The sequence below is a fragment of the Cyprinus carpio genome, chromosome A10, assembly GCF_018340385.1.
Source record: "Cyprinus carpio isolate SPL01 chromosome A10, ASM1834038v1, whole genome shotgun sequence".
Lineage (NCBI taxonomy): Eukaryota > Metazoa > Chordata > Actinopteri > Cypriniformes > Cyprinidae > Cyprinus > Cyprinus carpio.
In genome coordinates, this window is record NC_056581.1 from 8,177,053 (window position 1) to 8,718,256 (window position 541,204).

The 541,204-nt window shown below is 37.3% G+C and overlaps 7 protein-coding genes, 6 long non-coding RNA genes and 1 pseudogene across 16 annotated transcripts; 11 read left to right on the forward strand and 3 right to left on the reverse strand.

Annotated features, from left to right (window-relative positions):
• Positions 1–5,579: 5,579 nt before the first annotated feature.
• si:dkey-175g6.2 lies at positions 5,580–8,609 on the forward strand. The gene is made up of 2 exons (XM_019111677.2): positions 5,580–5,775; positions 6,813–8,609. Exon 2 carries the CDS (start codon positions 6,846–6,848, stop codon positions 8,607–8,609), a length of 1,764 nt encoding a protein of 587 aa, XP_018967222.2. The 5' UTR covers positions 5,580–5,775; positions 6,813–6,845.
• An 11,638-nt stretch (positions 8,610–20,247) lies between these two features.
• LOC109088684 (tricarboxylate transport protein A, mitochondrial-like) lies at positions 20,248–24,397 on the forward strand. The gene is made up of 9 exons (XM_019102837.2): positions 20,248–20,622; positions 21,077–21,184; positions 21,926–22,025; positions 22,098–22,236; positions 22,360–22,444; positions 22,758–22,862; positions 22,956–23,071; positions 23,193–23,266; positions 23,604–24,397. The coding sequence occupies exons 1-9, from the start codon at positions 20,385–20,387 to the stop codon at positions 23,716–23,718; spliced, it is 1,080 nt and encodes a 359-aa protein (XP_018958382.1). The 5' UTR covers positions 20,248–20,384; the 3' UTR covers positions 23,719–24,397.
• Positions 24,398–24,556: 159 nt separating this feature from the next.
• On the reverse strand, positions 24,557–33,167 carry nle1 (notchless homolog 1 (Drosophila)). Its single transcript, XM_042765018.1, has 13 exons — positions 33,055–33,167; positions 32,721–32,860; positions 31,533–31,750; positions 31,343–31,422; positions 31,182–31,258; positions 30,986–31,083; positions 30,308–30,500; positions 30,067–30,202; positions 29,620–29,666; positions 29,336–29,538; positions 28,453–28,612; positions 25,119–25,189; positions 24,557–25,027 (listed from the first exon to the last, which is right to left on the reverse strand). The coding sequence occupies exons 2-13, from the start codon at positions 32,853–32,855 to the stop codon at positions 25,015–25,017; spliced, it is 1,431 nt and encodes a 476-aa protein (XP_042620952.1). The 5' UTR covers positions 32,856–32,860; positions 33,055–33,167; the 3' UTR covers positions 24,557–25,014.
• Positions 33,065–51,145, forward strand: ltn1 (listerin E3 ubiquitin protein ligase 1). The gene is made up of 30 exons (XM_042765017.1): positions 33,065–33,243; positions 33,641–33,847; positions 34,253–34,351; positions 34,649–34,879; positions 35,000–35,052; positions 35,213–35,393; positions 35,559–35,732; positions 36,278–36,468; positions 37,369–37,516; positions 37,590–38,324; positions 38,892–38,933; positions 39,058–39,247; positions 40,040–40,279; positions 40,422–40,575; positions 40,724–40,871; positions 41,029–41,233; positions 41,769–41,928; positions 42,294–42,398; positions 43,050–43,192; positions 43,300–43,435; positions 44,253–44,397; positions 44,675–44,888; positions 45,346–45,583; positions 47,099–47,179; positions 47,747–47,933; positions 48,200–48,371; positions 48,634–48,854; positions 48,943–49,137; positions 49,494–49,661; positions 50,149–51,145. Exons 1-30 carry the CDS (start codon positions 33,202–33,204, stop codon positions 50,209–50,211), a joined length of 5,268 nt encoding a protein of 1,755 aa, XP_042620951.1. The 5' UTR covers positions 33,065–33,201; the 3' UTR covers positions 50,212–51,145.
• A 27,624-nt stretch (positions 51,146–78,769) lies between these two features.
• On the reverse strand, positions 78,770–439,738 carry LOC109055178 (cell adhesion molecule 2-like). 4 transcript variants are annotated; one of them, XM_042765020.1, is made up of 12 exons: positions 439,288–439,738; positions 268,766–268,783; positions 161,912–161,938; positions 152,425–152,574; positions 112,505–112,657; positions 110,133–110,270; positions 99,141–99,302; positions 98,355–98,445; positions 97,357–97,535; positions 93,857–93,967; positions 84,362–84,481; positions 78,770–83,367 (listed from the first exon to the last, which is right to left on the reverse strand). In XM_042765020.1, the coding sequence occupies exons 1-12, from the start codon at positions 439,346–439,348 to the stop codon at positions 83,249–83,251; spliced, it is 1,329 nt and encodes a 442-aa protein (XP_042620954.1). In that variant the 5' UTR covers positions 439,349–439,738; the 3' UTR covers positions 78,770–83,248. The 4 variants fall into 4 exon arrangements, with proteins under 4 accessions (XP_042620954.1, XP_042620955.1, XP_042620957.1 ...); XM_042765021.1 differs by lacking the exon at positions 161,912–161,938 and having other exon boundaries at positions 439,288–439,736; XM_042765023.1 differs by lacking the exon at positions 93,857–93,967 and having other exon boundaries at positions 439,288–439,733.
• On the forward strand, positions 177,154–177,654 carry LOC109055179. The gene is made up of 3 exons (XR_006160982.1): positions 177,154–177,312; positions 177,417–177,523; positions 177,612–177,654. It is a non-coding gene; the product is annotated as an uncharacterized LOC109055179 (long non-coding RNA).
• LOC122146432 lies at positions 180,780–181,532 on the forward strand. The gene is made up of 3 exons (XR_006160984.1): positions 180,780–180,962; positions 181,215–181,342; positions 181,453–181,532. It is a non-coding gene; the product is annotated as an uncharacterized LOC122146432 (long non-coding RNA).
• Positions 182,444–182,894, forward strand: LOC122146431. Its single transcript, XR_006160983.1, has 3 exons — positions 182,444–182,598; positions 182,711–182,763; positions 182,848–182,894. It is a non-coding gene; the product is annotated as an uncharacterized LOC122146431 (long non-coding RNA).
• LOC122146433 lies at positions 183,508–184,572 on the forward strand. The gene is made up of 3 exons (XR_006160986.1): positions 183,508–183,529; positions 183,618–183,713; positions 184,284–184,572. It is a non-coding gene; the product is annotated as an uncharacterized LOC122146433 (long non-coding RNA).
• Positions 207,241–208,210, reverse strand: LOC122146430. The gene is made up of 2 exons (XR_006160981.1): positions 207,965–208,210; positions 207,241–207,836 (listed from the first exon to the last, which is right to left on the reverse strand). It is a non-coding gene; the product is annotated as an uncharacterized LOC122146430 (long non-coding RNA).
• On the forward strand, positions 240,048–241,560 carry LOC122146321 (CD209 antigen-like protein C). The gene is made up of 5 exons (XM_042764538.1): positions 240,048–240,423; positions 240,502–240,816; positions 240,919–241,046; positions 241,168–241,274; positions 241,386–241,560. The coding sequence occupies exons 1-5, from the start codon at positions 240,279–240,281 to the stop codon at positions 241,558–241,560; spliced, it is 870 nt and encodes a 289-aa protein (XP_042620472.1). The 5' UTR covers positions 240,048–240,278.
• On the forward strand, positions 243,624–244,586 carry LOC109073427 (C-type lectin domain family 10 member A-like). Its single transcript, XM_042765024.1, has 3 exons — positions 243,624–243,768; positions 243,846–244,160; positions 244,263–244,586. The coding sequence occupies exons 1-3, from the start codon at positions 243,624–243,626 to the stop codon at positions 244,451–244,453; spliced, it is 651 nt and encodes a 216-aa protein (XP_042620958.1). The 3' UTR covers positions 244,454–244,586.
• LOC122146434 lies at positions 255,020–255,989 on the forward strand. The gene is made up of 3 exons (XR_006160987.1): positions 255,020–255,205; positions 255,279–255,376; positions 255,491–255,989. It is a non-coding gene; the product is annotated as an uncharacterized LOC122146434 (long non-coding RNA).
• On the forward strand, positions 259,153–260,095 carry LOC109073825 (annotated as a pseudogene).
• Positions 439,739–541,204: the final 101,466 nt, after the last annotated feature.

Here is a 541,204-nt window from a genome sequence, read left to right on the forward strand (position 1 = left end):
ATATATATATATATATATATATATATATATATATATATATATATATATATATATATATATATATATATATATATATATACTGACTCTAAGCTTTTGAATGGTATAGTGTATAATGTTACAAAAGCTTTTTATTTCACACATATGCTGATCTTTGGATCTTTCTATTCATCAAAGAATCCTGAAAAAATTTTACTCAACTGTTTTAAATATTGATAATAATAATAATTAAAAAAAGGTTTCTTGAGCAGCAATTCAGCATATTAGAATGATTTCTGAAGATCACGTGACACTGAAGACTGGAGTAATGATGCTGAAAATTCAGCTGCTTATCACAGCAATCAATTAAATTTTAAAATATATTCAAATATAAAGTAGTTATTTTATATAGTAAAAATAGTATTATTTCTGAACAAATAAATGCAGGCTTGACAAGCAGAAGAGACTTCTTTAAAAAAATATTCAAAAACCTTATTGTTCAAAAACTGTTGACTGGGTGGTTATATAGATATATACATATATATACGCACCCTCACTATTTTAAGAAGCACCCTCAGTGATTTGATTCTGGAGCTGGGCCTGCTCTTTCCTCTCAGGGAATTTTAAGAAAATGTGACTCTACATTTCAGCAGTTATAAACATTTGTTTCTCTTTTTCTTTTTTTTTTGTCCTTTGGCTTGGGAAATGTATGGCATACTGGTGGTGTGATTCCATTCATCTTTTTGCGTTTTCTATCTGCCTCTCCCTCCCTGTCTCCCTCTCTCTCACACACAAATTCGTTCCCCTCCCTCCCTTTCGATTGATCAGAGGCTTGTGGGTGTCTTGGATGAGTCATATCAGCAATTTACCCAGTTTAAAGCATCTTTACTTCTCTTCCAGTCGGGTACCGTGCTGATAACCGATAACAGTTTTCGTTCATACAAGGAGATTTGGAGGACACTTGTGCGCTGGTGTTGTCGGGCGCGCGTGATTACGGCGCGTAAATGTGTATGTGTGTTGTGTTGAGGTGCGCATGCGCGCGTCGCATGCTCGGTAAACACTAAAGTCATGTGGCTGAAAACAAGAAGGATGAACACTATACCCTGATCCGCAGGTTCATAAATGGATTGCTCCGCGTAGCTTGACACTGTCGAGTCTATAACAATCGAAGATGGCAATTTGTGCGAAAAATATGATATTTGAATAATTCGTTTTTACTTTTTGAAGCTGTTAGCTCTTGAATAGCCACACTTTTTCTTGTTTACGTTTTATTCTGCAGTTTATCTTCTTTCGTTTCATCCTCATTTTTCTGATACTTAATTCGCTCGTTTGTGCATTCCATCGACATTAATCTTCAAAAGGCTTTTCAGAAGATGCATAGCCCATATCTTTTTAAAATCTCTGTCAGAGATGAAAACAGTTTGATAGGTTGTTTTTTCCTCTCTCTCTCTCTCTCTCTCTCTCTCTCTCTCTCTCTCTTTCTCTGTCTCTCCTAATATTTGCCTTGATGCCAACTTTAAATGTGAAATGGGCAACATCACAGAGGAAACATAAGTCACAACGCTTGGAAACACGTAATGATAGCGCCCTCTCCTGGAATTATTTCAAGGACATACACACACAGACAAAGCAGTTTATTAAACCCTATTTACTATAAATTATTGAGAATATACTTAAGTCTTTAATATAGTCTTGAAAATACCCACATGAAAATTCATGTAAAAATTTTAATTATAGATCTGTATGCTTCCACATGTAGCCTAAATTTCCTTGTAACCTTTCATTAAAACATCAAAATTCATTTGTCTTGAAAAAAATAAAGAGAAACAAAGAAAAAAATAATAAATAAATTGGATTATAGACTCATGTATGACGAAATTACAAATATGTCTTAACACGTGTTTTGCATTAAATCTAGCAAAACACAATAATTATATATAGCATGTCTTTCCGACTCCATGTGATTGTTTCTCGGCCACTTATTTATAAATAGGCTACTACTTATAAAACACATTTTAGATTTTAACTAATATAGCCTATGTTTAGAAATAATTTCCAGTTTATTTTAGCATTCATTTAAAGGTTGATCTTTATACATTTTTTGTGATACTGGATTCTATATTATCCATAGCCTACATATTACGGAATTTGTTTAGTGAATTAAAAATCATTCCGAAATATATTAAAACTTAACGTATTATAACAATATGCATTGATTTCTCTTTTTTTCTGTAGAAATTCAAGTCTGCACAAATATCCAACACATATTATTAATAGGACCGATTAACAGATGTAGCCTATACAATAATTTGTAAGGGGTGAATGCACAAAATACGTAAAATATTTTAAACGAGTCTTCTTGGCCTTTTTGACTCTTCAAATGTCGAGACGTCACTATTTTTGTTTTTTCAAAATCGTATTAACTGAACAGATGTAGGCTAAATGCGTGTTTTATTTGAACATCTCACCATCGCATCAAGTCAAAATGTTATGGGCGAGCTGATCCATCGTTTCTCCCCGAGAAAGAAAGAGAGATTGATGGCAGGGAACCGATGACTCTAGCAGATATCAATCGGCTCATTAACTCCAAATACGAAGCCAACCTCCGACGTAATATGTCACTGACCAAAAGGTTTCATCGCATAATTCGGCGAAAATGCGCTTTGGTCTGTTCTCTAAACAAAAACGCAAGAGATGCTGAACGTAAATATATTTGGAAATAAAATTTAGTTTACAATGATCATTATTGTCTTTCCAACAACTGTATTTTTATAGCACAACTGATTCCAATCGACTGTAGCCTATGGGCTATATTAGCCTACAGCGCAAAATGTCGTTTTCTGCGACAGAACATGAGGAACATGTTGTTGTTATCATCTGTCCATTTATCCCCAAATTTATTTTTGCTGACAAAGGTCATCAATTAAAAACGCGACAATACAGGTAAGCACTTTGGTGCACGACAAGCGCGCAGAGCAGCTGTAAGAATGATGACGGGCGCGCGAGGACGGACTAAGCTTCATTCGCAGTGTAACGAACTGTTCAAACTGTAAATACTGAGATATTCCGAGGTCAAACACTCCCCTGGGTCGACATTATTGAATTTGGGACATCGCACATAATAAATAAAACACACGGAGGACTGCTAGCCGCAAGTTAGTCCATAGGCAACGGTCAAAGAGCGATGAACTGTCTGCGATGGGGACGGTTCTTCTTTGTCAATATTTACGTGGAAATTAGCTCACTTAAATCGGTTTGAATCATCAGCCTCAAGTGACTGAATGTGGAATGTTTTACAGGGCTCATTCCGGACTGAGGCACCTTTCAGTCAGACATTTTCGACAAATCAGAGCCTATCGCCTCAAGAGAGCAGTCGCTTACGAGAATTTGCCATCAAAACAGATGCGGTGCTCGTGTGTGGGCGCAAGGCTTGGGCTACACACCATTAAGCTCGAGCCGCAGCTGAGTAAAATATGAAATGGGAGAATTAATCGATCCCAGGACGATGTTTTTTTCAGTCTCGTGGGAGTATGAATTCTTTTATTCATGAACGTGTTATGTCACTTCCATTAGGCGGTGGACATTTTTTGAGTGTATCGGAACATACATTTTCATAATTGCAGCCAATATGTCTACAGAGCCCTCAGAAACTTGACGATTCTTTTCCTTGTGTAGGTGTGAACAATAACTCTCATCATCCCATATACCCAGGAAAAACTTCAAAAGCGCTTTTATCTGCTATTTTGCCCATTTCTCCTTGTTTTACCTCAGTTTTGAACATATAATGTATTCATTCTCTTCTTGAGTGGGCATTTTGGGTCCTGCGTGAAGTGCATGTGCAGTTAGGAGGAGGTGAGTCAGCGCGGGGGATGGAGAGCGCTGGTTAAGGGTCGCAACTGCGCTAATGCTGAGTGGCAGTCGATAATGCCAAGCCGTATCAAAATCTGACCCTTGGCCCTTGGAGCTCTTAAATTATTCGCCACCAAGGTAGAAAACGACACGCATTCACACTCATAGCTATACGCGCTTTCCTGTTAAGCCCTTTGTTGCATGCCGCATTTTTCTTCAGCCTACAGAATAAAATGTAATTTCATCTCCAACTTAAATAGCATAAGTTATTTCTTGCCACCGAATATCTGTTAGAAAATATTGATACAATCAGGTCTTGCAATTATACCTATCTAGAGCGTAAAATGTCTTAAAATGTATGGTTTTGCAGTGAATCTTTGCATCATTTTTAGCAAAGTTTGTTGTATATGGTTCTTTGGAAATTGATTGATTGATTTTATTTATTTGTTTGTTTCAAATGTGTTTTCCTTTTCAATGTTTCGTTAGATTGTTTAGATTAGCGTATTGGCTTATGGGTTCATAAAGCACCAGTACATGGTTGGCTACAGATGTTCTTAAAAATGTTTGGCAGTTACATCATGCTGCAAAACCCCTTAGGCTCTAATTCGAACCCCCTTTCATCAACCTGATTAAGTAGGCTACCTAGAAATAACAATAAGAAACAACATACACCAATAATGAAGCAAACATACACCATAATAGGGTTAGGTAGGGTCTTAAAGTTCCATGCCAATTCAAGAGCACGAGTCTATTGGATGCAACCTTTGAAAATATTGAAATAAGGTTCCCACTCTATAATGAGACAGCTTTGATGCTGCCATTTCGAGTGTGGCTCGTGGGACTTCAATATCCGCACTGCAACTAATCCAATTACACGAATCATAAACTGTGATTGGCGGGATTGCTGTTGGCTCTAATGCCACGCCAGCGTTTTCCAATTAGGCCTATTCCTAAAACCTACAGTATTCATGTAAAGGTTCTAAACCACTTCAGACGAAATTCTTATCTCGAAAAGAGAGAACGCCAAAGTATGGTTGCACTCATCATGAAACGTCTTGACTATTTCTGGATTATTTGTAGGTCAATTGATTCAACTGAAGCTACCTGTACATGCACATAAAAAAAAACAATGTTAAAAAAAAACATTACATGAGAATGACGTTAGAGACAGATGGATTAAAGTCAGGGGCGGCAGGAGACAAAGAGCGGAAAATTGAACGAGCTCGGGAAATTGAGCGGAAGTAGAGCAGTGAAGCTGAACCGCCTGCGTCACGGTGGGTGCAGCCGTTCGGTCTCTCGATCCAGCTCTGATTAAGGCCACCTCGAAAACAATCAACAGGCCAAAGGGGTCTATTAAATAAGTGACAGTGTCAGTTTATGCTAGGTACATGGTATACTCTATAAATACGTCCTATGTATTTCGAATAAACGGATATTTAAACTTGAATGTATAATGTTCAAAAAAGCAAATCGCCAGTGTTTAATCAACTCCGCAACTCAGCTACAATTAGATTTAATTTCTGTATGAGTTAATTTAGCAGTGGTGCTTTCACTGTGTACCACAGTGCTCCGTTCTTAATGGATAGACTGTTTCATTCATGCAATCTCTGTTCATTCATCAGAGCACCGTAGCGTACCCTCTGAGTTCAAACGAGACACGAAATTCTTATCAATGGAGAGTCTGACGTCAACAGCGGCGGGATGACTCGAGGATCACGTGTCTAGACGCGTCTATACAAATGGGAGTTGCGCTGTCCGTGGTCCTGAAAAAAATCACGCTCCGCATTCATCTCTCAACAAGACCGATCGAAGTGTATTTCTAATCATTCTTGTGGGAAGCAAACTTACTTTAACTCAAGTTTTAAATGAACTTAAGGATAGCGGTTGTTTCCAAACCTCATCCAAGAAGCACACGGTTTTGAGTTCCAGCTAATTTGTTCGGGAAATCAGGTAAGTGTACTGCCATTCATACACGCACTCGATAAATAGTTTATAGTTCACTATATATCCAAGAGAAGCTACGAAGAACTAGACAAGTTTTCCGCTGATACTTACCTTGAGATGATGTTGAATCTCAGTGCAAGTCATTCAAGGAAATACAGGTCGACCGATCAACAAGCGTTTCATTCATAAATTTCTAAACACCTTTCCCCCCACCATCTTTTTACAACAATCAGCATCAGTATTTTTTCTGACAAGGTAATCTTGATATGTGAAGTCTTCGTTAAATCAATCCAATATTTATAAAAATATATTTTATTTATATTTATGTTTTATTTTTGGAACGTGTGCGTAAGAATGAGGATTTTTTTTTTTTGTGAAGAAATCTGAAGAGTTCGCCGGAAGTTAATTCGTTGAAAATTGAAAGAAGGGGAAAGAGTGTACAGATTTGGATGTAAATGATCGGTGATAACCATGATATTGCTTTTATATGACGGAATAAAAAGAAAAATATATTGACTAACATAGTAGTTTTTTCCCCTCCGCAGTTTGCATTTTAGGAGAGAGTGAGAGAAAGCACAGGTGAACTTATAAGGTTTAATTTAGGCATGCTTTCGATTCTCTTGTTAGTCAAGAAAGACAATTTACACTAAATATAGCTTTAATATAGTCATTAACCATATGTCGCCTTGCTGTGGCGTTTCGCTAATCCGACTCGAGAAGTGAAGTGAAGAGGCAACCAGGAAATTTGCTCGGTATTGCCTTTAAATGTATGTTTCCGTGTGGACTTACTTTAATTAAAGCACAACAATTAATTGAATTTAAAAAGTGATAATATATTGTGTCAACGACGTACTGCTGTAAAACAAGCGCACGTTGTTTTATTCTACGGTACTAATTTAGTTAATCAGATTTCAGATTTCGCACGTTACACTGCTGTAGAGACGAGATGTTAAAATATCAGCGTCAATAAAATGTAGTCTTGTTAATACTGAGAAAAAGGAAAAACAGATTAATCAACATTTTATTTCTGTTGTCTTTGTAAGGTGCTCCCCTCTCCCCCATCCTGTCCTCTCTGCATGGTCATGTTCTGCTGTTGCTACCCCTCCAGCACCTCAGCTCTCCTGTTAGTCCTCCTCAGCCTCACCCCCCTGCTGGCCCTGGCTGCCCCTGCACTTCAGCAGAGATCTTCAGTCAGCAGCAGCATCGATGAGGCTCTCAACATGGCAAAAGAGGACCCGGGGGCAGCAGAAGGGGCTGCTTGGACACATAGGAAAGTGGACAGCCTGCTCCAGAAACCCTTGGGACAGGAACATGTCTCAGATATGGACTCTGCCAGTTCTCTAGCCTCGGTTCTGCTTGAGGCTCTTGACCACCCAGTTAGAGAGAAGATGACCCAGGGGGAATCTGAAGAAGGACTCGCGATAGAGGCAACAAGGAATCAGGGAGACCTTGAGCAGGACACAGAAAAATTGTCAGAGGTATTACAGCAAGGGGAGGAAAATTGGGGACAAGAAAAGCCAAAGGATGAAAGTGAGAATGTGAAGGAGGACAAAGTGAATACGGCTGGAGGAACCGATGGACAGAGTCAGTCTGACATTGCCAACCCCCTCCAGCGCAAAACCAGGGGCTATTTCCAAAATATTGACCTCGGACTGCAAGACAATGAGATCCTCCCGCCTCTAAAAGGCTATAAAGCCTATAACCAGCAACTGGCCCAGGCGACCAAGAAGCTTAAGTGGCAGGAGGAGCAAACGAGAAACCCAACCCAGCTTGACAGAAACTTCATGGATGATTTCGATTTTGTGGAAGAGGAGGAGGAGATTCTGACCCGCAAGGAGGAGGAGGCACGGGCACGGGAAGAGCAGGAGGAGGTGAGGCGACAGGAGGCAGAGGCCCAGGAGGCGCGTGAGGAGGAGCAGAGATTGGCAGACATCGCCTCTGACATGCTTCTGGACTACATGGGCAGGAAGCAGAAAGCATCATCCTACATGAGAGACATGAAGGAGGCAGCTCTTCTAAACAATGTGGCTGAGGACAAGCGCTCAAACGAGCTGGAGGATAATGATGACGATGATGAGATGGATCCCCAGACCATCGACAAGTTGATAGAAATTTCCAGCAAGCTGCACTTGCCTGCTGACGATGTGGTCGAAATAATCAGCGATGTTCAGGAGAAGAAGAAAAAGAGGAAGGATTTACCTCCGAGCAACACCCCTCGTTTCCGCCCTTTAGTTCCTCTCAAAGCAAAGCCGAGGCCTCAGGCATATCAATATCCCAAGCCTCCTAAGAAATCCTCTTATACAGTCGATCCAAATAAGAAATGGTACAAGGAGAAAAACAAAGGCAAGGTCAGCAAGCAGGACTACTGGTTTAAGCCGCAGAAACAGTTTCTGGCCTATCCTTCATTCCCCTATTATCAGAAGCCATATCGAGCCTATTACCCGGTCTTCTTCCCGCCCCCCAAACCACGGTTCTATACAAATCCTGCTCTGTCATTTGACTACAACTTTGGGGGCTCCATGGGGTATGGTCTGAAGCCTCCAAACCGTAGGCACAGAGACAGGCCTAAGGCCAGGGACTGGAAATGGGCACAAGCCCCGCAACGCTCCCAGAGCCCCTACCCACAACCAGACACTGTCATATCTAATTACATTCTCCCCCATCCCCGAACTTACCAGGCTCTCCCCATGCCTAAACCACGTTCTCCTCCAAGCGGGAGAGTACCTTCTTACATCTACCCACCAGACTATGTGTACGATGAACAGTATCCACAACAGAATAATGAAGAACAACAGAACAACATCAATAAGAATAATTACAACAATAGTATATTATATTAATCAGCTAGTACATGAAATACATAAAAAAACGAAAAAATAATGAGAAAAAGCTGACAAAAAAAAAGCTGAGTTTGTGTGACAGGGCTGTGAAAAGACAGTTAGGTGTTTCTTCTCCACTCTTGTGTTTTGATACATTCCAAATCAGGAACGGAAGAGATGGTGCTGCTTTATCAGAACCTCTCTGCGTGCACTCATTTGGTTTCTCTCGCAGTTTACATTTTAATTTGGTGAGAGAATACACAGGTGAATTTGTAAGGTTTCATTCAGGTATGTTTTTGATTCTCTTGCATGTGGGGAAAAAAAGAAAAAAAAACAAATAGAAAAGATAAAACAAAAAGAAACCAAAAACAAGCAGACAAAATGGTCAAAGAAAACATTTTGGTGCCAATTGCAAGAGACCCATGTTTATACAAAGATTTATTTTCTTTAGGAAACACTTGATTAATTGAAAAGGCAAGTTTGGGGTTGAATTCTTGACACTGCAGGGCACAGTAATAATTGCTATGGCACTAGTTACACAAACAAGTAACTGTCAAATTATTAAAGGCTTTTCCTGAGGGTCTGTTTGATTGTTTTGATCAATGTTCCTATTGCCTTAATACTGATCACTGTTTTAGCTCATCCATGTGCATGCAGGTCTTGCACCACTTAAAAAAAAAAAAAAAAAAAAAAAATCTGTCACACACGCCGTAACCAATGCTTGAAACTAAATCTTCCATTTTATTCACAGAAATGCAAAATGGTGAATATCTTTGCTAGGTTGGTGCCCTGTCAATCTACTTGGTGGAATACCTGTACACATGTGATTTACAGTAAACTTAACATCTTGGCAAAATTTCGAACAAATTTGAAAAATGCCCCTGTTGCTATGGGTTACCTCCAATGTTCTTGAGAGTCAACAGAATGCTGTATAGTAATGTTTGTTCCTAAAAATAAGTTTGAAAATGTCTGAAGTTTGTGAGGAATACTCTAAGGGTTAACAGTTTGCACGTCTATCTGTATTTGCATCTTTAAAAAAAAACAAAAAAAACAAAAACAAAAAAAATAAAAAAAGACAAATTTGGGGAAAATTTCCTTGATCAAACTGTGATTATTTTAAAAATTAATAAAAAAAAAAAAAAGACAAACAAAAAAAAAGACAACTCTAATTACTATAGCAAGTGTTTTCATCAGTGAACTGTCTTGTGAAAGGAATTTGTTGTTGTCAACTTCCCGATTGTAAGTTGTACAGTGTCAAATAAACAAGTGTGTGTGCAATGTGTAAATAACAGCATGTTGATTACTAGTTTTGCTATATGACGAAAATAAAAGCAATTATTTTATTAAAGTCAGTTTTTTAAACAGATGTCTTATTGGAACGTCTTTGATCAGATCCTAAGCAGAAATTAATTAATTTCTGTACGACAGAGGGTTCTTGCAAGGACGATATATGCCGTTTCTTATCTCACCTGTAGCAGAAATTGCATTTGACGTCACAGAGAGTTTGAACCCACATGCCCAGTACATCTTTGAATTTTATCTGTATTTTCCACAAGCTTTTTGTCAAGCCATATTACAGCAGAACACTGAAAACACAAACTGACTGACTACAGAGACAATTTAATCTCAAGTACCTACATGTGCCTGAGAAGATCTCTAATGAAACATAGATATGCAGCTCTATGTTTCTTAAAAACCTTTATGAGTCATGATTGCATTACTCGTGGCATCCTGTTCAGCAACAAACATTCATCAGAACATGTTGTGATTATTAAAATGCAACATGTTTACCAAGCATCAGAGCAAAACATGTACAGAATTATGTGAAAGTAGAATCTGAATGCAGGCTTTAACTAGCAAACCATGTTTTCAGCCTCCTGAGAATGATGCTGTTCAATAAGACGCCACTAGATGAAAGTCATTCGCTAATCAAAAGAACTTAGAATAATAAAAGGCGAGTAATGTGAAGGGAATAGACATGGAGACACACTGAGACCAAATGAAAGAGAGGGGTGGGGAGAGAGAAAGCTGCAGTGATTAATGAGTCACATGATTGACGGGTGAGTCATCTACTGCCATGCGCCACTGCAGAAACTCAAGCACTTATACCCTCTCCCTCTCTCACTCTCTCTCTCTCTCATTCACACACACACCCACACACACACAAAGGCACAAACACCAGCCCACTCCCCCACACACTGACTTTGGACACAATGCAGAACTCAATTATGCTTAAAACACCTGCATTAGGCAAGACACAAACACACCTATTTCCAGAAGGCCTTGCGGTCTAATTCAAACTACACAGCATTTGGTTAAAACACCACTAAGACCTCACAGCGACTGATAATAGTGGGATTTAACCCCAAATAGATGTTCATTATCGTGCTGATGCACTCTAAACATCTACGGCTTCCCATCCAGCAGCCCTTAGTGGTTGATCCGGCTGCAAATTAACCATTGCGGCGGCAGACGGTTGCTTGAAAATTTTCCATTAGTGACCAGAGTGCTGCGGCTATGGGGGACAGTTGTTTATGAGCCTCCGATGTGTTTCTCTCATTCCTTTTCTTTCAGCTTTTGTGTTGAAAACACAGAGGGCCATGAATGAGCATAAGTGCGGCGAAGTCTCATGGCGCTGCTGTCGGAGGCTGGTGAGTCATGGCCACTTACGTTCTGCCTCAACCTCCATTCTGAAGCAGTTTCACTGAAATATGCAAAGAGTCTGTTAAGTTACGGCGGTAATTGCTGTAAATGGACGCCTGACTCTTCAAAACCTTCGAACATGAAATGTTCTGAGTCATTAATGTACGCCACGGCTCCATCTGTTGCTCAGGCACGTGATCGCACGTACACATGCGTGCACATGCAAAAATTAGGCATAAACACAGCCTGATGGCAGTGGAGCCAGTACTTCAGAGGTAAAAAGTGGCTGATAATGACTGTGACTCAGACAGCAGCTCTAATGATGCATTCTGCCGAGCCGACCGACCAACACAGCACGGGAAAAAACACTCTTGGATGAAACTTTCTCTAAGGTGCTTCAAAGTGCCTTGAAGCTCTCTGCTGCCTTTGTAGATAGACAACCCCCATTTACGCCCTACCTGGATTTCAGTGATTAGCCATAATTGAACAGAATCATTTAAATCTCGGAGAGGTTGTTAAAAAAATGATAAAATAAAAAATTCCTCTTCCCCCAATCCTTCTCTGTATGCCAAACCTTTATGCATGATGATAATTACCTTGTAATTACCATTCAATTATACCCCTCTGCTCTCGCCGTAAGAGCTGTCAGTGTGTCCGTTAAGAGCTGATTGCCAGAGTCTGCCGTTGTGTTTCACAGGATGTGCATTTATGCCGTTTTTTGGCATCAAACGACTATACATGCGCTGTCATGCTGTAATATATGGTGGTGGATACAGCTTTAATATGTCACGTACTAGAGGTTTCATTTTAAAGACTGTGTGAAATGATTTTCCTTCGGAATCAATTCAAAATGTTCCATTTCACCCGCCGGGGGGAGAATGATCTTTGACAGCACTGGCAGGGGAGGCAGGCGTCAGGCTCTCGGCTCCCAGCATGCACCAGCAGTCAGGTTTCCATTAAACAGCTTTGTGTGCTCTGACAGTAAAACAAAAAGAATGCCATCTATCACATTATGAAGTCTGATTAATGTGGCTTGCTATCTTTATTGAAGTGTATTGATGTAAATGGAAGTATAGGAACTGTGTTATGACACTCAAGCAAAAAAAGTGTTGATCACGATCAGCACTGCAGAAACACCTGCAGAAGGTTAACAGCGAGTGGAAAACAACATTAACATTTCATTCATCTGACGGTTGGGTTGGTGCCGCATTTAAAAAAGAAAAGGAGGAGGTGAAGAGGGTTGAGGAGCTGATGGAGTCAGATAGAATAGAGCGAGTGCATGAAACTGAGAGAATAAAGGTGAAGGTCTGAGTGACTCACTCTCTATAAGTACTTATCCAGCAGCTCTGTAAAGTGGCGGACCACCTTCACAGTAACAAGCTCATTGCCTGGCTTCTCTAGCACTGAACACTTTCATATATATGGGTGTTTCTGCAACTGTGGGCACTTTTTTGTCCCAGGGGTTGATTTATTTATTTTATTAAAGGTAATGGATTTCAAATAGATTTCAATGCTTTTCTTTTTGATGTAGGCTTTTTTTTTTGCCATGCCTTCATCATATTTTTGGTACAGTGTTTTATTTATATATATATATATATATATATATACATATATAAATTTTTTAAAATCTATATATATATTAGATTTAAAAAATGACATTAAAATGCAGTGTATTTCCTGAAGATAACGTGATTCTCAACCATTTTTTCCTCAAGGCCCCCTATATGGAAATATTCCTTTTGACCTCAGAAAAGCATAAAAGTGATTCAAAACTGCTTTTGCCATTGTAGCAAATTAAACACAAATGGATTGTGTAATAAAATTCTGTGGTGGAAACATCATTTTAAATATGTTTAAAATGTTTTCAGTGGTTACAATTCATTTTGAGGTGTACATTGTAATTATATAATTAAGTTCTGAGTAATATTAATTAACAATGTGTACTTACTAGGGTTAAGATTAAAGTTTGGTTTCGGGGTAGTTGCATGTGATAATGCAAAATGTACTAAGTGCATGTATACATGTGACAAGAACACTGTAAAATAGTTCTGCCTGTTTATTAAATATTTTTATTAAAATATATGTAAACATGTAAGATGTGATGAAAATGACAATGCAGAAAAAAAGTCCTTTGATAATGTGTGCATATACTTTTGGATATTGTCATATCGAGAGTGTTAAAAGTGTGTTTTAAGAGAGTCTATTTTCTAAAAGCCCACAGGGACAACACTTGAACACACACTCACTGATATTGCTCCCCACGCACTCACACTCACTCTACTATATTAGGTCCACACTGTGTGTGCAAACAGCCTTTTTGTCTCGAGGGCGTAATCCATTTGATGTTTACATCAAGTGCTATTGTGGCAGATGGGGTAAAATGTCCCTCAGGGGTGTTTATCCTCAGCTGGGGAGTCCAGACTGCTGACTGACCGAGGCAGACGAGGCCTGACACCTGAGCTCCACTGCTGTCACTCTTTACAGCAAATCTGCTTGTGAGCCATTGAGATTCATTAAATATTGAATGGCCACAGTTTCCGTTTCGTGAGAAGAAGGGGTTAGGGAGAGAGAGGACGAGAGAGCAGATAAACAAAAAGAGGTTGCTGTCACAGAAACAGGAGGTCAGTGAGATGGCGGGGACGGTTAACGACAGCCAAGTGGCCCAAGTGGGGTAAGTGAGCTCTCCATGAGTACAACACTTAACTGCTGATGTTTTGCTAGTGTCAGGGTGAGTTAAAAGGTCTCGGCTGGGAAAACTCAAGCCTCTGAGTGTAACTCGTAGGCGGATGGATTAATTGATAACCTCCCGTTGAGGGGTAAACAGCAGTAATTGAGACTGACTGTCAAGCCACTGTCTGGAAAAGCCCAGCCATGTGTCAGGGATTTTATTAAAATGTAAAAACAAATAAACAAAAACAATACAAACATGTTTTTTTTTTTTACTCTTTACACACTCTTTCTTTTAAAAATATAGAATGAGTACGACTGACCAAAGTGACAAGGAACAAAACTGTCCACAGGACCAACAGGAACAGGTCAGAGTTGTTCTTAATTTTCAGTGGACCAATCAGTTTATTTAAAATCATAAAAATGTCCAAAAAAGCAACAAGACACAGCAGGCATGTATATAAAATCGCTTAAAATGCAGCGTAAGTGAATGCAAAAACATTCCGTTATACATTCTCTTGTAGCTACTATATTTCATTATGGGTTGTTTCACAGGCCGTTTCATGCGAGGGAGGGAGCTGTTGTGTTACACAGGAGAAATCTGAATCCGGCCAGACCCCAAACATTGCACAGGCCCTGGCAGCGACTCCTGTACACACACACAGTACGTCTAAACCTGTCACTGTTAACCAGCTGATAAATGCTTACACTAATAATAATGATAAGGTACATGCATTAAAAAACAGTTTGTCCTTGTGTAAATGTTCGGCACGGAAATGCTAATGCTGTGTACTCAGGTGGATGATGGGAAATGGCCAGCATACAGGCCTAAATTAAACCTACTCTTGGATATTTTGGGCTATTTGTTTTGTGGTAAAAATAAATAAATAAATAAATAAATCTTTGTAGAAATGGCATTAGGGTATATATAGAGTAAAATAAGACTGATAGTGCTCACAGATCTTGTAGATGGAGTATGTGAAGTAATTAATTTATAATGAGCGTGCTCTTCAATAGCTATAGGAGTCGCCCTTGAACTCTGCTGGTACTGCTTGAAATCTCTCCCTATGGAAGACCACAACATACCTCAGGTACAGTGAGAAACTCATGTTTGTCCTTAATATGTGTCTATATCAAATAAAAGGGCATGCTTTAATAGATTTATGATCTGGTTTGTCTGCCTGTTTAGAACTAGATAGACTCTGGGGTTGGATTTCATTGATCTGGCATGCATTCAGTATCTTGTTGCAACCATTTCAGCTAGTTGTAAATTATGTAGCCGAGTTAGCTTTGAAAAATATAACGTGTCATTCCCGCATGTGTCCACTAGATGGAGGAGTTCAAGTAAATGTTTTGTTTTCAGTTGCAGGCGGACAGTGAGGATCTAACACTGCCCCCCAGTGGTGAGCGTTTGCACTACCAGCGAGACCCCAGACCTCATTTTGGAGTTGCCCACTCCTCTCGCTCTGTGTCTTTCCCCTTGTGGGACAGTGATAGGCCGAGAGAGATGAAGAGGGGAGAGAAGGAGGAGGAAGAGGCCGTGGAATCTGTCAGCTGTTGTCCTCATTGCCATCTTGGGCTGCCCAGTGATACACTAAGCTGGCATGAGGTAAGTAGACACGCCAAAAGTTGTTTTCAGAATGCAATACTAGTATACTACGTTGTATATTGCCAAATAACTTAATTAATATTTATACTGTATAGGCTACTGTATGTTATACATTGTGTAATGCCTATATATATTTATTTTATACACACACTATATATACTGCTAGCCAGTAAATAAATATTTAATATAATAATTATTCCTTAATTATATAAAATATATTAATATATCACAATTCCTTTCAATAATAATAATATAATAAAATATTATAATAAAATAAATGAATGTTTAATGTATTATATTATTAATTATATTATTGATATTATTATTATGGTTATATTATATTGATAATACTATATATAAATAATAAAATAGTAATTTTTATGTGCATGTTGATTATTAGAGACAACATAAAAATAGTATGACATTTAAAATAAATGTATTTACCTAACAATGGTACATTTCTCTGGCTTTGTTTTCACTGTTGTTTGATTTCTGTCTTTTTGTGCAGGCAAAGTGTATGTTATTTGATGGACAGAGAAACAATTTGTCTTAATAATACTGTCTCCTGTCGCTCCTGTCTATTAATGGCTACCTAAAATAAGCTATGAAACTGTTGATAATTTTGTTTAGTCCTATTTTACCTGTTTATAAGTTTTAATATATTTGTTCAGTAATATATTGTAAACAATTTAGGAGCTGGACTGTCAGAAATAATACAACTGCCTTTCAATTATACAGTATTACTGTTCTTTGAGGTCAAGAACAGCACTCAACTGCTTCACTGTTTCTAAGCGAAATCCAATTCTTTATTTTAGCATTACATTACATGCTTTGTCATTTGTCACAGTGAGGAAATTGAACCTTTCAAGAGTCATGGATTTCTTGTCTTTACTATTCACTGCGGTGCTTATTTTATTCATACTATTATATGCTTGAAATGATGCTAATGCATTATGTGCAATTTTGTCAAATAGTATTTACTAAGGATGAATCAGGAATGTCAAAAATGTATTGAATTGCCCAAAGTTTGCTAGCAATATGAAACGTCATTGTTAAAAATGTGTACATGTGTACATTAAAATTGTTTAAATTAAAATTTATATGGCCTGGTGGTTAGTTATATAAGTGTCTGTAGTGCGCTATGCATTTTTAAACCCTTGTGTTTGATTGCAGGCGAGCACGGAGGAATGAGTAGAGGCTGAAAGGTTCATTTCTCAAGCACAAACCTCACATTTCAGGTGTTATCTGAGGCAGCCAAAGCCTGGGTGACTCAAAGTTGCCTCAAGCTGAAAGTTCACACATGGAGTGAACTGTCAACATGGTTGAGTCTAGCAACATCCTAAAGCCAGAAGTGTCCATAGACCATTGGCTTATTGGGCAAGACAGGATGCCAAAATGATTTTCACTGTTTTTCTAATTCAGAACAGACACACAGCTTAGAAACAGACCTGCAGTGAATTTTTTTTAATATGAATATTTTTATTTGCCATATATTGGCCATATATGTAAATTTCTATATTTATAGAGGTCAAGCAGCTAGACGAAGTTCCCGACAATTAGCCTGTCAAATGACTAACACTGAGCTCAAATGATCCAGTAGCCTCACCAGGGGCGCCATTACAGGGGTGCAGAATATGTCAGGCATATGCAGCAGTGGTTTTTGGCACGGGCGAACCGGGCAGCATTTTTTCATCATGATACATGGGTGGCGGCACAAGCAGTTAAAAGAAATAAAATAATAATCATCTGCGCCGCCACCTATATTTCACTGTGTGGGGAATTGGCGGCCCTGCTTGCTGAGAAGGTGCCATGCACAGAAGCTTTGTGAGAAGGGGGAAGGGGACACACTAGACCATTCAAGCGATTTTAATGCATTTAAGCACAAGGATACACGAGTAACAACTCCATACACCCAAGTATGGTGACCCATACACTGAATTCGTGCTCTGCATTTAACCCATCCAAAGTGCACACACACAGCAGTGAACACACACACACACACCGTGAACACACACCCGGAGCAGTGGGCAGCCATTTATGCTGCGGCACCCAGGGAGCAGTTGGGGGTTCGGTGCCTTGCTCAAGGGCACCTCAGTCGTGGTACTGCCGGCCCGAGACTCGAACCCACAACCTTAGTGTTAGAAGTCAAACTCTCTAACCACTAGGCCACGACTTCCTGTTACTCAGACAGCCACGTCTCTGACATCTAGAGCCCTGCATTTTTTAGCCAGAGCCCGATGGGCATCATAGCTCAGACATGGGCGGGTGTTTAGTGTCCCCGCCAGCAGCAGCAGCGAGTGTGCCTTCAGCACAGCTGGAAGAGATGAAGACTGGCTTTAAACTAGGGCTGCCCTGACCAGAGATGAATTACTTAAATTCTAAACCATAATGAGCCTTTAATATTTAGGCTTTAATTTTAAGATGAAGTTGACGATCCTGACTCGCCATCTCCTCACTGGACGTGCCTTTAGATAGAATAGCATCTTTACCGATTACATAATGAAAAGGTTTTTGTTTATCAATTAGTATTATTTCATTTTAAAATAGTAATTTAAAGCTTTCTAAAGACATATTTATCATGTCTGTGAGACAAGTATCCGCTGAGTTTCAGTTCAGAAGCACCCCACCCCTGTTCAAGACCGAGATGACAGAAAAGTGCATCCTGTTTGTTTTCAGGCTATTTTAAAAAAGCACAACGTTTTGTAGATATTATGAGTGCACAAAAATAAAAGTAGACTGTTTACAGTTCCGAATGATGCATTACTCATATCTTTAGAGCAACAATGATGTTCAGTTGTTTCTGTTAAAAGAATAAAATGCAAGTGATCGCGCCGGCACCTCAGTGTCCTGCAAAGCACGCTTTAGCTTCCACTCTCTGCACAGGCGCTTGGATACGCGCCTTTAGCTCAAAAGTCGTGATGATTTGAGAAGGTTAAATTGATCAGGCTTGATCAGCTCATTGTCTGCAGCTGGCCCGTTGGTCGTTACTTTAAACAAACAAAAACTTGATTTTAATAAACAAAAAAATGTTCTTAACATATTTCTCAATTAACTTATTAAAGAAACAAAAATAAATATAACCACTTTGCCGTTAAAAACAAAAGTGAACTATTTTAATGGCTGTAACAGCTGCTGTGCAATGTGGAAGCGAGAGAAAAAAAGATGCGGGCTCCAGTCGGATTCGGGCCAAGAATTCTGATAAGCTGTCGGATAATTTATATAGCTTAGGCTAGTTTCTTTCAATCTATAATTATGTGTCAAAAGAAAGAAAGAAAGAAAGAAAGAAAGAAAAAGCATTCATCTGTAGGAAAGGGGTCCACATTTCTGTCTTTCATACCTCCCTTAAAACTGGATCTTGAGTCTCACTCAAATGTGCATTATGGGGAGTCTGGGGACATATGACAATTTATCCATTCTGAGGACACCACTGTCTAAATAGGTTAGGTTATCATTTGGAGTAGGCTGAAAAGAATTCCAAAATCCAGAAAATTACATGGACTGTGGATGAAAAACCTTTGAAGATAACTGAAATTGTTCAGTGGGTTTGCATATACAGGTGCATCTCAATAAATTAGAATGTCGTGGAAAAGTTTGCAAAATCATCACAATTAAATGAAACAAAGACTTAAACTACTTCAGTCTGTGTGCATTGAAATTTATTTAATACACGAGTTACTGAAATAAATGAACTTTTCCACCACATTCTAATTTATTGAGAAGCACCTGTATGTGCTTTTTACAACAGGACTTTCATTAATTACCCGATATAAGTTTCCTTTCAGTTGCTAAAATATACTAGTAGAAAGAATGTGGTGCAGTTATTGTCATGCTGGTGCTCTTATCTCCAGCCCTGGTCCAGGCTCTCAATAGGAATGTCTGGCCAACAGGTGGGGTGTGAAACTGGGTAACTGGTGGCAGCATTTGAGAGACACATCTGTGCTTCATCACCACAGCCATATTCAGATTCCTCAGTCTGTACAAACTACAAAGTATTACTGAAGTCCTGCATGAAGCAACACAGATACCATAGTAGTTTTTTTTTAAACAGCATCGGCACTGAATATACTAAACTGTCTGTGAGTAAGTATTGCATGTGTGTAAAACAAAACCTTGCATTTGAAAAAAAAAGCTTGCATTTGAGTGAGCAATTCACACCAGTTACACCATGCTACCCCAAAACACCCACATTCACACGAAATACCACACTTGACATGTAATATATAGGTTATAAAACAGGATCTGAAACAGTTACAAATGTAGTTCATGCAATTTTCTAGCTAGCTAGCTAAATAGATAAATAAGCAAATAAACTTGAACTTGACATAAATATATATATATAAAAAACATCTATCTATATATATATATATATATATATATATATATATATATATATATATATATATATTATATAATAAATGAATAAATAATTTGGATAACAGGGTTGAATGGCCGAGCTTGACGAACATTTTGTTATTAAAATTAGTAACGCATTTAAAATATTTTATACAATGAATTTACATGAATTCAATATTACGCAATTGTACGATTTAAATGTGAACTTAGAAAATCAAGAACCTTAGATGACAGTTTATCAAACATATCTACACTGTGGGTGTGGTCGTAGGGTAATACAATTGGGCGAATGTACCTTATTAATATTACATAAGATGAGTAACGCATAATGAGTCAAATATTTAAACACAGACCAATGATTGTGCTCGCTGCGTGACCTCTATATTAATATTCATGAGCTCCACGACGCCACGCCTCCGCAGTGGTCTTCCTGTGATTGTGTCGTCTCCGTTCTATTGGGCAGACGCCACTTGCGCGTCGTCACACATTGCTGATTTTCATTTTAATCATAATTTCCTTAAAATATGTCGTCTCTGTATAAACCGTTTTCTGTCTCGGACGGGCCGTGCAAAGATGCGATACTGAGGCGAGGTTGCACGCCGCTACAGCATCCTGCCGCGCTGACCCGGATTGCCTCCGCTGGCGGGGGATCGACGTGCACTTTTACCCCAATTCCTAACATGTATCCAGGCCAGAGGAATCTAGCGGCCGCTGCAATCGGAGGGCGAAAAATCACCCATCCGTGGAAGGCTATTCTTGCTGGTAAGTGCGTATTGTGTTTGTGTTAGAAGCAGACAAGCGCCAATGTTTTGGTGGATCACGCGATACCCTATAATGCGCGAGACCACAACAACAACAACAGTCATGAAACAAAATGGTAACTTCCAGAAATCTTATATGTTGACTCAGCTGATATCAGTTTATACAGGGTTGGACACTAAAAATAGTGTGTTTTACTAATATAAATGTCAATTTAACTACTTAATCATATCTCAACATTGTTACTTTAACAACAAACACTTGTTTGGTTGCATTGTTCATACAACTGGGTTAAACAACCAAGTACAACTAAAACAAAATGACCTTGTAAGAAACTGTCTTTTCCTTGATGGAAGTTAAACAGCTGTAAGTTTAAACGAATCACATAGATTGCCTCTGATGTCACTGAATGTAATTTAGACACACTTTATTTACTGATGATATTATTTTTACCCAGGTGGCATTGCAGGAGGCATTGAGATCTGCATCACATTTCCAACAGAGTACGTGAAGACCCAGCTACAGTTAGACGAAAGAGCAAATCCTCCACGCTACCGAGGCATAGGTGAGGACGGCTGTTGTTAAATGAATAGTTCACGAAAAAAATGACAATTTTCTGAAAATGTACTCCCCCTCAGGCTGTCCAGGATGAAAATGAGATTATTTCTTCGTCAGAACATAATTGTAAAAAAACAAATCCATCACTAAGATGTTTTTTAACTTCAAACCGTTGCTTCAGGCTAAAATACAGGTCCTCTACGTATCTTATCACTTTCACCAGTGAAAAATTTGTCTTGTTTGAATCAGATACATGCACAGATGTTTACAAGTGAAAACAGTTCTTAAATGTAGTAGTGGGTTTTGTTGTGAGAGAGCAATGGGACTTTCACTGGAGGAAGTGTTATAGATGATGGACTGATATTTTGGCCAGTAGCAACGGTTTAAAAATAAAATACCTTGATGGATTTGTTTCTCACAAACACGCAGCTTTTGACTTCACAAGACATTAATTGATGGACTGGAGTGGTGTGGATTACTTCTGGATTATTGTGATGTTTTTATCGGCTGTTTGGACTCTCATTCTGACGGCACCCATTCACTGCAGAGCATCCATTGGTGAGCAAGTGCTGCTTTGTAATTTCTCCAAATCTGTTCCAGGCAAAGTAGCCTAATTTTAGTGTGACCTATTAACTTTTCAGCATTTTTTTTATATTTGGGTGAACTATATGAGTGAATGAAATGTGTGAATGTAAAAAAAAAAAAAACAAGTATAACCTGTTTTTTTTTTTTTTTTTTTTTTGTGCAGGCGACTGTGTTAAGCTGACGGTGCAGGATCATGGGTTGAGAGGTCTATACAGAGGGCTTAGTTCACTGGTTTATGGATCCATCCCGAAATCTGGAGTACGGTAAGAAACGTGTGTGTTAAAGCTTACATAGAGTCTCTTTTGCTGACACTTTTCTTTTTGATATTATGGCAGTTTTGGAACATTCGAGGTTCTTAGTAACCCAATGAGGGATGCCACGGGTCGGCTTGACAATAAAGGAAGTTTGCTTTGTGGGCTTGGAGCAGGAATTGCAGAGGCAGTGTTGATAGTCTGTCCAATGGAGACAGTCAAGGTAGGACTGTTACCGGTTGTTTTGGCTATAAATTACTATAATAAACCACCTTAACTGGTTCTCTGTGATGTACATTTTGATTCATATTTTACTCTGAACATCTCCTGTGTGTATTATTTTCAGGTGAAGTTCATTCATGACCAGTGCTCCCTGAGGCCACGCTACCGAGGGTTCTTCCATGGCGTAAGGGAAATCATCAGAGATCAAGGTACGGAACGAATGAGATCCAAATAAATTTTTCATGTTAATAGAGACGGTAAAGTGGGAGGAGACGGACCACTCACAGAAAAATGATCAATGTTGGGGCTGTAGAAAAAATAAAATCGAAACTTAAAGTAAATGATAAAACTAAACACAAAATAAATTATACAATTAAAAAATGTTTATATATAAAATAGTAGTTTTCATAAAATCTAAAATAAAAAAATCAGTTTTTGAAAAATAAATGATAAAATAATGATAATAAGAAAAAATGACAAAATATCAAATATAATAATGATATGTTTTCTCTATGTTTGTAGGTGTTCGAGGGACGTATCAAGGACTGACTGCTACACTTCTGAAGCAGGGTAGCAACCAGGCTATACGCTTTTATGTTATGAACTTGTTGCGCAACTGGTACAAAGGTGAGGATGAGATCACTGTCCTAACAGTAATGCTCTGAATTTATTTTCACTATGGCCATTCAAGAAAAATGATCATCTTGGCTATTTCATCAGGCGATGACCCCAGTCGTGACATGCACCCGCTGGTAACAGCGATGTTCGGAGCAACAGCCGGGGCGGCGAGTGTTTTTGGAAACACGCCACTTGATGTGGTGAAGACTCGAATGCAGGTTAGCAGAGACAGATGCTTATTATTTATTAAATAATTAATTATTAATGAATATATTTATTATTTTAAAAGAAAATGTCTTTATATATGACTCATTGGTATATATTATAATCTTGTTTTAGGGTTTGGAGGCTCATCGCTACAAGAGCACATTAGATTGTGCATTCCAGATTTTGAAGAATGAAGGCCCTCAAGCGTATGTTTTTTTTTTTTCCTTCAAAATCATTATTTCCTTTTGGACATCCTTTTTTTTTTTATCCCTTAAAGGGATAGTTCACCCAAAAATGTAAATAAACAACTGTTTATTGAATTTTTTTTTCTGTGAACAGTAGTATCAAGCAAAAAGCAGCTGTACAAATTTAGAACCCATCCCAACCCATCCAAAAATTTTAATTCTGTCATCATTTACTCACCTTCAATTCGTAACAAATATGTTTTTTTGATCATGTGAATTCCTGAAATGACTGTGAAAATTTGCTGAACAGTGGTAAACGTGTCCTCACCTTTACACTTTTTTTCATTTTGCGTCACAGGTTCTACAAAGGCACGGTCCCACGACTGGGCAGAGTGTGTCTAGACGTGGCCATTGTCTTTGTTCTCTACGAGGAGGTTGTAAAGCTACTGAACAATGTCTGGAGAACAGACTGAAGACGCATCAGGGTGCGGAACTGATCGAGACAGACTGAACTATCCAAACACAGTTGGCCACGTCAGACTTGAACCGTGACCCCTGGCCTAGAGGATTTTAACCATCCATCTGTGTCTGTATAGTTGAAGCCGGGAGCTTGAGCCATGTGAAGGGACCTGTAGCTTACGGTATTTATCGATGCACAAAAATATTGATAAATGAGTTTGCACTCTTCAGTAAAATTGTGCAAGTGTCATCTCACCACCATGCTTTTATAGAGGTTGTTGTCACAACCAAGTATGTAATGCACATGTTCTTTTGTCCTAGTTTACATGCAAAGCTCTGAGGTACACAGAAATTGTGCTTTTATAAGAAGTAAAATCTATCTTGATTTTATAAGTCTCAAAACTGGTAGAGGCTCAGACATTCGTGATACTCAATATAAAACTTGCATGGCATGCCGAGTGGCATCATCAAGACCTGGGCAATCAAGCTTGTATTTGTGTTTTTATAATGGAAGTGGCAGCTTTTTTTTATTTGCACAATTTAATAAGCTTTTTTGTCATCAAGCATTTCCCACAAAGGCTGCTTATTCTGTACTAGTTACGCTACTTTTGTGTTTGTGTCTGCTGTATAAGCAGTGCTTCTTCAAAACCGATTCTGATACTTCACACAGATTCAATAAACCAACTAGGTTCAGTTTCCCGTCCCTGTGACCTTTTTGAGAAGCCAATATTGAATAATCGATCCAATCTCTTTGACTCTTCATGTCATATATACGCTGTGCGATAATAACAAACTGCTTTAGATGTTCTACAGTTGTTCAATCAAGATAAAGCCACACACTCACAACACAGGTCCCATAAAAATCATTTTATTGTTTGTTAAATGAGAAAACGTCTCTGCTGACGTAGTACGGTCCACTGTGACGACGCTGGTTATCTCTTGGCCCTGGAACAGACCCAGTTAATGCTGCCTGTATCATAGCATTAGGGATTAAGGTAATTACAAAGAATGTGTGTGAGAAAGATTACACAGATCAGACTGGGTCCGTTCACCTGCACTTCCACAGGGCACTTGCTCATTTGAGTCAGGCAAAAAAAAAAATAAGGCAGCGTTTTATCTTTCTGCTATCTGGCCCGACAACATCAGAGAGCATTATATGTCCCCTACTGTGATGCTGTCGAAGCGGTTTCATTTGACAAATAGGCTAAGGCTTAGTGCTCCGACACTGCTGTCCACCATCCTGTGGGGTGATGCTCCAGACGCCTGATTGGCTGTTGTGTGCAGAGCCAGGGTCCACTGGTTTCTCCGGGTTACTTCCTCCATCTAAAGGGGAAAACAATATAAGACATGCCAGGTGTTCCTAGCAGGTGGCAGTGTGTGTGTGTGTGGAAATAAATAATGTAAGGTCACTTACATTCTTAAACATTTGTCTTTTCCACCGCTGGCCACTCTCTGTCCGTCGGGACTCCAGTCAACTGCAAAAACCTGAGCAATGAAAGAAAACAAAATTAGTGGTGTTTGTCCAAGCAAAAACCACTGCTATGCTGTTGCTAATATATTTGGATTGTTTTTTTTTTAGTATTTTTGTTATGTGGCTGCTAGGTGATTGCTTAGTTGCCTGACATTAAAAAAAAAAAAGTAAAATATACAAAAATAATATGCAAACATTTAGTCTATATACACACACACACACAGATACATATATATATATATATATATTCCTATGCATTTTTAAGATGCCCCCCAATGTTCACTAAAACTGTAAAAATAAATAAATATTTAGATATGTTAGAATCATTTTTAGAAATGTTACCATAGCAACTAACCAAAATAAATGCTTAAGATAATCGACTAAAATTTAAAGCTATGTAGAAATAATAATAATAAAACAATGTCAGAAGCCAAAACAAAAATATTAAAACTGAAATTGAAATAAAAGACAATATACAATTAATTTTAAATTGATTGTTTTTTTTTTTTAAACAAAAATTAGAAATTTTTGGCAGCTAAATGAAATATATAAAGTTGAGGTACTAAAATATTCTAAAACTAAAATATAAATTAAAGCTGTATAAAAATTCAATTGAAAAAAAGCTGATATGAAATGAAATATTAATTGTAGACTATTTTTTTTTCCAAAAACCTGAAAACTGGCTGGAAGACCTGCCAAGAGAGCATTGCAATAGTCATAATAATTATAATTATTATATATATTTATTAGTGGTCGACCGATATATCGGCCGATATTTGGCATTTTTCAAATATCGGCATTGGCCGATAAGTTTTTCTGCTTGGCCGATGTGTTCGAGGCGGGACTTTCATTTTGACGGCGCTGAGAAAAGCAGCGCCTGAGAGCACACAGCTCACACTATCCCTCTAGTTTACTGTCATTGTGAACAGTTCTGTCTAAAGCCCTATTCAGACAGGACAAGCTTTACAGAGGGTCGTTAGAGAAATTTGTATATCACAGACGTACTTGGTGATTTTGATCCCGTCCGAATCTGCCACACCTGTGTTTTTCTCACACAACCTCTGTAATAATTCCAGAGCAAATTACCTACTGTGATCCTCTGAGAAAAATAATCCCGTCCGAATGCGAATGTCTGTGTTTTGCGATATTTTATTTCACAACGCATTTCCTTGTGTGTTTTGGCCAACGTGAATTACCGTAGATGCTCTTACCGCACGCATGTTTGATATATTTGCTTCCTGGCAAAGAAACAATAAAAATAATAAAAATAATAAAATCAAGAGCCAGATCACATAAACTGTTGTGGGATTAGAAATTTATAAAATGTTAAATCTAGGTTCCAATGTAATAGTATATACACTGATAAAGTTATGTACATTATGTTTTACATTTTGAGGTAAAAAAGGCTGACATATCTAAGAAGATCAAATCAGGAAAATCAGGTGTCTGAGATAATGACCGTTATGCTCTTCCTGACCACCTGGCTTTTTAAGCTCAAGGCACACCTGTGCTTTTGTCTCTATGATAATGTAAAGGTATGGGCGATACTGTCAGGCACCTATACATTTGAATGACACTGTTATGCTGGGAGAATGCCAGTGTCGGGCTGATTCCTGTACTGCATCTGCATGCTTTGTTTAGATTGTCTCCACCTCTATGTATCCCTCCCCCTAGAAATGTATATAAACTACAAATGTATCAATGACTAGTTAGACTTGGATGACTGCAGCGACGCACAGCGAGTCCTCAATAAAGAGTAACTTCTGTATGAAAGATATCCCAACGTCTCCTGGTCTAGGAAAAAGTTTCCAACACTGTTAAGTCTGGCTATTGTAATATCAGCATCAGGTAAGATACCCAGTTTATTTATGCACTCAATTACATAATGATTTAATTACAGATGTAGCCTACCTTTATGAAAATTAAACATGGGTTTACTAAAAAAAAAAAAAAAAAAAAAGTTAAACTTAAGTAACCACACATTAAAATGGTTTTGCTATATCCATTTAGATTCACCATGGTATTTGTGTGATAATACTAATGGTCATCAATCCGAATGTCTATACACACTGCACGCATACAGAGTGCGTGATCTCCGTGACGCCCAGATAACAGACCCTCCCACCTCTGTAATTAACACGGAGATGTTAGTCACATCTGAACTGGTACATGAAAATCACAGACTACAAGTGGTAAGAATCAAAACTCAAACATAGTTTAGAAAACTAGTCCCGTCCGAATAGGGCTTAATACGGATAGAAGTCTGACTAATAATCAAATAGAATGGTTAAAAAAAGGAATTAATGTATACAAAAAGTATTATAACTATTGCTTTTATATTATTAGTAATAGAAAGGCAAACATTATAATACCCATTATAATATAATTTGTTGTCAGCATTAAGCAGATACGCAGTTATATCATTTAAACAAATCTTTGAATGGCCAATAAACATTTAATTTCACAAACCTTGCAAACTTAGTCGAATCCAGCTGTGAGATCTTGTAAAGTGTGCATGTATCCAGCATGATCACGTGTTCTCTGCACGACGGTCAGGTCCGTGTGAATTTAATGCTTTAAACTCTATTTCAAATTATGCTGTGCTTTATGCATTGCCCACTGCCATATTCATGTCATTTTCTCGGTGTGCTGTATGTAAATTGAGGGTTACCCTGGCTTTATTTGAAAAATATGATTCCCATTGCACACAAACTTCCCAGAATACTGAGTGCCCTGTTTGTTACAGTGTTTACTTCCTTTTTAATTATATTTTTATTAAATATTTATTTATTTGTGAAAAATACTTCATCTAAAGTATGTTTATTTTACACTTGTTTTTTAATCCATTGTCAAATGATTTAAAAGTTCTTAAATATGAATATATATATATATATATATAGGCTTTATATCGGCTATTGGCCCCCCTGCTTTCCAAGATATCAGCAGTCAAAAAACCAATATCGGTCGACCACTAATATATATATATATATATTTTTTATATATATATATTTTTTATATATATATATATATATATATATATATTAATAAATGCTAATATATATATATATATATATATATATATATTACAAAAGCACATAAATTAAAACTTAAAAAATTAACAATATTACTAAAATAAATATTATAAATATATATATATAAAGTTTTTTTTATATATAAATGCTACTAAAATAAATGAACTGAAAAAGTAAAAACATTCTAAAGCTCTGGCCCTTGTGTAAGACTCCAACCTCTGAACTAAATCCATTCAGTGTCTCACCTCATCAGCGTGTCCAGGCAGATCTGCGTTCAGTTTGCCCTTCTTGATGTCCCACACCTTCAGAGTGCTGTCACTACTGCCACTGACCAACAGACGGCTGTCTGCTGACCACGCCACCTGGTACACTGGCCCCACATGACCGCGAAGTGAGTTCAAGTACCTGGAAAAACATAAAAAAAAAAAAAAAGATCTTACAGCCCTTTAAAAACACTTTCACAAAGTCAGAGAAAACATATCGACATGTTTGATGTTATATTTGAAGAAGCTCTGGGTTGTTACCACGTGCAAGCACGCAAAATATGCCAGTGATATTGCCCTCTAGTGTACACTACTGGAAGTTCTTTACAGATTTATCAAATTTCTTTCATAATTGCTGAATTTTGCAACATCTGATAAAAAACGATATAAAAACAAAAGCATTAATTTTAGATGAGAAACTTATTTTACTTAGTTGCCAAGGCAACATTTCTCATTTTAAGATTTACTAAATTTCTAAAACTAAAATAATTATTACATAATAATTAAATTGTTATTAATTTAAAGTATATAGAATTATGAATAAAAAATAATAAAATGAATAAAGTTTTTTTTTTTTAAATGAAAGTAAAAAAGCTAATTGAAAATAATAATTAAAAAAACTAAATAATAATAATACTAAATACTAACACTAATGTAGGTGTGATGACAAAGTCACTGTTATTGAAATGAACTGAATCTGGGCATTCATTGCGTATAGAATATTTGCATACCATGCACACACTTTACATGCTATATACTAATATTAATATTTAAATATAGTACTGCACACATATTTTAGAAATATGGCAGTATGCTAATCTGCACATGGCCAAATCATTCAAGGATCTATGACCACCCTACTTACTTTCCCGTCTTTCCGTCCCAGATCTTTATAGACTTATCGAAGGAAGCGCTGGCGATCAGCCGTGTGTCCGGTGAGAACAGCACCTCATTGACCAGTGCTTGGTGACCCGTCAAACGGGCCACTGGCTTCTTCTCCTCTGCTGGGTTCCATAAGAACATCGTGAAATCATCTGATCCTGACACCAGTCTCTCATGACCTTCACCTTAAGAAGACCAAATGCTCAGGTTTATACATAAATCCCTTCTCTTGCAGGCTGGTACTGTATATAGACTGGTCTCACTCACTCTGACACTGTTGTAGCGCTTCAAAGCCTTTTCCTTGATTTCGTCCACTGAGGAAAGCAGAAACATTTACATTTATCAAATGATCCATATTACATCTACTACAGTTCAAACGTTTGGGGTCAGTAAGATATTCCTTACTCAGCAAGGATGCATACAATTGATCAAAAGAGAGAGTAAATACATTTATAATGTTACAAAAGATTTCTATGTCAAATTAAATGCTGTTCTTTGAACTTTCTATTAAACAAAGAAGCTTTGCATCATGGGAATAAGTTAAATTGTGAAATATATTAAAATAAAATAAAAAAAATATTTTAAAATGTTAATAATATTTCACAATATGACTGTGTTAACTGTATTTTTGATCAAATAAATGCAGCCTTTGCGACCACAAACCTTTGAACAGTAGTGTATAATAATTAATTATGTGCAGGTGTTGAAACATACATGATCCGGTGAGATCCTGTGGGTTTATGGTTGCAGTAGCTGGCTCAAACGCTCCTGTGCGCAGAACGTAGTCAGTGCTGAGGGCCAGCGTGTTGACCCAGTGAGCGTGACCTTGCAATGTACGACACTGAACCCCCTATGGCACAGGCGAGAACAGATATTCACACCATAATTCAGTCAAACACCCAAGTAAATATTGTTTCACGTTATATTTGATCCATCATGAGTGGAAACAACTTACATCTTTGGCTCTCCAGACTTTAATGGTTCTGTCCTGAGATGAAGTGTACAGGAGACCATCACCTCCCCATTTTACACACGTCACAGAATGTGTGTGGCCGGTCAGGATCTTATCACAGCGGCCCAAAACTGTATCCCAGATCCGAATCGAACAGTCTTTACTGGTGCTAGCCAAATATCGACACTCTGGGTTCCTGTGATGGGGTGAAAATTACTGATAACTGATCATAACATTTTGTTACTTCATTATACATTTTTCAGAATTAGAACGTTCCATTTTCCAACATTAGTAAACATGAATTAACAATCATTTATTAATCGGTTATTTAACGGACCTGAGCTAATATGAACCAACAATTTTTATAATCTAACATAACCAAAGATTAATAAATATTATAATAAATGAACTGCTTGTTGTTAGTTCATTTTATTTAATGCATTAACTGACAAAAACTAATGGGACCTTATTGATTTTATTGTGTTACCAAATTAAACAATTGTTAATAAACAATACAGCAAAATTAAATACAAAGCCCCAAAATAAGTTAAATTATTTTCATTTCAAATAAATTTGATCACGAATTCCCTTTAGAGCTAAAATAACTAAATTAACACATGTAAATAAAGCGATATAAAACATACTTTAATTACAAGGCCAAACTGATTTTTTAAAACTCACAGGTGGAGAGGTTCCCAGCACAGCCAGGTGATCCACTTTGTATGTCCCGTCAAGGTCTTTCCGATCTGACTTCCTGTGATCGGATCCCACAAGAAGATCTGCAAAGATCACAGCAGATATAAATCATTATATTAGACCTAAAGAACATCTTGTACACTGGAATATCAGTCACTTATAATAAACGTGATATGTTCACCTGACTGTTTTTGCACCCTGATGCTAATTTCTTGCCATCTGGAGACCAGGCAATGGACAAAACCCAATGTGTGTGTCCTTAAAACATGATGGACAAAATGTCAGATGCTTGGTTTAACTTACAGATGCTCTGCATTTCATAACATGGAGCGAAAAACTGACCCCTAGCAGTGTGGTGTGGTGTTTCTGTGCTCAGATCCCAGAACCTCACTGTCGTGTCCCCAGATCCACTGGCCAGATATCTGAGGAGCATCCCCAAATAATATTAAGTAAAAAAAAAGCTTTATTTAGATGCATGCAGGACATTTATCTGTCTTAATATAAATGTAAAGCTACTGTTTAATCCGCTTACTTTCCTGTAGGGCTAAAAGCCACAGAGATGACGGCCTCTGTGTGGCCCTCCAAAGAGCTGGTGCATCGAGCCACGGCCCGAACACGAAACACGGCCTGCGGCTGGTACACAACCGGCAGCACCTGCTCAGTCTCCAGGCCCAACTCCTGCACACAGGAGCCCAGGGACGACACCACCTCTGCATCTTTCACAAAGAACAAGTACGGCACAGGCTCGTCCTGTAGAAAGACAAAAAGATTGGGGTTATGAAACAATAAAATCTGCAGTAAATCATAACCAGCATCATTCAAAACCAGCTTTTACTTATTTACTTATTTTTACTTATAGTGCTGGTCATCATTTCATTTCACTCAAATAGTTCTAAGAAACTATATTCCAAGTAACCGATTAATGTATTAAAACAAAATGTTTTAAACAATATGTAATAAAACATAATTAAAAGTATTACTCAACTACACAAAATAAGATAAAAAAAAGTTTTAGATATAGTATATCACTGCTGTCTTGTCAATGACCCAAATATATATTCTAAATGAACATACTTTATAACACATGAGGATATATATAAGTGATTTTATACTTTAAAGATCGCAATAAATGAAGTATAGATTACCGTTTGGGGTGTGTTTTAAAGAATGTAATACTTTTATTCAGAACAGGTGCATTACAGATCAAAACTGACAGTAAAGACATTTATAATGTTGCAAAATATTCCAAATTCAGATAAATGCTATCTAAGAGTCCTGACATATTGTATCACAACTGTTTCCAACATTTAATAATAAGAAATATTTCTTGAGCAGCAAATCATCATATTAGAATGATTTCTGAAGGATCATGTGACTCTGAAGATGCTGAAATTTCAGCTTTGTATCACAGGAATAAATAACATTTTAAAATATATTCAAATCAGGTATTTCTAAAATTCTAAGAACTTTTCACAATATCACTGTTTTACTGTATTAATTATCAACTAAACGAAGCCTTGGTGAGCACAAATAGACTTCTTATCGACCCCAAACCTTTGAACGGTATTACATATCTCTAACACAGTGTTTCAGATCTATCATAAAAATATATTAAAAGGGTTTTAACAGAATAGATAAGGTAAGGTACTGTAGTCCAGTACATTATGGGCTGGCTCTCTGATAGCTGGATGAAGCACATACTGCAGTCCTTCATTCATACCTTCTGTAACAGCGCGTTGCAGACCAGCTGCAGTTTATCCGGACTGATGTCCAGCGGAACATCGAAGGGGGATCCGAGCACCTCTCCGGTCTCATCCTGGAGCTGGATCAACACACGCTCCACGTCCACGCTCATCTTCCCTTTAAACGAGAAACACACTGAAGTAACATATACACTATCAGCACGTGAGGCACGAACGTATAGAACAAGCGATTAAATATCAGTAACAGCAAAATAATTAAATAACTGAAATATTTTATACATTCAAGAAATAGACAAGAATTCCATATGTACACAGAATACGAGAATGTCCACTTAGTAAAAAGCGAGATACCTGTCGTTATTGATCACAGCACACTCCACGCGTGCAACGTAAAGTATTTTGGACGCACGCAAATCGCGTGAGCGTGACATCATAACCGCGCGCCTAGTGTGACTGTACTCAAGTCGGAAAAGAAGCAGACGCTCAGCCGACGAAAAAATGGGTGGCAAAAATAAACAGAGAACGAAAGGAAATGTCCGGGTAAGACGAATGAAAGTTATTCGATTGTTAACATTTTCCAGCTACAAGCCAAATCTGTGAAATAATAGCAAGAGTCATTGTAGTTGACTCTAACTGGTCAGTGTTGTAAACTATCTAAATAGCATGATAGCTCACTACAACAAATGGCTATTATGTACTTCCTGTCACTTATTGTATAAAAGTAAAGTATTTATGAAACATTTGATATGGCAAGCGGTTTTTATCGTGTCTGTTATGTAAACCTCCTGACGACGTCACGTGTTTGTAGTGTAATCAGACAGAAAGTGCTTTAGTTGAGCAACCATATATGATGGTGATGAAACCATAGGACTGTAATCAACTAGGTCTGAAATGGTGATGAATGTGTAATGACAGCCCTGTGTGTTCTACCTTCCAGCCATCCAGCAGTGGCAGGGCTGCTGATCTGTTGGCCAGGGAGAGTGGCGTTGTACCCGGGTTTGTTGGATTCGGTGTCTCCACCTCCAGTGATCCAGGATATGTACCTGCAGTACAGGGGGCAGAGGAGATAGACAATCAGGTTGATGCAGACTTCCGCATGGTTCTACGGAAGCTGTCCAAGAGAGATGCAGTCACAAAATTGAAGGTATCACTTTTAAAAAATGTGGATCACTAGGCAGTAAGCACTATTACAGTCATTCTTGATCTCTACAAATATTTTCATAAAGGGTTAGTTCAAAATTCTCTTATTAATTACTCACCCTCATGTTGTTCCAAACCCATAAGACCTTCATTCATCTTTGGAACCCAAATGAAGATATTTTTGATGAAATCCGAGAGCTTTCTGACCTTGCATAGATAGCAATGCAACTACTGTATGTAAGGTAGATTGTAAATGTAATCATTTGTTAGAACTGTAATTTCAGTAAATTAACCGAATATTGCTTTCTTGTTGCACATGTGTACAAAACATATAAATTTCTATAAACCATTTCTTTTGACTGACTCAGTAATTGAATGGCTCATAAAAACTGATTGATGTTTATTTCAGGCAGTACAAGAGTTTGGAACAATGTGTCAAGAGCGACAGCCTGATGTTGTAAAAGGTGTCCTCCCATACTGGCCTCGGATATACTGCCGAATATCAATGGTAAGAGAAGAATGATAACCCTGTCATAATTTGTATTTTATTTATTTACAATTTTATTCATATATTTATAATTTTATTAAATTTTTATATTCGTGCAAATGAACATTTTTAATTAACATGCAAAACTAAGTTTTCTCTAGTGGTCTCAGATATTTGGACCCCACTTTATATAAAGGCAGCAAAAAGATGTAAATGATTAATTTATTTTAATTTGAATATGCTTAATTTACCTGTGTATCTGTGTAAATTAAAGATTGGCTGGACAAGTTTATTTAATATATAATATGTTTTCATCAGGACCATGATCGCCGTGTGCGAGAGGCCACACAGCAGGCCTTTGAGCAGCTGGTTTTAAAAGTGAAGAGGAATCTGGCCCCCTACCTGAAGAGCATCATGGGTCACTGGCTCATCTCTCAGTGTGACACATACTCTCCTGCTGCCTCGGCTGCCAGCGCTGCTTTCCAGGCCGCATTTCCCCTGAATAAACAACCAGAGGCCATCAGCTTCTGTAAAGATGAAATCCTGAATGTAAGATAAGCTTTTCTTATCCGCATAGTGAGAAAAAATGACATACTGCAGAATTTTTGATGCATGTTGTCATTGCTCAGCTGAAGTGTTATTTTTTATATATATATTCTCTGATTCTAAGTTCTCCAAGACAATTTGCTGAAAGAAACAGCTGACACTCTCAGTGACCCTCAGTAAGTGTATATGTACAATAATAACCTGATGGTGACATTAGTTTTGCTTTGCTTGGTCATATTGTTATATTTTAAGAAAAAAGCAGTGGGTGCCTGATTAATAATAGTAGTAGTTTATGTGTAGAATATATTTAATTTATTTTGTTTTATTTTTGTGCAGGAGTGTGCCAGAGGAGGAACGAGAGGCTAAGTTCATCCGTCTGTTGACCAGCTCTTTGCTAGCTCTCAAGAGACTCCTGAGCATTTTACCCGAGCAGGACAGAGAGCTTCTAAAGGAGCGACTGACACAACTCATCACACAGGGCAAATTCTGGAAGTACAGCAAACACAAGACCCCACAGGTGAGCTGGGATCCTACCAGATGTGACCATGACAAGCAACTTTTCTAGTTTTTATTTATGATACTTTACACCCACATTAAAATCTCTTACTGTACTATTTGTTAGATGTTTTCTTGATTATTAGGTGTTTTAATATGATTCAGAGTTGTCTGTTTTATTTTCTAGATTCGAGGGGCGTTTTTTGAGCTGATTGCCACCATGTGTGCGCACACACCCCAGCTGATCCAGGCAGAAGCGGCCCGAGCGTGTTCTGCTGTGCTGCTATCAATTGACGACACAGACCCGGTGGTGCTGCCCCCTTTGTGGGAGGCGGTCCTCCATATTCTGTCCTGCGTTGATGTGAGACTGATTATTTTTTTACACAGATATAATAAAAAATACATTACCGTTTAATAGTTTGGGGTCAGTATTTATTATTAATTTTTTTTGAGGAGCAAATCAGCATATTAGAATGATTTCTGAAGGATCATGTGACACTGAAGAATGGAGTAATGATGCTGAAAATTCAGCTTTAACATCACAAAAATAAATTAAGTTTTATGATATAATAAAATTGAAAGCAGTTATTTTAAATTATAATAGTATTTCAAAAGATTACTGTTTTTACTGAGAATAAAAAAAAACTTATTTTAAAAACATTATAAAATCTTACTAACCCCAAACTTAAATAGTAATTTAAATAGATATTTATATTAATATTTATTTTAGATAATAAAAAACAAAAATCTCACATTTTCCAGCTCTGCCATAACCCGTATTCAATCCAAAATTAAAGCGTTAATCTTATGCAGTCTAATAATGTTATAATAAATGTTATTGCACCTTATTGTTGTCTGTTGTCAGCGGTGATTTAAAATCACTGTCATCACATAAACTCTGTGCAGAACTGCTGGACGCATGTCAGTGCCAGGAAAGGCGTGATGCCAAAGCTCTGGGTGCTTCTTAAAGAAGGAGGTCGAGGTCTTGCAACATCTCTGCATCCAAACCTGCTCCCGTTTATAAGCAAACTGCCAGCAGAGGTCACACAGCCCAACTTGGAGTTCTCTAGGACATTCCTCACATCTGTCATACAGGGGTAAAAAATGTCATATTCATATAGTCATTCATCCAAGAGTCATGTACCTGCAGCAGATTTCCCTTTTTAAATTTGCTATATTCCATAAATAATAATAATAATTAGATATGAGGGAAAACATTTAGCTTATTTTAATTATATATATATATTAGGGGTGTAATGGTACATGTATTTATAACAAAAATGTTTGGTATGGGTCTTTCGGTATGCATGTGTAGCAAACAAATACAGCATTGTTTTAACTAGAGCACGATTATATTGGCAGATATGAGCCTGTTGCAGATATATCAGTAAATATGCTGCAGATATGCCACCGATATGATTTTTTTTTACAGAGGTATATTGTGTCACACTTCACACTTCTCTAGTAAGAATCGTCTGTGTGTGAAGACAGTAGCGCAGATCCGTGAATGAATGTTCCGAAGTGAAATAAACTTCAACGGTATAAAGTTAAATAGAATTAAATTGAAATAAAGTTGAATTTTTTTGCTGTTCAGTGCACTGATGTCAGACTCATTTTGGATAGTAAAGTTTATTGTTAAATGCCCTGCCTCCATTACATATCATTGTCACGTAATTATAAGTGTTTGATCACCATATTTGAGTGATCATTGCAAAAAATGTTTATGTAATTATATTCTGTTTATGCATATACAAGGCTGCATGTATTTGATCAAAAAAAAGTAATATTGTAAAAAAAAATTACATTTTAAAATTTAATAAATAGAAAATGGTTATTGTTGATTTGAATAATACCATTTTACTGTATTTTTGATCAAATACATGTAGCCTTGGTGAGGATAAGAGATTACTTCTTTAAAAAAACATTAAAAAAAAAAAATTGTGTATTTTTGCACTTTTTAATTTATGTTTTCCTTTATTCTGGTATGTTTGGTCCAGGTTGTTGAGTGATCGTGCTAAGTCCAGTCCCTCAGAGAGTGCCGCCATCATTTTTGCCACAATGGAGTGCCTTCGGTTTATCGTCCTGCAGAACATCGGAGAAGAGCAGGAGCAGAGAAACATCCAGAACATGCTGATCTCAGAACAGGTCTGTAAATTATAAGGAAAAGGTCTCTCTCTAAATCTGCTAATGTCTAATGCATTGAACTCTCTCTTTACAGCTCCTGCCATTGATTGACAGAGCTCTGGGAAACCCATCGCTGCAGACGGGTCCTCTGTTCCCTCAGGTCTCAGATATTCTTCTGTCCTGGGAAAAGCGGGCAGTTGGGAAAGAGGCTCCCACGTTTCAAAGACTGCTGTCAGACTTCTGGGAGGGTTTGGGACGCTTGTGCACAACATACGTGGACTGTGAAGAAGCTGAGCGAACTGCCCTAGAGGGCATTGCATCGCTCCTGCAGATTATGCATAACCCGAACAGTGCCAGTAAACTGACTAAGAAGAAAAAAACAGTGAAAATTTGCTTCACGGACAGAGAAGAAAGAGGCCAAGGGGAGGAACCTCCTAGGGAAACTCCAGTGGTGGAGGAACATCACTGTCCCTTGAGAAATGGACACCTGCTGGATTTGGTGTGCCAGCTGGCAGAGCTCAACATGGTGTACGTGTGCGACTGTGAGTCGGAAAGGCACCTGCGCTTCTTGTCTCAGCTGCTCAGGGCGTTCCCGAGTCCTCAGGTGTTCCAAGTGCTGCTGAGGCCGGAGGAAATGAAGCCTGAAATGGGGCCGGAGCTCGGGCCGCTCGCTGAGAATGCAGCTGTCCACTTTCTCCTGCAAAGAGTGACTGTATGGTTAAAACAAGACGACAGGAAGGACACTGACTTCCTGGTGGACATGGTTTTCAGTTCCCTGCAGTGCTGCAGCTCCAGTGATGACAAGACACTAATCCTCAACCACATCAGTGTAAGAGACCCACATGGTTCGGGGGGATTGGGATGCTACAGGGATATAGTAAAACAATAAACCACAAGATGCTGTTTTTCAGTGTATTTACCACATACAAGGGGTATCATTAGGCATGATACAAAGTAACAACACCAGTATAATAACAGACACCGGTCTTCAGTAAAGCATTATATTTATTACAAATAATTACATATTTTTTGCTGATGTTTTCACAAAAGCCTTGATAATATAATATAATATAATATAATATAATATAATATAATATAATATAATATAATATAATATAATATAATATAATATAATATAATATAATATAATAAAACAGTTATATTAAATTGTAATGATATTTCACAGCATTATTGTTTTATTGTATTTTTGATCAAATAAATGCAGTCTTGGTGAGCATGAAAGATTTCTTTCAAAAACATGAAAAAAAAAAAAAAATCTTACCAACCCTGAACCTTTGAATGGTATTGTATTTTTTTAATTAAATGTTTTTTTTTTTTTTTTTTTCATTTACAAACATGTAAAATCAATAATCAGTTATTTGTCTCTTTAAAACAGAGGGATTTGAATTGGAGTGTGATTCTTCAACTTATTGAAAAGGTACCTGTTTTTATTAAGAGATCTCTTCGGTTAAGTTACATTTAGCCTTACATTTTACAGTGTTTTGCATTGAAGAAATATGAATTAACTAAATCTTCTCTTCTCTTCACTTTCATGACACCAGGCGTGTGCAGATCCTGTCCGTTTGGAGGTGTTTATTGGCTGGCTGAGGGGTCCTGTGTTAGGGGAGAGGTTGGTGGGTCTGGCAGGAGAGCTGTGTGTGATGGGTCTGCGTGGATCCCCTTCTTCATCATCCCATCATGCACACGGCTGGCCTCTCATCAGCCTCGCTCTGTCACAGCAGCACAATAATGGTAAGTCTGCATGTCATCACTATTCAGAAACTACTACCTGGTCTCTCACAAATTGCAGTTAAAGACAAAACTGACTTTATTTAATTTCTTTATACAAGTCCCTGGATCACAGATTTGAAGAAATAAAATACCAGAAACATTGAAGGTAGAAAAATTGTGCACAAAAATGGTGAACAAACCCTAGCCATAAATATGAGTGATAGTAATACTGGCTTAGCAAGGTAAAATCAGTATGGGGAAAAAATCAAGACATACATTATTATTCATACATTAAATATTCTTTACACACAAAAAGTTTTTGGAATAACTGTTTTCTATTTTCATTCATTTAAAAATGTCACTTATTCCTGTGATGAGAAGCTGAATTTTCAGCGGCCATAACTCCAGTCTTCAATGTCACGTGATCCTTCAGAGATAACTTGAAATAGCTGTTTTGAAGCTGTATAAACATTTCTTTTTATTATCAATGTTGAAAACAGTTGTGTTAATATTTTTTTGGAAACTGATACATTTTTTTTTTAATTCTGTTTTCAGTATGAATAGAAAGTACAAAAGAACAACATTCATTTGAAATATGAATCTTTGTAACATTATACATGTCTTTGCTGTCACTTTGGATCAATTTAATGAATTCTTGCTGAAAAAGTATGAATTTCTTCGAACAACAACAAATTAAAAAATTTTTTTACTGACCCCAAAATTTTGAATGGTAGTATATTATGTTGTAAATGACTTAATGACTGGTTCTCTTCAAAGAAAATTATGCTGTTTCACCCTTTCTTCTCTCTGCAGAGCCCCTCATTGGCAAGGCGTATGTCGAGCAGATCATTGACAAGCTCCACACCACCCTGTCAGAAGCAAAGGGCATGTCAGACGCTGGGAACATGGAGCCGCTAGTCACTTTCATCTCTGATGTGGCTGCCACCTTCTTTTCTTCGGTTAAGGGCTGCCTGCTGCTGGCGTCTGCCGAAGAATTACTTATGACTGTTTTCCAGCTTTGTGCACAGGATCAAACCATCACTCACCTCTCAGGTAGACTCCAAACCATCCAAAAGTTCAAACATTTGTCTATTTAGAATGTGGTTGTCAATTTCTCAAATATTACACAGCAGCAAACAATGTCTCCTCAGTTGTGTGTATTGCTATTAAATGCATGTCTTGTGTTTCCCGGCAGATGCTCTTCTGCTGAACCTGCAGCACGCCTACACTGCTGGCATTCAATCATTGATCACTAACCTGGGCGCAGGGGTCACAAAGGGCACCCTCCTCCACAACATTGCACTCTGGGTTAAAAGTCAGCTGCTCACCACACACCTGACAGTCAAAAGGTCTTAAAAGTACTCATCTAATGGTCTTTAGATAAATGTGCTTTCTACAAATGCTGTTACTTTTAGTTGTTTTTTTTTTTTTTTAAGTTTGCATAGCTGAAAGAATTGTTTGGGAGCCTTTCTCAATCTCCTCTGTTACTAATGTCAGTTTGCAGCTTCTGGTGCAGGCTGTGGAAAGTCTTGCACAGACCATCGCCTCGGCCCAGAAGACCAGCTGTCTTCTGTCTCAGTTTATCTTCTGTCTTAATCCTACTGAAGAGGAATGGAGTCGCATTAGACAAGCCCTGTTGCCTCAGGTACTCAGCCGGTCACAAATGACATTCACACAGGCCAAACAAGCCGGCAGCAGATTTTGTGAGGAACCACTGGTTCAATATTTTGTTAAAATGGTATAGAAGGTACTTAGAAGAAAAATATGCCATTCTAATGAATTATCTTTGTGAATCTCGGCAGTGGGTGAGACACCCTCTACTGTGTGGTCGTCTCAGAGTCTCTGGTGAATACCCGTGCATGGACGCGTGGAAGTTCAGGGCAACTAACCGGCTGCCGGCACACCTGTGTGTAAGTGCATTACTGGGCAGAATCATCTTCACTGCAGCTTCACCTGATGACCAGCAGGTGGAGGCAGACTTTGAAATTCCTGATCTCAAACACATAGGTGAGACTCATTCATTCATCTAGCTTTTGGTAGCAGTGATCTTGTAAAACAATAATCATTGTTGCTTATGCATTACAAGTTCTAAAAGGATAATTGAGACAATTTTTCAGCTATAACATTTAAGGAGGAAAAAACACCTGAGTTTTATTCAGAGACCCAAACTGAGTAAAACATACAATTTGGTGTAGATGTCAAAAAGTAAGGTCAATTTTGATAGCTTGTAATGTAAATCAGTATCTTATTAAAATTATTAAAATATAAATGCTTATTTTTATTTATTTATTTTTTTAATCAAAGCTCTGTAGTTTTTGTGAATTGTATTGTGTTTCAAGACCTGAAAGCTTATTGTTAAAATTACACTAAAATGCCTTTTATTTGCTAAAAAAGTATCAATCAAAGAGTTTTTGAAGTTTTTGTAAAACCATTTTTTTTCCCAGTAATTTCTTGTCATCTTGATTTGGAGGCCTTATTAAATATGAAACAATAGGCTTTATAGAGTTATAATAAAGTGTCACCAATATTTGTTTTAATGTAGTTTCAGAGATTTTCTATGGACTTCAGTGGTGTGAAGAAATGGAACTGTCACCACTCATGGTGTCTGAATATCACAAACTGCTGCAGTCCTGGAGTTTAGAGCAGAGAATCCACAACAGCAGCCTGATCAGAACCAGTCTCTTAGACACACTTTTCACAAGGTCAGCAGTGAAAAATGTGAATTTTTTTTTTTTCCAAAATATGCATTTTCATTTTTAATGATCTTGCCTAGCTGGTGTTCTCAACTCTGGCCATTGAGGTCCATTTTCCTGCGGAGTTTAGCTCCAACCTTGATCAAACTCGCCTGCCAGTAACTTTCTAGTAAACCTCAACTGCCTTTAGCCCGAGTCATCCTGAAGACATCGATTAGCTTGTTCAGGTGTGTTTGATTAGGATTGGAGCTAAACTCTGCAGGAAAGAGTTGAGAACCTCTGGCCTAGCCTAGGTATATAGTATAGATGTCTTTTATTTTATTTAGTTTTTAATAAGCATAATTTATAGACCCTTTTATCCTCTTTAATCACAGGTCACAAGAAGAGGGCTCCCTCTGGTCACTAGCTCTGGCAAAATACATGCAGAACAGCAAAATAGAACCAAGCCACATTAAGGCCTTATATGGCAATGTAGAAAGGTAAGACATCCCCCAAAACACACTACATGTTGTTTTCCATGTGCAAAAAAAAAAGAAAAGTTTTTTTAAAAAATGTTTTTGAAAGAAGGCTGCATTTTTTTGTTCATAAATACAGTAAAAACATAATATTGTGATACATTATAATGTAAAGTAAGTGTTTTTTATTTAAATGTAGTAGAATTTTCAGCATCATTACTCCAGACTTTAGTGTCACACAATCCTTCAGAAACCATTCTAATAAGCAGATTTGGTGCTCAAGAAACATTTCTTATTGTTACAGATGTTGATTAATATTTTTGTACATTTGGTACATATTTTCAGGTTTTTTTCATTTACTTGAAATGGAAATCTTGCTGTCATTTTTGATCAATTTAATGTGGCTTTGCTGAATTAATTTGTAAAAACGTTAGTGTAAATTGTAATGGCTGATTCAATACTTAGTAATGTGTTAAACAGCATATGCTGATGTGGAATGTGGTGTGGATGTGACCCTCCTCTTGACCTGGAGGAATCTTTTTATACAAATACAGATGATCAAAATGTGCTTGTGTTCAGCTTTTCATCATCACAGCGTTTTGATGAGAAATGTCAGCCTAACCAGCAAGTTGATTGTGACGTTCCTGCTAATTCTGCGGTTCTTGTGTGTGTCAGTTTCTTTCCCCTCTCTGAACATAGTGTGAGCACGGTGCAGGTGCTATGTCCATTTCTAGCCAGTGAAGAGAGAGAATCCCTCATTGCCTTGTGTGTCGCAGAGCTCCTTAACTGGCAGGACAGAGAGCAGGACTGCATTGATGGTGAGATTCAAATCATATACACACACCGCACATGATGAGTCATATAGGCTTAGCAACACCGATCTCACTCACTTAAGTGATGTGAAAAAATAATGTTGTGTGTGTAGGTGTGTGGGGCTGTCTGGCCGTGCTGCTCTGCTGTCTACAGGCCGACACGGCTGTGGAGGATGAGATCTTGTTGGCTGTCGTAGCCACGATTGCCGAATGGAGGAACAGTAGGGAGGAATGGTTCCTCTTCAACAGGTGAGACTGTGCCTCAGCTATGTGTATCTCTGTAATGAGGAAGACGGCAATGGCTCGTGTTTACTATGTCAGAGCTGTGGCAAAGATGCTCCTTTGCTCTTTCCTCCACATTTTATTTGCCGATTTTATTGTATATTTCCAATAGAAAATAAATTTGTATGTATGTGTATGTGTGTGTATGTGTATATATATATATATATATATATATATATATATATATATAATATATATATATATATATATATATAGATAGATATAGATATATAGATGCGTGTCAAAAATGTGAAGAAAAGTGAAAAGAAAAAAACATAACCGTATATAACATTTTGCCCAAAATGCATTCATAAAAATAACATTATTACAGAAAAATTATCAAAATATAAGGGCACCTCAGTTGTGGTATTGCGGGCCCGAGACTCAAACCCACAACCTTAGGGTTAGGAGTCAAACTCTCTAACCATTAGGCCATGACTTTAAAGTGATCATACAAACTGCACGTTTAAAAACGCTAATTCATTCAAAGAAAGATGTAATGAACTACGCTATTTAAATAATTTTAACTCTATGGAGCCTCAGTACAAATAAGCATGGTACACATTATGTTATCAGTACTAACTTATTTAATATTCAGTACACGTGCACGAAGTGTAAAACGAGAAGAGTGTATCCTTACGAAAAAATAAAATGCAAATATCGCGGTTGCTGCTGTTCTTGCATTTCTCTGTGGTTGGCTCATCAATAGCACTGTATTGCGATATTGTGGTTATCTTGAGAGCCCTATAATAGCTATCATAACAAGCAATCTGTCCTTTTTTAGTGACCTTGGAAAAGTTTCAGCCGCATGGCTCTTATTGGCTGTAGAAATGATGCGTTTCCTGTGCTGGATGGTGGATCATTCTCCTACAGTCTTGGGAAACACTCATTGGGATCTCCTGCTCTGCTCCATGCTGGCATGGCTTGAGGTGAGATTTCTCTCTCCATCTTCATTCACACTGTTGGTATGCAGTAGACGGGCTCACAGAGACACCTTTTCAGAAATTTCCACCCCAGTGCACAATCAAATCTGCATTTTGAACAGATTTTATTTTAATACCAGGTGTAAATCAGATCTGAAATGCTTTACACATATGGCTGATCTTATAAATAATCACACCTACTAGAACCGTGCTGCATACAGACGATGATCGAAGCGAATGTCATTCTTAATCAGCGCAACATGTTATTGTGTTGTTTTCACAGACTGCCCGTGAGAACAGCAGCATGTTCTGGAATCCTTGGGTACAGCTGTTTGTGTGTGCAAACTGTGAGCTGATTGTGAGGCTGAGTGAGTTTTTCACATCGCCCCCTGCTGGTGTGGGGGAACAGCTTCCTCCAGAGCTGAACTCAGAGTGGAAGGAGTTCTTTTTGGAGGGAATTCACAACCTTCTACTCCCACTGCTTATTAAAATCCCCAGTGAGTTAACTTAACTAGAACCTTCATGTTTAGTTTGTGGTTTCATGATTTAAAAAAAAATGATATCTACACTACTGTTTAAAAGTTTGGGGTCAGTAAGTTGTTTCATGTTTTTGAAAGAAGTCTTAAAATGTAATTTATCAATGTGATAGTAAAGCTGAATTTCACATTTTTGACATGATCCTTCAGAAATCATTCTAATATGCTGATTGGATGCTTAACAAACATTTCTGCTTATCAATGTTAAAAACAGTCGTGCTGCTTAATATTTTTGTGTAAACCCTGACAAAAAAAAAAAAGTCTTAACAACCCTTACCTTTTTAACAGTATTGTATATGTACATGTTTCAGAACATGCTATCTAAAAAAAAAATTGTATCATTTATAGTTTTGATATTTAATGGAAACATGATGTCTGGTGGTTAACACACTACTGAAATGTCAAACTTTTGTCTCAGCGGACTTTACAGAGCCAGATGATCCTTTGTTCCCCCTGGCGGTGTTGAGGGCAGTGGGGGAGGCTCTTATCTACATCCCCGTGGAGCTGCTCACACAGAATAAACTCCCTCCTCGGTTTGTAGCTGACCAGAGGAGCAGTCTGTCGGAGCCTCTACAGACCCTGCTGAATACCCTCTCACCCCTGCTGCTCTTCAAAGCCCGGCCGTTACAGCTTGCGGTCTACCACATCCTACACAAGTATAAACTCTGTTACCTTCTTTACCTCCTACTTCACTCTGACTCCACACAATAGGCATTTAAATTTGTCATATCATGGAAAACTTACTTTTTATTAAGGAATAGTTACCCAAAAATGAAAATTATTATTTTTTTTTAAATGAATTTTTAGCATTACATCACTTGCTCCCCAATGGATCCTCTGCAGTGAATGGGTGCCGTCAAAATGAGAGTCCAGAGAGCTAATAAAAACATTACAGTAATGCACAAGTAATCCACAGGACTCCAGGTCATTAATTAAGGTCCTGTGAAGTGAAAAGCTGAGTGTTTGTAAAAAATCCATCAATAAGGAATTTTAACTTTAAGCCAAAATACCGGTCCATAATCCAGAATAATGCTTCCTCCAGTGAAAAAGTCTGTCCCTTTTTGTCAGCACACATAAAAATCCACTGACAGTTGAGAACTGTTTTGGACTGTTTTTGCCTGTAAATGGTGCTTGATCTGTGCATATTTCTCTCCTGATTCAGACGAGAGGACTTTTTCACTAGAGAAAGCAATATTATGGATAGAGACCTTTATATTTTAGCTGGAAGCAATGATTTAAAGTTAAAAACAGCTTAATGATGGATTTGTTTCTTAAAAACATGCAGCTTTTCACTTCACAAGGCAAAAACTAACTTCAGAAAACACAAATTCACTACAGAGGATCCAATGCCTATCAACAGAAGTTTGGACTGACTTTCTGACGGCACCCATTCAGTCTACAGGACTAATGGTGAGCAAGTGATGTGATTCTAAATTTCTCCAAGTGTGTTGCGATGAAGAAATACATTCTTCTATGTCTTGAATGGCCTAAGGGTGAGTACATTTTCAGCAAATTTAGATTTTTTTGGGGCGAACTTTTCTCAAAGTCCAGCATAATGTACATATACTCTAAAGGCCCTTTCCCATGATCAGCAAACATAAGCACATTAACATGTGAACAATAAGTTTTAAGGGAACAGTAGCAAAAACAACCTGTACTAAAGAGTCACTGAAAGGGCAGAAAATGGTTATGCTAAATTAAATTACAACTGTTTTTTTTGCAGGAAAACTTGTTTAACATAATAATTGGAAAAATAAAATGCAAAGTTTAGAATACCGCATTAAGGTTTTCTACCTGTTCTGCAGCGTCTGCAGAAACGCTATAATGGACTTTCCTGTAAGTTGCTTTGGTAGGAAAGTATCTGTCTAGAACATAATTGTATATGTAATTGAAATGAATACTCCAAGGGATGGCCAGTTTTTGCATAGCCTTAAGGTCATATTGTACGGAAGAAGTTTAATCCACAATGCGTTCCGCTTTGGGTTTAATTAAATATGCTTCATTGAGAGCACAAGCCTCTGGGAGAGAAACAGTTTTATGTTCCACAGGGTTAGCTGAGATCTCCTCTGTGCTGTTGCTGTAATGCTATGTCCATTACAAGTCTTTGAATGAGGCTCAGTGCTGACGCTGAATCGTCTCCGGGGAATGAGTGATGTGTTCGTGTCTTACAGGGTGATGCCTTTGTTGCCAGAGAGTGACAGCGAGAGTGCCAGCGCTAAATCTGATGACGAAGACGGAGAAGAACCATGCTTGTAAGACACACAAAGACACTCTTTCACACACACTGGCTCTTAAGAGTCTTTGGATATGTACTGCAGAATAGATCCCATTTGGTTTGACATTTTAAAATAACTACAGTGTAAAATAACTAAAGTATTGGAATAAACATTACCTAAATAACACAAAACACTGATGAATGTAAATGATTATTTATATATATATATATATGTATATATGTGTGTGTATATATGTATGTATATATATATATATATATATATATATATATATATATATATATATATATATATATATATATATATATATATATATATATATATATATATATATATATGTATATATGTGTGTGTATATATGTATGTATATATATGTGTATATATGTGTGTGTGTGTGTATATGTATGTATGTATATATGTATGTGTTTATTTATTTTTTAATTATTGAAATCTGTTTATTATTTAAAATATCTGTATAATATTTGCTATTTATTTTTACATTTTTATTATTATTTTATTTAACATTTTTTGGCCACCCACAACTTTAATGGTATCCTGGCAACTTACTGTGTGCACTTCCTCTAGGTCTCCTCCAGCAGCGTTAATGAGCATCCTCTCTGCCACAGAAGAGCTCTTGGAGAGTATTCTAGGTGGTGTGCAAGTGGGCGAGTTTGCAGTGGTGCAGCCCCTCAGTATGGAGCACTGCTGCATTCTGGGATATCTTCTGGCCTGGAAACTCCTCTTCACCTTCTTCAAGGCTTCTTCATCTCATGTAAGTAAAAAACAGTCATATTGTTCTGGAAAGTTGTCAATCATGGTCTCATCCTTTTTAATACACTTTTAACAGAGACATTCTAGAGGTTAAATGATCTGTCAGATGTGTCCGTCTCATTGTGACAGAAATATTGAGTGATAATGTCACAGCTTTCATCTCTCCAGCTCTTTATGATTTTGAGTGAAAGTGCAGAACTTATTTGTAATGCAAGCAACATGATGTCTTTCACGTATAGTGAAAATGTCTTTTTTTTTGTTTATCAGCTGCGAGCTCAGTACTCTCTGCATTTGAAAAAGACTCGTTCTCTTCATAAACTCCTACTTCATCTGTTCCGTCTGATGCCAGAGATCCCATCAGTGCCTGGGCAGCCAGCAGAACCCTCAAGCAAAGAACCAAAAACCTTCTTCACTGAGAGTTTGTCTCTCTCCCCCCGGAGTATGTTGCAGATAATTTATAACTGTAATTCTCAACTGGTTTAACCACAGGATTCAACACACTAGCAAAATGATTTATAGTAAATAAATAAAACCCATATGTATGTAAACACAAAACCATATATGTAAATAAAATCAAGTATTACAATTTAATTAATATACTGATGAATGTATAAACATTATCACAAACTAAATGATTTAAAACATTAATGTATATCTCCCATATCTGAGATCATCTCAAGAAGTGTGTGTGTGTTTTCTAGAAACTGAAGGTCTGCAGTTTGAGGTTCCCCATCTGGCCTGCTCCGTATACTACGGTGCGTTGAAAGACTTGCCTGCAATGGTGCGTCTGTGGTGGAACAGCCAAGAGAAACGTGTCTTCAGCACGGTGGATAAATTCACCAGCAAGTACGTCAGCGGCGTTTTGTCTGCGCAGGAGATTGCGTCTGTGCAGTCCAGCACCCAGACTTTTGAGAACATGACGGTGAGCTGTGGTGGAAAATTTAAGTGAAAAAATTATCTGTGCTTAAGTGGTTTTAGGCATTGTGATCTGATGTGATTCGCATTCTCAGGTGAAAGCACGGTCTGCCACGCGGGAGGTGATCGCGACCTACTCTGTCGATGATATCTTCATAGAGCTGGTGATTCAGCTGCCTCAGAATTATCCGCTCGGCTCGATCTTAGTGGAGAGTGGGCGGAGAGTGGGTGTGGCCGTTCAGCAGTGGCGCAATTGGATGCTTCAGCTCAACACGTACCTCACACACCAGGTACAGGAAGTAAAAAATGTTCTCAGTTTAATCCTTTTTAGATAAATGCAGTAACATTTAGTTTAATAAAACAACTAGCTTGTCAAAAAAAAAAAAAAGGAAATATTTTTTGGGCCATTGTTGCTTGGGCCATTGTAGTGATTAAAAAAAAAAAAAAAAATTTGTGTCTAATGCAGTGGTATTTTTTCTTTTTCTTTTAAGATTTGAATACTTTTGGGGGCTGCTGTTAATGTTGCCTGTTTAGTTTAGAATTGACCCACTTGAAGTGGTTTAATAAATTAACAGTTAAATGCCCTGAGTGATTTATTTTGAATAACTGAACATGCCCAGACTGATTTAGATGATGTGTTTGGTAGAATGGCAGTATTCTGGAAGGTCTGTCGCTGTGGAAGAACAATGTTGACAAGCGTTTTGAGGGGGTGGAGGACTGTATGATCTGCTTCTCTGTCATTCACGGATCCAATTACTCGCTGCCAAAGAAAGCCTGCCGTACCTGCAAAAAGAAGTTCCACTCCGCCTGTCTGGTGAGTGCCACATACACCATCTTTTGCTCTTCCATCATATTTTTATTTTTAGATTAAAAGTTTTTAAAACCTAGATTTTTTTTTTTGAGCATTTGTTATTTTATGAATTTACATAATTATAATAGCTGCAATTTAAAGTTAACATGGCACCCATTTTACTTCTGTAATCTGTGTTTGTGTGAAACGGGATATTCAATGATTTTCAGAAAGTAAATGGGCTCAATTTTGATTTTGTGTTAAGTTTTAATGTTCTTATTGGTAATATGACTGCGTCCCTTTCAAATCATAGGTTTCAAATTCTATAAAAGGTCACCAGTGCACTTAAAATTGAATAATTTCCCATCCGCAGTGAAGTTCTCAATCTGTCACCATTTATTACTCCACTTCTGCAGAGGTTTCAGAATCAGCAAAATGTGCAACCTTGAATGATCTCAAATGCTTCTCGTTCCTCACTGACCGGTTGTTTCCATTTTCTTTCATTCCACAGTATAAATGGTTCACATCTAGCAACAAATCCACATGTCCTCTGTGCCGAGAGACTTTCTTCTAAGCTCTGTCTCCATGGACACAAATAATAGGAGAATGACATCCTCGGCAAACAGCTGACTCAGAAAGAAATGTTTTATTCGTTTGTTTGTACATTCGATTTTGGCAGTGCTGTAAATTACAATGGCCTTTTAGTTTCTAACTCTGAAGATGCACCCAACAACACCTGTCACAAACAACGGAATGAACAAACAGTCAACAGCCCAAAAAACAAAGTACCCGGACTGGATTAAAGACAGCTTGACAGGACAATGAAGGCTTAACAAGCCGGAGAATTCATGGCCTTAAAGGAATAGTTCACCAGAAATCAACATTTTGTCATTATTTGCACACACTCATGTCATTCCAAACTTGTCTCATGTTATTTTTTTGTAGAACACAGAATCTTGACACTTTTTTCCTCAACACATCTGTCAAGCCCCAAAAAAGAAGAGAGTATGAATAAGAAAACTTAGTATAGTAGAAGATAGAAGTCACATGGTAGCTTAGTGAATGGTACAAAAATTAGGTTGTTGTACTCTGTTTTAATCAAATGTAGCTGCAAACAGGTTTGGGATGATTTGGGTAAATAATCACAAGATGTGTTTTTTTTGTGTGCACGCTTCCTTTAAAAAAAAAAAAATTGTCCAAGGTAGCAAGATGGTTCATCATATATCAGGTTACATAAATTTTTCCATTCACAAGTAGGTCTTCTGGTGAAATCAAAGTGTTCATAGTTTCTGCTGATGTTCTGATAAATGTTGGACCATATGGATGACCTGTAAAGAAAATAATGGACCGAGTTTTGGCTTTTTATCTCAGCTTGATGATATTTTGTATAATGACATATAATGCTGTATGCTGCAGAGATTTCTGTTTGCTTTGATCTTTAGTTGTCATGGATTGTGTAACATGACACAATTTGTGGTCCTGAAATACAGATCATACTTTCAGCCTCACTGTTTATCATATGTTGTTTTATGTAATCTGCTTCTGTAAATCACAGTGTCACACTATCTGTGCATTTGTGTCTGTTCCTCAGAATCACGGTAGCTTATCGAATGAAGCCTAAAGGTAAGCTGCCGTTTGCATTTACGTAGGGAAGACATTCATTGAAGAATAATTTCAGAGGCAAAAAAAGGTCGGTGATGAAAGCACATCTAATTCCATCTGTTGCTTGGCTATTAATATTTAATAGAAATTCCCATTGAAGAGCCACATGTATTGCATGATGCAGAACACTACCTGAAACAAATGTGAACAAAACCATGTCTCTCCTCTAGCCATGTTTAAATTTTAAACTCGTTCATGTTATTGAAGCTTTTGTAAGTAGTGAGATAGGAAATGTCTTTGATCTTCAATCCCATATGGCTGTGGGTTTCCTCTACGCAGCCAGTGTGACCAAGTGGTTGAACACATTATGTTGTCAAATGGTTTTACTAGCGTATTTTGACAAACAAGCTTAATGCACATGTATTACAATGTAATAACATAGTTATAACATTGTAATAACTGTATAATTTACGTTATTTAAAAAATAGCACATCATGTATATGTGTGCGCATATATATAACATTATATCCATGTGCATAATAATAACACAAGTTTTTCCATGTATATCTCAAATGCAAAACCTGCAATGACTCCTATCAGTCATCCTCATTCTGTATTGTTGCCTGTATCTGTTGCCCGGCCTATACGGTGTGACCGAGGCTTATCCCCTGAGAGAGGATGGAGTAGAGGTTCCCCAAAACCAGAAAGAAAAGCTCATTTTCTGTTGCATGCATAGGAAGCTAATGCTTCTGGGTGAAGAGAGGACGGATTTAGAGCTCTTGAGGAGATTTAGCCGTCTTATCTATGATAAAAATCAATAGCGGTAAAGACTACAATGAGCACCAGGGAGACGGTATTGGCGGAAGGCTCAGGATATATTACGTGAGGAAACGCATATGTTTTCGTCCCTTTCCTGTGCTAATAGTACTACCTTAATAGTTAACGATGTGTCAGAGAGAAGTCAGCAGGAAAAAGAGGGAATGAGAGGAAGAGAAAAGGTCAACTTTCTAGAATTTGAAAGAAAAGTTTTTTAGAGTTCACACATATAATGAGCACTGTCATAACAACCTCCTCCGAATTCCTTTCACAAAAGCCTTTTATCAGATTTATTATGCCCAGCATGCCAATAGCAATTTCAGTGTTATTGTAAAATACTCCATAGCTGCTAGTTCTTGGAAGCAGGACCAATTAGACGGCGGCTGCTGGCGCCAAAACAGCAGTGGTTTTCAGGTCTGTCTCACTGGGGTTTGAGTCTTTTATTGTTGTAATGGAGGCTTTGTTTTCATTACACGCTTGTTTGGAAGTCATAAGGTAATTAAACGTGACAAATGAATGCACTGGAGTGGTCTGAGCTGATGCAGTGAATCTCCATACCTTAAAAACTGGCCCATCATTGTTCATAAGCTTCAAGTGTTGAGCTCACGCTGACATTTCCACAAGACAGCTACAGATTAACGTGAACCACTAGGTGGCAGCATTGGATGGTGTCGGTGCATGTTTGACATGGGATTTGATGCTTTTTAAAACCCTTTTCCAGAGATGTTTTATTCAGTTCGCTCAGTGTCAAGGGAGGGTTATTGCTCTTAAAAAGTATCAAACCAAAGCCATCAGAAAAATGTACTCTTCTGTATTCTCAGTGCGAAATAGGGACTCATAGAGAGTCGGATGGATGATTAGATAGATAGGTAGATAGGATGACAGAACAATGGAACGAATGGAGATAGATAGATAGATAGATAGATAGATAGATAGATAGATAGATAGATAGATAGACACTCAGGTTAATGTTTGTTATGTAGCAATATTACTTCAACAAACTCACTTTGTTAAAACTGCAAGGTATCTGAACATTCTCTCTGTCTTACAGAAAATTCTTATTTTAATGCATTGTGTTCTTCCCTGCCATTTCAGAATGTGTGTGTTACAGAAAGCGTAGGCAGGGCCAGAGCTGCATGTTCAATTTTCAGCATAATGCTGCTGCGAGAACTATGGTGTGCAGGACCTAGTTAATATTCAGTCCATCCTGACCCATTTGAGGACTGCTGGTACTTCCAGAGTTGTCACGCCTCAGTTCAGTGCTGTAGGCTTCTTTTCAGCTCTCTAAATAGCAGCATGTCACTGCTGCTCTGCCAGCACAATGAAACCAGGCCAGCTCTCCTCCGCCTTCTTTCCACTTTCATTATTACCATTAAAGTAGCCAATTTGCATGGCCAGTGGTTTGGCTGACCCCTAGTGGAGACCGGCTCTGCTGTTCTGACTTTAATTTTTTTGTGTTTAGTTCTACACCTGGCTATATTAGGAAATGCCCTTGTTTGACGAGAAGGTCACTTCTCTGCTCTCACTTTTTTTTTCTACCCACTGGCAGAAGAAAAGTTAGGATTTATTTGGCTATTGTCTGGACAGGAATTAACCAGTTGGAAAACAGTCACTTTGCCCTGAATTCACTTTTAATTTCTCTTACTTGATTTCTATGGCTTAACAAAAATTGTAGTTTAGCAGATCGTTGTGTTTGTGTTTGTGTCTTTCATTATTAACAGTATAGGAATTATTAAACAAAAATACTACAAAATAATTGCTTTACTAAAATTACCCAAACACCTTAGCAACATGGCAATAAGCTGGCATTGTGACTGCAGTCAATTTGGGAGTCGGCCAAATTGCTTTCACCTTAGCTTTCACCTTAGCAACATAGCAATAAGCTGGCATTGTGACTGCAGTCAATTTTCCCCCTAGAAAATATAAAAAAACTAGTTAAAATTTATTTTAGAATATTGGTTTTGCATCTTCGGCTCATTGGAAAAATGTGCCTGTGGTGATATTATGTTGCTTCTTGTATATTTGGAATGTCTTGTAAGTGGCTTGTAAAAGTCCATGCTGTTTTATCCGAAACAGATGAACTTGAATCTGGCAACATTTTATTGTATTGGTTGTTGTTCGTATTGTAGCAGTGCTGTGGGTGCTGTTAAAGGTCAATGCTCAATTGCATTTGAAAATAATATACCATCTACACTAAACCCTACCCTAAACTTAACTGATAGTGGTTTAAAAAGCTATTTGCTGAAGCAACCATGTCATTTTAGCTTTCTTGTACAAGTCTTTGAGCTCATTTAGTGACTCTTGTTTCACAGGACCCATACCCAAGTGCTGTGCTGTACCGGGTGAGCTACTGAGCAGGTTTACTACATAAGAAGAGCCATTTAAATGGAGCTGGTTATGTGACTTCACAAATCGTGCTACGATAAAAGTGCTTTGAGGTCATACTATAGTATTGTACTGTGCAAAATGCTTTATTAATCAATAATCTGCCCCTTTATTCATAATTTGTGTGAAAAGGAATAAAAGTTGGTGTTTTACTGTGACCTAGTGCTCATTTGAGCTGAAAACTGCAGTGAATTGTATGTGTATAGCCATGTTTTTGGAGTTTTGCCAAAATGTAGGTAAAGGCTCATTTCCCCAATGAGCCAGGTTAAGATTTATGTTGAGCTGCTGATTATCCATTTTGTGTCTTCCAAACCCCCTTAGCTGTGATAATGCACACCATTTCTTATTGCTTTATTAGTGTTGTCTTAAAATTTTGCATGCATTCTGCCAAACTCACCCCTCATCGCTGATGTCTTTGTCAGCACATGCAGCTCGTCTCCTTTCTTCTGATTGGAGGATGGGAGAAAGCAGGTTGGAGAGGCTGTGATGTGTACCCAGATGGCTTCTCGCTGTGGCTGTAGGCCGACTCCCATGCGCCACACTCTTCAATCTCCCTCAGCTGTGAAGCTGGGATATCTAAATTAGAGAGGAGAGGAGAGCGGAGCTGCCATTCTCCATGCTTCGGTTTGTTTATTTGCCGTGACTGGGTTGCAGAGGTAGAACAAATGGAGAGCCCAGGGAGAGGCTTAGGACTGCGACTCAGCTAAGAGCCTTTTAAGAGAGGGGCCATTAACGGCAGTCCTCTGCTACACGCCCCGCCACGTGAAGGAAAAGCCACAGGCGGGAGAGGATAGGCTGTAACAATGCATCCAAGGCAAATGTGCCCTGTTTACCCTAGCGGATTTGTAAACACAGAACCAACTCCAGACCGTCCGCAGTCCCCTAAATCAAAACTCTATTCATTACGAGCGAAACCTCTCGCAGCTCACCGTTCAGCGGGTGAGGATGACCTCTGCCCACATCATCCGTTGTTCGCGCCGAGCGAGGCTGTTGTTTACGGAAAGCGTAGTCTGTTTATGGTAGTATGCTAATGAGGTCATAGCCTCTAGGTCTTGAGATCAGAGAGGCTCAGCGTGGAGCAGGAGCCCGAGGCGGCCGCCTCACGGGGAGCTGAAGGGAGAGAGTGTCTTACATGACAGTAATGCCGAAAACAATTTTTATAAGGCCCTGTTTATGACATGGCTCGGTGGCAGAAAGGCTGTTTGCTGTCAAGACGGCTGAAATACTTATGAGATGCTACAATCAAAGTCAGTGAGACCGCTGGGGGAGAAAGGCATGCTTTTTTTATGCTGAAATGAGAATTATTAGGCTAATCTAAATAACTTTGTTTTTGTTCTATAACATTAAGCAAATCCTAATTGCCAATTTCCTTGATTTATAATCTAAAATGCTCCTCAAGAGTTCATTTAATGGTGCATTGGTAATTGAAGATGGTAATTGCTTTCTTAAAAACAGAATGAGGTGTCATTGTGGTTCGGTAGGTTTTTTTTTTGTGTGTGTTAAGCACCAAGAAATAGGATATAATGGTAGATACTGTGTTTTGGTGTGGATGCATTTAGCTGAGAAGATCTAACTATACACTTAAAAATTTAGGATTCTTATTGGGACCTTTTGGTTCTATAAAGAACCTTTAACATCCATGGAACTTTTCCATTGCATAAAAAGTTTCTTTATATTTGAAAAAGATTTTTAGATCATTAAAAATGTTTTTCACAATATGATTTTTTTTTTTTTTTTAAGAACTGTTAAGAGCAAATTGAAGTGCCAGACTCAACCGTGAACTTGTCACAAAGATCTTTGAACTTCAGGTGAATCCTTTATAATTCTATTGCCATCATTAAATGAGGGGGGAAAAACAATAAATGTCCTCTGGTATGATGATAGTTTAAGGTTGGTTTCATTTTTCTGTATATATATGTCTCTCTTCAAGGATAGAACTAGTGGGGAAAAATGTAATAAGGCGTTGCAGTTTTTACGACTTGAAAGTGGATGTCTCACTTATAGATTCTTACAAGATCTCAGCTGTCAACAAGTGGCAAGGCCATAGAGTGATATACTGTGGCCTGAAGCAAATAACATTTCTCATCATCCTGTTGGAATGCTTAGTGTATGAGCAGCCCAGGAAATCTGGATGCCCATCGCTGGGTTGATATCCAAGGTGCTTCGAGCTCACAGGCCAACTCATTCTTCTGATACATAACTGGCTCAAAAACAACCTTCAAGCTGTAAGATATCCAAATGCTTCTCTCTCTTAAAGTCTCTATGGATCTTTTCATCACTTCACAAAAATATTTTTTAAAGCTGATTCTGGATCTGGGTAGATTAGTGTTGATATTGTTGAAAGCGGGATAATAATAATAATATATTCTAAATAATATTGAAAATCTGTTAATCATGTGGTGCTTTTCCACTGCATGGTACGGCATGGTACGGTTTACTTTTGGGGGTTTTCCACTGGGTACAGTACCTGGTACCTGGCACTTTTTTTAGTACCACCTCGGTTGAGGTTCCAAGTGAACCGTTACCAAAACGTGACGTGTAAGCTCTGCTGATCACGGATTGGCCAGAGAGAATCGTCACTACCTGCGTCACTGAACTTGCAACACAAACACAAAAGAACTGCTAGATTTAAATCAGCACTGCCAGCCAACAATCGAACGCAACTGTTGTGAACGAGCGCACCTTTTTTTAACAACCAAAAAGTTTCGTTGTCTGTTGTGGAAGTACAGACGTTCCTCTCGTTGATAGAAGAGGAGGGGCTTGATGGGGAGACACGGAATGAAAAAGTTTTTTTTGTAGGAGACTTGGCAGTAGAGGCGGCGCAACTACAATGACATGTAAATAATCCCGCCCCCTCTAAAGCGATACTAAACTGTAGTGGAAATGCAAACCGTGCTGAGCCGAGCCGAGCCGAGTTGTACCATGCAGTGGAAAATCGCCATAAAACCCACAAACACACACACACACACACACACAAACATACATACATACATACATACATACATACATACATATATATATATATTAGGGCTGTCAAAAGATTAATCACGATTAATCACATCCAAAATAAAAGTTTTGTTTACATAATATATGTATGTGTACAGGGTATATTTATTATGTATATATAAATACACACACATAAATTATATATTTAGAAAATATTTACATGTATATACATTTATATATTTATATTCTTATATTTTATATTATATATAAATATATTTAATATATAAACATAACATATTCTTCTTAAATATATACATGCACGTGTGTGTATTTATATATACATAATAAATATACACAGTATACACACATATATTATGTAAACAAAACTTTTATTTTGGATGTGATTAATCGTGATTAATCATTTGACAGCCCTAATATATATATATATATATATATATATATATATATATATATATTGTGTGTGTGTCAGAATCAGAAAGAGCTTTATTGAATACAAGGAATTTGTTTTAGTGACATAAGCTTCCAGTACACAGAGAAAACAACAACACACAGGCAAAAAAAAAAAAGGAAATAGATAAATAATCAGAAAGTAAATAAATTGTATGAACAGTTGTGCTATAGATGATAAAATGGAATAGTATAGAGTGACATGCAGGGATGTACTAGGATGGAGGTGGTAACAAATAAATATAATTATTGCACATTTTTATTGCATAACTGGGGAACATTTAATTGTTCATGAGGTAGATTACCTGGGGGAAGAAACTGTTCTTGTGCCTGACTGTCCTGGTATTTGTGGTTCTGAAGCGCCGGCAGGATGGCAAAAGTTCAAAAAGTAGATAACTTGGATGTGAGGGATCCAGAGTGATTTTCTGAGCCCTTTTCCTCACTCTGGATGTAAACAGTTCCTGAAGGGTGGACAGGGTAGCACCAATAATCCTTTCAGCAGTCCAAACTGTTCTCTGTAGTCTTCTGAGGTCTGATTTTGTAGCTGAACCAAACCAGACAGTTATTTGAAGTGCACAGTACAGACTCAATGACGGCTGATTAGAACTGTTTCAGCAGCTCCTGTGGCAGGTTAAACTTCCTCAGCTGGCTAAGGAAGTACAACATTTGTTGGGCCTTTTTTAACAATGGAGTCAATGTGATTGTCCCACTTAAGGTCCTGAGAGATGGTGGTTCACAGGAATCTGAATGACTCCACTGCAGCCACAGTTCTGCCTCAGACCACGAACAACTCCACTCTATTGGTGGAGTGGCTGTTTGACATGAATTTCCCCAGTCTCACTAGCTGTTGCCTATCTGTCAGAAAGCTGGTGATCTACTGACAGATAGAGCTAGGAACAGAGAGCTGGGTCAGTTTGGTCTGGAGGGCTGTTGGGATGATGATGTTGAATGCAAACAGGATCCTCACATAAGTCTGTGTTTTGTCCAGATGTTGCAGGATGAAGTGCAATCCCATGTTTACTGTATCATGCACGGACCTGTTTGCTCGGTAAGCAAACTGCAGGGGTTCCAGTAAGGGTCCAGTGATGTCCTTCCGATAAGCCAGAACCAGTTTTTCAAACGACTTCATGACGACAGATGTTAGAGCCACAGGTCTGTAATCGTTAAGTCCTGTTATCTTGGGTTTCTTTGGAACGGGGATGATGGTGGAGTGTTTGAAGCAGGAAGGGATTTCACACAACTCCAGAGATCTGTTGAAGATCTGTGAAAAGACAGGGGCCAGCTGGTCAGCACAGGTTTTCAGACAGGCTGTTGTAACACCATCTGAGCCTGGTGCCTTTCTTCTTTTGTTCTTCCTGAAGATCTGGTGCACATCATCCTCACTGATTTGAAGAGCAGGAGGTGGGGAGAGGGGGATTGCAGGAGGTGTTAACAGTTGTGTAGAGAGATGGTCAGAACAGGTGTGGGGGGTTTCAAATCTACAAAAAGACTCATTCAGGTCATTAGCAAGTTGTTGATTCGCCTCAGTGCAGGGGGATGGTGTTCTTTATTTTGTTATGGCTCTCAAACCTTTCCACACTGAAGTTGAGTCATTGGAAGTGAACTGATCTTCCAACTTTTTAGTGTAGGTCCTTTTTGCTGCTCTAATCTCTTTATTCAGTGTGTTCTTGGACTGATTGCACAAGACTCTGTCCCCATTTCTCTAGGCATCCTCTTCGGCCTGAAGAAGATGTCTGAGTTTTGCTGTAAACCATGGCTTATCATTGTTGAATGTTAAATAAATCCTGGTAGGAATGCACATATCCTCACAAAAACTAATATAGGATGTTACAGTCTCTGTGAGTTTGTCCAGATTGGTGGTAGCAGCTTCAAAAACTCTCCAATCAGTGAGGTCGAAACAGGCTTTTAAAGCACACTCTGTTTTGTTGGTCCATCTCTTTACAGTGTTTACTACAGGTTTAGCAGATTTAGGTTTTTGCCTGTAGGTTGGTATAAGATGAACCAGACAGTGATCAGACAGCCCCAAAGCTGCTCGTGGAACAGAGTGATATGCATCTTTTATTGCTGTGTAACAGTAATCTAGTATATTACTATCTCTGGAGGGACATGTAACATGCTGTCTGTATTTTGGCAGTTCACGGGAGGGATTGGCTTTATTAAAGTCCCCAAGAATGATTAAAACAGAGTCCGGGTGTTGAAGAGCATTTCTAGATCAGCACAACACATCTTCTTTAACACAGTTACATCTGTACACCACCATTCATTGATGTAAAAGCATGTCCCGCCGCGTGATTTCCCCGTTGATTCTGCGTCGCGATCTGCTCTAAACGGCTGAAAGCTGGGCAGATGGAGCGCGCTGTTTGGAATGGCGTCATTCAGCCAGGTTTCCATGAAACACAGAGCAGCAGAGTGTGAGAAATCTTTATTTGTCCGGGAGAGCAGAATTTCATCCGATTTGTAGGGTAGAGAGCGAAGATTTGCCAGATGGATGCTAGGCAACGGCATTCGAAATCCACGCTCTCTGAGCTTTACTAGTGCGCTAGCTCTCTTCCCCCGTCTGCACGTTCCGGAAGCGCTTGATCAGCTTGATCAAAAAACAGGAAAATCTAACAAAAACAGTACAAACATTGGAGAGCCAAGCACTGAAGCAGCCATGTGCGGCGCCATCGCGAGCTTAAAGACCAGTGGGAAGAATGAGTCTGGAGCCCTGAATTGCCCAGCTACTATGTACGCAGGGCTGGACTGGGACAAAAAAATGGCCTTGGCATTTTTTGGTCCAGGCGGCCCCCCAACACTTCGATATATATGTGTGTGTGTGTGTATATATATATATATATTATATATATATATATATGTGTGTGTGTATGTATATGTATGTATGTATATATATATATGTGTATATATGTGTGTGTAATATTTTTTTCTTTTTTTTTTAAACCAGTGTGTGTGTGTGTGTGTGTGTGTGTAATTGTGAGTGTATATATATATATATATATATATATATATAGATATAAATAAATATATAAATATTATATACAGTATATATATATATATATATATACACTAACTGGCCACTTTATTAGTTACACCTTGCTAGTACCAGGTTGGACCCCCTTTTACCTTCAGAACTGCCTTAATTCTTCATGGCATAGATTCAACAAGGTGTTGGAAACATTCCTCAGAGATTTTGGTACATATTAACATGATAGCATCACACAGTTGCTGCAGATTTGTCGGCTGCACATCCATGATCCGAATCTCCCATTCCACCAGATCCCAAAGCTGCTCTATTGGATTGAGATCTGGTGACTATGGAGGCCATTTGAGTAAAGTGAACTCATTGTCATGTTCAAGAAACCAGTCTGAGATGATTTGTGACATGGTGCATTATCTTGCTGGAAGTAGCCATCAGAAGATGGGTACACTGTAGTCACAAAGGGATGGACATGGTCAGAACAATATTCAGGTAGGCTGTGGCATTTAAACGATGCTCAATTGGTACTGAGGGGCCCAAAGTGTGCCAAGAAAATATCCACCACACCATTACACCACCACCACCAGCCTGAACCATTGAGACAAGGCAGGATGGATCCATGCTTTCATATTCTTTATGCCAAATTCTGACCCTTCAACGTGTTGTGCGTTCAGAGATGATATTCTGCATACCTTGGTTGTAACGAGTGGTTATTTGAGTTACTGTTGCCTTTCTATCATCTCTAACCAGTCTGCCCATTCTCCTCTGACATCAACAAGGCATTTTTGTCCACACAACTGCCGTTCACTGGATATTTTCTCTTTTTCGGACCGTTCTCTGTAAACCCGAGAGATGGTTGTGATTGAAAATCCCAGTAGATCAGCAGTTTTTGAAATACTCAGACTAGCCCATCTGGCACCAACAACCGTTCCACGTTCAAAGTCACTTAAATCCACTTTCTTCCCCATTCTGATGCTCAGTTTGAACTTCAGCAAATCCCCTTCACCACATCTAGTTGCCTAAATGCATTGAGTTGCTGCCATGTGATTGGCTGATTAGCAATTTGTGTTACCAAGCAATTGAATAGGTGTACCTAATAAAGTGGCCGGTGAGTGTATACACACATACATACAGGCTTCAAATAAATATACTAGGTAAGAGATTCGGCTGACAAAAAATGGTTGGTAATGCTTGCACATGTAAATAAGAAATAACATGAATTTGTCCATATGAATGTGTTTGAAAGACAAAAACCTTCCAAAGACATAGTAAAACTTGGTTAAATAACCTATTTATTCAGTAAAAAATAAAAATGAATGTGTTCGTCAGTAGATGATGCAATGTTAAAATGTTGAGAAAACTGCTTAAAATTAAAATGAGAGGTCAAATGCTGTGTGGCCTCAGGCTACATCCACACAAAGCCAGAGCTATCCCTATCCGCTTTTTTTTTTTCCTCATCTCAAGAAATATCTGCGTCCACACTAAACCACAAAACGATGTAGTATACATGTGTGACCAGTATGTGGCGCTGTAATTCTGCCACAGAGATACAATAAAAACGGAGAAGACTTGGACTATGCACATAAACCTTGCGCGCGGTATACAAATGAACATGGAACAATACATTTATTAATCTGTGTTAATGTTGGTTAAAAAGACAAGCGTTCAGTGTTTGTTCATGTTTTTGTTGCTGTTACGTGATGTAGCGGTGTCTGACTATGGGCGAGACATGGGGTGATGAAGTCATCATTTCAAAAAAATATACGGATTTGCTGTCCACACGAAAACACAAGGGCGCTGTTTTCAGATTTATCCACTTAGTAATCCGGTTAAAAAAAAATATTGGTTTCACTCTCCCAAAACGCTGGATTTGTGTGGATCAAACAACTATACGATACAAAATTTATGCGTATACAGCGAAACGCGTCTCTGTGTGGACAGGGCCTCAGTTTTCTGTGTAATTACAGCTACCTGATCAGTGTCTGGTCTCTGTGTGAATGTCCACAAAACTGGAAGACTTTTTGAATGCATATAAGCAGTAGGTTATTTTAGAAAGGAAAATTTAAAAGATGAAAAAGAGGAATTACAGAGAATATATAAATCACACACACCTGAACATGATGTCTCAACAGTTGTTTCATTGCCCGGGTACATCCCTCTCCCCAGGTCCTAATTAGTTTTAATGGAAAGCCATTATGCCATGGCAGCATGGACACACCTGCAGGTGGTTGGAATCACACACTAATTGAAAAACAGTAATTAAAACCCCAGGTAGCTTACCATTGCTTTCACCAAGACAGCCAGAGTGACACAAAAAGTTGGCATAAGAGTCACAAGTCACTTCATGAAAGCGAAACTTGTCCATAAAAGCAGTATTATAGCCCACATGACACAACCTCATGAAAAAGCCTCAATCACACCAAAATTGGTGGTCATTACTGAAAAGGGAGTTGCTCTTCTGCAATGATTTACAGTCGACACCAGCAAATCAGTTCTAGTCACTTCCAGTCTGGCAGGGCATCAGCTGCTATGCGAATTTATGGCTTTGCAGCTAATATTTCACGTCTCTCGTGGCCGAGGTTTTGTACCATTTGACTGCAGTAAGTTGTGCCATCTTTAGTTGTGTGATGGTTATGGCAGACATGGTTCTCACATGGCTGTGCTGTCAAGCATCTAAAATCTATAAACCTCGGGGACTGGGCCTTAAATTTCCAGCCCATATGGTGTGAATGCAGTAAATAATTTGCTCAGTGGAGTGAAAAAGTATCATCGGAGCAATCTGTTGTTATAAAAGTGAGCACAGGGTTGAACGGGTATTGCTGTCGCCTTTCAGAATTGTTTGGAGCTATTGAGCAAAACATGATGTGCTTATTCCACATCTGACACTTAATTGCTAAAGCCAGAAGGGGAACTGAAACAATGAGCAACACACTGTGAAGTGATGTGATGATTGGTTCTCTCAGATCTTTCATTGGTGGCCAGACCAATCCCGGCCAATTTAATTCTGCTGCTATGACTCTAAAAAGAGACGGAAGTTATGTTCCAAATACTTTAGCATACTACTCATACTCTTTCAGCAGTCTGTAGTCTGCTGAATTCAAAATCGCACACTGGGTATTTTTGTGTTTGTGAGTAACTATTTACTTTGTGACTGTTAAAAATGTGTTTTATGTAGTATGAATGTGTGTAGTATGAATGTAATCTGGACGTATTACTCTCCCATGTCCTGATGGGATAGTAAAGTGTCCATTAGATGTGTCCTTCAGAATCTTGTAGGTACTTATTTTGAACAAGTACTTACTTTGAAATCTTTATCTGTTCTACATTCTATGAATGTGTGCAGTATGAATGTAATTCAGACAATAACACTGTTGCGTCACATCTCTGTAATTCACAAATCCTTTCCTGGGGTGTCGGCCCTAACTGGACATACTATTATTTTTACATACTGTTTTTTGCCTACTGTATTAGGGAATTAGGCATTAGGGATCTCTATTTGTATACAATTCTATCCCCCTTCCTCAATGCCTTATTAAAAACGTAACACATTACTGTGATATCTTGTCCAAACTAATCAAATGTTTGTCTTAAACAGAGCTAATATGCTAAGCTTGGCTAACAATTAACTAACAAATGAAGGAAGGCAATGTTTAATATGACAATTTAGCTTTGATAATATGATCTGATATGTAATTTAAAAGACCTTAATGAATATATTGCCATGATTAAAAATGAACACACCACTGATTTCTTAACATTTCTAATCAGGCACTGTATCAAGCACCCATAAAAAGTTGTAATACTGTTTGAAAAAATTGTTTATAAGGCTAAATTTCACCTTTTTTTAAAATGTACCTTTCGAACGCCCCCACCCACCTTTTTTAGTTTTGTGAATATTTTTGGTGCCAAAAATAAAAGATTACTAAGTTGTGTCAGGTGAGAAACTTTTTAATCTTTTATTTATGGCACATTTTACAAAGGCAGTTATTTATTTTTGTAGCAAAACAGTATATTTGTCCTGCCCCTGTGGTGATCTCATTTATCTTTGAGTGAAAGATGTTTTTTAATAACAGTCTAACCGTTTTCCTGAGCTCTCCTGTACCGTTTGAGTTCCTGTTCTATGAAGCCCTCTGAGCAATAATGCTACCGTTGACAGGTGATTTACGGAGACTGTTTCCAGAAAGCAGGATTAAGTAAGGACACATATTCAGCTGCCGGACACAGATAGCAGCCTCTTCTGTGTTTATGGATTCTGCTTTAACAGTGGCAAAGGAATAGTCAGAGGCTCTCAGCATCACAAGTGCACAAACACAAGTGTAAGCCATCATGTCCTGCTGTGTTACACAAAAATAAAGGGTCTCTGTGCGCCCCAGATTACAGAATTTAGAATGAGACGAAAATGTTATGGATAAGGATGAGAAGTGCAAGGAGTTTAACGATTCTGTTACCAATTCAGATTCCTCGTAACAACTCAAGATTGTTAATGATTACATTAATGATTCTTATAGAACTTTTAAACGAAGAAATATGTGGAAAAGACACTGACAGTCTCAAAACTTGTGACCATAAGGAGTTAATTCTTTCTCATCTGACCCATAACAAGCACTTTTGTTGGTGTAACCTAATGCAGACAAGTTTATTCAGTGACATTATTATTATTATTATTACTATTAATAATAATAATATATTTAGTTAAGATAACTCAAAAGAAAAAAAAATAGTTAATTTTCACAAAACTGCTTACTGTTAAAATTATTTGATTCAGTGATATTAAATATTATTAATTATAACTTATATAATTTATAATAGTATATAATAAATATTATATAATATTTTATATTTTTACTTTTATATTTATATTTATACTTAACTATACATTTTATATAATTTTAATAAAAAATATTAATACTATCATTAAATATGAAAACATGTATATGAGGCCAGTTTCATCTCCAGAGCTCACAAGAAGGATAATTTTACTATCATTTAACATCAACATAAACCATCAATGGTCTTCATTCATGATCGACTGTGATGGCAACATTTTGAACTTTGCTTCAGCTCTTGTTTCAGGTCAATGACGTTTGATTATTTGACAACATGTTGAAGAAGAATTGAGTTTGGAAATGGTTTGCTGGCAGGTGGTCTCTTGACTAAAGATCTTAACTACTTTAATTGTTCCATATGCCAGGTGGTTCTTGTGCCTGTACCCAGAACAGTCATACTAATTTGGCTCAGAATTTGGAGTGGGTAATGGTTAGACCCTTGTGGGGTGACTGCGACTGCGCATGTGCAGACCAGCAGTCCGCACCTGCTACGATTCCCATTGAGTATTATTCTCCCAACATATGCAGATGTGATTAACCATATTATGATGAATCCATGGCAAACTAGGCCCTGCAAATGCCATTTCCCAGATTTTCCAAGCAGTTGATTTCCTGAGGCAGTTGGAACAAAGTTTGAATGCACACGAGGTTAAACCACAGGTGTCATGGACCTTAAAACATTTTCACTTATCCATTTTACAAAACCCATCTCTTTTTTCGAGGTCTGAAGGACTGGGAAGTCAAACAGAAAGACATTGGCTAAAAGGAGCAAACAGCCTAGTTCTCTGTGGCTCTGTCACCCGAGCAGTAAATGTGGACCCCGCTCCGCCTGGGGGGCCTTTAGCCGTACCTGTGCCTACATGGGCCAGGTTGGCCACACTTCTCCCCTTAGCTACTGTGGAAAATGCACATTTTAATTGAGTCCCTGCTGAGTCTCGGGAAAGATATTCAGACTCTCTTGCTTTAACAGATGGTGCACTATTTTTACCCCCACCTGCTGTTACCCTCGGTGGGGAGAAAGGTTGCAGCTTAATGGTCTCCCATGGGCTTCCTTTCCCTGTCATGCTCCATGGCAGGTTTGAGCACACCTGGAGGGAGAGGCTTCAGTAGCAACACGGCCTGCTCAGTAACCCAGAAAAGAGAACATGAATCACAGAGTGTGCATTAATTGTTCGAGAAAATTGTTGACAGTCAGCGGAAGACTGGGTTATTGTACTTGTCATGGCGGTGACAGCCGTGGTGGTTAAGTCAAACCTGTTCGCCCATCCGGCTCAGAATGGGGACAGGGTTGAGAACAGACTTTGTGAAAGCTGAGTGGTGCATGTTTGGAGAGCAGTGCTAGAACTTACTTGACAGATTAACTGCGAGAGTTGGATTAGATTTTTATACTTTCTCCTGATTTCAAACTCATTTGACTCCTTCTTAAGCTTTTAAAGTGATGATTATGTAAAAAAGTCTAATGCTGCTTCCATCAGCTTTCATCAGATTTTTACCCATTTGTAGGTTATTTTTCATATCTGCCTCTTCATGCTTTATAAGGAAGCTCTTATAATATGCGCTTTGCTTGGAGGCCAAAAACATGACAAAAGTGGTATTTTAATGATTTATTTCTATTCATTCTCACTGCATGCACAAGCAGTGTGTAAGTGAAGAGCTGTATGTCTGTAAGAGGAGGTTCACACGTTTCTATACTTTTTAAATATTTCTTTAAACAACTGCTTTGAGAAATAAGAAATAATACAAACTTGGTCACCATGAAATCTAATTTAAAAGTCTTTTTTTTATGCTTAATTTTCCATTATACTGAGAAATATTGTGCTGTAAACCGATATATAATGCATTTATAATGCACTTTCAAAAGTATTATAATGGCTGCAGAAAATTCAGCTTTGACACCACAGGAATAAATTGCATTTTAAAAAATATTATAAAATAAGAACCAGCGATTATAAATTACAGTATGATTGGTCTTACTGTATTTTTACCCCCAAAAGCAATGTATATTCTTTAAATTCATAATTACTGTTACATAAGTTTTAGAAAAAAAATACAAATTTTCCAAATACCCGCTGAAACCTGATCTAGTACCTCCAAGGCTGCAGGTACTCATAAATGGCTGTGTTTGGTGTATCTCTGGATATTTAGTGCATGGCATTTCTCATCTTAGATCCCTTTATTATTATATGTACCTAATTTATAAAAAAATTTTTCTTAATTTATGTTGCAGCAGCACGTTCTAAACAATCATCATTTAAACTTTTAATATTGCGATGTGTTCACGGAGGAAAAAAAGATAAGCTGAATAAAAAGACATCTTCAACTCCAGTATGTTTTAATATTATAAGGTATGAGCAACAGATGAGAAGAATGGTGGCATTCATTTTTTCAATCTTTGCAAGAGATCCAAGAGCCCAATTTTGTCTTTGAGCTCTGGGCAGATCAATACATCACATCAAGAACATCCATCAGCATTCAGGAAGTTCGGTGGCACTTGAAATTAATAAAGCCGTGGCAATAAATCAGAGATGTGGTGGTGATGAATGTAATGTTGAAAGATGATGAATTCAAACTTGGCACGATGGAGAGCATCAGCATGACAATCAAACTGTAAAAGATTCAGTGCTTTTCAATTATGAACTTTGAAGTTGGAATAAGCTCCTGTGACTCTTTAAAAAAACGCCATCTGCTGATATTTGATTTGGCACTTTAGGGAAAATAATCTAGACTTTGACTGGATCAGATGTAATCAAACAGAATTGATTGGTCCATGAAGAAATTCATGCACCAGATCTCAGATTGACTGTAGTTACACTCAGTGTTGGGCAAGTTACTCTGAAAATGTAATCAAATGACTGATTACTGATTACTCCTTTTAAAAGTAATCACGTTACTGTTCTGATTACTTTATTTCAAAAGTAATTAGTAATTAGTTACTTTACTAGTTACGTTACTTTTTTCCCAGTGAAATTTATGAAATCCCAGCATACACGCTCCGATAAATATTTGAAACTCTGCATACGCTTACACTTGTTAATCGTTTATATTTTATATCAGTTCATGTTGCTTTTGTGCAATAGATGAATAACAATTTATTTATTTGAGATATTTTATGTTTAGATATTTCTATTTTGGCGGGAGTGCTGTGAATCATTTTATTCTCCCGCATCCCGCATACACACAAGTGTCTATACCCGCCCGCATCCACACTCGCCCAGCTTGTCGGGTCTAGCGGGAGCAGGTCTCTAATCCACTGACACTTGACTCGACAGTGCGTGTGCTACATCCTTTTTACAATCTCTAGATTATAAAAAACTGCATTCTGTCAGTAATGTAACATGGCAGTAACGTATAGAGACCTCGGCTTGTAACTATACTCTAATTACTATTTTGAAAATTATAATGCGTTAAATTACTCCGCTACTAAAAATGTAATCAAATTATAGTAACGCGTTTCTAAGTAATGCGTTACTGCCCAACACTAGTTACACTCCAGCTTCTTAAGATTTCACTGTGAAACCAAATTACTGAGGTTAAACAAGAGCTGTTTACAGATTATCTGGGTCTATGACCTCCATACATGATCTTAATAGGACATCTTCTATAAATATTTACAAAGGCCATTGGGAGGCAATTACCGAAACATTACCTTCGCATGACTTCAATGCCCTTTGAAAATCCCTCTTGATATGGATCTGAATAGTTAGTAGACCGTGAAAAATAATGGACATTTGTTGGTCAGTGCATGTTAGCGAGACGACGTGATTGATTTGTGTTTGGCTGGTCAGCCTCCGCTGCAGATGCCATAACTAACCCTTTATGCTGGCCAAATCATATAAATCAAATATATTTTATTTTAGCACTTAGTTCCCATGAACAAAGATTCCTGAGGGGCTGCAAATGCCAGCCAAATGACTGCCATTGAGATGAATGGGAATGCTAATGGATGGCTTTCTCCAGGTATTATAGGCCTCTTTGGATTGATGTGGGCAGCCAAGCGTTTTTTAAAAGTTTCCAGATGACCACTTCCACGGAAGATCTTTTATTCTCTGTTCCTGCTCCAAATGCATCATTTGGAGAATCATCCTGGTTGCCCGTTTTCCTGGACAGGCTTCATACTTGACGCAACACAACAGACGTCAATGGTGAATTATTTTAACTAAGCAACAACTCGTTTGCATTCCAGACCTTTTGTCGAGCAGTGCGCTTCAGTCAATAAAACTTAATATCGGAGACATTTCCTTCAATCTCATCTCTCCTCTTCTTCCTGCACCTTCTTCCCTTTGTTGGGAGTGGATCACACAGTCATTAATCAGCCAGTATCAACAGAAGCTCAGTGAAGTTTGCTGAGGCTAAATTTGGGCCATCCATCACCCCGCTGGGTTGTCTCATAATAAAAGGCTGCATACATTTTTCTTGTGTTCAGTGTGGCAGGCCCTGATAGGATCTCTTTGTAGAGTTTGGTCCACCCCTGATTCATTAGCTTGCAGAGTGGTAGCGACAGAATAAACGCCTGCTGGATGTAGATGCTATCAGAGTGTGATAGATACCCCTACCTCTGAAATTAGGCAGGTGGACACAGAGAATTTAGAACGGAGCGGATCTCAATTGTGTGCCAGTCATTCTAATTCAGATAACTGTTGCAGACATTTGAGAATGGGGGAAATATGACAAAACCTACAAAAGACCGGCCTAGATTTAGAACAAGTGGTGCAACATAGAATCTACTGTGTAGATATGGTGTAACATTATGGTTTCTTTTTAAAATCTGTAGTATATATGTGATGCAACATTATGGTTTCCCTATAGAATCAACTGTGTAGATGTGGTGTAACATTATGGTTTCTCTTTAAAATCTGTAGTATATTTGTGATGCAACATTATGGTTTCCCTATAGAATCTACTGTGTAGATGTGGTGTAACATTATGGTTTCTCTTTAAAATCTGTAGTATATATGTGATGCAACATTATGGTTTCTCTATAGAATCTACTATAGAGATGTGACAACTTTATGACATTCTCTTTAGAATCTGCTTTATAGATATGATGCAACTTTATGGTTTCTCTTAGAATCTACTTTATAGATGTGGTGCAACATTATAGTTTTTCTATAAAATTTACATATATATGTGGTGCAAAATTATGGTTTCTCTAGAATATCCTGTCATTTACATTTAAAGTGTGCATCCATATTGCATCTTTTTAAAGCATGAATTTCATACTTTCACCAGTCTTTCTCTAAATAATTTACAACATTTTATCAATCCATGTATTACTGAATAAAAGAAAATATTTGAAAAGAGCCTCTCAGACCATAGATGGCAGTAACTTACCACGAGCCTGTGCTGACCTGCAAAAAAGGAGACACTCCCTAATGGTTTGTGCAAAAGAGCTATGTTATGTCAAATTTGTCACTTATTTCTTCTAAAATTGCAGACCCAACCCACCACGCATTGCACCGAGGATTCAAAGAGCCGTCATTTAGTGCTACAAGCAATGCAATTACATGCAAGAGGGAAAAGGGTCTTTACACATCCAAATAACTTGATTCGTGCAGAATATGATGTTGGTTTCAGTGACCCCTAGACTCTTAAAATGTTTGACTTTCTTTTTCTCATATATATTTGGTTTTATATTTCTTAGAAGATGCAGATACTTTTATACATTTTAATTATCATTTAAGTGTCCAAATTCTTCTGGGGCTTTTTTTCTTCAGTGTTTTTGTCTAAATATTGAAGTGTTTGTATAAATAATGATTTATTCAAATTAATAGACAAAATTTGGCAAGTATGAAAAAAAAAGAAATGTGTTACATATCTTCAGGGTTAATTCCATATGCTACTGTAGCAACTAAAAAAACAAAAAAAAAAACAAAAGAAAAAAAGAATCATTTACACCAGGCCAAACTAACACACATGGTGGTATGAAATGAACTAACATCCTCTTTACACAAAGCCATTAGTTCCCAATGAGGAAGCAGCAAGTGCATGATGAATTAGGGAGAGCTAGAGAATAGTTTAAATATAGAGATGACGGGATGGAAGTTCTTCATCTTGTTGACACCATGAGTAAGAAATGGAAAATCAAGAGGGAGGATCGATCACACTGTGTGCTTGTGTAATTTCAGCTGCCTTCTCATCAGTCCATTGCTGGGTTTGGAATGGAATGCTTGTTTACTAATTGAATACTGCACAGTATACATTTGCTAACTGTAAAATGTAGACATTTTGCTGTTATTAACTTCACTTGACTTCAATTTAGAAATTTTTAAATGTTAATTTTTGCTTCATTCCATGTGAAATTGCCTTAGCTTTTAACAATATGATACTAATTAGTGAACAAGTTTAGGACTTTAACTTCAAATCGAGTACATTGCATTGTTGGATATATTATGCAGTGTGTTATATACTGCACATTTTAACAAAACTAGGTTATCCAGGCATATGCATACAGTGTACAGTATACCTACTATATACTCCAGAAATCGTTAGCATGGTATGTTAGTATGCTGTTCCGAACATAACCAATGTCAGTAGCTTGGTCAGTCACACTGGAAATGGAAAGCATAAAGTCCATTCATTTTCTCAATGGGGAATAGATTTTTAACAATAAAATAAACCTTTAAAGACGGTCCTAATATGAGCTATTAGGTTGTTAATCAGTGGTATATGATTTTTGTTGAAGCCATCAACATGCATTATTTCAACTTGTTTTCATTTTTCATTTTATTCTCATCCTGTTTAACAGTGCAATTCCTGGTGAAAAACTATATTACCGATGATTCTGCAAAGAAATCTCCACCAACCAGATAACTGAAACAAGCAAATTGTGCCAAAAGAAAATATGAGTGTCAACCCACTCATAAGAAACAATGCAAATGACATAATAGTCTTCCTACATTCTCAAACTACAGTACTTAAACATTTGTATATATCAGTAGTTTTAATTTATCCATTGGTTTTAAATTTGATTTTGATTAACATTTGCAATGCTTCATGGGATTATACTTATTTCCCTCACTGAAGCCATTTAATAAGCAGCGCTGTATTGTCTTTTTGTCCAATTTTCAAATACTTTTTTGCTTCAAATCAAAGTTTAATGTTGTGATTCACATCGTAGCTGGTTGGTTTGGTTCTTGGCTTATAATGCTTTAATGAAGACTTAAAATAAAATCCCCATGGGGGATACTGCAAATATACACTTACTGCACAAACTGTACAAGTACTATGGCAATCTGCTATTTTGGTAGATGGTTTACAAACATTAGAGTAGAAAATCAGAAGTGAGAAAACAAGTCAAAGGATATTGTGTGCTGGGAAGGACGGCCAAAATGAGGCATTTCACATTTTTCCCCTGGGAGGGCAATGACTTCCCAAACGTATGCTGAAGTTTCTGGCACGATTGCGTGTTTTGCAGCGCAATGACAGAGAACTGAATTATAAAAAAGTAAAGGATGAACAGACACAAAAGACCACAAATACAGGACGCGAAGGACTGGTTTCTTTTTCGCATATTATGGTTTTACCAGTACTTCCCCTCCATCAGCAGTTGTTTACCAAAGAACAAAGTGACTTTGCTTGTTACCCTTAGGCGAAAAACTAGTTAGATCAATGTTGAATCAACTGCAGTTATTGGCGTATTATCAATGTGAATAAAATGGGTAGAATGGATGCTGAAATTGCTTTCGATTGAACACCGGTGGTAGGCAAGGTTAACAAGCATTAAAGCTCCTCTGTGGTAATTTGATTGAATAAACCCCTGCATGCTAAACCAACCAGACAGGGAGAGTCTCCATCTCGCATCTTGAAAATGGCAGCACAAGACAGCTGAGAGAGTTTTGTGCTGAAGGTCAGGTCTGGGTTGGGAGTGTCCTACCGAGAGTGGGCTGACACGCCTTGGCCTCTGCCAATACTTCCTGCAGGGGGTCTTGTTTCAGGAAGTGATATTCGTCAGGTAAAGGTGTGAGGTGATAAGAAAGGGTGACATGCCGCCCATATTCATACAGATACCATCTGCTCAAATCTGACACGCCATACATAAAAATGTAAAATAAACGCCGGCTCCCTAGACAGACCCAAGGTGAATGAGGCATACATAAAAACTGTTTAAATATTAATAATTACATCTCTTACGTCCTTTAGAGGGTAATGACTGTAACTCTGCCAAAATGGCATTAGTTAGATGAGAAGATAAAGAGAGGGTTATGTAAATGAACTCTTTGCAACCACAAATGGCTCTAGGGACTATATTTAAGGAATGGATTTTTTTTTTTTTTTTTTTTTAAACATTTATTTTTGTCTTCTTCTGTGGAACAAGTATTATTTTAGAACTATTTATTAAAATAATTATCAATGTATTTAATTGTATTTTTATGTTTTCAGTTTTCATTTAAATTTTTCATTTTAAATTTTAGTAATTTTGTTGTTTTTGACATTTTTTACACATTTTTGTTTTACTATTTCTTTTAGCTGTTATTTATTTTTATTTCAGTTATAGTTTTAGTAATTTTTATACTCCAACTTAAACTTAGTAAGTTGCCAGGGCAACATCTTTTTTTTTTTTTTTTTTTTTTTTTTTTAAGTTTTAAGTTTTAAGTTTTTCCTCTAATGTTCATATTTTATATTTTTTAGACTCCTTACCTGACCACATGCACATGCAGAATTCTGAGGAAAAGAGTCTGAATTGCAAGATGCAAACTCAGAAATGTAAGAAAAAGATAACAAACTGAAAAAATTTCTGAGAAAAAAAATACAAATCTGAATTATGAGACGTAAACGCGCAATTCTGAGAAAAAAGTTTGATTTGTGAGATAAAAAGTTGAAATTACCTTTTTTATTTCTATTCTGTAGCAGAAAATAAGCTTCCATAGTATTTCACACAAAGATATCATATGTCCTTTTGGAGATTGATAGCCCCACTCCTCATTCACTTTAATCATATTGAAAATAGGCGCCAGGATATTCATAAAAAACATAACTCCACAAATAACAAATAAATCCCAACTCTCCCTCAAAAACATACATATGAATAAATGATGCCAGGATTGTCATTTTTGTGTGAACTCTCCCTTAAAAGTGTATCTATGTATGAGGGAAAAGATCTCCACTGAGCAGCCTGACACAGGGATACAGTGAGGGTTGTGTTTTTTAAGTGCCGGATGAATATGTATGACATCATCTCTCTGAACGTATACTCCCCATGTGTCTGTGAATGTATGGCTGTGAATGTCTGAGCAGAATCTTGCTGCTAACAAGAAGCTCTCCATCTCCTTTGTTTATCTGTATGGTGCTGGTTGTTGCTTCAAGCTCAGGCCCAGGTAAGGGAGAAATTCTGGCAGACGCACGGTCACATTAACATAGAGTGCAAAGGCAGGCAGACATTTCACAGGAGACACACTACTGTCTCTATCCTGCTGCTGTGGCAAAACACATGCAGGCCACAGATAAAAAGAACACCGCAAACCATTACTGTACAAGTGAGAGCATTGGTTTTTATGCATGTGTATGTTTGCATTCTGAATTCAGTGTTGTTCAGGGCATATAAATGTGTTAAATCAAAAGATGCTCTCACATGTTATGGCAGACACATGCCTAGACTACTAAATCTATGCATACATCTATACTGAATTCATATATCTATATGAATCTATACTATTCAGTCAACTTAAAAAAATGATCTGTGTTCAAAAGACTGCCTCTGAGAATGGTGTGGGATGATTGATAGCTTCAGTTACTGAAAAGGGTGGTGAAAGTCTTTTGTGGTTAAAGGGAGGTGATTTCAGTGTGGTCAACTTGTGAATACTGAGAGATCTCTATCACCATTGTGCCCTTGAATGAGGTTCTTGCCAGTAGATTTCTCTAAGGTGAGCACTGCCTGTAGTTATACTGTACGTGGCTGTTTCTGTAAAGTAGCCTTGTAAAAAATAGAAGTTAGTCACAGAAAGCTATAGATTCAATTAAGAAATAATAAAACCCTACAGATATATAATTATATTCATATTTCGTCAGTAAATAGCATACACCACACCAACATTTTGTAGTATATCTATATCTACATCTATATCTATAACTATATAAAGTTCTAGATATATAATTATATTAATATTTAGTCAAATAGCATTTTAACACCAAACCAATATATATGTATCTATCTTCACTATAATTTTTTTTTCTAAGTTGTAAATAAAATAAAGAAAAATTATCTTTCTTTCACTCTCTCTCTCTCTCTCTCTCTCTCTCTCTCTCTCTCTCTCTCTCTCTCTCTCGCTTCTTTCTTTCTTTCTTTCTTTCTTTCTTTCTTTCTTTCTTTCTTAGTACTGGTTTGCAGCCCTCTTTGATCTTTTTTTACAGGGGAAAATTTTTAGGTAAAAAAAGTCATGCATTTATTTGAAAATAAATACAGTAAAAAAAAAAAGACATTAATATTGTAAAATGTAATTAGATTATATCATTCTAAATTTGCTGCTTAAGAAACATTTCTTTTTATCAATGTTGAAAACACCCCAAAAGTTTTTTAGCGGTAGTATATATACATTGTTTTATATTTCTAAATATTGATTTTTACTTGTCTTTTATAGTCTTTTATCTCCCCAAAGCCAATTTAACACCTGCTAATGATCAAATTCCACAGATTTCCACAGGAAGTCTCATATTTATCTGCTGTCAGTGGTTCCTGCCTCCTGTGTTCCAATCCTCTGAAAGATTATGGGTGTCTTAAACCCTTTTAAAAGGTTTTTCATCATGAATGGCATTCCCATCACTACAAAGTACCAGTGGAGAAGGACACATGTCCGGTGCATGATTGATGGGAAAGGTGAAACTCTCATACCTTAAACAGTATATTATTCACTCATCTCACACCTGACACAAAACACATTCAACTCTGCCTATATATTCTACAGTGTGTGGAAATGTCCTCAGCATCGGGATGAGCCAGGTACGGATTAACGCATGGGCCTACCGGGCATGTGCCCAGGGCACTAGACCAGAGGGGGGCCCAGCCCAAATACTGCTCCTCCAGGAACGCATTTTTAACCGTGCCCCCTCAGGATTTTAAGCAAAGTGGATTTTGAATGCAACTTCCAAAAGCCCAAAAATGGCTGAATAATATATTTGATATGTTCAGAATGTTCAGTGCGGCACAGCATCGGCTGCCAAATTTAAATATGCGTTCATGCTTTGGCTGGCATAGAGCAAGACGTGTTTTTACAGTGCTAAGCATTATAACCAATTGGTCCATGCCCAGGGCACCGCTGTGTCATAATCCATCCCTGGGATGAACACAGTTAAATTTAAGAGTTCTGTAGGAAGGCATCTCATCTAGTATTGAGAAATGGATGGACAAGGTGTCTTTTAATTCCAGAAATCTTGATGTTATTTAGTTTAGTTTGATTCTACTTTGTCGATTTCAAGGAGCATTATGATTACTCACCGTCACAACAATTATTTCAAGTAATTGAGTTCATTTAACTTGCCTAATTAAAAGGTAGTTGATTCTCACTCTGATAATATTGTTATTAAAGGAATCTTCTGGGTTCAAAACAAATTAAACTATATCGACGGCACCTGTGGCATGAGGTTGATTTACCACAGAACACTTTTGAATAAATTAATAAATAAATCTTTTGAAGGGGAAGCGGTTCAGGAGGAATATAAAGCAGAAATGTGAATCCTTTATTTATTTATTTATTTTTGCTAAAGTGCTTCTTACAAACATATGCTTGTCCTATTAGCAGTAGTACTTCTGTTAATAGATGAAGATGAACTTGTGGTTATGTGATGCAGGTGTACAGTAATTCCTGTGGGTGAATTGTTGTTTATGTAAACAGTCCTGTATACATGTATTATGAAAACCTGTAGTGTTTACTGACTTTACACAACCATGCAATATTGAATGTTTGTAAGATTAGCGAATGATTGGTGCAATAGACTTCCACTATAAGAGCATTACAGTGAGCACCATTATTTGTTTGTTTGTTTATTTATTTATTTTTAAAGACATAAATCTACATTATTTTCTGTAGGGACAACATGCTGTCCATAAAGCAAAACTTTAGTTGTTTTTTTGTTAATTGAAATAGAGCTTAAACTACAATTTTCATTAAAACTGGAAAAAAAAATAACTAATTTAAACTATACCATAATAGTATAAATTTAGTACTAAAATAACAAAATATCATTTTTTCCCTGTTTTTATAATTGATTCTGGTGTGTATACATTTGTGCCTTTGTGGTGGTCTGGGTTGAAAAAAATAAACCATCAGAATGGCCTCTCTTTAAGCAAACAAAAGAAGCAGATGAAATATTACAATTATGTTTCTTTACTCAGCTAAATATATTGTGTGGTTCTGTCCAGTCTTAATCTGCCTAGTCATAACAGACCCAAACCATGAGGCCGTTTTAAATAGCAGAGATGGTTTTTGCAGGGTTGTTGACCTCTGTGTGAGTATGTGTGTAGGAGTGGAGATACGTCCCCTGTGGTGATTTTACAGTGATGGCGGTTTCCTGCCCTGAGGGCTGCTGTCTCACTTCCCCTCAGGTGTCTGCTGCTGTCTTCATCTCTCATAGTCTGTATCTGTCTCCATGCTAGCAGCCATGTCTGTGCAGTCCATAACATTCTGCAACTCGGACAAACCAATGTCATGAGTCTGCAAAAACTACATGCTTAAAGTTTAAAAGCAAAGAGCAGCTAGAAAAAGTTTTCTTCTTGAAAAACTTTGGCCATTTGCTAGGCAGATAATTGCTTGTTGTTGATGTGTTCTAGGTGATTGCTAGGGTGCTGATAGGCAGTTCTGTGTGGTAACTTGCTGCTAGGGTGTTCCTACACAGGTCATTGCTTGTTGCTAATGTGTTCTTGGTGGTTTGAGTGTTCTGATATGCAGGTATGTATGGTAACTTTTAATGGATGCTTGTTCTAGGTGGTTGATAAGATACTTGTACAGTTCTGTGTGGTGGCTTGTTACTAGGGTGTTGCTATGCAGGTCGTTGTTAGGTTGTTTTGAATGGATGCTTGTTCTAGGTGGTTGATATTGCTGTGGTTTTGCAGATATATGGACAGACCGTAATCCAGATTAATTGTATTGTGTTTAGACAGTAAGAAGAACAGACAGGAAATTTTGGCATTTATTTATTTAACAATTTCATTCCATACATGTGAATTAGGCTTAAAATCGAATTTCGAACCAAATGAATACACCAAGGAACACATTTAAAAAAAGAAAGAAAAGAAACCAAATGAGGCGTTTTCATTTCAGCTTGCTACAAGAAGCACAAACCCTTCGTGTTCTGAAGCCACTATCGTTTCAAGAGCTAGGGAGCCGATTTCGCTTATAAACCAGGTACTCAATCTACCAGTGCACAGTATGCTACCCACTACATCTGCTTCACTGGCACACAGAATAGTTTTGCAACGTGAGAGGAACATGGTGAAATTTAAGTTTGTCTGTTTATCTTTTACATTTGAACTACAGAGGTTTCTGGAACTGTTTGCATTGTGGTGTTGTCGCTGCAGCTAACTCTAGCAGGGTCATTCGAAAAACTGTGAAAACAGCATTTCTTCAAACTATTTGATCTTGACCTACTTGTAGTATGTCCTTACTATGACAACTGCCCTCTTGGTGTAACACATTTACAAACTAAATTAGAGTGCATCTTTTTTTTCTGGTCTAAATTTAGCAACAAATCGTTACAGCAACTGGACAGCTTTGCTTTGTTATGCTGATATGTTTAAACAATATACCGCTTGTGTGATATGAATTCGAAACAAGCATATATACACACACTGGCATGAAAAAAATAAGAGCATATAATGATGTTTTAAATGCAGCATGATTAACACATACAGGTACCTCGTACCAATTTATTTCTATTTGCTTAAAGTAGAAAGAAAAAAACGCTTCATTCCTGAGATGCAAAAAAAAAATAAGATAAAACACAATAAAATAAATACAAATAAAATAAATAAATAAATTAAAAAAAATGCAACGGATGTAACTGGGTTAAAATTAACATTTTTAATTAACAGTATTAAAGTTTCTGTTCTGTTTTAAAAACTGGCCAGTTTGTTAAAAAGACTCCTTGCTAGATGTTTTTTTTTTTTAATACACAAATGCTTTTACTTCAGTGTATTACATTTACTGAACCCTAAACCTTTTGAGTAAATGAAAAGAAAGTCAATGAGTGTGAATGCATTTTACTATTTCCACATTTCACTGTGATAATAGATGGTGCATTTTAGATGGTTCTTAGGGAAGCTTTCATTACTCTTGGTAGAGTCTATGTTTTTATAGTTTGACAGGAGGAGAAACAAGTGTGTTTTATTTGAACACATGGAACCTTTTTTTCATATGTTGTATCCACAACATAGTGAAATAGCAGTTGTAGATGAATTGCCACTTGCAGACTCTCAAAAATGTTTCTGACTTACAAAGTTTGAGCTCTCTTCCTAAACCTGTGAGCTGCCTTTATATGGAGCATCATAACTCTTATAGAATCTCCTAAGTGACCAATTTGGAACACCCCACGTTGGTACACTGACATCTATTCAAATTAGTACACCATAACTGATTTCAATATAGCTTGCCGTTGACATGTTTGTATGGTCTGTATTTTCATAATCACAATCTTTCCATACCAGCTATAGTAAATATAATGGGGATCCAAATGGCAAATTACAACACTGATTTATCCAAACATTTTAGACCGTACCTTTAGCTATGAACTCTTTGTAAATTCCACTGCAATCGCTAGATGAACAAAAAAACATCAAACTGGAAATGTGTTTTGGTGCATTAAAAAGCAAATATGAGGTGACAATAAAACATGCAATGTATAAAGGCAAGTTTGAAGGAAAAAACAACAACAACAAGGCATTGGGTGACCAGTCTTCAATGAAACAAGAACCCATAAAAGCTAAAAGAAAACAGCATGAAGCTCCCACTACAAACACAAAGGCAATTATGGTGATAAAAGAAGCTGATTTATTTTTTCTTAGAAATGTTGAGTATGTCCTGTAACGGGTCAAAATCTGAGCAAGTGGATATATTTTCTTGATAATATAATGTGATTTTACTGATCACAAAGGCAGCATTAGGTCAGTGTCACAATCAGACAGACAAGAACCAAACATTGTTAGCAGTTATTATGCCAGACAGATGGCTTTGAGCCTATCCTCATAAAGAGAGATAACGTAGCAGAAAAAAAAGAAAAGAAAAAAAATACGGTAATTGTGGCTTGAGTAGCATGTTAGTGGTTATGTTTCATTTCATAAGGCTTAAACAGATCTTCTTTTGTGCACTGTAGTTTGTCCTTAAGAAGTATGTAATCTGACTGATAACACACAGCCCAGTGACTCTTTCAAAGGATATCATATTCCTAGCCATTAATATATTCACACATATTAGGGATACATGTGACAAGACAATTACATTTGAGTAACATACTTGTATATGGAAGTGATATGTGTTATTGTGGTGCATTATGACTTAAATGAAAAGATATTTTTGAGATTTACTATGAAAATTGCAAGCTTGATCATCTACTGGTTTCATAAGCTTCAGTGATGTCTTTCGAATGTGAGAATGAAGACGGACTGCGAAAGCAAGTATGAACACTAATCGTCATCATTTACAGGAAACGAACATCAGGTAAAAGTGTTTTAAATACTAGAAGTCTCCCATTCAACAAATACATAGAATTGCCATTTCATTAAGTATTCCATTGCTGTCACAAATGCCGTCAAACTCATTCAGTGGTTTTCAATTAAGCAAAATTAAATAATTTACATTGAGAGTCAAACAACAACAATCTTTCAAAAATGTTTTACCAAAATGTGATACTTGTACAGTATATACATGCCTTGAGCTAAAGCAAAGATTATGAAGTTGTCGAAAATCTTTTAATGACAAATAAGATGAAAAAAATTAACGATTTTCCCCACCAATATTTAGATCAGCTAATATACAAACTTGATGGAATTAGGGATCCCAAAGTCTAACAACAATTTTCACTAGTTACCACATTTAGCAGATATATTATACAGCCTTAGCAAGGTTGTCTATTCATCATAGAAATCAACAAAAGAACAGAATTTCAAAAACACTTCCAAACATTAACAACCTGTGACTTCAGTGACCGTAAAACGTACTGATGTCCAGTTTGGGTAATGAAACTCAAAGTTAGTTATTTTTACTTCATTATGATTGTTGTATTAGACCGATTGATGAGTTGATGTGAGTCATTTGTGCTTATTTTTTGATTGGCCTAAACCTTATGCTGTAAAATGAGTGAGACTTCATGTATGCAGCACATGGGCAATGTTCTCTCAACGTTATCATAATGTACTTGAAATTTTCAGGTTTGCATAAAAAGTTTTTTTTGGGATCTTTCTTGGACTGTATAAAGATCTGACCAGTGATTTGAAGGTTTAAGAGCACTGAAATAGTTACACGCTACTTGTTTTTGTTAAATATCACTCTCTTTGTTATGAGATTTTGTGTGTTCAGCACAACGGTTGTGTAAACGGCTGAAAGGATGATATATCAGATGGTTCACACTTCGACCATGGATCTGTTGTTATGACAACACTTGCAGACTGGGGGCCGATCAGTGCAGGAATACACAGACTGCTGCAGAACCAAGCAGTGGAGATGCATCGTCATATATACACACACACACACACAACTGGGCTTTTTCTTTCGTTCGGCCTTTCTTTGCCTGATTGCTGATTCACTAGCCCACTATGGTTTATTTGGTGAACAGAGTTGGTAAACCTAACTGTTTAAACTAATTTAAATACAAGGTAATTTTTCAGGTCTCACACTGAGACCTTCTGTGGAGCTATTCATTTACGTACCAATATCTACACTTCAAGTACAAAATACTGATTTTAGCCATAGTGTGAGTTGTCGGTTTCACATCATGTAATGGTAATTTGGAAAATGGAGCGTTTCTACGTACCAATAACATTATTAACACCTAAAAATCTGTGGAATAAAAAGGGAACTTCCCTCACTTCAAGTCTGAGTATATTTTTACTACTGTACATGTTATTTTTTCTTTTTTGGGAGAAACATCACAATAAATGGATTCAGCATGAATCACAACCAAAAGTAAAGTAGAAATTATTTAAAAAACATAGAGCACAAAACATTTTAAAAAATCATAATGCTGAAGATAAAAAAGCAAGCAACCAAGAAGAGGCCTGAAAAACATGAAGGCATTGACTGAAACTCAGTGGACATCTGTATATTTAGGCACTGTGAGAGGATGATGGGCGAGTCCTTACTGGAGGATGGCTGCAGACTATATATATATTTTTTCATATTTGGAGATTTTGACTTTTTTGTACTACTTTGGGGTGTTTTACAGCTATTTAATGATTACAAAATGTGACATCTTCAGCAAAAAAGTTGCTTGTATAAAGTAGCAGGTGAGCTGTTATTGAAAAAAGCAAAAGAAATCCGAACTGAAATGAAAAACAACAAAATGAACAGAAAGAGTGAGAAGAAGCTTCCGCCGCTGTCTGAAGAAGTTCCTACACGGTGCAGGGAAGGAGGGAAGGAACAAGAGGAGAGAGAGGAGCGCAGTGCCATTGCAGTCTAAATGAAATACTCTTTCTTTTCTTCTGCGTGTGCGTGGTTGCCGTCAGCATTGATGATGGCTGTGTCTGCATCCGGGGCGTCATCTGCTCCTTTTGCTTCGTTTGTCAAATATGTGCCTGAAAAAAAAAAAAAAAAACACAAGGTTTTGTTTTGAAGATTATTTTTTAAATGTCACTGAAACTTTACAATACCTATTTATGTGGACAGGTAGGGACAAATGTTGGAAACTTTAAAATGGCAATTCTATGTAAGAGAATTACTATTAGTACACTCTCAGAAAAAAGGACACAAAGCTGTCTCTGGGGTGGTACCTTTTCAAAAGGCACACCTTTGTACCTAAAGAGTCCATATTTGTTCCTTAAAGGTACATATTAGTACCTAAAGTGTACCTTTTGAAAAGGTACAGTACCACCCCAGTGACAGCTTTTGTACCTTTTTTTTTTTTTTTTTTTTTTTCTCTGAGAGTGCATTATGAGTTTAAAAGTCTGAGACCACTTGTGAAAATTCAAATATTTTTTATACACTACCAGTCAAATGTTTGGAATTATTAAGATTTTTTTTTTTTTTTTTTTTATGTTTTTGAAAGAAGTATCTTACTGTATGTTCACCAGTAAAAACAACAACAGTGTTATTATTAATTATAGTTAAATATTATTGTATTACAATTATTATTATTAAAATAAAACTAACTGTTAAACTAACTGTTCTGTATTAATATATTTTAAGATGCAATTATTCCTGTGATGGCAAAGCTGAATTTTCAGCAGCAATTACTCCAGTATTCAGTGTCACATGACCCTTCAGAAATCATTCTAATATGCTGATATTCTAATATTCCAGTATATATAATTGCAATATCTAATGTATATAAAATGTTTATTGATTCTTCTATTATTTTTTTATTATACAATACTTATTATACAAACTTTATAAGTCTCAACATTTTTGTGCCCTTATTTTGCTTTGATGACTGCAGCATTTCATTCATTTTACAAAACATTCTTTTGTTTGAAATTATTCAAAATACTGTTGTGAAGCCCACTATAGATATTGATGTATTTTTGAGTATTACTGTATCTATATTTTACAGAAAGTTAATGAAAATCTCACCTTTATGCCGTGCCAGGTAGCGTCCTAATACAATAATTAAGCACAAAGTGGCGAAAACGACGACAGCAACAATTCCACCGATCAGAGCGTGGTCTGGCGGGCCTGGCAGGGCATTAGGATCTGTAAGAGAGAGAAAGAGGATGAAAAAGCATAGTTGGTAACCTTTCTCATTTTATCATACTTTTACATTCCAAAACATCAGAAGGTTGACAACAAATAGTTTGGACTAAAGCTTTAGCCCTCTCCTGTCTGCTCAACTGCAGTTAGGGCTGGTCAGGGAGTTTAAAGTCTGTCTGAAGTGACAGGTCGAGCCATATGGTGGTCTGACAGGGATCTATGCATGCCTAGAATGAAAGTAAAGAAGAAGACATGCACTAAAACAAACACTCCGTACAAGCTGCTTGTAACCAACAAACATACACTATGGTCAAAAGTTGTTTCAGAAGGGTCCCAAATTTCCTAGAAAAATGTCCTTCCAGAACCTGCTGAGGAAGGTGTACTTATACTAAAGCCAGTGGTTTTGAGATGTAATGTTCAACATGCATATATTGATCAGGTGTCTGGTTATCCATACTCTGTTAAAAATACAGGTTTCAAAAGGGCGATGCCATAAAAGAACAATTTTTTGGATGCCCAAAGAAACTTTCAGTGAACAGTTCTTAAAAGAACATTTTCCCATTGTTTTCTCACTATTTTGAATGGAAAGGATCCATGGATGCTAAAAGTTCTTTATGGAACCATAGATACCAATAAAGAACCTTTACTTTTAAGAGTGTACAGAGTAGAATAAAGCTCTTGAGTTTTGGACCAAGGCACTTATTGAAGACAAGACCTTCTATTCAACTTGAGGGGATCTTCATTTCATCCCCGACCAGACAATGCTCTTGAGCGTATTGTTAATTTATAAGATGGGCTCGTCTCCTTTCTCTCTCTGTGCTGATGTTCTTTATCATGTCACTGCTTAGTGCCATTTGGAGTGGTATATTATAATTGACAGCATGCGTTGCATCTGCCACAGTGTGTGCGTTTAATCCGGGCTGTGCTTTGTGCTGCGGGAGCTTCCTAATCACTGCCTGCAATTACTGTATCAGCCGCACAAAGCCGGGATAAACTCAGGGCCAGAGAGGCATTCAAACAGTCCATCAGCTCTCATTTCAGTAATGGAGAATCCCACCTCGGAACAACATCAGCTGGGCATGCTGGCTTTATCCCTCTGATTGACATCTCATAGACTCGCTGTTTTTTTCTCTCTCAATAATAGCATTTCTTCTCTTTGTTGTGTTTACAGGAGGAGTATAAAACCTACAAGCTACATCTGACTTCCCTGTGACAATCAATCACAATATAAAATCAAAAAAAAATGTGCAGATCTCTATATCACCCTTTGAGCAGCTCACTAAAATATGAAATGTGGAATGGCTACTTGTATCTGACAGGCATATGTTTCTGAATTTCCAACGGTGAAAGGCTGTGGTATAAAACTCTTTCAATTTTTATGACATCAGTAAATCAAACTAAAGTCCCAAAAAGTATCACCACTGTAGGTGCGTGTTACTTTAGTCTGGCTATCAAACAGCCTCGCCTTTACGCCGCTTCAACCAAAATGGCAGAGTTTTCACACCGAACTCTAGTTCTCCCTAATGTCTAACTAGGAAAAGTAACAAAACAAATTCTTGGCACTGCCATTCGAAATATTAGTACTGTGTTCAGACACTTTTGTCCCTGATCATTAGACTGTGAATCTCAAGTACATCCCTCAGTGTTGTGATAATTAGCCCTTCTCTGTCCTCACTCTATTTTTATCAACACACAGTGGGGTTGCTGTGCTGAGTGCCATCCTAGGGTGAGTCCACTGACACTGTGAGAGGCCTGGTAATCTCTAACTATATTAAGGATAATTTCTACAGTTAGAGAAGGAGTTCCATAATTAATTTCATTAGTCAACTTTTATAGGACTTTTATAAGTCTTTTTTTAACTTTTTGAGGTCCGTGGAGGTCTTATGCAACCCGTATTGTCTTTAGATATACTTGTAATAAAATATATTATAATAAAGTGATAAATGAAAAAGAGGGAAATGTCACAAATTAAAAAGTCTAATGTTAAACAAACGCCACGTTTTTTCCTGCAATAATCATGCAACTTGCTTTGACTTCCTTCCGGTAGAATATATATATATATATATATATATATATATATATATATTAGGGCTGTCAAATAATTAATCACGATTAATCACATCCAAAATAAAAGTTTTGTTTACATAATATATGTATGTGTACAGGGTATATTTATTATGTATATATAAATACACACACATAAATTATATATTTAGAAAATATTTACATGTATATACATTTATATATTTATATTCTTATATTTTATATTATATATAAATATATTTAATATATAAACATAACATATTTCTTCTTAAATATATACATGCATGTGTGTGTATTTATATATACATAATAAATATACACAGTATACACACATATATTATGTAAACAAAACTTTTATTTTGGATGTGATTAATCGTGATTAATCATTTGACAGCCCTAATATATATATATATATATATATATATATATATATATATATATATATATATATATATATATATATATATATATATACACACACACACACACATACACATACACACACACACACAAACCCTTTGCAATTTGCACCCTCCACCTTACCCACTCATTTGCTTTGACTTCCTTCCGGTAGAGTTCAGGCTTTAACTTCCTCCACAAACCCTTTGCAATTTGCACCCTGCACTTGGCTTACTTGTCCTCTTTCTTAGCCCCTCATTTTCTGTCCTTGTGCACCGCACACAGGCTTAACTCATCAGAGCATTTGTCCTTAGACACGCAATGGACTTAACAGCGGGATCCACCAGCAGAGAAGTGAAATGTTTCCTATCCCCAAGCACACATTATCTTTTAATAAGTCCTGCAACAGTCCTTCCCTTATGATTTAATATTGAAGCACCACACGCACATTCCTATTTTAATATTCATAATTTCTTCCCCTGGCCCCTGCGTTGTGTGGCTCTGGCAAATGTAACAAATTATCAGCAGTGAAACTCACCGCTCTGATGGTGTGGGATATAAACTCGGCTGCGGCGCATTTGAGAAGAGACTCTCAAAACAAAACCACAAAAACAACATTAGAAACAGTCACAGCAGCAAGCACGCGCAAACCCAAGCAGTCACATGAATTCTTAAAGGAAACAGTTTCAGAGGAGAAACATGCAGGAAGCACTCTTTTAACAAATCCACAAGGCAGGGGTTACGAACAGGCCTCGGGGGGCAGGAGCAGCAGGGGCGGCCGTGTTGCGCTCTTGTCTGGATGACATTTCAAGGTGAGCGTTACCATTAACTCCACATGCTAATTCAGGAGACTGGCACATGCTGTCTGGGAGATTATTTTTACGGTAATCTCTGAGATATTTGTATAAATGCCTTAAAGGGAGACAGTGAGCGTGGGCTGAGTGTAAATGGATGTAGGAAAGCGAACGTCAACGCTTCGGTGATCTTCTTTACATCGGTGAGCTATTGAAGGACAGTGACAGAGAAAGTGTTGAACTGGAAAGCTTCACCTTCATGGTACAATCGAACACTGGAAATTAACATTTACAGGGTGACTGCTGATGTGCTTCCAAATTGAAAGGTGCACCGAAAGAATTGTAACATTTCAAAACACCGCCCTCTATGGGGAAGGCAAATTCAATTGAAACCTTCCAATAAATCAGCTAATATGAAAACCCAGCACAAGCTATTCAATGGCATTTATGATTTGATAGCTGTATGCATGATTTGCTCTGACTCTTGGATTCAAATGTTCCACCACAATCAACCAGAAGCAAACCAAATTATGCATAAATTGTAAAATGCAGTGGAATGGAAAGATAGCCTTATTAACCAAATTATGAGTTTAAGTGTGAGCTCATTAGACTTGATTAAAAAGTCTGATGGATTTTAAGCTGTTAACCATGAGATACATCAACATTAGTCCTCTGTGTCTGAGAACATCTGCAAACCTCCATATTTAAAAGGGTTATTTACACATTTATGTCTTAGAATAAGGTTTACTTATTTTAATAATATATTTTAATATTTTAGATGCAAACTTTAAATGTAAGTCTGCAATGATGACTATAAATAAGCCATATATAGGTACATTAGGTCAACCAGTGGTGTGAGTTTTGGGTGGGACTATCTGTTTAAATAACCAATGGCAGAGTAACATTAAAAAAAAAAAATCACATCCATTTGGTGACACCACTGGCACAGAAATTACACACTTCACTTTTGAATATATAAAAGTTTCTATTAAAAATGGGATCTAAAATAAAACTAAATTTGGAAGTTTGCACATGTTCTCTCAGAAACAGAGAATCAATGCAGACACATCTTAGGGTAAACGTTCCATACTGCATATGAAAATGAGAAACTGCCATTAAGATGAATGGGAATGCTGACAATGGTTTTCTCTAAGTATTATAGACCTTCTTAGGATCCGCAAGCCCAAAGAAGGTTAATAAAACATCCTACAAGTATTTTATGAGTATTTTACAGGCTCTTAAACAATCTAAAAGCATAGCTTTGGCTGATTTCCCAGTTAATGCACATTATAGTGTCAATTCTGTCTCGGAAGGCATATGAATATTCTGCCTCAAGACTTGAAGATCCTATAGTTCTTGTTTTCTTTCTGCATGTGCAGACTCCGGCAGCAGTAAAAGCCAGCCAATTAAATAATATTAGATGTCTCTAGGACTCTGTAAATATACTCTATAAATAAAGATAAATATTGGCTTAATGCACTGTTTAAAAAAAGTCAATTATTCCCCATTTTCTGCTGAGAAAGAGCATTTGACAGTTGTGTCTAATGGGAAACTGTTACCAGGAAGAAAAAGAGTCTGTTATATTTGAGTTGTGTGGCCCTCATGGGGGCCAAATCTAGGAAATAAACATTAAACATCCAAATCAACCATTCCATCCACTCTCCATCCATGCTGAAAAGAGAAAATAGCTAAATGCTCCTTGTCGGTCTTTGCCCAGAACAGCAACCTCTTAAATGACCCGTGAGTCTTTAGAGGGCTGATTTACATACCAGGATGCTCTTGAGACTTGATCTAAAGTCAAACGGGGGCAAAGGCGGGCCGCTGAGTTGGTCAGCACAGTTTAATTAGATTTTCAAAACAAATTATAGCTTCTAATTGTGGTTAAAAAAAAGTGTGTCTGGAGAGAGACAGAATGATTGAACCCAAATAGGGTGAAAAAAGAAAACAAACACAGGTTTTCTCCACTGAGAGGCATGAGCAGGCAAGTTACTGAATGATTTGGAGATGTTACACGGTAACATTCATAATTAGGCCACCGTGCTTCAAACTCGATCAGCAGTGAATGCTGGGAAATGGCGAGTGTTCATTTCAGCAAATTAAAGCAGCTCAAGGCTTCCAGAGGATTACTTAAAGTGTCTCCTTTCCACGGAAGCAAAATGAATGAAGAGAGTCTTATTCGTAATTCATATTCGGTAGCAGAGTTTAATGATTTTTTCTTTTTCCCTTTTCTGTTATATTTTAAATTGTTACCATAAGTCTTCCCTCGACATGACTTAATGTGACAGATCATCAATAACCTTGCTGCGTGACTGAGGAAAAAGACCTTTGCATTACATTTTAATTCCTCCTGTGTTGTGTCATTTTCAGAAAGGAGAGAGAGGAGGGCGCTCAGGACTCCTTTCTCAATATTTAACTGACCCTCCAGGGACACGGCAGCTGAAACTTTGACTTATGCATTTACACAGAGCCGGCTTCTGCTGGTGTCCTCTGGCAGACCCTCCGAGGAAATGCTTTTTCATTCTGGAACACACCTTTCTTGGAGTTCAAATCAATAATTCTGAGATGTTCATTGATATGAGGTTCAAAATCATTTTAATCCTTCTATTGAGAATAAGCAGGAGGATGAATGATTTCCAAGAAGAAAATTCTCTTTCTGTGCTTCTAAAACCCTATTCGGAATTAGTTTTCTGGATATATGTCTCTAAAGTAACTGTAATGCTTATCGTTAATTCATACAGGATAAGTAATGTTGGTAAAAATTTCAGAGATGGACTGTGCCCAGGGGCACTGCAAATATTATATCACTTTTAGATATTTTAAAGTGTTTCCCCTCTGCTTTTTTTGGGAGATAATGATTACATTTTAAGCGCTTTGCTGCTGTGCCAAGAAAGAGAAAATTGCAGTAGCCTGCAGTTTAGAAGACTTTTAGACCAAGCAGAAGGCTCTGTGTAAGCGGTCATTTACTATGGTTAAGAGGTCACTTACCAGCTATTTAGCAAGGACAAACCGGACAAACGATAAGTCACCTAATTAATATTCATGAATCAAGCTGATAAGGTTTATAATGAGTACCCCCACATTTCACATTATTCCTAAAACCCCTAGGTGTGCTTTGTGCCTTTACGCTTTGCCGTCACACATAACTGACCAATCACAAAATGTATTTCACTATGCTAACTAATTATGCAGGACATGTTAAACATGAGCATATATTTCAGGATAATTGGCAAATTTCTTTCAAATTTAAGACAAAATGTAGCCAAACTGAACTCATAAATTTTAAATATGGGCAATTTTGCTAATTTTCTTGTTCTTAATCTATTTTTATTTTGTTAGGAAAAACCTTTTCAAAATGCTGCAATTTCCCTCCATCAATTACAATCATAAAATGACACGCTTATGTACTCTTTTGATAACCAACAAAAATGCAATTCTTTCTATCTCTTTCACAACAGTAACAAATGTCAAATGCTTTAAGGAACAATATGAAATTAATTTTAAAAGTTTTTTCCTAATTCTCTTAAAGGGTTTTAGGTCTAAGTTGAATCATCTTTTCAAAAATTAAAAGACTATCATTTTTACTGGAACATGAATGTGCAGTTTATAAAAAAAAATCATCATGGCTACTTTCTCATTTTAATCATGCAGAATTGCCTTGTGATTGACACATGCACAGCTACAAGCATTCATGCAACTTGAAGAAATAACTCAAGAAACTCAAACGTGGCACTAGACTTCTCGTAAAGCAAGAAATTGGCTGAACAAAGCTTTCCAAGGTGGCACACACTGCTTGCAAACCAGGAACAAAGTGTTGGAACATCCAAATGACTCTCTGAGGATTGCTCATTTGCTTGCTTCTTACTAGAATTACAGCCCATGCACAAAGCCATATCCAGGCCACAACTGACAGGCCCGCGTCTGCCTATTATGCTCCTGTGGCGTGGCCATGTTGATTAATTGCTGGGTTTCTGGTCAACGCTTCAAGAAACATATGTTCCACTCCGCACTGTGAGACTCCTTGCAGGAGGGTAGTAGTCTCCAGTCATGTATAACGTGTCTCTTTTGACAAAGGGTCTTCGAGGATTCCACAGTGACCTACAGCGGAAATAATAGGAAATAATTCAAAATAATTTTTTTTTTTTTTTTTTTTCAAGCCAACATATTTCAAAGCTTCAAAAACCTCAGTACTTCCACGATAGCCCCTTCTCTGTTTATGTCCTGGAGTTAAATCCAATTAAGCCGGGTAATTCTTGGCAGACGCTGGACAAGTTTAAAAAGTTTTATAATAATTTTGCAAAGCTTTGTTGTCCTCCCTTTCATTTCTGGCCTTGGCCAATGAACCAAGAACCCTCCCTAAAACAGATAAATTTCTGCACTTTCCTCTCCCCGTCTAAAGACAAAAGGCATGACCAATCATTATCCCTGTAAAAGTGTCTCCATGGGACAATAACGGCGCAGGGGACTACAGCAGGGCGGTTTCATGCTGATTATGAAAAGTGAGCTGTAAATATTTTAAATTCTCACCATCCCTGGTACTTTATTCAAACTTTCAGCTTTATAAGGTCACAGCTAATTTGCAAGCCATAAAAGCACATTTGGCAGATTTAACAGGGACGGGAGACGGACTGATGGCATCGCCTGGGCCCCGTGTTTCTTTGAGGAAGAGTTATTATTCCCATTAAGCCTGGCAGAATGATGAGGCCAGAAATTCGCCGTTGGTACGCCCCCCATTGATCGTGGGCAGGAGAATGAGCTGCTAATGCATTTAGAGAAATAAGATCTGTTAACACCGCAGACGATGAGCATTACAAGCTTGGAGAGAAATCCTTTTCGACGGAGGGAATATGTGCGGTATTTCTTCACAAGTTGCTGATTCCATTCTGGTTGATTCTGGTTTTAAAGGATAATTTCAGCATAACCTGGCACAAAACTGGGATATCTTCAGGAATAGGAACATACTGATGCCGGATAAACTTTAATCTTGTATCAAAGACCACAAAATCCCATGTTTAGTGCAAGTTATCCTCAAATTGAACCAAGTAAGCCACTTTGAAGAATGGAACCGTGAGGATACCATGCACACAAGCACTGCCTTTTTGTTTTAGCTTACAAACTTAACTCAAAGTTGCACCAACAGGGCTGCACCCCTCACAAGTAGCACAAAAATATGTAGACATTCAAACAACCTTATGGGGAGATCGCAAAAAAAAAAATAAAAAAATAGATACACCTTATAAATCACACTGGCTATATTTAGAAGAAGCATTCATAAACAAGAAACAAAACTGACCCTGATACAACTGAGACTGGACGTTCACTGCAAGGATCTAAAGAACACTTATGTCACATAGTACAGAGGCTTGGTGTTTAGGTACTTAACTGATGGAGACTGTTGTTCAGACCCTCTCAAGATGCACAAACTCCAGGACAGAGGATAGTTAAGGGGAACAAAGTGGAATCTAATACAGATTGTCATTTGCTGATCCTTAAAACTTGTTCCAAACCCATATGCTGTTTGATGTTATGATGTGTGACATGCAGGAACCAGTGGTTTTTTGTGTGACTTGATGTGAAACCTGGCTTGGATGTGCAATTTTTTGAGTCAAAATATTTAAGAGCGTCAACGGAGGGGAAATTTTGTAAAAAATGAAAAAACAAAATCAAAGATGATTAGGGTATGTTTTACAAGAAAATACTAGTTTAGTTTCTACTTTAAAATTTTTAATTTAATTACATGCCATTTCTTTGTATTTGTGAAACTTTTTCTTCAGTGTATAAAACTTATTCTTAATTTATCCTTTTGTGTTCCACGGAAAAATTAGTGGCATACAGGATTGAAATTATTTATTTATTTTTTATTTATACCTTTAATAAGAGGGGCTGATGGAAGATAAAGACACAGCAAGGGCTAGAAATCATAGAACAAGTGGATGGTGGAAGGAAGAGATAGGAACTAAACGAGGACATGCAAAGTTGCAGAGTGACTTTTGGGAACAAAAACACTCCAGATGTCCTTGGAGCTGCAGACTTCAGTCAGAGGAAACTCGCTTGGGGAAAAGAAAGACAAATATAGGGATGGAGAGGGAAGTATGTGAGGGAGATGAGAAGGAAAAGGAGGAAGGGCAGTGGGGTTGTACAGTACCTCTGTTACCGGTGACAGCAGAATTGAGATCCTTGGAGTCTAAGGGACCTGTATTGTCTGGGAGGGTGGGTGCAGGGGAAGCTGTGGATGGTGACGATGTGGTGGGGGCATCTGTTGTACGTGACAAACAACAATGACCACAAACATGTAAACAAAAAAGGACGGATAAAAGACAAAACAACAATGAAAAGTGGAAGAAAACATTTGTATAACAATGGAACAAATGAAACACAATAGTTGTCATGCGAACAGAATGCAAATACGAACTGAATGGGTTTAATTTAACAATGCACACATGAATTAATTATTGAAATAAACAGCATGCACAGAACACTTGACATTCCAGAAATGTATGTCTTTCTTTATGATGTTTACTGATAATGGGTTTGGATTGTGTATAATACATCAAACATAGTAAAGTGACAGTTTTGCTCACAAAACGGTAGGAAAAAACAAGCCGCATACAGGGAGAAAAGCATCAATATTTGACGAACTATAAAAAGCAGTCTGCACAGCTGACATGCTGGACAAAATGTGAAGAACAATCACCATAACAAGCCTTTCGTTCAGAGCAAAACAGGGCACTTTAGAGCTTAGTATTAGTGCATCTTTAAAAAAATGTAAAAGAGCAGATGCTACTCTGCTGGTGTTTTCCTGTAAAAGTAAAGCCATTAACATGTTTTTTTTATTTTTTATATATAGTATGTGGACAGTAGCCAACCCTTACTAGAAGGGTGAAATTAATTTAGGAAAGTGGTGATAAATACTCCACTGCTAGCTTTAATGCTAATTGTTACACAATAAAGGAAATAATAAAAAAAAGTATTGTTTTAAATTGTATTTATTATTAATTTTCGCTTGTATCAGGTCTCCAGTGTGATTGGATTGTACTTGATTATTACATAGAGCGTGACAGAAAATTGTAGCGGATAATGATTATTTATTGTTCAACCTGTATGTTATGTATTCCATAAATTTATGTGGATAGTGAAAAAACATTAACACCTCTGAATACTGTTTCATTGTAAAGGGGGGCAAGCTAAAAAGCAAAGTTCACACTAATCTATTTTAATCTCACACAATTTCAAGGTGCAGTTTAAATTGAGTGATTTATGCTTTTAAAAACAGCAGGTATCATTCAAGCCTCTTGAAATTGATTTTGGTTTGACAATCAGTGTAATGCTGGCAGCCCTTTGCATGCATAGAGCATGTTTAGCGCAATGATAAGGACACAAGAGGAGAGTTGGGCTCAAGTTGATAAGCTAAATCACCAGTCTGCCTTCGTACTAATGGACTCAAGCAGACAAGCAAAGTAATCCAACTGATAGCTCAAAATTGCACAGCAGCTACCAGCTCTGGCTAACTAGAAATTAGACAGACCACAGGTTCCATGAGCCGACATTCATAAACAGCAGCTGATAAATGGCTAGATTTTTTAATCCTCAGAGGAAAATATGAGTCATGCCAAACCATGTTGTAAGCAATTCTCTGTATGGCAGAAGAGTTTGAGTAACGTTTTGGATGTAAATTTTTGATTTTAAAGTTCTTATGTTAACATACCAGTCACTGCATGGTCTGGCTGCTCATTGGCTGAGCTTTTAATTCCTTGTACACCTAGCCGCAATTTGCGATCTTCTCAAGAGTGGTCTTTTAGTCATTCCTAAAACATGGCTGTGTTCTGGGGGTGATCGGACATTTTCATCTTATGCCCCCAAATTATGGAATTCTCTCCTGGCTAACATCAGAGAAGCAAATTCATTAGGTATTTTTAAATCTCATCGTTTTATTTCCGTCTTGCTTTTAACTGATTGTCATTCTGTATTTTTATGTTTTAATTTGGATTGTTTTGTTTGCTTGTGTTGTAAAGTGCTTTGAGAAAGTACCCTTTTAAAGGCACTAGACTAAATAAAAAGTATTATTATTATTACAAATAAGCCATTTTTTCATTTTGATCATGTGGTCAGCCCAGCATAGCAACACTAACTCAACCAATAGAGTGAGCCTGCTATTGTTTTGACCAACCAATGGTAGACGGCGGAGGTGTTTGGAAAACTTTTAAAAACATTTATTATTTTTCTGTTTGATGAACTGGTGTTGTAGAAAATCACAGTTTTAACCCCTAACTATATAACAGAAATTGTGATCATTTTAAAAGTGTAGCTTATGGAACTAGCAGATCATTAAATTTTGGTTCTTGATTTTTTTTTTTTTTTTTTTTTTTAGTTGGGGGGATATAGAGATTTATTAAAGTGTTCAAACAATCTAGATACTATTGGCCTGCTTTAATATCTTATTTAAATGTCATGGCCCAATTTTAATTAAGGGTGAGATTTGAATAATAATATTGATTATATTTCTCACACAAGTACCCCACTGACATGGCAGCCCTCTGCCTAGAATACAAAGCGATCGGCTGCATATTGAACAGGCGATATTGTGTTTTCAATTGGCACGAAACAAGGTAAGTGATCTGATGAAGGACAGTGACCATTATATTGCTCCAGGTTTTGTGCTAATCACTGTTGGAAGGACGGCATCATGTTTTGCCATTTAAAAACAGTAATGAATTCAGACATGGTGCTTTATATTTGTGACACCCAATTAGGTTTTTATTCCTACAGAGAAGGTGTCAGTTTTATAGTATCAACATTATTAAGAGCTTTGGTTCTCCTTGTTGTTATAGCGTCCTGACATTTCAATGAGCCACTGGCTGGACCCCTACACTGCACCATAAAGGCTAATTAAATCTTCTTAAGACGCCCTGTGGGAGGATACAAAAGCCGAGACAGAAGGAGAAAAAAGAAACTTCTCGAACATAGAGTTGGAGGAATGATTTTCCAGCCTGGAGGGGTTTGGTGTCAAGAAGGCAGAGGCACAAGCTGGGGGTCTGGAGAGACTCTTCCGCTTGATGCACACAGTGGTATCCATTCTTAGCCTGTGAGCATATCAGCACAGCTGCCTCTGATGAAAGAGATGGCAGATGTGGTCGCAGTGTAGCCTCTGACCCTCAGGGTGTAATTATGCTTTGCTGTTATGCTAAGTGTGTGAAACTCATTCTCTTAATTGAAGTCAGAGAAGGACAGAGAAAAGTGGGTCGCTGCATATTTACACATTGTTTGTGCAAGATTTATGATGCAGAGGTGATTATATGTCTTTGTAAAACTGTCACTAAATTAAAGGAATTTTTCAGTCTGTCAGAATTCTTTCATTGTTGAAAATATTTTATTTTGTGATTTGCAAGTCATACTATTTTGGAAAAACATGAAGGTGAGTAAAGGATTTCCATTAATTTATTAATTTTTTTAAGCTAAATATTTTTTGATCTTCCAGGCCAGCAATCATTTCAAGGCATTTCATCTTTCAAAGGTGTTAAAATAAAATGTCATTCATAAGCAGGGTGAAAACGTAGGTTTAATTAGCAATGCAGATGCTTTCCAAATCAGCAGCAAGAGCTGTGTTAGCTTTAACAGACAGGTTAATGCAATCTGTCTGTCACTCACCTTTAACAACCAGCTTATATTCAGCTTGGCTGGTGCCGAGGTGATTGGTAGCTTCACAGCGGTAGGTGCCGTTATCTGTTTTGTTCAGTGACATAAAGGTGAGCTCTCTTCCTTCGACAATCACCCGGTCCAGGTCTGGCAGCTCTCCTCCGTCTTTAGTCCAGAGCACTGGGTCTGGCCTAATGAAACATTGATTTTTAACTTCTAATTTAAAACAAAATTCAGTTTCTTTTCCATGATGGAACATGCGTTAAAAGGTCATATCACAAAATTGTATAATAATTAGGTTTATTTTTTATTTTTTTATTATTTAGTTTAGTTTTTTGTAATATCCCATTCTTCAGTAATAATCTTTGGCAGATTTAGCACAAGGATATGCAGAGTTGTCGGTGCAACACACAGCCAGGAACAACACAAGCTTTGGCAGCCTTGGCTTTGCTTCGTCATCATTACAGTACATCACTGTGACTGGGTAGACTGAGTTTCTGTACACTCTAAAGATCAAGGAACATTGGATTCCTTATGATATGACCCCTTTAATGCTAAAATCATTGGAAAGACAACACCACAAAATTACAGCAAAGGCTTTGAGAATGCAAAATTCTTTTTTAGTTTTAAAGTTTTCAACTTTAGCTCTAAACTAAGCAATTTGGATCAAAAGATTTATCAAAGTAAAGTTTATCAAAGATTTGTCCGCCTTTTTCTTTGGGAATATTAGAACACACTGGCCTTAGCTTCAGTTGTACCAGCGGCTATAAGAGCTTCTTAATGTTGTTTTCCGTGTGAATTTATGGTTATATATTCATAGCTGTTTAATTTCAACAGAATCACGTTTATGAGTCACCACATTACTGCAAGCATGTGGTTATAAGCTGCTAGCCGCAAGCCTGCACACAGGGCAATTTCTCCTTGGTGCGGTAGATATGCAACGCATTCTTCCCAAAGCTCTTTGCAAACATTATAATTCAACAAGATGCTGATAAATTGTGAATGCTTACGAGGGGTTTCCATGGGGTACACATTCCAGTTTGAGGTACTGCCCCTCCAGTGGGGCTGGTATGGAGTGTTTGATCTCTACATAGGGAGCATCTTTGACAGAGACACACAAAGAAATATTGTTTCAGACAGCAGCATCCAAGTGGAGGAATGACACTCCACGGAGATCAAAAGATAAATGATGTGACGTGTTGCTCAGGCCCAAGTGCTCCACTGCATCTCAGTAGATTGATTAAATGTCAACACTTCAAAGAGAAACTCTAATGATTTTTGTCTGTAATTATTGCATAATCTTTGCATCAAAACACCATATTTCAGGATTTAAAAGTTGCCAAAATTACTTTTTATAGTAACTTTAATAAGTCATTGAAAACCCAGTGAAAACAAAATGATGTGTTTTGTGTCTTTAGTCTAGATTTTAGCTTCATTTTGATCACTTTCTTATTGTTCTCAGACTTCTTATCTTTAGGCCATTTTGCTTCACAAGTAAATGCATCCTGATTTAAGATTTTTTACACATTTGCACTGGAAGGCAAGACAAAAATTCAGATTGATTGTTTGATTTTTTTACAGTGTGGTCAGTACAATAATTTTTTTCCCCATATTCTAATGATGGGGAACAGAGCTGTCCATGTCTTAAGCCAGCAATTGATTGGTTGGTTGGTAAAACGAATGAAAGATTTTCAAAATTAAAAAGTTTAAAAAGTGTTTCTCACATTTGTGGATTTAGGTTTATGATTTTAACCATCATGGGATATTGGTTTGAGTCAGGACCCAGCTGTACTCACAGTGGACCTCCAAGACCTGTGTGGTCTCTTCGTGGGTGGCAGTTAGGGACACATGGTCCACTCTACAAGTGTAGGCCACACCGTCATCATGCCGGTTCACCAGGAGCTGAAGGGAACTCTTCACTGTGAAAGTCTTGCCACTGGCATTCACCTCTTTGGCACCTGAGAGAGGCAATAAGCACAGCATCATGTGTTTCAGAGTTTCACATACATTACAGTCAAAGTTACAGTGAGAACTTGAAGTATTGTGAAACACAAGGGTTCAGAAAGATGCTCCAATCTTTTTTAAAGACTTTATGTTTCAATAGAAAACTTTAGTTGTGTGAAGACAGAGTTGAGATGCATTCATTATTTTCACCCACTGACGCACATCACTGTGTTTGGAATGCTCTTGAATCCTGCTTCTATCTTTTCTCATTTCCAAAACTGGATAAAACTGGTAAAAGTAAAACTTGAACTCTTATCTGACTCTCTCAAAGTCAAAAATGTTGATTCAGTTTTTGTTTTTGCATTTAACTGAGCTGAATTCTCATGGCAAGTGAAGCATGAGTTACTTTTTGTAATGATGATAGGTTCATTTCATCGGTTTACAAAGTAAATTCTGATTGAATGTTAATTCATTTAGCCTACATTTTCTTCTATAGAATTAGTGTTGATGTATAGTGTTGCACATTTATCAGAGTACAACAGCTCCTCTTACTCCTCTCTGAAAACTCCATTAGTTGAACAACAGATTGTGTTTTGTTTTGTTTGTTTCAACGTGTTAATGGATTCTGCATTTATAGGCTTATGCTGCACACACCGCTGTCTAGTAGCACTTAAAACACAAATCCAAGGCAATTAATCCACTGCATCTCAATGAGCTTAACAAAAACTACAATTTCTCATCAAAAGGATATTATTGGATCTTTAAGAGTATAATTTACAATTTTACTTTTGTCAAACAGTTGTTCAAACAAATTTAAGGCCAACAGAACAAGCTAATTTTATCCAACAGCAGAGAGAATGTAAAATCAAACACCTTTTTACATTGAATCAACATATTTTACAAAAGAGATGGTTCTACTAAATTTTAAAAGAGTTCTAAACTCGCATCATATTTGGAACCTCTAGAAGTTTCCATAAATATTTAAAATCTGAACCTTTCAAATCTTTGGATAAAGAAATTTTAGTGACCTTTTCTCCTAAAACATTCCATACACCAGGATGCATAAACTACCTCATTTGCATCATAACTTTATTTACTTTAAAATCTTTAAAATGTGTGGTTCCTGAAACACAAAGGAAAAAAATTTATAAATTAATGCACCATGCAAATCATGTTTTGTTGATTGAGGTTTAGATTCAGATAGAATCACACAAGACTTCACTCCTTCCAAAACCTTCAGACTAAGGTCCAACTGTAAGATACAAATCCACAATGTTCTCACCTATACAAATCATTTTATGATTTAAAGTCTGTTCATAAGAGCGTTCAGATGAATAACACTTTGTATGGCTGTGAACAGAGTGAGACAACTTTAATTTGAGAGTAGACAAACACTCTCAGCAATTAGATGTGGAAGTGGAAAGTCTGTTCCACCCCATGGTTACATCCTGTGAAGATTCCCAGCATGCTTTAGAAGTTTCCTTAGAACAACTTCAGCGCATGATACAGTTGATACTCAGAGGCAAGGTGGGGTCTTCTGAAATGAGGAGACAAAGTCCCTTTGCTGTGTTTGGGATTTTTAGTAAATTACCTTCCAGTTATTATTATTATTATTATTTTTTATATATAATTACGTGGTTTCCTAGTTGAAAGCTTATGGGACACCATTTATTTTATACTCAAGCAAACAATATTATAATAGTTTATTTTGATCAGTATAATTAAATCTAAAGTACTTTATTGGCATGATTGTCTTTCTAAAACCTACGAAAAGTGTTTTTTTTTTAACCAATGTGAAAATACTTCCATGTCATTTGGCTCTTATAAATATTATGTATTAGAACCAACAACATCAAAGTATTTTTACATTGGTTTAAAAAAAGTAAACTGCATGTTATATGTAAATCTTATTTGATACTGCTGATCTTTCTTTCTTTCTTTCTTTCTTTCTTTCTTTCTTTCTTTCTTTTTAACCTATTATTAATAGTCACTTTATTTTTATTCACAGGCAAACATAACAGGCACATACGTACACCTTTAATTTTCCTGAGCTGCTTGTTCGCTAAAAATATCTCACTCTCAGATTCCAGTTCCTACCTGAAGTGGGTCTAGGTTGTTTAGTTTAGTTGTTTAGAGTTATTATTTTGTCCATTTTCACCAGTTTGACCCATTCCAATTTACAGACCAATTGTGAAAATGGTAGACAGCCATTATTGCACTGACAGAGTAGTCAGCCAATCACACACCTTCTCTCATGCGACTTTTCACCTGAATTTTGCCACCCCCCCTCACATTCATGCAACACTTTAGGATCTTAACAAAAGTAAAACATCATCTGCTTTCTACTAAATTCATTGCCTTAATCTATTATGCCCATTCACCTACATCATCTATTTATTCATATACTCATCCATTCATTCAACAATCCTTCCATCCTGGAGAGAAAAAAAAAAACGAGCATAATGAGGGTTCATTGGCCATGTCTACTTCTATTGTCCTTCTCAGTAAGTTAGTGAGTGGGTGAGAGGGGAAAGATTTGCCAGCAGACAGAATTGAAATTAAGGTCAGCATGTTTTACATTAATATTTATGACGGCAAACCAGTAATAGAAACATTATCACAGAAACACACTCACCATTGCACTCACACAAACACAAGCTCTCATTTAATGCACACAACTACGTTAAAACTGTATCTAATCTTCATTACACACACATCAGCACATGTAATTACGTACATAGTTGGATGCAATTCAACGTGACTCAATTTAATGTGAAATATCGTTAATTTTCCGATTTGAGGCTGAGCGCTGTGCTCCTTCTGGAACCGGAATGCTTTCCTGGAACTCTGTGATAGCTACGACATATGGCGAGCCCAGAGAGCAGCTGAGAACAGGAAAGAATAAAACGTGGGGTGAGATTAGCATTTCATTTCAGCTGTGAGCAGTTCTGAATTCAAATGCTGTTTTCCACCTAAAGGGGAGGTATTTAGAACAACAGGAGGCACAAAGGTGTGCAGCTCATCCTGCTACCTCTACCCTATTTTGCAAGCCCATTAGCGAGCACGCAAGAGGGATGTAAAAAGAGAGAATGAAAAAGATAGAGAGAGAGGGAGAGAGAGCAAAAGTGTTCTTTATCCGATCACCGCAAACTGCTCTCAGGCTAAACACAGTGGTCATTCCTAGCAAATGGAGGCATATTTTTGTGTGTATTTGACTGAAGTTGACTGTTGGTTGTATGTTTGCATGGCGAGAGCTTAAATCGAGGCAGCGGTTTTGAATTTCCTCACAAAAATTGTCAGTTTGTGTTTATTTATGCAGCATAATCTTCTGCATGTGGTGAGAGACTCAGGAGTTTCTCCACATGTGAGTGGAGCTCTGCAGCGAGCGACTGAACACCCATCTCATCTATCTACCGCTAATCCTAATGTCCCAGAGACATGAGAACAGATAAAACGACAACATTATTTCAACAAATACCCTCCAATCCCCAACCAGGATCACTATAAATATCAGTTACTCCTACTGCACGGCCCTCCGCCATGGCTCACTGTTCAAATATCTTTCATAAATGGTCAGTGTGGGTGTCAATCTAAAAGCTCCTTCTGGTGCCGTGCAATTTTATCTCTCTAATCCACACAAACAGTCTCCCTGCTGGCAGTTCTTTCACTAGGGTCAAAAAACACACACACACACACAAACACAAAATGCGATTGTCTGAGCCTGGCACAAACAAACAAACATGTTCTGACACACACACACACACACACACACACACACACACACACACACACACACACACACACACACACACACACACACACACAAACACACACGTACACACACAAACACAATCTCACACTGTCTGACAGCTAACAGTATGATGATTTCATCTCCTCTAGGACGCAACTGCACATTCACAGGATAAGCCGTTTTATCAGTGTCATTATGCCTCAGGTGACAGAGACACACTTGTAGGCACAAGCTCCACCCACATTATGTCAAAAGCCACACCCTATTTACATTTCATTAGCCTGTTAACAAACAGTACTGTTTTTTGAAGTGTGCACATATGCATAAATGCGTAAGGAAACTCCAGACTATTACATAGTCACTAATGACATTCCTATATTGTTGAACCAACGTGGTTCAAATGATGAAGGTGTGACCATGTTACTATGGTTTTGGGGAACAGTCGTGATTAGGAAATTAATCTCTTCAGTGATACATGGTACTACACTGGTTAAACAACAAATTATGTGTTCGTACAAGAAACGCACGCCTGACCAGTAGTTAACGCTCCGGCCAGAAATCAATCAAAAGTTCCACACAAAGTAATCTGTTTTTTTTTTTTTAGGGCCAGATTGACAACATTTCTGAGCTTGTAATGAACCTAGTCCTAATCTCCATAAGTAAAACTGACCAACTGCCACATTTAAATCTATTTTCCAGTCTGGTACATGTTTACAATCACTTAACAATCACCCTGCACCCTATCTTGAAGTGTTTGATGCAGGACATGTCATGTTGATCAAATACTTAAAACAAGACAGACTTCCCATCTGAATGACCTCTCTTTCTTCACACGTTAGAGATCATCCAGCTTGTGCGCCGCTGTGAAGTTGGACTCTGATTTTCAGCCCCCGCAGCCAGGATGAAAGAGGAAGCTTAAACAGTGAGGAGCGCTGTGTGTTCAGACTCAGCAGCCGCCGTCGGTCTCCCTGCCTATCATAAGCAGCACTAAGAACTTCTCTCTGTTGTTCGGCTTTGAGCTTTTATCTAGGCACCTGGGTGTTTGTTCTAACCAGCCAGGACTGAGCAGATGTTTTGTGTGTAACTTGGTCATATCGGCACTCACCACTGTGAAACAAAGACAAAGAGAGTAGCCATTTAATTTACACACACAAACAACCAATATGCAGAAAGTTTCAGTTTTATGAAAGTTGGATTTGACATTTTCTGAAGGTCGTCTGAGTGGTTGTTCGCTAGGGTGTTCTGCTGGGTGCCAGGGTGTTGCTATGTTGTTGTTAAATCAAGACACCTCAGGTGAACTGGGTAAAAAGTGTAACTAATAGAAATCACCACACTTTCCCAGCTGATTGATTACATTAACTGCAAACATATTACAAGCTTTTTGAAATGTTGCTTAAATATGCTAATTAGGCATTATCTAAATATATATATACACATATTTGCATTTCCATCTGAACATTGGTTAAAGCCATTCTTCATCTTTCATTTTGCTGATCTATTACAATCATGGTTAACTTTAATTTTCACCATGTCTTTAAGAACAAAATATTACAAAATCAGGTGAATGATATATGAACAAACCCTCCAATGAAAACCTTATAGACTAAATATAATATAGACTAAAAATATGTAAGTGAAGAGTTCTGGTTCAGAACATTGGGGGACATTTTGGGGAAATACCTTTTTATAGATATGTTCTGTAATTGAAATCCACAGATGCAATAACATAAACAATTAAAAATGTATTATGGATGTTTTCTTTCCACTAGCATGAAACCTTATGAAAAGTCCAAAATCTCATAATTGACCAGTGAATGAAACAACATGGAATCCAACATGTATTGCCTTAAGAAGAGGATATTAGTTTATGGCTTTGCAGCTGTTTGTGTGCTTTATTGTATGTACATACGATTAATTCATCAAATAATTTATCATTACTCTTACTTTGCCATTTTGTATTCAAAAAGCGAAATGGAATGAAAGAAAGAGTTTTTAGCAGAACCCCTGGAGGAAAAAGAGGACGACGATCACTCTCTCTTTCATCTGCTCTGGAGATTTTCCTGTCGGCTAATCTGTTACATGTTCTCATAGTTCTCCTCAGGGGAGTTATCCTCCCTCAAGGAGGTCTGGGGATGGATATGCACCCTTATCATCCCGGAGCAGGAAAAGAGAAACATACCATAGTTCTATAGGAGCATACTGATATCATCTTGCTGCAAAAATAAAGGTCTTAATGAGTATTTTTTTTCCAGTAATAATATCTAAACATCCTTACAAGATTACTTTAGAGCAAAATTGCATTAGATTAGACTTTTATCTTCAGTTAATTTTTCATACCCCATGGGCAAATTGGGTTTTAGTCTTGTTTTAGGTATAAACATAACTAAAACCTCATCTAACTTTGTTAGATTTATGCTTAAAAAGATTTATGCTCTCTTTAACATCTCAAATATTTCTCAAGTCTCATTTGTGACTACTTCTATTTCTCCAAAGGATTTTAGGAGAAATATCTGAAATGCTGTTGATACTTAAATGAGAGCTATATGAGAATCTCATCTAAGTCTCCTGAACTTAGGAAGAGCAACCACTGAGCAATACATTTCTCCTATGGGTTCATTTGCAAACTCAAAGTAGTCTCTGAGACTTTGGGAAGATAGTGCTGTCAGAGGTTTAAGATGAAAGGCTGATGGAAAATGTCGTTATGGTGCATGTTTTATTCATGTTTCTGCCAAGACACAGGAGGCATTTTAGAATTCCATTTTTAATGACTATTGATGGATTGCACTCAACATGATGTAAGAAGAAGCTGTAGGGGTAAGAAAGCCGTCCTGCACACACATTAAATACCTGTGCATGTTTACATTTTTAATATACAGTATAGTGAGTGTGTGTGTGTGTGTGTGTGTGTGTGTGTGTGTGTGTGTCTGTACTGTATGTGTGCGTTCGTATGGGAGAGAGAGAAGGAGAAAGAGAGTATGTGCTTCCTGTACATAATAAAAGATAAGTTTGTGGCAAAAACATGGAAATAATTAGTTGTTTTTATCTTGTTGTTTGCTATATTTATTTGCTTGGTCAGTGTCATTGAGGGTTTTGGTTCTTTTGCTGTTGTAGGCTGTAAGGACCTTTGAAATACCTGAAATCATTTAGTGAAGTGACGTGGATGTGATGCCTGGAAGTACTTTAGCTGTGTGTTTCACTGAAAATAATTGCACATCTTAGAATGTTTCTCAGCCAGTCAAAACAGTAATATTGTGAAATATTATTACAATTTTAAATATCTGTTTTCTATTTTCACATTTCAGATGTAATATATTCCTATGATGGCAAAACTGAATTTTCAAGGTCAAGGTCACATGATCCTTCAGAAATCATTTTATTAGGCTGATTTTGTGTTCATGAAATATTTCTTGATATTACCAGTGAAACCGTGATACTTTTTTTTTTTCAGGATTCTTTGGTGAAAAGAAAGTTAAAAAGAACATCATTTTTTTGAAATGTCTTGAAATGATATTAAAGTATTCACTGTCATTGATCAATATAATGCATCCTGCTAAATAGAAGTTAATTTCTTAAAAAAAAGAAAAAGAATGGTAAAATATATATATATATATGTATAAATAAACAATATAAAATAAAATTATAAAATGTTTTTTTTTTTTTTTTTTTCAATTTTACTTGTTATACTGATTATATACTTTGCAATTCAAAATTTAGATTAGAAAAATGCATTACAGAAGGACTTTTACTTTTACTGCACACACTACATGGGCTATGGAAGAGGTGGCTGCCAAGATGTGGCCTATGTAATATTTGCAGGTTAGTTTAACATGCAATAAACAGATGCACAATTTTACTCCAATGATGAAAATAAGGAACTGGAGATAGAAAGAGTGTGAGTGAGAGAGTGAGAGAGAAAGAGGGGCATGTGAGAATGTGAGAGGTGTTGATATTGGATTCCATTACAGCTGTCAATTTCACACACACATACACACACAAACACAGAGCGTCTTGGGCTCTGCATACTCGGGTGGGGGGGGGTTGGTGTGTGTGTGAGATGTCTTGCATCCTGGAGACCGGCACAAATTTAATACCATGCTGAGCGTTGCTACAGTCCCAGAGATCCCACAATAATGCACCTGCTATTCCCAGTCCAGGCTTCCAAAATAAATGCGTTTATCGCAGTTCAGCCTCACACAGTGGTGGAGAAGTGCGGAAAACAGCGATGACAACAGCTGTTGCAACTCACAAACACAGCGACAGGAAGGCAGCAAACACAAAAGCAGACAGAGAGAAGCTCTACGGGAAAACAACAGGCCGACCAATTGGAGTAAGCAGAGCCGAAAAGCAATATCTTTTTGTTTACTTACACCTCTCTGCTATGGAACCAAGACAATCCGACAAAATAAACAGAGCTAAAGTGACTCACATTACCAATCTCTCACTGTTTCAGTTACATTTTCCCCCCAAAACTTACTAACCACAAAAAAAAAAAAAAAAAAAAAAATGCAAACATGTACATCAATCTTGCTCACATATTATTGTAGCACAGTTTGTGCTGAATACAAAAATTTACACATTCACCAATAAGCACAAATGTCAGGGCATGTCAAAACCTCTCAAGAGCCCCAAAAACACTTCAAACCCCAGAGGGTTAAATATGGGCCAGTGACAAAAAAAAGGTAGATAGATAGATAGATAGATAGATAGATAGATAGATAGATAGATAGATAGATAGATAGATATATTATAACTAAAACAACAATAATAATTGATTGAAAGTTCTAATTAAATGATAAACATTCTGTGAGTTTATATATATGTGCGTTGCATCCCTTTGGGTTCCACTCTTTTTCATGCATCCTTGAAATGTGCTCTTGTTTTATTAGATCCATCCATCACAAGACACATTCATGATGAAAATATCTAAGATTGACACTTTGCAATCAGCTGAGAGCCCTTAAACCTCAAGCTTCATGAGACTGTGGACTGACGGGAGTCAGAAAGACCTTAGCAAATCCTTTCCTGAGTTCACACTAAAAGCTACATGTGACATCTAAATATATTTACCACATGCTACTTTCTCATTCAAACCACCTGCTCACAAAAGTTTGCATTAGGTAATGTTGTTCTTGCATGAAATGAATGAAATGCGTCTGTGTCACAGACTTACAAAACAAGGGGTCTCTGAGTCAGAGAGGGAGCGAAAATTTCAGTGTTAATGATCATATTAATCTCTGACCTGACGGCTGGAGAAAAAATGTAGCTGAATTAATCAAATACGTGCATAGTTAATTAAAAGAAAACAACAGAATTTTGACAAGTAGTGTGAAGAAAGTAACACAAATGCAGTTAAAAATTTCACAACTATCAAGGTTAAATGCATGTCTTCTTATATACAAATCTGTTGTTTTATTGCCTTAAATAATCACTGTTAATTAAAGAATACATCCAACCTAACCTAAACACCAAGATTGTTAATGAATACGAAGATTGTATCATTTATCTGTGACTACAGCGAGCCTGAGTCACGTGTAAGGAGATCAGGTATCACTTTCTTTAAGGAACCTTAAACAAAGCCGTTCTCATCTGAAACATCACTGATCCCTTAATGAAATGACATAAGCTCTGAAAATCCTCCCCTGCCCACAAATTCTGTCTGTTTATCAAATGACCAGAGGGAATGACCGCAGACATAATATCTGATAAGGAGCCTAATCAGGATCCCGGTTCGAAGTCAAAATGATAAGAACCCTTGACTAGACACCGATAAGAGGCTAAACTTTCCCACTCAGGCTTTTCTTTCTTTCATGGTTGTAGACGAATGGAATAATTCACCCCCCAAAAATGAACATTTCTTCATTTTGTTCCAAACCCGCAGGACTTTATTTTCTTCTGTGGAGCACAAAAGGTGACTTTTTAAAAGAATATTCTGGCCACTCTTCAAGTGAATGAGAACTCAGACTATCAAGCGCCAAAATAATAGAAAAACAACCATAAAGTATGGCTGTTAAAAATGTATGCTATATTCCAAGGCTTATCTTGAGAGAAGAAACGATGTCTGATTCATGAACGATTCATGATTTCTTGATTCATGAGTCAGATTAATTGAAAAGTGCAACCAGTACAATATTTAATAGGGTGAGTAAATAAAACAGATATACACTAGGGGGGAAAATAGTGCTTAGAAAAAGAATGGAAAAGCAGGGCAGTGTAATACAAAAATGTGTTCTGTGAGAGCGCCTTTTACAGTTGTTCCTGCCCTGTACATTAAATATATGTTTAAATGTCATTATTCCAACGAGGGATGAAGCGAGGACTCAATTGCAGGACAATGGGCTTTTATTAATAGTAAAAACAAAACAAAAGCAAACACAAACTACCACGAGGGGGAAAACAGACAGGCAAGCCAGGCACAAGGCACAACACAGCAGGGCAAGCCAGGAACAGGAAGAGCAATGCCACACAGGAAGCATACGTATAAAAAGCACACATCTCACAAATAACATTAAACAACGGACCAGCACAGGACTGCAGACACAAGGAGAATAAATAGGGAAACAAACGAGGAGGGTAACAAGGGAGAAACAGGTGGAGCAACTGAAACAATAATGAGGTAACAAGATAGGCGGGGACATGGCACCAACAAACACAACAAGTGCTCAAACAAAACACACAGTGACCTCTGGTGGCCATCTAAGGCAGACCAGCCGAATACTATGACTGTTAAATTTAATCTACAAATAAACAAGCTATTCCCTGCAAAACAAAGTCATTGCAAAGACATAAAAAGCATTGAGCCATGCTTCATCCTCTGTGGTTTCACTGTAAAGGCCTGTCCCCAAGGTTTCGTCCACCAGAGACACAATAAACAGTCAGCGTGGGAAATGTCACCTCGTTGCTAATTAGAACCACTGTATTTTTAGAAATGCAGCAAACGCACGACAAAGGCACTCAATGTCATCCACATTGTACGCAAGGCAGAGCAAATTTCTACTTCGAGAATTCTTCCCATGCTGTCATGCTGTTAACTTTTTTGTGATTTGTCTTGTAAGTGTTAATGTGAGTTCAATCGTTTTCCATCAACTTTCCTCACCTTTGACCTCCTTCTCATTCTTGAACCATCGGACATCAGCTGCAGGTTTACTGCCAGAGGTCACACAGGTCAGTGTGATTTGATCTCCCTCCAACAAAGGCTTGGTCAGTCCATTGATCTCTGGTTTCTTAGGCACACCTAAACATTGAGGAAAAAAGTGAGAGAAAGAGAAAGAAAAAGAGAGAAAGATGGCCTACTTTAGTGAGTTCAAAATAAAGTATGATAATTAAAAATGAGTCTGTCCTTGGCCAACAATCCACAGCAATCCATTTTTAAACTGAGCTGTCAATCTGTTATAAGGCTCATTCACACAGTACGTGGTGTTGCATTCCCTCTCCAGTATTTAATTGATGGTTTATGTACACATGAATGCCCAAATTATAACATACACAAGATTCATGTGACTTGACTCAAAGCAAATGTTTGTTTCCATATTCAGAAGCAATCAGCATTTCAACCTTATGAAATATTTCAAGAACACAGGAAATTCGGTGGTCCACAAATGCATTACTGTGTCAGAAGCTTCCTCTCTGAGGTAGAGGGCTGAGACAAAGAAAAATCAATAGGGAACATTAGTCAGGAAAATTAGATATTGGGTTTGCTTTGATTGAAGATGAGATCAGACGTTTGGCATTCAGTTCACAGGCCTTATTGCTTCCCTGAGTAAGAGGCCTTAATCACATTCCTAAGAAATAAATCAAAGCAAAAACAACCACAATGTACTATGCATTAAAAAGCAACAGAGTAAATACATCAGTCATTCTATTGCAGCATGGCCTGTAACCTCCACTGGATGACATGCTGTTTCTTAATATTGTTCCAAGATCAAGAAAAAGCTGTCGCTTCTAATTAATTCATTTCTTGGTATATAATATATAAATGTAATACTCAAAATCACTTAGGGTCAAATTCACTCCCACCACTTTGGTGTGTCGTATTTCAATGTTAGTGCACATTTCCAATTGATTGCGGCAGCTGTAATACATCAAATGATGGAGAACTGTGTTATAATCATCCTTTAGTCTAGTCCAGCACACTTTCAATGGTTTAAGAGTTGATTCAGATGGAACGATGCTGTCCAGTCCCAGTAAAGTACACTGGCTGTGCTAGTCTGGATTGTAAAGGATGTTGATTCAGAAAAATTTTGTACTTGTGAAAATTACATTATCCATTATATATGTGAAAACATGCATAATATCCATAACAATACATGTAAGAAATTTTTTCATTAATAAATAAGCATTGTGTACTGCATATTTTTCCTAGATAATAATTACAACATGGAAATTAATTGTAACCATTCATGTATTCACAATGAGCAAAACATTAATACAATGCAGGCTTGTTGACAGAGTGTACAACTGTAATGATTTTAATGATGTATGCCAGCTAATTAAAATGAGACTAGCTAATTGGGCTCCTAATTAATGCAGAAATATGGCATTAAGGAATGTTTGTTGGCTGTCACAGCTGACATTAACTCTGGTATGTTTGGGACTTGATAGAAAGTCTGTTTGACTTTTGATTGACAAAAGCAGTAAAAGTTGATAGAGGAAACTAATTAAACTTCTGTCTGTGTCATTTCTCAAACTCTGTTCTGTGATCATCTGCGTCTTTGTTGAAGGCGACCGGGTGAATCCATTTAATTAAATCCTGATCCAGGCCAAAGTTAGATTTGCAACGCCCCCACTGAGGTAAAATTCTAATTATCTATCTACTTTCTGGAAACAACAATTTTTGTCATTTTCTTTAGACTTGTTAATGGTTCAGTGTATCTGCCTTCAAAAGAAATACAATAAAAACAGTAATATTATGAAATATTATCACAATTAAAATAACTATTTTCTACTTTAATATATTTTTTTTTTTTTTCTTTCTTTCTTTTTGTGGAAACGCTGGTCTATTTTTATTAGTGAATTTGTGATTAGGGAAGTGATGTGTGGCCAAGTATGGTGACCCATACTCGGAATACACACACACACACATGCTGTGAACACACACCAAGAGCAGGATTCAGGATTCTTTGATAAACAGAACAAGAACAGCATTTATTTGAAATATCTTTACTGTCATGTTTTATCAATTTGCATCGTTGCTGAATAAAAGTGTATTCTTTTAAAAAATCTTATTGATTTATGTGTGTGTGTGTGTGTGTGTGTGTATGTATGTATATGGAGTGAAATGTGTATGGAACAGTATTTTTTTTTTGTTGCTCTAAATAAAACAAGGTATGATAGACTACAACAAATTCAGTCAATGTGAACAAAACTGGCTTGTGAAATTTTGTAAAATAACAAGTCAAAGCTAAATAACTTCAGCTGGCTGATTTAGAATGTAGTCCCACACACATTATGTGTTACATGATGTCTTACCCAGGACAGTGAGGAAAGCCTTAGCTGTTTTGACAGGCATGGTGAAGAGAGAGCAGGTGTACATCCCCTCGTCTGCCAGCGTGACCTCACTGATGCTGATCGTCAACTCCTGTGATGTGGCTCGGACCAGCTCAATCCGGTTATCTCTCAGCGCTGCCAGAACAAACAATCAAGAGAGCACCATTAATTATGACACCTTCATTAACATGTGCCATACTCAAGAGCGGCATATCCTCTGTTACTTTCTCAAACCACTTTAAGTTTTAATGCATAAATTGAATACTGACCTACAGACATGAAAGCATCGAAACGTCAAGAATTTGCAATTTTTATCCTAAAAATTAATTTACAAAAGGGAACATGTCAATCCATGATTATAGTCTCATATTGTGTGGAGTATGAAGATTGATTCTTTGCTACAGGGAAAAATTATTTTATGATGGCTTTCAGTCAGAGGGCAAATGGAATATGGATCAGTCAGGATTCAAAGCTAACATCAGTTCAGTGATCATTTAGTGTGCAGAATGAGCATTCATCGATTTGAAACATACATGCTTGAGCTCACCTACTCATTTACAAATTCTGTAGGTTCTTTACCCAGTCGAGTATGAATAAAAGTAAAGTTCAGACTTCTTATGATTGTGACCACTGTGCAAACGAGGCCTAAGGATACGGTTTTAGTTATTACACCTTTTAGTGTCCATCAACACACAGGCCTAATGGAAAGGTCAAAGTGCTAATGCAAAGGTCAAAGGCTAACGTCAAAGACTGGCAGTGATTCCCGAGGCATCTTTAACATGCTTTGTTTAATGATAATTACTATACTAGGAAAAAGTCTGGCAGATCATAAGATATCCGCCATGTGGCGGCACAGTTTAATCAGCAAGACAAGGTCACTAGTTCTAACCTTCTGCTTTCCATAAAACTCACTCAGACATTTTGAGCCTCATTGACGCTCTGTAACAACCTGCCAGAATATTCGTGGATGAGCTTTATGGATCTTTTTTCCCCAGGAGAACAGAAAGAATACATTCTCATGGTCAGTCATCAGGGTGACCTTTTTAAAGCTCTCTTAATAAAAAAGTTGGTCAATGTCTTAGCCATTATCCTTGTCATACCGCCTGAAAACTTTAAATTGAATACAGCAGTGTTAGGGAATAGACCAGATACTCATTTCTATGTTTATATAAAAACTAACTGTGTTACAGGAAAAGCTACATTATTTAATAAATAAAATGAGTAGTGTCACTATTTTCATTTACAAAGATCAACAAATACAGTCATGATTGCCTAAATAGAAGCTTAATAGAGATGAATTTCATTATGTGATCACAGCAGGTTAAAGCTCTCAGCCACATCGAGCCGTATACACTTCAGTTACTATGTTAAAGGAACTTTAAAGGAAGTGTAAAGTGGAACCACGCAGGCACACCCTGGGTATCCAAACAAACATCCCACAAACCCACTTACACACCTCAGTGAGGCCTCTCGTAGCTGTAATAAAACCATGTGTTTTCAGATGCGTCTCCCCAGAGGTCTGAGTGCAGCTCCCTCTGGACAGCAGCATCTCTGAGGTAATTGAACATAATGAGGTTCATTACAGGAAGAGAGGCAGGCCAACGCTGGAATGAAAAAAGAACTTGCGGTACCGGCTGTTTTTAATGCCTTCCTGTCCTCTTTCCCAAATGAAGTGCATTTCAAATAATGTGACCACCATGGCAGTGGTGTGTGGAGGATGATGCAAAAAAAGTTAATTATTTAAAAAAAAAAAAAAAAAAAAAAAAAAAAAAAAAATAGGCTAATCACATGTCTCTGATGCGCAACATAATTGGATAAAAAATACAGTAAATACACAGTAATATTGTAAAATATTACTTAAGCTATTACACTATTACTATAAAAACTGTAGAAAGAAGTTTTCTATTTTAATTTATTTTGAAATGAAGAGTTCAGATGCAAAAGCCTCTAAGTGCCATCTGAAATTTTCATCTAAAACGAGCATTTTTTTTATCAGGCTCCTATATTTATGTTCATTTATTTCACTTTAATGGCATAGAAAATGACCTATACTTCGTCATTAAAATAAAATGACTGAACCTAAACATAGGGGCCTGATAAAAATGCTAATTTTAGAAGAACATTTCACATGGCACTTAGAGGCTTTTGCATCTGAACTCTTCAAATGTAATTTATTCCTATGCATTATTCCATTTTATGAACACTTTTTAGTGTATCAAAAACATACAGTTTGACCAGTGGAGTCTATCCACTTCCATATTCCAATTCTATTAAAAAAAAAGACTTTGCTGATCGACAATGCTGCATTTATTTGATCACAGTAATCACAGAAATCACAGTAAAACTGTATAACAGTTATATTGTGAAATATTTTTTAAAAATAAAATATAAAAAAATGGAAATAGATAAAAAAGTTTATTTTAATATATTTTAAAATGTAATTTACTACCTTATTCCATTGCATGCTCAAATGACTCTAATGCATCAGTTCTTTTAATCAGTAATTTAAAAGATATGTTATTGGTTTGAATCAACCTTGAAACACTGACTTAAGTCATTTACTGCATTCAAATTGAGGAGAGGAGACACTGCTCAAAAATAGCCCCTGGAACAAACCCACATGCACACACATTCAAAGCCACCAAAAACACACACACTCCTGCGCACTAACTCTCTTCAGAATTCAAACCGTACTGTCTCTGATATTTGGGTCTACATAAGTTGAGGCATAGATGCTCTCTCTGCTGAATCTAATGCATCCCAAGTATTCAGTGAAATGAAGGCAAACACATAGATATTGAACAAAATCTGAATTGTACACATGGTCAGATGACCATTGTTCACTCCACAAATATCTGGAAGCTTATGCAGCTTATTCTTGGGCCCTAAGCCCGATCCCGCAGCCTGAATCCGACTGCTGAACAGAACTAAGACGCTTCGGAATAATGGCAGTAACTTCTGTCAGTTCTGGAAATGCCAAATAAACATTCTGTCCCCATTCTGTAGAGCGAAAGGGGAGGGATATTTATCCATCTTGGACTAAACCTGTTATTAAGGGATACTCTTAGACAGGGTTTTTCAATCTTTTAGATGCCACGTACCCCCAAATAAAATCATCAAGGGACCTGCATTCTAAAATTTAAAGGGCAGCTACTTGTTCATGTTTCATGTATAAAGAAAAAATGTATACACTGTAAAAAAAAAAAAAAAAAAAAAAAAAAAATCTAAATAATATTTCAGTCTTTCCAATCTTTCTACTTACACGTCACATGCATTTATGAAAATTGTTTCAGAGTAAATCATACACCAAATTTTTCAGTGTATTGCCAATAACATTTTATTTCTTCTACATTACATGATTCACATTTTTCCCTACTAATTATAGTACTGTACTATGAGATGTTTTGTACCGTTAGATGCATAGGTTTTTATGAATTTGAATAATTTATTTTATTTATTTAAAATGTATTAATTTAGTTTTTTCTTTGTTTTCTAGACTCCAACATGGCTAGTGTCACATATTTATAAAACTATCCTACATTAATATAATATAATATAATATAATATAATATAATATAATATAATATAATATAATATAATATTAATATAATATAATATTACATAACATAACATAACATAACATAACATAACATAACATAACATAACATAACATATAACATAACATAACATAATATTTTTAGAGTATCACTTTGAAATAAACATAAAATGTAAATTAAAATGTGAAATTTAATTGAATTTAATCTTTGCTAACTTTCTACCTTTTATTTTGGGGATTATTAACAGCTATTAACAGGTTTTAACTTTGTATTAAATATTTAATTTTTTTTAATAGATCATTCCAAACCGATCAGCTAACATGGAAAGATGGCCCTGCACACTTCAGGAATTAGTGAACATCATCATCAAACTTCCTTCCAAACAACAAGGCAGAAGGTCACGAGGTCGTATCTTAACCTGCACTTGCATGCTGCAGCCCAGCTCAGCAAATCAATACAAGAAAACAAGCTTGAATCTGTGATGATGCTTATTTATCAAAATGTAATGAATGTGTGCTTTGGCACATCCAGAATGACAACATTAGACATGACATGTTTTCGCTCACAAGCGATGCCATATTGGCACAAGTGGCCGACAGACACACATCTATGATCTCTCAAGGGAGACATCTGTTTAATTTATTGACACTGTTGATCTTGTAATATTCATGAAGCAGTTCTGATCTTCAAAAAGCCTCTTGTACGCACACGATCATGCTTACACACAAAAGATTTGACCAAAGATCTCGAAAAATTAGATAAAACAGTGATGCTCTTTGATTAAGACACAGATCTTCCCATGCCGGCAGGGAAATGGTGTCAAGACTGCTCTCCGGTGGATTTCACACTTTGATGAAGTTTCCTGTCGAGTCTCTAAAGTGCTAATTTTGTTGCACCAAAGCCATTAATTAATGACGCATCTCCTCAAAATGCTGGGGAAGGTCATTAGAGCCGGAGTAAAGTCAGACAAGTTGAAGAATGTCTCTTATAATTGATAATAAACTCTCACAGCATAACTAAGACACCAAACAAGCCCGTTTCTCATCTGCAAAACCTCCCATCAAAGACTGCACAGTTCAAACACAGGATTATAGAAGAAAAAACTGACTGAAGTGAAGAAACGGTCCTTCGTTCTTCTCTAGAACTGACGGGAAGCTAAGAAACACTTTTACAAACAAATAACAGCCACGTTGTTACTTCATCTGTGCTTGATTTCCATTTCCTTGGGGCTAGTAAATTAAAAATGACTGTTTAATGGTGCCAAAGCTTTAGTCATTACTTTTCAGTTTGGAAAAAATAAAAAACAGTACTGATAACAATATTATATTCCAGTTCGGATTTGTGGGCCAGAAATGTGAATTTTGTCTGGATGCGATAATGACAGAGAAAATGATCAGAATCTATATGGAGTCTGAAAAGCCGTTATCATAAAGTTAAACCCATTCTTTCCCCTCATTAACAAATGATGTTAGTTAGAAAAATAGTGCCATCCATTCAGCAGTGATTGAACAACCATCTAATTATCATGTTTAATTATACCATAAATCAGAGCATGATTGATAAATAAGTACCACCCTCAGAATCACTAATGAGCTCTTTCATTACATCTCACTGTATCAAGCTTCTTTCAGACAAAATCCATCCTGTACTGTGCAAGATTTAACCACAGAAGGAAATGGGAAGTGAGATGGACGAGAAAGCCTCTTACATTTTCTCAGTGACATGTTCCTGATACGAAATCTCAGGCCTTCCACCCTGACAGCGACAAACTACCTGTCCTGTCATTTTTGTAAACTGTTTTAATAAGAAATGGTCTGCTATGAAAAGTATAAAATATTATGCAATGAATCCCTTATTTTATACTAGAAGGCTTTTGTGAGGATCTCAAAAACAATATTTTGAAGGGTCAGATCTAAGCAGCTTAAAAAATCATATCAACCACATGGCAAATGACTGAGAGTGACAACAATAGCATAAGTGACAGAAAAATGTACATACTTACAAAATTACAAAACTTAGCATTCTTTATACTCCAACATACCAAACGTATGTGTGATTAATTAAACAAATGCAAGAAATCAAGTTAAAACTCATAAAATCAAGCAGACATGACAGAAATGTGGCAAATCAAAAGGATCAAAGCAACATACATTTCTAAATATATTTCTTAAATCTCTTTCAAATATCATAATTCATTTCTTTTTAAATATATGGACAGTATAACACCATGCACTGTGGTATTATCACTTAATGCATTGGTATTATCAGTGTGAGCAGAAATATAAGTAACAGCCCATCGTTTCCGTGTCTCCCAGTGCCCCTTCTCAAAATAAATTCACTACACTAACCTTCCCGGCTCTCCCTGGTCAGCCCAGCTTCTAAATCTCATCTGACGGGACTCTTCCCAAGGCCGTCACATCTCAGTAACTCTAACTGACATCTCAGCAGCCCCTCCACAGGAAGAAGCACCAGGCTTTAGAGCGACTTTGTTTTTATGAGGCTGGCAGTCCAAACAACAAAATACAACTTTTGCCCCTTTCTTGCCCCCCCCCCCCCCCCTCTCTCTCCTGTGGTCTGTCATTCCACCTCCCCATCTTCTTATCTTGTCTCTTATGCTTGGATGACAGACTGTTCATGACATATTAGCTGGCCACATTGTGTGGTTTGCTCAAAACAACAGGAAGATGATAAATGATTTTGCTTCATTGCTTCAGTCTTTTTGCAGAAGAAATCTATATTGACAATTTACACAACCAGTCAAAAGTTTGGACCCACCTAATCAGTCAAACCAAAAGTCAAACCAAAACTAAGTAAAACTTGCTTTTCACAGTTGAGTTTCTAAATGATTCTTCCTCTTCTTCTTCTTCTTTTTTTTGTTTTTTTTTTTTACAAAATTGTCTGTTTTGTAAAGAAAATATGCCTTTACAATTTACAAATTGAAATGGAAAGCTAATTAGAATATAGACTTTATAAACATTTGAAATCAATTATATATTATTCATATTGTATTTTATATTATTTACAGCTTAAAAATTAAATGTATTTATTATTTATTTTAAAATGCATTTTATACACACACACAAACACACACACACACACACACACACACACACACACACACACACACACACACACACACACACACACACATATATAAATACTATTAAAAAAATGTAATATATGAATACTTTTTAAAATATTTATATTTCTGATAAAGATTAGACACTCTATTATGCTTACACTTAAAAATTGGTGTAGAAAAAACAATTTTCACTCAGAAATCCTAAAGAAAAATCAATTTGCAATTAATTACAAAGAAACTACAAATAACACATCATGAAACATGAAACATGAAAATTTAAGTAGAAAGACTGAAACAATATTTTATTTAAAACACTAAAATAATGTTTATTTTATTTACAATAAAAAAAATACATTGTTGTTGACATGCTTAACTTGCTAGCTCTGTTATTATTATTATCATTCTTATTATTGTTTTATTTATTTATTTTTCCTTAACTGGGGGTCTCTGGTTTAACTGAGAGTCTGAGTGGTCTGCAACGGTTCGAGACCCGTGCTTTACATTAAAAGCCTTTTAAACTTAAGAAAGTTGACAAAAAACAAAAAAAAAAAAAACATTAAGGACTTAAGAAACATAAACTCAGTCCAATGCGTCCCAACCTTTGACCGGTAGCACAAAAAAAAAACCCTCAGAAAAACCAAGAGCTGCCAATGAGATTTTCACAGCATCACAGGCAGTATCATAAATGCTTGTGCCCTTTAGCAGGTTGCTCCAAACCACCAACGGGTAATATCCTGTTACAAAGTGTGACCTTGCATTCTGAATCTATGCCAACACTTCTCTTTGAAAATGACCAGCTAATAGTTTATATTAAATCAATTTCCCCCGAGGCAATGGAGATTGCGGCTATTATTGTTGCGGTAAATTATGTTAGCATTGCTGAACTAGCACTTAGCATGGCTTAATGGTGATTTGTATTCCGTACGCCTTAAGTGGCGGGCTTCACAGATTGCTTCGGAGCAGCCTGACGCTGCGAACATCTCCCTAGCCGAACAGGCCTGCCAAACAACCGAGAGGTAATGTCGTTACACGCACAATCCATCAAAGTGCACATGCTCCATACGCAGAGACGCCTGACCTCAGACACACACGGCTGAGACGGCGGATCCAGCGGCCAGGGAAGACAGCAGGTGTTATAGCTGATACCTTGCTAGGTTGAATCACACTGGCAGGGGAATTTACTGCACCATTGGCTGTAGTGATGGGGTGTCACAGTGGGATTTGGGTATCATTCAAAGAGCAGGCTTTGTTAGAGCCATTCGGGATTGCCTTGAGAAGACAAGCACCAATGCTATGCTCCACACTGGCCTTGGGTTATAAAATCTGACAGTACATTGGCCCATTATGATCTGGAGATATTCCTCCTGTCTCGGTTGCTGTTTTAAGCTGTCATTTCCCTAGAGACGGAGGATTGGGTGTGGAAGGAGCGAAATATGACATGCTCTGCAAGTTGTGAGACTTCAGAGAGTTTGCTTTTTAAAATCAAATTTCATATATGAGAGGTGCCCAAAGTGATACTCAGTTTTTCAGACTGCTGCTCTTTTCTGTCTGAGTGAGGTTTAAATAACGTGTTTGATGTTTAGTTGCAGTGCCGCGGTGCTATTCAAGTGTGCTATCACTGTGATCCTGAATTAACTGCGCTCGTCTTTCCCCGCTGGGCATGCTTAGTTAACCACACAGACGGGCTAGCTGGAGCTCCGTTCGCCTGTAATGCATCCCGAACATGAGGACGAGGTGAAAAGTTTAACTCTTATTAAGAGACTTAAGCTCAGAGGAGTTTGCACGGATTACATGCTACAAACTGTAAGCGTTATTTGCCGTCAGATCAGCTGCTCGTCTTCCACACCTGAGAGTTAAGCCGTGGATTAAATCGTACATAGGTGTAACACAAAGATGCCGTTTTACTCCCAGTGTTAATCGTGAAATTACAGATAAAACTGTTTGTTGTGTTCAGGATGAAGATGAAAAATACACATAATGAAGGCAATTTAATTAATTTAATTGCAAACATCAACAGTGCACTAAGAATGTTTCTAAATGAAGAAAATAAAGGAGAGAACTGATTCATTATCCAGTTGACTTGTATGGGGTGAAACAAGTTAATTAGCTCACTCAAACACACCCTATATTTTTGTATATGAGATCAATTTGATACAAGATCAAATATGTTGATATCAGATAAGGGTCGTCAAATTGCCCTTTAAATAGCAAAGAGGTTTATGATCATTTTCTAGATATAAAGAGTATTTTCTGCATATTAATATATGTATATTTTCAATTTTACTTTAGTGTAAGAAGTTTTGGTAACACTTTAGAATAGGGAACACTTATTCATTATTAAATACGACTTTTCCATCAATAAATTCCTAATTTGCTGCTTATTAATAGTTAGTAAGGTAGTTGTTAAGTTTAGGTATTGGGTAGGATTAGGGATGTAGAATATGGTCATGTAGAATAAGGCATTAATATGTGCTTAATTATTAGTAATAAATGACTAATATTATAGTTATATACAAGCTAATAAGCAACTAGTTAAGATTTTTTTTTTTTTTTTTTTTTTGGTGACCTGACAAACATAAAGTAAAATGTGACATTGCAGGTTTATGGTTTACTTATCAAATCCTTTGTGCATGACCCCTTTGGAAATGGCAGAACATGGGAAATTACTTGGACTGTGCAGTTCTGTTTAAGGTTTTTTCCATTTCTTTATACATAAAATGGAGCAGTGAATATGAAAAATCAAAATTCTGAAAATACAATTTAAAAAAAAAAAAGACTGTGAAACACATTGGAAGTCAATGGTGAACAAAACAGGATGGTTACAAGCATTCTTCAAAATATCTTCTTCTGGGGTTCCACTAAAACTATAAAGTTATACAGGTTTGGAAAACATGACTCTGAGTATACGATGACAGAAATTATATTTTTGGGTGAATAAGTACAAGTCACCATAACATGGAGGCTGGGGAAAAACCTGAATTCAGGTCGGAGGGAATTCATCCATGCAACTTTTCTCCAAGTCTAAAAATGTGCAAACTATCTTGCCAGGACTATATTTGCCTTGGGGAGTGAGAGAGAGATTTCCCAGCAGTATGAAGTGTCTATGCGGAGCCGAGGTCTCGTGTCAGAGCACTGCTCAGCCAACGCTGAGAGCTAATGAGGCCCTGTCGGTAAGCGTGTCTATTGCACAGCCACACAACACTGTCAGAAAGTCAAGGAGAGAGGAAAGGGAGCTCTTAGTGCCGTCACATTATGCTAATACAAATACTTATCACCCATATATGATACACTTGAAATTCTATAGGGCTGTGTTATAGCACTCGCACTAGCGTATTGCCCATTTAGCTGATGATTACAAAAAAATAAGTTTTCCTTCTTTTCGTCCTTCATACATCAGGTAAGGGTCGCCATAAAATGGCCTTTTAATTTTTTCATTTATCTTTCTTTTGCACTCCTTTAGTTTTACGGTCTTGTGAGAGACAAGGACTTATTTCACATTCTGGGAGATTTATTACAAAATTAATACTGGCACAGTCAAGGCTAAGACAGAGTCTACGGCTTTTTTAAAACCACCATAAAGAAAGTGGGAAAATATACGATGGTTTCATCGTACAGAAAGTGGACATGACAGTAAACGGGTCTTGTATTTTCAAGTTTCCGAACTTTTTGGAAGGGATACTCTATTCAGGCAGAGCAAATTTTAAATGCATTGAAGGCCTGACTAATAGATTTCTGAGCAGGATTCAGAGCGCAGAGCGCTGGAGCACAGGGAGATTGATACAGTTGAATTATATATTAGCTTTCTGAAGAGTTTCATATTCAGAGGACTGCTTTGTGATTGCATTTGAGCAGTGGCTTGACCGCGCATCTCACTGGTCCTCCATAACTCAGATTCCGATGGTCCGGTTGTGAGAAATATACCATGAAATATTTCAATTAATCTGCCATGACTCACAGAGAGGAGAAGCTCGCAGAGGCTTGAGGTGGACAGGCTTCTATCTCCAAATGCATCTATGAATGAAATCTCCACACCTGAGATTGAAGTAACACAGAACCGCAATGCACAGACTTTTATCGGAAACAACGTCGAAAAAAAAAAAAGTGAAGTCAAGCTTTTTGTGATGCTTCTCATAACAGTCAAATACGCAAGACTAGACAGAAAAGAGATTGGGTGATTTCATGGAAAGTTCAGTTCAGGCAAATCATTTTTGTCAAGACAGGCCTGAGTAGACTGACAGCTTGTAGTATGATTGCTTCTGCCTGGATTCTGCTTAGACTTCTGGGATTGTAAGAGAAAGAATATCCCATGGATCCTTCCTGATGCTGCTGGTCTTCTTTCTTTTAAAATCTTTCTTTATCTGCACACAACTGGACACCAGCATTCCAGCACTTTTAAGGTACACCAGCTACTACAGTTTGGATGTTGTCAGGGTTTACAGTTTTTCTAAGGCTGTTTAGGAAGAGGATGATCTTTTGTGCCTTTTTCACAAAGTGGTACGTAGGTGTTCAGGGCCCATGAAAGGTTGTCAGTGAAATGGACACAGTAACTTGAAGATATACTGTATGTTACTTCCTCCAGCAGACCACTGATGCACAGGAGGCGGTGAATAGCTTGTGTCTATCTCAAGTCAACAATCATCTCTTTTGTTTTGCTGACAAGTATAAAAAGAAGCTGACAGTTGACATTTACAGTTTTTTGTAAAACTACAAGGAGCTTCTAAGAAAAATAAAATGGTATTAATATGTGAATATATATATATATATATATATATATATATATAAAATGAATGCAGATTTTTCTACAGATTCCAACTTTTTGATTATCAGTCAAATATAAGATAAAGTGACACAAAAGAGATTTTAATAAAATAGTTTAATAAAAACAAGATTTCTGCATAACCTGGGAGTACAACTTCAAAAAGTTTCATGCTAGATTTATGTTAAGCCTGGATATTTATTTATTTATTTATTTATTTATTTATTTATTTATATATTTATTTTTAAGAACTGAATTACTTTATTCAGCAATGATGCATTAAATTAATCAAGAGTTCCAATAAAGACATTTATAATGTTAGAAATGGTTTGCATTTCAAAAAATGCCATTCTTCCAAACACTCTATTCTATATACTAAAAATGCTTCACGGTTTACATAAAAATATATACAATTTTTTTCTTGAGCAGCGAATCAGCTTTGCCATCACAGGAATAAATTACATTTTAAAATACAGTCAAATAGAAAAGAGTTATCAAATTGTAATATTTTAGAGTACTGTTTTTACTGTATTTGTTAAACAAAAAATGCAGTCTTGGTGAGAATAAGAGACTTCTTTTAAAGACATTTAAAAAATCTTACCAATCTCATATTTTTGAACGATAGTAGAGAAAATTGCATTGCAAATTGCAAAAATGCCAGGTGGACAACAGACACAATGTCATCATCTATGGACCCCTTGTGATTTACCCCTTCAAGGCTAGTTAAAGAAACAGTACACTCAAAATATAAAATTCAACCAACCTCAAGTCATTTCAAAACTGTATGAGACATGAAGTTCAAAATAATGGATGCCAATATAGAAAAGATACCAAGTGTACAACAGCACAGATACACAAGTCACAGTGAAGTGTTGAATCACTGTAATAAAATGAAGTCGCAGAAGCTTAAAGATGTTTGACTGGAGCTGTGATCTACAGTATGTAGTAGTACAGCTGCTGACTGCTGAAATCAGTGCAGATACACAGATCAAGCCTTTAAACTGGGGCTTGATGGTTAATTCGAAAGTCGTTAACAGGCCTGTAGCTAAGAGTTTTGGGAACACTTGCACCAGGCCTCTTGAGTTTGACCCCCGTTTCGATCTAGTCATTTTCAGTACCTCTCTCTACAAATCGTGAATTAATTAATTATATGTTAAATTAATTTTATACTGAATAATGCATGAACTTAATTAGGATTAGCCACATGTCTGCATTAAAATGACAATAACATTTTTGTAATTTAATATTTAACCTATCTGAATGCATAAATGTAGCTAAGCGTATCATACATTTAGAGATGAATTGCTGCAAGTTTTTAGGATACAATTTCACACTTGAAATCTAAAGAGAGACTGTATTCTGAGACCACAGCATTGGAGAGTGTTTTTCGCTGCAAAACAGCCTGCTTCGGAAAACATTTTCATCTGCTCATGCATGTAGAAAACTGAGAAATTACATGCCACTCAGAGAGGCTACACTTACAGCAACCGAGCAATTGTTTCTCAATAAACAACACCATGTGCATACAGAGGAGAGAGAGAGAGAGAGAGAGAGAGAGAGAGAGAGAGAGAGAGAGAGAGAGAGAGAGAGAGAGAGAATGTTGCTCTCCCTGAATCACTCAGAATTCATGAATGCCGAATCTGCCTGTGAAGTGCTAGCAGGCATTTGTGTAAACAAATCGCACTGATAGCACATATCTCTCATACACACACAGTAAGTATTAAACATTGACTATAATGGCTAATACCTCATGCAATTCCAATACATTATTCATACAAGAGTTGAACCTGGGAAAAATTATTCATAAGGACGTTGAACCTTTCAGACGGAAAGCTGTTATAAAAATGCATGGGCATAACATGAATAGGACAAGCTCTTAAACATACACATCTAGCTATTTAAATCTTCCTGAGAGCACTTAAGAGGGAGAAGATTTCAAGCTCAAATGGCATTTCTCTATAATCCACAGACTTAAAGGGAAATTCTGGGTTCAATATTAGTCAAACTGGTATAGCATTTATGGAATAATTTTGACTTGTCCCTTGTTTTCTTAAAAAAATAGAATCAAATAAAATAAAGAGGCAAAAATCAAGGAAAAGATGAGACGCAATAAAAGTGAACAGGGAAGCAGAAATTAAGCAGAATAATTTTTACAAAATCACTTAGATTAATTCTGTTAAAACTTGCATATTATTGGTAAGACTTTACAATAAGGTTCCATTTGTTAACATTAGTTAACACAAATTAATCCTAGTTGATGTTAATTTTAGCATTTACTAATATGTATCTGTTAATATTATTTAATGGCCCTAAGCTAACATGAAATTAAAATTAATAGTTTTTTAATTAACTAACATTAACAAAGATTGATATACACTGTAACAAGTGAACTGTGCATTGTAAGTTAATTAACATTAACTAATGTTAACTAATGAGAGGTTATTGTAAAGTGCTACCAAATTATTTGAGCTCTAAGATTGTTCTCGCTATTTTTAAAGTCATTTTAGGGTTTTATGTGTTGTGTTGTGATGGCAGTACAGTTAGAAAATAAAATTACAATTGGATAAAGTAAAATAAAATTGGACATAATTGATAGTAATGTTAGTAAATGTTTTTTTTTTAAATGCTAAAATCATGTTACATGCTTTTTATTTACATCTTGTGGCTATATTACTGAGTATTTTAATGTTTATGAATCGGCCCCATTCTCTTCCATTGTAAATGCCTCGCTATAATCTGGACTTCTTGAAGAATAAGAAGAAGAAAAGAAAGAACAAGTGGAAATAAGTTTTATGGTAATCAACATTACTACAATGACAAGTGCTGTTGATTGAGATTAACTTGTATTAAACCTGGAATATTGCTTTAAAGATGTCTAAATATGAGCTACTATAAGAGTCGCTATTTCTGTCAGTAAAGTTTTGTCAGAATAAAGTGACAGTTATTAAGTGCTGGAAAAATCGAGTTTCATAACCCTCCTAACGAAAGCAAGGTATACTGCAGAACAAAGGGATGGGGAAAAAAGAGTAGGATGCAAGAAAGAACAAAACCAAAACAAACAAAAAAAGAAGCCAACAAGCACAAAAACAGGTTGCACGAATCTCATGAGGAAAGTAACAACTGTGCATATGCAATTATTTGGATAATTCATATTTCATGTGCTTAAGTCTTTGATAGAAAAACCTACACACATAGAACTGTCTTTGCATCATCCTAAAACAACTTCTCAGCCACAGTTGCCATGGTCACAGAAAGACATCACAGTCCTGAGCACAGGGCCTTATGGGTAATTAGTCAGATAGGTACAGAGGCTGTGAGACAGCCAGCTCTGGGGGATTCAGGCCTTACTGATCTGCTAACCCTGACATGGAAAGAGATGAGGAAAGTAAACAGTGCTCTGCTCTTTCATTCTCCAGTTTTTCTTTTTCATCTCTCTCATGCAGCTTTGAAGGTCAGTCATGCTTACATGGGAGACAAAGACTGAGAAACTGAACTTAACCATTTTTTTCTGACCCAGAAAATAGTCCTTTCTTTAGGTCACTGTAATATGGACTAAGGTACGGCAGATTTAAAAAAGCATATAATTCGAGTCAGCTTTATTCAAAAGGTCACAGTTGAATATAAAACCAAAATAAATGATCTCTAGAACCCTTATTAAGACCAGTTTTATGGTGTTTTGTGTCATTTTTTACTGATTGTCTAATTGTCACTGACTATAATTGCATGGAAAATAGCAAACAATATATTCTTCAAAAACATTTCTTTTTGTGTTGTACGCTAGTGTTCAAAAGTTTGGGGTCAGTATTTTATTTCTTTATTTAGGAAAGAAATTAGAAATAAAATACAACAATTATACATCAACTATACAAAAAATTTAAAAAAAAAGTCAGTAAAGACAACCTATTACACCGATTTCTGAAAGAAAATGCTGATCTTTTGTACTTTCTACTCATCAATGCATGAATTTTATCACAGGTTTCATTTCATTCTTTTTTTTGTTTTTTTGTTTATCCAAATCAACCTATTACACCGATTTCTGAAGGATCATGTGAGACTGAAGATTAAGTCATGGCTGCAAAAAATTCAGCTTTTTTGAAATGATGATAATATTTCCCAATATTACTGTTTTACTGTATTTTTAATTAAATAAATGCAGGCTTGGTGAACATAAGAGACTTCTTTATAAACATTAAAAAAACTTCCAATTTTTTAAACAGTAGGTTATATAAAAAAGTCAATAGTTTATGATACACTAATCCCCTTGGACGACATTTTTAGCTTTTCTTTTTTTTTTTTTTACTCGAAATCATTAGCATTTATGTTCATTTAAAGTCTGTCTCACCCTGACACGTGCAATAAAGAAACAGATGAACAGACTAAGCAGCCCAGATCCCAATACACCGCTGATTTAATAAGGAAGAGCAGGACGCTACACGAGTGCCAACTTTTTCCGCAGGCTGCCTTGTTTACCCACGTTTGTTTATGAGTGCGAGGCACAAGCATTAAATCTAGATGGCTACATTCCAAGAGAAAATACCGCAAATGATTCAATGCGGCTAACACCACTGATAACAAATGCTCCTGCTAACCTTTGCAATTATTTTTTCAATATCGTGCTCTGTTGAGCATTTTTAATGAACGCATAACAGAAGCAATTAGGTGTGTGATGGCATTTTCCTTTTTAGGGAGCTAATTAAGGCCTAACCATAGATGGTAACCTGCGCTATTGCAGGTGAATGGCAGATGCTAACACAGACAACAGCGCATTAGAATAATTACAGGAAAACAACCACAATACTAATAATAAATAAAAAAAAACAGGAAATAAATACAATCACTAAAATGGGAAAAGGGAGGGAAAATGCACAAATATTCTGCGGCATTTATTATTTTACCTCTAAAATTACATGCACGTGCTCTGCATAAAATAATCATGAAATGTAATTTAGATGGCATAATGGAGGGTAATGTGAGAAGAAATTGAGAACGGATGGCTGTGAGTGAGCGAGCGGCTAAAAGGAGTCAAAAGATGTGACTATTAAAAGGTAATTCAGCTCAGGGTATTTGATTTAGCGCGACCACATCGGCACAGGTGGAAAAGTCCCAGAGATGGGAACTGGGTGCAGCATATTTTCACAAATTTTATTAAATAATGAGCCTATCAAAATACAATGACAGCAGGGAGACAGAAGATACAATGCAAGTAGAAAACCTGTGGACATTCGTAAGGTGACGCCTTTGCGTTTGGTTTTCGAAAAGCAAGAGCCCGCTGCTCATTAGCATTTAGCATGAACTTCCCACATTCTGATTGATGGAATAAGGACAGAGTTATGTACTTTAGGGGTAGCTTCATTTGAAATTCAAACAACCTTTGTGCTGTTACAGGAGCGGCACTGAGAAGAAATGAAAAAATGTTCCTCTGAGCAAGCATTTCAAACGCAAACCTTTCTCCCGAAATCAAATGTATGAAATGGAGGCAAATTTCTCAAATAACCTGTGATGGAACTATGTCCCCACAAATGTCTCTTTAGCCTCCTCATGAAAATGTATCTTTTAAAGCAAGCCCTATTAGTCACTCCAGCAGACTGTAGGCAGAGCTAAGCTGTAATCAATGCTGTCTCAGGTGACAGAGTGTAACAGAGACTCATTCAATAACATTAGCACGTAAATGGCTGATGATGGCAACCGGGACCATTTTTTATATTGTCGGAATAATCTTTGTTCTGCATTATCGATTTGCGAGGCAATACTTTCCTGCATAAGGATGTGTGTCCACTTGTTTGCAAAGGGAGCATTTTTATTCTGGTCACCAAGAGTTGGAATATGTTTTCAAAAAATGCAGTGCTCGCCACTGTTTAACAGCCATTCAATCACAGTGGAGGAAGGCCGGGACAAATACCACATCGACCAATCCACCATCACATCCGACTTATACAATGCCTGAACAACGGTGGAGAAGTTACTATCGCCGGTTTCCAAGTATCCATGTCTCCACCAGATAACATTCCTGGACTACCACAATAATATTCAAAATAATGCTTGGAGGAACATATTGAATTTTTGCAATGTAAATTAGTTTAAAACTTGGCCATTAGTTGTCGTTTTCATCATTTTTGTAATCCGCCTATAATGAAAACAAACCACAAGTGATCAGAAATGGCATCATGTTTAAAATAATATTCAATTACATTCGAATTTCAAGTTCAAGATTCATTTTTTAAATGCACAACAACACAAGCACACTGTAATTATCGATAATAAATTATGCTATAAATTTGCTATTGCCGAAACATTTAACAGTATTTTTTAAATCTTTTTTTTTTTTTTTTTTTATTCATTCAGCTCTTTTTGACAATACACTGATGGTCAACAATCAGGCTCGAGATATTAAATAAATCAGACCATCCATCATTAATTAAAAATATGAAAATGATAGTAATTTTATATAAATAAATAGCACTCTTTTACAGTATTTTGTTATTTTCTGTTTTGTATGGACTACTTTTATGACATAAAAAATGATCAATTATATATAATTCAATTTTTTAAATATTGAAAGTCTTTATGAATGTCTGATATCTTTTGGAAACTCCCGTCTGACTTTTTTTTTTCACTGCTAGTTTTCATCTTCATAATAACTTTGGTTAAAGATAATAACCTGGGCACAGACTTTGCTTTGGTTTCCTCAAGGCTCATTGTATATTCTACAGAGGAATCAGGCTTGTCTGTGACTGTCTGTGTTATTACTGAATATAATTGACAGGGTCTCGAACAGCCTCCACTCAGTTTGAGAGCTGGAGTCCATGACTGTCACTTCTCATGAATAGGGCTTTAATGTCAAATCTCTTCTGTTGTACCCTCTTCATCAGCAGCATTCCCCAGCCGCCGCCGAATCCCAGACTGTGGCTTTTTAACTTAGCTGTCAGCCATTAAATGCAGCAGTATTTTACTCTGTTCTTTCCAAATGTGACTCAGAGGGCAGAGGGATGGGATGACATTCGGGCCTCGGGGTATCTTACAAGTGACCAGAGAGACTCCAACTTCAGAGAGTGGCTGAACAAAGCTGAAAGAGATTTTCATACCTCTGTTATCACAGAACATCATCTGCCACCTGAAATACTCTCTCTCTCTCTCTCTTTCTCTCTCTCTCTCTCTCTCTCTCTCTCTCTCTCTCTCTCTCACACACACACCCCACGCTTTTCATCTCTGAAAAAACATTATGAATTCCATCACCTGGCTACAGACCCCATTTCACACACTATACCATTTGGATGTCACGAAAGTGCATATCTCATTTTCCCTCTCTCTCTGCTGGGGTAATGGAAAAGACCGGAAAACTTTTCATTATCTCTGTCTGTGCGTTGGGCACAGCAAACACACAATCTCCTTCTGGACTCTTCCATAGCATTGGTATTCGACATTCAGGTAATACGCATGAAAAAATATTCTTTTTTGCAGTCTCTTCTCTTGAGACAATATGCCTGAAAAGGTTTGCCTGCGTCTCTTTTTTTTTCTTTTTTCCTTTTTTCACCTGGCTTAAGAGCATTCTAAGTTATTGGGAGAAAAAAAGAAAAGCCTGACAGCTTTTATTCCAGAGATGTGTGCCAGATGCTGTGACAACAGATGTGATGCCCCACTGTCACTTCTTTGAGGCTTTTCAGCATCTCATGACTTTCTAAAGAAGATCACAGTGTGGTGGAGATTATGCCTGACTTTGGCTCCATGAGCTGGAACGACAACCACAACAATCAATCCTGCCCTAAACGGTGATGACCAAGATTCAATTAAACTAAAACGACCATGGTAAAACTCAGGCAAAGAACTGTAGCTCATTTCCAACACAGACACACCACCATAATAAAACTAACTTGAATACACTGTAAAAAACCCAACTTGAAAAAGGTTCAAATTACTGGTTTTGTTGTGTTGGCTCAGCAAAAATCTATGGAAAAGTCAGTATAACTATGTTTAATACATTTATTCAACCTAAACCAAGTTTCTTTCCATAAACTTAAAAAGTTTAGTTTTGTGAACAAGGTTTTGCAAGTTCATCCTAAAAAACTTCTGCCAACTTATTTATTTAAGTTAAGTTATAAACTGCCCTCCCACTAGCAAATACTAATTTTGGAAAATAAAAATGCAACCATTTGTTCATGGGACAGAACACAACAGAGTAGAAAAATGGTTTAGTTATTTATTTTTATTTTTTTTAAATAACTTAAATGACCCTAATGTTTAACTGTAAAATAACATTATTGTAAAATAAAAATAGTGTTTATATATGTTTATATATATATATATATATATATATATATATATATATATATATATATTATTGACATTATCAATTAAATCATGGCCACTGTATGAATAATAATATATTGTACAGAAAAATAATAACAACAATATAAATAACAATATATTGAAAACACAATGTACAATAATAATGTATTATTATTATTAGTAGTAGTAGTAGTAGTAGTAGTAGTAGTAGTAGTAAGAAATTGTGCACATCAGTATATTGTGAACCCTGGAAATTATGCTGTCTTCACGTGCTTTCTGATAAATACTGATGAATTCTGATAAATACTACTTTCTTAAAAAAAAAATAATAAGAAGAAAAATGGAAATGAACGCCCTCTCAAGTCAAAATCACGATTTCAAAAGCGAGAGGAAAATAAAGATAGCACGTGAAGGCAGCATTAATATGTTGGAGGAAGACTTTTACTGTGAAGTTCGTTACTGTGAAGTTCGTTAACAACAGGAGTGGGCGCCAATGCTCTCATCTCACTAGTTTGCGTAATACGCTGTACAGACAGAACAGAACACAATTAGCCTAGGGAAGAGTTATTTATTTATTTATTTTTTTGAATTGTTACATTTAAATAAAACATACTTTTAAAAAGAATTAGCAGCATGTTTTCCGACAAACGCTATTTTTTTTTCTCGTGCTAAACCACGCCCCTCAGTACGTGACCTTTGCGCAACCTTGCTGTGAGTCAACGTTCACTTTTTAATGCGGGAAAATCAACTTGAGAAGACGTGTTCATCAGGCGGCCGAAGAAAAATCTCATTGAAAGACAAGGCAGCACGTGGGCGATTATAATCCAGAGGAATATTTATGGTGAGTGCTTTTATTTGGTTTTGTTTTACTTTACTTCTGAAATAGTTGATATTAGTTAATTAGGAAAAGTAGAGACACCACAAACTTTACTTTGTAAGTTATCAACATTACTGAATGTTTAAATCTAGCTTTATTTTTAACCCTTTTTAACGTTACGTAAAATATTTAAGTTATCATATTTTGTTGCGATGGATTTTGCTGCAAAGTAACATTTCTGAAGTCGTGCACATTCTGTTGCTAGGCAGATTACCTGGGTCTCCATCTGCTGCTAATACAGCACTGAAGGGCAACCGAGAATTCTGATTAATTGCTCCAACAGTAGTAGATTGATTGATGAAAAGTTCTGAGGAGATAATGATTTTCGAAAATATATGTGAAGCAGTTCCAGGGTTCCTCAAATCTTGCCCTGGAGGGCCAATGCGCAGCACTAAAAAAATAAAAAGTATAGGTATAAATTCATTGTCTATTTCATTGTTCATTCATTAATTTGCCTTTTATGAACCTGTTTTTTTCTTTCTTTTCTTAAACAGATCTACCTTGAGACAAACTTCATGCAGTGTAGAAACTGTAAATACAATTGTGCCAGTCAAAATCTGCTGCTGAGGCACTACAAGCTAAAGCACTGGCGCCCAGGCTGACCTGAACCATTGTTGTGCCTGTACCCTGAGTGTGTCTGCTCTTTCAATACACCAGGTGCGTTGAAAACTCATTTATATAGGGTCCACACAAATTCTGATAAAACAACGGTGCAAGCTACATTTAACTGTGACCTATGGATTTCCTCCAGATGCACGATTTGTTTGAAGGAATTGTGCCGTATGAGTTGTCTTTGTGTCTCCAGAAGCTAATAGCTGCTAAGTTCTTTACCCTTGACCTGTTGAACAATGTAATTCAGTCTTTCCCTTACTGTTTCTCTGACAAGGTGAACCGCCCTCAAAAAAATACCCAAAACTTTCTTCTTGAAAAAAAAAACATTGGTGGAAATGGATACGAAAATTGGACACTCATTAGGCTCATACCACTCATGATTGGCAAAATTATTCCAGAAACTAAGAAGGCATGGCAACTGTTGATGGATCTTAAAGATACAGTGGAGCTTGTTGTTTCACCCAAGTTTTTCAGAGGACAGTCTTTGCTACCTGGAGACTAAAATATCTGACCATCGCCACCTTTTTACTGAAGTGTTTCCAAATGAAAAATTGAAACCAAAAACACCATTTTCTGGAACACTACCCAAGCCTCATATGCCATTTTGGTCCTTGTGTGGAGTTCTGGACAATGCGCTTTGAGGCAAAACAGTTTCTTCAAGCGTGTGGTCCATAACGTGCACAATTTCAAAAACATATTGCAGACATTGTCCACCCAGCACCAACTTATGGTTGCACATGTCATGCAGTCTCCCAGATTTTTCCAAAACAATCCATTCATGTTGACAAAGTAAAAGTTGTGAAGGTGTCCTCTCTAGAAAGAAAGGTGAAAACAGCTGTTGAGAAAAAAATATGCTCACCTTAACACTGTATCTCTTGCATCAAACACTGAATTGCATGGGACCTCATACTCCAAAGGTATGATGGTGTCTGTTGGACACTGTGGCGGCTTGCCAGAATTTGCAAAGATCCACTGCATTTTGTTAGTTGACAGTCAGGCTTCTTTTGTGCTGGAGAGATTTTCTTCTTGGTATGTTGAACATGTTCATGCCTTAAAGGTTGAAGAACTTCCATACGAGGATCTTATTATTGCTGAGCTGAAGGATTTAAATGACTTCTACCCACTTGCAGCCTACAGTATCGGGGGAAATCTCATGGTGTCGCCTAAATGTTTTTTTGTTACATTAAAGTTTGCATTTTTCCAATTTGGATTGCAAGCAGCATTAACATGAGTACACAGTTTATCAAGAGAATGTTAATCACTAAACAGAATACATAAAAAAGCTGACACTCCCCAATTGCTGTGAGTGATTGTGAATCCAGAGTGCATAAAAAAGCTGACACTCCCCAAAGTGCCATCATCAGTAGATGAGCTCAAAGAAATTCTTTGTGACAAACTGAAAATTGATCAAAACTTTGTGATCCAGTATGAGGACCCCGATTTTGATGGTCAGCTCTGCAATTTAAGTAACATAGAAGAACTTCCATCTGAAAAGGTCACACTGAAGATTATCTGGGAAACTGCAGCAGTAGCAGAACCCACAAGAAATGAAAGCACAGGGTCTGAGACTGATTTTACCCTAGACACAGCAAGCATCTCAACCAATGGCCACGCGTTTTCCTAATTCCAAATCAGGAAGAGCGCTGGCCACGTGTTTTCCTAATTCCAAATTTCTCCTATGATGTAGAGTTCAGACTGAGAAAAGCTAATGAAGTCTATGAAAAACAGAACACTACCATTGATGTTACACGAGACATCAAGATCGAAATACTGGAGAAGTTGGCAGAAACAATGTACTCCTTTAAAGCTTTCCCAAGTGATTCTGAAATTGAGCAGGTGGCACTTGCGTTAGTTTCCAGACATCCATGTCTAAGGGAACTTGGCTGTGACACAGGATGCAAAGGCTGGAAGATGAGCTTAAAATTTAAAATGGGGAATTACAGACAAAAATTACGCAATGCTGGATGTAGTGAGCTTGACAATAAAAGAGATGATGGTTCAAGAGTACCCCATAAGAAACCAAGAAGATCAGAAATCAACTTCCTTCCAGACAATCCTGTTGGTTTAGATGATGCTGCATTGGAACATCAAAGGGAAGAGCTTGAGCTTGAAGTCAAGAAAAGGAACATGGACATGACAAAACTGAACACCAAAATGCAAACTACATTCCCTCTCAGGAGAAAAGAAATAGTCAATGAGCAACCCTTGGTCTCTGTCATCAAAGAAAGATTGGCCTGGCCTCTTTTTGGAGGAGCAAGTAAGTTACAATTTGCCTGTACATTATTTTGTCCTGATTGTGTATAGATTTTATTGTTCACAGATTTTTATCCTTTCACTTCCTCAGGTTTGTGCAGAGTTCCAAAGGATCACTTGTGTGGACCTTAAAACGGCTTTCATGACAGTTCTTAACAAATATAGCAATGCCCTCATCAAAATGTATCGTTCAAATATTAAAGACCTTGGAGATGACATGAAAAGGATCCTGGACCATTTTGATGAGCAGGTATGATTTCTATACTTTTGATTTTTTTTTTTTTTTTTTTGAAAAAAGGGGTTATATCTTTAAATATTTTGTGATAATTATTTAATCTTTTTGAGAACCCAAACATGAAATAAAAAACATCATGAACTAAAAAATATTACTATACAAAGATATAACCACTAATTTCAAAAGATTGTGGAAGTAGATAACATTTTTGCTGTCAGTTTTTTGTAGATTTTTTTTTTGCCATTTCTGACCCTTTGACCATCCCTAATACATTTTCAGTGACACCCTCTTTAAGTCTCTTTAAATGATCTGTAAGGAATCATGCAGAAGTAAATCATAATTTCAATTATTTATCTCCCTTAGACAACAGACATCTTATCACACAGACACGCTACAGCTCTACGGGGACTCCCCTTGTACCTCAGAGAGCGAGATGCAATATCAAAGACTTGCCTGGTAAGTTTTTAGCTTTTGTTTCATGTCATATTTCCATTGATCACTGTTATTTTATGAAATGTGTGGATATATTTAATAAAGGTGCTGACATGGTTTCCATGTGGCTTGTTTTCATCAAGTATTTACATCAGGTTAGCACATACTGTGCCTGTGGCAAGCAGTACGATACACAGTCCTCTGTGGGGGGCTGCCGCTTTTACTGTCGTTTTGTGTTTATTTATAATTAAAGTTTTGAACATTTGCCGGTTCAAATGGAACTTTAATCATATAAAATAAACAAACACAAAATAAAATTAAAACAGCAGCCCCTCACGGACGACTGCCAGACACACATAAATAAAACATAACGTAAATAGTCCAGGCCTGGTCTTCACTTTTCTTGCCGCTCCTCCTTTGATTCATCCGGACCTCCTTCTGTGCGACATGAGACAGGTGTGCCACGCAGGTGAGTTTGTTCCCACGGCTCTTAGCCTTGTCCTGCTTGCCACAGTGCCATGTTTTAATTTTAGATTTGTATATATGCACAATTTTTTTTTTTTTTTTTTTTTTTTTTTATATTTGCGCACATGCACAACCATTATTCATGAAATATATATAATTCATAGGACACTGATTTGGAGGAGACCTACACAAGAGGAGTGAAACTGGGCATCCTTGAAGTCATGGAGGACGATATCTCACAGACAGAAAAGAAATGTCTAAACTACAGCATCATCCTGGAGGGAACTGTGGTCATGGAGGACCTACCTGACTTTCCTACTGCTTTCATGGTACTCTTTGGACTTCTCTATGCACTGAACATTGAGTATTCAAAAGGACTAAAATACACATTTGAGGCAGTACAGAACATCTTTGTGGGATTGGGAGAAAAGTGCACCAACAGAGTTCAGTCCCTGAAAAATAAGCTACTTACTGTATAGGGAGTTTAAGATGCTTTTAGTGTTGGTGGGTACATTTGGCATAATGATGGTGTTTGTTAGGATGTTACTGTATATTGTGTAATGGTGAAATTTCGAGAATTTAAGACTATAAGTCTTAAAAATTGAAAAGTAAAAATGCTTATTCGTTTACTTTGTTTTTTGATTGAAATTTTGTGTTCCTCATATGCTACTGTTTAGTCACATTTCATATTCAGTGTTAGTGCTTTGTAATACTGTTTTAACAGCAGTGTTTAATTTTACTTGCAGTATTGCAGTATTTAAAATTGCATTGTTGAATCGCTTTGGGTTAAATATTTTAAATTTAGTACTGGGTTGAATTCTCTAAAAAGCCAAATGCTTATTCGTTTACTTGATAGGCTATTTGTTGATTTATTTGATATTAAAATGTTTCATGTTTAGGTGAGTCATTGCTTTGTAGATAGATGGGGTTTTAAATTTGGAAAGTTTGTGTTACTCATATGTTCATTGGCAGAGTTTTGTAAAACTGTTTTACTGTGTTACAGTATTGCAGTATTTCAATTTGCAGTGTTGCAAATTACAATTACACTATATGCCTTCAACATGAATAAATATTTTGTTAACATTGACTCACTGTTTTCAGTTTTTGACTTGGGCAATGTTATTGTAGTTTCCAGTCGTGACATATTATTACTTGGTACCAATTTCCAATAGTATTTTTTTGTTCACTCAACTTCAGACATTGAGTTCTACAGACCAAAAATGTTGAATTGGCTCAACTTAAAAAGGTTTGTTAAAAAACAGTTGCACCTCTCCACAAAACTAACAATCTTAAGTTAACCCAATTAAATATTATTTTTATTTTTTTGTATGACTGACAACTCAAATTCAGTCAGTATAACTGTTTTTTACAAAAGTTGAGTGAACAAGAAAAAGCTAAGGGAAATTAGTACCAAGTTTTTTTTTGTTGTACTGGCTTAATTTTTTTTACAGTGTATATTCCAGGAGCAGTTTATTCAGACAGTTATGGGCCACAATGATTCATAAGCGCACATATTAAACTAATAGAATGCATGCTGGCTTATTATCTGATACATTTGGAGATGGCATATACTGAACACAGAAGTGGCTTTATCGTCTGGGTAAACAGACAGGTTATGATGGGGGGTGACGACAGGTCTACTCCTTTTCACAGAGTAATGACATTTAAAGAAGTACCTACTTTATGTTTTATATGACCCATTTTCACTTTTGGGAGCAAAGGCAACTTTATTTTCCCCACTGAAATGAAAATAGTCCACGGCAGTTCACATTTGATCTTAGAATGTTTGTTTGTTTGTTTGTATGCATCCATCCATCCATCCATTCATTCTTATATACTTGACAGTTATAACTGGTAAACAACTATCCAGTTTTACATTTTGTATAAATAAAATAATAATTATTATTATCATTATTATATAACCATTTTATTAATTTATTAATTCATTAATTCATGATAGTTCTATAATGGCCAAACAAAAACTATATGGCAACAACAACAACAACAACAACAACACTAATAATAATAATAGTTTACAGTATTTATGCAAATGTAAAATTGGACATTTTTTATGACAATAAAAATATTGCATAATATGTGATGCCAATCAATCAATCTGGTGGAATTTTCAAACTTATTTTTCATTTTTCTTTAAAAACTTTGTGGTACCAAATAAATCTAAAAATAAAACACCAGATAAAGAAGAAAAAAAGAAACATTGTATTTATGCAACATTATCCACAATTCAGTCACTACATAATGTTATACAGACCACTATCTTGGCTTGGAGTGTAGAGAAACCATTTCTGCTGACCAATAAAATGATAGCATACTTGTTTTAGGGATCAGTGTAAATAAAGTCCATAGTAGGCACAACACAGCCGCAATGCACTGACGGGACTAGACCGAGAAAAAAAAAAAAAAAAAAACTATTTAACAGCATCTGAATGGTTTTGTTTCAGGATAAGGTGTATCTAAGTGCTGTTTTCTGCATGCTTCAGCTCTTTTGCTAAATTTGATGCAGGAAGGGGCTAATTATGAACTGTAAGTATGTTGACACTGATATAGGCTTATTTTCATGTTAGCAAAGAAAGTTTCCCTCCTTTTTCCATTTCTGTTTAGAAACAAAACACCATGTTCGAGACACAGAGCCCTGGTGAACCGCCTTCCACAGTTTGTGGGTGAGATTAGAAATGCCACTAGAACACAGCCGAAAATACTCATCAGAAATCTAATAGAACAGGAAGGCAATCATAATGCACTGACATGTCAGCTCAATGGAGCAATACAGAGAAAGAGAGAGCAGGGAGGGGAAGAGAAATGTTTTGACAAGAATCTGGAGAAATGAGCCATTTAACTGGTTTAGAATTTTTTTAAATAACAGCCAAAAATCGCAATGTCACAGCAAAACCGCATTCGTTAAAGCTCATCTTAGCCTGTTCATTCAATATGAACTCACTGTGCATGGCAGTCTAAAAAAAAATGTTTTTATGTTTTTGTTTGGCTTTGACATATTTAGCTACAGTGCTTTAACATGCTAATAGCATTAGATGTTAGACTGTTTGCACAGCAAAACGCTCTCAGAAATGTTTAGATCAATTGAGTTACTGTTGTGAGCTGAGCTGTGGAGTGAGCTGTGGAGCATGGAAACCAACAGGCTAAGTTTTATCGTGAGAGCCACATATGATGTGCTTGCATGTATGGTGTGGACAAGACCCAGCCTGCCACCTGTATACAGCTCCAGCAAACCTCAGACATATCCTGGTGGGTTGTAAGACCAGCCTGACACAGGGAAGGTACACATGGTGCCACAATCAAGTACTGAAGTGCTTGGTGGCAGCAATAGAGACCAAGAGAGTGTCAACAAACGCCATCCCCCAAAATGCCAAGAATACCTTACCAAAACGGCAGTCCTTAGGGAAGGGGAGAAAAAGCGGGCTAAGTGCCTGTCCCTTGACGCAGGCCAGCTGAATATAGCCAGGGACTGGGAAATGCAAGTCGAGTCAATCCTAAATCCTTAAACTGGGATCTGATTGACATCGGATAAGGTGTCTCACTGGCAACATCAATGAAAGATCATCAAAACATCAAGGATCCCCACCCAATGACTGCAGTGTAGAATTGTACCATCTTCATTTATCCGTTTTACCATGCTAGTCCTTTTCTTATTGTTCCCCAGTCACAAATAAAGCAATTGTAAATTCACGACTGATTATTCATTATTGAGGCAAGAACCATGGACATGGATTAGGCCATGATCCTGGATTCTTGCTGAACCAAAATCAGAGCATAACAATTGCTGCATTTCGCTATGTTCTGCTCACAGCAAAGGGAAAATGTTCTATGGTGTGGGTAAATCATGCTGAATATTTAACCTAGTTCTATCATGCAAACTAAAAACTTTTTAAATGCATGAAATTACAACATTAAAGTATATATTAGTTTATCATACATGCTTGCATTTGTCATTTAAGTATAATTGAGAAAATCTTAGTTTTTGTTTTTATATATAAATTTTTAATTTTAGTTAATTTTGTTGTGCATTTTTTGTCATGTTGTCATTGTCATTGTTTTTTTATATATAAACATGCATATACTACATGTATGTACTATAACTAAGACTGTAATAAAATTGTAAAAAATATTTTATTTCAGTTGATTTATAAGTAACAAAAAGGCTTATTTTTTATGATTTAATATATATATATTTTTTAACTATAGTAACCCTGGATGCTTGTCAGTACATTTGCATATTTTGAAGACAATAGAAGTAATTATGAAATTACATTTATTGATGTCCTTAAGTTCTAACCAAGTTGGTCAAAAAGCAACCTTAAGTTTAACTATTTGCATTTAATATAACTGAATCATTTAATTGTACACAACAAGCAATTAAGTGTCTAAAAACATTACTTTCAGCTCACAGTTAAGTATATTATTTTAAACTATATTTTCTTTTAAAACTACTACTTAAGTATACTAGGGTAAAAATGGTGTAGTAAGTTAAAATATTCAAGAAATGTTAAACTAGGGCCATAAGTTATACAAATTGATAGTTGATTGGTCAGTTTTGAAAAGCAGTGGTCTTGCACGTCCCTAATTCACACACTAACTACTGTATTGAAAAATGGCAGTCAGTTTAATGCGACAAGAAGTACAATTCATATGGCAACTGTTGCTGGGTTCGTTAAAAACAAGCAGGCTGCAAATTCTTCCAAACACTCCCCTCTTCCCTTTTTTACTACATAACTGACAATACAAATGAGCAGCATAGGATGATGATGACTTAATAAGCAGACAGGAAGTGTGAATGTTGTCTGAGTGAATGGAGAGTATTTTCTAAGCGAGCTGCATGCTAGTTTAAGCCCGTGATCCTGAGGAACAGGTTGTGACAGTTTGGCACACACTGTAAGAAAATAATGAATTCCATATATTTCTTTCTCTGTTTGGCTCAGTGATACTGTGAGCTGATGGGTCACTTCTCTAATAAGATACCTGTGACTCAGGCCTGTGTAACAAGACGTTCCCCTCAATCATTTTCAAGTGCCTTGGCTTCCTGGAAGAGGAGACGCAAGGGCTTTATGTCCCTCGTTTGAGGTGTAACTTTCCCCAAATTCACACTCTGGCATCATACTGTGTACTAACAACATGGAACATTCATACATCACTATGTATTGTCTGGAGTTCAGCTTTTTAAAGTGACCATACAATATCCTGCAATTATTCTTTAGCAAATACAGTATAAACTACAGTTCAAATGTTTGGGGTCTGTAGGATTTTTTTTGTTTTTAATTAAAGAAATCACTACTTTTATTCAGCAAGGATGCATTAATCTGATGAAAAATGACAGACATTTCTAATGCTACACAATATTTCCATTTCAATTACTGTTATCCACAGTATTATGATACTAATAAGCAATGTTTCTTGAGCAGCAAATCAGCATATCAGAATGATTTCTGAAGGATCATGTAATACAGAAGCCTGGAGTAATGGCTGCTGAAAATTCAGCTTTGCATCACAGGAATAAATTACTTTTTTAAATATATTAAAAAAAAAAATCAGTTATTTTAAATTGTAATATTATTTCACAATATTGCTCTTTTTTACATCAAATAAATACAAAAAAAATTCAGCAAAAGAGACCAAAATAAAAAACATTCAAAAAAAAACAAAAAAAAATGATTTTTTTGAATGGTATTCTATATATTTCAAATGTTTTTTTTTTTCTCTTTCAGGAATGAGAAACAAAAATAATTGATTCAGAAACTGATTTTTGTCCAATCAGATGCTTTTTAGTCAGAACTGAGACACACCACAATTGAAACTTTTTATTTTATAAAATGTGACTTTCTTTCTTTCTTTTTAAATTACCCCTCCAATAACAATCATTTTAAATCAGCTAGAAAATAGCAAATCACACCCACACACTGAAGAAAACTCCACTAACAATCATGTGGACATTTCACCCAAAATGAAATGAAAATTCCTGTAATTCCAAACCTGTAACTATTCTTTCTTCTTCAGAACAAAATATATTGTAAAATACATATTTAGATTTTTGAAACTATTTCTAAATAAATGAACGTGCATTAAAGTGCATCAACAAAATAGAGCACAAAGTCTTTTAAATAATACATACCAAAAAGCATAAAAATTCAAAACAATAACATTTTACCCTTTCAATGAACCACAAGTTGATGCTGCTAAATTTTGCTAAATTGTGGCGATCAATGTTTTGTGGTTGCCCATTACTCTGAACCAGTTCATCCCAGCGTGAACTCGGGGAGCCACTTTTCTCCCATCGATCTTGTGTGTCCAACTGTGAAGAATAACTGCAACAAACACCTCAAACACACCAACAAGAAGAGAAGATACTCCTCCACCAGTGTGCCAATCACATTCACCCACTCAAACAACCTGATAGTTCAAGAGAGGTGAGCCATCAGTGTAAAATATGACTTCAATACACAATTGTGCGCTTTCATATTGAAGAAAAAGATTAGGCAGGATGAGGTCGAGCTTTAAATGAGTGCACGGACACATACTCACACGTGGTTAATGGGTAGTCTGTGTATTATTTCTGTGTAATATGCCATAACACTTATTCCAAATGAGTTAATTTGTTGGTCCGGTGAGCACACAAATTCCGTTAAGGTGTAATTCAAGAGTGGTCAGACTGCGCGAGCTCAAAGGTGAGGAGAGCGGGAGGAATTGTGGGTATTGACGCGCTTCCAGTGAGCAGAAATATTGAGCAGCAGAAAACTGCTGGAGACCTTGAGAGAACTATAGAGATAGCCAAACTCTCCATGAGCTGCTAAATGTCGAATTAAACAGTCAATCAATTTCAGGGTGAATAAGAGAGGGGAAAAGTGAGCGAGAGAAAGAGTAAGAATGGGGCTATGCGTCAACACGAGTCAGGCTGGAAATAAATGAAGTCTCGGCTCATAATAAACCCATACAGTATTTGTAATAAACAGATGCTGTAGAGCCATAAAATTGTCTTTTTAAATGGAGAGGGATTTGGCTGATGATGCACCATTACACACAGTGTTAACGCCTGACAAGGCCAGGAAGGGCCAGATAGATAGATGAATAGAAAGATGGCACGCTTGTTCTCCATCACACTTCCCGCTCCATGAGCTGCTCATCATGCTCCCGCTCTTCTCAGGTCTCTCGTTGTAGAATGAACACTGAGAACATTTTGTAGTGAGAGAAGCTAATTTTATTCATAGGACTGAAAGATGGCTAAAAGAGAATGGAATAGAGAGAGAGAGAAAAGAAAAGATAAGATGGGAGAAAAAGACAGACAGCCAGAGAAAAAGCAATGGATAAAATATGTATTAAGATTCAGCTGTGTAATGTAACATGCCAAAGAAACTGAACAGCAACAGCCTGAAGCCAATAATGTTACGCTAGTTTTACTAACGCTTACAACAAATAACACAGTTTGAAATTCACTCATTGTCTAATCATACTTGTTGAATAGAAGCTAAAAAAAATATATGATGATTCCCTTATAAGGGCATTATATTATTATACTATTAAAATATATTTAAAAAATTGATAAAATAAAATATTAAAAAAAATTGAATAATTATAAGTTATTAATACTTTAGGATGTATTTACGCCAAGTATGTATTAAATTGATCAAAAGTGACATTAAAGACATTTACATTGTTACAAAACATCGATGTGCACAATGTCAACAAAAATATTAAACAGATGCCATTTTTTTTTAAACATTCTATTTATCAAAGAGACCTTAAAACATTTTTTTTGTTTTCCACAAAAAAAATTAAGTACCACAACTTTCAAAATTGATAAGAATATAGTAATGTTTCTTGAGCACAAACTCAGCATATCAGAATGATTTCTGAAGGGTCATTTGACAAACAATAAAAAAATAATAAAACAAAAAAAAAATTAAAACATAACAGAAACAAATGACCTTTTAAGATATAATCAAATAGAAAAACATTATTTTAACATGTTTTAAAATAATATTTCACAAAATGTATATTTTACTGTATTTTTAATCAAATTAATGCAGCCTTTACTTCAGCCTTGGTGAGCATAAGAATTTTCTTAAAAAAAAAAAGCTGGACATCCAAATACAGCTAATGTAGGCCTGATGGACCACCTTAAGCAGGTATGTCCTTGTTTTTCCAGCAAGGCCAGCAGTCCTGTACCAAATAACTCATTTGTAGGTGTCTTATATCACATCTACGCATTCAGTTACAAACAAGATTTTCCACCAAGAACTGAGGACACATGCAAAGCAATTAAAAACAGAGCAGAAACACATAGAAGAAAATGAAGGAATAATAATGTGAACTGGCAGTGAGAGAATATTGGAGCACCTGTAGATGCCGAGAAAAATTATCCTGCTAATTTTTTCACTGTTGTGTCTGTTTGAGAAAAATCAGCACTGCGGGATCGAAGGCCTGTGTGTCACCATTATATTCAGTTAAGTTGTGTTTCATTAATCATCTTGTTTATGTCTGCTTTATATAGTTTACCCACTCAGTCACTCTTTGCCTGGTCACAGTTATGTTTATGTGTTAAACTTTGTCATGTGGAACTTTATTCATCTGCCTTCGTCTGTCTGCATGCAAACACTGTGACAGATGACCGGACCTATAAAAAATGGATTATAGTTTGCGATTCACTGCGATTGCCTAATTAAATATGGACATTCTCAGTTTCTCCAAGGACTTCTGCCTTCTTGCCATCACCTGTCCTTTTGATGATGAGACCCTGAAGTCAATTTTCTGGATCAGGGAAAATTAGCATCGCCCTACTGAGCTCCCAGACACCACGGGACTGAGCTGGAGGGATGCGATCATCTGGTGTCTGGAAAGCGTCCGCCCCTGATCCAGAACACGAGCCAAAGCCCAGCCAGCCATTACCACCCAGCTGCAAAAAGCATTTGCCTGAGCCCAATGCAGACAGAGAGCCCAAGCCCGCCGCAACTGAGGAGCCAGCGCGAGGAAAAACAATTGCGCGTGTCATGGCCCCGGAGCCAGAGGCTGTCGATGTGTCTGACCAGGTGTGTGAGTCGGCAACACTGCACGTGCCTGAGGGAATATTAGTGGAGAACGAAGGGATGGATCGAAGCCCCACCCACACTTCCGCCACTGAGGGTGAGCTGCCACTGACCTTTGGAATTGTTGTGGACCATTTAAAAGTGGATTATTTCCTGGATTGTCCTGAATCTTCCCGCTGGTTCTGTCCAGCCCTGCCCCTCCTGAGTCTTCTGAATCGTCTGTATCTTCTGAATCTCCTGATTCTCTTGAGCCTCCTGTGTTCCCTCCCAGCCTCCCTCTTCCTCCTTCTCTCCATATATCTTCTTTTGCACTGTCTTCGCTGGTTCCTGTAAGCCCCTCAGCTTACCCTCAGTCTCCAGTGCCCTCCGGTCTTCCAGTCTCCAGCATCATCTTGGTGTGAGGATACCCTGTCTCCACCTCCGGCCTACGATGCCTGGATTCCATCTTGGCCCTTCAACCCATCGGCTCCGCCCTGGCTCCTAGCTCCCTTGTCTCCACTCCACTATTCGGCTGCACCTTGTCCCTCCATCCCTTTGGCTCTGTCTGGCTGCTCCTTCCCTCTGGCTCCACCTTGGTCCTCAGTTGCTCCGGGTTTGACGTGGTCTTCCGTGTCCCCGCCGGAAGTCACCAGAGCTGCCGACTCTTCCTTGCCTTGGCCCTCATGACCCTCGATGTCACCTTGGCTCTTCGGCTCTCTGTCTCCGCCCAGGGCTCCTCCTCAATCAGCACCTGGTGTCATCAGCCTTACCTCCACCATGGCTCCCCCCTCCGTCGACTCCAACGTGGGTCATCATCGCTGCTCTGCTCTGGGTCTCGGCATGTCCTCGATCACTGCTGCCGGGGTCTCATCATCATCATCCACCAATTGTCACTACTCCACTCATCATTTGGCCGTTCCTGTCTGCTCTTCAGCCTGTCATCAATCTATTTCCCTCTTCTCATCCACCTCTAAAACCCCCTCCATCCCTCCCTCTGTTTGGGGGGTGTAATGTCACCATTACATTCAGTTTAGTTTTGATCTAAGTCTTTTAGTTTGTATTTCCTCAGTTCATGCCTTTCTTTGATTTCCTGCCACTCTTTAGTTTCCATGGCCACCATCATTATTAGTTCTGTGTTTCAGCTGTGTTTCATTAATCATCTAATTTGTTTCTGCTTTATATAGTTTACCCACACAGTCACTGTTCGTCTGGTCACTGTTTGCTAATGCCTGTCTGCCTACTCCTTTTGGATTTATTATTAAACTTTGTCTTGTGGAACTTTGTTCATCTGCCTTTGTCTGTGTGCCTGCAAACGCCGTGGCACTATGGTCTACAGCAACACACATTTTTACTCTAGTAATTACATCCCTTTTTCTCAAGAGCACCTTGTCCTCCAAAATCACTTCCGAGAGTGGTGTGGGATGGTGCACAACCTCACATGTGCAGAACAAATACGTAATTGAGGGACCGCAGTGATTAGCCTGAGCGGCATTTGTTGAGAGCGCACATCTGCACCTGTGCATGAACTCAATGGGCCTTTACTGGCAGATGAAAAAATAGCAGCTGTAAATATTTCCCACAAACCCCCTGTGGCCAAGCACAAAATGTCTGAAATCTCCCTATCTCCCTTCCCTCATTTTCACTCTCCTTGAGGCTGCAAAACTATCCAAAACCTGTAAAGAGTTGCACAATGGAGCACTTCCCCGCCCCACACACACCTGGTGATGTGAGAGAGGGACAAAACTGTTGGGACACCAACAGACCAGCTTAAAAAAAGGGCTACAGGCTGACAGACTTTTTGGGCTTCCAATTATGTATATATATATTTATACAACAGTTCTTTCTGGTTCTCGAATCTGACTGGCTGATAGGAGTGCGATATTAGAGACCAACAGAGCTCCTCGACCTCTTCACTGTTAGTATCACTCCGCTTGCCAAAGTTGCCATATTTCTCACAGCGAGTGTCATGGCGGATGCCCAAATCCACGATAGTTTTAAAAATAATACTGTTTTGTGTCACAAAATGAAGTTTTGAGAGTTTTTTAGGCGAGAATGTGCTTGTTCGGACATCAAATATGCGGTTTGTTAATAACGTCTGTTTGAAAATTTGCTTCGATGTTTTTGGATTTTTTCGACTTGTTCGATAAGCTACTTAAAAAAATGCAATCTACTTGAATTTGTGAAATGCAGTAAATGTTAACATTATTTGCGTTGGGACTACATGAATCATTTTTATTGCCATTAACTGAAACTTGTCAGGGTATTTCTAATTGCCAGAATGCTTTGCATTAGAATGGAAGTGGACACACACACACACAAAAAAATAGTGTTCTTGTATATGTTGCATATTTTTTAACAAAATTAGACAGAGGGAAACTTCATGTTCCTTTTTTAAATGTAATGTCTGATTTAATGTTACAGTTCTTTGCGTTTCTTTTTAACTGTTTGTAAAATTTCAATTTGTGTGTGTATGTATAATCACAAACGCTTGGCCAAATGGTACAGCCCTACAAGCAAGAAAACTTGAAATTTTTCCAAATAGTATTTTATTTTTATTTTTTTATCAGAAAAACAACAACAACAAAACAGTTTGATTTTTCCCCCAAAATTGTGCAGCCCCACCTCTTCATACAAAAATTCCTTTGCATTGTCACATGTGAATGTCATGTTTATCTCACTGAATTTTTGGAAGAAACATTCATCTTGGTATGAACAGTCATTTAGTTTTATGAAATAAGAATCTTTTTTTTTTTTTTTTTGCTGAGAAGAGCCAGAACTGAAACACAATAGACTGGTAGTTTGATCTATATGTTGTAGACAATTACATTTGTGAGTAACTGAGTGATTGATGTTTTCTGTCTGGACTGAGATCAGATAGACCGACAGCTTGCAAGGATAAACTTTTCAACCAGCTCCTGGCAAAACTAGAGACATTTCCTCCTGGTTCAGCTAGATTGCACCAAGCTCTAAATCAAATCAGACGCCATCCCTAGCAGGTGGATTTCACAACCCCCTGTTATCGCTAGTTCTTCTCTGCTGCTGATATGTTTCTTATTACACTGTTTCCCAAATGTAAAACTTTTCGGTCAGATCTGAAGCTCGTAGTGTTAATAATTAAGCCAATTAAGCTAACTCTAGCATGTAAAGCATTTTCTTGCGGTTGACTTGGTCTACACACCTCATTGCCGTCAACACACCATATCCAAACAACCCTCCTTTCCTGCATGGATAAAAACACACATGGACTTCCTCGCAGGTGCCACTCGGCCAATGCTCCTACAGAACCAGCTTGAGGAGAATGTAATTGTGGGAAACAGTGTGCTGGCACAGCATGAGAGCATATCTGCACAAATTAACTATAGACTGATGCAGAAAAACAGGCAGGTGTGGATGAGTGCTGGGCCTACGTGAAGAGTTAAATTACAGAGCAGATGAATACTACACAAAATATTAAAGCGTTAATAATAAATGTGTTATTACGACCAGGCATACGGAAGTGAAAAAGAACAGGCAATTTTACAGCTCAAATAATAAATAATAATAATTCATGTGAGTGTTTTTTTTTTTTTTTAAAGAGCTTTAAATGTCTGATTTTAAACCTGTGGAATGATGGTCCTGTTTACTTCCATTGTGTGTTGCATATATCAACATCTATATTTTCATTTTTTTGGATTAAAAAACAAATAAAAATAAAAATAAATTCTGTGATAATCATCATTATGATTGAAACCAGAAGAGTCCCTAAAAAATTCTGGTATTCAATTGCTCCGCCTCCCTGGGAAATCTTATTGGGTAAAATCCTGCTCCACAGAACTGAATATTAAACAAAAATATGTTCTGATTTGCTGCAATCTAAGGAAAAATGTAACTGAGATTTTTGTGAAAAATTATTTTACTATATTCTTAAAATTCTTATTGTGCTTGCATAGGGGCTGCACAATTTGGATAAAAATGTGTGATTATATATCAATGTATAAGCAGTAGTAGTAATAATAATTATAATAATTCTTATTATTACTACTACCACTAATAAAAATATTATTATATTATATCATATCATATCATATCATATCATATCATATCATATTATATTTTTACAATACAACCATAACATTAGAAAACTAATTTTTATGGCTGTCTAGATTTTCAAATGCTAAACAATCTCTGAGACACTGAAAACGCAGATCTTGAGATTATTTTGATTAATCATGCAGCCCTAGATGTGATTATTGTGATTATGTCAAGTTGCACAGAATTTGCACTTTCATTGTGGATGTAAAACTACTTGTCGCCGGAAACTTCTGAACTTGCAAACAAATCAGTTTGCATTCCACAGAAGAATGTGACAGCATGTGACAGATGTGAGGCAGATTAAATAACGAACTTTCATCTCTGGGTGATAAAATTGTTCAAGACAAGGAACTAACAAGCCAAAAATAAATGTTTCTGAGCTGGAGAGAACATTCTGTCACTCATTAGAATTTCATGTTTCTGACTGTTTGGGAGATGGCAGCATAAAGCAGCTCTATGTAGAGATGGAAGTCAGCTGCCTCTGAACACAAAGTCATCACCTGAATGCATAAATCAGCCTCTTAAAGCTAATTGTTATTCTACTTCCATGTATTCTTTGATCACACTATTCACGTCTGAGTCTGTGTGGGCCAGGAAACACTAAGCTATCTTTGACACATGGATCTTTTATAAATCAAAGGGCATTTATTATCTCCGTACAAACGACCTGGGGAATTCTCAGATGTAGAGCCACAATATCATTATAAAATCCAATCCGCCGGGTGTATCGAACATGTCCCATGATTACTTCCACACGAAAAGCTCTGCTGACATAATGAACGGGGCATTTGCCGAGCCTGTGATAACGCTCCTGCTCCGTATTGATCTGATCTGGGAACAGTAGATATCTTTAAGGCTGCAGTGGAAAGTCCTTTAAATGACTCACCTCCCATACCTCATCTATCAAATGTAATCTGTTAGTATTCCATAGCATTAATCAAGCCGCTGTCCCACTTTCTCATGTATGTGTGTGTATGCGCTCTCATGATTGTATGTGTGGGAGTCTGGAGATTGTCTAGTTGTTGATTTTTCGTCTGCTCTTGATTAAGGGTGTTTACCGGTAAAAGTGTGTCTTATAAAGCTTTGCCCGGACTAATATTGATTCTCTACAGAAATTTATAGCCAACCAATCATACAACAGGTGAACACAAAGCCATTTTACAACATCCAGCGCGGCGTGGAAGAAAATCCAGATGATGTATTCCACTCTTTATCTCAGACAAAGAGACACAGCTGAAAATCTTTGTACATAAAAATGTGATTCTGAAACTTTCTTCCAAAACCTAGTTTCCTCATTGTCTACATAGCCTTAAAGGGCAAAACCCTCCCAATAAATGTATGATCTGAAAACGTTGTGGATACAGTAATTTACAATATTTCTAAAATGTTAAAATGTCCAGTTTTCTAGTGGTTAGAACATTATTTAAAAATTTATACAACTTTACAACTGTATAACAATGTATATTTGTAATATTCCAAGTACATTTACATTCGGCAAATATCAATAACATCATAAGGATGTCCCGAGAATGTTCTTCTAATAATGTTTTCTCTCAACAATGAGATGAGACTGCATATAAAATTGAAATGTTATAAGAACGTTCTATAAATATTACTTTAGGAATGTTTTATCTTGACATTTACATAACCTTTAGAAAACGTCAGTGTAAGTTGTGCAGACGTTCCCTATTATGTGGGCTAAAATCATGAAATGAGAAATAAGAGAGAGAGTGAGAATAATGTTGAAATTCTCTAATAATCATACATGTTATACAATTAATTTGCACTATTTTTATTGATACCTTTCAGAATAAATAACACTTTATAAATGTCATTTGTCTCGCTTTGTTTCCCACCTCTAGTATTTCCACCATTGTGGATTTATTTATTTATTTATTTGTCACTGAACCTATCCATTATTATTTATTTAATTTTGGTTACACTTTATTTTAAGGTGTCCATTATATAGGTTTGTTCCTGATATGAAAGCTCTTTCAAGAGGATGTTTGGAACAGACTTTGTGCACCTCTGATGATTTATAATGCTTTAAACAGAGCTCACTAGATTTTGGAACAGAATTCACACAGTTTATATACTAGCTGTCAGCAATCTGTCATCTCAACCCATCAAAGCAGTAGTAAAAAAGCACAATCCCCTAAAGTTCCTCTATTAAAATCTCATTCAGCTGAGGTCCATCGTCCACCTAATAACACACAAGACAAAGACATGAGTTTAGTGGTGATCACTCACCTTTCTTGTCCCCAAAGAAGAGCGTCTGTTGTGCAGGGTTTGACCACTGGAGGGAGGTGTTGTCATTGTGTTCAACACGGCAGGTCAAGTTGGCTATTCCTCCTTCTGTCACAGTCATGTTCTGGACAATAGGGAACTGGCCTTGGGCTCCTGGAAGAGACAGACAGAAAGTGTGTGAGACATTCACAACCACAGCAGCATATGGAGCATTCAACCTTTAGCACGACCGCTCTACATGAAGCTGTGAATAAAACAATTGAAGAAGACGACATAAAAGCACTTGGGAAGAGTAAATGAGCTCTTCCACAGGCGTTTGTGTACTATTAATGCCACATAAAAATACCAAGAATTACAATGGTTTACTAACAGTTAAAAATAGAGCATGACGGAAAATATCCAACCCAGTCAGTCAAAGTGACAGATAATGACTATTTGTAACACAACCTCTGGCTATAATGCGTTTTGCTGAAGCCCAGATCATGTGGTTTGGTTTATGGAAGAGTTGTTCCAGAAAGGCAAAGTGGAAGAGAGCTATTTACATCTAAACGTGGGTGAAAAGTACAGAAGGCGATGAAAGTTACTTGCATCATTCAACACTAAATCAGAATTGAGTCAGAAACACACGAGGAGAGCTAGCAAATGCTACACTCATGCCTTCAGAAACACAAGATCTGTGAATAAAGATTTAGGTCTGTTTTCAAAAGCAACCAGATGACAATAAGCAGCTTTTGTGGCAAGAGTTCTACCTGGAGGTGTTGAGGACTCATCAGAAATCAGAATAAAACTAAAGTTTCCATTTCATATATTATTATTATTTTTTTCACTTGCTTCATTTGCTGTGATTTTTTTTTCTCCAAAAAACATCTCTTAGTTGAATGAAATCCAGACATTTCATTAGGAAACCATGCAATTATGAATGTCACATTAGGGCAAAATATTTTGTAATGGATTTGGTAAAAAACATTTGTCATGTGACCAACAGTAACCTGCTTGTTTGAAAGTGACTTCTGTGTGACTGGCACTTCATACATTGCTACAATACTTACAACAGACAGGATATTTTGTTTACACAATTTTGCGCAGATTTCACCGAAAATGTAACCGTCTTTCATGACTTTCGTAGTAAGAGTGGGTGCCCTGACATTTGTTAAGGTGTTCAGTAGCAGGTTGCTTTAGCCCAAGTCAAAAGAACCGTCCCCAAAAGTTTTTATAAGAGACCCCCACATTCAAAGGAAGTCCCCTACGCACCTAAAAACAACAGATAAGGGTCACTCGTGAGCCCTTGCTTACTATGATCTGAGCAGAAGACTAAATAAAGGTTTAGCTCAGTGAGAAATAATTCACAAACTGACATCCATCATAGCACCCCAGGGTTAGACAGGCAATAACAAATCACCTTGTGCAGGGAGGGGAGCTAATGAAAAACTGTACACACACACACACACACAAATATATATATATAAAGACAACCCTGGAGAGGACATGATAGGTGAATAATCTGTATTTATTTAAAGTGAAGAAGTGATGACTCTCACAGATCAGAGGTCAGGATCTCCAGCACCACCGCTGCCAGACGATGGGACGTTAGGAGAGATGAAAAATGCTAGAATGTGATGTAATAGGCAAAGGAGAAGGACGATGATGCGATTGAAGAGAAACGCTGTGTCCTAACCAGTGTGAAGTCATTTTTAAAGTGATAGTTCACCCAAAAATGAAAATGTTGTCATTAATTACTCACCCTCATCCAATTACTGAAAAATAACTTTATTTGTGTTCCGAAGATGAACAAAGGTCTTAAAGGTTTGGAATGACATGAGGGTGAGTAATTAATGACAGAATTGTAATTTTTGGGGTGAACTATCCCTTTAAGTCCTATAACTGAAAGAGAAATTATGAAAATAGCAAGCAAACACCCACAGAAGTCATGGATTAAAATGCAAAAGATGTGATTTAGTGCATGATTAGGACACGGCGAGCACAGATTGGTGGCTGATGAGGGAAATAGAGATCGACGGGTATCTAGTTCGATTCAACTCTGCAAATTTAGCATCTTTTTCTGTTCGCTGCTAATTGCAGCGTGTCACAATTAGACTGATTTGAAAGCCCGTACAGATATGGTGTTGCTTTCATGAGAGAACCAGGAGGACAAGAAGGAGTGAGTGAGAGAGACAGAGAGGGAGAGCTGCTAAGGGCCTCTCCACAGGCTTCCTGACAGAAGAGCACGTCGGCCAGCTGTGGTGCTTATTTCTTTTCCGTGCCTCTGGCGGTCATATTACATACACACACAAACACTGAGGAGGCGTCGGTAAGGGATTTATTTAATTTTCTCGCTTGTTTTAGTGAGACAGAAACAGCTGCAAATTCCACTGTCTTGAATATTATGAGCAGAAAATATTGTGCTACTGATGTAACTTAGAACTGTAATGCTATTGATGCAACTCAACAATGATTTATTTGCAACAATCTTGCAGTCTTAATAAAAATTATATCCAGAGAACCCTTTGTGAGTTCAAATGGTATAGTTACGGCATGCTAACCAGCCAAAACATGACCCCATGGTTCGTTTCTCTGGCTCAGGGGTCATATGAGACTGTAGAGTAGGTCATTTACTACCTGATTAAGGTCTCCTACAGACCACAGCATTACAGGCGGAGGAAGAAAGAGACAGAGAAATGGATCTGTATTACTCTAGGTAGGCAGGACACATTATTCATCTGTGTTTTGCATGAAGCATGGTCTGCCAGCCCCCGTCTCTAGTTCTCTCTCTGCTTCCTTGATCTTCTCCTGCCTCATTTTCTCGTCCCCATCCCTCATCACTCTTCTCTCTATAATTAGGAGAAGGGGTCAAGATCCATGGGAAATCAGTCATGGGAAACTGCACCAAAACTGTAGGTGCAAATCTCGTTCTATTTTTACACATATGGTTGATAACAAACAATTAAGATAAACGAAATGTGTCAACTTAAGAAATCCCAGGAGGGGCCAAAATTGTCTGAATCCAGAAGATGATCACTGAGGTGTCACCATTCAGGAAGGAACAAAAAAAAAGGAAAAACGAAAAAAAAAAAGCTAATTAGGAGTCTGGTGATGGTAATAAGATTGTTTGACAGTGTGAACAGATAATGATAATAATAATAATAATAATGTTAAATTTGAAATGAAATAATATTACTAAATAAATACAGTATAAATTCTAATCAATTGTAATGTAATAAACTGTATTCTGCAGTTTCAGGAGGAACTCAAACTGAAGGCCTTAGACAAAAGAATCCGTCCTACTCGCTCATCCCTGGAAACATGTTACGTTTTGGACAGGTTTTAACATTAATGCAAAGAGTATTTTCGAGATGTGCTTCCAGCTATTCAGAAATGCCTATTATTTTGCATATTTCCCACTAAGAGTGCTTATGAATAACAAACAACTGCTGAGAGACACCTGGAACTACCCACAATGCTGAAAACATTATACTTTAAAACATACCGGGGAAGAAAATGCTTCAAAAAGGAGTAAATATGCTTAGCTGAAGAGTTCAAAAGTTCAGCTCTGAGGTAATTCACAACACGGAATTTATTTACTCAATAAATTAAGCTGTTTCTAGTATAATGTGCAATGCTATATAGAAATCCATACAGTATCTGAAAAATCAAACCAAAACTTAAGTAGATATCTAATTTAAAAAAAAATAAATCTGTCTACTAATTCATTCCCTCCGTTCACCTTATTGAACTACACATATCATCTGTTTCACTCAATACATCACATTGCAGAAGTAAACTGCGTTAAAGACATCAACTGACATGAGTGTAAAGCATAACAATGAGGTAAAATAATAAACATATTATACACTACTTGATATTAAATTGTCTGATTGGTTGTTTTTTTATTTATTATTATTATTATTTTTTAATCGTTGACACTGAAACTGAAATAATGCATCTCTGTATTCATTTCTCTGAGGGAGAACTAAAAGGTTATTCAAAGAGGGTTTTTGCATCAACTGTATCTTGTTCTTTTTGTTTGGCCATCCTGCTCTTGGGACACTTTGTGTGTTGCAATGATTTGATCAACACCAGAACGCTCATGTGTCTATTTAATAGAGCGGTGAAGTGAGCCATTCTCTCTGGTTAGAGGCGTTTGATTGAAACAAATCTCTCCTGGGATCAGGCCTGTCTAATGCTGGTTGAGCTCTCTCTCTCTCTCTCTCTGTATGTATGCCTCACGTTCTCCTCTTCCCCTCTGTTTCTCCTGTGTGTACACCCCTCCCTCTCTTTAAACTCAACGAGCAAAATATAAAATTAGCTCCTGCCTCTCCTAAACGTCCTCATTAACTCTCCCACTGAGAGGTAGAATACAAAGAGAAAAAGTCTCATGTGACGTAAAGGAACTGACATACAACATATTTCCAAGATTTTCCTTATTTGAATATCAATTAACATTTTAATTGTGTGAAATCTTAAAGGAATAGTTCACCTAAAATGAAAATCATGTCTTTTTTACTTAACCTAAATTTATTAAATCAATAGACACCTCACTACTATTTTTTGTGCTAACAGACATAATCTAAAACATAATTTAAGCCACACAACTGACATTTTGCAGCTGTTTTTTTTTTCACCCTCAATCTGCTAATGTTTGGAGGCTCTCATACCATTTGAGATGACGCAAAACATGAATCAGCTGCATGAGCGATCTGTCTTGCCTCTTCAAGCCCACGTATCTCCGTAACCTTTCAGCAGAGAACAGTAACAAGATGACCTTTAGCAAGCATGCTCTTGTTCGCTGAGATGCAGAGGCCAGCCTGGAGGTAGTCATGCCCTTGACCTTTAGCCTTGACCACGCTGACAGAAGACAAGCGGCCCATATTTTTTATTTTTTAGCACAAATCAGCCATCCTGACACTTTTTGCTCATTTAAACAGATTTCAACAAATCATGCAACTCTGCACCGCTCATATACTCTGGTCTAGAACACCACAAACACAGAAAACCGGAATGACAAACTGTCTGAGTGCTGTTGGACTGTCCATCATGTCTGTTGCTTGACCAATCAGATTCAAGGGGCGGGACTAGCTGTTGTATAACAGTAAAAGTATGGTCAGATTTTGTGGTCAGTTACTAGAAAATTTGAAGCAAAAAGAAATAATTAGGGCGGATTATATTGGTATGTAACCTCTGGTTTGATACTGTACAACACAAATAGAGTGCTACAAATCCTGACATATGTGTCAAGTTGGGAGTCAGAATGTGTTGTCAAGACAGATGCCTGGAAGTTTGGTTTAATCTACCGTCTCAACTAAACATCTCTCTTAGATCCACCCTCATCATTCGCCAGGATTTCAGACCAAACCAAACAGACCAATTCAGGTCTGAGGTTTACCAGACAAAGCCAGTCCAAAAAAAGTACATCTATTCAGATGCCAAGTGTATGTTCCCAGAATGCTGTGTGCCAGGGATGAAGTGCATAAACAGGTGCCAATTTGGCAAACCTTGCCAGGTGCTGACAATGCAGTCCCATACCAGCTTACCACAACACAAAATTCAACCTCTGCTCATTTCTAATGTGTGCTGACAGTGATTTATGGTGACAAAACAGCAAGAACTCAGTATTTTTGGTGTTTGGAAATTCCTGAAACGTACCTAGGAGACTTCTGTCGTAGCAGCTACACTCTAGTGAGTCAAGGTAAGATTAATACGTGGACTTCTCATCACCGTGGGTGGGCATCTCAGTGGGAGTCAGTAGGGGCACTGGTGAAAATGGATGTGCTAATCTTTGATATTCTTTTCATTCAGCACTCAGAGTCTTTCCTTAGGGCTGATAATAATGTTTGAGGAGTTAATTAGAGCTTTGGGACACTCTGGTACTAAGCAGAAGAGGATGAAATACACCGATTAGAAGTGAATAGTACAGCCCAACTGATTTCAATACACCCTGACAGTGTTACACTGTATTTACTGCTCTTAAAAATGCCCTTGTGTCTGTTTGTTTTGTCATTATGGGAAGTGTTGTGAATGTCCTTGTCGTGATTATGGCCTTTTGCTTGCTAAATCTAGAAGAACACTGTGCGAATGTCACTGTCTAAGATAAATTTGGAGGATTGTAAAAGATTTTTCATTCGAGGGCAGTGTTGGACTGCTTAGTGTGTCATGCTCTCTTACAGACCATTAATTGCCTTCATCTAATCATGGACTCACACAGATTTCTGGGAAAATTGTAGGTCACAGTCCTGCAGTGTGACTGGTCCTGCGGCTGCCGTCTAATGAAGAACCAATCAACAACCAGAAGCACAGCAATACATGATGGCTCATATCACACAGTCCACCTAGGGTCACGTTCTATGTAAGAAGCAACGATCTTAAAGGACAGGGGGAAAAAAGTACACTACTGTTCAAAAGTTTGGGTTGTTAAGATTAATATCTTTGAATATATATATTTATTCAAAAGAACAACATTTAAACATAAATAAACAAATCTTTTGTACCATTTTTTTTAAAAGGATATATTATGGAAGGCATTTTGAATATTGTTCTCACAATAATACCAAAAACAGGCATTAACAAAGTAAATCAATTCCATGTTGTGTTTAAAGGTGAAGGGTGTCGTTTCTATGCCATTGGCTTCAAAAACTAGTTCCAGTTTTCCCAATACTACCCCCAACTGCGATGGGTAAGCCAAACAGATAGTTCAGACAGAAAATGTTCTATATTGGGATGGTTTACCATAGAGACAGTGTTCACAATTTTTGGGTAAATCATCTTACAAATAGAGTTATTTTAAGCTGGGAACAGAGAAAGCATTTAACTTATTTAATTAAACACATCACCTTTAACCAGTCGTAGCACACTAATTGCAAAGAGTCTAATGAGCTAGCTGTGCACATAGTGTGAATCAGAGCGATTAAATGCAGACACAGCAGATGAAAAGTTTTGAAGATGCACTGCAATTTCTGATTTAGAGAAATCTAATCAATTAGCAAACAACAAATGAACTGGCCTCAGCGGTTCCACTTTCATTTGCACAATTAGACCAGTGTGTAGCTGCTCTTGCCATTGTAAACAAACATCCCAATCACAGTTCCTTAATTGTAGCAAGTAATTTTTTCCCTCTCTTTTTAATGCTGTAATTTACTGTGACAAAAGGGAACAGTGCCTATGAATGCGCCGTAGACAAAAACATCCCTGTTACTCGCACGTACCAAGACGAGACCATGCCATGCCACTGCAGGCAGATGGTACACAGGTAAAATTGCCATCTGAGGTGAGTGTGTGTATAGTACATAGTCTTGTGTATTATTCATGAGGAGAGCAGGTGGTTTAGAGGAGTCAGTCGCTGATAGCGTCTCACTCATTCTGTACACATAGGCCTCATTTCATCTACCTGACTCCAAATATTTGCAGTGATAGTTTTTCTTCCTCATGAAAAAAATAAATAAATGAGGCAGACCTCTGGGAGAGCTAACAAATGTCACATTCAGATCTATTGCACAGGCAAGATTTTTCATTTTTTGCACAGTGTTGGGACAGCAAGTAACTAAACATAGCAAAGCTGTTCTCAAACAGGAAGACCATACGTCCTCTTTTCCCCAGACATGTTCTGGATGGGATTTCTAAATTGCAAAAAATGTCTGTTTTTTTTTTATAGACCTTAGCCAGGTTAGACGTCATATTAAAGTTAAGGCAGAGGAAAATAAGTCTGTGAGGGATAGACTTAGTCTTTACACGCACTGTATAAAGGTCCTAGATAATGTAATTTTTAAAACTGTTTTATGGAGTTTTTGTCGACTGTAGGTTTTTTTTTTTTTCAGCTAAACAATCAGTGTATCAGTGTATCATTAAACCAATAGCATGCAGGCATTGTACATAACCAACCAATCCTGGTGTGCGAGAAGGTGGGATCTCCAAAATAAGGACTGTATAGAGCACGTGAATATGAAAACAAAGGCAAAACCTGTACATTTTAGGCAATTTAGAAATTAGGAAAATTAGGGAAAAAGAGGACACGTGGTCTCAAAACTGTAGCAGCGTGGATTACAAAACAATACATTGGTGTAATTTTGCCACTTTTTTATTGTGCCCACTGCTGTCTCACGGTTAAATGCTGTTTTTGCGACAATGGATACATTGAATCCAACAGTGATACTGCATCAGCTGGCTATAGACATACATTTACATAAACATTTGTTTGAACTGACTGACTGTGTGTGCTTGTGTGTGCAAGTATTTGTTTGTGGGTAATAAAGGAATTCTCACTTCCCTATGGCATACCAAGTCATACATACTGTAACCTTTGTGAACTTCCCCTTGTAAATATTTAACTGCTTCTCTTAAAGTAAATAATAAAGTTAAATATTAAAAAAAATGTTTGGAGTCTATGAATTCATCGATTACATCAGGGAAATATTTCTATTCGGACAACCTTAAAATAATATATACAGCAATAATGATCCTAATTACAAACATACAAATCAATGTATTGTTGGCAGTGAGGAAAGCACCTTCCTTTTGCCTGCTGTAACAAATGCAACAAGGTGAGATCTGAAGTGTTGTGTTTGTGTTAATATCATATAACACCAGAGCGAGACAAAATCTTGCTGAAAAGGGACAGAAAATCTGCGTAGACCTCTACATGCATGCTTTTTTTTTTCTTAACAATCTGTGCACGCCTCTAGTCCTGTCTTGGTCATGTAAAATCTGTCAATGTGCTGACCACAAGTTTGCTATGTCGCATGCTGCTATGTGGTTGCTAGGGTGAAAATATTGTGTTTAACATTTTAGACACAATATTACCATTTCCTTTGTTTGATTTAACTTCACCTATGAAAACATTTTTAAAGAAAGTCAGACCCGCATCTCAAAGGAACACACAGTAATGGTGTTTGTTTTGCTCCTGAATGAATCTGTTGAACGAGCGATTCAATGACTTACTGATGATTCAATGTTTTTGAATGAATGGGTTGAATTAATGATTCAACGACTCAGTCGTATGAAGGATGAGTGTTGTAAATGAATAATTCAGTGACTCACTTTAGAGGTTACTTATCGCCACCTACTGGCGAAATGACACAACCTGCAGAGAGAGTGACTGAAAAATACACAGACTGACAGTCTGTCTGAAACAAACAAAGACAAGCGGTGTGATACAAATAAATGGCCATATCATTATTTTTAAAGCTATTTCATTAAGTTTAGCCATGCTACAAGTCGCTACATGCGGCTAAGCTCTGTGCAGCACTGAAGTTCAGAAGCTTTCCTGTTAGCTGGAAAAGATGACAGAAGAAAGGAAGGCAAGAAAGTAAAGCAAAGGGAGGGAGAGGGGCAGTACAGAGAGGGGTAGTAAATATCAAAAATAATTGCTGTGTGGAAAAGAACAGGACAGTGGTACTGCCTGCCTGGCTCATAGCAGTGATAAGGCAGCTATCTCAGCTCAGCTTATTGGGAACAGTGTCTCCCCATTTATCAAGCAGCAGGGAAGATGGAGGATCCAACTCACCTCTCACTTTGTTTTTCGTTGCCGCCACTGGAATCGAATAGCGTGATGGGGAGGGGAAGGACGGAGAGGATGGAGGGTAGGAAGAAAGGAAGACAGGGAAGGACAGACAGGTTCAGAGGGAGAGAAAGAGAAGGACAGGAGGAGAAAACATTCGATTAGAACAGGCCAGTTTCAAGAGGGTGTAAACTGTGTCAAACTAGCATACTAATCCTCCCACTGTGGAAATCTCACTTATATCTGTCTGATTCACAACAATGAGCCACTTTAAATGGAAAGCCTTTCAAGAGTGCTTGTCATTTACAAACACCAACCACTATAAACTACAGCGATTCACAATATATTGGCGGAAATATTAAACCACACAGGTAGACAGGCCTGTGCCTTTATACACGTTCACAAATTCCTACAGCACTTCCCAACAGTACAGTGCAAAATAGGGTTCAAAACTCATTTTCTTTGCTAAAGGTTCACAAAATGATGATCATCAATCTCAGGAGGTCAGACAACATAACAGAATGGGCTTAATAGTATGTGCAGAATGTTGTTTTATAGTTATTGGTTAACATGTATAAAAAATATTTGTGTGATCTTTTTTTTTTTTTTTAAATAAAAACATAAAACAAAAAAACAATTTATTCAATCAAATTCACTTACTGTTTAACTACTGTAATTAAGATAAATATTATGCTCTTCTATAACAAATAAAATAAAATTTATGCAACTAATGAATTAATTTAATTTTATATACATTCAAGATAGAATGTCACAAAAAATAGGATTTGTGCATCTAATGATTTTATTTTTTTTTATTTTTATTTATGGGACACCAAGTGTACAGTATTCATGGAAAACCTGCTTTTGTAAAAGATTGACAGCGCTATGAGCACAAGAAAAGAGTTGGATTGTTTTGTGGAATCTGTGTCGGTCTGTCTTAGACGAGTAGAGCCACAATCCTCTGTTACGTTATTGTTTGGTGAATGGCTATTGATCAGACCAAAGAGCTTTCTTCTACAGACTCTTAACCAGACACAACAAGCTGTCTGTACCCGCTGATTGACTGAACAAATAAACCGTCCTAATTCTGCCCATCTTCTGACATGTTTTTGCACCAGAAGCATCCACTCAAACAAAACGTTCCATTTATATACCATTAAAGCTGAGTGCTTATAATGCCCAATTATTATATACAACACAATCACAAGACGCACTACTATAGACTGAAGCTGAAAATGGCTCCTAAATGTTTCAAATAACAGAAAACAAGTGTCTAATGACAAACCAAGTTGCAGCGTGGTGCATTTCTATACATTTAATGTGTATTTCTATGAGTTTTACAGACAGCCAGACTCAGGTGGGGTTAGGGGTCTTTCTGATAATTGTTAAAATTAGGAGGGAAGTGTGCACTCTTTGAAATTCGATTGGCTTAGTTCAAAGACCGTGAACGATTGAAGCCAAGTGTGTTTAAAGTCTAAAAGGGAAGGAAACTTCACAAACATTTCAGCTTCGCCCTCTGAGCAGAATCCAAAAGTGTTATCCTGAAATTCACCTCACAGTGAACTGTGAATCATTTGTTAGTCCTCTGAAGGCACAAAAACATCCATTGGTTCTACTTGCCTTCCAAAAACTAGAAAAAAGACAAGATAAAATAGACTTATATTCCCCCTAATCTCTGGGCACAGGAATCAAATGTATCTAAAAGTTTGAACTTCATATACATTTGTACACTGAAGCTTCCCCACTGATGGTTAGGTTTAGGGGTGGATATTTGTGTTTACGTTTTTTTCCCCCTTAACAATTGTACAAATCAGATCATATGAATTTATAAATTTATGCTGATGCATTTAGCAGACACTTTTTTTTATCCAAAGCATTCTTTCTTTCCCTGGGAATCGAACCTATGATCTTGGCGTTTCCAGCGCCATATGCTCTACAGGAAAGAAATTGCCATCTTGTAGAATAGTTACATTTCTTCATAAGACCCGGTTGTTTGTACACATTCATGAGGGTACAAAATGAAGATTTGGTTTAGTTCTGGTCTAAAGTTGAAAAAATATAAACCAAATTGTCATCAAAATGAAAAGAAGTGGCTATGAAGTCAAGAAGTGGCCCTCCATGTGGAGATTTGCAGAGGGCCTTCCACTTTAAACTAGTGCTGTCAAATGATTAATCACATCCAAAATAATAGTTTGTTTTTACATAATATATGTGTGTGTATGTTTGTGTATTTATATATACATCATAAATGTACACAGTACACACACATACAGTATTTTGACAGCACTACTTTAAACCCATCGTTGGTTGAATGTTTGAGTCTTTTCAGATCTTGGTTGAAATCATGGCAATGTTTTGAGTGACAGCGACTAAGCAGCGCCATCCAGGTATGCGTTACACAAGTCTGAACGTATAGGAGAAGAAATAGGAAGGGAAGGAAGGAGAAAGGATGACAAAAAAGCTGAAAAGGTGACAAAATCCCAATATGCCATTTTGAGAATTCTGGCCATCAGTGAATAATTCAACACACCTGTATTATTAATGATGGAAAAAGCTCAGATAAAGAGGCCGAGATCTTCAGTACCATGCTTGTAGGTGACTAAATATCAGTCGTGCGCAATGCACACTACACCAAACCCGCAACAGCATCCACACATGTCCCGGTTGGGCTAGTATGTGTGCAGATGATTTATCGACTCAGTTGAGAGTCCTAAACTTTTGTTTCAGAGGAAAATATCTCCTGCTGAATCTAAGCAGTAAATTCTGCTGTCCGTAATGCCATTACGATGTTTGAACAACCTAGAGAAGAGGAGAAACAAATAGACTCGATTTCAGCCACATTGAAGAAATCACTTGCTATTTGTGGACTATGGAATGGGACGCATTCCTCAGATGACGTTCCAGAATGCGCTCCTCATAGGAAGTTCAATATGACACTATTTGTGGGGGAATTACAGGCATCTGTATTGCCGATGTAAGATCAGTTTTGAGGTGACTTTGAGATTTAAGGTGAAGCAGACTGAGAAAATGAAAGTGAAAAAGGTAGATTAGTCGGTGCAAAATATAAACTGTGTTCCAAAACCTGATGAGCCCCCTAAAAAGAAAATATTTCAAGGCATCATAGGGACACTCTGAAAGTGACTGCAAAAATGCAAACTCAGCAAACTATAGTGGGAATATTAGCACCACCAATGGCTTGGGTTTGGGGCGGGGCTATCTATTTGGCCATCCAATAGCAGATGGAGAGAGTGTTTGTTTTTGATAATCCATGTAGTGCTAATGATGCAGAAGTGATACCTTTCACCATTCATTTATGTTTACTTGTAACTTAAAAAGTGATGTCAGATCTGTAGACTGTTCAGGTCTATAATAAAGAAGACTAAAGCTTCAATTACCATGGAGATGAAGTGACATGTATCCTATATACTTAGAACAGTTATATTTCAGCCAATGTATGCAAATAATAAGTGTTTACAATTCTTACTGATGCATGTTCTCAAGATTTTGATCAGAAGTTGAATTTGTGGGTCATAGCGTACTGTCTGATCTCTCTTTCTTTTTATTTGTGACTATAGTTTTACATTTATTCAACTTTTTTTTTCTCCTTCAGTTCCTTTAAATAATTAAAAGGTCCTTTACCAACGTCATGCTGCATGCAAATCATGAGCAGAAGTCAGCACTCTGCACCTTTCAAGCGCTTGAGTGGTGGCAGTGTGGCAATAGCTCCTGATTGCTAATACCCTGTTTGTGCCATTTCAGAATGGTAATTTGGCAATTAAGCATAGCCGCAAGCACTCGCCCCGCTATAGCGCCCCGGTGAGAGGGAGAAATAAATAGCATGAAATCAAATGAAATAACATGAAATAAAATCAGGAAGAGCCAGTGTTTAGGGCTCATTACTTTTGCACTCCTGCAGAGGCAATGAGGCAAAATAAAATCAACATCTCTCACATATTCTCTCTCTCTCTCTCTCTCTGGATATTTTGTCATTAACAAAACAATAAAAAGATCTCATATATCAAACACAATAACAACTCACAAGATACAGATACAAAAACATATCAAAAAAAAAACATTGTATATTCTTTATATTTCAAATATTGATGGGCTACAGTGATAAGAAGGCATTTCATCTGACGGATTCTCTTTCATTTACTCTCTCTCTCACACAAATCTAATTTCCTTTGGTTACATTCTGTTTATAGTGGAATCTTCAGTACCATTCTCATTTTTTTTATCCTTCTGTCTCTCTCAAACACACTTCTTCTTTCCATATTTCATGCTCATAATCAAAAGAAAGCTGTCCTTGACATATACAGAGTGTGATTTAGATCCAGGTTAATCCAAGTCACTCACTTGAGATATTATAAATGTCACACCAGGGCTTCTCAAGAATCGCAGGGCTTTCATCCAAACCTGCGTTTAAACGAGTACAAATGACACACTGACCTAAATATGATCTGGATCTTCCACCATACATATGACAGAAAAAGTGACTTTTTATGCCCAGAAAAAAAAAAATTAAAATAAAATAAAACAAAAAACAGGAAAAAAATGCAAACCAAAGAGCTAAACACGCTCTGAGAATACAGCAAAAATGTATACTCTATTTCCTGCCTTCTCCAGGAACTGTTTACACCAATTTACAGCCAGTAACAAACTGTTTTATAGGACATAATTAAAATGTTACATTAATTTTCCATTTCAATTAATTAAAAAAAAGTATAACCACCACTAAAATGAATAAAAAAATAAATGTGTTTGGTAAAATTTAAAGTAAATAAATAAATGAATGAATGAATGAATGAATGAATAAAAAAATAAATGTGTTTGGTAAAATTTAAAGTTGTTTTATATCATTAAATTTAATTGTGTTTGGTAAAATTTAAAGTTGTTTTATTTCAGTGAAGTTAAGGGATAGTTATTTTTTAATTTTTTTAAAAGTTATTAATACATGTTATTTTTTATTATTATTATTTTGTCTATACAACAGAAGTTATTGGGATATCTTTGCAGTAGGTGCCATTGGTTAAACAATGGTTGTGATATGCATAATTCCATTCAAAAAGCAACATTTTTGCCACATGGAGAAGCAATTAACATAATTGGATATAAATAAAACTAATTGGATGTGAGCAGGTTTATTCTGTAACAAACATCCCCCACAGCGAGCCCATATTCTGGCACCATCCCTGCTTTCCTCCAACCTGGGAAAGCTGGTTTACCAGTACAACAACATAATTCTTCAAATACCCATCGAAACTTTATCAAGATGCATAAAATTTGTCCCTTACAAGCAATGAATTCAAAGAATATACACATCTGAGTCAGTTGCTATCTGCAGTGCAATATTAATCACTACAACCGAGCTGGAGTTTCATGTACATTTTGCTTACGGGCTGCTGGAAAAAACACTTTAAAAACGCAGAATTTTATGAAACCTTAATGCACGGTTTGCCATTCTGTCACTGTCATCTGTATAGCACAACAAAAATCATCCTGTCATCCTGCCAAAAATCATCCTTAAAGGTAAAAAAGAAAGTCTGGGTACACTCAATTTACCTCAAATTGAGACTCAGATCATCGGTATGTTAGCATGCTAGCACAGCCCTAAATGATGAGTTAAACACTCAGAAGAAGCTGAAGAAAACAAATTAGATCAAGTGCAATCATATAAATTGGACTGGAAATTATTTCATCTGGGTATTTTTGTTTTCCCTGCAACAAACCCATGAGTCATCGCTTGATAGGCAAATAGTGTCCATCTTCATGCAAATGGGCTAATAAATCTAATCACGCCCACTTAAACTAGCTTTTTCAGAGTCATCTTTATTACATCTCGTTGAATCTACCTTGTTGTCTCACATTACTAAGAGGCACTGTTGTGTTTGTTTTTCATTTAATCTGGAATATTGAATTTATCCTGCTTAAAGTGATTATGCCGGCATTCCTCTGCACCAACCTGCACATCAGTTAAATAAACAAAAGGACCCAGAGGAGTCATAAACTCAATCACCTCCACACACAATACGTGACTGTGGGCGCTTGGATGAAAACAGTTTCCTGGATGAAACATGAACATGGAAAGTTTCTTTGACCATACAAATAAATTATATTCAAAACCAGAGACTTGATTTGAGGTAAATGGATGGATCAGGTTTTAATCAAATCTCATTAACTGTCAAAAGGTCAAATACGAGCGACTTTTTTTGATCACCTCTACTCTCTCAGATTTTATCTGAAAGGTCACGTCTGCAAAGACAGAGAGTATTAAAACCTTTCTGTCTTTCTCCTCAAATTAGTCTGCTTCACATTATTAAATTTACATTTTATAATAAGAAAAATCCCATGCCAGAGTAAATCAGGAAGGAAATGATCTTTCAATTGTATTACTGTAAGAAATGAGAAGTGAAACAGGTCTGGTTCTCTGATGACCAAATATTCTCACCAGTAACTGTGTCTTTCCTCTTTCAGATACAGTCACTCAACTACTGTCTTCTTTTCTTTGGCCCCAACACAATGTTGTTTTTTTTTTTTTTGAAAGAATACTGCATTTATTTGATCAAAAACACAGTGAAAACTGTTTTCTGTTTTACTATATTTAAAATTTTAACTGATTTTCTGCAGCCATTATTCCAGCCTTCAGTGTCACATGATCATTCTAATATGCTGTTTTGATGCTCATTTCTTAACGTTGAATCAGTGTTAAAAACAGTTGAGCTGCTTAATATTTTTTGTGGAAACCATGATACATATGTTTCAGAAGTTGCTGATGTTTAGAAAGTTATAACAGTAAAGAATACAATTATTTATTCAAAATATATTTTTTTTTGGTAACATTGTACACATTCTAGAGTCACTTTTGATCAATGTAATTATTGCTGAATATATATTACCAAAATACAAGGGATCATACAAAATGCATGTTATTTTTTTTTTTAGTACTGACCTGAATAAGATATACAAAAAAAAACACACACACACACAATTTTCCACACACACACACACACACACACACACACACACACACACACACACACACACACACACACACACACACACACACACACACACACATACTGTATATGTATATGTATATATATATAAACAGCTGAATTCATAAAAAAAATCCTTTATCATCAATAGAATTTCTAATGATGATAAAGTTGATCCACGGGTGTTTTTTTGGTAAAACTTTATTTTGATAGTCCACTTTAGACATTCAACTACCTTTTAACTTTGCTAGTACATGTCAGCCAGCAGTCATTAGAGTGTTAGTAAACTGTCTGCTTAAATCCATTAACACTTTATTTTGAGGGTCACTTAACATTCTACTGAATAACTTTGCAAGTACAGCAACTTATTCTACTAACCCTAACCTAACAGTCTACAAATGCTCTAATGATAGTTTTTCACAATGAGAGACTCATATGCAACTATTACAGAAGTTTCAAAACCTCACTTGCACCATTTTACCAAATATTATAGTCAGTATGCAACAGTTCAACCCAAAGTCATAACATACGAATGTCTCAATCATTCACACATTCTGCCACATTTCTCTTAAAAGGCAGAGTGAAAAGTCAGAACTTTGATCTTTAAATATTTCACCCGTATCCCCAGGCCTTGTTTCACACAACGCTTCAGTAAAACCCTGGACCCCCTACAGCGACGGGTGCAGCCGGCAGCTCTATAAAACACTGACACTTTGGACATTAAAAAAAAATCCCTTATGTGCTGGTGTTACATTTTCCCATTTCCAGTAAGCTGAAGGATATAGAAATCATGAATCTTTAAAAACGAGTGGAGTCAAACAGGTACTGCTAAGAATGACAGACAGTTCAGGCAAGCCCATTACTCAAACACATTTACTTTTTTCCCCACGCATTTCGCTCTGTTTCTTCAAATGAATAGTTTAGAGCTAGCTCATATCTAATGATTGATGGGTGGAGGAGAGGGGGGGATTGTTTCCACAGACATGAGTGAAAATGCAGCACATGCAGAACCCCGTTTACTATAAAATATATTTTTTCTGCAAACCAAGGAGGATATATCTTCAGACAAGAGATTTATTATTCTTTATTTATAGTTTTTTTACATAATATAATATAATATAATATAATATAATATAATATAATATAATATAATATAATATAATATAATATAATATAATATAGTTACAGTAAATATCTCCTTTTGAACTGGTTATGAAAGGCATGAGGGTGAATAAATGACTGAACTGTTCCTTCAAGTCTCAAAATAGTTTCTATAAATATTAAAAGAAATATAAGTTGGTACATACTGAATGCGAGCAATAGAAAAGAGGAAGCGTGGCGTATTCATCTTTCTGGATCTAAAGAGGAACGGAAGACTGAATGAAAACACAGACCATACAGAGCAAATGTCAGACTGTCAATATTTCATAACAAGACCTGGCCTCTCATTTTCAGGCTACTTTTATTTCTTTTCACTGTGTCACTTTGTGGAAACTCGCTAACAAAGACTTCTGAGCGCAGTTTTGAAGTTTGACGACTCCTGAGGGAAGGCTCTTCATCAGTGACCGGTGAAATCAATGCCAATAGAGCAGCCGTGCGACTGTGTGTCGGCTTTTCTGTAATGAGGATAGCGTGAAACCCTCAAAGGGAAAAGACAGAGATGGAGAGAATGAGCGAGAAGAGATGGTCCGTCGCAGGAGGGAGGTGTTTCTAAGAAACCGTCTTTCAGATGACAAGGAAAATGTAGATTTCTCTTTCTTTCACCTACTGTGAATGTTAGTGTGGCTTTTCACTTCCACATGCCTTTTTCCATAAAAAATCATGATTTTTGAACAAATCAGCACGTTTTGGTGACTCTCCAGGGTGGTCCGTCAGAAGAGAGATGAAGGGGAAGTTTATCCGCCCTCATCCACCCAAAGGCTGCTTGTATAACTCATCCATATTTCTTTTCCACTCCGTCTATTATTCATTTACCACACAGAAGCGCAGACCCTCGCTCTCAGCACGCAATCCACACACAGCATTCATAAATACATGAGGGGCCACTTGATAAAGCAATTTAGAGTGTGTCTGACTGCACAAAAACACCTGGGATTTGTTCATGAGGATGGAATCGAGGTCAGCAGAAACATCTCTCTAGTCATAATGCAAGCAAAAACGGACCCCTCGGAGTGTGCATTATTCAGGACTTCCTCAATCATTTTAAGATACAACATTGAGCACAGCAGTTCGGAGTGTTTTCAGGCCAATCTGTGGTGTGTGTGGTAAGTTGCATAACCTGGCAAACACTTCCTGTATGACCAGGCTGATCTCCATCACCCAAATCACAATGTATGATCAGTTACACACAAACAGAATGATTGTACCCTATTTTATATATGTTTATTATGACTGTCAATCACAAAAACTGTAACACTTGCACCTAATTTGTAAACAAACATAATGTCAAATGTGTGTAGAATCAACATAGGAAGTATATTTAAAAAATAAACTTACAACAATTATCTCATGAACCCATTATTATAATAAATGTTGCATTTATCGCTGGCTTTATTTAGGAGAAATAACTCCAGTTAATGTTTCTCATTCTCTGTCATTCCTTTATCTGCCATCCTGTTTGGTTCATTTCTTTCACTTCAGAGTTTACATATTTAACACATTCTTTTTTTATTCTAAGTAAAATAGTAGCAACATTTAGTTTCAATATTTTTATGTGATGATCAGTTATCTCAATACGCCATTATTGCAATATTGATGTGCACTTACAACTTAATATTGGACTTCAGATTTCAGATCAATTTGGATAAACCAGACCACAACATGCAAGTAAAAAATATTTAAATAATTAAAAATTACAGTAAGTTATAGTTATCAATATTAATTGCAGTAATAAAAGTTTCACAGCTATATTTAAGAAACACATAAAGAATCCTGGAAAAATGTAGTATGGTTTATACATAAATATTAAAAAGCCTAACTTTTACCCAAAATAATGATAATCTGATGTGACATTAAATTAATGGCTGTTGAAAATACAGCTTTGCCACCACATGAATAAATTACATTTTAATATATATTAAAATACAAAAGTTATTTTAAATTGTAATAATATTTCACAATATTACTTTTATATATTAGAAACAAACAAATAAATAAAATCTACACAAGCCTACATAGTCAGGAAAAAGTCTATACGTTAAGGAAAAACATTTTTCATTGTTTCTAGCATATACAGGTACTCTTTACGGTTTGAAAATCATCCCAGGATGCACCTCATAAAGTGAAATACAATAATGTTTTGCTTGTTTTTAACAATGTTTGGTCACTATATAATTCCCACACTTTCTTTTGTGCTGTTTCATAGGTTTAATGACAATATTATTCTCCTGAAATGCATAAAACTTTTCTCTAGTCATGTACTGTACAGGCGCAGGACAGCAGGAGGGCTGGAAATACTGGCGAACTGTGTTTCTTGTGTAAGGGTGGGAGTCTATAGGCACAGCTGGGGGACTTTTAATAGTTTAAAGCAGATGAGACTAAGTCTAACCCTTGATTTGCTCTTCTCAACCTGCAGTTTCAGTTACTGTAGTCGATGGGGCACTGCTGTTTCACTGACATCTGAGATTGCTTTCAACTATGTGCCTCTAATGAAGTTTGGCTAGAACAGCAGCACTGAGTCAAGCGCTTCACTTTATGTCTAACACTGGAATTATTGGAATAAACGACTTAAACATCAATATGCTTAAATTATCTGGGGCAGTAACCTAGTACAGACAGTACTGGAACAACTTATTGCACCTTTGCGAAATATAATATTTGATTATCGCACTTTTAAGATGAAGCTAAGCATCCCATTATAACACAACTCATAATAAAGGAGCTCATTTACTGTATTGCTTTAAACTCATTAACAACAACATCATGTTATTGGTTTGAGTATTATTACCGATCTGACATTTACGGACAAGTATTAATGATTTAAATTTGTAGTGAAAAGTTCACTGCTACAAATCAGCCCCTCAATATTCTTAAGCATGAACACACAGTGACCTTTTTGCTGATGTTAAAGGACGCTTTGTTTATCAGTTTACTGTCAGATTTAACTGGTTTTCTTTACCAGATCAGATCTTTCCTCTTCAATATGTATAGTCGTAAGAAACTCAGAGTTTACTGTTACTACTGCTGCTCCTCCTCTAAACACTGTTTTATTGAAGCAGATTTTTGACAACTTAATTTCACAGAAAAACTTAATAGTTTTATGAGGTAGAGCCATGGGTAAGATAATTATCCACTAATGTCTGGGGAAAGACGTTATGAAATCTATTAATGTTCACCAGTAAAACGCACCGTGTTATCAGAGGAACGTGAGCTGAAGAATTTGTTCTGAGCAACACTAATCGAGACGCACTGAGAGAAAGTAAACTAAAGCTGCGTTGAGAGTTCAAAATAATTCAAATATAGTGAATCAAATGTGTATCTTGTACTGAGCCCAAACAGAAGCCACAGCCGTAACGATGATGGATGGATGCCTGCACCCTTGGCATTTCATATCAGAATAAAGCTCCCACATTACACGTGCGCGGGGGACCTGCCGGGACCGCGAGCCTCCCTCTTGGAGCCCTGCTGAAGAGAGCCTGTCTCATCATTTATGTGGAGCGGTCTCTCCAGTTGTGTAAAAGGAATGGGAAATAAAGCTGAGGCCTAATCGAGGACCCTCATCAGTGGAGCCGGTGGCATTTTTCCTGCTTTTGCCAAACGAAACAAACTCAATTACCATTAGAAAGCTGCCCCTCTAATGTGGATGAACAATGGCAGGCGCTTGATGGATACACGCGGGCCGTTAGTGTTTGCCTTCCTACACCAGTCACTCAAACTTTAGCGTGTGGGCCTTCTAATGGCCGCGATAACGGTGATTCATTACAGTGTCATATCCTTCATGCCTGACTTCTTGTCAACCCAGACAAAGACCTGATACACGCTCCAGGGTAGCAGCCAATCAAACTGTTCGAAAAATAAGCAGAGGCCATTTTAAATTTTGTCTCTGTACAGACAGCGTTTAAGATTGACTGACAGTGAAAAACTCTGGGAAAGGACACTGAATATATAATTCAAAATATATAAGCTCTTAGAATCAATATATTTGTTGCTTTTTTTGTACTGAATGGTGGAATGGTGGACAACATAGCAGAACAGAAAACCTCTTAAAGGGACACTCCACCCCAAAATGAAAATTTTGTCATTATTCACTTACCCCCATGTCGTTCCAAACCCGTAAAAGCTTCGTTCGTCTTCAGAATACAATTTAAAATATTTTGGATGAAAACTGGGAGGCCTGTGACTGTCCTATAGACTGCAAAGTAAATAGCAGTGTCAAGGTCCATAAAATATATGAAAGTCGTCATCAGAATACTCCATCTGCCATCAGACATGCAATCTGGGTTATATGAAGCGACAGGAACACTTTTTGTAAGTGAAGAAAACAAAAAAACGACTTTATTCAACAATCCCTTTGTCAACAGTCTCCTCTGTGTCTCTCCATATCACCGTATGCTGCATATGCCCTTCTGTATCATCCGCCCCACAACGATGAGCTGTTTTCTTTCAAATCAAAGCTAAATACACATAGAAACAGTGCATCCTTGTGGCGTGGATGATTCGGAAGAGCATACGGTGATATAGGTCCTTTTATGGACCTTGACACTGTTATTTACTTGGCAGTCTATGGGACAGTCACAGGCCTCTTGATTTTCATCCCAAATATCTTAAATTGTGTTCCGAAGACGAACGAAGTTTTAAAGGGTTTGGAATGACATGGGGGTAAGTGATTAATGACAAAATTTTCATTTTGGGCTGGAGTATCCCTTTAAGACCATTTTGGCCAGCAGAAATATGAGACTATATGGGAACAGAGAGTCTGTTATTTATATTTTTAATAGTGCTAAAATCAACTTCCTCTACTTTGTGGTTTGTACAGTACAGAGGAAACTGCACTTCTGATAACTTTGTATGTTCCTAAAACAACATTAACAGGACTTCATACTTTTTGAAGCCTTAAACTTATAATATCCTGCAAACTGCATACGTTTGATCAGATAAAAGGTAATACTGTGAAATATAATTACAATTTGTTTATAATGTTTATAGAGTGGAAATGCACTCCTGACAGAAACAACATTGCTGATTGTTAAAAATTAACTTTCTAAAAGAATGCAGCCGTAAAAATGAAAATAGATATTATTATATTATATATAAATAAAATAATAAAACATACAATAAATACAAAACAATTAATATTTTCACACATACAGTACATGCAGAACAATGGGGAAAAACACATAATACATTAAGAATTTATGCTTTAAACAGACCAAAAACTTAGTTATATGTACCTTGTTTAAAGACATTCAGAAATGTTTTACTAATAAATAAATACATGCATCCATACATACTGATTAAAAATAATATTTTTTTCACTGTATCTCCTTAAAATACATATAACCCATATGAAGCCAATGACTGAAGCAAAGAGTGCATTTTTCAGGAAGATTACCTTTAACGACTGGGAAGTTTAGAACAATGCTTTTCAGTGACATGCTAATTGTTGGGCCTGTCTTTTGCAAATAAACACAATGGACCACAAAATGACTTCTGTCATGTCACTTCAGTTGCTCTGACAATTAAAACCTCAGGTGGGAGAAATTGCGCGGAGAGACGAAGAGAAAGTAAACGACAGAGAGGAGGGAAAAGTTGTCTGACAGTTTAGCAACATAATAGTTTTAGCTGGCTTGCCTGCTGAGTTTGGCTTTTCTGAAGTTGCAGAACAAAGCAGCCACGATGAAGCATCTTGACAGCCGGTAGTTAGAACCATTCTCTAATATAGAAGAATGTCTGACTCTGCTTGCGTTCAATATCTGTTTGATTTAAATAAACCCATGAGTCACATGCCAGTGTGCAATTGGATAAAAGAGAAATTAAGTGCATTTGCTTGCCCAAAAATATATTTTGAGTACATCTGTCTTCTGTGCTAGATCTTCTGACAGTAGAATGAGAAGTTGTGAAGTTTGCAAAGTATTTTTTCCCACATACTGATAGATATCCCGAGAGAGAGAGAAAAAAAAGTGTTTTATTCTTTCATGCCATCTCTCCTAACAACATAATCATTTCTGAATTTATATTTCAGGATTCTCATGAGACCTCAAGAACTTGCTAAAGTCCAAGTGTGATGCTAATGTTAACATGTAAAAATAAATTTTATATTTGATATTAAAGGCTGTTGCAGGGTTACAGATTAAATGTCACTCATTTACGTTCACCAATCCCATCACAGAAGATTGTGACATTTGTGTTAACTTCCTGCATATCGCAAGTTCCTTTTTGTATAAATACATGAACCCTTACTACAAACACACAGATACATCAGGAGTACAAGGAAATACCCCTTAGGAGACAGTAGTAGTTAGTTAGGTAGGAAATAGCTTTGTTTAATACTTCACATTTACGCATCAAAATTAAAAGGTTGTAGCTATCCAAACCTGTATGGAAAATGCCTGGGCATGAGAATGAAAGTATGGATAAAGGTTCGATAATGGACTCAGAAGACAGAATAGAGAAGATGGTTGATATCTATGTGAGTGCTGAGGCTGTAAGAGATATGAAACATAAGAAAGACAAAGAAGACTTTGACAACCAAACACCGAAAACCCAAACACCTCAACAAACAGGTAACTGAGATTAATTGCAAAAACATTTACTCATAAAAGCTGGTGTAAATCGGATAGAGAAATGGAGGAGAATATAGAATAACATAATGTCTGTCATTTTCAGGAAGTGATTCAGTGAGGAACAGAAGCTCCAGAGCAGCTGTAGTGTGTTTGGTGCTGCTGTGTGGTCTTCTGCTGACTGCAGTCATAGTGCTGTGTGTCACACTCACTCAAGAGAGACAACAGTTCATATCCAAGATTGAAAATCTGACCAATGAGAGAGAACAGCTAATACTCAAGAACACAAACCTGACCAATGAGAGAGAACAGCTAATACTCAAGCAGCTAATAATCAAGAACACAAACCTAACAGCTAAGAAATGAACTTCGGATTTGTGGTAAAGTTTCTTCAGTCTGTGTATTTATTTGCTATACATCAGACTTTTTTAAAGCATGATAGAGTTGGTTGTGGTCTCAGTAACTTTAGTGTACACAATGTATGAGTATACTTTCTGATACAAGTTACAGACAGATGAGTGTGAATGGAGATAATAAACTAACAGCTGAACTGGTTCTGTTAACAGTTGGATGGACTTGCTATCAGTCCAGTTTTTACTTCATGTCTACAGAGAAGAAGAACTGGACTGAGAGCAGAAAATACTGTACAGAGAGAGGAGCAGATCTGATCATCATAAACAATAGAGAGGAAAAAGTGAGTAAGAGAATGTGTGTTTACAGTGTGTAGCAGCTGAATGTGAGATGGCCAGAAGAAATGTGTCTTTATGATGTAAATGTGCAACCTTTTTATCTGTTCAGGATTTTGTTCACAACACGTCTGGTAATGCTGTATTTTATATTGGTCTGACTGACACTGACGTGGAGGGCACATGGAAATGGGTTGATAACAGCACACTGACCTCTAGGTGAGACATTACTGAATTAAACTAATTATTCTCATAGTCAGTATTGGAGGACAAGGCATTGTAGACTAACACTGATCTGTAGTTTCAGCTTCTGGGCGTCCAATGGACAAATAACCGAGCCAAATGGAGGACAAGGCATTGTAGACGAGGACTGTGTTGTGACTGTAGCTGTGCCTCCGGCAAAGTGGCCTAATTTAGTAGGGTGGTTTGATGTTTCATGTAATACATCTTATCAATGGATCTGTGAGAAGAGATCACAGTTCATTCTGCCATAGGAACATCACACACCTTTCTGACACAAGTTCAACAATACAAAACTTTTGTAATAATTGATTAACATTTAAAACAGTGTTTTCAACCTTGTTTCTGGAGGACACCTACAACTGCACATTTTGAATGACTCCTTTTGTCCCATTTCATGTCCATAATACATAATGTGCAAAATGGGACCCCAGAATTGTTTTTCATTCAACCAGAAATGCCTTGTGAGTGAACGTCAGAGTTTTCCACTATATAAGTGAGATTACAGTCTTTTATTATTTGTACATTATTCAGTTATACATCACCAGTCACTGTGAAACACTCCAATACTTAAAACAAGTTTGAATAAAACAAAGGTATTAAATTGGAGTTAAGGCTGCAGAAATATTATTAATTCATCCCAAGTTTGTATTTGTATTCATTTTTCATAAAAGAAAATGGTGTGTGAGAGAAGTATGTTAGATGTGATAGTTACAATGCAAAATACTTGACAAAAGTCTGCACACTCCACAAAAAATCATACGTAAGATAAAAGAAACAAGGAAAATGTTTTGGTCACATGTTTGGTCACATAATTACAATGCAAACATCATGATGGTTAAGATAAAACAAATCTGTCTTAAAAACCACTGAATTTGTATTTATTTACAGAAGTGTATTATGACATCAAACCTAAACTCCTCTAATATGTGTGACTCAGGCCTAGTCTGTGATGATGTTGCAGGATGTTCTGAATAAATGCATTTTGTCAAGTAAAATTCAACTTGATAAACATTAAAGTTTGCCTAAAAATGGAAATTCTGAATGGACCATTTTCAAGCTTTTTTTTTTAAAAAAAGAGAAAATTGCTAGGAGATATTTTGACAGCATTTCTGTTTTATTTTTATTATGTGTTATTGTGGTATTCTGTATAATTAAATCAAACTAAGTATAATATAAAACATCTTTGTTTTCATTATACTCATCTACTCATTATTAAAAAAAAAAAAAAAAAATCCACATTTTATAAAATAATCCATATGACATTAATTATTTAGTATTATTAATTACTGAGTGCTGAATTATGCTTGGTGTTAATTTCTCAAGAGTTCACATCTTCATTCACATATTCTTTCCATGAGTCTTATCACTAGAATAAAAATAACTAAAATAAAAGAACAATCCAAACCTACAATAAATTATTAAAATCCAAAAAAAAAAAAAAAAATGAATAATTAAACTGAAAACACAATCCATCATTTCATTTTATAATTCAAAACAAAATATAAAAACAAAACTTATTATGAATATGCCTGCTGGTGCCCAACATGAGAACCAACAGTTAGAGAGGTTCCTGAAACTTATTTATTGGTCGGTCGGTTGGTTTATTGGATTATTGGTTGGTTGAAAATAATGGTGAATATTCTGTTTTTCTGTAGGTGTGCTAAGCCATTCCTATGGGTGTTCAAGTTCTTACTGTAAATGAAGTGTCTAATGTAAATTTAATAGATCTTGGCCTTTATATGAACTGTATATGATCATAAACTGAACATGTTGTTATATTACATACTATAATTACACAGAAGAACACACTGGGGTGCAAGTATCTGCCACTATTTACACTCAGTGCAAAGAAAAGAGAAAATAGTAAATAATGTTGACAGTAATTGCAACGAGCCTTCAAAACTGTATTTGCACTTGTAAGTACAATTTAACTTAATCTTGTTTAAACAAACCTCTTTAAGTAAAAAGGCAAAGCATAATATAAAAAAAAAAAAAAAAAAAACATAACCCTGATTAGATGAAAAAAAAAAAAAAAAAAAAAAAAAAGGAAGAAGAAATGGATGGAGAACAGATCCCTGTAGTTCCCCTTCACAGCCGCATATGGTTTTGCTTTATATTTAATAATCACTTCAGAAGCCTGTCATAACAGGAAAACCTGTGACAACAAATAACCTATTGCATGTCATACATATAGTAACATACACATCGGATAATATTTCACAGTTCAGTTTCATAAGACTTTTCACAATTTACTTTAATACAACACCATAGACATGCTTCATATTCAGCAACTTATCAATGCTAATTAATCATGCATTTCTTTGTATAATTTTAAACCATATAAACTAGAAAGAATGTAATATATTGTATTTTTTATTTTTTTTTTTTACACTTCATAAAAAAAATCTAAACAACCATAAAACAATCATTTACAAAACTTTTTCCTTAAAACAAGCATGTACAAAACTTTTTTACTGTAAAATATAGCAGTTACTGACGTTTTAATTAAATTGAATTGAATTGAACTGCACTACAGAAACCAAAAGATGTTTAGGATTTGACAAACCTCAACAGTTACTGACAGTAGTTCTGTTAAAAAAGTTTACCTCCTTGAAAATCATCAAATAACTCACACTTCTTGAAAAATATGTAAACGCAGCTGCTGCTAAAACTGTAAACTGCTCACCGCTCTGGACTGCTGATGTAGCAGCAACAAAAAGATTTCCAGCAGCACTCACTGTCAAAATGTACAAGCCCCTGATGAATTTAAACAAAGACAATGAATAACTATGTCTTTATATATGCATTTAAATCCCATTACAATAAACTAAATCCACACTGTAAAGAAGGGGAAACAAATCCAGTCTACTTCTGCAGTGAGTTGAAGTTCCTGTCTGCATAAATACTGGCCACACAAACACAGATGATGAGAACAACACAGTCCACTCAAGGAGAGACACTAGTGTTATTTTGACACCAAAACTGTCTGAAGGTGTAAAAGAAAATCGATAGTATTTATGAAAATGACGTTATAAGAGGTAAAATTGGAAAAGATTTAACGCAAGGAAAATCATCTGAACTCACAGGTAGACTCAACACAAGGAAAATCATCACAATCATAAGTGGATAAATAAAGAGAATAAAAGCATGTTTGTTCTTCAGGAAGTTCAGTGAAAGGATCAGAAACTACAGAGCAGCTGTAGTGTGTTTGGTGCTGCTGTGTGTTTTCTTCTGCTGACTGCAGTCATAGCACTGTGTGTCACACTCACTCAAGAGAGACAACAGTTCATATCCAATAATGAAAACCTGACCAATGAGAGAGAACAGCTAATACTCAAGAACACAAACCTGACCAATGAGAGAGAGCAGCTAATAATCAAGAACACAAACCTGACCAGTTACCTTCAGATTTGTGGTAAAGTTTCTTTAGTCTACATACTTATTTGCTATATGCCAGATTTTTTTTTTTTAAAATTATTATTTTATTTATTATTATTATTTTTTATATTTTTTGATAGAGTTGGTTGTGGTCTAAAAAAATATAGTTGGTTGTGGTCTCAGTAACTTTAGTGTACACAATGTACAATAAAACTTACAGATACAAGTTACAGACAGATGAGTGTGAATGGAGATAATAAACTAACAGCTGAACTGGTTCTGTTAACAGTTGGATGGACTTGCTATCAGTCCAGTTTTTACTTCATGTCTACAGAGAAGAAGAACTGGACTGAGAGCAGAAAATACTGTACAGAGAGAGGAGCAGATCTGATCATCATAAACAACAGAGAGGAAAAAGTGAGTAAGAGCATGTGTATTTACAGTGTGTAGCAGCTGAATGTGAGATGGAATGTGTCTATTTATGATAAAAAAAATTTTTTTTTTATGACACAAATTTATTTGCTCAGGATTTTGTTCACAACAAGTCTGGTAATGCTGTATTTTATATTGGTCTGACTGACACTGATGCGGAGGGCACATGGAAATGAATAAAAGATACAAAAGAAGAAAATTATTCTCACAGTCAGTATCATATCAAACAGAAAGCAGCACTGAACATCTAACACTGATCTGTAGTTTCAGCTTCTGGGCATCCAATGGAGCAATAACAGAGCCAAATTCAGGACAAGGCATTGTAGACGAGGACTGTGTTGTGACTGTAGCTGTGCCTAAACTGCCAGAGTGGGCTAATTTAGTAGGGTGGCTTGATGTTGCATGTAATGTACAATTTCAATGGATCTGTGAGAAGAGGATTTCACAGTTCATTCTGCCATAGGAACATCACACACCTTTCCGAGACAAGTTCAACAATACAAAACTTTCGTAATAATTGATTAACATTTAAAACTGTTTCTCAACATTGCTCCTGGAGGACACCCACAACTGCACATTTTGAATGTCTCCTTTTGTCAGACTCCCATTTCATGTCCATAATACATAATGTGCAAAATGGGACTCCAGAAGTGCATTTCATTTATCCAGAAATGCCTTGTGAGTGAACGTCACAGAGTTTTCCAATTTATAAGTGAGATTTCAGTCTTCATTTATTATTTGTTCATTATTCATTTATATATCACTCCAGGGGCCCCACTCCAGCACTGTAAAAAAATCCAACTTACAGTTTGTATTACAAACTCAGTTTTTAAAGTTAATTCAACTATTTAACATTTAAAAAAGTTGAGATAACACAGAAAAGTAAGTAAAATAGAAATTTAGATCAATTTGTTTAAACCAAATTAATATTTAAAGTTGGAACAACTAACAACTTTCAGTTTGTTATTAGTATTGCCCACAAAGGCTGATGAGCATGCGCAGTTCGATCACTTTTTTTATACAACGCCATTTTAATTTCTCCCGCTTTTTCGAGTTGCCTCAAGCGGCGCCCGTTTATTCAGTCATTGTGATGTGTATCAATTCATGATTTAAATGAAATTTGTTCACAATATGCGCTTTTGTACAACATAGGTGGCGGCTAGTTAGTCAGTTCAATTTTCCCGCCTGGTCTTATGAGTTACCTCAGGTCAGACGTCGCCTATCTTTTTCTGCCTGACAGTGTAAGTTAATCTCTCCGGTTGGTGCTGTTCTATATATAATATTTACCATAAGAGTTTAATTATGTTTGTTCTAAATATGTGCTTTTGTATACCGTATTTCCTTTCGTTTTAGAGTTGCCTCAGGCGGCGCCCGGTTAATGTTGGTCCGTCATTGTTATCACTCCGGTAAGTGGTGGTTTTTGTGTATCAATTTAAGACATGATTTGAATGACATTTGTTCACAATATGCACTTCTTTACAACGGTGTAGGTGGCGGCAAGTTAGTCATTTCAATTTTCCTGCTTCGTCTTCTTTTTTTTTTTTCTTTTTTTTATTGAGATAACAAAAATGGGGAATACAGAGACATTTGAATCTGTAAAACAATAAGATTGAAATTCTGCATCCTGTATCACATATCAATCATGATTCTAATACATTCAGTATCCTTTTCAGCAGTTTAGATGTCTTTAGAGCTTTTCGATTATTCTGTATTGAAGTTAGAGAGTCATAAAAAATCTTCAGATCAGTGGAAAATAGTCTACCATTTGGTACAGTCGATATGCATTTTGCTTTATGTATATGATATTTTCCTAATAGAGTAAGAATTTTAATTATATTATCAATTTCCAATAAACCAGTATCACAATCCATAAACAAGACCATTACATCAGTTATAGTGACAGACTTGTAAAATAACTCCAAAAGAAACCAAGAAACTTGGGAGCAAAATAATTTGGTATAATTACAACTGAAAAATAGATGTACAATTGTTTCATTTTCTTCTTTACAGAAACTACATAATGGCGAAAACCCTTCTTTAAACTTACTAATAAAATCATTACATGTCCTGCTTCGTCTTCGAGTTGCCTCGGGTCAGACGAGCGCCAGGTTTTTTTTTTTGGTGGTTTTTTTACTATTTATTTATTTTTTGACAGTGCAATTGCTCTGGCAGGTAATGTTCTATGCAGGCTATGATAATAATTTACAATAACATCTGAATGGTATTTGTTCACAATATGCGCTTCTGTACAACTGCTTAGGTGGCTCCAAGCTGGTCAGTTCAGCTTCTCCTGCTTCGTCTTCGAGCTGTCTTAAGTCATTCAGTGGCAGTTTTTCCCGACAGTGTCATGACTTAGGTAAGCACTGTTTTATATATATTAAGTAAAAGGATTTAGATTATGATTAAGGATGTAGAGTTTTCTTTATTTGGTTATAATACGTTCATTTTGTACAGTTGTGTGGGTGCCTTTGAGTTTTGAATAAGGTAATTGAAGTTATAAGTATATTAAGAAAAAAAGTTAAAACAAATGTAACCGTATAAGATAAGCTTGTGTGTTTTCATCTCAAAGATGTATTTTCTTCATTTAACTTATTTTACATTTATGTGCTGGTTCAGTGCAAAGTATTTGTGGAGCTTATGTTTGCTAGGTGGACTATAAATCTGTATTTAAAGCTTAAATTCATACAAATAATTTAAGAGCTATTTTAAATCTTAAATTCATAGTAGTTTTTTTATTATTATTATTTGATATTCGTTTAACCAACTTGCTTGCTTTATGATAGTATTTTAAGTTGCTCTTTTATATTTTTTCTCTAGCAATAAATTAATGTATCCCTTGTGGTTAAAAATAAAATAAAATAAAATCTTATGTTGTTGCCCAAAGAATTAGTTCTACCACTGTATTGTTTTTTTTTTTTCTGATTAGGGTGATTCAGTGCAAGATATGCAGATTTGAACACCCTGCCCAGGAGGTCCTTTTGAAACATGACCACTTGTGCCACTACCAGGAAAGATACCGCCAACTACCCTGCCTCTACACAGATTGCATCTGCTCCTTTAAAACCACTGGTTGAAGTCTCACCTTTTAAGATCACACAAGTGCTTATCTTCACGTGAGAGTCACTTAACATTTAATTGTGAATTGTGTGACTTTAAGGAAATTTGTAAAACACCTGATTACTGCAAACGTGTAAGCAGCCATTTTAAAAAATCATGAAACTTTAAGGTGCCCTTTTAGCCAGTGTTTAAAACAAAAACGCATTTGATTTCATCATCCAGTGGTCACAGAAGTCAAAAACATTGCAGCTTTTCCTTTACAGACTTCAGAGCAAATATCGTTATTCAAAATGCAGAACTAAAAGACAATGAGCCACAAACTCTTTGTTGCTATGCACACACTTTTATCGCCATTGCAATTAATTTTATATTGATTTTGATAGATATGAAGGACAGATATGAAAGCCAATACATTTTTGACTGGACCTGTTGTTATTGTTGCATATTATTTTGGACTTGAATTGTGTGAAGTTTTTACTTTTGCAACTCAAATGTGACATAAGCTCTTAACTTGAATAGACTTTTTTTTTTATTGTAATTATTTAATTTATTGTATTGCAAATGAAATTACTTGATTTGGTTTGTGATTTAAATTTGCTGTTCTACAAAAAAAAAATAAAAAATCATATTGATGAAATAAAAAACATTGTGATTCTGTCCATTTAAAGATTTTTTGAGGACCAATGTTGTACATAGTAGCATTTAATAAATTCATATTGGATTGACAGTTTTATGCTGAACTTAAAACTGGTTGAGTAAAACCTAAAGTCCTAAAGCTGCACTGTAAAAAAAAAAAAAAAAATAACCCCCCCCCCCCCATTCCCAAGTTGAGACCTCAAAAACCTTCTTAAACTGGTTGCCTTAAACTTAAGTTTTCTCAACTTTTGATTTTTTTTTTTTTTACAGCAACTTCAACTATCAGGTTTTGTAAACTTATGGAGTTTTTATAATTTAAAAATATATTTCTAGTCAACTAAACACAAAATTGGAAGTTTAACTAAAAGTTCACTTAACTTAATATATTATGTTGATTAAACATGCACAAAAGTTTGTACAACTAATTGACCTTTAAGTTGAGTAAACTCAAAAATCTGCTGAAGCTGGTTGCCTTAAAATTTTAAGTTGGCCCAACTTATTATTTTTTACAGTGTACTTAAGTTAATGAAAAGTTTAGAATAATAATATATTTACAGTTGTACCAGCCAAAGTGCATGTTCAGAGCAGTTCGCAAAAGTCACGCAGCATCAGCGACATAAAATATGTTATCTTTTTTTTAATGAGGTGGAACCAAATTACTCTTCTTTTAAATATAAAGGGGTTGGAAAAAATAATGTGAACCTGGGAAACAGGTATCCTGAATGGGTACTGGGGGATCTGAAGCCCACAATTAAGTTCCCAAAAAGGATGCAGAATAAAAACATTTGGGGAACTTAAAACATTCTCTATGTGATACTGAAGGGTTAGTTCACTCAAAAAATTACAAATCTGTCATTAACTCCCCATCAACTCTCAAACCCATAAGACTTTTGTTCATCTTCCGAACACAAATCTTCCGAACACAAATGGAGATATTTTAAAGAAATCTGAAAGAGCCAAAAGCCTATTTATCCAAAACTCTGAAGTTTTAAAGTGCTCATAAAGAGATTAAAAAATATATATATCTAAAAATGTTCTAAAAATTCAGTCTTCATTTCCTCTGAGAAGAAGAACTGGACTGAAAGCAGAAGATACTGTACAGAGAGAGGAGCAGATTTGATCAGCATAAACAACAGAGAGGAACAAGTGAGTTACAGATTGTGTGTGTGTGTGTGTGTGTGTGTTTGTGTGCGACAAACAAATGTGGCATGTGCGCACAACATATATATATATATATATATATATATATATATATATATATATATATATATATATATATATATATGCCTAAAATGACTGATATATATGCATTATACCACTCAACCACACACATTTGCAGTCCCTCCAGGATTTCGCAGAACTTTTTTCTGATTTTTGCGGCCTAAAATGACTGATTTTACTGCGGCTTTTCTCAAATATTTGCAGCATTTCTTATTGTTTTGCAGTGAAAATATACCACAGACAACATTCTTCTAACACTGTAAGTTCGACTTTTCTGACTTCGAGAACCACTGTAGGTCTCCAGACTAAGGTTTGACGACACCAGCACTAGTGCCATTAAGTTCTACAGAAGGTGGCACCAGACAGTAAAGAACTCACCCTAATCACACATGTACATCTCGGAGATGTCTATTTAGTGTCTGCATTTACATATGCAAGATGTATTTTTAAGAGTGCTTGTTCATCTGCAGTACGTATATATATATATATATATGGAAATGGCCTATGAGTACTTCTCTGCAGCCATCAACTAGTGGTAATTTAATATCTTTTTTATTTTTAAATAATTGTTTGCTTTCCTACATTACGAAACTTTTAGTGTTATACATGGGGGAAACCTATGAAGGAAGGACAAATATTGTCACATTAAAAATAACTATTAAATTCGGTAATACTTAAAGCTTTGAAATGCTGGGAAAAGTTGTGTGAAGCATTTAAAAACACTCGAAAACATTAGACCATTTCTGCTGATGAGAATGCAAGGCTGTTCATTCCATTTTTGCGCTGCGTAAGCCCAAACTAGTAGCGCAGATTTGTTCCGCTTCCGGTTCATTTATACAATGTAGCTCGGTAAATCGGTCATGATGAGAATGCAAGGCTGTTCATTCCATTTTTGGAACTGAGAAACAACCTTTCTTTGACTGAATGCGCATTGCGTTGACGTCACGGTATTTGTCTAAGCCCAGATTCTGCAGAAAATCTGCTGGAATTATGAAAATGTGCGAGCTTTTGCTAAATTTGTGGAGTTTGCTTGATTTTGCGATAAATTCAGCGATCGCAAAAACGCTAAATCCTGGAGGGACTGACTTATAGTTTGCATGGACAATAAAATGTACAATACTACAATACTTTATTTACAAATAAACAACTTTGACTCAAAGTTGACTCATTTACTTCATTTGAAATGGCATTATTTTATTCTGTTCTGTGTGGCTAAAGTCTACACTTGTAATCTATTAACCCTACTTATCATGTAATATTTCTTTTGGGAAGGACACAGAAGGATTTTTCTCAACATACTGCAGTGTTTCAAAAATGACCATAAAATACACCAAAAAACACAAAATAAAATCAAAAAAGGAATTAATTAAATTTGTACACTGTAATCCAAATTTTCAGAATCTAAATCTTCAGTAGCAACCACAAACATCAAATCCTAAATGTTTCTAGTGATGTGTGCATTTGAATAGAGATCCGCATACCTTCACAGTGTAGACTGGTATATGATTTTCAGTGATTAGCAACTTAAATTCCGCTCTTTACCTCACACAAAACTATTGTATACTGCCAGAGATGACAATAACTGCAACACATTTGGACTGCTTTTGGTGCAGATTTTTGACATTTGCCATAAATAAATCACAGTATTGTGATTATTATTTTTTTTAATATATATATATATATATATATATTATATATATATATATATATATATATACACACACACACATGCAAAAAGTTAGTTTCATGCAAGTTAAAATTCTTACAAATGTCATAAAACTTTCAAATCCATATTAGCACTTAGTGAAAATCTACAAACGATTTTAACAGATGGTATAAAATGATTAAAAGCTTGTGTTAATTCAAAAAACTTTTGCTGCTATTGAGCTGTGATGGGGTAGGGTTAGGGACAGGTTTAGTGGTATGGGTATTTAAGGTTTGGTTAAAGGATCAACAGTGTACAGGGGTCAATTTGATTATTATAAGGGAACAGTTCAGATTGTTTATATTATATTGTTTTGGTAAACAAAAAAGTATTTTCTTTTAAATAAAGATTTGTTTCCCCTTGTTTATTTATGATTCAAGGAATATCCTGTTTAATGATATACTGAAGTGTAGTATACTAATGTGAGTGCTGAGGCAATAAAAACATTTTTTTCTTGCACCAAAATTACAATCTGTTATGTCTTTAGCAAGCATTTAGCTAAACTTATATACAAATTATGAATAGTTTCAACTTTAGATTGGCTACTGCAAAAAACATGAATAAATGATTAATAAATGATTAGTAAAGATGTGTGAATAGGGTCAATTCTTATTTTCCACATACTGCATAAAGGTATTAATGATTAGTAAACATTTATAAACATTTGAATGAATAGTTTCCACTAGATTGTGAACTGCAAAAACATGAACAAATAATTAATAGATTATATAGGTCTACACAACAAACAAAGACCAAAAATTAAGAAAGTTTTCAAAAAGAAAGTTTACTGACATTTGTAAGCATTAAATTTACATTAAATAATCATATGTAAATCATTAGGTCATGCTTAGTATGTTCATTAAACAAGAACATTATCTCATATTTCTAGCTTTGTGAATATATATTAAAGTGGTCATATGATGCTGCTAAAAAGAACATTATTTTGTGTATTTGGTGTAATGAAATGTGTTTATGCGGTTTAAGGTAAAAAAGTAAAAAAAAAAAAAAAAAACATTATTTTCCACATACTGTACATTATTGTTTCTCTTCTATGCCCCGCCTTCTGAAACGCGTCGATTTTTACAAGGCTTATCGCTCTGAAAACCGAGGTGTGCTGTGTTTGGCCAGCTATCCAGAGCATTGTGATTGGCCGAATGCCTTGAGCGTGAGACGGAAATGTTACGCCTCTTAACATATTGTGATGCCTTGCCAGGCCTGAGCGACAAGACATAAACATAAAACCCATTATAAACGTGATATAAGCATGATTTCTAGTTGTGCGTTCTTTTGGAAGGCACAAACAAAGTAGTTTCGCTTTCTCAACGAAACAGCGTCACACACCGTGGCCTTGAGTGAGCAGAGGTGGGGGAGTCGTGGCCTAATGGTTAGAGAGTCGGACTCCCAATCACCTTGGGCTTGCAGCAACCACATGTGATGACCCGGGCTGGACTCCCCTTCATCCACGGTGAAAGCCGATTCAGCCATCCACAGTGCAAAGTTGATGTATTTCCAAACAAAGTAGTTTTCACTTTCACAGTGAAACACACAGCATTTATACGACATGGCGGTGGTGGCGGCAACACCTATACTACAACGAGAATAAAAGGTGCGCCTTCTTTCTTTTTGTGAACATCTGGGCGGCGTTATGCAAATCTTCCCACATACAGACGTAGAGATGTGGGGGGCGTGTTAGAACGAGCCGTTTCAGGGGGGCGGGGATGAGTGTTAACTTTTACAAAGAATAGTTCTTTGGATTTGAGACTTTAGTCTTTGCAACTTGACAGATCTTCCTTTATTCACCAAGAGCTTGTAACACTCCAAAGAGAAAGGAAAATTTGACACAACATCATATGTCCCCTTTAACTAATGATCTGTTAAGCATTATATAATGTTTATTAATGATTTGTAAATGAAAGTTATTACAAAAGTGTTACCAAAAATACTTTAACCCTCTTACTGCCCTCACAAAACCACACATCTTTTGTTTAGATTAATGATTTCCTATAACTCAGTAATTTCAATAAATATTTGTTTAGGGATATATTATTTAATTATTAACATGTATAAAATTATTGTTTGGACAACTCTTTTTTGTGTATGTGTGTGTGTGTGCGGTGTGATTTTTAATAAACCAACTATACTGGGTCCAAATGAAAAGACTGTCACGGCGCGGTAGGTGAGCGCTGTGGAAAGAACAAGTTCTGGGTCCAAATGCAGGGAAATAATACTTTAATAAGAACAAAACAAAAGGCCAACACGGCAAAAACAAAACAGAAACGAATCACAGGAACAAGCCGGAAATGCAAACACTAGAGACACGTCAAGACAACAAACATAGCAAATAACATTAATTCAGGAAGGCAGAGAGGTGGGAGTGTGGAGAATATATACTAGTGAACAAATGGGGGACAGCGGTGTGTGAGTATGTGACAGGTGTGTCGAACTAGTGTCCAGGTGTGAGTGTAAGTCTGTGAGTGGGTGACACAGCTGAGCGGAGTGAAGGTAATGAGTCCAGGAGAATGGAAGTGGCGCCCTCTGGGTGGAGAGAGGGAGGAACACCGGGTCCGGACTCATGACAGGACCCCCCCCTCTAAGGAACGGATTCCAGACGTTCCAGTGGCCCCCCCGGAGGAGGAGGAGACCATGCGGTGGTGGGGGGGGGGTCCAGGTCCGTGTGCAGGAGGGGGACCAGGGGACTGAGGCAGAGCCGGTGGGGGTGGGAACCCAGGGCAGCACCAGGATCGTGAGCAGACACCGCCGCCTCTGTGAATCATGAGCGGCACCCGCCGCCACCTCGTGAGACTCGGGAGAGTCGTGAGCGGCACCCGCCGCCGCCTCGGGGGACTCGTGAGCGGCACCCGCCGCCGCCTCGGGGGACTCGTGAGACTCGGGAGAGTCGTGAGCGGCACCCGCCGCCGCCTCGGGGGACTCGTGAGCGGCACCCGCCGCCTCGCCGGGAACTTCCTGGGTCGGCCCCCCCCACCCTGACGGCTGAGCCACTCAGCTGCAGAGCCAGGTTAACGTAGTCCTCCAGCGTCTCGTCGGGGTGCCAGTACGGCATGAAAGTTTTAAAGGGCTCGGCCAGTCCTCCCCAAAAGAAGACCATAAGACAGGTCTTCTCTGTCGCCGAAAAACCGAGCCGCCCCGACGAAGTCCCAGGCATAGTTGGCTGCCTGAATTCCTCCCTGGCGGACATCGAGGAACATCCCTGCTGGACCCATATTTGCTGCCTGAATTCTGTCACGGCGCGGTAGGTGAGCGCTGTGGAAAGAACAAGTTCTGGGTCCAAATGCAGGGAAATAATACTTTAATAAGAACAAAACAAAAGGCCAACACGGCAAAAACAAAACAGAAACGAATCACCGGGAACAAGCCGAAAATGCAAGCACTAGAGACACGTTATGACAACAAACATTAGCAAATAACATTAATTCAGGCAGGCAGAGAGGTGGGAGTGTGGAGAATATATACTAGTGAACAAATGGGGGACAGCTGTGTGTGTGAGTATGTGACAGGTGTGTCGAACTAGTGTCCAGGTGTGAGTGTAAGTGTGTGAGTGGGTGACACAGCTGAGCGGAGTGAAGGTAATGAGTCCGGGAGAATGGAAGTGGTGCCCTCTGGGTGGTGAGAGGGAGGAACACCGGGTCCGGACTCATGACACATAGCAACAGCAGGATGCTCCAACGATTTGAAAAAAATGTATATAAATATAAGATGGTTGATGGTTAACTAACCGCACTACAGGGATGTCAGAATGCATTTTACTTTAATGAATCTCAATAGATTTGGCCCAAATTTACGGACACAAGATCCTTTAAAAAAACTCAACCCTCTTGAAAAACACTGAATAAATGTGTTGGAAGAGCTGCTAAACCATCAATAATAATAATAATAATAATGATAATTTAAAAAAAAAGATCAGCTAGCTTAACTTTTAATGTACCAGCAACAACCTGAATGTTTCAAAAGTCGTAGATGTTCCCAAACACCAGCAAGAACAAGCCTCTGAAGACTTTACACAGAGACTGAGTGAATATGAGATAATAAATGCATATGAACCTCATTTAAATGAACACAATCAGTACTGCTGAAACAATGAAATATTTCCAGTGTTCTTCTGCAGTGAGTTGAAGTTCCTTTCTGTATGAAAATTGGCCACACAAACACATATGAGGAACACAACACAGCCCACTGTTTGTTTGTTGGTATCTTGACAAAATATAGAAAAGGGAAAATGTACAGAGAACATGGGAGCATCAGTGGTGTCTATGAAAATGAATGTGTTACAAAAGGTGAATTTGGAAAAGAGACTGTGGACGGTAACACAACGAGAATCCAGCCATCCGGACTCACAGGTACTGAGATTAAGAATGCATTTCTCACACAAAATAATAGCACAAATTTGATAAAGATCACTTAAAGGCACAAACATTTGCTCAGTTTTCATGTTTTCAGTTGCTGTGTGGATAAACAAAGATAATAAAGTCATGATTGTTAATCTCAGGAAGGTATTGTGTGAAGATCAGAAGCTCCAGAGCAACTGTAGTGTGTTTGGTGCTGCTGTGTGTTCTTCTGCTGACTGCAGTCATAGTGCTGTGTGTCACACTCACTCAAGAGAGACAACAGCTCATATCCATGAAAAAGAATCTGACTAGAGAGAGAGTGCAGCTACAGCATGTGAAAAATGATTTTAAGAGTTGTCTTGCTAAAGTGTGTGTGTTTCATCAGTTTTTAGTCGTATATAAAAGGAATCTGATTGGATTCGTTTTCATAGGTATTTGTACATCAAGTGTAATTCTAGTGCGCATATATGGACTGTAGGAAAAGTGTCAACAAAATAAATTCAAATATAAAACCTGTTTACAATGAAAAATACAAAGAATGCACACATATATACTCTTTTTAAGTTAATTATTCACAGATGTATGTAATTCATAGACGATTTTATGTGTTTAGATACAATCCCCACCTTTACCCTTTAGTTTTTTACCATTACGTCTTCACAGACAATTTTTCCATGTGATGTAGTTATGTTTTCAATGACAACCCATCTTTTAATAATGGCATTGCTTATAGGAGGAAATTGTGGAGCCAATGTATTTTTCAACCTTCCAATAACATTTTGAATAATCAAATAGTGGCAGGGTTCTTATATAATCATTAAACTTCTGACAGAACAAGCCCTCTGTGTCATTCTGAGGTGAGCTGAACTTCTGTACATATAAATAGTTGAAACATTTCCACACATCAGGACACCCATCAGGAATAGAAAAAGGTCCACCTCTGAAAAGCTGCTAGTGTTATTAACTTGTTATCTTTAGGAGATATTTTCAGTTTATGCAACAAAGGGTTTAAGGCAACCAGCTTCAGGAGATATTTTCAGTTTATGCAACATTGTGATTTTTCTCAACTTGTTTTTGTAGGAAATTTTAGTTTTCTCAATTTTGTGTTGTATAATCTGAACATTACCATAAGTTGAGAAAACTCAAAAATTTCCTGAAGCTGGTTGTCTTAAACTTTTAAGTTCCTCTTCAGGAATCACATGTGTAATCAGTCCAATGGAAAGGCGAGACGTCATAGGCGGGTGACGTCATCGACCAGGAAGTTTAAAAGTATGTGCGGCCGAGCTGGTGTTAGGTTTCTGTCATTTCAGCAAAGCGCTCTGTGTGTGTCAGTCTTATATCTGTTTGTGAGTCTTATTTAGTGTTGTTTGTCACGAAATCACAAGACAAAATCAAACACCTAAGGTGAGGGCAGGCAGCGTTCAGGCTGTGTGTTCCTCCCTGCCCGCGCTACTTTATGTGTGGGGATACACACAGTTTGTTTGTTGTCTGCTTGGGAGCGAAGCACTCAGAGTCAGCTCTCGAAGGAGCTGACGGCCCGCATTGGTAGCATTTGTTACTGCCTTGCTTCGCTCTCAGAGGGCTCTCTTTGAGGAAGGAGACTTCACTAGCATTCCTCGCGGTGCCGGCCCCACTTTCACCGAGGCAGAGCGGCGGCTGTGCTCATTGGTTTCGCATATGGATCCGGTGGAGGGAATGTATACGGGTGAATCCCTATCTGCTTCCTTAACCACCAGATCCGGCGCTCGCTCTCGTGGTTTTGGAAGCCAGCACTATGGTCCTTCCCCGACATGCTCTGAGGAGAAGCTCCCCCTGTCTTTCTCTGAGGAGATTGATATGGAGGGCGTCAATGAGCTCGCCAGTTGCACAAGCATCAACTGCACAAGCATCAGTTACACAAGCATATTATGCCTGATATTATAATGAGCAGCATCAATGGGGAGCAGGGCTTGTGAAGTCAGCTCTCGGGGGGGGGTGATTGTGCTTTTCCTGCTGTTAAGTGCTTTTCTCTCGCCGGATATGCTTTTCTGTGTCCGTGCCTTTGATCTTGTGATTGCAGTCCTGCTGTTGCTGAGACACGGCAGCGACTGAGACCGCGGGGATCGCACATGATCTGGTGGATGGGTTGGAGACGGCTCTTCCTATCTCCACCCATGTTCTCCAGATCTAGAACTCATTCTCTAGGCTTGGAAGCTCTCTGAGTGACAGCTCGCTGCTGCGGTCTTCTTTTTCTGAGGAGATTGATGTTGTTTGTGTGACTAAGCGGCTCGCGCGTTGCCGAGGCAATGCCTATATTACATAATTTCAGTTTTGATGTGAATCTTACTACACCAGACCATACATCTGTGTCTAGTTGGTTGACTGCATTTAATTTCTGAGGAATAAAAAAAATGAAGTATTTATCTGACTATGAAAAGTTAGTCCAGGGCGCGAAAGTCTTCATTGTAAACGTCCTGACCCCTAAGGCCTAGGACTTTTTTAGGGCCAGCTCCCTCTGAGGAAGAGGTGCCTGTCTCTCCTCAGTGCCCTCAGGAGACTGGTCTGCCAACCCTGCCGGTGTTCCAGGGCGCAGCTGTCAGTTACCACCCAGAAACATAGCGGTGCTAAGAGGCTCGCAACCTCTATGGAGGTCTCTAGATCAGTTGGTACGGGAGTCCCCTGCCGGTTTGCCACTTCACTCGCGAGACTGAGCTTCTCTAGGCACACCAGAGGCCAGTCTCGCGAGACTGGTTTTCTTAGGAGGTGACCTGGCGGTGTGGGAACCCCTGCCAAGTGTGCTTCATTGGGTCCTGCCCCAAGCAGGGTCTGGGCTAGTCTTCCTAGTACATGACGTTGGTATGAGGGCCATTGTTTTTAACTCTTGGCCTGGTGTACATGATACCCCTACAGTGGTGGCTCAAGACCAAGGGGTTCTCCCCAAGGGGAAACCCTCTTCACATGCTCAAGGTCACGCGGAGGTCCTACGTGCCTTAGACATGTGGAGGAGACCTTGGTTCTTGTCTCAGGGTCTGGTGCTGGGAGCTCCTTGTCGCCATGTAATGCTAGTGACGGACATGTCCCTCACTGGTTGGGGTGCGGTCCACCCTGCCCGCGGTCTGTGGAGTGGTCGCAGTCTGACGTGGCATATCAATTGTCTGGAGATGCTGGCCATGTTTCAAGCAAAGAAAAGACTAAAACACTTCCTCCTAGAGCTAAGAGGTCACCATGTGTTTGGGCGCACCGACAACTCATCAGTGGTCTCTTACATCAACCACCAGGGACATCTGCGTTCATGACCCTTGTACAAGCTGGCGCACCAGATCCTTCTGTGGTCCCAGGGCAAACTCCTCTCACTCAGAGCAGCTTACATTCCTAGGCATCTCAATAAGGGAGCAGAGATATGGACCCGGGGAGTGGATTCTTCACCCTGATGTGGTGAAGCAGATATGGAGAGTTTTTGGCCAGGCTCAAGTGGATCTGTTTGCGACTCGAGAGACATCGCACTGTCCCCTCTGGTTCTTTCTGACTCATCCAGCTCCACTGGGGTTGGATGCTATGGCACAGATGTGGCCAAGGCTTCGTCTGTACATCCCCCCCCCCACGATTGCTCTGCTCCCGGGAGTTCTGGAGAGAGTGCGAGGGGACGGAGTCCAGCTGCTGTTCTGGCCAGGCCGGGTATGGTTCTCAGGCCTGATTTCCCACTTTGACGGCACTTCATGGGAGGTTCCTGCACAGAGCTTTGGAAGCTGTAGGTGTGGCCTCTGAGGAGGCACAACTCATAGCTTCCGGTCTCTCAACCGAGGTTGTTGAGACCATCCTCCATCCAGAGCTCCCTCTATGAGAAAACTGTACTTCTTGGTGTGGAGACCGCCTGCTCAAACCAGCTAAATGCCCGTTTGGTACAGTTCTGGAGTTCCTGCAAGCCTGTTTATCCACAAGATTGACCCACTCCACCCTAGAGGTCTTCATGGCAGCCACTGCAGCCTACCACGCCTCTGTCGGTGGCCTTTCAGTGGAAAGACACCCTCTTCTTACACGTTTCCTCCACGGTGTGCTGAGGCTGAGGCCTCCGGCCAGAGAAGCTTATGCTAAGTGGTGGATCAGGATGCTATTCCATAGCCTTGAGTCCTCTGATCTCCCCTCTTCTTGGGGGTCAAGGATCACTCCTCCAGAAGCTGGCCTTCTGGACGGCGGGCCCTGCCTACTTTAGCGACTTCTAGCTCCCCTTTTCTCTCGCCTTAGTTGTGCTTTTCCGCACTATGCAGGGATTTGCAAGTCTGGTGGCGTGGGCATCTCGTTCCCAAAGTGCTTCAGCGCAGCTTGAGATCCTGAAGAGGAACGTCTCAAGTTACGCATGTAACCCTATTTCATCAAGGGAACAAGACACTGTGTCTCGTGCCATACTTCCAGCATCCCTGCCAGCGCTTGCTTCATTCCTAGAAGCTAACGCCAGCTCCGCCGCACGTGCTTTTAAGCTTCCTGGTCGATGACGTCATCCGCCTATGACATGATTTCTCAACTTTTTATTTTTTGCAGTGTATCTGAAATAATATATTAGCCTACATTTGGGTTATATTTCGAAACACTCATCTTCACTGTAACTCTCTGAAAATCAATAAAGATATGACTCAGAAAATGGACACAGGAAAGACTGATTTCTATGAAATTCCTGATGCTATAAGAGGTGAAATCACAATGGAGATAGAAGACTCGAATACGACGAGAATCCAGCCACCTGAACACACAGGTACATAATTTAATAATTAATACTTTTACATATGAAAAATAAAAGCACAGTGACAAACCTTCAAAGAGAGAGAGAGCAGTTATGTACCTGTGCTGTATTAAATGCTAGTAAAGGAACTAACAGCATGTCTTTGTTCAGGAAGTGATTCAGCGAGAGACAGAAGCTCCAGATCAGCTGTAGTGTGTTTGGTGCTGCTGTGTGTTCTTCTGCTGACTGCAGTCATAGTGCTGTGTGTCACACTCACTGAAGAGAGACAACAGTTCATATCCAAGATTGAAAACCTGACCAATGAGAGACAACAGCTAAGAAATGAACTTCAGATTCTTGGTAAAGTTTAACCCTTAATCACTGTTTGGGGTCATTCTGACCCCACTGGACTTTTCCTTCATTTTTTAAAAGTGTTACCTTCAGCTCAGGGGCATGAAACTCTGTGACTTTTCCTACATAATCTATCTAAACATGCAAAAAAAAAAACTGGGCTTGATTTGGTTGTTCTAAAGGTGTGTAAAAAGTTTTAACCGTTTACGGTGTTTGGGGTCCACATTGAAAATGAAATGAAAATACTTTTTTTACATTTTGTTTGTCAAAAAAATAAAAGTAAATCCATTATAAATCTGAAATTTTCTACATATAAACCAAAGTCTGGTCCTAGAGCATAAATAAAAAGTAGAACGAACTTTCTATCTCATACACACACACACACACACACACACACACACACACACACACACACACACACACACACAAATGTATGTGACTGCAACAGAGAGCATTTTTACAGAAATTGCCAAATAAAATAAACAAAACTGGCATAAATCTAAAAAAAAATTACATTTAAATCAAGGTCTGGTCCTAGAGCATAAACACAAAGTGGAACGAGCTTTCTATCTCATACACACACACACACACACACACACACACACACACACACACACACACACACACACACACACACACACACACACACAAACACACACATGTATGTGACTGCAACAGAGAGCATTTTTATAGAAATTGGCAAATAAAATCAACTAAAACTGTCATAAATCTGAAAAATGTCACATATGCAACATGGAACAAGCATGTTCCATAATTGTTGATAAATAATTTTCTGAAATAAATAGTGTGTGATTACAGTCATGTCATAGTGGTGACTTGTAATGTTTCTGCAAATGTATGTATAATAATTTGCAAAAGCAGATAATTCAAAATATATCAGACAACAACAACAAACTCTAACTTTGAAAAAAATACAGATTTCTGTATGTATTTCAAAATATTTAAATATATATTCACAAAATATATATCATAAAGTTGTGAGGAGAAGTTGAAGAAAAATGAAGTGAAAATGAATGAGTCTCTATGGACCTCTATTGGATACATGTGGTCATTGCACTTTAATTCCTTAACTATAAGAAAAAAAGTTTTTTGACTAACCTCCAGATGGCAGTATTCTATCCCTCACACATAGAGCAATGCCCAAAAAGATCATCATTTAAGTGATTTTTTCTTTAAAAAAAGAATATTTCATGTGCCAATTTATGGCCTAGTTATGTAATTGTGCAGTAAATAGGTAAAAAAAACTTCAAAATTTCCAAAAAAACATAGCATAAATGTATAGTTGAGAAGTAACTAAAAAAAAAAAATTATATTTGGTTTTCCAATATAAAAAATGTAAATTTCCTTATGCAATCGCTATTTAAATGTTTGGGGGTCAATCTGACCCCAAACATCTTAAGCGTTATCCTTTTTTTAACAATGATTAAGGGTTAAGTATTTGCTATATTGCAGACACAGCTAAATCATGGAGTTAAAGATGGCATTGAGTTGTTGTCTCAGTAACTTACACTAAATACTGTTTGAGTATACTACTGTATCTGCTAAGTTACAGGCAGGTGAGTGTACATTTTGGGAAACTGTAATAGCTGAACTGGTTGTATTTACAGATGAATGGATTTACTATCAATCCAGTTTTTACCACTTGTCAACTGAGAGAAAGAACTGGGTTGAGAGCAGACAAGACTGTCAGAAGAGAGGAGCAGATCTGATCATGATAAACAGCAGAGAGGAAAATGTGAGTTTTGTGTACATTTGTGGTATTTAGCTTCTAAGTAAGTGATGCAGATGGAATGCCTCTATTTATTTGTTGACAATATAATTGTGTTGTCTGTTGACATTTATTATAAATTATATAAAGCTATAATTGTTTCATATGCTCAGGATTTTGTTAAGAACATTACTCATAATAGAGAATTCTGAATTGGTCTGACTGACAGTGAAGTGGAGGGCAGATGGAAATGGGTTGATGGCACCAACATGACCTCTGGGTGAGAAATCACTGAACTGAAGTGATTATTATCTAAACAATGATTCCCACAGTCAGTATTATATCACACAGAAAGCAGCACTTGTAGCGCTTTTTTCCCTTTCCTATATAGATAGATAATGGTGCGCTCTGAGTTCGTATGAATAAACTTTGGTTTATCAACTATTGTGAGCTAAGTGTTATTTACTCACTTCAACTTGTTCTATGTAACTGTGTTTGTTACTTAGTTCCTTGGGTCCCTTAAACTTTAAAATAAATTCAAATAAAAATGAATTAGAATTTAACTTCTGTAAATAAATCAATTGTTTTACCAATCAATGAAATATCAATGTATATTTATATTTCCTTTTAACTCAAATAATAATAAACTGAAAACACTCAAGTAGACTGTAAATAACAATTTACTGGATAAAAGGTAAACTGATCACGTTTCAGGATTTTTTCCCAAATGTAAAATAAAATTATTTAAATAAGCAATATGAATTTCACAAATTCACACAAATGAATAAAACAATAAAATCAAGTACACATTTCACATTCACTCTTTTTGTAAATGGATATTTGTTCCCCTCTGTTGTTATACTTCAAATTTGAGTCATCAAACTCTTACTCAAACTTAATAAATTCTTCAAACAAATACTAAGCCGGCAATATGAGCTCACACTTAACCTCAATCAATATGAAAGTTCGTTATTTTCACGTTGCAGGCCTGTTTGATGCTGGGGTACGTTGGGGTCAACAAATAAACAAACGACCGCTTCACTCAACACTGAGCAACAAAAAAAATAAAATAAAAATACCTTGAACCATCCAATCAGAAGAGCGTGTTTCACCTCACGAGGTTAGATGTCCGTCAACTCCACTATCGCGGCGATTTCCTTAAGGCCAAAGGAATTCTGAGCACTCACGTTAGCTCACAAGTCATCTGTAATCATCCTCATCTGAAACTGCCACGAATCCTCATGCTGACGACTCGCCAACTAAACACACAATCCATCCGAGCAAGATAGACACTGTTCAGTCTCTATAATTAGTCCATTCGCTGCATTAGTAAATGGAGGCTGGAATTAACACAACCAGAAATATTTTGAGGATAAATAATTCTTACCCGTCTCTGTAGTATCAGTTTCTGTTCTCATTCCGACAACACCTTAACTACATAAACTATTGTAACACATTATAGCATTAGTTACACTATATATTTTGTGAAACAATATAACACCAGATGATCGCACGCTCTTCTCCCTCGTGCTCTCCCAATTCTTCCTCGTTCAACTTTGCCCTCAATTATTCCCGCCCCCTTCACCTTAATCTAGAGCATAGATTGGACACCCAACGTGGACAAGTGAATATGATTGGATAAACAGAAGAAATATAAAAATACAAAAATAAAAAATAATATCAACTTAATTAACATGGAACTTATCCAAACCCATATACATTTATGAAATGCACATATGTATATATAAAAAAAAAACACTTCGTAAATTATTACACTGGGTTACACCCTCCCCTTTCCAATTGTCTGAATGTCCTCATCAGACATTTAAATCAAAATTTTACAGTCTATACCTGGTTGTTCATTTAGTTATTTTAACTCTGACCTAGTCTTATAATGACCCCTCTATGGACAATTTCAATTGGGTGGTCACTACTTCTTCCTGGTTCGTTATAAGTGAGTCTTATAACAGGCTTTACAGGTCTCTTACTATGGGCTCTCTGACTAGGAGGCATAACCGCTTTTGGTTTTGTACACTTCCTTTCAGAAACAGTCACAGTGTCTGATTCAGCTTCTGAGTCTGACTCAGATTCAGCAACATTATCATTTTCAGTCCACTCTTCCTCAGCCTGATCACTTTCCTCATGACCAGTATCATCAGCTTCTTGCTCATTTCCATCGCTATCAGGAGATCTGTCCCTGGTCCTCTTATTTTTCAGCAACTTGTGCACATATTTCTGGTAAGGCACATTAACCCTTTCACATTCTGACTCTGAGGATTCTGTCATCTCAAATAAGTGATTTTGGGTTTCTTTTTGCACTTTTTTGTGTGTTTGGTTTGAGTTTGAATGTTTTCTTGTCTTTTCAGGTAATGCATAACCTGGACTCTCCAGCATTCTCACAGACTGTCCAATCGGTAAGAGGTGATCTCGATGTATAGTTTTGACTCCTCCACCACGTTCAGGTTTCACCTTATACACTGGTAAGTTAGGCATTTTGTCAACTACCAGATATGGCAAAGAACTCCATCGACTCTGAAGCTTGTGTTTTCCTCTCAGTCCCAGATTCTTCAACAACACTCTATCACCAACATCCAAGACCTGGAATTTAATGCTGCTGTCATAGGCTCTTTTGTTTCGTTGATGCACTTTGTTTGAAGTTTCTGAGGCTAGTTGATAAGCTTCTTTTAAATCTTTTTTCAGCTTGGCGACATACTGAAAATGTTGTCTTTCCTCTGTTCCTTCAGCAGATGTTTGGAAACAAAGATCAACAGGGAGTCTTGCTTCCCTTCCAAACATTAAATAGTAGGGAGAGTACCCTGTAGCATCACATTTCGTGCTATTATAGGCATGAACCAGATACCCCACATGCTGACTCCACTGACGTTTTTTCTCATGTCCCAAGGTTCCCAACATCGAGAGCAAGGTACGATTAAACCTCTCAGGCTGAGCATCACCTTGAGGGTGGTACGGAGTGGTACGTGATTTTCGAATCCCCAACAGAAGCAAGAGCTCTTTGATTAAATTACTCTCAAAGTCTCGCCCTTGGTCGGAATGGATCCTCCCAGGTAATCCATAATGCACAAAATACTTGTCCACTAAGATCTTGGCTACAGTGCGAGCTGTCTGATTCCTTGAGGGAAACGCCTGGGCGTACCGTGTAAAATGATCTGTGACTACCAAGATGTTACTTATTCCTTTTGAGTCGGGCTCAAGTGAGAGGAAATCAATGCAGACCAGATCCATCGGTCCATTGCTGGTAATTTGGTGCAAAGGAGCTGCTTTACTACATGGTGTCTTGCGAGTAATACACTCCCCACAATTCTTTATGTATTGTTCCACCTCGCAGGCCATTTTGGGCCAGTAGAATCTACTCCTGATGAGATCTGTGGTTCTTTCTACACCCAGATGACCCATGTGTCATCATGCAACAACCTGCACACATCCTCCCTGAATTCAGTAGGTAGGACAAGTTGGGAAACTTCTTCTCCAGAGAGTGTTTGACTGCAGCGGAAAAGCAAACCTTCTTTAATTAGAAGCCTATTCTTCTCACGTTTCATAAGCCACAGCTCAGAATTCACCTTTACCTCAGTAGGCCACGTCCCTTGCTTTAAAGCTTCAATTACTTTCCTCAGGACAACATCATTCTTCTGGGCTCTTGTCAAATCAGCTATGGATTTCTGCTCCAAGAAGTCACATTCCAGTTGAACAGGGAAAGCATACACATCAGGAATACACTCAGGTGAGGCTGCTAGTTGCTCTACATACCTAGGTGATTTGCTGAGCTTTAAGTCAACATGAACTTCCTGGCATATGGCCCTTACATCGGTCTCAGAGATGCTTTGCCAACCCTCTCTTATTTCCTCATCTGCCATATTACGGGACAGTAAAATCTGCATCAGTATTGTTCTTGCCTGGTCTGTACAACACATCAAAGTCGTAGGTGGATAGTGCAGCCAGCCAACGATGTCCAGTGGCACTGAGTTTAGCTGTCGTAAGAACGTACGTAAGTGGATTATTATCCGTACGTACTGTGAATCTAGCTCCATATAGGTAATCGTGGAATTTATCCACGACCCGCCCCATTTCAAAGCAAGAAATTCCAACTGGTGTATAGGATATTTCTGCTCTGAATTACTCAGTTTTCTACTAGCAAATGCCACAGGCTGCAGACCAGATGAATGCTCCTGATATAATACAGCACCTAGCCCTTTTAGACTGGCATCTACATGCAAAATGTAGGGTTTGCAGGGGTCTGCAAAAGCTAGGACTGGAGCATTAGTAAGACACTGAATTATCTGCTCAAAGGCATCAGAGCATGACTGGTTCCATCTGTCTCCGAAAGGCTCCGACTCTTTCAAGTAAGCCTTAGATCGATCTTTTTCCCACTTTTTACCTCGCTGGGTAGGGGCATAACCTTTCGTAAGCTCAGTAAGAGGTCGGACAATCGCAGCATAGTTGGCTATGAACCTACGGTAATATCCGCAGAAGCCAAGAAAAGATCTCAAGGACTTAAGGTCTGTTGGTTGCGGCCATGTGCTGACTGCCTTGACCTTATCAGGGTCTGTTGCAACGCCTTCGGCAGAGACTATATGTCCAACATATTTGACCTTGGTCTGGCAGAATTGGCATTTGTCCAATGACACTTTTAGTCCCACTTGTGCTAGTCTGTCCAAGACCTTCAGAAGTCTTTCTTCATGCTCTTCCAATGACTTCCCAAAGACAATCAGGTCATCCAGGTATACAAGGACTTGAATCAGATTCATATCCCCCACAGCTTTTTTCCATCAAGCGTTGGAAAGTCGCGGGTGCCCCAGTAATGCCCTGTGGCATACGCTCGAATTGATAGAATCCTAAGGGGCATATAAAAGCAGTTTTTTCCTTATCCTGTTCAGACATAGCTATTTGGTAATAACCACTTCTGAGGTCAAGGACGGAAAACCATCTACTCCCTGATAAACAGTCTAGTGCATCGTCAATGCGAGGAGTAGTATACTGGTCAGGCACTGTACGAGCATTAAGTGTGCGATAGTCGATGCACATTCTTACACTTCCATTTTTCTTTCGGGCGATAACAATAGGGGAGGCGTAGGGACTTCGTGATTCCTTGATGATGCCAGATTTCATAAGCTCTTGAATGTGTTTCCGAACATCATCAATATCCGCAGGAGCCAAACGCCTAGAGCGCTCACGAAAAGGCCTAGAATCGGATAGCCGAATATGGTGTTCCACTCCTTTCGCCAAACCAACGTCCCACTCGTGTAGTGAAAACACAGAAGCTCTTTCCGACAATGCCTGCCTTAACCTCTGCTTCCATGTCTCAGGAATTGGGGAATCTCCAAAGTTAATGAGGTTTGTATCAAACTCTCCTGTCTTTGGGGTGGATATTACTGGTTCTGCAGAATACAAGTGACCAACCACTGTGTTCCTACTGGAATCACTGTGTCCTTCAGGGATTCATTGTGCATCAGTACTGGAAAATGGTGAACATCCATTTCAGAATGTGGCACTACCATGGGCTGCAGTAACACTCCAACTGGCAGAGTGGCATCTGGAGAAGCCTCTACCAACAGAACCTCTTCTCCTAATGGTTCATTTAACTCTACATTACAGATTGCCACACAATCCCCTCCAGGGGACAAGGATAAGGGGCCAGGACCAAGCCACCTTACACTGCCCACTCCTTCGTCTTCACCAGAGATCTTAGCAGGGTCACATGACAATTCTTCGGAAACTGAATCCACATTTATGCCCAATGTCTGTGCAATGTCCACTCCAGCACTTTCTCTACACAAACGAGCCAAACGCTTGAAAAGGTTAGCGTTGGTACCCAAAATAACTGGTGTTTGATCTGGACTACATGGTCCCGGGCAGATTAAGGCCAAGACTGAAAGGGTTTCATGAGTTCCTGTGATTTTGGCAGGGAAAACAGGGAACTCAACATCTACCATCACATAACCCAAGTAAGGATAGCTGGACTCACTTAAACCCCAAATTGCCAAACCTGTGACTGGGTGAATTGGAACATCAGACAGATGCTGCTTGTACCACGCTTCGAAGATGATGGTTACTTGTGAACCACTGTCTAATAAGGAATCACATTCATGTCCGTTCACCTTTAGCTGAACAACAGACATTGGACCAACCAAGCCTTCTGGAAGGTGCCTTTGCTTTTGTATGTCTACAGCACTCCTTTTTACTGAACAGTTGGTTGTACTGGATGTTGGCTCAGATGAAAGCAAGTCTCTACTTTTGGCTTTTTTCAGTGACTGGATTAATCTTCGAACAACTTTTGCTTGGTTTTCAGCATTTCTGCATTTTGCGGCGAAGTGTCCACTTTCTCCACAGCGGTAGCAGTAATATTCCTCTGAATCACTGTACGTTGTTGGCTTATATGTACCAGGGAAATTTCTAGAAGTCTCCACAGGCAAGGAGGAGGCCACAGAGGCAATAGGCTTTTTACTTTGAACTTTCTGCTGCAATCTTTTGACCTGTTTTTTCAGCGCAGTCACCTCAGGGTCTGGACAACTTTCAAAGGTTGTAGTTTTCATACTTGAACCAGCAGATGTCTCTTCTTTCACAGTTCCATGCTGGGTGGCTGCCATAGAAGCAAACATGGCTTTCAGTTCCTTTAACTCAGTTTTTAAAGTCTGGATTTCTGTCTGCTTATTGTCTACCTCTGCTTTAGCCTGGATCTTATGCACAGTGGAGTTTAGCTTAGCCCTTGATGCCTCATATTCTTCCTCACTGCGAATCTCACTCAACAACTCCAAAAAGGATGGAGGATTTTCCTTCCTTTCCCTCAGTTTAAGATTAACTAACATAAGATCAGCAGCCACTGCTCCACGAAGTAACTGTTCCACTCTTACAAGGTTTGCAGCTGCAACCGACCAGACCACCTCGCTGTATGACTTTGGTCAATGCTTGTTCTAATCTTTTTAAAAAATCGGACAGTTTTTCCCTTGGCTGTTGCTGCATCAACCGAAAAGCAATATACAGCTCTTCCCCTGATCCAGCAGAACCAAAGGCACTTTCAATGGCCTCTAAACATTGTTCTGGCTTGAGATCAGCAGTAGTTACACGAGCAGCTTTTATTATTGACAAGGCTGGCCCTCGTAAACTCTCCATAATCCGACGTCTTTTTTCTTTGTCTGAGCAATCGCTTTCTTCAACCATAAGACGAGCTTGTTCTAGCCAATGTTCTAAAGGCTCTTCTCCGGCAGGAGTTGGCACAGTCCCAGAAAAAACACGGAGGCGGCGATAACTGCTGCTATCACTAACTGGTTTTTCTATTTTAGACAGCAGATCCCCCACGGCACGAATAATGGACTCAGCCGAGCCATCATGTGCACCCAACAATTCCTGAATGTTGCCATCATCCACAGCGGTAGATGAATGCTCTGTCCTAGAGGGAGCACTTGGGGATACTGGACTTTGTGTCACCATGACAATCGGCCAGGCTACAAGTCCGCCTGTGGGTAGTATGTCAGGAGGGACTTTAGAAAAGTCTACAACTTCTTTGCATTCACATAAAACAGTCAAACTATCCAGTCTACTGTTGTACATGCGTCCTCTCACACGCACTCGTCCCAGACATTTAACAGATTGGAGGGTGTCTTCTATTTGAGAAATTTCTACATCTTCAGGGACAATGACCATCAGCGCATGTGCCTCATTTAAGCATTTCTCCTCGACACCATCCTTTAAGCTCATCCACCAGACCAGGATATATAGTGTAAGCAGTCATGGCCACACTGTGCTAACTAGATGAAGACGGAGACTTTTGTTTCTTCTTTTACAACACAACTGTAATGGGACACGCAAGGATCCCAGCGGTGCCTCCAATTTATGTAGCGCTTTTTTTCCCTTTCCTATATAGATAGATAATGGTGCGCTCTGAGTTCGTATGAATAAACTTTGGTTTATCAACTATTGTGAGCTAAGTGTTATTTACTCACTTCAACTTGTTCTATGTAACTGTGTTTGTTACTTAGTTCCTTGGGTCCCTTAAACTTTAAAATAAATTCAAATAAAAATGAATTAGAATTTAACTTCTGTAAATAAATCAATTGTTTTACCAATCAATGAAATATCAATGTATATTTATATTTCCTTTTTAACTCAAATAATAATAAACTGAAAACACTCAAGTAGACTGTAAATAACAATTTACTGGATAAAAGGTAAAATGATCACGTTTCAGGATTTTTTCCAAATGTAAAATAAAATTATTTAAATAAGCAATATGAATTTCACAAATTCACACAAATGAATAAAACAATAAAATCAAGTACACATTTCACATTCACTCTTTTTGTAAATGGATATTTGTTCCCCTCTGTTGTTATACTTCAAATTTGAGTCATCAAACTCTTACTCAAACTTAATAAACTCTTCAAACAAATACTAAGCCGGCAATATGAGCTCACACTTAACCTCAATCAATATGAAAGTTCGTTATTTTCACGTTGCAGGCCTGTTTGATGCTGGGGTACGTTGGGGGCAACAAATAAACAAACGACCGCTTCACTCAACACTGAGCAACAAAAAAAATAAAATAAAAATACCTTGAACCATCCAATCAGAAGAGCGTGTTTCACCTCACGAGGTTAGATGTCCGTCAACTCCACTATCGCGGCGATTTCCTTAAGGCCAAAGGAATTCCGAGCACTCACGTTAGCTCACAAGTCATCTGTAATCATCCTCATCTGAAACTGCCACGAATCCTCATGCTGACGACTCGCCAACTAAACACACAATCCATCCGAGCAAGATAGACACTGTTCAGTCTCTATAATTAGTCCATTCGCTGCATTAGTAAATGGAGGCTGGAATTAACACAACCAGAAATATTTTGAGGATAAATAATTCTTACCCGTCTCTGTAGTATCAGTTTCTGTTCTCATTCCGACAACACCTTAACTACATAAACTATTGTAACACATTATAGCATTAGTTACACTATATATTTTGTGAAACAATATAACACCAGATGATCGCACGCTCTTCTCCCTCGTGCTCTCCCAATTCTTCCTCGTTCAACTTTGCCCTCAATTATTCCCGCCCCCTTCACCTTAATCTAGAGCATAGATTGGACACCCAACGTGGACAAGTGAATATGATTGGAATAAACAGAAGAAATATAAAAATACAAAAATAAAAATAATATCAACTTAATTAACATGGAACTTATCCAAACCCATATAAAAAAAACAAATCCAAAAATATAAAACTTTACAACATCAAAACTACTACAACAAAAAACAGTAATAAAAAAACTGAACATCAAATGCTGATCTGTTGTTGCAGGTTCTGGGCATTTGGAGAGCCCTTTGGACTAACAATAGAGAATTGTGTTGTGACATATTTAACAAACTGGCCTTTTTTAGGCTGGCTTGATGTTTTATGTGATAATGTTTATCAATGGATCTGTGAGAAGAGGATTAACCCCTCATATGGCCCTAGAAACATCATACAACTTTTACAAAGCTTTCATAATTAATGACTGAACACACCTGAATGAGCTATCAAGGTTTTCTGGATTACAAGAAGTTATCAGGCAAGTGTGGAACAAACGGTGGTCATCCATGAGCAGAAATGGAGGTCTTTATATTTTCGGTATATTTTATGAAACGATGATGTCATGTGGTCTCTACCCTAGTCAGACACTGCTACGTCAGGTAACAGCAACAACAATGGCAGACTACATGCTTGTGTTCGTGCTACTGAGCCTATTAGCTTTACTAAAGAAAAAAATTAAAATTACTAAAGCAAAAATGTTTGTATACAGTGCTCAATGTTTATTCGCATGCTTCAAGTCTTCTTTTCTGTTTTTAGTGCATCTCTGGCAGAATTACAGCTCCACATACTGGTCTGGCATGTATACTACATCTTTTTGAGTTCGTTTCAGTGGTTTTGTGTGTACGCAGATATTTCTTGAGACGACACTGTGTTTACGGAATTTTTTTTTTTTTAGAACGAGGAAAAAAAAGTTTGGATAGTGAAAGCTCTGGCTTCATGTTGATGTGGCCTTAAAAATGTTCAATCACCTTGTTCTAAAGCTGTATGATCTTCTTCTTTTTTTTTTTCTTTTTTTTTTTTGCAATACAAAATAAATAATTAAATTCTGCTTATATTTAAATGAAATGTTCATATGAGGGCACAATTTATATTTATCTATAAAACAAACTCTATTTTAGTTGTAGTGGGTCGAGCATGGATTCCTATAGTTCACAGAGGCATATAGTCAATCCCTGTAGTTCACTTTAAATGTATCAAGTAAGGAAGGCTAAACATAACAGAAAGCTGATAAAGGTCTGGATGATCTCTTTCATCTTTGGCATGGAGAGTTTGATGTCTGTTTTTCCCCCACAGTACACATCTCCACTGCCATTCGGACCATCTGAGATGAGCTGATGTGATTATTTTTGACCATTCTCTCATTATGTTCAGCACAAGTGGTAAGCTTTGGTCCAAAAGTTACTGAGAAAAGTTCCTTTAAAAAGTCAACCTCCCTGAAAACCACAGTATAATTCACACTGATGGAGGAGCATGGAAATGCAGCTGATGCTAAATCTATGAACTGATCAACTGTTTGGACTTTGATGTACCAGCAACAACCTAAAGGATATTATTAATGAAACAATATAAATAATTAAAAAAATAAAATAAAAAATCCAGCACCACCCACGTCTAAAATTAATGTATGCTTTTGAACCTCATTTAAATGAACACAATCCACATTAATGAAACAATATTGTCAGTGTCCTTCTGCTGTACGTTGAAGTTCCTATATGCATTAATATGTAAAATATTTTCACAAAAACAGTTCCCTATATGCATAAATACTGGCCACCCAAACACAGATGAGAAGCAACAATCCACTCCAAAAGAAGTCAGTGAAAATATTTTACAAGACAGGTAATACTTGAAAAAACACAAGACAGGTAATACTCACTGAGACTGAAATAAACTTTAAATAATATTAATGTAACAAATGCTGTCTAATGAGTTTAACTTGTGTGGCTATTAACTTGTATGAGATGACCTGACTATTAGCCATAGCAACAGTAGACTGCTCAAGTGATTTTAACAAATATACCACAAAAAGTGTTAGAGTAAAAATTCTGTAAGACAGTTGATGGTTAATTAACTGCACTACAGGGATGCTAAAATGCATTTTACTTTAATGAACCTCAACAGATTTAGCCCAAATTTTATGAACACAAGATCCTTTAAAAACTCAACCCTCTTAAAAATCACTAAACAATTTGTACAGTGCTGGAAAAAAAACTAAACTGTAAAAAAAAAAAAAAAAAAAAAAAAAAAAAAAAAAAAGTCAGTTGTCCTACCTTTTGATGCACCAGCAACAACCTAAACATTTCAAAAGCTGTAAATGTTCCCAAACACCAGCCAGCATCAAAAATGATCAAGCCTCTGAAGACTATATACAGATACCGTGTGAATCAATGATAATAAATGCATTTGAACCTCATTTAAATGGACACAATCAAAACTTCTGAATACTTTCCCACATGAAAAATAATAGCACAGGCACAATTCTATCAAGAGAGAGCAGTCATGCATTTGTGTTGTATTAAATGCTAGTGAAGGGACTGTCTGTGGTTTTCAAGAAACGATTGTGAGCCTCACTATAACCTAGATTTTTACTTTTGTGAAAATCAACATTGCCATAAATGCTGTCAGTTGAGCTTAACTTGTGTGGCTACAAATACAGTTTACTTTAATGAAACCGATTCAACAAATTTAACCCAACTTTACAGACACAAGATACCTTAAAACTCAACTCTCTTTAAAATTGCTGAATAATTTGCAGATTATTGAAAGAGCATACAAGCGAAATTGAACAAGCCCCTAAAGGCTTTAAACACATAATGCATTTGAACCTCCTTTAAATGAACACAATCCACATTGTTGGAACAAACATTTATGGTGACATTCTGTGAATTGAAGTTCCTTTATGCCATAAATATTTTAAACATTTTCACAAAAACAGTTCCTTGTTGTTTAACACAATCCACTCCAGACACAGATGAGGAACACAACACAATCCACTCCAGGAGAGACACTAGTGTTTTTGTCAGCATCTTGACGACATTGAAACTGTTTGTCAGTCTAAATGAAAATATAGAACAGGAAAGAACTTGGAAAATGTACAAAGAAGATAGAAAGCACTGATAATATCTATGAAAATATTGCTGATACAAAAGGTAAATTTGTAAAAGAGACCACGGACAGTAACACAATGGGAATCCAATCATCTGAACTCGCAGGTACTGACATTAATTAGGAATGCATTACATTACACAACATAATAGCACATATTTGTCAATAATGGCTTAAAGGCACAAGCATTTGCTCATTTTCATGCTTTCAGTTGATGTGTGCTGTGTTAAGTGGATAAAAAAGAGAATAACAGGATGTTTGTTCTTCAGGATTCAGCGAGGATCAGAAACTACAGAGCAGCTGTAGTGTAAATGGAAAGATTCAGTCGACATGGACCTGGAAGGACGCAAGATTACTACGTAAAAATGGAAAGATTCAGTCGACATGGACCTGGAACTGCAAAGTGTGGATTAAGACGAATGGAGTACGACCAGAGGATGTGAAGGTTTTGGCGATACGGGAATTAAATCAGCTGGATGAATATAAATGAATCATTTCAGTTTCAAGAACTCCTGTTTCCACTGCTGCCGATGGATTGTTCGGGTTTCTTGAGTGAAAGGATTAACCCTGATGTGTTGGTGGAAACGTGAGTCTTTTTGGTGTGATGTCGTTCTTACAAGGGTACTGTACCTTCTTAACATTTCCTTATTATGACATCAATTGACTCTAGTCTCATAACAAGTGACTGGAAACATGCAGCACCTGTAATAGATTCACGGACTTTGAACCCATTTGAGCTGAACATGGACAACAACTCTGGAATTTACGAAACCTTTTTTAATCCTGACTCCAATAACAACTATCTGAATTCTGTTAATTTGTCGTGTGAATATTATACTGAACAGCAGTTTAATTTCTTGCCTTGTTTGTCTCCTACACATTCTGATCAAACCTCGTTTTCCACGATTCATGTGAATGCACGTAGCTTCAGAGAAAATTTCGATCACTTTAAAACCTTCTTATTTACTTTGTCACACTCCTTCTCAGTTCTAGCATTTACGGAAACATGGCTCCACAATGATACATCACACCTCTATAATCTATTACACTATAATGCTATCCACTCTTGTAGAGAAATGAAAAGAGGAGGAGGAGTCTCTCTGTACGTAGCTGATTCATTTAATTATATTCTCAGAAAGGATTTAAGTAATGACTTCAACCTAACATTAGTAGAATCTCTATTTGTTGAAATTCCCTCATGTTATTTATTTAAAGGGAAAAGCATTGTGATTGGATGCATTTACAGACCACCTGCTTCAGATATAAATATCTTCATTGATGCACTTGATTCAACCTTAGATATTATTTCAAAGGAACATAAGCTCTGTCTGTTACACGGTGATTTCAATTTCTTACATGCTGATTACACTGCTACACATGATTTTCTTAATACCCTGTACTCTGTAAATTTCTACCCTCTAATTACCAAAACCTACTAGGGTTACCACACACTCAGCCTCTCTTATAGATAATATTTTGTTTAACTCATGTGACTATAAAGTGTCATCAGGGCTGTTATGGTGTGACGTGTCTGACCATTTACCAGTCTTTCAAATGATACATTCTGTCTTTGGAACTTGTATTACTAATAATGTGCATGTAAAATATCGAAATTTCACCCTCAAAAATATTGGAATATTCAAATTAGCCATCAGCTCTATCATATGGGATGAGGTCATGTTGTTGCAGGATGCTATTAAAGCCTATGATTTATTTCTGACTCTCTTTAATTCTGCTCTGGAATCCAGTTTTTTCTCTGATAGCTGTGAAATCCAAAGTAGCTAGAGACAAAACCCTGGTTTACCGGTGAATTGAGGAAATTATCTAGAAAGAAAAATCGGTTGTATCGCAAGTCTGTCACCAAGCCTACTCCTCATAACCTAGAAACATACAAAAAATATAGGAACCAATTTCACAAGCTTAATTAAGGCGACTAAAAAAAAGTTTTATGACGACCAGTTTAATCGAGTCTCTAATGACATTAAATCAACCTGGAACATTATAAATCAGGTACTGAGTCGTAATAGGAAGGCTGCACCTGCACCAAAAAATATAAAGAAAAATTATAACTAACCAAGCACACAAATTGATATAGCTGATGGCTTCAATAATTTCTTTACCAAAATTGGTTCTGATTTAGCACACAATATACAGAAAACTGATAATGATCCATGTAGCCAAATAAATGGGCGGTACTCTCCCCTCCCTAATCTTGATCATCCAACTACGCAGGAGGTCCGAGATATTATTTTTTCTTTAAAGAACTCAGCCCCTGGCCACGATGGCATTAAGAGTATCCTCCTTAAGGAGACCATTGATCATATTATTCAACCTCTTACTCATGTAATCTCTTTATCATTTGAATCTGGAATTATTCCCCAAGCTCTTAAAATTGCAAAAGTTATTGCCATTTTTAAATCAGGTGATACAAAGGTGTTTAGCAATTATCGTCCCATATCCATTCTGCCCTGTATCTCTAAAATATTTGAAAAACTTGTCTATGAACGATTAAATAAACATTTAATTGTTAATAACATTATTTACAAACATCAATATGGGTTTCGAAAAAAATATTCAACAGAACATGCATTAATACAGCTTGTAAATTATATATCAAAGGCCCTTGATAATAAAAAAGTTGCTCTCTGTGTTTTTCTCGATTTAAGTAAGGCTTTTGATACTGTTTCACATGATATTTTGATTTCTAAGCTTAATAGATATGGAGTGGAGGGTACTGCCTTAGTTTGGTTTCGCAATTACTTTATTAACAGAGAACAATTTGTTTATCTTAATGGTTTCTTTTCTAAAACTTCTAAAATTTCATTTGGGGTTCCTCAGGGTTCTATTCTGGGTCCTTTATTGTTTTTAATTTATATTAATGATTTATTCCTTTGTTGTGATCATTTCCTACCTATATTATTTGCAGATGACACCAATCTCATTGCAGTACACGAGGATTTTGTCACCTTGATCCAACATGTTAATGACGAGTTAAAAATATTATCAAATTGGTTTCGCACTAACAAGCTAACGCTCAATGTCAAAAAATGTAATTTTATGATATTTCACAATATTAATAAATTCTACCCCAAAGAACATGCTTGTATAGAAATTGATGGAGCTCCAGTTACTCAAGTGGCCTCAACAAAATTTCTCGGTGTCCTGATTGACGAAGGTTTAACTTGGTCCAAACATGTAGATCTAGTCTGTACAAGATCCTCTAAAATGTTAAATATTCTAAGAATTGTTTTACCTTCAATTCACTCATCTGCTCATCTAATGCTTTACTACAGCTTTTTATTTCCCTTTATGAATTATTGTAATGTTGTCTGGCGTGCTACTTCTCCCACTTATCTCGCAAAAATTGTTAAAATTCAGAAGAAGTTCTTGCGTATGATTTCCTACTCTTCTAAATATGCTCCTTCTGCACCTCTATTTCTCAGATACAAGATTTTATCAATTGAGAAAGTCAATGTTTATTTATCATGCATATTTATTCATAAGTTTATTCATAAGAGAGAAGATTTTCCACCAACATTACAACACTTCTTTACTTTTATTTCAAATACTCATATCCATTAAAACAAGGCATAGAGAAATAAATCTTGTCTTGCCATTCTCTAGAACTTCAGGTCATAAAACTGACCTCAGCTTTAGGGGTCCTCAACTATAGAGTAAATTAAGTTTGTCCCTAAGATCCATGTCTTCTTTGCTTGTCTTTAAAAAACAGTTGAAAGATTTTTTGATTTTACAATGACAGCTTTTGTTATAGTACTCTGCAGTATACTATAGTTTGCTGACCCTCATATGCTGCTCTTTACTTTTGATTCTCCTTTACTATTTCCCTTAAACATCTGTAACTTTAAGTTACTTTCATTAGGACAATCATGCTTCTGAAAATATGTTTTTCCCCTCTCTTTTTTAGTAGTCAACTTATTTGTCTGCGTGCCTTTTTGTTTGTTCATGTAAGTGGAGTGGAACTCTGTATAAACCCCCAATTGGGTTTCGTTCCCCTCCTTGTACTGTATCCATGTGATATCTGTGCAGAACAAATAAATAAATAAATAAAAAAAAAAATAATAATGCAGTCTGGATTGGTCTGACTGACAGTGATGTGGAGGGCAGATGGAAATGTGTTGATGGCAGCACACTGAAATCACTGAACTGAACTGATTATTATCTAATAAATTATTCTCACAGAAAGCAGCATTGAACATCTAATGCTGATCTGTTGATGCAGGTTCTGGAGACCTAAAGAGTCTAATATTTACTTAATAGTTACTATGGCAATGAGACTGTGCTTTAAGTTACATCTCAGTGTGGTATGATTATCCATGTTACATTGCTCTTCAATGGATCTGTGAGATGAGTATTTTACACATTATACTGCCCAAGAAAAACACCATACACTATTTTTGTAACACTACAATACTTTCATGAATTACTAATGAAATGTAAATACATTTCAATAAATACGTGTGCAGGCTTATATAGTACTTTATGAACGCATGATTAACTTGTTAAACAAGTGTTTTGTTGAGAAAAAAATGGTTTAGTATTGTTTGAACTAACTCTTATATATAAACAAACAATAATAAAAATAGCCAGTCTTTTTGATTTGAACGCCTTCTCATTTTTTTCTTTTTATTAATAATATTTTCAAACTATGAAAGAATTAGTGACAATAAACTCAAATATAATAAAATACATTATTTCATCATCTTTTGTAATAAATTTCAGTATAAATAGAAATGTCTACTTCATTATTTATTTATTTATTTATTTATTTTACTTACACCATTTTCTTTCTTCTATAAAAAAAGAAAGAAAGAAAGAAAGAAAGAAAGAAAGATGAATGAATGAATTAATTAATTAAACCTTTTTTTTTTAAAAGTTTTCTTCAACCATAAAAGCCTTCCCATTAGCTCAAACAGTAAAACAAAGTCATTGGTTTGATTCCCAGAGACAAAAAATATTTCTTAACAAAAACAACCTGCTGGCATACAATTCTACAAGTAATCTGAATGGATGAAAACAAAACAATTCTCAACATTCTATGATAAACTCTGATAACTGGCATCTTCTAAAATTAGAATGCCAAAAGCAGAAGGACTGGGACAATGACAGGACAATGCCCTCTGGGTAAAGGAATTTAATGGAATATTCAACAATTAAATAATTCTTTATTTTTATTTCATCACAATGAATTACAGTCTTTGTTGTTTCAGGTTCTGGAAGGTTAATTAGTAGGCTGGGTAATGAAGTGTTGCGTTTATGTCAACAGGGTGGGCTGTTTGTCCATGTAAAGATGCATTTAACATGATTAACATGAAAAGAGTCGATACATTAAGTATTGTCTAAGACCGAGTCATCAAACCATTCATTCAAATGATTAATTCAATAGCACTTATTCAATCAGGAACGAAACAAGGACATTTCTTTACGAGTGAGACATTGGCTGTGTTTGAAATTACCCCTAAACCCCCATTCACTATTCCCTACTTTACTCCACTAATATAGACCACTTGAAGTAATCAATGAAAGTGAGTGAATGAATTCGGACACTGAGTGTGCCAGAAAGGCTGCAGATGTTGACATCTGCTAAAACGCAGGAATTCATTTGATGCGACTCTCACAGGTTTCTCTAGAGGCTAGCTTTTAAGTGTACATGGGTTATACATTTGCTATTGTGGTGCATTATGGGACTGAATGAGTGCACCCAATAATGTCCACTATCATTTTGGACACCACTTCAAATGGCCGTCCCCTCAATCTAGACAGGGCGACAGTCATTGACTCATTTAAGTCAATCAATTCATTCAAATATACTCATTCACTCAAAAATAAAACATCACTTCTGTGTTTTGCTCTGAGAAGCGAAACTCTTTATTCTGCTTTGGCTTCGTTTGTAACTATTTTCATTAATGAAGCAGAAATAGACAAAAATACTGTACATGCTCCTCAATATTAACTTGCGATACAGTTTTGCAGGTGTGTGAGCTGCTTGTTTGAGTGTAAGGTTAATCACATGTGCACCTCGCTCAATATCCTTCAAAACACAACAATTTGTTTAGCACACGTTAACTGAGTTCTACACACAAGCAAATTCACTTATTACGAAAACAAAATGTATAATTTAAATAAGGGATTCACTATGCAGTATGTATTTTTTGCACAACTTTGAAGTTAAATTAATAATAATAATAATAATAATAATAATAATAATAATAATAATAATAATAATAAAGTTTAATATATTACACAGAGTTTGCGTCTCTGTAAACAAGAGTTCTCATTAAACTGTAGCTGAATTATTAGCAAAATTGACATTGTTAAGAAATAGGGGTCATGTTCCTAACAGTCTGCCATTTTGGGCAAATAAAGAAAATGTTTGTCTTAAAACATAAGGGGCAACATTAATATCATTTACATGTCACATGCCTATTTAAGTGATGAACTGCATTACTTGTGGCTGTTTTCAGAGATGTAACATATGTTTTATACTTGTGCTACAATTGTGTGGTCTTTGCTGCAAAACATTTAACCTCTATAGCACCAGTGCTATGTGCAAAAAACAAAAAAACAAATACCCTGCTGTGGATCATTCAGGTAACAACACAGTATTAAAGAATCAAATGTATGTGAACTTTTGAACTGGGCCATTTTTATAAATTTAACTATGACAGTATTTTCTTTTGTGGACAATATCTTATATGTGAAATATCTTATTCAGGTCAGTACAAAATAAAAAAGAACATGCATTTTGTATAATCCCTCGTATTTTGGTAAAATAAGTAACATTTAGCAGAATCTCCAAGGTGTATGTAAACATTGGACCTTGTGTGTGTGTGTATATACAGTATGTGTGCGTGTATGTATGTATGTATGTATGTATGTGTATATATGGCATTAACATTTTCATCCACATTTATTTTTTTATTTTTTTTAGAGACAGTGAAAAGGAGGGGGTCTTTAAGCTATGGAGTCAGACGGAGAGGTCACATTTACCTCAAAAACAGCATCGCAGAGGGCTCTATTACAACTAGAACCAACTCAAGCACACAATGGTGACACACATTTATAAGAACTTTCCCTGTGATATAAAATTTCCCTGTGGTAATTATTCAGATTCTTCTCATTTTCATTGTGTAGCACTGGTTTAAGCTTAGTGATTATGTACCGTAAGCATTAGAAGTAGAGACTTGTACTACTTGGGGTATTGTTTTAAGTAATCTTTAAATTTGCTTATTTGGCAAAAAATTATCAAAAGGAAATAAAAAAAATGCACAGTGACACACCTTTTGGCTAGCTATAGAGTGTATATGGGTTATACATTTGTGAATGCACTGTGGGGCATTATGGGACTGAATATAACTATTTTAATTGGTGGAGCAAAACTAGACTAAAAATACATGTTCCTTAATATTAACTTGATTATGGAAATGTTGCGTCTGCATCTGATGTTGTCCTTGAACAATAGCAATATGGCACAAGTAGGATCTTTTGGTGTGTGATGTTGTGTTTGAAGCTGCTGTGTCCTTCTACACATTTGGCAATTAAGAATGACTTGGTCATTTAAGATTGTGGTGACCTGTAGAGGAATGCTTAATAACATCAAATCCTTCAGTTTCTATCGATTTTGTAGATCAATTTTAATATAAGATATTAAAGGTGCAGTATGTAATATTGACAGCTAGCCCCCAAATTCAAAATATTGGAGCGTTGTTTCTCCTGCCCCCTCCTCCTCAGACTCGACTGAGTCTGATACTAGATTGAGGTAACGCAACAAGAACAAGCGCAACTGACGACACAAAAAGACAAGTCTGAATAGCCTTTATCCACGTTTTAATATGCCTCTGGTCATCAAGCTTTAGGCCATGTCCACATGTCCACTGGTATTTTTATAAACTGAGTTTTTCCTTCTTCTGTTTTTTAAAAAAAAATCTCTGTCCACATGAGCATGCCAAGCCAACAGGTGGTGACACAATCAAAACCATAAAAACACAACAGCCAATCATAAAACAAAAAAAAAAAATCAATCTCTGCCAACAAAAACCCCAAAAAAAAAATACAGCTCATGCTCTGGCATCACAAGCCTCATCACTAATCTCTGGTTTCACTGTCTACATGATAACAATTGGTTTCAGTGACCTGGTGCTGCGTTTACTTGTGGACTAACGGCCAAATGGCATAGAAAAAGCTGGTTTTGAAAATACCTGCAATCGTGTAGACAGGGCCTTTTAGATGGATGCAGAGGCTTTTTAGGTCGGATAGAATCCGTGATCTCTGACCCAGTTCTTTTGCTGGCTTCCATGGCAGAAATACCTTGTGTTTTCCGCTGGCATCCTGGGGTGTCAAAATACTATTGGATCAGTTGGCAGTGGGTGGAATCGCACAGACCAAAACAAAAACATTTTCCCACGGAACACCCATTTCAAAATGGAATAACTGGCTGTAGCATTGCTTTTCGAAAAAAAACAAGTATGTGTAATTAGCATGTTTCCTAAATATTTGTAAATATAAAATGCCTTACATTTTGTAATCATATATTTTGAAATTATAAATATATAACATCAGATGCTCAGAGATGAATCTTAGGGTGATATGTGCATAACTGACAGCAGAGAGACACAGCATGTGAGTGTTCTGGATGCAGAATTTACTGACTTGTGGGCGGGGCAACCTGTCATTCACATGAGATCAAAGCAATAGCAAACCACAACAATCCAACCATCCAATCAACTCCAAATGAACAAAATCAAGTTCTTTCATCCATCATCCTTTCTTATTTAAGAAGCTGTTTCATTTGGACATACATCACAATAGGGAAGGAAAGACTATAGCAACATACATTTCCTAACTAATCAAAAAAAAGTTCACAAATCCACTAGCTTTAAGATGAAGACGTGTCCTGACTACTTAAACACAACTACACAGGAACAAGGAACTAAATCATTTAATGTTTGATGATTAAAAAGCAGAAATGTCTGATGATATTTATGACGATGTCATTGGGACTGAGTTTGAGGGAATGAACAAAGATAGAGTGGAGATGACAGTGGATGAGAGTGTAGATTGTGTGAGCAATTGTGACTTCAGGACAGAGACAAACACACTCCAACCACTTCAGCATACAGGTAATCACATTAATTTATTTGTTTGGTGCTGCTGTGTTCTTCATCGAGAGAGAGAGAGAGAAAGAGAGAAAACACCTCAACACACAGGTACAAACACAAACACACATCAGGGGAGTTTCATTGTATTGGGGTTAAGAATCATTTGTCTCCATATCTGTAATCTTCAGGAAGTGATTCAGTGAAAATCAGAAGTTCCAGAGCAGCTGTAGTGTGTTTGGTGCTGCTTTGTGTTCTTCTGCTGACTGCAGTCATAGTGCTGTATGTCCACATCCATACAAAGAACACAAACTACACAGAAGACAAAGAACAGCTACTAAACAAGATCACCAACCTCACAGAAGAAAGAGACAAGCTAAAAATAAAGATCCAAAATATGTTGAATCAACTTTCAGCTCTTGGTAAATTCTCGTTATATGTTGTTTGGTTATGGTCTCAGTAACTTGTAGTGTACATTATATATTATTGAAGTAAACCATGTGTTAGAAGTTTTGTATAGAGGTCTTCACGGGTCCACTTAGATTTGAAAACCTGAAGTCCGGCCCAAGCAGATTTGGGTCTAAAACTTTGACGAGTGCCTTTGTAACCCCTCTCTCCCGGGTCCACACCACCACACCTTGTCCTTGCTCCGAGTGGGTCTCGAATCCGAGTCTCCGGCAACACATCAGGGGAGTGAGGTTTACCTTCACAGCACCTACTCGCACTACCCTCATACACCATTTATACACTATAGATCAGGGGAGTGAGGTTTACCTTCACAGCACCTACTCGCTGGCCTCTGTTACACCTTGTATACAGGATGGGACTGACGTTAGTAGCCCCGCATCTTAAATGTGCTTTTACTGAATTAACCAGACAGGACCTGGTTTGATAAACCTTTTTGTCAGATTGTTTACTGGCACACTACAACTAGAATTCATTTCACCCAGTTATTATACTGTACATAAACAGAAAGTTTGACATCTTAAACAAGTAGCTCACAAGTCCATGTACATAATACAATAATTATAGGTTTGAACATATAAGTTTGGGAGGTATTTATGAATGAATTAGTGTCTGTTGAATCCCTACATGTGTCTCTAGACACTAAACTTAAAATAACACACACTATACAGCAGCAATATAACATGATTTTCTTTGTGATTATACAGTATAAAAATAAATACTGCTTTATTAAACTGATAACATATTTGCTCTGTGTCACACATGTGCTGTATGTTCACACTTCTCCTTCTGTTTAGAATAAATATAGAATAAAAAAGAGCTGTCAGCCTACACAGACCAAAACACGAATGACATTCAGCATTATTTGTCTGTGTTAACAGTATAACTGATTTGAAACGCTCTGGTTACTTACAGTAACCTCAGTTCCCTGAGATAAGGGAACAAACTTTGTGTTAACATGCTATGGGGAAATTCAATCTGATACTGAAGCCTGATTTCATCACATTCATGTAGCTGCATGGACCAATGGTGTTTCAACCCGCCAAAAGGGATGGAACCGACTGCTAAATAAGTCGGCTCTGAGTGCCATTTCATCAGAATCTTTTGACTGAAGCAACAGTCATAGACTCACGTGCAGCTTTATAAGATGGCAGCCTAAACAATCCTCATTCCTTTATCTCAAAGAACCAAGGTTACGTAAGTAACCAAAGCATTCCCTTTTGAACGGTCTCTCACATTGCGTTAATACGCTATGGGGAATGCATCCAATCAAGTCGTGCTACAAGCAAGTGCAGAACGAAACCGCTCAGAGAGCCCAGTCCCAGATTGAGCATACTTGGGGCAAACAATGCACCCAAATCTGAAGCTGTCAGCGATATGGAATTTATCGATGACATCATTCTCCTCTGATCCGCCTAAAAAGATCACACTGCTCATTGTAGAGAGTGAGCACGAGGGGCCTGTGCCGGCGTGAGATCACTCAAGCCCGGTTGTTAAGCCCCGTGACTCCACAGTTTCTTCTCCGAGCTTGCTGAGATGGGAGAAACGGGAGAGCGGGACTGCCTTTCATTGAAGAAGGCATTCTGTGAGCGGAGAAGGGCGAGATTCATGCTCTCAGTGAGAGCATTCCGTTCTGGTGAGCGCAGTCTCTGCGTGGGCGCTGCCCAGACAGGCAATGCTATCACCGCACCTATCTGCATGACCTACACTCACAGCACGACATTTGGACCAACTTCGCTGGGAAATTTGCTCTAATAGATGCCGGATATCACAGGGGAAGTCTTCTAGGGATCTTCCCCTGCCGGGGCTTCTTCTCAGGGTGGCGAGCAGAAGGCTGAAATTCTTGCTGCGGAGTCCAATGACGAGATGATCTTCATTGCTGAAGGAAAGAAATTCTGACAAAATGGTGCTCAGAGCTAAATATATAGCAGTCAGCTCCACCCCTTTGGTCCATATAAACCACATTCTGCAAAACACAAGCCATTCAAGGCAATGAGTGCAGGGATTTACTTATTAATATTAACAAAAATTTCCTTGCAATCTGAGGTGCAACATACAGCTTGTCAGCGAGTGGTGACTGGGTAAGTCACCACTCGCTGCTAATGTACAGGGCTGCAGACTGCACAGACCTCACTGCCTCTTTTACATTCGAGTCCATTTGGAATTGGGATAAAAAAAAAATGGCATCAGGTTGGACTCTGTCTCTTTTTTTTTTCTTTAAAATAATAATAATAATAATAATAATAATAATAATAATAAATAATTTATACACGTCAGGTTTAGCTAGATCTTTGGACCCAAGAAGACTTCTAGTTGAGTTTAAATGGGAATAGATTCAAGATTCAAAATTTTATTTGTCATGTACACAGTTATATAGAGAATATATAACCAGCAGTGAAATGTAAATCAGGTTCGCTCCAAGACTGTGCAATTATTTATAGAGTATATACTACATAACAAAAAGAAATTAATAAACAGAGATAAAGTGCAAATAGTAAAATTTGTAATTTTCAGATGGATGGATTTACTATCAATACAGTTTTTACTACATGTCCAATGAGGGGAAGAACTGGGTTAAGAGCAGAAAAGACTGTCAGAAGAGAGGGGCAGATCTGATCATCATAAACAACAGAGAGGAACAAGTGAGTGAGAGATACTGTGTGTGTTTTGTGATGTTTCAGCTGCTAAGTGAGAGATGGTCAGATTTAATGTGTCTATTTTCAGTTTATGATATAAATGTGCAATTGTTTAAACTGCTCAGGATTTTGTTAATAAAATTACTGCTAAAAGAGAATTCTGGATCGGTCTCACTGACAGTGATGTGGAGGGCAGATGGAAATGGGTTGATGGCAGCACACTGTCCTCTGGGTGAGAAATCACTAATTTGAACTGATTACTATCTATTATAAATGATTCTCAAAGTCAGTATCAAATCATACAGAAAGCAGCACTGAACATCTAATGCTGATCTGTAGTTTCAACTTCTGGGCATCCTGTGGACAAACAAAAGAGCCAAATGGAGGAACAAAAGAGAACTGTGCTGTGACTTATTTAAAAAATCATCCTAGATTAATAGAGTGGCTTGATGTTAAATGTAATGATGCTTATCAGTGGATCTGTGAGAAGAATATTTTACCTCTCATACAGCCATAAGAACATCATATACATTATTATTATTATTATTATTATTTAATTTATTTTTGGTGATCTAAGTTTAACAGTACAAAACATTCACAATGATTATCATCTAAAGCAGGGCCATCCATTCCTGCTCCTGAAGCATCACCTTCGAAGCAGAGTGTAAATCTAGCACACTGTTGTTTTATTATCATTAACATGCTATTATAGTTTGAATTAATATATTAATAATTTTTATATTCCTGTTTTGTTTTTTTTTAATTTTGGTTAAAGATTTTGTAATTTTGGTAAAATATGGTAACACTTTATTTTGACAGTCCACTGTAGAAATTCTATTAACTGTAAATAACTTTGCAAGTACATGTAAACTACCAATCATTAGAGTATTAGCAGACTTAATATCTGCTAACACTTTATTCTGATGCTCCCCTAACAAACATTCAACTGACTACAAGTGTCACGGAACAGTGTTGTAGAACATACACACACACACCCTGAAATGAAAAACGAAATCTATTCAACAACCATGACAATAAACTCAACAGGGGAAAAGTGCAAACTGGAGAGTTAGTTTATTATGCAAATCAACGAGAGTTGCTTTCCTACTAACCCTAACCTAACAGACTATAGAGTACTAATACTCTAATGAGAGTTAGTTTATTATGCAAATCAACGAGAGTTGGATTATACAAAGCGCTATACAAATAAAGGTGACAATGATGATTATGGAGCCTCTCAATAGTTCCCGGAAGTTAATGTCAAATACTATCAGCGATGTAGAGATGCTGCAGAAGAGACCACTGGGATGAACTTTAAAAAGGTAAGACATTTATAGAATTAAATTGTATATTATCAGCACAGCTAATCAAATTACCTTGTGCATTCAAACAGATTATTATTAGATCATTCCTCACTAAATTAGTAGATTTAGGGGGCATTATTCATTATCTTCATGCAGTTTCATTCATTGTTGTATAATTAATGCTTTTAAGCGTGATTTTTGCTAGTGGGGAGTTAAATATTAGAATTGGATTTATTGCAAAGGAATCTGATGGACCTAAGTGAGAATGAAAAAAGTTTAAAATAAGATAAATGAATCATACTAGGCTAAATGATCAAAAATGTATTATATACCACTACTGTATTATAGAAGTAATCACAGCAAACCTGTACTTTGTAACTGTATTTTATACTTAAACTTCTTAGCTACTGTAGAAGCACTGAGTGGTGGAGGAGCAGTGATGTCATAGGACTAGTATGTGCTGGTGGATCACTTATCAGTTTCTCCTGTCTTTTTTCTCCTTCTCTTTCTTGCTTTCAGAACAAAAAACACCTGAAGACTCCCTGTAATAAGACATCACTCTCACAATGAGTCTCAGCTCCCTGGGCTTTGCAAGTCTTTCAGTGTTCTAAGTGTCTTTGTAAAAAAAGTGCCAGTTCTCAAGTATGATTACATCACATTTTGTTTGTGTAATCTATAGCTATATTTAGATTGCTCCTGCTGACTATATTCAGCCTCATATAAAGACTTCAGATGACCCAACACCTGTGAAGAGATGACACCAACCCTTGAGAGGACTTCAGATGACACCAACTCTAAAAAAATCATACAAAATTGCCAAATTTCTGCAAAGCTGCTTTGAAACAATCTGTATAATAAAAAGTGCTATACAAATTAATGCGAATTAAATAAAACATGATGCATCTTTTTTTTTCCTTCTCCTCTCCGCATCAGTAGGGAAACCACACATTCATATCCCTTTCTGTGAGTGACAGGAGCATTCCTATGCAGCACAGCAAACTATGGTGAGACTATACAAGGACAACATGCTTTTCAGTTTATTATAAATGCATAAATCAATTGCTGTAAGTAAGTGCATAATAAAAGTCAACATACATAAAATATATAATTAAATGTGTAAAAACAATGTTTTAAGTTGTTTTAAATTTGAACATACTATGAAGAGAGATACGAGGTAATAACTAACATTGCCAATCTCACAGAAGAAAGAGATCAGCTAAAGAACAGAAAGAGAGACCAGCTAATAAATCAACTTTCAATTCTTTGTAAAGAAGGTAAGTTTCTTCATTATATGTAATTGGGGTGTGGTCTCACCTGCAGTGCAATATTTTCTTTGAGTAAACTAGGGCTGCAACAAACTATCAGCTATTAACAATCTACTGATTATTAGCGCGATTAGAACTTCCCCAGCTCAGATTTTTTGATTTTGTCAATATTTATTCTTAAGTACTGTAAGATAAACATGTATAGTGATGAAAGCCAAAGTATTAAATGTCATTGATGTATATTTACTGAGTAATCCTCTATAATGTTGAAACTAGAAATATATCTTGTTTCCCTATATCAAATTGCATAGAACATACCTGTCCAAGTGCCATTAATATTCTTTACAGAGATACAGGGAACTATAATGCAACAAAAATTGTTAAAGTCAAAACCGATTTTTATTAATATTTTACTAATACCAATGTCTGTGTAAAAATAACCTAATGATGCTGCCATCTTTCTGAAGTCAGTTTTACCCTCCGGTAATTTGGCTCCGAATCTCAGGTGTAACTGTCATTTTGACTTCCCACTGCAAAATAGTTGATTTCTCAGTAAATATACATTGATTAGATTTAATATTTCGGATTTCATAATATACATGTAATATGAAAAAGAGCTTTGCTGTGAGTATATCTGATATAGCTAATGGTTTCAGCTATAGAGTAAACTATCTGCTAAAGTTATGGTGAGAGGAAAGTGCTAATACCTGACCTTGTTACTATCAATCCAGTTTTTACTACATGTCAAATGAGAGGAAGAACTGGGCTGAGAGCAGACAAGACTGTCAGAAGAGAGGAGCAGATCTGATCATCATAAACAACAGAGAGGAACAAGTGAGTGAGAGATACTGTGTGTGTTTGTGATGTTTCAGCTGCTAAGTGAGAGATGGTCAGGGGAAATGTATATAGTCAGTTTATGATATTAACATGCAATTGTTTCATCTGCTTAGGATTTTGTTAAGAAGATTACTGATAAAAGAGAATTCTGGATTGGTGTAACTGACAGTGTTGAAGACGGCAGATGGAAATGGGTTGATGGTAGCACACTGACCTCTGGGTTAGAAATCACTGAACATTATTTTGCAATAACTGATTTTTACAGTCAGTATCATATCACACAGAAATACATCATTCACAGCTACATCAAAACCACAAGGTGACAACAACAACACCCTTTAGCAAGACTTTTTTTTTTTTCGTTGTTGAAAGGATATTACATGCTCTTGTAAAATTACATACTTTTCCACCCACTGCCCCCCACCCTACTGAAATCAGGGTCTCAAAAAGCAGAGGAATACAAATACACACGGAGAGCATCCACTATTTAAAAGACAGAGGTCACGGGAACAAAAATGTCTCAGCCTGTTTATGGCAATATAAACACTGATGGAACACGGGATATGGACAGACGCAACAAGAGAAACCAAACACCTCAACACACAGGTACAAACAGAAGTAACACAAACATTAGGAGATCGAGAAAACGGTAAAACTTTAGTTTAGGGATCAGTTCTAAATATTAACTACAGTAGTTGCTTATTAGCATGCATACAGTAATTCTACTATAGTGGCTGTTACCTTACTATTACTTACTACCTTACTAATTATTATTAAGCAGCAAATTATGAGTTTATTGAGGCAGAACTCATAGTTAATAGTTAGTTAATATTAAGAATTGGTCCCCAAACTAAATTGTGACCAAGTAAACATTTATCTTTATCTGTCATCAGAGGTGGAAAGTAACGAATTACATTTACTCGCGTTACTGTAATTGGGTAGCTTTTTTGTGTACTTCTGCTTTTTAAAGTAATTTTTAAAATCTGTAATTTACTTTTATTTAAGTATATTTTGTTTATATTGTACTTCGCTACATTTTAAAACACATTAATTACTGAGTAAAAAAATATATAAATAAATAAATCGCTCCCTGGAAACTACTGCAGTAATTAATGGGCAGGAGGGCAAAACTGGTGCTAAAATCACAAGAAAGATGCAGACGGACAAAACAGGCGTTAGTGGGTGCAGACACCGCTGAAAACAAAACCCCGTCATATTCTGAAGTTGACCTCGAAGGAAATGAAGTGAACCCCTGGCCATATTTATGCTCTAAAATGCAGTGTAAGCTGTGCTTGCCTAGGGAGACCAAAATAGCAGCTTATAAAATCTCGACAAGACATCAACCCTTCGCAAGCATGTAGAGGTAAGCTAAATAATTGCATCGTTGCATTGGTGGTTAAAATGAAGCTTTGACATTTTAGCAAGAGGTTTTGCACAAATTAGCCAAAAAGACAGTGGTGCGGAGTGTGCGATATATATTGTTTGCGATAATATCATAATTGTTGTTTTAACGATGTGCGTGCACATTTAGAGTGCGTTCTTTCACTGTGTGATTCAGTCTGCTAAAATGCATTTAGAATAATCTCAAAATTTAAGATATGGGGCAGAAAATTTATATATTTATATAATTTCATATAGTAAATCAATATTACACAAAGAATGTTGTTTTTTTTTTTTCCTCCAAAAATCTGCATGCTTACAAATAGATTTTAAAAAAATTATATTTTTTTTATAACAGTTCAGTAAACAGGTTAATTAAGAGACTTGCATTTTAGACACCATATTGCCTGTTTCTGCAAATAATTCCAAACACAACCACCAAAGCACAGTTTTGCATCTCTGAGCAACATGACTGAATGTAGTTTTTTTTTTTTTTTTTTTTTTTTTTTTAAATAAGCCTAAATGATAAGATTAGCTGGATCAAGTGTGTTTAATAAGGGTTATAACTGTGCAGGGCTGTGGACCTCCAGGAACTGAGTTTGACACCCTTGGCCTATCCAATTTTTACCTCCCTCACACTGTTAAAATGTAACCAAGTAATTTTTACTGAGTAAATTTTAAAAGAGCTACTATTTACTTTTACTTGAGTAGATTTTTAAAACTGGTACTTTTACTTGTACTTAAGTAAAATTGTGTATTAATGTAATGGTACTTTTACTTGAGTAGAATATTTTTGTACTCTTTCCACCTCTGTCTGTCATCTTCAGGAAGTGATTCAATGAAGATCAGAAACTCCAGAGCAGCTGTAGTGTGTTTGGTTCTGCTGTGTGTTCTTCTGTTGACTGCAGTCATAGTGCTGTGTGTCCACATCCATACAAACAACACAAACTGTACAGAAGAGAGAAATGAGCTACTAACCAGGAATACCAACCTCACAGAAGAAAGAGAACAGCTTCTAACCAATATCACCAACCTCACAGAAGCGAGAGAGACGAGCTACTAGCCATGATTACTAACCTGGTAGAAGAAGAGAGAGAGCAGCTACTAACAAGAACGTAAACTTGACAAATGAAAGGGATGGATTATTGAGCAAGAACAGCAACATGGATAAACAAAGAGACCAGTTCAATCAGGAGAAAAGAGAGAACTGTTGAAAAGTCTTCATGAAATGGGTAAAAGTTAAACTTTAGTACACACATGCACACACACACACACACACACACACACACACACACACACACACACACACACACACACACACACACACACACAACATAAAATAAATAAATAAATATAAAATTTTAAATCATCACCTGCCCTGAACTGACAACACCCAAGATGAACCAATGGATGCTTGGGATGATGCACATGATTGTGTGTGTTTGTATGAAAACATTTGTGACCTTGGATCACAAAACCAGTCATAAGGGTCAATTTTTCGAAATTGAGATTTAAACATCATCTGAAACCTCAATAATTAAGCTTTCCATTAATGTATGCTTTGTTAGGATAGGACAATATTTGGCCGAGACAGAACTATTTGAAAATCTGGAATCTGAGGATTCAAAAAGTCAAAATATTGAGAAAATCTCTTTTAAATTTGTCCAAATGAATTCTTAGCAATGCGTATTACTTATCAATAAACCCATAAAAATATATTTACAGTAGGACATTTACAAAATATCTATCAATAATGTCCTAATGATTTTTGGCATAAAAGAAAAATCCATAATTTTGACCCATACAATGTATTTTTGGCTATTGCTACAAATATACCCTAGCGACTTAAGACTTAAGACTGCTGTGGTCCAGGGTCACATTATTTCTATAGATAATAAAACATATTTTTGAGGGAAAAACATAACAATACAATAACAAAACAATATATATATATTTTTAACCTATTCTTTGTTATAATAATTTGCATGCTCAGTGTTTTTGTGGGACTTTGGTTTTGGTTCTTAGGAAGGTTTTGTTCTGGTTTTGTTTACAGATGGATGGATTTATCAGAAAGACCTACATACACTCCAAAAAAAAAAAAATAAATAAAAAAAAAAAATAAATAAAAGGCACTAAATACTACAAAAAGTGGTACATAAAGGGATAATGTACATCCAGCCGGTTATCATCGCAGAATAACCCCTGACAGGGTGATCAGGACCCCGACGCGAAGCAAAGGGGTCTTGTATCACCCTGAAGGGGGTTATTCTGCGATAACAACTGGCTGGATGAACATTATCCTGCTTATCACACAGCTACTTGCCACATAAGTAAATAATTTATTCACAAAATATTAATTTGGGTTGAAAAATTTGAATGTAAAGCTTCTGTGATGTATGAAACGAGAGAGCAAGTCCGCGATACCGGGATGACATAATTAAATAATTGAACACATTATATTGAATCGTGTTTTAATATTTTATTAGCTAACCAATGCAAAGCTTCCATGAAGAAAAACTGTTCCTAGCAAGAGTATAGCACCGACTTCAGTTGCCCGGATGAGCCTGTGTTTTCAGCTTTTAATGGTTGTTATCGAGGGATAACATACCTCAGAATTTTGGGACTAATCAATCAGAATCAAGTATTCCACAAAGCCATGGCTTAGGAACCACTTTAAGTGCTATAAAGCAATTTTTAAGAATCTTTGTCAAATGGTGCTATGTAGAACCATGAGAGGAACCCCATTCTCCTCCTAGATTTTAGATTTGTTACTCCATTCTCATATGTTTTCTATAAATAGGAATGGCAAAAAGCTGTGTTGAATCATTTTATGCTTTTCTGAGGTCAAAAACTCTTGATCTGAAATGTTTCCTTGTTTTCACATTGTTTTCAAACTCAACTTTACCAGGATATGCTGTTAGTAGTTTAAAACCAACAGCTTCTGTGGAAAATCATTGGCCCCATTCACCTTCATTTCAAGTGCCTCAACATCAGGGGCATCACTAGGGGTTCTGGACCTCCTGTACAGGTTATTGCTTTAGGCCCCCCTGGAACTATTTCACCATTACCTCCTTCCAATGCCCCTGGTTTCAAACAAGTCACGAGTTTCAAACCTGCAGCTAGTCAGCAGTGGTTTTGCTTTGAAAGTGTTGAGAGACGGGGCCCGATACATTCACTTTAACCACTGCAGAAAAAACATTTGATACACAATTTGAATTTGGCAGCCGTTTCTGTTGCTCTGAGCTTCTAGGAACAGAGCAATAAAGTGATGAACCGAGGCGACACCAAACCATGTGATTTCCACTTTACCCTTTATCAAGACTATTCATGTTTTTAACTTACGGTTGCTATGCAAATGAATTTGTATGAACACACAAGATTTCACACATTTTTATTGTACTTTGACATACTTTGGACTGCTAAAACATTCAACTGCTGAAAGTACAGTCTCAAAATGCAGATGACTACAGAGAAGAAGTCACAACTGATTTCACAACTGATTCACAGTGACAGAGTATTTATGGCAATATAAACTGTGATGGCCCAGCTCTAATGTGCTGGGTCTGCCACTTTCTCCCTTTGTTAGTATGGTATTTTGTGGCTGGTTTTGGTTTGTTTCTGTTCTGGTTTTGCAGGAGGAGCTATGGGGTTGTACCAAGGTGGCTAATTGATGGCCTAATTGGAGGCTGGATAAAATCAGTGCTCTCCAGCTGGCTGGGGCTGGAGGACTGCATTCACGAGCAGACTCTCAGCCGGGCTGTTGGCAGCCCTGCTTCTTTACCTTTTTGCACTACACCTTCACTATGTTGATTTACACAACATTTTTGATTTGTCTTACATATACTGACTTTATGAATATTTTAGTTAATAAATATACTTTTGTTTAAAATATACTTCGGTGTGGTCTCCCCTTTATGTCGTGTTCACTGTGAGCCAAGTGGCTACGACATATGGGGGCTCGTCCGACGGTTTTGAACCGATTTTGAATTTTGGAAAGTAGGCTACTATTACTTCTCACTATTTACTCTAGAAGAGTGTAATGCGAGTAAAGTAGTGCTACGCAATTGGCCGATTGACGTGCGTGTGTGACGTAATCGTGCTGGGCCGAATGTTTAGAGGGGATCCACACTGTTTGTATTGTGTATTAAACATATATGTCGTGTTGCAGTGTAGAGCTTAGTTCCAACCATTTGGTTTGGTGAAGTGTTTCAGCTTGCGTAGCAGGACAGCGAATTTTTGGAGCGATCATTTAACCCCGTCTTAGAGCGTTTTTCTGCGCTGGGGATTAGGTTGGAGCGTCACTGGTGTCTGGACCGAGGACATCGCCGTGGAGAAACGACTGAATTGGCCTATGGTCGGGACAGTACGTCTCCAGCGGTATGGGTGAGTAAAGAGCTCGGTTCTTGGACACAGTGTGAAAATAGGTTAGAATAGTGGGGGTAAATGTTTAGATACGGGGAAGCTCCGTAGTTTGTTTGTCCTGTTTTGCGGGCTGTAGCTATTCACGCAAGTTAAGTTGTTTGGTTGGATAATCTGGAAGACTGATCTTTAGATTGAGTTGAGGGCTTTAGTGTGTTAGAGATTGATTTGATACATTGTTGAAAGGTGGATTAAGTGCTAAATTATGAGCGCGTTGCATGATTTTTTTAGCTCTCCGTCAGAGAGTTTGTTGTTAGCCTTAACAAAAGAGCAATTGTTTAATGTAGCAGATCATTACATGATTGGATTAACGTTGTCTAAATCTGCTAAAAAAAGAGCAAATAGTTGATTTTATTCGTGAACATTTAAAAGACAAACAAGTGTTGCCTAGAAATATACCATTAGAGACAAGTAGTACAGGGCTATCGTTTCCAGTTATACCTGTGGCAGCAAGCATGTCGTCTCCTGATAGTGGATTGACGTTTGAGCAACATAAAGAGCTGTTACGAATGCAACTGGAACATAAGACACAGGAGAGTGAAAAGGATCGTTTATTGGAGTTGCAGAAACTTAGACTTCAAGAGCAGGATAAGGAAATCGAGCGTTTCAGACTCAAACCTGGTAGCCGATGGTAAATTTTCCTCCAGTGGCAGTGGTGAAAAATCCGGTTTGGCTGGTATGATCAAGTTTCTTCCCAAATTCAATGAACGTGATCCTGACGTATTTTTCTCACTATTTGAAAATGTCGCCTCTGATCGAGAGTGGGATGATGAGGATAAAATCTTGCTTTTGCAAACTGTATTAGTTGGGAAAGCGCAGGAAGCATTTGTTGCGTTGGCCCACTACAGAGAGAAAGAACTATCAGTGTGTTAAAGATGCAGTTTTAAAATGTTACGAATTGATTCCAGAAGCGTATAGACAACGTTTCCGTAATTGGAGAAAGAGTGATAGACAAACCCATGCTGAGATAGCTAGAGAGCTCAGTAGTTTTTTCCATCGTTGGCGTACGGCTGAGGGCATTAGCAATTTTGATCATTTGTGCAAATTGGTGATTTTAGAGCAATTTAAAAACATTTTGCCAGAACGAATTGCCACTTACGTAGGTGAACATCAGGTGAGGACGGCCGCTCAGGCTGCTGTCCTAGCGGATAATTTCGTGTTAATGCACAAAAATGCTATGAGGGAGCATCCGCCAAGACATGAGTATAGTCGTAGAGAACATCGCCCTGGTCGTCCTAACACGGGTCCTTTTAATGCTGTTTTTTTTTGGAGGCCCGATTCAACTCGTAACAGAGTCAGGGACATGGATGCTGACAATAAATGTCACTATTGTTTAGAAATGGGTCATTGGAAAAAAGAATGTCCAGTGTTGAGCGCTCGTAATAAGAGTAAAGCAGGCAGTAGCAAACCTGTAGGCTGCGCTTCTAGTGTTTTTGCTACGAAATTACAACACTGTGTTGGATCACAGGAGGCTCTGTTAACCGCGCCTGATTGTCAACAGACGAATGTACAAGTTGGGAAGATAGACGGTGATAAAACAGCAGTGTCTGATGTTGTGGATTATACTCCGTTTATCACAGAAGGTTTCGTTTCACTGGTTGACGATGCTCAAAAAGTCCCAGTTAGAATATTACGGGATACGGGAGCATCAGAGTCTTTTATTAGTGAGTCTGTTCTACCGTTCTCTTCAGTTTCAAACACTGGAAATGTAGTTTTAATTCGTGGAATTGATCTTCAACCATTTTCAGTGCCATTGCATAAGATTCAGTTGTCTTCAGCGTTCTGCAATGGAGAGGTAACAATTGCCGTGCATCCATCTTTACCAATAGATGGTGTCGAACTCATTTTGGGAAATAATTTGGGTGGGGGCCGTGTTTGGCCTGAAGGGTCACTACCACCTCCTGTGGTTAGAAGAGACGTTGTACCATCAGCTGAGTCTGACAAAAATCTGCAAGATGTTCCAGAGGTGTTCACTGCCTGTGCGGTGACTCGCGCAATGAGTCGCACACAGTCGGAGAAGCCATCTGATGCGTCTAAAACTAAACTAAAATTATATATTCCAGAGTTGCCAGCATCACTTTCTCGTAGTGAAATGATTGACGCACAAAAAGACGATCTTGGCCTTCGGAAATATTTTGATTTGGCTTCAAATTTAAGCATGGATAATAAACTATTGTGTCCAAAATGGCTTGTTGCTTCGCAGGTGGTCACCGTTTGCAACCCTTGAGGTAGCAGATCCGGTGTTGCAGGTGGTTGTTCCTGAGAAATATCGTAATTTAGTGTTAAAAACTGCACACGGGGAAATGACTGGACATTACGGTGTAAAGAAAACATACAGTCATTTGTTACAGCACTTTTACTGGCCGCGGATAAAATGTGATGTGGCTAAGTTTATTAAGGAATGTCACATCTGTCAAATTGCGGGTAAACCAAATGTGTCTATTAAACCTGCGCCACTACATCCAATTCCGTCAGTAGGTACTCCATTTGAACATCTCATAATTGATTGTGTAGGTCCCTTGCCAGCATCGAAATCTGGCTGCTTGTATTTGTTTACAATAATGTGTCAGGCTACGCGTTACCCTGCTGCATATGCCCTAAGAAGTATAACAACAAAGTCAATTATAAAGTCACTATCACATTTTATATCTATCTTTGGAATACCGAAGGTAATTCAAAGTGACAGGGGTTCAAATTTTACTTCTAGGACGTTTGCCGAGGCTCTAAAGCAGCTGCGCATAAAGCACAATCTAAGTAGTGCATATCATGCACAGAGCCAAGGGGCTCTGGAGCGGTTTCACGCCACTTTAAAATCTTTGTTGCATGCTTACTGTGTTGAGATGGAAAGGGACTGGGAAGAGGGCTTACCATGGCTATTACTGGCGGCAAGAAGCGTTGTGCAGGAAAGTACAGGTTTTAGCCCGAACGAATTGGTTTTCGCTCACAAAGTGTGCTCATCTTTGTCTGTACTGAGCAGTGATCTGGATAATTCAGAGCCACCAGAACGCTTGACGGAGTATACAAATGGGTTTCGTCGCAAACTGTTTTTGGCCTGGAAAATGGCAAGTAGTAATTTAACTGAAGCTCAACAAAAAATGAAAAGAATTTATGATCGCAAGGCGGAGACTAGAGAGTTTAGTCCAGGTGACCAAGTAGTAGGATTACTGCCTATACCAGGTTCGCCTTTTAGGGCCAAGTACTCTGGTCCTTATTCTGTTGTGCGGCGGGTTTCAGCACTTAATTATTTGGTGTCTACTCCTGAGCGTAGGAGATCTACCCAATTATGTCACATAAATCTGCTTAAGCCTTGTTATTCCCCACAACATTGTCGGTGGGGGGTGACAAGGTTGACATGAAACCTGTGGGGTTAGCAGTTATCAAGGAGGTATTGAGCACATCTCAGGTGGCAGCTGAAGATGGGGTTCAGGGTCCGGACGACGCAGTCCTACATGGGCTCTCCAAAATTTGGATGTGTATGTGGGGGGTGGCCTGTATCCAGTGGTGGTTTATTCAGACCACAATCCCCTCACTTTTCTCCACTCTTTGCAAAATGCTAACCAACGCCTTATGCGGTGGGCACTTTTCTTACAGCCATATAGATTGTCTATACGTCATATCAAGGGTGTTGAGAATGTGATGGCTGATGCACTATCTCGGGCCCCGGAGGGGTCATAGTGATTGTGTTTGTCTTTATCCTTGTCTTTTTGGTCTCTACTGTCCTTAATTTGCTCTCCAGGCGCCAGGATTGCTGGATAGTGAGATATGAAGGAGACTGGGGGTGAGAGTGATCAATCTAGGTGAAAGTGGTGTTTCACGGGTGAGTGGCTATGAATGAATCAGTGTGATTGAGTCTTCCAGAATGAATGTTTTTGAGATTTGTTTTGTATTTATTTTTAGTTATTTGTGCCTGGAAATGCTGATTCAGAGTCCCATATATATGGGTCTCTGTCTTTTTAGGGGGGAGGTGTGATGGCCCAGCTCTAATGTGCTGGGTCTGCCACTTTCTCCCTTTGTTAGTATGGTATTTTGTGGCTGGTTTTGGTTTGTTTCTGGTCTGGTTTGCAGGAGGAGCTATGGGGTTGTACCAAGGATAAAATCAGTGCTCTCCAGCTGGCTGGGGCTGGAGGACTTCATTCACGAGCAGACTCTCAGCCGGGCTGTTGGCAGCCCTGCTTCTTTACTTTTTTGCACTACACCTTCACTATGTTGATTTACCCAACATTTTTGATTTGTCTTACATATACTGACTTTATGAATATTTTAGTTAATAAATATACTTTTGTTTAAAATATACTTCGGTGTGGTCTCCCCTTTATGTCGTGTTCACTGTGAGCCAAGTGGCTACGACAAAACACTGATGAAATATGGGAAATGGACAGCAGAGATAGAGATGAACAGTGACACCAATGCAGATACTATAAAGAGTCATGATGTCAGGGCAGGAACAGAGAACCAAACTCCTCAACATACAGGTACTGAGACTCATTTCATTAGAATACCAACTAACATAAACATTTGAGTCATATTATATACAGTATTATATATATATATATATATATATATAATACTGTATATATAATATATTTTATATATTATAATATATTTGTCATGTTTATGTACTTGGTTAGTAGCTGTAACTATATATGACAGATATATTGTCATGTGATTTTGAACTTAACACATTGACATCAGATCATTTCCATTCTGCTAATCTGACTAATTACAAAGATGATGTTGCGCATAACAACAAAGTGTTAAACCAAGCAATGCCAAATCATGTGACTGCTACTGTATCCTTCAGCAAAACTACTGCCTTTTTAGGTATGCAAATGAAATGGGTATAAGCAGACAGGATATGACATGCTGTTAAACTTTGTAACATTTTTAGCTCGTCTGCTAAGAGTAGACACACAGAGACAGCCTCCATCATTTATACGACTGAGGGCAAGCCACCCGAAAATGTCTGAGAGTACTTATGTAAATATAACCGCTGACAGAACATGGGATATGGGCAGATGCACCAAGAGAAAACAAACACCTCAACACACAGGTACAAATACAAACAAACTTTTATTGTATTGGGTGTAGAAATTAAGAACCTTTATCTTCATATATGTCATCTTCAGGAAGTGATTCAGTGAAGATCAGACGCTCCAGAGCAGCTGTAGTGTGTTTGGTGCTGCTGTGTGTTCTTTTGCTGACTGCAGTCATAGTGCTGTGTGTCCACATCCATACAAAGAACACAAACTACACAGAAGAGACACCCCAGCTACTAACCAGAAATAACAGCTTGACAGAAGAGACACAGCAGCTACTAACGAAGATCACCAACCTCACAGAAGAGAGAGGACAGCTACTAACCAAGTACATAAACATGACAAATGAAAGAAATGGATTATTAATCAAGAATGATAACCTGACTAAACAAAGAGAACAGTTCAATCAAAAGAGAAAACAACTGCAGAAGATTCTCAGTGAAACAGGTGATATTGGGCTGCAACTAAGCATTAAGCTACTAAAGTTTCATTATTCAGTGCACTGTATGTGGGAATGTTGAACTAATAGCTGAACTCGTTGTGTTTACAGATGGATGGTTATACTCTAACTTCAGCTTTTACTTCATTTCCTCACTGAAGAAGAGCTTGAATGAGAGCAGAAGATACTGTATTGAGAGAGGAGCAGATCTGATCATCATAAACAACAGAGGGGAACAAGTGAGTGAAAAAGAGAGCGAAGGAAAAGAGTAGGCCTATATATATATATATAATATATATAGGCCTATATATATATATATATATATATATATATATATATATATATATATATATATATATATATATATTTTTATATGGTATGTGGATGTCTATTTGGAAGTAACATGCCTGGTTTATTCTACTAGGATTTTGCAAAAAAGGTTTCCCGTGGTTATGAATTCTTGGATTGGTCTGACTGACAGTTATGAAGAGGGCAGATGGAAATGGGTTGATGGCAGCACACTGACCTCTGGGTGAGAAATCACTGAACTGAACTGATTATTATCTATACAATGATTCTCACAGTCAGTATCATATCACACAGAAAACAGCACTGAACATCTAATGCTGATCTGATGCTACAGGTTCTGGGGATCTGGAGAGCCAAATGGACAGAGAAGAGAGAACTGTGTTGTGTCTTATCCATCAGGGTGGTGTGATTATCCATGTAATGATGCTTTTAGATGGATCTGTGAGAAACAAATCTTTCAAAAAATAATAAATTAATTACATATTAATTCAACAACCAATATATTAAATAAGTAAAACATATAGTCTTATATGCTTGTTTAACCATTTGATTTTGTAATTATGCAAATAAGCTTTTGTGTCAAAAGATACATTAAAATAAATCAAGTTTTAAGTGAACATGCTTTATTTTGCACTGTATTGATTGATTGATTGATTGATTGATTGATTGATTGATTGATTGATTGATGTGCATGAACGTCAGTATTTAGAGTTGGTAATCGTATTTCCTTACAGGTGTTACTCTGTTACTGTTACTAATTGTCCTGTTCATACAACATCTCAAAGAGCTAATCAGATACTCTTAGTATGAACAAATAATTAAAGATAGGCCAATTTAATATTCTTACGATAGTAATAAATAATGACAGTAACTATAGTGACAGTGACTAAAATATCAAGGATGATGTCATAATTAATAAAATATTATTTCACGTCGCATATTCCCTGTTTTGTATGTGGACTTTTATGTTGCTTACTGTCTGCTCTACTTTTTTAGTCAGTTTGTAGTTTTTTTCTGTTGTTCCCAGCTGTGTCTTGTTTGCTCATTTGTGTCTGCCTATGCCTCAGTGTTTCCTGTCTTTTTTTTCGAGTCTTGTCCTGTAAGGCTGTGTGTTTGGTGTGCTCATTCTATTCCTCCGTCTTGGATTTGTTCCCTTGATGTTTTCTGAGTTCATATGTACTTTTGTTTTGCTCATTTATCTCAAAGCGTTTGGATCCAGTTCTCCCTCTTTTTTGATTTCACCCTACATTTTAACATGAATCCAAATGAAGAGTTGATCAGGCAAATGTGGCAAAAATAAAATGAATTTACTGTTTTTATGAGCATCCGGTCCAGTCTGACACTGACTTCACTAATGGTGTATGTTTGGAAGGATAATGCACCCTGACACACTCCAAAGATCCCAGTCCAACTGAGCATCTATGGAATGGGCTGGACCAACAAATCCAAACCATGGAGGCCCCACCTTCAACTTGAAGGACTTAAAGCAGTGGAATCGCTAGGAATTCTGACTAAAAATAACAATAGTGTGTGCTTCGGGCAGGACTATGGGTTGCTTTGACCAAAAGCAGACTGTGGAGAGTGATGAGGAACCTAATATAGCATTTCCTGTTTGTTGACTCTAATGGGCAGAAGTTGCAACGGCCACATCCTTTCAGACTTCACACATTGATCTCAGATCAGTTTCACTCTGCTACTACATTCTAAATGGGGAAAGAAAAGCCAATGTGAATTGAATGACACAGGAAGAACATTCAAAATTTGCACAGTTTAAATGCACTGGACTGTAAAAGCTCAGAAATGTCTGATGATATTTATGACGATGTGATCATAACTGAGTCTGAGAGAGTGGAGATGACGGTGGCTATCTATGAGAGTGCAGACTGTGTGAGAGATCATAACTTCTTGCCAGAGACAAACAAACACTGTCCACTTCAGCAAACAGGTAATCACATTAATTTATTTGTTGAAAACATCAGTTTTCAAGTGTTCAGTCATCTAACATTATGTCTGTGGTTTTTAGGATGTGATTGTGTAAAGAACCGAAGCTCCAGAGCAGCTGCAGTGTGTTTGGTGCTGCTGTGTGTTCTTCTGCTGACTGCAGTAATAGTGCTGTGTGTCCACATCCATACAAAGAACACAAACTACACAAAAGAGACACAGCAGCTACTAACCAAGATAACCAACCTCACAAAAGAGAGAGATCAGCTACTAACCAAGAACATAAACTTAACAAATGAAAGGGATGGATTATTAACTAAAAATGACAACCTGACTAAACAAAGAGAGCAGTTTAATCAGGAGAGAAATGAACTGGTGAAGAGTCTTCACGAAACAGGTAATCTTGAACTTTATTGATATACTATAACAAGAAATATAATTCATCCATACTTCAATGTAAGTGGGAATAAATAATTAATAGCTGAACTGTTGTTTACAGATGGATGGTCATACTATAAATTTAGTTTGTACTTCATTTCCTCTGAGTGGGAGAGCTGGACTGAGAGCAGAAGATACTGTACAGAGAGAGGAGCAGATCTGATCATCATAAACAGCAGAGAGGAACAAGTGAGTGAAAAAGAGAGCGAAGGAAAAGAGTAGGCCTATATATATATATATATATAAAAAAAAAATTTATATGGTATGCGGATGTCTATTTGGAAGTAACATGCCTGGTTTATTCTACTAGGATTTTGCAAAAAAGGTTTCCCGTGGTTATGAATTCTGGATTGGTCTGACTGACAGTTATAAAGAGGGCAGATGGAAATGGGTTGATGGCAGCACACTGACCTCTGGGTGAGAAATCACTGAACTGAACTGATTATTATCTATACAATGATTCTCACAGTCAGTATCATATCACACAGAAAACAGCACTGAACATCTAATGCTGATCTGATGCTACAGGTTCTGGGGATCTGGAGAGCCAAATGGACAGAGAAGAGAGAACTGTGTTGTGTCTTATCCATCAGGGTGGTGTGATTATCCATGTAATGATGCTTTTAGATGGATCTGTGAGAAACAAATCTTTAAAAAAAAGAAATTAATTACATATTCATTCAACAACCAATATATTAAATAAGTAAAACATATAGTCCTATATGCTTGTTTAACCATTTGATTTTGTAATTATGCAAATAAGCTTTTGTGTCAAAAGATACATTAAAATAAATCAAGTTTTAAGTGTACATGCTTTATTTTGCACTGTATTGATTGATTGACTGATTGATTGATTGATTGATTGATTGATTGATTGATTGATTGATTGATAGATTGATGTGCATGAACGTCAGTATTTAGAGTTGGTAATCGTATTTCCTTACAGGTGTTACTCTGTTACTGTTACTAATTGTCCTGTTCATACAACATCTCAAAGAGCTAATCAGATACTCTTAGTATGAACAAATAATTAAAGATAGGCCAATTTAATATTCTTATGATAGTAATAAATAATGACAGTAACTATAGTGACAGTGACTAAAATATCAAGGATGATGTCATAATTAATAAAATATTATTTCATACATGTCGCATATTCCCTGTTTTGTATGTGGACTTTTATGTTGCTTCCTGTCTGCTCTACTTTTGTAGTCAGTTTGTAGTTTTTTTCTGTTGTTCCCAGCTGTGTCTTGTTTGCTCTTTTGTGTCTGCCTATGCCTCAGTGTTTCCTGTCTTTTTTGTCGAGTCTTGTCCTGTAAGGCTGTGTGTTTGGTGTGCTCATTCTGTTCCTCCGTCTTGGATTTGTTACCTTGATGTTTTCTGAGTTCATGTGTACTTTTGTTTTGCTCATTTATCTCAAAGCATTTGGATCCAGTTCTCCCTCTTTTTTGATTTCACCCTACATTTTAACATGAATCCAAATGAAGAGTTGATCAGACAAATGTGGCAAAAATAAAATTAATTTACTGTTTTTATGAGCATCCTGTCCAGTCTGACACTGACTCCACTAATGGTGTATGTTTGGGGCAGGACTTTCGGTTGGGGAGTGATCCGGAAACATGTCTAATTTAGTAACTCTGTTTGTTGATGCTAATAGTGTAGAAATAAAACAATTGTACTTGACCACATGCTTTTAGACTTTACACATTGATCTAAGATCAGTTTCACTCTGCTCTTTTATCTGAACTTTAATCGAAAACAAAGAAGAATAGTTCATGAAGAACAACACAAGAAAAATAAATAAATAAATTCTATAAAACATCAATAGTCCTTTTAAAAGAACCCGGGAGAAGAGCTTTGGGTAACCTATAACTTGCCATGAAATGAAGCTCCAGAGCAGCTACAGTGAGTTCATTGTGTTCGTCTCATGCTATCAAAGGACTTTAACCAACCAAACATATTTTTCTGGGGAATCTCTAACCTGATTTCTGCTCGCACATGTTTTCTGTCTATGCAGATCTAATATAAGAAAGAAAGTACGAACAGCACGAAAACTTATTTACTACTATGTCCTGGCATCATGTGAATGTTACTTTGACACATACGATCTACTTAAAGATTTTTGCAGACCACGTAAACTCCTTCATCGCAATAGTGCTCCCTGACGGCAATGGCCTCTTTCAGCAGGATAATGCACCCTGACACACTCCAAAGATCCCAATCCAACTGAGCATCTATGGTATGGGCTAGACCAACAAATCCAAACCATGGAGGCCCCATCTTCAACTTGAAGGACTTAAAGCAGTGGAATCGCTAGGGATTCTGGGTCTAGTGCACAGAATTTGCTATGGGGCCCCCTCAAAATCACATTCAGTGTGGAGTGGGAGCTCAGTCGGGGCCATCTTAGCCTCTGGGTATTGACTGTGCACTCTCAATGACTATGGTAAATTTGAACTGCCACTGAACTAATACTGTAACTAAAAATAACAATAGTGTGTGCTTCGGGCAGGACTATGGGTTGCTTTGAACAAAACCAGACCATGGAGAGTGATGAGGAACCTAATAAAGCATTTCCTGTTTGTTGACTCTAATGGACAGAAGTTGCAACGGCCACATCCTTTCAGACTTCACACATTGATCTCAGATCAGTTTCACTCTGCTACTACATTCTAAATGGGGAAAGAAAAGCCAATGTGAATTGAATGACACAGGAAGAACATTCAAAGTTTGCACAGTTTAAATGCACTGGACTGTAAAAGCTCAGAAATGTCTGATGATATTTATGACGATGTGATCAGAACTGAGTCTGAGAGAGTGGAGATGAAAGTGGCTATCTATGAGAGTGCAGACTGTGTGAGAGATCATAACTTCTTGCCAGAGACAAACAAACACCGACCACTTCAGCAAACAGGTAATCACATTAATTTATTTGTTAAAAACATCAGTTTTCAAGTGTTCAGTCATCTAACATAATGCTGTGGTTTTTAGGATGTGATTGTGTAAAGAACCGAAGCTCCAGAGCAGCTGCAGTGTGTTTGGTGCTGATGTGTGTTCTTCTGCTGACTGCAGTCATAGTGCTGTGTGTCCACATCCATACAAAGAACACAAACTACACAAAAGAGACACAACAGCTACTAACCAAGATCACCAACCTCACAGAAGAGAGAGATCAGCTACTAACCAAGAACATAAACTTAACAAATGAAAGGGATGGATTATCAACTAAAAATGACAACCTGACTAAACAAACACAGCAGTTTAATCAGGAGAGAAATGAACTGGTGAAGAGTCTTCACGAAACAGGTAATCTTGAACTTTTTTGATATACTATAACAAGAAATATAATTCATCAATACTTCAATGTAAGTGGGAATAAATAATTAATAGCTGAACTGTTGTTTACAGATGGATGGTCATACTATAATTTAAGTTTGTACTTCATTTCCTCTGAGTGGAAAAGCTGGACTGAGAGCAGAAGATACTGTAAAGAGAGAGGAGCAGATCTGATCATCATAAACAACAGAGAGGAACAAGTGAGTGAAAGAGTGGGGTGGAGGAAAACCAGTAAAGGACTGAAAAAGAATATATTTTCTTAAGAATATGTCATCTATTTGGAAGTAAGAACAAAAGGGTGTTTCAGTTTTGAAATAGTTTACTTAGATTATTCTAAACTCTGGGTAAACTGAATCCTGGGTCATCGCTTTTCACGTTTTACACTGCTTATACTTTCCTGGGCTTAACGATTAACAATTACATTCCTAAACCCTGGGTTAATGTTCTTATTTGCATATTTTCAATGTCAACAGCAATGATTGGATAAATATAGCACCTGACAGGTTGAAGGAGTGACTCACATACATGATAGAAATGAATGTTTTTCATCATTTTGTAGTAATTTGGAATAACAAATCATTTGTTTTATTTAATCTACTTCTAAGTGATTTCCAACTTAAATGTGTGACAAACATATTACATAATATAACATTCATAACAATCAATGCTTGATTTGGAAGCATAATGCTGAGTTCGGCTAGTTGGGTCGTCATTATTATTATTTATTTATTTAAAAAAAATTTACCTAGGTGCTGGGTAGTTTTTCTGTAACTCAGCTGCTGGGTCATTTTTACTGTCAGTACAAATGATGAACCCCCTCACAAACCTACACAGCGCTGGGTCAGTATAACCCAATGTTGGGTAAACTGTGCCAAACCAGTTAAAGCTGGATACATTTGTCAGTGGTCATTTTGTGTTCTGTCCCGAGAGAAAACTTGCAGAATGAAATTAAGGTTTGCATTACTTTTTTTTCCTGTTAAATTATTACTGTATAACTTGGAAAACGATTGTAGTCTCACATTTCATTTTTTTGTTTACATGTACATCACAGCTAATGCCTGCTTGGAATGCTAGCCTACACTGGATCTACGCTCAAAGCGAACAGTGCACCAGCAGCACCATGGAAGTTTCACTTGCCGACAAACGAATGTGTGACCTAAGCTGAAACATGTCGCTACATTGCTGTTTTATGTAACAAAGTTTCTGTGCTCTCCACTGACTACAACTGTGCAGATGTGGTCGCGCTGTGTTTGATGGGTTGAATCTAAAATATCTTAAATGTCTGACAGATGAGATGCCAAGAGGAGAAGCTGATTTTGGTGTAACTTTAGAATCATGAATATCATTTAATGAATGTCATTTAATAAACTGGAACAGCTTACTGAACAGAGTTTTTTTTTTCTTTTTTTCACAGATTCCCATTGGCTGCTGTTGCTGCTCCTGTCATATCCCGTGTTTTTTGAGTATTTCATGATTGTACAATTGAAGAGTTTTTTATTGTACAATTTAGACACTCTACAATTTTAGAGTGCATATTTATTACTTAAAAAAAATAAATAAATTAATTAATAAATACCTTCAATATCAGGTTGACTGACCCAGCACTATGTCAATCACAACCCAACTAATGGGTTAATGCAGTGGTTCCCAACCTTAGTCCTGGAGGCTTCACAACACTGCAAGTTTTACATGTATCCTTAATCAAACACACCTGATTCAGGTCTTGGCTCATTAGTAGAGACTCAAGATCTGAAATTGGTGTGTCAGAGAAAGGAGTTATGCAAAATGTGCAGTGTTGGGGTGCCTCCAGGATCAGGGTTGGGAACCACTGGGTTAATGTGTAACACCCAACAAGCTGGGTCAAAATAACCCAGCATGTGTTCTGTCCAGTATTTACTCAGTGCTGGGTTGCCAAATAACCCAGAAATGGTTGTTTTTAACCCAGCATTTTTTAGTGTCCAAGTTTGTGCACTTAAAAGGCAGCATCTGTCCGTTCTGTATGGAGGCCGAAAGCTGAAACATTTCTAGCAATGAAATACAAAGCCAATAAATGTTTGATTATAACAATATATTGTTTGTAAGTGTTTTTCATGGGATTTGTGGTATTTCTTTGAGCATAAAGAATGGTTATTCAAGAAATGCTAAGCAGATGTTGATATATTTCTGGCCACACAGGGTTTCTGATATGATACAAGTTCTGATTGGGTGTCCATTTGTTAAGCATCTAGCCGCAAAGTGACTTGACACGTTTAGCACTGCAATGTAGAGTTAACAATACAAAAGCAGTGCTAACCCTGCTCCACTTTAAATTTAAGTTTGAAATGTTCCTTTATCAGAGGCAAAAGTGGGGTTTATAACGATGATAACCAAGGGTTAAGCACAGTGCGAAAAACCCTAATGCATGTCTTCCTCATTTATTCTAGAAGTTTGTCACCAGTATTGCTGGGAGAACAGCTGTCTGGATTGGTCTGACTGACAGTGATGAAGAGGGCAGATGGAAATGGGTTGGTGGCAGCAACATGATTTCTAGGTGAAAAAAACACTGAACAGAACTGATTATTATCTAATAAATGATTCTCACAGTCAATATCATATCACACAGAAAGCAGCACTGAACATTTAATGCTGATCTGTAGTTTCAGTTTCTGGTGGTCTGGAGAGCCCAGTGGATACAGAGGAAAGAACTGTGCGGTGTCTTATCCATCAGGGTGGTATGATAATCAATGTAATACTGCAAATAAATGGATCTGTGAGAAGAGCTTTGTAAAGTATCACATACCATGATACAAGTTTATTCACAGTATTTTTGACATGAATAAGAGGGTTTCCTCTTCTAAACCCCAGAACTTTTTATATATAATATTTGTTTTGCATGTTATGTCATTAAAGTCTTGATGTCTTTAACTTACAGTTGTATTAATGTGTCATTCCACACTGGGCAATGTCAGTCCTGTAACTCCAGTCAGTATTTCTTAAGAATCACATACACACCTGCAGAGCATTCGATTTCTGTGACCTGCTTTAAAGAGGTTTGACATGATTAAATATACAGATAAAAAGAAATGGAAGAGAAACTTTGTAGCAATTACAAATGGTCAATTAGATGTATTGTCTTAAAATGCATGCCTTGTATAAGGCATGACACTGTATAAGGCTGACACTGACTCAACAAATAGTGTGTGTTTGGGCCGGGACGAACAGTTTGTGTGACCACTTGCAGACTGTGTGGAGAGATGAGGAAATGCGTCTATTTTAGAACTTCTGTTCGATAATGCTAATGGTGAAGAAATAACACACTTCTTGTATTTAAGGGTTACATCCTTTTAGACTTCACACATTGAGAACATTTGTGTGCTGCTGTTTCTTTTTAACTGCTGTTAACAGCAAAGCAGAACTACAAAACTGTAAAGAGACAGAAGAACAACATTTAATATGAGCACAGAGTTACAATGATCGACTACACAAGACTAGGGATATCAGAGGTTATTTATGAGAGTGTGAGCAGGGCCGAGCTTTAGGACATGTACAGAAAGAGATTTGATACTGACCGTGAGAATCATTTATTAGATAACAATCAGTTCAGTTCAGTGATTTCTCACTCAGAGGTCAGTGTGCTGACATCAACCCATTTCCATCTGCTCTACACATCAGTCAGTATGTTTACATGGACAACAATACTCAGATTTTAATACGATTAAGACAATACTCTGATTAAGAGTCTACCATGTAAACAGAGATTTTTGATTACCTTAATCTGGCTAAAGTCATAATTGAAGTATACACTAATCGAATTAAGACATATGGAGTATTCCTATTTTAGTCGCATTATTGAAGTGCAGTAAAGACATGTACACACCTTAATCACATTATTACCGTCGTGTAGGACGTTTCTCCGCATTTTGCAACAGGATACACACACTGCAGTGGTCAACCATTTGATGGCAAACAAAAGAATGGCTTCAACAATGCCGCCGTATTCTATTCTATTCTATTCTATTCTATTCTATTCTATTCTATTCTATTCTATTCTATTCTATATAAGGATGATGATGATGTCACAATTAATACAGCATTATTTAATAAATGAGTCTACGAGGAGTTTAACAGGCAAATGATGAGCATCCTGACCAGGTCGACACTGACTCAACTAATTGTGTGTGTTTGGTTGGTATGATCAATAGCGGACTGTGGGGAGTGTTGTCTAAATTTTATGTTTGAGGATACTGTAGAAATTTGGAGAATGTTCAGTCTTTATTTTCAGTGAGACATGACATGTTATTATTGCACTTGGTGCATCGGTCAGCTAAAAAAAACAACAGAAACAACTTACTAGTTTAATTTCCAGCAGGTCAAATCTATCTAGTTAGGTAAGAATCTAGTCGTATTGCAGTTTTTTTAGATTGTTAATATAACTGATTTTTGTAGGCAACCCCCCCCCCCAGACCATTAATTCAGTTTTCAAAATAAAGACACATTTCTCCAAAAGTTTAACAGTGAGTAAGTTAAACATTAGGTAGCAAAACCGAGGACACACAAATCCGAATCTCTGCATGCTAACAACGGAGAGAGATGAGTCAATCATCTACAGGGGTTTTATACTTACACACATACAGTATAATTACAGTACAGTACCAGTACATTAGATAATGGAAATTTAACTATTCTATATGTACAGTAAAATGTGTTCTGCATTTTTGCAGAACTGATAAATGACTGCCTAGAGATATAACTAGCCTTGTGTCAGGAGACCAAGAAACTGTTATAGTACTGTATACTGTACTGAAATTTGGCCAAATGTGCAGAGAATGCTAAATCATCTTTTTTTTTTTTTACCGTACCGTACTGTGGCGCATACCAAGTTCATACAATTATTTGGTATTTGGACTGATCTAGTGCTTTTCATCTACTGCAAAATTAGTTTACAGTAGTAAAATTAAAATGATTTTTCCCCAAAAGTTCATTGCTGAATTATGCATCTGTATCTGTAATTTAATTTATGTATACTGTAATAGACATTGAGCTGCAAAAAAAATTCCTGAATCCTAGAAAGAGTGTTATTGATCTGTGTTCACTGGGCAGGTAAGTTTTGAAAAAAGAGGCAATGTTCTGAAAATGTAAGCAGTTGAAAAAAATCCTGTAAGAAAAACTATAATAACTAGATTAAAAAGTTTGAAAGACAAATTTATGCTGGCTTGTCTTAAAGTCTTGTTTAAAAAACGTAAATGGTTTGGTCAGTTAGATGTTCTAGATGTTTACAAAAGTGTTGCTAGTTGGTTGCTAGGATATTCTGGGTGATTGTTAGGCTCTTGCTATGCAGTTGCTGGGGTGTTGGTAGAGTATATGGTTGACAGAGTTTGTTCTGGGTGATTACAGACATTCCCACCTCTGTTAATAACAGAAAATCAAACATTGTTTTTAAAACTGATCCAGTTTCAGTGCTTTGATATTATTGTATTTCTTTCTAATATTAGGAAATTCAAAAGTTTTTGTTGCTCATAAACTTGAACGTGCACTGAACATGATTATACAATCTAAGTATCTTATGTAATGTAATTTTAATAGAAGTGCATGTCTTCTTTAGTGATACAAGCTCAGAAATATTTATAACCTGTTAAAGTTGTTTATATATATATATATATATATATATATATATATATATATATATATATATATATATATTGTGCATTGATTTGGTGCCATGATATATATTGAAGCTGTTATCATCACTCTTTAAAATATAATCTTCCTGTATAAGAAACTTATACACTGTTGGAACAACTTGACAGAATGATGACAGATTCTTTTTTTTTTTTTTTTTGAGTGAACTATCCTTTTGATAAGCTGTGCAGATGGCTTCAGGTCACCACATCACATTTGTACTACGACGTTTGCTTGCATCTTATATTTGAGGGCCACATCCTTTTAGACCTCAAACATTTAAAAACAGCAAAGCAGAGCTACAAAACTGTAAACAGACGTATAGAAGAACAACATTCAGTATTAGCAGAGTTGCAATGATCGACTACACAAGTCTAGAGAGAGTGTGAGCAGGGCTGAGCTTCAGGACATGGACAGAGAGAGAGACTGGAGATGATGCTGGGTATCTGTGGGTATGAGAGATCATGACCTCAGGACAGAGACAAATACTAAATTGGTAATCACATTCATTTCTGTCATATAGTGAACAAATACGTGTAGAGGATTCTGACTCCAAAACAACAAAACTGAGAGTAAAACACACCATGTGACTTGTTTTAGAGAAGTTTAACATGATTAAATATCAGATTGACATCCCGTGGTAACTAGGATTTACACAAGCTTCAGTCTAGATCCAGAACACCCGAGAAGAGATGATGCCAACCCCTCAGAGGGCCTCAGATGATGCTAACCCTGAAACAATATACAGAACTACCAAATTTTGCTATAAGTTTGATTGCATCACATAATAATTGTTGTTAATGGTGTTCATCGTCTGTTTGATTGTCTTTACTTGATTTTTCGGTACATTTCTACCGTATGCATATAAACTGACAGTCACCACTGATAAGCTACTACTAAATATTGTAGAAACTTAATTTTCTGTAAAGTTGCTTTGCAATGATTTGTATCGTAAAAAGCACTATATAAATAAACTTGAATTGAAATTGAATTGAATAATAAAGGCAATAACAATAATAATAATAATAATAATAAATCTGTAAAAATTATGGTAAGCTTATTAGTTTATTATTTGCATTCAAAGACCTGATTTTATATACAGCAGCTCTTAAAAAAAGCATCATTACACCAATACACTTATTTATTTGTTCCTTGTATTGTTTCCTTCCTGTTTTTTTTTTTTTTTTAAGTGACATCAGATCAGTTCTGTTCTGCTTTTTTTGACTAACAACTTACAAGAGAGGATCAGTATTGTAGGGGACAATCTATTTTCTATTCCTTTTCTATTCTTATGATAATGTGACGTGTAGCCAAGTATGGTGTTCCATTCTTCGAATTTGGGCTCTGCAATTTAACCTATCCAAGTGCTCACATGCAGTAGTGAGTAGTGAACACACACACCGTGAACACACACCCTGAGCAGTGGGCAGCCATACAGCTGTGGTGCCCGGGGAGTAGTCAGGGGTTCGGTGCCTTGCTCAAGGGTCTCCATTCAGTCGTGGTATTGAAGGTGAAAGAGAGCCCTGGTTATTCACTCCCCCCACCTACAATTCCTGATGGCAATGAGACTCAAACCCTTGACCTTTGGGTTACAAGTCTGACTCTCTAACCATTAGGCCATGACTGCCTCCTTGTAATAGTTGTGAATAAAGTAAAGTAAATAGGGGCAGTAACTAAAGTGACCGTTAAGTAAATATCAAAGATGACGACGTTTCATCACAATTAATACAACATTTAATAAATGAGACCAAAACATTTAAACAAATCTTAATTAACCAGCTACACCAGGCAACAAAACTAGTAGCTTTGGTGTAAGACAGAGACTGGACATGAAAACTTGAGATGACAAACAGAACAATACAGCAAGAAACTATAGTGACACTTTCAGAATTTTCTATCAATACTTCATTTGAGCTGGACTGAGATCAAAACGTATAATACGTATGTGCCTTTAAGGTGCTATGGTAACATGCACTCTTAAGGGGTAAATAAATAGGGATGACAGATCAGACACATTTTCTGTAGGTACAGTAGTAAGATCATCTTAACTAAACAAACAATCAGACAAACAAACAAATGGCAATTCTAATGGAAAATCTAACCAAGTAAAAATGATCAGAATAAGCAACATTATTAGAAGAAAAAAACAGCAGTTTATTCATGCTGCTATAATAATAATAATAATAATAATAATAATAATAATAACAATATTAAATTTGCCTTTTGCTTAAGATGTTTTGTTCTATAATTTACAATGTAGTATATAATCTTCCATTAATAATTCTGTTTTTTTTTTCAGTTCTATTTAGTGATGTAGGAAAGAGGGAAGGTGAATAATTACAATCATTTATAAAAATAGTAATACATTGAAATTGTATTTACATCAAAGGTTTAGCTACAGTACACATTTTGATTTTCTAGTAGTCTACAAGCAAACGGTTTTACATGGGGGAAGTGGAGATTGTATCATTTCTCTGTAAAACTTATATAAGTGCTTTTATATAGTCAGGAAATGACTGCTCAGTGCGGTCACAGTGGTACCTCTTAAAGCATTAGAACACAGCGGTGCAGTCCACACACCAGCAACTTTGACTCTAGACGACTCACGCCAGTAGAAGCATTGAGATACGAGGGATGGAAAGAAAAGATGTAGAGGAGATGATTACTGATGCCAACAGAGATGCTAGAAACCGTCTTAATGTCAGGACAAACGCAGAGAACTCAGACACCAATCGACACCAAACACCTCGACACACAGGTACTGAGACTCATTACATAAACTAACATGTGCATTTGAGTCATATACGTGTTTAAGAAATATTTACCATCATGTTTGTGATCTACAGGACGTGATTGTGTGAAGGTCACAAGTTCCAGAGCAGCTGTAGTGTGTTTGGTGCTGCTGTGTGTTCTTCTGCTGACTGCAGTCATAGTGCTGGCTGTCAATCTCCATAATATAATTGAGGAGTTTTACATCAAGAACAAAAACATCACTGACGAGATATCCCAGCTAGAAAACAAAAAAACCTACTTGGAGAATGATATTAAAACATTATCAAATGATAAAAAAAACCTAACTGAAAAAAAAACAAGAATTAAAGGAAAAGATGAAAGAATTGTGGCAGCAGATAAGAGAAATGGGTAATAAAGAACTACACCAAAACTACACAAATATTTAATATTAAGAGGACACAGTCGATTGGGTATTACCTGTTATAAATAGGTTGTGTAAATCAGTGTGGATGGGAATACAGAGCTAATTATTGTACTGCTTGTGTTTACAGATGGATGGATGTGCCATCAGTCCAGTCTCTACTATGTGTCCTCGGAGCAGAAGAACTGGACTGAGAGCAAAAAAGACTGTACAGAGAGAGGAGCAGATTTGATCATCCTAAAAAACAAACAAGAAAAAGTGAGTGAAAGAAAGTGTGAGTTTGTGACAGTGGGAAAGAACTAAACTATAATTTATGAAATCGATTCATATGTAAAATAAATAGGTTATAATATTCATAGGCGTTATTGTTTATTCAAACATGTTTCTACTGTATTACTAGGACTTTTTGAAAACAGTTTCTGTTGGTGCTGGAGTTTGGATTGGTCTGACTGACAGTGTGGAAGAGGGCATATGGAAATGGGTTGATGGCAGCACACTGACCCCTGGGTGAGAAATCAATGAATTAAAATATTTAATTCAATTTACAATTACTTTTGTAAAACTTTGTTAAACTTTTTTGGTTAAATTCCTCATTTGCTTTGAGTAAAAGAGTCGGCTAAATGACTAAATGTAAGTGTAATGTAAATGTAAACTTTTAAAATGCTTTAAAACAGTTTGTCAAACCTGTCTTTATCTTACAGTCAGACGTGTTAATGCTGGTCTGTTCTTGCAGGTTCTGGCCAGCTGGAGAACCTAGTGATCTCTCTGGTAATGAGGATTGTGCTGTAAATCTGTCATCAGGGTTTGCTGATTATTCATGTGATAAAACTTTTAAATGGATTTGTAAGAAGAAGATTCCGAGGCTGAATAATGCTATTTTTTTGTAAACACGGTTCTAAAAATTCTCATGTAATAAATCATCTTTATCATTAAAACTCAGAGTAAACATTTATGATTCTGTTATGTTTTGTTACTGATACAAACTTTCTCAAACTCACACTTAAAGCTGAAAAAGTTTCAATATTAAGACTAACTCAAGGGATAAGTCTGGGAAGTGGCTATTATTTCCCCTTCAATTCTGCCTGGTAACGCTTGTGTATAAAATAGCCTTTGACTGAAGTTTTCGACAGAGAGGATGACTTTTTATGCCATGAACACCGGTGGAAGAGAAGAAATTGTTGAATAAAGTTGTTTTTTTTGCTTTCTTTACATACAAAAAGTATTCTCATAGCTTCATAAAATTATGGTTTTATTTGTGTTAATTTGTGTTCTGAAGATGAACGAAGGTCTTACGGGTTTGGAACGACATGAAGGTGAGTAATTAATGATAGAACTTTCATTTTTTGGGTGAACTATCCCTTTAAAAAGGAAAATAATGCATTCCAATCAATAAAAGTAAGAAAATGTAAATACAATCAAAGGCTAAACGACATGACTATTTTTTTCTAGCAGTCTACCAAAAAAAAAAAAAAAAAAAAAAAAAAAAAACTGCCTTCCAGTGTGTGTGTGGGGTGATCTGTATCATTTAAACAAACAAAATATGACTGCTCAGTGTGGTCACAGCATTCAGCCTCTTAAAGTATTAGTACACAGCGTAGCAGTCCACACACCAGCAACTTACACGATTTTACCCTTAAGGCCGAAAATGTGCAAGAAGGACAGCACAGGTACTAAGACTCATTTCATTATAACAATAACTAACACACACATTTTAGTCATGTGATTAATTAAGAAACATTTATCTTCATATCTGTCATTTTCAGGAAGTGATTCTGTGAGGACCAGAAGACACAAAAAAAACTACTGTGTATTTGGTGCTGCAGTGTGTTCTTCTGCTGGAGGCGATTATTTTGCTGCTCATTGAACACAAAACTAAGACTTACGAGAATGAAAACAGTGAGGTAATCATAAATAAAACAAGAAAATGGGTAATCTTGAACTACACTAAAACTACACAAATATTCAATAGTAAAAAGATGCAATATGAGTTTTGTGCATACAAGTTGTTATTAGTAAGCTTCAGTTCAGTGCGGACGAGAACAAAGAGCTTGCAACTAAACTGGTTGTGTTACCAGATGGATGGATGTGCTATCAATCCGGTTTATTCTACATTTCCTCTATGAAGAAGAGCTGGAATGACAGCAAACAAGACTGTTCGAAGAGGAAAGCAGATCTGATGATTATAAACAACAAAGAACAAAAAGTGAGTAAAACATTGATTCAAAGTATCTTAGTTAACATATTAAAAACGTATTTCACTTATATTCTTTAATTAGGAGTTTTTTAAAAATTATGGTGAACTCTGGATTGGTCTGACTGACCGTGATGTGGAGGGCAGATGGAAATGGGTTGATGGCAGAACACTGACCTCTGGGTGAGAAATCACTGAATTAAACTGACTATTACGTAATAAAAAGATTCTCAAAATCATATCAAACAGAAAGCAGCACTGAACATCTAATGCTGTTCTATCTAATCTGTATTTCAGCTTCTGGAAGCCTGCAGAGCCAAATGGAGACCGTACAGAGAACTGCGTTGTGACTTCTTCATCAGGGTGGCGTGACTTTTCATGTGATAAAGATTTTAAATGGATATGTGAGAGAAAAAAATCTTAAAATAAACTCAGTAATGTTATCACTAATAGGAAACAGGTAAAATAATAATAATAATAAAATAAATAAATAAATTTGTACTTGTTTTTGCTTTTTTGTAAGCTAACTATACAGTACAGATAAAGATAAGTATCTTCTGAAAGTCTCATTCTATTACTGTAAATCATCTTCTTTATTAAATCATTGAGCAAATAAATTTGTATTTTTTAGTTTTATTAATGCATGTGCGCAGCTTCTGAATCTTTCTGCAGTTTTAAAATACATTTGCTAATACGCTAGTGTAATGCTGCACGTCATTCACAAAGCTGTTACACTTCTGACCAAACAATGAGCTCCAATACACACCAGATCAAGAGTCTGCAACCTCACATTAGGAAGAATGGGCCAATGTTAGCGCTAGGCTAACGGCTAACTCTGGCTAATATTCACTTCCAAGACAACAAAATGTATTTTCTGTTGCTTTGCTTGTGGACACAGCATAAATTTAGGCAATGTTCAGTCTTACTGCAAAGGCATGATCTGACACTTGTTTAAATCTCTTGATAATGGTAATATTGTACATAGTGTGCTTTACACAGGCCCCAGTCTACTGTTAACTGCAACATCTTACAACCACTGAGAAAGTATCCAAAGGTAGAGAATTGAATCAATTTCTACATTAATGGATTCACTACAACAGTTGATCAGTTCTTGTTTCCTATAACAAAAAATATTATAAAAAGTTAATCTGAAACATTTGACACTTTGACCTCAATAGCTTCTTCTGAAAACCTCAAGAACAGAAACGTAAAGGCAGAAGTTGATAGTAGTACAATAACCCTGAACAGACTCAGAAAATAAATAAATAAATACACACACCATGAACACACACCCAGAGCAGTGGGCAGCCATTTATGCTGCGGCGCCCAGGGAGCAATTGGGGGTTCGGTGCCTTGCTCAAGGGCACCTCAGTCATGGTATTGTCGGCCCGTGACTCGAACCCACAACCTTAGAGTTAGGAGTCAAACTCTCTAACCATTAGGCCACAACATTTTTAGACTTTACCTGCAATATATGATCATTGCTTAACTGACTATGGACAGAGGAAAACGGCAAGTATCCTTAACTTCACTTTTGTTCTAAAATGAATTCCGAGGTCTTTAAAAAAAGACCTAATTTATCACCTGCATATGTATCTTGAGTCTTTTTTTTTTTTTTTTTTTTGAGAAAATTATGTGTTATCTTAACAGTAACTTTGAAAAGCCCAGGAGATACCAAGGCAAAACACAGTATAACACCAGTTATCCCTCTCTTTATCTTTGTTTTGGAACGCTCAAATTGAGTTACGGTGCTCTGCCTTTGTTTAACCAGGAGTCAGTATGAGGTTACTGTGCCGGTCTGGAGTCATACGGTATTCTGCCTTTGTTTTACAGTCCATTAAATTCTGTCACATTTAAATTACAGTGTAACTTGTGTACTTTCATTCATCTGTCACTGAAGCACTTCATTAGACAAATGAATGAGATAGATTGCAATCTATCAAACTGTTCACAAAGCACTGTAAACAAGTAAAGACAAGATAACTTGGCAATAATAAGTAATTTTTAAAGTTTTTTTTTTCTTTTTTTCTTTTTATAATGGGGATTATTCACTCTGTGCCAGCCTGTCAGTCTGAGGCTGCCCACTTCTAGTTGCACGAGTGTGGACTCAAATGCAGTGACAGTGTAGCATGCATCACACATAAAATAAGTATCAGTCTGCTATTAAATCCATATCCTATCTTTTCTTGTAACTCAATAAAATCCATGACAATGAATGTCATGAGAGATGTTTAATCCATAAGCATTCTGAGCACCATTCCTACTTGCTGGCATTCACATTGATTCACAAGTACTTCAAGGTTAGGCTATTTTCATTCAATTTGATGTAGAAGCAATTAGGCTATGTCTTGCATCCTTTTACATTAGTGAACATTGCAAATAAATTCAAAACTGTATCCACTCACGTTTAAAATTTTGTCTGGTTGTTACAGTGAGAAAAACAGTTAATACAGTCACACATTACTATATGTTATAGTCTATGAGATAGCCCATGATCACTAGATTTTATACAGGTGTTACTATAATGATTTTGTAAGTGGTGATCAGTAACCAAATATTCATAATGTGGAAGTTACTGCCTTTTGCCTTGGCGTGACATCTCACTTTTTGCAGATAATGCAAAGGCAGAGTACAGTGACTTCATAATAGGGGTAAAAATGAAGTTTGAGCTCGAGATTTTTTTTTTTTTAATGAAGGCACAGGATATCACATGTTCCTGACCACAGCTGCAAAAGCTCAAAACCAGAACACTTCCCTTAGTAGAAATGCTTTTTAATAGTCTTTCTATCAATCTATCTGTACTGAATGCAGTGTAAATCGCTTTGGATTAAAGTGTATACCAAATGCATAAATGTACTGTACAGTAAATATAAATGCAAAGAGAAAAACACTGAGATGATGTGATCTCTTATGAGATGACGACTCCAGACATCAGTAGCTTAATAGCTTCCTAAGGCACAAAAGGTCTGATTGACATGTAAATACTCATTTTATCAACCAAGGGTAGAAAAAAAGGGGCGAAGCTCAAGAGAAGATGACAAAGAGATGAAGATCTATGCTAATGCCAATCCTATAAAAAGTCATGTTGTCAGGAAGAGACTCAAACACTAAGCAGCCCAACACACGTACTGATTTTATTATAACAGCTATAACACATTTTAGTCATGTTAGTGTTTAAGGGCCTTGTGAAATGATCATGCCAATATGCTGTTATACAATAAAGACGTCTCATGTGAAGAAATGTCTCTTTGTGACAAACCATTTATTAGTTTCACTTCTTCTAAAGTTTTTTTCGTACAGCATGTCAAAAGCTTTCCTTAAAGACACACTATTTGTAATTTCATCCACATTCAAATGTTTTACCCCTAAAGAAATGAAGAGTACTTTGAAAATATGTTACACTCATAGAAGATGAAAACTCATATCAGTATTTTAATCAAGTAGTTTGTAGGAAATGTCTGACATGTAAGTTCTCACTGTATCAACCCAGGGCAGGAAATGTTCTTTTTTTTTCGATTCAACATTTCCTCTTATTCAGCTGATAATATCTTTTGAAATTAAAAAAAAAAAAAAAAAAAAAAAATAGAAGTAACTTATTTTATATAGTACTTCACTGGAGCAGCACTGTGTTTTTCTGATAGGTGTGACAGTGTTACAGTGTGACTTGTGGCATTGGTGAGATTTGCAGCATCAGCATCTGAGAAGTGCTTATTCATACTACCAAAAGCAACTAGTTCTCAACCAATCTGTTTTTTTTATGTAAATATTGTAACTGTAGTGAAGGAGCACAGTTATATGCAGAGTAACTACAGTGCATTTAATTATGAACTGCAGTAAATGAGTGCAAGAGAAAAAGCTTACAAAAAAGCGTCTTAGTAGGATATCACGTGTTTATAACCACAGGGGTGCCTTTATAAAACTAAAGTCTCAAAGCAAAAGTTCAGAGCAGTGCAGCCCACTTGAAGCAACAACTTTTTATAATCTCACATTTACCTCCATCAGACTGAATACATCTTGAAGATGAACCTCTACGCGAATGCAGGTCCTTTAAACATTCACAATGTCAGGAAAGAAAAAGAGAACACCAGGAGACACCAAACACCCCAAAACACAGGTACTGAGACTCATTTAATTATAACAACAACACACATTTGCCACACACATAACACACACATTTGAGTTATATAAGTGTTTAAGAAACATTTATCTTCAGGAAGTGATTGTGCGAAGATCAGAAGCTTCAGAGCAGCTGCAGTGTGTTTGGTGCTGCTGTGTGTTCTTCTGCTGACTGCAGTCATAGTGCTATGTGTCCACATCCATACAAAGAACACAAACTACACAAAAGAGACACAGCAGCTTCTAACTAAGATAACCAACCTCACAGAAGAGAGAGACCTGCTACTAACCAAGATCACCAACCTCACAGTTCCGAGAGACCAGCTAGTAAAAAATCGACTGTTTAAAAGTGTTAATCAAAAGGGTAATTATGAACTATATTAAAACAACCACTTGTTGGGAGATCAGTGTGATGGGAATAAAATGCTAATAGTTGAACTGGTTGTGTCTACAGATGAATGGATTAACTATCAAACTAGTCTTTACTTCATTTCCTCACTGAAGAAGAACTGGACTGAGAGCAGAAGATACTGTACAGAGAGAGGAGCAGATCTGATCATCATAAACAACAGAGAGGAACAGGTGAGTGAAACTAATTTTGTAACTATAATCGATAGGAAGAAAAATGTTATTACTTTATCATAAAAATGTGTTATTGTCTAATTTTCTCAGGATTTTGTAAAGAAAATATGTGCTAATATCTGGATTGGTCTGACTGACAGTGAAGTGGAGGGGAGATGGAAATGGGTTGATGGCAGCACATTGACCTCTGGGTGAGAAATGATTCTCACAGTCAGTTTTCAATTAAACAGAAAGCAGAACTGAACATCTAATGCTGATCTGTAGTTTCAGCTTCTGGGATCCTCGAGAACCCAATGGACGAAGAGGAGAGAACTGTGCTCTAACTTATTCACCAGGATGGGCTGATTATCCATGTAGTGATCTTTTTCCATGGATCTGTGAAAAAGGCAGTTTAAAATAAGTCATAAAGGCACATCTTTCCCCTAGCTATTTTTAAAGGAACTGCTACTGCTAGAAGAGAAGTTTTTTTTTAAAGTATTCTTTTTCTTTTGCAATTTTTCTTCAACTTTTATTATAGATATTTTTGAAAAATATGAAAAATAATAATAATAATAATAAAAATGTGTGTGTGTGTGTGTGTGTGTGCGTGCGTGCGTGTGTGTGTTTACATCCAAACATCATTAACAACCAAAATATGAAGTCAATAGTAAAAAATAACCACTGTAGCTGAGCCTCAAAGGTACAAGGAATTAAAGCAGTGGAATCAACCTGAACAGAACTAAACAAAAAATATTTTTTTACCATATTTGATTATATATCTGAGAGTATTTATGTTACCTATGATAACAAAACCATTGCTGAGACACAGGAGATACACAGAAAGATGGAGCGGAGATAAAAATCTACCACTGCAGAAAAAAAATAAAAAAATAAAAAAATAAAAAATTGGGTAATGTTCTAAATTTATTTCCACAGAAACATCACCTGATACCAGTTAAAATATTTTGTGCCAGTGACAGATAGTGACAGATACCACTTAATAGTTTCCTTTTTTTTATAAAGTCTTTTTAGCAAGGCATGCCAAGTGTTTTTCTTAAATGTACACTCTTTCAAATATACTGAAAAAAGTAGTTTTGAAATGTGTTACTAATCATTTACACTCACATGAGATGAAGACTTTTGTCTCAGAAAGCAACACAACTTTGTTTCCTGGTTAACTTCACTGAAGTTCACAAGATGATCACATTTTGAAACTTTTTTAGTCAACATTTCACCTTTTAAGATGATATCATTTGTAATGAATGAAAAACCTGTAATAAATTAAAAAAAAATATATATATATATATAAATTAGAATGATCACTTGTAAATAGTGCTGGGCAATGACAGAATATTATAATACAATGGGCTCTGTAGACTGTAGGCAGATTTGTGTTAGCATGAGGCTATGCTTATATGAAGAAGTTCAGAGTGGTCCAGTCCACTTGAAGCAAGCTTCTAATAACCTCATGCTTAACTCCAGAAGACTGAATTAGGGCAATATGAACAATCCCATGACACATGGAATGGATAAAAATGAGGAGGAGATGAATACCAATGCTAATGCAGGTCCTATAAAAAGCCACAATGTCAAGACAGAAGAAGCTACTGAGGATCATTTCATTATAACAACAACTAACACACATTTGAGTTATACAAGGAATTTATATTTATCTTCATATCTGTCATCTTCAGGAAGTGATTGTGTGAAGATCAGACATGCCAGAGCAGCTGCAGTGTGTTTGGTTCTGCTGTGTGTTCTTCCGCTGATGGCAGTCATAGTGCTGTGTGTCCACATCCATACAAAGAACACAAACTACACAAGAGACACAACAGCTACTAATCAATGATACCAACTTCACAGAAGAGAGAGACCGGCTACTAAACAATGATACCAACCTCACAGAAGAGAGACCGACATTTAATCCTTTAGCTTTTATCCAAAGTGACTTACAAATGAGAACAATGGAAGCAATTAAAATCAACAAGAGAGCAATGATATGCAAGTGCTATAACAAGTCTCAGTTAGCTTAACACAGTAAACGTAGCAAGGTTTTAATTTTCATTTTTTATTAATATATAATAAATAAAAAGAAAACAGATAGAATAGAAAAAATAAATATTTTTTTTTTCAGTGTATAGATTTAATTGTATTCATCTTAATAAACAAGTACACTAACTTTTGAACTTTTTAGGTGCAACAATTTGGTTTGAGGGAAACTGAGGAACTGAGGGACATGATGATTAGTGTAAATATTATAAATACATATTTGCATGCATTAAAGATCCAAAAGGTTAAAATGTCATATTTTATTATGTATCTCCATATTTTAATGAGGGGGAATAGGTAGCATAGCATAGCATAGCATAACAACACATAACTTCCTCATATAAATGTGAATGATGACTGAGCTTAGTAGAGAGCAGTATATTGAGATTTTTCAGATGAGTTGAATGTTGACTACTGAGAAGGGTGTTGATGAACTTCCATCTGTTGTGCATTATGCAAAATGCCTGTCACGGCACTATAAAAAGAGACAAATTCCTGTAAATGTTTGTTTCAAGCAGAAAAAAAAGAAAAACTGTTAAGCATATATAAAGGAGCAGTTCAAGAAAAAACAACACTTCTGTCATCATTTAATCTCCCTTAACTTGGAACTGGATCTTAGATCTTTTCATTTTTGGTGAACTGTTATTTTAAGGTAAAATAAACTCTCATCTCCTGAATCCCTTTAGCTGAGGTCTTTTAAGAGGCAAGTGTTCAGACGAGACTGTCAGGGACAGTTGGAGACATAGTAAATGATATTTCGAAGGTCATTAGAATGAAGAACATGAAAACGAAGACGCTTTTGTATGTGACTTGGCCTTTAACCAGCCTACAGGTGGCTGATGTCTCATAGCAACTGCAGGTGATACTATGTTTCTCACATTATAAGTCTGTTCTGAGGTCTTGAGCTTTAAGTTCTTGAAACAAAGAAAAACTAAAATGTATCAAAATCAATTTCAGCCAAATGTTTAAAAAACAGGGTTAATGCATGCATGCATTAAAAAAAACACAAATACCAGATAAGGTTATCTGTTAGCATTCCTGTGCTTGCCGGCACAGGAAGGGTTGTATTTGTGCTCATCATGTGCATGACACACATGATTAAAAACATGCTCATAAAAACCATTTGAAACTCATCTGGTCAATCCATCAGTGAAATATGCAGTGGAAACACATTTAATGTCAATAGCCAATTGAGTATGAAGGTAATAGAAGCCAGGCAGTGAGTATTCGGGACCATGTAAATGCCCTCTGAGCCCCTCACCTCTCTGCTTTATTGATTTACAGCCTTTTCCAGCCCTTCAGCAACCTTTATTGATTTCTCACTTTGTTACAATGATTGGGTATTTGTCCTTTACCTGAGCCGAGAGACATTCAGAAGAGAAGTGTTCAGGGATATGGGTATTGAAAAAAAAAAAAAAAAAAAAAAAAAAAAAAAAAAAACTTTTAAACTTCACTCAGGAATATTAATTTCATTACATGACAACTCGGACAAAAAAAAAAAAAAAAAAAAAAAAAAAAAAAAAAAAAAAAATTGGATCAAATTATGTTTTCAATTTGTGTAAATAAAATAAATTGTTTTGTTAAAATAAATAAATAATAATAATAAAAAAAAAAAACATTTAAAATCTTTGCTTCAAAAACTAACAAAAAACATGTTAAAAATAATAGAAAAAAAATGTATGTATTACAAATATTTAATATAATAACAAAAATGTTGCAAAAGTAAAATTATTTATTGATTTATTTATTTTTCGCATTAGAGCCTCTGAAAACTTCACCAGTCAGAATCTGAACTTCTGGCCTAAACCAGAGGCGGTTGAAAAAAAGGTGATTGTTGAGCCCTGACAAGGTCGCAGCAATCACTGTGTACGTTCCTCCGGTATTCTGTATAATCGTCTTAACCTGAAACGATTTCCGACAATAACATGCGACCATAAGCCAACACTATTAGAGATAATGAGACATTTATTCAAATGTGATTGCATGACTCTCCAACCTAATCTGGGTTAAATACAAACACGCATTAAAAGGGCCTGCAGCGGCTTTGTTTGAACGAGATTGTGACTATGGCGACAGACTGTGTTGGGTTAATTACAGCCGTCGTCCACTATTAGCAGTGACGAGGCCACATTCCACCAGTCTGTTCCAATAACTTTCGGCCGCCGGTGTAATGAATTGCAATTCAGAATGGAAAGGAAGCTGTGTATCAAAAACAATTAGACTCGATCAGACTGACTCATAATCACCCTAATTATCTCTATTTGCATCCTGATTAAATACGTATCTGCTATGATAAGATGCCACACTGTATTTATCTGAGAGAAACTGCAGGGTGCGGTTTAAGACAGATTGAGGATGGCGAGATAAAGAGACAAATGAAGAAATATCGGGAGGATAAAATAACCCCGCAACACCAGGGCAGTTTTTCAGAGTCTTTCAAGACCCCGTTGACAATTACTGACAACTAAATCACAGCCTGACAACAGGAAATCCTCTTGCCAGATCATTCCGTGTAACACCTCATGATTTGAGATGGCCCGGTCACTTTGTGTCATTCAGTGACTGTCAAGTTCAGACCAAGCAGCCACGGAAAGTGCTAGGGAAGAATTGGGCATGGACAGAAAAAAAAACAGGATATGCTGCTCAAAGAAGAGAAACCTGATTCCATCAGAGAGAGAAGAGATAAATGGATTCTATGTAAAGATTGTCGAGAGAAAGAGAGAGAGACAGCACGGGTGTGAGACAGACCGGGCGAGAGAAACAGGAAACGCCTCTCAACTCTGTGATTTAACGGTCCGGAGAGCCGTGCCCGGCAGCAGATGGGGAAACAGTTGGCATGCTTCTTATTACGGTGTCATGCCAGTGTCCCACTCTCTCTCTTTGCCACCTGTCCAGCATACCTAATGCCACCCTGGCAATATGCCACCGCTATTGGCTGACATCATCAAAGAGAGTGAAGGTAGGGGGTCACCGCAGACTGGCAGCGAAGAGATAGGAAGTTGTCTACTGCCATATGTTTTTGCCCTTCCAAACCACAGGTCATTACTGCCACTTTTTTTTTTTAATTATTAAAGTTTAATTAACTCATCTATGTGGTCCCTCTTATGGGCCAAGAGCTTGATCCTGACAGAAGCCGAGGGTCTTTAGAAGTGCTAAGCATTTGTGAGATCACAGAAAAGCAGTCTGTAATCACATCGTCTCCACAGAATGCTCAACACAGTGTCTGACAAAACTGTTGGACAGCATCAAACCCCAGCAGCTTGACATGGAGACAGTACCTTCTTCACAATGTGCCATTGTATTTAGGGTTGGGAATCAAGAACTGATTCAGTTTTAAATAAATAAATAAATAATAGAACCGAATGATGTTCTGTACAGCAAATTCATGAATGGTTCTTTATAGTGAACAGAAACAAGCATGACTAGTGAAATCTGTTTGACTCTTACGAGTGATTCTTTTAGTGAATCAAACAACAACAGATTTTGGTCAGTGAAGTCTGATTCCTGAGCTAATGATTCTTACAATGTCTCTTTTTAATGAATCGTAAATATTCAGAGGAACAAGTTAAGTTTGATTCATAAGCTAAAGACTCTTATGAGTGTTTTCTTTTCAGTAAATCAAAAACATACAGGAATACTGATAGCCAAGTGAATGACTTATGAATGTGTTCTTTATAATAACTCAAAACCATGCAGGAAGTCAAATTTCTGAGTGAATGATTCTTTTTAGTGAATCATAAACATGCAGGGAGTCTGATTCCCAGGTGAATGACTCTTATGAGCGGTTGCTTTTAGTGAATCAAAAAACAGTGCTCGACCAGTAAAGTCTGATTCCTGAGCTAATGACTCTTAAAATTTTTTATTTTGAGTGAAAAATAAATATTCAGCACAACCAGTGAAGTTTGATTCTCAAGCAAATGACTCTTACAAGGTGGTTCTTTTTAGTGTATCAAAAACATAAAGGAAAATCTGATTCCTTAGCAAATTACTTATGTAGAGTTCAGTTTAGTGAATCAGAAACTTATGAACCTGTTATTTTTTAGTGCATGAACAAAAGTTTGACAAGTGATGTCTATTTGTTGAACAAAAGGCTTTTATGAATGGTTCAATTGAGCGAATCGAAAACAGTACAGTCATGCTGTGATTTTGAGTCCCTAAATATAAATGCTTATAAGAGACATTAACTTGGGAAATTACCAAACAAAGGATTGTTTTCATTCCCATTCACATACAAATGCAGATTCTGTCAAGAAAGGACAAGATTCGGATAGTCAACAGCAGGAGCGCTGTAACCTAATACTAGTACAGCATTTTAATAACCTTCCCACAAACAATATGCACATTACAACTCCTGTATAATTCAATATGTATATAATTCAATGTGTTCCCTGAGCTAAAAAGCCTCCTAGGTTATATTAAGAACGATATGAAACCATATCACACATTTCATTTCTTAAATTTCAACCCTCTGTGGAACTGAACATCCAAGTGTCCATGTAATTAGAAACTTCTTTGTCTGAACTCTCTGCCATGACCTTTTGACGGCCATGTAAACTATTCCCTAGCAGCAAGGCCTCATGGGTAATGTACTCCATGCTTGTAATACTGAAGAGCCTGTCTTCTCAGATTTTTTTTTTTATACAATATTCTGCAAGGCGACAGTGTCCTAAATGCAATTACTGTACACAGCAGAGCAGAGCGGAGAGTGTCCGCAGGGATCGCTGGTAAACAGAATGCAGTCGGGGGTGCAGGAGTTCTGCTGCTACCTAATTTAATTGGCGCAGCTACTCAGCTAGCCCCAGGTGACCGCTACATGGAATCGTTGTAAAGAATACATTTAAAATCACCCCAGGCTATACTGATGCACCTTTTTTTCCTCGTCAAGATCCCTTCTTGCTGACGTTTTTTTATTACTTTCTCTTTGTCCCAGGGAGGAACTGTTGTCATCATGATGAGTTTATAAGGAAGATATTAAGAGCGTAAACAGTGATGGTACAGCTGATATGAAAAAAAAAAAATGAAGTAAAATGGTTTAAAGGGAAAAGATATAGTGCGACAGAAAAAGACAGGATGGTAACCAAAGCCTGTTTATAAGTCGTATGATTCACAAGAGAAATTATTACACCTAGTTAAGTACATGCAACTTTCATTGTTTAGCTTCAAAATACATTAAGTTTTTAAGTGTTAACCACTCGAAATTATTAAGGATAAAACTGAAGCCGTGGGGAACATGCATACTGCTTATGGCCTTGTTTATGATGATTTGATTATGTATAATCAATGCACAGAAACATACAGGGACATATGACAGCTGTTATTAAAAATTATTAAAGGTTTAAGTTTATTTGAGTATTGCTGATGTTGCTTTAGTTTTGTGTGAATAGTGTTTCCCTCTGGCAAACTTGTTCCCTGTTGAATTTAAGCCATTTCTCATCATACAAATGCAAATATCTAACAAAAAATAAATAAAAATTCAGTTTTATGTATAATACATAATATTGGTAAAATTCAGCTTTTGCAATTCCTGTTTCAGAGTCCAGGCAAAATTTCCTTTCTAAACGAAACAATTATTAGTAACTTTTAAACAACGTATAATAAATAAACAAATGAATGAATGGGTGTCAGTAAGGTTTATATATTTATTGTTTACTGGTTAAGGGCTACTGAAAATGCTTTGCCATCACAGGAATAAATTACATTTCAAAATATAACAAACTAGAAAAGATGTATTTTAAATTGTAATAACAGTTCACAATGTTTCATTTTTTACTTTATTTTTGATCAAATAAATGCCTTGTTAAGAATAAGACATTTCTAAAAAAAAAAAAAAAAAAAAAAAAACATTTGACCAGTTATATATAAATAGTATATATCAATAATTAACATTGTTTTTTTTTTGTTTTTGTTTTTTTACACATATTTACACACACACAAACATTTTACACATTTTACCACACAATTTCTGAGAGCCTATTTATTAATCATTAGCAACAAACAAGTTCTACTTGTCAGATCATACCAACAGCTCTAAAGAAACTTTTATTGACATTTTATCAATTCTAGATGACGTCTAAACACAAGAGCTGCCTGCTTGTCTTCCAAAAAGAAGAACATACTAAAAATGTAGATAGCAGTTAGATGGAGGTGCAAGTGATCAAATGTTAACATAACTTTCTAAGAAAAACACTGTCAAAAAAAAAAAAAAAAAAAAAGGCTAAAACCAATAAGCAGTACAAAATGTGTCTGCTGGGACAATCCCATCCTCCTCCAAACCACCGGCACCATCTCCCCATCTCACTTCCCTCCCCAGAGCCTCATCCACCAAGTGTTGTTCTTCAGTTACTACATGCATCAGTTCATCACACAAGACTCATTCATCTAAACATTACTTTTGCTCTCAAAATACAAAAACTGATTTTCAAAAAGTAACACAAGCTCATATCTACATTAATCTCCCTGACGATGGGATTCAGACCCTGTAAATAATCGTCCCATATTCTGAGCGGGCTCATTAGCTGATTCTCTGATACGTCTAAACAGAATGCCGGATGATCCGTTCCCGTCTCATCTCAAGGCTGTGTCGGCCGTCACACAGTCATGGGTTTGCAGAAGCCCACACTCATCACTAGAACATTCCAATTACCCTAACAACAAACCCATCGCTCACATCGCTGACTTCCCCTAATTTGAGGCATTGTCAGATTAGCTCTTGACTTCTTGCCTTCCCTAAGCAGCATCAGAGCATTTGTAAAACAGTTTAAAACCAGCACACACACAAAACAGCCTCAGCAGATGACATCTGATGACGTTTCAGCGGAATAAAGGAGGATTTGAAACCGTGCTTACCTGAAATGGCGAGAATATCTGATCAGCCGAGCAGCACATGAGGAGAGAGAGAGAGATGGTGATTAGACCTCAGGTTATCAATCAAAGTTAAATGATTATCACCATTAGATTCAATCACTGTTAAATCTAATTAACTAGCCATTAAAGGGACTTCTTCAGGTGGTCAGCATTCCTGAGATGAAAACTGTCACACAACTGCAGGAAGACTGCTGCTAATTATTCATGGTGGAATGAATGCTTAATTTATTGTAATTGAACATTATTTCCTCTGGAGCAGCCTTATTATTATTATTTTTTCATAATAAGCTTAATGTGATTTTGCATACAGTATATGGATATATTTCTTTGCTGTTTACAAAATCAAGTTTATTATATTTACTGCAAAAGAACGTTTAGATGTAGAGAGAAATAAGCATGGGAATATGAATGGTTGACCGCTTGTGATTATGCAGATTGCCAATTGAATTCAATTTGCTCATTAACAGAGGTGAAGTCAATGTGCATCTGTTTGGGTTAGGGTTAGTTCATGGTAATTATAATTAGCTGTATTTCAATTCTGAAACCAGTGGCAGAAAAGGTGAGTCACTGGGGGTTCGGGACGATGTTTCCACTTTAGGTTTGTCGTAAGAGAGACAGGAAGAACTATTAATAGAACTTTAGAAATATGGATGGAACAAACATTAAAATGATGGGTTAGACAGACTGACAGAAACAACCACAAGTCTCTATGAGTTGCTGCTTATACACACAAATCTGACCACACATGTAGTTTGTGAGAGAAAGAGAGGAACGTAATAAAAAAAAAAAAAAAAAAAACCTGTTACAATGACTACATACTAAGAGTGGCCTTTGGTGGAGTGGCAATACCAGGACATCAAGCCATTGGGGGAGCATGAGGGTGTCAGTAATCAGGTGGATAAGGGTGAAGAGAGCCGGACTGCTTCCCACAAAGTATCTCTGCCAAAGTTCTAAGTGACACCTGGTCCACCAACACTTGAGCCCAAAACACAGGGCCCTGTGCCCTGACACTGCAATTACCACAGTCATGATTAAAGAAGGGAGCAAGAACTCACTGATGAGTGCACTGTAATGCATAATAATCATCCATTTCACTATTTTTGAGGTTTACAGCACCATAAGGTTATTCAGACAATCTGTATTTATCATCCATCTCTCAATCAATCTGAGGTCCTATTCTTCTCCTCGTTCCAAGCTAGAATCCTTTGCTGCCTTGTAAGTGCTGAATTTCTGTCAGAATTTCTGTCTGGCTCTTTCTGCAAGACTGACATTCAAAGGCAATCTACACACCCCTCTTATTGGAATGAGTGCCATTAGTTACGCTCATGTTACTAAAGTAACCAAACTGTCCCACAAATCGGACTAAAAGGATGTTAGCACTCTCACTACACATTCATAACTAAATATCTGCTTAAATCTGAATGAATATGGATTCTAGAAGATAAGGTGAACAAAGCACAAACACATTCACACACTTTCTCGCTTTCTCCAAAAGCTGGCACAGTGATTGTTCTCTACACATTATAAAGAAAGAAAAACATAAAGAGAGGAATACAAAGCAATTTATGCTGGCAAAGAAGATGTTACACACACTACCAAAATGTTGTTTTTGAAAGAAGTCTTTTATGCTCACTAAAGCTGCATTTATATATATATACATATATATATATATATATATATATATATATATATATATATATATATATATATACAGTAAAGTTAGAAAGATGGATAAGTTGTAATGTTGTCTTCAGTGTCACTTGACATGATTTCCTTCAGAAATATGTTGTTATAATATAATATGATGCTCACATCATATTATCACATCACAGACCTCAGTGGCCCGGTGTCAAGTATTCCTTACTTAATAAATTCTGTAAAAATATTGTTTATTCTTTTTTTATTTTATATCTACTGCATTAACCAGTGTTAACACAGAAACATATATATTTAAATACACACTTGTTTCTTTCACAGTACATTCATCTTAAATCTTACCTATCATAAGTAAATGTGTTAAATACAATCTGAGTTACATGAAAATGATCTGCAAAACATCCTTTGGTTAATTTATTTTATATATATATATATATATATATATAATTTTTTTTTTTTAAGGTCAAAATTCAGTCTGAACCTGCATAAATGACGGGCAATGCTCAGCACAATGGCAGTGTGTTTAAGTCCTGACTGATATTATTTCCAGCACTAACCATATAATGACCCGTCATTTCTATGATTGTGCTGCCATTTTCAGACATTAATTCAATTTCCTGTGACCTCTCAAAGCGATCACATACTGAGGAAAAGGCTCACAATGCCCAACAGGTGGTCTTCAGAATTACACAGCTCAAGCCTACAGAGGCAAGAAATTAAAAAATGAACACGTACTCCATTCCTCAACCGGGGTCACAGCCCCTTGTTTGGAAAGTGTCACGGTCAGCAGGGATTAAAACGATGCTAAATGCAAATAATAAAATACAACTAACCATATAGTCGAAGTTTCAAAAGTGACCAGATTAACCTGTGAACTTCCCTTATCACAATGGGGGAAATTAAGCCATATCAATCGCCGTTCCTTTCATCCACACAAATTATCTCCAACATTTCCTTTCTCTTTCATCCCTGGCTCCCCATCATTCCTACTGGCAGAGCCATTACATTGGGTTGGCAGCGGCACCCGCGGATGTTGGCTGGCACCAGACGTTTCATCAAGATCAGCAGTCATTCCGAGAGGGTGAGGCTAAACTGCCCATTTCCCACCATGAGCTGGCACCACAGTCAATGCAAAAGGTCTCTAACAGGCAGAACCGCCGCCAAATGGGGTCCACTGTAGTCCAGGAACACTGAGCGAGACAGAGTGAGGCTTAGTCCCACAGAACACAGCACCTGCTGACCACTGCATGGAGGCGCAGTGGGGCACTGGGTGACCTTTGAGGGTGGAGATCCATCACAGCTGCTGAGTACGCAACACTGATGCATTTCGGAGAAAACAGTATGCATATATCAGCAGTTTTAATAATATCTCATTATATATAATGGAATAGGGCTGCTGCAATAGGGGTTGATGATGAAAGGGTTAACTGCATATTCTATAAGCTGCTGTGAAATATCAAAGTGGATCATCTGTAGTTCCTGTCTGAATGCTTGATGTGGCGTCTCATTGATGTTATGGTGCATCGTATGAATACAAAGACAGATCTGATATTCAAACTGACTGTATTCATGACAGCATAAGCAAAGCAGCAAAGACATTAACTTTTCAAATACATTTTCAAGGGCTGTTTAGGAACGATACACAAATATGCGCCGCAATTTAGTTATTCAGAAATAAATAATGACTCTAGAAGCTGCAAGAAGCATAGGAGAATATTATCTGGAATGTGGTAATTACTTAATTGCAGGTTTATAAATGAAAACAAATTGAGATTTCCATGTCTGTATCCCCCCTCCATTTTTTTTTTTTTTTTTGGCAATCAGACGCGTTTCAGCTGAACGAGATGTAATCTCTCTAAATGACCCTGCATAACAATAATTAAGCAGCAATGTCATTGTTCACATTTCCCAATGCCGAGGACACAGCGGCATGAGATCCAACCACATACTACTGAAATGAGTCATGATAATAGCACTAATTAAGCTTACATACAATTGTGTTCAAGATTACTAGAACTATCATTTCCACTTCATTTTATGGGTTTAATGACCTACTGTAGCTTTATAGGAAGTGAAAGATTTGTCCTTTAAAATAATATGAACCACAAAAAAACAAAAGGAGTCATCCACAATATATTATATCATGCCACAATGTTGCATACTAGTACATATATTTAAATTAATATAGAGAGACATAATATATGGAGTAAAAATAAGCGCCAATTTAACAGCCCAGATATTCAGGGACCAAAAAAAAAAAAAAAAAATAAAATAAAAAACAAAGAAGAAAAAAAAAAAAACTGAAACATCCAGATATGCCTGAGCTGTTTGAACTTCATTGCACTACATCAGAAGAGGGATGTTTGGGTAATGCATCCTGGTCACAAAAAGTGACATTTTCTTAATAGTGTGGTTGTCCCTGCACTTCCAGAATCTGATAAATACACCTTCCGCAGTCATTACAAAACTTAATGGGCCAGACTGTATTTATGATGAGCCCGCATTCCACATACTGATAATAAATCCCACATCAAAATGATTCATCAAAATGTCTAAGTAGCCAACCATAAACAAACCAATTGTTCACGTCAAAGCACCAGACTGATGTTCTCTTCTTATCACGGCAAACAAAATAATATATTTTGCTAAAGCCGAAGTGTTGAGCCGCATAATTGATTTGCTTCTTTCTGCCATCTTTCCATTTGCAACAGAAACATAATGGTTTTGCGAACAACATTGGAAATGGGGAATTACATAAAAGTTACTGAATGACAAACAAACGGACTAGCGAACAGATGAAATCTCTTTATTTATTAAAAGATTAGATGAGGTTGAAAAAAGCAATGGGGACCAAGATTTATGTTCTGTTTTCAATATCTAAACCGCAATAAACAAAAGCACACTTTCATTTCGGCGGCTTTAATAGCTTGTGGGGAAACAGGTCTTGCATGTTCAAACATGCTCTGTTTAATTGTATTGACTTAGGTGCTACTTTTCCATTAAGGGCATCTCATCTCTATTCTATTAGTGCTGCGCAGTTGGGCTTGGTCGGGGTGGAGGATATTACTTTTCAGGCTGCATAAAGCAAGACATGCCACATTAGTATCAATCAAAACAACACTTCCACGAAATGTGTGGTGACGATGCCTCAGACTACATAAGAGCAATAGTGTTAAACTAAACAAACAGATACTTGGGATGATCTTCAACTATCTAATCACAATACTGGCTGATGTAAGAAGAACAGAGCAGGAGAAACTCACTGTTCGTGTTTTGGATGTTGTTTTTACATGACTTTGTTTAGATCAGCACCCGAATCATTGGTGTTCCAGCAGTGAAAAAGGCCCGGTGAGGGTGAATACCATGGGATATAAAGACTATAGACATATAGAGACTATACTTTTTTTTTTTTTTCACCCACAATTTAATGCTGATAAAATAGAAACTGAAATAAATAAATAAATAAATAAATAAATAAATAAATAAATAAATAAATAAATAAATAAAGAGTATGGAATGGTAGTTTTTTTTAGAAATATTAAAAAATGCAAAAAAAAAAAAAAAAAAAAAAAAAAATTCGCAGTATCCACAGAAATTTTAGGCAGCACACATGTTTTCAATATTGATAATAAAATGTTTAAAACTGAAGACTGGAGTAACGATGATGGAAATTCAGCTTTGCATCACAGGAATATATTACATTTTAAAATATATCTAAATAGAAAGCAGTTATTTTAAATAATAATATTATTTCACAATATTACTGAATTTTGTGACCTAATAAATATATCTATAATAATAAAAATTTCTTGTAAATCATTGAAACATCTTACTGCCCTCAAACATTTGAATAGTTATTTAAATATAAAATGCAAAAAAAAAAAAAAATTAAAAAAAATCATGAATCAAATCAAATAACAAACATTGCACCTCTTAAAATATGTATGGAATTCCATGATTAAACTATCGTATTTCAATTTTTTTTTATTTTTACATTTTTTATTATTAATTATTAATAAAGCATACACCTGTGTGTGTTCATATGTGCATGTTTGTGAACATGTTCCCAGACTCAACACCACACACAGGCAGTGAAGAGAGGTTCCAGAGGAACAGACGGACAGGGCAGAGGAGACCTATTTGCTGGGGCCATTGCCAGGTTCACCCACTGCTGGGACACATGGAGCATTTACTCTGACGGGGCTCCATCCTTTGATACCACCATGTACTTTTTTCCATGAGCTGAGGGTTTACATATGTCAAAAAGGAGTTAATGTGGACATTCGGGTCACATGACACCTGCACCAATCTGCACCAATTTGCTGGCAAGTAAAGCCGATCTCGGCTGGGGCTTCCTGTATGCAAGCGTTATCTGTGACTTTCTGCACTGAGAGGCTTGCAACCACGTTAATGTCTTCATAATGTCCCTGCTCTGATTAATTACGCTGACACTATAAGACAAAGCCACAGACCAGAGATGTCTAAACTTTGAAATTGCCAAATCTAAACGAGTTTATGAAATACCAAATGCCAGAATGGTGATGCTTTCTCTTTCCTTTCAGAAAAGGCCCTCAGCTCCATCAATTTCTCAACCACCTATTTCTCTCCCTTTCTTTCTCTCACTCTCTCTTTTTTTTTCTTTCTCTGATCTGTCCTTGAGGGAAGGAAATTAGCCACAATGATTTACTCCTGTCATGTCTCCAGGGCTATTCTGCTTCTAATGGACTCATTTACCTTGCTTTAATCACAAATTCACAGCTTGGTCTCCTCAGTCCCTTGATGCACTACAACTTCCATCGCTTTGATGTCCTCTAGTCTGAGAATGGTGGGGCAGGACAGTCCCTCTCCCACTGAGACCAAAAGTCATCTGCATGAGCAGATGTATAAATGTTCTGAATTAAAATGAAAAGGATATTGGCTAAGTTATAAATTAGCTCATCTTGTTTGCCTCTGCTTCCTCAAAGTCAATTCAAATAAGCTAAAATGAATAGCTGATGCACAACAAGTCAATAAGCTTTTTATTATCTCAACATTGAGTAACTCAGGTCAGTTAAATTGTTGAAAGTGTCTTATGCTCTCCAAGCCTGTTTTTATTTGCTCTAAAACACAATAATGTTGTGAAATATTATTACAATTTAAAATAACTGTTTTCTAATTTAATATATATTAACATGTAATTTATTCCTGTGATGCAAAGCTGAATTTTCAGCATCAATACAGTGTCAGTCACATGATCCTTAAGAAATCATTCTAACTTGCTGATTTGCACCTCAAGAAACATTTATTATTATCAGTGTTATTATTTTTTGATGATTCTTTGAATAGAAAGTTCAAAAGAAGAGCATTTATAATATACTGTATATATATATATATATATATATATATATATATATATATATATATATATATATATATATATATATATATATATATACATATAATGTTTTATTCCCTGTTTACTGTCACTAATTCATTTTTAAACAGTCCTGCTGTGTTACAAATTAATTTTTAAAGTACAAATATTAAATTTCGCCTCTCAGTACAAGTTCACAAAACTGCATGCATTACAACGATAAAAGAATTATCAAAATGCAATTTAATGTGGTTTTAGATGAAATATAGCACAGTACTCACCTCTGAACATTATTCTCTGATCAGGGCTGAGCTACTTCTCTTGACAGCTGACTTATCACATTTCAGCTTATGAAACAGAAGTACAAGTATGCTGTGGCGGGGTGCAGGATGAACGAAGTTGATGGGGCATAATTCTGAAATAAAGCTACACGGACAGGAGGAATCAACTGCAGGATTTAATGTAGCAAAAAGCTTTGTGAGCATCACAGCTGAATAACAGCTGCCTCTGACCTTTTTATGAAGCAGTAGACTAGGATGCATCAAGAAAAAATCTTTGTTTATGTCTCCTCACAACACAGTTGTTTTGGTAGCCGACAGCATTCACATGTTAGACATTAACATGATGGCTGAATAGAGGCATGAAGGGATTTTCTAAAGGATCCCAGTTAAGCAGGCGATCACTGCTAAACCAAAACAGCTTGTCAGCGCTGGGCTGTATTTATATTCTTTCTGGAACCTTTCTGAAGATGTCTGGCTGCATTTCTCTCTCCATGTTGCTGGAAGGGATTCCCAAGTAAAATATTTTTGTGGAAGATGTTTGGTTTTCCTTTAAAATAATTGTGTGTGGTTTGCTGTTTTGTTATTCAACTCTGATGACTGTTCTTATTAAGCATGAAATTGCTGACTGTCTGCCAAGGATAACTAACACTACTTCAGAGGGATGTGATACAATTGAGAAAAAAAATATTAAGGAAGGGAAAAAAAAAAGAAAGACAGATAGAAAGTAAAAGGAAACAAGAAGGATGGAACAAATCATTTGTATTGTATTGTACAAACAACTAAGGAAGGACAATTTTAATTTGAAAAACAGAATTATTTTTTGTTGTAGAAATGCTGTACAGTCAAGAAACAGAGAAAAAATAAGGAAATAAAGGAGGAAGGAAATTATCATTTCTATTTCATATTCTAGAAGTGTGTAGAAAGGACGGAAGGTGAAAATACTGCAATACTTTTTATTGTATAGTGAAGAAGTATGCAGGACAGAAAGAAAAGCATGTAAACTCCAAATAGAATTCCAAATATAATTTGTCAATTTGAAAAATTATTTTTCTGATGTTCCCTTGATGTATGTTACATTGAAGCAAACCTTCATTCAAACATCACTTCAAATGTGTTTTAGTACAACAGAGGCTACTGCAAATGTGATTTTCTCTACAGAACCAAGTTACTCCATTTATCCATTATAAATGTTCTAAGGAGAACGCCAGAAACAAACCAAAAAAAAAAAAAAACACCACATGGCACAGTGTGCTTACAACAAAAATTTAGACTTTATATTTGGAACAGCACAATTTTAACAGTATTTCTGGACTATATATATATATATATATATATATATATATATATGAGAAAAATAGAAAAATCTACATCAAATTCGTTCATTTTTCGTCCCCCTTTAATTTCTTTTATTAATATTATTTTTGTGCATTTGTCTTTTTTCCCTTCTGATGCAATGAAAAACAGACTTCTAGGTGTATAAAAAGGTCCTTTTGCATTGCATTTAAATCAGAAAAATAGCAAAAGAAAGAAAGCTGTCGTTTGCCTTGAAAATCAAACTGCTCTATCTCCCTTCACACTGAGATAAACCAAGAGTACGCTGTGGAAAATGACTTCCCAGCATCCTCTTGCAAGCCACCTACTGATGTCACACAAGCCTATATTTTGTCACTTCTTAACACATATAACTAAAGAACCACTCATCTTTTCCCTCCCCTTATAAATGATTGAATAAGCACTTTCACAGCCGTCTCAACATGCCAGCCTAGATTTGGTCACTGCTGAACACAGAGATCTGACAGGACCAGCAATTGCCTACTCTGTACTTAAACCATGATAGTACATGCATATGGACTTGGATAGAACTACTGGAAAATTTCAGCTCTGTGTGGTTTGGGGTTGTTTTATATCAGTGGTGCAACTGCAGTGCCCCTAATTACAGTGTCTTGAATTCACTAGCATGTTTCCCCAGCCAATATAATCATATAGTATAATCACATATAATCAGCTCTAGATTTGGACAAAGAAACAGTTGTAAGAGAAACATCCCTTGACAAAAGCAAACCAGAGTTCGGGGATTCTTGTATTGTTCAATGAGAAGAACTAGTGTGAAATTGGGTCCCAGTGCTGATTTTAGCCTCGGGTTTCGCTTCTCAGCCTCTTCATTTGATAATGTGAAGGCGAGAAAATTTGTGACCAAATCAGAAACCATTAGCTCTTGCTTTCAACCAAACCACATTACACTTCTTGCACCAAAGCGAACTTCTGTGGTTTACACTGGATGTGAGTCAAAGGCATGTGGTAAACAAAACTAAGAGCCTAAGCCACAACTCGAAACAACAGATCATTGTTTTGTGAATATATAGTCAGTGTCGTTTGAGGAATTGCATAGCAGCGATTTATCTTTTTGTTCTATTTTTAGGAAAGGAATTTTTTTTTTTAAGATCTCATAAAAAGTCACTATATGAGCAGCAGGGCAAGAAATCGTTTCAGTCGTTTCAGTGGCAGCGTTCCAGTAGAGCACTTTACATGTTCATTAGCTTTACATATGTACTGAACTAGACCATTAACATCTAAACATACTTTGCCTTGTCTTAATACAGTAACTTAATGGCAAGAAAATAACAGCACTACAAGAGGGTTTTAATATCTGGCTTATAAATTCATAAGTCACGTCTTAAGGTCTCTTCGTATCTCCTCAAAACAAGAGGCTAGAGGCTGCTCTTCTAAGGAGGTTGATTTTTCTATTGTCTGGCAGGTTCAGGGCTGGAGCTAATTTTAGTAAATAAATAAAAAAATAAATACAAATCATACATTTATTGTACGAACACTACTTTATGTCTTTATTGACTTATATGTATTAAATAATTGTTTATGGTTCCAGACAGTCCATTCCTGGTGTATATATGTATATATATATATATAAATTTTATGGTTTTCATTTTAGTCAACCACAATGAAATTGCTTAATCAATTTTTTTTTTGTGATTTCAATAAGACTAGGGTTCAGTTGACACAATGCATTGATTTTCACTATAATAGAAAAAGTTGCATTGCAAAAGCAACAATTCAATTACACAATCAATCAATCAATCAATCAATCAATCAATAGTTAAACATTAAAAAAATGCTGTAAGTTGTCAAATTTTACATTTCCATAGAAGTTAAGTAGTAGCATTTTTGATATCCCTAATTATGTGATTTTACAGACTTGATTAATGTGACCGGTACTGTATGAGACAGCATTAAACAAATACGTCTCAATTTCCAATATGACTCCATCCAGGATCTGCATGGATAGATTAAATGAATCAGCCTGACTATCCGAAGACTAGCGTCATTAAAAAAAGACATCTATAATGTTTGACTGGCTCTGCTTCAAAAGCTACAGTCAGATATTGGTAAAGAAAAGCAGAGACCTCTTCTTTAACCCATCATCACAGGGTCGTGTTCACAGGCCGGCACCCTGCATGAGGGAGTCAGAAATGGATCATGTGAAAGATGATTAAACATGGATTAGCTGCAGCGTCACGCTGGACCGCTTCATACCTCACACTGAGAAGATGAGAGGAGTGAGGCAGAGAGAGAAGCTTGGTTAATAGAAAAAAATAAATAAATTAAAATCACAGCTCGGTCAAAGGAAGACTAAGAGGCAGTTTCAGATAACTGCATAACTGCTCCTCGTTCTGTTAGACAAATGTAAGCTGATGATTAACAGCCGAATTGTCTCTTTGTTAGCATGATAAACAATTGGCATATCCGAGCAGTAAATCAGCAGACAGCAGCTCCGATTCAGCCCTGGGGACATCAGAGGGAAGAAGGAGACGTAACCTAATGATTCTCTGTGTCGTACAGCACTGCTGCTGTGAAGAGTTTTACAAATGCGTAAAATATGACATAAGAAACATGTTTACACTGGGTGATCAATGACTAATTATTATGTGAAAAAAAAAAAAAATAGAATTAATAAAAAAGACATAAATTAATAAAAAAAGATTTGGAGAAATTTAGCATTACTTGTTCACCAATGGATCCTCTGCAGTGAATGGGTGCCGTCAGAATAAGAGTTCAGACAGCTGATAAAAAATCACAATCCACAAGTAATTATTGATGGAGTCCTCCAACAATAATATTGCTTTCTCCAGTGAAAAAGTTGTCTCATCTGAATCAGGAGAGAAATATGCTCAGAAAAAGCACTGTTTACAAGCAAAAACAGTTCCGAACAGTATACTAAAAAAAATATGCAGGTGGTTTTTGTATGACGGCAGCCATTCACTGCAGAGGATCCATTGGTGAGCAATTGATGTAATGCTAAAATTTTCAAAAACTATTCTGATGAAGAAACAAACTCATCTACATCTTAGATGGTGAATAAATTTTCAGCAAACTTTCATTTATATATTCCTTTATAGCGGCACATATCCAGCAAAACAACCTATGGTAGTACAATGGATGACTGACAGGTGGAAAGGCAGTCCTTCACTGTTGTCATCCATGTTTACTCTACAAATGTGATGAGTACTTCTCAATATGGTTCGAGTGTTCACATTACAGATCATTAAGCCAGTACTAGTGTTGACACTACATAGATCTCCAGATGTAAACGTCAAGCTCAAAAGAAAAGTAGACCTCCTTTAGATAAATCCAAAAATCCTGTCAACTTTCTCAAGGAAAAAGTGAGATCCAATCTGTCTTCCCTCAGAGGAGAGACTGAACTGACATTTTGACATGATCCAAAATGCTTATTCAGCAAGACTGTAGCTGCTAAGAGAAGACAAATCGCAAATGTGTCAATCAAAAGTATTTTTAGGTCCTGTGAAAAATGCTAGCTAATTAGGTATTCAACATATGATACTTTCAAAACTGAAGTAAAACTAAAGGCTTTTCATTAGACTGTTCTAGCTCTAGCTGTAGTGCACAACTGAGTCAACAACAACTTAACAACCTGCCCATCATTTTTTTTTTTTTTACAGCAAATGATAGCTGTACTACACTTCTATAGTTAATATATTTATATATTTATGTTATAGTAAATGTAAGCAGATTAAAAATAAAAATACAGATTTTTAATCTTAAAAGCATGATAAATAATATATTCAGTGAACTTGTTTACTTTGGAAGAATACAATTTTGTGCTGAAGCAGGCCTGGTTAAACTCTCTGTTGTTATGATGGGTGTGTAATTGCAGGAATTAATGTGAGATTAGAGTGTTTTAACCCAGCAAGGGCACGAAGAGGACAAACCTCTCACTTCTTCCTTGCTGATGTCTCTCTGCATGGAGTGCCATTATCTCCATTAAGAACATTAAGCGCTGAGCTGGAGGATGGTCACCCATATCCATAGATCCTCACAACATAATAACATTCAGTAACACTTACACATGCATATATCCAGGAGAAATAATACAGCAGAAATATGTATATTCATACATGCATATTATGCAAACAAACTACTGTATATTGCACACACACACACACACACACACACACACACACACACACACACACACACATATATATATATATATATATATATATATATATATATATATATATATATATATATATATATGCAAATGGTATCATCATCCTTGTTGTGAACAGGCCTTTACGGATCCCAAACTTTTGAAAGGTAGCGTATACACCTTATATACACACACCACCTTTTGAAAGTTTGGGATACAATAATTATAATAGTTTAGATATAATAGTTACATTTCCCTCGCATACTGGTGTTATGAAAAGCTCTTGATATATTAGAGTTTTTAATCTCAGCTACTGAACTGTAGTTCCTTCACTGTGATTGTTGGCCTCTCTATGGCTTGTTCGTACAGTGTTCTGAAGGACGACCTTGTCCAGGTGATTTGATGGAGCTTCAAGTTTTTGATAATTGTACGTGTACGTGTTTGTTTACTTTATCTCTGACTCTGGAATGCTTTCTTTTTCATTTTCACAGCTACTTTAAGATTCACATCTTGAATAATAATCCTCTAACCATGGGATTTCATTGAGAAAATGAATGTTATTTTAATGGTTCACAGGTACAGTAGATGCCAGTTGTTTGCCAATTGTGGCGTCCTTTGAGTCATATTGTGTGTTAACCTCCTCGGGGACTTTTATTTATTCAGAATATCTGAGCAAATATAATGTTAACGAGTTTCCATGCTTAGAAAACAAAAACAAATGTAATTAGAGTAATAATGGTTTTAAAATACATAGTTTAAAATTAGACAGATTTTTCAAAGTCATCTGCTCAGAAGAAGCACAATGGAATAGAACAGAACACAAGGATCTTAAAGGGCTAGGTCATTCTGAAATGAAAATTCTGTCATAATTTACTCACCCTCAAGTTGTTCCAAACCTGTATTCATTTCTTTCTTCTGCTGAACAACATAAAAGAAGATATGTTGGTAACCTAAAAGATGCCGTGGCCATTGATTTTCATCTAAGTGTTTTTTTTCTCCTACTATTAAACTTATACAGGTTTGGAAGAATTTGAGGGTGAGTAAATTATGACAGATTTATTTTTTTTTAATTTTTTTGGTGAACCATCCCTTTAAGATTTCTTAAATACACAACACCTGTGTTGGAGGTCATAAAGACAAGTCGTAAGAACATAAAGACATAAAAATTGAGTTTTTTTTTTTAAGTCTCCTAGACCAGATGAGAAAATGTTCTCTTCCTCTCTCTCTCTCTCGCTCAGACACAGATGCCTGTATCCCGTCATAATGTAAACATGTTAACTTCTTCACCATCTAAATCGACTGTGCACTTGTGCCCATGAAATATAAATTCTTTTCTATTTCCAAAGTTACAGAGTTTGGATGTTTATCAATAATACATCTGTCTGACTTTCTTCCTCTCTGCGCTCACAAATGTAACACTCGAGACGCTGTGAGAGCAGACAGGTCAGGGGTTCACTTCAACAACCCTTTTCATTTTTACTTCTATATTGAGCTGTATTCTTCAGGAGGAAACCGGATCACATTGCCCACTCTCTGCCTCTCTTAGAGCTACACCCACTTACACAGAATACAAGCAACAATTTCAGAACAGACAGTTTCTAGGCTCTTTTATATATATACTTTTTAAATTTAAAACTCAGCATACAATACTGCATTAAAAGATTTCTTCCACATATTTACGACCACCAGATTCATGCCATAAGTGAAATTGCTTGACATGCCCATTTTTTTCATTGACCTGTATTTACTACTGAAACAAGAAATTTAAGTGGAACTTAATGGCAGGCAAGTGGACAAACCTGTGCTTCTTCATTCCACTGCCAATGCAACCATTTTTACGAACCCAGACACAAATCTCAATGCACCATGAACAAAATAAATAATATATACTAGGTGGTTTTCTGTTTGTTATCTAATAAGTTTAACATTGGGTTTTCGCATACATTTATTCAATAAAATAGATTACAAAAATAGATTAAATAAAACTGAGTTGGCAAGCTGTCATACAGTACAAACTGTCAAGATTACATAAAATGAATAATAATAATAATAATAATAATAATAATAATAATAATAATAATAATGTTATTTTTATATTATATGAATATATTTTCATACTATAAATATGTAGTATATTTATAGTGTTGTTGTTGTTGAAATTATTATTATTATTGTTATTATTATTATTATTATTATGCAAATTATAAATAGTACAAGTCAAAACTTGTATGAAATTAAGCAACAACAATGATAGCAATTGATGTTGATGATTATGACATTTATACAAACTTATTTATACAAAATTTATACAAAAGTGAAAAAGGAAATTAAACAACAAAAACAACAATATACATTATTATTATTATTATTATTATCATCCAATTTAAACAAATTAAAGTGTGCATAAAATAGCATATGAAACAACAACAACAACAACAACAACAACAATAATAATAATAATAATAATAATAATAATAATAATAATAATTTATATTATAGGGATAATGACAGAGAATACAAGACACTATGGGGAGAGAAGGGGAGTTGCCAGCTCCACTGCATGGCATGTTGGACCACACGCACTACAAAGCAGGTTACATCCACAAATGTTTTAACAGAAAAAAACAAAAGCACAAAGTGTAGTATCAAATAGTTCTGAAAATAGTGTTCAGACTTTATTTTTAAATGGCCAAAACTGCACACAGGAGATCAGATTCACTTTGACCCTGTATCTCACGGTCTAGTGTGGCAGAGAATAGTAACAAATGTTCCTCAGTCCTTTTTCCACAATTGTTCTTTCTTCTTTCTCTCTCTCTGTCGATAAAGGTGTGTTAGAAAGAACACAGACTTGCCACTGGCTGTATTACATTATTGACTCGCCGTGGCAGTGCAAAATGTCCGAGCAGTGAGCACCGCTGCTGTTTGCCAATGATCAGAGCTCTGTTGTGTGCGAATCAAACAGCTATCGATTTGTCTTTTCGTATTCCTTGCACTCGTCTCACCCTCAGCCCTGTTCCCAGCAACACACACCTTTCATATGAGGCAGATCCTTCGACGGCAAACATTTTAATAGATAATCACTGTGCAATCACAATATGCCGGCAAACTATTTGCAAATTCCAGTCCGAGGTAAATACCAGCTAAATCAGAATGGTGACACGAGACTGAATTCTTATCTATGTTGCCTTATTATCTCCGTCAGCTCAGTTAATGACTAAATTAGCCCAGCTATGAACCCAGAGCGAAGGCCCGCTGTAAGGCTCACGTTCATCTCCCTCGAGACTCCACTGTAGATCTTGTTTTCTCCTAATGAAGATGTGATTCTGGCATTTGGCTAAAGGTTGGTGAGTGAGAGACCAGGCTGATCCACTTACAGAGCACTGCCCAATGTAAGTCAGATAATCTGCAGCTCTCCGCTTACCGCAAATGAGCCTATTCCAACATCTGGATCCCACTGGGAGTCTAACTTATTAGTGTCCGCCGAGTGCTAGTTCCAAGAAGGCGACACGGAATCAGCCTTATGAGGAACCAGGGTGTAAGACCTTCCGAGGAGATTACGAGAGCTCTGTAGAACAGAGTCACATGTTTGCTGAAATTAAGTGTTCAAAAATGAACCTTTATTGATTTACCCATTTAAGCAATTGCACATTATAGTCTTAAAATAAAACGTTAAATTATTTATTTATAAATAAATAAATAAATTAATTAATTAATTAATTGTTATAAAAGTGATTTTTTTTTTACTTACAAATTTTTTTAAATATTATTTTATGTAAATTGTGAATAAATGACTAGAATTTGGCAAATGCATTGAGGAAAAAGGCAATTTAGAAATGAATTATTTTGTTACATTAATTAAAATACAAAGATTTAAGTATGTGTGTTTCCTTGACAAATTTTAAACATTTGCATTTATAATAATAATAATAATAATAATAATTATTATTATTATCAAAATTGAATTGAAATTGAATTGTTTAATTAAATATTATTAAATAAATAAATTAAATAAATATTTAAATTCAAAGAGTTAAATTAACGAAAAAAATTTAATAAATTAAAAAATTAAAAATTTCAAATAAAAATTAAACATAATTAAAATAAAAAAATTCAAAGAGTTAAATTAACTATAGTCTATTTAGTTACATACTTTTTAAATAAATTAAATTAAAGTTCATTTAAAGACTATTTAAAATGAACTATGTATTTTGTTACACGAATTAAGACAATGATTTAATAATCTGTATATATCTTATAAATGTCATGGTAGGAAATCCATTGTTTCCTCCGTGTCATGTTTTGTGTTTGTTTTTGTACTCACGTAGTCTCCATGTGCTCGTTTGGTTGATTGTTGTCACCTGTCTGTTGATTGTCTCGCTCCAGCTGATCCTCATCTCCACTCAGCTACATATACTCACTCATCTCTCTGTCTGTTGTCAGATCCTCATTCATGTCTCCACTTCCTAGTTGGATTACCGTCTTCCGTGTTCGTGTTCGTGTTCGTGTGCTGGATTGAGTTCGTGTTGTCGTCTTCGTGTCAGTGTTCCGGTCTGTTCCTGGTTTCATCCATTGACCGTCTTCACCTTCACCATCGACTTCACCATCCAGCTCTTCTCACGCCACCGTAGACCTTCGTTTCCATTGCCTACATTCTGGACTCTGAAATCAAAAAACTACATATAAATTACATAAATTTCATGACAACACCACGTTATGTACGAGAAGCAAAATCCACTAAAATTAGTTAAATAATTATTCATCAGTTAAATACTATTTACTTACAAAAATAATAATTATTATTATTGTTATTATTATCATTATTATTTTATTAGTAGTAGTAGTAGTATAAAGTAAAGAGTAAACAGCTTGGAAAATTAAATAATATATATATATATATATTTTTTTAAAGTCACATAGTTACAATCATTCAGTTTTCAATATGTCTGTTTATTTGAAACAATTTTTTCATAAACTGCTTACTGATTCTGAATTGATGAACAATAACAGCAACTGCTTTTATTATTATTATCATCATTATTATTATTATTATTATTAGCATCTGTAACAACTGAATAAGATTCATCATATCTTGGTGAAAGGGAAAAAACAAACAAAAAACTCTCAGTCTCAATCTTTTGCTTGCAGCAATCGAGATGTCTCATGAATTGTTAAGTAATTCACGGCTCTTCAAAACCAACAAAGTACTCCTCAAGAATCAGCAAAAGCATGCCGATAATTTCCTCCTAAACAATAATGAATGTGGGTCATAAAGAGAGGCCAGGTATATGCATACACAAATGCTCACACCACAGCTCGTGATAAAGCTTGTCGTGTTATACATTCAGACAGAGATTTATATCTGAGACTCTTCCAGGAAGATAAAACTCAATCAAAGCCTTTGTTGACTAATATCCACCTGTGACTGAATCCTCAATGTAAATGTGTCAGCTCAGGGTCAGCTGCAAGGATTCTCTGTAATTGGCACTACTGAATAGAAGGCCTCGTCAGGGAAGCAAGGCTTTATTTCCATAGAGACAGCTCATCTGTTGCTATAGTTTCAACACGACTTAGTGCCTCCTCTTAAGGCTGAGGAGAAAACATGGCCTGTTTGCCTGAGGATGTCTTCTGAAGATGACAAAAAAAAAAAAAAAAAAAAAAAAAAAAAAAAAAAAAAAATATAATATATATATATATATATGTTTGCTCTGTTGGAGCCGTGCATGACACATATAAAAGTCAGAGACTTTGAAGGATTCAAAAAACCAAAGATGAATACTTTAATAAGCCAAAGCAACCTTTTTTTTTTTTTTTTTTCACAGAGTCCGCCTTTATATATGTAATATGGCTGATTCTCTATGAACACAGCTGCTAGGCAACGCTAACACCTATAATGGGGAAGAAAATGGAGGATGAGCCAAACATTAATTAGTTACTTGCTGTCATTTCAACAATCAGTAATAAAGACTGACCAAAAAAACAAACAAATAAATAAGAAAAGTAGTCCCAGAATAAAATAAAAAGCTAAAAGTTTCCAATTTTGTGTAAATTTTAAATTGTTCATTTCAACAGTCAGTAATAAAGACCAACCAACCAAACAAACAATGCAAGAAAGCAAGCAAACAACCAAACAAACAAAGGTCTGTTTGGATTTATACTGCAAGGCCTAATTCACAAACCACATACTGTTTATATGTGTGATTATACTTAAACAACTGTGTAGACATTAAAGAAATAGTATGTCCATCTAAATTATGCATAAATCAATCAATCAAACTTCCAAACACTGAACGCAAGCCAGTGTGAAAGTTTGACATTGTCGATGTGAGTGAAATGAAACTTCACTAAAACAATTCCTTATTTAACAATTCACTTCAGCTAATGCCCTGTGCTATGTCTCCGAAGGTGGCAACTAAATGGAAATGGAAATCAATGCTTCATCATGACATAATTAGAGAGAAACAAAGCCACAGGAGTTAAATGAGGACGTGATAGGTCAAATGCTCAATTGAGGAATAAAGATCATTGATATGCAGGTTTGTCAAACGCCTCATCATCGCGTCTGGTCACCTCCCACAAATTGCTGGAAAACACAGCGGTTGCTGTTTAATGGCCACAGGGAACGCAGTCAAACAAATGGAGCACAAATGTCAAGCTGGGTGAACCCAACAATTAAATACTAAAATCATAATCAAAACACTGGTGATGAGCAACTAGCACAAATAGGGTGAGCCTGAAAATGTCACGTTATTTATGACCAAGCTCAAACGTTGACCTTGCCTTGATACAGGCAGATATAATTGCATTTGAGCTTTGTAAAGGAAATTGAAACCGATCTCTGTTGATGTTTAGACCACTGGGTGAAGTCTCATTACATGGCTATTATAATTCATAAGGAGAGCAGGCTTAGACGAGTGTTTGAGAGATTAGTTAATGACACCCGGCACTTCGGACCGCACTGATCCGTAATAAACTGACTGAACGGAAATCTGGAGCCATTAATGATGCTGATCTGCCCATTTCCCAGAGTTCCCCAAGGCAATGTCTGGCATGGAAGCATTTCCCTTCGGAAATAATAAAATAAATAAATGCATTAAACACTGAAATCTGCACAGTTAAAACACTACTTTCATTTCAGAAGATTAAAGTGTACTACATCAAATAGAGTGTAATTAAATGAAATATCACCATAATTTCTGGATTTTAGTTACATTTATGAGTATGTCACTTTGTCACTTTTATGAGTGCTCTTTTAACAATGTTTCAGCATGTTTCTGGCTGAATTTTCTAAGAATCTGCTTAAAACTATCCAAACATACAAATACCGCTTTGACTAAAAGAGTGAAAGTTTGTTTGATAAAATGAGAGAAGGCAGCAGCAAGGTAGGATTGGTCAATAATGTTTTATGGTGGGGTTTAGCTCAGAGAATTCACGTTAAATAACTACTATATTTAAGATATATGTACTTCCACAGTAATTGGCATCAGGCTGTTTGCTCTTTGTAAATAAAGTATTAACTTATTTACAGTGGAAAAAAACAAGTATCCCCTGATGCCTTTATGTGACTCATTCATCATCTGCTGATATTAATTTTAATATTTCCTTGTTAGTTGTTATTAGTCATATACCTCAGGGTGTATATTATGTCAGACAGTTAATGTTTATATCATTATATTTGTTTTCTGCATTACCCTAAAGGTATTATGCATTTGTTTATAATTACAAAATGTAATATATACAATACAGTATGTCACACAGTGCTGCCACACATGAAGTCAATGCACTTTTATTGCAAACGTGGACAGTTTTTAACAGTAAACATTACACAAATAATGCACCATGTTACATTAAGAGATAAACAAGTCCATGTTTTACCAAACAGGCAAAAAAGCAATCCAATAATTGCCTGCATCGCCTGCCTCAGCACTTAAACACAAACAGTATTCGGTGTGTGTATTTTCTTGAACTCTCCGGTAATGTTTTCAAATGGGTTTAGTTGCTATGGTGAAGTGAAGGTGACGAGAGGAGATAAAAGAAAGAAAAAAAGAGAACTAATGTAATTTCAGTAGCATTTCCTTTGAGTGATGTGTGTTGTAATGGGGCGGTAATTGAAGAGGCCAGCTCTGAATCAATAGCAAAGCAGAGCATGCGGCATGAATCAGCCAAATCGTCCTTTATGACACGGCCACCAGTCTTCATAATGAACGAGCAGCGATCCCTAAATTGGCAAGTGATTTCGGCTGTTACGGATACAGAGTACGCCTGCGGTGTATGAAAGTACGGTGCATACACAAAGAGGGTAAATTAATACAAAAAAGAAACAGAAACCACAAAATAAACCCCCAGACGAGGCGTTCGTCCTACTTTCTGTTACGGAGAGCAGATGGGATGTATAGTACTGAAAACCTAGCACAGACTGCTGGTGGGTCATACTAAGCCTATGTAAACAGTATTTGTCTTTCTGTTCAAATGATGAGCTCCGAAATTACATTGCGTTGTTCTGATGAAGTTTAATGCAGTTAGCTCCTGTTCTGTGAGCTTTTCCATCCAGAACTGCCGTCTGTTGGTGTCATGTGTTCTTCCAAAACTATTCGGGAACAGGTGGCTGCTGTTAAAATGGCATCTCATGCTCTCTGATCGGCAGACACCAATCAGAAGATAAATTAAAACAGACTACATGCGCAGCGAGAATCAATCCATCTGCTATAGGTCAGTTTTGCCATCCCTTCTTTGATTGGTCAGATCTGGGTTTGGTTAACTGGTTGCCAAGGTGAGAAAAACAGGCTGTTTGATGTTAATCTCATAGGGTACTTTGACTTATCAGAGTGAAGTGATAGAAAACCTGTGCAAGGGGTGTTTAAAAGTATAGTTCACCCAAAACTGAACATTTTTCTTCATTTACTTACCCTCATGCTGTTCCAAATCTGTATCATTTATTTATTTATTTATTTTTCTGTTGAACACAAAAGATGATATTACAGTTGCTGGTAGCCACTGGCTTCCACAGTAGGAAAAAAAATAAAAATACTACTGTATGGATTTCAATGGCTACCGGCAACTGTTTGGTTACCAACATTCTTCAATACATTTTGTTTTGTGTTCATCATCATCATCATCATCAGAAGAAGAAGAAGACTCATACAGATTTGGAACAACTTGAGGTTGAGTAAAAGAGGACAATTTTCCAAAGCGATTTTTAAAATCAGAAGTCATTCCTTTTCAAAAGCGATTTTTAAAATCAGAAGTCATTCCTTTTCAATATGAAATCTGAAAAGACATGAGTGTTAAGGTGGGTTCGCATTTATCGCTACTTTATGAAATTGAATGGCCGCAATCCAGTCATTTCAACAGAAACTCATGTGATTGGGAATTTTGGTTGAGGGCGAAAAAGTTCCCAACACAGATTTCGCTATTTGCTCAAGTTAGTCCAGAAAGCTATTTGGTTTAAAAGTGACTCCTGTGTGCGCGGATCTTTTTTTTTTTTTTTTTTTTTTTGCATGCAGTTTTTTTTTTTTTGACAGCTGCCTTTAGAGAGTTTTACATTATGTAAATGACTTTAATATTATGCAAATTATGATATTAGCAACCAATAATGACTCAGTGTCAGAGTGAATGCTCCATAGCTCCCAGAAGTGGCCAACCAATCAGGTTAAAATGTGAATGTATGCAAATAGCATGTAGATTTCACCTGAATATGTTCATATACTGTTATTTATCCATCTCCCAAGAGCATCAAGGAGACTGATTTCTCTGTCATCTTCAGAACAGGGAGATTTCTGAGCCTGCACAGATTATAAACCAGGACTTGAAGACTGAAGGTATCTACAGTAATTAAGACAAGAAGCAAGAGCTGGGACTGAATCACATATCAGCCTTCCATCTAAACTTGGTAGTTTCATTGGGCCAGTGACCCCGGGTTGGACTTCCACTCAAGCGTGAGGGGGGTAGAGAGTGAGAGCACATCTTTTTTTTTTTTTTTTTTTTTTTAGATATAATTGGGAAGATAATTCGCCAAACTTGCCAGTCCACATTGCCTTGCCTGGGTATTTGCTTCACATTAGTCATCTGCTCAGAAATGCAACTAGGCTTATACATTTGCAGGACCCTTACGTAAATGTTTTTATTTAATTTTTTTTTAATCAATGTATGAATTTGGGCTGGGGCAGTTTGGCAGACGAATCATAAATTAATGACTGAAATAAGCAGATGGTTTTTAGCGAATCAAAAAAACATAGGACAACCAGTGCAGTCCAATTCACCTGCAAATGACTGGTTCTTTTAATGATGCATTCAAAAAGTTATCCTTTGAATCACTCTGACGAGCTTATTGAATCTATCAAAGCATGCTAAAAGATTGTGTGGCACTGAAGGCTGCTGAATATTCAGATTTTCCATCACTACACTGATATATTTAAAATAGAAAATAATTGTCATTTGAATAGAAAAACTTTTGAATGATTTTGTGTGTGTGTGAGTGTGTATGTGTGTTTATATATATATATATATATATATATATATATATATATATATATACTTGAATATGTCAATGTATAAAAATAAATAAAAAATAACTGGAATATGCTCAAACAAAAACTGAATCAAAATCAGAATTGAATTGAATCCAGTGCCTGTGAATTAGAATCAAGCTGGCAAATCTATATCGACACTCAGTCCTAAAACTGACCTGTAAGTTCAATTTAACTTAAATAATAACCTTTATCAACTGCATCTATTATATTTGATAGATTTTTCTTTCACACGTACAGTGCAAACACATACAGAGCCACATTCATAAACACACATTTAGGTTTTCTTGCTTCAGTAATGACTTCCTAAAGAGCAAGAGCCTCGCTGAAAGATTTACAAATGAGATCTCTCTTTATGTTCCCATCACCGCTCTTAATCTATCCATCAACAGCTCCGTCAGCCCCCTCCCCTCCATTTACACACCATCATGTGCTAGCAGACCATGATAAACAACTAATCTTAAACTAAATATGTGTGAAAAATGAATTACAGGTGTCATCTTGGAGCTTAAGAACCATATATTTCTCATCTAGAGTATGGTTTCATCAACAAATCACACTGATGCCACAAAATATGTCTAACTGCAGCTCACCATATACCACCTGCTGATAGGATGGAGAGAGATGTATTAGTTATGCCTCTACATTGCTTACATACTGCTTTTGTGCAGTATGAAACAGTCCTCAGAGTTTTGCGTAAGAGTGGTTCACAAGGAAGATGATGCTTATCTTGTGATGTGAATCTTCCCACAACTGCAGCCGAGCCCTTTCTGTCCTCAGCAGCGGGGGCTCACGGCTGAAACACTGAAACAGCACATCTGAATCATGAGCTCTCTAGCGCTCAACATTGGCCCCAGCAGGTCAAAACCAAGAGCTCTTACCTGTGAAAACAAAAGAGATAGAAGAAAAACACAATAAGATTCAAAGTCAGACACATCATCACTTTAATCCAATCACAATCAAGCTTGTTACTATTAACTAAAACTAAAACTAAAACCATAATAATAATAATAATAAATATTCTTGAAATAAAATAAACATTAATTTAAATAACATAAAATAATAATAAAAAAAAATATTAAAATGTAACATAAAATTATCTTAATTTCAGTTAGTTTTTTTCATTTTCATTTAGTTTAATTTGAAGTACAAAAATAACTAATAACTAAAAAAGTCACATATTTAAAAAAAAAAAAAGATCTGACAACAAAATGATTAAAACTTTAACTAAAATAATAATAAAAAAAAATTAAACTATAATAGTGTATTAATAATTCTTAAATAACACTGATCATGATTTTATTTATAGAAAAAAAAATACAGAATGAGCCAGTTATAACATTAAATTTGGTCGATGTATTAAATAAACGCATTACTGCATTCACTTTTGCTTGTCTCACCAGCGACAGATGAATCATGAACATAAACGAATGCTTTTTAGCAAATCAGCAACATACAATACAATCAGTTTATCCTTTTGAGTCATAATCAAACCTGGTTCGTTTTAATGAATCATTAAAAAATCCTAATACAGAAGTAACCATTGAAATCAGTGGAATCCTTCACTAATGCATTATATGCACTTTTATACACCACACTGCCAAACTGTACAGAATAATTGCTGTCCACCACATTGTCGTCAAGGTCAGGTCCAAAATGTGCTAAATCATACTGATTTATGGGTGCAACCCTGTTACAAACAGAGACTTGGATTTAGAGTAAACTGTGTAGTAAAAATAAATAAATAAACAAATAAATAAATAATTTACACTGTCAAAAACCCATTTCTTCTAAATGCTTTAGCTGTTTGCATTGCAATGTTTTTGTTGTCTGTGTATGTGTGTGCATGAGTAGCAGAGCAAACACACACTGTGCCCTCCGGGGGCCGCTTCAGCCCTCAGGACAGCCCTCATTCCGCACTCCTTCTGCGGTCATTCTATGGAAATGGTGAATAATGACCCTGAGTTCTGTGCTGTTATCACAAAAACCTCCCCTTTTCGGCATGATTACAGGCCAGCTGTTCCCTTCACCCCACCAGCAGACATTAAAAAAAGCATGTGGACCCTTAATGAACAGTGACTGTCACAGTGGCCCGCACATCTAAAGAGCATGCTGACCCTACGGCTGCTCAACAATCCTCCCTGCCAGGCTGTCAGCATGCCTGAGGCCTCAAGCGGCAGCTTTTTTTTTTCAATGCAATACAATACATAATATCACATTAAAGCTTCGTAGGGCAAATGTTAGCCACACTTATCAGGACTTGGCATGCCAGCTACTGGGAAGCCTCGGATAGGAGGAAACCTATGGCATGCATTATTAATGTGCTCATAACTGCCACCCAAAGCCATGGATAGGGTCTGGTCTTCTGCTGAGCTGATGATTTACAGCTCTACCTTCAGTCCCTGTACTGGAATGAACCACTTTAACATAATCAATAAAGCAACACCGATAAAGGCAAAGTGTGAGCCTGCTTTTTATTGCTTAGGCCTATGCATTTTCCTGTCAAAAATGTATTTATTTTCTTTAGCTGCAGTAAGTATGATGATGGGTTTTAACAAAAATATAATAATAATAATAATAATAATAATAATAATAGCAAAAAATGGTTATGACATCATAGTCATGATATACATTATGATGATGATGCAAAAAAATAATCAGATATATCTTGAAATAAAAGAGCTTGATATACAGTATTATTGAAAATATAACATATTATACAAATAAACATATTTTAAAAAAGACAAACTGTACATTCACAACAAAATTACACCCCACCAACTGTTATGGTTATGTCTTCATAGTCATAATTAAATTGGTGATGGGTTATTAAACAATCATTAAAAGCAGATATATCACAGGATTTTATTTTCCCTTGCTCGTTTGAATTAAAGGAGCCTGATATATCATAGAATATATTATAATACATATTTTATAAAATACAAACTGTACATTCACACAAGTATAACACAAGTATACCCATAACTATATATTGTTATGGTTATGACATCATAGCCATGAATAAATTAACATATAACTGCCCATGTTAAAATATAAATTCCAAGAATGATGTTCAAATGTAAGAACTTGTCACACCCCAGGACTGTTTTCATTCCTCATGTTCTCTGTGTGACCTAGTTTCTGTCTCGTGTTGATTGTGTCATTATGTTCAGGTGTGTCTTGTCATTACCCTCATTAACATTCCCCTTATAAGTTGCATTCTGTTCAGTGTTTGGTTGTCTGGTCTCATCGATGTGTACATGTGTTTCTGCCTTCTCCTTATGGATTACCCTATGTGGATTATTAAAGACTTTGTATCATCATTATCATCATCTTCTTCATTTACGTGCTTCTCTCCTGCACCACACCGTGACAGAAGACCGGATCTTAAAAAAGTAAAGTGGTATGTTCCCCTCATTTTATTTTCTGTTTTGTAAGTTAGTCTTTCTCCTCTTGCTGGAACAGTGGAAATCGCTAACCATACCCACTACCCGGACTACTGCCTCTGCACTTTCTACAAGACCAGCCTGAACCGACGTGTGCAGAGAGTGAAGACTGTCTGGAGATGGTCCTCGGGAATTTCGCCGCCTTTGTGGAGGGGGTGCTTTGACTGTGGACATCACGGATGACACCAGCCCCACTCCGGACCCAGAGCCCAGCCCACCATCTCTCCGCTGCGCGGAGCCTAAGCCAGAGCCCACTGCTGATGGAGAGCCAGAGCCCGCCGCGACCGACGAGCCATCACCATGGAGAGCGACAGAGCCAAGGATCGCCTTGGAGCTTAGGCCTGACCCGTCAGACCAGGTGTAAGAGTCGGCAACAGAGCTCACCACGGTGGAGAACACTATGAACAGTGAGAGTGCGGAGGGAAGGTCCGCACGCTGCATCATGGCTGAGGTTTGCAGCACTCTATGAACAGTAATGAGGATCTTATTAATCTGGATATAGATGCAGACATGCCTGTTCTGCTTCCACCTTCATCTGAGCTCTCTAACTACCCTGAACTATATATATATGCCTGGATTTCCCAGCCTCCCTCTCCTGCCTCCTATCATCCATACCACTTTAGCTCCACCACCACTGTGTCCTGGCAGCTCCTCAGCTCACCCTTAGCCCACCATCTGTGCGCTGTATTCACCACGGGTCTGCCACTCTCCATCGGGGTCGTGGCTGGAGGATCCCTTGTCTCCGCCTCCAGCCTTTGAGACCCGGACTCTGCCCCGGCCCTTCAACCCACCGGCTCCACCATGGCTCCTGGCTCCCTCCTCTCCACCATGGCCCGACAGTCCACCAGCTCCACCGGGCTCCCTCGTCCCTCCGGCTCTGCCTTGGTCTGTCGTCGACCATCCACCGCCTCGGGATTCCACTCCTCCGGCTTCAACACATCCCCCTTGCTCTGTCAGGCTCCTCCTGCCCGCCGGCTCCACCTCAGTCCTCTGTCCCTCTGGCTCCACTGAGGCATTCCAGATCCCCGCCTCCACCACGGTCGCCGGTGCCATCTGCTCTGCCTTGGCCCTCCGGATTCTCTGTGTCACCCTGGCTCATCGGCTCTCCGTCTCTACCTCGGCGTCCTCCTCCACCTGCTCTGCCGCCATCGGTCAGCCCCCTGGAGTCGTCAGCCCTTCCTCCACCATGGTTCCTCCCTCCGTCGGCTCCAACATGGGCTGCCACGTCTGTGGACTGGGTCCCGCCTGGCTCCTCCTCCTGCTCCAGCTCCTTCCTGTTGTCTTCCAGGCTCTATCCTCATCATCACTTCCCTGGACTCTGTTGGTCATTCTCCACCCGGGACTCCATCCTTTGCCCAAACCTCCACCTGTACGGTTTTCCTGCCAGCCCTTAGCCATCCCTCCCTTCTCCATGGCACGGGATCACGCCTTCTGGGAGGGGGGCGATCTGTCACACCCCAGGACTGTTTTCCTTCCTCATGTTCTCTGTGAGACCTAGTTTCTGTCTCATGTTGATTGTCTCATTATGTTCAGGTGTGTCTTGCCATTACCCTCATTAATGTTCCCCTTATAAGTTGCATTCTGTTCAGTGTTTGGTTGTCCGGTCTCATCGACGTGTACTTGTTCTCCCTCCTTATCACTAAAGACTATGTATCTTCTTCGTTTAAAAGACTCTCTACCTCACCAGTTTACGTGCTTCTCTACCGCACCACACCATGACAGAACTACTCAGCCAATCATAATTGAGGTTATTTACATTTAAAAGTCTTAAAGAAACGGATCACTCAAAATAATTCACTTTCTAATACACATTTGGTAATTCTTGATTTAAAAAAAAAAAGAAACAACAAATTATTAAAAACCACAAAAAAAGACTAACTATTAAAAAAGTTATTTATAAAATAAATTATGAAAAAAAGAAGAAAAAACTTCTTAAAAACATCTTAAAATTAATCAAGATTTATCTAAAAAAATATGAATCCCATGGTAGCAAAAAAAAAGACTGATTTTAAGAATCAGAGAGAGGGTGGAACACAGTCAAGTAAAATTAAATCACAATGTTTTGGAACCAACTAATATGATAAACGGGCTTCAGGGAAAAGAATAAAATGCTACAAAAGTGTAGCATATGGCCCCTTTAAAAGTACAGAAGGCATTTTGGCTATTTGCAATAAAAAAAAGAGGGACGGCTTGTTTTCTAACAGGAAGAGGAAAATCTGGAGTATACGCACAATGTGCTTCTCTTGGCTTTGCGGACAGCTTTGGGTATATCGATCGAGGGGTGTTTTTGGATGTTTGGGAGCAGGCTGTGAGGAGCGTATAAAAGGTTATGTGTTGGAAAAGGTCTCGGCACTAGAGTGGAGCTGCAGGTTTATTTAGCTGTGCTGTTCTGAATGCTAAAACAGGAGGGAAGGCTGCAGCCACTATCAGTGCTGTCAGGCCCGAGGCACTGCTGGAATGCTCAAAGTGTCTGTGCTACACAAGGCAATAGACGAGAACATGACTGCATGCGTATACACATGATAGCTGAAACTCAAGAACTTCAAATACTAAGTTCAAGTTTTATGTGCAATTCTGTCCCACCTCTTCACAAGTATTGCAGCAAAATCATGTGAAAGCACTGCGATGAGCACTCTAAACCTTTAGAGATTTCTACATCTTCTAAAGAAAATGTGAATAATATCTGCCTCTGCAAAACATGCTGCCACAAACGGTGCCGTAGTGGTTGCCAGAGTATTGCTATAAGATTTTTAAGGTGTTATAGTGCCCTACTATAGTATGTGATTGCAAGGGTGTTATCAGTGCTTACTAGATGGTTACAAGTCCATATTATATATATATATATATATATATATATATATATATATTTTTTTTTTTTTTTTTTAATGAAATGAAAATCATTTAGTTCAGAAAAAGTAAACGTCACATGATTTGATATATCATTAATGTTGAACAGTGACACTGGACTTTTATTATCAATTAAGCATACACAATACATTGGTACCATATTTGTTATCAGTTGACAATAGATTTTTTTTCCCTTTTTTTTTTTTAATAATGTATTTTCCAGAATATTACAATTTCCCAGTTTCCTAAATGGACTCGCATTATTTAAATTGATTGATGAAATCATTTTGAAATTCTTTAAAAAGTTAATAAACTTAAAGTGGGAAAAACTACAAAAAAAAAAAAAATAAAAAAAATAAATTAACAAATAAAATAAAATAAAATCTGTAGCGACATTTTAGGCAACTTATCAGTTATCGCTAACATTAAAATAACTGTTGTCTACTCGGCCTCATCAGTGCATATCTAATAATACATAAAGAGCACCAGTAGAAGTGTTCCATTAATTTTTTTCTTCTTTAAACACAGAATATAACGACTTTATTCAACAGTTTCTTCTCTTCTGTGTCAGTTGACACACGTTTATGAGAGTACCACACCATATGTGCGTGATGCTGCTGACACAGGAGCTGGCTTTCTGATGTAGAACCCGGATGTGCTGCGGCATGTTTGCAAGCAGAGGAATGCACACATATATGTCATGGTACTGTCATGAATAGCGGCGGAGACTGACATGGAAGAGAAGAAATTGTTGAATAAAGTTGTTATTTTTGTATTCTCATAGCTTCATAAAATAAAGGTTGAACCACTGATGTCACATGGACTATTTTAACGTCCTTACTATGCCTTGAACATGTCAGTTATGCTGCTGTCTATGCAGGGTCAGAAAGCTCTTGGATTTCATCAAAAAAATCATAATAATTTTTCTGAACATAAAATAAACTAATACAATACAAGTTAACAACGACATGAGGGTGAGTAATTAATGACAGAATTTTCATTTTTTGGGTGAACTATCCCTTTAACATAAATTCATCCATGTTAACTGTGCAAGGCACCTCTTCAAAAGCATGAATGAAATAGCGTATATATGCAACCTTGACCTATATGACAAATCTTCACATAAACATTCACATCGGTCCCCAAGGGCTCATACATGTGAAGTAGCCCTTCAACTTCGATCTCAACTGATAAACAGCACCTTTTGGATCCTTCACAGGAGGACGGACAATTACTGTGGCCGGAGCGCAAAGTGGGCAATTCATCAGCGTTTGTAGACGAATGAGGGCAATTTGATGGGGGGCGGTGGCGGGGGGGCGGCATGATTAATCTAAGGCCATCCCTTGTTAAGAGTCAAATCAGAAAGCACATCACCCCCAACAATGTACCCTGTTGAATGACTTGGTATAGGTTGTCGGCCTTCCACTCTTATTGGTCGAGACAGATAATTAAGTTGTCCCCCTGGGGCCTCAGTTCGGCATGCTGGGAGAATGACACAGCAGGGACTCTTGCTCGCCGTTCATATAGTTGATGTGGCCTTTTCAAACCATCTCTCTCTTTCTTTCTCTCTCACTGGCAGTGTGAAAGCTTCTGAAAGGCTGAATGAAGACAGTGACAGTAATAAGTGCATGATATGTGCTGCCGATAACTTGCTACTTGGCTAGTTTGCCAATAAATCAAATCTAACAGTTCTTCAAGTGATAAAGTTTGTTTTTAATAAAGTTTCTTATTAGCTGTTGTTTTGTGCAGTCACACTTCATGCCAGTATGGATTGTGTGATTAATTCCATCATTGTTCAGCATCTTTCTCTTTTTAAAAGTATCCCAAATATTAATTTTGTTTACCATATGAATTTTACAATTGATTGATTCTTTTTTTTAGGACCTGTAATAAGCATGAAATAGATTTAATAACTAAGCTAACGGATAGATTTCACCTGGTATTACAGACCGTTTTTCTGTAAGAGACCTCTAGGGTGCTTGTCATTCTGCATCGCCCCCTATGGCTCAGTGTGGGCACTACATGATATTAACATGCTGGCAAAGCACACTAGGCAATGAGCCAAAGGAAATCTTGTGCCTACCCTGATGTGCAACCGCCTTTAGGTATTAGAGCACTTTATCTGTGAGTCCTCAAGAGATGGAGAGAAGTAACTGTGAGGTACTGGGTGAAGGACATTCTGAGAACTGAAATCACTTTCTTATAAGACTGGGCTCAAAGGATGCAGCTGTGAAAAAAAATAATAAAATAAAATAAAAATAACTACCATCAATGTGAAGAAGTCTGCAAGCTATAATCTCAGAAGTGGCCTTAACAGCTTAAAATCAACAGCAGCAGTATATAATGTGTGTGTGTGTGTGTGTGTGTGTGTGTGTGTGTGTGTGTGTGTGTGTGTGTGTGTGTGTGTGTGTGTGTGTGTGTGTGTGTGTGTGTGTGTGTGTGTGTGTGTGTGTACTCAATCCAAAAGAGCAGATCCTGTGTCTGGACAAATGTATATGGACAGTTGAACATGACATCCATTTGTTATTGCTGAACATCTAGAATGATTAGACAAAATAACAGAAAAAAAAATAGATATAGATCAGTCCATACAAAATCCACACTTGCAAGAAGTGTGAATGCAACTCTAACACTTACATTGTAGTGTATGCAGACAGAATGCAACCAATAGTACTGTAAAGATAAAAATAATCATCCCCTCTTGTCACACACCCAAACGAACAGCTCTGTCGGCTCAGAGAGAGAGAGAGAAGGTCTGAAAGAGATAGTTGCTGTGTCTCTCTCAGACACAGCGGATAAGGGTGTGAAATGGCTTGCTTGTCTCTTAGCACAACAAGATCTAACATCTAAGATATTTCATTGCGTTAAGTTTTTTCTTTTCTTTTCTTTTTCTTTTTAAAGTGGTTTCTTCTTCTGCAGATGTGGTTGCCATGGTGATGGTGAGGATGAAGAGTAAGGGTGGATGGTGTGTGCGTAGGGGGGGATGTTTGGAGGGCGCGCTGGTGGGATTGGTTAGGTGTTATGAACACAATTTCTGCACCTGTTTTAAATGATAACACACGGACCAGACACACAAACCCGCACATTCGCACACATATTCTGGCACAGGAAAAAAGTTAAATCTGAGGTAGTGCCTTCACAGGTATTCCCACCTGCCTCTGAACTCCATTGATTTCACAACCAACCAATCATCTTAGCCAAAGGACGCTGGATTTGTTCTTGATGGAAAATGGGGAGGGGGGGGGGGGGGGGTCTTTAAATATATACACTGAGTTGTAAATAAGTCCCGGAACAATCTCACAATAACTGCGAAATACATTAAAATACAAATTGTGTTGTTTTTGTTACTGTTATTCATGTTATATTATAATTGAGAGAAGACAAGATAACAAGAAAAGGAGGGGAGGGGATAAGACAAGAGTAGAGACAAGACAAGACAATGAAAGTTGAGACAGGAGGGACAAGAGGACAGACATGGATAAAAATGTTTGATGAAAGAGACAAGAGATAAGGGGAGTAAGATGACAACAGATGAAAACAAAACAAGAGAAGAGGAGAGGAAAGGACAGAAGAGGAGACAACATGACACAACAGACATGGGTGAAAAGGATAAGGTAGGAGAGCAGAAAGCATGAGGAGAGAATAACAGAAAAGACATAAGATGTCAAAGAGAAAAGGAGATGAAAAGAGGAGAAAGAAGAAACACAACTAGATGAGGAGACAAGAGGAGAGACAGAAGGAAAAAGCTGAGGTAGAAGAGGAGACCAGCAAGAGATAAGGTGGTAGGAGAACAGACAAAATAATGATAGAATCAAACAGACAGGACAAGACAAAGACAAGAAGAGACAAAATAAAATATATAGATAAAAACATTGAGCAAAGAGAAGAGACAACAAGAAGTGCAAGAAGATGAGACAAGATGATAGAAGATAGAAGAGAAGACAAACAAGAGGAGACAGAAAAGAGGAGGAGACAAAATGAGAGAGACCAGAGGCATGGATGAAAAAGTTGAAGTAGAAGAGCAGAAAACCAGAGGCAATGGGGAGATAAGAAAAGAGAAGAGGTGATAAAGACAGGAAAGGAGACAAAGTGGGAGAAGATGATAAGAAGAGATAACACTAGACAACAGTAGAAAATGTTGAGATAGAAGAGGAGACCTTGAAGTGACAAGATTAGAGAAGAGGAGAGACAAGATTAGAAGATTAGACAGGAGACAAGACAAAGAAAGATGAGACAGGTAGAGACATGAAGAGAGACATGGATAAAAATGTGAAAAGAAGAGAGACAACAAGAGATGGAAGAAGATGAGAAGACAAAATGAGATGAGACAAGAGAAGTGGAAGAGAGAAAGTTGAAGTAGGAGAGCAGAAAACGAGACAAAAAGGAGAGAAGAATAGAAAAGAAGAGATAAGACAAGATGACAGAAAGGAGCAAAAAGAGGAGGTAAGACTAGAAGAGAAAAATGGATGAAAAAGTTGAGCAAAGAACAGAAACAAAAAAAAGAAAGAAAGAAAAAAAAAAATAATAAAAAAAAAAAAAAAAAAAAAAAAAAAAAACAAAAAAAAAGAAAGAAGAAAGAAAGATGAAAGAAAAAGAAGAAAAAGAAAAAGAAAGAATAAGAAGAAAGAAGAAAATGAGGCAATGAGGAGAGGCAGGAGGACAAACAAGAAAGAAATGAGACAATACATGAAAGAAAAAGTTGACAATGAGGCAATGAGGAGAGAAGAAACTAGAAGAGATGAGAAAAAATGACAAAGAGAGGAGACAAACTGAAGATCCAAAAAAGATTTGAAGAAATGAGAGGAGACAATGATATTCTATTCTATACAAACACATTTGCCCATACAAGTTTTAGTTCCCACACTTTTTGACCAATGAATTTCAAAGATTTTTCCCTAATTTTGCAGAAGCACAGTAAAGTGTACAGCATGGAAATCTTGTAGTCTGTGTGTAGTGATGAAATATTAGTTACGCGTCTGCATACACACATAAACATAGAGACTTATTAGAACATATATATCACAAAAGCCCTGAGTCAAAATAACTTTTGCAGCTGATCAATGTGGCAAAGAGTTTTTCCCTCTATTAGATGGTAAAAGCAATTATTCCAAGTAAAAAGCAGCATTACTGAAATAATCACCTATTAGTTGCAAAATACAACACTGTGTTTTACACAGACCACATGGAATTGATCTTCTGTAACTCCTTTCCATAACTGAAAATAATAAGTGTGAGACGAGCAAAAGAGAGTCTTTCTCTTCTCATCTCGCACAGCTGCATTTAAAGCTCGCCACCTGAGACACAAAACAGCTGACCACTCTCATCGCTGAGAAAAGAGAGAAAGAGCGCTGTCCTGGCACACTGGCAACACCTGAGATCCATACACCTGAGTCTTCGCACCTGGGTCACAAATTCTCACTTACACTTCCCTTTTTTGGGCTGGCAAGGACAAATGGAGATCAGGTCCAGAGTTATCTTCTTTGAACGACCAGGACAACATTTTTTATTTTAATTATTATACAAATTATTTTTTTCAAAAAATTACATAACAATATAAAAACACATAACAACACAAAAACAAATTAAAAAACTATTTAAATTAAAAAATCAATGACTCACCCTCATACTTAAAGGGTTAGTTCACCCAAATATTAAAATTATTTCATTAATGACTCACCCTCATGTCGTTCCAAACCAGTAAGACCTCCGTTCATCTTTGGAACACAGTTTAAGATATTTTAGATTTAGTCTGAGAGCTTTCTGTCCCTCCATTGAAAATGTATGTATGGTATACTGTCCCATGTCCAGAAAGGTAAATAAAAAACATCATCAAAGTAGTCCATGTGACATCAGAGGGTCCGTTAGAATTTGTGGAAGCATCGAAAATACATTTTGGTCCAAAAATAACAAAAAATTACGACTTTATTCAGGATTGTCTTCTCTTCCGGGTCTGTTGTGAACGCGACTGCTGTGACTGTTGACGTACGACGCTGCTGACGTGTTTTCTAGTGCACCCAATAACAAAGATATGTCCAACAACTAAAAAAAATACAACTGGCACCCTTTGCTGGCCCCTGTCCACCAGCGAAAGTGCCTACAATGGGCACATAAAATGTTGGAACTGGACCTTGGAGCAGTGAAAAAAAGTTGCCTGGTCCCATTTTCTTTTACATCAAATGAAAGACTGTTTACCTCGGAAATTAATGGCACCAGGATCCAGGATGCTCTGGGCAATGTTCTACTGGGAAACCTTTTGATACATGAGACCTACTTAAACATTGCTGCACACTTGTAAGATCTGCTTAACATCTTGGTGCCAGATACCACAGGAGAACCACCTTCAAAACCACCTTCAAGGGTCTTGTAGAGTCCGTGCCTCAGTGGGGTGCAGCACACAGTGGACCAACAGAATATTAGTCAGGTGGTGATAATGTTTTGGCTGATTAGTGTATGAATATATATATATTTTTGTCCTGACCACTAATACATTTCTAGACCCTCACCACAACGTTTCGAGATGACTTTAACAGGCTTATCACAGCATAGATGAGAGCAACTATACCATAAAAGAGAAAGTGTGAGAGAGCGGGGAGGCAGAAGGAGATAAACTGAGAAGCAACAGAATGAGAGATAATGACAGTGTCTCGTACCCCAGACTTCCCTACAGTATCAACTTATGTGAGTGCAGACTCCCCCGAGAGCAATCACTGTCTAAAGAACACATATAAGTGCAAAATCGTTGTTCCTCAAACAGCAGGGTGAAGGTGATACCCGCCATTTTAGCCCACACTGACATCACTGTAATCAGACACTCTTGAGACCTGCTCTCAGACCAGTCATTTTCACATATTACAAAAAAGGAGCCAGTAAACATACCCCCTTCCCTCCTACACTCTCATTCGCACACACACTTTCTCTTGTCAGGAACTAACACTCTTGCAGAAAGGCAAATCACACCACATCTGACAAGACCTAAACATTTGCATCAGCCAATAACATCAAACCACAGTATCGTGAAACTAAAAGTGCTGCCCTGCTGTCATCCACTGCCTGCAAAACAAGTTGGAAAAGCATTGAATGCAATCACTTTAATCTGGGAAATTCCTGATCTGTTGGCTCTGATAATCTCATCTACTGACACAAACCAAATTTGACTCAGCCCTCCTCTGTAACTTCTGTTATCATCATAATACCACACAATGTAGGCATCCAGAACACAGAATCAGTGTACACTGTCTGAGATCTTGACATCTTTATAATTCAACAGTCCTGATAGTTACATTTCTATATTCTTAGATTTGATTGACCAAAGCACCCTAAAATAATATTTATAATGGACTGAAATTTGGTAATTAGTGGTTCTAACAGACAGTTTCTAAAAGAAACCATGCAGAATACTCTCAAACACTTTGCCACGACCTAGCACACCTTCAAAACCACCATAAAAAGAAATCACCCAGAATACCCTCACATTCACTCAAAATAGCATAGCAATCACTAAGCAACTACCTAGCAACCACCCAGAACACACGCAAAATATGGATAATCACTTAGCAACCACCTAGTACACCCTCAAAATCACGCAGAATACCCTAGCAATCACTCAAAACACAAATGAACACCAGAATGCCATAACAAACACAAGCAAACACCCAGAAGACCGTTGCAATCATGTAGCAACAACCTAGCGACCACCCAGAACACCCTCAAAATCCCCCAACACACAAGCAATCGCCCAGAATGCTAGTAATCCCTGAGCAATGACCTAGCAACAATCCAGAACACCCTGAAAACCACTTAGCAACAACACAGCAGCCAGATCACTGTTACTCCACAGAAACCTCCCAAAACATCAAACAACTACTAGAAACGACCCAGTACACTCAGCAACCTAACACCATGTCTACACCGCAACAGCTTAAGTCTGTCTACACTGGACGCGACAAAGCGACCGTTGAAAATCATTTGAAATATGTGTCAATATATCATAAACAGAACGCAGCAGCAGTTTTCTGTCGGGATTTGTCAAGCCGTGCCACGCTGTGCCACACCACATCGAGTGTAGACAGCATCACTGATTATAATGAGTTCTATAGTATTTTGTTACGCCGCGCCACTCGCGTCCGGTGCAGACACGGTGTAACATCAATGCCCTGGCAACCAGCCATAAGTCTTAAGAATTGTGGCAGTGATGTATTGGCTTTTTGTAACACTGTCATTGGAACCTTAAATAAATTGAATCTATTAGTAAGAATACAGGTGCCACCAACTGCTAGAATTTGTGATCTGCAGTTCACAAGTTCAAATCCAGTCCAAATCTGCAGGAAAGGAAGAAACTACACATCTTATTTCAGATTTATCTGCTGTATCTAATCTGAGCCTCGTCCCGATGCCAGGGGAAATATCCTCTTCCTGGCAGAGTTAGCACTTTCACACAGCAGATTGGAAAGCTTGGCATGCATTTCCAGACTTAAATATCCTTCAGAGAGATTCAAAACACTTGCACACAGTCAAACAGGTGACAGTCACTTGGCCCTGTGTTTATAGGTAAGGTCAGTATGTGTGTGAGCTACTAGAATTGGGCAATATATCAAAAATATAATTGGCTGATAATACAAAATTAAGCAATATTATCAATATTGTGATGATTTTCAAGACCTTGTTAGTTGGCTAAAGTTTGGCTTAAAGAGTATGTCATTATATTAGTTGTACAGTCCTTCCTTGTTTCGGAGTTCATAAATATATGAGTGTTAAGACAGATTTAATAATGTCTTTGTACGAAATTTCATTAGCAAAAATTACAATTTGTAGGCTTAAATTAACCCTCTGGGGTCCAAGGGTGTTTTGGGGCCCTGGAGAAGTTTTGACATGCCCTGACATTGTGCTTTTTTTCAGTTGCTTATAAACATTTTAATGGATAAAGTTTAATAGCACTGTTTTTAACACATTATTCAGTTCATAGCTAAGTTCTAACTGTATTGATGCATACAGTATAAATGAAAATTGCAAAAATTATTTAAAACAATTAATATTTTCTAATTTTCGATCAAAATGTCAGTTTGGCTGCAATTTATTATTATTTATTTTTTTTTACTGTTTTTATTAAACAAGTAGTTATATTATATAATAAAAGATAATAATATTAATAATCTCACACTTCTAGAACAAATATATTCTATAAAGTTTGGGTAGTAAGATTTATGGGTGTTTTCTGTGGAAAATGTGATTAATGTTATTATTTAAGGATTCTTTCATTATTAGAGAGTTCATTAGAACAACATTATTACGTTATTAAAATATAATTAAAAAAATCTGTATCAATGTAATGTCTAATATTTAATGTGTAAATATTACTATATATGTCAAATAATATCAAGTCCAGTAGATATCGGTGTGTCTGTTTTTGGTTATTTATGAGCATAAAACAGACTGCATGTTTGCTTATATGAATTTGTATGATGAAGCCACCAGTGAGTGTTTGTGTATGTGTGATTCTTTGTGACTGAACCATATGCATGTGTGTGTGTGTGTGTGTGTGTGTGTGTGTGTGTGTGTGTGTGTTTGTATATGTGTGCAGCTTCTTCTCTCCTCGGTGTACATACTCGATTTTAAACAGCTGTCTGAGGTGATGACTCTGAGGAAGATGGATGTGGTTTAGTGCCAAGCTGTCCAGCAGCCAATGTACACAGCCGTGTCCCAGAGCACACTCATGCACACGCTGAAACAGCTTGTCTGACAGCTACAGGCCTTCGCTGGACAATGCAACACTACAGAGGTTTGATAGAGTCTGTGCTGCACGGCACCCACAAAACTGGCTGCATGCCAGCCTACGAATGCCTGCAGACCCACTGCAGGACACCCATATGTCTTTCTGCATTGAGAGACTACAACAGGGACACACATTTTGAAGGAAATCCATTCGCCATGATGAAACTCATCAGTGAAGGTTTATAACGGGCAGAAAGAGAGGGGTGACGCATGCTACGCTGAATCAGATGCCTGCCAATATGTGTATCTGTGCAGATTGTTTAGAGGGTTGGCGGGGTGAGAGTGCTAGACAAAGACAAGGAAAATAAAGGAGAATGTATAGAAGAAAATAAACGATTTGCTTCCCCATCTGCGGCTTTGAACAGCTGACAGAATCTGAATGCTAATACAGTTCTGTCTGTTTTGGACATGATTTATCATTATGGTGCTGGTAGGGCTGGTGGAGCGGTAAACAGGATGCCTTTACTTTCTTTCACAGGTGAAATGAGGACAGAATTATGAGGAAAAACTACAGACCTGTGGCTTTGTACATTGAGGTATGGTGCACATATGGGAGTCGGGGTTTCGAACCCAGCTCAAATCATTTCCGACTATTTACCGTTTTCAAATCAAATGCCCTCATCTTTCTGTAAAAAATATTTTTCAGAGTGGTAAATAAAACAAAGATTATTATAGCATATTAAACAAGAAAGTGATATTTCAGTTTTTCTACTTCCAAATTTTACATTTAATTCAATGATAAGTGAATTAATTGTTCCTTTGAGTGAAAGTTCATAAAACCAGATGAATGCGACAGAATAGAACTTATGACCTAATTTTCATAATGGTTCCATCAAAATGAATATTAAGAGAGCTGTTTTAATAAATTGCAACTAGGAGTATTTTAGTACAGTTTAATATAAGTTATCTTTACTGTGTATTTCGGTTCGAAACGACATTGAGTTGAATCATGACTGCAACAGACTGAACTGATTCACATGAAAATACAATAAAACAACCTTATTAATGAATAGAATAAACATAAAGAAATATGTGCACGTTTATTGGACACAAAAAACACTGTGGTACAGAATCAAACCTGCTGTGCTTTATCCTAAAGAATACAGTTTTCTAGGAAATGAGCGGTCAACAACTTTATCCCTCCCCCCAATCCACCAACCACCCCCCACCCCCACCCAAGTCAAAGCTTACTGATGAGTACAATACAGACCCCATTAGATGCAGATATGGAATTATGCACCTTTTAATGTGACAGCTTTGTGTAAGGGAAAAATCACGTAGGCAGCAGAATACAATGCAATTAACTTCACATCTGAAGGGGAAAATACATTGACATCAACGGCTCCATTGATGAAGGCAAATGGATAATATGAAGATAAGGTAAGCCTCAACACTACAGAAAAGCCACAGCGAGTCAACAACAAGACATAAAGAACACCTTCCCCGAGGAGCACAACGGATCCCAGATCAACTTTACTATGCTGGTCTGATAAACTATAGAAAAACTAATGATGTAAATGCCAACATGAGTGTGTAGCAGGATTTTTTGTTTTAGTGTTCATATACTTGTAACCATGCTCTAAATATGAGTTTTCAAACTTGTAAATAAAGTTCATTGAACACATAGTGCTGCGTTTGACACCATAGATCACGACATACTCATAGATAGATTACAAAACTATACAGGTATCCAAGGGCAGGCTTTAAGATGGTTTAGATCCTACCTGTCCGATCGCTACCACTTTGTTTATCTAAATGGGGAGTCATCTCATTTATCACCAGTAAAATATGGAGTGCCACAAGGATCTGTCCTAGGTCCTCTGCTATTTTCAATATACATGTTGCCCCTTGGTAATATCATTAGAAAATACGGGATTAGTTTCCACTTTTATGCTGATGATACTCAACTATATATCTCAACAAGACCAGGTGAAACTTCTAAATTATCTAATCTAACAGAGTGTGTTAAAAATGTAAAAGATTGGATGACCAATAATTTTCTCCTATTAAATTCAGATAAGACAGAGATATTACTTATTGGACCAGAAAACATTACACAGAATCTCGTAGATTACAATTTGCAACTAGACGGATGTACTGTTACTTCCTCTACTGTAAAAAATCTGGGTGTTATATTAGACAGTAACTTGTCCTTTTGAAAATCATATTTCCCATGTTACAAAAACAGCATTCTTCCATCTTAGAAACATTGCCAAGCTACGAAACATGTTACCTGTTCCTGATGCAGAAAAGCTAGTTCATGCATTCATGACCTCTAGACTGGACTATTGTAATGCACTGCTAGGTGGTTGTCCTGCATCCTCAATAAACAAGCTACAGGTAGTCCAAAATGCAGCGGCTAGAGTCCTTACCAGGTCAAGAAAATATGATCATATTACCCCAATACTACAGTCTCTGCACTGGCTACCTATTAAGTTCCGTATCAGTTACAAAATATTATTACTTACTTATAAGGCCCTTAATGGCTTAGCTCCTGCGTACCTAACTAGACTTCTACCACGCTACAACCCATCACGATCCCTATGGTCACAAAACGCTGGACTTTTGATAGTACCTAGGATAACAAAGTACACTAAAGGAGGTAGAGCTTTTTCGCATTTGGCTCCCAAAATCTGGAATAGCCTTCCTGATAATGTTCGGGGTTCAGACACACTTTCTCTGTTTAAATCTAGATTAAAAAACACACCTCTTTGGCCAAGCATTCAAATAATGCATCTCATAAATTTTGGACTGCAGTTATATCTGATCAAATGTGCATTATTATTCTTTAGCTTGGGTTAAACGAATTAATTTTACTTGGCTGGAACAGCAGCTACGCTAATTATGTCTCTATTTGTTTCTCTGCTTTGCCACGGGATTTACATCCCGTGGTAACTAGGATTTACACAAGCTCCAGTCTGGATCCAGAACACCTGAGAAGAGATGATGCAACCCCTCAGAGGACCTCAGATGATGCTAACCCAGAGACAACATACAGAACTACCACATTTTGCTATAAGTTTGATTGCATAATTGCTGTTAATAGTGTTAATCGTCTGTTTGTTTACGTCTTCTTATTGATTTTTCTGAACATTTCTGCTATATGCACATGAACTGACAAACACCACTGATAAGCTACTACTAAATATTGTAGAAACTTAATTTTCTGTAAAGTTGCTTTGTAATGATTTGTATCGTAAAAAGCGCTATACAAATAAACTTGAATTGAATTGAACATATCTTATAAGAACATACTTTCAGTTTTATACTTTCAGAAATTTACTAGTGAAGTAAAAAGTGTTTCTTTTTCTTTTGTGGAGGGGTATCAATTTATGCATTGAAAAATATAAAAGGTGTATAAATCTCTTTTCAAGATGGCAAATAAATACAGTAGGCATATTTTAATTCTTTTAAATAATTAAATGAGCTCTCATCTTATCTAAACTAAAGTGGCTACTGAAACTGCTGAGCTGGTTAGCCCTGATTCTGTGAGGCTCTCTGTCCTGCTGAGGTAAAAACAAGCATTAAAGTTAATGTTGACAGAACAGACGGAGACATATCAGAGAGTCTGCAAAGCCGAAATATGACTGAATCAATGTCCAACGGTGCACTGTCCAAGTGTCAAAACACACATACACACTTCTGTTGCTTGGTTACATTGCGAGTGATAATCAAGCTTGCAGTTTTATGGCTGCAGGATATTTTTTCTTCATTAAGAAACAGCTACAGATAACAACGACAAGAATACAAAACCATTATCAGCTATTTCACAGGACGACACTTCATACCGAGACACTGCGGTACTCACGAGCGGAGTTCACCACTGGCAGTTTGGTAATGGTGCTTAGACATGTCAAGAGCTTTGGAACATATCATGCAAACACACTTGCCTGCGACTTTCTTTAACACACTGTACCTGCGACTGTCTTCTTGTTGACTCTCCGTGGCTTTTCTGTAGTGTTGAGGCTTACCTTATCTTCATATTTTCCATTTGCCTTCATCATTAGAGCCGTTGATGTCAATGTATTTTCCCCTTCAGATGTGAACTTAATTGCATCGTATTCTGCTGCCTACGTGATTTTTCCCTTACACAGAGCTGTCGCATTAAAAGATGCATAATTCCATATTTGCATCTAATGGGGTCTGTATTGTACTCATCATTATGCATCAAATTTATTCATAATACAAAGACTCGCTGGGCAACTCGATGTAAAAATGCTCTGTCTGGCCTCCTTTTGTGATGCTGTAAGTTGGAGTGAAATTTGAAAATTCTCTCCAGCGTCTTCCTGGCTCTTTCTTTATCTTTCTATCACAGTGAATACTCTTCAGCCATCAATGTAAAGGCCATTTGTCTTGTTCTGCAGTGATTTATTCGATCCAGATCAAGTTACAGAGCCACATTGCCCCACCGCCCTCCTGTCTCTCCCCACAGAGCTCTTGTAAGGGGCTTATTTACAAGCCAAACAACAAGCTTCCTTTTTCGATACCCTATAAAGCACATGGGGGCTAGATAAAATGGTGCATCAGAGATAGAAAGGAAGAATAAAGGAAATAATGACACGAAAAGGCTTTAAAGTGTGTGCTGCTCTTTTCAGGATACGAAGAGGTCCAGTGAGAGCAAAGCAGATCGGAGGAGGTCGGGGAGCCTTAGAAAACTTTCCACAATGAATAAAGAGGAAGCTCAGGGAGCCTTGATGCCCTGAACTCTGCACGCAGCTTTATTCTGTAGCTTTTATCCGATGACCCCAATCTGCCAGGGTCGAAGGTTAATCAGGGTCATTTGCTTTTCTAATTATAGATACAGAACTCATCTGCCCAGACGTGCACACAGGCCAGAGGTGCCGCAAACGCAGGTACACACACACATAAACACACTTCATTGGCACCTCTAGATGCTTGGGTATTACTGGAAGGGAAAATGCATCATGTTCTTTTCTTTTGTTCTGATCTGCATTCATTTACATTTGCAAATTAGCTTCTGTCTTTCATCACCTGTTAGTGGCATTGAATCTGTGAGTGTGTGTCTCCAACAACACAGAGTGCATCTTTCGCACAGCGTGTAACTGTGTAATAAGCTGTATAAATATATATATATATATATATATATATATATATATATATATATATATATATATATATATATATATATATATATATATATATATATAAAATAAATGCTGTTCTTTTGAACTTTCCATTTAATAATCCTGAAAAAATTGAATAGTTTCACTAAAAAAAAAAAAAAAAAAATATTAAACACCTCAACTGTTAATAACAAGAAATGTTTCTTGAGCAGCAAATCAGCATATTAGAATGATTTCTGAAGGATCATGTGATACTGAAGACTAAAGTAATGGCTGCAAACAAAAATCAGCTTTGACATCACATTAATAAATTATATTTCAGAAAACATTAAACATAGAAATCTATTATTTTTTATGAATGAATGCAATAACTATAATTCCATAAATTATAATAATCAGTAAATTAAATAAGAAAACAAGGAAAAAAAGAAAAACATACACCTGCTTTTGTTCAGAAGGAAAGATCTAAAGGTCTAACTTTACCTTTCCACTTCAAAATAAATCAATATGTTTTCCTGTATAAATGTAATCAAAACTGTTCAGATGTAAAGGATCTCACAAATGTGGATGTACAAAATTAATATAAAAGCCAATATGTGTATATACACTTGGTATGCTTTCAGTAAAATAATAAGTTCTTTTAAATGTTTGGATTCTGTCAACATACTCAATGTATGCATTATCTGTGAGATACTTCAAAGTCTTTAAATTATCGCAAATATGAATGACAAGTTTTATAATAAAAACTTGACAGTCATCTTTCAGCTTGAGCACATTTGTCTGCAGGCATACTGTTCCTTAATTATGAATTTCATTAGCGATAAAGATTTCGCAGAATAGCGCTCGTGATTAATGCAAAAGTCAATTCTGCTGTTATACAAACTTGAGGCTTGAGTCATAAAATATGCAAATACAGTATATGAATGCAAACAACTCCATCTACACAATTTTCATTTTGTGGTGAATTATTCCTTTAATAAAATCCTTTGATATATTATACTTTCTTTTTGGTCCATTCGACTCTCTAATGGTCCATTTCTATGTGTTTCTTCTGGACAAATTAAAGGTTAAACATAAGTGTCTGGAAACGGGCTCTCCTGTGAAATCAGATGTTTTATAGTAGCTGGCTTCCGCTCAGGAATCAGTATTGCTGGAGGCAGTGAATCCGCTCTCAGATCTGGACTCTTTGTTTACTGCTCAGCGCCTTTCCTGACCTGGTCTAAAGATCAACAGACCTCTCAGAGATTTACTGCTCATAGCTACTCACCTCAAAACTCAGTCTTTACACACAAAACACTCCAGACCTCACCTCTGTAATCTTGCTCACAGACACTACAAAAGACAATCTGATTATTGCAGAAAGCCTTGAGCTTCACAGGAAGCAGGCAAATCAAATTTAGTGGGCCCAATGCTTTTTTCTGATCCCTGAAAGCAGTAAAAGAGGCGATTGTGTGTATGTAATCATTTTTTGATTATTCATTCATTCATATCAAGCCTGCTCAGGAGCAAGAGACATCAAGCAGGGTAGCACAAAAAAGAAAGCAAAAAAAAAAAAAAAAAAAATTCCATAGCATAATGGTTTTAGTAAACCTGGAAATGAAAATATGTCATTAGAAATCACTATAAACTCACTATAATGGGAATTGATAATCGCACATTGCACATAATGTATTGTTAGTGTACATCAATTCTCAGTCATGTATTCTTCATTCATTGTTAATGCAAACTCTTCTGATTTATCACCAATATAATGTAGTCTAGCCAGTTAAACAAATATGAGGTTTAGGTGTTTGGCATTGCTATGTTTTTCCCACAAAATGTATGTATATAATAATAATAATAAAAAAGTGAATTTTGACCATTTGACTTTCCACTTTCTAAACTTCAAAAGCTTGTGGTTGCTAATTTTTTTTTTTTTTTTTTTTTTTGTATTGAACATTTTTATCATGAAGAAAGAAGAAAACCCATTTAGTTTTCTTTCACAAGAAAATCAAATGGGTTCCTCTTCAGGAACTCGAGCTGCGTCGGTGACGCTTTGGGGAACGCCTCTAGCGTGACGTCTCTGAATCACATGTGTAATCAGTCCAATGGATGGGCGAGACGTCATAGGCGGGTGACGTCATAGACCAGGAAGCATAAAAGCACGAGCGGCGAAGCCGGTATCCAGCCTTCTGTCTTCAGCAAGCGCTCTGTGTGTGTGTCAGTTGCTATCTGTTTGTGAGTCTTATTTAGTGTTGTTTGTCCACTGATAAGCTCCTTTTGCCAAAGACTTCAATCAAGAGAAGTCTGGGCGCGAGAGCAGGCAGCGTTCAGGCTGTGTGTTTCCCTGCCCGCAAAGAAAAAGGGTAGGGACACACGCAGTTTGTGTGTTGTCTGCTTGAGAGTGAAGTGCGCAGAATCAGCTCTCGAGGGAGTTGACGGCTGCGATGCGAGCATTTTGCTTCACTCTCAGAAGGCTCTCTTTGAGGAGGGAGCCTTCACTGGTGTTTCTCGCAGTGCCAGCCCCGCTTTCGCCGAGGTGGGAGCGGTGGTTGCGCTCGCGGGTTTCGCTTTCGGATCCGCTGGAAGGAATGTAGACGGGCAAGTCCCTATCTTCTTCCTTAACCACCGGATCCGGCGCCCGCTCTCGGGGTTTTCGGAAGCCCGCGTTTGCGGTACTTTCTCCCCGATGAGAGGGCGCGACGCTCTTCCTGTCTTTCTCTGAGGAGATTGATGTGAAAGGCGTCGATGAGCTCGCCAGCTGCACAAGCATCAGTTACACAAGCAAGCATATTATTCTGATATTATAATGAGCAGCTTTAATGAGGAGTGGAGCTCGCGCAGTCGGCTCTCGGGGGGCTGATTGTGCTTTTCTCGCTGTTAAGCGCTCCGCTCTCGCCGGGCACGCTCTGAGGAGTGTGTCCGTGCGTGCGATCTCGCGGTTGCGGTCCCGCTGCTGCTGAGGCACGGCGGCGACCGAGATCACGGGAATCGCACATGATCTGGCGAACGGGTTGGAGACGGCTCGTCCTATCTCCACCCGTGTTCACTAGATCTAGAGCTCGTTCTCGAGGTTTGGAAGCCCGCACTGCGGCTTCTTCCCCCTCTGAGGCAGAGCTCGCTGCTGCATGCTTTTCTCGCTGCTCTCGCCGGGCACGCTCCGAGGAGTGTGTCCGTGCGTGCGATCTCGCGGTTGCGGTCCCGCTGCTGCTGAGGCACGGCGGCGACCGAGATCACGGGAATCGCACATGATCTGGCGAACGGGTTGGAGACGGCTCGTCCTATCTCCACCCGTGTTCACTAGATCTAGAGCTCGTTCTCGAGGTTTGGAAGCCCGCGCTGCGGTTTCTTCCTCCCTCTGATGCGGAGCTCGCTGCAGCATTCATCTTTCTCTGGGAGATTGATGTTTTTTGTGTGACTGAGTGCAAAAAACAATCAAAGAAAAAAAAAAAAGTACCTTTTTACTAAATAAAAACCAGGAGCGCGCTGCCGAGGCAACGTGTATATTTCTTGGTTTCGTTTGATGTGAATTTTCCAGACCGTGTTTTCTCGTCTGGTTATTGACTACATTTAATTCTGAGGAATAAATTGAAATATTTATCTGACTATGACAGATGTACAGGGGCCCCTGGATTGTAATTTCTCGAGTGAGAACACGGTTTACCTCTCTTCCTCTGAGCAGGTTGAGGCGGTCAGGGGCTGCTGGGCGGAGCAGTCCCAACCCTACTGTGTTCCAGCCCCTCGCGCCGGGGGTGTCACTTATTGTACTCCGCTGATGCTAGAGTTAGAGTGGCGCTCTCAGGCAGAAGGCTTCTAGTGGAAAGCGGTTCTGCGGACCGTCATTTTCGCTGGAGAGCCTTGGTCATAACGTCCTGACGCATAAGGCTTAGGACTTTTTGAGGGCCAGCTCCCTCTGGGGAAGAGCGGTGTACACCGCATTACACGGTGCCCGTCTCTCCTCAGGGCCCTCAGGAGATCGATCTGCCAACCCTGCCAGTGTTCCAGGGCACAGCGATCTCCGGCGAGCGCTTCTCTCAGTTACCGCCCGGAAACGTAGCGGTGCTAAGAGGCTCGCGATCTCTACGGAGGTCCCTAGAGCAGCTAGTACGGTCGTCCCCTGCCGGTCCGCCACTTCAGGGCACCGAGCTAGTGGCTCTAAGAGCACCAGAGGCCAGTCTCGCGAGACTGGTTCCCCTACGAGGTCACATGGCAGTATGGGAGTCCCTGCCAAGTGTACTTCATGGGGTCCTGCCCCGAGCAGGATCTGGTCTAGTCTTCCTAGCAGACGACGTGGGTCTGAGGACCGTCGTTTTAGGAGACTTCAGCTATGAGAGTCCTGATGCTGTGGCTCAGGACCTCAGAGGGCAGGCCCCTCTGGGGAAGAGCGGTATACACCGCATTACACTGTGCCCGTCTCTCCTCAGTGCCCTCAGGAGATCGATCTGCCAACCCTGCCGGTGTTCCAGGGGCGTAGCGGTCTCCGGCGAGCGCTTCTCTCAGTTACCGCCCGGAAACGTAGCGGTGCTAAGAGGCTCGCGACCTCCTGGGAGGTTTCCAGAGCAGCTAGTTCGGCCGTCTCCTGCCGGTGCGCCGCTTCAGGATACCGAGCTAACTGCTCTGATGACACCAGAGATCAGTCTCGAGAAGCTGATTCCCTTAGTAGACTATTTGGCAGTGTGAAAACTACTGCCAAATGTGTCTTAGTGGGTCCTGCACACTGTAGTGAGAGGCCACAGAATCCAGTTCGGTTCTCTTCCGCCTCAATTCAATGGGGACCTTTCCACCTTGGTGGGCCCCAAGCAGGCTCTGGTAATGGAACAGAAGTAGACACTCTCCGAGGACGGAGGCCATTGAGGTGGTCCCTCCTCCCGTTGCAGAGTCCGGGTCCTACAGCTGGTACTTCACTGTTCCGAGGAAGGATGAGGTGTTGCATCCTATTTTAGATCTGCATTTTTTGAACCGCTCAGTCAGGGGACTGAAGTTCAGCACGCTTGCACAGACCAAGTCCGAGGACTGGTGTGTCACGATCTATCATAAGTTGCACTTCTCCATCCTTCCTCATTGGAAGTTCCTGAGGTTTGCTTTTGGGGGCAAAAGCCTACCAATACGGTTCTTCCTCTGGCCTTGCACTCTCACCCCACGCTTTCTCAACTCAACCACATCGAAGATTGGTTGATATTAGCTCGATCAGAGCGGTTGGCGGTTCGGCATCGAGATGTCGTTCTCGCTTACATGAAAGAGCTGGGGTTAAGACTTGACGCCAAGAAAAGTGTGCATTCTCCAGTACAGAGAACCACTTATCTGGGCGTGGTGTGGGATTGGACCACGATGCAGGCACGTATGTCACCTGCTCGGATCGAGTCGATCCTCACTCCAGTCGTGAGAGTGAGAGAAGGCCGGTCACTCTCTGTCAAGCAGTCTCGGAGATTGCTGGGTCTGATGGCAGCTGCGTCCAACGTGAATACTATTGGCCTGCTGTACATGAGATCCCTACAGAGGTGGCTCAAGACCAAGGGGTTCTCCCCGAGGGGAAACCCACTTCGCATGCTAAAGGTCACGCGGTGGTGCCTATGTGCCTTGGACATGTGGAGAAAGCCTTGGTTCTTGTCTCAGGGCCCGGTGCTGGGAGCTCCTTGTCGCCGCATGATGCTAGCGACGGACGCGTCCCTCACCGGCTGGGGTGCGGTCATGAGTGGCCACCCTGCCCGTGGTCTGTGGAGTGGTCGCCATCTGACATGGCATATAAACTGCCTGGAGATGCTGGCCGTGCTTCGAGCTCCTGGACCTGAGAGATCATCATGTGTTGGTGCGCACCGACAACACAGCGGTGGTCTCTTACATCAACCACCAAGGAGGTCTGCGCTCACACACCGTTTGTACAAACTAGTGTACCAGATCCTTGTGTGGTCCCAGGACGATCTCCTCTTGCTGAGAGCAGTCCACATTCCTGGGCATCTAACTTGGGAACAGACATCCTGTCGAGGCAGGGGCTGAGGCCCGGGGAATGACGGCTTCACACTGAGGTGATGAAGCACAGTTGGAGAAGTTGGCCAGACTCGGGTGGATCTGTTTGCAACTCGAGAGACATTGCACTGTCCCCTCTGGCTTCCTCTGACTCATCCAGCTCCACTGGGGCTGGACGTCATGGTACAGATGTGACCGAGGCTTTATCTGTACGTTTTCCCCCGATTGCTCTCCTCCCGGGAGTTCTGGAGAGAGTGCGCTGGGACGGAGTCCGGCTGCTGTTAGTAGCCCCCCCGTTTGGCCGGGCCGGGTATGGCCTGATTTCTCTTTTTGACGGCACTCCTTGGGAGGTTCCCGTCAGGAGAGATCTCCTCTCGCAGGCGGAGGGTGCGCCCCCGCATGGAGCTTAGAGGCTGGAGGTGTGGTCTCTGAGGAGGCACAACTCTTAGCTTCCGGTCTCTCAACCGAGGTTGTTGAGACTGTTCTCCAATCCAGAGCTCCCTCAATGAGGAAACTGTATGTCTTGAAGTGGAAGTTTTCACTTCTTGGTGCGGAGACCGCCAGCTCGACCCAGTTAACTGCCCGGTTGGTACAGTGCTGGAGTTCCTGCAGGCCCTTCTCTCCGCAGGGTTGACCCACTCCACCCTGAAGGTCTACGTGGCGGCCATTGCGACCTACCGCGCCCCTCTCGGTGGCCAGTCAGTGGGCAGACACCATCTGGTTACACGTTTCCTCTGCGGTGCGCTGAGGCTAAGGCCTCCGGCCAGAAGAAGCTTAGGCTAAGCGGTGGATTAGGATGCTATCCTGAAGCCTCGAGTCCTCTGATCTCCCCTCTCTTGGGGGTCAAGTCTCACTCCTCTGAAGTTTGGCCATTGGACGGGTTGTCCCGATTACTGTCAGGGCCCTGACTCCTTCTCTTGCTTTAGATGTGCAGTTTCCCACACTAGGCAGAGATTTGTAAGTCTGGCGGCGTGGGCATTCTCGTTCCCCAAAGCGTCAACGACGCAGCTCGAGTTCCTGAAGAGGAACGTCTAAGGTTACGTATGTAACCCTGGTTCCTCGAAGGAACGAGACGCTGCGTCGCAGTGCCACACTTCCGGCATCTCTGGCCGGCGCTTGCTTCATCCTTGAGGCTGGATACCGGCTTCGCCGCTCGTGCTTTTATGCTTCCTGGTCTATGACGTCACCCGCCTATGACGTCTCGCCCATCCATTGGACTGATTACACATGTGATTCAGAGACGTCACGCTAGAGGCGTTCCCCAAAGCGTCACCGACGCAGCGTCTCGTTCCTTCGAGGAACCAGGGTTACATACGTAACCTTAGACGTTCTCAATGACATGAGGGTGAGTAAATAATCATTTTTTTTTTTTTTTTTTTTACATTCGGATGAACTAATCCTATACTAACAGATTAAGCAATACAAAAACACAGTTAACTAAAATTACATTTGCGATAACTGCCCTCTGTATCCAGCACAGGAATCTTAAAAAATAAACACATCCAGCTTTGCAGGCTCGGTATCTCAACCCCTTTGGGGGTAAGAACACACAGCAAGAGAATATCTCGTCTACAGCAGTGAATCGAGTGCACTGCCAATCCACCAGGGACAGCTGAGTGTAGTAACCACAGCATCCAGATAGCCTGACTCCCTCTGCCCAGATCTGAGCACCCTCCATGTGCCACTGAGATTTTTAGAGGCCATGTCTGGCTCTAAGCACTCCTGAAGGAACACCACAAGCCTCTTTACCATAAGAAGGAGATAAAGAGAGCAGGGTACTAGCATGACAATCTGGTCGCACATTGAAGATTTCCCTCTACGAGCACCTCTAAACATGATTCTGGCCCAGATTTCCAAGTGTTTTCTGTGTTGTTTTCTAGCACTGGGGTCTGCAAGGTAAAATCGGGCTCCCGAGTGCTATAAATCTCAACCCCGCAGAGCAGGAGGTCACCGCTAACGGTATTATTGCCTGTTTCAGACTGAGGAACCATTTGGTGCTGTTGTTTACTGGCAGAAGAGTAGTTTAGTTTTTCCTGATGGAAGCACTTTAAAAACACAGCACTTAAAGCGAAACAAATTTAGGTGCAGAAGAGTAAAAGACTAGGAAGCTCATTACTCATAATACTGAAAGTTCAGCATCAGGGTCAATGACTTTCTTTCCCCTATTAATATAATAATAGTAATAATAATAATAATAATAATAAAATAATAATAATATATATAATATAATAAAATAAATTAAATTAAAATAAATTGACAAAATTCTTAAATTGTTTAGCAACATTGCTTAATATTATTTAAAATAAATAAACAAACAAATAAATAATAAAATAAAATTTAATTTAATATTAAATGTAATATATTACTTTTTACCTGATAGCTGCACTGCATTACATGAAAAAGGCTTTTTTTTATTTCTTTTCTTTTTTTTTTTTTTTAAAGTGGCAGTTTGCAGAAGAGTAAAAGACTAAGAAGCTCATTACTCATTACTTTGGACCAAAGGTAGATCATCAGGGTCAGTTATAATTATTTTTTGTCCTATCTATTAATTAATACAAAATGCATTTATAAAAAAAAAAAAAAAAAAAAAACTAAAAAAAATAAATGAATGGACAAAATTCTTTGAAAATATTTTAGCAAACTTGATTATTGATATAAGAAAAAATAATATGCCGCAAACCTTGAATAATTTAAAATATGATTAATTTGTATACATTCACATGTATTCAAAAAATGATGAAAATTTTATTTATTAAATACTATTTCAGTTTAATAATTACTTTTTAGTTGATAGTTACATCACATTAAATTATTTTATTTATTTTTTTGGACCATATGATGCCTTGAACTTGAACACACATTTCTATGAATCTGGCATTTACAGTATGTTTCCAACTAGATTTTTTCCTTTTTTCTTTACCATTGACACTCTAATACATCAGTGACCTATCAGCCCCAGTGGATAAACACCATAATAACAAAAATAATCATTCACATTGCAAATATTTACTTACTGAATGACTGAATTGCTTTATGTACACACAGTCAGCCTTCACAAACCAGTTCAGGGCATTGACATTTACAGAAGAGATGTATAGCACAAACATTGGTCATAATCAACGCAACTCCCTACAGACGGAGATTAACACGGTGAGAGTTTACCATTAGAGTCTTTGAACCTGCAATAATTTTAAAAATCTGATGAAATATCTGATGCGATTTCTATTTGTTTACTGACATTTACACAATAAAACCTCTCTGATCTGCAGGCATTACTGCTTGGGAATATTTGGTCGATGTGCCAGGCTGGTTCAATTAGCTGAACACTGTAAATTTTTAATGCACGCAAACTCATGGAGGTCACGCAATGTTGTGCTTTTTCTTTTTTTTTTTTCTGTTTGACTATACTCTGCAATGCATATTCCGTTCCTCCACTTTCACCGCCCGTAGACATCAATCAAATTCGGCAGTTTCAATTATCCAGCAAATGGAATCTCATTTCTTTCATCATTTCTGATCCTGCCAACGAAATATCACAGAGCATGCGTTCAAGGTGCTAATCAAACCCATATAAAACGGAAAGTGCAGTCGCTGCTCGTCGCACGGCAGGTGAAAAAAAAGAGCACCTCTGGATTTTACGTAAAAGCGTGTTTTCATAAAGCTTTACATTACAGACATCAATGCATACTAACTTTTGACGTATGTCACCATAGACAGGCTTTGGAATATATTTGAGAGACAGATAACTCGCATTAGGAATGACAGAGTGGGAAGACAGGCTGCCACTAGCTGTGAACGAGAACATGGTTAATGAAAGCATTTGAGGTCATCGTCTGTTTTCGTCTGAACAAAATTTGTCATTATATAATTTATTTGGCATCTCTCCTCACAAAAATGCACAGTGCCAATGAAAGAGCAAGAGCAGCAGTGCGAGTGTGTGGCCGTTTTGCTGTTCTGATAAAATGGGTCGTGCTGAGCGATGCCTTCACTGACAGTTTCTCTAATCAGACATAACGCTATTAAATCATATGCTGAGAATGGAGTCTATAATTAGAGTGTGTCTCTATAATGGTTCTTCACCAATGTCTCTCTGACATGCTTTATAACAAGCTTTGACATAGCAGCGGCTGCTGCTGCAGAGAGAGAGGCTTCAGTACTCATGCTGATCTGGGTGGCCATTACGAAGGATGTTTGGTCAAGACTTCTCATATCATATAGACAGCAATAATAAAGTGCAATATTAGGCATTACAGTACCATCTTAGGTAACAGAAAATGTTTCTTAGCTGTATATTTGTTCAACAGCTAATGTCATGAACAAATGGCAATTCCGCCATATCTCAAATTCATTCTGTGCTGGAAATTGTGTGATAGAAATTATTTTTCATTTATTTATTTTTTTAATGGGAGACGTCATCTTTTTAAGGATAATTCATAGCTAGCATGTTATGTATCCTGAATACACACAGTTAAACTATAAGTTCATCCTTTCTGCATAGTTTGGCAGAATTAAAGAAAATATTCCGGAAGTGAGAGAAAAGTGTTTATTACATTTGAAATATGGATTTTTTTCTTATGAAAACGTATGGATTCGCTACAGGAGGCCCCCTGGAGTCATATGTGGCACGTTTTATTATGTATGCGCACACTTTATTTGACAACTTGTGGACAGTTGAACAGAAACACCCGCTGACTGAAAAGATAGAGCTTGGAATAGCCAGGCGAATTTTTTATACAACTCCGATATGATTCATCTGAAAAAATAAAGTCAAATACAGGCTAATTCTCATTTTTGGGTGAACTAACCCTTTAAGGCCCTGCTAGGCGGCTATTTGAAGTCAAATGAGATTGTGTCCGGTTGCCTTTGCAAACAGCACTAACAGAAAATAATACATGAATGAAATTAAATCCTAAGAATGTTTCAGATGATTTAGAGAATGACTTACTGCTATGCTGGTCTACTCTTGTCTCAGTCTATTTCTGTGGACTGCTATCCTGCTGTGCAGCTCTTGGGTGATGAACTGGAGTCCTGATTCACATCAAAGACCAGAACAGACCCCCAAGATAGAAAGCCCCAGAGCGCCCTAATCCCACAAAGACCTCCCCGTCCTCCCTGTGTCCTGAACTTACATCACAAGCTTCATCTCAACAGGATCTCATGGAGAACAACCAAATGCTTTGCTAGCTGAGAGAAATTAGAACAAGAAAAGTGTTACCCTGCAGCGTTTGGGCAGGTTGTTAAGCAACAACATGATTTTTAATGTTACAATTGAAAATAAAACCAACAGATTTATGTTGAAGGAGAGAATTAGGGATTTAAAAACCACCTAACAACATCACACCACTGCCCTAGCAACAAAATGCCTTAGAAAATGTATGAAAATGCATTAAAAGCACTCACCTTAGCAATCACATAGAAACAATCCGGCAACCACAACCAGTGCTACAGCAACCACATAGCAACCAGCTTTAACCACTCAACCATACAGGAACATTCTTAAAACCATTCTGAAAGCCTTAGCAACCACATAGCAATACCCAAAACACTTTAGCAACCAAATGTAGCAATCTGCTAAAACCACTCATAACCCTGAACACACAGCAACAGCCTGGCAACCATCTACACACCTCATCAACGGACTGTAGCAACATGCTAAAAACACTCAGATAATCTTAGCAACCACTCAGCAGTCCCTTTGCAAACAACACACTAGAAAACAGTTTGAAACTTAGCAATCACAATGCAAGACTCTAGCAACCGTCCGCACACCTATAACTGAACGTAGCAATACACTAAAACCACTCCTTAACATAACTTTAAACACACAGCAACATCTTAGTAACCACATATCAACTCCCTTGAAACCACCCACTACACTATAGCATCCAATTGTAGAATAACCTTGGCAACCACCCACACACCTTAGCAATTGAATGTACTGTAGCAACACACCAAAAACACTACTAAACATAACTTTAACCACACAGTAACTTTTTAGCAACCACAAAGTACCATATTGAGCTTTAGTAGCCACATAGCACCTTCCTGGCAACCCCGACAACACCTTACCAAATGTTTAGCAAAGTACCTTAACAACCACAATGCAACGCCCTGGCAACCATCCACACAACTTACCAACCACACAACAACTACATACTGTAGCAACACCCTGGCAACCACCCAAACACTTTATCAACTGACTGAAGCAACACACTAAAAACACCAAATAAATTTATCAATGACTTAGAATCCACATAGAAACACAATAAAAGCCACTTTGAACACCTTCACAACTACAGATCAACACCCTGGCAACCTCCATCACACTTTACCGAACTGTGTATCAATGAACTAAAACTGGTTTAAAAAGAATAATAAATGAATAAAAAAATAGCAACCACGTACTGTAGCAACACCCAGGCAACCACCTACAACACCTTCTCAATCATATAGCCAAGTACCTTAGCAACACCCTGGCAACCAGTCAAGCATCATCGAGTTGCATTTTGTTCAGAAAAGTCTAGTTTATTTTTGAAGCGGTGAAATCCCACACATGTACAAAGCTGCAGGAAATGCCGCCCATGTGTCTAATGATGATTACCTGAGTAAACACATCTGTATTGAGGGGCTCTCCAACCCTGCAGATTTACAACCAATTAGTTGCATACAAATGCATCTGAGAGTCTCAAAAGGAAAACGGTACAGGGATCCCCACTCAAAAGTACCCCCCCCCCACCTCTCGATTAAAGATGTCACCGTTCATTGGAACAGATGTCATCCTGCACACACAAGATCTCAATCAATTACCAGCTAACGGCATCTGCAAGATAGCATCATCGAATTTCCTATTACGACATGCCACAGAGCTGTCAATCAAGACAAATTACTGCAGGAAGTCACATGGCCCACCCAGAACACCTCTCAGATCCAATTCCTCACTACCGCTTGATCTGTTTTTTTTTTCTTTTTCTGTCTGTCACTAGTAATCGTAACTGCATTACATGCATTTCTCGCACACATAATGCTGTTGCTGAGCCACAGTCCCTTGACACCATTTCAAATTGCAGCTCTACATTACTGTGTGACATAAACATAACCTTACTGTGACAGAGCAACCAAAGCTCAGTGACTCCCTCTAGACGTCAGCCTCTGACAGGATATGACACAGGCTCTCAAAAGGGGCGGAGCCTCTCCGGCAGATATTTAAAGCTGTCATCACGCCTTTATATGGAGAATTGTTTGTAGACAGTAATAAACAGCAGGGGTATAATCAGATGAAAATGAGTGTTTCCTGCTGTGGTCTATATCACATTGAAAATGACAAGTACAAATTTCAGGGAGCTATACACCGAAGGCTTGGTGTTCCACATGATATCAGCCGTCAAATATCTTCACCCTCATTAATTACATCCTCTCATTCACAAACAAACTTTTAAAAAAAAAAAAAAAAACTATGCAGCAAAACAAACGGAAGTTTTCAAATTCACAACAAAAATACTTATTAAAAAATAATATATAAACAAATACATACATACACACATACATATCGTAATAAAATATAACAATTAAAATAAATACAATAAATAAATCGAATAAAATAAACAATTAATAAAAAATAACTTGAAATGAATTATAATAAAATGTTAAAATAAAGAGCTTTTATCTCCAATAAAAAGAAATAACTATTAAAACAAATTAAATAAATTAAAATATATAAATTCTAATAAATTAAATATCACAAAAATTTAAATAAATAATCCAACCAACCAAACAACCAACATTTTATTTCACAAAACTATCACATTCCGCAAAAGGGGCATATTTTGCAGCAGATTAATTTTTTTTGACAGTAATTCTCTTGAAATGTATTGTTGAAGCCAGTAGATGTGTTACACAAGCAGGCTGTGCTTTAGATGGGATGCATTTTAAAGTTCACCATGCTGACAGTCTAACAGCAAAACATGCTGTCAGAATGCTAAAACCCTATCCAAAAAGTTGCGCCTCTGAATCCATCTCCTTTAAAATGCTAAATTACAAAAATGAGTCAGCTTCCTAATGTTCTAAAAAGCTAAACCACAAACCACCAAGAAACTGGCAAAAACATTCTATAAAACATTCAAAACACCTGAGCAACCGCATAGCACTGCCTTGTCATTCTGGAGGCAGGTTTTGTATTGACAAAGACCACATACATTTTCTTCAGAAAATCTAGTTTTATACCATCCTCTTTCTACTAAATTAAGGTCAGAACTAAGAGTCTAAACGCAAACAAACAAGCCTGCAAGATGCATTTAACCTGATACAGATTTCAGAGTTAGTAAATATAATACACTATCATATATAATACACTGGACATAATATCATGTCAGCTTTTCTATAGTAATCAAATATATAAATATATAATTGTGTTAAGTGGTTTGCTGCAATATTACAAGACTAATGATAAAAAAAGCAAGAGACACAAATCTTATGATATTATGGGGGAAAATAATCAATGAACTCATAATAAAAGTGAATCTTAAGGCACTCAGAAAAAAAAGGAAAAAAAAAAAAGCTAAGTTGAAAAGCAAAACCATATATAATATAGACACTAATACATACAGATAATATATAGACACATTGCACAAAGCACAAGTTCCTGAGGCTAGTTTTACACAATAAGGTGCACAGGCTCTCTGAAACACCATCTGTTCTGATTTCACTTCTGAGAGCTCTTCACTTTCATGTAGGTGTCTGCCTGGGCATAACAGCTCAGCCTGCCTTCACTATGGCTAGCCCATCTGCACACACACACACACACATGCACATAGATATAGGCAAACATAGAGACAGGTAATTATAAGTAAGCAATAAGGAACCTTTTGTAGATCATAAGTGAAATGAGAAGTGAAATCAGCATGCACTTCCTCTGCAGTAGTCACAATGTCTCATTTGGCCTCCCACTCCCTCTCTGAGCTTGCAACCGACGCAGCGGCTCAGCAGAGGAGGCACTCTGAGAGAGGAACAGCTTCACAAAAAAAAAAAACTCATTTATACTTTTGTCTTCATATACTGTTTACACTCCAACTAAACCACTTAAACATTAAAAGCACACTCCATTATGGTGCAAAAGTCAATATATATGGAAAATGTTTTTGTTGTTGTTGTTGTTGTTGTTGTTTCTCTCTCTCTCTAAGAATCTGTGTCGGCATGGCTGATAATGTATGAAATTTTAACCCTTAGATTTAAAACTGACAAAATAATGTTTAAATTGTAGCAAATGGAAATACCCAAAAAAGGGATTGAGTTATATCTACTCATATTAGTTACAGTATATATAATAATTAGGGATGTAACCGTTCAGATCAATATCGCGGCCATGACTGTTTCACTCCGAAGTGTCCTTAGGAGGATGATATATCTCATTTGGAACGCATCTTCAAACAGTGTGCGAGAGTTCCCAAGCACTTACATACCAAGAGTAGGCCCACCCCGATACATATCGTGGGTGGTGTATTGTGTTTTTTCGGTTCATTTGAATATTGTTAGACCCATTTATTAAATATTATTAGATATAATTGTATTTACAAATGATATCAATTCAGCAAAAGGCTTTTTTGTTGCTTTGCAGCCTGACATGAAGACATTTATTTTTGTTTTATTCAGTGCAACTTGCAAATCCAAGTGAAAGTTATAACACCAACATGTCAGAAATACAAATGAATCACTGAGTTGGAAAAAGGATCACCCCCTTGTGTCAGTGTTTTGTTGAACCAACTTTTAACCTTTAACATTTAGCCACCATTACAGCCTTTAGTCTGTTGGGATATGTCTCTACTAACTTTGCACATCTAGATTTGCAATATTTGCCCACTCTTCTTTGCAGAACTGCTCAAGTTCAGTTAATTTTGATGGTGAATGTTTGTGGACTGCAGTTTTCAAGTCATTCCACAGCTTTTCAATGGGCTGAAAGTCTGGGCTCTGACTAGGCCATTCTGGCAACTCTCCCATACAAGCCACATTTGTGGAGAATTTGTGAAATTGTTGTCACATGCACATAATGACCACTCTTTGTCATAAACTCCTGCAACTGCTTCAGATTTGCTGTAGGCCTCTTGGTAGCCTCTCTGACCAGTTTCCTCCTGCTCTTTCATCCAGTTTGGAGCAACGTCCTGACCCAGAAAGGGTCTGTGTTGTACCAAATATCTTCCACTTAATAACAAACTTCACTGTGCTTTTAGGTATTGATAAAGCGTTTTATCCATCTCCTGACTAGAGCGATTTTGGAATGATTTCTGAAGGATCGCATGACACTGAAGACTGGAGTAATGGCTTCTTTTCTTTTCTTTTCTTTTCTTTTCTTTTCTTTTCTTTTCTTTTCTTTTCTTTTCTTTTCTTTTCTTTTCTTTTCTTTTTCTGCTAATGGAGTTTTGAGAAATCAAGTTTAGGTGTTGTCAGTAACTAATGTTTTCTATAATAGACAGGTTCATTTCACTTTCTCACATACAGCTTTAGAAAGAAAAATGTTCAAAACTCAGGCAGTACCCTTTCAAAAGGAACTAATACGTACCATTTAGGGATAATAAGGTGTGCCCTCTAGCCAGTGACAGCTTTTTTTTTTTCTGTGAGAATATACAGACTATCATTCTTAGATTTCTATTACAAAGGTATCAGCCAAGTGCTTTTATTTAAATGTAAAGGCACATTTTGTTCATTTTGTATCATGAAAATGCAGCTTCAATTTTAGCGGCACATTTTTGTCCTTTCTTCTACTATAAGTTTAGACAGTTGTGCAGTCTCCTGGAAATCGTGCCTGGCATGTAGCTGCCACATTCGTCCCATCTTTCCTCCCCTGCGCCCTCCTCCATCTCCCTGTCCTTTCTCAATATTTGAAGAAGCCTCAATGTCACGGCAGAGCTGCTTGACGGCATGTCTCGTCACATTACTGAACATACCCACTCATCACAACACTCGAAATATGAATCATTATCCAAAGATGCATGGTAATTATTACTAAGGAGGTGGTATTTTTAGCTGGTAATTAGCCACTTGTCCTAGCGAGAGCCCAGCATGATGCTTATCTATCAAGGTGGGAGAGAGAGATGATGGAGGCAGAGAGGAAGAAATTACTGTCATTGGATGCAATGTGTCAAAACAACATCATGTCACACTTCCAATGTTGTTCACTGATGCTCAACAAAATGCACATGGACGGATTTCTTTGTGAGCTTAAGTTAGAAATTACTATTTTAAAATCCCATTAAAGCAATTACACGATTATGACATTTATCAGCTGTTCTGTGAAGAATTTCTCAGGATTTGCAGTATCGCTGCACGCCGCTATCTTTAGCAATGACTGTAGAAACTCTGTTGAATAAACACAGATGTGTGTGTGTGTATAAGCGAGTGTGTGTAAGTGGTAGTCATGCAGGAGTGTGTATGCAAGCGTTGTTTGTATTAGCATGTCTATTTGTGAAGATGTTGCTTATTGCAGACTACAAACATCTGTGAGACTGATGCAGACTACAAACATTTGCTGTTTTCAAGCTTTTTAGTCAGATGAGATAATTTCAAAAGTAACATTTTATTTATTTATTTAGAAACTCATCTGAACCTAAGGTTTTTTTTTTTTTTTTTTTAAACCAAACAAATAAATACAGCTATAAAAAAATCATGACTTCCAACTAGTTTTATATCGGTGATCCCTGAAACACTAAACATATGCAAAACTTTTTCACGAAGAACAGCTGAAGTGGACAAGCTGTTTTAGAAATGGACTGAAGGATAATAATAATAATAATAATAATAATAATAATAATAATAATAAATAATTATTATTATTATTATTATTATTATTATTATTATTATTACAACATATATTACTAGTATGCATGTAACTAAATATTTAATTCATTCATTCATTAGTTATATAATTAAAAAATACACAAATAATTAAATATTTAAATAACCCTAAACAAACAAACAAATCAGTTTTATTTAGAATTGGTGTAGAATTATTTAGAATGTTAGTCTATGTAAAATCAGTGATTTTAAGTGATGAGTTTAAGTGCTTCAAATATTTATCCATAATAAATTCTCTCTCTCTCTCTCTCTCTCTCTCTCTCTCTCTCTCTCTCTCTCTTTTTTAATACAGTAAATAAGTAAAGTCATGAAATATCAGCATGAATGCTTCATTCATTTTTCAAGCTACTAAATGGATCTCAGACCCAACAGAAAATGAGGGTTAATAAATCACACAAACACATCTAAGAAAAAAACAAAGCACCTCTCACTGTGTTCTGTCTGGCCCTGGCAGTGGGAAAGAGGGGCAATTCGATTTGGATAGGCCTCCAGAGAGAGGGGTTCTCCAAAAGGTTGGTGTGTTTACAAGCAGAAAACATGCTGCTCCCCAGCAAGCCACAGCAGCATGAGGGCTTCTGTGTTTCCCTCGAAATAAACAGCCAAACTCAGACACAAAACATTAACACAGATGTTGTAGGTCATCATGCCTTTAGGTGAACTCACATTACTTTGTCACTGTTTTCAACAAGAGGTTGAAAGCAGAGATGGAGTGAAAGCAGAAGACAGACAGATATGAAGTGGAATTTGAGGGCGGAGAGCAGGTGAAGCAGACAGACACATGTTGAAGTGCATGACTTTTTCTATCTCACGGCTCCCCATTAACCTGCTGTGAGTCTGTGTGTGTGTGCTGGACTCTGATAAGCATACACACACTGCATTAATATGCCACACAGTCATAAAGCATTCACACAGAGGTTCAAAACAGGGCAAGGATATTAAAGTTTTGAATTTTTAAATTAGTTTTTATTTTAATATTGTTTTCAAATTTCCTATAATTTCAGTTTAGTTTTAGTTAGTTTCATTAATGGTTTTGTTTGTTGTTAGTTTAGTTTTTATTTTGTGAACACATTTCTATTTAGTTTTTTTATATTTTAGTTTCAGTTTTTTTTAGTAATTATAGTTTAGCAGAGTTAATGGAACACTTCCAGTGTAGACCAAAACAAGACATTTAATTTTAGCAAAGTTTCGTTAACTCTTATGCAAACCTCTTAATGATGAAAATAAAGAAATTCTTTACAATTGAACAAAAACCCAAAATATGCAACTTATGTATAAAATATATCCATTCATATTCGTGTGAAAAAAATCTTGTTAAACTTGGAGATAGTTTAACAACAAGCTAATCAAGGTTTTTAGAGTTACTAGAAAGCTATAGGTGAGTTTTTATCAGGGTTGGAGCTAATTTCTGCAGGACAATGACCCCTCCAGTGCTGGATTTGAGGAAAACTGTTCTTTGTAATAGCCATACTACTTAGTTTTCTTTTTTCTTTATTTTATGCTAATAAGCTGGTTCAGATTTCACCTGCAGTATTCCTTGATTCCATTGGCACCTTTCTTTTCCCCCATAACTAATATCATAATGTAAATAAGGACAGAAGGTGACTATCCCACGATAACTCCAATCGCTACAAGGCTGTTTTCTGTACACCAACATCCATAAATAAGGTCAGGTAGGTTAAGAATTATTCCGCATAATTAACAAGCAAAAATCCTCAAAAGAACGGCCCAGAGTGTGGAGGTCAGGTGGCTAGAGTAGAGCAAGGTACCTTCCGGCTGTAACTTTACCCGCTCAACACAAACCTATTCACCCTTCCCCTCTCGCCACCCTTCACGCCTCACCTCTAACCGCTCCATATTTCAGAAGTAATTTGGCACATGGGGATAAAATTATCCTTGTGTTCTGAAGCAGCAACAGTGAAAGGGCAGAGAACAGATAATTGTTAACAAATCTGACTTGCGTGGAGTGTTTTTTTTTCCTGGCCCGCTGCGTTCAGTGAGCGCCATCGTGCCGATCTCCAGAAAATCTGTCTACGCTTTGGCAGTCGCCCCAGAGCAAGCATCTGTCAAAACAAATGCTTCTCGTGTTGGCAATAAATAAATGAAAGAATAAATGAATAAATGAATAGATAACACATGGGGGGAAGGACAGACAAATCAGAGACGGGGAGAGAAAGAGTGATCTAATGGCATCATTTAGCAGAGGACGTCAAAGAATTAAGGAAGAGCGAACGACCGAGTCCTGTCAGATTAAGTGCAATGACAGTGTTAACTCAACAAATGAGTGATGTCACAACATGTTATAATGACGATGTCTGAACACAGCCTGTTAAGTGCCTGAAATATAAAGGAAAATTAAATGAACAACTTGAAATCAGTGACATCAAAATCAGTGTTTTATTTATTTATTAATAAATAATATTATAGTGACCGATAATATTCTAATATTCTAAATAATATTCTTTTTATTATTAGTTATTATTATATAGTTTCATTGGCTCAAGTAAAAAGAACCCACCCATGTCTCTATATTGTCACCGAAAAACAATTTTCACTCTAAAATTCTTAATAAATTTGACAGTAGTGATTAACCAAAAAAAAGGGAAGAATCACACTGAATTAAACAGGAAATTTTGAAGTAGAAAAAAAAAATGAAATAGTATTTTCTTGTAACATACTCCAATAATCTGTGCTTTATTTGCAACTTGGAAATTATTTTCTACAGTGTAGCCTACCATAGGTCTCCATCTGCTCACTTTTGGGAAAGTTGCATTAAAAAATACTGGAAAACAATGAGATGCAAATAACATGTTTCAATAGTGTGATTTAAAAATCAATGTGTGTATTGAAATGTGAATCTGAAGGATCATGTGACACTGAAGATTGGAAATGGACTGGAAGTGTAAATATTTTCTTCTTGCATTAAGGATGCTTATCTTAATAATAAAACAAATACTGTAATACATTATTCAGATCAATCAGATCATCAGATCAATAGTTTTTTAAGGCATTGTTGGATTGTGTATTTACTCTTCCAGGCTAGTTCAGAAAATAAAACTCATAAACAAGAAAGTTTTTTTGTTTTTTTTGTTTTTTTAAACACTGCCACAATCAAAAAAAAAAAAAAGAAAGAAAAAAAAAAGAAAACTTTCTTCGAAACCTTTTTCAGGGAAAATTTACAGCGCACTACCATCTTAGTGAATAATGCATTAAGCTATTGGAGATCCTTTACAGCACTAGACTCCTCTGAGTCATTACACAGTGTGGGCAAGAATCCTCTTTTGATCTAGTCAGAAATTCTATAAAACATTGTTATTATTCATTTGTCTGTCCGAAACGTGCCGTCTGAAGCACTCGGCCTGGAAGAATTAGCATTTCATGGCTAAGCAAAAATGTAAGGAATATTGTAAGTGAACACTTGTGATATAAAACTGAGGGTAGCATCTTATTTCATTATTTACACATGCCAAAATTACCCAAATGAGTAGCTTACACACAAAACACGACAGAACCCAAAAGACACACAAACACACACACACACACACACACACACACACACACACACACACACACACACACACACACACACACACACACACACACACACACACACACACAGAGAGAATCACCCACCCAGTAGGCAATAAGGTGACAGTACAGAGAACAGGCAAAAAGGTTACGCTTCAGGCAACCAGTTTGAGACCTGTTTTTTGCCTCAAACATTTAGTCATTTAAATATATGATGCCTTTAGGCCATTTCAACTCGTTGAGAAAATATGTCCTGTCTCTGCAACCCATGAATACAGTATTGATTTCATCTAATGTTTAAGTAAATATGACCAACTTCACTTACGCTGTTATCATCCTAAAAGCCCTTTCTGCTTAATCAAGCTCTGCTCACTTTAAACACTGTTACAGAAAATGCGTACTCTATTTTTTAAGAAAATGATCATTTGAACAAAACTATTTCTATTGTAGTGGGTCAGGCTAAGGATTTGGTTTAAGGAGAATGATAGACAGGTTATGAAATAAACATTGAACAATCAGGTTTTTCTGCTGGTCTACAGGACCATGACAAACAAGGATGCAAATGATAGAAAAAAAAAACTATATATATATAGAACTTACCCACATTTAAATGTGGAACTGAATAATAATAATAATAATAAAAGACCACTCTGTTCTTTCTTTTATCCATTCACTGTTTACAATCACACCTGCAAATACTCTGGAGTTTATGTAAGATTGGATTGGAATATGATCAAAAATGCTGGTGCTGGCTGGAAACAACAAAAACATCAAAATGAATTCTAATTCAGAAACTTAAAACACATTCGTAAATACCCAGCTTAGACTGAGTAGTATATTTAATAACAGTTGTTCAATTACATATTTTCTGCTGTTTGTTGACCTTTCAAGAAGGCTCATCTATATTGAGAATAATGTCAACTGGCAAAAACTCTCAACATCACTCAAAACAATGTGATTTGCATAGTCTTTTTGTTATCTCTTCAGCTTGCCAGAACTTGAGCTGACCTCACTAAACTATGCAAATCCAGTTATTCATAGATCAAAAGTTCATGTTCAAGAGTTCAACATCAGCTCCAGAAGTTCAGAGAACACAATCATGCTAGCCTTCAAACGCTCGATTGGTTAACACTGGAAGCTCCATTCAATGCTGCCCAGAAAAACACGAACCCAGGAACCTTTCTTGCTAGCATCCCATTAACTATCACACAATGGAGAAAATACATATATAAAAGGCTACATACATTGACCATCAGGCGTTTCAGCACAGGACAGCTCTTACCTAGAAGAGAGAAAACAGAAAAGAATGAGTCTTTTAAAATTCAAACACTTGACTTCATCTGTACAAGAAAAGACACAGAAGAAAAATGGAGACAGTGTGAAACATCTCCTCTTAATTATGAGTCCATCACAGCCAAAGATCCGTTTGACATAGAAGAAAAAAAAAGGATTAAAGAAGAATTAATCTTGCTGATCATTTCCCTGGTTGGGAGTGTGATGGTGTGTTAATAAATGTAGACACCTGAGAGGCCGGTGGCCCCCGTGTCACTCTGAACGAGAGAGGTCACTCCTCTGTTTCATATCCATTCGTCACGTCTGAGCACTGGCTCAGGTGGGTCAGCGTCGCGGAGGACTGTGCGCAGATGTCTGCTGAGTAAGACTGATATCGGAGATTCGCCAGTCAGCTAGCTGTGAAGTAGAATGCGTGGGACAGCAGTTCAGGGACGCGAGCGTGGCGGGACATGATTAAGGCGGAGGCGAGAGGTGTAAGGGTCTGCTGCACACCAATGATAGATAGAGACCGAGGGACTGTGACGGCAACATAGAGCTGGGGGTCTCGCAAGTTCTGTTCTAAGACTAAAATAATTGGAGGTTGCTTTGAGACAATTACACTTCCATAAGCGTACAGAGTATATGTTTCCTCAGTTATGGGGAATTTAATAGGTGCAATTTTATTGTCCACTAATAATGTCCAAAAGTGTATCTACGTGCATCGCATTTTTCATTTCATTTCCACCTATGTTTTGTGTTCTATGGTGGATTATTATTATTTTTTTTATTTATTCATTATAGGGTGAAGAATGACATTGATAGGCTTTAAGATAAACATATTTGATGAATGAACACGACTGAGCTTATGTGCTAGATAAAGTCCTCTACTTTTTTCATTTTATTTATTTAACAGGTAATTTTTTTTTCAAAACATCTAATTTGAAAAAAGCTGCTCTTTTAGTTGTCATAAGCATTTAATTGCATTTAGCTTTTAATAGGCTGAAATACCAAAAAAAAAAAACATCTATTAGGAACTAATTTTGAACAAGTTCTATGTAAATCTATGTAAATAAGTCTCATTAAGTAAGATGTTCTCCGTTCTCTTCACATCTTTTTGAGGGAAAGCATCATTAGTTTAAGCATTAGCATTACTGGCCAAAGAGCCATATGTGATGAATAAAGAAAGCCTTTTGAATGTTCATGATAAAGTCCTTGATATAAGCACAGTTGCCTAGAAGTTTCCAGTGACCCTGAAGACCTTGATTCACTAGTTCAGGTGTGTTTAATTAGGGTTAGATCTAAACACTGCAGTATAGTGTCCCTCCAGGAGCAGGTTTGGACACCCTGATCAATGTAAAGTGGCATTCACACTGACAGTGTGTATGAACATGCACCAGCAAACAACAGCACAGAGACTTAATCACTGTCATTGTGAACGCTCCTTGAGAATGTAACATTGTTCTCATCTTCCTAAGCAGCAGGTTTCAAGTAAAATGATTTACCCTCTCCGGGGTGTAAGACTCATCCTCGCATTCACATCACTGGTGCGTGTTCACTGCGGGAATTTCAGCACTAGATTATAAATGGACCATTTGATGATCCATCTCTAAAACCGCTTGTTTCTTAGCCTCCAAGAGTGATGACTGATGTCTTCCGCTCCATTTGCCCCAGTAGGGTCACACAGAAAAATGACACTTTTCTAAAAAGGGCCACAGATGTTGCCTCTCTGTATCCAACAACATTATCACTGGCCAAATGTAGGCCAATGATAAAAGAGCGAGACTGTACTGTCCAGTCAGAACATAAACCTGACTGGAGGAGAGATACATATCAGAAGCTCAAGTGAAGTTTGGGTTCCTCATCCAAGATAATATCAAGGACTTTATCATGAACATTCAAAAGGCTTTCTTTATTCATCACATATGGCTCTTTGGCCAGTAATGCTAATGCTTAAACTAATGATGCTTTCCCTCAAAAAGATGTGAAGAGAACGGAGAACGTCTTACTTAATGAGACTTATTTACATAGATTTACATAGAACTTGTTCAAAATTAGTTCCTAATAGATGTTTTTTTTTTTAGGTATTTCAGCCTATTAAAAGCTAAATGCAATTAAATGCTAATGACAACTAAAAGAGCAGCTTTTTTCAGATTAGATGTTTTGAAAAAAAAAATTACCTGTTAAATAAATAAAATTATAAAAGTAGAGGACTTTATCCAGCACATAAGCTCAGTCGTGTTCATTCATCAAATATGTTTATCTTAAAGCCTATCAATGTCATTCTTCACCCTATAATGGTAATGCTAAAGCTAATGCTGTTTCCCTCCAAAAAGATGCTAAAAGTATAGTGATTTATAACTTCTTGATGCTCATTTACTGTAAGTACAACACTTTCAAAATTACTTTCTATTAGATGATTTTGAGGTATGGTAACATAAAGGCTAAATGTAACTAAATGTTAATGATGACAAGAGTTATGTTATTTGTAAGTTGCTTTGAATAAAGTTTGCAGTTTAATGAAAAGTAAAACTGTTCAAAAAGCTGCTTGAGCTCTGCTCACGGCTTCCGCCTCCAACAACACTAATTCGACTCAAATCCAGGTTTATTCCCCAGCTCCAGAGGTGCGGCCTTGAGCGTCCTAATGTTTCAATTCTGTATGCAAGGTCGTGTCTGCCACCTGCCCCTCCTGCTGTTTTACACCTGCCATACTTTATTTGCTCCCACATTAACTTTGCCGCTGAATTTCCCTTCCCATCTAAAATGCATTTACAGGTGGGAGAAACGTAAACAGGCTGGCGCTGCCTCATTAAACAACAGCACACACTCTCTCTCCCAAACAAACCAACTTTTATTCCTCAATCATCCCCTCATTCACTCGCCTCACGAACTGGTTTGTCCATCTAAGTGACCTTTCGGGAGAGCTCTGCAGGTCAAGCAGTGAGCTGATTCTGATACAGCGAGCATGGAAACATGTGAAGTGCATCTCAGTTGACCACAATCCCCCATAGTGTTCAGACCAAATAGCCTTCCTTTGCTAGCCAATACCTTCAAGGATAATTGTGTTCATGTCAACTGAAGGCAGAGAGAGAGAGAGAGAGAGAGAGAGAGACAGAAATTGAGGGGACATTATGGTCAGCGTCTACATTTGAAAAAGAGAGCCTTTCAGGTTTGGCCTCCCCTATAATTTGCACTCAGCCCTTAACACAAGTGACTAGCTGCTAGAGTGTGTACACAACAGTGTCCATACATTCTGGAGTGTGATAGGCCGATTTAAATGTATTTTAATGGCAGTGTGATACAACGTCGGCTGAAAGAGTTTGTGTGTTGTGCTGCAGAGATGAGAGGAGAGAAGGAGAGGGACATAAGGAGCTTTAATGGTCTGTGACAGCCCCAAACCCCCTCCACTATCTCCCTCTCTCTTGCACCCATTCCCTGCTCTACACAGTCTTTTGCCCCTTTTTATTTTCTGTGTTTCTCTGACAGGAATCCGTAGGCCTGCTTCAGTCTGAGTAAAGGTGTCGACTATAAAGCCCTTGAGCACCTTATCTGCCCCCTGCGTCTGTCAGTGGGGATTTCTGATCGGTTTCTTCTCACACTTTAGAGCAGCTTTGGCTTTGACTTCATCTCTTTGGCTGAGAAAAACAGGCCTCAAAGCTTCACAGTGAGAGCAGGTCACTTTTTTAGCCTGCAAAAGCCAAATTAAGCCTCCTCATGGCTTTCTCTCAGATGCCTGTATATAGTGAAAGGTTCCTCAGAAGTCTCACGATCAGGCTGTCTGTCCATCTGTCTGTCCAAACATCTGTTCGGCCAAACAATGGCATTCACCACAATACTCACTAACCCTGCACTACACAGATTTTTGTCCTATCAAAACTCTCTAGAATCAGAAAGTCCCACCTCATACTGTAGAAACAGCATATAATGGATAATATTTCAGTAGCTTATTATTTAACATTATCATTATTGGATATTTATTATTATTATTTCATTTACTTGTTAATAAATGAACGGAACCACACCGGGGTAAGTAAATGACGATTTTCTTTTTTGGGTAAAACAATCCCTTTAAACTTACATAAATCCATTTTTTTTTTACTATTCAAGCTATCCAGGTTAATTCTAGTCTATCTCAGACTGACAGGCTTGTCAGATATTTACAGAAGAGCTGCATTCAAATCAACAAATTCCTGACAGACTTGTAAACTTGCGCGGTTGGTGGTCTAATCTGAATCCCACCAAAAATTATCCTAATATATTCCCCCTAAGGACAGTATTTTTTTTTTTTTTGCTTGTTTGCTTTTGGAAAACCACTTGATTAGACAAGTGCAACAGGCAGATAAGAACTCATGAATAAATGGATATTAATGTCTGTGGTTTAGCAATCTCTAATATACTGCCACATTTTAGGCTGCCTTTTCGGTGCCATAAAAAATAGACACTATGCAACCTTAGACTCTAATTTTCACATATATCCACTAAAATTGTGGTGCTATGCAAATTATTATCCAGAAATTAAAAGTTAACAACTGACTTTGACTAAGATTAATTAAATCTCTCCATTTCACCAAGTGACACTTTTTAAGTATAGTCAGTTAGCAGCAAACAGAATGTAAGTGCTTCGCTAAACGTAATACCAAATGTCAAGACTCTCCAGTTCGGGAATCCTATCCTATAAAAGAATTGAACCAGCAACCTTTGTATTACAAACCTAGTTCCTTAACCACTAGCCTGTTATCACCCTTCAAACACAGTCACTGCCATCATAGTCTCTGGACTAGGAGAACACCACCATTTTTGTAATGTCCATCACAGGTGAGTGGGCCGCTGGGGTCTAGATGACCCTATTGTGAGGGAGAGCTTTTATACGAATGAGAGTCCACCCTCTACCAGGCCCTGCCGAACAAATAGAGACTCTCCACAAAGGCTTTCTGCTTTTCCCCCAAGTGTGTTGGTGAGAAATCATCAGCCCCTGATCCTCAGAGCATCTTCAACTCCGCGGGACAGGAAAAAAGTCTTGTAAGATGCATTACGTATGGTAAGAAAAAAAAAAAAAAAAACCTAGAGAGAGAATGTGCTTCTTTTCTCTCAGAAAGATTTCTCTGAGATAAGAAGTGGCCATATCCTGACAGCTCTCAAATCAGCCATTCTCGTTTCCCTGGACACTGTTACCATGTCAACCGCAGGAGTGCTCTGACCTTGTCCTGGTGTTTACAGACACCAATTAAAAGTAGACATAACGACTGAGACCAGCGGTGGCCATGCCAGGTTGCCGAGTCAGCACAACACCAGCTTGAGAAGAAAGAAAAAAAAAAAAAAATAAGTGCAGTATTAGTCACAAGTTGATATGTGGTGACTAGAGGTTTGTATTTCACAAATATTGGCCACATCTAAACATCTAAAGCTCAGAGATCGAGCACAAAAAAATTATTTCTAGTGTGAAATTGCTTTCACACTAGAATGTTTAAAGAAGAGCCTATCGTGTTTGATATTAAGAGTTTGATTCATGTTTGCTCAGTTGGTGTGAAAGCTGTTTCCAAACTTGTACCAGGAAACCGCAGAGCAGAAAAGGAAACAGTTTTTGAATAAATAAGTTAACAAATGATTCTTGTTCACTTATGCATATATTGTTCAAAAGTTAAAAGAAAGAAAGAAAGAAAGAAAGAAAGAAAGAAAGAAAGAAAGAAAAAGAAGAAAACAGTTCTTCTAAAGTGCAATACTTTAAAAAAAAATGACTGTTTTATTTTATTATTGTAATGTAGCCTTGGCAAAGATAAGATATGTCTTTATAAAAAAAAAAAAAAAAAAAAAAAACTGAACCCAAACTTTTAAATGGTCATGTAGTTGTCTGTGAGTTTTTTTATTAAAATAAAATAAAATAAAATAAAATAAAAAAATAAAATAAAATAAAAAATCTAAATGAATGATTTAATTCATATCAAAGAGAAGTTGCTACTTAAAGTTAGGGACATTCTCATTCTAGAAAGGATTTAATTGGTCAAAAATGTGTACTCGCACCCCTATCAAAGTCATGGCCATTCTGCAGCGTGGTCATTACAGCCCATTGATTTATTATGCTTTCACCATGATTTGACAATCTCCCATTTCAATACTTTGTGAGTGAGATTGATGGGTTTCTACTGTGGCCCCTGACAGCAAGATTTACAGCGACTGATCAAACCTGCAGGAACATCCACCTCTGTCTACTGTTATTGCTCTCTGAGGTTTCTCAAAGTTTAAAATAAATTACTCCGGAGATGGGCAAACCTGTTTGTGTGAGAGCGAGAGCGGGCGAGAGAGAGAGCGAGAGGAAGTGTGTATTTCAAACAAACCCATTATATGTGCCATATATTAACCTTTCCTAGTGTTTTGTGTGCTTAAGACCCATCAGTTCTCTGTGATGTGCTTCATCAGTAAGCAGTTCACCAATCTTCTGATTCACCTTTCTCTACACTCAAAGTCAGAGTGCACTGACATAACCTCCATGGGAAAAAATACTGAGCCAAAAGGAAGTCCTAATCTAATGAAGCATGAATGGTCAGCCCAGAAACAGAAGCTCAATTCAGACGTCATAAGATAACCTCTCTTCCTGGTTCATTATATTCACACAGTGTGCTGAGCAAGAACACTCCCACTTTCCCATGGAGGACTCGATACTCAAACTCTTGCTTTTACTGACCTTGCTCTGGATAAAACAAACACAGCTTCCTGTCTGTTCTGCTATTTGCTGTCTCATTTTTCTCAGTGTCTTTCTCTGTCTCTCTGTCTCAATTAATGCTCTTCAATTTCCTTTAAAATTACATAAGGTAGTATCACCTCTCAAGACTGCATGATGCTTGGATTCAAACCAGCAAATGAATTATATAAATGTCAAAAATCTGTAAAATGTAAAGTCTAAAATACAAACAAAAACGGTACTGAAAAATTATATAGATAGATCCCAATAGTTAAGACCAATTATGAGAGAATCAAAAACACAAATCTGCAGAAAAACACTGATTGAGAATAAGACTGGCAACTACCACTAAGTTCAGGTTTCACACTCAGAACAAATGCTTTTCAAACAGAATAAGAGTGCTGCTACACCCAAAGGGAGTTGAATTACTTTAGAAATACTGTAGAAACCCACTTATTTCCATAACCTTCCATTATCTGCCAGACCTGTGCTGCAGTGAGAAGGTTTTTGGATCATTTACGTGTTCTCAGATGCCTCCAGACATTGAAAGGATTAGTCGCTTTGAAGCTGCCCAATCATGTGAACTTACAGAGTAAACAGCAGTTTAGGGGAGGACAAAGGAATGGGATCAAAATATGTGGAGATGCACTGAAATCTCAGAGTCGGAGAGAGGGAAAAATGTTGAGATGGATAAAAAGATTTACCTAATGCTTCCTTTGTTTTTTATTAAGGTTTATTGTTCATGCATTCTAAGTCTGGAATCAAGATTTCCAATTTAAATGCAATGCGTGTTGATTTAAACGCAAGGCACAAACAAGAATATATTTGTTAGTGGTCACAACTAGAAGCCTTTGTTAAAATTAACATGATGTAGTTTCTACAACCCATAAATGTGACACATTTGTTTATCATCGAACTAAAAATACAATAAAAAGCTTCCAGTAGTTACAGGAACACAGAAACAAATTATAGACTACAATAAAAATATTAAAAAATATATATAATGTAAAAGGTTTGTTCATTTTTATACTTTAATATTTTTTTATTGCTTTTTATCTGCATTCTTAAGAAAAAAATCTGTAAAAGTACAGCATAATGTACTGTTAACATGATAACAAGTGTTTTCTCATATTTTTAATAGTGCATTGCATAAGGTTGTGTTGCAGAGTTAAAGAAAAAGTACATAAACTTAACGGATCACATCCTGGCAGAAAATTATCAGTACCTTTTACAGGTTGTCTTCTTGCAGGTACTGGAGATTCTGCAGTGCTGCAGAAATTATGCACTTTTAATCTATGTGTATATTTGTGTATGCTCAACATGCATTGTGCCAGCTGGTAAATTTATTCTGGGTTATTAATATTTAACTTGGATGGGCACGGCAACAGTTATCCTCAGTGGAATAAAAGCCGTGGACACTCAGAAACACCCCAGACAAGCCCCGTTCCTTTTCAACACAGCTGTACATCTGTACCAGCCAAAGGTGAGAATGCTGACATGAGTCCCGAATGAACGTGGGCTTAGGGAAATGGATGGAGCATTTATTGAATTATAGAGTCATTTGGATTTGAAATTGATTGGAGGTAAATTTAGTGAGAGAGCCGAGAACTTGGCCACCAGTGTACATACACACTTTGAGTCAATCTTTGTCTCAGACGGTCATCGACCCTTCTATATCTGCCCATATAGTTGTCTCCTTACCTTCTCTGCTATCCATACTGTACATGCATTCACTGCAAACACTCATATCATGCATCTGGTACACAAACTTTAATCAATAAAAAGAAGACCTTAGGAGTACTTGGTGTGTACTTTTTAAACCTGCTATCTAAATTAACACCTGCATTCTAAAATTGCAGTCAAATTTACTGTTGCTCGGCAGTTTTCACAGGCAAATTCCACCCACTTCAATAGGAATCCAAACAATTGGGAAGTTCACATGAGTTGGTCACAGAAATTCACATAGAGGTTGCTATCAAACCAAGCAGCTCTCTGTTTGTCAGTGTAGAAAAATATGATGCAACATCTGCATGGGGAAATCTTTCACTTGCATGAAATTCCCAATCATCCAGATTTCTATTGAAACGACTTTCTGACCATTAAAAATTTGCAGAACAGCAAATGTGACCACACCTTAAGTTGACATCCTAACCATCAAGTAACCTCATAAAAAGCTGGGATGTCTAAAACAAAAAGGAGACAGGATCCAATCTTTTGCATGTTGGGAGTGTGCCTATGATCCCTCAAAATACTACCTTTGAAGGCAAGCACATTACTGGAGCCAAGCTTATTTTCTTCTATATAGCCACAGCTCCAACCTCCAAACATATCTCTCAGTACACTACAACTCACAATAATGACTTGCAGCATGTAATACAGCTATAACAATGACTAGCGCCATCTCTTTGGGGACTTGTTAAGGTGGTACCGTCAAAGTCTGAATTGATTTATTACCTGATGTCTGAACACCTTGGGGGAACCATGGGAAAATCTAGCCTTAAAAATAAATAAATAAACAAATAAATGGAAGGAAAGAACTTTCCATTTGCTGAGCACTGCGGTATGATAATTGTCATGATTCATTTCATGTCACCCAGAAAGAGGTGATGGGTCGGCCCTCTGTGTAATACTCATGTTTCTATTCAGCGAACCATGACAGAGCCACAATTACTAAACCCACTACACTAATTTATTCAACTTTGTGTGTGAGGGGACTAAATCAAAGACCCCTATTGAAAAGTGCGAATTGAAAAGCTACATATGCAGTTTCAACCAAAATAAGAACTATGTGACTCCAATTTTTATTTTTATTTTTTGTTACTTATTTTTTTTCATTTTTTAAATGAGATTTAGTCGTGCCGCTAACAAAAGGCATTTAGCCTCCGCAGGTAATTACAGAAACACATTACATTACCAGCATGGATAGTCTCTCTAAGCTTTCAGCCCTGTCAAATTGATAAAGAAAAGCAGAGGAAAAAAGAAGAATGAGGAGGGGGAGAAAAGCAATAAATGCACACATAACTCTTAGCATGGTGTTTTGTTACGATAGCAATTTATTTTGCCTAAGAATTATTTACTCCAGCGCAATGTCAGAGCCTTGAATAAATAACCTACTGTAAAATTAAGATGAATGCAAATAAGGCCAGAAAATAAATATTGAAAACAGCAGAATTCATTCATCTTCCACGAGTCTGCTGTCTTGTGATTAGCGGCTGCTAGCTGACTCAGATACCCATGAGATGTTCAATTCAACCACAGAGAATTGTGGGAACTAGTAGAGTGAAACTAACCACCTAAAATTACATAGCAAACTTGACCATGCAACAAACTTCTACTTTCTAAGCAGTAAAGAGTAATCTGGTTATGTGCTTTGCTCAAGGATGCAATTATAATGTTTTAGCCCGTTGTAGAGTTTGATGCTACACCATTGTAGTTACTGGCTTAAGATCTTTGAACACTAAATTACACCACCACAATGCCAATTAACTAATTCAATGCATGTTAATTTGCTTTACAAAGTTCTGTTATTGTGCAGAACAATATAGGCAGAAAAAAGTCAACAGAAGACACAAATAGCATTTTGCACAATAGTTTAATGTCCAAATATTATTATTATTATTATTAATATATATATATATATATACATATATAAATATATATATATATATATATATATATATATTATATATATATATATATATATATACACAAAGTTGCAATACTGCTGACAAGGTGAGAAAATTGTCTATTATTATTTCATGTAATCTCCAACTCATTTTAGCTTAGCGCAGTGTTGTAGTCTAGACTGGAGACCAAAAAGGAACAAATATGAGTCAAGACCGAGTCCACATGTTCCAAACTCCATGGAAAGGCAGAGACCATGAAAACTTTGCCCTGGATTCAGACTTGAGGACCAAGGCCATGAAAATATGATCTTATATTCAGACTCGAGGCCAAGTCCAAGACCATATTATCATGGTCTGACTGGAGGACTAAGACCAAGACCTCAAAAACATGGTCTTAGACCCAGTCCAAGAAGATATTTTCATGGTCTTGGTCCTAGTCCAAGTCCAAAGCCATATTTTCACATCTTAGTCTTGTCATAAGCCCCTTTCACACTGCACGTTGGTCTCGGAAAATTGCCAGAGTGCCTTCTGTGTGAAAGCAAACTCATCCTGGAATTGATTTCGGGATCGATCCTGGGTTGGAGACCTAGTAACATTGCCAGGTTCAGTCCCAGAACAAGTACTGTGTGAACAAAAGCCAGATCCAGTTCCGTAAAGGGTGTGTCATAGTGATGTTGAACGTGCAAACTGTAATGAAGCAGAGATCAGGTAGTTCCTCACTATCAGCGCTGAAGTTGTGATCGCACGTCAGCTTAAGTGAAACAGAACGCATCACATTAAACGTCACATCGTAATGTCATGTGTCTTTATGGGATGTGTGTAAAGGTGTGAACGCACACACAGATTCCGGAAAATCACTGGCAGTGTGATTGAACCACAATCAAACGATCCCGGGACACATTATCCATGTATTTTCCAGAATTTCTGTGTGAAAGAGGTTATAGACTTTGTCTCGACTCGAACACTCTTCTGGTCTTAACCCAGAGTCGAATGAGCTGGTCTCAACTGCAACACTGGCTTAGAGACATGCTAATACCATATTAAAAATTATTTGGGTGGCACACAGAGTTACTGCCTATGGAAAGTGTTCCATATTGACCACTTATGAGGTTATATGATGGTTAGATAGGTATCTTAGAAGATAGCAGGCAGCTCACTAGGTCTTGGAAAAGTGCTGGATAGTCTCTAATGGGCAAAAAAAAAAAAAAAAAAAAAAAAAACAGCCTCGCTGCTGCCTAATGGAATCCGTTGACTTTGCCTGCAGCTATAAACCTTCATCGTTCAGATATGACATGTATAGACCTGGCTTGAGTTCACTCCACCACACTCGTTTCCCCTCACGTGCACACATACACACACATCGTATGAATCTGAGAGAGGAACCCCAAGGTTTTTTTTTTTTTTTTTTTTTTTTGTATTGTTCATGACCGGTGTCTAAGCTGTGTCACAGAGTCACCATGCTCAGCACTTTCTGATCAGAGGCACTGTCTCTCTGCCTCCATCTCTTCTCTCCTGCAGATGAGTGTGGCTTTTGCAGAGATGCCTGGAGAGAGGAAGGAATATGAATATTTTCACAGCAGACAATGCATATTTCTGACACATAGTGCTTCGGCTCTCTGACACGACTGACAAAACGGAAGAGGAGAGGAAAGATCTGCCTCAGAACTGGGCTTTAAATGAGGAGCCCGACAGCGTGTGCTCACACACACACACACACACACACAGCCTCGAAAACCTACCCTGCTCATATCAGAACACAAGTAGAACTTTTTATCAACTTTCTGATGGGAAAAGAATCCCAGGAGATTTCAATGCTTCACTCAGGTCCACTTTTACTTTCTGAACAGCACAGCGAAAAATGTGAGTTTCTGAATTTCAAATGAGGGGAAGAATTTGAATTAGAAAACGGATAGGTCTGGTTCTAAAATCTGATTGGATGAGCCAAGTTTAAATAGCCAATGGTGAATCTCATGAAAATATTTCACACCCATATATGAAAGAGAAAAAAGCGAGAATTAATAACTCACATCTTGCATATTTTTTAAACATAAATTAAGAGTTCAGATGCAAAAGCCTCTAAGTGCAGTCTGAAATTTTCTTTTAAAATTAGCATTTTTTTCAGGCTCCTATGTCAAGGTTCAGTATTTTTTACTTTAATGGCAAAGCATATTTATCTATGACTTTAAAGTTTAATAACTAAACATAAATATAGGAGCCTGATAAAAATTATCATTTAAAATGAAAATTTCAGACAGCACTTAAGAGGTATATTTTGTATATTATATATAACAATAACTGAGCAGCAAAATCAGCATATGAGAATAATTTCTGAAATATGTCACACTGAAGACCATAGTAATGATGCTGAAAATTCAGCACTGAATCACATAAATAAATGACATTTTAAATATATTACAATATTTTTATTTTTTAAATAGTAATACTATTTCACTATATTTATATGTGTATACATTTATAATAATATTGTGTAATTGATGTATTTTTATAAAATTATACATCTAAAGTACATATCAATTGTATATTATATAATTATGTAATTATATGTAAAATACTATAAAGTATTACTATTTTTTTTTATATTTCCATAAATCTTATTTATATATTGTGCATTAATAACAATAACATTAATAACATTCTAACAAGCCATTTAAACATTTTCTTAGACTTTCTTCTTGAGTTGAAATATGATCTAGACAGGTTCTTGACAAGTTTTGTGAGTTTCACATAGTGTATACACCTCTCACTGTGCATACTGAATTCTGTATTAATGTGCAAATGATCTTACATAAGTGACCAGCCACAATGGTGTTTTAGTGCACATTTAATCACATAAAAAAAGTGTTTTGCTATTTCCTGTCAGACACAAAACTTGTACAACTCTGACTGAAAAAGCAGTTTTGTTCATCTTTTTACAAGGTTTCCATAGCACCAATGGGGGCACTGAAACAGAGTTCTGACCTTATAAGAGCAAGCAGAAAAGGCATACAACCCCACACTTCACAATCCACACCTCACAGGGACTAAACCTCCATAAAACTCCTGTAAAACATCACGCTACAGAGCACAAGCAGTGTGCAGTCAGCGAGAAGAGAAGGGACTCTGAGGCCGTAATGCCTCTCGAGCAAGACAGGGCATGATCTTGGTGCACTAAATATTTAAAGCAGCCCTGGTCTGCTCCAGGCTAGTCTGCTACTGACATTAGCAGCTGTGTTATGTGTTTGTGTGGGCAAGGGCATAGATTTTATAAGTCCCACAGGAAAGTCTGAATGCTGTTCTGACTGACATCACACCCTCTATCAAACACCGAAACAGGGACATGAGACGAGAGGGCAGAATTGTGTCAAACTCACAACAGAGGACTCGCCGAGACTGCCTTATGACGAAACAGAATCATAAAGGCCTTTCGCTTGACTTGCATCAGGCCTTCAAATGCACCTCTCACCACAAGCGCCACTTTGACCTCCACATGCAAAGTGCAGTAGATATAGTCACAGAAGCTAGCAAAGTGAGAAAGCATGACGTATACATTGTATTCTAACACACTTTTTAATAAAATCATATCAATCAATCAATGTGGGTTTTCAATGACTGATTCATAAACTTTTACATTTGATCTACCTAAATCTTGAAGCACCTATCTGCTTGAACAGGGAAAGCCTAAACACCCAAGATTATATTTTAAAACTTCAAATCAGCAATTAACTACAAAAAAATACAAACATCAGAAATATTGCCACATTAGCTCAAATTACACATACATTTTTTTTTTAAATTCTAAATAAAACAAAGATTATTAGTATGCATATTTACATATTAAAATACTATTTTAGCTTCTTTACTCAAAAGGTAATGTTTAATTCAATTACTTGCCGTTTCTTTGTAATTTTTGTGGAATTTTTTTTTACACAAAAGGTTTGTCAGTGTATGATGAAAAATATGCGATGTTTTCATATATAAAATACTACCTACAATATATTACCTTAATTCATAATAATCACACTTGATACTTTTAAAGACAACAAATTAAATAACTGTTACCAGAACTACAGTATTATAATCCATTGCATTTTATTTGCTCATTCTGAAGCAAAATGTCAAAATATCTAGAAAAATATACATATACTTAAGTTTTTTTTTTCTTTCACAAAACTACACATATTTGCTTATTTCCCTTGCAGTTTAAAAAAGTTGAATGATAAATTGAAATAGAAATATGATTATAAATATAAATAAAGTATCAAAATGTTAAATGTTGTTAATGTAAAACAAATTAATATCTTAAGAGCAGTTAACACTGACAGACCCCCTAGCGCCCCTTTGCACCCCCTTGTAGACCCCCAGACCCCAGTTATGAAGATGATGCACAGTCCAAACTGAGAAGAATGTAATGAGTGAACTTATTAAGAGAGCACTTTATGCAAGTAAAATCATGCATAATAAATAAATTTAACACAGTGTCGCTGTCTTATTACCAGACGTTGTAAGACAAAGAAAAGATCGGTAATTACAACCATGTTTAAAAAGTGTCCAAAAAAGAAATGCATTTCAAAACCATGGCCTGTGAGAATGGCAACGAAAGTCCCAATTACAGGATCAAGGAAACCAATTAGCTCAACAAAGCCAAAGTGAACACTAGAGCATCAATGATAGGTAATTAACATTCAGACAACAGGGGTCAGAGATCGCACACGGACACACACTCCATGCTTACCGAGATGCCGGAAGGGTCGACGAGAGAGACAAAATGAGAAAAAGAGAGAGAAAGCGGAGCTAGAAAGAATACTCTTTCATTTCCTGTTTGATGAAAGACCAGAATAATTACCTTGACATGAAGGCTGAACTCATTCAAGTGGGACCTGAGACAAACGCAACTAATACCTCACCCGATACGCAACAAGCCGGCGTCTCTAAATTAGTGATTTACTGACACATATTGCAAATGCAAATTGAGAAGAAAAGGCTGACATCTTCACTCAGTGCTTCCCATAAAAAACATAATGGCCTAGATCCACATATATAAATATTCGCTTGCCAAGCATATCCGTCTTAATGGAACATCTCATATGCAGAAATAAGCCATAAAAATGCATGACAGCAGCTCATGTGCGAGATGAGGGAGTGGGTTTGCAGATCTGAGGTCCGGGAAAAGACGGGCTTGGACTTGGCTTAATGTGAGCAGGCAGGTGGAGGAAGTGCATAGATCTTTCTGAGAACTTCAAGGAAATGGCTGATTGAAACATTATGGAGAGTAATCTGAGTCCTTCGTTCCTGATGTCTCGTTCTCTTTCTTCATGAGATGAATATAGATAACCTTATCAAACTGTAATTACCTCATCACTGCAAGTTCACTCAGTGAACCCTTACATATGAAAAATGTCTGATAGCTTTTCACTCTATCAGAGTGAAAGTTCTACTTCAGATTCAACTGTCTAGCTCAAAGAATTCTTGGAATGCAAGTGGAACGAAGCATTTAATTTCATCATCAGCGTCAATACCTGCACAGAGCGGTAGGCGAGGTGGAGGGATGAGTGGATGGATAGATGAAGAATGAGTGAAGATGGAGAGGTATTTAATCTATCATAATTCCACGGACGCCTGGGTTTATTGATCACGAGTTGCTCAAGCAGAGACGCCTTTGCAGAGGTATCAGAACAGATGTTGAACATCAAGTGCCGTGGTGGGGAACGCTTTTGGCTCACACCTGTATACTGTAACAATATGTTGAATTGTTCAACATCAGTGCGTTTTCATCAGCAGACAAAGAAGGCTTGGGAGGTAATATATTCTCAGAATTTATTGTCTCTCAAATTGAACATTCATTGGATTAGACACATTGAGTTTGCCACAAGTATGTATCAAAATACGAAAGACTTACAAGGGATAAATGTACAGTCAGCTGGTCATTATCAGAAAAATATAAATGTTATATTTGATACAAATAGTTTTTGTATAAATTAATAAAACTAATAATAATAATAATAATAATAATAATAATAATAATAATAATAATAATAATAATAATAATAATAATAATGTTATTTTGTGATAATGACCAACTGAAAATACATTAACTTGGTAACTAGCCATGTAATAAATTAGATCTAATACAATTTTCTAATGAGATACAAATGAAACCGGTTGGTACAACAGTTAATTATACAGTTTACTGGTCATTGGAATTTGGCAAATCATAGTCAAGCATTCTTGGAGAGAGAGAGAGAAAAAAAGAATAAAATATGCTGCCCCCCCAAAACAAATGTGGCCTTTTCAAATGTATGACATAAAATATTGTGGGCTGTATAAGCTAATTATTGGAAATGACCCTTTGGATGATAAGAGACAATTACACTTGGTTACTTCATGCATTTTTACAGATAATGATCCCATCATAAAATTATCAAGTGTACTATACATGCTCTCAAAAATGCATTTTGTAGACGTAAATAGCAATCCAAATGGCTCAATCCTCAGGAAGAGGTCTGAAATGCATAAAGGACATGACACTCCTGCCAAACAAACCTATAATAGTATACAGATGTTTGGAGGCCAGAAATCCACACGTTAGTGATAAATTATACAGCAGATGAGACAAAAATGTGAAGAAATAATAAACACAAGCTCTTGCCATATGAGATGAAGCGTATAAATTTCACTGCCTGCATGGCATTAGTATCATCACAGAATGTATTTTTTAACACGATTTTTGCGAAGTGTAAACATGATGTGATACCCAACCAGACCGATCGAGATGAATGAATTAACTAAATGCATAAATACAGTAGTACTGGACTATGAATAGACCATGAGCTGCTGGAAATGACCCTTCATATCTCACTATACTGTAAGTGCAGAGAAGAACTGAGACTGTATGTGTGCAAGCGCTCACCCGTATATATAGGCTCTTGTGCTGGTGTGTATGAGTGGTGGGTGGATTACCTCAAACTCTCTAAGCTTCAGCAGTAACCTCTTCACAAACACGGACAGGAGCAGTGAGTGGGTGGGTAGAGAACACCGCCAAGTGCAACTCTCACTCTCTTACTTGAAAACTTGGGTACAAGTGTGTGTGAGAGAGAGAGAAGGAGAGAGAGAGAGTGAGTGTATATGATAACAGCAGTACTGCAGCTTTTGTCTGACTATCTGATTGAAGATTCGGGTGAGTCCTCCTCCTGTATGGATTCTCCAGGTTCTCCTCCAAGCGAGCCCCATGGGGCTTTGCCAGCCAGACCCACACAGGTGTCAATCAAGCAGGAGGGGCTAATCGCTGATAATGGCTGATCTGTATCACAAGCATGGACTGGAGCGGAGAACGAGGAGGGGGGAGAAGGGGTACATAGTGTCTGTGTTTCCCTTAAAAGACCCCCAGACACTCCAAAACAAACCCACAGCATTCAGAAATAGAACAGTGTGATATTAAGATTGACATATAAGTATGAGAAGTTTGAGCTGTCAGGACACCCATAATTCTAGCTGCTCAGAAAAGCAAACTATTCTTACAGCTTCTGTGCAGTATGTGCACAGATTTTCTATTTGCTTGGATAAGAACTGTATCCCATAATGCAATGCACTCAACCTAACCTCAAATTTGCAGTATAAAGTGAATGTGCAGACAAAATCAGACTGATAAAGACAAATGATTATTTCTAGCATGAAGAATGCACCCAAATAATAACATACTTTTGACTTCTCTTTCTCAACTCATTTTAATATATACACACACACACACACACACACACACACACACACACACACACATATATATATATATATATATATATATATATATATATATACATATATATATTTATATATATATATATATACACATATACATATACATATATATACATATACATATACATATATATGAAATTGACCATGAGGGGCAATTAAAGTTAACAGCTGCACCACTTTTGTACTGATATTGCATATTCGTTTAACTAGGTGCTAAATGTGCAGCATCATATTTAAGAGAAGTTGTTTTCTTTATTTACAGCTTATGTATAAATGCTTCTTTTCTACTCAAATGACTTGCTAGATCATTAAAATACATTCAGAACAGGTGCTCCAACAATGCAGGCAATGTGTGCGAATAAACGACACAATTCATGCTTTGTGAACTCCTGTGTTTGTGTGTGATTCCAAAGGAAGAGTGAGAACAGAGAGTCAGAATTAGAAGAATTAGAATAGGGCAGGGTGGAAGAAAACGGGAGCATTAGTTTAATGCAGTGTCAGCCCAGGCTTGTGTCCTGACAGACCCCTGACTGGGTGAACAAGACCGAGCCTCTGTTAAAAATAACTTCCTCTGTCTCCATTTCTTTCCCTCTGCGTCTGCTCCTTCATCCCAGTTAATGCCTGAAATGGATTAGAAAGCAAAGAGACGAGAGAAGAGGAGACTGTCACATCTGCACGCTGCGTGTGAATGAGATTCATATCGAGAGCTTGCTGTGTAAATATCTGTTATTATAATGTTCAAAGTGTTCAGATATGAGCTGCTGAGAGCTACACGGGGTTGGGAGAAGTACTGAATATTTCACCACGATTTCCATATATATAATAAATAAATATAAATATAAATAAATAATATTTAAAATAATGGTGGACACTTCATTTATTGTATTATTTATCTATATTATTCATAATTTATTATTTAAAATGTTTAATAACAATAGGACTTAAACCATACTGTAAATAGTGAATTGTATCATTAGTGACATAGTGTTGTTTATATATATATATATATATATATATATATATATATATACACACACACACACACATGTGGGCGTGTTAAAATTAAAATACAGATTTAAATGTATATATTTACCACTATATATATATATATATATATATATATAAATAATACAAGTGTCTTTGCATTATCTATTAATATCAAATCAAGTGACATTTATTACAAAAAAACTTGTTACTTTTGCTATCCAACTACAATTATTTACCTAAAATATTTGTATTAAAATTTAAACTGATTTAAACTCAATCTGGGCGTTTATTTTTTGTTTGAAGAAACAGTAAATAAATAAAGATAGACAGAGGCCAAATAACAAAGTGAAAGTATGAGAGACATAGAACAAAAAAAATAAATAAATAAAGAAAAATAAACCCTCTGACAAATCCAATTTCAAAGGGCCAGGCAGACAGCATCCGGACAAAGCCAGATTAGTATTAGTTATATCATCCACGGCACCAGATCCATCAAGTTCAGCGGTGGAAGTGAGAAGAGGCCAGCCAATTCCCTGCCTTCCTCGCCCCTCTCGCTCTGCTTGTCATCATTTCAGGCATTTTCACACTGGCTTTCTCAGCCTGAAGCCACTGGGGGGTTGAAAAGACGAACGTTTTCATGTTGAAATTTTCAACTCGAGTCAACCTCGCATTCTGAGTAGAAAATGTAAGCCTGTTTGGCCTGGGTTGAACTTGAGCTGAGAAACTACAAGGGCCCAGAGAACTGCATTTTGATTAGTTAATTTATCATGATAAATGTGTTTGATCACAAATTCTACTGACCCTCTTGGTAAAAGTTGCTCACAGCATATATGTAGAGTAAACTACGGAAACAGATAAGCATTTCAGAAAGACTTACTCCCATCAGACATGAACAAAGGGCTCCAGTTTATATAGTTGCATTCATACCTTCCTGAGCATTGAAAATAAAATGTTAGAAAATACGATTTTTACATTGCGGAGGATTATTTTGTCTTGATCATAGCTGATCATTAAAAAAAAAAAAAAAAAAAAAAAAAAAAAAAAAAAAAGTAAAATGTACATGACTAGTTTTTAGAATGTTTTTTTTTTAGTTTTTAGAGATATTTTTCAAAACATTTGTACCGTTTAAACAAAAATGTTAATTTAATAACCACAAAAACATCAAGTGGTGTAACTAGCAAGAAATATATAAATAAAATGCACCAAATCTTAATTGTCAAATTACATTCCACAGTACACTTAAAAATGTTTCCACACTATTTCTGATTGAGTTTAAGTTTTGTTTTTTAAATAACTAATTAAAATTATACCAAAGTTAGAGCAGTCCCCCCACCCCCCAAGAATTGCAGCCTTTTAATGAACATTTTTTTTTTTAGAAAATCTCTCAGTAGTTACCTGTACATTTTTGTCTTTAAGCCCACAAAATCTGAAAATTAATTTAGAGAAATTGAAAACTTAAACACATCTTTAAATTATTGTAATATTGAACAACCTAATAAATCCTGACCAAAAACAAACAAACATTGACCCACATATTTGTTAGCTCAAACAGTTGATAAATAAATAAAAAATAATCAGACAAAAATAAATAAATAAATAATGGAGATTCTATAAAAAGGAAATGTAAACTCATAAGTAAGGCTATTCTGAAATCTATCTTTATGTAGTTGCAAGTTGTTGTTTTTTTCCTCTCCACTGTTGTGGTGGGTGTCTGTGGTCCCCAACTCTCACTCTCTGCAGGTGGGTAATAAACACTTTCAACCTGCTGACAAATCACCAGCCATCACACACACACAACAATGAATCAACATCCCACACACAAAGCGTCACCCCGCATCCATGTTGCACACCCACCACGGATTCACACTTGCTGAAGTGAGCATCAATCCTTTATTGGAACTCAGTCAGGATTAATGAACCATGAGAGTCCACAGTGCTGAAGTTTGTTAAAAGAAAGATTAGCTCTCGATTCTCTGACCTCAAGAGCCAAACCAGAGGGGCAGTGCTTGGGTACCATTTCTTTCAAGTATTTCAAGGTCAGCAAACTGATGTTAAATACCAGTCTGCAGTAAACAGGATAGTGGCATGCAGAAATGAAATGCAAGAATTCTAAACTGATCCAAGGTAAATACAAAACCCCTTAAATATTTATTATTATATTTATTTAAAATAAAAAACATGTATTAGCAGTATTTTAATATAATATCAACATTTTAAAATCTCCAATAGGGTTAACGCTGTTTCATATGCTTCTTTGTTTGTTTGTTTTCCCAAAGTTCAAATTATTAAAGTACCCACAAATTAAAACATAAATTCACACATCAATTTATAATGCCATCACCACCTACAATATTAAAAATAGATATTTATATACATAAAAACATTATTTCTTAAAATTATATAATATTAAATTAAGAAAATATTGTGTATGTGCATATATACACACACATAACAAAATAGAATGTATGCTTTTTTTATTATACAAAAGCACATTCAACTGAAAAGTGCATAATATGTAAATACATAAAATATATAAAATATTTCTCAAATTATTATAAAAAAGTACATAAAAATGGATAACACTATCACTACCTAAAATTCCAAAGTTAACCTAGTGAAAATATATAATTTATATAATAATAACAATAATAAATAACGTATAAAATATCTGATTATATAATAATAATAATAATAATAATAATAATAATAATAATAATAATAATAATAAATAATAATCTGCTAATGCAGTACAGTACAGCATGCACACAAATACAAACACGTGATAAGTGTAATAAGTAATCAACTTGTAGAAACTTATAAAACTGAAAAAAGTGAAGTAAAGAAATAAAATGAAAATATCAATGAATAAAAACATTACATATGTTCCAAAATGCAAGTGAAACTGATACACAAACCCAAAAAGAAACAGTAAATATATAAATGAAGATACACATAAGACCATGTGTGTCCATAAGGGATAAAGAGGTCTGGGATGCGGCAGGGCAGAAAAAGACAATCTGTTCCAGGCGGAGAGTGTGAATAACCCTCTTCCACCACTGTAAATGCATTGTCACTCAGAGCAAGGAGCACAGATGCATGTTAGCTGCCACAGACAGACAGCAGACATGTTAACAGAGCAGCGAGGACAGGGCTGAATGCAGTGAGAGAACTTCTGCTTCACTGTCTTCATGGGTTATTTCCACAAACAGCCTCTGCCCTTTGTCTCTCAGAGAGACATGCGAGAAATTGCAAAACATGGATCCACGCACACACAAACACCGAGAGTCCATCCATCATTGTGGCTGAAGATTTGATCATGAGGCGTGGAGTCAGACTAGCATAATGCATACACTAGCGGTACATTAGCATTCATATTTGTTTGTCAGCATGGAACGAAGACGCATAGATGCATGTACAAACACAACATATTAGCCATTTTTATCATCTCAAAAACAGGCCCTATGGGCCTTACTAAACTTTCTTGTTTATATTGGTTTTAATCGTAGATCAGGGTTTGACTAAGTTTACTGCACCAAGGGATTTGAACCACTAACATTTGCAAATGCAATAATTATATATATATATATATATATATATATATATTATATATATATAACTGCTCAAAGGATTGGGTTTGGTAAGGTTTTTAAGAGTCTCATATGCTCACCAGGTATACATTTATTTGATCATAAATATGAAATCAACATTGTTACTGTTAAATATTACAATATAAAATTGCTTTTCTATTTTACCTTTATTTAAAAATGTGATGTATTCCTACTACAGCAAAGCTGAATTTCTAGCAGCCATTACTCCAGTCTTCAGTGTTGCATGATCCTTCAGAAATCATTCTAATTTGTAAAATTGTGGCGCTGATAAAATATCTTATTGATCAACTTACTGATGCCAGATTTGACCAATAGTGTATACTGTATTTAATATAGGTATTATATTACATATACTGTTGATAAAGTATATTAAAACAAATTCTCAATAGGATAAAAGTTGCTTCACTTTTTATTTTAAATTACTAAAGTTAAATCATAGCACTCTGATTAAAGTGCTCACATTATTACAACAAAAAGTACCAAAAAACAGAATATACCTAATAACACTATCACCAGTCATCTGTGTCAGCCGTTACTAAAACTCTATTGGTTACATGTTGCTAGTAAACAACACCTATGAAAAAGGTTTAAAGGCTTAACTGCTCGCATTACAGCTTACAGACAATCTGCCAAGTCACTCCAGCTCTAACTTCCAAACTTTTCTCTGCCCTCATATATACACACACAGACTAGATGCTCGTGTCCTAAACTCACCCTTCAGAAACCATCTGATGAACTGCAGCAAATGGCAGAATGGTGTTGCGTGTTTACCGGCATCCTTGTTCAGTGACAATCATTGAGTTATAAAGGACTACTCAGACACAAGGACACAAGTGGACAAGGTTTTCCTCTTAGCAAACCACCAGTATGTTATTTTTTTCCCCTCTCTTCCAAAAGGTATGCACAAGTTTTCACACCAGCTCTCACATAAGGTTTTTGCTTACCTTGTCTATCAGTTATACTTCAAAGACAACTAAGTACAGTTCATCGGGCATGACTTAGCATAACCTAGACCTCACCAAATGGAACTTTGACCTCCATCTGAAGCCTGCTGGCTTTCTCCAGTGTTTATCACTATCCCAGTCCACTAATGAAGGCTAATCAAATCATTCATCCATCTGATTAGCATTAACAACTTTCTCTCTGTGCTTGTTAACTCATTAGATTCATCAATTTCCTCACAGCAAAAATATCCCATTATGCTTCAGCCCCTTCAAAGAAATCAACAATTTTATCTGACTTCAATCAAACATCAATCTGTCCAAGCCCATAATTAGTTGATTAGGCATCCATCCATTTATCTGTCAACCCAGTTCTATCTTCTGAAAAGTTCTCGAATGTGAATGTCCTTGAATTTGTGTCCCTGGTGGCAGTGACCACGGTGTGGTTGGAGGATCATGGGATGCTGCTCAAGTTAATGTTCACTTACAAATGTATTCCCATGAAGGTGCTACGTGTCACCTGTCACCCCAGCCAAAATGCACCCACAGCAGAAAATTAGCATGAGCCACAGCTTTCCCTCGATGTGCAAGAAATGTTGGAAAACTTCTTGAAAGGCAGAACTCTTGGTGGAAAGAGCGCACTGAGTTCAAAACTAAATTTCCATGAGGGCAACCAGAAGCTTTTATGAATAAAGAAATCCATGAAACTACCATCTTGCTGGTACTCGATGGACCTCGTCTAAATTAGTTTGAGCACCTTTAATGTGTCCCAGACAATGATCAAGTAACAGCTGGGAATTAAATATCCAATTTCAATAAAACCATTTGAATCTTATTTCTGCTGTAACCTCTCAGTCTGTGACTTTCCACACTGACTCATGATTTCCTTCTGGCTGATGGTTATTCCTTCTGACTAGTTTCCGCTTTATTGATCTGCTAAAGGGCAGTGGCAGCCTCTCCCATAATGCAATGCGGCCAAGAGAAATGACTGTCTCTCCAAACAAACATACATGGAGCCCTAGAGCACAAATGAAATTTGTCTTTGTGCAAGATCATTCTAATATGCTGATTTGTTGCTTAAAGGGGATGTCCAATTCCATGCATTCTGACTTTTTTACACTGCTAAAGAGTGGGATTCTTATGCTAAACATGGCCAAAGTTTAAAAAAACGAGTTGGCAGAATATGCCCATCAACATGCTTCATTCGCTAATTCGTTAGATATAGTTAATTTAACTCAACAAAGTTCTTTGTCCCTGTTTTATGTCGATATCACAGCTTGTAGACGTCAGCTTTGTGCGCTAGTGACTCTTTAGCTCAACCTACAGCACGCCTCCAGGAGCTCGACTGTTTTCAGAGAGAAGCAGTACAGCTCTATCTGTCTTTTATAAATCTGAAAAAAATAAATAAAGACCTACATCCTACAGAATAAAAGTAATTTCTTTCAGAGAAATCCTACTGACCACAAACTTTTGAACTCTACACAAATATTTTCGAAATATTATTTTGAAAGCATATATCGGATACAAATAACCAGTGTACAGTATATTTTTATATATGTTTCTCACTCTCCATTTTACAAATAAAGCTTCACTAAACTTAGTTTTTGTATTTGTAAATGAATAAAATATATGTATTAGTTTAATTATTGAAATATTTCATATTTCATAACTTTTGAATTAAAAAATGTGTTAAAAAATAACCATAATATTCACGTTTAAAACTACTCGTAAGAACATATGATATGCAAATGCCTAAACAAATGCATTGAGGTACATTAATACATTTAAAATTAATGAATATTTCTCAAATGACTTCATTTAATGAGTATAGAGGCATTTTTATGCATTTTTTAATATTATTCAAAATAAACCAAAACACACACACACACAGGAAACTTTATTTACTATATGAAGGAAAAATCCACTCTGAACAGCATCAGCTAAAAATATCCTGTTTAAATGTGAAAGTTGTGGTCAATTTCACCCATCTGGCGTGGATCTGCATCGAGAACTAATAAAGTACGCCACTAGAGCACACACTGCCACATTTCAGGCGGCAAGTGCCCTCTCTCCAAAACAAATGACCCCCCTCCCACCCACACTACGCCATATTGTTCAACCACACTTGCTTTGATCTTCATTATATTTCCATGTGTTTCACATCTGGGTCTCTTTAAAGATGGAGCGAAGGACAGATTAATGCAATATAGAAGCACATTACCCACGCCAGCTCTCGCCACTGAATGTTTTCACTCCCACTCCCCGAGACTGTGGCTTTATTTGTTCTTGTAAAAATGGAGTTTGAGAAAGCTATAAAAACATACACATGCACTGCTGGTTATCTGTATTCGATGTGGCATTTGGAGCTCGGGATGTGAATCTCATCTGAACTACTAGTTTACAGCCCTGAGTCGCTGGAAACTGTGGCCCCTTATGAAATCGTGCACAGTGTGTGTTCCACCATAATCGTGGTTATTTGTCTCTGAGATCTGGGACACGCTGACCTCTATCTGAGGGTCTCTGCCGCTGTCCTGAGGGCAAAAAGAATGACATCATACACAGTGTATGGCTCTGTCAAGCCAAGGTCTCTGCAAGGAAGTGATTTTCAGTCTTTTAGGTGAACAACATATGTGACACATTATAACTTCATTAAGTGTCCCGTTTTGGCCTCAGAAATGACTTTTGACCATAAACAATGTGTTTGAGGCAAACACCTGATAATTATTGATCATTCCGAATCAAGTATAATAAAACATACAGCATCTATAAGTTATTTAAACAAAACTAATTAAGTCATGTAGACTAACAACATGAATGGTTTGCATTATTAAATGACACACTGTGTGATTCTAACACACACACACACACACACAAAACCTTTTCAAGCTTGTTTACTCATAGTGTTGGTTATTGCATGCTTTGCAATTCCATCTCTGAATGAGGAGAACAAGGGAAGCATAATGCAGTACATTCCAGGAGAAGAATGCATTCCCATCTCTCCTATCTCTCCTTGTATATTAGGTGTGCTGCTACACACTGCTGTGTGTGTTTGGACTGAAGGAGATGAGCTGGAACGCTGTAATAGACTAAGCGCTCATGGATCTGCTGTGAGAATAGCGGCACAGTTTACAATTGTGTGGTGATCGAATGCTTTAAAATGATCCTTTTAGTGTGGGCCACAGCAAGTGTACTAAATTCATTTTTTTCCACACCTGCTAATGGTAGGTAAATTGAAATAACAAAAATATAAAAATATATATAAGATACTGTATAAATGAAGATACAAAAACAACTGCATATAATTGAATTGTAATATTAAAATATGTATACAAATATAATATAATATAATATAATATAATATAATATAATATAATATAATATAATATAATATAATATAATATAATATAATATAAATGGCTACACAGCTATATAGATGTAGCTATTTAATATATGTAATTGAATATATTTATAAAGCCTAATAATACAATACAACATAATAACAAGAATATAATATAATACAATATAATATAAATTAATATGGCTAAAAGAGCTATAAAATATAATGTAATATATTTCAAAATGTATAAAAAATTAAAAGCATAATATAACACATTACAGAATTTATTTGAACATTTATTTATTTATTTATTTATTTATTTATTTGTTTGTTTGTTTGTTTGTTTGTTTCTTTTAGTAGTTCGATGCAAAGAATATTCCACAGTGCAATGATGGAGAAATGATTTTTATTATTTTGTTTTCTCAGCCTAATAATAAAATACAACATAACATAACATAACATAACATAACATTATATAATATTATATAATATAAGTGAAAGTGAAAAAAAAATGTGAAAGTGAAAGTGACGTGACATACAGCCAAGTATGGTGACCCATACTCAGAATTCGTGCTCTGCATTTAACCCCTCCAAAGTGCACACACACAGCAGTGAACACACACACCGTGAACACACACCCGGAGCAGTGGGCAGCCATTTATGCTGCGGTGCCCGGGGAGCAGTTGGGGGTTTGGTGCCTTGCTCAAGGGAACCTCAGTCGTGGTATTGCCGGCCCGAGACTCGAACCCACAACCTTAGGGTTAGGAATTAAACTCTCTAACCACTAGGCCACAACTTCCCCATATATAAATACGAAACATATGGTTAAATGACATAATAAATTTAATATAGTTATGTAATCTATTTAAATATTTACAGAAATATTTATGAAAGCCTAATACAACAAAAGCTTCTAGATAAATGACGGCCAATTTTCCACGGAAGTAAAAGTTAGAAGACAGGGAACATGCTGCGACAGTTGTTTTGTATAGTTGATGGTTTTGTCTTTGTTTTGAATTGATCACATCTCTCAGATCTCAAAATCAGATTATCATGGTTACGATTCGATTTACATTTTATACTGCCATTCCTAATAAAGTTACAGGCACAATGCAAGTAACTCAATTACGAGTTTTTGGACCCTGGCTAGAGCTTAAGAATCCCTTTGTACATATATGTGTGTGTAAAAGAAGAGGCTGGCGCTAGCTGCTCTGTCATACATACTTCATTACTGTATACTGTCACCTCCAGCAGACTGAACACACTACTCTACCTGAGCAGCAAGGATGTCAGACTGTTTACGGTTTACCCAGCAGATGAGATACGAAGATATTGATTCAGAAACACAAAGAAAAATGCTGCAAAAATATGGCTAACATATAAAAGTCAAGGAAAATCCAGAGAAAAGCAGCCATATATTTTCACTCCTCTGAGACGACTGGAGGCTTTATTGAAGCGCAAAATACTTGTGCTCATCAATGGGAGAGCAAACAATATTTCTCCCCAGCCTTTTCATCAGCCTGCGCTGCTAGAGACAAGCCTATTGTTTAAAACGTGCCACGGTATCCTTACGAGGCAGACAATGTTTGTAGCCATGAATCAGAGTTGATGAGAGTCAGAAAATGCAGAGATTTCCCTGAGAGGATTAGAGGCACATAATGGAGATTATCTATTTAGAAACTCCTACGAGCTGAAGGAAAAAAAAAAAAAATGAAGTATGGGGGATATGATACAGACTTGTTCAGATAAATAACTTTAGATATTATCCTTTGCTTATGGATATATGTTTGTGTGTATCATCATATTTGTGGTATGCAATGTGTACCATCATGCCTATGCCATGTCAAGATATGGAAAAACGAGGGAGAGGCCTGCGATTGGTTGAAACATAGGTCAGAGGAGAGGCCTAAAAAAGAGTTATGTAATTAACACAAAAAGTCTCATGGGACTGAAGGAGAATTTCAATGGACTTACTGAATTACTTTTATTTGGGGCAGTTCCGTTACATTTTGAAGTTGCTTGTGTCTCAGAATGTAAATTAAGGCCTGATTATTTCGGCCACTCAGGTGGGGACATCTGACCAAACTGCTAATAAAATAACAGATACTGTGGCCATGTTTGGAATAGCATACTAGCATGCATTTATTTCACATACTTAATGAGGTGATGTGACACACTTAAGTCTATAAAGTTTCCTATTTGCAGTCTGATTGAAAGTTTTTAGCAAGTAAAAGTCCTTTTAGTATCATTGTGAATATTCATGTCGTGAAATGTGTCTTTTTGCTTTGAAATCTTTACCGATATTAAGCAAGTATACATTTTATCTATCATTAATATTTCAGGATGAACATTTACTGGACCAAAGCAACTTGGGTTTCCTTGATAATCTTTTTTTTTTTTTTTTTTTTTTTTTTTTTTTTTAGAAAAATTGTGTTAAAATGTGAGTATAAATATCCATCAGCCTTTTGAGGAACATTTGTCTCATTGAGTTACATTACAGCCATCAGAATTTAATTTTTTGGTAAAAAATAATATCATAATTTTCATCAAATTATATATTTGTGTTTAGTGTGGACCTCTGAGTAAAAATGAAGTGTTTCTCCTTCATCCAGAATGAGCTCCATAGTCTTCTATATCATACTATGTTATAATAATATCAACTATTATTTCATATGTCAGGCGACGACTGATATTCATAATGTTTCACATACTATTTTTATTATGCGTGCTTTTGATTGCATACTGTGTAGTATGCAGTAGACAGTGTGCTAGTATTTCATTCAAAAAAGCAATTTTCTAACAGAAGATTAAAAAACATTGTTTTTAGACTTTAAACCAGTGAGTAGCAAATTACACAAAAGCACACAAGTTACGGGGGTGGGGGGTGGATTCAAACTTACAAGGAAGCCCTCTGCCTCAGTGGACAATATTGATCAAGTCTTTAATTCAGATTAACAGCCTGATTCATGCCCTTTGCTCAGCGCTAATTAGCAAGCACTAACAGAGTCAAAGCGGTGGCATTCAGCCCGATAAAACAGAGACGGCTCAAACTATCACGCACAGCAATTACATGTGTGATTCAAGCCCTGTCGGCATCAACAAGGTCAATGAGACAATGGCATCAGCTATATTAAACAAAGGTGCACAGAAATGACAGAAGGTGGATTATAACTCGGACGGCAGACTGATAGGGACCTTTATCACCTCATTCATCAAATGATATTACGCAGGTCAATGCCGATGCAATCAGCTGCTCAGAAAGGGCATTTATGAAATTTATGTCATCTAACAACCATTGTGATGTAACTCCAAAGCATTTTAACAAGCTAATGACGAATAAACTCTGAATCTTAAATTGTCATTTAAAAATGTAAATATTTAAAGGTAGGGAAGGCAGCTTCTGCTCTACTAATGTCACCTAGCGGAAGTACAAAATGAAGCATGTTATCAAACAAGCAACAAGTGTGTATGATGGAAAGTCTTCAAATTTGCTTGCACTTCTGTCACGGAATCTGAATTTCTTTTTCCACTCTATCTAAACACCCTCTGGCTCAGCCTGCTGCAGTAGCCACGCCCCAAAGTCTCACTATTAAAAGTGACAGTAATGCCATTTATAAAGTTATAAATAATTTCTATTTCAAATAAATTGTTAATTTGAACTTACTGTTCATTAAAGAATGTGAAAAAATGTATCCCGGTTTCCACTAAAAAATATTGAGCAACACGAAAACATTGAAATGTTTCTTAAGTAGCAAATCAGCATACTAGAATAATTTCTGAAAGATCATGTGACACTGAAGACTGGAATATGATGCTGAAAAATCCACTTTGCATCACAGGAATAAATTACATTTTAAATACATTAAATATATTTTAAGCCTTAAATACACCCTCAACAAAACAGATGCAGCACCACATCAATAAATCTAGACTGATTTCAAGCATAAAAGGAAATAAAACCACAGCGACCGCTCTGTCAGAGTATGACCAGTAAGTGTTTTCCATTTGAGCCATGGACCTCTGTGTTCCAACACAGATGTCAATTAAAAGACACTACCATCTGAAACATAGGGATGAAACTATATGGGGGGAGAGACTTATGTTTGAGTCTTCTCACAGTGTTTATATACTGTGTGAAGGGGTTTGAGCATGCCTTGTTGCACCCTTTGTCCGCTCATCCATCACTCCCCGGAAACAGGTCTGCACTCTAATGAAGCCACAAGGGCAGACACACACGCACACCTTGTTTGGACCTCCAGTACTGTACCTCTAGTGGATGGCAACCTCAAACCCCCTAAAAAATTCAGCAACTAATACACGGATGAGGATCAAGTTGTTCTTTTAATCTGTGAATGAGGCGGTTCAAAGGCACTCCTGATTAATTCCAGAGGAACGAAGGCTTATGGTTGCGGGTTTTCAAACAGCTCTAGAGCCCACAAGAAATCCCTGCAAGGGGCTTCAGTTCTGGTAATGTGAGTTACACTGGAGCACGGGCACCCTGCATTTAGAGTGTGGTTAGGGAGGAGAAGTGAGTGAAACCGGCATTCAGGCTGCCATATCATCGCAGGCCCCCACCCAAAATTAGATCTGTGTGGTTGGGGAGAGTTCATGGAAAAGAAATGCAGTCCAAACCCCAAGCATTCCAACTCTGACTTAGAAAATGAAAATAGAGAAGTTCAGGCCTCAGCCTCCAAGACTTTGCTGGAAATGCCTTTTACACACTTGGTTGGCATCTTTGGTTCCATGAAGAACTTTTAACACCAATTAAACCTCAGTCAATTTCAGAAAACATTCTTTATTCTTCATACTAAAAAAAAAAAAAAAAAAAAAAAATCCTAAAACAGTAGGTGAAAAGTACCTAGATGACCTACTACTTTTGGTGAGATTCTGGAGTGTTTATCTTTATTATCCCATCAGGCCCACGAGAGAGAATTTGTACATGCCACTGAAGCAATGCAAGTGAAGCTGTAAATCACATTACAATGACAACATGACAAATGTAGTACGTCCAAGTTTCATTTATACTGTACATATCCATACTACGTAGAACACACTTTTATTAATGGTCACAAAGTTGGTTCTTATTAAATGAAGTACTTGCTCAGATGGTATGCGGACACATTGACTGTCTTGGTTTCTGGCCTAGTAGATCTTTAACCACTAAGCCACAGCTATGTACATGTATGTCTGTACACATGTACTGTACATTTCCTTAAAACACTTCCTGGTCTCATTGCATAAATGCACCTGGGTGCACTTTTTAGCGAGACACGAAATGTGTACCAATAATACTAGAGGCAGTAAATCTCCAACACCTCATTTCTTTTCACCCAAATTTACAGTTTCGATTAATAAAGTGTAGTTTTCACACAATTACTTGAAGAATATCATGTTATGACTTCAAAACAATATTAATATGCTGGGAAATTTGAAAACTGATGCTTTTGAATGTTAGCATTGCACATATCCAGCTTCATGACTATGAGTTTTTATAGATAGTAGGTTTGTTCGGAAGCTCACGGAGTACGGAGACGGACTTGAGAGACGAGGAGCTCCAGTTTGAATCCCATGTAACCACGGTTCAACAAAGCAGTTCAAATCTGCATACAAGGAAGTTCAAATGGCACGGTTGCATCAACAAATTCGTTTTTATATCAGTTTTGCATTTGTTAACACTATCGGTGTTGCACAAAAAGTGCACAGAGGTACATATTTTTATTAGACCAAAATGTGTTATTTTTTTGGTTCCCCAAGTAACCTTTCACAGACATCCCAACCTGCAAAAAGTCATTTCAGGGAGGTATCCTTCTTTTCTTAGTGTGAATAAAGTTCAATTACTTTTAGGAGAAAGCATCAAATTCTTGCCCACATTTATACATCAGTAATACCAATTACAATGCTTAGGTATTATTTCAGATCTTAACAATTTGTTAGGCACAATTTAGAACAGATTACTTTCTGAATTTGTCACAATGTAAGGAATTTTCAATCAAGAATTTAGCGTGAAGGCAAATGATTTCCCCACGCAGATTTCACTTATACGTTTCAGTTGGTCACATGGATTTGCCGCATTGATCAACAGAAAGCTGCTTGGTTTAAAAGTGACTTCTGTTTGAGCTGTACGTCAAGCATGGCTACAATATTGACAATAGACATGGACCTTCTGTGACATTTAGACAAAATTTAATTTCAGATATTTCAAAGGGTAATAAATTGTATTTGCATTTGCAAGGATTAAATGTCTATGAGCTTGACTGTCCAGGAATCTGGCCAGATCAGCTTTTTGCTTTCTTCACTTTCTGAAATGAATTCTTCTCTATGATGTTGAACTTCATCTGGAACGCTCTGGTTGCTCCTACTTTCCTACTTCCTTTTCTTTTTCTACCTCCTGAGGGGCAACTTTTAAAAGACACAAAACATTTCTTCTGGCTATTTGGCAGACTGTTTCTGTTTAATCATGCAATATAAATAACTCTATTCATCAATGGCACAGACTCTATAAACATGCACACTCTTGGTTTATAAGTGTGACTTCACCCTTATGACTCTCACAGGAAGTGATATATACAAATACAAAAAACAAAAAAAAAACAAACGCCAACGATACTGAGACTTATCTTTAACACATAACACACAGATGAAAGATCAAAGCAAAAAGCACCTTAGACACAAGGAAGGGTCAGGAGACAGGTCATTGCAATAAGACAGTGGACTGATAGGGTTTATCTGTGTCAAAGACACAAATACGCCCACATTTCCACAACAAACACACACACACACACCTTTGCCACACATGCGCTTACAACTCAGCCAACACACAAAACAAAAAACCCCTTTTTCAAACCAAACAAAAAAATATACACAAACACAAAAAAACTACACACAAACACACACACCTCCCTGTTCAGCCTGAGAATGATGGCATTATGTACTGGCAAAAAAACCAAAAAACAACATCCAAACATCTCATAAAGTACAAATAGAAAAAAACAACTCCTAAAAAACCGAAAAATTCTAAACAAATAAACCAAAAAACAAAAAAAAAAAAACAAAGAAAGAAAGAAAGAAAAAGAAAGAAAGAAAGAAAGAAAGGGTACTAAAGACTCACTACAGAGTACCATGTGATGCTTCATAATGTTTCATTCAGTCTGTACCCACCTAGAAAGAAGAAAAAGACAGAATCAGGGTTAGTGATCATATACCGGGTAAATTAAAATAAATATAATGCAGATAAAAACAAACATTTGATTTCATTCATTAAAGAGTTTAATACTAAACTAGCAAAACAGACATTTACATAATAGCCTATAATAGCTTGATTTGCATTTCCATCAAAATTCACTATGCAACTGACTGCAAAAAAAAATGATGTAACATTGATATAAACTTGATGTAATCACTGATGGTACAACCTGGGATCCTTTTTGAAAAGCATGGAAGGGGTTTACATGTGTAAGCTTCACTTTTTGGCTACGTTTCATTCTCTTTCTAGTTCAACTCAATCATGAATAAAAAATAAATAAAAAAAAATCAACTATAAAAGATAATCAAACAAACCAGTGCAGCCTTGCAAATCATGTAACAAGTACAGCTCCAAAGATACTAGAAAAAGAATTGGTCTTTGAGAATAATTCCTATGTCCCATACAACACATGAATTAAGCAAAAATGAAACAACTTTGAGATAGTTCACCTAACAGTGTGTGTTCTTCAAATACGAACATTCAAGCTTCTGTTTACCTTATCTGAGGTGCTCTGTACTGTATGTGCATTGATCAATGTTTATGTGAGAACCTAAAATAAAATACATTCATATATATAAAACATTTTTTCTGTTTGCTAGACTTGGATTAGAGTGCTTAATTAATTTGGATTACTATTATTATGTCTTTTTTATGTTGAAAATGTTGATTGTTAGACTGTCAATGGATGGACAGAAAAATGATGAGAGAATATTAAAAATATATTAATATCTATTTATAAAGTCGTATGGGTTAAAGTCTTATTTTTTGGGTGATATCACTTTTATAAGCCCTCATTGGGAAAACTCATCGGGAAATAATGTTTGTGCTTTTGGCAGAAGTACATAAGTTCTGTTAAACATTTTGAGAGTAAAATGAGCAGAACAATAAATGAGCCTGTGACTGTTTACATTTCACCAGGCTTTTGTTTTTCTCCACTCATAGCTGTTTGTAGTGAAACATACTCTATTAAACAAATCTAGCACACAAAGAAACCAAGACACCGTGTCATATGCCACAGTCTATAACATCATAATCACAATTGCCTCATCAGGGTAAAGCCCTGTCATGTGTTATGAATGGCTGCTCCGCTCACTCCGATAAAACGCCTTTAAAAGAATAGTTTTCTCTTCCCTGAGGGTTTTGTTATGTAAGAGATCTGCATTACTGCTTTAATTGTGTTCTTTATGCTCTGGTAAATCACATTCGGGTTGATATTAATAAGTACACAAACAATGACTTCAAAGTACAGATATGGTTCCGTAGAGATTCTTGTTCCATAGTAGTTGTTCAATGCTAGAATTACACACTGAAGTTTAATACACAATGTTTGCTCAAATCCCTAACTTTAAATATAAGCAATAGTAATAGTGATTCTAGCCTTAGCAAGTAGCACTAACAAATAAATCTTTCTTTTTCCCAGAAGGTCATTCATATTAGTGAGCTCCTTGGCTCCATTTGAGCACCACTCTTCTCACAGCTACAAAATGAACATGAAGACTCTTTTGCCGGCAAAGTGATTTCCCAGAAGGCCCCTGGCTGAATCCTGACTAGTGATGTGCTAGCCAACCAAACAATACCAACTCTCTGCCTGTTCTGATCACACTAATGACAGTTCATTGCGGTCCCCAAATTGGAGTCTGCAGAGGGGGCTGGCCTTATGACTCCCTGATTAAGGTGACGGGATTCTACTGCAGGAGTTGTGAGTCTGGGAGCCCGAACTCTCCCGTTTTTCTGGATCTTCCATTGATCTGCTGTCACCTCAGACTGACTTGTTTTCACAAAGCCATGCCACTGTGCCCACACTTCCATTACTCTTTGTTAATCTATATTTAGAGTAAAGTTCCACAGTATTCAGAAATTCAAATTTAAAATGGCATATAACTCCAATATTGTGCTGAATGTAAATCTTGACGAGAACAACAATAACCTGAAATAGAAAATTAAAAAAATACTAGAAGTTGGGCATGCTCCTCAAGACTACTACAGTATTGTCTCTTCGATGTTGAATCGTTCGCGCCGGTTGGCTATTGACATGATATCTTAATACTGTGCTGTTTTGTCCCACTTTTTTGTGTTTGACTTCCCATACTAGATAAGTTAGAAAACCCATACATATGAAGCTGTATATGTGACGCTAATGTTCCAAAAGTATCAGTTTTCAAATCTCGCAGTATGTTAAAATTGTTTTGCGGTCACGACATAAGCGTGCGAAAATGACACTTTCTTAATCGAAACTCTGACCCTGTAAATCATAATCACTGCAGCTATTTGTATGCACAGTATATGTAGGTTTTTGGAGTTTCAGAGAAATGGAGATAGAGGCACGTACTCTATTTCCAATGGGTACCAGATTTCAGTTTAATTAATTGTCCAGAATCACTTCAGAGGACAAAAAAGAGAGGCACTGGCATGCACTACTGTAGGTAATCACTGCTTAAAAATATGCACAACATTGACTTCAAAGATAGTCCTCTGCCTGAGATCTGCTGCGGCCGGCAAGCAAATGTAATTACAGCCGGTGGCCTGGCACACACAATGGGCTTTAATTGTGTTGCGGCAGAACAGCTGCTGAAGTGAAGCCTAGATCAGTCTTCCTGCTGTTTGGACATTACACAGCCAGCGGGGGAAGCGGGACCTCCCGCCAGCCCTTAGTCCCATGGAAAGACACTATCTTCTGTCCTTCTGGTTCACCCTGAACCTTCCCTGTGCCATCTGCCTGTTGAATAAAGCTGATTTTTGAACCTCAGACCAGGGGTGTACAATAGATTTGATTAAAGAGGAAAAGACATTTATGCCCCAGGGATATGACCAAAGCGAAAGGTGCAAAGCGAAGGGTCTTCAATACCCCACTGAGAAGATACTCTTGGGTTTTTTCACTGTGAAGATCATAAATTAGCTTTGAGGTGATGTTGGCATGAGCAGCATGTTGAAAATCCATCCTTTGATCCCAAGGACCTATAGCATATTAAAATTGTCTTTGTGTCTATGGATAAATAACAGGTCAGTGTACATAATGAGTATGTAAACCGATATCGTCGCCTCTAGGATTGACAAAACCTCCCCTTACAGCCGAATGTGCCATAATTTCTTACATTGACTGACATCGGAAGATCTTGAGCCCAGCAGACCCTCAATTAGACTCTCTAGGAAAAGGCATCATTTACATAAATCTGCCTGACTGCTGTAGAGGGCAAATTATTGGACCATCAGATTCTGTGATGGCGACTGCTGTCGAAAGTGTGTGGGTAAACAACGAGGGTTCCCGCATTAGCCAACCATTTATTCAGATCTGTCAATAAGGCCTGAATGCTGAGAATGACGGATGTGCTGGTCTTTTCGCTCAATGGAAGACTATACACAATTAGGGCTTGGGTCAACAAACTGCTCAGCACTGGAGACATTAATGTGTTTGCCCAGGTCGAAGAGGACTCAAGGTTAATGCTCAGCAGAGGCATTAATGTGCTTACTTAAGAAAAATGGACAGACTTTTACTCTAATGTGCACACGAGTCAACATAGCAAGCCTAATGTTGCAAATTAGATGGAGGAGAGAAAAACGATGAGGAGATACAGAATCTGTGGCTTTACTAAGGTGCCATATATACATTGATAACAATAAGAAATTGTTTCTTGAGCACCAAAATCAGCATATATAAATGATTTCTGAAGGATAATTTTGCATAAGAGATGACAACATACCACAACTAGTACATAACGTCTCCATAATAAAGTGTCTAGATTGCACTTTTAGTGCAGAGGACGGACCTGGGACTGATAACTCACTTCTTCATTTATTTCAGATTGTGCCAAAATCAACAGGCACACATACTAAAGCTGTAATCTCACAGGTGTCGGGTAGGGTTGGGTGATGTCTAAAAATATGGCATCGGACGATGTCTACACTGAAACATCGCGATGGACGATGACATCGGCGGGGGCGAGCAGGGGGTGTTGAGATTGGAGTTAGGGGTTGTGCCCAAAGTGTGAATCCTTATAAGGGAAAACAACTAATGATTCCTAACACTGCATCTACACTGGATGCGAAGCATGTGACAAACACTAAAAACTGTGACTGACAATAAAACCATAAAAGAGAATACACCAAAAAGTGCAACATAATTACAGGAGTCCATTTTATTTGTGTGCTGTATTCTAAATCTTCAGAATCCATACGACTGCGAGGAACAGTCCCAAACTCAAGCCTTTATTCAGTGATCTTCATCTCCATCCTGAGCAGTGACCGTAAGACACACGTTACAAATTCAAAAGTTGCTTTTGACATTTTTGCATTAAATTATTGTGGTTGCACTTATCTGTCATGTTTTCCTTTATAATGTTCATATTTTTAAGAAATAGATATGGTTAGGTTTAGAGGTAGGAGTGGGATTAGCAGCTATAAAAAATATATTTTTAATGCTATATTGTTACTAAAATGGTCATTTCCATTCAAATGGTCAATTATGTTTTATATCTTTTTATATTTGCTATAAAATGGGTAGGTTTAGGTTTGGGGGTAGGTTAAGGTGTCTAACAAACCAAATTGCTTAATAGATAAAATAAAAATAAAAAAATGCATTGATACAAGTATCTTAATAATATAAACGGTTCTTAAATATTTTATGTTTGTTAGCTTTTAATAAGTAGCAGTTTTACATTTTTAAGATTGTAATACTTCCAAACTTTATATCTATCAATTCTGTGTTTATATCTTGCAATTCTGATTTTATATCTCATAATTCTGACTTTTTTTCTTAGAATTGCAACTGTCAGATATGAACTCAGAACTGCAAAGAAAAAGTCTGAATTGTCAGATAAAAAGTCAACTAACTTTTTTTTATTTTTTCCCATGGCAGAAACAAGTACCATAGTTTATGGATATAAATATGAGATATCAAGCAGAAATTTCAAACATCTTTCATGCTTTTTGTGTATAATGATTTCCCACCTGAGAATGTGAAAAAACCCTTGATTTCATCAGTTTTTTTTTTTTTTCTCTATGCCCTATTTAGACAGCTGTATTGCGTGTGTGCCGCTTGTTTTTGTGCACTGCATGATGCTTTATGCCCTCTCCTCTGGCTCCTCATGTCAACCTCAGCAAGCAACACAACAGCAATTCCCAAAGTCCAAAATATATCTAAAATAATTGCATCCCTGAAACCATTTTTGATGTTCTCCACAACAACAACAACTGGAGAGAAAAAAAAAAAACTTGTGTTGCTTTCAATTTAAGGAGTTATTTTCTCTTCCAAGATTCCTCACATAATGACCATGAGTGTGTCTGGGTCTCTCCTCGCTTCTTCAAAAGGCAGCTCGGCTGTTTGAAGTCTAGTTAACATCCTGGAAAGGCTTCGTAACTCCCCTCACGTGAGCGCACATGTTAGGGGGCCACTGGACAGTGGGGAGAAAGGGAAACACGTGACCTCACTTCTCATACAGTCAATAGTGGAATCAGTAGTATAAATATAAAGTATTAATAGAAATATGTTATAGATATAAATTATTGTGAATTCTACATTGTTAAATGAAATGCAGATTAATCACAAACATTAATTTAAATTCATTTATTCTTATATGGTATTTTTTTTAAATAAATACTTTTTAAAAATATATAATTTTATTCATTGAAAATAAAAAGAAAATATTATTTTATTTTATAAAATATATTTTTATTGTAATTTAAATAATCAACAAAAAATTTAATATAAAAAAATGTATAATGAACATACTAATTTCATAAATAATAATAATAATAATAATAATAATAATAATAATAATAATAATAATAATAATAAAACTTAAAATATATATATTTTAAATAATTAAATTAACTGTACTAACTTAACATGTAATACTGACAACCCTATTATTATTAATTTCTCCTAATGGAGACAGTCATATAATATGTGCAATGCCTGTGATTGGAGACTTTTTTTTGTCTCTCCCAGGAAACAAAAGACCCAATTTTCTTCTGTTTGCTTGAGGCCATGGTCAACACAATCAAAAAAGAAATAAATAAATAACCAACCACAGGGGCGCACGCACATGCGTCTGCTCACACATCCGCACGGATAGAGTCCCTCCAGGGGAAAACTGATGGACACATGAGATGACAGATGACTGTGTTTGTTTGTAAGTTCACATTCACTGCTTCTTTTGTCCTCAGAGGTGCATTCTTTGCAGACGTCTTCTCATCGACAGACATCGCTTTTGCAGAGAAACAAATATCACGTCTTCAATCATAAAACTGATGCGATGTCAAGGAATACATTTGGAAAATAAACTTCTTTCACAACATTATACAAAGACAGAAAAAAAGATGGCTATTAATTTGAAGTTTTTTCTACTATACCACGGTAGTACACTACTACCATGTTAACATATTCCTGTGGGCTACTAGTCTACTATCCCATTTACAAGAAAAGCACCCTCCCATGCCCTTTATGGAAAATATAATGAAAGGAATGAGGCATTCACATGTAATGATGTCACAAACATAAACAAATCAACATACAGTGGTTAAATTTGGCAAGAATGATCAGAAATGACAGTCTGGCACTTTCCATTTAAGACTAAAAAATACAAGTCTCTTATGCTCACCAAGACTGCATTTATTTATATCTAAAATACTGTAAAAACAGTAATATTCTTATTCTTAATGAACCACTATCTACAAATATGGAAGTTAGCCTATAATAATAACATGCACATATTCTTAAAGATACAGTATCAAAAACAAACTTTTTAAGTAACAGAGAAAGGGTTGTTTGGAACAAAATTACAGATGTTTTTGGAGCAAGAAACTCCAAATCTCAGGTAAAACATGGCCCTTTTTTAGAGTACAGAAAGAAAGGTGAGAGAAGAGTGAAATGCTAGGGATATATGACTAAAGAAGCTCAAGCAGATGAACCAGAAATTCTGCAACATGTAGGAGTAATTTCAAAGCAGAAAGGCCAACTCTTTTCCTCAGCTGCCCTCCGGATCCTCTCCAACAGAGCAAAGCGACGGCAGACTCGGGCTTCATTTCACTACGTTACACAAAATGGTGGCAAGTGAGGTGATGCCTCTCGCAGTCAGAGGCAGGTGTACACGCTAAGCTCAGTAATTATCTCCCTTTATCCGAGTGGCGGCATTTAAATGAATTCTTATTCTGTCTGCCTATCTCTTCCTGCCGTGATAGACCTCAGCTCTCCCCTTAATTATGCCTTCAGACCCAACTGTTTACTGAACGACTCCCTCTGACTCACCGCGTGATGAACACTGTACAGTGTGCATAGACGCCACTGCAAAGAGAAGGCCGACAAATTTCAAACAGGGGTAGATCACGTATGACAGCTCGGACAGATCTGTCGCGCTGCGAGAGGCAGAAGAAACAACATGCTCGCTGCTCCTTGGACTTTCAAACAGTAACTGCAGATTTTATTATTCAGTGAAGATCGCCTGGTACAGTGTTATTTTAGTATCACTGAGCATCATTTTACTTTGAAACTTCACCTTATATTACTGTTACATAATTTCAGTTGCATTAAGCTTGTTTGTAAAATTTAATAGCAATTTCTAAGTGAAACTTGTTTCTACATCAAAGCATTTGCATATTTTATGATATGCAAATGAGGCAGTCTGTAAGCTAAGACTGCACTCACTATTACATCAGCATTATCAACCCACTTCTGAGAAATAGCACACATAAAAAGCCAGAGAACAAGATATGGGGGTGGTTTAAAACTAAGGTTACTTTTCCAAACAACTGACGCCAAGACTAGCGCAACGGTGACTGTGAGTGTGCTGTTTATAATGAATGGAAAGAAAGAAAGAAAGAAAGAAAGAAAGAAAGAAAGAAAGAAAGAAAGAATAAAACTGCATCTGACTGAATGGATTCAATCCGTTCCACTGGATCGATCATTCAGATTGAAAGACAGTGAGAAAGGAGGGCAGTGTAGCACGGCTGTCTGACAGCAGGTGCTTGGCAGATCAATGAATGAAGGAGAGAAAACAGCTCGTCTTTATGACAAGACCCGCTGCGACACACATCCCTCCTAACTCACTACTTTAATTAATCTAATCACATCCCGTCACAGAGAGCAAGGGTGAAAAACAGCTCGGTGCTCGTTTCTCCTTGTGCCTGGTTTCCTGCTCTTGCCCTGTCTGAGTAATGTCACCCATGTGCCCCTGGAGTAGATGAAGGACATGCTGGTGAATTAATCATTTAATACACCTAATTCTCTCACTCTCTGTCTATGAACATAAATCCACATGCAGATGTGATGCATACACATAATGAAACCCTACAGCGGTGGGAATTTAGGATAGAGTGTTGTTAATAGGCCAGTATAAGTTTATAACCTACCGACAATTCTTGATGAAGAAAAAAAAAAAAGTTTTGGGTCTGTACGAAATTTTAATGCCTCATACTCATTAAGGCTGCATAAATTAAGGCTGTTAAAAATAACAGAAGAAATCTGGGGTAGATTAAACTTTGCATATTTTAGTTTGTGTAAAACATGACATTTCCTGTTGCCAACAGGTGGCGCTAATAATTATAACTGAATATTGGCATGTAGATGTTTTTAGGCCAGGACTCTCATCAAACATGTGAAGTTTGGGGCAGATTGGACATTGCATGTTTAAGTTAGTGTAAAACAAGTCATTTTACATTGACAGCACCTTATCAAACATGTGAAGTTGAACATGGGGCAGATCAGACATAGTATGGGTGACTTACAACAACATATTTTTTCCATGGCAAAACATCAAATTTTGTCAGGCCACCATGGGAACGCCCTTTAATGAAAACTCAAGATCTCTGCAATTTAACATTGCAAATGCCTTTAGATTACACTGACCAAATATAATGTTGATGTCATTAAAGCTCTAGGCAGAGTTCATTACAGTGCACAACATGCCACTTCCTGTTTGCAGCAGGTGGCGCTATGACTACTACTGAATATGGGCATGGGAATGTGTTCAGGACAGAACTCAAATATGTGAAATTTGGGGCAGATGGGACATTGTATGCTAAAGTTATAGCAACTTCCTGTTTTATGGTGAAATGTCAGGCCACCACAGACACACTCTTCGATGAAAACTCAAGATCATAATTTAGCATCGCAAAGGCCTTATGATTACACTCACCAAATTTGAAGACATTCTGATTAAAACTGTAGAAGAAGTTTGTTAAAGTACGAGGCCTAAAAAATGGAAAAAACTGCACAAAAATTGTAGAGGAAACTTATGGCTGGCTCCAAGAGTAGTTTTTTTTTTTTGTAGGTATTGATACATTTCATGCATGTACCGAACATAGTAGGAGGGGCGCTTAGCTAAAATTTTATAGGTGGTGCTATCGAGTCATTTTGCCACTCCCAATTATGAAACCCAGTTCTGACGCGTGTGCAAGGTTTTGTGAGTTTTGCTCATGTTTAGGCTCTCAAAAATGCAATTCACTTTGGAGAAGAAGAAGAAGAAGAAGAAGAAGAAGAAGAAGAAGAAGAAGAAGAAGAAGAAGAATTAGAAACTGAACAATTCCAAGAGGGTCCTCGCACCATTAGTGCTCAGGCCGTAATAAATAAATAAATGAAAAAAGAAAGAAACAGTGCTGATAAGACAGATTAGACATAAACGTCATCAAATGCACAGCACACCGCAACCCAATTAGAGCCCGTCTGCAGATTCAGGAAACAAGTTCACGCAGCAGACCTCAGTAAACATCGTGGCTCATTCACAGCTCTCTAGTTAAATATAGCAGCTCTGCCCTCTGGCTTTCCATTTGCTGTTGCAGCGTGTAAAGTCGTTTCACAACAAGCTTCTGACATTACACCAGCATAGAGGGGTGCTGATGAATGGGAGCTATTTAAAGGGTTCAGCCTCAGGTACAATTGAAACCATATAAAAAAAACACAAATAGTGTTATGTGGCAGTCGTTCACACCTGAGGAAGTCAAAATGCAGGAATTGTACTCAGTTGGTGGCGTTTGGGGTTGGAGAAAGCACTTGCTCTTTCACTCTGTGAAAAGTTATTTTGAATGTCCTGACAGGCATGTGGGGACTGTACATATGCCTCTCCTCACCACTGTTCATTACCTCATTTACACCTTTCATTCGCCCACAGCAAATTGCGACATCATCCCTGTAAGTTAGGAAAATAGAGGCTGCTGGGTGAGACAGAGTGCAAAGCAGAGTAGTGTGATTTTGCAGAGAATAGGGAGCCATGAACATGTTAAGCATGTTAATAAAGAATTAGTAGTCGAAAAAGAAACAACTAAATAGTTAAAATATTTGTGAAAATGTAATGGCTCCTATGGATTTCCACCAAAATAAAAGCTTAGTGGTGTAACGAAAAATTAAAATAATTAAATAAATACAACCATAAATATTAGTATTGTAATTGTAGATATACTGTAAAAATTATTATCATTATTATTAAATATTCATTTTTTTATTTACAGTGAAATATTACAATAGTAATAATCTAATGCATATTAAGATTTATTATTATTATTATTACTATTATTATTATTATTATTATTATTATTATTATATTGATAGATAATCTCAGAGTTTTGGGGCTAACTGTGCAGCCATGCTAACAAGCACACACACCTTTCAAAATCTGATTACTCTCAATTATCAGAAAATTTGTAATTAGGTTTTCTCCCCCAAAATCATACAATATATAATATTATATATCAAAATACTATCAATGTATTACACATTTATTATATTCTAATATATAATATTACAATGTAATCTGCATTTGAAGGCCATTATCATCATCGATACAAATTACAAATGACAATCCTCTCAATATAATACCACAATCAAAAGTAACAATACTCACACTGAGCCACCCATTCGTGAAGCGATAAATTCAGGATAAACATTTTATCCTTGGGAATTGAACTCATGAGTCATGACCCTTGTGTTGCTAGCAGCATGTTCTGCAACTTAATAAGGAAAAAAAGACTGACATGGTGGAGCAAAAGTGATTTTTTTTTATGCGACAAACATAGAACCAGGAGCAATGAATGAAGCGATTACAAAACTCACATAGTATGTTCACCAACCCTCCAAAAAAAAAAAAAAAAAAAACAACTAAAAACAGACCTCTGTAAAACACGTCATTTCTCACTATTCCAGGCAATGACAAGAACAAGCTCCAACTGTCAAGCTACTGTCATGGTGTTTGGATTTGATGCACAGGTATTGGAAGTGTGTATTCATAGAGGAAGGACATACATGTGCAGCGGAGAGACCCGTGCGCTGTAACCTGACAGCATGAGATGTCTCTATGGGAATCTGGAGCTTTGAAAGCAAAACGAGCAGACAGACGGTCAGCCAAGTGAGACGCGGTCAGAAGAGCCTTTACACTGCATCCTGTTATGGGCTGACAAGCCGCACGGGACAACACAAACTGTCTGGACACTGACACCAGCGAGAGGAAACTGGGTATCTTACATGGAGCAGAAGCTGTGAAACTATTAAACCTGAGGTGAAGGCGATTTATGAAGTCTGTGTGACACTCCGAAACTTGCTAAATGAGGTTTCCCAAATAGGACCAGCAGTGGATTAACCTCAGGTCTGATGGTTGGCCAAGGTTATTTTATCTCTAAGTTCAATTTGTACCAAAATGGCTGGTTTAGGAAAAATGGTGTAAAAATGAAATGAGGGAACAAGGCCTTCCGGAGGTACTGCAGGACTTCAATCACATTGCTGGGATGACTACAAAGAAGTGCAGAGCTGATAATAGCCAATTCTCTGCTAAAATACAGGCAGAAATCACTGTGTAAAAGTTTTTTGGGTGGGAACTGAGTGTTACGTTGAGGGCTAATATGTTTTTTTTTATCATTATTATTATTATTATTATTATTATTATTATTATTATTATTATTATTATTATTATTATTATTATTATGGCCCTGCCCTGCCAAAGAAAAGCAAGTGTCATTGATGTTTATACTTAGGTTTGCAGATTTGAGCAAACCAATAGTATTTAAGCTTTTAAATATGCTGCTGAGCTCAATACAAAATCGAAACCTTGACTTTTATTGAAATGTGAAGGCCTGATTCTAGGCTAGTGGCTGCTTTAATAAAACACAATTATGAAATAATTAAATTATTTTACATGTTAAAATTAATTAAAAATAATTTGGGGCTCAATTATTATTGGTGCTGTTTTCAACATTGATGATAGTGAGAAATGTTTCTTAAGCAGCAAATCAGCATATTAGATTGATTGATTGATTGCTTGATTAGATAGATTTCTGAAGAAGTAAATGACTGCTGAAAATTCAGATTTGCATCAGGGGAATAAAATTTATTAAAATAGAATAGTTATTTTAAACTGTAAAAATATTTTACATTATTTCTGTGTTATTTTATTTTTAATCTACGAAGTGGAGCCTTGGTGAGCATAAGAGACTTATAAAAAAAAAAAAAAAAAAAAAAACATAATTATTTCAATTTTATATACACAGTTTGGATATGCATACACAGTAGTGCATCCAAGTGCAGGCTTTATTCAAAAGAGTCGTCAAACAGGCAGGGTCACACACCAGCAAACAGGTATATTCCAGGGCGAGACAAAAGAATAATCCACAAATCAGGCGAAGGTCAGGGTAGGGATGGCTGAGGTGAAAATGATGTTTTGATGCAGTGTCGAGATCCCGAAATGTAGATGTTTCGAAACACTGCTCTGAAGTGTGACTCAAAACATCCATGTCATGTGACAATGGCTAAATGAAGCATTGGTGCGGTTCACAAATGTTTCGACCGACAGGCAGCAAAATAAAAATCTCACAACAAATGTAGCAAATGTGACACACTGTGGCTTAATATCTTTTATTAATTTTCACTTCTTATGACCAATATAACCTATAATTATGCAGAACAACACGTGGAAGTGTCACAGTGGAGATGGGTTTCTGATTGTTTCAAAGTCTCGACACAGTTCGGCACATTTGCTTCAGCTGTTTCAGTGATTCATGAAGCCTCACTCTGCCCATCACTAGGTGAGGGCAGGCAGCAAACAATCAGAAACAAGTAAACAGTCCAGGGTCAAAAACACTAAGGCAAGTCAAGAAAACAAGGAACGAGGAAAACACGGAAAAACACAGGAACTAGGGAATGCTACAGGCTAACAATACTGAGCAATTGATGAGTGAAAAACAAGGCTTTAAATAGGGTGAGACTGATGGAGGTAACAAGACACAGGTGAATGCAATCAGTGAACAAGAGTCCAGAGGCAAGTTCAAGCTCAAACCGCTACGGTTTCCGGTTTGAACGACGTTTCCTGGAAACGGTGTGCAACAGTTTGCAACAGGGTTTGAGATATGTTTTCTCTTGTTTGGTGGGTGTGTCAAACATGTCAGCCCAATCAGCAGCAACATGTGTATAAACCACGCTGTATTAAAGAGACAGCTCGCACAATGTAATTAACATCAAAATAAATTCACAAGAGCAAGTATAATATTTGCACATGTTTATTTACATTAAAGGCAAATAACAAAAAATAAGAGCACAAGTATAGATCTGGAACTGAAGTCTGTCTAAATATCATTTAGTAATTGCAATGTCGTCTGGTCCATATCCTTTCCTGGTGTGCTAAATACTGATTAATGTATCATAAAAATACTATACACATTTATATATTTTGCTGTTGTATTGTGGAGCGACACTTTCATAAACCTTTCTATACTCCTCTGATTGTATTATGGTGAATATTACAATAACATAGCACAACAACAGTGATAAGCAATAATGGTAAGCCTAATACTTACAATAAAAATAATAAGGTCATATAGATCTTAACACAGTCTCGGAGGTAAGAAGTGGATTATCCTTTACCTGAAATGTTTGTCTTTTCATCCTGAAATGCGAGGCAAATTTTGGATCACAATAATTAGGAACCACAGCTTCCACAAATCCCTTCACTCGTTCGGGATGTTCTCTTTTATTCTGGAGGGCAAGGGCAATGACTGTAACATTGAGTGTATTTTGCAATATTAAACACATATTTATACCGATTTCATCAGGCTTCGAAAATTCTTCAAAAATAACACAAAGAATGGCCTTCTCAGCTGCCATAGTTGCAACTCTTGCGTCATTAGAAAAGGGTGTTCAGCGTACCACTGTTTCCGTTTAAAAAACATTTTGCAGCCCAGGCAAAGGATTATGGGGAATGTGATTAGTGAGGGAGTGATGACAGTCTGGGGTGGAGTGCCCTCTGGAGGAGCTCATGAGCACTTCAGCTGGTAATCATTACAATACATTACAGTACATTCATATCCACATTAATAAGTAAATAAATAAAAACTTCTAAGAACTGGCAATAAATTTTTCTAACATCTTACACTGTATGTTAATAGTAACAACCAATCCAGAACTTGTATGAAACACCTTCCTTCTTTCCTTCCTCCTCTTGTTCACTTTCATAGTTTAACATGGTCTATTATACCATGTCAACATGTGATATATTTAAATGCTTTTGAATAATTAAGCAATGTCTTTACGTCACTGAATGTAAATTAAGCACTGCATTAACAGTTCAAGCTCTTACTCACACTTGTACATTGTCTCAATGGTGCTATTTTTATACCGATGGTGCTTAAGTGTCACTGCCTACACATTTGCCCTTGAAATACTAGAGCACCCCTACAAATTCACAAGTACCTGGTTTTATTTCATTTGGGACCAAACCTGCCTAGTAACTAGTCAGAATACCTAGGTAATTACACTTAAAATGACCTTATTACAATAACTGCAGTAAAATGTTGGGTATTTTTTTGCATTCAAATATGCTAGCTAACAAATATCAAAATTAATTCCCTCTAGTCTTTCCTTCTCTTTCTTTCTTTCTTTCTTTCTTTCTTTCTTTCTTTCTTTCTTTCTTTCTTTCACTTTTCATTTCCAACCCAGATGACGCATGCATCAAGTGTCTGAGTAATCACTGTGCTGTGCTCTTCCTGTGTTTTTGGACGGATACATGGACGTCATGGGGCTCAAAGGCGAGTTGTGGAGAATGAATTCTCTTTATTATCGAATCCTTCATCTGCGTGAGGTAAAAGCAATTTCCTCTCCCCCCCCAAAAAACTTGATTACCACCCCTGAGATTAGGGGAACTGCTCAGGTGAGATGATGGGGCACTAGAGCCACAAACATGCTACGCTCCTAGGAACACAATAGAGGTTCTGTGCATGACAGAGGAAAAGAAGGTAACTTCAAAGAAAACGGGTTCTGACAGAATTGACACAGGTCATTTTTTTTTTTTTTATGGTTCAATAAAGAAAAAGCAAGTTAAATTGAAATAAGCACAAACTTAGAGAGCACTTTATTTGAGTATGTGGCTGTCCATCATAGCACAGGGCGAGAGATGTCATCATCAGCATAGCCCCGGTCACCCTTTCATCAGCATCCAAGGCCTGCAGTTAGTGTTTTCAGAAATTTCCTCAAATGAACAGATCATTGTCACCCATAACTATACTGTCACATCAAAGAGAAGCTATTTATGGCAACACTATACAGTGAGTACATCCTTAGAGAGCCATAGCTTATCACTCGTAACAAGCTCATGTCTGTTTACGATTCTGTCAGCTACCTTTTCTGCAGTTTGATAATAATATTCTTACACAAACATGACCAGATGTCTCCACAAAGGTGAACATATCATGTCATGCAAATTCTAGAAAATATTTGTCTGCAGGTATAAATTAAAAGTATGACTGACTGACTCAATACATGAGTGGAATCAAATATATATTATATATTAAAATAAAGCCTAATGTAAAAGAAAGCCGTAATGTGAGGTAAACAGCAAAGACAACAGGCTTTTCAAAATTAAAACAAAAAAAAATTAAAACTAAATTGGCTGTTGGTGACAGTGCTTGCATGTTTTCACCTTCTCTGGTTTAAGTAGTGGTCTTTTACTTTACTTACTTTAGATTTAGCTTGAAAAGCAATTCCTCCATCTGCTATTGTTTCCTTAGTTTTTCATGTCATTTTTGTGGCACACACCTTTGTGCTTGTGCTGATGTGGTGATAAAGCCGTACTGAATGCACCTCTCTCAGTCTCTTCAAGTGCTCAGTGAAATCTGACTCCTGCTGCACTGTGCTGCACCTCTGCAGCGTGCTGTATGGAGCAGAGCAGACCAAGCACTGCACAAATGTGACGACCACATCAAATTTTAACTCGCACATTCTCAAAAATGGTCACAGTCTAGAGCCCTGCTAATAGTTAAATTATAATCAATTAGTGAGTGAGTCAGTCAACCGACTCATTAAATCACTGACTTACTCTGACTCACTCAATCATTCACTGAATGACTGACTCACTGATTAAGTGAATCACTCGCTCACAGACTCATTGACTGGCTGGCTGGCTGGCTGACTGACTGACTGACTGACTGACTGACTGACTGAATGAATGAATGAATGAATCACTGACCCACTCACACACTAAACGACTGACTGACTCTATGAAACACTGACTCAGTCTGACTCACTCAACCATTCACTGAATGACTGACTCACTGACTCTGACTCAATCACTTATTAAGTGACTTTGGCTCATCCATTAAATGACTAACTGACTCAGTGAATGCAATGAATGACTGATTCACTCACTCACTATAAAACAATCCCCTTAGAAACATACTTTATTAAACTATTATACAATTATTGGGCTGAATTTCACCCAAAAATAACTGTATTGTGATAGATCTTATTTTTAACGTAACAGCGAACATGGCCATTTTTAACATGAGCAAGGCTTCAGGTGTCAGTTGCTTCCAATTATTTGTATTAAAACAGTTTGTTATTCTGCTTGATATTGCAAACTGGTATATTATATTGCTTTAATATATTATCATAATCATAAACACATGGTTTGTAGCATAAACATTTTTACCATTTACCCACTTTTATAGAGACTAATGAATCCGATGTATTGCTTATTCACAGGAAAGAGCTTACTTCTATGTTTCAAAATAAGGTGGATACTATTACCACAAAGTCAAATTACTCATACCACAATGTACATTTTGGGTCATACCACCCAGTTATCCAGTGGTGAGATGAGCTGCAGAAACAGAGCGGAGTAAGCGGCTGCATGAGCAGGGAGTCCGGCCCACTGACGGCAAGTGGTCTGACCCTTTACACCCCTGCAGAGAAAGAAGCCTGGGCTTTATGAACACTTCTTCTGCCCAGACATAGGCCACAGGTCACTCAGGCGCAGCGGAGCAGAAAATAGAGGAAGAGAAACTCAGTGCACTGCAGAGTTCGTCTTTCTCTTCCTTCTTGCAGCTTTCTCTCTCTTTTTCCTCATATGACCCTTGCAACCCCACACAAGTGAGATGGAGGTACAGAGAGCCAATGCGGCTGTAACCTCGTGGGCATGAATTTAAAATGCGCGTTTGGTTCTCCTAATAGACATGTGCTTTTATCTTTCTCTGATTGGAAGCAAATGCAGAGTTTATGAACAACTGACGCACTGAAGGCTGAAAGACTGCATTTTTCATTTTGCAATTATCAAGGTTTATACCCTCTTTCACATCATAATTCTTTTATTAATATTGAGCAGGAAAAAATGCATTAAAACTCAATAATATACTCCCACAGCTACACAAAAGACATTTCACAAGTCGAGATATTGACTCAATGTAGTATTGTAATTCATTCAAATTGCTATTTTGAAAAATCTTCAGCGTGATATTTCAAAAGAAACCAGAATTTATATTAGGCTGTTTATATATATATATATATATATATATATATATATATATATATATATATATATATATATATATATATATATATATAAAAATATAAATATACATACATATATACATAAATTAATCCAAAAATGAAGCTTCTGTCATTATGTTGTTCCAAACCCATATGACTTTTTTGCATGGAACACAAAAGGACCATTTTTGAATAATGTGCTGTAGTACAATAAATATAGGCTTAGAGCTTTCAAGTTTTAAAAAAGACAAAAAAGCCTCACAACATGATCGTAAAAGTGGTTTATGCTAGTTATATACTTGTCTTTTGAAGGTGTTAGGAACAAACCAAAATTTAAGTCATTATTCACTGATAATCTTTCCATTCAGTGAACTGTGAATAGTAAGTAAAACTTGTATGTGTGACATCTCTTCTGTTGTTCTGGGTGGTTGCTAGGCAATTGCTAGGGTCTCCTGGATTATTGCTAGAGTGTTGCTATGCAGAAAGACATGGTATGGACTTCAGAAAACTTGGAAAATACACTAAATGTTTTTTTTTTTTTTTTTTTTTTAGAGCTTGATTATTTATTTTGGGTGAACTATTTCCTCAATAACATTGTTTGTCTGCTCAATTCAACATCTGAAATAAAAAGACAACAGCTGTTTTGCCGAGTGAGAAAGGAAAAGGTGAAAAAGTGCACACAAAGACCCAGTTCCTGCCGGGTACACAACAAACACTGTGTCCTTTTACAGGCTAAAGTGTCTGTCGGAATCACATATCAGCAAATTGCTGGAGCTCGAAGCCGTCACTGAAAACAGACTCATCAAAGAAAAGAGCCTTTAAAAACTCTCTACAGCATGATTGCTGTTCAGGGTTTTTAGACATTTCCAAATCCAAAGGAGAGATAACTATCTTGACACCAACGTGACGCTCTGAAGATACAACCTCAGACCCCTAACAGATCAGTGTTGAATTATGGGATATGTGGCTATAGCTCAAAACACAACATGTACAGTGAGTATTTAGTTTAATCCTATTTGCGAGAACAGTGTCAAAATTGAGTCTTGACTGCATACTGACATATGAACTGCCTATTTTCAGTCCATATTAACAGCCTCAGATAAAACAAACTAGATCAATTATGTCAAATTATTAGCTAATAAGTTTGGTTGTTGTTATTATTATTATTATTATTATTATTATCCAGATTGTTTTTTTTTTTTGTTTAGATAGCTCTTAAAACCACAAAATGGACTAATAATTAATAAATTAGAAAATTAATAATTTTTTGCCTTCCATATTTATAAACTAAATAAATTAAAATAAAACAAACACACACACAAACAAACACACGTTTATTCAAACGTTTCGATATATATATATATATATATATGTGTGTGTGTGTATATATATATATATATATATATATCATCTGTCTCTTTCTGCCCCACACAGACACACACACACAAACACATAGGGCAGAGTGCCGTAGGTAATCACAGTGTGCCGATATATAGATCTCACGTCTACGAGTGTGATATTGCGTTTATACAACAGTTCGATGGCACGAGTGTGTAAATGTATAAGAAAAACAACAACAGAGTGTCTTTAAAATCCTTTTGTTTTTAACAGCTGAGCTCAAGCCTCTGTTACTAATTCGAAAACATCACTTTAGAACTAGTAACTAATGAAACGTTGAGTTGCTTCATTAAAAGCTCATTGTATTATTGTATTAAAATCTCACTGAATTATAAATATCATTATGCGAGAGATGGACTGAGCGAGTGTGATTACCTGCATCTAACACAGCATTCATTCTTCAGCTCAATCTCATATTCACAATAAAACATGAGCTTGAATGTCCGCTGAGGAAAGCAATATCTTTGTCGTTCTATTTTTCATCTGTTAAGGGTGATTTCCGATGACAGCACTGCTCAGTGCATTTGTTAACTGCGTCTTACAAGCTATTATTAAAAGTACAAGTAACTTCCATTTTGGTTTCTTTCAATATAAAAGTCTTTACTGCTGACTCGTAAAACAGTCTCTTGTCGCCATCTAATGGTGGAACAATGTCACTTGAATCACCATCACGAACACACACACACACAAACTCTACTACTAAAAAAAAAAAACAACTATTAAAAAAAAAAAGAAATCAATTAAAAAAAAACAAAAACAACAAACAAAAAAGTACAAAGACAATTCAGTCAAAAGTACAAAGGCAGTGCTCTAATAATATACAGCATTAAAGTTACATAAAATATAACATGATGAGATTTTGCCCTCAGCTAAAACTATTTGCTCTGGAACAAATGATAGGTTAATGAGACCAAAGACTGCCCGTTAGAATTACCCAAAACGAATTATATCTCATGTATAACCACTATAAAAACATCAGAGTCAGTGGGAAATTCCAGAAGATCTGGCCGAGGTGAGGCTACTCTCGGCGGGTGCTCAGATCTCCAAAAAACGTCAAAGCAAATTTTCAAATAGACGTTATCTTTATTAACAAAGCACATATTTGAAGTCTAAACAAGTACATTCTCGCCTAAAAAAAAAAAAAAAAACCTCTTAAACCTACATTCCGTGACACAAAAAAAACAGTACTATTTGAAAATTTTAGTGGATTTGGGCATCCGGCATGACACTCTCTGTGAGAAATACAGGAAGCGGAGTGATACAAATGGTGAAAGGGCGTTTCTGTAGCGATAGCAGTACAATATCTCACAGTTCTCAACCAATCAGATTTATTATAATATAATATATAAATAAAATTATTAATTTATAAAATATTTTGTCTTGAAGGTAAATACATAGTTATAAATATAATATAATTTATATAACAGATAATTTATTTATATATTTACTTTCACGACAAATTAACTTTAAGGCCATTTAATTACTATTAAGACAAGACCTTTTTTTGGCAGTAGAAATGGAAGCATGAGGCACAAGGGGTCGGAAGTTTCAGTGTAGACTGTTTATCTATCACCTGCAGAGCCAATTCACCCACATTAAAGTGCCCAGACCTGAATGCACCATCAGATCAGATGCAGCACCAGATAAATCACTCTGAAAGAGATTGAAACAGTGCTCGACTCTGGCACCAAACCCACCTGTAAACGTTTACCAATGGCACTAGGAGAATGTTTCAACACCATTGCAATATTGATTAGTCATTTTTCATGCCGATGACCATCGTAATCAGCGTTGACAGTATGGACAGAGGGATTGTGTGAGATGATGCATGGGAAAGGAATAATGCCAGGATAATGGAATCAATGTCACATGATCACAGCGTTGAGAACCCACTGACACAGATCGCAATGAGCAGGAACGACGTCATGCAATAAATGACTCCTGTGTGGAACAGCACTGTGGCTTATAATATAGCCCTATATATCAGAGACAAAGAAAAATAAGTGGATGAATGACTATAAAAACAGTATACCGTATACACAGTTTTCTGTTATGTATCATTGTCAGAATGTAGAATGCATCATCACTATCACAGACATACTTTGAGTAGCCAGTTCCTGACCCTGGATCAGAGGGAAAGGATAACTCCTACACAAAAGCAAAAGGCAACGCAGATTGCCTGTAGATAAACTGACGTGCCATTTTGGACTCCATCATCCTTTCACAGTCTCCATTGATTCAAAGTAAATATGAAGGGGGACCTGACATTTGGTGCCGGCTGTTTGGAGACTATTGACTGTCTGGCTAGATGAGCAATTTCATTTCCATTGATCAAGTGCTGCTACAAAAATCAAGATTGCACTACAAACAAGAGGAAGAGTTGATCTTAAGCTTGTTAGTGTGCAGAAGAGGATACTTAAAAGGTGGTTTCATAAACAAACTCTGTTTGTTTGCTATCCCTGGATTTATCCACATTTCTATAAAACTTTAGCTACTTATGTTTCATAAACTCTCTAGCTTATTTAAAATGGTATAATAATGCATTGTTGAGTTAAAGTTTGTGAGCTTTTGCTAGTTTATAAATCCTCTTGAGGTTGTAAGTCACACTGATTTTACCACAGTAACAGGACTCAACAAAACCCTTTCAATTGGGTTGAATTCAAATGCAACACTTGATTTAAATGTACTAAAATGTACTAAACACTAATGTAAGATGAGTTGTTATACCATAAATAAATAATTCTGCCTCAGTGAATGAATCTCAGTTAGCAATATGCTTATGAAAACAAAAATGCTTATGTAAATAAATAAGCACACGCACACCCGCACACACACACACTCACATGAAACTGAGCGATAATTTGTTCTATTTTTAGGAAGTGTTGATTGTGCGGAGCTGCTGTGTCTGCCTGTAATTGTTTTGTCTGTTTTTAGTGGAAGTGGGGTGTGGGGGTTCGGCACCGTCCTTTTTTCTGTAAAGATCAATACGCATTTAATTTTTAAACTAGCGTTAGGAACTGACACTGATGAGGCCTGAGGAATGGATTTTAGTAAAGAACAATGCAGAGAAAGCCGACTGAATTACATGACTCAAAATCAGCCTCTGAGAATGAGCTCTGATGACAAGTGAACATCACATAACCATTCATCGGGCTTTGTCCTTGACTATATTGATTTATGTTCAGCAGGCTTAAATTAAGAAAAATATCTTCATCTAAAAGACAAACTGTGTTTTAGAGAACAAATTGCACATAAAACACTTGTCATATTCATTACAGTCCATTATTGACGATTGCAAACCAGATGGATCCTCATTCACAGTCCTGGACCTTGAACCCTTATTAAGTATTAAGCTTAAAATGAACAATGACACATTGACATACTATATCCAACTGGGTTTAAAATTTTTGCAATTTTACATTTCTTTATGAAACAAGAAGTTGGAACTTTTTTAAACAGAGCTGTAGAAGAAATAAATTCAAATAAACGAAAACAAACAAAAATAAGCAAAACAAACACACACAACTGAACAATACAAAACAAAAAATGCAAAAAAATAAATAAATAAATAAATAAATACACAGATTTATTTATATATCATATTATCTCAGAAACTCTTAATTCTTTCATTGTAAATGGCTTCTTCCTTTCTCCTCCCCCATCCTGGGCCATTACCATCTTGCCACAAACCTGCCAAGTTCCCAGAAATAAAGGAAACATTAAGCATTGTCAAGAAGTCATGAACAGGCCCATCAGAATAAAAGCATGCTACGAATGATGCTATATAGGATCAATTTAGAATGCGAGGCTGTGGCATTCATCAAGTGAAATGGGCTAATTTGCTCATTTGCATAAAATATTGAAAAGTGACAGCACTCTGTGAGCGCTTGGAAATGACGCCATTTAAATGCTTCAATTAGAAATGCAAATGAGGAGTAATATTGGCGGATGTTTTCATTTCCTTACTCTGTCTTCTGAAAACTTAAAGCGAGGATTTAGAAGTGTTGATAATCGGCAGAGTGGGCGGCGGTGACTTCTACATAGCCTAAATTAAAGGGGAAAAGAAGCTTTGTGATTTTATACAATAGACACGATTGTCAAAATTAAATAAATAAATTCACGGAAAAAGGATCAGAGGATAATTCAAAGCTAGGCATATAATACACTCTGCAAAGTCAAAACTGCTTTGTTAAAAGTTTGAACGTGTATTTGTGTAGAAATAAACAAGTGAGCTCATACCAAATATTATACTATAAACAAAAACAAGAAATGTTATCGCTAATGACAAATACAACTAAAAACATATTACATATTAAAAAGCAACTCTCAAAAAAAAAAAAAAAAAAAAAAAAAACCTCATGAAATACTGGATCTGTCTGAAAATAAAAACACACTGGTAATTAGCCTGTTGGCTGCAGATGCATTCATGTGATTGCATAAGCAACACAATGTGTTAATGGTTAAATTAAGGACATAATGAGAGCCTGAAATGAGAAAACATGTTACGCAACAAACGCCCATTTCTCTCCAGCCTCAGAACTCGTCTGTCCTTGACAGCTTGCAAATATCTGAACAACTATTATTAAAGCTTATCTATCACAGACTCTGTGACAAATCACTTGATTTCAACACAGTGCTGAAGTTTGTGTTTATTGACTCCACATTAACAGAATGCCCATTCAAAATAAAGAGAGCATGTGCAATTCATTCAGATTTATGAACCAAGTAGATTTTGCATGTAACTTACACAATTAGAATAAATAGTTAAATAAATAAAATAGCTAAATTTATATAAAAAGTACAATAACCACATAAAAGGATTCACATAGAATTATGAGTCTGGTCAAAGGTCATCATGCATGGTGACACGTATTGAATCCCTTCAGAACTTTTAATTTGACAAAAGGTGATTTTAAAATGAATAATTAAAATAATAACAATAACAACAATAATAATAACTGAAAATAATGAATCACAATAAATCATTATTATTATTTTAATATTTATTTAATTTGTATTATTAAAAAGTATTATTTTTTACTATTATTATTATTATTATTATTATTATTATTATTATTATTATTATTATTACTATCTATCACCATTACTAAAATTATCATCACCATATAATAGCTTAATAGTTTGTTGTTGTAATTTTGATGATGATGATGATGCTGATAGTAATATAATCAACTGACAGTAAGAGTTTGCTGGACATGTACATGATTTTTCAGTTTGGAGAGTTAGAAGAATTAACTTCCCCTGAACCTGCCTGATTCTGTTCATCTGTCTGACTCGCTCGTATGTCCTCCTCCAGAGGCTCCTCCTGCATCCTTCTGCCTGTTTGCGACATCACGTCTCCACTCTCTCATCCTCCTCGCGCTTTCCGGGAGGAGGCGTACTGTTACACTCACACACATCACATGGACTTCCCTTAGTACTTCCCTTAGAATGTACAGCGCTCTCTCCACCCTCAATACCATGACTTAGGTGCCCTTGAGCAAGGCACCGAACCCCCAACTGCTCCCCGGGCGCCGCAGCATATGGCTGCCCACTGCTCCTGGTGTGTTGTTCACAGTGTGTGTGTGTGTTCACTGCTCTGTGTGTGTGCACTTCGGATGGGTTAAATGCAGAGCACAAATTCTGAGTATGGGTCACCATACTTGGCTGAATGTCACGTCAATTTAACCTAAAATGTAAAAAAACCTTAGTTGGTTGTTGTGGTTATTCATTTGATTTAGTCATTATTTTCAGGTGTGTGTGTCTCATCATCATGTGTATTTAAGTCCAGTTCTGCATCATTTCAGTTGTCCGGTGTCATCTATGTTAAGATTGTATTTGGACTGTTGTTCTGTGTTGGATTGTTGGAATTTATCGTGTGGATCCGTGACTCTTCTTCGTTGTGCGGGTTCACTCACTACAAGCCATATTTTAATTCAGTGCAGCTACAACATTTGAGCTGTCAGCTCTGTCTCTTTCTCAACAACAAAGACGTGTTACAATCACCACACTTCAGCATTTTATCCTCCTGACTGACACATTGGATCTCTTGGGTTTTTGCAGCAGGCTGTAACTCTCTACACACGCTCTCCATCCATGCGGACCCCGGCTTCATGAGGTGATGGGGCCCTGACCACTGTCTGTCTGACAGGAACATCAACTGAACTCCTCAGAGATTACAGTGACCTCAGAATAAACCCTCATCAAATGATCCTCTCACATATCAACATCTGTGAGACTGAGGATGAGATGCAGTATCATCCTGATCTAAAGCTGAGCTGCAAAATTGTACATGTAGGGGGTGGTACAGTAATATCTGAGGACGATTTTGTCTTTGGCGCTATCCTTGTCACTCCATTTTAAACCGTGGACTGCTTGTGAAGCAATCTTGTCAAGTCTGTCTTTTTCTTTTGTTCTTTATCCCGCGTTTGAAAGAAGTGTAATCCAAATTCTGATAGTTTCATTTCTAAGTCGAGATGAAATTCGTTTTGTGAAGAGGGAGATGCAGAGAGGGGATGGGAAGAAAAAACAACAAAGGAGGACAGAAAAATCAATGGTAGATAAAATACATCAGAACTCCTACAGCAAGGTCAACAGGATATGATTCTTCACAACTCAAGCTCTTTTCCTTGCCTTGAGAAAATCGCATTGTTATTCTGGTGAGGTTAAGGCTGGTGTCTCAGAGCTGGCCTGCTGCTAAGAGGCGGCGTCTCCTCTCACGCATGCTGATTCTGCTCGCTGTTAAACTCCAGCCTCAGCGCCCCCATCTGTACAGCCCAAACTTGCCGACTTAGTATGGCTATGAAATATGAAATAGCTGTGATCCATGTCTCGGATGACTGTACTAGATGGTAGATCATGAAGAGGTTTTATTGATGGGGTAGAAGAGAAATGCTGGGGAATTGGCACAAGAAGCCACATTCAAACCGAGCACCACGACTCAATGTGCACCATCACGTTATTCTAACTTTAAATAATGAATAGTTAATTATTTATCATTATTTTGCTGAATTGTTCAACTGCATAACAGTTCCACATCACTTCACCTTGCTTATTTCCAACGTTTCAAATTAACTTAATTTTAAAAATGCATACAGCCTACCTACGCTGGTCAAACAAATTGGATAACAAATAATTTCAGTTTTTGTCAAATTAGATTTAACACTTAGGAAAGCTCAGAAGCTGTCCATCTAAAAGTTACTGCAAGTCTTTTATATGGTTGAACTCACACAGACATACAGTACACTTAATAATTTATTACTATTTGTATTTTTTATTCTATATTGGTTATCCATCATCTTCATCATCATAATAGTAGTAGTAATAATAATAATAATTATTATTATTATTTATAGGTAGCCAATACATCTATTAAAATATTATTACATTATAATTAATAAAACACTTATCCTGTTCACAAACCACAATAAATATAATATCTGAAAATTCAGCAGTAAATAAAAAATGTCATAACATCAGAAAAAAAAAAAAAAAAAAAAAAAAAACGGTCTATCTGAAAACGCTGCAATAAGAAATAATTCAATTATTAAATATTCAGTTATATGATTGCAATCGCACAAACACTTATTCGTTTTTATATTATTATTATTTTTCTTTTCTTTTTTAATTTATACTAGTTATTCAATAATAATATTTAATGAATAATAATAATATAAATTATAATTATTATTATTAATATTATTATTATTTATAGGTAGCTAATACATCTATTAAAATATTATTAAATTATAATTAATAAAACAATAAAACTGTGTTTGGCCTCTCAGCCCTGACTGTGGCACTGCATGCATTTTTAATTGGCAATCTCAGACCCCATCATTCAATTTTAATTCATTATCAGGCAAAAGTGGGTCAGCTGACAAACATGTCACAGCTGTTCCCCTCACCCACCGAAAATATTCTGTTAACACAAAAGAGAATTACATACTGAAGTAAACAAAAGATTGATTTACGAGGAACAAAAACACTAATGCGATGCACAAATACGACGAAGGGAAATGTTTGATACAAAACAAGCGCTTAAAGCTCTTTTCGTGATTCTTATTGATTTGAAATCTCGTTCCACGGCATAGAAACACAAATTACTTGTCGCTGGAAACATCAGTCGTGTCGTGCCTAGTTTAGGACACAGTGTTGTGCTGGATTTTGTTTGCATATGTAGCATTTCTCATTTTCAACAATCATAAAGGACTGAGGAGGAGAATATTAACATTGTATTGAGAATAACTGTGGGTTTTTTTTTTTTCCTACAGAAGCAGATGTCAGTCTGTTACACAGCATGTTAGCAGACCAATCAAACAGCTTTACACACGCCAACCAGACTTCATCTGTCACTGGACTACAACACATCCACAACATCACTAACACAGCTCTGAGAGAGAGAAAGAGAGACTGAGAGAAAGACAAATAGAATGAGAAAAACAGTTTACTTCCTGCTGTCTCTGTAATATAGCAGAAAACATGACATATTTTGTCAAGGCTCAAAACTGAAGAAAACTAGGCTAATCTAAAAGGCTAAATTACTATAATACTAAATGTACTATAAACAATATTATGGTGGCACCATGGTAATATAATACTAGTTTACATTATTATATTAAATTATAACCATATTTATGTGATATTTATATTACATGATACTCCAAGATGCTTCAAGAAATGCCAAGACATTACCATAGTACATATCCAAAAAAAACATGGTATTCAGGAACTTTTTATATATATATTTTTATAGTTAATGATGTCAAGCAAGCAGGGTTGATTATAAACTATTGACTATTTATTATTTATTATTTTTTTCATTGACTGATATGACTTACTAATAGAGTGGGACAAACTACATTAATTGTACAAAGTATTTACTTAAATGTTAATTTAACCTTTATTTATTTATTTGCCCAAATGTTCACAGGGTCAGTTTGATGAACTCAAATTGACCAGATTTTGACTGTTTAATTAGCATAGTTAATACATATTTAGTCTCTAAAAACAGACATTTACCAGCTCTAAGGTATCACCTACATAAAGATACATCAAAATGATCAGCTAGAATATAGAAAACAACATATGTCATCAGTAATCAAACATAACACTAACCAGTGTATCTGCAGGATTTTTAAAATCAATTTAACAAAAAATTTCATAATACTAACAACAACAATTACCAATAAACAACAATAAAATATATATATATATTTGGTAATCATTCAGCATCATATATATAGATATATATATATATATATATATATATATATATATATATATATATATATATTGGTAATCATTCAGCATCATTCTATTTTTAAAATAGATTAAATCAGTCTGTCAGTATCTTCAGATCTGTGAAGCTATGACTCGGTTATTGCTAAATACATGATTCCCGAAGTGTACAGTATAGAGTTACATTGTTTTCCTCTAGAGGTTCATCTATCAGTCCATTCACATCACATACTCGTGGTCACAGAAACCACAAGCATCCTAAATGTACACATAGCTTCCTGAATCTCTCCATCACATCCAACAACAAACCATGACGTCCGGCCAAAAGTCTCCAAGGTTTCACTTTCACAACTAATGGATGATACACTGTGGAGTTTTGCACTCATTGGCCTCATTTGCTCCTTTCCTCAAAGATGGGGCGTTTGTGTGTGGCTCGCATTGAGTTTGTGCACTCTTTCCCACCCTCCCGGGCTGTATGTGCTATCCCTATTGGACTGTACACACTTTATAAACAAACACATCAAAGAGCGTTCCCTCAACGAGGTTAATCGCTTATGCGAGGATGTGTAGATCAAAAAGCGCTCTATATGAGGCAATCAGACACTTTAACACTGCAACAGTGACTTCCACAAACTTATAATTGAGTGTAAGAAAGAGGACCGCATCTTTTAGCGATCTGTAAAATTCAGTGAAACTTTGGAATTAATCAGAGCTTTCATATTGTGACTAAAAGAGGCCAATGTCAGACCTTTTCCAGTCCCAAACATGCACGCACACACACAGATACGTACAATCACTGACTATTCTCACTATCAGACGGCAGCGAAAGATCAAGAGACGCTGGCAAAGGTTCATTACAGCCCCATTTAAGCCCAATGAAAAGACGAGCAAATGATATGTAATTTAGCAGCACTTCACGCTTCAGGGCTTCTTAAAGGAGCAAGCAGGTCTGCTTCCCGACAGACTGTCATACACAAACACATCTTTCCTCTTAGAAAACGGAGCCTCACTGGAGTTTGGAGACAAAAAAAAAAATCCTGATCTTGTGGATTTCTATCGAGAAAGTTCTATTGAACTGCATTTTGCCCACTGTTTTGTTGTACAAAGATAAATATGACCACACTTTTCAACACCATTTTGTAGCAAAATGTAGTGCAGTTAACTTGTTTAGCCAAAAAAACAGCCAAATGTGGAATATTGAAGAATTTCTACTGTGAAGCAGAAGAGAGAGAGAGAGAGAGACCAAAGCCCCTTTCACACTGCGATTCCAGCAAATACACGGGTAATGTGTCCCAGCATTTGTACCCGGGTCGCTAGATTTTGCCCTTTCACACTGCCAGTGATTACCCGGAATATGTGCGTGCGTTCATACACAACCCGTAAAGGTGCCGTAAAGACACGTGATATCAGGGTGTGACGTGTAATGTACGAGATCGAAAACATTAGGCACGTTAACTTTCACTTAAGCTGGCGAACGATCTCAGCTTCAGCGCGGAAAGTAAGGAACTAACTGATCTCTGCTTCGTTACAGTTTGCACATATTTTTTCGTCGCGAACGCTGATCTGCCTTCAAAACACCGGGTAAAAGAGTCGCGCGATAACGCGCGTCATCACTACGACACAGCATTAGTTCTGGCTTTTGTTCACACAGCGCTCGTTCCGGGACTGAATCCTGCAATGTTACTAGGTCCCCGACCCGGTTTCAGTCCCGGAATCAATCCCGGGACGTGTTTGCTTTCACACAGAAGTCAACCCGGTAATGTTCCGGCAATTTGCCGGGTCCAACGTGCAGTGTGAAAGGGGCTTAAACATGCTAAAGCTAACTGCAACTAAAAGCATACACTAAATGAGTACAGTGCATACTACAAGTAAACAGTGTATAGTACATTACTTGGGATGCAGCTCCAGTTTCATTACTAACTGGCTGCAGCGTAAAAAAATTCAGAACGTAACATCATGAATCTGCAGTCACAAGATTGTCAGAACAAACTGCTCTAAAACACAATATTCTACAGAGCTACTGTTCACCCTATGGAGTTTGACAGGAACAGATGTACAGTGAGAGAAAATGTGTTAAAAACAATCACTAAAGCCCGAGACACACTGCACGATTTTCGGCTGTCCCAGACGAATGATTGGCGTCGTGAAACAATCGTGGCAATTTCTGTGATCGTGGCTCCTAATCGGTGGTCCTATGTTGTACAGTGAGAGAGGTTCAAAGATGGCCGTTGTCACAGTCTTGTGACCAAAGATAGCCTACAATAATTTTCTGGCAGTGTCAGAAATTTAGCATGATCATCGCACAGTGTGTTTGCAGTTATGACCCATGTTTACTGACCAACCAGTAAAAATGCAACATGAAAACAATGCGACATGGCGCTAAAACATTAAAACTGCTTACCTCAAGCTCTTATTTCTTCCCACCTTTCCCACCCCACTTTTTCACAACAAACAAAAACTAAAACACAAAAATCAAAATTCAATACACTATTCTCTTTTACCATAACACCATCCCAATCAAATTATATTCTTATACAGAAACAAAAACGTGCGTCATAGCCTATGAGTCAATAGGTATCATCATCGTACAGTCTACATGCATGTCGTACCCAAGTTTATTAGATCCATGTCGCACAATGTGACCAGCAATGATCTTATAGGATTGCTAAAATTGTGCAGTGTGTAGAAGGCTCTTAGGGAATGACAGAGAACAAGAGCAGCAGGTAGGGCTGGGCGATATGACGATATATATCAGATGGACAAAATTAAAAGTCTGTTGTTTCATATTATGCTCTATCGTTTATTTCGTGGTGCTGCAAAATTGATTACAGTAATACTTTTGCATAATTTGAATGACGATAGTCTTACATGCATTACCCTGAGACGCTGGCAGAAACGTGAATAACAGAATGCTCTCTCACAACATGTCACTAAAAAATCATTCACGAAAACTTCATTAATCAACACATTTTAAAAAAAACTACATTAGGCCGTTGAAACACAAACAAAAAAACAAACAGCAGAGCTGCAGAGAGGATTGCGTAAGCCACGCATCAGCTGCTAATTGAGCTTGTGAGCATTGTTGACGCTTTATTGGCTTTGAACTATTGCATAAACACTTATATGCATCCAAATAGTTGCGAGAGAAAGTGCATGTGTAACAGTATATTGGATCCGGACTATGGTCTTAAAGGGGAAGCTGTCCAACAAACAACATTTAAAACATTCATGTTAATCAAACAAAATCAAAAATCTAACAAGAACAATAAAAAAAATCACTTTTGTAACTACATAGATAGATAGATAGATAGATAGATAGATAGATAGATAGATAGATAGATAGATAGATAGAACTTACACAGTGAAGACTAATTCATTTACTCAATGTATTTCTTATTTATTGTAGTTTTTTGTCCTATTCCTTGTAATTAGTTTCTTGTTCTTATTTCATCACTGTTTATTTATCTCCAGTGAGCTTTTTTTTTTTCTTTTCTTTTTTTTTAGTTTGATAGCGACATTGGTGACAAGGATTATGAAAATTCTATGGTATCAAATATTGTAATATCATAAAAACCTTATTAAAAGAAAAAAAAATAACTATATTGTGATACATATCATTATTGGTATATAAAATTACTCATATCATGATAGAAGATTTTGGTCATATCGCCCACCCCTAGCAGCAGGCATGGAAAGTCTGGGCACTCACTTTTAACCAACAAAACAGTGACGAAAGCACCCCCTCAGCATCAGGTGCGTATGTTTGGATGGAATGATTTAACACAGGAAGAACAACGCTGACGTCTAACAAATCCGCAATTGCTATTCAGCTCACAGAGCGAGAAGGGAGGGTGAGAGTCAGAGAGAGAAGAAAAAATACCAATCACTGAACAGTGAACACAACAGCAGAAAGCAGCCAATAAAGCAGCAAATGAATTGGTGAGTGTAGAGCTTTACCAGTGTGTGTGTGTGTGTGTGTGCTGCCTGCAAGCTACATCATAACATCCCTCTCATCCTGTCTAATGCCGCTTGATGAGTTCGATTGGCAGGGCCGTGATGTAATACACATGGCTGCCCAAAAGAAAAGCAGCGCGTCCCGTGATAGAGTGCTCTCGTGCACAATGTAGCTCAAATGGGAAAACAGTGTGGCATGCCAGGGCCACAAAACCTCATTTCTGCTCTCAGGAAAACAAGTTACGTAAACGCACTGAGGATTCAGAGGACAGTAAACAACCAACAGTTTTCACATAAGCTTCACTTATTAAAGCATCTCACCTATATCTATTTGGATCGCTATTTAGGGACACATACAATTGCATGTTTGCGCATACGCACCCAGGTGGGACAACAGGTTATGTAAAAAGTGATGCTTTGGGCTCGGAGATCGGAAAAGTAAACAGCTACAAATTCTCCACCCGAGCGCCCCTCAATTACCACTTCATAATGGGTGGAACAAAACAATTACAGCAGCCGTTTACGACAGCGTTCTGGATTATGAACCTTAATTAGGAAATAAACACGACTGTTCATCACACATCTAGCAGGGAGGCAGGTTTAAAATAACCTGTTGATCTGTAATGAATGAAAGCAGATAAAGTTTCGAAAGGATGTGGGTTCATCACTAACCTCCCTTGACCTCTCACTAACAGTTGTTCCAAAGAAAATATTTGAGCTCTAATCCCCCCTACTCAACTCACTTAATCACTTTCCCGCACATTTGTCTTACCACCTGTCGTCGGAAACCCCAAAACACACATCTCGCCATCTGAGGTCTTCTTACGCTAACGCTAACAGTCTGGCAATGATAAGAGACTCAGTTTGTCTGCCGAAGATGCTAATTCTTGGTCAAATATTAAAACACTGAGGTTTTAGGGAAACATACAAACCTGTAAAGTCTTGAAGAGACACACATATTGACATATATATCTCAATATGTAGATATACCCCATGTGTTAGCTCTAATAAACTTGTAAAGCTGTAAGCAAGATGCAATGTGATATTAAAAACAGACATGAAACTTTTTGACAATTTATTAAAATAAGTAGCTGGAAAAACTACATTATTTTAAAAACAATATAACTAATGTTACACTACTGAAAAATTTAGCAAATAATAGCAAATAGCAAATAATTTACTATACTTTTTATTTAAATAATCTGAATTAAAAATAATCAGTGATATAGCAGGATTTGTAATGCATAACTACTAAAATCTTAAGTTAAATGCTTCCCAACTTCATTCTCAAAGCTGCATAAACTAACTGCAACGTACTACAGATCCAATACAATTCACAACATTTAATAAAAAACAAAAAACTTAACCATAAACCAAAAAATTAACCATAAAAAAAAATAAATTAAGATCCAAAAAATTTAAATTTTTTTTAGCAATTACTATCAAAAGCAGAATAAATGTGTGAAAACATGAAACTCGTCATGGCATAGCATGTCTCAATCTGGTTCAAACCCTTCAAGCGCACTAACTGAGCCTCACGTCATTTAAAATGATGGCACAGATTGATTAGTGACAGGAAATCAAGCTCTAGGTCACAGAGCACTTCTGCAGGTCAGTCAGAACAGAACAATTAGCCATGTGCATTGCAAATAGACTTGAGTGATGAATTCTATTTAGTGGTTTGGTACAAGAGACACTACTAGTACTGATCCGCCCACAGTAGTCAGGATGTAGGACTATGCAGTCGCTGTACGCAGCTCACTGCCATAATTTCTCACATGGCTGCATTGGTGATTCATCCACCACGTTAATACAATTATCCACCCTGTGTGCATGGGTAACAGAAGAGAGTAAAATAAGATAAACAAGACAAAATATAAAATACACACAAAAACACAAACACAAACACAAACACACACACACACACACACACACCTATACACACACACAAACACACACACACACACACACACACACACACACACACACACGCACACACACACGCACACGCGCGCGCGCGGACGCATCTGAAGAGTTCAAAGAGGTTTAGAGAGATACAGAGACCACAGAAAGGAGTGATATGATTAACCCAGACTGCAGTGACGAGTTAGTGGTGTCACATGTTTAACAAGGTCATCTGTGATTATCAGCGCTGCAGGACCACGGGCTACATTCACACTCCAGGAATGTTCTGTCAGCAGGAGCCACAGATTTGACTTAAACAGTGTGAATACAAGAAATCTTCTAATTAATTTTGAAGTCAGTGTGACAGAGTCCCTAGATCTGTGTATCTATATTGATCTAGAATGAACAATAAATAGTAGTATTTTTGTTAATCTTGGATTGATGTCTACAGGAGATAGATGGCTTGATATACAAACAAAAGTATTAATATATGCAGAATGTGACAGACAGACAGACAGACAGACAGATAGACAGATAGATCATTCTAACATATCGAAAACGAGAACATCATTGCAAACGAACTTAAAAAACGTGTCCATTCAGACTACGCAGGTGACGTACAAACATGAATGAGTGGACAAAAGCAAATAGATCGAATCTGATTAAAACATTGAAATCGAGCTTTACAGCAGGTAAAGTAAATGAAGCCATAGAGACTAAAACACACACTACAAACACCACAGCAGGTGTCCTATGCATGAAGAAAGCACATTCTTCTGACTGCGTGTGCATGTCTATATCATGTGTTGATTGTGTGTATGAATGTACACAGAGGTCTCCAGAAGCCATTTATTCCACAAAGCCCACATACTGAGACACTGAAACCGAAATGATGCTTGTTTCCCTGCCATTTTCAGTCTGAATGCAACAATCTTGATGATCTCATGAAGTAAGCTCGGATTAGCTGTCATGCTGATGGTTCTGAAAGACACACAATAATGATGAAATTAGATGGTGTTTTTTTGTAGTGTCACGGTGTCAAAATGAGCTTCCTCTCTCCAACAACTTAGGTTGAGGAAATCTGCAATAACAGCTAGGTAATTTCTGTGAAGACACTTAAAGGGATAGTCCACCCCAAAATGAAAATGTTGTCATTAATCACTTACCCCATGTCGTTCCAAACTCGTAAAAGTTCAGTTCGTCTTCGGAACACAATTTAAGATATTCTGGATGAAAACCAGGAGGCTTGTGACTGTCCCATAGACTGCCAAGTAAATACCAGTGTCAAGGTCCAAAAAAGGTATGAAAGACGTCGTCAGAATACTCCATCTGCCATCAGACATGCAATCGGGTTTATATGAAGCGACGGGAACACTTTTTGTAAGCAAAGAAAACAAAAATAATGATTTTATTCAATGATTATTTTGTCAACAGTCTCCTCTGTGTCTCTCCATATCACCGTGTGCTGCGTATGCTCTTCTGTATCATCTGCACCACAAGGATGCACAGTTTCTATGTGTATTTAGCTTTGATTTGAAATAAAACAGCACATCCTTGTGGCGCGGATGATACAGAAGAGCATACATGATTAATGACAACATTTTTATTTTGGAGTAGAGTATCCCTTTAACGTCAATCCTAGCATCTGATGTCTGGATTTATTTTCTTCATCTTTCTGCTATGAAACCCAACAATGTTGACAAGAGACACAATTATACAGAAACGAAGGAATCTAACTAGCAATCAACACAGTTAGAGAGTATTTGTGTGAAGTACTAACACAGAGGTCTGAAGTACACATAATCGAGGAAGGCATTTACAGCTTGTTGATGGTGGTTAAGCCTACAGTGAACCTACAATCCTCTTCATATAGAGAGCCACTTAGACGACGGGGTCTCTGTAACTCAAAGCATGCAAGATGGAAATGTTTAAACACACTCAGCAAGACATGCAAATCACAGTGGTGGCATCTGCATTGCACAAACCGAGACTGCCAACAATGACTCTGAGCAGATCCACCACACTGAAGTTGTGTTGGAGCCAGACAGATGCCTGAAGCTGACCGAGTCTGCTGTTTTACACCGAAGATAAAAATAGTAGTTCCCGAATTTTCCCTTTTCCTTGCTTTCTAATTTATACCGCCCTCCTGAAAGCCTTCAAGTGTTACTGTAAGTTGAAAAAAAAAAAAAGCTTCCTTACTCAGACCTGAAAAGGACAGAAAACACATCTTTGTTTGTTTTGTGGATTATTTTTTGTCCTAAAATGCCACTGGCCTAGACGCTGGGGAATTCGAAAAGTCTTTATAAGTTCTGCTTCTGTTCTGCTGCAGTGCCCAAAACAATTTAGATGGCTCTTTTTTTTTTCAATAAAGTGCTCAGCCCAGCTGTCCTGTCGGCAGTGAGTTTCGCCCACCAGAGAAAGCAGGTGTTAAAGGGCTAAATGGAGAATAAGGTCCTCTAATCTCCTAGGCAACCTGGGGATAGCCTAGCGGTGGTCCTGTCGAGTGGGCAAAAAGCTCAGCATGTCACGTTTTAAATGAACTATAGTTGGCTTCATGAAAGTTATGCTGCGTTGTAACATCTGTATGCTCTGAAACAAGAAGACTAAGGCAGTGTGTCCTCCAAAGCAAACGCCTAGCTGTGTGCGCTTGAGAGCGCTTCTGTGGTACAGCTTTTTTTTAGTTGAAATGCTGTGGTTGTTATAATATGATACACATTGCAAATGAAATATTTCTCCAGGCATTATTTTTCATTTCAATAATGTGGTAGTCTGGGAATATGCTAAAGACATGCATACTCAGAGACAAGCAATATTAACCTCTCCATTGTTTTTCAGTCATAGTACAAGCAGGGTGTGATGTTGGTCAGTGTAGTATTAGTCCCACCCTTTCTCCATTGTGATTGGTTAACTGACTAAAAAGTGACAGTGATGAGAAAAAAAAACAAAAAAACTCACCACTCACACTCAGCATGAAATAAACGCTCAGCGCCTCATTACACTCCTGCCATTTAAAAAAAAATACAGTGCTCCCGTTTGAAACTATTGAAAAAAATAAATAAATAAATACAGTAGCCTCGAGACATTTGGTGGACGCCAACACCAACACTTTGGTGGACACGCGGTCTAAAATAAGTTTCCTGTTTCTTATACACAACATTCCCTTAATATACAAACAGTAAAGGTGCGGTCACATTTATTGAACATTTACCAATTTTTTTCCAATAAACATATCAAAATCAATCTAGTAATTTTGTCCAATTTTCAGTTCATAATGTAGTTAATTCATAACAATCACAGATTGTGTTGTAGGTTTCTGATTTGTTAGAATGAACCAGTTCATAAGAGTCAGTTGCTTGGGAATTGGATGAGGTGTATAGAATATATATATATATATATATTTTTTTTTTTAAGTAATTTGTTTGGGAATAATACTGTTCTGGTCAGAGTGTATATTTACAAAAAAAAAAAATAAAAAAAAAATAAAAACAAAATATATATATATATATATTTTTTACCCTGAGAGTCATTTATTCAGGATTTGTACAACACTGTTCGCAGTGTATTTTTTGGAATCACATCTATCAATTCATTTGCATACACGTATAATAGTGTGTTTCTTGCCCAAAAAACAAATCAATCACCTTAACAGACAGAGGATGAATTTATGCATCCCTGCAGAACTACAAACAATAAGCGGGACGTCAGACGTGCTGTTCTTTCATCCTTGCGTGTTGTGATTGAGTTACATTAAATCTTCAGCAGCAGGGAATCATTCACACACCCACCAACAAACTGCAAGTGCATCCCGGTATATCAGCGTGTTGATGAAGCTCGACTGCGAACTAGCATGACGGAGGCAAGCGTGTGACGTTTTTAATCCTGTTACATGGATGTAATGAGATGTTGTTAAATTGATATTAAAAGAGGCTGGGGACCACCTGCTGAGACCCTGAAGGACAATGACACACACTGAGGAGAAGTCATATGATTAAACATACAAAAGCACATATCCCTGTGCCAAGAAGACATGTTGTGTAGTATGAAAAATCAAAGAAAGACAACATTATCTTGTCTTTGCTGCATTACTAGAGATGGTATATCCACAGAATCCATAAACTAAAATTGCAAATGCACATAATTTACACTTAAAACTCATAGTGTAGAATACTTCTGGGTGTTTAGTATGTTGCTATACGGTTGCTAGGGTGTTCTAGGTGGTTACTTATTGATCCAACTCAAGGCTATATAGTCGGGTTTCCATCTTCATATTTTGATGCAAATTTTGAATGGAATTGCTGGATGGAAACATTAAGATACAATAAAATTTCCATTCAAAAATAAACTTTTTATTCAGTAAGAGGACAAACTACACTTTATGAGAGAAACCATGACAGAAACACATTTATAGAGAAACATCTTAGATTTTTTTTCTTCTTCTGATTTTCCAGCTAAAATTAGCTTATTTTTTTTTTTTTTAATTTCGTAAGAAGAAAAACTATACTAAAACATAAACCACAAACACATACACAAATCCAATTCCAATTTTTTTCTACTATACTACAAAAAAAAAAAATGCTGGATGGAAGCATTACATTACATTACAATACAATTTCAATACAATTTCTAAAATGTGCATTTTGGGCTTTTTATTTGGTAAGACCACAAACCATGTATGCTTGAACTATGACAGAACAAATTTAACAAATATATTTGTAGATTACCAAATTGTTTTTGCAATGTATATATTATATTAAGACCACAAACTACAGTATGCTTGAACTATGACAGAACAAATGTAACAAACACACACATTAGGATGCAAATGATGTCTAAAATGTCCATTTATATATATATATATATATATATATATATATATATATATATATATATATATATATATATATATATACTCTGATGAATAGAAAGTTTAAAATATAAATATAAATTCAAATTAAATAAAAAAAATCCATAAATTTAATTTAAAAAAATTTAAATTCATAAATTGCATAAATTGAAAAAATAAATAAATCAGGATGGAAACATTAAGATTTGAATTAAACATAACTATTGGTATTTAATAGTTATGGTCCATGCTATAGATATTGCTTGGGTCCCTCCTTCAGTGCAGCGTTATGGGATTTGTTTTCTCCCATTAAATGTGGTTTAGTGGCTAGAAAAGCTGACACACCTTTCCTCAACAAGCCACATGATTCGAGTGGTTTTGTTCAAATCCCTAACAACTTGCACGAGCAACGGTAGCAGTGATACTTGCTAGTAATCTGCTTGCCAAAAACATTTCAGCGCAAGCTTTTAACTCACACAGACTGAAACAGTAAACTCAGTTCAGCTGTACAGAGCTCACACACTTGGCAAGATTTAATTCACTACAATCACATTCTGATCAAAAGCTATGTTAACCAGAAAAGACTCATTAAACCACTACAATGTACACTTCTTTGTCACTGCGATGTAAAATACACCAAGACTTACCTCTGATCAAAAACACCCTTTTTGTCCTGTACATCTATAAGCGCACCATTCACTACAAAATCAGTCCATTTGAAGGCCTATGAATAGATAATGCTCTGAAAAAAATAACAGGCTGTTAGAGCTCAGGCTGTTAGAGCAAATATGCTAAGTGCAAGAATTCTATAAATTAATCTGACACATGCATTAATATTCCACAAGCATATGCTTTTATATTAGAAAAAGAATGAAGCCTTTTTGGAAAAACTCTTCATTTGGAAACAAAAAATTAATGGAAGTGACCAAACACCCTTGATGAATTTAAACAACCTCCCACTTTATTGCAGTTCACAAGAATACACACAGACACACACATATTGCAAGTACATGGCCGAAATAACTGCATGCACATATACACATAGGTCAACTTGGACTTTAGGGGAAACAAATGTCCAAGAACACCTGACTCCATTTGCATTCAAAGTCAGGTGTGTGACGGTGGACCTGACGCCTCAGACAGGTGGCAGGTAGTCAATACAGCTCATTGAATAATGGATGAGCATGAGTGTAGGATTGCGCACACACACACACACACACACACACACAAACATAATCTTAGGAGGATAAAGATCAACATCAGTGCTCAGCAGCAGACCATCACCATTTATTTAACGAGGACTTGTATTGATGAATTAACGTGCTCTGTGAAGCCACATTAATGTGGAACGGAACAGGCCAGAAGACAGCGTTTTAAACTAGACCACAGATGATGACTTGGTTATGCATATGATGCTTATGCCTAAATATGTTGTAAAGTTAACAACATTACAAAGCTGTTAGGATGAATTGAATTATAAAGTTAAAGGTCCTTCATGCCCCTCTGGGGATTCACACTATCACAGTTCAATTTACCAGCGTACAACTTGATCCTACTGCAGCACCATCACCTTATGTGCTGATTTCTGACACCCTCCTTCATGTCACCTGTGTATGCCATTTCAAAGATGTCACTGCAGCATTTTCTAAGCATACACAGAGCAGTAGCAAGTTTAAAAAGTAGATTTAAAATGTAAAAACTCTTAAATACATTTACATTTATGCATTTAGCATACACTTTTATCCAAAGCGACTAAGCAATTTGTTAAAGAGACAACAATAGTTGTAATACACTACTGGAAAGCAATAACCTGGTTAGTTAAATTTAGACATACCAGACATTTCTGTCCAAGTGTTAAAGAAAATGCTAGACTGTAGTGTGCCGTTTAGTCGAAGGTCCAGCGAGACTAATTCCTGGCAGGTGGCAAGGCGGTCTTATATTGTTTAAAAATCTGAACAGAGAAGAAATTACTAATTTAATTCACTTCCGTAATTGCAAAGAGTAAAAGCACACATCAGTCATTTTATGACTGAAATAAAAGCACAGTTTCTCAAAAAGCACACTTGGCCGCATTAATGACAGTGTTTCACATCACATTTAATCATGCGATCCGATCCTTAAACACTTTTTTTTTTTTTTGCCTCTTTTCTTGGAAGGCACTACATCTGCATTTCGAAATATCTCTAACACTTTCATCATAGCTCACATTTGATTTACACTAATCCATAGTTTAAGCCACATTACTTCTACAAATGAATATTTAAGCATATGTGCCCATCCTTCTTCATAAAAGCAGACCCATGTATTATATTAAAAATAATTGTGTAATATATTGTATAATAGTGTAATACTAGTTCCTTTTTCTACAAGTGTGTGTTTGTGTTTACATGTCTTTGCAAATGATGTATTCATATTTGCAACCAAGGGAGTCCTCACTGCCGCATCTGAGCTCAACTTTAAATCCTCTCGAATGAGTTGCATCTTCTCTCATACGCTTTAAAAGGTTTGATGGGGACATTGCAATTAAAGTGCATCATCTGCTCATGAAAACACAAGCCTCTTTCATACAAAGCATCTTGCGCTTTACTCCATTAAAGCATGTGAAAGGGAAAAAGATGAAGAGAAGGCATATTCTGTGCATGAATTTTTAAGTATCGATTAAATCAGAATGCAGCTGTCTGGTGATATTCACAGCGCCAGCTAGCCTTGAAAATTTCACTGATGTCAGATCTATGGTGCTCTCTCTCTCTCTCTCTCTCTCTCTCTCTTCTCTATTATGTTGCTGTAAAGCATGTCTGGTGTCTGGCAGATGACAAAAACCAAACCATCCGATTTTTCAAAATAATATAAATTTTTACTGCTGTGAAATTTGAACCAAACTGCACTTATTTCAAATCCTAATCTGAAAATATTTAAGTACTAATTCCATGTTCTGAACACACACAAACTTATAAAATGTTAGTATTTTTTTTTTTTCATAAACACTATTCATAAACATGCTTTAACTGGAAAACAATGGTGCCTTCTTATTCAATTCACACAAACCTAACTTAAAATTGACATATGTAATTCTCAACAACAATTCACTATATTACACAAAAGCTAATTCTGGAAAAAATAATAATAATAATAATAATGCGCCATGTGTAATGAAAGCAGCATCATAACTCGATTGAGCCTGTCAGCTCCATCAACTAGTGGCCATCCTCTTAATTGAACCCTGAGTCACAAACATGGCCTGGCAGTTGAGCCATGGCGCTTTAGTTTTAATAAATAAATAAAATAAAGCTGAATTATTTGTAGCCATTTTAAAGATTTTGAAAATGATTCTGCACTTTGCAGAATGCTTGAGGAAGATCAAAGTATTCTGCAGGCAGTGTTTTAAAAAAGTGTTTAAAAGTTTTAAGATGCATGTTGACTAATGCACTAGATGCACAAAAGATTGGGTTATGCTGCAGCTCAGGAGCTCTCGTGAGTAACTGAAGTAAAAGCTCAGTATGTGCAGAGGAGACTAATGGCTCTGAGTTTCCAAATACACCTTTACATGGAAAAGGGGAACATGTGATTTGAAATTTTATGACACCACTTACCATGTACCATGGAGGAGGATGACAGGCAATGAATTTCAGCAAATGTCTGAAATGAATCATTCTATCAGTCTAGTCTAGGTAAGATTTAATTTTTATATAAAGCCACTGCATTCTGTTCCATTCAGCTGCAATAATTTATTTGACCTTTTTTTTTTTTTTTTAAAGCAATGCCACGGCCATCTGTGCATTTGAAGCAGCAAAAAAGACGTCATGTTTACTTTGTCACTGCCGTGTGTGTGCGTGCATGTGTTTGTGAAATAACACCATGGTTTTCCTCCCATCTCAGCAGCAGACAGGTGGGCAGGGTGGATGTGGCAGTGGCTCTCAAGTCGTGATGTGGGCTGAGAGAGCCTCTCCTCACCTGCCACAATCACTTTCTGTATCTCATATCTGACTCTACATCCCTCTCAAAAACATCTCCAGCTACAGAGATTTCTCCACTTCATCTGTTCTTCAACGTCTTTTCATTTAGAGTAGATTAGAAACTCCTCTGTGCAATGAAAGAATGCACTGAATATAAACCTCTACAGCATTTAAAGACATAAAGGCCTTCTGTGATAAATAGCTTTAAATAATGGATTCCTTTCATCCTAGAATGACTAAACGATTTCTGATGGTTGTTACTCTTTGAAAAAGCTTTTAACTACATGATTTTTTTTTTTTTTCTCGACTTCATCTTGGCAGCACCTTGATCTATTGTGTGGCAAATCAAAAGTCAAAATGTCAGCCTTTACTTTTAGGCTAGACGGGCAACATTTCTGAAAAAGATTCAGAAGTAAGGAATATTAATGGCTGATACATGTCAAAGTCTCACTTGCAATAAAGACGGACATGAGAGAAGATCATCTGACCTTTTATCTAAAAAGTTTGAGTGATTGAACTGCAGGGGAACAATAGGGATGTGAGGACACACACTGGAGACAGCCCATCTATTGAGCAGTAATGACTCTCCCATGGCAGTCATTGTGTGTCTGGACAAAGGCAGTTACCAGATGCTTTTTTCTGGCCTTTCTCTTTGGGTGTAGCTCTGCCATCTGCTGCTCTGTGGTCATGACATTCTCCACACTAGTGAACCCTAAATTCAATCCTGTGGACTTTTCAACCAAACATTCCTTATTCCTGAGGACTTTGTCTTAAATAACCAAAAATAAATAAAAAATAAAAAATAAAAACTGTGTAGTTACCTTTTTTTTTCTTCTTCAAAATGTCTATCCAACTTATAAGGATATTTCACCCAAAAATAGAAATTCTGTCATTATTCATTCACCCTCATATCGTTCCAAACCTGTATGACTGGCTTTCTTCTATGAAACACAAGAGAAGATCATTTAAGGAATGGAGGAAACCAAACAGTCAAAATCAAAACATCTTCTTTTGTGTTTTATTATTTAAAAAAAAAAAAACAATTTTGGTAACCAAACTGTTTTGGTTCCCATTGACATGAAAGTAAGTAAATGATCACAGAATTCATTTCTGGATGACTATTCCTTTAAGTCTTATCCTGAACTATTACTAGATGAACACACATGCTTCCTGAAAGAGTTAATCAAGATGTCCCACTCTGATCTGTCAGCATTTAAAGGGCACTCAGGATAGCCAGCAGGCCAGAGTAAGGCTGACTTGGGTGGAAGAACAGAGACAGAGAGGCGTTACAACAGCAGAACACAGAATATTACAGATTTTAATTCATGAAATGAACTAGAACTTCTATATCTACTATTTTAACCAAAGTATGTTATAGACTTTTAATTAAGAGCCTAAAGAATCATATCAACTTGTGGAAAATGGGCACCTGATGAACCCTTTAAAGTTAATATATTTTAAATGTACCAAACTGAAACTTCATTGTTACAAATGTTTGATTACAAATATGTTTACATGTATTACATACAAAGACAACAGAACTAATTATGAAATAGCATATAAGGATGTACTTAAGTCACACTTAAGTTGGACAAATAAGCACTCTAAAGTTCAGCTAATTTAGCATAAATTTAGTATAATATAAAATAGTATACTTTTTCATTTAAATTATATTAATATGCAACATTACATTCAGTTTGCACTTAAGTACACTTTTAAGGTAAATTATTTCCACAATAATAACTCTTTTTCAAAATATGCTGAAGTGTAAGAGTTTTGTGCATTTATGACAAAGGTCTGCCTACTATGATAGCAGATTTGCTAATCCATTTTCATCATACTATACAACTATAACTACACAAAGAATGATCACAATGTTATCATATTGTAACCAAGATACAGATATATCATTTCAGCAGGTCCCTGCTGATTCCCATCCCTATTAATCACACTAAGTTGCCTTTTGCCCTCCATTTCGGCGAGCTTCCTCCTGTAGGGAAGCTATAACACAGTTCAATTTAATTAATCTAAATGAATATTTATTTGATTTACAATGTTTGATAGATGGGGTCTAAGAAATAATCAGCACTCATAGGTAGTAGCCAACCAATTGACAAGCAAACCTTTGTGTTTTATGGCTGTTTTTGGCTCTGATCATCAGCAGTCACTGTGATGATTCATAGAAATGCTCACAGACCCAAACAGACAGACGGTGATCAGACTCCCTGAGCACAGCACAAGAGTCCAGCTCTTGAGGGATATACAGAGCTTCAGACAGACACACACAAAAACAACAGGAGTTAGTGTCTCTCTCAAAGGCTTCAACATTGCATTCGAACAACTGGGGCAGAAAAAAGCCAGCAACAGACACTCAAACAGCAAGAGGAAGAGAAATTCTCCCTTAAAAAAAAAAAAAAAACAGCCAACAACAGAGTGCCACTTGGGAGATAAACAGAAAAGGTTTCTCTTTTATTCAAGGTAAACTCGGGACATCCCTCTCTTCATTACATTTTAAAAGATCAGAAATGGTTGCAGTTTTAATACAATTCCAGAACTTACACAAGCTCTTATGCACATCACATAAGAAAAAAACAAACAAACAAACAAAAAAAAACATTATAATTACAGTAATCGTCCTGTCCAAACTAAAAATAAATAAATAAAAATCAGATTCATGTTCTTGTCAGGTTCACCCACATAAAAAAGTAAGCATAATTCAATAATGCCATAATTAAAAGTATAAACTGGAGGTCTAAAACGCATAACTGAGGCATATTGATCCATAATGTAATTTTTACAACACCTGTAGTTCCAACAGATGCCTTTTCTCTCATGCAAACCACTCTGTTGGATCACTTGTGGCGTCACGTGAGAAGTGAGCGTCAAAGCCCAGACCTCCATCATGACCACAGATGGCTGCAAGAACGAACCAGAGCGTTATCCGTCCACATCCCTATGTCTTAAAATGCAGTGATGCATATTTAAACCTGAGCTGCTTTGCATTGCCTTCATAGGAGACACATTATGGAGAAGCTTCTGGAGAACTTCGTAATGGGCCCCAGTGTGTGCGATCACAGTGTTTTTGCTGCCAACCATGGCAGATGGGTGACTGTAATGAATGAGCTGTGTGTGTGGGTTGTGTGTGTGTGTGTGTGTGTGTGTGTGTGTGTGTGTGTGTGTGTGTGTGTGTGTGTGTGTGTGTGTTTAAAACAGGCTGTGAAATTCATGAACATTTATTTTCAAAGTCTTTGTTGCCTTTTCTTTCCCTGTCTCAATGGCTCTGCCATTGATGTGGTTTTGAACCTTTTTTCATTTTATACAAGCCACACAGGGAACAAACACTTAAATTTTATTAGCGAACTGCACAGAATGGGTGTAATTATACTTGGGTTTATAATATACTCGAGATGGGTGCGACTTTGCTTTTAGACCGAAAGCTATATATCAACTTGAACATATTGCTCTCTGCGAATTATAACACTCCATAAACTTTTAATGAAATTACTTTGTCCTTACTTCTTTTACTACAGACAAACTAACCCACAGCATCTAATAGGCTTATAAAAGATAGGTGCATGAAAATAAGGCTATATAAAGAATTAATTAGACTTTAGCACCAGCAAAAATAAATAAATAAATAAATAAATAAAAATATAAAATAAACAAAAAAGAAAGCCCCTTTAAGTTTGGTGTAGCACAAAAAGTATACACTGGTAGTCAAATATTAGGATTAATTAAGTTTTTTGTGTTTGTTTGTTTGTTTGTTTGTTTTTTACACTGTCAAATGATCCTTCAGAAATCATTCTAATGTGCAGGAATAAAAGATATTATTTTTGAAATCAATTCAAATATAAAACAACTATTTTAAATAGCAATAATATTTCACAACATACCTGTTTTACTGTATTTTTAATCAAATAAATAAAGCCTTGATGAGCATAAGAGACTCCTTTAAAAATTTTAATGATTCCAAACTTTTTACCGGTAGTCTATTTAGAGTGTGTGATTCTGGATCCAAAGGAAGGTTCTCTATGGCAGGGTGGAAAGTAAGTAGACAGGAAGTCCCTATCCAAAAAGAGGAAGTGTCAAAGCACCAGATTGTAAAAGGGATTCAGTCTTTATCAGAGCTTTCAGACTCAACAGATAGAGTCGGTGGATTGATTCTGAAGAGCGGGGAATTAATTGAAGATGAGGTGAGGTGCCGTCACAGTTTGATCTGCTCGGAGAAGGGAAGCTAAAGGTCACAGGGGAAATGGTATTAGCTCTTCACCTTGAGATTATAGAGCGATCTACCCTCTGATAAAGCCGAAATGTTCTTGATGAAGCCAGGGATGGGGATAGAGATGGGAAGATTGAGCAAGACGGATGGAGGAGGGGAGATATATTACTTAATTATGAAAAAATAGATGAGTTGAAGTTCACATGCTTTGCATATTAAAAGAACAGACATGTTATGACAAGATCTTGTGAGGCTGAGGAAAGACCGAAAGAATGATAGCCTCTGACAGTGTGGGCAGAGGATAAACACTTCAATAACTGAATGGAAAGCTAATTCTCTTTCGAAAAAAAGAATGAGAGGAGAGTGCATGAGGAACGGTTCAGAAATAATGCAGGAGTAAGAAGACGACCGATGCTATTAAGAACCAACCCGCCTCATACCAGGCACACAGAACAAGACTGACCTTTTCAATCACTTAGTTTAGTTTATTTACAGTACAGCACAGCTCTGCTGAAGTTTCGACATTCAGAAGTGCCGGAGTCGGCAGCCGGGACAGCAAATGAGACAAATCATGAATAAAATACCACTCACTTCCACAAGAGTTCTTCAAAGTTTGTCCTTGGGTTTAAACAGCATTCATGAGAGAGACAACGAAAGAGATCAGACAGAGGGAAATTTGTATCAGAGGGGAGCAGGTTACGAAATCAAATCTTCTCTTAAGTCATCAAAAAGGATTGTCTCTCCTTTCATTTAAACATTTTGAAAGGAAAAACGCTGACATTAAACTCTAAGTGGGTCATTTTCAAGCTCATCACATATACCAATTAAGCCTGTGAGCTTTAAAACCAAACAGCCACGATCACAGAGCGCAAGAATCAAGTGTTGCACAAGTTTGTCTGAGCCCCTACAATGAAAAAAAAAAAAGAAAAGCTATTAGACCATTAAAAGAAAAGACGCGTTCTTGTAAATATGGAAGGGGTGAAAGATATGACATTCACTCTCACAGCTAGGCAGCAATCCAAGCCTCTTCACTTTTCAGAGAGTTTTTACTTGACTTAATGGACCAAGGTGAGAGAATGCAAAAAGATGTACGGACAAATGCATTAAAAGGTGCCGCGTGTGAATCAAAGGACCACAAAGTGAAATTGTCTGGGGTTTAATTCATCAGCAAAACCTTTCCCGCCACAAAGCACATACTGTATGCCAATGCATGCCAGGCGGGGGAAAAAAAAGCAGACATTTTTTTTGCAAATCAAGCTGGGCATCCCTCAGGGCTACAAGAGCGCCTGGCATGAGTTATTCTGTCTCATGTGTGCGCGCATGTGTCTTTAAAGAGCCTTTGTACATAAATCATCACAACACCTTGAAAACCAAACAGCATGCATTGGGGTAACAAGAATGGCACCAAAAAAATAAATTAATTAATAAATTAATGGTTCTATGAAATGTATCAGCGAGGCTGAGAAAAAACCTCATGGAGAGGGAGTGAGAACAAGACAATGAGGGAGCCGGGAGATGTCTAGCAGTGTGGTCACGTATATGTTGGCTGAGCACTGGGCCTCTGCTGGGCCGAGCAAGGGAGAGTGTGGCTAGCTCAGCTCCTTGCTCGGTTTAATTTGGCCAGACGTGACTCACATGAGGGTGATGTGTGCAGGGTGGTGATTTAATCTAACCTGCTCCATGCCTCAGCCGCCGAGACAGCAATGAAGATCACAGCGGCCAGGCAAGGTGCTCATTTGGTCCAGATTAGGGCTAACCTCCTCGTCCTGGGGGAGAGATGACACAGTCACACCTAGATCATCTGCTTCTCCTTTCTGTCTTATTAGGTTAATAGGGCTCCAGCCTGGGAAAGAGGGATAAAGGCTGGACAAGAAGAAAAACGGTTGCTAGAGGTTGGGGGTGGATGAAGATTATTGAGTTACGAGAGGTAGGTTTTCTTCAAATATTAGCCGATTTGTAAAAGCTCTGTTTTCAAAACTAGCAAGCTGGCTACCTAGTGAGCTACCTACACAGTGAGCTGCCTTCTAAAAAGCCAGTCTTTCTACAATTTTTGTTCCATGAATTCTTAGTTTAGCTAACTATAATGACATCCGCTTTGGAGAACCCCAGAAATGTGAAATGAGTCCACTGACTTCCATTCAAATGTTTGCAAATGTACGGCCAAATACACCGCTTTCGCAATTCACACCGATTCAAAGTTAAAGTTTGATGCATTCTGACCTGCAAATTCATATTATGTGAAGATGTGTGAACAAGGAAGACTGATATGTCACATCATGATCTCTTAAATGAAGAGAAGAGAGAGAGGGAGAGAAATCCAGAAACATTTAAGTTAGTGAATCATGGAGCGGGGCCTGTAGGCTCTTCCGATCAGCAGGAAGATGTTCTGTTGGCAGAATGAGAGGAGATGTGAAAAAGGAAAATAATCCAATTACTCTTGTTATCAACATGAATCTGCTCTTTACCGCCGAACCAGCAGGGAGGATGTGGATTTACCCATCCTCGTATGAACCACTTCCTTTCTCTCTGCTTTCAAAGGCACATTTACCATCTGATTTATTGATAGAAAGCAGCTCCGTGTTGTTTTTAAGTGGATTTGACTTTCCCTGATTTCATGTGACATTGATGTCAGGTGTTGACACAAATGAGAAATTTAGAGGAAGGAACAGCGTTACCTAAAGCAAAAGGGGAATTTTGGAGTGGCAAATGTAAGGAAATGTGTCAAACGGGACTTTAAACACCAAATGAACAACTAATAGGAGATGTGCTACATAGTTTATTTTTTTTTGTGTGTGTGTGTGTGTGTGTGTGTGTGTGTGTTTAAAGAACGTGCCATCCATAACACCAACTGAAGAGAGAATCTTTTAAATACATTTATATGCTGAGTGAGTATGCGCGTTCCATGTATATGTATGAATAAAATCCTAAATTAAATCTTCACACAAGACTTTGATTAAACCGCATTTAGGGTGCCTTTGTGATCTTTTTGAATCTTCTAAATACTTAGTTTTGTTTACCTGGACTTTCACAAGACTAGACTTTTTTGTTAACCTAGACTTTAGGAACAGAAACCAATAAGGTTTCATTAAAAATATCTTAATTTGTGTTTTGAATATTAACCAAAGTCGTATGAGTTTTGAAGGACATGAAGGTGAGTAAATGAGGACAGAATTTTCATTTTTGGTTGAACTATCCATTTAAGGTAAGTACCAATCAAATATTAAAGTGGAATATATTAGATAACAATTACCATGGGACAAATAAATAAATAAATAAATAAAATACATTGCTCTTAAAGAGTGCTCTTAAAAAATAGTTCTAGCAATATTTGTTTTCAGATGCCACTTGAGTTTCCCTAATGCAGTGAATTCTCTGTATAAAAGAGAAAAGGAACATTTTCAATCTATTTTAAATATTGATGATGTGTTACTTCAAGTATTTGATCATGTTATATCCTGCCATGACTCACATTCATAATGATTATACTGCAAATTCCAGTCTATTGTTTTTTCTCTTTCTCTGTGTACGACCTTGGCCTGCCTTTACATGCTGTTAGGGCTCTCACAGATGAAGCAGCCCCATAAATGAACATGCAGAAGGGATCTAATGAGCCACCTAAATGAGCTTTGGATCCTGCTTTTAAGGAATCTCCGCTTTGAAACACCACTTCAAGTCCAAATGACAAAAAGGTTTGATGTAGAAAACTCACAAGACATGCTTAAAATATTTGACTGCAATATGGAATGTGGTTTAAACAAAACTATTATATCCATCTCTTTGGGGCTTAACCTTTCACAACATGTAAAAGCAAAAATTTCAAGTCAAAACCACATCATAAATCTTTACACGTGCAAGTGCACAGATTCACATTGTTAGTGTGTGATATTGCACCATTTGATAAGCCCCAATGTAATGAAACATTTGCATGAGTGCGCAACAACATTACATTCCAGATCATCACCAGGATACTCTTCTGTTCTGGCCTCCCTACATCCTTCTTCAAAGACAACCGACTCTGTTGAAGCAGAAAGCTGTTGAAAGAGAGGGCTTGATTTTAACATGTGCCATGGTAAGACCCTCAACTATAGCATCTCCACCCACTGAGTGCCAGTCACCAGCCATGAACTTATGGAATTCAAAATGTATGTTACGATTCTTAATTAGGCCCCTCTTCCACAAACCCTGACAAATGTCAGCGTGGCCTCGGGCTGATGCCAAAGAGCTTGGTAAATGACAGCAGACGGCCATGTGAGCTGTAAATGGGGGCCCAGAGATTGAGAAGCTCATCAAGAGATCATGGAGATGCAGCGAAGGCCTCTGCTTACTCACGCATGGGTGCATCACAATACACGCCAACACACTCGCCCTCCGTTGGCCTGGAAACCACCTCACATGCATCAGGATTTCTGGAGAGAATCCGTGAATGGTTGAGGGGACTCCAGCAATGCAAGACTTCAAAGCTCTGGAAATGAGCTTGGGAATTTATATACATTGACTGAAAAAAGATGACATTTTGATGACATGCAAATTTAGATTTCACTTACTGAGTTTAGGCTATTGTAGAACTAGTAAAACTACAATAAGCTGCTTGAATGCTGTATCTTGTTTTAAAGGAGTTAAACTAAGCTAAAGGAATATTCACTTAGCTAAACTAAGTGAAAAGGCTGGAACTGAAACTGTGGTCAAGTGACAGTTTGTTTTCTGTCACAGAGAGCACAGCTTTTATGAGTCAACCTAGTGAAATATAACAAAGTGAGTCATTAAAACAAGTAAACATCACCAAAGACAAATGAGTCAGAATCGTCACTTGCTTGCCACGTCTAAAACTTTCAAAACCAAGAAAATTACTGCGCTGATGAACACACACACACACACACACACACACAGACACACATACATATATATATATACACACACACACTTTATTTATTTATTTATTTTTATGGCTGACAACTGATAAATGGCAAGTATTAAAATTTTGAATTATCAGTATTTAAGGTCATTTTAATGTAGGACTGATAACCATTTCCAATTAAATATCCACTGTGTTGTATTACAATATCCATGTATAATTTTCTAATGTTTCACTTACTATTAAACACTCGGCAGTAATATGTGTATACTGCTCAGTATTCAGTATGTAGTTAGCTTGTATTCAATTCCAAACAAAGCCAATGGATCCAAACTTGTTCTTCACAGTCCCAGTGGACAAATCCAGACAGACACAATGTTGCATGAAACATGAGCATCGATTCTTATCTGCTGTATCCTCAAGTTCAAAAGGGTACGGTTGGACAACACATACTGCTTACAAAAATCACTGCTCGAAGACCAAACAGCAAATCGAGATAAAGAGAAAGAATAAGAAAAACAGGAAGACACTAAACAGAAATCCAATAATTCCAAAGACTTACGCGGCCACCTCTTATCTATTCATGTCTACCAGGTTAATTTCACATTTTCAATTATTTAAGGATGCAGTCACTCTTAACTCAACAGAGAACAATTTAAACCCCTTAAATCTATGTTAGAGTCTCAAACTGATTGCGGAGGCAAATAAGACACATTTATCATAATGGCAATACATAAAACATTAAAAACAACCAAAGATTTATAGGCAGGCCCAATTTTACATTCTCTGTTCTTAAATGAAGCAGTTTATTTGAAGAACAGAGGATGTTGAACAGCAAATTTTCATCTTGCAGGTCTTCCTGAGGGATACCTAAGAGCGACAGTGAAACCTATTAGCATCTCAACAGAGTGGCGGAATGGTCCAGAGATGGCAGAGGAAGTTGTTTATTATTTATTGAATGATGTATTGATTGATAACTGCTCAATAGCAGCTATATGAACATCAGCTTTTACCTCAGATGGGAATCAGTTATCTATTTGGATCAACAAGAAAAATGCAAGCACAGGCAGGTATGTGGTTAAGACAGAAAACCATCTGTTGCAAAAATGTATTCAACATCTGACTATTACGCAAGGAATACAGTATGTTAAAGCTCTTCTGGGCTGTTTGGAATAAGAGACACTTCATGCTTGTATTTGTATTTCTCTCTCTATCAGTCTCCCTTGTCAGACAGTATCCGGAGGTGAGAGGCCATGGAGGCAAGAGCAAATAGAATGATTTCATAACATCCTGTCAACTGAGATGCATCCATCTGGTCAATTTTGAAAATCTGAGCATCGTTCACTGCCAATGATAACCCACAATCCAGAGCATGAAATCTGGCATCAAAGGAAAGTGAATGAGAGTGATTCAAGGTAGTTCATGCATAATGTACACAACCTCTCAAAATATTTTTTTTTTTCAAAGAAATTTACACTTTTATTCAGTAAAGACACATTAATTTGATCAAAAGCGAAAGTAAAGACACTTTTAATTTCATTTATATTTCAACTGATTTCTTTTTTTTTTTTTTTTTTTAAAGCTGTTCATTTGAACTTTCTATTCCTCACAGTTTCCATGAAACTATTAAGCATTCTGAAGGATCATGTGACACAGAAGCCTAGAGTAATGACAGCTGAAAAGTTAGCTTTGCCATTATCTGATTAGGAAATAGGAAAGTTATTTTAAATTGTAAGATAAATTGTAGTATTTTTGCTCAAATAATTGCAGTCTTAGTGAGCATAAAAAAACTTAGCAAACTTAATTTTTTGAATAGTAGTGCAAGTGGAATGTTTCAACTTATGATTCAGTCTCTTCCAAGAAATACATAATGTAGTGATTAACTTTTAATTCTCTAACTCTAAAATTCACCTGAATTTGTTCTAGATATTACACAATAGTGCCTTGGAAGCAGCTCTGAAACAAGTTCAAAAGAGGTAGTAGCATCATACAAAACACTGCCTTGCCCACATGGAACCTGCTCTCGCAGGAAGCTCAGCAAATTTCCATAACATTCAAACTGCCAACACATCATTTAACACATCCATGTGCCTTTGTATGTTTTATTCAGCAACCAAAAAAAAAAAAAAAACACAGATCACTTCAACATCTTTACCATATTTAAATCCACCCCCCAACATTCAGTGTAGAAAATGCAGAAAACAGTCCATCTGGACCTGCTCAGTGAGCAGGAAATCAGCTGCACCCTACGTCACTCTCTTCTCATCATATGCCTTCTTCCCAGCCTCCATGATAAAATCTCATGACACATGACATGGTGTGCTTGCATGAAGGAAATATGGGAGTCAGATATATATGCTCTCTGTCCCTCATAATTCCATTCACCTGTGGATGATGCACAATCCCTGACCCTCATTAGATTAGAGTTGAGCTCAGCAGATGGGTATTTCTGTGGCCAAGGGTACAGCCACTGTGTCTGGCACTGAGGACACACGGGTAGAGAGAAATCCACTCAGCTGATTTGTTCATTGAGTATGTTTCCGGCACTAATGGAAAGGAAGCTGGTTGCTCTTTACCGGTGGATACAGATAGCCATAATGCGACCCTTATAATCCATCTATCTGAACAGTGGCAAACAATTTCCTTCTCTATCTCAACTCAATTTCTCCTAGTGTCTGTTTTCCCTCTCTCAGCATCTCAAAGGCTTAGCCACTGACTGAGCATCTGGAAACGAAAGGGAGTGTGATTTCAGTTACAAAAGAAACAGATCAAGTCTGCCATTTTTGAAGAGATCGGTTTTGCTAGGATATGGGGTTTGACTAGCGAGCGGAGATTCATAAACCTGGCCTAGATTAATTGAGGGTCCTATTAATAAGCTCCGAGCAAAAATTCTTCCTCCTTCAGGTCCTTGTAAAGCCCTGACCAACAGCATTTTCATTTCATCCATTTGTGTTAATTTGTGATCATTTTCTTTAGCATTAATGGACTACATTTTTATATATTTCTCCAGCACTTGATATGTTGTTAATTAAAAGGCATGATATTTGAAGCAAAAGGAGATGGATATAATTTATTTATTTATTTATTTTTGTAATTTCCTGTGCCGCAAGAGCTTAGAGAAAGAGCTCAAATATCTTTCATTGTAATATAAAAATATGTTCCTGTCTTGCATTATTCAAATGCCTTGCCAACATGGCAATCAGTCGTGCTTGATGAACCTTAGGAATATATTATGACCGTTGTAAGAAATAAGAGCTTGTCAATCAGATGACAGAATGGATTTCAAAACAGCCCTAAAAGTCAACATTAATAATATAATATAATATAATATAATATAATATAATATAATATAATATAATATAATATAATATAATATTGTCCCTTGTCAAAGAAAATCTAAGAAAATAGGAACAAAAAAAAAAAAAAGCAGAAAGTAATTTTTCCAATCCCTTAGCATAAACAACTGATGGTGGTATAAGTAATATGAAATAAGAATGAGTGGGAAGGACATAGTCATGCCCCAATACAATAATTAAAATAATAAATTCAATTGATTTGTTGTTGTTGTTTTGTTTGTTTTTTTCATCGTTTTGTTAATCTGCTTTGGTTTCATATTATACCAGTTTGGTATGCCAGTGGAATAGTCCTGATTTTGTGGCTTAATACCCCCAAACACAAAACACACAAGCAGATAACACAGCCAAATGCCACCCCCTCCATTCCCTCACAATGCGACCTGGGGTCTAAAAAACTCATAGCACTGCCCACACGAAGACAACAACTTTCATTTACGAAGTGGCTTCACGTCAAGTGTGATCCCCGGGGCTGCTGCTGTGATGAGATGGAAACAAACAAACAAACAAGTGTTCAATCTTTCTTCTGCTACTACGTTGCTTCTGCTGTAGAATCACGGGCAACCCTGTGCTTCATCAAAAAAAGAAAAGTGAAGAAAGAATGAGGAGCTTCATTTGTTTCAAACAGCCAGTGAGCCGGGCCTGTTTCTCAGATCCATGCAGAATGGGGGAGACAATGCAAGATAATTGAACCCAACATTATCAGCTTGGTACAAAAGCCTGCAGTCAGCCCCTTCTTTCTGTCTCGCTCTCATCTTCCCCCTCTAATTCCATTTTGAAAATGCAAACCACTGTAAAACTCCTTGCTCGACTTGCAGTAATGTTATTTTGCATACACTTATTATCCAAAAGCTGCTTCTTTTCTGTTAGCAATACAAATTTAGGCACAAAAGACTCCTTTAAGTCCTGAGTGCTGAACAGAAGGAAACATTCAATGGCGACCTGATTCTCGCTCATTTATTCAAGAAGAACTGGCAACTTTCTAGGAGTGAAGGCCTTCATTACTCAACAATCGCTCTGACATCCAACGACCACATCTGAACCACTGGCTAAAAATCATAATTTAGCTTCTAGATAATGATAACCTGTCTGTAAGTGTGCATAAGGCCCTGTAAGACATTGAACACCTAAGAATAACTTGTCAGAAACCCAAACACACACACACACACATACACATATACACACATATAAATAGGAACAAATTTTTTTATTATTTTACATCAGAGATGGGGCAACTCTCAACTGAAGTCGCCGCCTATACCTTTACATATTTCCGTATCTCACCAGAAGATGCCATCTGCATCACTTCCAGTGCACTCAGTGTATGAATTTACTTACTTGTTCACTCATTTAGTGGACTTAATTAGCAGAGTAGTGTAGGGAATTAGGGTTTTAGGGGGAAATTCTGGCAATTCAGCTAAACTTTTCAGGATAGTGGCCCTCCAGAAGCAAGCTCGCTGTTTAAACCTACAACTTTTGGGTTACAGACCCAGACTTTTAATACATAAGCCAGACCCACTGAACTAATTGTAAGCCGAACATTTGCAAATGCAAACGTACATTTTGAGACATCATTCATGCATAAATCCCAATGTTTCATGTTAAATCTTTCATTATGTGAAGGATTAACACAAAGACCAGGCCCTTCGCCTCATTCTCGGGCTGAGACCCGACTGGCAGGCCTCTCACATTTCTGAAAGTGATGAGAGCTGAAACTCTTGATTGCTTACTTGTCTGGCATTTGAGTTCAAAGCATCTGCAGGAGATGGCAGGCTGAGCGTGCGCTGGCACGGAGGAGCCGGGCTGGGGCACGGGGCCATAATGAAGTGCGCTACCATCTCAGATCAGCCGGCTCCAATCCTCCCAGGATCCATCATCTTGTCTTATCTTTACTCATTAGAGGGAGGAGGCATTAAGAACGACGGATGTGTTAAGAACTACTGTGCCCTCTAAAAACAGGCAATTATAGAGATGCCCCAGCATCCCGCAGAGGGACGGAGCCTCAGTCAAACATATGCTCACAAGATCTGAATTACGTTTAAGTATATGATCCTCTTAAAAACATCCTGTTTTTACCAGGTTGCTCATTCTGAAAGATCATGAAATGACCAATTTGTTTACCAACAGATGGAAAAGACAAAAAAAAAAAACACTTGATTCTTGAACTTGGGTAGCAGAGCACCATAACAGATGGTGAAAGGTCATTGTAGACCCCTGGATTAGCTAAGCTTAGCATGTGCAGACAGTCAGACAGTGATAGTAGAGTGTGGTCCAGTTTGGGTGCATGTGTCTGGCAACATGGCTCCATTTTTAGTAGCACATGACAAAAACATTAAGCAGGATTGTCTATCTTGCACTGGATTTATGGTCACGGTCAGATTAACACCTAGAGTTGTGTTTTCATATTTAGAACATTGCTGCAATTGGGTGTGAAACCACAGCTGCTGATGCAGCTAAACCTAAACAACTTTCGATGCAATATACATTTATTTGCAAACACTATAGGGCCCTATGATTTCCGTGATGCAGAAAATGTGGACGGAATCGAGGAATCCAGCCATATAAATGGAATTCATAGTTTAACTCGGAATGTCATGGAATTTGTCAAATTTTGAATGAATTAATCAAAGGTAGGTCACAACACTTAAATCAATTTGTGATATGGACTAGTATCTGTAAATATTAAGCTGCAAAAGTCGATTTAAATATGAATCCTGTATGTGTTAATGAATGGCACAGACGCAGAGTTTAATTTACTACACACAAACTGAAGAGCATGTGATGCTCGCGATGATTTCAGTGTCTGCCGTCTCACTAAATGAGGACATAAACACATGAACAACATCTCCAGAACTGCTCTGAAAAACAAAAGAAAAACAAAAATGAATAAATTAAGTTGTTTTATGCATTCAAATAATTAGACATGGTAAAACACAGAATTTGGTAACTAAAAAATGTGGTTAGAAAAAATAAAACATTTCATAGGGACCTAAACAAGTAATTTTTGTTAAACATTTCATTAATTAGACATGATTTTTTTATTAATAAAAATGTAATTTAACTATTAAAAAGGAGTGGAGAGAAATTAAAACGGATTCAATAACTCTAAGACTGATTTTGTTCACCGATGCTTGAACGACAAAGCTAGAACTCTGTAAGAATAGAAAAAAAGAGGAACTCCATTCACACAAATAGCAAGTCTGTCAGACAATAAAAATAAGGGAACTGAGAACCTATTCAGACCTGGTTCCATTAAAAAAAGACACACAATCATTTCTTATATTTAACAAATAATCCATAATTCCCCTCACTCAACAACAAGCAAACTGTATAGGTGCCAGAAGAACAGCCCCCTACCTGCAACTTACAACAAGATGCAGATACCTGGCCTCTGGTTACCACAGCTGCAAAGACACATCAGCAAGATAAGACTGTTTTAAACCTAAAGGAATTTAAAGAGAGTTCATCTCACTTCATTTACTTTGAAATAGACAAATAAACCCTTTTTATCTGATAAATTCTGTAATGTTTAAACATGTATCCAATTTTGCCTATGTATTAATAAAAAAACAGTTTAGTCCTGTGATTTCCCAGTGGATGACTCTTAGGAGCTGATTCTTTTTAGTGAATCAGAAACATTTATTTAAACAGATTTACGGTTTATCTCATCATTTGGCAACTGAATGTATTTTTTCTCTTCAAATATCTCTTCATTGATAATGCAATTGTTAATGGATCTATAATTGTTAAGAAGAAACAGAAACAAAACTGGCAGATTTATTACGTTTAATCAGACATCTCGAGAACTCAGTCTCCATTATAGTCTGTAAATCTTTCCAGAAACGTTGAGAAGCATATTAATATGTAATAACACATAAAGCACTCTAATTAGATTACACTGCAGCAAACATACAGAGTATTGGAAACAGGGGACACAGTATATGCTGGATTATTCTGCAGTCAGTTCTTTAATCTGGCAAACTCAGTTTTAAGTGACTCAATTAGCTCAACCACAAGTGTAACAGTGAGCAAGAGAAAAAACAAACAAACAAACAAAAACAAAAAAACAGCTAGAACATCTCAAAGTTGAATTATGACAAAACTTAAACACTTATAAAATCCTCTTCATGTGCAATTGAGGATACGGACTAGTTTTGTCCTCTTACATTCCATGCAGTTTAACAAATACCCCATCTGTAAATGAAATAAAAATTTGATGAGAGACAGAATCGGAGTAATCATCTAGCATGACTGAAATAAAAAAAAAAGCTTTCAAAGAGACAAGTCTTCCCCACAGTGTGGCAAAAAGCACTGGCGGGGATGTCATTTTATCTGGATATATGTTTCCAGTAAAGTTAGGAGGCTAATCTTCTGAATCAGAACAGACATAGGAGGCACTATGAGATTGTGGAGATTCATACGAAATTCTATTTTAAAACTGCACAATTTGAATTCATAGTGAAATAAAATGGAGGAACGGCAACTGAAAGCCATGACCAAAAGCCAAATTGAAACGCCTCTGAAAGAGCACAGAGATACAGTAGGTAAGTATAGATAGTGCAAAGAACAAGGACGCTTAACTTCCTGTTTATCTGCGAGTTGTATCTGTAACACTGTGGAAGGTGAAACATGGTACCCTCCCTCCTACACATGCCGAGAAACAAAAGCTGTATGTCTAATGTACTACAGAGGATCGCTGACCTTATCTGAGCAGGTGGACAAGGCCAGCTGATATGAAAATAAACCCATGCTGTATAACAGTTGCAGCATGTTTGCATTTGCTGAAAGAGATTTGTTCGTTCTTCAAAAATATTAAACATGAAATAAGAAAGAAAACGGTCTCACCAAGATTACAAAATGTACTTTTTTTTTGTGATTTTTGCAATCATAATGACTGATTGTGTGGAGGTAACAAAGAGGCAAATTAACATGAACATCTCCACAAGTTGCAACTGCAAGTGAGAAACAGAATTTAAACATGGCAGATACTATGGATGCAGCACCTTTATTAATGGTAAATTTGTTATATTATTAAATTATTTGACTTTCAGAATGATTCAATTTACAGCACCTTCATTAATCAAATAAAAACAAATCAAAGACACACCCTATAAGCATTCTTTTTTCATCATGTAGATGTAGAGATAAAGGTAAACTCTCTTTAATATCAAGCACATCCTGAATTTTTGTGATAATTTTGCAGTTAAATGAGGAATTATGCATGACTGTGAAAAAAAGGCAACATTTTGTTGATTTTGCATTGTTTTCAGATTTTGCGGGATTATGAGAAACTGGAGGAACTGATAAAAAGACTTCCAATTTTCACCACTAAAATAGGCACAAATGTCACTTAACAAAACACCAAAATATAGGCACCAAAATATCATAGAAATTTGGGTGCTCTTTTCACACCCTAGCAACAGTCAAAACACCTTAGCAACTGCATAGAAATGTGCTGGCAATCACCCACAATACCTAACATAGTGGCAGGGGACTTTCACACAGGCAAGCACTGCTCAAGTTTTCTTCAGAAATGTAAAAATCTACTTTGCATGTTTACTAACAAGCACTACATTCTTTCTAACTGATGGCTGAATATGTCGTTCTTTCTTTGTTTTGCATTTCCTATAATACTTCGCATAACGTTCCTGTAATACCAAGCATAGCACCTGCAGTGAAATGGCTGAACTAACAACCTGTTTGTTGTACAGGTTAATAAGACGAAATTATTCAACTGAAATAGTCGAACGTAAAGTAGCTAATCCAACTGCAGAATGCTCAGCTTATGGTAAATTAAATGCAATTATGACATTCAGGAAAACAGACGTGTTTACAGCAACATCTTTACTGCAAAATCAAACAAATGTAGTCATATGTAAATGCGGGAGAGCGCTGAGTTTCAGTTGGCTGCTGAAGGGCTGATGGTCTGTTAGTGACTGCGAAAATGAGAAGGAGCGTGTGTGTGTGTGTGTGTGTGTGTGTGTGTGTGTGTGTGTGTGTGTGTGTGTGTGTGTGTGTGTGCGTGTGTGTGTGCACACTTTGGCAGGTGCATATTGTCCTGTGCTTCTGATTAATTGATTGTTTACTGTATTTGCAGGTGTTAAATTCTCTCTCACAGGAGGCAGATGGCATTGCACAACCTCAACAGCAGATGACAAGAGACGAAAGGGAGGTGGAGTGAGGGGCACCAAGAGAAAAAGTGAAGATAGACCTACAGTATGCTGCAAAGATTATAGCCGAACAGGTGTCACATGATGATTTTTAAGCAAATATATGCCAAGAAAATGGTCAAAATGCATACTTGGAGGCTGTTAAAATCTCACCGAGGTAAAACAACTGACAGTTTAAAGGCTCAAGTGACATTAACCAGCGATGCGCCCACAAATTTGGTTGAAATATTAGGCGCGTTTCCATTACAGATTTGCGCAAAACTTTTGCCATATTTTATAAATGTCTATAAAAAAGTATTGCGAAATGACGGCGTTTCCATTAACCAGTGTTATGCTACTAAAACATAACTTTTTCCTCTCGCAATAAGTCATGGCAATGGATTTTGGTGGAATTTCGACGGATTTTGGCTATATTTATTCAAAGGAGGCGTATGCGTGTCTTTACAGAAGCAGCACAAAGAGCCGCTTCAGAATCAGAGCCACACTGAACCGCAGATGTGTGCAGTGTAAATTTTCTGAGTACATTGAAGAACGATCATATGACTTTTTACATACACCATGTGACCTGTAAATACGAAAAAAAAAAAAAAAAAAAAAAAAACTTTCCATTGCAGTTTTGCAAATTATTCCTTTTTCACATTACCTGAAAAACCATCTCATGCGAGCATAAAAACTTTTTTTGCGATATATGGGCATTTTTGAAAAATTGACGCGTTTCCATTAGCCATATTTTCAATTTGCAATTTCAATTTGAAGTGTAATAGAAACGCGCCTATTTGTCGATTAATGACCTCTACAATCCTGCTCTGAAAATCTTGTCCTCTCCCACTAAACTGATGTTTGTTGCCAAGCATCTTCGGTCCTCAAAGCCAGACAGTGCAGTTGTGAAAACCCACTAATGTGGCAGTCAAAGCCACATCTATCGGAGAGAGTGACAGGCGACAGTGGGTGGAAACGGATCTTTGTAGGTAATCTCTCTCATAGGAGAGCCCACAGGGGGTTATTTTCAAGTATTTGATTTACTGACCCTCATTCCCCCCAGTGCCTCTAGCTCACCGTTTTCAGATGTTCAATTTTACTGAACTAACTCTTTCATCTACTTTTGTCAATAAATTTGATTGATTACCCAATCGCAGTGCAAGCCTGGAGCGGGTGTCATCTCTTGTGAAAGATCACATTGTACACTGGCAAAATCTGAGATTATCTGGAAGAGAGGGTAGCTAATTTTCCAAAAAATCCTAATGAAATCAGCAGAGGGCATAACGATAACAGAGAGGAGTGAACTATGAGTCAAGGACATCTGGCTTTTCTTTTCCAGGTCTTTGGTTTCATTTTGTATGGCGATTGTAATGTAGCATGACCTCACATACTCTCATGTTTTACTCGTTTCTCATTTGTACATAAAAGGACAGTTCACACTCAAATGAAAATTCTGTCATTATCTACTCCTTTACATTTCTGTCATGTCAAACAAATTACGTTCTTTATTCTGCAAAACTCAAAAGTGTTCCAAACAACTTTGGAGCCCATTGACTCTCAAACAGAAATAACAATAGTTTGTTAAATTTACCATAAAAAAAGAAAAAGACAGCTGTGCTTAAGTGTACATATAACCACCATAATAATATGTATAGGTGTAAAATAGAAATAATATGCATAGGTGCTAAAAGAGAAAGCTACATGATTAATCAGTTCATCGTAAATGGCCTGTCCATAAAACATGGTCAATACTCAATGCCAAAAGGGTCACAAAAATATATAATAATAAACATTAACTAAATTACATAAAACACATTTAATGTAACACAAAACATGTTACATATACAGGTAAAATTAAAAGAAATAAAATTATTGCTATACATAATATACACATTCTTCAGTAAAATTACATATAATGCAAAGTTAAACTAGTTATAGAATTTCACAGTATATGCTAAGATAACTTAAGTTAACCAATTTATCTGAACTGTTTTCTGTTAAAATAATAATAATAATACTCTTCTTTTGTGTTCCACAGGAAGAAAAAAATAAACAGATTTAAAGGTAAGTATATTATGAGAAATTTCTTTTTTGTTTGCATTTTCTCTTGTAGTGTGCCAACTTTTTATAAACAAAAATGCCATCTAAACATTTTTACCAATACAAAATATTCAGCATCATATTGGTTTGACTATACCTCAAGTCATCTCTTAATCTTGAGCTAATTCCATAAAGAATTTCTTCCTGTGTGTCTCTTTGCATAAGCTTCAATGAGATTACCAGACTTACTGTGAGCTTAAGCAAATCATTTAAATTAGCCAACACAAAGGCTAATCGGATACAAGAACCTTAAGAAAAGCCATTATAGAGCCTGTCAGTCATTTACCACTGAAATCCATCTCAAAGGTCAGCTAAGTAGTATAGACAACATGTGAACAAGAAAATGACAACTGTTAAATCACCCACATATCTGCTACATGAAAATTTTTAGAAGATATCTCCTCAGAGACTGCTGCCATGATTCAGCAAAGAGTTTGTGTTTTGAAAGCCGTTCAAATATCACTGCGAAAGGGCATCTCCTTTCCAGCACCTTTTGGGAGAAGAGAAAGTGTTATGCCAGGCACTAGCTGTACCACAGAACAGTTGACAGTTCCACCCACTTTTTGTTTTAACTTTTTCAAACACCTGGAAGAACAAAAGAGGGGCTTTGATCATGGAAAATCCCTCACGATTACAGCAGGGCTTCAGCGGCTCAGCTCAGTCTGGGGGGAAACGCACCAAGGCCCAGATACTTGTATGCAGAAAGAGAGTAAAATAGAGAGAGAGAGAGATGAGACAGCAGGATGAAGGAGGAGAAAGACAGAGACATGAAACAGAAAATGGAAAGTGAGGGGGTGGGCGTGGTGTTGGGGCAGAGCAAATATTTTGGGTGTTCTGTTTAGGAGGCTTCCAGCAACCCAACAAGAGGACAAATACAAAAAGAGGGATATTCACCTCTAATCCTGTTCTCCATCCTGACTCAATCAGCCAGCCAAACAAACAACCACATACGCAACGCAGTGAGAAAGAGGGACACGCTCAGCCTCTTCACACTCTAAAGAAATGGGAGAAAGAGACTTGAACTGCAATAATACCACACACACATGACAGAACGGGCCATAGGAAGAGCTCCATGCTGCAGCACAAAGAGAAAGGCTTGTGCAAATCTGTGTTGTTCCCTTGCTAAATTAATGCCAAACAAATGCTTATTCTAGTCAGCAGAAATGGCAGCCTATGCCCAACACCATTTCTCACCTGTCTGAGCACATTTGCCTGTGCTGCCGCTCACCTGCACAGATGCTTTTCACGCTCCATGACTGACAAAGACAACAGACCAGGAATGAAAAAAGGCCACTAAACTCTTTCAACACAAATACAGCTGCACATACTCATACACGCCAGCCCTTTCCTGAAGGAGCACTTTCCCACGCTACTTCCATAAAAGGGCCGGCTCCAGGAAGGCCAGTGCCCAGCTTGGAGTTACTCTGTTGGGATAAGCTGACTGAGAGGCAGGGGGCCAGAGACTTGCCTCAATGCACAGTAGCCCACACAATGAGTTATGAAAGGAGCATTTTGTGTCAATAATGTTTTTTTTGCCCTTAAAGTAATAGTTCACCCAAATTTTTTAATTTGCTAAAATGTAGGCCTACTCAGTGTTAGGACATCCAAGATCCAAGTTTGTTTCTTCATGAAATGTAGCATTATATCACTTGATCACCAATGGACCAATGGAAACAATTGTCATTATAATGTTTTAAACTTCAAAATGGCAAATTATTGCTTTCTCTGGTAAAATAAGTTTTCTCACCTGAATCAGGAGAGAAATACGCACAGATGAAGCGCCATTTACAAGTGAACAATATAATACAGTTCTAAACAATACAATATATCTGTGAATTTTAATGCTAGAGGACAATAGTGGATGGACTTTTTCACTGGAGGAAGCGTTGTTATGGATTGTGGACTTGTATTTTGGCCAAAAGCAATGATTTAATGTTAAAACACCTTGATGGATTTGATTATTACAAAAAGTGATGGATTGGAGATTTGTGGATTACTTGTAGATTATTGTTATGTTTTAATTCTCATTTTGACCAAACACATTCAATGCAGAGGATTTTTTTTTACTAGCCGGCTGAGTTAGTTTTCGGAATTTGGGTACACTTTGCATGAGAAGATTCAGGCAGGGTTTCAGAGCACAAGACTGTCAAAGCACCATAGGGCCAAGAAAGATAGAAAAAGTAACATAGTAAGATTTTGTGTACAAGCAGTCCGTGAAGAGGGAACGTACCTGCAAAACAGAAACAAGTATAAAGGCATACATCCTCTGTGAAGCAGGACCACATAGTCCTCCCACTCAGTTCTGGTGTCTCTGAGGAGGGAGCCAAGCTTTGCTATTACTCACAGCAGACGTCCACACAACAGCACTTCACATGGACTATTAGTACTCCACACACAGGGAGGAGCTGCACTGTCTGCCACACGCTTTGCATAACTGCCATGCTCCCCCCAACCCCAGCTGCTGGCAGCTTGCAGTGATCCCTCTGGACGGATGTGCCAGGGATGTGCCCGCACTTGTGCTGCAAACATTCAACCTCAGCGAGGAAGGCTGGCGCTGATTTAAGAGTAATCGATGACATACATAAAAGCTTGGAATTGCATGCTCTCTGCAGATGGGCACTGGAGCACTAAAAATCCAGTTAAGAATTTGGGTTGACAAATCAAATAATATGTATTTTCTGGATTTCAAGTGTAGCATTTTATGTAAGGGAAAGCATATTATTTTTATAGTTTTAGATTAATTATAGCTATAGGGATTTCACATAATTTGACATCCATGATTTTTAGCCATTCATGAATACTGGATAAGAACTTAAAAAATCTACATAAAAGGTAAAATGGCATAAAAATCACACACACACACACACACACAACATTTTAAGGCGATGCAATACATTTAAAGCCAATTATATCTATATCTATTTTTTGTGTCATTTTTTTCAGTTTTCATAATTTTATGTGTTATAGAGATTACAAATACAGATAGATAGATAGACAGACAGACAGACAGACAGACAGACAGACAGGCAGACAGACTGGCAGGCAGACATCACATCAACTATCCATTTATTGAAATCAACATTTCACATACATTATTAACTCCTCAAGTTTTAACCAAATTAAGCCATTCAAACTTGTCTGTGGGTAAATCAGATTATGTAACATCACACAATTTAGATGTTAGAGATAATCAATCGATGTACCATTGAAATCACAATGATCAGATCTATCGATCACCAATTGCAGAGCAGACAGGGCTACCAGAACCCCCTGACCTCCATCGTTCAAATATCAGTTTGGTTACCACTCTTTGTTAAGCCTATTAACATGCTCACACATGGTAAGCAGGTGTCGTTAGACTCTGAGAGGTGTGTTAAAGAACCTAAGGAGGCACTTGCAGCCAGTAGGGCTGTTGACTGGGTGCTGAGAGACACAGGCTCTGTGATTTACGGGCAGAGAGAGAGAAGGCTGGGGGAAATCAATACATAGCTTCAGTCTCACGCTTGCTGCCGACTCATTAGAAGTGAAGCCTTGAGGAATGTGCTTAATTATCTCTGATTATTAATGGCCCACCTCTCAGACTGATTATCAACACACAGCATAGGGTATTTTGTCAAAAGATGGGGCAGAGGAGGGAAGCCACACACACGTATACAGAAAGGCGAATGCAAATACAGTCTTCCCCTTTCTGTCTCTCTTCCATTCATCCTGCACATTCATAAACTGCCAGATCTGCAAACCAGACTGTTTGAGATGTAAACATCTCTGGTCAGAGGAGTCATGTTTCACTGATATCCAGACCAAGCCAGATCGGCTTGGAGTATCGAAATACATAGGCATCACATTTTCATGAATGTCACTTAACTGAATGAGCTTGTAGCAAGAATATCTAACATACGGGAAACGTCTCCAGTAGGCAGGTCTTAATTCTTGTAGTGTGTTGCAATAAATAGTGATCCGGATTTTTATATTTATTTATATTTTGTAGAGTGGCCACTGTGGTTGTTATCAGTCACAAAAAGCGAACTTGTAGGCTACTACAATCTTGAAAAATACAAAGACTATTCGCTGAAACATTAAAAATACCTTTGTTTGTTAACTAAAATCAGGCAAATTTTACTATACATCAACCTTATTAATATTCATGAGCAAAGTAACCTATTAGCCATTTCGTGACGTCAAAACCATTTCACCACTTTGTAAAAATGGATGCCCATGTTTGGAGTCAATGTTGACATGAACACAGTTGTTTGTTAGTGTAAGAAACTTAAAATCATATCTGAGGTTAGACTCATAAAATGTATACATTATCTTAATAGATGAAACCGTGGGTGTGCTGAATGGGCGGGCGGTGGCTGCTGCTCACGAGATATTGGCGGGACGGCGTAACCTTTCTCTCAAGGGAAACAAAACAAATAGCCTACCTAAATTTAAGTGGTCACACACTGAGCCTATCCCGCTGAGCTTTAAACGGAGGACTAAACCCTCACCTCAAGCAAACATTACCTTCATAGTGCGCGAAAAAGCAATAAGGCACGTTCAGTTGACGTATTCATCAAGTATTCCTGTCACTAACGGTCGCCCCGCTGGAACTGTGCGCGCGACCTTGCCCTGCTGATCCTGTTTACAGTGTCACGCGTCAATGATGGCCACCAGCCGAAACTACAAGACTTAAGGTAAACAATACAGAAATGCTGGCAGATTTCTTTATGAACTTCTGATATAGCGTAATGTGCAATTTACTGTTGGAAAAAATAGGTGAATAAGGCATTACACTGACAACTGTAACTGACAGGTAAGTCTACTCCGCAAGTCTTTTTCTGAGAGGAAAAAAAACTTATGCTACTACGACCCCAAGATGCGGATTGCCGCAAATACCATACTGGAATGACTGTGAAATTGTCCCAAAAAACACATCCAAACCTGATTAAGGGTGCTAAAATGCACTTAAACAATTAGCTTCACGCTACCTACGAAATCGTGGGCTTTTCTAGCCAGAACAAGATAGCTACATGATTATAAATGACCACGTTACAAGGGTAAAATACAAATCTATATTACCCCATAACTAACAATGCCACATCCCTGCCAGAATAAAACAGTAGCCATACCTCTAACTATATTTAATACATAACATGAAAAAGCACCACATGATTTAACGCTATAACATTCTGCCTAAATAGGCTACTTGTCGCATTTCCAATAAACAAAATGTGCCTAACTACGCATATAGGCTTTGGTTTTAAAACGCAATAAAAACACTGCGTTTATCATATAAAGTTTCCGATCAGGTGAAGCAATGCTTGTATCAATTAAATGGTATTCCCTTATGGTGGTGGATTTATCTATAACACATTTTGACTGGTAATCCATAAAAGCGGGGCTCTAGCGCAGCAGTGTGTGCGGGCTTATCCGTGATAAGATTCTGCATCAGTGCTGGGCAAACGTACAAATTTCTTCAGAGCAATGATGACTAACAGAAAACTGTCCCCGTACTCACTCGAGGCCCTTTGGAGATATTATGGAAATGCAAATAATCATCATTCCAAAGCTTAATGCCTTTTCTACATACTGCGTAACGATGATGAGCCCCCAAATTGCAAAGCACTGCATAGGCTGCCTTAAAGTTTGAAGCGCTCTTACCTTTAAGGACGATCCCGCAGATGCTGTACAGGGTAAACAGCATGTGCTGCTTCACCATCATATTGCCTTCCTTCTATAACAGCTGTCCGCTTGCCGTCAACTCACTTTCTTCGCTCTTTCGCTTCTCTGCGCGCTGACGATAGGGGTTTATCCAGGTGCAGGCTGCTGCAATCAATACCACAGGCTCCTTCGATAACTTCTCCTCGGTTGAAGTCCCACTGCGCTTTTCGCACGCCGTTCACTTGACGCTCGGACTAAGCTCAAGAACTGCGAAGCGCTCCAACACAGTAGAAAAGTACAGCTCGCGCATCTATCGCCTCATGGGAGCGCGAGCAGGCAGAGTCCCGCCTCCGCAGATTGACAGATGAGGACGGGGAGCCAATAGCGCGCGCCTGGAATTATTCTCCGCTCAAACTAGTTTTCGACTCCTCAGTCCATATGATGAAAGGATCGAGGAAATACAATGCGAGTACGTGCAATGCCACCGATTGCACCCCGTCTCGCTGTAATGCATTGCGTAATTAAACTATCCTGAGATGAGTGGACTAATGATTATTTAGGCACGTTTTCATGTGGATTTCATTATACAGACATACAGCAGTCCTGAATGGACAGCTACCGTGGGATCTAACAGCGCACCCCTCACTGGGATCAAATAGACTTGACTGTGCTCACAGGCTTGCTACTGATACAAACCACTAGGCGGATAATATTGCATCGTCGTCATTCTGTACATTAGGCTATCTATCCAGAGGAGTGCCTAACGTTTTCAAATTGTAAGGTCTCATACAAAAATATTAAACTGTTATATATATATATATATACATGTGAAAAATTTATATATAACATGTGAAACTTGCTCCATCCTGAAAACAACAACAACAGGTATATATCACGTAGTTGATAATTGCCTAAATTTATAAATACAAGCAAATCTAATTTAACAGGGTTCCGAACTATAGATGTTGAATGAGAAAAACACTGATAGAGAAAACATTTGCATAATTACACTTTTCACTCAAAATGTTATCACATTATAAGGGGTAAGTTGTCACAATGGGTCCTGCCATTAGCAGCTTTACAGCAAAATTATAAATAGAAAAATAATTGAATACAACTATTTATGAAACACCAAATTATTATATCAAACCATTTTGGGGGGACCAAAATGGTATTAACAAATACACATTTGTAACATTTAAAACATGTGACAACTTGTCCCAACTGGGACAAACAGAGAACAGTTCAACATTTCAGTTACAAATTCCAGTATCATGTAGTTGATTGTTGCCTTAATATATAAAAACATGCAAATGATTCTAATTTAACTAGATTTTTGAAAATAATTAAACACTTGTAAAGAAAACATTTGTGTAATTGCACTTTTGTCTCAGAACCTTAGTTACTTATATCCCATGTGAGAACTATCCCTGATCTCTGCTACATATACAATTTTTAGGTCTTGTCAAGACATGCTCCATTGAGTGGAAATTAAATGCCAGATCTTAATATTATGCAAAATATTTTATATCAAACAGTGGCAGTAGTTTTATCTCATCCAATGAGCTGAAGAGAACCTAAGAGGCAAATTATATTTTTTAACCAACCATTCATATAAAAGAGATTGTTAAAACGAAGTGGTATTTCTTTTTTCTCTCTCTCTCTCTCTTTTAGAAGTTTCCAATGTTTCTGGTGTGATAACTCAGAAAAGTCACCTTGCTTCAGAAAATCCTATTTAATTTCATTTTTAAAATAAGATTTCTCATCCTGCAGGAAAATATAAATTTGATTTCTTAAAAGTTACACACTTTGATCGGAGCATGCAATTCACCATAAAATTTCTTATCAAGTCTCTTCTCGTTTCTACTACATGTTCTGAAGGGCAGTCTGTACAGCTCACAAGTTAATCCTGCTCTTTTACCATCACCTTCTACTCAAATTAGTTTATGAAAATGCATTAAAATAAAATTCCAAGCACTACACACTTGTCCATTAGTGTAAACAGCACTTGGAGTCATACTGGTGTTAACACTTTATTTTTATTTATTTTTTCAATTCATGTTTCATTGGTTATAATTTAAACAAAGCACTTACACTAGCCATTCTTTTCACAATATTTTAATTTAAGTCGCCCATACAAATTATGAGATAAAGCGACAATCCAGTCTAACCACACTCAAGCTCTCTCTCACTTTCTTTTTTCCTATTACTCTTTATCATGCTTCCAGCCTGATAGATAAAGATAGCATGGCCTTACTAGATAGCTTTTTTTAAGATCTCCTCCCAATATGGTTTCCTCCCTCCAAAACAGTAAACACAGATGTCACAGTGAGTAAACGCATGCAGTGACTCTCATAACTGTCAGCAGCACTTTTGCAATGGCAAATCCCCAAGGAGCACTGCACAATACAATCGAGAACCATGGTCTGTCACAAACTAGCTAACATTAAATTCAAAATACAATCCAGAATGAAAGGGCAGGCAGTCAAAGAACACCAAAAACACAAAGAGAATGCTGATAAATTAAGAAAAAACACAGAAATGTTAATGGGAAACAGAAGCAGAGCAGTAGGTTTACTGAAAGACATTGGAGATGACAAAGATTTCAATAAGGAGATGTGGCGAAATGAAAGATTCTGTAATCAATCAATCATACATAAATAAATAAATGGGTGTGTATAATGATTTAATAAACACTTATATTAAAGCATATCCTCTAAATCTTCTCCTGTCATGTTGTGAATTGCTAAAGTATAAATGTTGAGACCTCAAAACCTTGTCAAAATTTTCTCACCATAAAAAAAACCCTATTGTTTATATGCAAATCATAAGGTCTGTCTAAGAAAACCACTGTAGGTCATTTGGAAACAGACATGCATTCGTTGAATAGCCTGAACGCCAATAAAGGCATTAACATGAAAACCATAAACATGGTAAGGGGCAAAAAAAAGGGTGTGTCAATCAGGTTTTGCTTGAACACTTAAATAGTGATCCCTGGTAAAATAACACTATTTAAGACTAGTATACGCTGGAAAACTAAGCATGATCATCTCAGCACACTCAAAGTAATGTAAAATTGAGCCCATCGTGCTGCGGAGGATTTATTCTTACATAATATATCATGATTTTTGGGTTTAATCAATACAGTAGGTGTGTCAAGTACAGTAGGTGTACTCAATTAAGCTTCTACCTGCTCTACCTCTGCAAAAAAAAAGAAAGATAGAGAGAGAGGGAGAGAGAGCAATAGGGTATTCAAGTGTGAATGTACTCATAACTCTGACTCAGAGTCCTAAAAATGCCTTAATAGCCTATTCTTTTTAGCTATCCTCAAAGTAGGAATGTGAGGAAGCAAGGGACCTCACTTAACTTACATTTTGGGACTTGGAAAACTCCCAATCAGCAGATGAGAGTAAGAACCAGATATGTTCCTCTAGGATGCAGCGAAAAATTAGGATGTAATTGATATGAATAATGAGCCACCAGTTCAATATATCTCTGAGAACTCTAAGAAAGATTATATAAAATCTTTCCAAGTATCCCCTACAATAACTGTTCCACTAGACGCAAACAAGTAAATAGGACAGGGGTAGGCAAGTTTGATCCACTCTCATGCAGACTTTAGCTCCAACCCTGAAGAAGAAAAAAAAAATCCAGTCTTTCTGAAGACATTGATTAGCTTGTTCAGGTGCACCTGATTAAATCTATAGCTAAACCCTTCAACATCATATCTCTCTACCACTAAACTTGCCAACCCCTAAACTAGGAGCACTTCAATAGATGCAACATTAGTATTCCAGAATACCATATATAGGAAGTCAGCTAATTTTAAATCGCATAACAAATAAAGCATATTTCAGCTGTATTCCTTGGTCTTCAAGCTGCTGATTTTTAATGGACAAGTGTTGGACAGCCATTGCAGTGGACAGGGGAAACATGTTTTTGTTTTTTTGTTTTTTTTTCTCAGGTAAGGAAATGTACAAATTTACAGTGGGTATAGAAAATAACCCAAAATAAAATAACAAATCACATTTTCTTGCTACAGCCTGAAATGAAGACGGTTTTATCCAGCTGTATTTACTCAGTGTACGTAACTTATAACATTCAAGTGAAAGATGGGCCATGTAAGGGCATTCGCCTTTTTGTCCTTCAGTTTTGTTGTGTGCTTATGGTCATTGTCATGTTGGTCAATTTGACAGGATTTTGCCCCATCCATTTTCCCTTCTATCATGACAAGTGCTCCAGTCCCTTCTGCAGAGAAACACCCCCATAACAGGATCTTACCACCATGCTTTACTGTAGGAATGCTTTTATTTGGATGGTGAGCTGCATTGGATTTCCGCCAGACATATCGTTGTCGAGGCCAAATAATTCAACTTTTGTCTCATCTGTCTCAGATTCTTTAAGGTGTGTTTTTGCAAACCTCAGTCGTGACTGCATGTAGCCTTTTTTCTTGCAACCCTCCCATATAAGCCACATTTGTGGAGAATTTGTGATATTGTTGTCATGTGTGCATAATGACCACTGTTTGTCATAAATTCCTGCAACTGCTTCCTGCAGTTGCTGTAGGCCTCTTAGTAGCCTCTTTAACCAGTTTCTTCCTGGCTCTTTCATACAGTTTGGAGCGACATCCTGATCCAGGGAGGGTCTGTGTTGTACCTAATACCTTCCACTTCTTAATTATAGACTTCACTGTGCTTCTAGGCACTGATAAACCCTTTTAATTTTTATTATTATGTTTTTTTTTTTTTATCCATCTCCTGACGTGTGCCTGTCCACAACTTTATCCCAGAGATCATATGACAGTGCCTTGACGCAATAGGCACAATAGTTGATTGTTTGCTTTAGTTGTACTACCAAGTACTGAAATGGTCCAGGAAAGCTCTTTTCATGCTGAGATCATCAAAATGATCACTGCTGATTACAGCTAAAAGTCAAGTGGAGTTATTTTTAGGAGGGGGTGATCCATTTACCAACTCCGTGATTATGGTTTATTTTATTTTTTTTCTTCATTTATTTTTTTTTTCTGAGATGTTGGTGTTATATCTTTCACTTGGATGTTATAAGTTGCACTAAGAAAATACAGCTGGATGAAACAAAAACTGTGTCCATCTTCATTTTAGACTGCAAAGCAACAAAATGTGACTATTTAAAGGTGGGGTGAATCTGTAAATTGGGATAAAATCAGGAATAATAAGATTTATATTGTCGTATGGAGTCTGTTCATGCGGATGTTGTTTCTAGCAGTGTAAAAATGCACAGGTTAAGTTTAGTTTAGTTGAGAATCCATTTAAAGACTTTCATGACAATACACATTAAGACAACAGAAAAAGACATAACAGAGATACAAAGTATGTATATATGTTACAAATATATAAATGAATTAGAACCTAGAGTTTATTCATTGATGTGACAATTTTGCGTTGTCTTAAAAGTTTAATAATTCAATAAACATCAAGGGATTTTTACACAGACTTGAACTTCTATGTTAATAATGAATGGCATACATTTATATTGTAAGACTTCCTCACACTAAAATAAGGCTTGACACACAATAAAGTGTAAAACTAGATGCAATCAAACCAAATCAACAACAATATACTAAAAACTAAACTAGATCCATTCAAAATAAGGTAATGTGACCTGACCTAAATATCAAACTAGAGCATGACCAAAGGGATGACAAAACTGTGAAAACTCACCTGATCAGTTAGGTACAAGTGCAATAAATGGACAATGAATGATAGGCCCAAATCACTAATTAAATCAAGAACAAAATGAAAAGGAAACCAAAAAACAGCAAACACAAAAGGCTTTCATAATAGTAGTCTGGAACAACATAAGACATATCAAAATAAAAGTAACTAAAAAAAAGGTACAAACCATTACAATGCAATCTTTTACTTTTAGCAAATTTGACTTTATCATTACACACTTCCCACACTCTGTGTGCTGCATGAACACATGTTATTCATCAACAATCAGCACTCTTAGATTCAAATCAGGTTCATTCAAATAGCTATATAAAAACAAATCGCCGCCCATTTAATCCTTTTCTCTGCCATTCTTGCAGTGTTTTTATGCCATGCCAAATGCCTTGAGGCAATTCTTCAATGCAATTCGGCAGAAAGGTGCTGGACATTGATGCTGGAGCTCGGTGTAAAATGATTGGTCTCACTAAAAAAATAACTTGCTGATAAACAAGGGGAGGAAATGAAAGATGCTTAAATGGTGTTTGGCAGGATGAGTGAACGGTATAATGGGGGGAACAGGCTGATCTGGGCAGCTCTCAGATGCATAAGTGGCCACTCGTGGCACAGGCACATGGTGAGAAATACATCTCCATTCACCAGCTGAACTCACCCCATTTCTCCTCATAAAATTACTACAAAAATAATATAATACTGAACATTTATCCAATAAAAAAAAAACAATTTAATTCTTTTGCAGTTTTAACACACTCTAAAGTTAAATAAAATACATAAATTTAGTCAGTGGGTGGATATTATTTCTCAATATGAGATTTTAACTGTCAACTCTGAGCCAGAAACTTTCAAAGAATCCTGATTACGTGATTGCAGTTGCTTTTATATGAATAAATGGCATACTCATCTGCTATTTCAAAATTTATTTCTGTGCAAATAACATCAACATACTGCAAAAATAAAAATGGGTTTCACAGATATTCCTCACGATGCTAAATGATAGGACAAACATAGACCCGCCCCTAGAATTACCCCGTTGGTTGAGACAATACCTTGTCAGTTGCTTAGTCACCTTTATTGTACACTTTTCAGGAAATCAACCTAAAAATACCTTACTTATAGTCATATATTACATTTGGATGGATTTTTACCATCAACAAAGTACACACTTCGCTTTTAGAACTTATTGCTGTTCTACGTGACTGAAAATGCCTCCCTTTCTAATAGATATGCCTCCTCCTCAAGCAAAAATATGCTTTCCAAAATGAAAGTGATCAATCTGTTCCTTTATTCTATTATTTAGATTCTAGAATTGATGCAGGAACAGTACGCCTCAGTGATAATATGACCCATTTGTGGTGAGGGAAGCCGGCCGTCCTCCATATTTAACGAGCCAGCAGTGTTTCCCAGCGCAAAAGTGCTGTGCCAAGCAGATGGAACAAAGCTATGACTGAACCCTCCCAAAGTTATCGCCTACCAAATGGCAAAGCTAATGAATTCTCCTGATACAGTCAGGCTGTTCCATACCATCATCAATATGCGAACCACAGCAATGTGGCATGAATTAGACAAAATGCTAAACAGATTTCTCATTTAAGCTGTGGACACACTAAAAATTTACTCTGCAGGTTGTTAAACACATTGTATAACCTCCCGTAAATGGTAAAATATGATCACTTTCCACTTGTTCTCGGTTGCGGATCCTTGTGGCACGTATCACAATGTGAGAAATAAAGTCTGATGGGGTCTATAGCACGTTGCAATGAGCTCTCCCTGTGTGCTCTTCTGAGACGTGCATATAAAAGCGTGACGGTCCACAGCTGGGGCTCAGGCAAAAGACCACAGCAGTGGGCACTCTATGTTCATTTACCGGACATATACTGAGGATGTTACACTCAGTTTAACATTCTTGGCAAGTTTCATCTAGTTTTGCCACCATGGCCTTCTCTCACTTCTATTTTATCTGCCACTGAAATGCCAGACTGTTCACCATATCGTTCCCTAAATGAGCTTTCTGTACCCCGTGACACGGCAGTTCTAGTCTGCTGCTTCTGTCTACCTGAACACAGCAGAAGTTGGACAATGGGCAAAATTGGTGTTCTTTCCGTGGCTCTGCTTCATCTACCCTCAGAGATGTGTTGGACCTTAAACAACCCTGTAATCCTGGGTATCAGATGTGAATGTCTCTCTGGACTGAATATACAGTCGTGACTGCATGTAGCCTCTGTTCTGTTACATTTTTAAACAAATTGGAATGGGTTTGTTATCTGTCCTAGTTCATTTCCAGCACTTTAAGATTTTGACCTTGTTTACACCTGGTATTAAGTTTTTTTAATTTGATCACAGACAATGCTAAATACAGTTGTAAATGTGTTCTGAAAGGTTTTGAGCTTGTCCACTTTCAACCACTTCCAGAGGTAGTTCATGTGGTTTCTCATGTGGTTGAATGCATTCCTCTCTGCCTACTGACCTAATTCTTAAACATTATGGGACGTGTTGACGTGTGCTAGCTTGATGGGATTTAAACTTTGTCATCTGAAATCGTAAGTTTGATTTGAAGGCAAAAAAAATTATGTAAAAAGCACAATGTTATCTTTCCAGTCCTGATTCTAACACAAGCCCACAGGCTATCAAAGGAAAAACAAAAACTGCTGCTCTCTGTGTAGTTCTCCATATTCACCGTTTGTGTTCATATGTAAATTGTGCAAGTTTTCGCAATGTTAGAATGATCAGAATGTTCGAATGATCAGAAAAAGCCCATACATACAGTACACACGCCCATAGACCCTCCCTTCAAATAAATAAGGAAAGTGGTCGAAAGTGAACAATAGAGATGGATTAAAACACCAGGTGTGAATGGGAATGTCATATACATATGAAAAACGGGCCTTTATTTCTTCTGTGGAACACAAAGTTTTGTTGTCCATACAATGAAAGTCAGTGGAGTTGAAAACAACTTTGGACCCCACTGACTTTATTGATTGGACAAAAAAACAAACACATTTTAAATATCCTCTTTTGTGGAATAACTGTAACTTCAGGCAGCTTGTCACTGGGGCAAAACCCTCAAAGGGAACATATTTGTAACATATTTAGTGGTAAAAGGTTTATAGAAATACCTATATATTACTACTCTTTGCACCTCTTATATGCATCTCTTAGGGGTAGATAACTGCCCAAATGACAAGCTGTTGTACCCCCAATGGAACAATTTTGTACATTTTTCACAGAAAAAAACTTATCACAGAGATTCATATCCAGACCCCCTTGGCCAAACAGTAGGTGATTTATAATGTAATTACTACTAAGGTTGTGTCAATAAAAACACAGTCGTGTCAAATTGTTTGATTCAGGCAGGATTAAAATTACAAAAAAAAAAAAAAAAACACACACACCAACTTACATTTAATGAACATCCTCGGGAAAAGCTAATTCTAATTTCTTATTAACTGTGTTGGTGTGCATTTACCAAAATACCCATATTCTCATAAAAAAAAAGACTATCTCAGCATACTGTGTCAATGCTTCTTTCACTCATTGTACTTAAAGATGTGATGTATGGAAATGAGATGTGAAGTTTATGCCACTCATGCTTGATGGAGGCTCCATTAGCAAATGTGAGGCATGTTTGAACGCTGTGTGAAGTACACACATCTGAAGCGTTCAAGAAGACCTTGATGAATCCAAAGTACTTTTCAATACAGTTTGTTAATATTTCAAGGCACGACTTCCCAATACCTGTTTATGAGGTTCAGAATGCCTGCAAGCCTTCTTCTGCTTTAGACATGCCTAGTATTTTTAATGCTTGAAAATGTTACTGATTAAATAGAGTATAGTGGCACATTCCTTCTTAATAGGTACAAGATCTTTTTGAAAAAAATCTTTCAACTTTTAAAGTAATGGACATACATTTCTATAGGCCTATATGTATATTTCTTTTATTTTTTTTATTTTTATTTTTTATAATCAAGAAGTTATTGTATGATGATTGCAAGGAACTAGTCTAGACTTCTGATTTTCCTTGAAGTCTTTGATGTTAAAATACTTTCTCCTAACTACTGACTTAATATGCAGACTATAAGCAAGCCATATGTAGGTTGATTTAAGTGTGAACACTGTTTCTCTATGGTGCTATCAAAACATTGAAAAGTATTTTGACCAGCCCGACACAGCAACAGTGGGTCAGCCAATGGCATGAGCCTGGGGGTGTGGTTATCAGTTTGTTCACTAATGGCAGATGAAGGAGTGTTTAAGAAACCTGTCTGAAAACAAACACCTCACCTTTAAACAGTACAATACGGAGACCCATTACCCCATTGGTATTAGCTATCACATATTCACTGCCTTTTCTCTTCATTACTTGCTAATTTGCCTCCTAGTCAAAACCCATTTCTTTCACTTTTTCTCAAACTCTTTTTGTCTCTTCTCTTCCATCTATTTTTGATTCATCATTTATTCTGTCTGCCCTCTGTTCTTTCTTTTATTCTCTCCACTGCTCTTTTTATTTTTAACACTGCATGGCAATCAATTCTCAAGTCAAAGGAGGGCTATTCATTCCCTTTTGCCCGGTGAGGAAATCCATTGGTCTATCAGTTAAAAGAGTGGCATAAATGTTCTTTCCAGCTCTCTATCCCTTTGCTAACTTAGCCTAAAGAAATAAATGCATGTCCCACCAGGATACCTTTACATTTAATACCTGAGTTCAAGTGAATTAAAGGACAGATGGAAGGTCTCATCTGTGCTTTAAAATGAACCCTGTTCATAACTAGTCTTCTACCACGCTACAATCTATCACGCTTCCTATAAGGTCGCAAAACTCTGGACTTTTGGTAGTACCTAGGATAGCAAAGTCCACTAAAGGAGGTAGAGCTTTTTCTCATTTGGCTCCCGAACTTTGGAATAGCCTTCCTGATAACTTCCTGGGTTCAGACACACTGTCTCTGTTTAAATGTAGAATAAAGACTTATCTCTTCGGCCAAGCATTCAAATAATGCATCATAATCTTGTACTGCAGTTATATCTGATCAAATGCACATTATTATTCTTTAGCTTGGGTTAAACAAATCAATTTTGCTTGGTTGGAACAGCAGCTATGCTAATTATGTCTCTATTTGTTTCTCTGTTTTTGCCACGGGATTGACATCCCAAGGTAACTAGGAATTACACAAGCTTCAGTCTGGATCCAGAACACCTGAAAAGAGATGATGCCAACCCCTAAGACTATAATCAATCAATCGCTTTATTTATAAAGCAAAAATTTAACACAACTTCCGTTGACCTATGTGCTATACAGAATGCAACAATTTTAAATAAGCACCATAACACGATAAAAGACAATGACAAACAGGACAACCGCATCAACATTCATTTGTATAAGACAGATCAAATAGAAAAGTCTTGAACCTCACTTTAAAAATGGACAGGGTGGGTGCAGTTCTAATTTCAGTTGGGAGATTGTTCCAAAGTCTTAGAGCAGCAATAGAAAATGCTCTATCTCCTCTATTCTTAAGTTTTGATCTAGGTACCACTGAGAGGTCTAAGTTCGCAGACCTAAGAGCTCTTGTAGGTTGGTGGAGTGTCAGTAGATCAGAAAGGTAAGCTGGAGCTAACCCATTTAATGGCTTAAAAACTAATAGCAGAACTTTAAAATCAATTCTGTGACACACCGGCAGCCAGTGAAGTGACTGAAGGACAGGAGTTATACGTTCCCGTTTATGAACTCCTGTCAAAACTCTAGCAGCAGCATTCTGGACTATCTGCAGGCGGTTTATGGATGATTGACTACCTCAGATGATGCCAACCCTGAAAAAACATACAGAGCTACCAAATTTTGCTATAATTTTGATTGCAACAAAAGTCGTGGCCTAATGGTTAGAGAGTTTGACTCCTAACCCTAAGGTTGTGGGTTCAAGTCTCGGGCCGGCAATACCACGACTGAGGTGCCCTTGAGCAAGGGCATAATGTTAAATGGCTGCCCACTGCTCCGGGTGTGTGTTCACTGTGTGTGTGTACAATTTGGATGGGTTAAATGCAGAGCACGAATTCTGAGTATGGGTCACCATACTTGGCTGTATGTCGCTGTAATAATAGTTGCTGTTAATAGTGTTCATTGTCTGTTTTATTACGTCTTTAATTGATTTTTCCTGTACATTTCTACCATATGTACATTAGCTGACAGTCACCACTGATAAGCTACTACTAAATATATTGTAGAAACTTAATTTTCTGTAAAGTTGCTTTGCAACGATTTGTATTGAGAAAAGTGCTATACAAATAAATTTGAATTTAATTTAATTGAATAAAGGCTATCTTAAGTTATTTAGAGATGAAGTTAGCTTGGGTAAGACTTGTGAAGGAAGAATTCAGACCTGTTTTGGGAAATGGATCAAATGATTCATTGAATAAGATCTGACTCGCAAACAATTCATTCATGTAGTCATATGACTACTTTTCACCTGAACTCTCATGAGTGTGCAGAGGAGAGCTAGGATGGGTGTAAATATAAAATGTACAGTATATAAAGTTTTTCTAGACTTTTCCAGTCTGCATTGTATTCAGTGTGCGGCTAGCTACTTTTTTGTTCGTTTTCAATAGAAAAAACAAATTTAATTGGTAGAAAATGTGTAAATACTTCAGAACATTTAGTCATTGGAATTAAGAAATGTAATTAATGTTGCACTTATTTTAATTATTTTAATAGATATCCACTCCTAGTTTCTGTAAAAATAAAAAAATAAATAATAAAACAAGCAGAACTGTCATTACAGAAGAAGCACTGGAAATATTTAAAAAATAAAATAAAATAATAAAAAAAGAAATCAAGAAACAATATTCATGTTTTCATCAATATTCTGTTTTCATATACTCTAATGTCTTTGGTTTAGAAGTCAGAAAATATTGGCCAAAAATGAAAGAGAAAATTCCAACACCTGTGCCAAATCCACGCAGTGCTGCACAGATGACTTTTACCTGAAAACGTAATAAACAGGAACACAGCATGTGTAAGCCTCATTAATCTGATAACAGCAGAGACTAAACATGGCCATCCAAATTAATCCCATGTTACCTAACATCATAACCCATCTGCTAGAGTCAGAATCATAACACTGTCTCCTCTTGGCTGGACCTGTGCACATAATCGCCATTAGTGGAAGCTGGGGATCTAAATGTTTAATAGTACATTAGAGTCCCCATCAACCCTGCGGATGTGCTGAGAAAGACACTTTCCCTTCAGGCAGGCTTCAGGGCTGAAAGCAAAGGCTGTCTGGAGCAAACCTGTGGAGAATTTGTATTAAAATGTCGATACTGAGGTGACCGATGCTCTGTCTTTTTTAACTCTTTTGCTCTCCAAAGTACCTTGAAACCTTCTTGGGTCCAGCAAAGGTGAATGGGAAAAGTTTTCCCTTGTAATGCAATATTAAGGCAGCTCTGAACCCTCCGTGAACTGACACATATAAAGCTATTTTTTTATTATGGATGCTGAACATTGGATTATATTCTATGCTTACTCAAGGATAATACGGTCTATAGAGCTTTGATGTAAGAATTAATTAAATATTCTGGAATTTAGTCATAACAAAATGCAACCATGCATGTAAATATACATTTTAGCATTTAAGAAGAAATGCACCACCATATTTTATTCATTAACCAAGAAGAAAATGATAGTCAAAATAATAGTCAGGAATATTTATAACCCATTCTTTAAAGAACTATCTCACCCAAAACGGAACATTTAATCATACTTGTGAGTGTCCAAGCCACCATGTTAAATTGAATAAAAGTAAATAGTGACCATGGCTATCAAGCACTATTTTCAGAATATAATGATAATCTTTTAAAAAAAGAACCATTTTTAAGAACAATTTGTTGAAACTGTTCCATTTACACATGACAACATGAATGCGTCTCTTCATAAACGAATACATGGTATCTGGCTATGAGGAGCCAATATAATGCACTCTCAAACCTTTATTTTTTGCCATTTTGGGAGGAGCAGTAAAATATGAGGCTTCAACATCTAAATGCATTTACACTTGTCCATTTGCGTCTGGAATGCATCTCAGACCATCTCCTTAAAGTAGTTTGAGAAATTGGATTGCAATCCCCCTCAAATGCATTCCAGAGGACACTTACACCTGGCCTTTTTGTGACTGTATAGCTATCTGATCAAAGAAACCACAAGATAGTGGCCGAGTGTAAATAGTTGAACCTCATTCTATATCTGATTCCTACTGGAGTCTCTTTCAGGAATTCCCAATAGAACTGTATGTCCTGAAATCCTGTAAAAATCAGCGATTGTGAGAAATAGTGAACAAGTGAGAGCGAGCACAACAGCACAGGGTAATTCCTTGTATTATTGCAGTGAAACATTGACACTCTGCTGTTACTACAGCTCAGCAGCACCAAAGCAGTATACTTAGCAGTATACCTTTAAACGTGCTCCATTATATACACAAGACTGAAACAAGACTCCTAAAATGGCCACTTCTGCCAGGATCTTGACCTTTAAGATTGGAGCACAAATGTGTTGTTCGAGGCATAAATTCTGCAGAGCACTGAGCTAAAAGGTTTCTGCTCAGAAAGGTTTTGGATCAGTAAAGTGTGAGGAGCTGGTGAATGATCTGAGTATATGTGGATGAATGTCTTTAATTAAAGAGCTAATAATCACGTAATCCTTCTCTAGGACATTCAACTGACCTCTCAATAGGGCGGATGTTCCCATTTAATATTATGGTCAGAAAGCATGTACCTTCCAATATGTGCTTTAGGTCCCAACAGCAATTTCAGAGAATAGCCGGCAAGCCATTGTAAATCGGTTTATGCAATAAGTTAAACAATGCGGTAACATTAAAATTGGTTGAAGACAAAGATATTATTTAATATTGCTGTATCAGTCTGCTGACATCAGGCTGAAAGATCAATATAGCTTTTTGGAGTTGATGATTATAGAATGCAGGTAACAATTAATAATGATCTACAGCTGGGTTTTTCCAATGAGCCATAACGGTTTGCTAGGGGTCTGCGGGACAATTGAGAGAAATATAGTAATATAGTGTAATATACATACATATATATATATATATATATATATATATATATATATATATATATATATTATATATATATATAATGAAATAAATGTAATTTTAATATATATATAACTAAATTGATACAATCTAAATTAATATAAAACTAAATTCAATTTATAATAAATATAAAAATATACAAAACTCCAATATTTTAAATAAATTTAACATTTACAGTATTTGTTACTGTTTCTTTCTGCTTTCTAAAGACTGTTCAGAAATCAGATCGAAGGTAAAAAAAAAAGTGCATATGTTTTCAGATAATATTTTACATATTTACAATATTTTATAGTAACATTTATAACATTTTATCACTCTTTAAATGGCTTTATAAATAAATATCTTATCAGCCTATATTTCAGAGAAGGGAAAGATACTCACAAGAGGATCATCATGCATTATTTGGGGGTCTTTGGCATCAAAACGTTTGAAAACCCTTGATCTACTGTATCTAGTCATGCAATTATTCATTGTTGGCAATGTCTACAAAAATATAAAGAAATTAAATCTCAATAAGACATATTGTTTTGCCACCCACCTGGTCATTTCACCTGTCAAATGTTGTTTATGGCTCTTCCTGTAATGTTTAATGTGATTTCTTGGTTGTTACTTAACCTTAAGTCACAATAAACCAATAAGAAATCTCATGTGGAATCTAACAGAGATTTAAAGTAACCATATCTCATGTGTGGAATCATGCACATTATTTTCAGTGTGACTTGTGGCTTATGTTTGTAGCTCTCTCGTTGCTTCAGGCCACACAATCAAGCTTGTTGACTGAGGCAGCATACCTGTGGCCTTATGTCTGCCTTCCCTGTGGCTATCAAAATGTGAAGACAGATACCAGAGCTCCAGTTTTACTGGCCTGTGGGACCAGAATATCCTGTAGCTAATTAAGTGACAAATAGCAGCCACAGAAAGCCGGGGGCTAGAAGGTCGTTCCCAGTGGACAGACATATTCTGATCATTTGCCATATAATAATAATGAGATGCCAGACTTCTCATTCACTCTTGACGTGACATAATCCATTAACAAGGGAAAACATGACACTTGTGTGCGGTAGGACATAGCGTCCAGCTGCCTGTTATGCACATTTAGCTTGCTGCTGGTGTCCTCTTGCTTCAGGAAGGTTAAATGATGTAAATCTTTGCTGCTTTTCCAGGCCCCAGAAAGATGTTCAGAGGTGAGCTAGCCTGAAGGCTGAAATTCCCAACTGCACATTCATGCCCATTCAAGTCTCTTGAGATTTGAATCCCAGTTTTTACAAACCAAATTAGATGACTCACTTCCTGACTTTTTTTCCTCAGATATACCGCCTGCAAAGATTTTCACTTAGTGTAAATTTTATGAAAAAAAAAAAGTGCAGTTATATTCAACATACATTCCCTTATACAATTCCAGTCTTAAAGGCAGGGTAGGTGTTTTGGTTAAAAAACTATTTTTGTGATGCTGGTTGAAAGTCTCTTCATATCCCGATAGGAATCACTAAGTTAATTGGTCTAAATGTATTTATATGCATTTACAATATATCGTCTTTGGAAGGTGTAGGACCATAAAATGTTCATACAATCATATCTCTCAGTCTAAATGAGTTCCGATAGGCTGTCCTACCTGTCTGTCAATGTATTTGCATACCTCTGCACACCCAGTTCGCACTGACATGATACATCATCAGCACATTCCATTACGTTATTGCAGACTGAGCGAGAATGGAAGGTGTTATTATTGTAATATTATGCGCTTTATTTTTTGGTTTGTTTTTTGTTTGAATTGTAATGTTTTATCTTTCCGGTGAATGAAACATGAGGTAATCTGACAGCATTCCATTCAAACCTCCACCAACACTGTATCTCATCATGCCACTGGTTAGCCTCTGCTCTGCCTGTGCGCGTTCATGTGTTTTGGAGGAGGCGTGGTATCTTATGCTTTCAAAGCTAGCTTGTAATTGCCTACAATTTTCTACAATTTTGTAGTCACCTTCTTTTACTGGAGACTTTTATTGGTTTATTGAAGTATCGTCTTTGTCTCAGATAATTTTGTTAAAATCAGTAAAAAATAAAAAAATAAATGACAGTTCTGGATGTACAGTGGCTAAAGCTATAAAATTTAATTGCTTTTAAATCACGCACATCTTGAGGAATCAGATGAAAAATATTGATGGTTCTTCTTGACATTACTGAATTTTGATTGCAAGCTTTGGCATCATTAACATTATTTTCTGGAATTTTATTTAGAAACTTCAGAGATGCCAAATCTTTGATTACTGGGGTCTTTGTTCGGATAGATGGACAGATGGATGAATGTATATATATAAATATACATTGTTAGGTAAGGTATTGACATAATTATGTTTAGTGTGAAGAGTGAATCGCTCATTTGAGTCACTTATTTTCAATGAATTGGTTGAACTGATTCACAAATCAGTCTGAATGTTTAATTGCTGAATAGATATGAATCAAAATAAATAAATAAATAAATAAAAAAATCAGTAATCACAATCGACTTGAAATGTAACTAAAATGTCTTTGCAGTCCCAGCTCCTGTGAAGAGAAGTGTGACAAACTTAATAGTTTGTTTTAATTGTTCATGATGGGTGACCAGCCAAAACATACACAACTGTATGTTTAAACTACTCACAAGCTGATCCGGTTTTGCTGGTCCCATCTTACATTATCAGGATATTCAGTATTTACAATAGAGTCATATAAACTTGCATTTCCTTCATCAAAGCAAGTGGCTGTTTTTCAACTGATGTTCATGCTTTTGATTTTGGCTCTTATTCAAACCTTACAGTGGAGGTGAGTATCAGTTTCTCCATATGATCTTTAACTGAAGAGGTTGTTTCTCCTGCTGGTGGCCCCCCCAAATAAATCCCTCCCCCTGTGTCTCTCTTCCTCTGGCTTCCTGCATGTTTGAGTGAATGAGTGAGTCTATGTTTAACCACGGGGGGGATGTATTGCCATAGCAACACTGCAGGTTCATCAAGAACTCTGTGAAATTCTCTGCAGAAGTTTCCACAGCATTTGAACAGCTATTATTAATTGTTTATTTCTCCATCTGGTGTCAGAAAACAGGAAAAGATGTCATGCTTTGCCAAAGTGCTATTGAAGGAGTTAACAATTGCTCATGAATAGTTCATCCCCATTAATACACTGTTAATAAATTGTAAATAAAACTAATTAGGGGTTCAAGCACGCAGTGCTGAAACCCTCTTGTATCTGTTAAGATTTTTATTATTATTATTTTTCCGCCGTAAAACTGATCGTGCAGACAAAAACCGTAACGGCCTAGAGAGACTTGAAACTTGGCCAGATCATAGAGCTCAATTTGGGGAGAGGTTGACAAAGTTTCGTCACAATCGGCCTAACGGGGGCGCTACAGCGCAAAAAACTAAAAATTTTGACGATTTTGGCCGTAGCTCGTAGACCGTTTGTTGTAGACTCAAAAACTGTACATCTTTGCGATCCTTGGGTCAGTGCGAACAAAAGTGCACAATCAACTTTTTTTCTCTACGACGCACGGTTTTTCCGCAAAATTGAGTTATATCCGAAACCTACTTTTGCGAACTAGTCCTAGGTTTTTCGCCCGATCGGAATCAAACCACAGCAGAAATATTCTCTGCACACTGAATATCAATAATTATCAAAAAAAAGTTTAAATTTCAACTCACTGTCGCAATGGGGCCCCAAAACGTTCGAAAGTGAAGGACCAATTTTACACAAAAGGCTATAACTTGTGAACGAAATGAGATATCTTCACCAAACTTGGTACACATGTTTATAAGCTCAATCTTTGGTCAAACAAAAAGAATCGCGCTCCTTTGCCACTTGGGGGCGCTATAAGACCAAAAAAACATATAAATGGTTATAACTAGGCAAATGTTAGTCCGATCGACTTGAAAATTGGTATGCAGTGTCTTTGTCTGAAGGGGCACAAGTATCTATGAGGACATTCACATATCTCAAAAAACATGGCCGCCATTGGCCAATTGAAATTTAAGCACCCATTTGATAGGGTTAACAGAGGTCGATCGGAACGAAACTCAGTGGGCATGTTCGACTCATTGACCTTAAGGTCTGTAAGAATTTTGAAAGAAATCGGCCACTAGGGGGCAACATTGCGTTTTTCAAGTACGTAAACGATTGTATATTGTACAATTTTTCACACACATCAACAAAATATGCATATCATTCGATAGATCTCCTTATACCAAGCAACTTTGTCTCAAGATCCATTGCTGTCAATCAAATTGTTCATCAAATATTCTCAATTATGTTAAAAACATACTATTGCGAACTAGTCCTAGGTTTTTTGCTCAATCTCGATCAAACCACTGCAGTGCAATTCTCTGGATGCTCTAGATTAATAATTATCAAAAAAATGTTGAATTTTATCCTTTGATTACTTGTAACGCTGTCATTTAGAGAAGGGGCGTGGCCAAAATATACCCAAATGCCTATAAAATCTAAACAAAAACTCAAAACTTTACGAAACACAGTGAAAACATGTGTCCGATGACTCTTAACAAGCATGCCAAGTTTCATCAATATTGGACCATAGGTGGCGCTATACCAGTAAATAAAGTCTACAAAAACACAATATTTCAATTATAACAGAAATAAATTGTACAAAAAATGGATCATATATTCACACATACACTATATCTTCATATCGTAAGATAGATCTCCTCATGGAGAACAACTTTGCCTCTGGGAACAATGTTCTCAATAAAACTCTTAATTAAATATTCAAGATTAATTAATAAAGATAATTTTGCGAACTAGTCCAAGGTTTTTCGCCCGACCAGAACTAAACCACTACTGAAATATTCCCTGGACACTGATTATGAATAATTATCAAAAAAAAGTTGAACTTTCAATTCACTGTTGCAATGGGGCACCAAAACCTTTGTAAGTCGAGGACCAATTTTACGCAAAAGGCTATATCTCGTGAACAAAATGAGATATCTTCACCAAACTTGCTACACATGTGTATGAGCACAAACTTTGGTCAAATAAAAATAAAATATGCAGATTTGCCACTTGGTGCCGCTATAAGATTGAAAAACTGTAACTAGAAAACCGTTGGACCGATCGATCTGAAATTGTGTATACAGTGTCTTTGTCCAAAATGGCACGAGTATCTATGAGGACATTCACGTATCTAAAAAAACATGGCCGCCTTTGGTCAATGAAATTTGAGCACCTATTTGACAAGGTTAACAGAGGACGATCGGAACGAAACTCGCTGGGCCTGTTCAACTCATGGCCCTAAAGGTCTCTAAGAATTTTGAAAGAAATCGGCCACTAGTTGGCGCTAATGAATATTTATGGCTCAGTAATCACGTGGTGTTTTACAAATCAACACAATATGCATATCATTTGATAGATCTCCACATAATGCACAACTTTGCCTCAAGAACCATTGCTGTCAATCAAATCGTTCAATAATTATTCACAAATAAGTTAAAAACATACTTTTGCGAACTAGTCCTAGGTTTTTTACCTGATCGGAACCAAACCACTGCAGTAACATTCTCTGCACACTCTAGATCAACAATTATCAAAAAAATGTTGAAATTTGTCCTTAGGTTACTTGTAACAGTGTCATTTATTAAAGTGGTGTGGCCAAATATACCCAAAAGCCTATAAAAGCTAAACGAAAACTCAAAACTTTACGAAACTTGGTGAAAACATATATCAGATGACTCTTAGGAAGCAAATAAAGTTTCATGATGATCAGACTTTAGGTGGCACTATAACAGTAAAAAGGGACTCAAAAACACAAGATTTCAATAGAAAATGACTTGAAATTAAAGAACATGTTCATATAGTCACACAAATACTGGATCTTCATATCAAATGATACTAGATCTCCTCATTCTGAAAAACTTTGCCTCTGGGACTGATGCTATCAATCAAATCAGTCATTAAATATTCACAAATGAATTAAAAACCTACCTTTGCCAACTTGTCCCAGTCTTTATCAAAAAACTCAAACAAAACACTCCAAAAACACTAGATCAATAATTTTCAAAAATAATTATCAAAAAAATGTTGAATTTTGTCCTTTGGTTAACTATAACAGGTTAATTTTTAAAAGGGGTGTGGCTATAATACCCAAAAGCCTATAAAACCTAAACGAAAACTCAAAACTTTACGAAACTTGGTGAAAACATGTGTCAGATTAGTCTGAACAAGCATGCAAAGTTTCATGGAGATCGGACCATATGTGGTGCTATAACAGTAGAAAAGGGCTCAAAAACAAGATTTATATGGTAAATGGCCTCAATTTGGTTGAAAATGCTCATATATTCACACAAACACTAGATCTTCATATCATATGATAGATCTCCTCATTCTGAACAACTTTGCCTCTGGGACCAATGTTGTCAATAAAACTGTTAATTAAATATTATATAAAATAAATTAAATAAGCTACTTTAACAAACTAGTCAAAGGGTTTTAGTTGAAAATCAATACAACCACTGCAGTACAATTCTCTAGCCTCTCTAGGTCAATAATTATCAAAAAAATGTTGAACATTTGCATTCGGACAACTATAAACTGGTCATTTTATAATATGTCCTTTACATAGTGTACCCAAAAGCCTATTAATACAAACAGAAAGCCCACAAATTCTCAAAACTCTGTAAAATAATGCAAAATCTCATTCTTAACAAGCATGCAAAATTTAAGAGAGATTGGGCAGAAAATAACACTCTAATTGTTATAAAAGTTAAAACACAGTATTATATGAGAAATAACAATTTATAACCACTAGATGGAAGTGGAAGACCACTAATGAGCTCATTCAATTAACTATAACAGTACAGTTCATGGCTTTGATCGATTCATGCTTAGACATTATAAAATCACTGTTGTAAAATTTTAAATCTCACTGAGTCAAAGTTAACCATCGTTCATACAGACACATCATTTTTTACAATTTTGACAGATTATGATTACAGTGAAACCTGAAAATGACATCTAAGCTCTTTAAAAGAGAAAACTTACAATATGTTTTGTGTCACTTATGAATTATTTCAAATATCTATATCTGCAACAAAATGTGTCTGCATATATATCTGTGTATGTGTGTGTCTCTGTGTATGTGTGTGTGTCTGTGTTTGAATTTGCTTATAGAGTATTAATATACTAGTTTAATCAATTAATTTCAGTCTGTGTGTGTCTGTCTGTGAGCCTATTCTCCATTTTGGATGTGTTTAACTGTCATCCATACATGCAGGTTGGCCAAGACCACCTCAAAGGCCTTAAAGTGCTTGAACCCCCCCCGTAGTTAATAAAATAAAAAAAACACTATTGTTTTCTTTTTCATGCTGCCAATTTGGAAGATTTTTTTTCCCCCATAGTTAATAAAATGAAAAAAGTTACTCTACATGCAACATTAATGTTTTACATGTAACACAATCTCCCCTACTAAACTTTAAAACAACCTTCACAGTATGTCTACATCAGAGCGCATAAACAGTACCTAGTTATCTGTCTATATGGATCATTTAATAAGTTACAACCCTTAAAAACGTTTCTTGTTTTGACAGGTCTATTTCTACATTATACAAAGAAATGTATGCACACACAGGTATACAAAGAAAGAGAAGGAAGAAGACATAATGGATTGATTCAAACGTTCCTCTTCATGTGTGAGAATGACATGCATCTTTATTTTCCCCATCAGTTCTCACTTTTCTCTTCCCTCCATATCCGTCTCATTCTGTCTCTCAATAGTGAAATAGTAGCCATGACCTAGTTAAGTATGAACTCATTAGCTTCTCTGGTAAAACTCACCTTGATTATAATATCTTGCATTTATGTGTTGACAGCTTTGTCTAAGGATCAGCTCAAATGTGTTTACACGTTTTTATGTTTTGTTGTTGAACAGCACTTAATTTACCTTTCATTTTCCTAAAACATTTTAATTGAAAATTGGTCTAATGTTTCTGTTACTAGTTTCAGATGGTTCAGAGAACATTCATAAATAATGTTCAAATAAAATTGAACTTTGTTATCTCACATAAATAAGAAAAAAAAAACTTTAAAAACATTCAGAAATATCGTTTTCATAACCTAATTGGAACATTAGCAAAATGTTCTTTGAATTTTTTTCTTTTTATTTCTTTTTATTATTTTTTTGTATGTGGGAAGACAACAATGCCAACTCTAAAGCTCAAAGCACACTTTAGCATATGGATAGAGCCAAATACATAGCCTTTAAAACTACACTCCTTTTGATAGTGTGTGCACACATGGCCAGTATGTTTCAACATTGTCCACTGTGTACGCTATTTCTCTCCAGAAGTGAGAGAAAATGTCCTTGTACTGTACTCTTTTAACCCACAGTAGTCGCAAGAAAAAATGCATAAGTGTAAAAAGTGTACTTTTGGCTTAAAGGAGTTAGACGCTTTAGTGAGATTAGTGTGCAAACAACAACTACTGCTCAAATAGTGGAACAGTCAGATCTTTATGGGAGAGTACCAAAGAAAAGTTTGCCATAAGGCTTGTGGGAGACTCTGAAGCCAGTTGGAAGAAGGTTCCATGGTCTGATGAGACCAGAACTGAGCTATCAGACTAAAGTATCATCAATAGCACAACCGTCCATACCATGAAGTGTGGTGGTAGTGGCAGCATCATGCTGTGGGGATGCTTGTCTTCAGCTGGCCTTCAGAGGCTTGTGATGGTTGAGAGTGAATTCAGTAAAATACAGGGAAATCCTGAAGGAATATCTGGATAGGGCCTTACATAGAGAAGATTTATAATAGAAGAATAAAGCAAAACTAAACAAGAATTGATTTAAAATAAAGAATAAAATTTAAAAAGTAAATATAGATTTATTCAGTCATTATGCTCTACGATTCAGTGCTGTTGAGCATGAAAACATCTAAGGGGGCAAATACTTTTAACAAGTACTTCCTACATGTTCAATAATCAGAAAGAAGTGTGAATACTGAAACATATATTTTATGTGTTTGTAATATATGTAGTGACATATCCAGTAGCTTCAGAACTATAATGTAAACATCATTAAGATCCAGCAGTTATAAAGTCTTCCAAGTAAGCAAACGATGTTAACAGAGATGTGTGCTCTCTCTGCACCACAGATATGCTAATAAGCTAAACATGTTCTGTTCACAGCGAGTTAAATTTGTGGCTCTTGTTTGCAGCTTGAGGTATCGTCCTGCACACCATGCAGTGGCAGTAATTTATAATGCCCATTCACATCTTCCTCAAGAAGATTTCTCAAACAATGCACCTGGGGAATAATAAACCAGCTCATTAACTTTCTACATGCTAGCATCATATGAGGGTGTTTTTAAAAGCATGTCATTGATGACAAGCTCTATTAGTGAGGGATTTAATGACTAGATTGCTTCCTGTTTGATGGAAGTACCCCTCACTGCATTATGAAGGAAAAGCTTAGTGCCATTTATCATGAGCTACCAGGTGCTAGTGGCTTAATTTATATCAATGCATCCACATATCCTGGTAATAGTGACACACTGACACCATCACAGGTAAATCTTTCCTGGGAAGTCAAGTTCATATGTGCTGTGTATCTTAACTAAAACTGACTAGTGGCATGCGAAAGTCTGGGAACCCCTTGCAGAATCTGTAAAAATGTGAATAATTTGAACAAAATAACAGAGATCATACTAAATGCATGTTATTTTTTTATTTAGTACTGTCCTGAGTAAGATATTTAACACAAAAGATGTTTACATATTGTCCACAAGATAAAAAAATTAAAATAAAATAAAAGCTGAAATTATTAAAATAACCCCATTCAAAAGTTTGGGAACCCTTGGTTCTTAATACTTTGTGTCGTTACCTGGATGATCCACAACAGTTTTTTGTTTTGTGATGGTTGTTCATGAGCATTTGATTAACTGTAATTATTTTCTGTACCCCTGAGATATGCTGTGGAGGAGGCCTTCTCATGTATAACCATGGGGTGCAGAGCTCATTCAAAACAGGGCACTGCAATGACTTTTACATTGTCCCTTGTTTGTTCTGAACAGTTAAACTGGGCACTGTTCTTCAGAAAAATCCTCCAGGTCCTGCAGATTCTTCAGTTTTCCAGCATCTTTTTATATTTGAACCCTTTCCAGGAGGGACTGTATGATTTTGAGATCCATCTTTTCACACTGAGGACAACTGAGGGACTCAAATACAACTATTAAAAAAAGTTCAAACAATCACTGATGCTCCAATATATATTTCATTTTGGTTGTTTTTAGCAAAAGGTAAATGCAGGAGATGTTTAAAAAAAATGTTTTTCAGCCTTTTACTATAAATTACTAAAATATAAATATTAATAAAAGACAATATTGGTCATCCACCTCAGGAGCACAAATTAAATACTTAAGCTATTTTATTTTTTATTTATGTAATGTGAGTTTTGTGATTTGAAATTTGGGATGTGTAATTGTATTTTTTTTCTGTTAATTATCTAAAATAAAAATAAAAAAAAAATAATAATAATATGTAACATGGTTGTATAGTTAGCTTAAAAAAACTCAAAAAAAAAAAAAAAAGATTGGAATCAAATGTTGTTTTGTAGTCACTGATAAACTGGAAAACTGCAAAAAAAAACATTTCCCATATATTAAAGAAAAAACAAATAATTTTATACACTCCTATTCAAAATATTGGGGTTTGTAAGATTTTTAAAAATGTTTTTAATGTCACATGATCATTCAGAAATCATTATAATATGCTGATTTCGATGTTGTAGAATAATTTCTAATTATTATCTATGTTTAAAAAAGTTTTTTTTTTATGTTTTTTTATTTTTTATGGAAAGCGTGATGCATTTTCAGGATTTATTGATGAAAAGAAAGTTAAAAAGATAGCATTTATTTAAAATATAAATGTTTTAAATTATGTTTTTATTGTCACATCTATTTAATGCATCCTTTCTGAAGAGAAGTTTTAATTTATATTATAGTTTATATTAAGTGCTAATATATAGTATATTAAGTGCTAATTAACATCAAGTGCTAATGTATTTTTACTTTGTTAACAGGTCTAAATAGTTGAGCTTGACAAGTCAACACAACAATTTGTGCAACAACTGAGAAAAAATATCTACTTCTTTTCCCATTTGGCAACAGAAAAGTTCCAAAAGATGATTTAAAATGCACATAGTTTTCTTAATTAAAATTAGTTGGTAATCAAAAACATTTGAATTCATAATATATGATTAACTAAATAAATCTGATTTGTGCCTTATGCTTTAAAAAAAATAATAAATAATTGGCGCCATTGTGTACACTACAGTACCCTTTTCATGGAAAGTGCCAGCACTGTCAATTAAAAGTCATTGCAGTGCCCTGTTTTGAATGAGCTCTGCACCCCATGGTTATACATGAGAAGGCCTCCTCCACAGCATATCTCAGGGGTACAGAAAATAATTACAGTTAATCAAATGCTTATGAGGCTTTTTGTTTTGGCCAGAGACAGCACTGAGTGGATAAACACCTATTATAGAAGTCAATGTCATACTGAGAGACATCACATGGCAGTGGTCTCCCCAGAGGCAGCTGGGCTTTGGTTAGGACAGGCTCAGCGATGAAGGTATTCTCACTCTAATGTGTGTGCTTTATGTTCTGCTGTAGCAGAGAGATAGTCTCTATTGTGAGACCGTTTTCTGGGCAAATGCAGCATCCTGTCAAGGAAGCCAGTGTTCAGTGTCACTTAAACCAACTCTTGCTGGTCAATGACACAAAAAGGTGACTCAGGTGTTTCGCTTTTAAAATGTAAACGGTCCCTTCTGTGGCTCATTACGACTCTAAGTCAAGTCTTCATTTACATACCGCTTTATACAGTAGAGATTGTCTGAAAGCAGTTTAAAGAAATAGTTCAGATAAAAATGAAAAAAATAAAAAATGCTGAAATTTTACTCACCCCCAGGCCGTCCAAGATGAGTTTGTGTCTTCATTGGAATAGATTTGGACAAAATTTAGCATTATATCACTTGCTCGCCAATGGATCCTCTGCAGTGAATGTGTGCCATCAGAGTCCAAACTGCTAATAGAAACGTTACAATAATTCACATGAATCTCATTCTGATGGCACCCATTCACTGCAGAGCAACCATTGGTGAGCAAGTGATGTAATACTGAATTCTTCCAAATCTGTTCTGAACAACAAACAAACTCATCTACATCTTGTATGGCTTGAGGGTGAGTACATATGCTGTATAGCTATAAAAAGAAAATAATGTTATTATTCAGCTCAGATCAGTTCAATTTGATTCAACTCAATTAAAAGTTCAAAAATTATTAAACAAGTTCAATTCAACGATAAGCAGAAGGTAGTGGCATTGTTCAGGCCGAGTTGGTTTAATGTTTAGTTCAATAAGTGTCAATTCAGCTAACAATCAGCACTACAAAATACAATAGCACCAACATCCTGCTTTGATTCAGTCAAAAGTTAAAATTCTGTTGCCATTCATTCATCATGTTGTTCCAAACCTATTAAACTTTCTTTCTTCTGATATTTTGAAAATAGTCTTTTTTTTCCAGATCATTTAGCTTCTCAGCCTGAGCTACAAACCAAAAAAGCTGAAAGACAGTAATTTAATTCCATGTGTGTTCAGTGTTTTCCTGTGAATACTTCATATGTCAACACTGAAGTGTTCATTAATTATTATAATTCAATTATTATAATTCATCATAATTATTAATCACCTGAATTATTGGTGAACTCTAATCCTGAACGACCATTTTGTTGGCAAAATGCTCTTGCCAGATTGTTGTTTGATCTGTTGCTTCACATTCAGGCCATGTTAGCGACGGATATCAACATACTGTAAACACTTCAAGCCGTAGCATTTACGCACGTGTCAAAACATTGAAGAAATTTCTCCTTGAGATTAACAGACCCTGTTGCATTTATCTCATCTGAACATTCTTTTAGTAAATTACACACACACAAAAACATTATCAATGAACAAAAAAAATGGATTTGAACAGTTAATGGGCAAGTGAATGACTACGAGTGCAGCAATTATAAATCACTCTATATGGTGAAAAATTAACAATGAAGGTACTGATTGTATCTGAGATCTTGAATTTCTATTTTATACAGGTGAGAGGCTTGCTTTTGCTCATTTTCAATTACATTCTCAAAAGCCACCTGAGATTACAGATTGTTATGAACCCCACATGCACAGCTTGTGACATAAAAAGCTTCAGACACACAATTACAGTGGCCATGACTTTAAAGCCCCAAAGTCCCAGCATGTCTCATTGCCCAGGAGTTTTTCAGAGCCCAGGTCCCATTCCCTTTCAATTAAAACACATGAAAGAAAAGAATTCAGCCCTCATTCACTCCTGGGAACGCAAACGGTCCTCTTGCTCTTATTCTATACAGGGTCTTAATTACCTGAGATAATTACTTTGTACATTGAAGCAATTATCGCCATTTCTGCTGGGACGTGCGGCTGAATCTGAAGGGAGTGGCAGAGAAGAATCTAAGAGTAGAGATGTGAGGAGATCAGCTCCAAATGGTGGCTCAGGTATCATGGCTACAAAAAAAAAAAAAAAAAAAAAAAAAAAGAACGGAAAAGAAACAAATTGCTAACAGTGCTAATTGCTACATATTTAGCCTCTGGGTGCCCTTCTCATTCTTTCTCCCTCTTCTGAGGATGGCTCACTTTCAGGTGCTTTAGTTCAATTTATAGACAAAGAGAGTTGTTCGATAGCACTTCCAACAAAACCCCATAAAAGTTAAATTAGGTCTATTAGCTGCTTGAAGAGAATGTAAGAACTGGAAAGGCGTCTCAGCCTTAACTAATGCTGAAACAGCATTAGTTAAGGTCACTAATGACTTGTAAATGGCTTCAGATTCTGGCCGTCTATCTATACTGATTCTTCTTGATCTTATTGCCGCTTTTGATACTATAGATCACTCTATTTTAATCACCCATTTAGAGACTATTTTTGGAGTTTCTGATTCCGCATTGAAGTGGTTTAAGTCCCACCTCTTTGATCGCAAGCAGTTTGTTGTGATGGGTGGTTGCCGGTCTGAGGTCAGTGTGGTGCACTCTGGTGTTCCCCAGGATTCAGTTTTGGGCCCTTTACTTTTTAGTATTTAAATTTTTCTTTTAAGAACTTTTAAGAACACTTGTTCTTAACTTTCACTTTAATGCCAACTTACACTCAGATCTACATTCATTCAAAACCAATAGTCAATATACCTGTGTCTTTTCTCTCTCATTGTTTTACTTAGTTTAAGAAAATGTTGTCTAAAAATTTTCTCTGTCTAAACAGTGACAAGAGTGAAGCAATGCTTATTAGTTCACCTCACCAGTTGTGCAAAGCAGAGTCTATAACCTTAAGTGTGAATGGCTCTGCTTTAAAGTTTAAAACTAAACTAAAAACCCTGGGCCAACAAAAAAATGTGCATGTTCGTAATACAGTCAAAACATTTTTTTTTTTCGTCTCAAAAACATTGCCAAATTACAGCCAATGTTGACTTTTTTGTGGCTGAAAAGTTAACTCAACTTTTTTTTTTTTTTTTTTTTTTGCTTATTGATTATTGTAATGCTTTGCTGGCAAGAGTTTCAAAAGCTACCCTATGTAAATTACAGTTGGTACAAATCTCAGCTGCTGGGATTCTGACTACGACCAATGCAAGGGAGCACATCACACCTATCTCGGGCTTTCTCTTCTTTGGCTTCTAAATTGTGGAATCCCCTGACCTCTGAGATTAGGAATGCAGAATCCCTTAGTGCTTTTAAATCATCCCTTAAAACTTACTTTTTAGGGTAGCTTTTATGTGATTACTTTGCCTTTTATTATATTGGCTTTGTATTGTTTGGTTAGTTCTTTACTGTCTGTACTGTTGTGTGTATCTATTAACTTCATATTTTTATATGTATCTAAAGCGCTTTGAGATGATACTTTTAAAGGCGCTACATAAAATAAAGGCAGTGAGATGAGTGTCAATATTGTGTATTGAGACTGAATCCTTCTCCTCAAAGTGAGACGGATAAGTGTGTACTTTTAATACAGTGAAGAAAGCTCACTCTTAATGATCGCAGACAAATGGCAGTGAGATGAGTGTCAAAAGCAAAAGCATCAATGAATAGGGGGAGAGGGAGAAGTGGTGTGCCTGCTGTGTGTTGGTTTAGTATGTGTGTGTGTCCTTCAAAAACAGATGCTGTTAGGTTTCTTTCCCTTACAGGTGCCAGTGATCAGAAGTACAACTGCTCTCTTTCTCTCTTTATTAGTGAGAGGCTGTTATTTCAGCATCAGCCATTTTAAAACTCATCCATTCGTTTATCCATCCACTCAAACGTCCACTCATCCATCCATTTATTTATCCATCTTTCATCCATCCATTCATTTACCCGACTATCTGTCCATCCATCCACCCATTTATGCATCATTTAATCCATGTATCCATCCATTTATCCGCTCATCGGTCCATCCATCCATCTGTTCATGCATCCACCCACCCATTTATCCATAATTTTATCCACATATCAAGTCAAGTCACCTATATTTATATCACTTTAAACAATATTGCATTTGTCAAAGCAGCTTTACAGTGTCAAACAGGAAAATAGTTAGTCAATAATGCAAGAAGACAATAACAGAGTCATTTTTTTTTCAGCTTAATTCAGTTAATTGATGGTTCAGTGATGTCATCGTCCAGTTCTGCTCTCTTTCAATAGTGCCTGTGCATTTAGTCAAGCATCCCCAACTAAGCAAGCCAAAGGTGACAGTGGCAAGGAACCAAAACTCCTTTGGTGACAGAAATGGAGAAAAAAAAACCTTGGGAGAAACCAAGGTCAGACGGGGGGGCCAGTTCCTCTGGCCAGACAAAACCAGGCTTTCCAACAAATACCCTATTCAGCATACCAACATATCCATCCATTTTTCTGTTCATTCATCTATCCATTGCTTTCATCCATCCATCCATGCATCATTTTATCCATGTATCCATCCATTTATCCATTCATCAGTCAATCCATACATCCATCCATCCATCCATCCATCCATCCATCCATCCATCCATATCAATTCAACTGTCCACTGATCAATCAGTCCATTCATCCATCCAACATCTATCCATCATTCCATCCATTTATTCATCCATCCATCCATATAAAAAGAGCCAAGTTACTAAAAAAAATGTATGTAAAAATGAGGACATATTTCAAAATTTAATCAAAACATAAATCTTAATACTTCTAAAACACTGGTGAACGTCTAATAATTAATTCATCTGATAAACATAAGTGATTCAATATAATTAGTATAAGAAATGTATTCTCTATCCTTCCATCCATCTGTTCATTCATTCATCTGTCCATCCATCCATTTATGGGAAAGTCGTGGCCTAGTGGTTAGAGAGTTTGACTGAAGTGCCCTTGAGCAAGGCACCGAACCCCAAACTGCACCCGGGCGCCTAAATACTTGCAAAACATCAGTGAACATATGGTAAAGCCTTCATCTGATAAACAAATTACTAATTCAGATATACTTTTCTATAAAAGTGTTCTCAACTACAAAGAGCCAGAAAATCCTGATGGCAAACCCAAAAAGAATGCAAAAACTCCAGCAAAAGCAAAAACGAAAGACTCCAGGTGGTTTTCAAACTATTATTGTTCAGAATAAAAGAATAATTATAATAATAATAATAAAAAAACTGTTGAAACTCTCACAGGCTATGCATGTTCAGTGAGTTTAATCCACACTGATGTCTGCTGCTATTCAGGGCACACACCCCATCACACTGTGCTTGTTCTCCCAGACCAAACAAGAGGCAGGTCGCCTTTGAAAACCGTTCTTCCTCCAAACCCCCCGTCACGTCCTACACCATCCGCACAATGCCATCAAGGGGCATATTTTATTGGGCTTCAGAAATACCACATGTCATTAATATGCACACATGGGAGAGGCACAAAATGTCACGCACACAAATGCAGTCCATTCAGTCCCTTTGAGCTGCTGAGCACAGGCACACACAAAAGACATTCAAACCACTTTGTGATGTAGCACACACACTCATACATGCATCAGTCTCATGGTAAATGCTGCATTCCAATAGGAGTTTGATTCAGATAATGTGGCAACAATTTCACAGAGGACCAAAGAGTGCTTGTCCGTTACTTTCCCAACACGAAGCTGTCAGCTGCACACCAATCCTTGCCAAAACTTCAAAAGCGATCTGTCCCCTAAGATCTTGATCCGTACTAATGAGCCAATGTTCAATGACCAAGGGAAAAGGATTTAACAGCAGTGCCTGTGAGCATTAGGGGAGATGGCATTTGGAACTGAGGGATTTTTTTTATTTATTTACTTCATGCCAGCTTTGGCAGTGAAGAACATTAATGGCGTTATTCTGCTGACTTTGAGAATGAGAATCCTGCAGTGTTATCACATGCCTCATGCCATGACCTCGACTCTCTGTTCTTCATTGACCAAAAAGGTCAATTGTGACCTGCTTCTTTTTTTCCCTGTGAGAATGTGATGATGCCATTATCATTCATTCACATGTCATTCATTCATACATATGAATTCATACATAGCCTATAGTTTATACAGGTTTGACTACATACCTTATGCGTCAAAGAAACAAGTGCATAGCGAGTTTTGGAATTTTTGGCATTTTTGCGGTAGCTCTAGCACCACAGTTTTAAGAGTACTTAGCTGGTGAAGTGGATTTTTTTTTTTTTTTTTTTTTTTTTTAGAGTTAACGATTGTTATCATGTGCATTCTAATGTTTGAAGCAGTTGTTGTAACAAAAGTCAAACGAGCGGTTCATTCATAAATTCGTACGACCTAACTTCATGCTATGGAAATACAATAGGATGACAGTGCTGAAAAGGGGCGGAGCTACACTACTGTTCAAAAGCTTGGGATCATTATGATTTTTAATGTGTTTTAAAGAAGTCACTTCTGTTCATCATGACTGCATTTATTTGACCAAAAATACAGAAAAAGAAAATATTACCATATTACCATTTAAAATAATGTTTTTCTATTTTTATATACTTAATTATACTTAATTACTCCAGTCTTCAGTGTCACATGATCCTTCAGAAATCATTCTAATATGTTGATTTATTATCGATGTTGGAAACTGTTGTGCTGCTTAATATATATATATATATATATTTTTTAAACCTGTGATACTTTTGAATTCTTTGATGAATAAAAAGGTAAAAACGAACAACAATTATTTAAGGTCTTTATTATAACACATCCTTGCTGAATAAAAGCATTCATTGCTTTCAAAATAAATAAATAAAGAATTACTGACACCAAACTTTTGAACGGTAGTATATATTGTTACAAAATATTTATATTTTGAATCAATGTTGATCTTTTTAACTTTATATTCATCAAATAATCCTAAAAAAATGTATCACAAGTTCCAAACAAAAATAATAATAATAATAATAATTATATATATATATATATATATATATATATATATATATATATATATATATATATATATATATATATATTTAGCAGCACATCAGTTTCCAACATTGATAATAAATCAGCATATTACAATGATTTAGAAATATTAGAAATTCAGCTTTGCATCACAGGAATTACTTATGAGCAGAAGAGAAGTTTTTTAAAAAAACATTCCCAATCTTACTGATCCTAAACCTATGAGATCCAAATGTCCATGCTAATGTAGTAAAATATCATGATAACCAACTTTTAAGGACATTTTATGTGTTTTCACTAGTCCTGGTGTTTATATTTCATTCAAATTATGTGCTCAGGTTTCTTTGAGGGTGTTGTTAGGGTAAGGGTTAGACACTACACGGCTTTTAAAGTTGTCGGATCACTGTTCCTTTCACACTGTTTAGTGACTGTTTTTTTTTTGGGGGGGGGGGATATCCTGAAGTTGCTGTGGTTTGCACATTACACAATGGATTGGAAGAATGTCTCATTTATAAAACGCATGTGCAAGAATTGATAGCGTGTATAACGTAAGACATGTCTTGTCCCCCTGACATTTTCTATGCCCTATATCTTGCTCTCCCACTTACAGTTGAATAGAATGCACCAAGGGCTTGATTCCTGAATGAATCAGTGTTCTTGAACAAATTGTTTGAGAATTTGATTCAGTGACTCACTCACTTTATGGTCTTTCAAACAAACTTATATATCTAGGTCAGAAAGAATGTATACAGTTTATAACTGAACATACATACTGGAGCATGGATGGATTTTTTCAAGCCACTGCTCAGAGGAAAACACAAGCTTCAACTTAAGCGTCTTCAATAGCTTACCTGGAATTTGCCTTCTTTCTTTCCTCTTACTCTGTTTTCGACAGGAATTCATTTTACACATTTAGACTCGCTGTAAACAAGGCTTGAGGATAACAATTGAAGCATCAATCCTCCAAGACAGCAGAGATTCTTCCTAATATATCGGAAATACAAACATGATAACGGTCACAAAGAGAGGATTAGGACACAACAAAAAAAGACTGAAAGCTGACATTGGTGAGACTGACGTTGTTGAGACGGAAAAAGATGAGGGAGACAGTCGGAAGGAGGTTTGGAGTCACCAATTATTCAGTTCAATACGGTTTGATGGGAGGGGGGGTAAAACCACATTGATTTGAACTGTTCGGAGTGGCCAACCCTTTTGTTGAATGTTAGAATAGCACAAGGATATTGTGGCCACAATTCTCTGCAGGCTAACATTTGTCACTGTAATCCTATCAAATGAAATATAGCCTGCAGTTCCACGGTCATATAAGGCTGCTCGGCAGTCACAGTGGGGTTTAAGTTGAGAGCAATCAAATCACACCCGAGTCCATTCCACATTTCTTTAAATATCTTTGTGTTTTATGATGTTGCTGTATCTATACAGTGTATAACATTCCTAACTGGGGTGCTATTGACACCCGCTGGCTATGTATTTGGGATTGTGGTCTATTTCACATTTAATGTGTCAATTCAGCCCCAATTAAATTTAGAAGTACGTGTGGACAATGTTAAAACTGTATGTGAATGCTTAATTAAATATTCCCCTGTGGTCTGAATTATTGAAGATGATTTCAGAAAATTTCCCAAGTTATGCCTTGGGCTACAGTTGTTTAATGTTTCTAAATCTGTCAGTATTCAGACTGATTAAAGAAAGTCCAGATTTTACACTGGACATCAAATGGTAATCCAACACAGCACCAAAAAAAATAAAAAATAAAATAAAATAAAAAATATGTGTGTGTGTGTGCGTGCGTGTGTGTGTGTGTGTGTGTGTGTGTGTGTGTGTGTGTGTGTAAAATTATTTATTGTTTGGTTACTAAATATCTTGAAATTTAGGGATTTCATTGTCTTGGGAACCAATAATTTACAACACAGAACACTTTGTGGTTGACACAAACCATGTTTATGGTCACTGTAAGTAAATGGACCATATTGTCTTTTACTCTGCATAATACTCATGGTTTTTGAAGATTAGGGCATGTCACGCAACCTGTCCATGTTGGTACAGTTTCTTGCTATTTTTTCTTGCTATTTTTGTGTGGTTATATGATTAGTTGTGTTATATTTTTTTTGCATTCACTATTGTTTTTTACTGCTGTTTGCAATCAGAACAGTCCTGCGACCCATTTTTGGGTATGAGAACCTCTGATCTGGACTGTAGAATGAAAGCACTGAAAAAAAAAAAAACACTCATACCTACACAATCTATCTAGAACTTTCCAATGAAGTAACTAGTTTTTTCTAGTTTCTGCTGTAAAAAGTGTCACAAAATCAAAGAGATCTCACTCAGAGTGTAGCACTCAGCATGACACTGGACTGGTCAAAGATTTTTTTATTTCTTTCTTTATTTATTTATTTAACAATGAGGTCCCTGAAACCAAATAAGTCAAAGCCAAACACAGTGTTTCTCACTTTGAAGTGCCAGATAAAAACACACTGTTTTGACCCTTACGGTAAATTTGCATTTACAAGAGTTTGCATCAGCTAATATAAAGAAAGCAAAAACACATTTCAGCAGACACATTAGTTTGTTAGACAATATATATATATATATATTATGTGCTTGTCATTTTTATGATTTTGTTTTTTTCATTTTGTTTGTTTTGTTTTTTCATTTCAGTTTTAGTAATTTTATTACTTCATCTTTTTCACTTTTAATCTTATGTTTATATATATATATATATATATATATATATATATATATAATATATACAAACCCAATTCCAAAAAAGTTTGGACACTGTACAAATTATATATATACAAACCCAATTCCAAAAAAGTTGGGACACTGTACAAATTGTGAATTAAAACAGAATCCAATGATGTGGAAGTTTCAAAATTCAATATTTTATTCAGAAAACAACATAGATGACATATCAAATGTTTAAACTGAGAAAATGTATCATTTTAAGGGAAAAATAAGTTGATTTTAAATTTCATGGCATAAACAAATCTCAAAAAAGTTGGGACAAGGCCATGTTTACCACTGTGTGGCATCCCCTCTTCTTTTTATAACAGTCTGCAAACGTCTGGGGACTGAGGAGACAAGTTGCTCAAGCTTAAGAATAAGAATGTTGTCCCATTCTTGTCTAATACAGGCTTCTAGTTGCTCAACTGTCTTAGGTCTTCTTTGTCGCATCTTCCTCTTTATGATGCGCCAAATGTTGATCCTTCTTCTACACAGCCATGATGTTGTAACTGATGCAGTATGTGGTCTGGCATTGTCATGTTAGAAAATGCAAGGTCTTCCCTGAAAGAGACAACGTCTGGATGGGAGCATATGTTGTTCTAGAACTTGGATATACCTTTCAGTATTGATGCTGCCTTTCCAGATGTGTAAGCTGCCCATGCCACACGGACTCATGTAACCCCATACCATCAGAGATGCAGGCTTCTAAACTGAGCGCTAATAACAACTTGGGTTGTCCTTGTCCTCTTTAGTCCGGATGACATGGCGTCCCAGTTTTCCAAAAGAACTTCAAATTTTGATTTGTCTGACCACAGAACAGTTTTCCACTTTGCCACAGTCCATTTTAAATGAGCCTTGGCCCAGAGAAAATGCCTGCGCTTCTGGATCATGTTTAGATATGGCTTCTTTTTTGACCTATAGAGTTTTAGCCGTCAACGGCGAATGGCATGGTGGATTGTGTTCAACGACAATGTTTTCTGGAAGTATTCCTGAGCCCATGTTGTGATTTCTATTACAGTAGCATTCCTGTATGTGATGCAGTGCCGTCTAAGGGCCCGAAGATCACGGGCATCCAGTATGGTTTTCCGGCCTTGACCCTTCCGCACAGAGATTGTTCCAGATTCTCTGAATCTTTGGATGATATTATGCACTGTAGATGATGATAACTTCAAACTCTTTGCAATTTTTCTCTGAGAAAGATTATATGATATCTTTCTGATATTGCTCCACTATTTTTCCCCGCAGTGTTGGGGCAATTGGTGATCCTCTGCCCATCTTGGTCCTCCAGCTGTTCCTTATATGTACAACATTTAACTTTTCCGGCCTCTTATTGCATACCTGTCCCAACTTTTTTGGAATGTGTAGCTCTCATGAAATCCAAAATGAGCCAATATTTGGCATGACATTTCAAAATGTCTCACTTTCAACATTTGATATGTTATCTATATTATATTGTGAATAAAATATAAGTCTGTGAGATTTGTAAATTATTCCACTCCTTTTTTACTCACAATTTGTACAGTGTTCCAACTTTTTTGGAATCGGGTTTGTGTATATATAAATTTCAATTCAATTACCAAAAACATTTTTTAAATAGTTTTATTTTTAGTCAACAATTACTAGGCCTGTCACTTTTTTTGTTGTGCGATGTATTGCCCCAGAAATAATTGAGATAAACAATATTATTTTCATTTTAAGACCATTTTATGCCACTAAATATATAATCATATTATAAAAGCATAATAATGCAAGAAGGCCAACACACTTTCAAATGACAACAAACTTTTAATTCTTAAGAATATTTAGATCATGGAAATTAAGTATCAATATATTAGATACCTTAAAAACTTGAATAAATAGTAAATAAACATTTTCTAACAAAAAGTGCAAAGTAAAAAGTAGAAAAAAAAATTCACTTTTTGAGATTTTTCCATCTACAGATTTTTCTCAGACCTTCTTTTCTCTGTAAATTAAGGGTGCACTGTATTGCAGAAAAACACAATCCCTACTTAGCAGTCAGATGTCCGTATGCAGAAAGCCACAGATACCTAAACAAGGCCATATCTGCAGAATAAACTTTTATGTAGAAACATTTTTTACATTTGAACTAGCACCAACTACACCACATTATTTACTAGAAGCTGCAAAAGACTCAGGCGCAAGTGGAATGCAAAAAACATGGTGACATTAATTTTTATGTAAATATAATGGGCAATATATATTTCACCAAAAATGATTGAGATGTACATATATTGTGTGATAAGTTGATATATTAATTATTGGGACAGACCAAACAATTACAACACTGACTGCAAGCTGCCTATGTAGTCAGCAAGACAACTCACTAAATTTTGGAAATGATGTCCAGGTAAGGTTGGTTAAAATTTCTATTCAAATAAAATTCAACTGGTACTTTACTTGCATTCAACAATAATATTATTATAAAATAGTATATTATAGCATAATCACTAGTAGATACGGTGACTTGCTCTAATGAAAGTGCAAAATACCTCCCATAACACAGTAGACTGTTTATTTCTCTCTGGGAATTACTGAGATATTGAGAAAAAAAAAAATCCTAGCAGCAACGAGAACAACTTAATAAAAAAGCACATTGAATGTGGATGTTTCGACAAGTTAGCAGCTGTGAGTTGTCACTAAAAGCATTTTAACTAATTATAGTGGCCAATTATCCTTATTAAATTTAAATCTTATAAAGAGTAATTGAAAACCGGAGCCCAGCAGGTATTCTGTTTCGCTCTCTGTCTTTCTATCACTCATTTCTCCTTTTCCTTTTCTCTGTTTCCACATCACGGCAGTTTGTTCCATGCCTGACCAAGAACCAATCTTCCCTGCCTTTATCCTTTGGGCTCTGGGTTTGTTTTTTTGTGCCTGAAGCTCCAAGAGTGTGATACACGCCAGAGGGAAACTGAGGGACATGGAAAATCAATGCTGGCCTCTCTTTCTCACGATCCTACTTAGTTTGTGTGTTTTTTTTTTTTCCTTCAGTAATTAATTTAATTGCTAGCTTTATTTTTCCTCTCATCCCGAAAAATCATTAAAAATCCAGTGTCTTGAATAAATAATTTTAATTTTACTTGTTATATAATTTATTTAATTGTTATAATTTTATTTATTTTTTTATTTACGATCAATATATTTGGCCTGTTTGTGTGGCCCCCTTATTATTTTAAAACCCTTACAATTTGAACACAACAGTATAATTTTTTTTAAGATAGATATATATATATATCTATATATATATATATATATATATATATATATATATATATATATATATATATATATATATATATATATATAGATGGGGGAGCAGGATCAGGAAAGGTCCTCAAGCCGGGATTCGAATTTGGGTGGCCCATAGCGCATCGGCGGTGGCCCCCAAGGCTATCGGTACCAACAACAGTACACATTTTTAAAGCCTAGATAGCAGACCTTTTCCTTAGGTCCTTTTTGGCCATTTACTGTTTGCATATGTTGTGTGCCAAGATCAGTCCTGAGAGATTTCCCTCTAGTCGCCATCTCACTCATGTCAGCTCTTTATTACAGATAGTGCAGTTGGGGAAGAAGCTAGAACACAGGATGCAAGGTTTCTTCTGGGTCGCAGTGTGCCTGAGCCGACAGCTTTGTTCTCATTCAAACGTTCTCATCCTGTAAAACATGATTAGACATGTTTACTCAAATTATTAATGGTCTAACTGTGCTCAGTACCACAGATGACTTAAAGTAGTCATTTCACACCCAGCATTTAAAAAAAAAGTCCTTACAGTGACTGGGACAAGAGCTGTCAAGCTCATAAATGATCAAGCACTCATACATAATCAGCAAAATGGATTACAAACACTGAATTTTCAATATTCAAATTGGACTGTGTAATTCACTGTTTTCAGTGTGAGTCATTCTCTCCAAGAAGCTGAGAGCTGTATATTTTATGAAATTACTGTTTATTAGCGATACTTTGTTAGCAAGCATCACTATTATTATTGCTCATACTTTATAAGCCATCTTAAGTGTGATTTTCACCTGTCAGACAATAAAAATACCTTGCAAAAATACTATAGACTTACATTGAAGGGGCAATATGAGCTATATAGGGACCAGCATAACATAAAGACATCCACTGTCAACCACTTAGCGAAACATTAGTGTGTTTTACATGGAAAATCACTTAACAGGGGTGCGTTTCCAAAAAGCATTGTTAGCTAACTATGGTCATTAGTTCCATTGAACTCTACTGGTAATGATGGAACTTGCAACCATAGTTGCTTTTGGGAAACGCTTCCCAGCTTAGCAGCATTTCACTTCACAAGGCATTAATTATTGGGCTGGAGTCATTTGGATTATCGATGTTTTATCAGCTGTTTGGAGTCTCATTCTGACGACACCCATTCACTGCAGAGCATTCATTGGTGAGCAAGTGATGTGCTACTTAATTTCTCAAAATCTGTTCCAATGAAGAAACAGACTCATCTACATCTCAGATGGCCTGAGGGTGAGTACATTTTCAGCAAATTTTTAATTTAAACCATGAAGTCTTTCAGATGGTCTCTGTCAAGTATACTGGCTTGGAAAGATCATATTCAGTGACCCCTACTGAAATTTGCACTTACAGAGGAGAAACACTCACTAGCCATGGTAATATGATCAATAAACGATGCAATCATAATTAATCCGGAAAGTGTAGCTGTTGTAATGGGACTTATAACAAATATAAACATAATTAAATAAATTACCTATTTATTACTGGGGCTCTGTATAGTTGAAATTGGAGCCTCTTTTGAGATTGGATGAAACACTGGTGGCTGGCCAGTCAAGCGAGCCAATTTGCGTGTTGTCACATCCTGTTTCTCATGTTTCAGCCAATAATTAAATAAGATTGCAACGGCGCAGAAGGCAGAATTTTCCTAAGAGTGATTCATTCTGACAGATGTTTTGGACTGTACTCTAGGGACAGGGTTAGACTGATATTTTACTCCAGTCAACTTATGAAGTGATTATAATATCCAATTCAGAGCAGGAACTGACAACAAATCTCAAATGTATTCACTGATGGAATGAGATACTCAAGCATGCTGGTCAAATGCCCATTAAAATGAGTTATTTAAGCAGTCATAATATCTTACATATTACATAACATATTATGTGCTGTTTAAGAAACATTTCCTATTATTATCGATGTTGAAAACAGTAGCAATGCTTAATATTTTTGTGGAAACATGATACCCCCCCACCCCCACTGAACAGCATTTATTTGAAACAAATATATTTTGTAACATTATAAATGTCTTTATTGTCCCTTTTGATTTATTAAATGCATTCTCGCTGAATAAGTTTTTACCCCCAAACCTTTGAATAGTAGTGTATCTCAGAAATATATTATTATTAAAAAAAGGATTGCTTCAGTCACTCTTAGTTTTCATATGAGTAGCATCATTAGCCCTCAGTCCTGACCCTTGGATGTTGGCGTCACCATTCCAGCAAAGAGATCTCTCTCTCTCCATCTCCAGTTGTCTGACCTCCCCAGTCCTTCTTTGATCTGAGCTCCAGTGTCTGTACTACTACCACCTGCTGCGTAACCATGATGTCTCATTAGACTAATGTGTGTTTTTGCATTGGGCCTCAGGCAATCTAGCATAATACAGTTATTTGCATATAAAATGTATCACATATGGAATGAGTTCACAGAACAGTGTGTGGTTAGGTAAAACACGTCTGATCAAGGGACTGCCATTATGTCTGCCGCTGTATACTCAACAGAGAATGTTCCATACTCAAAAATTCATGTTCTATATGGAAATGTGTGACACTGGATCTCACTAACTATGAGTACACACTTTTTTGTCCATATAACCTGTATGCGTTTTCATTCAGAAGACACGGATACACTGCATTTAAAAGTTTGGGATAAACTATGTTTATATGTACTTTAAAATGCAATATTATTTCACAATGTTACTGTATTTAGTGTATTTCTGAACAAATAAAGTATTTTTACCACCTTTTTTAATAAGCCATTTAATTTGTCAATTTGTGGAAAAAAAAAATTTTTCAGTAAAAAAAAAGTTTTCAGAAATTGCTAGGTAATTTCACAAATAATTTCATAAAAATGGCAACTAACATATTGAATTAAACTTGAAACTTTGAAATATAAAGATTTTTCTTATTAACTGTATTATTTACAACTTTAAAGCTATTTTTCAGTGTATATTTATACAACCATTATATATATTTGATGATATAGAAATTATAATGTTTTTGTTTATTCACTTAGGAATTATGACATGCTCAAATTTTGATTATCACATAGCTTATGCAATGGTGCAGTGTTTACTTGACTTAAGCATGATGTCACCATTTGTGGGCGGGGCCTTGCCTCATGATTCAAGATTTGCAGTATGTCACTGATGAGACTCATAGTAAGATCCCTCTCTGTGTAGAAACAGGCTAGCTATAGGTAAATGAATGAATATTGTGACGCCTCACTCCCACCATGTGCCTTTTTTTTTCTCTCTCTCTCTTCCCTGGCAGCCCCTTGGTGACTATCCTCGTTATTCAGTTCTGACTGAAATATCCTGAGGCAAGTTCTTCTTGGTCCACTTCACTTCACATCTTTTCAGTCTCCCTTGTTCTGTGTCTTTCTATGCCTCTTTTACTTTACTTTCCTCTTTTTCCACCCCCCCACACACACTCCACGTGTGCCTCTGTTGGACCTCCCCTGAACCACTTGCAGATGAATTCCCCTAACATATCAAGCCATCTGTAATTTTTCTCGATGCTCTTGACTCCTCTGCCAAACGAGTCTGCCGCTCCCCTCCCTCTGCCAAAATGACCACCATCTTCTACTGTCTGTGGGCAAATCTATGACAACACAATGACACACATATACACACACCCAAAAAACTATTTGGCCACCTAAGCCACACTTAAAAATGCCTGAATTCAATTTCAATTCAAAACAAAAAAATCTACCAATCTAAATCTGCAAGCAAATATTGCTTTTTCTCAGACCTAGCTTCACTTTTTGAGTGATTTTTAATTATAACTTACATAACTTATAACTTTATGGTGTAAAAGTGATTTTAGTAGATGTATGAAGTCATTTCTCCTCAAGTTCACTCTTGGCAAGGGGAAAATGTCCAAATACATCTTTATTTTTAGCAACCTCTCATTTCTTTTTGTGTGAAATATTTTGCTTCTAAAATATGTTTTCATTTTATATAATGCAATGGCATTTGTATATTTTTAAGTGTGGCTTATTTGGCCAAATGCTTTTTGGATCACATGTATATAAGCACCCCCACAAATGCACAAATTTTGGTCTTACCACCTTTGATTACTGCGTGGGAATGCAGTTCCTTCCTTATGTTTCAAGATGCATTTTCAACAAATGCATATGTTATTGTCACAAATCAAGGCACAGATGGATGGTAAATGGAGGAACAGGGTTTATTGAACAGTATTGAATGGCGAGAAAAGGGAAGGTGATTGTAACTAGTACAACTGGGTAAAACTGGCAGATGAGTGGGTGACTGAATGGCTGGAGACTGATACTTGAATCCAGAGACAGGGAGGAATACAATGGGGAAACACAGGAGGAACGTCAGAGGTTCTGGAAATAGAGTAGACACAGGTTAGCGAATAGAGAGTCTGGGTACTGTTTAGTGTGGTGAACTGTAGACCGAATGCCGGACGCTGCACCCTGAAGTGAGAGTGCCTTTATACGGAGTATGATAAGTGCGTGCAGGTGCAGGTGATCAGTACTCCGGCGATTGGGATTGGGAGTAATTGGGACCAGGTGGCGGTGATGATGGAGGTATCTGTGATGGTGACGACTCCCTGACGCTACCCCCTCCTCCAGGGGCGGCTCCTGACACCCGGATGTCACAACGGGGGCGGCCTCGGCCACTGGGTGCAGGACAATTAGGATGGATGCGATGAAACTCTTCCAGCAGCATGGGATCAAGAATGTCATCCCGGGCCACCACGGAACATTCTTCGTGTCCATATCCTTCCCAGTCGACTAGGTATTCGAGCCGGCCACCCCGTCGCCGTGAGTCCAAGATGTCCTTGACTTGGTAAACGGAGGGTTGGTCCAGTATCTCCGGAGGAGGGGGTTCCTCGGGTGCACAGGTGTCTGGAGTGGAAGGAGAGAAAGGTTTTAATAGTGAGACGTGGAAAGAAGGGTGAATTCGGTACCTGGGTGGCAGTTGTAGTTGATATGTGACCTTGTTGATCTGCCTCTCAATCGTGAACGGACTAATGTAGCAGGGCTCAGCTTCCTACTAGGCAGACGGAGATGCAGATCCCAGGTGGATAGCCATACCTTGTCTCCTGGGTGATAAATGGGAGTGGAGGCACATTGGGCATCGGCGAAGGCCCTGTGTCTCCGTACTGCCCGCTGGAGGTGGACATGGGCTGAGTCCCACACTCCCTCGCTTGCCCAGAACCAGTACCTCCACAGCTGGAACTTCTGATGGTTCTCCTGACCACGGGAAAAGTAGAGGTTGATAGCCGAGTATGCACTGGAAGGGCGTGAGGCTGGTGGTGCTCTGTCGGAGGAAGTTTTGTGCATACTCGGGCCAAGGGAGGAAGCGGTTCCAGCTGTGCTTCTTGGCTGCTCTTCAGCCCGTAGGTAGTGTCTGAGTTCCTGGATCTTCGGCTCAGTCTGGCCGTTCATCTGGGGATGGTATCCAGAGGACAGACTCGCACTTCTCTAGCTTGAGGTACAAGTGATGTTGGCAGAGTTTCTGGAGGACCTGCTTCACATGGTGGTGATGTTCGGCCAGGTTCCTGGAGTAGATGAGGATATCGTCGATGTAAACGATCACAGATTTGTGGAGGAACTCACAGAACACCTCATTCATAAAGCCCTGGAAGACGGATGGGGCATTGGCAAGGCCATACGGCATGACAAGATATTCGTAGTGGCCAGACGGGATAATGAAGGCCATCTTCCATTCATCGCCTTCCCGGATCCGAACGAGGTTGTATGCACTCCGCAGGTCCAGCTTGGAGAAGATGTGGGCCCCACGGAGTTCCTTGAGAGCGGTTGGAACCAGGGGAAGTGGATATGGGAGCTTGACTGTCTGGGAATTCAGTGCTCAGTAGTCAATACAGGGCTGCAAGCCCCCGTCCTTCTTGCCCACAAAGAAGAAGCTTGAGACTGCTGGTGAACTGGACGGCCGGATGAATCCCTGGTTGAGAGCCTCCTGGATGTACTCCTCCATAGCCTTGCGCTCCGGGATGGACGGGGTATACTCACCCCTTGGGGAGTTTAGCTTCAGACAGCAGATCAATCGCACAGTCCCATGGCTGATGAGGTGGTAAAAGTGTGGCTGTCTGCTTGCTGAAGACATCCTGGAATGCCACATAATCAGATGGGATGGAGGGTGTGACACTAGACTCAGGACTCTCAATGCACGTGGAAGTGACCTGGCAGACCTGGGAGCGGTGCAGTGGACGTTGAAGTGCAGTGAGACAGTGTTGCTGACAGAATTCGCTCCAGCGAATTACCTCACATGAGTCCCATCTGATTTCCGGAGAGTGTTGGATGAGCCAGGGGCGTCCCAGGAGAACATCCACAGTTGGTCCCTCCAGTACCAGGAAATTTATCTCCTCTTCGTGAAAGAGTCCGATCTTGAGTTTCATAGGAGGAGCCTGGAATCTCACATGCCCACGTCCTAGCGGCTTTCCCTGGATAGTCTCGACTCGGAGCTCCTGGGCATGACGGCGGCGAGGCAACTGAAGATGGTTTAGGAGGCCTTGAGAGATGAAGTTACCCGAAGAGCCCGAGTCAACCAGGCCTGAGACTGTAATAGAACATGCAGGAGTGAATAGTTGGACTGAAATAGTGGAAAGTGAGGAGATTACAGGGTCATGTTGAATGGTACTCCCCGCAGGACATGGGGGTTTGAGAGGGCGGGCTCCGATGCTATGATCGGCAGCGGCACAGCATAGGCAGAGTCCAGCCGCAAGCCTGTGATTACGTTCTTCAGGAGAAAGCCGAGTATAGTCCACTTGCATGGAGACAAACTGATGGGCGGCTTCGGTGGTGTGGCAGGCGGCTAGGTGCTGGGCAATGTGGTTGGCCTTAATGTATAGAGCCACTTGGAGGAGGAAGCTGCCATATCCAGCTGGTTCCCCCACATAGGACTGGCAGAGGCAGATTGAGGAGTGGGTGCTGCTGCGTGAGTGAAGCCTGAAGAGTGTTGACCAGCTCCTGCAGAAGGTACGCAGGAGCGGGAGACCGGTTATCCATAGGTGTCTGCAAAGGTCCGGTCTTCTGTCACAAATCAAGGGACAGATGGATGGTAAATGGAGGAACAGGGTTTATTGAACAGTATTGAATGGTGAGAAAAGGGAAGGTGATAGTAACTAGTCCAACTGGGTAAAACTGGCAGATGAGTGGGTGACTGAATGGGTGGAGACTGATATTGGAATCCGGAGACAGGGAGGACTACAATGGGGAAACACAGGAGGAACGATTGGGACCAGGTTGCAGTGATGATTGAGGTGGCTGTGATGGTGACGACTCCCTGACAGTTATCATGTATCATCAAGTAAAGAACAATTTAGTAAACATTTAGTCAATGTTCTGGTCTCGTGATTTTCATAAGGTCAGAATATCAATATAACCATGTTGTGTATATACTGTATTACAGTATTCATTTTTTTTTTTTTCATTTAATTGATTAAAAGTGGAAAAAATATGTTACTTAGTTAAGCACTAACCTTTTAGTTCCACTCACCAGGCGTTTCATTTCTGAGCTGCTACGATATGTAAAACATACAACTTAATACACCACAGTCATGTTTAACTGTTTTGGAAATGTTGCTTAGTACCAGACACTAGACATTTCATTTTTAAAACTGCCATGAAATGTGCTATACAAACACCGCAATATTATTTTGTAACTATTTTGTATCCACATGCCTGTTTTTTCATACCACTGTACTGATTAATATATCCGCATCTGCAATGAAGAAAAAAAAAAGATACAGCTGCTAGCATCTCTTGTGGACTTGTCGTCTGAAAAGTACAGTGCAATGTACCCAGAGCAACATATTTCAGGTTTTGCAGAAATGTATTTCCAATGTATTTCCAGAGCCATGTATTTCCAATAAGCTGGGTTGTAAAATACCCAGATGACGTATTGTTTCACCCAACATTCTGAAGTGTACATTCAATGCACACTTTACTCCCATTAGGCCATGGAAAAGGAATCATATTACAAAACGAGATTTGACAAAGTACAAGACCTTTTAATCTAGCTGCTTCACCAACCATTGGTTTAATTTTGAAATCAACCCATCACTTTGGGTAGTCTGAACTATTTGAGCAGATTTATGACACCATATTTCAGCTAACTTTGTAAAACAAACATCACAACACTTTGCCGCCAAATTTCTCAGTGGCAACAGAGAACTTGCGCAAAATAAAACCAAACTGATTATTTGTGGCCCGCTTCCAGCAAGCCTGCCTGTGCCTAATTAATCCCCAATGAAACACCCAACCGACGGCCAGCGTGAGTCCGCATTGGGAGGAGACAGCAGAGGCCCTCTGGTCCTCCAGATGGAGGGGCTCGTGGAGGAGGCGCAGCAGGGGGTGAGTGGAGCAGCATGAGGGCTTAGTCTCCCACCAGGCCTGGCCCATAGAGTGGCCAGCACACCACTGCTTCCTCACAAGCAACAAATGTCAAGCTGCCTGTCCATGTTTCTGCTCCGCTCCAACACGTCATCCATACAAACAGCTCTGTCAGCCAGCACGCTTGCTTTCCACAAATGGCACAGGAAATCGGTTTGTGTGATGAAATATAAATATTTTTAAAAAGTTCAGATGCTGAATGTGAAACTACATCTTTGTGATTCGTTTTGATGTGCTAAGGCTTATATGAAGTCTTTGACCTTTAAAGGTGTGGGAAGAAATCATAAAGATGCTTTCAGGGTTTGTGCATTATGAAAGAAGTAGTGTGAAAGTTTAGTTGTTATCTAGAGTAATTCAGTCTCATTAAGTTTTCTTACAGGTCCCTTCAGATTAAATTATGTTGAGAATACCTTACATCTCATTTTGAGAGATTCAAGAGGGATTTCACTACTTTATTAAAACATTTGAAATTTGAAGCTTATGAATTACCTGAACATCACTATACCTTCTGCATGTTAATATCATTGTGGATAATATAGGTGTGCAAAAAGAACACATTTTTCTTTTTTCTTTATTTATATAATTTTTTTTTATACATATTTCTGTTTCAGTATTTAATAATCATGTAACCATTTATAGACCTAACAATACACTTGGACTCTTATTTTTAATTGTGTATGCTTTACTATTGCTATATTCTATTACAAGTGCACTATTCATTTTTGCAAACTGTTCTGAAACTGTGATCCGCTAGAATGCGTAACAGCACTGCGTTTAGATATTTTAAGAAACGTATCTGATGTGTGTGTGTGGTGTGTGTGTGTGTGTGTGTGTGTGTGTGTGTATGCTCTGCAGAGGAAAGAACGTCATACAGACTTGGAAGGAGTAGCAAAATGATGACAGTATTTTCATTTTTGGGTGAACTATCCATTTAATTCAACAGTTGGCTCAGCTTTAAAAAAAATAAAAAATAAAAATAAAAACATAAGTTGATTTGCTACTTTCTAGTGGGTGAGACATTTTCATTATAGAAGGCATCTGATTGGACGACAAAAAATTGTGCAGTGCAGGATGAGTCATCAATATTTCTGCTCTGTTCTCCTGGATGCTAAAGCTAAAAGTACAAATGTAGCATATAGCTGACCTGAAAGCTAATAAATTTAGCCATAATCACATGTAGCACAACAGATATAAAGTGAATAATTCTTTATGACATGAATGAACGTCAAATTAGTTGCTGCTTAAAAAATAGTTAATTCTAAATAATTAATGTAATCTGAAATTACTTTTTGGAATTTGTCCCGGGAAGAAGTCCGATATGTACACATGCAAAAAAAAAAAAAAAAAAAAAAAAAACGGAACAAATGCTGGGTTACAAAGTTAGAAGCTTTGTTTTTTGTTTTTTTTTAAAGGCTGATCAAAAGAAAATAATAATTAAAAAAAAACATGCATTTAAATGATGCATTATGCATTGGATTGCATAATTTATACTACCATACAAATTTAATCAAGGAAACAAGATGACTGAGGTTAGCCTTGATTACAAGCTTAACCCACATCAAAAGAGAATAAATTGAATTTAATAAGTCATGATGAAGAGAACATATTTTTAGGTTTAAAATGCTCCCGGAAACCAGAGTGAAGGAAATCTATCACCCGTGATGTCATGGAGGAGAATAGGAGAGACAGGAAGATAAACTATTCCTGTAAAATGCTATAAGTAACTGTCCTGTGCTTTTTGTCTCAAAGACATGTGAAATATTTTACACTTTCAGGGGCAAAAAGAAAGTCTGACATGTCTGACTTTCCTGTGTTCTGTCCTCTCAGATAAGCTTTTGTTTATCCTCCACATTCAACTTCCCAGGCAATTAAAATGGAGTTAGTGAAGGACATGAGGGGCACCTTGTCTCTTTAACTGGCCATGTAGAAACATATGACATTGCTGTGGAGTGCTCCATCAGAGGACACCTGTTCCTGTGCCTTTCACAGCCTCGTCACTTTCCTGTCTGCTTCTGAATGGGTCAGCGTCCGAGGTGCTAGTACTCACATGCTCGATTCTGTGTGGCCTGGTGCCAAACACCTCACATATGCCAGCCAGAGCTTTTCTCTATCCGTTCCTGGGACTTGTGCCAGGAACTGGACACCGCCATATCCCACTCCACTCAAAAACACTGGGCAAACTAAGCAAGCAGAAATACATCCAGTGGAAAGTAGTACTGTCTTGATCAGATCTCTCGTACACTACACTGAGAAAAAAAAAAAGTCACTAGGGCCGTACCTTATGTATATTTTTTTCTCAAAAAAAAAAAAAAAAAAACCTTCTCAAGATGGTGCCACAGATGGCTGCCTTAGTGTGGATTTTCCAGTTTGTTGTTTCAAACACAATCAGTTGAACATGGATGAACTGCTGAACATTCGGCAGAACACACCACACAATCTTCTAATGCTTCTTGATTATTCAAACATCTTGCTATACATTGTAGTTGGCAGAGCAGTGGCGCTTTTAAAGCGCTTTAAAGGCAGGGTAGGTAATTTGGTTGAAAAACTTTTCTTGTTATGCTGGTTGAAAGTCTCCTCACATCCTGATAGCAATCACTATGCTAAGTGGTCTAAATGTATTTATATGTATTTATATTGTCTGTGGAAGGCGTAGGACCATAAAATGTTCGTCCAGTCAAAATGTTCGGTCCGAACATTACGATAGGCTGTCCTGGCTGCCTGTCAAAATATGTATTTGCATACCTCTGCACACCCTGTTGGCCCAGACATGATACATCATCAGCGCATTCAAGCGAGAATGAAAGGCACTATTCTTATGGCACTACCTAACATCCATCTGGCGAATCTCCACTCTCTACCCAACAAAATGGATGAACTTCTCCTGCTCTCCTGAATAAATAAGGATTCAATAGATAAAACTCTGTTGCTCTATGTTTAATGGAAACCTGGCTGAATGAAGCCATTCCGGATGCGTTACATCTGCCAGGCTACCATCTGTTCAGAGCGAATCATGATACAGAATCAGAAGGGAAAACTCGAGGCAGTGGGACATGCTTTAAACATCAGTGAAAGGTGTTGTACAGATATAACATTGTTGAAGAAGTTGTGCTGTCCCAATCTAGAAGCACTCTTCATCAACTGTAAGGCCTCGATCAGACAGAATTTGTTTTCATTTTTGAACACCTGAGGCGCACCGCACTGGCTTTTTTTTTGTTTTTGTTTTTTAAGTGAAGAGCAGCTGCTGCATTTTTGATGTTGTTGCTAGGCAACTACCGAATCATTACATAGAACCTAGTGATGCCATGTAGAGAGAGAAGTGGTCCAAGAACTGAACCCTGAGGCACCCAAGTACTTAGATAATGCGACTTGGACACCTCACTTCTCCAAGATATCTTGAATGACCTATCTGAGAGGTAAGACTTAAGCCACTGGAGTGCGGTTCCTGAGATGCCATTTGCCAATAGGGTTGACAGGAGGATCTAGTGGTTAGGCAATACAACTTCTAAATGTAAGTGTGAAAAAGAAATAAGAGCAAATAGCTGATCCCATTTCATTACCAAATGGATGAAAACCCAGAGTTTCTTTTGGTCTCCTCCCTCTTTTTAAAGTGTACTCATTACATAGAACCTAGTGATGCCATGTAGAGAGAGAAGTGGTCCAAGAACTGAACCCTGAGGCACCCCAGTTGTTAGATGTTGCGACTTGGCAGTACAACTTCTAAATGTAAGTGTGAAAAAGAAATAAGAGCAAATAGCTGATCCCATTTCGTTACCAAATGGATGAAAACCCAGAGTTTCTTTTGGTCTCCTCCCTCTTTTTAAAGTGTAAGCAGTGTCTAAATACCTCATTCATTCCATGCATTCATTCATTCACACTGCAAAGTAGAGTATTACTAGAGTAGAGTAAAAAATAATTAAAAAAATCTGGAAACAAGATTAAATAATTTTTTTCTTTTTTTTATGTAGAAAATGCATCTTGATTTAATAATCTTCAAATATTTTGACTGGAAACAAGAAGACAAATATTGTAAGTAAGAAAAGTAAGCAGTGCAGGTATTTATTCATTGCGCATATTTACATCATGCAGACACCGTCAAAGTGACAAACATGGCATCTCATTTTATACAGGATACTGTAGGAGGCTGCATAAATTATTAGGGATTTATTTATTTTTTATTTATTGCAATATTCACATGCAGTTTTCTATAAAACATCGGAGATGCAGAGAACATTAGTAAGGCCGCTGTATGCAAGATGATAAAGAAAGTGTGCGTCTCTCACACGCTTTTTCTGAGAATTTTTTTCCTGGGTTTCACCGGACTGTAGGTCGGTGTAGAAATCGGTTTAAATGAGGCTAATTTGATAAATGATATTCATTTGATAACATCTTGCTGCGACCTCTGGAAGTAACCCAATAATTAGAATTTTCTTCAGGATTTTCAGTGTGGTGGGATGCATTGATGACACACATATTCCCATCATCGCACCTTCTAAAAATGAATCAGATTACTGTATGGAATGGAAGGATGCCAGATGGAGGGGTAGTACGAGATATATGCCATAACCATAACAACATGTAAAATAAAAAAAATAATTTACAATTTATTTTGGTCATCTTTATTTTCTACAAATACAAAACAGCAGTTATTCTTTTTCCTTTTAATTTTGATTTTTTTTCTACTTGACCAATTCCTCTTTATTATCAGTGGTGCTGCTGCAGGTTCTTCTTGCTGTCGACTGAGGACAAGTCAGTTGTTAATTTCATTACTCTAATTAAGAAATGGAGGCCTAACAGGTTGGATTAGAGAATATTTATTTATGTAAAAAGAGCATTAGACTATGTGGAAAAAATAAAATAGGCACTGAATGATATTTAATGTCAAATGTTTGTAAAGTCATGTAGCCTACACCCACAAACATTTTATGGTTTAAAGCTTTACCTTGACTGAATTGTGTTTTTATGCTTCATTTTTTCTCTCTTTTTTTTTTTTTTTTTTTTTTGTGGGATGCCATTAAAAGTAATATTAGTTCAATAATTTACAGTTTGGCTTCTGATATTATAACAGTGATTAAGAATTAAAGTTACGCATTGACTCAGAAGTATGCAGACCTCTTTTTATTGGTGCTGTTGCCATGGTGAATCATAATTTCGGAGCTACATTGATCATGCTTTGAATCATTTTGGCATTTAACATTTTTGTCTGTCAAGTAACCCATCATAATGTAAAGGTAATTTTGTTATTAAAGCCTTGAAGTGATTAACCTGTCATCTTGCTCCCAGGCTAAATAAAGTCAGTCCTAACATTGTTCCTCAAAGCACAGCACTTGACACACACTCAGAGAGGAACTGCTGAGAGCCTCTTTTTTGTCACAGTTTGAGCATAAAAGATTTACACCTCACTTTGTAAAGATGAAATTCCCTCAGCTAATTCACTTTAACTGGGAAGCCAACAATTGCCTTTCCACACAGAAAATGAGATATTCTTGTACTTAAAGAGGCTCCTTCAACTCTCTATGAGAATAATCACATTAAAAATGAAGGTGATGGGCAGGAAAGTCTAAATGTTTGGACATTGTATTGAATCATAAGTCTTTGTCAGATTAATTGGGCTGTTTTTATTTTAAATAATTTAGCTGCTAAAGTAAGGCTGCTTTTATTTCTAACACTTCTCAGAAAAAAGTATTACATTTTCTTCTGTGTAAATATGCAAATGACTGTTTCTTTATTTTTGAGTTGTCATTAAGCTCCATGTCTTCTCTTTGCTTGAGAAATTAAAAAATTGACTGAGGTTTTGTTATTAGATTATTTTCATATAGGCGGTTCTCTGGAATATTTGACTCTGATTGGTCGATAGCAGCATTTAGTGCTCAGATATTTCGTTGTCTTCTTGTTGCTAGGCAGATTGTCCTGAACGTTTAATAGATCATTTTTCTTAGCGGGGCCTTGCAGGTAAAATTATAAAAATAATTTTCACTATCTCTCACATATCATGTAGATTCACGTAAAGAGTGTTAGCATGCCAGGAGCTATAATGAAATGATATGATTAAAAAAATATCAGGCAAGAGGGCACCTTGGCCCATAAACCTAAAATAGAAGCAAGAAAACGAGTTTCTATGCAAGAAATCAGGTCTATATAGTATTGGGAATACGTGTTCACATAGCGCCGGTGCAGAAGACAAAAGGAATAGCCAGCACTCACGGAGTCAGTGGTTTGTGACTGCAGTGACTTCCCATCCTCCTCAAGATTCATACAAACAGAAAGTCAAGCTTTTTTTTTTCCATTTCAGGGGGGCACTGTTTTCTTGCTTTTTATCAGCCTGTCAACCAGCAGGGATCAAATTTACCCTGAAGACACCGTGAAATTACACATACCTTCCCCACTTCTCTCAAGACCTCTAGGATAAATATCACAGTTTAAACCTCTGGAGCCAGCTGAGCTGTGCGGCAGATAAAATTTTGACCTCTCCGTTCGCCCTGTTTGTCCTGACTACTGAACTCAGCGAGGAACTGCATGACCTGTCAACTCTAATACACTAGACTCAAAATCCTTTTCGGCCTTTTTTTTTTTTTAATATACATGGGGAGACTGGGGCAAGTTGTCACAATTTTTGAGGCCAGTTAATTCTTGTGGTAGGCTTATTTTTATAAGTCATAGTCATAGCAGGATATGTCAGCACACAATATGGAGGAAGTTGCAACAATGGAATCTTTAAATTTAAAACAAAACATTGTTACATGTGTCCCAGTGGTTCCAATCTAACATTGTTTAAAAAAAAAAAAAAAAAAAAAAAAAAACCTTGTCTTCCAGAGTTCAACTTTTTTGGTCAAAATCTAAATTCAGTATCAGAATATATTAATACATATATAACAACAATATAAATCAGAATATAATAAAGATCTTTTGACCACTAATTAAATTTAATTTAAGAATTAAACTAAATTAAATTATTATTATTATTTTTATTATTATTATTTTTTATTTTTTTTATTTTTTTTTGTAGTTGATGTGGAGGTCCCCTTAATGTCTATGTAAGATATGGTCCTATATTAACATATATAAATAAATAAAAATGGGTCAGTCCTGTTATCGGCTATGGTGCTTATGGACTTGACTTGATTAATATTAAAAAGGGTATTAATATTAAAACAATTTATATGTCCTAATTTATGAATGTTTATATATATATAAACATTCATATAAAAAAATATATAGCTTTTTAATTCATATACAAAAATATTAATTATTAATAATTAAAAATTTATATATATATAAACATTCATATAAAAAAATATATAGCTTTTTTTTTCATTTACAAAAGTGTTAATCATTCATTTTTGAAAATTTGATATCAGTACTTCAGTATTGCTTGGCATAAAAGGATATATTTACTACTGCCTGGCTTTTTGTGGTAGCAATATGATATATGATATTATAAAAACATCCCACCAGATCAAATCGTTAAGAACTTTCTCTTAGAAGGACATTGGATTTTCACCCATGAGAGGAAGGTTGCAGAAATAATATTCAAAAAAACATCACTACTTACAACATATTATGTGTTATGAAGGAGTAATCATCCTCACAACAACACTAACAAAAAAAAAAAGAAAGACACATGCAATATAAAAAAATAATAAAAAAAGTGCAGTCTCTTTAAACTTCCCTCTGATGGCCTTATCTGTCCATTTTTAGAATGAGCTGGACATTATCATGAGTCAGCATTATTATCAAACAGAATTACACACCTGGATAAAGTCAACCGAGAGTGAGGCTACAGGATTATTTCCATATTTATTAGCATCTTATCTCATTCCCTCATTTGGATGCTTCATTCTGCTAGTGCACACTGTCTCAGACTTGTCTATGCAAAAACAGTAATCAAAAAATAATTGTGTCTTCCGAATAACAAACACCAGCGTTATATTAGGTTTTTTTTTTGTTTGTTTGTTTTTTTCTTCTCCGTTCTCTTTTCGATGTCATATGAAGTTGTGTGGTGGAAAACAATACACCCACAATCATAAGCAAATTGAGTAGGAAACTGCAAATACAGTGTCTACCGCAAAGCTGTAGAACAGTATTTTATGACTTTCTTAAAATAATTTCAGTTTGTGCTTACAGCTGGTGTTTATACAAATCTTATAATGTGGCAAAAAGTTCAAAAGAGAGTGGAGAGGATATTTACATCTGTTGGGTTGTTTGCTGTTGGGCTTATTTGCTGTCTCATTGCACTTCTTAGTTCCATATGACATGAATCAGCATGTAAACATGAACTCAAAAACTAGCAAGGCGTTGATCCTTTAAACATTGGAGAACTGATGACTTACAGGGACTTAAAATGTAGCTAGCATTTTCAACAGAATCACTATGAAGCGAACTGAGACACTGCTTGAGACACGAGGGTGGATGGTGGGATAGGGAGTGACTTTCCGTCGCACATTGATTGAAAGGAGTGGGACGTGTTGAATTGTCTGAGTTGTGACTGCTTGTGTACATCCATATGTGTTTGTGTGTCTGTGTTATATTTAGACTCAACCAGCAGGTCTCGCCTGGATGACAGTAGTTATCAGACATCTTTAAGACCGCCGGGGACCCAATTAGTTAGCAATCTATCTGATGACAAAAAGGCTTTGCTTGCTTCTATTCTTCCTTGTGTGTGTTTGCTTGCCATGGACAGATATAATAAGAGCACAAGCAGTTCTGAGATCTCTTCTGCTCTCAGCCTCTCTATTAGACCTCGGCCTCCATCTTTGAATAAGTACTTACTGTCGGGTTCTTTGCTGCTCAACCAAAGAAAAAAATATGCTTTGGTTGGCTTTTCACTGTCAATCTTCTGGCAAAAGTTTAAAGAATATAGTTCTTTGCTCGGATTTGATTCAACCAGCTGCTTTTTTTGTGTGTGTTTTGGCCTTCACACCTGAGTTTGGTCGAGTGGTTTTCCGATTTTGAAAAGGTGCATGTCATGTTAACCCCATGGACTTACTGCAAACAACCAATGATAAATTAGTAAGTGCAGCTATCGGTGATGTACTAACATAACTATAAATTAAGCATAAAATAATTGCAAAAGTGTAACATCATATCTGGAAAATATTTACATTGTTGACACTGCTTTTTTTTCCACTGATCCACCATCGCTATAGTTAGATGCATACACTTTAAATATAATATTATGGCTATTAATAGAATAAAATTGTCCTGATTATGATTGAGTAATTTAAATTTAATTTAATTTAAATTCTGTCACTTTGATTCAGAAAGGATTTTCCTTTTCCAGAAAATGCTAATGTTATCACACAGGACTAAAAATATATTTTTACGCATTGTATAACAACTTCCCCCAAAAATTTTTTCTAATTTTTGTTATTTTTTATGTTTCTTTCCCACCTTCTTGCACTCATGGTGTTCATGGACACAAATGGCCAGCCTTTAAAAAACTGCTTGTAAATCAGTCTTTATGCTATATTATCACCAAATATTGGATTCAATTTCAAGCATATGTGACATTTATCATTTTGGCTGAGAACACCAAATTTTTAGCACAAGAGTTAAATTAACACCCCCCCCCACTCCCTTGCAGACATTGACTTAAGTATTAAGACTTCTGCATTAGAGTAAGCTAACAACGATGATGCAATCGTACTACATTAGTCCCAAAAGTATAATGTGAAGAGACCTGAGGGATGGAGTTTACTGTGGTGTTTGTTTTCCTTTAATTGCTAGTAACTAAACAAATGTTCCTTTGAACAACAATCCTATATTCAATCCCAAAGATGATATAGACTGCCTATTCTTTTTTATGCCTTTCGGATGAGTCATGTCGTTTCATTTCCTTTCGGCTGGTGTCCTTTCCTCTGTGACACTTCGGCAGACCTGACCGCTTGCACTCAGCATGTAAAACAGTTTTTGATTTTGCAGACTCTGCTCAGTGCATTCATCCCTAAGACCTTTGTAGGACGGCACATGTTCGGAACCACATTATAAGATGCACAATAAGAGGCCCAAGGGATGGCGTGGCATCACACCATCTGTGAAAATAAACAGGGCGCATGGTTTTGTGAAAATGAACTTGTGACTGGTGACTTTGATGCTGTTGTAATTGAATCAGTGTGGACTTCCCACAAAGGACTTTTCTCTGCGTCTATCAATGGCATTGTTAAATGATCAGCATACTCAGTGATCTGATTCGGACACTACCTCCCGTCCAGACCATTTCAAGGACTTTAAGTTCAGCTGAAAGTTTGTGTCATTGCCACATTGTAGGGTAAACAGAGGAAATGATAGTGAGGGAGACAGAGAGCGAGAAAGTCTTGGCGTTTCCATACACTCAGTTTGAGCTGATGACCCTTCGGCATGGAGGGCATTGAGCACAGATGGTTCCTCTCTTTGGCTGGATATCTGTCCCGAGGACGGCCGCAGGTCGGGTCCGGTGGTGGTGGGGCCCATATGGCTGTGAGGGCACCCCACTCTGCCTCTCTCTCTCGCCCTCTCTATGCCCTCGATGCCACCTTACACCTTATGGAGCTTTTCCTCACCGGCCCTGGCACAAAGATCAACAACCCTACGCTACATTTTTCTGTGGATTTCTGTCTCAGGTAAAGCAGAACTGCTGTTCTAGTGCTCTTAAAAAAATTATGTAGCAAGGAGGTTGTGCACCATGTGCAAATTAATTAAGACTGCCTTAGTCACTGAATTTGAATCACAACAAGCGCTGTTTGAAAGTTTTGCTAAAAGTTTAGTCACGTTGATGCATATCTCAGATCACAACTGAAATTCTCAAAAAGGGTAGGGAGACATAACAGAGGAAGAGGTAGAAAAGAACATGGACGTACACGTTTTTGATTAAATAAAAACCATTATTGTGGACCATGTTCTCAAATCTGAGCTTACGATGGCTGTTTGAAGACAGACAAGTATGCAATCAAACAATGTGCACTGTACTGTAATACTATATACTTAATCCTTGCCATAGTTTGCATCAGGAAATACTGACAAAAAGAAAAAAACTGAAATGTGAAGCCCTTACATAAAGACAGATAGACAGAATCGATAGACAGATAGACGATCGAAAGAATGATAGATAGACAACAGGAAAACAAATGATGGACAAAAAAAACAATAGAACAAATGACAGATAGACAGAAAAAACAAACAAACAAATGATATAACAAATGCTAGTTAGAATGATAGATAAATATTATCAGACGATAGACAGACAGACAGACAGATACATAAACTCTAATTTATAATTAAGTAGATGTTTTAATAACTCTGAAAATATTTGAGCTGATGCTAAGGAATAAGACAGTGAGTCAGATGCATTTCAGTACATTTCACAGTCCACTAACATCATATCTAACACCATATCTCATCCAACATCAGAGAGGCTCCTATTTGAGCGCTGAGAGCTCTAACAGAAGTTTTATCCATCTCTGCGTCCTCGTCTGCTGAGATTATACTTTAAAACAGCTTGCGAACTCCAACGCTCTTAATTTCAACTCTCGACTCATTTCTGGTCTCTGTCTCTCGATAAAGTGCAACAAACGCCTCCACACTCCATGGGTTTACGGAAGACATGCAGTAACTTAATGGGAGAGCTGAAGAAGAATATATTTCTCTAACATTTTTTTCACAAGTGAGCACTGCACTGGGTTCACTTTAACAGATGTGATGTGTGGGCAGCTAGAGATGTGATCGGCAGTGTAACGGCTACTGTAGATTTCACAGAAGAGATGTTGGCAACAGAGCAGATTTTATTTTTAGACTTAGGTGAGAAAAAAGCTCCTGTCCTTCAATTAAAGGTTGTATTTAATGTTTCTTCTTGTGTTTTTTTTTTTTTTTTTTTTTTTGTGCATGTCAGTTTCTATGATGGACCTCTGTGTTTTGGGACAATTTTTTTTCTTCAGAAAATTTACACAAGCTGCAGCTTCAATTTAAACATGCAGAGTGGTTGCTAAATCCAGCTCACTGATTGGCCCATAAGGTAAAGAGGTGAGTCGTTTCATCTGTAATTTACGCTAGTTTGACTCTTTCAGTTCCACCTGTAGTACTTGAAGCTAACAGCAAGTTTTAGTTCCAGGAAGCACGTTTACTGCTAAAATGTCAGGTGCTTTGGATAAAAGTATCTGCCAATGCATACTTTAAATGTACATTTTGTGACACTGTCGCATTCATGAGCCCCAGTAAAAAATAGGCAATTTATATAATTACCTATTATATATAATTTATAAAATAATGCTTATATTTTCAAATCAGTCAAATCATTTAAGCACCTACACTTTCCAGATTAATAAAGATTACATCGTTTATTGACTATATTACAATGGCTAGAGGGTGTTTCTCTTCAATTAGTGCCAATTTCAGTAGGCGTCACTGAATCTGATCTTTGGAAGGCCAGTATACTTGACAGAGACCATCTGAAAGACTCCATAGTTAAAATGGAAATTTGTTGAACATTTACTCACCCTCAGGCCGTTCAACATGTAGATGAGTTTGTTTCTTCATCAGAACAGATTGGGAGAAATTTAGCATTACATCACTTGCTCACCAATGGAGTGCTGAATGAGAGTCCAAACAGCTGATAAAACATCAGAATAATCCACAAGTAATCCACACAACTCCAGTCCATCAATTAACTTCAAACAGTTGTCTCTGGCTAAAAAAGTATTCTCTATCTATAATATCGCTTCCAAATCTGTTCTGATTAAGAAACACATCCCTCTACATCTTAGTTGGCCAGAGTAATTTTTCAGCAAATTTTCAATTTTCGGTGAACTATTCCTTTATCAACAATAACCACAAAATGAATAGTATAAAATGCTTGAATTAAACAACCAAGGAAAACCAAATCAATAAAGGGCAACTTATTGCACTTATTACTATTTTATTTTATTTTATTTTATTTTATTTTATTTTATTTTATTTTATTTTATTTTATTATATTATTTTATTTTATTTTATTATTTTATTTTATTTTATTTTATTTTATTTTATTTTATTTTATTTATTTTATTTTTACTTTGTGGCACTAAAACAGCATCACAAAAAAACATGCAGCTTCATTCAAACTAGCTTGTGTCACTGTTACAATGCGTGGCTTTAGAAAAATAAGTGATTTACACATGAGTGGATCTCATATTCAGTAGTATTTGTTTACTTTCATTTTTGAACAGTTACTTATTTTCTCATCTAAATTTCTGAAGAAGCACTGGCATTTTTGGCTTCCTAGGAGACGCTCCTGGTGTTTCTGTACTGATATCCAACAAGAATGTTCAGGGTTACCTTTATATTAACATCTATATATTTTGTCTTCTCCCCACATCCCCTGAATCTCCTGAGAAGTGTTTAAAACCAAAAGGCTGCAGCAGGTGTTCAGAAAACGGAGCTTATTCCTTCCCTCAGAAATAGGGATTACTTCTGCCGCTCTGAGGTTTCGACTTCATGGAAAAGCTGCAAATCTCATGTACTCAATGAATGCCATTTGTAAAACTGATTTCTGGGCAAAAGTGTACACAGAAGGAAAGACTCAAGCATTCACCTGGAGAAAGCAAAGCAGGTCTCACTGGTATGTCTGCGATCGGGTTCAGGTTTCATATAGTCCTTGGTCACAATAAGCCCCTCCATCCAGAGCCAAACGCACAGTGTCATAACACAATAAAAAGAGATAAGAGCTTTTCATATCAACTGATATCAGCCTCACAAAAAAAAAAAAAGAAAAAAAAAGGCTTCTAACAGCTAGTCAGCAACATTCCCAATAATGAATAATTAGTCTAGTAAACCAGGATTTTTCAAGTGGTTTGAAGAATACAATCTGTTGTTTGAAAACAGCTTCATCAGGTGTAATAGGGATGCAAATAATAAAAATAATAGTAATAAATTGAAAAATAAATTTAAGACCAAATAAATTGTAATAAATAAAATCTGTTTCTCAATCTTAAATTGGTTGTTGCTTTGTTACTTCGAGTTACTTCGAGTTTGTGTTTACCCTGTACAGTTCTGTGACTAGTGGGAGCAACACTTTACTTAATGACTATGAAAATGTTACCGAACTTCAAAGCTGAACCTCCATAGAGTGATTAATAATTCAAAGCCAGATAAATAAACATTGAGAGTAGAAAGGAAGAGTACTGGTTATTCTGGCTCATTAAATATGACTGGCTGTGCAATATTAAAAACAGGGTAGGGATGATGAAATGAAGGCAGTGATGAAAATCATAATTTTGGCAAAAACATTTGCTTGCTCAACAGAGTAAACATTTGATTTAGATTTTGCAGAATCACTTAAATATAACACTGTTATATAGAGTTTTTCTAGTAGATGAACTTCTTATTTAACTCACATTTTCAACAAAAAACTCAGCAATACAATACTATTCATTACTGACTTATCAAGTCTAGTGAACACTGTTTGAGTTTTCCACTTTGGTCAGATACCTCAGCTGTACAAGCCTGGTCAATGCATTAAAATTTGATATATATTCATGCGTTATATAAATATGTCAATGGAGTAACTTTAATTCAAGCTTCAACTTTGTGCAGAACACTGAAGGCTTATTAGCAGAAATTTTCAAAGTAAGTATTAATCCACATGGATAAGTATATAGCAAAATATTATCATGACATATAGCTGCATAAATACATCCCCTTATTGCATCCCTGCATAATTATATCCCGAGTACAGTCACAGTCACGTGGTCTTTCCTTCATTTGATTGAATAATGGATTGTATATAAAATAAAAAAATAAAAAAATGACTGTCCTATAATGCAGACTATAGGCTACCTAAAACAAATATATTCTTATTTAAAGTCAATCTAGGCTTTGACTTTTTAAAGGGATATATCATCCAAAAATGAAAATTACTCTCCCTCAAGTCATCGGTGTATATGACTTTCTTCTTTCAGATGAATACAACTGGAGTCCTGGCTGTTCCAAGCTTTATAATTGCAGTTAATGAGTGTTTTGAGATTTTGAAGTCTAATAAAGTGCATCCGTCCATCATAAAATGTACCCCACAGCTTAGGAGGGTTAATAAAGGCCTTCTGAAGTGAAACGATGCATTTGTGTAAGAAAAATATCCATATGTAAAACTTTATGAACCTTAATGACTAGTTTTCGCTAACTGACATATGCACACGAGAGCACTTATCTGTTCCAGCGGATGACATAGGACATAGGCGTAGTGTAAGATACACTGAGAAAGGACAAATATGGAGTGAAAAGGAGCCATGTGGAACACTTTTATTTTTATTTTTAATTTTATAATGGATTGACGAAGTTTATTGGACATCTGTTGGACTATTGAATATCACCCATTCATTGCCATTATAAAGCATTGAAGAGCCAGGACATGTTTATTATAACTCCAATTGAATTCATCTGAAAAAAAAAAAAAGAAAGTCATAAACACCTAGAATGGCTTGAGGGTGAGTATTTTCATTTTTGGGTGAACTATCCCTTTAAGATTTCATGAGAATGGGCATAATCACAACCTAAATATCAATTCAGTAGACTTCGTAAAAAATATATATGTATACATCTATATCTATATATCAATCTGTCAAATACATTATACATAATAATTCCAAAAAAAATACAAATCATGAAATGTTTTCCTCTAATGGTCGAAACAAAAGGAATGGGAGAGTGCCAACTGCTATCTGCTAGTTGAGCTGTTTGCATTGTATTTCTGAATTTGTGAGTGGGTGCTGCTCTTGTCCTGTGTGCTAAAGGCCAGAGACTTTTTCCTTCTCTTCTCTGCCCTTTTCAACAGGTGCCACAAGGGGTCTGCAAACACAAATCAATTAGATACTTCTTGATGGAGAATTCTGACATTTGCACTAGATGGCTCAAGCCAAATGCCATAGTGCTTATCCAGAGAGAGGAGCTCTGATATAACGTGACTTAAAGGGACAGTTCTGCCCAAAATGAAAATGCTCATTTAGTCAGCCTCACAATGTTCCAAACCCATATGAATTTTTTAGATGACAGAATTTTTATTTTTGGCTGAACCATCACTTTAATGAAACAGATTGCTTCGACAGCACCTGTTATTTAAATAACACCCTCTTCCTGGCATGTTTTATATCCTTTCATTACGCCTGATCGTTTTCTTTTCAAGCAGAAATTGTTGAGTTTGCAGGAATTTTTCATTGTCCTCACAGAAAATGGGGAAAAGAATATCTCTTAGACGATTGCTTTCAAATGATACTCTCCCAATAGGGATTTACTTATGGGAAGGTAAAACTGTTCTTTGCTTGAGTGGTGGAATTGAAAAAGTTGAAGATTGTGACAAGCAGTGTTCACTTTGCAGCATGTTGAGGAGAGTGATACTTTAAATGACTATGAATTTTGCTTCTCACAAACATTATAGTTTAAAAAAAATTCCAAATGCACAAAACATCCAGTGTTGTTTAATTAAAAAAGTACAAGGGTTATTAATAAACAACTGAACCTGAAATTTTAAGTGGGAAGAAAAACACAAAATCTAAATTTCGGCTGACTGTCTCTCCTTCTGATAAGGGTTACAGTCAGTGACCCAAACAGACGTATCGTGCTAATGAGCTCTTTTACTGCACTGACAATCCACACACAGTTGTGGTTGTTAATAGTACTAATAACATGTTACATCAGTGTGTAGTTATGGCAAACTGGTGCATTAACATAACAAATGCTTTTTAAAAGCCCTTAATTACAAAAAAAAAAAAAGTATAGTCATCATACATATTCAAGAGAAGCAGTTCAATTCAAATAACTAAAGCACAGCATTAAAAAATGATTAGAAACATCAGAAAACTTCATTATTCAAAACAGAATGTGAGCTAAAGCCATCTATCAGTTAAAGATATGTTCATTGCCAAAAATAAAGCAGGTCTCTGAACTAATGACTAATTGTTTCGATATTGATCCTTCAAATGAATAAAACTCATCAACTATGTCTATGCAACTTAACTCATTAATATACAGCAAAATTTGCATTGCTTTCACTTGATGATTTAGGCTATTTAACAACTTTCATTTATTAATTTAATTGACATCAGCTGTTGGTGGAAGCTAAACTGCTTAATTTCCTTGTCTACAAACTGAAGTATCATTAGGGAAATGTTGCTGAAGCGACATTTATCCTGCACCACCAAAAATGTCAAAAGTCTGCAAACTTCAGATACTTTAATGTGCGACAGAAAGCACAATCTGGGTTTAAAAAATTATTTTAATGGGGGGGAAAGAGTAAAGCTTCTGCTGAGAAGAATGTTAGACATACATGTTTGAAACAACATAATAATAATAAAATAAAACAGAAAAATATTAGAAAAAAAGAAAACTGTGGTGGGAGGAGCAAACGACAGACACAGTGGGTGTGAAGTCAGGCCTCTGAGAGGCTTTTATTAACAAAATCAGGGAATAAGTGTCCAAAAGGGGAAGAGTGTCCAAAATAAACAGGGAATCTGGTGTCCTCGTCGTGCTGCGGGGTATGTGAAGGGCAGGTAGTGTTCAGGAAGGAAGGGTCCTGGTAAGGGGCAGAGTCCAGTGGCCACACACGGTTCCCTCTTAGATCCAGGGCGCGAGGCATGGTGGCTTCTTCTAGCGGCTGCATCCATCTTGCTGGCCGCGGTGCTTGAAGGGACTAGATGGCTTCGCATCCTGGCCCGACGGCCGTGTAATGGGTGCGGTTCTTGTCCGGACCGTGGGTTCGGCAGCTTGCGGGTCCGGCAGCTTACGTCTCTGGCGGCGCGGGAGTCCCTCTACGCACCCTTCCTGGACCCACAAGGACACCAGTGTGCATGCATGGGGAATAGACCTGTCTCTCGAGGAGAGGCGCGCTCTGCATTTAAACAGTGGCGGTGATGGGGCTCCATTTGCATCAGGTGTGCCCCATCACACGCCACCAGCCCTGGCTCTTACAGCGCCCCTCCTCTCTCACACACCCACTCCTGTCGGGAGCCTGGCCAAGGGTGGCGATTAAAGGACGGGGTGATGATGATAATTAGGGGGGAAGCAGCTGACTCGTCACATCCAAGCGACATCCCCATCATCAGGGCGCCGCCCACACGGGAGTGCTACCTTCCTCAACCAGGCTCCAAACAGTTGGAGTGGGCGGGGCGGGATTCCTCTCCGGGCAGTACTCCCTCTCGCACCACGCCAGAACAGGGACAGAGAAACCTGGTTTTAGTCGACAGCCTCAACCAACCACAGGGCAAATGACAATACAAGAGACGTCACTTACCCCTTTTGTGGCTGAGAGGCCGTCTCTGTCGTTCCTCCATACCAGTCCGGGTTTTCGTGAACTTTTGTGAGCGAGAGGGAATGACGTCACCAGGTGTTGCCCAACTGTCCCGTCTAGGCTCTGCCTTGCCCACATTCTCCACTACTGTGGCTGGAGGAGCAAACGACAGAGACAGTGGGTGGATTATTAACAAAAAACAGGGAATAAAAGTGTCCAAAGGGGAAGAGTGTCCAAAATAAACAGGGAATCTGGTGTCCTCTTCGTGCTGCGGGGTATGTGAAGGACAGGTAGTGTTCAGGAAGGTAGGGTCCTAGTAAGGGGCAGAGTCCGGCAGCTGCACGCGGTTCCCTCTTAGGTCCGGGGCACGAGGCGTGGTGGCTTCTTCCAGCGGCTGCATTCATCTTGCTGGCCGCGGTGCTTGAAGGGACTAGACGGCCTGGCATCCTTGCCCGAAGGCCGTGTAACGGGTGTGGTTCTCTACCGTGGGTCCGGCAGCTCACGTCACTGGTGGCGTGGGAGTTCCTCTATGCACCCTTCCTGGACCGACGAGGACACCAGTGTGCATGCACAGGGAAGAGACTGGTCTCTTGAGTAGAGGCGCGCATTTAAACAGCAGTGGTGATGGGGCTCCATTTGAGTCAGGTGTGCCCCATCACACGCCACCAGCCCTGGCTCTTACATCGCTTCTCCTCTTTTACGCACCCACTCCTGTCGGGAGCCTGGCAAAGGGCGGCGATTAAGGGACGGGGTGACGATGATAATTAGGGGAGAGGCAGCCGACTCGTTACAACACACACATTATACACACATTATACATACCTGTATATTTCCACATATAAACCAGAACAGCCTAGGAAGAAAAAAAAACACATTTATAAATATATCTGAGTAGACATTTAAAAAAAATGAACAATTTGCTTTAAAATTACAGAGAGTAACCATTAAAAAAGGTTAAAGATAATTATAGATGAACAGGAAAATACAAGAGAAGAATTTAGACGAAAAAGTGTCAGCTAACTGAATATCACAGGATGAAGCTTATAGAGTGGATCTCATAAAGCCCTTTTGAGAGATGAGTTTTGTCAATGGCAGTACAATGATAGACTAATACAGAACAGGGGAAGGCTATTTGGGAGAGCAAATAATTGCTAGTGCTAAATCTTAATGAATCATTTACATAAATTCAAGATAAAAAAAATAAATCATTTTCAATTGCTGTCAGATAATTACATCTATTATTTTATCCAATATAGCCATATTACAGTAAATGAATGGGGGTCTGAAATATTCCAAGACCATCAACAATCTTTCTTTTCATCTCCTTATAATTGATACTCTCAAGCATGAAATCAAATCTATAATTCAAATACCTATAAACACACAGGCATTATGTTGTATTATTGTGACATTTGAGTCTGAATATTTTCTCATTTTGGCAAGAGTGACAATTTTAGTTCTACACAATCACAGACTGAATCTAAGATAATAATAATAATGAAAATTAAATCATAATTACCACCACTGATTTGTCTTCTCATGAATTTGAACAAATATTCAGGAATGCAGGGACCAAATGTAAGAATTTAAAGTGACAGTTCACCTAAGTTTGTTTTTTTCTCCATACACTCTTAAAAATAAAGGTTTTCAAAAAAAAGAGGGGGGGGGGGGGGTTCAGTGACGCCATAAAATAATCGTTTTTAGTTCCCTAAAGAACCTTTCAGGGAACAGTTCTTCAAACAACTGTTTTTTCTTAAGAACATTTTAATAAAGAGTTCTACTGATGTTAAAGGATCTTCATGGAACCATCAAAGCCAATAAAGAGCCTATATTTTTAAGTGTACAATACATGTAAATGGGGTCCAAAATAAAGCTGGACCTCTGCAGCTCTGATTTTCTAGAACTTTCTTCATCCAAACTTCAGCCAATGCTTTTAAGTATACAAAAATTGGAGAGTGGCCACAAAATTTGAGTAAAATTATCCTTTTTCACGGTATGCATTCATAGCAGTAGTTTGTCTGCTTTTGAGACACATCTACGTATAGACATTAGGGCCCAGCTTGGGTGGATAACGAGGACAAAAATCTCAATTAAGGAGCCAAGGCAAAGGGGAACGCAGGAGATCAAAACTCTGTGATGGCACTTTTAATGATGGCAACCTTTGACCTATGAATACGAAGCGCTCTGGGCAAAACAGCCCTCTCAGCACAACTCTGTGGGCAGCAGACATTACAGCCGCCTCCTGCTGAGAAGAAGGGCCTTCAGTGGGGGGAAAAAAGTTCAACAAGTTTAACTTTGGAATGAATAAGATATTTATAAAATTTAGTGCTCAATAACTCTTGAGCCTTAGCTGGATGAATTTGAGCTCTCAAATCCGTGTTATACATTTTGAGGTCTCTGAGCTCTTTTTAATTAACACTCATCATCGTACAAGTCAATTTAAATCCAATTCAGAAACTCCTTTGACTCTGTATACTGTCACAGCATGTAGAGAGGGTGCTGTAAAGAAGACTAGATATTTTTAAACTCACAATAGTTCACACAGGGACAGGACTGAAGATGACAGAGAACATGGTACAAAGAGGCAAGGGCATCACAACAGGAAGCTGAACAAACAACAGACAAAAAAAAATCTAATCTAATGCTCCAGTCATCTAATGAAAATTGCACATTTGGTTCATCATCTGTTGGATAGATCCTGGTACTCCATAGGAACTTCTAAGGTAGTTGTAATTCTGCCCTCTTATTGCATTTAAAAGCCTTTTTGTTCTTTTGAGCACATTTCAAGGTTTTGCAATTAGTTTGAGGTTATATGCTCCTAAAAAAAGTTCCCAGAACATTTTCATCAATCCCTTTTACTGGAGAAAAGATATTGTTTGGCTCCCTCCCAAGTGAACTTCATATAAGTGCCATCTGCAAACTGTGGTTCTGGTGAAACTGATTACAGCTTGTCAAAAAGAAAACACAGACTAGGTCTTCTCAAGAGACCTTTGCATCTGCAAAGGTAAGCTTTCAGTTATCCCAGTCATATAACACAGCCCTGTTTCCATCTTTCCATTGACAAGAACTGACAAAGAACGCCTGTTTCAAAAGATCTGCAGATTTGAAACAGCAAATTTTATCCCACGTTGTTTACAAGAACAACGTAAACCCCTACAATGAGTGACAACCACATCAACCATTGAATTCTAAGATACTGAATTAATTTCATCAGACAGAATAACCTGAGGGAAATTCACTGGTAGATCAGTTGTGATTCTATTCCACTGTCTGTGCTTGGAGACTGACTTCTTTGATGTCCATATAAATGTCAGGAAGCCAAAAGGGGTTAATAAATATTTAAGATTATCTTTAAAATCTTTAAACTGGAGTGTTGGCTTTGTCTTTCACCACTTAGATCTAAGCATCTGGCAAAGAATTTTGCCCTCTCAGACTGAAAGTCCCTTTATCTGTATGGCAATCTATGAACTTAACAAGGGGATTTTGACTCCTGTCTGTCTGTGGATGGGGTCACTCTTACATCTGAAGGAGACTATATCTTGGAAAAATGCAGGAATTTGATAACCACACTTTGTTTGGTTTCTGATATGTCCAGACCAGTTATTGTTCATTCATTGTATAGTTAAAAGCAGTTATATTTGAGTTCCTCTTCAGGAACTCGAGCTGCGTCGGAGAACTCTTTGGGAACGCCTTCAGCTTGACCGAGTCTGAATCATGTGTGTAATCAGACCAATGGATGGGCGAGACGTCATAGGCGGGTGACGTCAGAGACCAGGAAGCTTAAAAGCACGTGCGGTGAAACCGGCATTTAGCCTTCTGTCTTTCAGCAAGTGCTCTGTGTGTGTGTCTGTACCATTTCGTTTGTGAGTCTTATTTAGTGTTGTTCGTCCCTCCAAATAAATTGAAATTGAAATAATGTCCGAAGCACTACAAATGACCAAGCACAAACTGGGTGAGGGCAGGCAGCATTTCAAGCTGTGTGTTCCTCCCTGCCCGCATTACATTACGGGTGGGGATACACAGTTTGTGCATTGTCTGCCTCAGAGCGGAGCATGCAGAGTCAGCTCTCGAGGGAGTGCCCACACTGCGAGTGGCTTCCCCTGCATGTCCTCCACTCTAGGAAGGCTCTCTTTGCCGAGGGAACCTTCGCTGGTGTTCCCCGCAGCGCTGGTCCCACTTCTGCCGAGGCGGAGCGGCGGTCTCGCTTGTAGGGTTTGCAGTTGGATCTGGCAGAGGTAATGGAGATGGGCGAGTCCCTATCTTCTTCCTCACCTGCCAGATCCAGTGCCCATTCTCAGGGATTGGAAGCGTGCTCCGGTGCTACTTCCCCCCTGGGAGCAGGCTCGTCACTTCACCTGTCTTCCTCCAAAGAGGTTGATGTGGTGGGCGTCGATGAGGATTCGCCCCCTCAGTCGCCCCAGTATGAGGAACTTTTGCAAATTGTGGGCAAAGCCATTCTCGGTCCGCCTCTTCATTCACTTCAGATCACTATAGCAACGTAGCGGGGATGAGTGAGCACAGTTATAAGGTGATGCCTCTAATTCCAGAGACTGCCGGGCGGGGGCAGCCTCCACCGAGTACCAGCTCCTCATACAGGGAGGCAAAAAAAAGAGCATCGCCTCATGTGCTCCCCCATCTCGGGACTGTGGGTCAAATTGGCGCTCTGGGTCGGGGGTCTCTAAGCCTAAGCCGGATCTGTGGACCGTCCTTAAAGCTAAGAGGTCCTTGGCCAAAAAGCCCTGACACCACTGGCAGCGGGTTACACCGCATTACACGGTGTCTGTCTTACCTCAGTGGGCTCAGGAGATCGTCTTGCCAACCCTGCCGGAGTTACAGGGTGCAGTGTTCTCCTGCGAGCACCCCTCTCAGTTACCTCCCGGAAACATAGCGGTGCTGAGAGGCTCGCCACCTCCGCGGAGGTCTCTAGAACAGTTAGTTACAAGGCACCGAACTAGCTGCTCTGATTACACCAGAGGTCAGTCTTGAGAGGCTGATTCCCTTAGTAGACTATTTGGCAGCGTGGAAACTGCCAAATGTGTCTCAATGGGTCCTGCACACTGTAGAGAAAGGCTACAGAATCCAGTCTGGTTCTCCTCCACCTCATTTCAACGGGGTAATTCCCACTCTGGTGGGTCCCGAGCAGGCTCTGGTCATGGAACAGGAAGTAAACGCTCTCCTGAGGAAGGAGGCCGTTGAGGTGGTCCCTCCTCATGACAGAGAGTCCAGGTTCTACAGCCGGTACTTCATAGTTCCAAAGAAGGATGGAGGATTGCATCCCATTTTAGATCTGCATCAGTTGAATCGTTCAGTCAAGCGACTGAAGTTCAGGATGCTCACTCTCAAACAGGTCATGTCTCAGATCAGGTCCGAGGACTGGTTTTTCCATAATCGATCTAAAAGAAGCACACTTCCATGTCTCCATCCTTCCCCCTCACAGGAATTTCCTGAAGTTCGCTTTTGGGGGCAAAGCATACCAATATCGGGTCCTTCCCTTCGCCCTTGCACACTCACACCACACTTTCACGAAGTTTGTGGATGCAGCTCTGGCTCCACTGCGACTCCAGGGCATCCACATACTGACCTATTTCGACGATTGGTTGATTTTACCTCAATCAGAGCAGATGGTGGTTCGACATCAAGATGTCGTTCTCACCCATATGAAAGAGCTGGTGTTAAGACTAAATGCCAAGAAAAGTGTGCTTTCTCCATTACAGTGCATCACTTATTTAGGCGTGATGTGGGATTCGACCACGATGCAGGCACGGATGTCACCTGCTCGGATCAAGTCGATCCTCGCCGCAGTCGTGAGAGTGAGAGAAGGCCGGTCACTCACTGTCAAGCAGTTTCAAAGACTGCTGGGTCTGATGGCATCTGCGTCCAACATGATACCTCTTGGCCTGCTGTACATGAGACCCCTACAGTGGTGGCTCACGACCAAGGGGTTCTCCCCAAAGGGGGAAACCCACTTCGCATGATCAAGGTCATGTGGCGCTGCCTACGTGCCTTGGACATGTGGAGAAAGCCTTGGTTCTTGTCTCAGGGCCTGGTGCTGGGAGCTCCTTGTCACCATGTAACACTAGCGATGGATGCATCCCTCAATGCCTGGGGTGCAGTCATGAGTGGCCACCCTGCTCGCAGTCTGTGGAGTGGTCGCCATCTGACATGGCATATTAGCTGCCTGGAGAGCTGGCCGTGCTTTGAGCACTACATTACTTTCTCCCAGACCTAAGAGGTCACCATGTGTCGGAGCGCACCAACAACACAATGGTGGTCTCTTACATCAACCATCATGGAGGTCTGCGATCACGCCATTTGTACAGACTAGCATACCAGATCCTTGTGTGGTCTCAGGACGAACTCCTCTAGCTGAGAGCAGTTCACATTCCTGGGCATCTCAATTTAGGAGCAGACATCCTTTCGAGGCAGGGGCCGAGGCCCGGGGAATGGCGGCTTCACACCGAGGAGGTGAAGAAGATTTGGAGAGTTTTTGGCCAGGCTCAGGTGGACCTGTTTGCGACTCAAAAGACATCGCACTGTCCCCTCTGGCTCTCTCTGACTCATCCAGCTCCACTGGGGCTGGATGCCATGGTACAGATGTGGCCGAGGCTTCATTTGTACGCTTTTCCCCCCAATCGCTTTGCTCCCAGGAGTTCTGGAGAGAGTGCGCCGGGACGGGGTCCGGCTGCTGCTAGTAGCCCCATTCTGGGCTATGGTTCTCGGACCTGATTTCCCTCCTCAATGGATCTTCATTGGAGATTCCCGTCAGGAGGGATCTCCTCTCACAGACAGACGGCACTATAGTCCACACCCGCCCAGAGCTGTGGAAGTTATGGGTGTGGCATCTGAGGTGGCACAACTCGTAGCTTCCGGTCTCTCAACCGAGGTTGTTGAGACCATCCTCCAATCCAGAGCTCCCTCAACGAGGAAACTGTACGCCTTGAACTGGAAGCTTTTCAATTCTTGGTGCGGAGACCGCCAGCTCGACCCAGTTAACTGCCCAGTTGGTACAGTGCTGGAGTTCATGCAGGCCCGTTTCTCCACAGGGTTGACCCACTCCACCCTGAAGGTCTACGTGGCGGCCATTACAGCCTACCATGCCCCTCTCGGTGGCCAGTCAGTGGGCAGACACCACCTGGTTACACGTTTCCTGCGCAGTGTGCTGAGGCCTCCGGTATGTACTTGTGTCCCCACGTGGGACCTGGCTGTGGTGCTGGAAGCTCTCTGTAGGCCTCCCTTCGAGCCTATCAAGGAGCCTATCACGTCTCCGATAACCACCTCACTAGGAGCCTATCAAGGAGATCTCCGATAACCACCTCACCTCACCTCATAACCACTGTGTTCCTGTGGCTCAGTGGTAGAGCATTGCGTTATCAGCGCAAAAGGTTGTGGGTTCGATTCCCAGGGAACACGCTAGGTAAAAATGTTAGCCTGAATGCACTGTAAGTCACTTTGGATAAAAGCGTCTGCTAAGTGCATAAAATGTAAACTATAAAGACTGCTTTTCTGCTGGCGGTATCTTCTCTTAAGAGAGTTGGGGACCTACAGGCCCTGTCTGTGGCCCCATCTTGATAGACTTTGCGCCCGGTCTGGCCAAAGCATTCTTTACCCTTGAGTGGGGTATATTTACTAAGGTCCCCTCTTCTACACCACGGCCTGTCGTACTCCAGGCCTTCAGTCCTCCCCCACTTCAGGGAGCCAGACCAGAAGAAGCTTAATTGTCCATATACGTCCACAGAGCTGCCCTGTGGAGATAGGCGGAACAGTTGTTCATTTGCTATGGTCCCCCTAAAAGAAGTCTGCCCACTACTAAACAGTCCCTCAGTCGGTGGATAGTAGATGCCAGTCACGCTGAAGGCGTTCCCAAAGCGTTCTCCGACACAGCGTCTCATTCCCTCGAGGAACCATGCGTAACCTGAGACGTTTTCTTGACCATTTTACACTTTCTCCCTGACCCTTACAATTATACTTTTTTTTTTTCTCTACCTGCTTGTAAACCTAACAGCATCACACAACAATCTGTACTGAGATATGCTAAATAAATCATTAGAATAAGAAGGGAAGGAAATTTGTTAAAAATAAACATCAACGATGTTCCCTTATCAAAAGCTACTCTCGATGCTGCACTCAATAGTGCTAATTAGAATATTCTTTGTTCCTTATAGATTCTGTTTTGAGTGTTTGGGGGTAGAGCATGCTTCCCCTTGGGCTCGAGGGAGAATGCGAGCACTGTGATCTATTGTCTATAAAAGTGCTTCGCGCGCGGCTCGCATTTTTCAAAAATTACGAGCCAGCTCCTTCTCCCCCGTTAAAATCCTGGGGGTCGCATGTCGATCTGGCTGAGGCGCGTGGGATGCTCCGTCCCTTTCTCTCGCACTCTCGCCAGATCATGAAGCCCTTGCGTCCGTTTCTCAAGCATGCCCCAGCGCTAATTCTGAACTGCCCGAGGAGACTTCATCTCTTGCTTCTGTGGAGATGGAAAGTGCCACCTCAGAGCGCTCCTCCCGCGATGATAGAGCATATGAGGAGCTACTCGAGGTGGTAACTCGTGCAGTCGATCACCTAAAGCTAGACTGGCCACAGGAGCAAGAGACCCCCAAAATTAGACTACAGATTTCTGTCGGGTGGCCAAGGGGAGGGACCTCAGCAACGGTCTCTCCCCTTTTTCGATGATCTCCATGATGAGCTGGTATGGTCGTGGAGTAAGCCATATTCGGCCCGTGTTTTCGTGCTGTCGACGTCGATTTATTCAAATATCATCGATGCAAAGGCACGGGGCTATATGATGATGCCCCAGGTGGAAGAGACGCTTGCGGGCTATCTCTCCCCTGGGACTTCGTCCCTTAAAAAGCCTATGCTCCCCACCAAGCCGTGCAGAATGACATCTTCGCTGGTGGGGAAAGCTTTTCAGGCCAAGGGTCATGCTGGTGCTGCCCTGCACACCATGGCGGTTCTGCAGGCATACAGGCTGACCTGCTAGAAGACTTGAGCACAGGCGGCTCCATCGATGAAGAGGCGTTTTTAGAACTTCGCCACGCCACAGATCTGTCTCTGAGTGCGACTAAGCAGACGACCTTTCTATGGCTGCTATGGTCTCCACAGAGAGACATCTGTGGCTGAATCTCACGGGCATCAGGGAGAGGGATCGAGCTTTCCTTCTTGATGCCCCTGTCTCTCCTTCCGGCCTATTTGGCGATGCCGTCAACACTGTCGCCACTAGGTCTCGGGAGGCGAAACGCTATGAGGAAGCGTTTGTGAGGTTCCTCCCCCGCCGTGCTCAAGCGTTGGGACCGTCGGCCACCCAGTCCCGACCAAGTTCGGTTTCTCTGAGGCGAGAAGCCCATAAGGAGAGTGTGGCAAGTCGTGCCCCCCCTCGAAGAGAATGGGGAACGGCTCGCCGCACTTCTCAGCTCGCCTCTAAGAGACCGGAGCTGCGGAGCATCATCTCCGGCAAAAAGAATTCCTGAGGCCGGGAGGGGCACATAAGGTTCCAACAGAGAATAAAGACTCCTTCCTGGCACCCTCAAGGGCCTGTTGTTTTATCTCTGCCACCACTAGTGTTTCGGGGAGCAGCGGCCTCCAGTGAAATGTTAAATGCACGGTTGCCTCCTGCCACATTTCAGGACACCGGACATCTAACATCCCCCCAACAAAACGAAGTGTCAAAATTAGTGCTTTCTTTCTTTTTCTCTTTCGGAGAAGCTGGCAGCGTGGAAGCTACTGCCAAATATCTCCCCATGGGTAGAAAGGACTGTAGTGAAAGGCTACAGGATTCAGTTTGCGTATCGTCCTCCACGTTTCAACGGCGTGGTCTCCACTTCCGTGAAACCGGAACGAGCGCATTTGTTGACACAGGAATTGCAAACTCTACTGGACAAAGGGGCCATAGAACATGTTCCCCTGCCAGACAGACAGTCAGGCTATTACAGCCGGTATTTTCTTGTTCCCAAGAAAGATGGGGGGTTGCGTCTGATTTTAGATCTTCACGGGTTGAACCGCTACCTCAGAACATACAAGTTCAAAATGCTGACAATCAAGATGATTGTGTCTCAGATCCAGTCAGGCGATTGGTTCGTGACTATCGATCTCAAGGACGCTTATTTTCACATTGAGAGCTTGCCACAACACAGGAAGTTCCTGAGGTTCGCTTTCAGGGGCGAAGCTTACCAGTATCGGGTTCTTCCATTCGGCCTAGCTTTGTCACCCCTCACGTACACGAAATGCATGGATGCAGCTCTGGCTCCGCTACAACTCCAGGGCATCCGCATTTTGAACTATATAGACGACTGGCTGATTCTGGCTCAGTCTCAGGAGCTAGCGATTCAACATCGGGATGTCGTTCTAGCTCATCTCAAATCTCTGGGGTTGAGACCCAACGCCAAGAAAAGCGTTCTCTCACCTGCTCAGAGGACAGCGTATTTGGGGGTGGTATGGGACTCGATCACAATGCGGGCACAGCTGTCTCCTCCACGTGTTGAATCCATTCTAAACACGCTAAAAAACATCAAGCTAGGCCAAAAAGTCACTGTTCATTACTTTCAGAAAGTTTTAGGTCTCATGGCAGCTGCATCCACGGTGATACCTTTGGGCCTCCTGCACATGAGATTGTTTCAGTTGTGGCTCAGAGCCATGGGGATTTCATCCAAGGGCCAATCCCCAGAGGCAAATAAGGGTTACGCGCCAGGGGCTTCATACCCTATCTATGTGGTTCAGACCCCGGTTTCTGACTTTCGGTCCCACTCTAGGTCCGTGTTGTCGTCGCAAGTTGCTAACGACAGACGCTTCCTTCACGGGCTGGGGAGCGGTCTTAAATGGCCGTCCAGCCCAAGGGATCTGGAGAGGTCATCTTCTCAAATGGCACATCTATTGCCCCGAAATGAAGGCTGTATTTCTGACCCTGAAATACTTCCTCCAGCAGTTGAGAGGCTACCATGTCTTAGTACAGGGAAACAACACATCAGTAGTCTCTTACATAAATCGCCAGGGCGGACTGTCCCTCAGGGCGATTTTCATTCCTGGGCATATGAATGTGGGAGCAGACTTGCTGTCCAGACAATCTGTGACACACGGGGAATGGAAACTCCACCCCGAATTAGTGAGTCAGATCTGGAAAAGATTTTACGAAGCAGAGGTGGACCTCTTTGCTACACAGGAGACAGAACATTGTCCCCTCTACTTCTCTCTGACTCATCCAGCTCCCCTGGGTCTGGACGTGATGGCCCATGCTTGGCCCAGACTGCGTCTTTACGCCTTTCCTCCGATTGCTCTGCTCCCGGGAGTCCTGGCCAAGGTCCGTCGACAGGGGTCTCGCCTCTTACTGATAGCGCCCTGTTGGCGGACCAGAGTATAGTTCTCAGATCTAATATCCCTCCTCGATGGCTCGCCGTGGACGTTTCCGGTCAGGAGAGATCTTCTCTCTCAGGCACAGGGGACAGTATTTCATCCCCGGCCCGAACTCTGGAACCTTCACGTCTGGCCCCTGAGGGGGACCAACTAAGAGATGCTGGCCTTTCAGCCAATGTAATAGAAACTATTCTAAATGCTAGGGCTCCCTCCACTAGAAGAACTTATGCCCTCAGATGGCGTGTTTTTGAGGGCTGGTGCATGACACACCATGTAGACCCAGCTCACTTCCAAATTGCTTCAGTACTGGAGTTCCTGCAAGAGAAATTGTCCTCAGGCACATGCCCTAGTGCTCTCAGAACCTGTGTGGCCGCTATTTCGGCTTGCCATGTTTTGATTGACGGGGTTTCTGTGGGAAAGCAACTTTTCATATGCCATGGGGGCCGCAACCGGGGGGCGGCTGCCACCAGGCAAACAATTTCACATTGGGTGAGGGATGCTATTGTCCTAGCCTATGAGGCGCGTGGTCAAACTTCGCCTCTAGGAGTTAGGGCCCATTCAACCAGGGGGGTTGCATCTTCAATGGCTTTAGCAAGAGGTGCGCCCTTGCAGCAAGTGTGTGATGCGGCAGGTTGGTCCTCTCCGCACACATTTGTCAGATTCTATAGTTTGGATGTCTATGCTACTCCGGGCTAACATGTCCTCGAGTCAACATCCCAGAGTCATGTCTGAGACATCTTCGATGTTTGTGCGCACACACTACACAACCCTGGGGGTCCAGACACTTACAGTGCGGAGGTGTTGGGATTCTCGTTCCCATTTGCGCTATTGAGCACAGCATCGAGGGTAGCTTTTGATAAGGGAGCGTCTCGGGTTATTTGACTGTAACCCTGTTCCCTGAAAAAGCAGGAACGAGATGCTGCGCCTCAATGCCGCACTGTAAACGTTTCTAGACATCCTTTCAGACAAATATTAACCTGAGGGTGTTTCCTTGTCATGTCTATTTATAACCTTCAGGTGTGTGTAATATGTGACGTCACCTACCGAGGTTATTGAAGCCAATTCTTGGCGTGTTTGACACACGTGCTTCACAACTTGTCGAACAAAGAATGTTCTCATTAGCGCTATTGAGCACAGCATCTCTTTCCAGCTTTTTCAGGGAATAGGGTTACAGTCAAGTAACCCGAGATGTTTCTAAGGATCATTAGGAAGGATGTGCAGAGTGGCAGGTGCTACACACATACAATAACAGCAGATCTTGATGTGTGTTTGTGTCTGTGTGTATAGATTAAGACAACTGAGAGTAATCACGCAGCTTTACTTCAACAACAATAGATAACTACTGGCACATCAGTGCTGTGCTACTACAGTTTTTCCAGCAACAACGATTCTGGTAGCAGAAACGACCCAGAGAGCATATTTAGGAATAAAACTCTAAAGACATAAAAACAAGATCAATCCAGGTCACAAAGACCTGCTTCTCAGAATGTGTCTGCTTCTAGGGTAGTCTAAAAACATTCATTTTTTACTGTGTGCCTGGAGGTAATCTCATATTCATCTAAGAGCTAGGCTCGTCTCTGACACGCAAGCACCAAATCAACCCCTTTGTAATTTTGCTTTGGAGCGGAACTATATGATAACTGCCTGAAAATGAAGTTAAAACCATGTCATGTAAAATAAACACCATGTGCCTTGATTAAGGTCAATGTGATCTATAGTTCAGCTCTGTGAAAACTGAAGCATATTAAAAGACTCTTAATTGCTTTTCTTGAAGATTTTCCTCCAGATGTGTTGCGAGTCTGTCAGTTGACTCTCAGTTTCTGCAAGCCACCATGAATTTTCAGAGCCAAATAAGTAGTGAGCTAATTATTGGTAAGCTAAAGGCCATTCTGCCACCTCGTTTAAAACTGAAGTGATTTTGTGAAAAGGAAGTGAGAATACACACTTGAGAGAATGAATCACTAATGGCAAACAACACATAATCTCATGTCTGTATAGAGCTCTTGAACAAGGTTCTTTTGTTCCTAATAAGTATGTGATGAAGTCAATTAATATATATATATATATATATATATAAAAAAATGAAGTTTTTGTAATAGAGCAAATCTATACCATATAATTATACAGTATAAAGTATACTAATTTGTTAACACTTGCACTTGTTCCATAGCTATGTAGTCTCTCATATATAATAAATATATATATATATATATATATTTACATTTATATATATATATATATATATATATATATATATATACATACTTTCTTTCAGCCCAGAACACATTTACATTTAAATAATCACTCAAAGCAATTAAAATTTGTGGCATTTCTGAAGCAAGTGAGCTGACCTTCTGAGAAAACAGAAATAATTTTATCCTTTGCAAAGTAAAATATGATTTCAATATATACAGTACACAGGACAGACATTATGAGCGTAACTAATTATATATTACAGAAACCATCTTGCTTTACTGAGGCCATTAATGCTTTAATGTAAATGCATTAAAACCACCTCACTGCTTATCTGCCTGCTCTATAATGTAGCTTCAATCTATCCAATCCCAGACCAGAAAACAGCATCTGAAATATTCATTAAACACATCATGAAGTAAGTTCACATGAGGCTGTGAAAATTCTCAGTCAGGTGACAAGAGTGATGATTGTGCTTCTAAAGTCACATGTGGTGACATTAGTGACATTCAAAATTAAAATGTGAAAATTAAATTGAACTGTTGTTAAACTAAACTGTTGTGGAGAACATTAGAGCTTCAGTACTGGCAATGCGAGGTTCGGTTACCAGGAAATGTATACTGATAACAGGTAGCTTAGTATAGCAATTCACATAGCTTTGGAAAACTCTGCCAAATGCATAAATTTAAGTCATTTGAAACAAAAATGCATAAATAGACATAACTCAACTTAAGTTAAAAGTTAATTCTCTCAAACTTCTCTGAGAAAATATTCAAAGAAAACAAAGACCTGAAAGAGTCCTTTATCCTTCTTTCCCCTCAAGGCCTTAAATTTAAAGTCTGGTTCATGTTTTTACTTCTGATTTAAATCGTCTTTGATCCAAGGGTCAAACAGAGTGCTAATGATATCTTTTGCATACACTACAGCAGACTAACAGAAAACTCTGAACATGACAACTTGATGGTCAGTGGTCTCTAATGCCATACGTACAATCCTAGCAACAAGCACTAGAGAGCGTGAAAGAACTATTTTAATATTTCAATATAACTGTCCATCTTTCTAGTGATTGAACACATATTTGAAAGTAGGCAAAAGGAAATCATAATTCTGCATGATCCTATTAGGTTTTATGCAGGTGTAATAATTTAATGAGACCATACTTTTACAGATTTACAGTTTTTGTTTGGACATATTTCAAGGTTATTAACAACATTGCACTGAGCATTAAAAAAGTTTCAGTTCTGTGCTATTAATATTACCAGATGGAATTGCAAATATGATCTTACATTTAATGAAGAGGTTAGCTCATTGCTACATAGTTACTGTGGTGTTCTAGGTGGTATTGCATTCTGGCCACCCAAAAAACCCACCCCCTATGATATTAAGGTCTCTAGATGGATTTTTTCAATGTAAATGCACAGAAAAGTAATATCACACTGCTCCCAAATAAGCTGCACAATTTCAGGCTTGAGTATCATCCATTCACATTTCAGCACTTTATTTTTTATTTGCCGTTTGTCCATTTAATAATGATATTTGTAATGGTTTAGTAATACTGTTCTGTTATGATTTATGATATTTTATTATGTGCCAGTATTCATCTGATTTTCTTGCTTTGAATTTTTGTTAGAAAGTGTCAATGAAAAGTGAAGGTCATCAGACTTCTGCCCGGTGGCTTTAAAAACATTTTCCTCTATGCATTACTCATCTCATCTGTGTCACAGCTCCACTTCCCCCGATGACTCAATACTACTGCATATCTACTCAGAGCTCAAAGCTGCGAGGCTTTGTCTGTTCTCTGTATGTTTCTATTAAAAAAAAGAGACCAATGAAAGAATAAAAAATAGCTATTTGAACACATGAAGCTGCAGAGATTCCTTGTTGTACACAATAAAATTAAGCGTTTTACCCAAATATCAAACTTAAACAGTTAATTCTTTCAGATATTAAACTACATACTTTGAGATATTACACATGCTTGTTTTGATCAACCTGGCTGTATTATTGCAAATCTTAGCATCAGCAGTTAATGGGAAATGTAATTTGGCTTCTTTCAAACCAGAAATGAATCAGGAAATGAATGCCTGCTTTGAGCAAGCAATGCCATTCTGTACCTTACTCATACCCAGTTAACCAACAATTGTGTATTCAAACTCTAATTTTCCTTTTTCTTGCAAATCCATTGACACACATTTTCTGCATTCCTTCAGTCTTATGTGCAGTACATCTCCACTTATGATTCAGTTCAAGCCCATTAACCCAGCATGCAAAAAGATGCTAAGGGCCCAGGAGTCATGCCAATAATGCAGGCCACTCTCATTATGGTTCAACATTCATGTCCTGTTTACAAGAAGATGCTGCTTGAGTCTCAACCCACCAAGCACGCCTTCCACAGAAACACCACTGCCTTGAGAAACAGAAGTATGTGTATGTGTGTGCATATGGAAAAAAAGAGGGAGCTAGAAGGTAAAGAAAATCAAGAAAAAATAAAACATAAAATGTAAACCCATTTGACCCTTTTAAGAACCCTGGGGAAATAACTGACAATACAAATGGATTTAATCAATAAATTTAAAATGGGATTGTTGCTTGTAAACTTGTAATTTTATATAAGAATACAAAGTCTGACTGGCTAACAATGGAGATATACTGTATGCTTTTAGAAGACAAAAATAACTTGCATAATAAGAAAGATCCTTAGCAGAAATGGTGTTTTTTGCCAATCAAATTCAGATTCAACTGTAAAATAAAAAAAATATAAAAATCACAAGCTCACAACTTTCTCCTTGCAACCACATACACACACAATCAAACTTGCCAATCGACTGTGCTGTCTGTCTTCTGAAATGCATCAGGTCAGTGACTGAAGTATGGTGGGTGGGAGGTGTCATGAGCTCGGTCTAAATCAATCAATATGCCCTGATCATCCACATCCTGTCTGTTTCATGCCAAGTCTCATGCTGGACAAGAAACCTGACAAACATGTCCAGATTACTAACACAACCAACAGTGATGACGATGCAAAGAATAGGAAGCACTGACTTTCTGTTGTATTTATTAAAGACTGTCAGTTATTGTAACATGGTTGTCATACAGCATGTGCTTTAAAAAACTCAACAAACATATATACACCATTAAATTTTTTTCCCTACTTTTTTTCTAACTTGTAAATAAAACAGATTATTAGAGTATGTTTTACAAGAAAATACTATTTCAGTTCTCCTATAATTCAAAACTGAATGTTTAATTAATTGTGTTACTTGCCATTTATTTTTGATTGCTTGTGAAATTTGCTAGCAGTTTATGAGTGAATATGGCTTCCACGAAAAAATTTTTAGGCATGTAAATTTCCATGAAAACACAAAGAAATTACATTTTTAAGTTGGGCAACACAAACAGCCCCAAAAATTATCATTTAAAAATCCATAAAATCCTCCATAAAGTAATTTATAAAGTGTGAATTATTCACACACTGTTCACTAAAATCAAACAAAAGATTATTTTTAACACAATAAAGGTGCCGAATCTGAGACTTTGATGATTTAGATCAATTACCTCACAGGCTTGATTCAACAGCATACAAAAGTCTGCTTAATCTTTCTCTCTCTTGATTCCTTTCTATAAATCTATCCCAGCTTACATTTACAACCACAAACATACGAAAACTCTAGCAGACTGTAGAGAAATCTATCTATCTATCTATCTATCTATCTATCTATCTATCTATCTATCTATCTATCTATCTATCTATCTATCTATCTATCTATCGCTCCAACCTGTCCTCCAACCAATACGCCAGTGCAGGTCGTTTGTTCAAATCCCTGAAATACGACCCATCAGAGCATATACTACAATTGCACCCCTATCTTTCGTGTAGCTCAGTTGGTAGAGTATTGTGTTATATGACAATACGTAATCATGCAAGCATGGGTTCGATCCCAGAGAACACATATGCTCTATAAATCATAATTTTGCATGATTTCTGTAAGGGGTAGGTTTAGGGGTGGGGTAAGGTGTGGTCATTCAAATGAATAAGCCACCTAGTAAAATATGTACAAATTACCGTGAGATTGGTGTAAAAAGTCCACACATTGCATTTAAATAAACGTGCATTTTGATTGGTAATGACGTTATACGTCATTTCATGTCGATAGACGCAACAAGATACTGTTATTGTTTTAAAAAAATGACAATTTTTTAAAATGACAATTGCAGTATTACAGTTTTTCTAACACAAGACGTGGCATTAGAATGCATAGCATCTATGAACTTTTACCTAAGTATTCCATAACAATTACAACATTACAAATTACAACATTACAATCTAATTTATAAAAACATTAAAAAGAGCTTTTGGTTTGTCAGGATCCCGTGACCCAAGGGTCACACCTGGCCAAAGAAGGGAAATCATTCTCACCAGATGCTGGGGGGGGGATGGGGGGGTGGCACAATGCAACAAAGTAATAATACTTTGCTACAGTACTTAAGTCTTTTTCTGTACTTTCCTTGAGTTTTAATATTTCTGTCAACTTTCACTTTTACTGCACTATATTTCCTAATTAAATTGTATACTTTTAGATACATTTCCCCTAAGCTTATTCGTTATGTACTACAAAATAAAGTTGAAACAACACAGACTGCATGAAGGTTGCATGAGGTTTGACAAATCAGTGGTCTGGAGCTTACAATTTAGAGTCCTAAAAAAAAACAACCTTGCTCATGTGCAAACAAGTTCTCGCACAACCGCAGTTGATTACATTTTTTCACTCAAGTCAAGACTGGGGTGTGCGATATATCTCATCTGCACTTATTTCGTGTTGTTTTAAAGATGTGCGATTAGGCTATATCACAAAGTCCAAACAAAAACACACCCAGACAGTGCACTCATACACAGTGTGATTTAGTCTATTAAAAAGTATTTAGAATGCCCATAAGATTCAAGATGAGAGGCAAAATGCCTATTTATGTCTTTTTATATCATTTAATCAGTCATCTACAGCTGCGTTTACGCCATGTAGTAATTACCGTAATTCCGAGATGACAACATGTGACATTCCACTCAGAGCTGAACTGTGTGTTTTTAAGGAAACCCTATCAACGCCAAAGCCTTCACATGCTCAAGAACTCAAAATTTACAACTTGTAAGCTCAGAATGTTCTGAGAGTTATGACTTGGAGCAGTGCCAGCTGTACCACCTGACTCCCAGGGCCGGCCCATGACATAGGCGACATAGGCAGTTGCCTATAGGGGTTAAAATGACTATAAGGCTCGCATAAAAGATTTTTTTATTTTTTATTTTTTTTGTCAGAAGTGACCATCGTGCACTCCTACACCCATATATTAAGCAAAATCAATTTCTCACTGTGTACCACTTGCATAAACACCGCATCCATAGGCAATATTATCTGTAGGGGCTGCCATTGTTGTTTCGTGGGCTATGTGACATCAGAGCTCGGAACTGGGAGAACATCGATCTAGTACGAGTTCACGGGTGGGAAGTCACGGGTTTGACTGCCCTTCCAGTGCACTTTCACGGGTAGAAGGTTAGAAAAACACGGATAACGGATAGCCTGGAATGCAGCATTAGTACTGATCGATCATCGGACTGATTAAAATAACTTTAGAATAAAATAAAATTGACATCAACGAAAAATAAGATTTGACAACGTCATGTTGGACTAATTCAAATGCTTTCTGCGTCATGACCTCTAATACATCATCATAACACATTAATTATGCATGGCGCACGCAGTTAAAATAGTTTTGCCATTTATGTGCTCTTTAAGTATCATTTCTAAAAAATGAGTGAAAAGAAGAAAATTATCAGGGGCACAAGGCAGGAAGTGACGCAAAGAAGAGGAGCAGAAAAAATATCAGTATAGAGGTAAAAATCACAAGTTAACGACTGCCTATTAACTGCCTATTTAATTGTACTTTATTATTATTATTATTATTATTACAATAAATTTTAGCTTCTGTTATGTTGTTTTAATTTCAGTTACATTACAGCTTGCTTTTAATTCACCAAAAAGTGTCTAAATGTCTATAATCTAGCATTCATAAAATGAAATAATTAAGTTTAAATATGTAATTTTCCATTGTATGCACAAAATTGAAATGAAAGGTATGGGTATGCTAATTAGACTAACTAGCTAGCTAGCTGGCTAACATCTACAAATAAATTATAAAATGTAGCCTTTATTTTGTTGCCTTTGTTGCTGTTAGACTATTTTAGGCATTTCATATTGCTCAAATTTCTTTTTGTTGTAATAAGTACTTGTCACTGTAGGCATAGATCCCAAAATATGCACAAGTGACTTTAGCCTCCTTGTTTGTGCGTCTGCATCCCACACCGGAGCCTTGGTTAGAGATCCACTTGGAGCACCCGTTACAAAGAGTTGTAGTTATAGCTCATGTCTGGTCTCTTCAATAGACTATTTTAACAGATTCACTCATAAAATACTAAATGTATATATATAGAGAGAGATGTAAATATTTTTAAAATATATATATGTATGTTTGTGCATTTGTATATACATCATAAATATACACAGTACACACATATTTTGTAAACAAAAAAATATTTTGGATTAATCCAAAATATCACGATTAATCGTTTGACAGCACTAGTTTAAAACAAAACATAATTTATGCATTTGTAATAAATTCTGGTTAAATGCATCCATGTCTCCTCTGAGCTGCATTAAACAGTCTGTGTAAATGAATCTAAATGTTGGAATGAAAGAGTCTTTGTACCAGATGAAGTGGCTCTTATGCTAACCCAAAGATACAAAATGTAAGAAAGAGTTCAAACTGAACACAATCTTGCAGCTTAAACTGTGTATGGGCAATTTTTAATATTTATTTGCTCCTTTTCTATTTTGAATTTAATTGTACTTTTACTTTCAATTCTTAAGTAAGTTTATTTAAAAAAAAATATTTCCATACTTAAGTACAATATCACATACTTTAAAGGGGTCATATGATGTTGCTAAAAATAACATTATTTGGTGTATTTGGTGTAATGCAATGTGTTTATGCGGTTTAAGATTCAAAAGCACATTATTTTACTGTACATTATTGTTGCTCATCTATGCCCCAGCTTTCTGAAATGCGTAGATTTTTACAAAGCTCATCGTTCTAAAAATGCGAGGTATACACTGATTGGCCAGCTATCCAGTGCGTTGTGACTGGCCAAATGCCCCTTACCATACTGTGATGCTGTCTCCCAGCACAATGAGACTAAACCAATAAAACCCATTATAAACAAGGCATTTGTTGCATCCAGTGGGGACATAATTACTGATTATAATGACTTATACTGTCTTTTTATGCGTTGCCTATCGTGCTGCGTAAACATAAAAACATGTCTGCATTTGTGATTGGCGAAACAACAAGCACTACTCTAAACCACAGATGCATCGTAGGCTACTGGTTCAGGAAACAGTCCTCATCCTCCATAAAATGTGCAGCACACATCTGAATATTTGGGTTGAACTGTTCTGGAAGAGTGTTGAAATACAACTTAACCACTGATTTCTAGTTGTGTCCTCTTTTGGAAGACCAAACAAAGTAGTTTCGCTTTCACAACGAAACACACAGCGTCTCCACAACATGGAATCGCAAGGGCAACAACAATACTACAGTGAGAATAAAAGTTATGCCTTCTTTCTTTGCATGAACATATGGGCGGCGTTATGTAAATCTTCCCACATTGTGACATAGACATGTGGGGGAGTGTTTAAACGAGGTGTTTTGGGGGGCAAGGTTGACTCTTAACTTTTAGAAAGAATATCTCTTTGGATTTGAGACTTTAGTCTTTGCAACTTTACAGATCTTCTTTATGCACCAAGAGCTTGTAACACTCCAAAGAGAAAGGAAAAATTGAAATCGCATCATATGACACCTTTAAAACTTTTACTCAAGTAATATTCTAAACAGTGACTTTTTTTAGCTTTTATCAAAATCATTTTCTGGTAAGATATGAATATTTTTACCCAAGTGTGTATTTGAAGTACTTTATACACCACTGGGGGAGACACACCCCTAAGCATTCTTCAAAAAAATTCAGTCTTTTTCATAACATAAATGGCTGCTGTGAACTTGAGACCATTTTGCCAATTGCACAGAGACCTTTATGCTAAACATATAGGGAAAACCAACAGATTCACAAGATACATCATATGTGGTAGACAGATATTCGTAATGAACTTTTAGTGAAGCCTGTTGGGGGAGAATGGATTCATAAATGAGCAAGGAGAAAAGTTTGTGCAAGGCAGTGTCATTTGTTCTTTTTTGAGATCTTTTCTCCAGATTAGTTTTATTGTTTTGTTGCATGGCATCTGTTTTGTGAGAGTGCCTGACGTTTGGTTTCACTGGGAGATCATTTCGGGCCCTGCACAAATAAATGATGCAGTAAAGAAGGGTGAAATGTTAGGCTGAGAATGAAAATGAATGGAATACTCCCCCTGGTGGATAAACCAACAAATGTTTATTGTGTGTGTTTGTGGACCAGGGGAGATTTGACCGCCTTCAACCTGAGCCCCTGCTGATATTGAATTCACAAAGGAGTGAACAACACTGCTGATGCAAAAGAAGAGCTGAAATCCATATATATAAAATGATATCCAATTCACAAACTTACACACTTTGTCTGATACTGGATATACAAGCTGGAGGCCACTTAAAATTTGGCTTAATAAAAAGTTGTTTTGGCTAAAAGTTGCTTGACTGAAATGTACACATTACACCATATATATCTACACATAGGAGCCTGAAAAATACTCATTTTAGAAGAAAATTTCAAATGGCACTTAGAGGCTTTTGCATCTGAACTATTCATATATGTATATATATATAATTATTCTAAACAAATATTAAATTAAAAGAAAGATTATAAATCAGTTACAGATAATGTTTACCTTCAGTTTAGTGTAGGAGATATTGATAATAATTTGGTGTTAACTGGCTCAGTGGTCTGTTTTCTGTGGCACAGGACCAGAATTTTATTGGGGAAAAGGAAGAAGAAAAAAAAAAACCTTATGTCTTTTAAACCAAGCTGCATATCTGTTGCTGACAGCAACACAAACATGGTGTGCTCAGTGTTTATTAAAAAAGCACCATTCCCTTGCAACGCATTTAAATGAACGAACGCAAATCTATGATATCATGGCTATGTAAAACTACATCTCATTTTCCTGGGGTACATGTTGGTTTAACAGCCTCGTCAGAACCTGATATGAGGAATAAGTGACCCTCGACCACTTATCCACAGTTATGTATGTAAATCCATCCATGCGTATGCAAATCTTGACATGTAAATGCACGATTAAGCTACTTAATGTAGTGATTACAAAAATGGGGTCCATTACAGCAAAAACATGTCATGAGATCTGAAAACTACAACATTTCTAGCCCACACATCAAACAACTTTAAGAGGAAGTCATTTTTTTTTTAAACTAAGCTATCACAGAGGCTCTGCTTGTCTCTCTAGATTGCTTGTCCTCCATGTCTAAGGGTTTCAGTCTGTCTGAGTGAATGTGTCTGGGTGAGGTCTTGTTTGACTTGTCTCTAGGGAAGATGCTGGAAGGAAATGTCTTCAACGCAATGTGGTGACTTGGCCCCAAGGGTCATGTGACAGCTCTAAAATGGCCTTTTGATTCAGATTCACAGCCCATAATAACCCCGCTACCAGATCTAAGGCCCTTTTATGTCGCCTCGGCAACACTACCCAGGGAATTTGCACTGCCGTCTTGTCCTATCACTGTATTTCACCAGGGAAAACTATGCCGCAGAGAGAAAAAGCAACAAAGGGGAGTGAGAGGTGCTTTGTGTGCATATTCTTCATAACATCTTAACTCGCTCTTCTTTTCCCAGTGTCAGAAAAATAGTCAGGAAATACCTTGGTTCCTCCAGGCGAAGTTATTGCACACAATAAAGGTAAGAATGTAGATCTCAGGGTTCCCAGGAAAGATCACAGCACTTCCTTATTTTTGCTTATTTAAGGGCTAAAGAGAGCGAGCAAGCCACTTCAGATAGAAAATGGCAGAAGTAAACGGCTGAAACTAGAAAAAAAAAAGCATTTGGACATATGGGCATGAAACACAACAGCAAAATCGTTTTAAGATTCTCTTTTCATACAGATATATAACGTGTAAAACACATAAGGCTATTTTATGGCCTACATGCAGCATGAATAAAGGCTTACCTGGCTCCGAACTATGAAGAGACTGTAACCTGGAGTAACATACAGTTTCATTCATGGATCATTCCTTCCAAAGATTACAGAGTTAATGCTTATAGCAAAAGACACATGTGTCTTTTCATTTAACAGTAAGATTTTTCTTCTTGATGCATAATGGAGCTGAACGCCTCCTGTGCTGCTGAGAATATGTGGGGGATATGTCTACAATACTCTTCATATTCCTGAAGCTGAAGTTTTCATCCACATGCTGCCATGATTCCCAGTGTTGGCTGAATAAACAGTGGGATGACCTATGACCCGAGGCTTTATGATCTCATAAGCTCAAATCCAGTTTGTGGTCGAGGTGGCCATACACTCATGTGCATTTATTTCAAACATTACACTTTAGGGGACTGAAGTTTTATCTGATGGAAGATTGTCCTAGCGTGTGACAAAGACAGAAGATTTTCTCTGTATGTAGATCCTGTTTGAGCATGTGTAGGTGTATGATTGTAAAACTGAGTAAAAATGGTAGAAGGAATATAATATTTTCTAATTTACAAAATTAATAAATCAAAGAGGCAATCTAATTATTTATGATAAAACACAAAACCCAGTGGCAGAGTTTGTGCATGCATTACGTTGTGATGAGCAAAAGGTAAAAAGTAGTTTAACTACCTTAATTTTCTCCCAAGTGAGTTACAGCTTAAATGACAATGTGATGTTTTTGGTATATTAATAAAATATTTTGGCTCTTGTCCATTCCATGGGGCTTTACAGTACTACATACTGTATACTACATCATTCTGACAGTATAGTTTGCCATTTCTAGAGGTTAGTTCAGGGGTGGTGAACTCCGGTCCTGCAGAGTTCAGCTCCAACCCTAATTAAAACTCACCTGCCTGTAGCTTCCTGGTAACCCTTCATACATTGATTAGCTTGTTCATGTGTGTTTGATTAGGGTTGAAGCAAAACTCTGCAGGGCTGCGGCTCTCCAGGACCAACGTTCACCACCCCTGGGTTAGTTGGATAAGTACACATATTTTGCAATTGGTTTTTAAGTCATTGACATACTGTATAAACATAACCATGAACTTTGTTTTAGACATTGAGATTTAATAAAATGTATTTTATATTTATATAATAGCAAATAAATGTATATAACACATATAATAACATATTTTTATTGTTTATGAGATTTTTATACATGAATAAAAATAGAACTGTATACCAAACTACTTATGCTATACTCCACCCTTACAAAATAAATAAATAAGTAAACGCCAAAATGGTGACCTTGGTCAGGTTAGGTTTATTTTTTTTTTAAAAGATTGAAAACGAGGCTGTGAGGGATAGAAGTACAGTGTATTCGATGCATTTTAATGTAATTTAATGGCATGCTGATTGTTCAGCTGATGGAACCTTCCAAAAGCCTTTGAGTAGACAAAAACTTGAAGTTAAAGTTAAATTACATATCATTTAGGAACTTTAATATCATTTTGAAGAACCACAAGTCTAGTCCTCATAGCCTCGTTTTCATCTGTGTGAAATTCAATATGGCGTCTACATGGTACGTATTGCCTGTATGTTGGGTGGCCCCGTGATAACCTCCTTGTGCTGGGCTGCATCGAAAGACAATGATCATGTATCAACGATAGCCAGAGAAATTGTCAAAAGCATTAAATATTGTCAATATTAAGAGGATTTGGTATTTCCAATTAATGTAGGCCTGTGACTTTCTAATTATTATTAGGCCTACAGTATAATTATTATTAGGTTACTTTTATCAATAAACTAATATTACAATTGGGATAACGTAATAGATTATTCCTCTTTGAAAATAAAAAAAAGGTATTTTAAAACTGATCTATTATACAATGAATTACAGGCCTATAATTAAAATTATTAGCACTGCAGTCAATGAAAACTAAGAGCAGCTTTATTTCAAGCACAGACTTTCAAAAATAACCTGTTTAACACAAAGTATTATTATTCTCTTTTTTATGTTTTTTTTCTTTTTTTTTCACTATGTATGGGCTACAAGAGAAAAATGAAGGGAATAAATTAAGACAGTTATATACCATTATCAGCATGTGTTGAAATAGATTCGTCTCTGAGGGAATATGTGCCATTAATGCAGCATCAGATGCTGAAAGCTCCATCAGTTTTACTTTCACATTCAGTATAGTGAATTGACTGAGGTTAAGACCTTCACTGGCATAACTCTTGCAAAAAGTTTGCATGTTGCTTGTGTTATATCCTTTGGTTCACCTTCATGGTTTAAAACAGAAATGTTTCCCCCTCCGGATCGAAGATTTGCACTATGCCACTGGGGGTTCCTGACCCCTCACCTTAGAATCCCCATGACACCATCTCATTGTCTCTGCTCAGTTCCATAATAATTTGGGATTGATGTACTAGCATATGCCATATACAGTGAGTATGAGCAGCTTTACTGTGAAAGTCATTAATTCCAGACATTTTTGATTATTAATGTTCATATATAACTCATAGTGGAAGATATGGGACTGTCAGCTAGCCCAAAAGACAGACTAAGCAACTAATTGGCCAGAGCTTGTGAAAATAGGGTGAGATGACACACAGAGAGACAGTGTCTGAGCTTGGCAGGTTTCCACTATACCACCAGCCAGACGTCCTACCTTGTTAAAATTCACTTTAATGTCTAGAGCCTCTCAGACACACACACACACACACACACACACACACACACACACACACACACACACACACACACACACACACACACACTCTAATGCCGGCATGGGCACATGCACCTGAGATTTACATGGGATGGTTTTCGTGAAGCTGGGAGACAGAAAGTGAAATTTAACTCAGGCTTTGTCAGAAGAATATTGTCACGGGGGTTTCAGTTCATCACGACAATTTGACAGTAAACTTTCTTAGAAAAAGAACGTGTGAAGTATGTAAATGGACTTTGCCATTCAAAATATCCATATCAGCACTCAAAATTATATTTTTTTCCCCCTACAGCTTCATGCTTGTAAGAAAAGTTTTGTGGATGAAACAATGCTTTTTTAAGCTGGTTTATGCTATGTCATGTGTCTTAATGGTGATTCTTACATTTGTGTATAATAATAAATTTGTGTGACAAGTGACATGTTTCATATCCACTTGCCATCTGATGAGCTGTTAAGACTCTTGCCTTTTTTAAAAATAGTCTTTTGTAGTGTGTAAGCAGGTTGCCATAAATGAGTCAATATGAGAAGAAATAAATATCAAATAATATTTTGCAATTTTAAATGTAGTGAAATAAAGTTTACATTAATGTATACTTACATATTGTAATTATAATGACTTCATCTAGATAGGAAGAAAGTTTTTACATGGAGTGCAAGAAGCTCTGGTTTTGAAAACCACAGATTTTTTTTTTACAAAACTGCAGCCATATGTCAGTGGATGTGCATCAGTAGCAAGGATGTTTTTGTTTGCATTTTATTTTGTGTATCAGTGGAATGGAAAGTGGTCTGTAGATGAGAGTTATGCGGGAGAAAACACTGTTGCTCTCTAAAAGGATTTGCCACTGATGACAACTGCAGCGAACACACAGCAACACATTAAAAACTTCAAATTCCAGTGTGAAATAACCATTCATTATATCACACCTGGCTGCACTTGTTTGAATGAAAAGGCACTGAGCCTGTGTTATGCAGCATTAAGTGTTAAGGATCCATACCAAAAACACTTTATACTTCTTTTTTGTTCTTAAATGACCAAAAATCATAATAAAAATAATTAACATTAACAAATCAAAAAAACATAAAAATAAATACTAGAAAAAAATCAATCAATAAAGAATATAAAATAATAAAAAAATTATTTAAATCTTACAGACAATTAAAAAATCTCAGATAAAAACCTAAATTGATGGATTTACAGCACTTTAAGTTAGGCTTTACTCTGTCTCGTAGCCACTTCCCTGCAAAGAGGGGAGCTTTTGAGGTTTACAGAGTTTTCTTTATCAGGTTTTTGAAACTGCTGAGGACCAGTAGAGGTGCTACTGATGACACTTCTCTCTTAGTAAAAGTCATTACATCCTGATATCTCTTTCTTTCAACCCTGTGTGGAATGCAGTATTTATTGCTTCATAAATGAATCGGTGTGATGGATTGCCTTCATCACTGATAATGGCCCCCTTTCTCTTGGGGGCCAGAGATGATGCTGTTGGCACTTTTAAAGAGCCTGTCAGTTATTAAATTCACTGTACATAAAGTAGAGAGTCCAAAGATGATGTGGCAGCATCTTTATGCATACATTTGTTAGGAACCAACCTGGTAATTGTGCCACCCCCACGCCCCCTCATAAGTAAACATATCATACCACCTTTGCCTTCTGACCACTATTTTTTTGCTGCCTCATTTATTCTTGCCTTCTTAATATTCCCTTCCTCGGACAATGTTTCTGATAAGGTTCATTTCTATTCAGAATGGTGCACCCAGGGGACTGGATAAACGCAGAGCTTAAATGGGGTGGGTAACAAAAAACAAAAGTAATGTTATTTAGAGTATAAGATTTGAATAACATGGCATACACCAATTAAGTCCATTCTGGTGCTGGTGACACTCGCGAGGAATGCATAAACGGGTTATTTCCTGAACTCCTGTACGCATGCAAAACTTCTTTTTTTTTTTTTTCATTAAACTTCAAAACAAGCAGTCAGGCGTTCTGTGAGTCCACATGAGACTCAGAATTGGTTATGAGGTTGCCTCTGTCTGTGATATTTATGAGTAGCGCTTGGTAAGTAGACGTAGCAGTGTTGTCCAGGTGGTAGTTGTTTATCTGCGAGCTTGTTCACCATTTTACAGCCTGTATATTTCAAATGTTCTGAAAGATTGATTAAAGCAAGGTGGGTTTTTTGTGTTAGCATGTTACATTTTTTATAGGGAGGGCCGTAGGGGTGGTTCTAGGACCTCACACTTCGAGGGGGGCCCTACAAGAATTATAGTAGGGTTGATGTATGATCCGGTATAAATTATTATATGTATTTTGCATAAATACTTACCATAAACCTCACTCTGTTAGATTTAATGATGATACTGAGATTAATTCAGTTTTGTTATATTTTAATATAGACGGGATCTGAAAATACCCACAAAGTAGGGTTGTGTGCACACACAGTAGTTGACATAGGACAATTCGTGGAAGCCTGTTTCTGCCCCAAAGTAAAATGTAAACAAGAATATTTAAAAGTCACATCATGAGTGACAATAATGAGAAGCAAGTCACGTTACATCATGAGATGTAAAAATTGTGTTGCATGATATAAAGTCACGTTCTGAGATTTAAATATTGTAATTTACAAAAATAGAGCCGCATTACATGATTCTAAGGTCACAGTGGAAATGTAAGTTGCAATTAAGAAAACGTTGTCTTTACAAACTATGAAGTCACATTTCGAGATTTATAGTCCCATTTATGAAAAATAAAATAGCATTTTTGTATTGTGAGATTTAAATTAAATTAATGAGATGCACAGTAATGTCACACTGTGTTATTGCAATTATGAGAAACAAGGTCAGATTACATATACAGTAAAGTCACATTGTGAGATGTAAAGTTGCAATGGACTTCCATACTGTATATCATCCTGCTTTGCTTTTTGTTGAAAAAGAGATGTTCAATATGCAATAAAGGAACCCTGAATTCCTTGCTACAGTCATTTCTGCATGCACATATACAATTGCTGTACTTCGTAAATATCTATAATGTTACTGATCTATATGTTAGCATAACATTCAACCTGAAGATTCTTTTAATTTAATATGTCTAAAGTTAAAGGTTATGTAACGCTCAAAATCACCTCTTTCAATGCATTTAATAAATATACAATATTGTTTACCCCACACTTTGCTAAATGTATTGTCCAACCACCACCTTCACAGATAGAGTAGTCTTTGTGGGGACATTGTTGATCAGTAGGGGGTTGATTAATGCTGTTTTATTACAGGTGAAAGTTGGAGTCGTGTGGTGCTAATAGTGATACTATAGGGAACTAGTGAGCTTATTTATAGGGAATTTATGAGGCCAGCTTGTCTGCAAGATTATTACATGATTACCTGCTGTTGCACAGTGTCTTTAAGATTGTTGTCTCACTTGTTAATCTGATTCTACCGTGGGAACTTTAGTTGTAGTTCTGCATGACCCTTTAGAGGCTTCAGCTGACCTTATTCTTTGCAATTACATGGAAAGAGCAGTTCATTATTCAAAATTTGTATTTTTGTATTCCAAAGACAATTAAGAAAGAGCAAAGTCATACAGGTTTGGAAAGACATGAGATTGTTTTTCTTTTTTGGAAGCAAACTTTATTAACATGTAGTAGAGCAATGAGCAGTCTCTGTGCTTTTGCAAAGCACTGTGGGGGATTAATGGGTGAGGGATGACATTTGATAATTTTGCAGGAACCCAGAGCAATTTGACTTGAGTTCCTTGCTTAAGGGCACACAACACTGGTCAGGAAGTATGAACACTGTAGGAAGCCAGCAGCCTTCCAGTACTCTGCCGGTATTCGCCAGTATGCCACTTCGCACCAATAATCACGTCATGGATGCTGAGCTCTCACACACTGCACCACACCATTATTATTCATGAGCTTATTTTTCCTTTGTTTTTGTGATTGCCTTTAAGAAGCCCCAGGTAAAGATTCACCTGGACCATTTCACTCTGTGCTGAAGAAAATAGCATTTGGTCATAAGATAATAACTTGGCCAGCGATTTTGTATCATCAGCTTCCTGCGGTTACTTCCTGATTGGCGGCTGGATAATCCCTCTTGGACATTTCAAGGGCTGATTGTTTTTTCTGCATATAAATCATAGAGGACACTGCATTAATATACTTGGTTCTTTTTATTTTATTTATTTATTTATTTTAGTTTGTTGCACTTTGTTATCAAAGGAATAGTTCACCCAAAAATAAAAGATTTACTCACCCTCAGACCATCCAAGATAAGTTTGTCAATGAGTTTGTTTCTGCATATGAACAGATTTGGAGAAATTTAGCATTACATTAATGGCTCACTAATGGATCCTCTGCAGTAAATGGGTGCCATCAGAGTCGAAACAGCTGATAAAAACATCACAATAATCCACAAGTAATCCACATAACTCCAGACCACAAATTAAAGTCAAAAAAAAATAAAATCTGAATCATTATAAGAAAAAACAGAGACAAAAAGCTTCTGGCTAAATCCATAATAATGCTTCCTCCAGTGAAAGTGTCCATCCCCTGTTGTTCTCTTTCATCAAAATCCACCAACATATTGTGAACTGTTTTCACTTGTGATCCTTGCATATTTCTCTCCTGATTCAGGTGAGATGACTTTTCACTGGAGAAAGCATTATTATGGATAGAGTACTCATATTTAAGCCCGAAGTAAAGGTTTGAAGTTACAATCTTCTTAATGGTTAATTGATTACAAACATGCTTTTGCATGCTTATATTAACTGATAGACTGGAGGCATGTGGATAACGGTGATGTTATGTGTGGATTACTGTGATGTTTTTATCAGCTTTTTGGACTCTCATTCTGACGGCACCCATTCACTGCAGTGGATCCACTGATGAGCAAGTGATGTGCTGCTATATTTCTCCCAATCTATTTCAATGAAGAAACAAACTCATCTACATCATGGCCTACATTTTTAGCAAAGTTCAGTTTTGGGTGAACTGTTTTGTTAAACGGGCAAGAATATGCATGGAGAAAAATACTGACTTCTTATGGATTGGATCATAATACAGAAAAATTCCAAATGAGTACTTTAATGATCTCAGTTGTTTTTCGAACTTAGATCATGTCATATTATACAAAATTATTTTATTATTAATTATTTTTTTTTTTTTTTTTGGCTAATTTATTTCCCTAAATTTACAAAAGAAATGAACCCACATCTCCCACATGAACACCCCTGACTGATGTGTCTGGAGCATGTGTGCTAACTACTAAACCACAGCTCCAGTAAGAGTTTTAATTCCAAGGTGTTTCACTTTAAAAAAAACCTCAGTATTTTTTAAAAGACACAGTCAATATCCTAGACTGGCTGAGTCAGGCAAAGGCTTAGTCCCTGATGGCAAATCCAGGAGACAAAAACAGGACTTGTGTCCTCATCCTTCTTCTTTAATTGGCTAAATTAATGGTTAAGATGTGTTTTGTGTCAGCAGAAGGTCAGCAAGAAGTTTCTTGCCCTGTCTGTCTCGTTCATAATAACTTTGGCATTTTTTTGTTTGTTTCATTCTGTACTGGAAATGACATTTTTATTATTTTTAGAAATAAAACAGCAGACTCCTTTGTAAGTTTTATTTCATAATTAGCGTTTTATATATTCTAAAAAAAAATTGTATTTAAATACTTTTTGCATAATCTGACTATAGTTTGATTGAAAATGGAATGCAATATAAATATTCTGTCATATAATTTATATTTAAAAAATGCGCTGATACTGTGTATGTGATATTTTCCTTGCCTCTCCTTGGTAACCAAGTACACTGAATTGTGAATATTATGGACAAAAATGTTGGTATAGTCAGGACAGTTGTAATTTGTGTAAAAATGATATAAATGTATGGTAATTTCAGTATTTGTTTAGATGATCATAATTGTAAAACATAGTCATTCATATGCATTATATACAGTACATATAATCCTTTTAGGATTAAATTTCATACTATAAGTCTGGTAGAAATTGTAAAACAATAAATCTACACATTTTAAGGCATTTAAAAAGTAGGAAAATTACACTACCATTCAGTAAGGACACATTAAATTGATTGACTTTTATGTTGTTACAAATAGTCATGGTTTCATAGTCACTGATTTCAACATTATTTGCAGGAAAATAAATAACATTTTAAAATACATTGAAATAAAAACTATATTAAATCATAATGATATTTCACATATTAGTTTTACTGTATTTTTGATCAAATAAATGCAGCCTTGGTGAGCATAGGCTCAAAACAATAAGAAATCTTACCAACAATGTAAATGATTAGCAAAACATGCTAAAAAGATGTCAAAGTAAAGTAACAACATGTTGAAATATGTAAGTTTTAACAAAGTGCCCTGAAGTAAAATAAACACCCAATACTTAACAAGAAATACAATATGGAAATTGTGACTTTTAAATAAAAATGGCAAAGTGGTCACACTTAGCTTACCATCTCACACCGCAGATATTAAACCATCAGCACTCCCTGTTTCTCTGGAGTCCCTGTTTACCTCGTTCCACTCCAAAGCTAAACTTTGCTTTTGAGTTTGGGGTTTGACGCCTCTGGGTTTACGCAAGAGAGGCTCTAAAGCGGTGAAAGACCCTCTGTGACTCTTTTATGGTCGTGCAGGAATGCCAGAGGCAGAAATGAGAGATGTTTGCTGCTGTGTGTTTTCATCCGCGTGTAAGTGAGCTATCCATGTGAAAAGTGCTGTGTCATGATGACTCAGCTCACCCCGGGGCTGTTAGCGTAGAAGATGAGACATGTGTGAGCGCCCTCGCTCCTCTAACAATCTCTCTTGAGCTCCCCACATTCACCCTCCGAGGTGTCCCTCCTCAATAAGCGCGGCAATTCTCAAAAAGTGCTTTCAAGAGGACAGGATCGAGTGGTCAAGTGTAGCCTCTTTTAAAACTGACCGGAGGTGCAGCGTGCACCACTTTGCGGACGCTCTTGGTTGCCTTGAATCATTGTTATTATGGAATGGCAAAAAGCTTGTTATTATATCCGCAATGGCAGGCTGTGGCGTTTCCCGCATCCCCTCCCTTTCCTCGGCGCCTCCAGCAGGGCTGAGCTAAGCACTGATTCTTTCAGAGCTCGAGTCTATTTGACCACCGGACTGAGTAAGCGACGGCCTGCTGAAAGGATTTGTTCAGGGGGTGATTAAGTTGCTATGTCTGCTCCACGGGGGTCATATTTTCCCTTTCGTACGTCCAGCCGTGCTGATAGACATCTGAAAAAGCCTTGTGGATCTCAGTGTGTGGTCCATCAGAGCTAACTCAAGGCTTAAGGCCTTGAAATAACCACTTTCAAAGCTCAATTGTTTTTTTTTTTTTGTTTTTTTGTTTGTTTTCCTTTCTCCAGCTTTGAAGAATATAAATTCTGCCTCTTTTGTAGGGCTGCATGATTAATCGAATGCAATTGTCATGCGCATCTTGTCAGTAAAGCCGGTTCTGTGATTAATAGTAAGTAAATCCCCAGCACGTGCTTTCAGAACCGTAGTTCACTGACAAGCTACTCATAATCGCTTTCATAATGATTGCGTAAAGATGATTTAATCGTGCAATTATGAAATCAAAGAAATCGTTCTGCGATTATGAAAGCTGTTTGCGTAGCTTGTCTCTGTGTAAATGCTGCTCCAGCTGAAAGCATGTGAAAATAACGCATTTAATAACATGTTTTTACATCATCCTTCTGTGAGATGATGTGGTTTCTTACACAAAATAAGGCACGCAACATATGTCATAGTATTCTAAGCAGTGATAAAGGCTATGTCAATTAACATTGCATTATTATATACTTTATTATAATAAAACTATAATAAGACAAACTTAAATAAACCATATATTGTCGGAGTCGTGTGTTTATTAGTCACATTGAATTAATGAAAGCAGTTAAATCTTCTGTTTATTCAGCAACCACTATAGGGATTTCCTGGGTTACTTCTGCAAGGCGTATTTGGAGTTTCAGCATGAGAGCGTCCTCTGGCCTTTGGAGGGAGATTTACTACTGATCACAGAACCATGCTTCACTGAAAGATACACATGACAGTCGTAGCTTCTGCCTAATCGCGATTTATCGTCTTGAGATTTAATTTCGATTAATCGTGCAGCCTTACTCTTTTGTCAGCTTTTACAGAAAGGCATTCCATAAACTTCAGGTATGTCGACTGTTACAGTTCAGGAAAGCTTGGCGAGTAGATTTGCTCATTCACCTGACAGGTTGTGACTGTACATCTGTGACTGGGCTGTTACTGTCAAACTGGTAATCGTTTGTGTTTATGGGAATTGTCAGGAAGAGTTTCTGCCTGTTTTTCCTTTCGGCTGTCCATCTCTTCGCTCTCTCCCCATCTCTCTCTCTCTGTGATTAAGAGCAGCATTTCAGAGGCCACTTGACGGCACCCATCACCCTGTTGTTCCTCAAGTTTTAATGAGCACTTTAAACTCCCAGAGGAACCCAAATGAGTGGTTCCCATCGGTAATTATTCCTAACGCTGTCATGAATATGCACACGGAAATCCCAGCTGGGCCCAACACTCTTTACATTCAAACACCAGCTCAAGCTCAGAGGTCTTGCTTGCTTTTACCTCAGTTAAACACCATTTAAAATGGATGTGCAAGCATGGCAAATGGCAAACACAGGCAATATGTTGAATAATCATTTTTGTCTTCACTCCATTTTACTGTTACTAGGACAGGTAATATTAGGCAACTTGTGATTATTACATGATTAATCATGATTATTTGGGATAGTGGCGATTATAACGGCGGGCTAAAACAGAGAAATAATTTAAGCATGTACATATATGTACTGTATATATGTCACACCTCCACTGTTTGGACTTTGTTTTCAGTTTGCACTGTTTTTACTGTTGAGTTAGTTGTCATGGTTTCTGACTAGTTGTCACAATAAAAACAAACAAAACGAAACAAAACAAAAAATGAGAGGCTATATATATATATATATATATATATATATATATATAGTATATATACTATATATATATATATATATATATATATAATATTTGAAGAAAAACTAGAACAGCATGTTACAAGCAATATAATACACTTTATTTTCCCATGTATTCTATTGCTTATAACATGCTGTTCTAGTTTTTCCTCAAATATTTTATTCATAGTATACAGTATAAGGTGAAAGACTACTGTCTATTGGTTATTTAACAAGGGAAAAGAGAGCCAAAAACATTAAGAATTGAAAAAATCTATTTTGTTATTGATTGCAAATGTAGTATAAGTTTAAGCATCACACAAGTTTTAATGCATAGTTATGGATGCGCAAAGCTATTGAGTATTGCCTAAACATTTTCACAATTCTTTCTTAGCTCCCCATTTCATCATTTGAGATAAACTCTGAATTTGTCTTCCGTAACAGCATGAATTGGGAAATTCATGGAAATGTTATTCTACAGCACCTCTTCAAAATAAGGACTTGCATTAAGCCACTTAACCAAAGACAGTGTGCCATTAAGCATTAGCACAATTATAATCTATCAGGTAGAAACATCAGTTAACAGAACGGAGGAGGACACAGATCACTGCTCATTTTTCAGTTGAGTGAGCAGATACGAACAGCGTAAA

Bases quoted from the DNA above. Each gene is read 5' to 3' on its own strand.
- si:dkey-175g6.2 (XM_019111677.2), top strand. From the start codon at position 6,846: ATGGTCATGTTCTGCTGTTGCTACCCCTCCAGCACCTCAGCTCTCCTG.
- LOC109088684 (XM_019102837.2), top strand. From the start codon at position 20,385: ATGTCGTCTCTGTATAAACCGTTTTCTGTCTCGGACGGGCCGTGCAAA. The intron at 20,623-21,076 runs GTAAGTGCGTAT...ATTTTTACCCAG, and splicing joins GTGGAAGGCTATTCTTGCTG to GTGGCATTGCAGGAGGCATT. The intron at 23,267-23,603 runs GTATGTTTTTTT...TTTGCGTCACAG, and splicing joins AAGAATGAAGGCCCTCAAGC to GTTCTACAAAGGCACGGTCC.
- nle1 (XM_042765018.1), bottom strand. From the start codon at position 32,855: ATGAGCGTGGACGTGGAGCGTGTGTTGATCCAGCTCCAGGATGAGACC. The intron at 31,259-31,342 runs GTCAGTTTTTCG...TCATGTTTTAAG, and splicing joins ACCACACCACACTGCTAGGG to GACACACACATTGGGTTTTG. The intron at 31,084-31,181 runs GTGAACATATCA...TGATCTTTGCAG, and splicing joins CAGGGTGCAAAAACAGTCAG to ATCTTCTTGTGGGATCCGAT.
- ltn1 (XM_042765017.1), top strand. From the start codon at position 33,202: ATGGGTGGCAAAAATAAACAGAGAACGAAAGGAAATGTCCGG. The intron at 33,244-33,640 runs GTAAGACGAATG...TCTACCTTCCAG, and splicing joins GAACGAAAGGAAATGTCCGG to CCATCCAGCAGTGGCAGGGC. The intron at 43,436-44,252 runs GTGAGACTGTGC...GTCCTTTTTTAG, and splicing joins GAATGGTTCCTCTTCAACAG to TGACCTTGGAAAAGTTTCAG.
- LOC122146321 (XM_042764538.1), top strand. From the start codon at position 240,279: ATGTCTGATGATATTTATGACGATGTGATCATAACTGAGTCTGAGAGA. The intron at 240,424-240,501 runs GTAATCACATTA...TGTGGTTTTTAG, and splicing joins CTGTCCACTTCAGCAAACAG to GATGTGATTGTGTAAAGAAC. The intron at 240,817-240,918 runs GTAATCTTGAAC...TGTTGTTTACAG, and splicing joins GAAGAGTCTTCACGAAACAG to ATGGATGGTCATACTATAAA.
- LOC109073427 (XM_042765024.1), top strand. From the start codon at position 243,624: ATGTCTGATGATATTTATGACGATGTGATCAGAACTGAGTCTGAGAGA. The intron at 243,769-243,845 runs GTAATCACATTA...TGTGGTTTTTAG, and splicing joins CCGACCACTTCAGCAAACAG to GATGTGATTGTGTAAAGAAC. The intron at 244,161-244,262 runs GTAATCTTGAAC...TGTTGTTTACAG, and splicing joins GAAGAGTCTTCACGAAACAG to ATGGATGGTCATACTATAAT.
- LOC109055178 (XM_042765020.1), bottom strand. From the start codon at position 439,348: ATGATGGTGAAGCAGCACATGCTGTTTACCCTGTACAGCATCTGCGGG. The intron at 110,271-112,504 runs GTAAGACATCAT...CTCAATGTTTAG, and splicing joins GGCTTTCCTCACTGTCCTGG to GTGTGCCTAAGAAACCAGAG. The intron at 99,303-110,132 runs GTGAGGAAAGTT...TGCCTCTCTCAG, and splicing joins GAATGAGAAGGAGGTCAAAG to GTGCCAAAGAGGTGAATGCC.